The sequence below is a fragment of the Emydura macquarii genome, unplaced genomic scaffold (genome assembly GCF_026122565.2).
Source record: "Emydura macquarii macquarii isolate MOO-44397 ecotype Brisbane River unplaced genomic scaffold, CSIRO-AGI_Emac_v2 contig_3451, whole genome shotgun sequence".
NCBI lineage: Eukaryota > Metazoa > Chordata > Testudines > Chelidae > Emydura > Emydura macquarii.
In genome coordinates, this window is record NW_027133588.1 from 1,641,127 (window position 1) to 2,216,485 (window position 575,359).

General features: G+C 47.7%; 1 protein-coding gene and 1 long non-coding RNA gene across 11 annotated transcripts; one reads left to right on the forward strand and one right to left on the reverse strand.

Annotated features, from left to right (window-relative positions):
• Window positions 1–48,759: 48,759 nt before the first annotated feature.
• Window positions 48,760–477,804, forward strand: LINGO1 (leucine rich repeat and Ig domain containing 1). Of its 9 annotated transcripts, XR_010917381.1 has the most exons (4): window positions 48,760–49,573; window positions 94,139–94,338; window positions 211,891–211,933; window positions 213,070–213,147. XR_010917381.1 is itself a non-coding variant. In XM_067534637.1 (3 exons), exon 3 carries the CDS (start codon window positions 473,686–473,688, stop codon window positions 475,525–475,527), a length of 1,842 nt encoding a protein of 613 aa, XP_067390738.1. In that variant the 5' UTR covers window positions 327,704–327,797; window positions 329,396–329,481; window positions 473,674–473,685; the 3' UTR covers window positions 475,528–477,804. The 9 variants fall into 9 exon arrangements, 3 of the variants coding, with proteins under 3 accessions (XP_067390738.1, XP_067390737.1, XP_067390736.1); XR_010917384.1 differs by lacking the exons at window positions 211,891–211,933; window positions 213,070–213,147 and adding an exon at window positions 168,130–168,426; XR_010917382.1 differs by lacking the exons at window positions 211,891–211,933; window positions 213,070–213,147 and adding an exon at window positions 165,211–165,832.
• An 18,424-nt stretch (window positions 477,805–496,228) lies between these two features.
• On the reverse strand, window positions 496,229–510,538 carry LOC137144385 (uncharacterized). 2 transcript variants are annotated; one of them, XR_010917388.1, is made up of 3 exons: window positions 510,498–510,538; window positions 505,264–505,417; window positions 496,229–497,468 (listed from the first exon to the last, which is right to left on the reverse strand). It is a non-coding gene; the product is annotated as an uncharacterized lncRNA (long non-coding RNA). The 2 variants fall into 2 exon arrangements; XR_010917389.1 differs by lacking the exon at window positions 510,498–510,538 and adding an exon at window positions 506,335–506,418.
• Between the last annotated feature and the right edge of the window lie 64,821 nt (window positions 510,539–575,359).

Consider the following 575,359-nt stretch of genomic DNA (forward strand, 5'->3'; position numbering starts at 1 on the left):
GGTGACTCCTGGTTCTTGTGTTATGTGAAGGGGTAAATAACACTTTCCTATTCACTTTCTCCATACCAATCATGATTTTATAGATCTTTATTATATCCCCCCCTTAGTTGTCTCTTTTCCAAGCAGAAAATTCCCAGCCTTTTTCATCTCTGTTCATATGGAAGCTGTTCCATAATCCTAATCATTTCTGTTGCCCTTCTCTGTACCTTTTCCAAGTCTAATTTTTTTTTTGAGAAGAGGCAACCAGAATTGCAAACAGTATTCAAGCTGTGGATGAACCATGGCTTTATATAGAGGCATTATGATATTTTCTGTCTTATTATCTATCCCTTTCCTCATGGTTCCTAACATTCTATTAGCTTTATTGGCTGCTGCTGCACATTGAGAGGATGTTTTCAGAGAACTATTTACAGTAACTCCAAGATCTCTTGCTTATGTGGTAACAGCTAATTTAGACCCCATCATTTTGTACCTCTAGTTGGGATTATGTTTTTTCATGTGCATTACTTTGCATTTATCACCATTGTCAAGGTGCTGCATTGGAACGTTTGCTTCCATGATGCCCCTACATTGTGATATATCGATTCCAAGGGCAGAAGGAACTACTATGATAATCTAATCTGACTCTGATATAACACAGGCCATAGAGCTCCCCCAAAATAATTCCTTTGTCACTAAAGCAGATCTTTAAAAAAAGATCTTTTTTAGCCTTGATTCAGAAATATTCTACAGTGGAGACTCTACCATGACCCTGGGGAAATTGTTCCAGGGGTTAGTTATCCTCACTGTTAGAAAAATGTACCACAGATGCAGGCTCCTGCATTGCGATGTATAGCTTGGGGTATGTTGATGGATTTAGAGCTGGTCAATGTGTTTTGAACCAACTTTTTTGTTCTTGAAAAATGACCTTTAAAAAAAAATTGTTGACATTAGTGACATTCTTAATCAACATTTTATCAAAAACATTATTAAAATAGCTATCTGTGTTTTTTGCTTATCAAAACCCAGGTTTTCAATCATGTCCTTAACCATTTCAACTTTGACAAAAATATTGAACAAACCAACCAAATAACGAGTCAGTTTTGAATCCTTTTTTAAAAAAAAATCAAAATTTGTTGCAAAACTGGATTTTCATTCCTTGGCTGTCTCTGTATAGAAGGTGCAACATCATCCAATTGTTCCTCACTGAGGTGTGGCCTGGACGGGACTGACTTTGTGATTCTGTAGCAGGACACATGATGAAGCTTTGACAATCAGAACTATTCCCAGAAATTGCGAGAGCTCTCCAGTAGCAGGGGAATGCTGATTCATTGCTTAGAGTATTTGTCTCAAGTTCAATTCCCCATGTGACCTTGGGCAAAACACTTAAGGTACGTCTACACATATGGCAGTGTGTAGAGCACAGACCCTGCATGCCCAGCTAACACGGGTATAAATAGAAGTGTAGACGATGAGGCATGCTGAGGCAAGTAGAGTTGAGTACCCTACACACCTAAACCCCCTTGGTATGTAATCTACATGGCTCTCCACACACCCAAGAAATGCTTCTCACATCTACACTAGTTTTAGCAATGTAATGTCCCTCTGCTGGAGCTTTTCCCTGCCATGGGGAAGGACTCTGGGAAGGGTGAGGCAGCAGGGAAAAGCTCTGGCATTTTCCCCCTACCGGAGCCTTTCCCCACTGCCTCCCCTCTGCTGGAGCATTTCTCTATAACATGTCGCTACACATGTAGTGCCTGTCCTCTAAACGCTGCAGAAGTGTAGACGCAGCCTTAGTCTCTCCATTCCTCAGCTCCCTCTCTGTGAAATGGGAGGTGGCAGCACTTTCCAACCTCCCATGTATGTTGTGGAGATAAATACATTAAAGATTGTGAGGAGCTGAGATATTGTAGTTATGGGGGCTTCATGCAACTGAACAAAGGGGTGACAGGCTGAGCTCTCCACCTTGCTGCACCTGGAGGGCATGTCAGGCTTGATTTGTTATAAGACAGAGCTGGGCAGGGAGGTGGATCTCCCTGAAGAAAGGAAGTGAAGGCTACATACAGGGAAAGTCTAGGAGAGGGGTCAGGACAGAGGCCCAGAGGGTGAGTGTCCCTTACTCTGAGAAAAGAAGCCCGGTGAAGCTAGCCCTAATGGTAGGCCCTGGGAAAGGGGCCAGGCTCCAGGGGAGTAGACCAGCGGGTCAGTGTCCCACAACAGGAACAGGGAGCTAGGGAGAATCAAAAGGTCAGATGTGGACGGGCAGAGGTTGTTTTAGCTGGAGTTGGTTTGTTTGGGGTTTTCTGCGTTCTGTTGGGAGAACCTGCTGCTCTGAGAGCAAAGTGGGACTGGAGAGGAGCCCAGGACGGGCGGAAGGTGCCATGTAGATAGAGTTGTGTGAGACACTGATATCCCAGAGAGGGTGAGACTTCAAAGTGACCTGGCTGGAGGGCTGAGACACAAGATGAGGCAGACTACAGCAGGGCTGCCTGGACAGCTGTCGGCAGAGGGTGCTAGATGAGGAAAGCCTGCTACACCCCACCATGAGGGGTGCTCCAGCGCTGAGCCCACTCTTCTACAGGGGACAGCAGAAAGCATGTTCCCATGTTTCCCACAGTTTGACTGGCCCTCCATCCTGGCTGTGCCTTTAGTGAACAGTGTGTGTTCAAGTGTTTGTTTTACTGCATGGCTTGTCTTTCACCCACCAAGTTAATTGCTCCCGTGAGTCTGTGGCTGTGTCCTGTGGTTGCCCTTCTTAAAGGGTGCAAATGGCTCGGGAACACATGCACCATTCCTCCCCCCAATGGTTTTTCATTTGGAGCTCACGGAGTCTGAAAACGCCTCCATCGGGATGTTCTTGGGAGAGGGGTGACAATTGCAGCCACTTTGGTCACCTGGGGGTAGCTTTGGGTGCGTTTCACGTCTCTCTTTGTGCCTTAAGGGTCTGGCTTTGGTGAACTAACTCTGCGGTAACATCCGTTTTCCACCTGTTAACAGGATAAGAGACGAGGCAGGGTTCCTCCACTGGCCAGGACAGAGGGTTTGTTCCTCCTCTGGGAGGGTGAGGCATGATAACTGCTGTGCATGCCTCGGAACGGCACCTCATTGTGAGCTGCACTGTTCAGTTCAGATCCTTGTCATGCGAACCTGCTCTTAGTTCTCCAGTTATTTGTGTAGGTGATCCTTTGAGTTCATTGCTGACAGGCTCTGTCTGGGTATGTCCAGGGGTGGAGGCTCAGGCCAGGCCCATATCCACCCCAAATACCCAAAATTCCCTGTTGATTTGGGCTATGGATCTTGGGCCCAAATTACTTCCACATAACACATGGTGAGCGGCATCACTTGTCCTCCAGGACAAGGTCTGTAGCCCTTGCTCCCCTCCTTCAGTTTCTATCTTGTGCCCTACCGGTCCTGTTCCATCCAGGGTCTGGCTGGCCAGCACAGCTACCTGAGAGGGAGATGATGACAGTTCCCAGGACAACTGTATTACCACCCACAAGTGTTCAAAAACCCTCATTCAGGCCACCACAAATCAGGAGATTTTTAAAAAACCAATTCATTTGAGGTTCTTAGGTTTTTTGAGTTTAGGGAGGTGCTGGGGGCACATTTTCAAGCTTTCTCCCATATTCATCTGCCTACAGCAGCTGGGGCTTTAACGCAAACTCCTATGATTGTTCAACTCCCGATGAGAGTTGCTGACATTGAGTCACTGAGGCAGGCCCTCCCAGATCATCCCAGACCTGGAGAGCCTCCAGAAGCCAGGTAGAGCCAAAGGTGGTTATTGGAGGCCTGGCCATTGTGCCAAGACTCACACCGGAGAGGCCAGTCCAAGGAAACTTACACTACATGAGTCCCAATGGGAATGGAGCTGGAGCACTGCTGGCTTGGAGGTAGTGCCCTGTGCTGCAGACTCAGCTGGTATTGACAGGACCCTGCCATATAACCAGCTGTAGGCATTGTGCTGGTGAAGCACAAACTGAGGGAGTTCCTGAAGCCAGAACTGCCATGGCAGACATCAGCTTTGCTGGCAATTCCACACTAATTCCTACCTGGTGCTAATAGGACAATGAATGCTGTGAGGGAGCCGGGCTCTGTCGCGACGGGACACTCTTCTGGGAAACCCTTCTGCTGCTGGAGTCCCTGCTGGCATGGACAGGGCACCGCTGTGGGACAGCTCACGCTACAGTTGACTTGGCCTTCAGAGGAAGGTCATACAGCATGAGATCTGATAAGGTACTGCTGCGAGGAAGCTCACGCTACGGGTGCTCTAGCTGCTTTGACACAGCTCCCACCACTGGAGCACAGGCTTTGAAAAATCCCCTACGCCAGTGACTCTCAAAGCACTAGAGCACCCTGCGAGTTGCCGCTGTGCATTAGGCTTGTGACTTGGTGCTGTACAGGGTTGCAAAGGCCACTACCAGAAGAAAATCCTCCTGGAGGCCTAGTTAGCACTGATGGGACACTGCTGTGAAACATCCTTTATCATCAGGGGGCGATGTTTGCTGAAGTGTGTCCAAGTGAATTTAACTGATGAGAAAGGGCCCAGAATCCTTTGCAGCTGTGGCCCAGGAGATGGATGGAGAGAAGCCAATGTTTGACTTGTCATTAAAACGGCCCTTTGGAATTTTTTCCCCCCTTGTCTCCACCGTCTTTATTTCAGGAATCACTTAAAAACAGCCCTTGAATAATTCACCGGCAGTTTACAGCGCACCCTGGCTGATCTCGTAACTAATTCTTCACAGCTTCCCTCTGACGTAAATAATTAACTTTCTTGATAGCAGCTAATGTGCTTTTCTTGTACATGGTTTTGTTTAGATGCAAGTTAGATTCTGAGACCAAATTTGTTCACTATCAGGAGAGAAAAAGACTTTAGGACAAAGCAAATTTGTTTAAAAAATATATGAAATTTCAGACTCAGACTGTTCTGAGCGCTTCTGTAGGAGGGGCTGAGCACAAAGCCTGCGCATCATTAAGGAAATGGGGGTGGCAATGCAAATAGCTTCATTTTTGGGAGGTTAATCTCCAGTCACCGGGCATTTAACACATACCCCCTTCAGGATATCTTCCTTCCCTGCATTAAAGGCACCTGGGGGGCTCTGGGGCAGCTCCTGTCACACAGCAAGAGATGATGCTTTCTGGGATTTCTCTCTCTGAATGAACGATTCATAGATTTTCACCATTATATTCTGTTCCAATTCTTATCCTATGCCCAGCCACATGTATCTGAGTGGCCAGTAGCAATCCTAGGGGTCAGATCCTCAGTGCTAAGCTCACTTAGCATTTTCAGAGAAGCACAAACTGATCCTAAGGAGTTATCCTAAGGAGTGCTGTGGGTATGCTGGGACTGGCTGGGGTGGAAGGGGTCATTCTAGGGGCGGAGCTGCAGGGCAATATGCTTCAGCAATCTCTGCAAGGCAGAATGGTCCCTAAAGGACTATTCTAGTTGGTGTAAGTTAGAGCAGTCCTATGGCAGGATCGGAGGAAACATAGAGTAGCTCAGAGTGACCTTTGCTTCCTCAGCTGTGGATTGTGTCCCAGGACTTCACTAGTAATTACGCCCAGTGGAATTCTGCAAGGACAGTGTTTGTGACCATTTGCTCCAGTTCTTAATAGCTGTTTGCTTTGTCCATGTTGGTACCCTTTTTTACTGCTATTTGGGAAGGAGATTTGTTTGGGCTTGGGTGTTTGGGAAAAGACTGGTCATACAAATAGCTGTAGTTGCCTGCCAGCAAGAGTACTCATATATGACCAAGAATGTACAGTGTGACCTAGTGGCTCATGTACTGGAGTGGGACTCAGGAGAACTGGGATCAAGTCTTGGCTCTGCCACTGGCTTGATGGGTGGCCTTGGGCATGTCACATCCCTCTCCGTGCCTCAGTTTCTCTATCTGTAAAATGGGGTTAATGAGTCTCTCCTTTGTAAAGCACCTTGCAATCTACAACTGAAAAGTTCTCTGTAAGAGCCAGATATTAGAATTCCTCATTGCCCTGGTTGTAAAGTTAGTCATCTAAGCTGGAACAATAGCACATGACTTGTGCCCATGCACCCACCACAAAGTGTGAGTAGAAGTGAACACTCCATAAACAATCCATAGGTTGTAAATTGCTCATGTTTTTTCTGCACACAAAGAGCAAAGGACACTATTACTCAAAAATATATTTGTTGTCTGAAGAAAACAAGAAAGAACAAAGACACTGTCTCCATGAAAGAACACAGTGTGGGGCAGCTGCTCTGACAGTCTGCACTGAGCAATGAGAACAAAATGGCTGGTGGAGTCCACACAGAGAGGGCAAGTGCTTTGAAATCTGAAGGGGCACAGGAAAAAAAATCATCAGCCTTTCCTAGCTACATAGTCACATTCACAGAAATAAGGAACAGGCAGTAATGGGCCACATTCGTCAGATAATTTATTGACAAATATTTCAACCAGCTCAACTAATAACGTTGCTTTAGAAAGTATGAACAAAACCAACCAAAATTGTTCATCAGTGTCTGAGACCTCCAGCCCAGCTGATCCTCCTTAATTTTTGGAGGTAGCTCAGTCAAACAAATTAATCTTTCCCAGTCTTCTACCCTCCCCTGTTCCTGCTGAGTTGGAAAAGTGCTGGGGTGTTGTGGGAGAGAGACTGCTGAGAGAACTACAGGGGGGAACTTTTGTGTTACAAATCCGAGGATGTTTTGGAATACAGTGAAGAGTGAAATCACTTTTTGTGGGCGGGGGAGCAGAGCAGGGGCACTGGAGAGCCAGGAAGGGGAGACATGAGGGAAATCAGTGCATAGACAATGGAATCTTTGTTTGGAAGGTGATTCAAAACAGTCTCCTCATCCTGGTTAAGAACAAAACTGACTCAAATATCGTTTAGATCTGGCTCATGTCAGGAGCAACAGTGACTGGTGGGCCCATATGAAACTGGAGGGAAATAGATTAATTCAAATCAATGCCAAACCTTAGCCCTGACCAGCCGAGGGGGGGAATTAGACCTCTGGAGTATTGACAGGTTGGTTACCCCCCTCATGGCAGGTGCTCAGATGCTGTTGTGAGAGGTGGCGTTTTAAAAAAAGGGAAAGGTGGCTAGGTAGATCTCCTTGTCTGCCATTAAAATATAGCTCTCTCTGGGGTGGAACTCAGCAGTTGTTTACAGCCCACAGCAAGACTTTGCAATGGCTGAAGGCAGGAAGTGGTAAATAAAAATGCCTCCAATTCAAAGTGCAGGAGGACCTGAGGTAGGCAGAACATAAAGGGCAGCGTGAGTATTTGCCTGGGATACTGGGCTGACTGCTCCTGGGAAGTGGACAGAGGAAGTGTGCAGCATGAAGTATCCTCGTTTTAGTGCCTCTGGGTTTGAGAATGAGACACAGATTCCACTTCCCAAGTCCTCCTGCCTATTTCAATGCGGTTGTATCTTTTGCTCATTACACAACAAAAATAATATAAAGAAACCACTGTCAGATTTGAGTCCCAAGTAAGTGTTCACTAGCTATTCACAAGCATGAATGGCTCACTACACACATGCAGCTGCCCTGGCTATTTTCTGGCAGCTTCTGAACACACAAAGCGCAGTGAGTGCTGCCAGAGGGGCCACAGGTTATTTAAAGGGATATCTTTAAAAGGATACTTTCCAGTACTATTTCTGCCTGACTTCCCCTTGCCCAAATTGAGCTGTTAAGTATTGACAGCTAATCCCCCTTGAACTAGTATCCTGTACCCCTGCCCTCTTCTCAGTGGGGGGTTTTCTGATCTGTTTCTGCCCCCTGAGCCACCCCCTGTGTCTGGCTGTTGAGGATCTACCTTCTCAAATCCATCCCTCCTGCTCAGTGGGGAGGGAAAATCATGTTTTATTCTTTCATAAATGAGCACACGTGGTTTCTGTGGTTGTACTTTTTCCTGGGTAAATGAAATTGACAAGGTTTAATTAGCTGGTGATGGCCAGTAAAGGCAAATAAAGTTGAGCTAGAACATGAACCACAAGGAATCTTTAATCTTTCCCATCATTCCAGGCATCTCAGTGTAATTAGATTTTAATTTAAGGGAAATAAAAAGAAACCCATTCCATGGTATTGACAAGGTTTTGCTTGAGATTGAGCATTGCATGCAATAGTAGAGACTGAAATTTATAATGGACAGGCTAGTTTCAATGCAATTTCTGGTCTGGATTTTTTTTCTCTGTCTCTGTGGTGCCGGTAACATGGCAGCAGAGCTGGATGAATGCTACCCCCCAAAAAAACCCCAACTTCAAATAACAAACAAGCTGATAAACTCAGGAGAACACCTAGAAACCGGGGAGGGGGACAAGGAGGATCCATTAGGAGGATATAGGCCTGCAATTTCTTCTCTTCTATCAATACCTGCACTGCGTGCATTCAAAGTCACTTGGATAGGCAAGTCCATGCACAGTTTCACTGTGTAGACATACCATTAGGCACATGCTTAACTTCATGCACTAAATGTCAATGAGAGAGCTCGTGGGGTATAAAATTGAGCACGTGCATATATCATTGCAGAACCTGGTCTGTACTAAGTTTATAGTGGAGTTCGGTTACCTGATCACTACCTAGGTGCTGTAGAAAAACCTTAGAAGATAGGGCCTCAACCAAAACCCTTTGAAGTCAATATAAAGACTTGTTAAATTCACTGGGCACTGGATCAGGCCCATAGTGAGGGGCTGTTTTCTATAAAGACCACAGATATGCCTCAAAGTTTTTTCAACCCCGTTTTTATACAGCTCCTTTGAACACCCACCCAGCCGAGCCCTGGCTGCTGGAAGGAGAAAATGTTGCAAATACTTGTAAATGTTCACTCTAGTAACGTCAGCGCAGGTTTCTTGGACTGGGCAGTCAGCCACTCACAAAGGGCAAAAAATCTCATGTGACTTAGCTGAGCCGTAACACCGCGTGATGAGGGAGCACTGGAAAGACTTGTTCGCGGCAGACCAGCTGTTGAGCAACCCTGAGCTAGACGGTCTACTCTAAGGTGAATCACAGAGGATGAAGGTGCTAAATTCATATGCCACGCAGTCAGATCACTTCGGCATTGGCCTGACCACATCCTGCAGGGGCACTGGAAACACGCACTGACTTGGAGAGAAACTGAACTCTGCCCTTGGTGAGCCTGGAATGTCTCTCCCTGCCTGGCTTCTCTCAGCTCTTCTCCAGGGGCCTGATTCTCAGTTCAGGGTATTCCTCCCATGCCTCGCTGCTACTCCATGTGGTTACGGGTTCCAGACTTGGGCGTTAGGCAAATAGAGCCTCAGAGGCAGAGAGGCCCAGGAGAGCGAGAGGTACGAGAAGACTTTATGAGTCCAGTCCTATGAGAATAAACATAAGCCTTGCGAGAGGCACAAAGCTGCCTGGTTGTTGTGTGGACTTTTATTAATGCATCGCTGCCACACGCCTGCATTGAAAACTCAACAGGGGCGTGTTTCCAAACTGGCTCAGTTCATTCCTTCCACCCCAACCCGTCTGCCCACAACCTGTACGCGTGGGCTGCAAGACGTGGAATCCAGCCGCCTGTCTGGCCCGCCTCCAAATTCACAGTAGACTCCTTCAGCCTTCCCACGTTGCCTTTGGATACAGCAATAGGAAGCACTCCAAGAACAGGAGACCAGAGGAAGCAGCCGACCAACCCCTCAGAGGCGAGCACGAAACAAGCCCATTCACTGAGCTGCTGGCTCCAGTCAATATGCTGCAGCTAAAAGCTGGGAAGCCAATCAGCTGAGGGGGAAGCCAGCTCGATAGCCATTTACACTGGCCTTGCAATCCTCTGCATTCTGCCAGACCTTGAGACAGCAGACAGGAAATGTGTCTGGGGTGCCAAGAAGCAGGAGCTGGCCCTGGGGATGCAGGGGTGGGAGAGGAAACATGTTAGGATGTTTATCGCCCAAGGACAGCTCCATGGCAGAGTGCATTGTACACACCAGGGGAGGGGCAGCGGGGTCTGCATTCCTTCCTTGCTTATAATATATAGTAAAGCCCCCCTCACCCTGCTATGCCAACACCTCAGCCTCAGGCACTCCAGTCCCAGGCTGCCCCTCCGTCCCAGTCCTGGCTGGCAGCACTCCCTGCTGTTCCAGGCCTGGGCCGCCCCAAGCTCTGTTCGTGCACCCCTGTCCTGAACTACAGCCAATCTTGCCGAGCATCCAGTGGCTTTATGCCCTGGGGCCACGTCTGCTAGACTCAGATGAAGTGGATGGAGCACTTTTCCCTTAAGTTTCTATGGATCCCAGAGGTAAAAGACTGGTGGCTCCAATCTCCTCCCCGTCCCCTTCCCAGTCAGGGAATGCATGTCCTGTCTGTCCCTTGATCCAAAGCCATGCCACTGGTAGGGTGGTTGGTGAGCTTGCTTAGTCCTGAGCATCCCTTCCTCCCCTTCTGCAGGGCAAATGCACTGACATGAGCTGTGCAAACAGCCCCATTTGCTGATGCACTATTAACTGGGTGGGTTTCTTTTTTCCCTTCTGGAGTGTGTGTTTGTTTCCTGGAGGAGGTCAAAGAGGCCCCTGCTGAGGCTGTTTTGTTTACCCTGGCACAAGCTGGAGTTTATTGTCATTTGCTATAAGGGAATAAAGCACAGTCATGTTGCAAAGGAATGGCAGGTGCTGTCACATCCTTGCTCTCCTTAGGCATCTGTCTAACTCCAACTCCCTGGGTCTGGGCCAGATCCTCAGCTGGTGTAAATCAGCATGGCCCTATTGAGCTCAATGCACATCAGCTGAACCATGATTTTTTTCCCTTCAGTTGTGATTCCATTTTAAAGGAACTCGAGCTCCGTGAACTCAGCATTCAGGAAAGAAAGATCCCACCACCAAAAAGCCATCTTGGCCTAAGGATACGCAGGCTGTATTTATTGTCTGCATTAGAATTTTCTCCCCCGCTCCGCTCCCTTTTTCACAGCTCTCCCAGTATTGCTGACCCTGAACATTCAGAACTCATGAATAAGGCCTTAAGTCATGCAATTTTAAGAAATAATAATTTGGGGAATTCTTCCTGGTGGAACCTTTAGGCGTTAACCCCTTTTCAAACTTTGCTCCACAGCTAAGAGGGACAGAAACTAATTTTTAAATGACAGCTGAGCTGCTCAAAGAATTACATGGCTCCAGAAGCTGGGGCTTTAAGGAAAACACCTGTTCTCATACGACTCAGGATAAAATTACAAAAGTTGGTGAGGCTGTGAGCTTCTGACTCAGACAGGCTAGAGTTAATTGGTGTTTTGAACCCAGGATGTCTGAGCGGGTTTGGAATTTGGCAATATGAATTTGCCAACTGGGTGTGTGCATCACATCTGCCATCTCTGTAGGGAAACATTGTCTCTCTCTCTATTTCCCTTCCTGCAGGCCCACGCACTCCAGGTGACAGATCGGCCCTTATTTAGACCTGCTCCTCAAAGGTGCTGAATACTGTTTGCTCTGATCAAAACCAATGGGAGCTGGTATAATGCTTAGAATCTGGGGAAATCAGGCAGCAAATGTCTCTGTGGTAGAGAAGGTGGAGGGAAGCTGAGAATTAGAGCTGCTGTTGGCATCAGATGCCAGGAAATGTCATCTGTATTTAAAAAAAAAAAAGAAAAAAAAAGGCAATTCTGTGGCAGAAGTTTGGTCCCCACCTCCTTGTCCAGTCCAGAGTTGGGGTTCTCTCCCATAGCTAGGCAGGTGATGGTCCTGGCAGAGCTTTGGGGTAGTCAAGACTGAAATAGTAGAGGTGCTGCATGGTCAGTTGAGGGGTGCTGGCAGATAAGAGGTGCTGATGATCAAGTATTGGCAGTTGGGGGCGGGGGGTGTCACGGACAGGATTGACTGTGGATGCCGCAAGTCCAGAATGCGGTGCATTGGTAGAATTAGGAGGGTGCATGGGAGTAGCAAACTTGCAGAAGCTCTCACTATATTTGGTTCAAATTGATGCAAAGGGGGTAATTTTGTTAACAAATGATATATATATAGAATCCAATCCCCTCCACACATTTTACTTACATTTTCTTCCCTGCTGATGCCACCTGGGCCCTTGCTGGCTGTCAGATCCTGCTATTGTACGTGGTAGCAATGCAAGGTGACAATGCATGAGGCAGACATCAGGAAGCCAGCACAGGAACGAAAGAAACACAACAGCTGACCAGATGGTGTTCAGCACTAGAGTATTGAAATGTTGAATTGAGTCCAGGTCAGTAGTGACTGAGGGTCCATGCCATCAGCTTGATGTTTGGTGCTTCACGTGGAATGAGTTTGTGGGTTTCAATCCACTTCCTCATGGACAAGTATCCACATTATAAAACCTCCGTCACAACCGGTACTGCTGAGTTTCTTTGCTTGGAGCCTCAGTTGAACTAACGGGTCGAAATGAACTAAAATGACCTGGTCTTTCCAGGTCAAGGTTGAAGCACGCTGGTGGGATGATGTGGGGGAACATTGCAGTGTACTGTCTGCTGTGGGATAAAGAGAGGTCTCCAGGATTGTCAATTTGGTTCCTTTCCATTCTGGATTCTGTGGCCCATCTCTCATTGAGGGTGTGAAGGATGAGAGAAAGGCCTGTAATAGTCTAAGGCTGTTTGATTGTTATTGCATGGTTTGCTATATTATTATTGGGTTAATTCCAGCAGGGAGGTACTTGCACTTCCACTGGAAATGGGACAATGGCTTCAGATTGCTCCATTCCCTATTACTGAATGGGACAATGAAGGTGTCATGACCTTGGAAATTTACCTGCAACCATGCTGAGACCAGCTGTGTGGTTGGTAACTCTCATGAAAGGTCTTAGCTTGTAACCCTGAAGGGGGGCCTTCAGATGGGGAACTGGAACAAAGAGCAATGGGACTGATAACTGGAGAGCTTCTGGAGTGCAATGGGGAGAGACTCCGACACTATGGGGCAACAGACTGAACCCCAGTTCCTAGGGTCACCAGCCATAGCTCTCGAAGAAACAGTCTACAGCTCGCCAAACCTAGCTGGCACATAAGGGGCTGTAGCTGAGATCTGGTCTGAATGGAGACTCCCGGGATTGCACTGCAGCACTGGTGCAGGCAAGAGGCCTGACACAGGAAGGGGGTACACTCAGCGAGGCTGGAAACAGAGTCCCACGAGCAGCTGACCCTGCACCATGACAGGGGAGGGGATTTTGTCTTAGGTAAGTTCTGCCCATGCTTCCAGGATTCAAATAACGGTTCCTTTGGAATTGGGGTTCCATGGCCCCTCCCTGTTCTGAAGGGGTGGGGCCTTCTGTTGTGTTGGTAGGCTCCTCCCACCATCCCAGGATTTAAAGAGGCTTCTCTCAGACCAGAGGAAGAAGTCATGTCTTCTTAATTTCCCTTAGCCTATCCATTGGCTGACATTCCATGATACAGCCATTTTAACAGTAACAACTACATAATGCCAACCAGAATTCATAAGCTGTGCAGACTGAGCCCTCAAACCATCATGGCCAAAGCTGACTCCTGGTGCCAATTGTTGCAGTCCAGGAGCAAAGTGTGCACGCCAGCTCCTTTTTCATTGCAGATCTTCTCCGAGCGCTTCGCCACTTCATCTTCTGCAGCACAGTCCCCAAGTTCCGCAAAGGGACGCTTGCCCAGCCCTGCCGGTTAAGCATTGTTTGCCTGGTCACTGTGTGTGCTGAGTTCCCCTCAAAGTGTAGCCATCTGGCCTTGTGTGTGCAAGCCATCAGAGACCCCCGGAGGGGCACTATGTGCCCTGCACTTGAGCACCCAAAGAGCATTCTGGGTATGCACCTCAGGCCTTGGATTATATCCCTCAGCTTTGTTGCACATTAAAATCAGTGGCATGATCCTGAGGCTGTAATAGGTGCAGATCAGTAACCAGGCTGGAGGTTAAGAAGGGCAGGCAGTGTTTGAAAATAATTTCTCCTCATCTGATCTGCCAAAGCCCCTCAAGTTCTCCTGTGGGGGAGTGCAGACATCATCTCATTTTCTCATCTTTGCCTTAGACCCCATGAAGTAGGGGATGAAAATCTAGAGAAGAAAGAGGCCCTGACAGTTTGCCATGGTTCAGCAGCATGTGTCACTTGTGTGGCCTGGAGAGAGAGGGGGGAGTTGGACAAGTTATCTGATCATTGCTGTCTCCATCAGCAGCTATCAGGCAGACCTAGGGAAGTTTGTATTTAAGTAAAAAAAAAAAAAATTTTACAAATGTCAAGAGTTTAATGACCAACCAGTCCCAGAAGCCAGTCTCTGCTACGAAGGCCAGTCTGTTTTGGATGTAAGGTTTTCAGAGAATTTCATAAAGTGACCGTTGACCAGAAATATTCTGGGGAAATGTGAGGCAGATGAGTTAATCTGTCCTTTACAATAGGGAGAGAAGATGGGTGAGGTAATCTCTCTTACTGAACCAACTTCTGCTGGTGGGAGAGAGAGACAAGATTTCGAGCTACACCGATCTCTTCTTCAGGTCTGGGAAATGTACTCCAAGTGTCACAGCTAAATATAAGGTGAAACTGATCGTTTAGCATAAGTAGTTAGCACATATTTCAAGGGACCATTCAAGGTAGAGTGGCCCATTAACACCTCTGCAGTCATAGGACAAAAAAGGGGATTTTAGTGGGTTATAGATTGTTGTAATAAGCCATAAATCCAGTGTCTTTATTAAGTCCATGATTTTTAGTGTCTAGCAAAGTTATGAATTTAAACTCCCAGGCTCATCTTTTGAAGATGTTGTGCAGGTTTCCTTTGAGGATGAGGACTGAGAGGTCAGATGTAGAGTGATTGCTCTATGAAAAGTGTTCCCCCATGTGTGATACAGTATTTTTGTCTTTTATCATTTTTTTGTGTGAGTTCATTTGAGAGTGTAGTGATTCCTTGGTTTCACCCACATAGTTGTTGTTGGGGCATTTTTATACACTGGATGAGGTACATAAGAACGGCCATACTGGGTCCGACCAAAGGTCCATCTAGCCCAATATCCTGTCTGCCATCAGTGGCCAATGCCAGATGCTTCAAAGAGAACACACGGAACAGGGCAATTTATCGAGTCATCCAGTCCCAGCTTCTGGCAGTCAGAGGTTTAGGGACACAGAGCATGGGGTTGCAACCATGAGCATCTTGGCTATAAGAGCCATTGATAGACCTATCATCTATGAACTGATCTAATTCTTTTTTGAACCCAGTTATAGTTTTGGCCTTCACAACATCCCTTGGCAATGAATTCTGCAGGTTGACAGTGCATTGTGGGAAGAAGTACTTCCTTTTGTTTCTTTTAAACCTGCTGCCTATTAATTTCATTGGGTGACCCTTAGTTCTTGTGATAGGTGAAGGAGTAAATAACATTTTCTTATTCACTTTCTCCACATGTCAAGATTTTATAGACCTCTATCATATCCCCTCTTAGTCATTTCCTTTTCAAGCTAAAAAGTCCTAGTCTTTTTAATCTCTCCTCGTACAGAAACTGTTCCATATCTCTAATCATTTTTGTTGCCCTTCTCTGTACCTTTTCCCTTTCTAATATATCTTTTGTGAGATGGGGTGACCAGATCTGCACACAGTATTCAAGCTGTGGATGAACCATAGCTTTATATAGATGCATTATGATATTTTCTGTCTTATTATCTGTCCTTTTCCTAATGATTCCCAACATTCTGTTTGCTTTTTTGACTGTTGCTGCACAGTGTTGTGATAGACAACACTGCTTAACAAAAGGAGCATGCAGCTAAATAATACAAATTGTTTAGATCCGTGTAAAGGGCTTCAAAGCTCTATAGTAGTCCTTGTCTTGCTGTGCATCTGTGGGACTGGAGCCCCAACAATACACTGGTATACATAAGACTTCAAATGAAAATATACACCCCTGTGTATAATGGACTATGAACCCAATGGTACCTTCCATCCACAGCAGTGTACGTTGGGCTCAGAGAGAATCAAAGGCAGAATCGTTCACCCACAAAAAACAAGCTTTGATTTGGAGAAAACAAGATCTGGATCTGAGTCAGCCCTGGTTGCGGTTGGTTTTCCAAATTAAAAAGCATCCTGAGTCCTTGTTTTAGAGATGGAGGAAAACCTTATAGCCAAGCTGTAGCACAGGGTCCAGTTCGGCTCCGCGGATGTGGCCCTTCTTCAGGCCCCGGCTCAGAGGAAGGTCACTGCACCTTCCTACAATGGGAATGTTAGCTGTGGCTATGAGTCTGGTGCCCGGTCCCTCACGCAGGACGGGCGAGCAAGCAGTCGAGTACCCTGATCCTTAGGCAGGGTGAGCAAGCAAGTCAGCAGTGGGTTCACTCTCTGGAGTGGTAGGGAGCAGGAGGCTCTCCTTGGGGTGGCTAGGAAAGGGGGAAGGGGAGGAGGACGCAGGCCCACCTGTCTCCACTGCATCCCAGCGCAGTGGCAAAAGCAGTTGCCACTGTATCGGCGGGGCTCCTGCCACAACACATCAACTAGGCCTCAGATTCAGCCACAAGCTATGGCTGCCCCTTGGGCTACTTCTTCCCCGCTGGCCCCAGTACCTGTCTCTTTAGTATCGTGGGGGTATTCCCTCTGGGGTTGGCCCATCAGTCCCTCCTCATCCACAGGCGGCAATGCGGGGAGCTCCTCTTCGAGGGGCAGCTTCTCTAGGTCGTTTGGCGTGGGGAGGGGCTCGGCTTCTGGCAGCTCCTCCAGGTCCTGTCCCAACTCAGGGGGCTTGGCGGCCGGCAGCTCCTCCAGGTCCTGTCCGGCCTCAGGGGGTATCCTCCACCCGGGTTGCTCCGGGGTCTCTGCCCAGTCCTGGGGCTCCGGTGACTCGGTCCAGTCCCTGGGTCCGGATACCTCGTCCCAGTCTCTCTGGCCGGGTTGCCTGGTCCAGCTCCGGGAAGGCCCTACCCAGTCTCCAGGCCCGGGTGGGGCCGAGGCCTCTGCTGGCGGGGCAGCACGTCTTTCTCCGGCGGCAATCTCTCCCTCTCTGAGCTGTGGGGCCTGTTTCTTATAGTCTCAGACTTGGCCGAGGTTCTGCCCCTCTGGTGCTGGATTGGTCATCCGGCAGGACCTATCCCTAGCTGGCCTCCCGGTTGTCGGGCAGACTGGGCAGCCGGCCCTTTTTCTGTCCAACACCGTGGTTGTGGCCCCGGCTCGGAGGAAGGCCCCTGCAGTACCTTCCTACACAAGCACTTCTCTCAACCCCATCGCACATCAGTCATTTGGAATTTGGGTACGATAGGGCTGAGATCAGAATCATCCCTGATCTGAGTTTTACGTGCTCGGATAATAAAAACGAGTCGATTCGATTGGTAGAAAAAGAATCCATCTGATGAGATTTTGCAAAACAGAAACTCTACTTGGCTGAACTCTTACAAGGTTCCAATCCCTAATAAACAATCCATCCATACTGAACTATAAGAGGGAGTGTCCTATCTGAGGTTCCCTGGGAACCCAACTGTGAAGGTGGAAGAGAAAGTGATACTATTCCTCTGGGGTCAGAAGTGCGTGGCTGGCTGCTGGCTGATTAGCCCCAACCACAGCACCTGAGAGAAAAGCTGGAACTCAATTAACTGACCCACATAAAAGAGGGCAGCAGAAAATGGGGATGGGGACTGCAACACCCTCCAGAAAGCTGAGGTGCTAGGGGCTGACTTTCAATGGACTGCTACTGGAGCTACTCCAGAGAGAAATTGCTCCAGAAGCCAATTGGATAGAGGGGAGACTATGTGGAGTCCTTTATTGATGAGGCTCTCAGGTAAGAGCCAGGACATTCTGGTTCCTGAAGTACTGCTATGAGAGACAGACTTGGGGAAGGCACTATGTGGCCTGCACGCAGTTTGAGGGAAAAGTCTGTGAGGCTTTTGATTAATTTGTTCAGAAGGCTCAAAATAAAACAACCAACCCTGCTGCAAACTGCTTCCCTGGATTCCTTGAGACAGCTCTGGCAAAGCTCACCCAGGGACTCAGCAAGAGTCAAACCTGGTCTAGTAGGAGCAGGGCAAATCTATGAGATAGGCCCCAATCCTTTTACACCTTCCTTTAACCTCTCTCCTTTCGCCCAGCCAGAAAACACTCATTCACAGCTGTGGAATCGTTTCAGGTTATCCTGGAGGGTAAACATGGCCCTTAGCTCCACCCCGGTAGTGTCACCCTCTGTGGTGTGTGTGCTTCTTTCCCCTGACACCTAACCCTTCTCATCAGGGGCTTTCCAGCAGTGCCATAGCAGGGTTGAGAGAGTGCTAAGTGGTTTTTATTTTCCTCTCCCACCCACTTCTAATTCTATTATTGCAGATAGTCTCCTCTATTTCATTACGCGATGTTCTGTGGGGAAAATACTGTTTCCCTTTTAAAGAAATGAAGCTATATAAACCAACTAATTAGCCACTTGACTTGTTCCCTAACCTTGTGTGACAGTCTTGTGTATTTCACACAATTTCCGCACTGCTGATTAGGAGAGTCGTAAAGGCAACCACATGTACTTGTTAAGGGGGCAGCTGCTGTGGCTAGCTTCGAAGAGATGACACTCGATGCCGGTGGTGTTGCAGCTATTGGGAATATCAAACACATTGCTAGTAATGAGATAATGAGGCTTCTGCCCCACTGATCGCAGCTTGATCTTCGGTTCATCTCTTCTTGTTCACTCTCTATGGCATGTCCTCCAGGCAGCTCTTGAGGAGAGACCTCAATCCCTCCTCCCAGAGACCCCCTCCCCTGGAGGGGGGAGGAGAAGGTTTATTCTTGGACTGCTTCTGGGCTGTTCAGTCAGTGAATGCTCAGTGGAGCCCAGGTCCACCAAGCTTTTCATCGATTTCCCTTGGATCACTGTCCCTCCCTTAGCACACGGGGAAGCCCATTTCCAAACATGGGGCTTTAAACAGCATCCAGCTCAGCCAACTGGAGAGTCTTATCTGGCATTAGGTGCCTGATCCAAAGCTCACTGACGTCAGTGGGAAGACCGTAGGTGCGGCCAGCGGTGCCTGTTGGGTGCCCCTAAGTGCTGATTTCAGTGGCCAGGCATACCATGTAGACCTCCTGTTTAGTCACATGCATTTGAAAAGTCTCCCCACCCTTATAAGGGGATAAACTGACCTGGGGCTCAGTTGTTTTGACTGAAACCAAATCACATGGGTAGTGTCACCTCTCCTTAGTCCTGAACCCTAGATAAGGATAATGGTAAATGGTCACTGTATCGATTGTGTTGGTCCTAACAGAGGTCAGACCCTAGTCACTGGAAACTCCCAGTTCAACAAACCTCAGCCCTATCCTAACCATCACTGGGACCCACTCCCAGCTTCCCCATTTGAATGGCCCCCCAGTGCTTTGGGGGACATTGAACTCCATTGAGCATTCCCTGGCAGAACAGCTCAGAGCATCTCCAGAACCTCTGCCCCCTGCAGTGGCCCTTCCTTCCCCCTCCCACGTAAGGGCAAACTTTCAGCCCGGCGTCCCCTAGTGGCCATTTTGCAGGCAGGAAACGAGGAGGCTGAAAGTCTGGCTCTTAGGACGGCGGGGATGAGAGAGGCAGAATGTGAGGTTAGAACTGAAGCTGAGGCGTGTAGCAGGGCTGGGCCTGTCGTCTCCCTGCCTCTCCCCCAAATCCCCCACTGCCCGGGCATGATAAGTGAGGCGTGTGCGCTTGCAGATAAACTCGTTGCCAGTATGAAAATATTCCTCCTCATTTGTCCCTCGGACAAAAGCCAGCTTGTCGTGGAGAACAGGGGGCCTGCTGCACTGAGTCAGGATGTGCCGGATACAGACAGCAGAACAATTGCCGCTATTCATATGGATGAGGAGAGGAGATAATTCCTGCATCCTGAGTTGGGACTCTGCCTCCCTCCCCCTTCTCTGCTTGTCCTTTTCTCTTTGTGGTGCACCAGCTATCGATTGCGGATGGGATCCCAGGCGGCAGCATTAGGATGTCTTAATGACAGGGGCGGAGGGAGGCGAGGGAGCTCCCAGCGTGCGTTCATTAGACTACAGCGCTCACATGACTATGCATTGCTCCTCATTTGTGCTAATGAGATGGGCTCGTTGTTACGTTGTTTGCACTCTGCCAGGATCTTATGCCTATGCTATGCACACCTAGGCTCCTCTCGACTCCTTCCTCTAAATACAGCAACACCTCCTGGCCAGGGCAAAATGGAGAGCACCATGTTCCCCCCACCCAGGGCCACAGCGACACCTGCTGGTAAGTGAAGAGCTGAAGAGCAACTGGCTTCCTCGGTGTCTCAGCAGCTTCTGCTGAGGAAAGGCAAGGTGGATCTGCAGTTCCCAGTGAGATGGGGTCAAATATGTTCAGCCAAAACTTGCCCTGGGCTCCTGAGTATAACCATGTGGGGAGGGGAGCTCCTTTGCCTTGTGCCTTCTCCTGAGATATGAGTATGGGGAGAAGGGAAGAATAGTCCAATGAATTCCAGCTCTGCTTTGTCCTTTGCTCCCCATCAGCGCTCCCCAGAAAGCTGCAAGTGTCCGGACAGCAAGTTAGCCTGGGTGGGGTAGAGATCTAGACGTGCAGTCACAAGCAGGGTGCGGTATTGCTGCAGGGAGACATGGGGCCTGCGAAGGGAGCTCAGGGTTCTGCCCTCCCGAAGGTGGAAGGGATGTGTATGTGCCGCTGCACTGAGGGAGAGGGGAGCATTTGCCAGACAGACTCACCTTGGAAAGCCGTAACTCCTCTTGCACTTCCTGCTGTCATCTTACACCTGTGCCGCCGAGTGCTGTGTCAGTGGCCTGTTCCCATAGGGTGGCTGCAGACCATGTCAAACCCAGGCCTGGAAGGACTTCCTCCCTCCACAGGGCGATTTTCAGGACACAGACAATGCCAGTCATATCAAAGAAGCTTGGGCTTAAACTGATGGCTACTTGCCTGGTGAGAGCTAAGGCTGGATCTGTCTTTTCCTGTCACCCCACAGCTTCAGAGACACCGTAGCTGCCTTCCAGTGGTCTTGGAGCATGGCCAGCTCCAGACATGTGGCTGCATCCAGACACAAAATGGGGAGCTGAGCATGGAGTATAAAAATCGAAACCTTGCAGCTGGGCTTCCAAGTCCTCCATTTCCAGACTATGCATACCAGTGCGTGTCAACTCCTCTCTGGCCCCTGCATCCGCTCGGTGTCTATTTGGATGGCAAGCTCTTTGGGGCAGGGTCCTGGCTTCTAGATCTGTGGAGCACCTAGCACATAAGTGGGTCCTTGGTAATAAATTTTCCATCATCTCCTCCACCCTCATCCCTCTCTTCCCAGCAGCAAGAGCCTTCTCCTCACTCTGCTTTGTATCAGCCACAGCCTGTTATTTCTGCCTTAACTGGCAAGTGAGATTTGGATCTTGGACAGGGATCAAATTGCTTTGAATCCTCGTTCCCTTCCTTGCCCTCCCCTCCCCCCATCACTCTCTGTCTTGCCCTCTGCAGGGTTAGGAACATTTAATGTTCGTTTCTGTCTCCCACAAATCATTTTGGGGTTGAAAGGGGCCAGTTCAGAGCCCAGTCACTACAAGATGAGGGCCAAAGAGGCTGCGAGAAACTGAACTGGAGGAAGCTAAGCACTCAGGCAGCACTTTGGTGGTGGCGGGAGGTGTGGGGCCAGATTCATCCATGCCCAGCGCCTCACACAGGCAAGGTCAGTGTAAGACTCTGCCAGGCCTGATTGGCAGCAAGTCACACTCATTCGCAGAGGTGTGAATGATGGCATGAGGTCTGAGGCATGGGGGGAGCCAGGCCTGTGGGGTGTCATGAACACAATGTCGGCTGGATCCAGACTAGGGGAGCCCAAGAGACACATGCGCCACTGACGTTGCGGTATATTCATGGGGGCCTAGGGAAGTTAGTTGGGTTCCTACTTCCACTATCTGGAAGTCAATGAAAGTTGCGTACCCAGTTCCTGTCATCTCTGATGGCAATCCCAGTTGTTTTCTCTGGGGAGAGGAGCAGGAGCACAGGGTGAATTACAGGGTGAAAAGGCATCGGAATATACCCAGGAGACAGTCAAGTGGGGCCTGAAGATGCCTTGGGGAGGGTAAATTGGTGTTGTAATAGACTCCCCTGGAGAGGATTTGAGATGTCCAAAGACATAAGAGAGGAATTAAGAGTACATACTCCATTTATACATCTGGATGGGTGCAGGAGGTGGTTTTAGGTCTAAACCAACAGGCATGCAGGCTCCACACCCAGCACTTAGCACCAGAAGTCTCGATTTTTATAGGGACAGTCCCGATATTTGGGGATTTTTCTTACAGAGGTGCCTATTACCATCCCCCCCCCGGCTCCCCCCGTCCCGATTTTTCACACTTCCTATCTGGTCACCCTTGCACCACAGTGCTCGAGGCTCAGCAGTCGAGAGGAGTTCATTTCAGGCCCAGGGCAGAAGGGCTGGGAAGATCAACTGAAGTAGAGGAGCAATGGTGCATGCTCAATGGAGATGAAAGCAAGTCAGGACTGGACACCAAGCCAGTGAACTGAACTATCAGGATGAAGTCTGCCTCACTGGGCCTTTGAGGAGATCTTGGATCATGCCAACACAGGGGCAGCAGGGTTCTGAATTCTCGCCTCTCCTCTACTGTCAGTGGTGGTCATAGTGGGGTTGGGCCAGGAGGCCGTAGTGAGGAAGTGCCAAGGATCTGACGGGTTGATTCCCATGGAGGAAGAGGGGAAAACCCCACTGGCTCCAGCTTCTGGACTTGTGGTTAGTTCTATGGCCTTGCCTAACAGGTGGGATATGGATCCAGAAGGATGGTGACACAGAGAGAGACGCCCAATTCTGTGCCCCAAAGCTAGGAACTCCTGAGTTTTTACCTCAGCTCTGATGCTGTCCTGCTGTGACTTTGGACAAGTCACCTGTTAAACGCTCTGTGCCTCAGTTTACCCATATATAAAATGGGGGATAGTAATACTGATCAACTTTCCAGTGGTGTTGAAGATAAATCCATTCATGTCTGTGAGGGGCTCAGCGACTAGAGGGGCAGGGAAATCCCTACGCAGACAGATGCATGAATGTGAAATCAGCACTGTAATGACAGGGTTTCTGGTGCTAGGAGAGGGAAGATTAAACGCCCCTACAATCCTCTTTATGACCCCTTTCCCTTGCCAGACAGAAATTCACCATGACCCCTGTCCTTCATCCCCAAATCTGTTAAACCCTGGGTTTCACTTGAAAAGCTGCTTGTTGCTCTCTTTGAAGTCCACACAATCATTCTGCCTCAACGCTTCACTGCTCTGACTCATTGAGTTTGCATATAAATTGGGGAGGGGAGAAGGAGGCTGAGATTGAGGGAGACTGAAAGAGAGAGAGGGAGGGGGAAGGAGGGGTACTGGGCAGGCATTTGTTCGTGCTATGCACGCAAATCCCGCTTGCCCACAGCTCTGTGAAATGTACCATGAGCACAGGGATCATGCCTGCTTTGGCTGAGGGGGGAAGATACTGGGTGAACGAATAGCCTACTCCCATCTCTAATTTGGAGGATTCGGTGAGGTATCACTCTGCAGTTGGACTGAGGGGAAATGAATCAGCACTAGATGTTCTCTGCAACACTGGTGTAAAACCAGAGTAACCCCGTAAATTAGTGGAGCTGCTCTGGGTTTACACCGCTGTGACTGAGGTCTACAGCACCCCTGGGGCAGAATTTCATCTTGGCTACTGCAGTGTAAATTGGTGGCCATGGGGGGGTTGCTCCAGATTTATGCCAGGGAAGGTGAGATCAGAATCTGGCCCTGAACATGCTAGAGAACTAAATCCTCTAAATACAATGCTAAGACAGCAAGGGCTAATTGAACCCACTTCATAAAAAGAAAATCTTTTCCGTGTTGTTTTGTAAAGTTTCCTTTCCTGATGGGGGAGGGCCTCGCTCTGTATTTTCTTCCTTTTCCACCACTCTCTTGCCTTTCTCATTTTTCTTCAGTTAGGAGAGCCCCTTCCCCCCCCCCCACCCCCCAACCTACTTGCATCCAGTTCATTTTGCTTTTCTTAGATAAAATCTGACTCCAGGCCTTATTTGGTAAATAGAGCTGGAAGAATCTGGGCTCATGTTTTTTTCTACTGACAAGCCTTTCAGGCTCAGGGAGATGGAAGGCGAGAGATGAATGGAATGCAAAAGCAGAAGAGAAAAAATAAAACAGACAAAAACAAAAAGCCCCAAAGATAAAGAGAGTGTGGAAGCAGAAATGGAGGACGAGGGGCCAGCAGAGAGGGAGGATGAGGCAAAGTCATGCTCAGACAGTAAAAGAGAGATGAAGAAATCAAAGTAAAGCCAGAATGGAAGAGAGAGAGAGAGTGACAGGCGGGGATGGGGAGGAGAGTTACTGGAGTGAGGACAGAGAAATATTTGCTAACGCTGGTCTCGCATCAGAAACCGTCATTGCTGGCCTGCAAATCTGATCATTTCTTCTCCTCACCTCCTGTGACATCCTGCCCTGTCCCCACTCCCTGTCTCTCCCGCCATTCCCTAGACAGAGTCCCCGGCACCAGTGGGGCGGGACTCATTTTAAAAAGTAAGAAAAAAGAAACAAGGCTTTGAAATTAGGAAAACCTTTAAATAAACTGATGGAAAGCGGGCAGCAGATGGTGTCATGCACCAGAATGTGTCATAACACAAAATCTTCTATTGCAGCCTCCTTTCCAGATTGTAGGTAGTGCCTCTGTATCTTTCCTCCCAGCCTTGTCTAAATTTCTGCTGTGTTTGGATTTGGAAAGCATGAGTGCGTCTGACTGGGGGATGGCTCCCGGATGGAAATGCCACTTCTCCTACCTCTCTGTGTCCTAGCAAACATTGCGGTAGGTCTACATTTATGATGTGAGCAGCCAAGGAACCTTAACCTGCATATGCTTTTGCCTGTCCAACACTGTAAATATCTTGGAGACAGTTAATGTTTTGAAACAATTGGGGTATTTTAAACACAGTGCAAGAGCCAAACCAACCTATTGCAGAACTTATAAATATGCCTTTTATATTTCTTTTCTGTCAGAAGGCAGTAATAAAAAAAGGACAAAAGCCAAACCCATTGCCGGTCAGCTTGGGTGCTGTTTGGCTGTATAAAGCAATGTAAATGTGATATATCTCTGCATAGTTTCCTTCCCCACTTCCAAGACCTTAAACAACACCATCAAATCCAGATCAGCTGCTGAAGGGTAATGCACTGAATGACATTCTGGTCCTAAGCTATATCTGCTTTCTGCCATCTGCATGGAAGGATTTTTGGTGTTCTCACTCTAGTTTCCTAGCAGACACATCAGTAGCAAGATGACTATGCATGGTTGCCACTAATTAACTCCCCTTGCTGGCTGTCTCTTTAGAAGCAGAGCAAAGACTGACTGAATGATTCACAGAGCATGGGCAGTCTCACCACAGAGATTGCAGTGTGCCCAAATCTCTCAATTTCAGCGTGAGTCTTGTGATAGTTCCTAGTTGTCTTACAGCCCTCGCTCCTGGAATCTTGCGGTTATGGGAAAATCTCAGCTTTCACGTGAAAAATAAAGCAAATTTCTAGTCCTCCAGATTGTAGAGAAAAGCTTGGAAACATGACTTCTAAGGGCTCTAAATCCAGAAGGCAAATAAAAAGAACGCAACTCGTTTTTTTAAAGTTTCATGATTATTTTTTTTAAAATCTGACTCATAATTTTTGAACATTTGGCTACTCAAGAAAGCAATCTTGCAGTCATCATAGCTAGTTCTCTGCTCAATGTGCAGTGGCCATCAAAAAAGCTAAAAGAATGCTGGAACCATTGGGAAGGGAATGGATAATAAGACAGAAAATATTGCAGTGCCATTTTATGCCATAGTACATCCACACCTGGAATACTGCATGCAGTCCTGGTTGCCCCATCTCAAAAAAGATATATTAGAAATGGAAAAGATACAGAGAAGGGCAACAAAAATGTTAGGGGTATGGAACAGCTTCCACGTGAGGAGAAATTAAAAAGACTGGAACTGTTCAGCTTAGAAAAGAGATGACTGAGGGTGGATGTGATGGAGGTCTATAAAATCATGAATGATGTGAAGAAATGAACAGGGAAGTGTTATTTACCCCTTCACATAACACACGAACCAGGGATCACCCAATAGGCAGCAGGTTTAAAACAAACAAAAGGAAGTACTTCCTCACACAACACACAGTCAACCTTCAAAACTTGTTGCCAGGAGATGTTGTGAAGGCCAAAAGTATAACCGGATTCAAAAAAGAATTAGATGAGTTAATGGAGGATAGGTCCATCGGTCCATAAATGGCTATTAGCCAAGATGGTCAGGGATGCAACTCTATGCTCTCGGTGTCCCTACACATCTGACTGCCAGGAGCTGGGACTGGGTAATAGGGAATGGATTACTCAATAAATTGCCCTGTTTTGTTCATTCGCTCTGAAGCACCTGGCATTGGTCACTGTTGGAAGACAGGATGCTGGGTTAGATGGACCATTGGTCTGACCCCATTCTTATATGAAAGAGAAGCCTGATCTAATGAAATTCTGAATGTTCTCAGCTCCTATTTATGTCAAGGAGGCACCTCCCAGGATCAGGCCCAAGGTTTCTGGTTTTAATCTTTTATTTGCATATTGCCAGTGGGTTGGAGAGCCCTTTCCAGACGTGTGAAGGTCTGACCCAGATCCAAGGACCTGATACTGCACCCACTGACATAGAGTTGCCACTGACATCAGTGGGGGGCTTCAGCTGGATAGGTAACACATGGAGTAATATGAGGCTGGGGCAAACTCATCCCTGCTGTAACTACACTGAAGTAAATGGAGTTAAGCAAGAGATGAAACCCTTCTCTGGGGACCTACAGCTTGGGTTCTGTGGGTGGGAGTGGATTGATCCCTCTTAGAGCTGGGCAAAACATTTTTGATTAAACTTTTTTCTGCTGAAAAATGCCATTTCAGCAAAAGTGAAAGATTTTGTGAACCCTTCATCAGGAAGGCTTCTGAGGTCCAGGATGGAATTTCTGGAGAAGGTGAGAGAGATCCCAGACTAGCCAATAGCCTAGCGGTTAGGGCAGTTACAGGGGATGTGGGAAACCCAGGTTCAAGTGCCTGTGTAAATTAACTAGAACAGGAACTTGAACCTGTGTCCCCCACATCCTAGGTGAATGCCCGAACATAATAATGGCCACAGAGGATTGGTTGGACCAATGGTCCATCTAGCTGAGTATCCTGTCTTCTGATAGTGGATGGTGCCAGATGATTCAGAGGGAATGAACAGAACAGAGTCATTATTGAGTGATCCATCCCCTATTGTCCAGTCCCAGCTTCTGGCAGTCAGAGATTTAAGAATACCCACAGCATGGGGTTGCATCCCTGACCATCTGAACTAATAGCCATTGATGGACCTATCCTCCATAAACTAATCGCATTCTTTTATGAACATAGTTATGCTTTTGGCCTTCGCAACAGCGCCTGGCATTCTTCAGGCCATTGGCTATTCTGGAGTGGGCATGGGTCTCTCTTGTTTTTTCAGGAAAAATTTCTACAGGTCTCGTTTTCATTCTGTATCAAAGCAAAAACAAATGTTAAAAGCTTGAAACTTTTTGAAAAAAGGGATTATTTTCCAGCCAGCCCTGATCCCTTTCTCTTTATAACTGGTCGGGGGTGGGAGGGTGCTGTGATGGCCAAGTGAACATAAAGGATGTTTTTCTGTTTCTTTTATGTGGGGCTTCTTCTGATTTGACTCTGAGCTGGCCTGGTCTTTTGTTCTCCCTCAACTTTGCTCTCTGAGCACCGTAGCAGGAGGAAGTTTAACATTTCAGATTTTCTTGAGGACCAGGCCAAGTGTCACTTCTAAATAAGGCAAGGGGCAGACCCAGCAAAATCCATCTCCTGCAGTGAGATGCAAAGGCCTGGATGATTCCTGCCTGAGGGACAGACTTCCCTGACTTCAGCCCCCAGTCTTCCTGTGGTTGATATGGTGGCTGGCATAGATGGGGTGAGCGGTGTGATCTCAGGACACTGACTGTGCCTGAGCACAGTAAGCCTGGAAGATATGGACTATCAACCATATGTTACTACTCTGCAGATTCAGGCCAATCTTTGGATGGGGATTTAAAGAAAAGGGCCCAGCCGGCAAATGAATTGGGAACACAATGGTAGGGACCTTTAATAAGAGTTCCTCCAGGCTGCTCCCCAGTTAATGGGACCAACACAGTTGCTATTTGTTAGCCTTAGCTACTCTTAGAGATACCCTGATGAGTTAAGAACATGGATTACATAAAATGTCTTCGACTTACATGAGCTTTTTGGGGCACAGACCAAGTATTTTAATATGGTTTTAAAGCACCTAGCATGGTGGGACCCTTGAACCTGAGGGAGACATCGGGGTGCTCTTGTAGACAATGAATTCTGGGGAAAGTTGGGATCCACATTCAGAATGAGGAGCAAACCTTGCAGCTCTGTCCCGACTCTGATTTTAATAATATGGCGTCTCAGCTGGACCCTGCAGAAAAATCAGGAGAGGAAGTTGATAAAGCAGTGGAAATACACGGAGCTAAATTGGCTACCCTGCAGGTATCAGTTCAGACTCTGGTATGTAATAATATTCAACTCCACTGGAAAAAAAATGACAATTTCAAAAATCCTTTGAAATAACCCTCTATGAATGTTGAAGTTTCTTAAAATACTAGGGGAAAATCCAGAAAGTACTTTTTAAAAAGTTTGTGATGAAAGTTTGAGGATTAAGTGAAGCAACCTTCCCCAGCTGTTGAAAGTACATCTATCTCCTTTTTTTTAACCAATTAGATCTAAAAAGGAACCTTCACCTGTAAAAGCATGTTACCTGCAAAGCAGCATATTGGGGTTTTGCACAAAAATTCTCTTTCTCCAGTGTCACTCTAATTTCACCCTTCTGGATCAGCTTTTAAAAAGCTCTCCCCTTGTGACATTCACGTTGCCATACAATAGAGCTCCTTAGTCTTTTATTTTTGGCAGTCTTGCAATCAATTATTTTATGGTGAGAAAATAATGATGATATCCCCTGACATTTCCAGACCCTGCTTGGGCTGGTAGCTGGAGACTTTTGATGTGTCAGGATTAAGGTGTTGAATTCTCACTCTTAGTGCTATGCAAATGTCATCTCAAGGAAATATTTTTGCATTCTCTGATCTGCCTCTGAAGGAGAGGCTAACCTGGAGCAGATTGATCATTGGTTGGCTTCAACTATAGTGGACACTGATCAACGTCTTCAGTTCAATGTAGAAGACCACATTAGACCCAGATTCTCTCTGTGGGGTACAGCTGCAGATGGTGGGGTGCAGAGAAATCAGTTGTGCTCCCTCGATTCTCAAGCCAGCTCTGTGCTCTATATTCCTCCAAGAGCCTGCTTTTCGAAAGAGTTCAGGGCCAGACTTTGAATTGCTCAGTGCCCCCAATAGGGAGCCAGTTTTCAGAAGACCTCAGCTCTCAGTTAGGTACCAAAACAAATGGCCAGATTTTCCAACCCACTCGGAACATTGGGTACACACTTGGCGATGAACAGTGGGAGATGGGGCACCACTTGCAGATTCGGAACAATTGAAAATCTGGCCCTGCATAGCTTTCAGAATCCCAGTAGCAGTCTAACAGCACATCTTTCCACCCGCATCATGCCCTCTATGCCAGGACCTGGATTAAGGTGTTGAATTCTCACTATTAGATCTATGCAAATGTCATCTCAAGGAAATATTTTTGCATTCTGCATTGGAGCTGGCTATGCCAGCTGTGCACTAGCTGAGGACTCCCCACATTGGAGGGAATTCCCAGGTGCTGAGTCAGACAGGTATGGCAACCCCATGCTATATCTGTGTGGGCCATATTGTAGTAAGTATCTGAATGGTTTATGTAGGCCAGAGATTATGCACAACTCCAGGGGGAAAAGTTTACCACAGTTCCTCCAGGAACCAAAAACGACGTGTGTGGAGAGGTGATGAAGGTGAATCATTCCAACTGTAACACCTCTAGAGAGGTACCACTCTGGGGAGTCTGGCATATACTGGCTCAAACTGGGTTTTCCATAGACCAGTGGACAAAGAAAGGATTTTTGCTATAAAAAGATTGGTCTTAAACTGATTTGGGGCCTTCTGTCCAAGGGGGGGGGGCAAATCCTTGTGAAAGGGTTGGGAGGACTTTGGCTTGCTAGGGTTCCATAAGATTGATGGAGACTCCTGGTATGTTTAGTGTGTGTTTAAATCTGTTTTATTATGTTTTCTCTGTAATGCTTTTACCTTAAGAATAAATGTGCTTGCTTAGAAGGAGCTGTATGAGAACTTGTGATTGCTGGTTACACACTGTTCATAGCCCTAAGAAAGAAAGCAAAGCACAGGTTCTTATTAGGGATATCACAGTTGTACGGCAGGGGGCTGTGCAACCTTAAAATCCCTGGAGTGGGACAAAGGTCCCTGTCAAGAGACAGGTGACTGTAGGAGTCCTGAGACCTGACTGGGCACTCCTGGAGTGGATGATGGGGAGAGGGGAGATACAGGTTCAATTCTCCTGAAACTGTGATAGTGAGATCTAGCCAGTTTCCATTGCCTCTGTGCTACTGGAATGGGAATGGGAATGGGAAATGACTCTAAGTCTGTATTTTAACTAAGTTCTCTTTCTAGGCTAGAGGATGGAGGAAGAAATAGGAAACATATAAAGAAACCATTTGACTTTTAGATTTTTCTTTTCCAACCTGTGCTCTGGGGCCCTTCCTTTCACTCTTCCAGGGGCAGATCTTTCAAATTAATAATGTTCTTTCTCTCTCTTTTCCCAAGAAGCCCGGGTTAAATTAATGAAATGTCAAATACTATTAAGTTCTGATCATGTGTCTGTGATAACGATAGGACTGATCTGTAGCTTATGATGCTGACACTTTCCCCCTCCCATTGCCATTCTGATCAAAATTCCTTTTATTAGATTTGTTTTTTCATTGGCTTCCTATTGTGGCCTCATGCTGGGGATATGATTTTGTTTAACTGAGGATTTAAAGCTTTTTTGTTTATTAACATTTTTAATTTCATTATAATCTGACCTTTCTTCCCATTGTCAGCTTGTGGGCTCCCATTTGGAGGGGGTTAATTGAGCAAAATTCTCATTGAAATCAAGATTTCTTCTGTGGAAGTACTGCTAAATTTGTTCCTTAGGCCATAAACAGGGAAGAAGTGGGCAGGGCTTCAATGGAGGTTAGTGTTGAAAGGCTAGCTGGAAGAAGTGAACACTGGGGAACAATTTGAAGTAGAGGAGCAAGGTTACTTGAGTTCTGATCCAAACTCCATTGAAGTCAATGGAAAGAGTTCCATTGACTTCAGAAGGTTTTGGATTAGGCCCTGAGGCCCTGATTCAGGAGAGCGCTTAAGCACGTGCTTAACTTTAAACATGTGCTTAAGTCCCGTGTGCTTCCCTGAATTGTACCCACGGAGAGGGCACAGTGGCAGGGCAGTGAAGGAGATCTGGCCCTGCTATTGCTTGTGACATACCTGTTCTGGGGATAAACAGAGGACTCCAGTCTCTGGAGCTGCCAATCCGGCACCTTTTATTCACTTATTTTTATACACCAGTCTTTGCTGTCTTGCCAGCCTGTTGTGATTGCGCTGGCATGAGGAATAATCAGCACACTTGGAAATCCAGTTCGAGACGGTGCTGAGCCTAATCAGACACCTGTGATTGAATTCCCAGCAGGCATGGAGTGGTTTTTATAACTCTCCCTAGCTAAGAAGGGCACGCTGTTCGAGCATCATATTGCTGCGTTTTTATTTTAAGCCTTGTCCCACTCTTCAAGGATGAGTTAGCAGTGGAGGGGCTGGTGGTCTGGTTAGCAGTGCTAAGGAGCTGATCCTGCGTTTCCACTGATTATGCTGGCAGCAGGAGGAGGCTCCTACTTCCACTCTTCCACTCCCCAATGCTACTCACAGTTGGGTAGCCAGTGTAGCTGGGGGTGCCTTTTACTCCCCTGCATAGGGAAGAAAGATGAGGCAGACTCTGGTCCTTGGGCTGGCCGGGACTAAGAATCTAACCTGGCAAAGTGCTGGGGGCTGTGATGGGGAGTCTACCCCACACAAGACCCAAAGGGATGAATTAGGCCAGTTCACCTATGGGCTGCACCTGGAGGAAAGCCAGGGCATGCTAAGGCCTAACTGGCTGATGAAGTCCAGCTGGGGGAGGAGCTGGGCTGGGTTAATAAAGCTAGAAAGCTGGCAACAGAAGGTGGCTGCAGGCAAGTAGTCTGCAGTCACTGCCTGTGAGGTGGGAGTTTGAGTTGACATCCCGGGGGAACTAGAAGCTGTGGGAAGGCGCAACAGGCTCTGAGTGAAAGTGGACTACAGTTGCTAGGTCGGAGGTCTCTGAACTGGAATCCTGAGTAGTGGGTGGGCCTGGGTTCCCTTACTGGCCACTGGAGAAGGTGCATCATTGGGACAGTGCTGTGGAGAAGACTGCCTGACACCAGTAGTAAGGAAGGACTTTGGTGCCCTGGAAGGGAGATACATGCTGAGTGATCTGGCTGGAGCACTGAGTCATGAAGAGGAGGCAGTGGCTCCTGGAGAAAGAGAGGGGCCACAGATGATGAAAGAGACAAAGCGTGGTGGAGTGCAACTGCAGGAAGGGATGTCAGGCAGAGCTAATCTCCAGAACAGCCAGGAGGGGGTGCTACCTGCAGTGCCCCACCACAGGGACCTCTTGCTAAGAGCTGAGCGCTCTAAGGCCCTGATCCTGCAAAAACTGGTGCATGTGCTTAATATTTTGCACTCACATTGCTATCAGTGGAACTACTTGCAGTGCACAGAGTGAAGCATGTGCCTAAGTCTTTGTTGGATTGGGGCCTGAGTGTTCCATGGGTGTCTGAGTTGCTCAGGTCCTCACAGGACATGCTCAGCACTGGAGTTAGCTATATACTGTGCAAAAATCTTCCTTGACAGTCAAATTAAATTCACAGATCTGCTCTGGCACTAAACACGCCCCCTTCTTATGATTGTTCACATGAGCGTGAGTTGTTTGCACGAGTTCTCCTTGAAAGAGAGAGTGTGACATCCATGTACAAATGGGAATTTTCACATAGTTTGGTGCGAGAAGGGTTTGCTTGGCCATCATGGGTTTGGGTGTGATGCAGTCAGGGAACAGAATTCTACCTGACCGTTCATACAGCATGGAGAGTGACTAGTAGAGGGGAACATATTGCAAGCTAAGCAGGAACACATTGGCACACACCACTGAAGGAGTAGCTGTGATTAATGCTTTCATGTGGAATGATGCAAGTCTGCTCGTGATTCGTGAACAGCAAAATGAGCTAAGTCCATTGAGTACCTTGTTCAGAGGGAGGTGAAATTCACCACAAAGTACTGTTGCACCACTTCAGCCCCAGTTTGAGATCTTGAGTGGGATTCAGGCGGTACACACAACTTCTCCAGGCCCCTATGCAGCAGGGTAGGTTTCAGCCTGAGAGTATTTCAGACAGATCTCTTCAGCGCCTTACAGGGTCTGCCCCTCGAAGCACTCAGCCCCTGGGAGAATCGGGTATTCTTGGTGTTGCAACCTCTGTCTGACCCAGGAGTGATACTGACAGACCACATCCAGCTGTGCCAAGTTGTCCAGGATGGGGAGGTAGAGAAGATGGGAAAGAATATTAATTAGGTGCCACTATCCCCTGACTTCATGCCTCCCCAAAGCTCTATGCACCAACTGATGGTTGCTGACTAAATCCACCCCTTTCTCTGTCTGACTGTTCCTGACGGGATTTGCCCTCCAGCAATGTAACAGGACCCCAGGGCTGAAACTTACAGGAAGTGATGGGCCTTTTTTCCTGTCTTCCTGCCGTTGGAAAACGATTGTGTTAATTAGTTTAAAAAGCCACATAATAATCAAACACGGCTGCACTCCAGTCAGTGACCTTGTAGAAAAGAACAGGTTCATTATCTTCCAAAGTGCTGCTCCGCAGCAGGAGCGATGGAGACAATTAGAAATAATATAAATAGAAGTAGCCAGTTAACCAGCCAGACAACGGGATAGAAATTGCCAGCCACAGCTGCAAGCTGCCAGGAGGGGGGAAGAGAGAGCATTGTCTTTTTCACTTGCTCAAAGGGCAGCTGGGTCCACAATAGGCAGAGATCCTGTTTCAGATCCTGTGCTGGCAGGGAGGCAAAGCATTTAGAAACTGGGAGGAAAGCTCCCAGCTGCCACGGCCCTGGGCAGGGGTGGCACCCAGACTGCTACTCGCACACTATGTCCAGCTATGTTTGGTCACAAGGATGGTGACCACAAAGTAAGAGGTGAAGTACAAGGAGAACTGGAGTTGTTTTGGAGGGAGATTGCAGTGGGTAAAAACAGTTCCCTACCCCCTTCCCCAAGAGACCCAAGGAAACGAATGAAAAATAATCACCTTAACAATTAGAGATGGATCCCAACCATATCTCTAGAACTTCAGTGACATTTGGATCTGGACTTAGACTTTGTGGCAAACTCGTCTCTGAATTGGGCTGGATAAAACTTGAGACACACGCTCAAACTTTGAGGAAAATCAGATCTTGACTGTGTGGCTCCAGCCCATCATGACTAACAACCATACATCACTAGTAATTTTCTGGAATTCTACAGGCAGGGAAGAGAAGGAGGGGCTGGAAGTCCAGCCCTAGGGTTGGGCTTAGTCAGAAAGCATCGAGTTCGTTCTATAGCCTCTTACTAGCAGAGCCCCATCACTTGGCACTTTTGAACTTATGCCTGGAAGGCTATGGCGCAAAGAAGCAATCCTGGGTTTGCAGGGAGAGGAGCTGGACTGTCTAATCCAGCAGGCGTGTGTGTCCAGCAATACTGTGAGCGCACGGGCTGTGTTGGGAGAGGGACTGGCTTGTGATTGAGTGGCGATGTCTATGCTTTCATCTCTGTATGTGGCTCCTCCGTTCATGCCCTTCGTTTTCACTTCTGCTTGTTTATCTGGGCTTCTATTCTTTCTTTCCTTTTTCCCTCTGATATTTCCCTCATGGCCGATTCTTCTCGACCCTTCTCATCATGGTGAGGTATTCTGTAGGGGGCAGAGGACAGTGGTTTATGTTGTTCACCAGGCTTTGTTAAACAAGTGTTAAGGACTCCTTTTATGTAGCTTTCAAATCCCCTCTTTTCTCTGTCTATAAATTTGGCAGCTTTTTTATTACAGTAACACTCTGTGCTCTGATGGCACCATTTATCAGCGGATCTCACTGCTTTGCTAACACTGATTAAGGTCTGTTCTACACTCAAAAATTAGATCAACCTCCCTATATCGCTCAGGGCTGTGAAAAATTGCATGCCCTGGGTATCATAGTTAAGTCAACGTCACCCCCACTGTAAACACAGTTAGGTCGATGGAAAGATTTTCTTCTGTGGCCCTAGTTACTGCCTCTCAGATAGGTGGATTAACTACATCAACGGAAATCCCTTCCGTCAGTGTGTGAAGAATCTACACTATGTTGCAACAGCTGCAGTGCTGTAGCTGTGCCACTGTAGTTTAGACATAGCCTGAGTCTCTCAACACCCTTGTGAACTAGTGTAGGTAAGAGATATGCTAGGATTACTTCACCTGTCACTGATATGCTGCCACCTCTGGGGTGGAGCCAGTATCTGAATAATAACACTGCACAGTAATTATACTATATCCATTTGAAAGGGTGAGGGGGAATTTACAGGGAGGATAAAATTTTCCCTGCTATAATTTATCCAGGACATCTGTGCTCTGTTGCAAAAAGAGCCTCGTGAGATCTTTCATGATCATGTGTTGTCAGTATCTGCATTTGAAAGATGGCACCTTCTCCAGCAAATTGCCCCCTAATTCTGCGTGGGTCTGTGCACTGACTCAGAGGGTAGAGTGCCACCTACTGAATAAGCAGCACCATTTCTTACAATGCCCTTTGTTTTTTCCATGATTAGCTTGTAAGGGTTGATCAGATCAGATGAATGATTCACGGAAGGACAAATGAATAGACTTGCGTATAGGCAGCTAGATAGACAGATTCGCTAATGGTTGGACAAACTGAGGACTGTACATTCTCGCCAGAAGCCTCGTCAATCACCAGTCTGAATTCAGCTGTGGATCCAAGGGCTCTCCTATGAAGTGGAAGAGCTGCAGGGGTTAATTTGCAACTTAAGGCTTAGCACCAAAGATATAGTCATTGGGAGAGAAGAAAGCACCATCGGAGGCTGTGTGGAGTAATTTGCCTTGGCACTTTCTTATAAGTGTGAATTGATTTTTGCTGTGCAGTGTCATGCTGAATTATGAATGGGGGAAAGCAGGGCTGGATCTCCCAGAGGTGTTGGTGTCAAAATTAGAGACAGAGAGTGTGTGCGTTTCAATGCCTGGCTGGATTTGATGAGACCCAATGAAATAATTAAAAGAAGAGCAAATCTATTAAGAGGAGCTCCATAGGGGTCTACACAAAGGGGCTGGAAATGACCATTTGACACTCAGGGGGCTGTCATACCATTTTGCTCAGTGACCTTGGAGAAGCCACTTAACAGCTCTCTGACTCAGTTTCCCCACCCAAGGCCTTTCCTTGCAGTTCCATCAGTAAACCCTCACCCTGACCCAGAGGTGTCATCTTATATTCTAGTGGTTAGAGGGGAGTTAAGCCTCCAAATTTGTGCAATCCTGACTCTGTCCCTCCTATTCTATCTGTGGAACCCCGCACTTCCCCCACCTGCTGCAGACAGAAAGCTTTAATTGTTTGAGTATGAAAACTGGCTTTGATCGGCCGGCTGCGAGTGAGGTGTTTGGACAGGAACATAACAAAGAATGACAGATGATGTTGAACTCGTAAAGGGAAAAGTGAAGCATCATAATCGTCTTGATGTAAAACAGAATCGTGCTTCTGTGTGTGTGAGGGGGGTGGAGGGTGAACATGACCTTGGCCTTGCTGGGCCTGGGAAGGCAGCTGTAAATACACATGTGCAGAGAAATTTAGGCTCCAGTTTCAAGGGGAATGATCTCGGCAAGTCAGTTTTGCAGGTGCAATCACAGACCAAGGAAGAGCAGCAGGCAGGGCTGGAATGTCAGGTGCGGAATGTGGGCCTGGTCTGCACTTAAAATGTAGATCGATATAGCTACATTGCTCAGGGGTGTGAAACATTAACACCCCTGAGCGCCACAGCTATGCCACCTTAACCATGTGGAGCTGAAGCTAGGTTGATGGAAGAATGCCTCCATTGACCTCGCTACTGCTGCTCGGAGAGTTGGGATAACTACAGTGATGGAAAAACCTCTTCCATCCTCGTAAGGAGCATTTACACTATGGTGCTATCGCGGAATAGCTACAGTGCCATAGAAGTACCCGTAGTGTAGACAAGATAGCACATTGGGAATGGCCCATAGCTCTTCCCCCTACCCAGGGTCCCTCATCTCACCCCAGCATCCTGGGGCAGGGAGCGCAGTGGCAGGATTGCCATACCCCATGTCACTAGGTCTCCTGAGATCAGATTTCTTGCCACTGGAGACTCAAAGTCATTGGGAGTGAGGAATCTGGTACCCTCTGATGGGGAAATCCAGCCCAGGGAGAGTGAGTAAGCAGGATCCCTGAGCTGGACGCCACTTACTCTCATGGCCAAATGACTAGTGACTGGAAAGGTGATTAAAATCAACACTCTGCAGGAGCAGACTGGCCCCTTGGAAAAATGTCTGGTTGTCCCGTGGGCCTGTCTGAGCCTGGCTGCAGGGGATTCAGGCCTGGCCTAAGCAGCGAGAACTTTCCTGAGATCTGGTCCTGGCTCTGATACTCACCCCCTCTGTGTCCTTGAGCAAGTCACTTAGCCTCACTGCCTCAGTTTCCCCACTTGAGAAACTGAGGTAATCGCTGCTTCCCTATCTCACCCGGGCGGCGTGAAGGTCAGCTGGCTAATGTTTATCAACTGCTTTGAAGGAGATGAGTGTTAAATAATTATCATTAGGCAGAACTTTTCCCACCTCCAGCCCCTAGGGATCTCACTTCTCCCAGTGGGGTCCCTGTGGAACATGCTGGCTGCAGCCTGTTTGGTTCCCAGCTCCCCTTTCATCTCTGTTCTCCTCAAGATGCTTTTGTGAATTGCACCCAGCCTATTACACAACTGCAAGGTGCCACTAGACTAGTTTCCATTTTGTGCTTGGTTTGCCCGTGTTCGAGAAGGGTAAGTGCTTCCAAGGCAACTAGTCACAGCTTGATAGAGAAAGGGGGAGTGCCTCAGGCTGGCTCTGGCCCCTTTGTGCTTGGTGAAAGGGCCGCGGCAGCATAAAGGGGCCCTGGCTGTGGGCTATTGTGTACAGGGGAAGATTTCTCCCAGCACAGGCACTGCAGAATTCAGATGTCAGGCTGCCTCCTGGGGTTCCCTTTGCATGCCCGAGTAGGGCAAGAAGGGCTTGTTGGGACAGCACTGCTCACAAGCCCCATGTCCTCCAGGGCTGAGGGGCCTGTGTGATCTCTGAGTGGCATAGCACCAAATCTCACCCAATGGGGGCACTTGTCATTCTTCCTGAGAATGCTGCTTTGCCTTTCTGCAGCGCCTGTCGCCCATCATTTCAAACAGGAATCCGTGCCCCCACCTCTGTAACCGGCACCAGGAGCATTGTCCCCATTAGCCAGAGGGAAAAACTGAGGCACAGTGAGGGGAAGTGACTTGCCTAAAGTCAGACACCAAATCAGTAACTGAGCTAGGACGAGAATTCAGGAGACCTGGCTCCCGGTTCCCTGCTCTCACCATGAGGTGACACTCCCTATTACATAGAGACTGGGATTTCCAAAGCACTCAGCTCTGGCCTAACTGCTCCTGCTGAAGTCAATGGAAGTTTTACCAGCCACTGCACTGAGCGCAGGGATGGCTAGGCTGCTCTGGAAACCCCCATCATTAAGGTTATGGAGGCAAGTGCTAGTAAATATAATGCATGTCACTTGTAGATTGTGTGAGTCAAGGCTTCTGTTTTAGTGATGCCAATGGTGGCTGTTCATCATCATCACTACTCTGGTCGTAGTGTCTAGGAACACCAGTCTTTCCCCAGGACCTCACTGTGCTAGGCACTGTACAAACACAGAACAACAATGTTGCACTGCAAGGAAAGGACTGAGATTCAGGCCTGCTGACTTCCTTAGCTTTGGCCCAAAGAAACAAAACAAAACAGGGCAGTAGTAGGCAGGCCCCTTTCTAGTTCCTGAGAAGCCTCTGGCATTGTATCCTGCCCTCAGTGTCTGAGCCTGGGGCCAGCGGGCTGCCCACATCCATCTCCATTAACTGAACGGTGAGCTCACTGGGCGACGATCACTATCAGTCTGCCAGGCTGCTCCGACCTCAAAGAGCTTTATCGATCAGCTTGGCTGAATACGCTTTCCTGAGGCGAGGGCACGCCCGTAGGCTGCTGGGGATTGTAGTGCAGCATATCGGTTAATAATGGAGACAAATGCAGCCTGTTAGCCAGCCACTGATCTGACCCAGGACATGCACTTGTCCATGTTAGAGGACCTATAGTGATAAAGTGCGGGTGAAACAGCCTCCCAGAAGAAAGGAATTCCCCAGGGGAAGATCTCCTCTTTCCCGCTCCACTCCATTTCTCCAGAGATGGGAATATGTCTCAAGACTGATTTTTCCTTGAGCCATGGGCGGTTCATGAACTGCGTGTTTGGGAAGGCTAGCCTCCGGCCCTGCCCCTTATGCCTGAAGCTCTGCTTCTTCCTCCCCCTCTCCCATCAACCCTCCCTGTCCCCGCAACCCGAGCACCAGGCTGGCCGGCTGGGCCCAGTCAGTGCCAGAGCACCCCAGCACCAGTGCTTGTGGGCAGCCTGAGCAGACCCGGAGCCCATGCCCGAGCATCACCCTGTCCAAGCACCAGCCCATCTTCCCCCCACTTCCACTGCCAGAGTGCCGCTGGCCAAGCCAGCACCAGCACCGACCCAACCCGGCCCCAGGCTGGCCGGTCCACCCCAGCCCCTGGAGCGCCTCCAGCCATATGCCCGAGTCCCGAGCCCCTGCAGCCAACACAGCCTGGCGAGCCCTGCCCCCCCGCAGCACCGACTCGGCCTGGCTGTCCCCAGTGGCACAGTGCCGCCGCACTGGCCTGCACCACACCCCAGCCCACCCCGCCCCCTGGCTGGCCAGAGACTGGCCCATCCCCACTGCCTGCCGCCTGCACCCCAGCCCCCACCCGCCCCCTTCCGCAGAGAGGGCCTCCGCTGCCAATTAGGCCCATGTGAACGGGATGCGGCAGGAGGGGGCAAAGCCACACCTGGCTGTCAGGGAAGGCTAAGCCTTCCTGGGCCTTAAACACCCGGCACCCATGTCCTGAGCCTAGCCGAAAGAGTGGGAAATAAAAACAGCTGGTTTCTTGTTGTTCTGCTACGAACAAACTCCAGATCATGATTTAGTGCCAGGAATGATTTGGCAATTAATTTTGAATAATTAATACAATCTCGAAAATCATGATCTGATCACACAATTCACACACAAAGGGGCAACGTAGGTAGAGGTTGTTAGAGGCGAGGAATGGTTCATGGTCTGATTGGGTAGAGCAGTTCCCAGGTAGCTGTGCACTGGTGCCAGGACACACACTCCAGTCTACACATGCTCACACGAGGGCACGAACAGCAGGGCTTTACACTCCAAGCCCCCAGGGGAGGTATGCTCCAGAGACGTGTGCACTAGCGGCACTAGATGTACACTTCTGGCCCTCAAGTGCAATATGGTTCCCCTTGTGCACTATTACCTGGAGTCAGATTCCCAACCAATGATCACGCTCAGCTTCTCCACCCACTAACGCTCTAAAGCCAGGATCCATGTCCCAGCACCCGGCATGCCATAGGGTGCACAGGGAACACTAGTGTTGAGGATCACACCTATTAGTCCCTCGGTTCGGCAGGATAATTTGCAGCTCCATTAACACTTGGAATCCATGCAGCAGCTCTGCAATGTGTCCATTTGATAAGGGGAAAGTTCCAATGAATAATGAGCCATAATTGGATTTCAGGGTTAACCAGCTTGCAGCAAAAATAGAAAAGAAAGAAGAGCCATTGGATATTTCTGTTCTGGCTCATCAGACATTGGAGCTTTATCTCTGCTGAGAATAGCACAGGAGAGGTAAAGTTATTAGTGACCATCAGAGCATGTTGATAAGATCTCCCTCTTGTGTTCAGTGGGATGAGTCTGTGCGTCCTCTGTGAGTCTCATTTAAGGCAATGGGAGTTTATAACGCTCCCTGTGGGAGCTCTCCCCACATACAATTTCAATGCAGCAGAGAACAGTGTAATCAGCCCTATTTAGTGTGCAGCAAGTTGAGTCTTTGTCACCATCCTCCAAAGTGGTTAGGGGATACCAAGGCCCTCAACATTTGCATAGCTTTGGGCCAGCAGAGTTCAGGGACACTGGTCCCCCCCCCTCCCCTCTGCTGTTTTGGTTTGACATGGGGTCAGATGGTCGACTAACCTACATTGCCTGGGCTTTGCTGAACTCCGTTTGCACCAGCTGAGGATCCGACCCTGAGTTTGCGTAGAGGGGGACATTGTTATCACACGAATGTCTCTTCGGAAGGGCACTGAGAAGGCCTCTCCTAAACTAACCGTGGTCCCTGAAGAGGGAGCATGGGGAAAGACGGATTCTCACCTTTCTCTTCCAGTTCTCTGTCCATGGCTGTCTGGCCTGCATCACTTTGAGAAGGCTCCAGCATATTCTAACTGCTGCTGGGACCCAGGGGAGCTGAAGACCAACTCCCTGACCCAAATGGGAGAGACAGATGGGGGTGACATCTCAATTCAGAGGGAAGAGTTGAAGGGTGCAGCAGGGGGAAGCATGATTAGTTAAGCCAGGACGATATTCTGTCTGTCACCAAGTAAACATCTGCATGCGCAATGTGATCATACATGACATTCAGAGTAAAGTTTATGTGCATGTCTAAGGAATTGATCTGAAGAAACAGCAGTCACAGAGTTGCTAATCATGCATGCCACCATCTGTTACCAGGAAGGTCGTGCTGAGATGAAGCTATGCTCATGTTTGCTTGCAAGGAAAGGGAAGGAAGCAAGTTTAGCCACATCTCTCAACCTCCCTTGGCCCCTGTTCTTGGACCTCAAGTGATGGAATGATCGTGCAAACCAGCTGCTGCCATCTCATCCCTCTCTCCAGGGGACACTTGACATCCATTGGTGGAACGATGTGAAATAACCCCAGGATTCAATGCTTTGAGTTCTCAAGGTCAGGCCCCAGGGTGGCAGCAATGTGAGTCAGTTCAGGATTTTGAGAGTCCCGGAGTTAGTGAGCACGGCGGCTGAAAATCCTCTTCGCTCAAGAGTCTCTGGATGATTAAATTGTCCTATGTTACTGCTTCAGCGCCTTCCTTCTCATGGTGTCTGAAGTGGCAATCCTGTCCCGGTAGCCTCGGAGAACCGAGAGCTTCCTTAGCCAATTCCCTCAGCTTGAATGGCAAAGGAGGGCTGTGACAGAGTGCGGTGTATCTGAATCAAAGTGGGAACTCTGGGTAGCTCGAAAGCTGGTCTCTCACCAACAGAAGTTGGTCCAATAAAAGGTATCACCTTACCCACCTCGTCTCTCTAATATCCTGGGACCGACACAGCTACAACACCACTGCAATGCACAGGACCAAAGACAGCCTGTTGTACTGCATTCCAGATAGGCTTCTACCCCACCTGGAAAGGTGCTTGACACCTCCTTGAAGGACTAACACTTAAGCTGGTTTTCCTTGCTTTCCTGTCACTGCAGGGGCTAGAACACCTACAGCTTATGTGGAAGAGCATGTGTGCATGACTGGGGGGCTCAGACACGGATAGTAGAGTCTAGGGCAGCCAGGCAGCTGTGCCTCTCATCCCAAGGAAGGGCGTCAGATGAGAGTACTGAACCTGGGAGCAATCCCTATAGGGCCAGAGCTAGAAGCAGTGACTAGACTGTACCCAGATCCAGGTACCTTAGAAGCCTATGGGACCCAACGATCCTCTCACAACAGACTGGCCAGACAGGGCCAGTTTGTGACAAAAGAAAATCCCAGATCCTTGTCCCAACAGTCAGTGGGTTTGCTGGGCCATTCTCCGGCCTGATATCTGCAATTGGTAGGACACGAATACTGAAACAGCAGAAGACAGTACAAGTATCGCACATAATGGGAGAAGTCTCCCTCTTCTGCTAACCTTAGCAAGGATGTTACAAGAAAGCTATTGCCTCCATCACATGGATTACTTCATCTGCCAAACCTGCAGCCATGTGGAATTTCCAGGGTAACCCCTCACCGCCGCCCAAGATGTGTGTCGCCCCTCTCTTATTGGAAACACGCCGGTGTGATTCCCTGGAGAAACAAAAAAAGCTATTAACACTCAGGCTTCAAAGTTATTTTTGGGCAGGTGTTTCTTGTAGGATAAACCATATTTCAAACACACATTGAAACAAGGCTCTGAGAGGTAGCGGCTGGAAGTCAGGTGCCCTGGCGTTCCATACTCAGTTCTACCAGTGACTCAGCAGTCGGCTTTCCATCAGTCACTTAGGCGGAAGCCCATAATTTCAAAAGCAGCCTTTGATTGTTGTGTGCCTCAGTGTTTTGGTTCCCAATCTGAGACCATTGGGCCCTGATTTCCAGAGATGCTGAGACCTCTTGTGTTTGCTTCCTGCAAACATCCTAGCCAATGAGCTTTCTGGCAGGAGTGTCCAGAGAAACAGCTGAACTGAAGCAAATTTTGGAGAATATTCATGGAAAGTGAATTTTGTTGTAATGATTGCGAGGATTCACATCAGAAACTGGACTCTTCACAGGTACACTCGTCCAATCAGGGAGCAGAAACATACCTTGGAACCTGCGTGTCCCATCAAAACTAACCAGCATAGCTCAGGATTTCCAATCTGAAATGCATACAATGAACCTTGTGAAAAATCTATACAGCACAAGAATGAATCAGTGTTGTTGTAGTAGTGTTGGTCCCATGATATTAGAGAGACAAGGTGGGTGAGGTAGGATCTTCTGTTGGACCAACTTCTGTTGGCAGAAGAGACAAGCTTTCGAGCTTCACAGAGCTCTTCTTCAGGTCGGCTAGGCACGAATTAATCAGAAATTACCCAGTGACTCGTCTGGAATAATGAGTAAACCAAACAAACTCAGGAATCTGTGGGCAGTAAAAGAGGTGAAATACACTGAATGAATTATTTGCCATAAATTATTTGCCAAGCTCTAGAACTAATTAATAACAAAGGAACTGGGATTTAAAGAGAGACAGAGCTGAAAAAATCTGTGGGGAGGAAGGAAAATGAGAGATACAAATCCATGAATGAACACATGGCCCCATTTTCTGCTCCTGTGCAATCTTCCGTACATATCTGGTCCCCATCACTATGAACTCTGAGCATCTTCCAAATCTATATTGGATTTAACCTCACAGGACCCTTGGGGCAGGGCAGAGCTATTACCCCCATTGTACAGGTGGGGAACGGTGGCATAGAGAAACTAAATGACTTTCCCAAGGTCACACAGGAAGTCTGTGGCAGAGCAGGGAATTTTAAGCTGGATTTTAAGTCCTAGCCACTGGATCATCTGTCCTCTCTGCACTGCATGCTCTGCTCCCAGTGTCATTTTCGGACTGCCAGTCAGTGTGCAGGGAGAAAGCAATGGGATATGAAGCCCACACACCCTTGGCGATACTATTATTATTATTATTTGTATTGCAGTAACCCTTAGAGACCATAATCAAGGAACAGAGCACCATTGTGCTAGGAGCTGGACAGACACACAACAAATCAATGGACCCTGCCCCTGCCCCTGCCCAGAACAGGTCGCCTCCATTGATTCTGCACGAGGAAAGGATTCCTGGCATCCCTTCTCCGCACCTGGTACAGTAGTGGAGGCAGTGAGAGTGAGAATTCATACAGAGCGGGATTGTTCCACCCTGCCATCTGAGTGAGTGACTCTCCAGAGACAGCGCTTCACGAGACATCCCCCATATAGGAGGGGAGGAAGGCAAATGTGCTGCCAGAAAGCTAGCTCAAATGTTCTCATTAACTGGGAGAGAACAAGGGTTTGCAATAACTTGCACAGTTGTTCCAGAAATGAAGGGCAAATGGGGAAGTAACAGCTACTTGGGAACACTGCAACGCTGGCACCAATTCACAAGCGAAGCAGCGTCATGGGACCCCTCAGCCTGTTGCCGCAGTGATGTAGGTGGAGTACAGTGTTACAAGGCACAAGGCAGTGATCTGAGCGAGGTGGTAATTGGGCAGCGGTTGAGCACGCTGGAAAGAGGGAGCACAAGGCTGCATGTTTGGGTTGCACTGGCGAAGGAACAGTGGGAATGCTGAGCTCTCCTAACTGGAACACAGGCAAGCTGAAAACAGTTTCCCTGTTCAGGAATCAGGTCAACATGAGGGCACAAGTCTAGTGCCTATTGATTGGGGAATCCAAGCTGAGACAGATTTTGAGGGTGGGTGTATTGCCACAGGCAGCTTGTAGCTGACAACGAAATGGCTTTGATTCAATCATTATATAACAAGAACACTGCAGCAATGAGATCCTGCCCTAGACTGCAGCCTGCCACAGTTCTGTCCTGCTCCCGGCCGTCCAGAGCCTTCCAAACCTTTGCGGGCTGAAGCCACCTCCCCAGCCTTACCCAGCCATGGCACCTGCACCACTTAGCGGGCATTCAGCATTGTCTGGAAGTTGAGATACCCTAAATAATTAAGAAGAGTTCCAGAGGGGTAGCCGTGTTAGTCTGTATACAGCAAAAACAACGAGAGTTCTGTAGCACTTTAAAGACTAACAAATTAACATAACTAAATCAAATTAACATAACTAAATCATTAGTCCATAAACTCCAGGATCCTCCTTCTGATGCTTCAGAGGGGAGTGTAGAAATGCCCTCTAAAGTACTCAGGGAATTGTGCAATGCTATACATGTGTAAGGGGCCTGATTTCCTCCCTGACTCCTTTGGCCATCAGCTGAAGCTAAAAGCAGGAGATTTGGGAACATGTCTTTGGAAACATTAGCACATGTTTGTGCTGCTTTGCTGGTGTAAAATGGCTCGCAAGCCAACTGATTCACCATAGGCGGATCTCTAGGGCCCCTTGATGGCATGGTGCTGACAAAGAAGTTCCCATGCACCCACCTTCCCCTGCAGTGATGCATGCAGCCAGTACAGAGGACACATCTGGGGCTAAGGAGGTATGTCTGGGATTAAGACGCTCCATAATGACCCACTGTAGCTGTCAGGCTCTCACTACTCCTGCTGAAGAGCTGGCCCTTGATTCTTGCAGTCTTCTTGGCATACCTCATTATTGATCATAAAAGTATATGATATTATCCCAAATTCCTCGTATTTTACAGCATTGTCCTAGAACCCACTAGTGCTTTAATCAGCTGCTGGGGCATGTGAGATTGATCCAGTGGTAATTTCGCATCTCCAAACAGTAAATCAGATTCAGGAGATGGTTGATTTCTGGACTGGACTTGGGGAAGGCTTGTGGGAACAACAAGATGGGTTGGAAGTAAAAGACAACTATTGACAACGTCTGAGGTGTTTTAGGATTATTTTACCAGATGGGTGTTCCCAGGGAACTGAACCTCAAATGATGACTGAATGTGAATAATTATGGGCCTGATCCAAACCTGTTAAAGTCAATAGAAAGACAGCCATTGATTTCAGTGTGCTTTGGATGACACCCTATATTTGGGATGATAGGAGGGAAGGGTGAGAAAAGCAGTGCTATCCCATGAATGGGAGAATAGATGGGGGCTCAGGGGACATGACTTCTAGTCCTGGCTCTGCCACTAACTGTGAGACACGGGCAAGTCATGGCATCTGTTTCCTCTCCCACCTATGGCTGTCTTGGCTACTTAGACTATAAATTCTTTGGGACAGAGACTGTCCCTTACTAAGGTAAGTGCCTAGAACAAAGAGACTCCAGGTGCTACTGTAATACAAACAATAATAATTAATGATAATATATTGCCTGGGGCCACTGTTATATTCCCATAGTCTTTCTCAGTTATGTACATCAGAAAAGGTGGAGAATCTTATAAACCTAGAGAAATACATTATTTCGTTTTGGAAAAACACATAGAGATAACATTGATGTGTGAACAGATCTCAAATTCTATCTAAATAATCAAGCAACTGACTTCTTCTAAAATAAGCGTGAGGATACTTTTGGGATGAAAAGGTGTTTTATGATATTTTCATGCAAAAATTCTGCATGTTTGGGGGGGGGGAAGGAAGGGGAGGTTGCCCGTTTATCTTAGTGCTGTCTTTCGTTTGCCTTAAAAAAAAAAAAAAAAGTCAAAATGAACTTCTGAGGTTGCCACCCACCCCATTTCTTCTCCCCCTTTCCTCAGGGCAAGACCAGCCTATGGGATGATAATATATCATGGAACAGAACACCACACAATTTGGTCATCTTGTGACATTGCAGCCATAATGTTGCGTTGCAGTGTACTTTGTGTGAGTGTGTTTTGTCCCTGTATTTGTTTGTAAGAGAGCCATTATGTTGCCCTCTAGTGGTTGGGCCTGTAGAAATGATACGAGACCCGCTACTAGTGACAGCTAAGGAAAACTGTCTCGCTGAAGTGAGAGGCCTGTGCTTTTGGAGCAGCAAGATTAGAGTTCCAGTCCCAGCTCCCTGTGACTTACCTAGTTCTCCACAGCGCACCGGCCTGCTACAGCATTCCACACAATGATGTTGCACCAGCATGCTTATGACATGGCATGAGTTTGTTTTGCAGTAGGACAAAGAGGGGTGGCCTCCCTGTGGCTGTGAAGCCAAATGAGCTGGGGCTGGCACAGTTCCTCTCAAAGCCTGTCAACAGAAATCAGCCAGAGGGGGCAGGGTGCCAGTGAGTTGTGTGAGGAACTTATTCCCCCAGCCTCACAGGCGCTGGGCAGTTTAGGACTGAACTCAGGGCCTGAGGGTGGCAAACCATTAGGCTGACCCCAATATTTCTGGTGTTGTGCTGTATCATGTTCCCCATCTCTCTTTCTGGGCTGCGGATGAGCGGTTGGCACTGAGGGATGCTGCTGCGTCTGCCCAACGTTGACCTAAAAGTTACATGTACAAAATCATCCTCTAAAAGCCCAGGAATCTGGAGGTGGGGGCTGCTGACATGCTAGAGGGAATGTTGCCTCGCAAATGAGAGGTAACGCTGTGTCAGAAAGATGCTTTTGGGTCCTTCAGAGGAAAGTTGCTGCATAGAGATAAGGAGAATGGTTATTCTGAGTTACCAGGAGAAGTGGTTCTTCTACACTTGTAAAACTTCCCTGCCCTGTTCCTTTGTGTGTCTTGCTCCTTCACGGGTTTGGTCTGCGCCAAAGCCCAGCCAGATATAAGGATGAATGCTATGGATGAATTCCTGGCTCTATAGATGGGAGGGTGGAGGGGGGGTGCCATTGGGTTCAATGAGGCCAGGAGTTCACCCTAGATTCCTGAAAGAGCTTGGGCCTGGGAGGAGGGAAGTCTTTTTAAAACTAAGATGTGGTGAATCTAGTCCATTTCCTCCTGCTCCTGGCAGTAAGGGGACAGGTTGCAGTGGATAAAGCCAAGCATAACATGGGTAGGCAGCTTTTATGCTCTCACCCGCTGTGCCCCCCTTCCCCTCTAGCTAGTCTGTCTTCCATTTATTTAACCCACCAGATTGCCAGTGTTCCTCAGTCCTGATCTGTGGAACCCCCCATGCCTTCTCTCTCCCCATGCTTCCTGCTGATTGCCCAGCACCCTCATTTCTGATGTGCCCCTCCTCTGCTGTCCGGCTCCCAGCCTCCTCAAAGCACCGATTGCTGCTGTTCATCCAGCATCGCCTGTTGGTTTTGGGCTGGGCACAACTGTCCATAAGGACTCGGCTGAGACCATCAAACTCGTGGCACTGATGACTCGAGTCCAGTTCAGAGCCGGGCCTCCAGAGCTGAAAGGCCACGTGCATTGACTCGGGCTACCGCTGGGCTATTCTAGTAAGCGAGGAAATGCGGAAGCCCCCCAAGTTCCGTGACTCCGGGCCACCCCTTAGAGACTAGCCCGGAGAACTCCCTGCAGGGGCGGACGGCCCCAGGCGCTAGAGCGCGGCGGGGCGGGGCGGGGAGCACACCGCGGCCAGCTGTGGCAAGGAGGAGCGGGGAGGCGGCCCCCCGGCCGGTGCTGAGTGGAAGTGGGTGGGCGCGATCTCCTGCCAGCCAGGCTGGCCAGGCTCCTTGTCACAGCGGCCGGGCTCCGCGTGCTGCAGGGATTTGTCCCCGAGCCCCGGAGAGCGCAGCAGCGAGAGCGAGAGCGCGCCGCACCGAGGCCGGGCCGTCCCTCTCCTGCCGGGCGGCAGCCGCTGATGTAACGCCGGGGACGGCGAGAGCCCCAGCGAGCCCCGCCGAGGGACGCGTGACTGAGGCGCAGTTCGGCGGAGCGCCGGCGAGATCGGCTGCGGCTGGGCGGTCCCCGGCCCCCGGACTAGCGGGCAGGCGCAGGCGGGCGGGCACCTGCAGCTCGGGGAGGGGATGAGCTCGCCCAGGCGGCCGCCGGCCAGGAGCAGTAGGGCGCGTCTCCCGCCCCGCCCGGCCAGCTGAGCGCAGGGGAGGAAGGGGAGCGAGCGGGCGACGCGCCGAGAGAGCCAGAGCGCGGCGCTGCGAGCTCGCCCCAGCCCCGGGTCCCGCTGCCTCCGAGCGGGCACTGCCGGGGCAGCCGGACCCTGTCCCTTCCAGCCGAGGCGCCGCGATCCTCCAGCCCGGCGCTTGAGCAGAGACTCCCGCTCCCGGACGCCTCAACGCGCAGCCCGAGCCAGGCGGGGCGCACCTGCTCCTGGCGGCCGGTGCCCCGTGCCCGCGCCAGCAGGAGAGACTGGCGGGGCAGCCGGGACCGCGCCGGTGAGTCTGGGCACGGGGGGGCTGGCGGGCCGGGCGTGGGGCCACCTGGGCGTCTGACTCCGAGCCAGGGAGAGGGGGTGTGTTTGTGTGTACGTGTGTGTAGGGAGGTAGGGGTGTGTTTGTGTGTACGTGTGTGTAGGGAGGTAGGGGTGTGTGTGTGTGTGTTTGTGTGTATGTGTGTGTAGGGAGGTAGGGGGTGTGTGTGTGTGTGTGTGTGTGGGAGGTAGGGGGGTGTGTGTGTATGTGTGTGTAGGGAGGTAGGGGGGTGTGTTTGTGTGTATGTGTGTGTAGGGAGGTAGGGGGGTGTGTTTGTGTGTGTGTGTGTGTAGGGGGGTGTGTTTGTGTGTATGTGTGTGGAGGTAGGGGGGTGTTTGTGTGAGCCCGCCAACAACACTCAGAGGACTTGGAGATGTGGAGAGAGGGAGACTGAAAGCTCCTTGTTGTCTTCAGCGGGGGGGGGGGGGGGGACTTCTCAGTTTGCTTGCTAGTGGGGTGGTTTGTGAAAGGATGGTGTGTGTGTAAACACACAGCCAAGGGATATTGGCTCCTAGTCTGTGGTTCCTGCCAGCACAACCAAAGGCAGCAGGCAAGTGTTGCTAGGTCCGTGGAGAGAGCTGGCACTCTTTAAAGCCCCATGCATCTCCTTTCTTTCCTAATCCTGATGTCCCCTCGTCCCCTTCTTAACCAGCGTATGGCTGGATACCTGTGGGACTCTGGTAACTGCAGAGCACCAAAGGCCTGGTTTTAATTATTTTAATTTTCCCCTGCATGGGCAGGAGTTACCTAGGATCCGTAGAGGCCTGCGAGTAGGGAGAGTTGCCAGAATGTCCCATCAGACTAGCTGACACCCCAAGCAAATCCACAGCTTCAGGCTTGTGGCATGGAGTGAGGAATATCATTTTTTGTCCTGTGACAGCCTGGCATTCACAGCATCCTGATCCAGTAGCACTGCGTGGCCATGGGATAGCCTGCTGCAAGGGGCCCTGATTACAATGCTGTGGGATTTTCACAGCCAACCTCACAACCGCTCCAGTGGAGCCTGGGGTTTGATGTTGATGCATTTGCTAACCTCAGTCCTTGCTCACAAAAGCTCAGAGAAGCTGTTTGGAGAGATCTGCAGCTGGGAAACAGGCCAACCTCCCTCCCCGCACAGCTGACCCCCTTCCCCCTGCAAAAGCCATTCTTTCCTCTCCCCCACGAACCCATTTTTGCTTTGGGTCCAGTTTCAAGGTGACGTGGGCCAGCTGATGGTCATGCTGGATTGCCATTTGGAATGGTATCAATGCAGGAACAAGTAAAACAAGGTGGTTTTGCTAGAATTTGACTTTGAAACTCAAAGGTGAAACTTGGGTGTGTGAACACACAGACTGAACCCAAAGGCAACGTCTGTGTTATGATGGTAGCCCCTACTGAGATCAGTGACCCCTTGGTGCCAAGCATTGTACACTCACGAGAGAGGCCCTGCCCGAGGGAGCTCACAGCATGGGAATACTATATTTCCTATTTTACAGCTGAGGATCTGAGTGACTTACTCAGGATTGTAGAGGGTGCCTGATGGGGAGGTAGGAACTAAATGGAGAGCTCCTGAGTCCTAGCCTAGTGCCTTAACCAGGTGACAATCCTTCCCCCTATGGAAACCCATCCAAAGGGAAGCCATCCACACGTCTCTTGTTTTGACCCACACAGCATCTTCTGTCTTTGCCCCATAAGGCCAAATTGCAAAGGAGGCTTCACCGTGGCACTGTTGAGAAATTGTGTTCTTTCCTCATTTTGATCAAGAGTCATGGAGTCTGTACAGGAGTAGGGTACCAAGACAATGATACAATGGCTCTTCCTCTATTATCAGCTGTGCAGTGGGATTGGGAGATACATTATTCCCAGGTGTCTGCTCAGGATAAATCCACCAGAACAAAGATCTTGGCAGGTGCAAAATGACAGATAATTTTCATGCACCAGAGACTGAGTTGAAAGCAGTTAACTGTCTCCATAGGTGGTGTGCATGAAGGATTCATATTAGATTACAGAAAATCCATGATTCAGACAAATCCAAAATTCACCCGTAGATTTGTGCTGGGGGAACAGGATCGGAGGGAGTTGCCTATTGTACATAGCTCTTTTGCTTTGTTATGGAGGGAAATAGGCACTTAAAATGGGTTATTCCCCCCTGTCCTCTTCCCTGCTATGGAGTTACATCTTAAAGACCTAAAGGCTTTATATAGTGTAATTCCTGGGCTGAGAGCTTTGGGATTGGATGGGACACCTTTCAACAGGGATCTATCTGCAGGAACTCTGATCTGGGTAGGGATCTGGGAGCAGAACCCCACACCCATGCTCTCTCCAGATGGCCTGGCATTTCCAGATGCATAGCTTCCTAGACATTCCCTTTTGCTGGATCTTTTGAGTTGCTGAGGAGTGGAACTGGACCCTGAGAGAGTCTTTGGCCATGCTGTTGTTAGAGAAGCTGCATTTTGCAGGACACACAGGTCAGATAGTCACATGCAGGAACAGAGTGTTCTGGAGACATCTTGCAGGGGATCTATGGCTAGTGGGCCTTAGTATTTGTTCAATGGTTCTCTTTTCCCGCATTCATCGTGTAATCGGCCCCCTAAATAGAAGCTGCATGAGTTTAGGCTCACCCCCCAACTATTAAGAGATTCTCTCCATTCTGATGGCTGCAGATGAGGAACTCCAGGCTTGTAAAGGGCCCTCCAGCTCAGCTAAGATTGTAGGATAGGAACACACACAACATCTGTCTCCTCTCCTCCATGTCCTAGCTGAATCACATTCATTGACCTCCAGGGTGTGATGCTGATCAGATATTGGAAGCACCCTCTGGTGAGCTACTCTCCAGCTGTGGGATCCCAAGGCAGTTACCTAGTTACAGCACAATTAGGTCTCTCTGCAGCCTGAGCCCATCGTGTGTTTGTCTGGGGCAACATAATGAAAAGGAGAAAACTTTTTTTTTGTTGCTCTTCCAGATGTGCCATATGTTGCTCTGCATTTTCATTCATGTGCCTTCCTGGGCAGTGAAAGGAATAGGGTTTAAAGAGATAGTATCTGATTCTATTTCTGCTGGCTTTTAGGAGTGCAGTGAAAACAAGCTGGGTCTGGTGTCACAATGGATAGAAACTGGGGAGGGGGCGGAAGAGGGTGGGAGATTTAGTTATGATTTCTACTTTAGGATCTGGGAGATGGAAAGATCTGAAGAAGGGCCCTAAAAGTAACAGGCTAGTGCTTTTCTACTGTGATAAGTTTCTTTCCTGGCTGGTACCTGTCTGACAGCCCTTGTGTGGACCCCTCTCCCATGGGAAACCTGAATGGTTATATTTATTTAAAAATACAGAAATGAGGTGCCTATTCAAAGTGGGCCCAATGGGTTTGCACCGAAGAGGCTGGCTTCCTAGTTGGGCTAATAGATCAGAGCAGGGGTGGCCAAAGTGCAGCTCTTTTATAGTTAAAGTGCAGCTCACTGAGCCCCCTACATGCCCACCCCACACCTACCAGACCAGACTGGGGAGCTCAGAACTTCTGCCCTGCGGCAGGGTGGTGGGGCTAGATGCTTCTGCCCAGTGGGGAGGGGGATCTCGGGGCTTCAGCCCTGAAGGGAATGGGGTCTCAGGGCTTCTGCCTTGTGGGAGGCATCTGCCGGGACTCAGGGCTTCAGCAGGAATGGGGCTGAAGCCCCGGCAGGCAGAAGCCCTGAACCTCACCTCCCCACTGCAGGGCTGAAGTCCTGAGGCCCAGCAGGCACGCCCCAACTCTTGAACATCTGAAGATTGTTGTATGTGGCTTGGAGGCTCGGTATATTTGACCATCCCTGGATCAGAGCACGCAGATCCTGCACAAAGGCAGTTAGTGTCCCCTGCAAGCTGTGGAAGTGGCTTCCCAGGTGGTGATGTGCATAGCAGTACATCGGGGATAGATGGCTGTACTGGAGGCATGGCTAGTGGAAGTGCACCGAGTATAGATCCACAAGTACTACACCCCACCTTGGACAGAGGCAGTGAGCTGCTTCCACTGGTCCTCCCCCTGGCCTGCTGTGGCCCAACTACAGGAGTTAAACAGCCTGCAACCCATTTTGTGAGTAAGGATTCCTTCCTTCATCCATGCTGTCTCCTGGCACCTTTCTCTTAGGGAGCACAGCCCATGGTTCAGAGAAATGACCGTGCCCATCTGACGGACACTGAGAACATGATGAGCTTCTCCCATCACCAAGTCAAACTAAAGCAGCACAGTCACTCTTGGGAATGTATGAACACCTGTCTCTGTGTAACTGAGAGGGAGGAATTTCTAAAGGTTTGTAGCCTGTTCTAGTGCCCGTTGATGACAATGGAAAGACTCCGTGGACTCCAATGGGCATTGGGCCAAGCTCTTTGCTTGGAAGAACTTCAGAAAGTTTGGATTATCATCTAAAACTTGGATAAACTTTTCTGAGGCTCCCCCTACCAAAAGCTTCCCACAAGCTCCAATTTTCCCTCTTTGATTAAATTAGATTAGAGAATGTCATTCCAATTCAACTTCAGTTTTACTCCGTCTGTACAGAAAGCTCTTCTTGGAAGAGAGCATCTGGGACCAAAAGCAAATATAAAATAGAGCTCTCTGTTTTAATAGAACAGTCCCATCAGCCTGGTATCTGAGCACATCCCAAAATTATAATATACACATAAAGGTTTTTTTCTCTCTCCAGTCTCTGTGGACTGGCCTTTGCTTAGTGTGTATGGCTTTGTAGTGTTGCTGTGGGCAGGCTGGAGCAAGGTGGGTTTTGGATCACGCTCTCTAGCTGCTGAGGTGCATGGTCATCCTGACTTGTTCTAGGTTCACAGACCAGTTGCCGAGGAAGCTCTGCCTCTGGACAAGTTACCTTTTAGGCCGAGTATTCTGTGATTCCAGTGGAATGCAGCTGCCGTGGGAAGTCCTGACCACCTAGTCTGTGGGACTTCTCAGTGGTCTGGGCTATTCCCATTAGCACATAGCCATCCATTTGTGTTGATGGAAGAAGGCTGATTTTTATGACCTGAGTATCTGAGTATATATGTTTGAGAGAAGGCACAGCAGTTTCTCCTTCTGCTCCCCCTGGGAATGCCTTCAGGAGAACTATGGGAGTGGACTACCTGATTGTGGTTTGGTTTATAAAAGGGGCATCTGGGAATGAAGATTGTGCAGCCTACAGGGGTAGACCAGTGGGTAACAATCTTCAGGACCAAACAGGGCTGTTTGGAACAGCACACTGAGGAAGGAAAGTGAAATTCTTATGTACAGGAGCCTGGAGCGGACCATCCCTCCCCTTCAATTTACTAAGTTTCCCTTACCCTAAATATTAACTGCTAACAATTTGCTGCTGGTTTTACCCAGATCATAATGGAGCAGTGGCCTCATGATGGACAGTTTTGTACCCATAGCCGAGATAAAGTGCTTCATCAGGTCAAAGAATCCAGCTCTAGACAAAAGCCTAGTGACTTGGGAGGCTATGGACGTTGCCAATATATGAGGTGATAGCAATCTGCTGGCATGCTCTGTTAGAAGTAGAGACTAAGGCAAGATGCCAGCATTGATGGGTATCCTAAGTGCACATGCTGCAAGAAGGGGTGTGAGACTTGAGAAGGAGAAAGGGAAAGAGGCTGATCTCTCGGGGGTGTCCAAGGAGGATATTTGGGAATAAAAGAGCAACAGCCCAGCAAGAGCTGCCGGCCATCCCAACACCCCCAGGATTGTCCCGGTTCAGTTGGAATGATTTCACATCCTTTCAGGAGGTCAAAGGGCCCCAGAATAACTTGTTGTGATGTGTGACATTGCATCACTACATACTGGTGCTTTCTCCCTTGACCTGGGGATGTTGCACCCTGACTTGCCAGCCTCAGCTTGTGAGGTTGGAATGTAAACGTCACACTGTTGTGACTTGCACTGGACAAAGAAAGAATAGTGGCTACACTAATGCTGTCCACTGCTGAGTTTTGAAATTGCTTGTGATATGAATTTATTTTGATTTGATTTACATCCCGATTAATAAAGAACCTGCCAATGGGGCTTTGGATCAGGCCATAAGGTCTTTTGACCAAAATTACAACTACAGGCCTTAACATATCTGCAAATCCAATAGTTTAGCCCCACCCTTCGCAGGCAAAATTAATCAACCACGGGCTTAATAGATCACAAAATAAGCTATTTGCTCCACTGAACAAAAGAAATGAGGGCCAGATCCTCAGCTGTGCAGATAGGTAAGGCTCCACTGAGGTCAGCGCTGCTATGCTGATTTATGGTGTGGGCACTGTACAGCATGTGCAAATACAGTTCAGGATTGCTGGGAAGTGTCAGCTTCTGTGACTCTGGGGGTTTGGAAGGGAAGCAACCAATGTCAGAGATTGTAAACCAGTCCCCAGCCTGCTTTGACATTGGTATGACAATCAGAAATGCCACCTGCATTCTCTATGCATTAAACATTTGCTTAAATATTAGTAAAGAAGTTCCTCTGACTGTTAAAGCACTACTGACATTGGACTCCCAGGTGGCCAAAAGGAAAGAAACGTGACATCCAAATTCAGAAATGCTAGTCAGAGCTGTGCTGAGCTTGCCCTTTGATTTTGCATTCCCTATTATAAGGCATGTTTAAAATGTGTGAACTTCAAAGGCCTCTTTATTTTTAATACCATTGCAATAAGTGGCTCAGGAAGCAACTGGGGTCTCAGTGAGTGCTTGATTCTTATCTAGATTGGACCTATGGAGTGGAATGATTAAACAAGCTCCTTTTATCGGACTGGCATGTGATTGGCTGTGAGAGATACCAAGGAGACATGCTGAGTGAATTCATTAGTGTGTCTGTGGCACAGTGGCAGATTGAAGTGGGGTATTGAATGGATTAGTTGATCCAGGCCACCACATTTGTCAGAGGGCCCCCCAGTCTTATATCTGACCCCCACATCAGAAACACATGACTGGGCTTCATAGTTTTTGGATGAACTGCAGCATGGTTAGCCTTGATGCAGAATTGCATGGTTCTTGATAGAGATCAGCACTGTAATAATACAGTATGGGTATTCCTGCCATCCTCTTGTCTTACACTCCCACCCCCATCATTTCCCATCAGTGCTGGCCTCACGTACATCTAGAGGAAGAGGAAGAAGAAGAATCATTTCTCTGTTTTTTCCTCTTTCTCTCCCAAACTCTCCCTTTCCAGAGAAGAGCTACTGACCCTTTGCTGATATCAGGGCTAAGGGAATGGAGGGGAAGGAGTTGAGTTTCCATTTAGCTGAAGTAAGGCAAGGCAAAATGTTACTCACTAGAGATGGACCTGAAGCAGGCCCCCAGATTCAAGCACCTCAGAGCACCCAATCCCTGATCCAGACCTGACTTCACAAAGTAGCCCCTAACAGTTGGACTCTGGGTCCCAGTACTGAGGCCCGAGTTCTTCCCCAATAATAACAAGAAGTGAGTGGTTCGCAGTGACAAAGATGTAGCGCAGGGAGAACGAGAGGGGAAAGGTGACACTGGGGCGTGGCCATGTTCTGGGGGTGAAGGAGATCATGGGACTATGAGAGGGGAGGAGGAGGGTGGAATGGAGAAGCATCAGGCCTGGTGAAGGAAAGACGAGTGAGGAAGGACGAGCTTTTGAGAGGCCAGATCACTGCCCTGATATCCCGCTGCCAGGCAGTGGCCAGTGTTAGCTGATGCTTTAGAGGGATGGAGGAGATTTACTAGACAGCAGGAAGGGAAGGAAGCAGACCAAGCTGGCATGTTAGCATCAATAGCAAAGGACACCTTCAGCTAGTCACTGCCAGCCTCCTCAGCTGCGGCCGACCATATGTAGCCCAGATGTTTGTGAGAGGGGGCGGAGTGGCAGAGATGCCTCCAATCTGCGAGCCGACTCTTGGAGACAGGCAGGCATCTGCTCTTCACATCCCCACTCCTGCTGAGCTGGAACCAGGCCGAGCTGGGCCAGACAGCAGTCGGGGCCTTTCTCACTTCAGGTTGGGTTGGGTCATGGAAGGGAAAGCTCTCTGCAGGTGGTGTGAATCTATCTGCCCTGTTACCAAACAGGACTGAAAGCTAGTAGAATCCAGTGTGGATCCCGATGCCAGGAGGACTCTGGTGTCACTCTATTGTGGGGTAAGGCCCCAGTCCTCAGAGGCATTCAGGTGTCTAACTCCATTGAAGGCCTGGGCCTAACTCCAGTGACTGCAGTGGCATCTGTAACTGGGTCCTCTGCTCCTTTAAGGGCCAAGAGACTTGGTGCCAGGCATCCCTGTTTGATTATCCGATCACTTGGGATGGGGTCAAGTGATCCCTATCAAGGGGAGAGCTCAGATGGAATAAATCTGCAGGAGACAAGTGGGTTCCTCTGGCAGACCCTGGAGCAGGGGCAGAGATGCAAAGGCCCCATAGCCTGCTTTGGCTAGGAGAATAGCTTTGTTTGTGAGTTTTGTGTTTGAATAATAAACTCAGTCCTGAGAAGAAGGTCCTGATCCAGGCTCAGGATGTGGTGTCAGTCCCCCCTGGGCTGGGGGGGGGGGCGGGTCTGCAGTCCTACAGAGTCACTCCTGAGGTATGCTTGTGTGGGGTCAGAATCAGGCCCAACTGGTCTAAGCTCAGTCCTGCTCTGACTCTTTTTCCTCACCGGTTCACAGGAGGAGCTGCTCATCGCAGGCAGGGTTGCATTGGAATCGAAGCAGAGAGTACAACTCTCATTTAAAGCAGATGGGCCTAAGCCGCAAACCGTGGATCTAGTTCTCAAAACCCCTAAAGCCTTCAGAGTGTCTTTGGATCTGACACTTTGGTTTGGGCCCCATTAAAAGTCCAGGCACTGCTTGTGAAATTCAGAACTGGATCTGGGTTTGCATTTTGAACTGCCCTGAAATTCATGGCTCTGTAGATTCATGGATCTAGGTTTGGTTCAACCTGCCTTTAGTTTCAAGGGGTTATCCCTTAACATTTAATGGAAATGAGATTGTCCGAGTGACTGCCTGAACTGTGCTCCAGTAATTAATTAGCTCAGGACAATGTATGGGAGGTAGTGGGGTGAGGAGAAAGGGAACTTGCCAGCTGAGAGGTAAAGCCCTCAGATGACCATTTCTCATTAAAACATCAATATCACAAGCACTGGGGTATTAGTCCCAGTGTCCTTGTGAAATTCCGACACGAGTCATTGCATTCTGCCTCCCTAAAACTTCTCCTGCTGTTTCCATTGCATTCCTGCACATCCTCTCCTGCGGTGCAGTTCTGATGTATGCTTGGGTGGTCTGCTCCTGCTCCTAGTGAAGTCAAGGACAGCGCTCCCATTGACTTGAAATGCATGATCCATTGCCAGTTTAACAGCGACTGTGCCCTGCTGCTAAGGGGCACACTGTGTTGCAGAGGCACCTGTGATTCAGGCCTTGGAGGGGTGATCCTTGTAGTCCTGTATTTATAAAGTGTTTGGGGATCCTTTGGGGTGAAAGGCTATATGAGTCCCTGTCCTCCAGCAACGGGATAACAAATATACTATATTTGTGGGAGGGGTGTGTGCGTGAAGGATTCTTCTTCTTTATAAAAATATGACTTATTTGTAGATTTCATGGCTGGGGCACAATGATGAGCGCATCTGCTACCATCCCTTTGGCTTTATGTGCTGCCCTGACTGAGAAAGGCCTTGTCACACTGGGAGAAACTTTTAAATGGATATAATATTTTACAACCCTCCCATTAAACTGTCCTGTCCGTTTCCTTCCCCATCATTGCCAATTACCAAGACACTTGCTTGTGTCTGCACAGACAAAAGCTGTCTCCTCTATAAGGAGCTACTGCCTCTGGTACAGCTCCCTCAGTAATGCTTTCATAAGGCTGTGTTTATGGTGTCGCCTTTCTGTAGTGCAGAAGTGATTCTGAGGTCACCAGCATTGCGTTAGGCCTGCGGGTTGGCTGGAGCTAAAATCCTGTGTGTGGTTGCTCTGGCTTTGGGGCTAGTCCCCATCACTGCAGGAATACTCTGTGGTTGTGCATCGTCATTTGTGTTACAATACTGCCCGGCAGTCCCCACCGAGAGCAGAGCTCCATTGTGCTAGGCACTGTACATGCATGTAGTAAGAGACATTCCTTCCCCCTAAGCACTTGCCATTGAAATAGACAAGACAAACAAAGGGCAGCGGGAGGGGAAACACAGGCACAGAAAGTGATATACCCAATTTCACTCAGTAAATTAGTGGCAGACGTAGGAATAGAACGCAGGTCTCCTAGGTCCCAGTCCAGGGCTCTACCTGCTAGGTTCAAACACTGAGGACACTTAAAGATCTCAGCAGCCTCAGCCACTCTATCTCACTGTCTCCAGCGGCCATCAGTGTCCCAGGCATTATGCTGTCATAGGTGAGCCACGTGCAAGGCATGGTGAGGCCCAGGTGTTGGTGCATGAGTTCTGCATGGAGGAGGGGGGAGCGGGCAACAACAGAAGAGTAAAATCTTTGAGGGACACATGCCCCCTGCCTCCCTGCGGTCCAACTGGCTGCTCTGATGCTCTTCAGTCACATTGGCTCTTAAGCAAAACCTTGGTGACAGGCCTGCAAATGGAGGCATCCTGGTGCCCCCAAAACTCTGACAGGACAAGCATGACAGCCCCTCTCTCAGGTAAGCCAGCAGCTCTCCCCCACTAGTACCACAGGCCCCTCTCTCAGGTAAGCTGACAGCTCCTCTTCTCTCTGGTACCACAGGCCTTTCCATTGTGGAGCCCTGCTGCCCACTGGCGCCACATGCTGATACTTATTCCCCCACTTTTCTGGGAAAGCGACTGCCAGTAAGAGTAGGCCTAGTTCCCCTCAGTGCTTCAGCAGTGCCCTCCCCCCACCAGGAATCCTGTTTCAATGTTAGAGAGAAGGATATTCCAGTACCTCGCTTCCGAAAACAGTCACCAGGGGCTTTGCTAGATTGGCTCAGCTCCTGCTTCCTCCTAGTTCAGGGGCCTGTCTGTGATGGGGCCAGCACCAGATGTCTCCGAGGATGGTGTAAGGACCCCAAACTAGCAGCTGTGGGATAATCTGCCTCCCCACAGCGGTCTCATCCTGGTCTCCAATAGAGATCAAGGCCTGAATTACAAGGTTTAATATCGCTTCCAAAATGTATATGTCTTTAATTGTAACAACTGGATATGTTTGGAGGTTTTAAGCTTTCCCCAGTCCCTCCAGCACCAGGCATTCCCATCTGCCCATGGAAAGGGAGAAAGAACAGTGCTTCGGCCTATTACCCAATGGCCCCTGCTGCCTCCATTCCTGCACTTCTGAGGGTGGCCCCTGCCTTTTGTCATCCCCTCCTTGGGCCGAGGCAGAGCAGGAAGCAATCTATCCTGTTCTAGACAGGGTCTTATCCTGTGCCCATCACTGTAATATCTGAAAGTCTTTGGGCTCATGACATGGTTCAGATCTCTGTTTTCCTGAGAGGAGGGAAAGCCTCAGGGAGCAGTTGACTGCCTTCCGATTAAAACCGGTTCCTTGGCTAGAATCCTAAATTTAGATCAGGGAGACCTGGGGATTTACAGGAGAGCTGTTCTCCTTTGCGAGAATCCCCTGCCCCCCAGCACTGGGAAGAAATTAGTTCACACAGGGGCCAGCTTTATTCTCTTAGCCATTTGGCTTGTGAGATAGGTGGTAGCTCAAGAGCTTTATAGATTCCTGGATATTCTTGGCATGAAACTTAGCCAGGCCCTGCAGCTCTTTCCTTGCCAGGCCCTGTGGTCTAATCCTTATTGCTTCTGAGAAACATTTGTCTGGACTCCATTCTCCCAACTCTAGCTTTAGTATCAATTTGTATCTTTAAACAGAAAGCATCTCTTTTAGGTTAATTGTTTTTTCCTTTGTGTTTACTGTGGGGATTAATGAGGAACTGCAGCGTAAGGAAAATCTGAAACAGCTTCTTGTTTATTGTTTAATTTAGGAAAATGCTACTGAAGAGTGAGTGTCAGCCTGCACTGTGCTGCAGTTTGTTCTGAGTCGCTAGAACGACTCTCAGTGGGAGAGGACTGGGGAGGTTTTAACTCCCCTACAGGCACTGCGTCTACCCCAGGCCTCACAGCGATTCCTACTGGAAGATGCTGGCCTGGCATAATTATGAACGTCCTGAGAACTGGTGCTCTTATATTGTCCTGTGCTGTGAGTGATTCCCAGCAGAGTAGTTCTGCCCGCCCTATAGGTGTTCTATGGCATTCCTAACTCATGCTAGCAGAATCTAGAACTCATTCAGTTGTGACCTCTCCAAAGGCGCCAGCTCTTTTGAATTAAATGGGGAAGTGCAAGCGGTGCCTTTGCTGCTCCACGATAGTAGAGTTTCACAGATGGCAGAATGGGGAGTGCTGTATAATCAAAACCTCATGTGCCTGGCGGTGAGCTAGACCAATGGTTCTCAACCAGGGGTACGTGTACCCCTCGGTTACAAAGAGCTCTTCCAGAGGCCACATCAATTCATCTAGATTTTTGCCTAGTTTTATAGTAGGCTAAAATGCACTAGCAAAATCAGTACAAACTAAAATTTCAACTGGACAATGACTTGTTTATGCTACTCTACATACAATACACTGAAATGTAAGTACAATATGTATATTCCAATTGCTTTATTTTATAATTATATAGTAAATATGAGAAAATAAGCAATTTTTCCAGTCATAGTGTGCTGAGACTCTTTTGTATGTGTATGTCTTGATTTAGTAAGCAAGTAGTTTTTAAGTGAGGCGAAACTTGGGGTACACAAGACAAATCGTGAAAGGGGTATAGTTGTCTGGAAAAGTTAAGAGCCACTGAGCTAGACTTACCTTTTGCAGCAGACTGGCAATTTGGTGGCAGATTCAGGTACATTCCAAAATGGAGATTTCTATTAAATGAAATATTAGAGTAAATAATACAATCAGCAGGATGTTTAATTTTCATTGGAATTCAATTAAGGTTGCCCTGCTTGTGAAATGTCGCTGTGCTACAGATAAGTGGCAAGGGGTGGATTTGGTAGCAGCAGAGCACAGAGGATCCTTGGTATAACTCTGATTGTAAACAAACCTGAGCTGCTTTTGAGCAGCTCACTAAATGAAGGCAAGGAAATTGAGTCTGGCCAGCCCCCTGGGATGCTGACTCCCCGCAATATCAGAGAAAGGACGGGAAGCCGGCACTGTGATGCCTTGGAAGTTTTAAAGAAAGGAAAAGAGAATAACGTATTTGCAGCTGTTGCCTAGCTCAGCTGCCCGGTCCTTTGCTGAAGCATCAAAGACTGAGAGAGAGAGCGCCATTCTCTGAAGGTGTCACATGTTAGTTCCATAGAGACCTGAGGAGGAGGAGCAGGGAGAGAGAAAGAGGCAACTGTTCTACCTGAGCTGCAAAGGGGCTCAAAATCAGCTCTGGCTGGAGTCCCCATCCACCTGTGAACCATCCACATGGGTTTCTGGCAACTGGCTTTTGTTCTTTCTGGGTATGTGACACTTCTGTCTGGCTGCTGTTCCCATGATGCGCATAGGGCCGGGTTTGTTGAGAGAGGCCTTCTTGTATCCCCTACTGGCAAGAAAATCTGTATTGGCAATTGGATCAAGAGAGGCTGTATTGATTAGCATTAATCTTATTATTTGTGCTGCAGTAGTGTCCCTCGGGATCTGGGCCTTACCATGCTAGGTGCTGCTGGGCATTTCAGTTGAGCTCTTGTCCTAGACCCATTGTCTGTGACTCTGATCAGTGTAATACCCTGGGCACATCCCCTCCAGATTTCTTGCCAGACCTTTGGAAGAGGTCACTTCAAAGTCATCCCAGGTTTTATTCTGGGGCTAGTGTATGCTGGGATAGGACTTTGGGGGTTTAGCCACAGCTGTGTGGATTTTCATACAATGCAGACATGATCAGTAGAGCTCAGAATTGTGTTCTTCAAGGCACTGAGACTTGATGGTGATTTAAGCTGCTGTCAGTAGCTGGGTGTTTTGTTACATAATCTTGTGATCTACTCATTGCTGTGTTGAGTTAGCAAAGTAGGCACAGTTCCTCCCTAGAATAAGAATATAATCATGAGCTCAGTAAACACGAGAACCACATCTGCGTAGAAGCGGGAAAGGTACAGAGGCAGCTCCCCTCCTGCTACTGGGGTATGGTTGCCACACAGGTTCCCTTTGTCCCTGAAACTTGAAGAAGAGAGCCACTCCTAAACTTCCTCTGGGTTTCTTTCTGAGACGGGGTCTCTCACATCTGGGAAGAGCTGGAAATACCCACTCAGCCAGCTCACACATTAACCCTTCTATAGTTCCCTTGGGAATTGTCTTATCCTTCCTCTTGGCTTCCCCAAGGGTTCTCCCCATCTTACCAGGGGAAATAATGGATGTTGCTGGCAAACTGAGCTCCCTCCAGAAGTCTGAGTGAGTCCTAGATTTTCAGACTCCTATTGACGTCAGCTGGAACTTCGGCACTTCTGAAAATCGGGCCCACGTTCCAGGATGCCGGGTGGCAGGTTAATTCCTCCTCTAAATATCCCAATCAGTGGGAAATGCTTTCTGATAACATTAGCTCTGGGTTTGTGGCATAGTCCAGTTTTACGTAGGGAACTTCCCCTGTTATCTGAATTTCCTTGTACCAGCAGAGTGTGGTGAGTTGTTCTGAGAATGAGAGGAAGAGAGACTTCAGTACCATACAAGACCCATTTCTTCTCTCCCTTCCCAGTTTTCCCATTTTTATTTGTATGTATCTGACCAACCTGTATTTGGCTGGTCATTGTTTGGGTGATGAGGGTCTATTTTCCCTGTGGGTCCCTACTGCTCTAATGTTACATATCACACACAAGTCCCATCACTGAAACATGCTTTATTCTCTGCAGTATCACTGACTCCCTACTGTGGACAAGGCTACCTAGTGCTCCTGCCTGACTCTGTTGTTTTACTAACATCTTCAGTTCTGGGATGGCCTGTGCAATGCCCTGTCCGGATTCGGTGGTGATTATAAACAGTGAAATTTGCGGTGCTCACAGGCAATAGAGTGCTTTGTGCTTCTGTGATCACAAGAGTGTTCCATCTGTGCAAATACAAATAGGTTTACAGATATACAGCATGGTCTGTGAGTCACACCCAGACCAGCCCGTTGAGAACATTTGCAGGATGCTGTGCAAACCAGAGCAGGGAGGGTCTGCACAGCTGTATAGGAGATCAAGTCAGAGGACTAGAACAGGAAAGAGGGAGGGGTAGAGGGTATTTCTAGAGGAGAACTGCTGGAAAGAGGTGCGCGTGGTGGATGCTGCAAAAAATCTCTGTGAATGCTCATTCCAACTTTTCAACAAATTGACTTTGATTCTGTTCATCTTCCCCCTTTTGGGTTGACATTTCACAAGTATCCATGAGCTTCACTAATGCAACTGTTGGTAGAAAAACAAATGCCAAGTGCGACTAGTCACTGAAAGTGATTTTTCTAATCACATAACCAACAAAGTGAACATTTCAAACCACAAGCAGCAAGCTTTCCACTTGAATAGGCAATCCACGCTGGGACTGGTTAGCTGTGAGAGACAAGGTGGGTGAGTGATACGTTTTATCAGACCACCTTCTGGGGCCCTTCCTCAGGTCTGGAGAAAGTAACCACAGTTGCTTAGTTGTATAAGTCATTCAGCTGGGGGAGAAACAATGCCACGTGATTGATGTTTCCAAACAACATGAATGGTGAATATTAGCAATGAACTATTTGCTGGCCTGTTGCAGGCCAAGAAACTAATGAAACTCACAAGTAACTCTGTCTGATGAATACACTGGAGAACTTTGCAGTTTGTTGATGGAGAGAACAATGGGTGAATTTTGTTGAATAACCTGTTTATGTATGATCCTCTCAGCTCTGCTGGAGAAGGGATGAAAGGGAGGAAGGCAGAGACAAAGTCAGCTGGGATCCTTATGGCCTTGCTGGTTTAAATCAAATGTGGTATCAGCTTTACCTGGTGCTGTAAATTGGCTTCGAGCTCACATTTGTGTCAGTTTGCCTACCTACTTCCAGACACCGCCAACTGCAGTGTTGCCAGCTCCTGGAATCAAGTGGAGATCTGATGATTTCAGATTTCATTCTTAAAGAAAAAGTAATTTCTAACTCTCATGGCTGTGGAGAAAGCTACAAAACATGAACTCAGTGCAGCCTAAAAGCTCAAAAAGCAGAAGGCAAATCAAAAGATCATCAAGTCTATTCGTTTTACAAATCTCATGATTTTAAAGCCAATCTCATGATTTTTGGTGAGCCTGACTCATGATTTTTCACATTTGGGGTTGGAGAGGCAAGTAGAAGGAGAGGAAGGATAGCTAGAGGAGACAGGCAGAGGAAGGGGAAACATGGGGCAGAGCAGAAGACAGACTGAGGCCTTGACTTCATGTCTAAAAAGGGGATTGTTTTTACCACAGGGTAATTATGCATATAAGATCTCTTGAAGTGAAAACACAGCAAAGACAAGGTGCTTTGATGTTACTGTGCAGTAAACTGGGTGAGGTGAACCCCAGGTGGGGTCATAGTGTTGACCTCTCGTCATTTACATCACAGTAAAACCAAAGTGGTTTATCTTTGCTCTGTTTTTTACCTCAGGGTACCTCATATGCATAGTTATCCTGAGGTAAAAAATCTACCTTTTTGAGCAGTGAAGACCAGGCTTGAGAGGGAGACAGATGCAGGGGAGGGCAGAAAGCATATAGGAATAGATACTAAATATCCCACGGCAGGGAGGAGGTGGCGTTCCTCAGGCATTGTTCTCTTGCCTCCACATTGCCAAGCTAATAGCATACAAAACAAACGCCGTGCGCACAACCACAAACATAACTCACACGTCTATCCGATTTCTATTTAAAACAAAGTCCTCCAGAGTGGGAACAACAGGCTTCCCTGCAGTAATATGTGCTAATGAAGGTGGTCTGCTGCATAAGTTATGCAAAATGACTGTAGCCGAGGAGAAGCTGCATTTAAAGTTTTTACATTTTCCCGGGGCAGGAAAGATCATGGACCCCACAGGTCCTGAGATGTTTTATTCTTCTGGCTGAGACCCTGGGTTACACAGCGGATGTTTCCGATTATCCTCTTCCCTGGGGCGGGATGACAAAGAGGCCATCACAGCTGTGTCCATGAGGGGGACTCTCAGTGGTATCAAGCTTGCCTGAGCCCCTGCCCTCTTTTTCCAGAGAGTTGCCTGGACTCTATTCAGAGAGTTACCTGGACTCCTCCACCCCTTTTTAAAAATTCATTAAAATGTTGTTTTCTTGTTATTTCAGTTCTGATTAACGATCTAAGTCTCACTCTGACAACATGCCAGAAGCAATAAATCTCCTGAGTGCGGCTCTGCTGCCACGGGCGTCCCATGTTCCAGATCTGAACCTGTTCCACTGTGTTGTGACCACCCGTTACTCTCACACTTTTACCCTTTTCAGTTACTTACAGCAGGGAGAGACCAGGGATGGTGAAACCGAGGTTAAAAAGGCCTTGGGTGAAAGCTGCCTGCCTAGGCCATGGGCTGGATTTGGGATTAGCGGGCTGGCAGTGGTGAGAATATAACATGGACTAGAACTTCAAGAGCACTCAGGATCACAGAAATGTCGGGTTGAAAGGGACCTTGAGAATTCATCAAGTCCAGCCTTCTGCGCTGAGGCAGGACCAATTAAACATAGAACATCCCTGACAGGTGTTAAAAGCTTCCAGTGATGGGGATTCCACAACCTCCCTTGGAAGCTTATTCCAGAGCTTAACTGCCCTTATAGTTAGAAAGTTTTTCCTAATATCTAACCTAAATCTCCCTTGCTGCAGATTAAGCCCATTATGGCCTGTCCTGCCTTCAGTGGATGTGGAGAACAATCGATCACTGTCCTCTTTATAACAGCCCTTAATATATTGGAAGACTGCTATCAGGTCTCCCCTCAGTCTTCTTTTCTTAAGATTAAACATGTCCAGTTTTTTTAGCCTTTCCTCATAGGTCAGGTTTTCTAAACCGTTTACCATTTTTATTTTTATTTTATTTTTTGCTCCCCTCTGGACTTTCTCCCATTTGTCCACATCTTTCCTAAATTGAGGTGCCGGAATTGGACACAATACTCCAGCTGGGGCCTCACCAGTGCTGCTCAGAGTGGGGTAATTGTTTCCTGTGTCTTATTTACAACACTCCTCAGCACGCAGATCCTCAAGGGCTCAGCGCTCGCAATTGGAGCCACATTTTCCAAAGAGGCCAGTTCCTATTTAGCACTTGAATGAGGACTATGTTTTCAAAGGAGCACCCAATGTGCACCCCCTGTGCTGATCTTTCTTGCAACCCTGACCCCGATGGTAGGTGCTGGGCCAATAAACAAAAAAAGTGGAACTGGCTGAAAAATGTTCAAAGAAGAGACAGCATATGGATGGAACAGTTCTGTTGGTGAAATGCTTTTTTGTCTATATCCAAACATTTTGTGGAAACATCAGTTTCAGTGAAAGTTTCCGTGGGGAAAAGTTTAGATGTTTCATTTTGACTTTAACATTTAGATTAATTCCATTTAGACTTACTCGAATACACTCATTTTAATATTGTATCAAATGTATATGTGGAAGAGGTGTTTGCAAAATGTCAAGATAATTCCACTTTCAGATGGGGTCTAGTAAAAATGCCTAGTGCATTCTAGAGAGATGCAAAAATACCATAACACTGGGAATTGTTCCATTTTTACCATAAACTGTAACCAGGCACTGACTGAACCGCTGCCCTTGTGTTTCTGGCTCTGGAAGGCTGGTGAGCAGGTGCTATCTTCATACAGCAAGTAGGGGAGAGATGGATGGGATGGGGAGGGTTGCTAGCAAAGCTGTCAGCTGAAGCAAGCAGGGAACATGGCAATGAGGGTGCTCTAGGAGCTCTTTCGATCTGTGGCACTCCAGTCTCCAACCATCACCTCTAAAGTAAAGAGGGGACGCTTGCTTCTCAGCCTAGCAGGGCCCAGACAGGTGAGGCAGTGTGTGTCAAAGACCCAAAATGAGGGAGGCACAAATTATTTATGCAGGAAATTTAAAATGCTCTGGGATTACTTCCTTTATTGGCAGTGACTCTCTCTATAAACTCAGCTTCATGAATCTTTTTATGACTGCTATCAATCCTTTTCTCTGTGTGTGAGGGGCAAAATGTGTGTGGAGTGTAGGGGACTTTAGGACTAAAGTGAGGGATGTATGAGTGGTGTGGCTACATCGCTAAGTATCAGACTATAGTGGGCTCACCAGTCTTTCCCGAGTGCTGTGTCCAGGCCTGGGCTTACGGGAGACCATGTGTGGTGCACTCTGGAAGCTGGAGAGCTAGAAAGAACCGTAGGGCCAGTGATTTTAAATAAATCAAATGTATCTTATTTTCCCTGTAAAAATGGCAAAGACATTGAAAATTTTTGTTTGATTTTTTTTTTTTTTTTTTTGGCAGATGTGTTCAGTTTTTTGTTGAAAAGCTGAAAACCAAATTATTTGTTTTTTGGTGGTCAGAAACTGAAAATTGGCACATTGGTTTTGGCATTTTTTGATGAAAACCCTCCAAATTGTGATGAAAATGTCAAAACCCATTTTCTGTTGAAGGAAAGATTTGCTGAAAAATTTCTGACCATCTGTTGACCATCAGCCTGCATGTGGAATCTCCTTTGGGTACAAGACAACCAAGGCTTGTCTCGTCTTTATCATGAAGCACATTGCAGAAATCCTCCCGCAGTTCCCTGCTCCAGCCCACAGCACGCTGGCTGCCTGTAGCATTTATACTGGTAGTGGGGGGTAAGCTCCAATCCTATCCTTAGAAGAGTGGTGAATCTCTCCTCTGATGCCATGGGCATAGCTGGCTCCAGGAGGTGCAAGTCTTGGTTCCCTCTGCACCAACTTCACTACATTTCTGTAAATATCAGGACTGTGGGTATCTTGGAATCAGCAAAGGAATCACAGAAGGGAGAAGTCTGGGACCTCAGATATCGTTCTAAGCTTCCTGCTCCTCTCTTTCTTGTGCTTCTCATTTGGGGTCTTTGTCTCACCGTTGGTCTTTGACAGGTTGAGAGGTATAGCTGAAAAGCAGGATAGATTTGCTGCACCCCTTGCACAGGGCTGTAGGTGAGGCTGCTGTCCTGACGAAGGGGAAGGGGTGGCAGAAAGTCACATATAGGCTGAATTGAACAAGACACAATCTTTGTTCCGCCACCATGGGCTTCGTGTTCCACCCTCTGGGTCCTTATTATTTATTTACTATTTGCGGTATGATAGAGATTGTGGCCACATTGTGCTAGGTGCTGCACACACATACACACACACCATCAGATTCTCAAAAGAGCTCAGTGCCTAGAGTTCCCATTGCTCTTAACAGGAGCTGCTGGTTGGCGAGCCCTTTTGAAAATCTGGCCAATAGTGAGACAGTTCTTGCCCTGAAGAGATGACATTGAAATAGAAAAGACAGGCAAAGGAAGGGAGGAGAAACTGAGGCACAGAGAGGGGAAGTGACTTGCCCAAGGTCACCCAGCAGGGCCACATACAGAGCCCAAAATCTCCTGAGTCCCAGTCCAGTGCCTTATCCACCAGACTACACTGCTACAGAGGATCACAGGCGCTTTGCAAGAATCACCTTTACCTCTCTTCCCTCTGAATGGAAGCTGGGAGGAACTCTCAGCAGCACATTATGGAGGCCCTTTTCCTTGGGGGAGGGACTGGATGTCCCCTCCCGGGCAGGAAGCAGCAGGTTCATCAATGGATGTATGTGGAGGAAGCCCAGAAATGGATGAAGATTTCCTCCATCAGCTGAGGGGAAAGCTGTCCCGTCAGCACTGTAATGGTGGTCTTTTGATTGGTAGGGAGACCTGGATGAATGTGGGAATCTGAGTTCCCTTCTGTTCATGAGACACCCAGGTGGTCACTCAGCAGTACTGCTGAGGTCCATTGCTTCCCTCCAAATTACATCAGATTCTCTGCCGCTTGATCATTGATTAAAAACCACGCAGTGAATGCAGATCCCATTGAAAGCAGCTGCCGAGCTGAGATTGGATTGGAACAAAAAAGCTTTAGAAGGAGCTGAAGAGAGAAGCTGAGTGTTCACCAAGAGAGGATGAAACAGGTGACGATGGTCCACAGTTGGATATGTTTGTTACTTAGAGAAGACAGATGGGCTCAGCAGTGGGTTGTTTTAAGAGGAGATATCTTTCCTTCTGAAAGAAAGGAATGCATTCATGATCAGAGAGCGAACCTCTTCATCTTGATGAGATCTGACCCACCTGACTGAGCTGGATTGAATGCTGATTTGGGAAATATTGGATGTCACAAAAGGGGGAGTCTTGTTAATGAGATGCCATTCTCAGTCTGCACACTCTCTGTATCCCTTGCCTTCACCAGCCAACTTCAAAGAGGGCTGTGTCCACTGACAGACATCTCCAAGGGTGTCCTGCCAGCTCATTCTCACTGAAAGCAAGAACAGAGGATGGGCACCACACCCCCTGCCTCTGTCAGAAAAATACGCTTTCTCCTCTTCTCTTTACAAAGAAAAATGTTGAGGCAAGATGTATTCCCCTCCTCCTCTTAAAATAAAATAAATCTTCTTCCAGACCACAGCTTTGTGAAACACTTGCTATAAATCTTTTGAGGAGGAGAAGAGTCCGCTAGGAAAAGAGGCCTCTTTGTTGAAAGAAAGTCAAACTTTTCCATTAGCCTGTTTTTGATAGGGACAGTCTCCCTTCAGAGCTCCCACAAGTGAGTCTGAACAGAGGGAATGTTCTCCAGTAACTGTTTCTTCTTCAGTGCTGAGAACACAGCCTGCTCCTTGTTTCTCTTTCCTGTTCGTACTGCTGCTTCTCTAGAGAGTTTTGTTGTGCAGGATGGACCCATGGGGCTGTGTAGCAGCTTTGAATGTGTTCCCCGGCTTATGCAGCAAAGGGGCAATGAATTCTTGCTGGTGTCCTCCCCGTTTATCACAGAATAACAGAGAGGTAGCGAAGGCTGGGTAACACTTTCAAAAGTGCTCTTAGGAGCCTAAGTCCTATTTTTCAAAAGTGACCTAGCTACTTAGGAGCTTGTCTCATGAGGACTATTACCCTATTCATGGAATGATTCCATCTAACTCCGGAGGAAGGGGAGGGGGTGTAATCCCCTGGCTTTGTGTGGGTTACAGATGCTGCCTTCTAGTGGCTGACCACCAGAAGGGGTAAGGGACCTGCTGCCTCTACAAGCTGAGGGGGCTCTTCTTTAGCTTAGTGGTTTAGGAGCCAAAGAACCAGAGTTCTACTCTGGACTCCTCAGCTGCATGTGTAATTTTCCTAGCAGCTGTGTCTGTTGCTGGGTTCAGGATTTGTTACGTTAGATCTGGGGTTCTCAACCTGGGGCTCACAACCCCCATGGAGTAACAAACAGGTATCAGGGGCTCATGGCACACTGCTAAAAGGGGACAGGGTGTTCTGGTTAGATCCTGTCTAGAAGAAGAGAGGCCCTGGTTACCCCAAACTTTCTCATACACGGTGCCCCTAGGCTCTGTCTGATCACCCCTTCCTACTCAATGAGGCTGGGGCCATTAGGAAGAAAGAGTGAGGAGACCCAGGTTGTGCCACATGGAATAGACTGATAATGCCTAACTCTTTGTCTCCCCGATGTGCCTAATGCTGTGGCCCTGTATGTGCATGATCTTGGGAGTTAGATGAGGGTTTGCTGCCTGAGGCTCAATCCAGGAAGGATCAGTGTAACGTTGTGAGGTGCAGCGAGCACATGGAGGTGATGCTGACCAGGTCTGCCGCCATGTTACATAGGTGCACCATCTGGGGGTCGTACAGACATGTAGGCTCTAGTAGTGGCTGTTTTCTAGCTGTGTCTGATGAGAAGAGTGCAACTGTTTCTCCTGGATGTGGCTCGTGCCACAGTTATCCATGCCTTTGTCAGCTCAGCGTCAGATTCCTCTAATGCACCCTTCCTGGGGCTGCGTCCCAGGGCCACTCAGGAGTGGAATTAGTAAAGACGGCTGACATTTCTCCAAATCAGGCTGTGTCACGACATGTCAGTGTTTCTAGGTTTGGCTGGAACTAGAAAGTAGGATGAAGAGAAAAATTAGTGCAATCTTTTGTGCAACACAGTGCAGATATTTGAGACCTGTTTTGAGTTATAAGTGGAGGGTTTGGTCAGATCCTATATGGGGAGGACAGGGGGCAGGATGATACTGGTATATTTGCATCTTTGTTTATGTACTTGATTAGCTCCTGCTGATTAATCACAGTAATCCCATTTATCTGGGCATTGTTAGGGGATGACTCAGTTTCTAACCATTGACAGGAAACACAAACTATTAATGTCATTTCTCCTTGTATCCTTGATAGATTTTTTAGCATCGCTGTTACTGACTCTCTGCTGTTACCTTTTGTTTCGTCCTCAATAGCTTGTCTAATAAATGCTATTATCTTGGGCACAAATCTACTTCATGCCTCAATTCCACTTGGTAAGAGTCGGTAATGATAGCCAAACAACGATCCTTTTAAAGGGAGATCTTTCACAGGCTGCTAGGGATGCCATTTGTCCCGTGCTCTTCTGCACACTTCCCTGAAATGGAGAAAGATAATGGAGCACGCAGGCCCTGAAAGTGCAGGGGGCAAAAGCGCCCAGCTGATGGACTGGATGTCAGGATTGAATGCCAAAGCAGCAGCCAGTCGAGTAACTCTTGGGATGTCAATAGGAGATCTGAAATACTTGAGGCCCTGTCACCTTGGTAATTAGAGAAGACGTGCTTTTGGTCTTTTGATGTAATTCCAGAAGATTAGGATGAAGAAAATGGTAATGACAGAGGAAAAAAGAGAGATCTCAAAACTGCTCCCTATGGCTTCCAGGAAGGATCTAGTCCAGAACCAAATAAAGATATTGCCTCCCTGTCTACGTAAGCCAGAGCTGGAAAAGGCTTTGTCTAATTGGTAGGTGGAGGGGTGTTGACAGATCCCTTGGACAGCCTAGGGTTTTTAAGAGAAACAGAGAGGCAGCGCCGATTGAAATATTACATCCCACAGCAAGAATTATCAAAGGTGTGTAAGACAATGAGAACTGGCCCTGATTCTTGCTGGCTGCTGGGACTCTTGCTCGTTAGTGTCTCTGCAGGGTGAATGGCATTTAATTAAAGCAAACACAACCCGGCAAAGCTTAGCTGCTGCATTGTCAGAGCTTTCTGAGCTGGATTTCCTGAGCCTGCATGAAAAAGAGACCTATTCATGGAACTGGGAAAACCACCCCTGGCTGGCTGAGCTGACGTGGCATGGGTGCTGGGTATAAACACCACCTGAGGACCACCTTTGTTGGATTAATATCAAGCCTGCAATTATAGTGTGTTTAGCAGGGAAACACTAAAAGGGCCATCATTGTTTATTTCCATCTCCATTGCTTTCACTAGGGGGAGATATATTTCACCACAAATGTGCCATGAGTTATACCCCTCTGGCACTCAGGGCAGCCATTCTAGCCAGACTTGGATGTCCACTGTCCTGGCTCAGGAGCCGCACGGGAGAATTTCTTGCCTATCGTTCATTTGTAAGTATCTTATAGTCAAGTGGTCCAGATATGTTTTATCCATGGCAATCCTAAGGCCCACTCCTCAGCTGCTGTTTAAAGGCAGTATTGTGACAGTAAATCATTAGGTTACGTCCCATGTTGCATTCCCTATGGTAATGATGGGAACCATGGGTGAGATGGCACAGGATTTCATTTTCATTGGTACATTTCCAAATGGAGTTCTGGACCTCTGGGAAAGAGGCCAGCAGGCGTGAGGTAACAAACTCCCTATGTTTCATTATTATCTGACAACAGTCCAATGGTGCTTGTGCTCAAAGGCTTCATGATGGGGCAACCCCAGAAGATGCATTGCAGGCCTCATTCCTAAATGGCATAGTCTCTGCTTAGCTAGTTTGTTCCTAAGTGAGTATTCCATGTTCCCAAGTTATTTTCTGTGCCGGTGATTGGCCAGGAGCTGGCGGGCCACGTGGTGTTGGCTCCTCCTCCTCTTTTCCAGCTGATCCATTGCACTAAATTAAGTTGAACGTATGCTAAATAGTTACCTAACATCACTTTTCCATATAACAATTGCTTCAGTTACCACAGGGTCACCAGGTGATTGCAAATGGGAGGACAGTCCATGGGAAAGCTGCTTTATTGAGGTATGGTCCAACCTATGAAAATGTTTGGCAGCCTTTACCCTCTGGGTCTTTCCAGAGGTCTGCCCCAGTTCTGACTGATCCTGCTGAATGAGTCACTGTTGGCACCAAGAGGGCTGTAAACTCATGTCCTGGCTGGCGAGTAGGTGAACTGCAGAATTCCACTCCAGAAGAGGTAAAGGCTTGAGGACTGACATCTATTGGGGTGCGGCCTACTCAGGGACCACGACAAATGGTGGCAGAGGTGGAATGCCGACTGTGACAGGAAGTGGCAAACAGCAGTAAAAACAAAGTGGTGTAGTTAGCCAAGAGGCTGTGGCAGTGTTGATTTTCTTGGGTATCGTCTCTCCCCTTCAGCAGGTCACTGTGACACCATGCTTTACCCAACTCTGCACACTCATTATTCAAACCCAACCTGTACCCAATTCTGCACCTGTGAACCCAGCCTGTGCTATCTGCCTTCAGGCAGAAGGAACTCATCATGCTAATCTGTGGGCCTTAGCTGGTTAAATGGGGCGTGGGGACTGGGAATGGGACAGGTCATTTACCCCTAGTTACTAACCCATAGGCATGCTTCAAATGGCACTGGGATGTCCCCAGCTTCCTTTAAGGACTCATCCTGCTACTCTCTCTCTTCCTACCATCACACTTGTCCAAATTGCCTGATTGGCTCCCAGATCCATCCTGCCTGCGAGCTGGAAATATTTTATGTCCACAGTAGATATTGCCTGAAATTGCTGCCTCTCAAGCCCTGTTATGCTTTTACGTTTTTCCTACATTACAAAACAAAACACCCCACCAGGCACAGCACTCAGACATTCTCCCTTCTCTCTCAGCTTCCCTAATTTGAATTGCTTAAAAATTGCAGATAGTTGGTAAAAGCAATTTTCTTCACATTATGGAAAACTCTATCTAGTCTTACTCTTCACTCTGCCCTTTAGTTTTGCTTTTGTTCACATCTCCTCTTTTTACTAACATGCAAATATTGGAGAGGCTCGGAGTAGAGTAGCTGCCGTCATTCATCCCCTTAGCCAATGCTCCTGCAAAGCAGTTCCTAAACCTAAAGGGACTCTTGTGGGGGGAGGATGGGACTGGAGAACCAGTGACTTTTCCCACTGTCAGTCCTCCTTCAGCACTTCCCCTGGGAACAGAAATATGGTCCCTGTCCTGCTGCCAGTGCTCCTGTACCATCATTCTCTGCTGCGGCTCCTGTGAGAGAGGAAGGTACTGCAGCTGGGAACTCAAGCCCTTTCTCTTAACTATGTCTAGCTAAACTGTCTTAGCTTAAGGTTCCAAACCTACCTGTCTTTCTGGCTAATTTGATTCGGGTCGAGGGCAACCCAGCACCTTTGCTTTGCAACTTAGCCGTCTGATCAATGTGTTAAAATGCTCTTTCCATTTGCAGGACGTGTTGGGTTTTCAAAAGCATTAATGATAGAAAATAAATTGGAATCTGAGAGAAATAATCTTTAGGCATTCTCTGTGGGCCTTTCCTTTCCTCGCTCTTCTCAGCCATATTGAAGGCTGCAGCTGGCCTGGAATACAAATGAGAATGAACTCTGCATCTCTCTTAATCTATAGTGATGCCTTCCTCTTGCCGGAGAACTCTCACCAAAGGAAAAGCTCTTTTAGATGAGACGGCCGCAATAACTAGTAGTAATAAAATGTAAAAAATGTGTTTGGGATGGAGTTGGAGTACATGAGAGGCAGGAAAGACAGAGCAAGGGAGAGAGAGTGCTGCCTGATTGATTTATTCCAGGGATTCTCTATCTGGGGGGCATGGACGGGTATTACGGGGTCACAACCACCCTGTCCTCCCCATATTGCTAAATGGGAGGGGGCCCTGGGATGGAAAAGGATGAGAACCACTGACCAGTCCCATTAAGTGCTGCGTATTGTGGGTCCATCCTCCATCTGGTGCGATAGAGGCATTGGCTCAGCATGCTTTCTGTGAGACATTACCTCACCTTACAGTTACTAGGTGTTCCACTGCTCTGCTAGTCTGATTGCCCCACCCCCTGTGAGGGAGAGAAGAATTCACTCTGCAGAAACAGGGCCATATCTTGCAATGGGGTCCAGTCCATGGCTAATAAATGTGGGGTTCTGTCTACTGCACTTATATGGCCCACATTACCAGAGTGCCTGAGTGCATCACAATTTTCAGTGTAGTTATCCTAACAACACCCCTGAGAGGTAGGGCAGTGCTAGGACCATTTTACTGATGGGGAACTGAGGCACCGAGAGGGTGCAGGCCAGATTTTTAAAGATATTTAAGGGCCTACTGGATTTTTCAGAAGTGCCCTGGTGCCTAAAATTCAATGATTTCAATGGGAGTTAGGTGCCAAGGTGCTTTTGAAAATCCCACTCGGCATCGGACTACTTCTAAAAAATATGACCCTTAGTGACTTGCCCAACAGGAATTGAATGCAGGCCGGCATCCTAAACATGGATCATCCTTCCTCGGAGGTGTCTTCTAGGTCTCCCATTTCTGACCAATTAGTACTGTTCATGCTATGCCATGGCAAAAGAGGAACTCGATCTCCATGGCTATTGAGTCTTTCCTTGTGCAGTCTTAGGGATCACCCCCTTGGCCAGGATTTTGCAAAGTGACTTCTGACTTTGGGTGCCTTAATTTGTGGGGGTTCCAGTTTGAGACATGTTAAATGGTGTGATTTTCACAAGGGACTGAGCCCCACCCCTCTGAAAATTAGGTCCCTTTAAGGTGTTCTTAGTTGGGCCTCCAAGATCATAAGTCACTTTGCAAGATCTTGGCCATTCTTTAGGGAGTCCTTCCATTCACTGCAGTAGGCTTCAGATCAGGCTGAGTGGGAAGAGAATTTGTCTGTCGGGTCTGTTCAGTCCTGACTTGCTCATCTTCGTCAGTGATTTGCAACTCTGCCTTGACAGGAGACGCATCTTCTCTGGGGAAGAAAGGGATAGTCAGTCTGAGATATGCATCTCATCTTTTTGTTTTCCCCTTTGTGTTTATGAGAGGTTGGTAGGAGCAGAGCTGGTTGTGTTTTGTTCTGTTTATGCCACATGTGTTCCCTGATAACCACCCCGGCCTCTGATACACCATCTCCTTTTGTTAATGGCAGTACTATCAGATGGAACCAGAAACTGATCTACAAAGACTTGAATGCTCTCGGAGAAAGGGGGAGCTGTTCCTCAGAGAGGGTGTGCTGGGAACTCACTGGCTCCCTTCACTGTCATCTGAGTAGGAAGAAGATCTGCAGTTTAAAATGTAGCCTTTCTGGAAACGAGAATTTGTGAAGGGGACTGGACAGTTCCTCCGATAGAGAGTAGGAAAAATGCTGTGAAAAAGCCAGCCAAACAGAGAGCCCAAGAGCAATCTTGGAAACCTACGCCGAGTTTGTAAAGGGCCAGATTCAGCTGTTGGTTTCACCCATGTCAGTCCAGAGTATCTGTTGATGACAGCGGCCTAAATATGAGCAGATTCTAGCCCCGAGAAACATTCAAATGAAGAACAACCGAAAAAATCCAGAATTGCATTAAAGGGAGATTGTCAAGTGAAATCTCATCGAAGGGCGTGTGTGTGTTCATAAAAAGTAACTTTCCTTAACTGAATTATTAATAACACTGCAGATTATTCAAATAGAAACAATTTAAAAAATCAAACCAGCATCTCGCCACTGAGGTAGTGTTGTTTACTTTCTGCTTTTCCCAGGCTGGAGTGGGGAAATCGTTTTCACTTCTGGCATAGAGTCAGTCTCACTTTCAGGTTCTCACACACTCTTCTGGCTCCAGCACTTTTTCAAGATGAGTATCCCTTAAAATAACTGCAATATCACCTTATTTTAAAATCTGGGCTGAATGAAGAACCAAAGTCAGATGATGCAGCTTTGTTGAGATGAAGGTTTTGCTGTTGGGAAGCCATGTGGTCTAGTGGCTAGAGCACTGGATGGGGGCTTGGGACCTTTGTTCTATTCCCTGCTCTGTCCCTCGCTCCATGACTCTCTTTCCACTCCCAACCTGGAGCTGTCTTATCTATTTGGACTGTAAGCAGGACTGTCTCTGACTATGTGTTTGCACGGTATCTAGCCCAATGGGACCCTGATCTCAGCTGCAGGCTACTGTCATCATCATCATACTATATGGCCTTTTCATCCTCAATGCACTTCACACCTTGGTCCTCGCCACTCTCCAGAGAGTAGGTAGTTGTTATCCCCAGTTTTCAGAGGTGGGGCAGTGTGGTGAAATGACTTTCCCCAGGCCACCGAGGGTGTGGGTGTCAACATTAGAACGTTCTTGCCTCCCAGTCCCATACTTTGACTGCTAGACGTCTCCGTGCTAGAGACTGTGAAAGGGCATTGAGCATGATTTAGGATCTTAGCTACATAGCCTCCCCAGGCGTCTCCCCTGGCTCTCTTCCACGTGGTCTTGGCTGGGGGTAGTGAGCAGGACAGAAAACAGCCCTTGAAAAATCTGATTGTTTTCTTTTCCCCTGTTTTGGAAATGGAGCACGTAGCTGTGAGTGGTTCTGGAATCCGCCGAGAGCCATTGCTCATGCACGCCTCAGATGAGAGCCTGTTAAGGCTGTTTCAGACCCTAGTCTGGCCCCTGGGTTCCTTTTGGATATAGACCAGCCTCATAATGAAATCTCTTTTTATTTCTGTTGTTTTCTGAGCATCAGTTTAATGTCTGGAAAATCCTGTTGCTGTGGAACCTAGAGTACTTAAAAGAAATCCAGTTAAAGGAATGGTCCTCTATAGAGACCCTATGTATAACAGACACCAAATGAAATTCAGCCGTACACAGACATATAGAGTGCACCGGAGCACCTTGAATGGTTTTTCTGTATTCCACTGCTGTGTGAACTGGAGGGACAACAAGGATGCCGCAGACACTGCAGATGTGTCTTAATGTTAATGTCTTAATGTGTCCTTATGCCATACCCATCACCATGGTATCTGAGCACCTTTCAGGAATGCATTAAGCAATATAACTGGTAGAGCTGGTCAAGAAATTATTTTTCCTTCTGTGAAAAATTTAGAATAAAACAAAAAAATACATATTTTGGTTTTCAGTTTTTTTATGAAAACCTGAAAATATTTGACAAATATGGACATTTTTTGCAGAATTTCTTATAAGTCTAAAAAGCCGTTTTCCATCAACAAAACATTTTGCTGGAAAATTTTTGACCGGCTCTACTGATTAGAAGTTTTCAGATTTGCTCGCCTCTTTCCTTCTTTCTCTTGCCTAGGGGAAAGGAATGCGTGTGGATTTTCTCCCATTGATATCATTGTATAGTGTACTAGGTTGTGTGCTTTTATTAGAGAAGGAGTGAACCTCGCACTTGCAGTGGCAAGGGGTGAAGTTAGTGATGGTTGGTTGTGAGATCCTGCTGGTAGCTGGTATTTGTAAAGATTTTGAGAGCTTGCTACACAAACTTTAGATGAAGAAAGTATCCTGTTGTCTGTTCTGGCCCTGCGTGTGTTTATCTGTACGTACACACAGATCTACTAGGAGGATTCAAAATGAGCCTGAGCTTTGAACTTCTGGTTTTGTGATTCTCCAGTAAGAATACTGAAAAGAAAACAAGTGCCCATCGCATACTGGGCTTGGTTCAAAGGCCATCAAAGTTAGTGGAAAGACTCCCATTGATGTCAACTTTAGATCAGGCTCGGGTGCGAAAACCAGGATTTGCCTTAGTGCTGCAGGCAGCCTGGAGTCTACAGTGCTCAGCTAGGTGAGTGTTATGTAGCAACAGGGAGAATGTCTGGCGATCCCATTGAGTGGATGCAGGTGTTCCACGCAGGATGGGTGAAAACCCGCAGTTCACATACCTGACATGTACTGGGGCAGAGGGAGAAGCTAATGTTAGAGGTGTGTTGAAACATCCCTTAGCCCTCTTGATCTGGGGCCCGGTACTGCTGAATAATGCTGAGTATGTTCAACTCCCAATGATGTCAGTCGGAGCTGAGGGTGCCTCTCATCAATGGGAGGTATGCAGAGCCTCTCTGGATGAGCTCCCCCATGATATCCATAGCCTAATCACATGGTGGTAACGTACCTTAGCAATTGTCTGCGGCTGAATGCGTCACTTAACAGCATGCTTTATAAACACTAAATGTCACACATTTTATATAATATTTTGAGATCCCTTTGAATGAAGCCAAGATCCTGTTTTTATATAAAATGTACCTAATGAAGGAGGAAGGGGCTGAATAATAGAAGGATCATGCCAGAGAGAATGTTTTCCTGGTTATTTGTTTCCAGTGGGAAGTCAGCAGCTCTTTACAAAGAGAAACTACTGTGCAGAACTATCAGTAATATTAAAGAGTGACACAAGCTGCCAAGGAGTCAACAACGCTGGATATATTCAAGGCTAGACTTGACAATTATCCATCAGGGATGCTTTAGGCACAATGAAATTTCAGCTGCTGTGATCCAAGGAGGGAATAAATTTAATGACCGAGTAGGATGTTCCGTCTAACCTAAATTATTCCACAAATATATTTCAGGCCATCCTGACACAAGGAAGTCCAGGCTGGGGAGGAAGCAGAGTCAGTATCCAGGTGGGGCTTATTGCTCTCTAGCAGCTCTCTGGCTGATGCAAGAAACAAGAAGAGGCTCTGGAAGGAACAGTGTCTCAGCCCTTGGCCCTGTCTCCCATTCACAGGGGAGTGAAGGAGCTTTGCATGTTGCGTTTTATTTTAGCTCTTAAGTCTCAATCTGTTGAAAGATTTGATTTAAGGCCTTGGAAAATTTAAAAAACCTCTACCTGGCTGGTTCCATGTTTTAGTTCCCATTGGGGCCACGTCATGGGGTGACTGGTCGCTTTAAGAGCGGTGGGAGTCCAGTCTACCCATGATGGGTTTCTTTGAGAACAGTCTCATCTCAGCCCACCTGTAAGCAATTAGCTGCCAACCAGCCACCTGAGCAGTTAATTGACTAACAAGCACCTGGGCCTGAAAAGGCTCCCAGAGCTCAGTTGGATGGAGGGCTCCTAGAGAGTGGAGGGAGGAGTGGAGCAGAGCACCCAGAGACAGGGCTGCTGCCTGCTGTGCTCTCCCCACCCAGGGAGAAGAGGACTAAGGTAAAAAGGGGGGAGCTGGGGAGGATCTGGTCGAAGGCCACAGTTGGTGTGAATTAACGAGCACAGCCCAACAGAGAGGGCTGTGGGCCTCCTATGCCAAGGAGGCAGGAAATCCCCTTGGCCCTCATAATGTGGGCTGGGAACCCCTGGGCCTTTTGGGGGGAAGCTGATTAAACAAAGTAAATTAGACCTCAGGGGAAGGGGAATATTGTTTAGGCTCTGAGTGCCATGGCTTATTTCTGACCCCAAAATGGGGAGCCGAGAAGAGTGGGCTTGCAGGGCTTCGCCGTGCCACAAGGGGGCACTCCGGGGTGTTACCCTGCCACCGATTGGCTGCAAAATAAATTTTTGACAGAAAATTGGATTTTTGATTAAAAGAGAAAGTGACTGTTTTCCTTCAGAACTTTCCAGAAAACTGTGAACATTCAGCTGCTATGTTTTTGTCCCAAAACTTTCAGCTTCCCAATGAATTGTCAAAAAGCTTCTGGTGAAAATTTCATTGTAAGTGGTTTGGTTTGGTTTGGTTTTTTTGTCACTGACATTTTCTTCATAAGCCTCCCCTCCCCCATCCCTTCTGTTTTCTGCCCAGCTCCAGTGCAGATTTGCCTTTGCCTTGCAGCTATTTACATCTATGCAAAATGGTGCGCCCATCTGATGTAGAAGCATTTTACCCACTGCTCAGTAGTGCCCGGCAGGAATTTTTTCATTAAACTTTTTTTGTTGTTGTTGAAACAAAAACATTTCATAGGAGTGCGTCAGTTTTGACAAATTTCTTGACTTGAAACATTTTTTTTTTTTTGTGGGGAGAAGGGTTAGAAATTGTTGAAAGATCCCATGTCAACACTTTTGAAGTGAAAAATATTGGGTTTTTTTGGTGTGAACTGATTTTTTTGTATGTTTAAAAATATACACCAGTTATAGTACAAATTTTTCTTTTAAAAAAAGTGGTCAAAACATTTTGAATGACCTGAACTGAAATTTCTTTTGGATTTTTGGCTTGTGGAACATTTTCAAAATTTTGGCTTCTCTTCCCAATTTGGGATGAGTAAAATTTCCAAAACCTCAAATTTTCACAGGATGGGAAAACCATTTCCCACCCAGCTCTAGTACTGGAAAGAGCGTAGTAACCTCCTGTCCCTAAAGAAGACAGATGGCCTGTGTAGGAGGAGTGTAGGGATAGTTAGATATATGCAGTTCTACAATCAGATATAAGTTTGCTTTTTATAGAAGTTGTTATAAATAAAGTAAGTGCCATCTTTCTTCCAGCTGCCCCGCAACCCAGTCAGAGTTAATTGGCTGATTTCTTATAGGTGTCGCAGCAGAGCTGGATCCGGAGGGGTTTGAAAAAGGAGAGGGTAGCTGCTTGACTGAGCAGTCATGGGAAGGTGATCCAAGCATGGAGGGGAACATGAAAATGTTTGAGTGGGGAGCTGACATGGACAGATGAGGCTGGTCTGAGGATGTGGTGGGATGAGACTAAAAAGGATGAGAAGGGACACAGAGTTGTGAATGGTCTGGAAGGTGGGAACAAGAAGTTTGAGTTTAATTTTCAGGGGGAAGAGCTAGAGACTCCATTAAAGCTACTAGGAGCTTCACTATTGCCAATTTGTTTTAAGAACATAAGAATGGCCATACTCGGTCAGACCAATGGTCCATCTAACCCAGTATCCTGTTTGCTGACAGTGGCCTATGCCAGGTGCTTCAGAGGGAATGAACAGAACAGGCAATCATCAAGTGATCCACCTCCTGTTATCTACTCCCAGCTTCTGGCAATCAGAGGTTAGGGACACCCAGACCATGAGGTTGCATCCCTGACCATCTTGGCTAATTGCCATTGATAGACCTATTCTCCATGAAAATATCTAATTCTTTTTTTAACCCTGTTATAGTTTTGGCCATCACAACAACCTCATTTTGCACTCCGTTAGCACTGATGTAAATGGCCATAAGGCCATTTTACAGGAAAGGTGCTCAGATATTCTACTGATGGGCAGCAGCACCAAACCCACAGATAGAGGCTGTGAAAGAGAGGAAACTGATTTAGTGATTCAAAAGGGGGGTGATGGAGACAGAACATGAACAGTGAAGATGACCATCAACGTCTTAGTGCCAACTGGCAAGGGGCACAGAGGGAGGTGAATGGGGTGACAGGGACCTGTGGTGTCTGGCATATACATTCTGGTTCACCAAAGAGTGTCATGGGAAATCTCAGATAAAAGCTGGCGTCACACTGTTTGTCCATATCATTGTGAAACACATATGTGGATGTCGCATGTATGGAGTTATCTATACAAACCAAAAATTGTGTACTTAAGGTTAGTGGCTAGGGACTGGTGACCGGAAAAGGTGAATAACACGTTTTCTGTCAGAAGAGAAATGTTTATCTAGCTGACATGTTTACATGTACATTCAGTATTGTCTAGTTCACAACTGTCTCCTCTCACCAGTCTGAACTGAATACTGATGAAGGATTGGGAAAACTTCAGAGAGAGGAGAGTAACAGGAAAAAACAAAGCAGCAGCGTGTGTGCGTGCGTGTGTGTGTGTAGTGGTAGTGGGGGGGGAGGGAACCCCATCTTGAGGTGCACAGTAAGGTTTGCCGTAACATGTTTGACTAAGATGACACTCTGGCGTCCTTTACTGGGGATGTAAACAGATAGCAAGTTTGCTTCATGAAAAAGGGGTCTTAACCCAGCTTTGGCTGAAAATGCTAGAGAGAACATTGGGCAAGATAAGTTTCTTTAGACACAAGGTTAGTCTGTTAAGTTTAGTCTCTAAAAAGCGTGTTATGATTTTCTTTTACTTGTAACCATTTGTTACCAATGCTCTCCCTCACTGTTACTTGAATCTCTGTTCTTTGATTACAAAATCATATTTGTTTTCAATATAAATATATCTAAGTGCAATGGTGTTGAGCAAAATGGTGGCCCTGAGTGGAATCTTGCCAGCTGGCATGTACTGTTCCTTTGGGAAGAGCCGGCCAGGTAATTGTGTGTCTGTTCAGTGAAGCAGGGGCAGGACTCGACAAGGAAATCTTGGAGGGCTTGGGGGTTGGTGTGTGTACAGGTTGGAGATGGGCAGAGAGAGAGGGAGAGGCCTGAGGAAGCCTGGAAGGCCATGACTATGTTGCCAGAGGCTGGTGGAGTCAGGGAGCTGGCCCACAGCAGGCCAGGCATGACTTCTTCATGCTAAAGACAGATGGTAGTGAGGTTCCCCTGGGGAGTGTCCCAGGAAGTAAGGGAGTCCAAGCATGAGCAGGGAAGATAACCATAGTGGCTATGTTTTGAGCAGATTGGAGAGGGGCCATGTGGTTGTCGGAAGGCAGAGGCCAGAGGAAAGAAGGAGGAATCAGCAGTTACCAAGACAGATAACTATGAGGACTAGAGGTGAGAGTTTTGGCTGTCTGGACAGAAAGAAATCTGAGTCCTAGAAAGGTGATGGAGGAAGAACTGGCAGGTTTTGGATACAGCCTGGCTGTGCTGGGCAAGGAATGGGGAAGAACTGAAGGTGACTTCCAGGAAGATGGATTTAGATTTAAATTCTGTCAGCAGTGATAGAGCATGGGGAGCGGAGTGAGTGTTGGAAGGCATCTGAGGATCGGTGGGAGGAGGCCCTTTTGGCCATTTAACTACATGCTAAACAGCATAATTCAAATGGTGACTATCTTGTGCTGAATAGCCAGCCATGGAGTATACACCGCTCATGATGCTGTCATTAAATTGGACGGGGGGTGGGGCAGACACGAAGAGGGGAACTTTGTCAGATAAATGACTTGTGGTGAATTGCTCGCTCAGCTTCATTTGGGGTCTTGATGTATGAAGGTTCTACCTCCCTGGTTGGATCACTTGCTTTTCTGGGAAGCACGGGCTGTCTTTTTGTCCAGACAGGGTCATCAGCATTCTGTCTTAGTGCTTTGGAAACTCTGGCCTCAACAGAGGAAGCAGGATGTGGCATTTTATCACCTTCCAATAATCCCACTATTCTGATATTCTTCCTACTCAGCTGGCTTTCTACGGACCTGAAATGGAATTTTAAGCCTTTATTTTCTATTGTTGAGAAGTAGATACAGTAAATCCTTTATCCAACCTGGTTATTTTTATGGGGTATTTCATCATCATGCCTCAGCTTGTCAGCTCTGTCTAAGCCTGGAAACACTGGTCCTCTGACCAAGTGTAGCAGCATAGTCTAACCTTCGGCTAACCTTTTCTCCTCTTAATTTTTGCAGTAAGGCCTGCAAAAGTCACACTGAATGAGAGCAATCAGAGGTCTGTCTGTCTGTCTGTCTGTCTGTCTGTCTGTCTCTCTAATATGGATTGAAAATGACAGCTGTTGGAATTTCTAGCCTTATTCTTTGATAGTGCCCTGAGGTCCCAGCCAACATTGGGGCCCTGTGGGGGGGGGGAGGGTGTGTGTGTGTATGTACGTACATACACACTCTCTGTCTGTCTCTGCCCTGAAGAGCTTACAATTTAAATAGACAAAGGAAGCATAACTATCCCCGTAAAGGACTTGCCCAACTCACCTAGCTTGTGTGTGATTGAACCCAGATCTCTTAAGATTCAGTGTGGTGCATTAGCCGCAAGGCCAGGCTTCCTCTGACTTAAACCTTACCTACGAGGACAGAGGCTACAGTCGACAAGGTGTTAGCCTAGTGCTCCAAACATCAGGTTTAAACACTGTAGACTCCCTGGGGCCACATGCTCAAATGCCAGCAGGACTGCTTCAGACCTTCATCCTTCAGAGGAAGATGAAGGGAATATCCCATGGCCAGAATGTCTTTAGGAGGTGACTTCATATTAGCTCTGTGCAAACCTCAATGACTGTGTGACCGTCTCCATAAGAGCAGGACTTGGGCCCCAGTGTCCTTGTCCCAAATTTCCCTTCCTTCCACTGTTGGGCAACATGAGATTGCTCTACCCTCTTGAGGTGGCTATATTTCAGTGGCCTTGTTTATGCTCTGCTCGTGCTCTTTGTCTTGAAGGGTGTTACAGAAACAATGGGCCGAATCCTAAGCCGGTGTAACACAGCACAAAGCATTTAGTTTATTCCTAAGGATTCAACCATTCACTTATCCACTTAGAAATTGCCCTAAAATGTAGCTCTAATAAGGGGTGTTTTGGATTTGCTGGCTGGCAAAGTTCTGTCAGAAAACCCTTTGATGGAGGAAAGATATGCTGGTAAAATTCTTCTTGGCTGTTTTTCACCAGCTCTTGTTGGTGAATTCTTCAGCTCTGCACTGTGCCCCAGGACTTGGTTGAATTAGGGAGTGCTGGGTGGGAACATGAGATTTGCCTTCCCCAAGGAAGGGCATGGAAGGTTTTAGGAAGGGGGGGGGAACCCAGTCCACTCTGCAAACTCCCATGGCAGCAGGCAGGCAAAAGGAGGGAGAGGGCAAGAGGTAACAATTTGTAAAATTAATATAAATGGCCGAATTCCTGTGTAAGAGGAGTTGAGAGTTTCTGGTTTCATCTGGAGGCGGGCTGGGGCTCAGAGGCAGGCTGAACAGATCCATTAATATAATCCCAGCCTCTCACCTGTTGCCAAGAGGGGCCAAATGGAGCAAAACCCTGTTGTCCAAAGACTAGCTCTTTTATGCTCAAAGGAGAAAGAAGTGATCAAAGTGGTTTGCCAGATCCTGAGATTGGATTTCAATAATCAGAATCTTTGGAGCCATTAAAGATGGGAAGAGGAAGAAAAAGGCTACCTAGAAACTAACGAGAGACCGTGAGAGACCAGAGCGAAAGCGTGAAGGAGCCAGTCGGTAGTTGCAAATGTTGCAGTGCTTGTAATAGCTGCAGCTGGGGCTCCGGCCTACGGAATCCCATGCAACCCCAGCAGTGGGGCAGCAGTGTAAGGGGCTGGTAGAGGTTTCAGGTGGATTAACCCTAGGTCCCAGCATTAGCACAGCCGTGTCAGGGAGCGCGAAGGTGGATTTCAGGGAGCTGAACCCTCAATCTCATGCAGCCTCCAGGAGGAGGCTGAAAGTGTGGCTTCCTGGGAGATTAGTCCTCAGTCTCTGAGCATCTATGACTTGGACAGTGGCTTCAGAGAGCGGAATGGCTGACTTTCCACGTGTGTGGGGATTAGCTGTTGAGGAACAAAGGAAAGCAGCAGCAGAGGGTTCGCTGTTGTGTTGCTCTGCATGCTGGGTATTTGCTGTCTGGCTATTTTGTTGCCTACGGTGGAATGCCCAGTGGATGGGGAAGCATCTCCAGGGTGGATTAGCATTAGAGTTGCCGCAGCTCTTTATATGGGAGTCAGGCAGAAATAATTAGGAGGGTGGAAAGGCAGCAGCAGTTGTCATGAGTGGGGGGGGGAACAAGATACTGTGGACACTGTTAATTGCTCCTGGAGAGCCAGAGTCAGGTGTTAAATAAATATTGTAGCCTGCCAGCTTGGGAAGTGAATTCAGGTTGAGCTCCCTGCTGGAAAGCATCCGGTGGGCTACGGACAATGTGTGCAGCAGGAGAGATGGTTAATTTTGTTTTTGCTGGAGTCAATTATGCTTTAAATTGATCCCTGGGGTGGCAGCTTCTTTGGCTTAAAGATCATGTGACCAAACAAGCTGCAGAAGCTGGGCCTTTCGGCACAGCCAGAGGGATCTGTTGCCTTAAGAGAGTTATAGTGACCTAGGTTCTGGGTGGACAGTGCTGGAGGTTGGGCTACTTTAACTGGTGCATTGTGGGCAGCGGCAGTGCAAGCTTCCCCCAGCCAGACCCAGGGCAAGAGGGGTTCTTAGTCTCCATGGTTCGGTTTCTCAGCAGGCTGCCAGTAGGGCTGGCATGGTGCTGAGCTCTTCTCTGGAACCATGCTGAGTGTGAGGTAGTGACCACCGGCAGTCACTAGCCACCTGGGCAGGGACTGAACCACCAGCCTGCAGGCACAAAGCTCTGGGCTCCTGATTTCCTCCCTGCAACAGCACAGGATTGTGGGAAGGCACCTTCTAGCTCCTATATCCTAGAGCTGCTGTAGGTGAGTTTGAACCACAGCATAGGTGAGGCAGCTTTAATTTGTACACTTGTGGCCCTGGCTCCTGTAGGAACAGCCTGGATGCAGGACCCCTGCCAGTCCTGGAATACCCCTGTACTGGGGGCTCTTGCGGGGTGAGGGGTAGGCCCAGACACTCCCTGCACTAGTGGAATTCCCCTGGGGGGGGGGCCTTCTAGCTGCATTGTGCCCCTTTATGCTCGCAAAGGGGCTGTATGGCAATAAAGAATTAATCCTTGAGTCCCATGATCGCCTAGGCCTGAGCCATTCACACAGCTTTGCTCTGCTGCAGCAAATGATTCTCCACAGCATGGGTGCAATAACATGAACCCCACATTCCCCTGCAGAGGGCAGTGACTTGGCTTAGAGTACTGTAGCTTCTACCTGGTGGAGAACAAGCTCTTGCAGGGCCATTTGTTCTATTTAACAGCTTAATTTTGGAGTTGAGTTGATGCGTGTAGAATTGAAGCTGGCTCACCGACTCTTGTATGGCTTTTATTGGAGTGCATGCACACCCAGAGCTTACTGCAATTGGTGCTTGTAAAAACAATGGAAGCAATCGTTAATTAGCGTCAACAGCAGGCTAGGTACAGGCAGGGCTGGAGATACAGAGCTGTGTTTAGAAGAGAGCTAAGGGATTGAATGGGGTGTAATTTACATGCCATGGACCAGATGAGCGGGGAAACCTTGTGGTCCCACATAAACTTACACAGTACACTTTTCCTTAGCTGCTTTTCCGTTCCACCTTCTCTTCCAGCCTCTCAGCGTATCCATGATATCAGCTTAGGCGTCCAGGGGCCAAACACAGAACTGGTGGGTGTAGCAGAGGGGATGTAAGTTATGTGTTGGTTAGTGGGTCTGAGACTAACTGCTGAGTCTAAGGGTGTAATTTACATACTAAGGGGCAGAAAAAGGTGTAAAAATCACATCAATCTAGACTCTCAGCCTCTCTGCTGAATTTGACCCAAGTTCTGCCCTGAAGAGTTTATAGTCTAAATAACACCTAAATTGCAAGGATGCATTCTGTGATCTACAGCCTAGCTCCATTCCAGGCTCTCCTGGCTCTGTGTGTGTTTTTAAGAGTATTTGATGAAATCAGGCTCTGTTTCTTAAGAGCTCATCTGCTGTTCCCCACTTGAAATCATCACTCTCTTCTCCCTGTGGCATCATAATTGTTTTCATAGCAACCAACTGTAAGGTCACAAAGGGAAGATTATATCTTTGGGTGGGATTGAGGGGAGAGAGGTTGCAGATGCCAATTACCTGTTAAACACAAGTACTGATTACATGCAGCCATCCATACCTTAAACAGGATCTTCTCTTCCACCCTCTGCCCTGCTTGCACTGAGGAAGTGCCTCCCACCCTGTTATCTAGTGAAATTAACAGTCAGACATTAAAACAAATTAGAAACAGATCTAGAGCACCTTGTGTCCCAGCACTTCAAGGGTTAACTACTCAGCCTCACTCAAGTCAGCTGGGTTTTCTTCTCCTTGGAACATAATCCTCCTGGCTGCATGTCCATGTTCTTGTGTGGAATGGATTCTTATTCTTTGCTCTTCCTTTGCAGATTTGTGCAAGGACCACGATCAGCAAATATAATTGCAGCAACTGGATCACAGGTCTAGAGATTTGGAAGAATCCTTTGCAAATATTTGCAAGTCTCTGTACTGAACCTTTGTGAATATTTTGTGAAATCTAAAGGCTGAATGTAATTGGCAATTTGAGCTAGAATACCAGACCTGGGACATAAATTGCAAGAGGTTGTGCATACCTGCTACTAAATACCTCAATAAATAGACTTCACTTACACATGCTTGGATCAATCTCTCCCCTCCCCTCTCCAATAGCATGCAACCTTGTGGGGATGTTAAGATATGATACACTTGACTGACCCCATTCTAGGATCATATCCTTCTCATTAAAAGGAGACCACAGCTAAATACTATTCACTAGGCAAGGTTTAAGCAGTGCCTTTTGTGGTAATTGGGACAGGCTGCCCTGTGTGTGAGGGAGAGATTGTATTTTTCTAAGGGCAATCTATTTATTATTAATTTGTTAAACACCCAACTGCTCAGAGCTGTTCTAGATACAAGAAACGAGATGGTCTCAGCCTCAGGGAGCTTGCTGCCTAAATAGATCTATTACATGAACCTACAGCTAAACAGTTTTGAGATGGTCTTATGTGCTAGGGTGAAATGAAAAAGGAAGAGTCTGCATGCTTCACTGAGGGCTAAAATACAGTTGAGCTGCCTTTTCTGTGAGAAGCTGTGGATATCCCCTAAAAGGGGTAAGTAACTCTCAAGGGCTAGTGGGTCAGCTGGCCCCACCTGCAGAGTATAATGGGCAGTCTTCCCATCCTACATCTCTTTTCTATAAGGAGGAAGGACCTGGGGGAGGAGGGAGGTGCTGGAAGGAGATTCTGAGATCTCTGGTATTCTTTAGTAGCTCTTTTTTCAGACTCCTCAGGATGTTATTGGTCTTGAGTAGGTAACAAAAGACAAGTTTGTTCCTCTAGGTATAACATTTCTTTTATTGAAGGAGAGGGTCTGTTCTACAAAGTGGGGCTCCAGATCCCCAAAGTCCTCTGCTCTCATTTCTGTGTGCATGAGAGACAGACGTGCCCTGCTAGATGTGACTTGATAAGCACCTTGCTAGATGTGAACTTCATCAGCTTTCTGCCAGACCAGTTGGTGACTTGGCCTAGCCAGAGGGCAGTGAAAAAACACTGCAGCTGGAGGCAGCACATAACTGGAAAAGCATTACCTATTGTTTTCAAACCACCAATAGACAACGTCATCTCATATGGGTTTTGCATCTTCCTGAACAGAGGGATGGAGATGGTTGGCTGCTTGAATTTACCCCTACTTAGGAATCTGCAATTCACCCGTTTGTCCTCCCCTTACTCTTTTATAAGACAGAGATAGTTGCAAGCTGATATCTTCTGGATCTCCTCAGTCTTTGGTGTGTTAGCTAAAGATCCTCAAGCAAGCAACCCCCTGTGATGACTATATCAACTTGGAACTGAGATCTTTCCTCTTCTCAATATCTCCCAAGCCCTGACTGCTACTGCAGTCAATTCAGATGGCTTCAAAGATATCAGGGCTTATTATTGGGTGGACAATCCTCTTCCCAGGCGGGCAATAACCATCTGACTTTTCTTTTAAGCATGATCTCTCTGTTTAGCTTCATTACTCTGATACCTAATAATTTTACACTTTGTCTCCATTAATCCGTGTTCTACATTTGCAAATGAGGTCACTCAAGGTCCGAGGCCTTCTGAATGTGGTTACGTTGGGCCCTGTTATTTGTTGAACTTGCAGTGCTGAACTTTATCAGTGCAATGTGAGATCTAAGGTGCCTGGTGTTAGAAATGAGCAAGGTCCCCGTACTAACCCCTTGATAACTGAGCTAGAGACTTCCATTTTCATCTCCTTGCTGCTTGTTGGGGTTAGCCACCTCCTGGCTAACCCATTGTCTCAGTCAGGGCTCTTTAACTCCTACGCTGCTAACCTTTACATCTATTTCATGCTGCCTGCATTGATGATGTTTTTTGTAATGAGATGAATGCAGTTTGTGAAGATGAAAGGTGCTGGGCTGGCAGCATGGTGATCTCCTAACTGTACTACCAATGCAGGGGCTGTTTAGTGTTCCTGAAACCATCTGGCCCAGGTTCTTCTTCGCACATGGAGGGGGGAGGTGAAGGAACTGTTCAGTATGTGCTCTACAGGGTGTGATTTCTAAAGTGCACTAATGTGTTGCACAAATTGGTCAGTGCAGGTCCTGCTGGTGTGCTTTAATGTAGTGCTGTTTCAGTAGCTGTTTAACTATATTAAAGCACACCAGAGAACCTTTAGGGTCTACACTGACCAGTTCACATGCAACATATTGGTGCGCTTTAGGAATAAAGTACCCCCACACCCAGTACAGCGTACTACCGCACTGCCTAGACAAGCCCTTGGTCTCTGGCCTCTTTCTTGACATTGCTGGCAGGGGCTTTGTTTATGGTGATTTCTGTGGAGCTCCTGGTGGGGGAGGGACTTGGTTGTAATGAATCTAAAGAGGACTCAGTATTGCCAGCTCCAAGCATTCAAAAATCATGAGTTGCACCCCTAAAAAATTATAAGATTGGCTTAAAAATCATGAGACTTTAAAAAAAACAACCTTGGTTCTCTTTTTTTCCTTTGCTTTCTGGTTTCTCAGGCCTTATTCCTCAACCATGAGGGCTAGAAACTTGTATTTTTAAATGAAAGCTGAGATTTTCATGTAATCATGTGATTCCTGAAACTGAGGCTTTAAGGAAAAAAAATATCACGGAAGGGGTCCACACTGAGGATTCCTTCCTGAAGGCACTAGACATGAGCAGACCCTGTGGTCCTCTGTGGCTGCCAGGCCAACTAAACCAAACTTGTGCTACCTAATGTCACCAGCCAAATTCTCCATAAACCATGACATGGATGGAATAGTCGTGGAGGAAGCTTGTGGCTAAACTGCAGTTTCTGTGACGCAACTACCAGTTTACAAGGAACTGGGCTGGCAGATGGGCCATCAAAGAGCCATTGTGCAATGTCCTTATCATTCCTGCCTGCCAGACCCTATCAATAGTATCTCTGAAGAAAAAGATGGTTAATCTTCCTACCCAGGAGCTGGACTGTATTTTGTTTTTAATGCCTGGACCATTAAACCTGGAGCACATCTGTCTATGTTAAGGGTTACTATGTTACTGTCCCTCACAAATTCATCTTGGCTGCTCCCAGGGCCAGTTCTAGGGGTGGGTGAGTTGGATGGTCGCCCTGGGTGCCAGCTCACCAATTTCCCAGGAGTGTTGTGCTGCTTGGGATTTTTTCCTCTACTCTGATGTGCCAGCTGTTTTGGGGGGTTTTTGTTTTGTGGCTGAGGAAAACTAGACCACAATGTCTATGGAGAATCTAGCTCAGGTTAAGTGACCTCCTTATCCTGTAGGAGCCTCCATCTTGAATCACCTCACAACCCTGCCCCCTGGCAGGCAAACTTTGTACACTGGAAGGTGAAATACACAGAAACTGGGCTCCTAACAGGCCAGTGTGTATGTAGGTGTTGGGTGAACTTCTGTGCATATACAAGCATTGGTGGGTGAATGTGTGTTTGTAGTGCAGTTACACAGGGTGTTGGTTGTCCCATCCCAGGAAAGGGATGGTCACCTGGTGCACCAAAAATATTAGGGATGGCTTAACGCTGTGTATATTGCCCAGTGGCACCTTGCAGGCTGGGAGAAGCTCAGATGTGTGACAGTTTGCCTAGGGAAGCAGTCCTGCTGGAGCTGGCTCTGTTTGTGAGTGTGTGTGTGTGTGTGAGTGGTGGTTTTGACCTTCCTTTGCCTTAGCTGATCTGGGGAGATAGACAAATGTGAACATCATGAGCGACAAGGAACTCCTTGTGACCATTAGACCGCGTTGTTCAGATGATGCTTCTAAGTTCTGGGTCTTCTTTCTCACTTCAGCCTGCTGTGCTTGATGGCCATGAGCTGTTCTCAGCATCTGGAGATCCAAAGGAGCAGCCCCTCTTCCTCAGGACCTCAGCCCTTGTAGAGGACCTTGCTGTGGCAAGAAGAGCCTTGCTGAAAGGAGCCCACCAACAGAAAAAGGCCACAGGCTGCAGCTTCCTGTAGCCCCAAGACCTGGGTCTTAGGGCTTTACCAAGGTAAGACCCATATTCATTCTCTTTCCTTGGCAAACAGGCTCCCTACTGTTTCCCAGCTGAGGGCCGTTTGCTTCTTGGTTGCATTGTGTTATGTCACCTCCCTCACCTTGTCCTGGTGGGAATTTGATTCCTTGCCCTTCAGTGACAGATGGTGGCAAGATTTGACGTGTGGTTTGCTGCTCTGTTATATGTTTGTTAGCCTGTGTCTGCACCATCCACTACTTGCAGGGGATCGTGGAGGGGAGTATGACGTGTACAGATGGGTGAAATCTTCTGCTAGCAGTGCAGGAATTCCCCCTCTGCTTTGCTTTCGAAGGGATGGTGTCAGAGCAGAGAGGTCTCCATTTTAACCCACCTTCTCTGTCTGCAAAGTCCAAGCCAGTGCTTATATTTGTGTGCGTTTTTCAAGTGTCCTTTGTTGGTCAGAAAATGATACAAAATCCTGGGGAGTGTGCAGGGGAACAGCCTGGCTCTGAGCAAGCCCCAGTAACAGACCAGCGTGGTAAGCCTCATGCGCAACCTTGCACTAATAAGCCAGAATGCTCAGGCATGCGCCTGTGAGCAAGAGGAGGATTATTTTCTATTCTGGGGGCACCAAGAGGCCCAACCCAGGTTGCTCCCTCTCTGCTAGGTGCTGTACATGCTGCTAGTAAGAGAGAGCCCCTGCCCTCAAGACAAGACAGTCAAAAGGTAGGTGGGGAAACAGGCATAGGGAAAGGTGAAGCGGCCACGTCTGAAGTTTATTAATATCGTGCTTTAGCCATGGGCCATTGCGCATAATATAATATAATAAATAAATAAAAGTTGAAATCGACAACTCCAAAAAAACAGATACAAATTAAAAGCACAAGATTAGTCCTTCCTAAAATTAGTGACGCCTTTCAAATCGCCACAGGAAGGCGAAGTAACTTGCCCATGATCACACAGCAGAGGAGTGGCAAAGGCAGCAGTACAACGCAGGTCTTCCGAGTCCTGCGGTAGTGCTCTATGTACTAGACTATGCTGCCTCCTGCTAAGAAAAGGGGTTGAGCCGTCTTATGATGAACCAGTGTGCTAAGTCCAGCCCCCTTTTAGAGTTGTTCAAGACAGGCCATGTAGAGAAGATATGGGTCACAGTCTGACCATGCCCTCCCAGTCCTATGGATGAATGGAGGGCTTCAGTCTCTGGCATGGTTAATCCTGTATATGATGTGTATGTCTCTGACTAGCACCAGATTCGGTCATGATCTTAAAGAAGGGAAACCCTCCCCATGCTCCCGGCTTCCTGGAGGTGGCTGTGCCTGTACAGAAAGGGTTAACAATAAGTGGGAGCTGGATTAGCTGGACAGAATGAAGTTTAGGCCTCTTAGAATCAAATGTTCCTGCATTCCTCTTTGTGCATCAAGTGATGCTTTCACCACAGCAATCTCTCTCCTCATTAGACTCTAATGAGGCTGGGCTAGGGCTAGGGGTGCTGAATTGTTGTGATTGGTTCAGCTCCGTTGATGTGCTTTCAATATAATTTTCACTGATTTGTCTCAATAAAGCTCTTGAGAGTTCTCAGAATGGGCCCAGCCTTCTCTCCCTCAGCAGAGGCCTTGAGGGGCTAGGAATTGGTTTTCTGCTGGTGACGGACTGGGAATGTAGTGCAACTGAAATAGACGGAGATCATTACCACAGCATTGTCTAGAGGTTAGCAGTGTTCTTCCCCTAGCGAAGTGACGCATGCCCCACCATTAAAGCACAGGGTGCTCCCATATGCTCCTTCTTTCTTGGTAACCGTTTCATTTCTCTCTTTTTCACTTGCTTTCAATCTATCCCGTCAGCTCTCTGCACTGTGTAGATTTTAGAAGGTGTGTATGGATGCACTTTCAGGGTGCTGAGGTGCTTATGCCTTGTCTTCACTAGGAAAAAGGGCTGCTCTTAACTCAAGGCAAAATCCTAGAGAAGAGCAGGCAGTTTGTAGTGTTAACACTAGTCAGTAGGTTGAGTTGAAGACTGTTTCCCCACATAGCAGGCTGTTAGAAGTCTAGGTTACCCTATAGTCTAACTTTAACTGCTAACTTTGTGCAAACTGCCTGGTCTTCACTAGATTCTACCTAGAGTTAAGAACACCCCTTTTTTCCCCCTAGTGCCCATCTTCACAGTGCAGGCAGGGTGCACAGTGCATTTTATAACCCAGCCCAGCTGCTTGCTGTGAGGGATGGTGGAGCAGATGCACACAACCACCCCCTGGGCATGCCACTAGTTACTGTATTGCTGTATGATTTGATGCCCTGCCGTGTGCGCTCATGCAGGGTGCACTGCAGTGGGGTGCCTGAAGGGGAGCCTCTCTGGATCCAGAGTTGTTGGGAGCCTGAAACAGCTGCCTTCTGGGGGTACGGTTCTCTACAGCTGAGCGCCTTGTGTCATCACTTACAACAGTACAAAGCAGCAGAAAATCCCCCTGACAGGTTGCACGGAAGATCTGCATCGGTGGAAATGATGACACCAGCTGCAAGGCTGTGGAGAAACAGGCCCCGAGAGGCTGACTGTGAGGAAAACTTTATACAGTGTGTGTGTGAGTGTGCGCGCGTGCCCCGTGTGTATATGGGAACATAGGGATTACTAGACTGGATCACACCCAGGGTCCATTTCGTCCAGTGTCCTGTCTTAAGCAGAGGCCAACACCGCATGTTTCTGCAGGGTTTTGTGCACCTTCCTCTGTTGGCAGATGTGGGATGATCTGCCCCTGTGAAAATCTCCCGTAACCCCTTATAGTTAGGGACTGGGTTAAGCTGTGAAGCGGGAGGTTTTATATCCCTTCCATAAACTCTTGTCGCATTAATAATCCTAACTCTGGATATTCTTGTTATCCATCTCAATGCCCAGTCCCTCTTGGAAAGATTATTAATGCCCGCACACGTCCTAAAGAGAGAGAGTATATGAATACATATTTGTAGATAAGCTGCAAAATCACCTCTGATTTTCTGTGTTAAAGAAAATAATGACTTACTTACCAGCTCAGGATCTGCCATGCACAGAGAGGGGATTTGGGAAAGGTGCTCCATGTGTTTGTGCAGTGGGACAGGAGTGGCCATGGAATAAACATGGAATAAAGTTCCTGCAATGTATACAGATGTTGATATTCCCTGATGCTAACCAATGCATATATGATTGGCATAGTACTAATGTAAGTGTTAGGAAGTTAAGTTAACTGAACATAGTATCATATTCTCCCCACACTTCGATTCACCCAGGTCCCATATCCCATGATACCTTGCATTAGCTGAAGTAAGCTTTGGCTTACGTTGATAGGAAAACCATCAGGATCAGGACATTTGGGTGTCCAACCATAGCAACAGGTAGGGAGGTTTTCTCACAGGCCAGTACTGGAATGTCCTAAAGGAAAAGGATAAGACATAGGATTGTTCTGTCCTGGTATAAAGCCAGGAGGTGCCTTCATGCCCCTTAGTACATGAAATGCATGTGTTCAGAGCAAAGAGATAAGGGGTGCAGCACGGTACCAGGAAAGCAAAGTAGAAAGCTCCCTGGTTAGGTCCTGTGTGCATCATCTGAAAGTAGATTTATTTACTTGTAAATAGGATGGATATTAGAAGGATAGCTTTAGGAGGCGGTGTGGGATCAGGATTAGTTACTGTATGGATTGAGGTGCTGGCTAGAGACTCTGACTGAGGGCCTCGTGCTAGGTGCTGTACAAACAACATAGAATCATAGTAGATTAGAGTTGGAAGGGACCTCAGGTGGTCATCTAGTCCAACCCTCTTCACATAGGGAGAGAGAGTCCTTGCCTCGGAATAGATGAGACAGAGATGGGAAGCAGAGGCCGGGAGAGGTGAAATGACTTGCCCAAAGCCTCTCAGCAGGTCAGAGGCAGAGCTGGGACTAGATCCCAGATATCCTGATTCCCCAATCAGTGCTCTACCCACGTGGGCCGTCCTTGAGCACCCCAGCAGCAGGCTCTTCCACATCTGCTGCCAGCATGGGGCAAGAGACAAGGCTGGAAGCAAACCCTTGAAATGCTGTCAAAGGTAACAAGGCAATGGGGGCTCCTGCCAGGGAAGGAGGAATAGGTTGTTCTGGAAATCCAGGCAGCTGGAAGCCAGGAACTCTCTGCTGGGCAGAGCAGCAGAGATGGAAAGGATGTAGGATCTCCTCACGCTGACAGGGAAACAGGGAGCCTGACCTGGACAGAGATGGCACAAAAGACAGACGGGTATTGTGAAGCCACCCAGGTGTGTGAGTTTAGGGAGGGAGGAGGTCTTGGCTCTGCCACTCTTAGACTGTCCCAGCAAGAATCGCCACCAGCTGTTCTGGCATGGGCTGGTACAGAATGAGTGACTCTCAGCTTCTCCAGCCCCAACCTGGCAGGGCTGGCTGTCAGACAACAGGTGGTGGGCGCAGTTCAGCCCTCTCCTGGGCAAAGCCTGGGAGCTTTCTTCATCTCTGAACTTACCCAGAAACCCTGGTTGGGAGGGAGGAGATCATGGCCCCACCATGAGTGGGATTGGCTGGTGCGGTGAGTGGGGCTAATCTGACAGTCCCCCTGAGCCTGGCTCTTCCCAGGATTGTGTCTGCAGACAGCAGGAGGATCACAGCTTCTCCAGGCTTGGCCTTCCTCTGCAGTCCACTTCCACCTCTTCCCTTTTCTTCTGTGATGCTGTTTTTCAAAAAGTCATTTCACTTTTCTACATTGCACCTTCCAGACAAATGGCTTTTAAATAAAACCCTCTGCTAACTTAAGCCCCCTGTCCAGGTCACTTCCTGTGTGTGTGATTTATAGACCTGCTATTAACATTTATTTAACTGCTAAATCACTGTGGCTGGTCAGTTGGATTCCCTCCCATTAGCTGCCCTGAGTGGCAGCCCAATGCAGGCCTTCTCATAGAGTCTGGGGAAGGCTCAGGTGGGTTCTTCCTAGGGGAATGTCTGTCCAACTGCACTCAGTCAGTCCCATGATGCTGAGCGATGGACTGGAGGGGAGAGAAGAAGGAGGGAAGGGCGGGGGGTGGGGGAGTTGAGAGAGAGAGAGAGAGAGAGAAAAGGAAGGCTTCAGATAAAAGATGGAGAATGGACAAATGAAATGTGTAAAGATTTAGTGAGGCAAGATCTGGCACAGAGACTGGAGAGAAATGGTAAGAAAAAGAGGCCCTAGATAACATCTGAGGAGACACCTTCAATGCATACTTCTAGGATCTTCTGCCCTGTAGTGCAGGTTAGAAATTGTGCCTTCATAAGGAACCACAGGTGAGAGTTTGGGGCTGGATCAAAATGTCCCTGAAAGGGGTGTCTGCATTTGGGATTTTAGTGCGAGCTCATCTCCTGTAAGTACAGGAGTCAGGATGAGAGCGGGGTTTCCAGTCCCTACATAGAGCTGTTCCCAGAGCCTGAGAGCAAAGCAGAGTTCAGTTCCCAGTTCCATTACAGACTCTCTGGGACCTTGAGCCTCTTGCCATGTGTATGATAGGGATACTAGCACTGCCCTGCTTCACGGGGGTGCGAACGGGTAAATACACAAGAGATTGTGAGCAGCTCTGAGGCTATGGTAATGGGGACCAGATATGTACCTTAGATAAATGGCTGGTAGCTTGGGCAAATGGAAAAGACTTCAGACTGCTGAGGGGTGGAGGAGAAACCCTAATTAGAGGTAAAAAGCTGGTATGTGAGAGCCCAGCACTAGCAGCAACTTTGATTATTTCTGGTTTTCGCCCTTTTTTTCTGTGCGTGCTTGGAGCTTTCATTCAGTAGGATTCGGTTGTGGTTTTCACTGCACAATCAGGGCTAATGAGCACTCCCAGGAAATAAATTGCATCTTAAACACAGCCTCACAGTGCAAAATAAACAGTTCCCTATTGCTGGAGCTGCCTCCTCATCAGTGATCTCCATTTCCCCTGAACTCACCGATGCAGGAGGTTGAGATCAAGCCCTGCTCTGCAGAGTTCCAGGGCAAGCAGAAGGAGCAGCCAACATGAATCTGACGGAGACACTAACCGGAATGGTAACGCGTCCAGGACTATACCTCTTGGGGTGTAATGGGTGCCTGTGTTTCACTTGTAGCTCGGTGTCAGTGGCTGCAAGTCAAAGCAGCGTTTGATCCCAGCGGCTACAAGACTGCATTATTTCTGCCAGGATTGTAGAGCGTGCTCAGGCGGTGGTTGGGTTCTGCTTGGCTCTGGGTTTCTCTATGTGGGAGAAAGACGCAGGTTATTCCCCTGCCTTGCACCATGTGTCTGGTATCCCACCCATAACCCTATCCCATCCTGGTTTGGGTGAGTGTCTGCGAGGGTGGACCATGTGGAATGGTGCTGCGCATCACGCAGCACGATGAGTGCGGAGTTCAAGGAGCATGGATTAGAAATCCATTGGCAAATGAAAACTGAAGTATTTCATCTCCTCTATGTAGAGCTGTGGGAGTCACCTCGCCAGCTAGTGTGCCATTTTCAAGGCCTATCAATGCTGCCTCTTTGAAATTGACTTAATGAATCTAACTCCCTTAAAATCAGACAGCTGGGTTCATATCTCACCATGGAGTTTTACAGAGCGTGTTGCAGACCATGTCTGAATCCTGCTATGATCTGCAACCTCAGACAAAGTTCTGATTTAAAGTGACTCCCTGTCCCTCTGTGAACCACCTTGGAGGTGTAACTGGGCCAGCATTGGGGCTTGAATCTGGGACCTTTGAGTAGAGCTAAAAGATTAATTGGGACCTTTGAGTAGAGCTAAAAGATTAATTGGACTATTGTAGCCAGCTCTCAAACCTGTGGTATGTACTGCCAGTGGAGGGCAGCAAATATTCCTTGCTCTCTTAGGACTGGTATGGGATCCTGTCCGTTAGATTAGCTCAATTGAGCTAATTTAACACACTTTGAAATGCCCCTTGACACCCAGATAGACACAGTTTGGCATATTTACAATGGTGCCAGCTTATAATGGTGTTGCTTAGGTGAGTGTTAAGGGAGGTTTCAAGTTGTACTGAGCGAACAGGTTTTGGGCTCCCTCTCCATATCTAGGCAGAGTCCTAGTAGATCTGAAATCCTGACTCGGCCAGTTCCCCAGGCAGCAGTGTGACTCTGCTGCCCCTGGCTTTGGAAGTTGGATCTTGGCAACACAGTATGCTGTCACAACCGCTTTGGCATTCCCCAGAGGGGACAACGCTTAAACCGGCAACCCAGCCTTGTACGCATTCAGACCACTGCAGTGTCCATGGGGACTGCAGCTCTGGGATTAAGCTGCGGCTGTCACTGTTGTCATACATGCAACTAAAAGAGAATTTATCTAGCAGCAAAGCCAACATCTTAAAGCCATTGGTTCTGAGGTACCTGTGATTTGCTGAGATCCGTGTCTCCTTTATCACTTTCCCGTCTGTCTCATTTGCTAAAATCCCAAAGCAAAGACTAGAAACATGCTTGCAAAGGGTGTTCTTTTTTTATGTTTCAGAGGCTGATAATAAATCTGTATGCAAACACTAGCAAGCACAGGATTGCAGTTAGAAAGCCAGCTAGCGCACGCAGACCTCAGCTGGAGCCCATATGGAGCATTCCTTTACCAAAGACAATGTCCTGATCTGGCCAGTATGAAATTGTAAAATATGGTGTGAAACTAGATACCCCAAAAGCTGTAGGGAGAGGTGAAGCACTTGCCGGCTGTAAAGGAGTCTCCAGCTGACGGCAGCCCCAGCCTTTCCCAGAATGGTACAGCAGTGGGAATGAGGTACAGCATGAGGGAATTCCTAGCTTGGCAGCCCCTCTTTCCCCCCTCCCCCCCCCCCCCCCGGTCTTCTTGTTGTAGAGGGAGGCCATGTAGCCTAGTGGATAGAGCACTGGACTGGTGCTGCATCCCCAGCCTCTCCGAGCAGGAGGGAGAATGATACATCAGGAAGAAACCCTTGTTGACCTGGCTGTAGACTGGGTGTGTTGCGCTTGCCCACTGGGACAAAATCCTGGATGTTTTGTAGCTAGTGCCAAAAAGCTGTTGAATTGTGAATAATGTGACTTCTGCAGAAGTTCAAAGTATTGATGGGGAAAAGCTGGGCAGGGGCGTTAAATTAAAAAAAAAAAAAAAAAAACTCTGAAAAATCACCAGAAGCATATCTGACTCTATTTTCCCCACACGCTTTTATATTGGGGTTAAAAAGAAAACTGAGAAATCTCAAGTTCCTCATGGAGAAGTTCACAGCACCCCAATTAAATGGTTTTTATTTGTAACATGCCCTGGGGGGGCCTTTCTAATCAAGAGGCTTTTCTGAATCATAAAAATTATATGCAGGGGAATGGAGGCAGGGGACCTCAGGCAACAAGTGGCAGAGGGGACTGGTATGGGAAGAGAAGGAGGAGAGTTGTGCTGTTGTGATGGAAGGGGCAATGTGATGTTCTATTCATCAGAGCGCTTCTCCCTCCTGCTTTTAGAAATTTCTGGGTTTCTCATTTGAAAGCATCTACCTCTCTTTGTTCTCCTGGCTGGTGCAATCTGCATGTCTGGAGCGGGATTTCATTGCCAGGGTTGCATTCACTGTGGAGATGTTTTACATCTTGCAAATGAAACAGGTAAATGCTGATCCTGGGAGGGGGGAGTGGAGAGGGGCTGGTGTCTCATCTGACATTTTAGCTCCTGCCAGCTGAGGTGACGCACAGAATATCTTCCTCCAGATCAAAGTGGGTCTGGGCAGGTAGATTATAGTGGACAAAACCTTCTTCCCGCAAGGACTTTCACTGCTGCGGGTGCTTGCTGAAATGCAGGGCCTGGCTGATGAAGTGCTCTGATTACTAAGATCCTAGCAATGTTGTTTATTATCAGGCTCAATGAAATGGAGATGCATGCAGGCGAAGGCCACTGGGTTCCTGCTGGTGATGTTTGACAGAAGTTAGAAGAACTGGTCTTGTAAGCAGAGTTTTCTATAGCATGGATCTGGCGGTGGGATTCAGCCTCATGCATGTGAAGCCAGTAGACTCACTAGAGGCTTGAACCTGTGAAGTTCCGAGTGCTTCTTGCAAGGTTCTGCTCAGCCTCCGAACATTCCTGCACCACAGGATTGGCCCCAAGAGCTATAGTCACTTCAGTTCCCATGTGGCCTATGGTATCAGACAGGACATTCAGCACAGAATTCAGAGTTCCAAGGAGAATACAGCCTGTTGGGAAGATGCCTGTTGATTACTTTCTATACAAGGCCACTTTACAGATGGGTAAACTGAGGCACAGAGACGCTAAAGTAACTTGTCTAGTGGGTTAAGACAAGGTGTAGGAAATAAGATTTGTGTTCTAATGCTGGTTCTCTCTCTTATGAATGAGGACAGTGTACTTGCCCTCTCTGAGCCTCAGTTTCCCCATTGATAAAATAGGAGTGTAAGAAGGGAGTTAGGGCCCTGCTGTTGACCTACCCTGTTAGCAGGAGTTCAAACCATGTGGAAAATCTGGACCACCTAGCGCTCAGCACTGTGCTTGATATACCAGCACAGGTGGCCATAGGGAAGCTCCTCTCCTATTCCAGCACTGGCACTAGGGACGGTTCTCCAGGGAGTGGCTTTTCGCATACCCCCAGCAACTGGAAAAGCATTTTGTCTGCCATGAAGTTCCATTTCCTCCAAAAAAGAAGTTTCAGACTTGGAGGTTTTGTAAACTCAAAACCAGGCAAGCGTCACTGAAAAAACTGCTGCAATGGCTTAGTCATGGCAGGAAGGGCTCCCTGCAGCTCTGGGGATTTGGGCTGTGTCGCTGGAAGCAGGTGAGAGGGCTCCTAGCTGGCTGTGCCATGCTGAGCACCCCTGCAAGACCATGCACAGACCCGAGCTCTCCTACTTGGCTTTTCTCTGTTCAGGATTGTCGGCTACAGCCCACCTCTCAGCCTCTACAGCGTTCTGGGACACAACGCAGGTCGTCATGGTGCTCTAGCCAGAGTGAGCAGTACATGCTGATCGGGGGCATGGCACAAAAAGGGAGGAGAGGGAGTAAAATCTTCTATAAAAACCACGTGGGAGAGGCAAGAGAGAGATGGGAAATACATTTGGGGCAAATCTCCTGATGGTGTAAAGTGATGAAACTGCACTGAAATCAAAGGAGCTGTGCCCATGTAGGCTAGCAGAGAATTTGGCTCAGAGAGAGACGGCTCAGAGGGCCACATGACATCAACGAGCTATGGTGTTTAGGTAGATTAATTAATTGGCTTTAAGGCTAGAAGGGATCGCTATGATCGTCTAGTCTGACCTCCTGCAGAACACAGAACTGAACCAGTGCCCAAGGTCACCCAGCAGGCCCGTGGCAGAATCAGGAATAGAACCCTGGCTAGGGCTCTATCCACTGGGTCACACTACCTAGATTTAGCTGGGCATATTCCTACATCCCCTTTTCCCCAAATGATGACACACTGCCTGGCCTCTGCAAGGACGGAGTTCATTGCATGCAGTAAGCTGCCAAATGTGCTCTTCAACCTTTTGTTTTCTTTCTTTGCAGTTTTTTTTTCTGCCCTCCTTCCCTTCTTTTAATATTACTGCAATGTGCCCTAGAATCCCAAGATCATTCAAGGTGACTGGAGTGATTAAGGCGTTGGCTCTCCTCTGCTTGTGTGCATTTTATATTAACTGCACCTGTGTCTTCCCCCCCACGTCCCCCCCCCCTTATTTTCTTGTCCTACTTTTCAAATCAGACCGCTGCCAGTGCTCCCGTAAATAATTTGAATTCTGAGTGATTGGCCTCTTCCAAAGGTCAATTGACTTCTCGAGCAACTCTCCTTGAGTGTGAGGTGTGTGTGTGTGTGTTTAAAACACTAATTGGGGTGAGTTGCATGATGTGGGTGTGGGTGTTTAGGATGACTGGTGATAGACGGAGCGAGAAGATTTGGACAAAGTGGTAAAGAACTTGGGCAGAGATCTGGCACTGACAGGACATGAACCTCAGGGACCCCATACTGAGCCCAGCTGACTGCCATGCAGCTCAGAAGGGGAGCGACACAAGGTGGCTCTATGCCACTTCTGCAGTACCTTGGCTTCTGCGGACTGGTCTCAACCCTGTTGTAAATTAGAAATGCCTCAGGGCTGCTCCAACCTTTGTTCTGCCAGATGTGGCCTCCAGGGGGTGTTTTAGCAGCAGAGAACAGCCAGAGCACAGAGATGTTTCAGCTACATCCTCTATAATAGGGAAGATTGTAAAGTGGGATGGCACAGAGCCTACAACGGATCTACACCCCTGGGGAATTTCCCCTCTGGAAGGGAAATTCTGTTGTAGTAGCTGGTAAACCCTGGCTTTCCTCCTACTCTGTGCTGCTGGAGTCCCATAAAGCACTCACCCTTCCTGGTGAAGCTGGAACATGTAATAAATGCCTCTCCCACCAGCTGCTGACCCCATCAGACTTCCACAGCTGGAGACACAAATCTACACGCAGAGATGCTTATACTTTTCCCCCCTTCTGCATACTTTCTCTCCTTTAGAGGTGGGTGGGAGGAAGTGCACGACAGCTGGACTTGTGGTATGACTTGTAAATGTGGGTTATTTTATGCATCACTGCAAACAACTAGGAACTGATCTCTAATGCTAGGTCTAATTCAGTTGGGGAATATCTTGGGGTTAGCGGGGATAGGGCCAAGACAGGGAAGATTCTCTCTTCTTTTCTAATGGAAATTAAATGCAAAAAAAAGGGAACACAAACAAGTTAGGAAATGAAGGGGATGAATTAAGGTTCACATGGTAACTCACAAATTATATGCAGAGACCCAATTTTGCTCTCTCAGCACTGTAAGCCAACTGGAGTCAAAAGTTTTTACACCAGTGTCAATTCAGAATGAGCAGGATCACTGTTTGTATGCAGGTTATCACTAAGAGTCCAATTAATGAGAAAAACTCTCTCTGGGAAATGTACGTAAGTTAATGTTGCTATGAAAGTGTAACTCATTGTTGTGCCTTTTTGGGCATTCAGATTTGTCACCATTACACTACATTATTCTAGGGTTTTTACATATCATATATAGAGTGTAATTTAAGACTTCTACTGGAAACTCAGCATTTTTGGAAAGAGGCACCTCATTATCAGTTTTTCTTCTTAGTTATCTTGGAGTGTCGGGTTTTCGTAAGTCTGGCAGTAAGCCTTTGTCGGGTTCTGTGTACAATAGGCTGTCCTCCTTGAATAGAAAAGTATGGGCTGGTTCACACTGACCGCGCGATTCGGCGGCAGTCGACGGGAGTTACGCAAACTACGCAGAGTAGTTTTGCATAACTGATGTCGACTGCTCAGCTTCCCTTCTGTACGCTGTTCACACTGTGCTGAGCCGTTCCCGTCGACTCAGCGCTACACTACTTGAGGGGGTGGACTTACTCAGTCGACTTCCCGATTGATTGAGCGGGTCTCCCTGATCGCTCAATCGAGCCTGAAAGATCGATCTGGTGGTGGCGATTTTGCTGCTGTCAGTGTAAACGTAGCCTATGTCTGTTCTTCTGTAGGTAATCGAGTCTTACTGGTCGTCAATTGTTCTTGCACTCTCTTTCCTTCAACTGAAAGAAAGGGTGTCGGCAGGTAACTGAGTGCATGTCTGACTGTTTCAGTTCCTCAACAATGGTGCCCCTTCCTCAATCCACTATAATAAAGGGTTTCTGGCCATCCTTAAGGGAATAATAGTTTACACCATCCATGATGAACGTGTGGGCTTTACGGCTAATACCTGGGTTTTATAATGAGCACATTGGCTGTGTGACAATTGTATTGATGGCTCAATGAAATCCTTCCAGTAGGCATCAAGCAAACACCTGTGATGATTGTGAATACAGCCCCATAGGATTTGCCTCAAGAGAAGGGAGCAGCAGTCTCTTTATACACCTTCACATTGCTGCCAATATCCCACCTCCCTCCTTTGTCTTGAGGGGTTGTGTGATGCTTCTTGATGAGATTAACTTCTTCAGATCAGACTGTCTGTTCCCTGGTACCTTGTGCAATGGGCTCTTCAGGCAGAACCCCATAGTACAGATGGGGAGCTGAGGTCTAGAGAGACTGGCCCAGATCACTCAGGAAGTCTGTGGTAGGGCAGGAAATGGAAACCATGACTCACGAGTCCCAGCTAATGCCCTAACCACTGGATCATCCTTCCTCCACGGGATCTGTCCTGAACACTTAGGGGCATTAAAGTTTCCCTAGCACTTTCCAGAAGAAATAGGATTGTTTGGCCAGAATACTGGCACTAATTCCAGCTGTGATAGCATGCATATCCTTCAACCACCCAATCCCACAGCATGGAACTGAGATCCCAAAAGGAGGAACAAGGGATACTGCGTGGGACCTCTTTCTCTGAGATGGGTTCCTCTCCCCTTTTATCACTACCGCTCCATCTCCTGCTCTCTTTCCATTGCTTTCCAATCTCTCCTCCTCTCTTCCTGCACATTCTCCAGTGTCTACTCCTTCTCCTTTCCAACTCAGTTCCCTTATCTACCCACCTCCGCAGTGCTTCAAAGCAGTTGAAGTACAGGTTAAATTCTCCTACGTGTGTGCTTGGACCATGCTTCCATTTTTACTCTTAGAGGAAGAAATCTCCAAATTTTTTTATTTTGCTGTCATATCCTCCATGGCAACTCATTTTATTCTGATCACTCCAACATGATCATGCAGGGTCAGATACTGAATACTATCTTAACCTGCAATCAGTCCCATTGATTTCAGTAGAATTACTCGTAGAGTAGGATGTGACTCTATGTGAGCAATTGAATCACAATCTGTTGCTAAGAATAAATGCCAGTTAATTAAATATATGTATGATCGGAGTGAGAACCTGAAGACGCAGATTAATTTATGAGAAACTGAAATGTTTAACTAATAAACAAGAGCCTGCTAAGCTCTATATTAATTTAACCTAATGAAGTCCTATAATAATCTATGATAAATGAGGAAAGCTCCCAGAACATGAGCAGGGAAAAGCTGCAGTTGGGTGTCATGATAAATTATTAGTTAATAGTGAGAATAATTCATAACCCTAAGAACAACAGAAAAGAAACATCACAGATTGTTTGTTTAATAAGCTAATCGATAGCTGAGCACCATGTATCTTAATTCAAGTTAGATTTACCTTTTACGACAATAAATGGATTTTTTCCTCAGAATAATCTTACCCGTTAATATTGTTTTTCCCCTGTTGAGCCTGGATAATGGGAGGAATTATCCTCTTTCCAATCAGACACATTTTCTTTCTTACCAATTAACAGAACAGTAGGAATCAATACACACACACACACACACACACATTTTCATCCCGCTCGTTCTGAGTAGCAGCAAAGACGTTTTTATCCAAGGAAAATGGGCTTAGGGATACAGAGCCATTCTGAACAGAGTGTGGGTTAGCCCAGAAGATCATCTGAAGTAATGAACAGTTTCCAACCATGTGCGTGTGTGGCAGGTGCCCTGGGTCAGATTTATGCTTTTAATATTGCCTTTAGCCCCATCCTGTAGTAATACAAAACCTTATATTTGTAGCCCACTTCCTCCAGAAAGTCCCAAAGTGCTTTAGAGGCTGTGTGTACATTCAGGGGTCACTTGAATGCAGGGGTGAATTTCATGAGCAGTTTTCCACCAGAAAGGTGCATCAGGATTTAGAAGTAAAGGACTTCTCTGCAGAAAGTTGCAGGGGCAGCTTGAAAGAGAGGGAATGGATTCAGCTGTGCCACCATAGCTGACGATGGTAGCCTTACAAAAAGCAGCCAGGGGTATCACACGATCACCAGTGCTCAGGGAAGCTGAGTTTAAAGACTGTAGGCCAGATCCTCAGTGGCTACAAATCAGCCTAGCTCTGACTTCAGTCAAGCTGTGTCTATGTACACCAACTGAGATTTGGGCCACGTGTCTCCAGTGGAACAGCGCCGTCTGGCTGTGCCTCTGCAGTGGTTTAGAAGAATGAACACCCACGAGAGAAGGGTGTCCCCAGCACCATTTTTTTTTTCAGGCTCCTGGGTTTTCCTTGGAAGTCTGCCAGGCCCAGCCCTGCATAGCTTCTAAACTCTGATGGGACTGTGATTGGAGTGTGCTCTGCTTTGTGTGGGAAGGCCATAGTGTTTAAAAGGGGGATCAGTTGCTGAGTCCCGCAGGGGTTAAATTGTGAACAGGGTGCAGTCCAGTATTATTTAATTCCCGCTCCTAAGGAGAGGTTCACCATGTCCCCTCTTTTTATCCCTTTCAGTCCCCTCTCCTCTTGGCCTCCCCCTAAAGAGTTCTAGTCACCCCTCTTTAGATCCCCTGTGAGAGAAGTCTGACACGCTTTGCAGTAGAAATGGGCCCGAGAAGCAAATTTGGATTTGTCTCTAGAACTCTGTAGTGTGCCGTGGGGCTCGGGTCTGGGTTTGCACCTAAGTGAGTGAGACCCTTACAATTGATGGAGCTTTGTGATTTACACCAGAGGAGGATCTGGCCTTCAACTTTTCTTAAAGGAATGTATGTTCCATGTAGCAGCCCTACAGGCCGCCACTTGTTCTGTAAACCAAAAAAACCAGAGACATTTGGTCTGAAAAAAGGCATCTAAAAATAATCTGTTAGGACCAAACTGTGGGCACCTTCTTAAGCACCAGAGTTCTGAGCCTGCAATTTTTCTTGCCCTTGTTTAATGCATACACAGATCTGGTAGTTATCCCACCTAGTCATCTAATCTGGACTTGCAAAACTCAGTCCTGGAAATGGATGGGTTCAGAAATGTCTTGGTGGGTCACAGGCTGGATTTCAGGATGGGGTGAGAGCCTCCCCCCACTCCAGCCGTGGACACTGAGTAAAGAACAAGGCCCACCTCTACGCAGGACGATTGCCCTGCTGGAGGTCCTGTGGAAGACACCTGTGAGGGTGCCCCTGAGGACCCCTTCACAAGCCATGGCATAGAGGTGCGCTGGGGCAAGTCGGGTGGGCAGCGACGTACAGCGCTGTCACCCATCGAGCAGGCTGGGGATACTGGAAGTTAGACAGGCCTAGGGTTGTGTGAACTTCACTGGGGGCTGCTGAGCAGCCCAGGGTTGGACAGAAGCAAAGCCACCTTAGCCCCTCCCACTGTCCTCTCAGCTGAGAGTTCTGTGCTGTCCCTGGGAACATCTCGCCCTTGGCTTCTCACCCCTACCAAGGTAGAAGGAGCCTGTGTCGCCCTAGGGTGACTCTTGGATAAAATCAGATCTGCTGACCCCGATTCAGATATTAAAGGAATGAGTGGGAAGGGGCTTGGCCAACAGCGAGACTCGAGTGGATAGCTCAGGGCCAGCCTTCGAAGGGGATGACCCAGCTGTGGCTGGTTGTCCAGCTATTTCCTGAGTTGGAATTTGTTAATGCAGTAGCACCCCAAGTGTGCTAGTAGAGACCTATGATGAGACCATTCCTTTCCTAGGAATATGGGAGGGGGACGCATATTCAAGACAGGATAAGGGTGAAGCTTGGGACATAACTTTTTAGTGCCATGGTTTGTCTTCCTTATTTAATCATTGCTAACTGCTGCTCTACTGAGCCACTGCAAAATCTTCCTCTTGTTGTTTTCTTCCTGCAGTCTATACCCCATTGTTAAATTGTTTCTCTTGCATTTGTAAACGACACCTGCCCCTTTTACATCCTATGCTAACAGCAGTATGGTGCGAGCCCATGCCTGCCTCTTCTCTAATGCAAATCTTGTCCTGTGTGATAGATCATCTCCCAGGCAAATGCTGATCAAACTAGTTCCTGACCAGCAAAACAGAAGCATGTCTGAAACTCTCTTGTCTAAACTAAGATTGTACATCCCATCCCATTGCTCAGCTTGCCCGAATAGACACCCAGGACCATCTGTCTCTGTGGATTCATCCCCATTGCATCAGTGCTGATCTCTTGTGTGGAATATGTCCCCTTATTTGACGTCATGCCTAGATTTTCTTATCCATTGCTGCCTCTATTGTGTATTCATTACAATGCCCACAGGCTCCTCCAAGTCCAATGTGTGTTGAATTGCTGCTCATCTATTTCTCCCAATGTCCTCATACTCATAACCATGAGGCCCATATTACCCATGTGCACATCTGTCAGGCTTCATATTCCTCAGCCGTTTCCAGGGTTACATAAAATTGCCCGTGTTTATGACATTAACAGCAACTCCGTCCCTTCTTCCCCCCAGAGTCCAAGCCGTTGCCTCTCTTTATGAGGATTGATATTTGGACAGTAAATATTTTAGAACCTCATCCGGTGATCATGTCTGTGTGTGCGCATACATTCTTATCTGGCAACAGATGTCGTTGAAGCTCTCTCCATGGGAAACGCCGCACATTTGCTTTGTCTTTTCCTGCTCTCCGCACCTTTTGTGTGTGTGTGTCTCTGTCTGTGAAGGGCTGACAGTTTCTGCTGCAGAGGAGGGAGTTGACAATCTGAACAACAAAGCCACGCAGGGAATGTTACATGAGTTGCTCAGCTCATGAAGGAATCTGTGAGCCTCAGTTTAAAGGAAGGTCCTGTGACTGGGTCTTCATCAAAAAATCCCTCCTCTAGCCCAGGGCACTGCATGATCCTTATTGATTCACGTTCATTTAGGTCCCCCCATTCAGCAGCAAAGTGCGCAAGGCTAATCCTAATCCCCAGGAAAGTTAATATTGAATCGACCGACATAGGCCCTGTTAGCACCATTAGGCAGGACAGATTTGTTAGCAGAGGCAGAAGCCTCACAGGATAGGGTCATACTGCAAGTGAAGGCATTTTTGTAGAAAGGGTAGGCACACTAACTTTAACTTAGCTCGCACGGATAACAATAATAATAAAGACATAGTGACATGGGCTAGCAAGCTGAGTATGTACGCAGGGTCCCTAGACTCTGGTGCCAGCCTGTGCTGAAGCTCCCGCCACCGTGTCTTCACTACTACTGTCACCAGTGCTAGCGAGATTAAAACTAGCATGTGTTTGTCTACCTGTCCTGCAATCCCGTCTTCACTTGCAGCCAAGACATACCCATAGGGAAGGAAAGATGTGTCTGACTCCTAAAGGCCATGGAAGAAGTAACAGGGACACAGTAGCTATATATGTCAGAGCTGTGCTGTCCTAGCTCTGAGAGATGACTAGAAATGGGCTCAAGTTTAAAAATTCAGACCTATCTTTCAAACAGCCTACAGTTTAGTTGTTGCATTTAGGGTTTTGGTGTGGGGACTACTTCTGAATTTCAGATCAGGCTGAGGATTTGGACTTTAAGCGCCACATAGATTGCAGTTGTTGAGAATCCACGGTGTTGATTCAATTGTTTTTAAAGTATGAGGAAAATCCTAGTTATGCAAGTGAAGGTCAGTTGATATGCTCAATCCCCTTCCATGTTGCAGTCTTGTCACTCGATGAGTTTACTCCTGTCTTGAAATTGAACAGCATATGTGAAAATCAGCCTCACTGGGTTTGTCTCTTGTGAGAGCCATTCTCGCAAGCAGCATGTATATTTCATGTACAATTTTAATTTCTAAAAAATTATTTATTTTCTGTATAATCTAAATTGTATTGTAAACTCAAAGTTTAAACAGAAGTTAGTTAACATGAAGGGGATGATAAATACAAGCAGAAACACTAGAGGATTATAGGGGTTGCCTAGTGGGTAATAGTGTGTTTCTTCACAGCTGAATGGCTATTCTGGATAGCCTTTAAAAATATAAATTCCAACACAGGAGATCAGTGACTATAACCACCCACATCTCAGGGTTCTAGTGATGTAAAGAAGAATCAGTCAAGCTTTTCTCTCATTGTTACTGTGATGTGACCAGCCCAACTTAATTCTTCATTAGCTAGAACCCTTGCTGTGTAAAGGTTGAAACAACAGAAAGCTCTGCTCAGTCTTAACTATGGCATCGTTAACACTTAGCCATAATGACCTGGGTTTTTGGACCACACTCCCTTTCAGGAAATTATTTTTTGTGTCCAAATTGGCAAGTGAGATCTGTCCACAAAACTTGCCTTGAAAAGACTTAGCCAATGCAGAGCCTGGAAGTTCAATAACACATGTAGGTGTTGCCAGTTTTGCTAATTATCCTCATGCTTTTGTGATTGCTCTTGACGATCAAGGCCTTGACACGCCAGTTTTGTGTTGTGAAGGGTTTTGCAAAGCACACTGAACTTTTTGCTGTTTTTAGATGCATGGGGGTACCTATCAGGCAGTCACTCACTAGCAAATTAGCAATGAACCATTGGTCCCTTTTCACGCTTCCTACTTTTAAGGCCAGATTTTTTGGCAATCTAGAAAAAGAGCATATCTAGAACTCAGTACTTAGGTCTAGCCTGCTCCTGACAAGGTGTGCTGGTGTAGCGCAAAGCTGCCTAGTGGAGATGCAGTTTACACTGGCAAAAGAATTGATTTGTTGTTAGTTTATACCAGTTCCCCAAACAAAATAAGCTGTACCAGAAAAAGGGCTTTTTTGATGGTATAACTGTCTACACTAGAGCTTTGGCTGGTATAACAATGTCATAAAGAAACATGTCTAACTGACATTGTTATACCAGCAAAAGTTTCGGCCTTACTTGGGAGTACAGTTGACCGAAGTTGGTCAGACCTCTTAAGTAAAAAGTACTCACTTGAGTAAGGATTTGCAATATCAGATCCCTAATCTGCATGTGCAGACGCTGCCTGGGATTTTCAAAGGAGCAGAAGAGAGTTAGAAGTCAAATGCTTACTGCATTTCAATGGAATTATGTGCCTAACTCCTTATGGCCTTTCTGAAAACCTCAGTCAGCCCAAGTGCATGAGCAATAGCCATAGATCCCTGTGGCTAGCTGGATGTTTTTGGATGCCTAAGGGGTCTGCTAACCTGGCCCTTGATGGCTGCATTCTTTTATGTCAATGTAGTATTTATTTATTTATGGCTTCTGCCGCACTGCTTAGGCTGATGTATGGAGCCACTGTGAGATATTTTGAGGCACAGTGAGATATTTTAAAAACATCTCACTACTCTGGAACCATACATAGTGTACTAGTTGTATATTAGTTACTCTGTGATTTCAATGAAGGGAAAAACATTTCAGCCTGTCAGAGCCTTTTCACTGGCTTTCTGCCAGGCAGCTATTGTCACTCCCCTTTCTCCCCTTTCAGTTCTTTCTCAGTTACTTGTTTTACTCCTCCTGAGCTCTGCCTTTATTTTATTTTTTCTTATACAAGAAATAAAATTAAGCCCTTAATGGATCCCCATAGACATTCATCAGTTCTCACAAAGAAATTTCATTTTAAAAGTATGCAATAAAACCTCTTTAAACTGGATTGTTTCCAACAGGATTATATTTTAGGAGACTATCTCATCAACATGAGTAACTCCTTTTACAGGTGTTATGCCCTGAACAAAAGACCCTGACCTGATTTATGCCAGTGCTATCAGGAGTAACTCCAATGTAGTCACACCAGTTTGAGCATTGGAATTAGGCCTAGAAAACACAAAATAAATGTTTCAGAAAGAAAGAAAGAGAAGCCCAGGCACCATCTTGAAGGAGAAGCCAGCACAAATGAGTTCATAAAATGCAAAGCAAATGAGTTGTATAAACCAACAGTGTGGTATGAGAGATTTTCACTTAGAGAGAACCTATCATAAATCACTCCAGGCTCATTTTTGCTCTGCTGCTTAAGAAAATATTTTTCATATCCTGCTACCTGCTGCTCTGTTTTCCACATAGATAGGTGTTTATATGTACAGAACCTTTGCAGAATTCTACTCTTCCAGTACAAGTAGGTTTTTTTTATTGTCAGCTATATCTTTAGTTATTTTTTGTCAAATTAGGCTAACTGATTGCAATGCAGTTGCATAGCAATTGCAATATGGTTTTGCTTTTCAGTATGCCGTTACTACTGATTTATATAATCAGAAGCTGACTACATGCTTGATTTACTTAGACCATCCTGTTGGTGTTCTTAATACACATTCTGTTGAATCCAAGTATGGAAAATACAATGTACTGACACTATGACTTTTCTCAGTGTAGTTTGTAATTACATTGTAATTACACTGTGGTTTTTGCTATGTACTTACGGTTAACCTTATTCCAAGGTTTGACCCTTTCATCTGTTATCCTGAGAAAAGATGAACAACAAGTTTTTTGCTCAGGCTGCTAAGTTTTCATGACTGCTCAGTCTTGCAAGGCTGCTGAGATTGTACACAAGACAGAGACTGGCAGCTGGGTGTGGGGTGTCATGAAGTTCTATTGGCCTGAATTGCGGGAGTTTTCTGTACAGGTGGTTACTCAGGTCACCCCAAATGAGAGTTATTGTAACCTTGTTTCTGTTGTGAGTCGTGCCTGTATTTTCTTTAAGGTACATTTTAAAGAGATGCTATTTTAAAGAGTTTTCTCCAGTTTAAAATTTGGTTTATATTATGTCTCATAGCCCTCTGCCTGCAAAGCCAGGTTGCCTTAGTTACCAGGTGCAAGATTTGGAGTAGTCGGTTTAAAAATGTGTTTTATTTTTTCTATTAAAAATTATCTAAACTAGATTTCCTCTAAACTGTGTTGCTGTGATAAGGCCCGATATCTCATGAGCCAGGAGGCTAGACACTAATGCGTTAGGCCATTAGAAAGCCCAGAACCCTAGACCCCAGTGGGACAGAGAACATGTCTGTTTTTCATAGGTGGCCAGGACTGTAGAATGGCCACTGACCGACGGCTTGCTATAGCAACTGCAGTTGCCAAGGGGAAATTCGACAGACACAACACTCCACCCGGTTTTCTTCAGATTTGGTGTAAGGCTGACGCTTCCTTAGCTTAACTCTTAAGACACAGCCTTATTGTGGTGTTATGTGACTGTTGTATTATCACCTCCACACTCCTCAGGCCAGCCGCTGGAGGCCTCATTTTGTCTCTTTTCTTTTGACAATACCTGATCAGCTAAGGTGTGCCATTTTCCTTCCTAGGGTGAGTACATGCACTCAAAGATGCTGTGACAATGTACCAGCTGCTCCATCTGAATCTGGGCTTTCTCTGTATCCCTGTGATGCCCCATCTCCCTTATGGCTCTGTAGAACTGTGGAATGGCTCAGCAGGAAAAACAGGATGGCTGCAGCTATTAAGTTCTCTTCCACAGGGAATAGTGGGCTAGATCCTCAGCTGGTGTAATAGGTACAGCTCCATTTTCCTCAGTGGAGCTGCTCTGATTTCTGACCTGAGGGTCTGACCCAGTGGTTAGTGCAAGAAAAGCAAGGTGAGCTAACATCAATGGCAAACTACTCTGTATGGGATTTAGCCTAGTTGTTAGTCATGTTTGTTACAGTAGTGGCCAAGGGCCAGCTAAGACTTGGGGCCCCATTGTGCTAGGCACTGTGCAGATGCAGGGTAGTAGGTAGCCCTGTCCCAAAGAGTTTCCAATCTAACTAAACCAGAGAGATGCAGGGTAGGGGAAGGGTTGGAAGACACAAGCAGAATGAATAGTGTGCTGGCCACAAATGGCATGTTAATGAGTTCTGGAGGTGGGTTTAGTTAGGAAGGGATCGACTTAATGGAAAGGAAAGGGAAGGGGGTGAGGGGACAGGATAGGGAAGAAGAAAAGGGGGGGGGTGTGGGGTGAAGCAGAGGTGAAGAGACTGTGGGGAGGGTTGGAGCAAACAGCCAATCAGTGCAGGGTGGAGGAATTCAGAGCTTCCCACAGTTGGGACTGGAATAGCCAAGGTCCTGCTTTGGCTGCTTCCACCCCTACTGTCTTTGCCTGGCTCCTCTCTGCAATTTCCCCCCAAGGCCACATGGCAGAGGAGAGGCACCACCTGGGTCCTAGTGCGCCCAGTATGTGCGTGGGGCTCCCCTGCACAGTTCTCCCTCCAGGTGGGAGGAGTGAGCCTGGCTGTGCCCCATTTTACCCCTTATCCCCCAGGGTATCAGTCCTTGCTTTGGCTTCTCCTTTAGGTATTGAACTTACCTTCCCAAAGGCACCTACCCCCCTTGTCCCAACCAGCCAGATTTGCAGCCTTTATGAGGAGGAATTTAACCCCTCCTTAACCTAGCACAATGGTGTTAAATGTTATATAGTAAAATGATGCCACATCCTATTTCAGCGTCATGTGCTCTGACCCCTCTGGCTTCGCTGAATGCACAATTTGAAATAGACCAGGGCTGCTGCACTTCTTGGACCCCCCGGCATGCCTCCTGGCAATGAAAGAAGATTAGGGCTGGGGAAAGAGGAGTTAACCCTCTGACACATGATTGTGCAAGCAAACAAGGGACTGTCTTTTTGTTCAGTGTTTGTACAGCACCTAGCACAATGGGGCCCAGGACTATTGGCTTGGCACTATGATAATACAAACAGTAAGTAATAATAATGAACACACACGCTTGCCTTTTGAGCAGCCTTGTGTACCCGCACTGCAAGTGCCCCAGCGCTTACTGAGCAGTTTGTTTTCAATCCACAGAGAAACCCTGACATGTCTGGCATGTAACAGTGTACTGAGTATTCCTTTGTTTGCCCTTGGAGCTTTATATCTTCAGGGACCAGTCTCTTTGGTGGAAAAGAAGCTGAACTGACACTCATGCAGTTGGCAAAAAGAAATAACTTACAATAAAGATGAAGCTTTATTTATTTATTTATTTATTTTGTGAACATCTCCCCATGGGTCTCCCAGGGGAGCTGGACAAAACTGGGGCAGCTACCGGGAGGGAAAGCTGAGGATGGTATGGGATACAGTTAGTTCAGCACTGGAAAAGCGACAGCTCCTGCATGGGACTTTCGAACTGATTGATAGGAAGTCCTCGGCTCAAGTAGCAAGGAAGTTCACAAGACGCAGCACTGTGCATGCATGCACGTGTTAGGTTTCTGTGCTCAGCTTGCTTTGTGCTTTGGAAGCCGTAGGCCTATGCAATTCCATAGGACTCCACTCAACTAAGACACATGCATGTCTCCAGCAGCCCTGTGACAAGGGAGCTACCCCACAAAACCTAGTGCTGGTCTTGCCCCTCTGGGCACCCATCTTTGCCCTGTCTTCTGTGTCTTCACCTGAGTACACCTGTATTTCCCTGCCTGGGTGCAGCAATATTGACCTGCCCCTGCATGAGCATTACATGTAAAACTCTTTTGTGCCCAGGAAGGTCCCATGGACTCCCTATTCAGGAGGGATGGCAGCAATCACACAATTGCTGCATGCATGTGTTTGTAATTGAAATTTGCTTTGGACACTAGTCTTCCTGCTTCTGTAAACGCTCACAGGTGCTTTGTTGTGTGTGCACATGCCCAGACAGCATCCCTGTCTCTGCTGCAGAAGTTAGAGCTATTATCTCATGCAATCTAAAGTAGAGACTCTCAAATGAATATCAGAGGAGGACAAGCATGTTTCAGTGGAGAAGAGACACCTGGCTGGCTCCAGGAGGGCAGGGGCAGTGGTAGCAAGGTGCAAGAGATGCTGTTAGATAAAGGATGTAAACGCTGCCTCAGCGGGAGCTCTCGTGTTTAACACAAGTTAGAATGAAGAGGCAACCTGTCAACACGCAGCCTCCAGGAGGAAATGTCAGAGTGAGTGCTGATCCCTCTCTGTTCTCTGAGGAGCACTTATTAATCGACAGACCAGCTCCAAGCTGCTCCAGGCCCGGGCGTGCTGGAAAAACTCCAGGACTCATAACTTTGTCACCTCTCGTGAGGTGGGCGAAATCTGTGAGATTCAGGCCAGGCCATTGTGTTTGCACCTGGGTTCTTGGCTGTGCCTGTCAGCCTGGGGCCATCCTATGAAACCCACGTTTCCTAGCCATCCTCATCATTGTTTACTTTCCAGTAGCACCGAGAGACTTCCATTGAGGTGGGGTCTCCGTGGTGGGTGTTGCACATGCACATAGTGAGAGACAGTCACTGCCCTGAGGAGCTTAGTCTACATAAGCAAGAGGAAAAAGTCTCCCCTTTTACAGAGGGGGAAACTGAGGCACCAAGAGATTCAAGCCAGGAACTGAATACAGATCTTCTGAGTCTCAGTTCAGTGCCTTAACCCCAGGACCATCTTCCAACTCTGCTGGCTTGGCAGGTTGGGTCTATTCTAAGTTTCCCTTTGGGGAAGGTTGACGTGGGGGAGAGGGGGGAAGATGACAGATGAGGATGCTTTAGCCCTGCTTTCCCATCTTTTGTTAGGGAAAAGCTGTAAATCCCCTGGAGCCCATGATGGACATGTAATAATTTGTGAATACTGCATGTGACCTGGTTATTGGGATGATTGCTGCATGGCTATGCTGGGTTAAATCAACTCAGCTGTTGGGAAACAAACACGGAGGCAAATCCATGGCACCCCTCTGCAAACCCAGGGTGGGTATTACAGGGCAATGGGAGAGCAGTTGGCCCAGAGGAGGTGAGACAATTGCCCATGGAGCCCTCCAAACTGGTTTTGGATTAGCTGGGTCCAAAAGCCTGGGAATTGAGGGAACAAAGAACTCTGGCTGGAAGTGAGTCGCTCTCCAGGGGGAGGCAGTCATTTCTGGGGCTGTCTGCCAGAGTCCCCATCGCAAGGGGCAAGACCTTAGGTAAGATAGACATGCATGTAGATTGCTGTTCTAAAATCCTTTTTCTCTTGTGTTATGCTCTGAGCTTACTGTTCAGATTAAACAAGACTTTGGTTCAGGCAGGCGGGCTGGTTAGTATTGCATTCCTCGCCCTCAGTCAGAAATACCCAGCAGGTCAGTATGCAGCATACAGCAGCCCACTGGTCTAGGAATGGGAGAATTGTGGGATGCCATTGATCCCATCAGGCCTGGTACTGCGAGGGGTGCACTTGGAGAGACCAGAGAGAGGACAAGTGCTGCTAGCCCTATAACCATGATGGAGCCATTTACCTTTGAGACTGCCTCTCTCCCTTAGGCCTTTTACCTTCTGTTGGCTGGCCTGCTCTTACCATCTTCCTTCCTTGAGCAGCTCTCAGCAGGTGGGGGTGGCAGGGTAGTGACATGTTGCCAAAATTAATAGTGCTCCTACTAAACTGTTCCTCCTCAGCCTATGTTGTGTCCCAGGGGTAGGCGTGTGCAGGGAAATGAGGGGCTGGGAAATCTATTCCTTTGTTTAAACAGAGACTTCCTTACAAATATAGGCAGGGAGGGAGCGCTGCTTGGCAAACAAACATATTAAGCAGCTCTTTGCAGGAAATGTTTGTTCTTTGTGCCTGGAAAAAAATCTACAATATTGTTTCTGGAGTAGTGTGGTGTTCAACACTTGTAACTGACAACCCGACGGGCAGGTGAGATTGTATGGATGGTGGTGGTGGTGGTGGTGGACATCTGAGATATCTTCCCCTGGAAATGTCTGTGGAAAAACCTGCTGCCTGTAGTGCAATGTGTGGCATGTTGCAGGGCAGCGACTGTGCACCGAGGAAGCAACTCACAGGTGCAAAGGGATGGCGGGGAGGGGGTTTGGTGAGATCCAGTTGGGAAGGGTGTGATCTAATTAGGGGTTCCCAACCTCAGGTTTGTGATCATTCTGCTTGTTCCATGTGGCAAGATGGGATGGGTGGGTCCTCGTTAGAGCTCAGCTGACTGGGATGTGGGTAAAGATTGAGACTCTCTGGCTTAACAGTGTCCAGAGAAGGGGTGACTCCATCCAAGATGGAATAGCTACCCCAACCTTCCCTTCAAATTGGCGGCAGAGTTATATCCTGTCTCTCCCAGCATTTCACTGAAGCAGAGCACTCTCAGTAGAGTTGGAATCTGCTCCCTTTTGTCATTTCCCAGAGCCTGAGTCTGGCAGCTTTTTAGGATGCTGTGCAGGATGGCTCAATTTGGATTTAACAAAAAAAAAAAAAAAAAAGAAAGACAGGAGGGTATTTATTGAGAGCAGTTTGGTGACTGATTATTGGCCATGGTTATTGCTGATGGATTTGTAGATGCACCCACCTATATCTCTGCATTATCCCACCTCTAGGATTTGGCTGCGCGACCAGCTCATAGGGTACTGCTACGACGCCAGATCTGAGACTCCACATACTGGAGAAATACACTTTGCCTTGGCACTGTGCTGTATTCCTCCCATCCCTCTTTCAGCGCCTTGCAAGAGGGGAGGGGGTGCACATGCGGGACCACGTAGCCTCTGTGTTTATCTCAGAGAGCCATTCGGCTGTTCTGCAGCAGCTAGAGCTGGCTGTGTGGGTGACTGGTGTGACAGGTGAAAAGCGGGGCTAAGATGAACCAGCCACTGTGCGGGATTGTTAAAGAAACAGTGTGTTTGCATTTAATGTATCTTAAAAGTTATTTAGCTTTGTTGTGATTTGAACTTGTTGGTTGGCTTTTAGAATTCAAATAAAAACGCTTGGCACTTCTAGCGCACATTTAATCTCAGCCTCACAAAGCACTTTAACATTAATTAAGCCTCCCAACAAGCCCACTGCTATTTTATTTAACTTCTGTTTGTGGCTGGAAGCGTGAAGGCCTCAGTTTAACTACACAGTGGGCTGTATAAGATCCCTTTGTACTCATCCCATCTATGGACCTTGTCCTGGCTTGGACACAAAGGAAGGGGAGACCGTAAGAGCATCCTAACCAACAGGGAGGAGAAAGCCAAAGGGAGCTAGGCAGCCTCAAAGGCAGAAGGCTCCAGGGTCCCTGATAGAAGCTGAGAAAGGAAGGATGAAATGTCCCTGACTGGCACCCTTCCATAACCAACTAGGCTAGCAGATGGTGCAGAGTGGAAGAATGGTCTGGTGGTTAAGATACTAGCTCTGGGGTTCTGGGCTCAATTCCTGTCTCTACCACAGACTCCCTGGGTGGTGTTGGGCAAGTCATTTTATCTGTGTGCCTCAATTTCCCCATCTGTAAAATCTTGTCTATTCAGATTGTAAACTCTTCAGAGCAGAGGCTCTCTTGGGGCTGTGATCTTAGCTGGGGGCTCCTGGCAGCACTGTAATAGAAATATTTGATGATGATGGAGGGATGAAAGGGGAGCTTGATTTCTGGGGCTGGTTCAGTTAAGTTTTTCACTGAGATGCCAGTGAAGGACTAGGTTGGGACCTTTGTGTTTCTAGAGGCCTGCTTATACCCCTGTGTGGGCTACCCAGACCTTAAATCAAGGTATACAAGAGTGAGTGGGGCTGTGGGCACAAGAATTTCCTCTCTAGAGCAGGGAGCCAGGAAGAGGCATGGTTGGGTGGAATCCTGGTCTCTGCCTATCGCTCCTTGACTGGTACAGTCAGCAGAGGGGAGTAGTGATTTGCTACTGATATAAGCCAGCAATAAATCAGCCACAATTCCTTCCCTGGATGGCTGCACGTCAGGTGCAGTGCAAAATTGCCCAGAGGTACTAATTGAATCCCCATGTTCGTAGTGGTGCTCTGCTCCAAGCAAACCCTCACCCACACCCCAAGCTCCTCTCACTCGTGACATCAACATGAGATGCCTCTCACAGCAGATTGTCTCTCTTGTGTGCTTTGTTCAGAGCGAAATAATCACTGTCAGCATTTACATTGTCATAACGAGGCGTCGCTAGTGAATGAGCCAGGTCACACCTCTCTGAGTTATTGTTTCAGGCTCTCTGCAAACTCAGCAGACCACACTGCATTGGTTTACACCTGTCTCGTGCTTTGAAGGTTACACGGGCTGGAACATGAAAGCTGAGCTTCTGAAGGTCAAGATGGCAACTACTTTGGATGGTTATCATGGCCAATAAATTCCTAATCCACTAAGAAACTGACTGAAATCCCTGCATCAATTCACACAGACCAGTGAACTGAAGAAAATGGTTTATGGCCACTGCAGGCATTTAAGATGCCTGTGTACTAGGGACTCAGAAGTGCATGTCTCCATATCTCATTACCAGTCTTTTTGAGACCTCTGGTTTTCTCTCCCATTTCCTTACAATATCATTGAACTGCATGTTAAAGTTCTGGCTGCTCCACTTCTCAGATGAAGTAAATGTGTTGTGTGTTCACCTTGTAACACATTACAGACTTTGGGGCAATTTCCTCTCATGCAGTTTGTTTCTAAGAGCAACACCCTGATTTTGCAAGTTTCAAGTGAAATGATTCTGCAGAATTGTATTGCTGCTGTGCTCTTGTGATTTAAATTACTTAAGAATATTAAAGCAGATGGGAAGTTGCAAAATATAATCTATGGATCATGACTAACAAAATATGCCAGGTTGGCTGTTCAACTGGAGATATTTTCAGGAATATATAGTCACTTTCACACTTGAGAAATTTACAAAAGTGTTTTAATTTTTTGCATCCTGTGTGGTCTGAGTAGATGCCTCATACTATGTCTGTTGCATGCTATTTTAAATTCTGTGCCTTCATTCTTTTTTCACAAGCAGCAGTGGAAGTAAAAGTTTGACTCAAGGTTCCAAAACTGCTACTACTATTGGTACAACTGGAAGGTCATCTTTGAGCCTCTCAGGGAGCATCTGCACTGTGATAAGAGACCCAGGGCACACCCAAAGCTGGCTCAGGTCAGCTGACTTGGGCTTGTGTGGCTCAGGCTGCAGGCCTATAAAATTGCAGTGTAGATGTTTGCACCTCAGCCTGAATGTCTACACTGCAATTTTATAGTCCCACAGCCCAAGCTCCGTGAGCCTGAGTCAGCTGACCTGGGCCAGCTGCGTGCCTTTTTTTTTTTTTCCATGTAGACATAACCTGTGTGGAAAAGACAAGGGTTTGGAAGCTGAACTACACTCTCCTCCCTAGAATCCATCAAGAGCACTGCTGAGGCAAATTAATGGAGTCGAGCAGATCCTGTTTCTGTAAAATCACACTGCCTTTCTCTGTGATTCTGTCAGGTCTCTCAAGCTAAGCACAACTGGACTGGATCAGTTTGAGCATGGGAGATCTCCAAGGAAAGCCCAGGATGGTACAGGGATCAGTGTAGGGTTGATCAGTAGCTTGTACTCAATGCTAGCTCTGTACTAAACCAATGCTCAGCACGGGGTTTAGCACAGATGAAAGAAGCAGCAATTCAAAATGTAAAGCTGGTTTTATTTTGTTTTGGTTTTTTGTTGAAAACTTTAAAAATGAACCCAATTTGCTGCATTTTATTAATCTTTTCACTCAGAAACTGGGCCCTTTTCCAGTAAAAACAAGCCCTTTTTTGAGCAAAAAGATAAGCATCTTCCAAACAAAAGCTGGCTTTGAAATTCAACATTTTTTGTGTTTGGAATTTCATGTTTTTGATGGGAAATATCAGTTTCATTCAATTATGTAGAAAAGTGAGGTTGGAGGGGGTGCAAATTGCCCCAATGAATCCGTGAACCACTTTAAGACTATACTGCATAGAGAAAACTCTCAGTAGTTTTGCACAGCTTTTATTGTAGACCATGTTCTCCTGCAAGTGTCCTCCTCCGTGCCCGTTCAGTTGGATATTGGGGCATAAATTGGCGTCGTTTCATTGACTGTGGCAGAGCTACACTGTCTTATACCAGCTGAGGATCTGGCCCAATATTTAGATTTACTTGCTGTTCTAAACTCTGGCCACGCACTGTTGAAATGTCTGACACCTTTCACCCAGAGAGAGCTGCAGTTCACAGGTTAAGTTGTCCCTAGCTGTAGCTTGTTTATGTGTTTGCAAAGTACCTAGGAACCAGTTAGAGTGAAAGACACTCTGTTAAGATCATTTGTATTTTGATCCCACCTAGCAGCCCCACTCATGGATCAGAGCTCCATTGTGATATGTGCCACGTATACATATGTACATCCCGAAAAGACAGTCCCTGTCCCCCAAGAGATTACAGTCTAAGCAGTCTCCTATTTATGCTATAAAGAGAGGAAGGCTTGTCCAGTGGTTAGGGTGCCAGCCTGGGACTCAGGGAATACCCTCCTTTACCCCAAACTTCCCCTGTGACCTTGCCACCTCTGGGTTTCCCATCTGTAAAACGGGGTTAATAGACTTTCTGTACCACACAGGGTCTTGTGCGGAGAAATACATTAAAGATTGAGACACTTAGATACCATGGTGAGGTAGGGGGAGTTCTTATCTTGCATTATCTATCCATGGATGGCTCAAGGACTTCAGCTGGGAGGCTGTCAGTCTGGCACTCTTGAGTAGCATGACATTTGCTTGACATTTTGGAAAGATTACATGAAAAGTTTGCTGAGCCCCTTGGAGTGAGAAGTTTCTCTCTAGAAGGATTCCCCATCCAGAGCAGTTTGCCGCTGGTGTACTGCTAGCTGTGTGGCTGGCTTGGATGTGTAAGCTGGCTTATCTGTGGAAATGCACAGCACTCTGACAAGCAGCGCTGGAGATGGGGGTGCAGCTGGATCATTCTGCGCAGCGTGCACACATGAAGAGCAGGCAGTTTGGGCGTGTTCCAAAACAATGCCCCTGCCCTGAGCCTCAATTAGGAGACGCTCGGAGCATCTGCACATTGTAAATGCTTAGAACGCAAAGACAAGCAGTGCACCCAGGTCATCAGTACTCAGAAGGGATGAGCAGCACCCGGGGACTGGGGACCTTTGTTTCGAAGACGATGCATTGCAGAGCTGTTTGAAAAACACCTGGGATAGTGGGTGTGCTGCTCTGATTGGGGACGAAGAGATGATCTCCAGCTTCCCTTCTGCCTTCCCTTCTGCTCCCTCTAATACTAGGCTGGTCTTGCTGTTGGTTGGGAGGGAAAACAGGGCCAGGAGCCTGTGGTGTGCAGAAAGCCCGTGTGTGTTCCTATGCCTGCAGTATAGAAGAGGGTCGTTTCCAGCTGAGGAGAACCCCATGCAATGTCTCTGCTGTATCGTGTGCAGGAGCTGTGAAGGACTGGGTGGGCCAAAGCCTTCCATCAGCTCTGTAGCTCAAGTACGCCTACGACTCTCTCTGTTGGTGCTTCTGGAAGTGTCCTGGAGTTTTCCCCTTTGAAAACAGGCAATCCAACAGTCTGATTGTCTGCGTGTGCAAGCAGGAGGGATCCTACTTGACCCCTGCCACCCACGTTATCCAATTCACTCACCTTCTGTATTTCCTTGAAGGAGCTAATCTAAGGAGGCAGAGTCAGGGGAGAGAGTCTGTTGTTGTGAACCTGCAAGACAAATGCAAATAACAGAGAGGGAATACATTTCAGCACCTCAGAAGAGGGACAGCTCCCTGGGGAGGCTGCAAGCTGACTGGGCAGAAAGGAGAACCTGGGGAGGTCCAGAGTGCTGCCAGAATTGTGTGTGCATGTGTGTTTGTGTGCACATTCTTGTCTTTGTATATCAGGCACGCAGGATGGTCCAGTGGATACAACACTGGAGCCAGGAGACCTGTTTTCTGTTTCATACTCTGCTACTGAGTCACTCTGTGGCCTTGGATGAGTCACTCATGGTCACATCTCTTTCAGGGTGGAGGCTTCTAATCTTGGATGCCCAATTTAGGACAATATAGGCCTGATGCTCATAGGAACTGAACTCTCCCTGTTCCTGTTGCTTCCATTGAGAGCTGCTGGTGCTCAACACCTGTGAAAATCAGACCCTATGTGTCCTAGGCTGGACAATGAAGCACCCAAAATCAGAAGCCACTTCTGAAAACTTGGGCCTTACCTCTCTGTGCCTCAGTTTCACCAGCTATCAATGGGCATAATGATGCTTGTCCGCACTAGGTACTGCACTTTGAGACCCAACGATGCAAAGTGCTTCTGTCTGTCTATCCAATCATCCAAGGTTTCCTAGTCATGTTTCCTTTGAAGAAGGCATTGTTATAGAACATCAGTGTAGAAATGTCAGCGCTAATTGTACGCAATGTTGTGAAGGCTCGGAGGGGGGAATCAATGTCAGATCAACGCCCCGATGCATCCCAGAAATTCATGTCTTCTCTGGACCAGATATCAATAAACACTATTTCTAACACTTAGCAACGCATGCTGGGCATTTCTGTCTCCCTGCTCCATCTGAATGCCAGACTTGCAATAGTGTGACACACACCATGCCCTTTAACAAACAAAGCTGGTGGCTTATTTCCATATTATTTTGTTTTCTTTAATAGCCCACAAAACTGGCAGGCATCCAAAATGCTCTTGGAGCTCTCTGGCTCAGAGCTGAGAAGTCAGCAGTTCGTCAGGCAGGCGCTAACGTTTGTCCTTTGCTGGCAGAGGGGGTGTGCTGACACACGCTGGTTGTACTGACTTTGCCACTGTGGCTGGGCTGATCAGGGTCAGGAGGATATCTCTGAGGGTGCTGTGCTGGCAATGGAAAAGAGCCCTTGCCCTACTCCTTCCACCCCATCCTCTCTCTTTGCATTATCATCATTTTAGGCCACAGCTGGGCACTGACCTGGAAACCAACACATTTATCCCCTATTGTCAACATAGGGCCATAGAATGGCTGGCCTCATGCTAAAGAAAGAGATGCTGTGAAATTAGCTGGTGTCAGGGCTCCAGGCTGTGCAGGGCACATCTTACAGTTCCTCTGCTGAGGTCAAGGAAAGAGGGCCTTGATATGACCTTGTACGGAACATTTAATGTGTGCCCTCCAACCCCCTCCCAGCAGGGCTTCTTTTCTAATTAACTCACTTCATGCAGCAGCAGAAACAGCAGCTACTGCCCAGGAGGGGAGAAAGAAATGCTAGAGAGGACTGGAGACCTAGGAAATGGAGACTCATCTCTTCAGGAGACTCTGTCCCTTTAACCCTGGAGTCTCCTGTACTGCTATGCCTCTGTCTCCAAGTCCTCAGTCACACATGGGACTTGACTCACTTTCCATGACACTCAGCCACATAATCCTCTCAGTCCTAGGAGGGAGGAGGCTATCTCCGTAGTCCTAACCCCCCAGAGGTCTTTCTGTCCTATTTCCCAGCCTCTGTACACCAGAGCTCCTTCTGTCCCGTGCTCCTCATGTCATCCTAAAAGCTTCTTCTATCCCCATTCAGGGGTTTGTCTCTGAATTCTGACCCTTGGAAAGCCCACTCTCCTACACTGGTGGTGGTAGGGTTCAGTCCATCTCAGTCCCCCATGGGAAGGGGATGTCTCCACCCCATCAGCCCAAGGGGTGTCGATCTGTAGGGGTCTCACATGGGTGTCAGGTGGTCACAAACACCTGTCCTCCTTGTTGTGCTAAAGGAAGAGGTCACTATATAGAAAAGCTTGAGAATCTTTGCTCTAGCCCAGAGGACTCCTTGTCACACTTGAAGGAAGCTGTCCCTGGATTTGATTTTCATGACCTGTGTCAATCTGGTTTGGAGTGTGGCACACAAAGACCATGCTGATGGGATAGGCTGATTTTCTGGATTTGCAGGCGGGTGGATGGCAAGATGTGTCCTCGCTTCCATTCTTTCCTCACAACATGTCTGCGGAGAGCCTGGCTTTCTCCTGTATCTGGATGGGGGGGGCATGGCTACACTCCTCCGAATCCCACCTGCCTCCCACTTGAAGGTGGCTAACTCCAGTACCACCTAATTCCTCTGTACCAGAGCATTTTCTGGGAGCAGTTCTTTTCATTGTGCCAGAACTGGCGGGGGGAGAGTTTGGGGTTTGAATTGGCTGGCCTGTTTGAAAGGCTGTGGGAGTTCACAGCCCAGCCTCCGATTCCCTTCGTGTAGACCATGTCTACACTTACCTGCTTACACCAGCACAGCTGTACCACTGTAAAATCACTTCTGTAGCTGAGAGTTCTCCCACTGATGGAATAAAACCAGCTTAATGAGCGGCATAAGCTACATCACTGGGAGAGGTCTCCCACTGACATAGCGCTGTGTGCACGAGCACTTATGCCGGCAAAATTTATATTGCTCAGGGGGGTGTCTTTTCACGCCCCTGAGCGATGAAAGATATGCCAACGTGTGCTAGTGTGGACAGGACTTAGTTGCCTTGCGGATAAAAGCTAAGCAAACACTGTGAAATCTGGGAAATTAATACAAAGGGGATAGGGGAGAAGGTGCAAGAGTAAGGTGGGGCAGGGTGGAAGTGTGACTTGCCCAGACTGGCCCTCCATCACGGGCTTTCTCTTTTAATTAGCTCCGTAACTAACCATAGGAGAGGCCTCTCTCTGAGCCAGGGTTCCTGATGGGTAATTACTTCGTTTCATTTGGGAAGGGGCGGGAGAGAGAATTTAACTGTCCGTGGGGATTTTCAAAACCTACCCATTCTCGACTCATTTAGGGAAGGAAAAAATGTGTTAATGGAGCTATTTCTGCTGCGGAGCAGGCCAATTTGTTACTGAAGTGACACACTTCATTTTAATGAGAGGTAAATTCCATTGTATTTTTAACTTTTAAAATGGTTTGGGTGAATTGTGGGTCTTAAAGGGGCAGAGAGCAATTCTGCTGGGGAGACAGGCCTAGACTGACTCCTCCACTTACCCTGGGGGTGGAGATGAGGACCTAGGTCCAGAGGGTCCAGCTGGGGATGTGTAGCTCTGGGGCCTTGTTTCTACCCCTCCCTGTGCCTATAATCTTGTGGCAGTGCCTTTATAGATATGCTTGGGATCCACTAGGTGGGGAGCAGCCCCTTGCAACACTGGAACTTAGCAATAACTTCGTCTGTGACTCCATCCACGGAGCGATACTTACGGCTGAGGGAGTGTCAGGCTACCAGCTGCTGAATCTGTGATGGGGGCACTGATCCTGTGGCAGTTTGTCAGGGAGGGACAGGATGCAGTGCAGAGGCACATGGGCCTATGTGGGCAAGGCCTTGCATTCTGCAGATTTCCCGACACACTGGATCTTGAACTGTAAGTTCTTCGGGCAGGCACCGTCTCTTTGTTCTGCGTTTGCACAGTAGCAAGTACGGCGCAGCCTACAGGTGCGACTGCAGTGCAGATAAGAAAAAGTGTGTGGGGGTTGCACAGGCTTTGAAAGCACTGTGGTTTAGGGAGGACACTAGGAGTCCAGACCAAGGATCTAATCCTGGTTCTGACATTGACTTTTGTGTGGCCTTGGCCATGTCACTTAACTTCTCTGAGCTTCCATTTCCTGGCCTGAAAATGGGGCGAATCACATTTACCTCCTACACAGTGTGTGCGAGGTGGTGTACATGTGTGAAGTGTCACTAAGGCTGGGATAGCAGAGCTGGGATTAAAAGTGGGCTTGCAGCCTTCATCTCCATTCGCTAGGTACTTGTGCCCTAAATTGGGCTTTTGCTCCCTGCGCAAAACTCTGAAGTGTGAGTTTTCTTAGGCATTCAAGAAAAAACAAAATATTTTGTGCAGCGTGTAGCTGAATGTTGCTCCCACTCATGGCCCCAACCCTGCAGTCCATTGCTGTGTATTCTGTTCTCAGCCAAGATGCCTTCAGGGAGGTTGAGCATCCATTTGCAATTGGCAAGGAGGAGTTTTTAATGGCAGCATAACAAGAACTGACCTGCTTGGTCCCTGAATCAGAATTCTCCTGCGCAGAGCTGTTGGGGGAAGGAGTTTGGGAGAAAGAAGGTCTTTGATCCCAGTGTGCAAACCCCACTTATATCCATGGGAGCTGTGTGACAGCATACAGCCGCTGGAGTCCGTAGGTCCAGAAAGTGGATCTGCACCATGTCTGAGGATTACCACACCACTCTCAATGGGCCAAGAGCCGGCTGCCTAGGGGGCTGTGTGGCTCTGGGTATGGCTGATCCCAGTTCGAATTTTAATAATGTTTTGCAGGCATTAATGACTGAACCCTGCAGGCCCCTTGGTGACTCTGGATACCCCATTTTCCTAATGAGGAAACTGAAGCAGAGGCGCTAAGTACTTGCCACAGGCTGGTGAGTCATTGGCAGAGTGGCCGGTAGAACCCAGGAATCCTACTCTAAACACTAGGCTCTCCTCTCCCTGGCCCGTTCTTAGCAAAGACTCCTTTACACTTGTTGCCCTCTCTTCTCTGAAGCCTATACGTCCTCTGTCACCGTCCTAGCCCTCGTTAGTTCTGCACGTTCTTTACACTCTGTCTCTCTGACCATGCCCTTCCCCTGCCCTCCAGGCTAGTGTAGCATCTGTGCTCTTCTCACACCTCACACCAGTGCTTGGGATCTCATTAGTTGTCTCCATCTCCACTCCCTGTTTATCTCAAATTTTTAAACGGCTTGTCTGATTTTTTCGCTTGAAGGGAAATTGCTGCATGAGTTGTGAATGGGCCTGACAGCTGCATGTGCCTGGGCCAGGGGGCTGTGGGAGCTCTTGGAGCTCACTGCTCGCTTGAATCAGATCAGAGAGGTGGGAGAGGAGCTCAGTCACACTACACTGACGTCCCTTTGGAGAGGGAACCAGCAGCACCCTCCTTCTTACCACTTCCACCCATTAACCTTTCCCTAGCATCGTTCTGCACAAGATAAATGTGATTGGCAGTTGTGTAAAGTTCACCTCTGTCTGGCATGGGTGGCACCCAATTTCCTGCCAGCAGTTTGGGGAGGAGGGAATGTCAGGGTTTCAATGGGGTGAGACCACCAGACAGACCTCAGCAGTCATCATAGAATCATAGGACTGGAAGGGACCTTGAGAGCTCTTCTGGTCCAGTCCCCTGCACTCAAGGCAGGACTAAGTATTATCTAGACCATCCCTGACACGTGTTTGTCTAACCTGCTCTTAAAAGTCTCCAGTGACTGAGATTCCACAGCCTCCCTGGGCAATTTACTCCAATGGTTAACCACCCTGACAGTTAGGAAGAATTTCCTAACGTCCGACCTAAACCACCCTTGTTGCAATGTAAGCCCATTGCTTTTTGTCCTATCCTCGAGGTTAAAGAGAACAATTTTTCTCCTTCCTCCTTGTAACAACCTTTTACGTACTTAAAAACAGTTATCATGGCCCTCCCCTTAGTCTTCTCTTCTCCAGACTAAACAAACCCAATTTTTTCAATCTTTCCTCATGGGTCTTGTTTTCTAGACCTTTAATCATTTTCGTTGCTCTTCTCTGTGATTTGTGTTGAGGAATCAGAGACGTTAGTGGTGGAAAGGACCTAGTGGATCATCCAGCCCAGAGCAGGACCATTCCTTATAAATGGGGCTTCCACTTCCTTCCCTGGAGACACTGCCATACAGACTGGTCTATCTCCGCATCGGGGAGCTGGCCTTGGGGCTCAGCCAGAAGCTTCCCTTTCCTAATGTCACCCAATGAATCCCTGCTCCATAACCCCTTTGGTCCTGGGTGCCCATAACTGTCAGGCTGCCAGATCCCCAACCTTGCTTGGTTGCGAGGCTGAGGTCACTGCTTGGCAGAGGGAGCTGCCTAGGGGTCCCCTCTCTGCCTGGTGTCAGAGAGGGGAAGTGCCTGTCCTGGCAAGTGGGTTTTTGGGATCAGTGGGGTAGGGAGACGGGGGAATGCGGGAAGCAGAGATGGAGGGAGAAAGAGAGAGAGGAAGCAAAGATAGAGAGGCGGTCTGGTCTATTCAGGTCTTTATATCGTGCCCATCTCCACAGTATCTGGGCAGGATCTGTTCCACCTTCCACAGCCCTTCTCTTTTCACTCTCTCCTCCACATGCCCTGAAATCTGCTCCCCACTCTCCCCTGTTTAGTGTCCACCCCTCTTCCCTACCCAGTCAGTATCATTTCCTCCCCCGGATGCTATGAAGAGGGGAAAGACCAAAAGAACAAGAGTGTGAGAATACCCATCACACCTCCTCTAGGCAGAGGAGCCAGGAGGGTCCCCCTGCATTACCAACATCGCCTCCCCTGGACCCCACTGCAGCTGGGGGGAGGGAGAGGAGCTGGGTCCAGTTCCACTACCACTGGCATCTCGCAACCCTCTCCCTGCCCCTCAGCCTGATGGGAGAGAGGCCCGTGTGTTCTCCCTATGCCATTTGGAGCTCCACCCCTGCCACGGTTCTGGTGCTGGGAGTCCACACCCCATCAGCAAGAGTTTGACAAGGGTCTGCCTTAATGGTAGTGCTGCGCGTCAGCCGGAACCTGCTGGCAGGTGTGACTTCACCCAGACTAGCTGCTCTGCTTATATTCGCATAGCCCGCGTTCTCCCGTCTCTGCCCTTTAACGATAGCTGTTTTCCATGTCCCCTAATTGCTCAGACTTCCTGTGTTTTCCGTCCTAAAGACAGATATAAAAAAGGGGACTGAGCATCTCAGCTATTGTTTGTATCATCTTTAATTTCACCCCACTTCTCCTCTCCTCTTTATCTTCACTGCTTTGCTAGGCTATATTCATAAACACTCTGCTTTCCATTGCTCTGAGCGGGTCTAGCATTACCTCATTCTTCTCGTTCTCTTCCTAGCTGTGTATTCCTGTCTGGTGGTATCTCAGTCCTCTCATTTCCATAGCTGGGCGAATAGTTTATTTGTCAAAAAATGCTCTGTCAGTCAACCCAAAATCCTTGCCTCGTGGCTAGGTGCTCACCGGGGATCCCCTGATTCAATTCCCCTTCTGCCTGAGGAGGAGGGATTTGAACCTGGGTTTTCTACCTCTCAGGCGAGTGGCCTCACCATTGAGCTATGAGATATTCCGTTGTGGGGGGGTCCCTCAGTCTCTCCTGTTAAGTCTGTCCCACTGTGTCGCAATAATTAGATAGTCGCTGGAGCAGGGACTACATTTGTGTCTCCCGTGTCCCAGGTGAGTGCACTAACCACCAGGATACACAGTCATTCTCACCCTCTTTCCCTGGTCCAATGACAATACAGGTCAGTGTGGAGCAGGCATACAGAGCTTGCCCCGCCCAAAGTGGGAACCGTTGCTATACCCTTTAGCACTAGTGAGCCTTCTGCTCAGTGCTTAATTGGTAATGAAAGAGGGCCCGGGGATCAAGCAATTTTTTTACATTCATAACTGATGCAGCAAGCCCAGAGGTGCCGGGGCTATGAACTGTCAAGCCTAGAGGTGCCGGGGCTTAGCCCTGGCACAAATTAAGCACTGCCTCTGCCCCACACTGAGATGAGACTGAGGGAGCTCCGGGGTTAAGGGTCTGAAGGAACACGGTGCATAGGGAGCTGCTGCTGAGAGGATGTTTAGAATGAAGCATTGGTGTTAGAGGAGCAGCCAGCAGAATATAAACACTGGGCCAGGGCTAGCACTGCAGTGAGGATGCACTGGCTGCTATTACAGCATCTGGGTGAAGGATCAGGTGCAATTAGGAGAGATTTGCAGATTGAGAGAGGGAGAGAGGGTTATTTGCCATTTACCCTGGAGATAATCTTCCTCTCGAGCCACGCAAAGTGGCACGGCGAGAGGATCCTTGTGTGGGGCTCTGGACTGCAGGCAATCAAGCAGCACTCCAAGCACTTAACATTGTTTTAAAAATAAAAAGGAGAAGATGCCGCTGTGCATTGTGTAGAAGAGCCGCATTTCATGAGCAGCCATGGCTCTGCGTGAGGCTTCTGGGCCTCTGCCTCTTGATTTAGCTGCATGTGGAATGATGGTTCCTCTCGGTTGAGGGAAGATGAGACTGGTCCAAGCCAAAGCGCAGCCCCATGGTCTGCTCCTTTGTCTGAGACCAGAGAGGGCTCGAGTGCCCAGCAGCTGTGGTCTGGTACATTTGTTACCCCTTCCCCAGGTGTGTCCTGTAGGAAGGGATAGAAAGGGAAATCTGCCCTGACTCCCAGATGCCCTCTCCCAGCAGGGGAAATCCCGCTCCCTCCAATGCCCCATGTGAGTGGGTACAAATGGGAAATCTGCTGCTGGCAGAGGGAAAGGTGGTGGGGGGAGCCCCCCGTTCCTGCCCGCTGGCTACACTGAGATTCTGCCTGGCCTCGGGACACATGCTGGCTTGACACTCTGGAGCCTGAAGGCCTTTGCTTCCCCACTGAACAGATGGAGTCCCGGTCCATCCCTGCTAGCTGTAGGATCACCTCTGAGGATTGCAGGGGACTCCACACTCTGTTCCATGCTTGGCCTCTCTGCTGAGCTTGCCAACAAGGGCACCATGGGGCTGTGTGTGAGGTGACTGCTCGGTCACTGCCACCTGGGCTGAGACCATTTTGCACAGCTTGCCAAGGAGCCTCCAGTCACCCTTGACTTTCATTTGCAGTGGGCCCAGGGCAAGATTGACTGTTGACCCAAGCTGCACCCACACTCGAGCACTGCCCGTGGTGACGCCGATGCCTGCATGGCATCAGGATCTGTCACCACTGCGTTGCTTAATCCTGCTGGCAGTGGGGCTAGATGAAACAAGGGCAGGAAAGCTGGCAATTGCCTCAGCCCTATGGCTGCTAGCACTCCCCATTGCTAGTGACTCTGCCATGGTGGGAGATTCCTCCAAAAGCTCAGCAGAGACACTGCCCTGCTGAGTTACCACCCCCCTGTAGAGATCCCTTACTCATCTCTTCTCTTCGGGGATTAGAAGTCCTCACCACAGGCTCAGGTAAATCTTTCATCAGGAAATAACCTGTCCTGCCTTTAAACCCTTTCCAGGATAGCGGTGACCAAAGTGGCATCCTCCTTCAAGGGAAAGGAGGTCTCAGTCATTAGTAAGGTTTCCTTATGCAGTTCCCAATAATAAGGAGCTCTCGGTGTCTTTCCAGCTGGCTTTTTACTGAGCTGCATGTTTTTCTTTCAAGGTTTGTGGGTTGACCTAGATACAACAGAGAGACATTTGAGGCTCAGACTCTGTTTCCACCCCCAGGTAGGAAGAAAGCTCCTTCTTAGCATCTGGAACAGCTGGGTCCAGTTTAGTGTTTACATCCGCAGTGGAAAGGTTGCTTGTTGCTCACGTTTGTGTTCAATACACAGCTAGCTCTGCTGAGAAGGGCACTGTATCCATCTAGCGCACTGTATTATTATCTAGGATGGACTGAAACCATTTCTCTGGAGCACAGACTATTAGGTTCTCTGCTCGGTGGGCATTAATTTCTGTATGCAGGTGTGTTTGCCCCCAGATGTTGTTCTGCAGAGATGTGACTGGAATAAATTAGTGTGCAGCAAATTTCTGCTTCTGCTCCCCTCCCCACTCCCTTCCTCTGCCCTTTAAAGAGATTCAGGTCATTCCTGGAATTAGGGCTTCCTGAACTGCCGGGGAGCAGTGTTTAAACGGCTTACAATCGATTAAACAAAGTGTATGTTTTTCCGAGGCTTTGGACGGGTGGCCCTGGCGCGGTGCGTTAAGCCCCAATAAATACGTTCTCCATAATGGGACGGTCTCTCATGTGGGTTGGAGTCTGAGTGGAAAGCGGGGGAGGTGTTTTGGGGAGCGGCCAGGTTTATTTCCTGGAAGTAGCCGGCTGCTCTCGACAGAAAGACATTGCAGGAAAGCATTTTATTTAGCCAGCTTCGTCTATCATGGGGCTCCAGCTGGGATTAGACACAGTTAAGACGATAGATAAATCCTCCTCTCGGCTGAGATGTGCTATGAATTTTTTGGGGAAGTGTGTGGGGGGGGGAGTTCGTTCAAACACAGTGAGCATCCATCCCATGTGTGTCTCCCTCCTTCCCTCCCAACATACACTTCCTTTTCTTCTCCTTACAAGGCTCTACATACAGAGATTGCAGGCGGGGAGGGGGCTCTGGCTGGCAAACCAGAAATCAAGCGGCTGGTTTATAGCAAGACATCTGTACGTGTTAGAAAAGACAAGAAACCCCGCGCTGCTGCTGCCTGCACTGCTGTGTCTGATAATGGCTCTACCACGGGGGAAAGTAGGTCACTCTGTTCTGCAGAGCCAAGTGAGAAAGCAAAACCAACACTCCTCTTAGAGCTCATGGACTTTCCCTCTCCAGGCCTCGGTGCCAAGTGTATCCTCCTCTGTTCTGACCCTGGTCCCACTGGACCTTCCCCAGCCCCTTTACACCATGGGAGAGGGACATATCCTGTAGGGCAGCTGGGGCTGGCTGCATGAGATGGAAGGGAATAAGCTCCAGATCTATGGGGTAGAATGCTCCGGCTGTCTCAACGCTATTGTCTGATACTGACGGGATCTGAGCTCTTCTCACAGTGGACCATGCTCTGCTGTGTCCCACCACTAACTCTACTGACGTCAATGGGCTGTCAGCCTGCCCTGAGAGAAGGAGCAAACCACACAGAGCCAGAGGGGGGTTCAATAAAGAGAGGTGAGGGAGGAGACACCATGGAAGGGACAGGGCTGGCTGGGAACAGGTGCTGGAGAGGGGAAGAGCTCCCTGATTGTTTGATTGCCAGGCAGTAGTTTGGTGCTGCGGCCTCCTGGCACCCCTCACAAAGTTAGGGGCTTATTATTTCTCAGGATGAAGGTGCACATGTGAGATTCTCCAGCTCAGCAGGCGGGGGACCTGCAGAACCTTTGGGAAAGTTTCTCATAGAAATAACACCAGATTTAAACATCTCATGGACCAGGGTCTCCTTCCACTTTGGAATGGGCTTGGCTGATCAGGACAGAGACTGCCATTTAAAATTGTGGGTGTGTTGCCCTCCAGTGCCCCCTGCTGGCTAGCACCAAAGCTCTGTGTCCTGTCTATGCCTTGCCATCCCCTGATGGCGGGGACAAAGATCATTAATAGCCCTCCATGTTCCTTGCCCTTCAGTACCTCCTCCTTGCTGCTCCTACGCTCTGCAGATTCCCACCCCCTCATATCCCATTTTCTGCATCAGCAAGGACTGATTTGTCAAAACAAATACCCTTAAACAAACAACGCAAGAACCAAATCCGGATAAAGGCCATTGCTCATTTCCTGGGAAAACAGACAGGTGTTACTTGTAAAGGAGGAACATCATGCTTTGAAAAATAACTCCTTGAAAGAATGCAGTGTCCCTTAAAACTTATGTCAGCCTCTAGATCCATATGCTACTCTGCAGCCTTTGTAATTATGTACCTCTGAAGTGTTCTGCTGCAATCAGAGTGTCTGGTATGGGGAGACTGGATGGCTTTGGAGAGTAAGATGCGTGACGGGAGCTTTCCTTCTCTGGGCTGCTGGTTCAAGGTCGGTAGTGGCAGGAAGTAGTTACTATTGGACAGCCATGAGTGCTCCATGAGCCAATGGCTTCAAGTGGGCAGTGTTCATATCCCAAAGCCCGTGGTCATAACAAGCATGGTTGGTTGGATGAGAACCTAGGCAGTGACTGAGCATGGAGAATGAGCTATCCTGCGTCCTGCTTGGGATTGAAGCATGCTGCAGAGGGGGCACAAAGGAAACTGGCCAGGCCGCTGCCTTCCCCAGGCTTTTGAGGACTTCGCTCTGCTGACACGCTCAATCCAGTACCTTGCACCAGCATTTAAAATCCTCGCTACCTCTTACAGGCAGCAAAGGAGTGAAAGCCACTTGCCCGTTACCAGGGGACAGAGCAGAGCAGAGCACTCCTTGTTGCAGAGAAGTGTGTCAGCCAGTTAGCATCCTCCAGAAAAGCCGCACTGTTGCTCGGAGAGAAGGAATTAAGATGTGCTTTCGAGAGCGATGTTTTAAGTGCAAATCAGGCGTGTTTCCCTGGTGGAGTCAGAGAGCAGCGTTTTGTTATAGCTTTAGGCACCTGTTGTGAAATGGAAGAGAACTTTGAAACTGGCTCCATTTCTTTCAGGGCATGTTTGTGCTCTCCCCACCTCCACCGCCTGTTCTGAAAATCGCCAGACAAATGATGTCAGGGAGAACCTGCCAGTAGTGACAATTGGACAGAGATATGTGAGTGCCACGCCCATGGCAGGGGAGAGCTCAGCCTCTCTGCACAGGCACTAAGGCGTGGTGCATATGGACTACCAGTGCAGGCGGAGTACAAGGAGCATGTGGTAACTGGTGTGGACCCAATGGTGAGACATTGCCTGTGAAATCCAAGATGTCCTGCCTGCTTGTGAGCTGGGACTATCCCATCATGACAGGGGATATTTCACTCCATCGGGCTAGTCGCCATGGTTGGGCTGGTCCAGGCAGATCCTGGAGCATGGTATTATGACTCCTAGATGGATGTGTGTTGGGAACATAGGCATTTCATATTGTGTCAGACCAGTCGTCAATGGCCACTGCCAGATGCTTCAGAGGAAAGTGCAAGAAACCCTGCAGGAGATAGCTGTGAGAGAACCTCTCCCCAGTGTTAGTGTCCTCCTAACCCTCATTAATTAGGAAAAGTGCATGAGAATGACTCTGCAGCCTGATGGTTAGGTCACTCGCCTTGGAGCTGGGCAACCCAAGTTCAAGTTCCTTCTCCAGTGTCTGTGTTATTATTTATACACGGTGGAACAGCTTTAACAGGAGGGACTGAGAGAGCCCCACTCCAGAGTATCCCATAGCCTAGGCACTAGGGCTCTCCTGCAGTGTGGGAGACCCATGCTCAAATCCCTCCACATCAGGCAGAGGGAGGAATTGAACGTGGGTCTGCTGCATTCCAAATGAGCATCCTAAAGCTTATAAAGGAGCTGCTGTCTCCAGTCTGCCTTTCCTTTGCTTTTATCAAAATGCCTGAAAGCCTAACTGAAGTTTTCCAGGCCAAGACAAAATATTTCATTCAGCTTTTTGATTTGTCCACAAATTTTGAAAAATGTCATTTTCAGTGTGACCCAAAATGGAACTTGGTTTAATCTTTTGGAATGGCTGGCGAACTGAACAATCCGTTATTCCAGCTCTACAGACTAAACCAAGTGCTTCCTGTACTTGTGGACATGGAGAATAATTTTAATCACCCACCTCTTTAGAACAACCTTTTACATATGTGAAGACTGTTATCAAATCCTCCGTCAGCCTTCTCTTCTGTAGACTAAACATGCCCAATTCTTTTGACTTTTCCTCATAAATCACATTTACTAAACCTCATCATTTTTGTTGCTTTCCTCAGGCAACGAGTTCCACAAGTTATCAGTGCTTAATCACAGAGTTATTCCTCATGAAAACAAGCGTATGCGTGCATGTATCCAAGGTAGGGGAGGTTCTCCTTTTATCAAAAAGTAAAAAACCCTACAATATTTTTACAGTAATAATCCCAAAATATTGGCGTATTCAAGAGGAATGGCCTACATCTGTTGAACAATGATTTCTTCCTCAGCGCTATACACTGGAGCGTCGCTATGGATTACTGGGTCATGCTTCCTAACCAGTTTATAAAAGATTAATAAATGTAAACAGGTGGTTTCATAAGTGGCCATTGTTACAGGTTGGTAGAGTGTTCAACAGCTGAAGGGGAGAGCCGGCTGAAAATTGAAACTTCCATCCAGTAGGAAACTGGAATGTCTTGATATTTGCTTTTCATCCCAGTTTGGGATGAATAGTTGAAATATGAAAAGTTTTTACAAACAGAAGTTTCCAAAAACAATTTCAGTTCCACATTCCTGAATTATAGTGTTTCATTTCAAGTCAGTTCGATATTAGTCAGCGCCTCTCCCGAGCTGCTGCCGTGCCTCATGGGAACTGTGATTCAGGTGCTTCATTTGCCCATTCTCCTCTTATAGACCAGGGTTGCTGGCCGGACTACGTTTTCCTTGATGCACCGTGATATGCCACACCCATCATGCACTGTCTCAGTTCAAAGGGGGAGATAGCAGTGCATCATGGGAGATCTAGTTTGGCCCCTAGGGGAGAACATGGGCAGGAAGGCACCTGAATGACAGCTCCCATGAGGCACTGTGGCAAAGACGAATGTAGCCTTCCAATTCAGTGAGTGCACTACACTGCCTAGGGGGCATCAACCACCTGCAGAAACACCCTCTTCCCCCGCCCAGCAACCCTATTCCTGAGTCAGTGCAGAGGGGGGGACCTGAGGGGGTGGGAGTTGGAGATCAAGCCTGTCCCACAGCGGCAGCTGGGCTCAGCTCCTTGCTGTGGGCATGGCAACCTGGCACCACTCAGATTTGGCCTGGCTGCCCCTCTGTCAAGACCGAGGAGCCAAATTTGAGTGCCCCATGTGCCAGGTTGCCATGCCTGGTGGGGGAAGCTGGGCCCAGACCCATGGGACAGGAGCCGCCACTGGGGGTGAGTGCAGGGCAGGCTTACTCTTCAACCCATTCTCCCCATCTGCACTGGGCCGAGAGAAGTGTGTGTTTGCCTGTTTGTGAACCTTTGGTTTGGTGGGTGCAATTTAACCCAGAGGCTCTGGTAAAGCCGCCCCTGCACTGCGGCTGCTCAGGAGAACATAGGTTAACGTCCAGCTGCACTGAAAGGCAACGTTTTGACAAACAGAAATGGTTTGGTTTGCTGTGACCCAACAACGTAGTTTGGATTTTGTCCCAAAAATATTTCGCTGGAAAATCCTGACCAGTTCTATTCAAATAGGTTGCTTATATCCTCTATAGGACCTTCCACTAATGGTCTTATAACTATCCGTAACATACACTACTTACGTATCACAACTATTAATGGTGTACTAATCCTGTTATAAACCATTTATAAATGGAACATTAATTGGAAGTGTGACCGAACACTGTAGTTTTATGTTTTAAGGAGAGGGACATGTACCAAACAGAGCTGCCTTTCTCAAACCCGGGATACAGGGATTTCTTTCTGCCAGTGGGTTTAAGGCAGTACCTGGTGGTGACTTGAGTCACTTCCCCCAGCCAGCTATGCCACTCCACCCAGCTTGGCCTCCTTTCAGTTGCTCGCGTTCCAGGCCGAAATGCACACTGGTGTGCATATGTGATCTGCCTGGAATGAGTAAGACTGTGAGAAGTAGAGTGGATCAAGCGAGTGCGATGGCTCCAGAATAGCGGGAAGAGTGCTGTGGTCTGAGGGAGGATGAATGAGAGTGCCCTGGGCTGAATGACCAGGCTCAGCAAACACAAGGCTGGGGTAAGCAGGATTTATTCGTTTTATTTTATTTTATCTTTGGGTACAACAATTTTAGGTAGGGGAAACAAATTTAGATCCGCTTAATCAGAATCCTTCCCCCACCACAATAGCAACGTCTTGGGACAAAACAGTGATTTCTTCTGAGCCATGGTATTCACTAGAGAGCCATTAGACACCCTTTGTTCAGCCCAGCATGTAAAGAAACACAGCCGCTTTCCACACAGCCATGCTCCAGGACAGACACAAAGACACCAAGGGCTGAATTCCTCTGTCACGCTGGGCCAGCCCATTAGAGGTATTGCGTTTGTACTGGTGCAGCTGGGTGCAGATTTTGGCCTCATGTACATATGTGTGTATACATGCTTAACATGTGGGCGTGGAGACATGCGGTACACATGCAAATCCATATGCTTGTATACATGCATGCACTCACTTGATAACCTGAACCCATGAGCATAAAGGTACTTGACTCTCCAACACACCCATGTTATGTGTTATGAGATTTGCATGGTCTTTATATAATGCCAGGTATCTTGTGGACTTGGGATCCCGTGGGGCTTTTGCAGGCCCTTCCCCCCACCCCAAGGGGGAATCTAGGGACTTTCTGAGGGAGAACGGATGGAACAACGTGGGAAATAAAAGCTTATTGTGCCTACAGGCGAAAAAATGCTTTATTCCCTGCTAGTGCCTTATCTGAGAGCCTGCGCCTGGTGGTGAAGATACAGCGAGCTAGGCAGGGAATAAATTGAGTGTGTATATCACAGGCAGGTCTGGGCTTTATTGATTTTCAATGAAAGGCTGTGTCATGAATTTTTCTCTTCCACTGTATTTGCTGCAAAGTTGCATCTCGGCTCCACACGTTAGCCACTAACTAGAGAGTTCATTTTTTCACCCCCTCCTTTAAAAAAAAAAAAAAAAAAAAAAAAAAAAAAGAAGGCAAGTTTTGTGCACGTTGTTTTTAAGAGCATGATGGATGCAGTGGCTTTGCTAATCCAACACCAGAACAGAAAGCTGGTATTAACAGCGGAAAACATTATGTCCAGCATTTCAAGTGACTTATCGCTAACTCGCTGCATGGGGAATGCTTCGTATTTGATGGTCTGTGATACACGTAGCATCACTATCAGCCAGTGCATGGAAAAGAGGCTCTCGCTCTTCTATCGATGCTGACCTTTGGAAAGGATGTCATGTCAGCTATAGAAGACGATGATATCCTATGTGATGAGAACAGGGCACTAGGAAGTTACCCTTGTTCCTTCCCCCATTCAGAAAGGCTTGTCAAACTCTCTAGGCTGCCGTTAAGATAAACAAACTAATTAGCAATGGACCCAAGCTGCAAAGTTTGGCTCCTGATCTAACTTTCCCTAAACTTGGGGTGTCCATATCTGGGTGTGTTGGTTTGGCTCATTATAGCAACAGGGGAGCAGGCAGGAAGTTAGGATCTTAACTTTCTCAGAGTTCAGCTTTAACTTGTGTCTTGGTAACTGACGAGAGGAATGAGTAAATGCAGGGCACGCTCAAGGATACTAGAGAGGGCTGAGGCAAGGCGGTGAAGCAGCGGGGAAATTGAGACAGTGGAAGTTATTTGTGAGCTGGCTTCTAAAAAGAATCCAGTTTCCTACGACTTGCCTGCTTCAGATGGAATACAGCAGTGAATGGTTTGCCTCTGGAGTTTGTCTGAGGCAATCTCATGGCTATTGCATGCAGCCCCATATTCACAGTTGCCCCAGGTCAAACATTAATGACTTGCTGCTTTGTGCAGGTTGGGAGCAGGTGGTTTCCTTTGGGTGCCTTCCCAGCTGCTAGGCAGTGTCCTGTGCAATGGGAAGCATGTCTCCAGGAGAGCTGGATGTCTATTTCTTAAATAAAGGATTCTCTTCCTCTAGCAACTACAACAACTGAATCACCTTGTTGTAAAAAGTGACTTGTCAGAGGCTCCTCATAATTGATCTAATGTGAGCAAAAATTACACAGTGATCAGATTGGGGCATGAATTTAGTGGTGGTGATGGGTTGATGGCCCACCAGTGCCCTGCCACCTGTGCTATGGATGGGAACAGCTCAGCGGAACGGGTTCCAGCAGCAAGAGGATGAGAGTGCTGGCAGGGATGGAGGAGATAGGACCTAATATGTTTTCCCTTCTTTCATCTGGCTGAGTCTAGGATTCTCGTTTTTCAGCCTTGGCCAGCAGTGTGTTGTCTCACATCCTTCCTTCCTTCCTTCCTCTTCTTCACTCCGGTGAAGGCTTGGAGGTTGTGCAGTTGTCTGAAACAGCCATTCTCAACCTTTCCTGTTTTCCATCCTAGTACTTGGTACTAGTGGAAACGAAGAGCTCAGGCAGGTGCTGCAGGAAGCTTGGAAATACGCATGACTGAGCCATCTCTGCAGGAACTCAGGTCTCTCCACTGACTCCCAATCAGCTGCAGATGCCAGTGTGAGGCTTTGGCCCTCATTTTTAGAGCAATTATTGGATCAAGCCCCAGCTACATCAAAGACCAAATGTCGGTCTATGAAGCACCGCGACATCTGCACTCCTCTAGGATAATGCAGATCTCAAAGCCCAGGACGAAGCATGTGAGAGCCGGGGATGATGCATTCTCGGTCAAGGGAATCTAGCAATGGACAAACTCCCAGAGGAGATCAGGCCAATCCAGAGTCTGACCAGCTTTAGGATGTGTTTCAAAACCTGCCTGCTGCCACAGACAGAGATGCTCACAACGCTGACATCCCTTTCCACCCTTACCAATACCCAAATAATTCCTTTTAAAATCTAAATAAATATAAACCACAAAACCTACCCCAAGCAGAGTTCTGACCCCATTACAGGAGAAGTGCCAGACACTCCATGAAGTCCACTATTGCTATTGATTTTATGTGCCAGGCGCCAGATATTACGGTGATGTGCAGGAGTAGAAAACTCTGAGATAATGAGAGAAGATAGAAACCAAATAACCAGCTTCTTCAATAGACGCATTTAAAGAAGTGAATAAGAACAGCCTCTGCTAGCCCCATTCTAGCTGCCCCTGCTCTGTCCATGCACCTCAGTCCTCTCTGGAAGAACACAGCCCTGCCATTTCAGCCCTAGGCCTGTTCTGAGCACATGGTGTGCAGTAGTGTAGCAGTTTAGGTCCATGACCATCCTCTAGGCAGTGGTTCCCAACCTCTTTGAGTGAAAGCCCCACTGGTTAACAGTAGGTAAAACGCTCCCCACCCCCCACTACACACCCCGACCTGGCCATAAACACACACAACCCCTGTAAACTCATCTAATGATAATACTAATAATAATAACACTAAAGTACATAAATAATCATCAATGACTCTTAACTGAGTAAGAAACTAAGCCTTCCCTGGCGCAGCCGCCACCACACGCCCTGTGTGGCCCGTCTCTTCCCATCCCTCATGGATGGAAGGTAATGGAGGTGGTGGGCGCTGGCGGGCTGGCCAGGGCTCCTTCAGGCCTCACTGGCGCAGGGCTTCTCCACTTCAGCTGGGCGTTTGGCTGGCTTGGGGGGCTTCTCCTCTGCTCTGACCGGTGTGGGACTTGGGGGGGCTGCTCCTCCGCTCTGGCCAGCTTAGGGCTTGAGGCCGCTGCACCCGGCCAGCATGAGGAGCTAAATTGCTTCAATATTACTGAAGCCTCACAGACCCCCTGTAATCTTTGACCTGCCCCCCCCCCCCCAAGGGGGTCTCACACCCCAGGTTGGGAACTGTTGCTCTAGGGAGCAAGCAGAGACCACTGAACCTCCCTTCACTAGTGGGGAAAGGTGGCTTTGAGTCAGATCAGCAGCGGTGAAAGGCCAGGAAGCTTACTGTGGGCAGCTAGAATCCTCACTGAGGTGCCAGTGAGAACCGAGCCCATACTGTAGGACAGCAATGGGGCAGGAGGATGGCTAGGGAGTTTGCAGGGGTAGAAATTCCTTTCCCAGAAGCCAGTTTTCCATCTCTGTTCACCTGCCTCAGGAATTTCACCCCCAGTTGTGGGTAGCGGTAGGGTGGAAGTTGCTGCCCAGCGGTGACAAGGCTGTGTTCACACAGAGTTGTGTGTTCGAATTCCCCCAGGTGGAGGTGCGACTGGGCCTGCCATGGGGGTGTTTGCAGCTGTTATTTTACAGTCCACTGAAGGGGTTTGGTATGTGCTCCCTAGGCAGCCTGGTGGATGGCACTGGGATATGGCACCTGCATGGAAGGGTTAATGTTAGTGCTTGGATAGCTGAATTTACTGAAGCTGAAGTGGAGCAGTATGCAAATCCACCCACTTTCATAAACTGCTTAATTAGGCGAATGTTAATGAGACGTTAATTACTGTTGTGCCGGCGAATCCCACGGAACGGAAATTGTTTCTCTTCAAACATCCAGTCTTAATTATAACTTGCACTTAATTCTGCTTCCTTGCCTGGGATGTGATCGGGTAGGCTGGGCCCACCGCCGGCTTCTGAGGGCCCTCAACTGGGAATGTGTGCGCAAGGTGCCCCTTCCATCAAATGCACCACACGATGCCATGCAGGCAGGTTGAGCAGGCACCGATGAAAAGGTTTGCAGATGCGTCCCCAGGATTGTTGCAGGCAGACTGCTTTAATCCAGCGTCAGAGTCTGCACACCTCCCTGTGTAGGTAGGAGATTTCACTCTGGTCCCCTACAGCTCCTGGCACCACAAGGTGCTGGCTGTGTTGTTTTGCTCCTTTCCTGTGCTCTGTTCCGGGGGTTGCTCCTTATATCTTGTAGAGCCTCAGCTACTATGCTGTTCCACCCCATCCCTGCCCCCCATGTCTGAAGCCCCAGAGAACTTCTTCTCTTCCCCACACCATGTCGGGTAAGGTGCAAGTTGCCTCTTTCCCCATGGGCTGGAGTTCCAGGGAGCAGGTTTAAGGAAAGTGGAGCTAAGCCTCCTCCTTGCTCTTTGCCAGAAGGGGGCATGCAGGTGGGGAGCAGCCCAGGCCTGCGTATTCCACACCGAGGAGGGGAACAGCTAGTGTGTGCAGGGGGGTTCTAGTCAATGCACTCCCCAAGGTGATGGAGAGAGGTTTTCTTGGTCCTGCCCTGCCAGACCTACATTTCTGTGATTGTTTGAGATTCTGTGGGGGCACATTCATCTCTCCAGGCCATAGAGTGCTCAGAAGATGTCCTCTTCTGATGAACTGAGAAGGCCTGACATGACACCGTGAACCTGTGATGCTAAAGGGATTTCTTGTGAACACTAAATAGCAAACATGTAAAAGGCAGAAAATCCACACAAGTAACCGAGAGAGAATATTGGCTCCTGACTAAGGATTTCCTTGCAACCTTCCTGGGTGAAAAGATTTATCGATGGGATCTGCACTGGAGTTAAATACGTAGATAGACAGGAATGCTTCTGTTCACTCACACTGAAGTGCTGGGAGTTACTCCTGGTTTATTTCAATGTAAGTGAGAGCAGGTGGGGGGCCAATGTGTCAGACAGGAAGAGGGCTCCCTTGGAGAGTTAGCCCACTTGGGTCTTGATCCTGAATCATGGATGTTAATGAGACTGTTGCTGTTGACTTCCGTGGGTGTTGGTGCCCCCTAGAAACGGACTCTGTATATGGACCTAGAGTGGTTTTCACCTGGAATACACTCGGAGGATGAACCTGAACTGGGTCTCTGTATAAGGCTCAGCTGAATCAATTTAGATGCAATATGAATTTGCTAAAGTGCCAAACCAAAGTCTAGATAATTCTCCCTGATGCTTTTCATTGTTGCTTGCTCCCTGCATGGCCTGGTTCTAGCAGGGCCGTGAGTGCAAGGTCCTGAGCCTTTCGTGAGCAACCCCTTTCTCAGGAGACGTCCAGCCCACTTGTGCTGACTCCTACAGTTCAGGTAGTTTGGATGAGCATCCACATGTATGGCTGTCAGTCTGATCACAGTGCCCTGCGGCTTTGAGAATTTGCCCATTGCTAGTGCTTTGACCTGTTGCTGCAAATCTGCTGTGCAACCCATGCTTTGTATTCCCTTACATATGTATTTTTAACCGATGAAACGGCATGAAACATGTTCCCTGCAGTTCTGTTTCCACGGCACTTTGCGTCTTTCAGTGCCTCAGATACGCACATGTGGTGGTGGTCGTGGTGTTTTTAAATGTGGGTTTCTCTCATAGATCGGCAAGATGAGCAGGGAAATGGAACTGGATTTTTTTTCTTTTGTATAAACCCATTATTTTGTGTGTGTGTGTGTCTTGCTTCTGTTAATGTTCAGGATAGTGTTACATTATACAGACAAGAATGTTTTCAAATGAGATATTAGTGGGCCATGAAATCTGCATCATCAGGGTTGTTTTTCTTTTTTGAGATCTGTATATAGAGTATGGGTTTTCCTCTTTAACAGTAAGATTTTCTGGGACTTGTCTTATTACAATGAGTCAGGCGACAGAGCGAACTGTGAATTCAAGGAGCTGGAGGATAAAGGAGATGAGGATGTGAACTCCAAGGTTTGTCCCTCGCCTCCCCACATGGGGAGAATGCAGTTAAGCTATTGTTATTTGTGTTACAGTAGCCTGACAGAGATCAAGGTCCCATTGTGCCAGACGCTGTACACAGCCGGTGGAAGTGAGCCTCCTAGCTTGGTTAACAGACGTGTGCTAGCCAGGCCTTGTGCTAGCGCTCTAAAAAGATCTCTGTGGACAGCGCATTGAAGGGAAGGAAAAGGGGTGAGCTTCAGAGCCTGAGCTCCAACTTCAAAGCCCTGTCTACACAGCTATTTTAGAGGGTTAGTGTGAGCCCCATCAGTCTGAGTCTGTCAACCTGTGCTGGGAGACTTGCTGCTGAGGGCTGTGTAGACATACCTGTGGTGAGAGAGAGTCCCTCCCCTGAGGAGCTGTGACCAAAGCCGGAAAGGGAAACTGTCTTTTTGGCAGGTGGGAAGTTGTAAAGAACAATGCTGAACTGGAAGGTGGCATGTAGGAAGGAAGTTGGTAGCCTCATTCTAGTTCCAAAGACCTCCCACACCCCCTATCAGAAATACTATGCTGGCAGTCTCAGCAGAGAGTCTGAGGACTGGCCAGGCTGGAAGCTGGGCTTCCTTTCTAGCCTGAGTGGTGGGAATTTAACTACACAGGATGCAGTTATGCGCCCTGGAATCTGACTAGGGGCTAACAACTCTTCCTTTGCACAAAGCACCATGGGAGATTTAATGGCTATAAATGGTCAAGTTCTTGCTTTTCCTTCTCATCTAAAGCATGGCAATGCTTGGGAGTTAGCGCAGTGTGGACTTGGAAAGCACTCTTCCCCAGGTGAATCAGCATCAGTTCCTGAATGCTCTCCCATCCAGCTGCTGACCAGGGCTGATCTTGAGAGAGCTGATGAAAGACCCACCTCAGCGTGGCTGCTGCTCAACCTTTCTAATACTCCAAGAAGAGCTATTTCTACACTGACAGGTTTCTAAGGGCTGCTTCAGGAGTTAGGGTGGTCCAAAATGTAGCCCCTCCTACCAAAAAATAAATAAGTTGCAGAACTTCTCTTCTCTGTTCAAAACCTGAGTGTGGCAGAAAGAACTGGGACGGAAGTTCCCACACTGACAACTTCCATATGTTGCTGCTTTGCATTCACCTGGAGAGCAGACAGGGCAGCCTACTGCAGTGAAAGGAAGTGCGGTTGTTGTCCAGGGATCCAAAGACTGCTCAGGAGGAGAGATTATGCTCCTCCCCCAGTGGTGGGAATGGGCCATTAGTTAGCAGTTTCCAGCATGCTCTTCTGTAGCCACTAACAGTGAGGAAAGGGTGTAATCTTCCCTCAACTACCCCTAAATGGCTCCAGTAACTTCAGAGGATGGAGGGGAAGAGGACCTAGAAGAATTCCCCTGGCCTGTAGTCTCTGGAGAAGAATCATACCATACCATTGAGCTTGCTGTTGGAAGAGCTGGTGTTCTCTGCCCAAGGACCTCTGCTGCATTAGAGCTTAGTGCCACTTCTCTCAGCTGTGCCTTGTTCAGGTGCCATCTCAGGTGTACTTCATTCAGGTCCCAGCAATGGCTGCTTGTCTGTTCTGCAGATGGCTTCCTTCTAGTGACCAGTCAGAGAAGCATGGTTGTGTTTTTTCATCTCAGTTTGCAGCGTGCTTTGTGATAACCCCAGCAGCCTAAGGTACTGAGAGGGGAATATAGCAGTGGGGGACTGTGACAGGGTATACTAGGCATTCGTTGCCCCCTGCTAGAGACCCTGTTGCCTTGGTGCACCCCACCCCAGGAAGTAGCTCTTTAAGAAAAGAGGTGCAGCGGGTTTTGGACCTCAGGAGTTGCCTAGAGAGGTCTCTCAGGATCAGCTGCTGATGGAACCAGCGAGGCTTGGTCCTCCAGTGTCTAGAAGAGCTAGGAACAGGCAGCAGCCAATCAGGACCCAGCAGGCCAAATAAAATGAGCTGATAGCTTCTACTGAATGGCAGTTCCTGGGTAAAGCCAGGGAAGGAGGGGTCATCAGGGAAAGATCTTCCCTCTACCGTAATCTAAGAAGCTAGGCTGGATCAAGGCCCATTGCTGACCACACTTTGGTTTAAATCGCTGAGAGAATAGGATTTGCTGTGTGCAAGCCTGAGGTCCAGGCAGGCCATCCTGTTGGTTGGGCTGTCGAAAACTAGGTGTGCTCACTTCGTGAGATGCCCCCTAGCTCATGCAAGCTGGTGACTGGGGCAAATGCTCTCATGCTACTGAGGTCAGCCTTGCAAATAGAATGCACGTAGAATGGGAAATAAGGGGATCTGAGCTGAAATACTGAGTTTGTTGATATAGCCACACTCTCACCAGTCGGCTGCCTCCTCCCTACCCCCACTTTCTTTCCCTGTTAGATTAGAAAAGACCTGAGAGCAAGGAACAAGGAAGGTAGTTCCTGAAATGCACTTCAAGCTGCTGTTTTGTGGCATGGAGCACTTAAGGAATACATTTACTAGCAAAAGGAGAATGACTCACTGGCTCGTCTGCATATGCAGAGAGAAGTATTGTCAATTAATCATTACATGTCCCCGAGTCATCTTCAACAAATTACTGCTGTTTTAACCATAAATGGGAATGTGTAATATATGTGTAACTATATATGGTGTATAGATATCACACAGAGAACTGAACTAAAGGGGATACACACAGACCCATCAAGAGAGTCAGAGGCTATCATGGAATCCAGAAGCATGAAGCTGAGTTACTAGAACCCAGAGCCTATATAGGGCGTCGTTGATGTCAATAAGTCCACAGGGGTCAGTCTGCATCATGGGGTGTGTTGTGGATCTGGGCCTGTGTCAGCTGTCCTGGTTTATCCAAGATTTTAACAAGAGGAAAAACCTGCTTTGCTTTTTTTTTTTTTTTTAATTAAATCACATTTTTGAAATGTCCATTTGCCCTCCTGCTGGTTTATTTACTGTTGATTTTGGATGAGATTCTCTTTATTGAAGACTTTCAATTACAGGGGATGTTGGCTAAACTTTTTACATTATTTTTCTTTTTTACACTCTGCTGTTTGATTTCAGATAGTTCTGAAACATTCTTCTCCCAGCAAACTAGCAAACCCTGGGGATTTTTGAAGACATCTCGCTACAGTGGAATTGCACTTGTTCCCTTTGAAAGTTTAGAGTTCTGAGTGTGACATTCTGCAGTGACACACGGCATTGTTCTGCTAGCTGACAGACAACATAGTGTGAAGTATGAGGCTGTAAAAGCCTATGATTCATATAGCTTTGTGAGGCCAAGGCTGTAATTTATGGTGTTGAAAAGCATGTGGCTGCCATTTTGGATTTGCTCTTTGAGAGGTTGAACCTCTGTGCTCACTTTTTTGACACATTACATTTTGGAATATAGAATCATAGAAGATGAGGGTTGGAAGGGACCTCAGGAGGTCATCTAGTCCAACCTCCTGCTCAAAGCAGAACCCACCCCAATTAAATCATCCCAGCCAGGGCTTTGTCAAGCCAGGCCTTAAAAACCTCTAAGGATGGAGGTTCCACCACCTCCCTAGGTAACCCATTCCAGTGCTTCACCACCCTCCTAATAAAAAGTCTTTCCTAATATCCAGCCTAGACCTCCCCCACTGCAACTTGAGACCATTGCTCTTTGTTCTGTCATCAGCCACCACTGAGAACAGCCTAGCTCCGTCCTCTTTGGAACCCCGTCAGGTAGTTGAAGGCCACTATCAAATCACTCCTCACTCTTCTCTTTGGCAGACTAAATTAATCCAGTTCCCTCGACCTCTCCTCATAAGTCATGTGTCCCAGCCCCCTAATAAGATTTGTTGCCCTCCACTGGACTCTCTCCAATTTTCCCACATCCTTTCTGTACTGGGGGGCTCAAAACTGGACACAGTACTCCAGATGTGGCCTCACCAGTGCCAAATAGAGGGGAATAATAATTCAGTCTGCTGGCAGTGCTCCTACTAATGGAGCCCAATATGCCATTAACCTTGTTGGCAATAAGGGCACACAGTTGACTCATATCCAGCTTCTTGTCCACTGTAACCCTCAGGTCCTTTTCTACAGAACTGCTGCTTACCCAGTTGGTTCCCAGTCTGTAGCAGTGCATGAGATTCTTCCGTCCTAAGTACAGGACTCTGCACTTGTTCTTGTTGAACCTTATCAGATTTCTTTTGGCCCAATCCTCCAATTTGTCTAGATCACTCTGTATCCTATCTCTTCAGTGTATCTACCACTCCCCCCAGCTTAGTATCATCTGTGAACTTGCTGAGCATGCAGTCCACCCCATCATCCAGATCATTAATGAAGATGTTGAACAAATCTGGCCCAAGGACCAACCCCTGGGGCACTCTGCTTGATACTGACTGCCAACTAGACATTGAGCCATTGATCACTACCCGTTGAGCCCAATGATCTAGCCAGCTTTCTATCCACCTTATAGTCCATTCATCCAACCCATACTTCTTTAACTTGCTGGCAAGTATACTGTGGGAAACTGCATTAAAAGCTTTGCTAAAGTCAAGGTATATCATGTCCATCACTTTTCCCACATCCACAGAGCCAGTCATCTCATCACAGAAGGCAATCAGGTTGGTCAGGCATGACTTGCCCTTGGTGAATCCATTCTGATTTTTCCTGATCATCTTCTTCTCCTTCAAGTGCTTCAAAATGGATTCCTTGAGGACTTGCTTCATGATTTTTCCAGGAACAAGATGAGGCTGATTGGTTTGTAGTTCCCTGGATCCTCCTCCTTCCCTTTTTTAAAGATGGGCACTATATTTGCCTTTTTCCAGTCATCCGGGACCTCCCCTGATTGCCACAACTTTTCAAAGATAATGACCAATGGCTCTTGACATCAGCCAATTCTCTCAGCATCCTAATAATATGTTGTTGTTAGGGCCAGATCCTCAGCCACTGTACAGTGACTTCAGAGGAGTTACTTCAGTTTTCACTAGTTGAAGATCTGGCCCTTGAGCTTGCCCTTTCATGTGGTCTAGTGGGTAGAACATAGGCTGGGAGTTCCACTCCCTGTTCTGTGACCAGCTTGGCTCTGTGACTCATGGGCAGGTTGCCTTGTCTGTGACTCAGTTTCCCTGTAAGTTTTAACTAATGTATGTATAAAACTTTGAGATGAACTAAGTCTAAAGGAAAGTGCTACAGGAGGTCAAAGCTGCTTATTGGAGATGTTAAATTATTTGAAAAGTTTTTTAGTCAAAAAAGGCCTTTTTATGAAAATGAAAGATTTTGTTAAAATACTGTAGCTTTTGTCATTTTTTTTGCACTATATATCACAACAGTTTTTAAATGAACATTTTACTTTTTGCCATAATCTTTTCTTTTCTAAAACCTTAATTTTTGGTAAACATAAAATTTCGATAGTGTTTTTTTGGTTTTTTTTAAATCAGGAAATTAAAAAAAGGGCCTGTTTTGAATTGATTACAGTCTGAGTACCTACATGGGGAACAAATATTTGATAATGGCCTCTTCAGAGAAAGATATAGAGCAATCCAATAGCTGGAAGTTGAAGCTAAACAAATTCAGACTGGAAATAAGGCATAAATGTTTAACAATGAAAGTATTTAACCACTGGAACAATTTACGAAGGCTCACTGTGGATTCTCCATCATTGCCAATTCTTAAATCAAGACTGGATGTTTTTCTAAACAATTCTTCTCTAGGAATTATTTTAGGAAAGGGCTATGGCCTGTGTAATACAGGATTTCTCTTTTAACCTTGGAATCTATGAATCTTACAAAATGGAAATAACTTGAAAATTTAGAAACTTTTCCTGATTTAAAAAAAAAATGTTCAACCAGCTCTGATTGTTGTCATGTATTTGTCTATCTACCTGCCATTTAGGAGGAGATGAAAGCTAGAGTCTGGGAATTGGCAGTGCTCATGGGAGCACCACACGCTTCAACTCTCTGCTTTCAATGCCCTAGCGGTGTAATATTACTATATGGGGACTCAAACCTTTGAGTTGCAGAGCATCTTCGCCTCTCATTAAACATCAATGGGAATGGGAAGGTGCTTAGCATCTCATAGGAATGGGCCCTTCACTTGACTCTGAGAACATTTTGTCCACTAGAAGTGCAGTAGGCAAATGAGCTCAAGTCTTCTCTATGCTGATTGGCTCTGTTACACATCAGTTTATGGCTTCTGCATCAAATGTTCAGCTGTTCCACAACTTCTTTGAAAAGTAAGTGTAAAACCCAATGGAAAATGGTCTCTCTCCTTGTAAGATCAAATCTTTAAAACAACCAGAATCATGCTGAAAAATAAACAGTTGTGTGGGAGGCAAGAGGAGCATTTTGCATACAATTTCAATAAAATACAATGTTTTTATGAAACATCAGATATATCAAACATAATACGGGAGCCGGGGGAAAGGCTATCGCACATCTCAAGGGTGTGCAAAGCAACTGTAAATGATTCACGCTTTGGTCTCGTACAGGAGCTAACAAGATACTATCAGAGCCTCATGAATGGTATATGTAGCCTTTGTAGTCTGCTGTTGCCCTTCTCTCTCTCTCAAGTAACACAGATAGGGGACTGCTCAGGTAACTGTGACCGGTGAGAGTTATATGCCACATTAAGGGCTTCTGATGATACCCTTCCACTGCAGCATTATTCATTTGTATGTCCTCGAGTCCTGAGATAGGCGTGGGTTTTATTACAGTTCTGCTACGTTGTGATTTGACAGACAACTTAGGACATTAGCCAGGAGAATATGGTGGCTCCAGTTTTGTCCTCACACCCCAAAGAAACAGGGTCCCGATTCAGCAAAGTGTTTGAGCAAGTAAAGCATGTGCTTAAGTCCTTCCCTATTTAACAAAGCACATAGATTATTGAAATCAATGGGACTTAAGGCCACACTTCAAGTTTAGTTTGGTAAACTTTAACACATTCAAAGTTTCAGTTTGATTAAGCTCCAGTGAAGCCTGGCTGCTTTGCAGAACATCATCGCAACTCATAACTTCCTAACCTCTTGCTTGAGTCTACAAAACTGGGCTTCAAAACTTATGCAAACAGGCTGCTTTGTGAGATTTCTGGCCCTTAGTGCTTTCTTCAAAGCTGGAAATACCATGAGCTGAGAATACATTTTTTCCCCATTGGAGACATGCATATAACCCTTCCCCTCTGCAATCTGAGTACTTTCTCTCTTGGGGGAAGTTTGCACTTGGAGCTGAACTTGGGACTCAATCTTGCCAGGTGCAGAGAACTACTGCAATGTTCTGAGCTATCGCCAGCTCCCCTAAATGTCAGTAGGAGTCAGAGGTGTGCAGAACTTCACAGGAGTTCACGTACAGGATGTTGGGAGGGTTGAACCCGTGGAGTATGGAATTGCAAAATATCATTTAAAAAAAATCCAAACCTTTTAAGTTTTGGATCAAATTTTGGGTGAAAACTCCTGTCTTGTTCTGATTCTTAGATCATGCCCATCACCATGATAGCTGGGTGTCTTCCAGTGATGCAGCTATCATCTCTCACATATGGTTTTCTCTTTCTTGCCCTCCCCAGAGAGCCAAGTGTGAATGGGCTGCTTAAAATTGAGATTCTGTGCATGACATGGTATATTTTCATCAGCAAAGGCAAGGTCAAAGTATTTCACCATGCACCCAGAGCAAAAGGTAAGAAGCTTTGTGGTGGTGCTTAGACCCTGTGGGAGTTGATTCCAAGCTCTTTGATCAGCTCCCTGAAGAAGATCTGGCTTCTGCACAGATTAGGTTCCTCCTTGAGGTGGACACCTCATTGTGCCTAGGGAGAGGAATTTTCAATTGAGTTCCTTGTTCTTGAGTTCCAGGTGATCTCCTAAGTTTCCCAGGCCCAGATCGTTAAACATCTTGACGATAAGGTCCGAGATCTTGAACTTGCTGTGATGTTCGGTGGGAAAGCAGTGCATTCTCTCCTGGTTGTATTTCTTGAAGTTTCATGTCCAGATACGTAGCATGCTATAGCCCGAACATTTAGTGACAAAGGCATACGTTGCTGTCTTCATTATTTATTACTTGTGTTGTGACAGATCCTGGGAGCTCCCGTCCTGGCCACAGATCCCATTGTGGCAGGCGCTGTACAAACACAAAGTAAAAAGATGGTCTCTGCCCCAAAGAGCTTTCAATCTAAAACAAGAGAATGGATGGATGCAGCCAGACAGTGACTGGGGAGCCCAAGGAAACCATGATACAGTGCTGGTCTTCGTGATCAGCAGGGGTCTTGGCACACCAGCTGCCTAATGGTTGTCCACCTTTTTGCAGGTGTCATGGCAAAGATAAAAAATGATCAGCCCTTGTTTAGCAAGAGATGTAGGCCCCTTTCAGATGCCTGCAATCCTTTATCAGCTCCGTCTCAATGCACTGGTTTGCATCTGGGCTTCAGTTTGGACCCAACAAAGCAGCTCAGGGCCGATGCATTGTTTGGAGAGAAAAGAAACGGCCTTAATCTGAATCCACACTAAAAACAACAACAATGGCATTCTCTCTGCAGTTGCCTGTCATTTCTAATTGCCCAACTCAGCACCTGCGGTCTTTAAAATAAAATAAAAGGAGGAGAGAGGAGAAAGGAGATTTGACTCAAATGTGTTTAAATTAGCCTCATTGTGCTGAGAGCTGGGTGTCAGGATGTATCCATTTCTCCAGTGCCGTATATCTTTACTGAGTGGGAAGTTGGAGAATAAATGAATGTTCTTCATAGATTATTATGGCCTGACAGCGTTGAGGCAGACAGAGGCGACGGAAAGGTGATTAATGAGAAAGTTTGAGTTAACGAAGTGTAGTCGTCTCTCATTACAGGAAAATGACTTCCCTTTAGCACCAGCCGTTGGGCCTGTAAAGTTGAGCATGTTTGCTTATTCGCTCTCTCTCTCTCTCTCTTTTTTTTTTTAAATGCCAGATAATTTATTTCTTATTTACGTCCTCATCCTGCTGCTCATCATGTGACTGGATGTTACGCTCACTCGCTTTGGAGTTCATGCGGTGTATTTTGGGCATATTCTTTTCTTCCGTTGCTGTTATTACTTATTTGTATCACAGGAACTCAAAGAGATCTTAACTGAGCCCTGTGAGCTAGCTGCTGCAGAGACACAAATGCCGGCCCAGGCCCTGGTGAGCTTTCACTGTGACTAAATGGGGTAGACAAAGAATTATGAGGAAGAGAGAGATGAAGTGATTTGTCCAAGGGCATATTGGGAGCCTCTGATCCAGCCAGCAATTGAACACAGATCTCCTGAGTCCCAGTCCAGTGGCTTAGCTGCAAGACCACCCTTTCTCTATGTTGTCACCCCCGCCCCTCACTGTAAAGTAAAAACTGGACCTAAGTGCCTAGTATTTCGTGCACCAGCCGCATTGTTGCCACAGTTCTAGTGGGAGTGATGGGGTGGGATTGCCAAGAATGGCACTTCCGGCTGGGAGCAAGGCTGAAGGAGATCAGTCTGCCATTTTGAGAACTGTGTCCGTGCCGGCAAAGCAGCAAGCAGTGCAAGGTGTGGGTTGGGGTCTGCCGTGTCACCTCTCAGTGTTCTCCAAGCAGTAGCTTCACAGCTCTCAGTTTAGTTCGTACCTTAACTGTTGCCTCTTGAAATGTTCAGCTCTGCTCCAGGGCCATCAAGCTCCTGATATCGGTATTGAGTCATTCAACCTCTTGCCTCTGCTCAGGGCTTTCTATCTGGGCCGGTCGCATCTGGAAGTGTTTAGCATTTCATGTCTACGAGCCCGTGGAGATGAGCTGGGACAACAGTCTCCAGAACGGTGAGACCTGTGTCTATCACCAGCACTAAATTCAATTTGAAAATGGCCTTGTCTGACTATTTTAATGTGTTATACGTATGCTGAGAGAGCAAGTGCTCATGACAGGATTGGATCCTTCTCTGCTCATCACTCCAGCTATGTAGGGATCCCAGAATGCAGTGAGAATCTCTGGGTGGCATAGAGTCAGCAGAGCAGCTCTATGCCATTCTCTTTCCTGCCCCTTGGGAAGGGTGTGGTAACAGGCCTGCTGCGTTCTGATAGTCTTTGGCTGCTTGACTGGTCCCTTGGCTGGCCATAATTTATTGCAGCCCTGGGGCTGATGGAATTGAAAGAGGAGCTGAGGAGTGTGTGGGCCGGATTATCACCTGAAGTAAATCAGCAAAGCTCCATTGAGTTCAGCGGAGCTCTGGGATTCACACCAGCGAAGGCTTGGCCCTACAAGTGCCTCGGTGTGTTAGGAGGATGCAAGGCGTTTCAGCGAGTGCTGTTACATTTTTCTCCCCAGTTTGAGCCCTGCATGAAAGTCGTGCATTTGTGTGATTCTAAATAAACAGCCATTGCCCCCCAAATATTGTGAAAGCGCAATCTATCAGGGGCACAAAACTGCCTCAGACAGAGAGGAGAAATATTTCCCTATAAAATGTGATGTAAAATTGTCCTTCCTTTCACACAGCTTTCACCATTTCACTTCCCCCACTGCTTGGAACGGACAATATTTTCATTTATATTGGACTAGCTTTTAGAGGCCTTTAGAGAGATTGAAGCCCTATTGTACAGACACATAATGAGAGAGACTCCCTGCTCCAGCGAGCTTATCATTTAATGAAGCAAGTCAGACAAAAGGTGGGAGGGGAAAGAGAAATGACTTGGACAAGATCACACAGTAAGTCAGTAGCAGAACAAGGAAGAGAACCCCAGTATGCTGAGTCCCAGTCCAGTGCCCTGTCTGCTAGGGCATGTTGCCTCTTTGGTGCATCTGGCTAAGTCAATCCAAGTAAGGGCTTTGAGTCTTTCATTCACCACAACAGGGGTTTTTGTATGTCTGAAATCTCCACTGTTGTTTAATATTGCCATTAAATTCATAATGAGCAGAAGTGCAGGTGGACACAATGCCAGCATCATGTGACTCGGCAGCAGTGCACTAGAAGAGCTAGCTTTTGCTGACGACATAGCTCTAAGTGGCAGCTCAACCAACTGGCAAGTAAAGACTGAAAAACTGTCCAGCATCACAGAAAAGACAGGGGTTAATAAGTAATTATGAAAAACAAATCTAATGAAAATCCAGCAACTCCCAAGTCAAGCAGTGCTTTAGAAAGCAAAGGCGTATAAGAGGTGAATCAATCGATATATCTTGGCAATAACATGCAAGCTAATGGGGGATGTCCAGAAGGAAGTAATGTCATGACTTGGCAAGGTGGCAGCTGCATTCAGTAGTTTAAACAAGGTTTGGTCATTGGAAATCTACAACGGATCAAACTATGAATCTTCAACTCAAGTGTTATTTATTTCCATCTTAACATGTGAAAGCTGGATATCCACCAAGGTATAGACAGATGTCTAAATGCCTTCCTCAAGGAAATACTAGGTATTAAATGGAATGAATTTATAACAAATGCTGAGATTCATCAAAGAGTTCAACAGCCCCTTCTCTTCAAAGTTATTGAGAAAAGAAGATGGAAATATCTGGGATATGTGGTAAGAGTGAAGCCAGAGTGTCTGGAGGGACACACAAAAAGGGGCAAGTGAAAGAATGCCTCCATCGATGCTACTCAGGGAGAAAACCTATGAGACTCAACATGGAAGACACCCAAAGAGTGGCCAGGATAGATAGGAATGGTAGAATCTTGGTCATGACTTAAGTGAGGTCTAATGGCATGAGAAGGATTCAGGAATCTCTCTGAGTGAGGCACTTGATGGAGTGGAATGGATGGAGACCAAATGTGCTATGCTAGGAGATGGACATCACTGTAATGAGACTAGAGCTGGGCAATGGTTTTTCAGTCACAGATTCTGCAAAACCAGAACATTTTGTGAATTCATGCTGGCTTTGCCAAATTGTTCATGTAGGGGAAAAATAAATACATTCCAGAAAAGTTGTAACATTTAGTTTTGATGTTTTTTAAAACAAAACATTTTGATTTATTCCATTCACAATGACCTTTTGGTTTCAAAATTTTATTTTATTTTTAAAAAGTTTGAAAATGGGTTGAAATAAAACTCAATGTTTTGTTCAATTGGAAATGAAACTTTTACAATTTGCTGAAAATTCCAAAAGCCTTTGAATTTGTTTTTCAGGTGTTTGGAATTGCCAGCAAACCGAAAACTCCAGGGTTGGGTCAGCTGTAAATACGACAGCAGCCATGCATGGCAATAAAGCACCACACCACTGCCATGTGCTTGCCCAAGAGAAACTCTTCCGTATGTCCAAGCTTCCTCCCGGCATGCCAATATGGCGCTCATTCTACATAAAACTGTTTGCTTATCTATTTGCTAATTAAATCTCACATATGTAATAAATTATGTCATTAGACAAGGAAATAAAGCACTCTAGGGTAATTCAGGAGGAGAGAAAAAGAGGGGCATTGTATTGATATAAGCCCTACTGTATTTTGTAGTAAGTACTCCACATACTACAGTAAAATCCTATGGCAAATGTAGTGTTAAGGATCAGTACTTTTTGGGAGGAGGCAAAGGACTGGCTTTGCCTAACTGATCCTCTTTTAGGCCTGGGTCCGATTCCTATTGAAGTCAATGTAAAGGCTCCTGTTGAAATGGATTGGGTCCTAAACACTTAGAAACGGTAACTTCGCTGGGTTTTGTACCAGCGTTTTGTCCTCTGCCTTATTAGCGGGCTCTACCAGCAAAATATTGGGCTGTACCTGGCCAGTTGTTCTGAAGGCAGAACTCCCCTTGCAGGTCATTATCTGGGAAGAAGAGAACAGCGAGAGCAGATGCAAGGAGGAAGAATGTTCTTGTGCGCACACATACAGAAAGGGGATGAATAAATAAACATTAGCCATTGTCAAGCCAGCTCCCCTGTGCCGTGTGCACAGAAGGGGGGAAATGAAGAAATAGCAATAATGAGACAGCTCTCCTGAAAGCGGCCAACCCCAGGAGAACTGCTCCACAGCAGAAACCTACAATATTAAAGGAGTCTTTTAATAAAAAAAAAGAAAAGAAATTCCTGTTCTGTTATCATAGGGACAGATCCATGGACATACTTTTCACTCTGCAGCCATTGCCTTTAGAACTATTTTAACCCCTTGAAACAGAACTGGAATGTGTCTATATCTATATCCATTTTAATTCCTTCCTCTTAAACAAAAAACCCTGCTGTGCTGCTAACCTTAGGGGAGCTCGTTGCAGACAGCATGTCTAAAGGTTAGAGAAGGGAACAAGGAGTCTGGAGACCTGGGTTCTATTCCTGGCTCTGCCACCGACTCACTGTGTGTCCTTGGTGGGCCATCCTTGGACGAAAAGATGCTATGTTAGTGCCTGTTGTTGTTGTTGTTTGTTAACCCTTCCAGGCACATTGCAGATAGGACCACCTGAATCCTAGGATGGAGACTTTAAGGCAGCTACAGTTGCTCCCTAAAACTATGTCTACACTTGGTGCTGGGGGTGAGATTCCCAGCTCACACAGACATGCTGGCACTAGCTCTCATCTGAGCAAGCACACTACAAATATTAGTGGGAGCAGCAGCACCAGCTAGCTGCCCGGAGCACAAACTCACCTTAGCCTCGTGGGGGCAGCTAGCCCGTGCTGCCAGTGCTACTGGGGCTACACCTACACTACTGTTTTCATTGTGCTAGCTCATATGTGAACTAGCACAGGTATGCGTGTATGAGCTGGAAATCATGGCCCTACCTTATAAAGTAGACATATCCTTAATCACTTGGAGAAATTAACCAGCATTATCCTATTGGTCTGTTAAACCCCAAGCAAACTCACCGCAATTCTGACTCAGGTCTCAGTGCTGCTCTAGCTTCTTTGCTCAGGTCTACTCCTGCTGATCTGAACCTCTCTTTTCGATGCAATGGCTTCTGCTGCTCCTCAATGACTCCCCTGAAGGCTGGCTCGCAGGTGATGTGGGTTGTGGTCATGGGGCAGCCTTACTTGCTCACAGGCAGTGAGGTTTTGCTGTTGATAATATTGTGGGTTATTGTGGAGGGATGGTAGCTGCTCCATAGTTGAGATGGCATCTGAGTTTGCATTGTTGCTCTCATTTGGCCTGACCTCTAAAATCCACAAAAATAGTAGGCAGATGTCAAACTTGGTAGGTTAAATCTAGGACCGAGACAAGATTTTTTTTTTACAAACTGTGAAGTGAATTGGTGAGGAAGCTCCTCAATTATGACCCCCTAGATTGCTAATTATTTTGTTACAGTAGTGCCTACAGGTTCAGTCCAAGATCAGGGTCCCAGTAGGCAGCTCGGACAGAGCACTTTCAATCCATAGATCCCCAAGCAATATACAAAGGGGGTCAGTGCCATTATCCCATTGAAACAGACAGTAGAAATGACTTGAGCAAGGTCACCGGGGTGGTTAGTGATAGAGCTGGGAGCAGAATCCAGGGATCTTGAATGCCATGCCAGTGTCCTACCTGCTAAACTAGACCACGCTGGCTTTTAACCACACTGCCTCACTGAAGGTAAAGTAATATGTACGTCACTCACTGATCTGTACCTCTATCTTGAGCTTAATCTTAACCAAGTTACTTGGGCAAGGTGCACAAGGAACTGGTAGACAAGAGCTGCTCTCAACCTCCACAGTCGCCACTGCCCTGATGATAAATACCTTTGATATTAAAGTGCAGCCCACTGATCCTGACTGACCTGCAAAGCTTGAAACAATCTGCTGTGATGTAGGATGATGGCTGGTGAGCCCATTTGTCGGAAGAAAGAAAGAAAGAAAGAAGGTGATGTGACGCGTAGTTCTAAAATAATAGTATCTTAGTAATCTAGCTCCTTTCATCTTTCCTAACTGTGTTTTACTCCTCATGCTTGTTGATGAGAGATGCCTTTTGGAGCATACGTTCAGCTGCTGTTTCTTTTCATGTCTGATGTGGGCTGGAAATCCTGTATATTGCCAAAACCATGCATGTGCAGCCGGCAGCTTCAGAGGTTTCCCTAGTCAGCCCTGGACATGAATTGACTGGCTCCCATTGGGAAGGGCCATAGTCCTCTGCTGGTCCTCCCGAGGGTGCACTTTGGCGGTTGTGAGACAATCTGTTTCCCTTTTCCAGGCACATTCCACCCCCAGTCGCTCCAAGTGCATTACACACGATGTGATTAATAGCACAGCATGTGCACTTGGCATGAGGGGGTGTATGAAATCCAAATCCTAAATGTCACAAATTCATAACACTGGGGTCCCAGATATCATGGCTGACATTTGGGGCTCTGCTCCCATGAGTCTCTTGTTTATAATCCCTAATGCACACATGTGAAAGTGCTAGAAGGGGTCTCTTCCAGGCAGACAGCAGCTTGTGGGCTATGCTGGGACAGCACGGATCAGTTCTCTATTACCTCTGCCAGGCACTTCATCTGCCAGGCACAACTGGTGGGCTGCAGCTCTGCATACTCCTGGCTCTGTCCAGAGACCCAGCTGTGTTTGAGCATCCATTAAAGAAGGGTAACAGAAAAGGACCCAGAGATTAGTCCATGCAGGGGAGGAGAAGAAAAAACCTGAAGCCACCAGCCAAAAAGTGGCTGCCTTTTCCTCCCGTACAGGCTGAGACTTCTAGGGTCCCAAATCTAAATTTTCCTGAGATCCAAATGTTGGGGCATGAGAGATCTTGTCACAGAGAGATCTGCTACAATAATTATACCTAGCTCTTGTATAGCTCTTTGCACCTGTGATCTGTGGAGATCTTAGCACTTCACTAAAAGGGATCAGTCTCATCCCCCATTTTACAGGTGCGGGGAGGGGAAGTGACTTTGGCCAAGGGCTCCTAGCAGTCATGGTAGAGCCAGGAATAGAACGAAGGTCTCTTGACTCACAGACTCCTTGTCCTTATCACTGGATTACCCTCCCTCTCTTTCTAATAGCTGCTTGTTAATGAAAGGAAAAGCTGACCCTGCCTGGCAATCTGAATAAAACTGCAATAAGTGTTAAATTGGGCACGTGGAAACTGCATCCAGAGGTTCTTGGTCAGAACGACCTCTGGTGAGAACAAAAGAACGGCCCCACTGGGTCAGACCAGGGGCTATCTAGCCCAGTATCCTGTCTTCCGACAGCAGCCAGTGCCAGATGCCCAAGAGGCAATCAACAGAATAGGGCAATTATGGTGTGATCCATCCCCTTTCTTCCAGTCCCAGCCTCAGCAGCCAGAGGATTAGAGATACCCAGAGAATGGGGTTGCATCCCTTAACATCTTGGCTAATAGCCATTGACCTCTTTGAATGTAGTCACACTTTTGGCCTTCCCAAGAAGAGGAGTGGAGTGTCAAAATGGCTGCCTCAGCATGTGTTCTGGCTTGCACCACTAATATGTAACATGTCAGCATCTTCCACACTTCCTCCCAGTTCTCCTCCCCCACACTGTGATTTCTGTCTGGCCACTGCAGCAGTAAACCTTTCCACTGAAACGTCCCTTCCTCAGAGGTGAGAAGCCTGTAACTACTGCCAGAGCTACTGGCCCTTTAAGAGCAGGTGAGGGGGTAGTGGGAGGATGGGGAGAGGGGAAGATGGATTCCTGAAGCAGGGTTGGGGTCTGTATAGAGCCTATGGACTCGATTTTGCTGTCTGTTACTCAGGTGCGGATGCAGAGTAGCTCCTCATGGAGTAACAGAGAGCACGCCTTGGCTCCTTGAACAGCTGCTGGGAGCAGGGAAGGCCCCACTGGTGCAGTGGGAGAGGGAGTTGCTTGAAGAGAATAGTCTTTCCACAATGCGTCCCTCCCCAGCTGAGCCCCCACTCCTCCTGCTGCCGCTGCAAAGCAAGGAACGCAAACAGCAGCCCCGACCCCCTCGCCTGCTGCCTCTGACCTTTCAATGGCTGTCTTGCAACCTAGGCTGAACCGCTGTGCTCCCACCCAGCAGCTTACCCAACAAATGCCTCTCGCCAGGTTTGTAGTTACCTTAGTTCAGCTCAGGTTTTGTCTGGCGTCAGTGGCAGCAGGTTCCAGGCTTATCAGGAAAAGCCCCACATATGGGGGTTTGTTTCTAGGTTTGCGTTTCACCATGAGTCAGCGGTTAAGGCGTAGGTGACTTCGTTCTTAAAGGAAAGTGGAGGGGTCAGGCCCCCAGAAAAGGCCTGAAAAGTATCTGCAGAGTGTTCTTCAGTGCGGGGTTGAGTGATAAAACAGAAATAGGGCATGGCTGAAGCTGGGATCTCGAATCGGGGTGCCTTCATGTTCTGGTGGAGAGATCTGAGTTTGAATGCCTGGAGCTGAACCCTTCCCAGGGCCTTTGGTTTTGTGATAACTCCAAAATTACCAGGAGGCTTTGTCTTCTGCTTCAGGTATGACCATGGTCTCCTGAGAACAGCTGTGGATGCAAGATGACCGGGATCTAACGAGACCAGGGTGCTGAAATGTTATGAGAATGGCTGGCAGTTTTTGTGAGCTTTCAGCACTATTCCGTAGGCCAAACCTGAACCCTAACCTAGTCCAGCCTCATCAAGAACTCCAGGTTGTAACCTCATGCTGAACTGGACCCATACCCCATCTGCTCTGTCCTAAGCAGAGCTATACATAAACTACCTGAAGAAACTAGAGAACACGCTAGCCCTTGGTGTGTGCCACAGCGAATGTAGAGCAGGAGCACTGAGGTTCTCGAACCTGCTGTAGGGGGAAGTGAGCTTGGGCTGATGTACAAACTTGGAAAGGAGCTTGGCTGAACTCGGAGTCTGGGGTGAGTTTGGTTCAAAACTCTGAGTGACCATCTGCAAACTGAACCTGTTTCACACATTTTTATAAAGGATAAACTGCAGTGTCATGAACGCAGGAGAGCCTTCAGACAGCATCTGGGGCTGGAAGACTGTTCTGGGAGCCCAGGGGAATAACTCTCTCTGGCATGCAGTTCTTTCTGTACCAGCCCAGACCCACAAGGGGAAATGGTATGTTGCTGTAGGAACTGGAGATGTGCACACCCCTGAGGACTGTGGCCTTAGTCCTTGCCCTGGAATACTGCACCTTCAAACCGGATGCTGAGCCAGGCTTGGGAATATCCATGTTCAACCATGTATCAAAAGTTACCTGGACAGTTCTTGCCTGGGGTGGGGATGTTGACAGTCAGTCAGGGATTCAAGGGCATTTGGCTTGGGAACAGGACACTTTAAGCAACACTTCTTCCCTGGGCTGTGGTAGCCGCCGGGCACATGGATCTATGTCCTAGACGTTCCTCTGCTGTGTGTGGATGTCTGTGTCATGTGGATGGGCAGTTACTGACCGTGCTAGGGAGTGGATGCAGGACCTGTCTGCTCCAGTGCTGACAGACTTCGTAGACCATCAGCCCAATTCTCAGCGGGTCTGAGAGCTCACAGTGATAAGTAGATTGACAAATTACATTTTTAAATGGAGCCTCTCACCAAATATCTGAATCACATGCTTTAAAATGAGCCCTGGCACCAATAACTTAGATAAGGAACAGGCCTACAGGACCCGCACCAGGGGCAGAGCATTTCCCTTCCCAGAGGGGTGCAGCACTAGCATCTAGCTTCCCGTCCAAGGAGCGCTGGCTGCACCTGCTCTAGTCTAAGACTGCAGTAGGAGTCTTGTTCCCTCTCTCCTGTAGTGGGGCAGATAGGGTTTTTTCCTGAACTCCTCGGGGGTCCCACTGCCTGGTGCCTCTTCCCTAGAGCATGATGGGGAGACCAGTGCTCCTGCATCCTTTGAAAACCATCAGGGAGGGAAGCGGAGGGGAGGGCAGTCAGTCTCAGCTAGGAACAGGTCAGACTATGGGCTCCCCTGGCAAACCCCAATAGGTAAGGCTTGGGGGTGGTTCCAGGACCTGGGGAAGAGTGGTGGCTTGAGTCAGGGATGTCCTGGAGTGGGGAGACAGGGGGAAGCACACGAGTCTCTAGTTTAACTGTGTACCTTGGTGCTTATGTCATGGTCAGCGTTTCCAGTGAAACCGAAGCTGCCTAATTCAGAGTGAATGATTTGCTGGGTCCTGAGTTGCATGTTGTTTACACGGGGCTGGGAAATTACTTTCTGGGTGGCCCCTGGTTCTGCTTTTTCTATTATAAAAATCACATCTATGCTGGGAAAATGACGGCTTTCTGTTAACTAGGGTTCGCGTGTGTTTCAGAACAGGTTTGCCTCTTGGTGCTTGATCCCAGGCAGGGGATGGAGCAAGGTGCAGTGTCCTGTTACTCCAGCTCTCTGTAGTCCAGAACTCTAGTATGATTGATTACACACCCCGTCATCTGTGCTGACAAAGGAGTTTGAACTGGGGATCTCAACAGCCCTGTAGTGGTGGGCGGCAGGCTCCAGCCTCCACCCTAGCCCCCAGCTGCACGGTGGTGGGCCCTGGCTCTGGCTCTGGCTCTGGCTCTGGGCTTCGGCCGCACGCTCTATCTCCCAGTTGCGGGACCCCAGGATCCAGCCATTGTTTCCGTGACCCCGTCCCCATCTCCCTTGACCCCCCACTGTCTCTTTATCTACCTCTTCATCTAGGGCTTAATTTGTCCTCCAGCTTGCCAGGGCTGAGTAAGTCTGCTGTGAAAAGTGATATTTGTATGTTTGTTAACATCACTTATTACTGCCTCCCAGGAAGCTAGCAAGTCTGCTGCTGTGCAAAGTGGTATTAACAAACATACAAATATCACTTTTCACAGAAGCAGACTTACCAGCTAGCAAGTCTTTTAAAAAGCAACCGAAAAAGCACAAGAAACAACAAAAGACAAGAAGTGCAAAGCACTTTATTTGTGTTTTTATTCTGTTTAGGTCCAGTAAAGAATAGAGACAACTGTACATTATTTTTATTATTGAGTCTGCAAAAAAACTCAACCCTACATAAAATAAATGACAATGATTTGGACATGTATATGTACATATTTATTTGTTTTTCCTAAAGTTAATTAAATATTTAGGAAAAATTGTCTCTGAGGCCACCAAAATTTTGTTGTGAGAACTCCTGATCTATACCCACCTGCTACTCTGGTTCTGGAGACATTTCCTATTTCACAACACACAGAGCTGACTCAGCGAAGTCATACCCCCAGTCAGCTGTTATTCCGTACAGTCACTCCTCCCCAAAAAGTAACACCTGCCTTAGCGATCACTTTGTCTAGGGGAATATCGGAGGGCACAGTTTGAGCATCAGCATAAACCCCTCCCTCATGCCCCAGGACACCCTGTGTAAACAGTTAGCCCATATTTATTGTGCCTTGATATCCTCTGAACCCTCTGTTTTTTGTTTCCTTTATCTCCACCAGAACTTGAGATATTAGGCCAAATTCTCCTCTTTACATCAGTGTAAATCCAGAGTAACCCGGGAGAAGACAATGGAATTACTCCAGAGCTGTGCTGTGTAACGGAGAGCAGAATCTGGGCCCATGGCTTTGATCAATCCAGTGCAACTGTAGCACCCTGGGAGCGGGGTGTCCCCCTTGGTATCCAGCCCACAAAGGAAGTGGGTCTGTTACAGCTCCCTGCTATAGAACAGGCTGCAGCTCAGCCTTGGATTCCCATCTCTGGGTCACTGTTAACACTAATCCCCAAACCCTTTCCGGTCAGTCCAGTCCTGTTCTTAGCCAGCAATGGAAAGCCAAGATTTTTTTTTTTTTTTTTAAAGAATCCGAAAGGCATCACTTTTCATGGTGGTTTGCATTAAAATCCATAAGCCATTTTCTGGGCCACTATGCCAAGGATAAAGAGCGAGAGGAGCGGGGGAGGAGACAGATTCCATGCTGTGGAGAGATTAGAGGAGGGTGAGGAGATGACCTGGATGATAGCTCAGTGTTTGCTAACAGACATAGAAATTATAAGTGAAGAGAAGTGAGATCTCGGCAAAGGGCGAGGAGGCGAGAGTGCGGCCGTGCAGTCAACTGAGAGCAAGCCCTTCTCCTCCTTAGCACACGCTGCTCCTTCAGTACTGCAGCTGGGGCCCTCTTTTCACTTCGAGCCCTGCATATCCTCCATCGGAGCAAACACATTAAAGGAGGGTCCAGAGAGGCGTGTCCCACCAGGCATCCTTTCTTCCCCCAGCAAGATGTTTGGTGGTGGGGTGGAGGAGGCGGCAATCACACCGTGGAAGTAAATTCTAAAGCGAGGAGACGAGAGCAGGGGGGTGACATCCTAGGGAAGAACTCAGTGACGCCAGTACACTTGGGGAGATTTTCAAAGGCACAAATGGCAGCAAGGTGCCCAGCTCCTTTAGGAGAACAATAGGAGTTAGGTACTAAATTGCCATTAGTGCCTTTGAAAATATCCACCTCTCTGTTACACCTGGAGTTACTCCTGTGCTTACACTCAGTATGTAACCCACAGGATCCCCTCGAGTAACTCCACCAACTGTCTGAAACATGGTGACACCTTTCTCATTTGGACAACAGTTTCTCCACCTTTAATCCAGCAGAGAGCCAGTGCTGGAAACTGAAGGCAGATGCTCTCAGATAGAATAAGGCACAAATGTTTAAGTGAGGGTCCTTAACCACTGGAACAACTTCCCTAGGGTGTGATGGCATCTCCGTCACATGGAGTCTGTAAATTGAAACTGGGAGTCTTTCTTACAGAGATGCGCTAGCTCACCCACAAGTTACGGGCTCGAGGCAGAGATTCTTGGGCAAGTTTCCTCTGGCCTGTGCTATGCAGCAGGTCACACTAGATTATCATAATGGGCCCTTCTGGCCTTAGAATCTCTGCTTCTCTCCTTAGCATTGTCCCTGCTCCAGTCCACATATAATTGCCCCTTTTCTCCCCTAGCATTGCTTCTGCCCTGTCTCACTCGCTCAGATGAAAATCTTCCCTTCCTCCTAAATAGCTGTACGCCCATCCTTAGTCCCTCTGGGTCCACTCTTCCACCCGTGTCCCTAGAGTTCCTGAGCCTGTTCTACTCCCTGCTCAACTGTGACACACAGTAAGTGAGGTGCGGTGTAGCACTACTTCTGTGGGACAGGAGATGGAAAATAACCAGGCTCAAGACAGGAGCTTTGGGGACACGAGCAGGGCCGGCAAGCAGTGGAAAATAAACAGAATGTAACAGAGAATTGCCTGTGATCATCCAAGCTTTGGTCCAGGAAGGAAAGCCCCAGTGCAGGGAGAAACTGCTCTCTTCCCAGGCTCGCGCTAGTTGTTGGTGTCATTCCCACAGTTGAAGCGGAGACCCTCACAATGGCCCTCCTTTACAACTATTCGCTCCGCTTTCACTTATCTCTTCAGATCTGCTGCTTCCTGCAGGCCTCTCTCTCCAGTAAGTTTAGGATCTACCCTTTCTAACAGCTAATAGCTGTGTCCTATTACTCCTGTCCCAGGAATGTCCTCGCAGGCCAAGCTGTTCTCCTAACCTAGGTCCCACAACCCTGTGCTGGTTCCTTCACTCTCTGCAGAGCCCCCTTTGCCCTCCCGCAGGCAGCGTCTTTAACGATTACAGATTTGAAATGAGCAGCATGTTTGTATCTTGTCTCCATGTTGCACGTTCTGATATTGTTGATCACTGCATGTCGGGGGATGGGGGAGTGGAAATAATTTCAGCATTTAATGGTGTCGTGAAGGCATGTTTATTCTCCAGGGAGGGGATGAGTGCTTCTGAGAGAAAAAAAACCCAGGCAAAGGATAATAGGCAGATGATTAGGCAATTTCCTGAACCCCTCCCTCCCTCCGCTTCGTTTTTGTTCCCCTTTTCTCCAGTTCTTCCTCTTCTCCCTTCCCCACTCCCACTCTTCTTTCTGTGGGTGAGATTCTGTCCTGTGCTGATGGCCAGAAAAAGGGTTTGGTAAATGCTAGGGCTTGTTCTGAGTCTCCTGGGAGAGGGGAATTTCACCCTGTGTGTACAGGATTCATGCCAAGAACTGCATGTGCATTTGGACTGAGACTCTTCTCACCCCACCACAGGGTAGTGTTCCTTCTCTGTCAGAGTACATGTCCGTAGGTGCAGCCAGATTAAGGCATTCCAGAATCCATGGCACACAACATGGGACCCCCCAGTCTCTGCCCTTGCACCATGTCCTCCCATCCCCAACTGAAGTTGCAGCGGCCCCTCACCATGGAATCAGGGGCACCAATGTGGGGCCCCCCAAAGCAGTGAGTCTTGGAATTCATGTCTCATGAGATGAATGGATAGTTCACAGCTCTCAGCGCTGTTGTTTCAGGCTGTCTGCAGACTCAGGCAGATGCTCAGTTCCATGTGTTCTTTGCAATCAGGAGGGCTGCAACCTTAGTTTTTAACTGGAGCTTCTGCTGCAATCTCATGGGTTCAGAAGCTGGAGCCCTAGGAATGGGCCTTGGGGCAATCCATGAGTGAATAAAAATGATGGCTGATTTCTTTGGATCTTTGGCAGCTCCTTGAGGTTATGGGGGGAAATACCAAAGAAACCCACCACGGTAGCATTTCACTTCAAATAGGGGAACTACACAAAAATTATGAGGCTAGTTAAACGGAAATTAAAAGGAACAGTCCCAGCAGTGAAATGACTGTGAATTGCATGGAGACTATTTAAAAACACCATGATAGGGGCTCAAATTTAATGTCTACCCCCAAATAAAAAAAAACAGTAAGAGGACCAAAAAATGCCACCATGACTAAACAGCAGAGTAAAGAGGCAGCTAGAGATAAAAATATTTCCTTTAAAAATTGGAAGTCAAAACCTAGTGAGGAAAATAGAAAGGAGCCTAAACTCTGGCAAGTCAAGTGTACAAGTATAATTATGTAGGCCACGAAAAAATTTGAGGAGCAACTAGCAAAAGACACAAACCCTAATAGCAACACTTTTTAGAAGTACATCAGAAGCAAGAAGCCTGTCTGTATTCCGCTGGGGTGGAGTGTTCATATTATAGATCTCAATGGCGGGAGGAAACAACCAGACAAACAATATCTAAGCACAGTTTTTATTAAAGCAAAACTAAAGCAAAGTTATAAATCAGCTTCTTCATTAACTCTACACACAAACCATATTACTATTGCCCAAGCAGTTAACAATAAGAAAATAGCGCTATCCACCAAAAAGATAGACAAAAACATGCGGCATTAAAGGAAAATGCCTGCACTTACAATTGTTATTATTATCTGAACAGCAACAGCATTTAACAATCAAAAGAGCAAGGAACAGGCCTGCCAGGAGCACACCTACCGAGATGAAAACCTGGAGGCCCATTAATGATATTAGATATTAGTGTTATGTCACATAGACAACTTACTAGATACACGAATTATACTCTTAGCAATTGAGAGAAGCAAGGGCAAAACCACTACAACTTCAGAGGTTCCGTTTTTCCAAGATATCTGAAGTATCTTACCCTAGCATGCTTAAAGACTTATTAACACTGAGAAAAAGGGGAAGAATAATATTTGCTAGAGAGCCAAATTACAGCAGACCAAGCTATTAGGAAAGCACAAATAGTACCTATGATAGAGGTTTGTAAAATCATTAATTGTGAGGAGATCATTAACAAGGAAGTGTTATTTACCCCGTCAGGTAAGACACGAATCAGGGATCACCCAATGAGATTAACAGCAGGTTTAAAACAAACAAAAGAAGTACTTCTTCTACAATGCACAGTCAATCTGTTGAGTTCTTTGCCAGGGGTTGTTGTGAAGGCCAAAAGTATAACTGGATTCAAAAAAGAATTAGTTAACGCCATGGACAATAGGTCTATCAATGATTGTTCATGATGGTTAGGTATGCAACCCCATGCTCTGCATGTCCCTTAGGCTCTGACTGCTGAAAGCTGGTCCTGGACGACAGGGAGTGGATCACTCGATGATTGTCTGTTCTGTTCATTCTGTCTGAAGCATCTGGCACTGGCCGTTGTTGTGGCAAGGACACTGGGTTAGATGGACCATTGGTCCGACGCAGTATGGCCGTTCTTATGCAACTCTTGATAGAGCCATCAAAGAAAAGATGTGCGGGAACATAAGACTGAATTCCCCTCAGCTCAGGTCACCTGCAGGTATGCTGGTGGGAAGAGATGTTGCACTTCAGCAGAGGAGGAAGGTCGCATGGTAGCTGGGAGGTTGGTTGGTGATGATTGAGGCAGGGTATCTAGGGAACCTGGGAGGAGTGTGGCATTCTGAAGGAAGTTGGCAGAGGTTTATTTGGATCCGCTGGGCTTATAGGGCCTAGCTGCAGAAGTGCCTTAAATCTTGCCTGTGAGTCATGGCATGATAGCAATTACTGTATCAGGGAAAAGGATGGTGTCCCACAGCACTCCAGTCACTGTACTTGGGCTATCAATCCTCATGCATCAGGAATCTGATCACCAACCAGCAGGGGCAGGAAGAAATTTCCACAGTTGGCATGTTAATTATTGGACTTTTATACCTTCCTCTAAAGCATCTTTAAAGGAGACAGGATGTCTAACTAGAGGGGTCTGTTGGTCTGTTCCAGGACAGCATTTCGTATGGGATGGAGAAGCGTGAGAAAGCTTAGGATGGGCCGATTTCCCCTTCAGCCCCCAGCAGAGAGCAGTCACTCCAGGTTCAGGGTTAAATGCATTTATGGAGCAGTGTGTGTGTCCTGGGGGAAGCCCAAAACTAAACGAACATGGAGACTGAATTAAAATGCATTAAAACCGCTTCCTGCTGACTTCTTTCCCCCCACCATAGCGAGGGGGGGAGAGGGGTCAGACGTGAAAACTACAGCTCCAAACTGCTTCCAACGCTAATGACTTGCATTTGCCAGAGAGCTGGAAACAGCCTGGTTAACCAGCTCAGCAAGAGAATCCTCTGAGGGACTGGGAAGTGCTGATGCAGGTTGGTGGGGCGAGGGGTGAGGAAGCAGCTGAGGTGGCCTGGAGTGGAGTACAGCTCTGGGAGTCTTCTGATACAGGCTCATCCATCATCCGTCTCTGCACGTTCCATGGGACTGGGCAAAAAGCAGCTCACAGTTTATGGCTGAAGTTGCCCTTGCTTTATTTCCCCCTTGATATTATTAAGAGTAAAGAAGAGGAGAAGACTTGGGAAGGATGGAGATCACATGTGTATACAGTGTGTGTGTATTTATAAATACATATGCACATGTGTATGTCTCTCTCTCTGTATGTATGGTGTATATCCGTAAACACTGTGGACTAAATTCCCATTTATACTAAGGCCCTTGACACTATTCTGGCAGTATAGAGAGGACTTAAAGTGGGTGCAGATTACATTGATATTCATTTTAAGGTTCCTTTACACTGCCAGAGTGGTATAAAGGGGGCTAAATGAGAAATTGGTTCTGTTTCTATGTGTGTATTTATTATATGAAAAGTCCACTATTTAATTTGCATAATCAAGCACTCAAAATTTCTCAAATGCCAGATGTATGGTTGCCCATGCAATCTTAATTTCACCCTCTTGTGCATCCATCTTGTGCACTGAATGAGGCAGGGGTCCTGTAGAAAAAATAGGATGTGATCATGTAATTAAAGATTGGATCATAAGGCATCTGTGCAAGTGGGCCAACTTAAGGTTGCATGGGTTATTTTAGTAATCATAAGAATCTTTTATTATGGCAACCTAAATGTAGGAGTCGCTACCAGCTCCACCTTTAGTGTATATATTGAAGTTAATATGGATGTATATATAACATAAGATAGAAATTGCTATACCGGATTTGGCTAGTGGTCTTTCTACATCAGTCTCCTGGCTTCAGCAGTGTCCAGTATCAGCTGCTTCTGAGGAATATGCAAGGACTCAGTAGTGTACAGTTATGTAATAAGATGTCCATACAGGAAGTTTCTTACCAGCCTCATTCAGTCTGTGGTTGTCTGATGCCCTGAAGCATGAGGAAGAAGTACTACGGGAAAGGATCTGGGGTTATAGTTGATAAGCTAAATATGAGTCAACAGTGTAATACTGCTGGAAAAAAAGCAAACATTCTGCTATGTATTAGCCGGAGTGTTGTGAGCAAGACACGAGAAGTAATTCTTCCACTCTACTCTGTGCTGATTAGGCCTTAGCTGGAGTATTGTGTCCAGTTCTTGGTGCCACATTTCAGGAAAGATGTGGACAAATTAGAGAAAATCCAGAGGAGAGCAACAAAAATGATTAAAAGTCTAGAAAACGTGACCTATGAGGGAAGATTGAAAAAACTGGGTTTGTTTACTCTGGAGAAGAGAAGACTGAACAGGAGCATAACAGTTTTTAAGTACATAAAAGCTTGTTACAAGGAGGAGGGTGAAAAATTGTTCTCTTCAGCCTCTGAGGATAGGACATGAAGCAATGGGCTTAAATTGCAGCCAGGGCAGTTTAGGTTGGATGTTAGGAAAAACTTCCTGTCAGGGTAGTTAAGCACTAGAACAAATTGTCTAGGCAGGTTGTGGAATCTCTGCCACTGGAGATTTTTAAGAACAGGTTAGACAAGCACCTGTCAGGAATGGTCTAGTTACTACATAGTCCTGCCTTTAGTGCAGGGGACTGGACTCGATGACCTATTGAGGTCACTTCCAGTTCTACATTTCTATGGTTCTTTGGGGGTTTACATCACTTATGAATTCTTTATCTATCGAATGCAACTGGGATGTCCTCTTTATCCAGATAAATGTCTGATCCTTTTCATAATTCTACTAAAAATCTTGCCTTCAGTTATACCTTGTTACAGTGAGTTCCACAGGATAATTAGGAATTTTGGAACTTGCTTTCCCCTGTGGTCCACTCTGCCATGTGTTTAACCTTCAGGGTGTGCTGTACGGACCCAGCTTTTCTACCTGGCTTGTAAGAAGATGGGCATTGGAAAGAGTTGTTGGAAATGGGTATTGATGGGTGTTGGAAAGGGAGGTTAGTTAATATTGTTGTCGTGTGATTTTATTGGATCTTGGGGTAACTGATAGGTCTGCTTGTTTGCTAGCATTTTGGTTGCCCAGAGATAGGCATTGTCTTTTTGCAGAGTAGTAAAATGCCAAACAAATCAATAATGCCCCATGGGACTGACTGAAAACCCCTTACTCACCTTAGTGAGGAGTTACTTACCTGTCCCTTTTAAGAGTAGTCCCTTTTAAATCAGTAAGATGGGAGGCAGTGTGGTAAGAGTACTGGAACTCAGGAGACTTGGGTGGGTTGTAATCCTGGCTCAGCCACTGGCCTGCTGGATGACCATGGACAAGCCACTTCACTGCTCTATGCCTCAGTTTCCACATCTGTAAAACAGAGAGAATGACACCGCCCCTCCTTTTGTATTGATGGATAGCTTTTTATAAGAGCTAGGTGGTGGAAGTAATGTTGTTATTATTTATTACTCAATTGTGTAAATGCTCCCCAACATAAGTAAGGGTTGCACAATCCAGCACTGGGGGTGGAGGGGAGATGTTCCTTTTATCAATTCTAAACATGTTGCCTTTCAATTTCATTGACTGTCTGCTTGTGCTCATATTATGACAGAAGGTAAATGAGACCCTTATTTACCCTCTTTATACTATTCATTATTTTATATGCCTTTATCACGTCCTTCTTATTCATCTCCTCCCTAGATTAAACAGTCCTAATCTCCTCACTCTCTCTTTGCGTGGAGTTGTTTCCATGCTTCTAATCATTTTTGTCGCCCGTCATTTTGTTTGCTTTTTTCGACTGCTGCTGCACATTAAGCCGAGGTTTTCATCGAGCTGTCCACAGTGACACCCATGCCCTCTTCCCCCTGAGTTATTACAGTTAATTTAGAATCCAACAATGTGTATGAGCCACTCACATTATTCCTGCCAACCTGCTTTGTGGTGCATTTGTCAACACTGAACTTCATCTGCCATCTTGCTAGTGAATTATCCGGGTCATCCCACATGAGTGGTGATAAAGCTTTTTATCCAGCACTAGCATGTATCCTATATATGCCACATACATTATAGGAGGAGTGGGAGAGATAAAGAAGCCTTCTTTAGGAATGTTTTATTGAGATTGAAAACATTTTTGAGGACTTTTTTTTGCTATTTTTCTGCTTGTAAGCCAAGGGCTTTAGTTACCATGAGTCCAACTGCACAGGACTCAGAGGGTGCCATCAAAGCCTTAAAATAGCTTTTCCATACCTAAAAATGCCATGATTTTAAATTCTGGTCACTGGACCTTCCAGGGCTAGAAGTGCATGTTGCAGGTCCTGTTGGGAAGCTGAGGATCTCCTATGACCAATGAGATAAAGCTCCCACTTCCAGATCTGTATGGATGTGTGTAATGCTTCCTCTGTCCCCAGGACCTCAGTGCCCACCCTGGGTCTTTGGCAGGTGAGAATTTACATAGTGGGGGAGAGAAGAAGGGAACATTTCTCTGGCAGGTTGTTGAAAAGAAAAGGCTTCTGCTGGAAGCTGCTCGGGGCTTGGAATGCTGGAAGAAGGCTGATGGGAGCTGGATTAGCAGGCAGGTGAGCAGTCAGAGGTGCAAGGGAAATTGATACATGGCTCTGCAATTTATTATTTGCATAGCTCCTCCACTAAGTCCACTACCAAAGCAGGTCATGTTCTCACAACTGGGCCATGGCCAACGTTCAAGGGGTGGGCAAAGAAAGTGCTTCAAAGACACCCTCAAAGCCAAAATGAAGAAATGCAATATTGACATAAACTCATGGGAAACCCAAGCCCTCAATCAACCAAAATGGAAAAGAACTTTATGGCAAGGATGCCAGTATTTTCAGATCCAGCGGAGACAAGAGGAAATGGAGAAACGGGAAAGGAGGAAAAAACATGCCGCAGCCGGACTCAACAATCCACATCTTCCCCTTCCATTGGGAAATGTCTGCCCCAGCTGTGACAAGGTCTGTGGATCCCAGATAGGTCTCATTAGTCACCCGCGGATCCACCAGCGATAAGCTGATTATCATTTTATTGGAACATGTTCATCCTTGAACACCGAGAGATTGCCGACCAGCTTCTCCACTTGTGTAGAGGGTGTGAGTTTATATGCGTTTGTATTGCATGTGTGTGATCCCTGTGCTATGTACATATACACACAGGCTGGTTAATCTATAAATGTTTGTATATAACCTGCTGGTCAGCGTGTGCCCTATTCAAAGAAGAGATGAGTTTGTTACAGCTTTTTAGCTCAAGCGTTAGCGACTTATTTTAGCTTTGCAGCTTCTCAATTCAATCCCTGGCGTCAGCCACGATGGCAGCCATCGCACGTAGGTCTGATGAACTAACTGTCCAACAGTCCTATACGTCAGGGAAGTACTGACTGGATGTAGGCTTGTCTGGGAGGTAGAGCATGAACCCAAATTAACACAGAGCCAATGACTGAGTCTCCTTAAGATTCAAAACAACAGGCCACGTTTGATGCACACTATGTGCCCCGATCCCATTCACAAGAGCATCCTACATATAATACAAGGACAACAGTAATTGCCCCAGGCCCTGCTCTGTTGCTAGTGTATGCTGCAGTGGCTTGTACCATTACTGTAGGACACAGTGGTGCTTTTTTCTATAGGGAATGAAGCTGTTCAGTGACTCAAGATATGCCTGGACTGGAGCTGGTGGTGCAATTTCCATCCTGCAGAGCCACACCTGCGCTAGTGCTGATTGAGCTCACAGCACTCTCATTGAGCGTGTTGGGCCACATCACTGTTGAATAACCAGACTCATGCAGCCATCACTAGGATTAGGAAGGAAACTGTATTGTTGTAAGATTAGTTATTTAGGCTGGCACTTTCAAAGAGGCCTGGGGGACTTAAGACATCCATGCCCCATGAAAATCTAACTCACAGCCTTAAACTACTAAAGTCAAAAGGACTTGTGCTCCCAAGGCCCTTAAAAAACTCACCCAAAGCAATCCTCAGGAAACACCCTGGCTGAACTGGTGTTGTACTAGGAACCAAAAAGAAAACACTGAAGTTCCTCTTTTTCTTGGAAGTGACCGTAAAAACAGTTCTGTGGGGTTCTGTGTTCATGGTCTCTCTGTGATTCAAGATCAAAATAGGCTCAGTTTATAGGTAAAGGGACAGCCCTGCAAACTCAGCCTGGGATTCGGGAGTCAAACTGGATTTTTTCCAACGCTCATATCATCCTGGAGAGAGCTGGTCTACATTTTTCATTGAGAAACGGCCTTTTCTTCCAAATAATTTTTTTTGTGAAGAGCTGTCAGTTTTAATTTATTTTTTTAAATATATTAGTCATTTTCTATTTTTGCTTTTTTCTTTCTTTCCTTCATTTTTTGCTTCTCAACCTCCTCCCTTCCTTTTTTTCTTCTTTTTTCCCGTTTTCCTTTTCCCCCCAGGCATTTTCAAACATTATCTTTTTCTGAGAAAAGAAGGAAAAAATCCATAAATGAATAATATTGGAAAAGTCATTTTATGAAAAAATTTGGAAAAAGAAATACTGGTCCTTTCTGAACTCTGCAACATAAAAGCAATTTTGTTTCACAAAATTGTTTTACCATTTTTTGAACCTTTGACCACCAGTGATAAAGGCTCAGTTACACTTCTACAGCCCTGCTGTTTTCAGTGACTTTTGAAAGGTGCAATTTATTGGAGGCTAGTAAACAATTCTGTGGGAGATGCCTCTCCTCTTAGCTACGTTATCTCTGCAGGGCTGACAGGAGTGTAAAGCAGTAAAAATAGATTCTTGGTGCTAATGTCAGCAGATCTGACTCTGAATCCACACAGGGAGCAGATGCACGGACTAAGTTGGCGCCACATACGTAGTCACTTAAGAATAAAGGTTTCTGAACTGGATTCCTCAACCCATCTGGAATGGACTTGCAACAGAGGGAGAAGATTCGGGCCCATGTATCCTACCTTGACACCCACACTCCCTTTATTGTAGACCTTTAAGAACGACCATGGTATTAGGCATTAGCCTTTACATGTCCCATCGCTGGCATTTTGCTTGTTTCCAAGCCCAGCCACTTACTGGAGACTGGCACTTTGCACTTGTGGGAGGGTGACATTTCATGCGCGGCATATACACATTAGAAAGTTGGCATTTCACACCTAGAGGATGCTGGTATTTACGAGCTAGGGCACTGGCATTTCATGCATTGTTACCATCCAGCAATTTAGACAAGGTCGCTCAGCCAGAAAGATCTGATGGAGTTTTGTTTTTTTTAGGGGGAAAACAAACAAAAAAATAAGCAAAAGCCAAAATCCTTAATTTGATTTTTACTGCACTGCAAATTAATGTATTTATTGCTATATGACAAGCCCAACCCCATTACCCTTTCTTGCTATTAGCTAATTTTTAAGCTACTTATTCTTTGATTTGAATCTCTAATGACCCTTCCCTTCCTTCAATAATAATACTGTATAGTTCAGTTGTCTCTTCCATCCCAGAAACAGTCAAAACATTTGACAATCTACAAGAATCACTTTGCCTATTGCTGAAATACAGGCACCTCCACGGTGGGAGTTGTCTGTTGACCACAAGCCATCAGGACCTCAGCGTTAATGGTGACATCAGCAGCTCAGCACCTGTATCACCCTGCTGGGCACTGGCTCACTGACACAGAATTAGATGCTGCACCTCCTCAGCCATCACCAACATCTCCTGCAGTATGTGGGTGTTCTGTGGAGAGTTCCCATTCACAGAATGACCGCCCTAGCCTGGGAGATCTTACAAGACCATGCTGTGGGTTGAATGCTTTAAATACCATAACGTCATAAAAATATGTGGGTGTGAGTAAGAATGGGCAAGGATTTCCCTGGCCAGTCTGTGTGCAGCCAGAGATGAGTTGGATCCTTTGACAGAGAAGGGAACTTGGGGATCCCTGTCACCTCACTATGTGCCCTCAGTAGTTTTCCTAGTGGGGGAGCCAGTCTGAGGCCAGAATGCTCTGGCCCTAAACCGTCTGCTCTGGAGCTGGCTGCTAGGAGGCAGTCACAGCTGGTGCTTCTATTCCACAGGTCGTCTTGTCACATGGCTCTTAACCACCAATGAGATCTTTCCTGGCATGGATCTCTCCTCCTCTTCCATCTGGCTTCTGTACACCCCACACCGTGGCAGCACTAGAGCTTGGTGATACAGGAAAGGGACCCACCCATGGAGTTTGATTTTATGTTGAAGGCACTGTACTGCTCTCCCCATTCCAGTCCAGAATGCTTAAATTGTATACACCCTATGGGAAACTCCTTGGCCCCCAACCCATTATTTCCCATCTCTAGGCTTGGCAGAATTCGATTTGAATTTTTTTGGTGGATAATATCAATGTTTATTTTTAAGCACTTTTTCAATTTTTATCGATTTAAACTTTCCCAGTTGTGCAAAATTATGGAGTTTAAGCATTTTTATTGATTTAAATTTTCACAGTTGTGGGAAATTATGGGGGGACAAACAGGAGGGGGTCAGACAATAACTATTTAATGACAGTAGACATTGATATTCAGAAAATTAAAGCTTTATAACTGTTAAAATACAATTTATCAACATCACATGTCAAAACACACAAAGTAAATATCCTTAAATCAAGCTCTAATAAGTTTTCAAGCAGCATTTGTCATACTTTGCCCAGCTGTAAATTTTGATTATTATGGATGGAAATATTTTTTCATCAGTTTGTGCCCGCACAGTGAATTTGATGTTTACCAACATTTATCAATCAAAATTTAACTCTTCCAAACCTACCCACCTGTGATCAGGGAATTAAAAGAGACAAGGTGGGTGAGGTAATATCTCTTATTGGACCAACTTCTGTTGGTGGATTTAGGGACTTAACAGTCCCCCGATCCTCTTATGGCTAGTAACATGCAGTGTGATTTTCTTTTCCTCAGAAAACTCTCAGCCAAACAATTTGTATTGTGGGTTTTGGTTACAATGGTGGTGGAATGAAACTCTGGTAGTGTTTGTTAATTATAACAATCTGCTCCATGTGCAATCTATTGCGGAAAAGGGCATAGATTATAGGGGAGAAGCAAAAATACTTTGGCACAATGGAGAACCCCATCTTGAGATCACTGTATGAACTTGGATTGTAAGCACCTTGGGGCAGAGACTGTCTTTTGTCCTGTATTTGTACAGCACCTCGCGCAGTGGGGTACTGATTGGAGGACCTCAGCTCTACCACAGCACAAATAATAATAATGATCCTCTGGGCCCTGTAGCTTGGCTTTGCCTGAGTCTGGAACTGATCTGATGCCAAAGCTAGGGTGTGGACAAACTGGTTGAAATCTGTACCTCAGCCCAAAATATGAACAGAAACTGTTTTTGGACTTCAGAAAAGTTTACTATCTTCTTTGTGCACATCTATGCTTTCTTGGTCCAGGTAGAACATGAAATAGAAATGCTAAAATACCATGAGCAAGGCTGTTCCCATGTTATTGCTGGCATGGGTGGAAGCAGCTAACACTAGAAGTCTCTGGGTAAAGAGAAAAGCTCCAGCCTGGTTTACAGACCCAAGTCTTCTGAGATAAGCCTTTGAACATCCGGTTGTATATAGGTTGAGACAGTGGTTAAAACACAGACGGAAAGATAAGGAAATCTGAGTTCTAGTCCCCTGCTCTGCCATGGAGTTTGATTGATTTTGAGAAGGGAATGCCTGTGCCTCGGTTTCCCTCTTTGTACAATAGTGATAACACATAACCCAGCTCACACAAGGGGGGTGAGACTTAATGCTTGTAAAATGCTTTGAGCTTCTCAGCAGGTGACACTGGAGATTATGGAGTATGATTATATCTGAATAAAATCTCTGAACCTTTTGGCTCTGCGCTTCTGGAATAATAGAGGTGGTCGTAAGTAGATGAACACTACCTAGCTCTTCTGTAGCGCTTTTCATCAGTAGATCTCAAAGCACTGTACATAGGAGGGTAGAATCATTATCCCCATTTTACAGATGGGGAAACTGAGGCACCGGGAGGTGAAGTGACTTGCCAAGGTCACCCAGCAGGCTCATGGCAGCGCTAGGAGTCCCAGTCCAGCGCGCTATCCACTAAGGAACACTGCCATTTCTGAGGGCGTGAGGAGCAGGAAGGGAAAAGCAAACACAAGCCCTAGAGGTAAAGAGAAAGAGGCTCCTTTGGGAGGCAGGTGGGGGCAATAATAGACACTGCCAGGGCATGGCAAGCGTAAATAAAACCCATAAGAAGCTGCCAGACCCTTGCGAGTAGCAATGAAGGGTGCACTGGCTGTGGAGATCTATCTGCTGCCAGTCTGCCCACCGGGGCACATTCATTAAGTATCTTTAAGATGGATACACCCCCCAATTCACCTCATGCGAGAGCCTCAGAATGTATTTCCTGCCGGACGGCACCATCAATCACAGCCGACAGTCCTGCTGCAGCAGCATGCAGCGAGAGGCACACACCCGGAGAGACACGGGACCAACGGGGGAGTTTAATTACTCTCTCATCAAATGCAACAGCAGGGACGCTGGCTCATGGGGCCCCCGCCCCCAAGTGCTCACTGCTCCCTGTCAAGAGGACGCGCCGTTCAGATCTCCATGGCTCCCTCTGTCCCATGCTGAGTGAGACTGGCTTCATGCCTTTGAACTGCACAGTAGTCCCTGTTGCTCACTCCTTTAGTGGGGACTAGCTCAGCTCTTCTAGGCCTCAGGCACCCTTCCTGGGACGAGATCCTCGCCATTCCTCTGACCTCAAGTGCTCCGGTTATTGAACGCTTGGGAGAAGAGGCACTCTTCATACCTCGAATGCCCAGAGCTCCTGCTACCCCCTAGTGACAAGGGGGCAGTCTCCATAGCCCTTAGAGCCCCCTCTGCCCCATGCTGGGGGCTGTCCCCTTGCCTGGAGCTAGTACTTATCTGGTGGAATATCCTTTTGGAACTACAATACCCAAGCAAATAAATGTCTGCATTGCAACAATCATCCAGTTAGTCTCTGATCTGTCGCTAATAAATCCCAGCTGCTGTGGTGCTGGCTAATTGTGTAGAAATAAGACAGTGGCTAGGACTCACCTTGAGAAGTTCAGGGAAGGGGCGAAGATGGGAGATGGGTTTGTTTACTGTTCATTGATCGAATGCCAAGGTCCAATTTCCTGAGTGTTACCCCAGGAAAACTATTCAATATTTTCCCTTTCTACCAAATTTTAACCCGCTTGAGCGATGTTGGAGGTGAAACCAGGAAGCTACAGGGTTGGAAGGAGAGTGAGTCAGTGCCCCCCAATCTTTCTGCATTGTGAAGGCACATTCCCCTCCCGGGAATTCTGCCCAGAAACGTCTGCTGTGTCTGATTTGAGGTTCCTGTTGACATACCGGATTGACCAGACGTGACCAGAGCTATTCAAATGACCCAGGGCAGCACGGGCTTGTACAGCCCATCTTGCCATGGCTTCCCTGCCAGGGGCACTTGAACAATTTGTGTAGCAGGGGTGCTGAGATCCATTGGACCCAACTGTAAACCTGTATATAATGGAAACCACTTCAAGCCAGGGGGACTGGCATTATCCCCTAAACCCCTGTTCCCAGCACCTATGTTCACTGCTGTTGTTATTGGAGCTAGCAAGATCAAAGCTAGCTTGGGTGTGTCTACACCTGCTGCTGTCACACCTCTGACTGAAGTGTAGACGTACCCAAAGCCTGAGTTGTTTTGCTCTTCTTCCATAAGAACGGTCATACTCAGTCAGACCAAAGGTCCATCTAGCCAAGTATCCTGTCTTCTGACAGTCTACAGTGCCAGATGCTTCTGTGGGTATGAACAGAACAGGGCAATTTTGAGTGATCCAACTCCTCTTGTCCACTTCCAGCTTCTGGCAATCAGAGGTTTGGGGACCCCCATAGCTTGGGGTTATGTACCTAAGCATTCTGGCAAATAGCCTTTCATGGACCTATCTTCCACCAATTTATCTAATTATTTTTTGAACCCAGTTTTACTTTTGGCCTTCACAATGTCCCCGGCAACAAGTTCCACACATTGACTGTGGATTGTGGGAAGAAGTACCTTCTTTTGTCTGTTTAAAACCTGCTGCCTATTAATTTCCTTGGGAGACCCCTAGTTCTTGTGCTATGACAAGGGGTAAATAACACTTTCCTAGTCACTTTCTTCAAACCATTAATGATTTTACAGACCTCTGTCATATCCCCCCTTCAGTCATCTCTTTTCTAAGATGAACTGTCCAAGTCTTTTTAATCTCTCCTTATATGGAAGCTGTTCCATACCCCTAATCATTTTCGTTGCCCTTCTCTGTACTTTTTCCAGTTCTAAGATATCTGTTTTTGAGATGCAGAGATGAGAACTGCATGCAGTATTCAAGGTGTGGGCGTACAATGGATTTATATAGTGGCATTATGGTATTTTCTGTCTTATTATCTGTCCCTTTCCTAATGGTTCCTAACTTGTGATAGATTTTTTGACTGCCGCTGCACACTGAGCAGATGTTTTCTGAGAACTATCCACAATGACTGCAAGATCTCTTTCTTGAGTGGTAATAGCTAATTTAGATCCCATCATTTTGTGTGTGTAGTTGGGATTATGCTTTCCAATGTGCATTACTTTGTACTTATCAACACTGAATTTCATCTGCCATTTTGTTGCCCAATTACCCAGTTTAGTGAGCTCCCTTTGTAACTCTTTGCAGTCAGCTTTGGACTTAACTGTCATGAATAATTTTGTATCATCTATAGATTTTGCCATCTCACTGTTCACCCCGTTTTCCAGGTCATTTATGATCATATTGGACAGCACCGGTCCCAGCACAGATCCTTGGATTCCTCCCCATTTACCTTTCTCCACTGTGAAAACTGACCATTTATTCCTACCCTTTGTTTCCTATCTTTTAACCAGTTACTGATCCATTAGAGGACCTTCCTTCTTATCCCATTACTACTTAGTTTGGTTAAGAGCCTTTGGTGAAGGACCTTGTCAAAGGCTTTCTGAAAGTCCAAATACGTTGTATCGACTGTATCACTCTTGTCCACATGCTTGTTGATACCCTCATAGAATTCAAATAGATCAGTGAGGCATGATTTCTCTTCACAAAAATCGTGTTGAATCTTCTCCAAGTTGACTCTTATCCAGCATATTGTGTTCATCTGTGTGTCTGATAATTCTGTTCTTTACTATAGTTTCAACCAATTTGTCTGGTGCTGAAGTTAGGTTTACAGCCTGTAATTGCCAGGATTGCTTCTTGAGCTTTTTTAAAAAAATCAGCATTATGTTAGCTACCCTCCAGTGATCTGGTACAGAGGCTGATTTCAGAGATAAGTTTCATACCACAGCTAGTAATTCTGCAATTTCATATCTGAGTTCCTTCAGAACTCTTGGGTGAACACCATCTAGTCCTGGCAATTTTTTTCATTTATCAATTTGTTCCAAAACCTCCTCTAATAACAATCTGGGACAGTTCCTCAGATTTGTCACCCAAAAAGAATGGGTTGGGTGTAGGGATCTCCTTAACATCCTCTGCAGTGAAGATCTATGCAAAAAAATCATTTTCTAGTTGCTCTTCGAATTCTTTCTTGGCCTACATAATTATATTTTTATACTTGACTTGCCAGAGTTTATGCTCCTTTCTATTTCCTCACTAGGATTTGACTTCCAGTTTTTAAAGGATGCCTTTTTGCCCATGGTGGCATTTTTTGGTCCTCTTACTGTTTTTCTGTTGTTTTTTTTTTTACTTGAGGTAGACATTTAGTTTGAGCCCCTATTATGATATTTTTAAATACTCTCCATGCAGTTTGCAGTCATTTCACCATTGTGACTGTTTCTTTTAATTTCCGTTTAACATTTTTGTGTAGTTCCCCTTTTTTAAGTTAAATTCTACCGTGGTGGATTTTGTTGGCATTTTCTCTCTACAAGATTGTTACATTTAATTACATTATGGCAGCTATTATCAAGCTGTTCAGCCTCTTCCCCTATTAGCATCAAGGTTGTTCTAACTATAGAAGCAAATGCCTTGGTTGGGTTCCAGCTGGGAGAGCGAGTTACCCTTGTGCCCCAGGAGAAAGGTAATGTGTCCTGTCCCAGGGCTGGATTGGGGTCAGTATGTGAAACACTGAACTGAAAGCTCCCAATTGCTGACAGAATTTCCTCTCCTGCTCACTTGTTCCACAGTAGGCCTGTCTCTGGAGTCCTGCTTATGCTTTTCATATGTGTTATGCAGGAGGCCAGACTAGATGATCTAATGGTGTCTTTTGCCCTTAAAATCTATTAATGGTGAAAATGACAACCAACCTGAATGTGCACCTCAAACTTGAATAAAAAATAACACAAATGCTCCTGAGGTTCAAAAACATTTAGGTAATTTCACCACCCCCACTTCATGCACCTCTGGATCTGAATAGAAGAAGCAGTGTTGAATTAAGGGATTGTGGCATTTCCAACCCGTCCAAAAGCAGGAAATACCAGACATTCAAACCTATTTGGAAAGATCTTCTGGCTGTTTTTGCCAAGGGGTCCAGAATGATGGACCTCTTGGCGAGATACAGCCTCTTTCTGCTCTATTGGGTTGACTGTTTAGTGTTCTATAAGTTACATTAGGTAGTGTTGTCCAGTGAAAGGGACTTTCTCCATGTGTATAGACATGAAACAGCTACTTCCAAAAGATAGTGAAAGGCAATCAACATGCTAATGAGGCATTATAAGGATCATCTACATGCCACTCTCATCGCCTATAGGCAATGGAATTGGCAAGAAGTTCAATATTATATTAAATGCATCTCAGGATTCGTGTGAACACTGAAGCAGGAAGAGAAGCAAGAATCTAGGTCTACCCTAATATATCTGGAATACCAGCATGGAAATGTGGAAATGCATTTTGTTACTGTGGACCAATTCATGAAAAAAGTCCCTCCACAGCTCTGTGTTGTGCTTGAGACAACTCCTCAAGTGCGCCTCAAAACAAAGGTGATTGTAATAAGAGGGATTTACGATAACAGACACACATCCTTCTGTGATCCAAGCTGGAGCTGTGCGTTAGCAGACTGAGATAACAGCAAGAGGCAGCCTATTAAATTGTGGGGGGGGGAGAGACATGGTTATGCTGTGCTCTCAGTAATATTTCCATATTTTACTGCTTGCTTTGTGCCTGTACACCACAGCTCTTCGTAGTGTTCCTATAGGTACAAATAAATGCACCTATCTTTCAAGTTTGTGATTGGCTCTCCGCTTTCTGCCCTTTGTTAAATGGACTCTGCTTTTGTTTAAGTTAACTGGAATTGGATGTGGAACTCATAACAATGGGATTACCTGCTATGTAGGGCACCTTGGGGGAATAGGGGAAGGAAAGGATCCTGAATTCCAGGGTGGATAAAAATCAATGAATTTTTTTTTTAATTTAAAAATTGGATTTTTTAAATTTAAATTGGATTTTTTTTTATTTAAAAAAAATCAATAAAATACTAAATTTCTCTCTCATTTAAAAAATAACAGTTACAGCTAAATCTCATCACAGACATACTAAACCTACACTTACAGTCTCATAAAAATGAATTAATGGCTCTGGTCTGTCCAGCCTAACTACCAGCTCTAGCTTCTTGAAAGTTCTTGGCTTTCAGTTTCTGTTTCTCAGCAGACTAAAGTCACATGTGCAAAGAAAGACACAGGCAGGATAGGACTGTTGTTGTTCTGTGCTTATGTGCTGGTGGAGCTGGGCCAAGCGAGGCAGAAGAGTTAATTAAGACACTGTCTTAAAGACACAGAGAGAATATTTTCATCGTTTGGTATTAGTCACTCAATGATGCAAACGTGGCAAAGATGAGAAGATACTTAGAAGAAGAAATGGAAGGATGCTTCTTAATAACATATGGCTGCAGTGACCATTTAATGCATTTTTTAGCCAAAGACTTAAGTACGTCTTCTCAAGGAATAAAAGAAAATGTTGAAGTCGCAAAATACTTCTGTAACAACCATTTTTCTTCAGCTTCACTGAAGAGAGCAGGAGGATCCAAACGAATTCTCCCTCAAGGTGTTCGATGGAATTCTGTGGTTGATTATTTTGAACAATTTATTAAGAACTGGCCTATTCTCATAAAACTTTGTGAAGAAAACCATAATAAAATAGATGGAAGTATCTCATCCAAAGTATCTAACATTGGGTTAAAGAGGAATGTAGGGGATATGTTCAGTATACTGACGCCTATATCCATAGCCTTAAACAAACTTCAGAGAAATTGTTGCTGCATTGCTGATGCTGTCGAAATTTGGAAGGCACTTCAAGAGACATTGAAGAAAGAAATACCTCACCAGTTAAACTACAGGCAATAAAGAAGTGAATGGATCAAGCACTAACTCCACCTCATTTTCTTGCGAACATCCTCAATCCCAGATATAAAGGTAGATGCCTAACTTCTGAAGAAGATGATGCTGGCATGGCATGAGCATCTCAAAATCACTCCTCAGTTATGCCAGTCATAATAGATTTCAGGGCTGGAGCGGAACCACTTAAACAGTACATGTTTACTGATGATGTTTTGAACAAAATCACTCCCCTGAATTGTTGGAAATCATTAGCCAGGCACCTTGAAACAGAGTTCTTCAGTTGCTAAGCCAACTTTTCACAGCAGTAGCTTCATCTGCGGGCACAGAGAGAATATTTTCATCATTTGGTATTATTCACTCAAAGCTAAGAAATCGACTGGGAGTTGAAAAAGCAGGAAACCTTTTATTTTTGTTTCAGTCTATGAATAAAAATGACAGTGGGAGTGGGGAAGATGAAAGCTAGTTGTAGAAGTTTTAAGGTCAGTGTACGTTTAGTGTTGTGATGACTTGTCAGTCCTGCAAATATTTTTGAGAGTTTGACATTTTTTCACGTCTCAGTTTGGGATAAAAAGTCAAAATCTTAAAAATATTCACAAACTGAAAAACCAATTTTATTCATTTTGGATCAATCAGAATATTTCATTGAGAGAATTTTGAAATGTTTCATTTTGATTTTGACCTTTTTTTCTTTTCTGACCTTTTTTCAGTCTAATTTAACTTAAATTTCTAAATACAAAGTTGTTGGGAACCGGAAAACTGGAAATTTTCATTGTAAAATGTCAAAATAGAAGGTTTTGACGGTTTTGAAACAGTGTTCTTCGACAGTTTTTGAGTCAAGAAATTTCAGTTACTGTTTTGCAAGTAGTTTCAGTTTTGATGAATCAGCAATTTGTCAAAAAATTCCCAACCAGTTGTAATTGGAATCTCCTTCCCTGGACACCAAACCTCTCCCGCACACAAGTCATATATAACCATGGGATGGCAGTCCTTATAGCCATGTGGCTTCTACACACTTTCTGATGAATTAACAGTCAGACAACTTGCAAATTATTTATATTTATGCAGAGACTTGGGTTTTTCTTTAATTTCTTCTTATGTTTTTTTTCTTCTCTTTTTTTATCCCATATCAGCTTGGTACGTACAGATTTTCCTGTAAGAGTAAAATGAGGACTTGTCAACCCTTTTTATGCATTCATTAAGATGAAAATAACTTACCTAACCTTTTTTAATGCTTTATTTTCTGCTTCCTCTGCTCGTCTTGATATAATTTGACGGTCTAAAGGATCTTCAACCCAAAAGAGAAAAGAAAAGGGGAATAATAATAACAATAATAATAAATCGTATTTCTGACAAGATGATAAGGGTTTTAAGTATTACAGCACAAATCCTGCTTCAAAGGCAGAATACCATGCTTGAAGCACTGGCTTTTGTTCAGCATTCCTTGCTGGCTGATAATCTTGTGTCCCACTCGGTGTTGGAGTGTAGAGAACACCTGTCTCTTTAAGATGGGAAATTTCAGTGAGAAGAAAGGGAGTGTGCCACTTGTGATATTGAAATGAATGGCGAGGTGAGAGCAGAGAAGGAGAAGATTTTCAATCGTAATGAGGCTTTGCCTGGTTTGGGATTATTATTCCTCCCCCCCTTTCCTTCCTTCCTTTCAAACATGAGATGATGTTTAAAGGGCTGTTTCATTTTATTCTTCCCCTTTGTTTGTTTGTTCTTTTTACCCCAGCTGTTGTGTTCGCTCCACAAAGAGAAAACTGGGACCTGTAATTAAGATGAATTCCGGAGATGACAATGGCTTGCTCCCATACTAGGCTAATGAATGCTGCTGGTGCAGGGGCTGTGAAAGTACCTAGTTGAAGTTAGAATGATCTCAGGAGCACGTGTCTTCTACCAAACACATGGGCATGTGCACACTAAAATGAGAGAGAGGCCTCACCTACCTGGATCTAAACCTCAGGTGAGATTCTGTGCTTTCCCTCTAAGAGGCAAGATGCTTCTAAGACTTTGCTTGCTGCGACTCTGCCCCAACACTTCCCCTCCTCACCCACCCTAGCCCTGCCTCTGGCATGCTTTCTAGACCAGGATTTGCAGAGGGGTCCTCAGAAAGCACCCTTATGGCTGTCTTCCTCAGTTCCTGCACTGGAGGACTCCTCCCACAGATCCTGGGCTTTTAGGGACCCTTTATGCCCTTCAGGGGTGAAATCTCACCCCTGAAGTGGCACAAAAAAGGAATCTGAATCCAGGCTTTTGGAGAGATGCGGCGGCACTGGTCAAATTGACATCCAGATATTTGGGGTAGCTGAGGTCCCAGATTTTAAGACCAGAAAGGACTATAGTGATCATCTTGTCTTGCATATAACAGCCAGAGACCCTCACCCAGTGATCTCTGCATCAAGGCCATATTTTCGGTTTGAGCTAGAGCATCTATCTCAGAAAAACACACACTATTATGGAAAGCCAAGAGGTTTGGATAAATCTCCTGGAGAAGCTTCTATATTCTTGGGTGCTTCTCAGACCCGGAGTGAACCACAAAGGCTTCCAAAGCCTATCCCCACCACTGATAGAAAGTGGCTGCAATTTCAGACTGAATTAGGCTGGAATCCTTTTGTTCTGTGCAAAAAAGAGCTCTAGTTAGCAGATCCTCTGTGGTGTGAATCAGCACAGTGCCACTGAAGTCAGTACAGCTGTTCCAATTTACATCAGCTGAGATTCTAGCCCATTAGCATCTTAACTATTTATGGTCCTCACCCATCATTAATTAAACAACCTTTATTAAAACTGTGTGAGACTGTGAGCCAGTTCCCCATCTAGTGGAAATCCATGAAGCTCTGTTGACTTGAGTAGAAATGAACACCTGGAGAGGATCCGATTCTTCATTGAAAGTGCCACATCTTCTAGTCTGCTTGGCCTTTGCGCTGGTGAAGAAGAGAAATGCTCCCTGTCTATGGTTTACTGCAGAGGAGGAGGAGGAGGAGGATGCTGCTGCTGCTGATTTGCAGGGCTCATTTGGGTCAGAGAGTTCCAAGTCCAAACGTGCTGTTCGCTTGGAAGGTGTGAGCAGAGACGGTACATACTCAACTACTCCAGTGTTTATTCTGCGCCTCCCTTTTTAACCAAACCTCTTGAGTTGCCCTGTTTTTTCCATTAAACGTTTGGTTTGGTTTTTTTTCTTTTCTTTTCTCTTCTCCCTCTTCATTGCACAAGATGTGACAGTAAATCTATCATGTATGCACAGGATCGTGCAGGGTGTTCTAACAGCCATTTGCATCCAGATGTGTTAATGGCTTTGGGGTATCTCCTGATAATGTTGTTTTTGTACTGCATATATTACACCATAAAAAGCTAATGTGCAGAGTCTGACTTTAAATTCACAAGAAGGAAAGATTCTTTAGAGCTGAGTCCTTAGCTCCCAGCATTGTGTCAGGTACTAAAGCATAGCTAGGCTGTTTGGGAAGATGGTACAGTGCAAAGTTTCGTTCTGAATGCCCTAGCTTTGGGGAATTTGTCAGAATAATAATATTGTTTAAATGCGCTCTAGCCAGAGCTGCCCGTGTCTTCCTCTATGGGGCCCTGGACTAAGTTCAGGATGGCGGTGCCAATGGCAACGTTGTAAGGGAACGGGAACAGTGGTGGTGACTGCAGGGAAGGATTGAGGTGTATTTGCTGAGATGGGGGAAGAGGCCTAACACAGAGAGAGGCCGCTTAACCTATTATTTCTGTCTGGAACTAGAGAGTGGGAGCCTGGGAAGCCAGGGTCCAAGTCCAGGTTCAGCTGTGAACTCCCCTTGGACAGGTCATTTAGAGCTACATTTTTAAAACAGTCCACTCCTTGTGGTGCCTTCATTTTTGGCTGAACCTGAATCTTTTGGAGCCTGACTTCTCAGAGGGGCTGGGCCTCCTCGGATGGCAATGGCTGCTGGAGGAGTTGGAGGTGCTAAGCACTGCTGAAAATCTGGGTCCAAGTGTCTCAGACAGAGCACCAAAACACCCAGAATTAGAGGACCCTTCTGGAGACATGGGCCTCAATCTTTCTCTCTTTCTCTGCACAAGGGAACTGTGAGGCTTAACCAGGTGGACGGCACTGTATGAGTGTAATGTATTACAGTGTTTCATTGGAATATGGGGGTACTGAGGTGCATGGGCAGGGTGATGCTCTGCCCAGGCCTGGAACAGCACAAGAGGCTGCAGATTAGGCATAAGGTGTTTGGCAGAGCATTGTTTGTGAAATCTGCAGTGTTTCCTGTGCTACGTCTTCTGGCAGTAAGTGGTGGTATATCTCTCCTTGAAACTATGGGCTCCCTCGTTCACAGCCCTTATCGTGTATTACCCTGCTGCTGGCTTGGACACTGCAGCTGGAGTGTGGAGAGAACAGACAGGCCCTGAAAGGGAAGGGTGGGAAGCAAATAATTACACCCAGAATAGGAATAAGTGTGTGCGTGCATGTGGAGAGAGACAAGAGAATCTCACTCCTTGTGCCATCTGCTCAATAATCAGGGTTGATATTTTTCTGCTTATTGTCTCTTTCACTTGTGCTCTTGGGTGTTATAGCTCATCAACACAAACAAGTCAGGAATGTTTGGGGGAATCAGCAGGAAACCAGCACTCCAACCTGCTTGTAATAGGGTGATGGATATGAGTCCTACTTCTGGATCTCCAACCCCTGAACTTTGGATCTGCATCCAAAACTTACGGCGGGAGCCCTTCTCTGGCTGGAGCATAGATTCAATGTCTTTGTGGAGAGGAGAGCTGAAGGAATAATGGATTTTGCAGCTTGCTGGCAATTCCCCAAAGTCAGGAACAAATATTTCAAGTCTAACGAAAAATGAACTTTTTTCAAAGTGTTAAGCAACCTTGTAAGCATTGCCGCTTGGTTTTAAAAAAAAATAATACTAAAGGAAGTGTTGAAATGGAAGTCATTTCAAATTTTAAAAGTCACAATGTTTCATTTAAAAAATGTCAAAATGAAACATTTAGATATTTTTTGGAAATTGTTTAGGGTTGTTTCCCACCAAAAAAATTCAGTGAAACTGACACAGATTTGCAAAAAGTTTTGTTGTTACCAAGTCTGCACTTTTTGCTGGGAAAAAAAAGGTTCAGCTGAAAAATTTTGCCCAGCTCTATGAGAGCTTTATGAGAGGCATTTATCTGCCAGGCAGGCCTGTACCATTAGCAACAGAGGCCAAATGCTCCAGAAATGAGAGACTTAAATCCACATTGCATGTGCTGATAATGATGTCTACATTTAAAAATTAGATTGACTTAGCTATCTTACTCAGGACTGCGGAAAATTTTTCATCCTGAGTATTATAGTGAGGTCGACCCTAACCCCCAGTGCAGACGTGGCTAGGTCGATGGAAGAATTCTGTTACCTCTCAGAGAGGTGAATCAACTGCATTGATGGAAAAACTCCTTTCATCAATGCAGGAAGTATCCACACTACAGAGCTACAGTCGCATACTTGCGTGCCATAGCTGAGCTACTGTATTGCTTGTAGTGTAGACACAGCCTATGGCAACTGCAGTGCTTGGTGTGAGTAGAACCCCTAGAGCAGATGCCCGTGAGGCACTTGGAACCAGGAGACGGGGCAGTTAGATTTCACTCGAGGTGCCACGTGCCCCTGCAGAGACTTCTCCTGAGGCCCACGCCATGGAGAACTCTGGAAGGCTTTGAACCCCAGGGAGGCAAAATACCTTATAAAGGGCAACTGGAGAAACAGGCTTGCTGCACCACCCCTTAGGAGGGAGTGGGGATGGCAGGGCTAGGACCTCGCCTCCTCTCCACCCTTTCTGGAGGCATTTGTGTCCATGGGGTTCTATGAGAGAGCAGCCCCTGCACTTGGCCGCGCACTGGGACTGCCCCATGACTGGGCCCTGTGCAGGGGAAAGGTCTCACTCTCTCCCCCACATCCCCTCCTAAATGTGCACAAAGGTCAGCCACAGTCTGGCCCTAAACATTTAGGAATGTGGCATCCAAGGTCCTTCAGCAGCTTTGAGAACCTCTGAGCCCCTCTCTAACAAAAGGGCTTTCTTGTGCTTCTCCCGGGTGCATTGTCCCGGGCAGAATACTGACCGTGTCCCTCAGCTCATTCATCCTTGTCATGCAAGCTTCTGCTGCCACATTGCATAGCAGAACACCCTTAGGGATGCCACCTGCTCCTCACGATAGAGCGCCCATTCAGTCTTGGTCCTCACCACGCCGGCTGCCCATGAGAGTGCCAACCACAGCTAACCCTGCTGGCGGCCATTGTGATGTCGAGAGGTCACCAACTCCTTCCATACAGGCCAGCCAAGAGTTGTCAGATGGTAATGACTGCTAGTCACTGCCCTACGGGCCAGACTTGAGCAGGTGACCTGGAATGGGCTCCGCTGTTCCACATGTGCCATTACCAATCTCTTGAGTACCCTGGAGCTTTCATCTGGTTGGCTTTAGAGGGAGGCTTTGTCTACACATGATTCCCCTCTCATGCACACATACCGGCGCTGGCTCTCATGGAGCTAACGGAGTATAAATAATAGTGTTGCTGCAGCAGTGGCTGCACCATGCCAAGCACATCTCCACTGCTTTCAGGTGTGTTTGTACCCAGCACATCTCAGCTGTGCCTCCACTGCCTCGATTAGAGCTTCCGTGGCTGTGCTGCTATTTATTTCTCATGAGGAAGCTAGCACAAGTGTGTGTGCAGAAGCAGGGGAGTCAGACCCATAGCTCGTCGTGTAGACGTAGCCTAAAGAGGACATTGAAGGAAATTCAAAGTTCTTCACAAGCCAAATTCAGCTAAGGTATTAGAATGGGTAGTACCACTGACTTCATTGGAGTTGCACCATCTTAACACCAGGGCTGGATTTGGCCTGGTATCGGTGCAGTTCCTTTCGCTGGCTCATTCGCTGAATGCGGCTGATGACCACAAATCCTGAGTGCTTCACATTCTTGGAACATGTCACAAAACTCCCTTTGACCTCTCTGGAAGGTTGCAGCGTAATTGCCTTTGATGGTCCTTAAAGTGCAGCCAAATAAACACGACAGGAAAACATAAAGTGCCCTTTCCCCTCTCCTTACACCAACAACCCAGTCTGGGCTCCCACACGTGCAAAACGTCCCGAACAGGAAAAGCCAACACCCACCAGAGTCCTGATGTGACAGCAGGGATCTGCTCCAGTAGCCATAGAAACATCAAGGAGCAACTGTTCCATGTCCGGAGGTCAGTCTGTAAAATCTGCCTCTCTCTGCAGGGGTAATTCAACTTCAAGCAACACAGGGGCCTACAGGCCGGGAGATGGTTTCTTTTCTTAGTTAAAAAATATGTAAAAAGACTCTATGTTCTTCTTGCTTTCCTCCCTTTGTTCCTCCATCTTCAGACAAAGCTTGTTTCCCACCCCCCCTTTGTCTTTAATTCACTGGAATTTTCTAAATCTAGCATGAGGAGAACAAAGACACATTCCTGATCTGACACGGCTCCTTTACACACGCAGCATACCAGCTTGTTAACTCTTCAGACATGGGAAGGATATGCCAGAGCGGTGCTTTCCACGCATGGTCATTTGGGGATACCAAACTTGGTCAGTGCCCCTTAGAATATAGAGGTGTTTCACTAATAAATATAGCGTTCTCAGAATGTTCATAGTCTTCATGTACCGGGGAGGCGAGGGGGTAAGTGGCAGAAGCAGGTTAAGGCTAGGGACCAGAAAATTAAAGTTCATTGGAGGTGAATTGAAAGTAAGATCTAGACGTTTGCAATATTTTGGGACACTGAATGCTTCTTAGCCACTATCCCGAGTTGTAATGTAGCAAATGAATCACAATCTTAAGTACAGCTGAGCTGGATGGATCCTGGATGGTTAGGACTGAAGGACGTTGGCAGAGTGGTGGGCCTGCTCAGATCTGGAATGGTGGAATGCTATTGGTCAGGACCAGAAGTTGAGCAGCAGAGAGTATTGGTCAGAGCTGAATAGAGAGGTATGTGGAATAGCTGGGAGTGTTAGAGGGCACAGCTGGACTATGCGGAATAAGTTCTGCAGCTTCAGAAAGCTTACATAGCTGGTTCTTGCTGCCGCAAAATCTACAACACCAAAAAAAACCCCAAAACAGGTGTCCGTGTGAAGACTCCTGGAAAGAAATCAGACAATAGGGAAAGGGGGAAGGGGGAAGTCAGGGCTAATTGGGCACCGGTTGAAATGCTAAAGATGTAGGAAGCCCTGGTAAAGCAGAGCAAGGAGCGGCATGTGGGTCTGATCACCAAGTGGTGTGTGAGAGCTACTGAAATCTTCTCATCCGCCTGCATACAAGGAAATGCCACCGCACGGGCCAGCTTGAGTTCTGCATGCCAAAGGGCCCAGTGCAGGGATGGCAGATATGGAAAGGGAAGCTACGCCTTGGTGTGTGGGTGGCAGTGAGAGACAGCCGGTGTGAAGTACATGCTGAGGAGGTGGAAGGGCTGCAGTAGGGAAAGGAGCCAGCAAGGACGTATAATAAGCAAAGCAGGAGGACTAGTTTATCTAACACCATCTTACAGCCACTTGGTGCTATTATAACCCCATCGGCGCACTATAAGGTACACAACACTGGCTCCCTGAGGTGCAGTTAATGTCCTGTTTGAATTTGGCCCTAAAAACTCAGATCCTTTTGGATCCCAGGAAATGCCGCCGACAGGGGGAATTGCCTTGTGGTGCCAGAGTGGAAAGCCAATACCAACTTCTCCTTCTTAATGGGCAGGCCCAGCCTGTCCCAATGGATTCCATTCAGCTGGGTGCCAGAACATACAGGGTACCACCTGCCGGGACTCTGCAGTCTGGTGGTGTTGAAGCATGAGGCTCTTCACCTGACTGGGGCAGTAGGAATTTTTCTGGTGACAGCTACAATCTGCCAGGCGGCCTGTTGAGCCCTCTCTGATCATGACTTTCTCCTCCTGCCTAAACACAGTGGCCATGGCTGATTCCTCTCCCTCCAGGCATGACTGCTCATTGCTCCGCTTCCAGCATTGCATGTGGTCGTGTCGCCGGCAGTGGTGGAGTATTGGAGACCGGTCCAAGGCCACTGAAAACAGCTGCAAAGCAGAGTGCATAGCATGGCATCTAGACAGCATGCTCCCTGGTAGCTTCTACCTGGGCTCTCTGGTGCAGCCAAGTGCAGCTTCCCCATAAGAGAGCATTCCCTCAGTAGGCTTCAGCCTGGAGTAATGCATGGCTTGGTGTGGGTTGCCCTGTCCCTCTCTAATGGCCAATCCCCATAAACAGCTAAACTCCCTAATAAATGTTGCATGAAGAGGAGCTGAAAGTTGAGAGTTTGATTCCCCTCTGGTGACTGTAGTGTGTGTCTGAGCATGTGGCTATGGTGTATTATGCTGGGACCTCTGAACCGCTGATTGTAGTGGAAGTGACGGGCTCTGAGCACATAGACTGTCCTGGAAGCGGGGGTTAGTTTGGCGCTATCTCACTGTTGCGGTGAATGCTGTAAGTACTGAATCCAGAAGTGTGTTCCATTTGAAAGATGTTTTAAATAAAAACTATAATCAAAACAGAGAGGGGTTTTTTTTTGCCTCTGTGGGGCATATAGTTTTGTGTCTGAGCTCATCAAATGTCTGAATTGTTTTTCTTAAAAGACCGTTTAATCTGAAATCCCCCCTTCACTCATTCCTGCTTGCAAAACTACCATGTTTTGCTCATTTCAAATGATATTGACTCAGGGGAGATGGAAGGCGATCTTGGCATTTCCTGGGTGATTGTGCTTTTGCTGGAAGCTGTTGGTGATAGAGGAGCTCTCCAAGAGGATGGCTGGTTATGAATTAGAAATAGCAGCCGGAAGGGGTGCATGTGTCCTTTCCCTCTGTGAATCAGGAAGGGTTTAAACCCCTTAGGTGGGCACAAGGAGGAAGCTAGCCCTAAACACTGCCTCAGCTGCCAGACTTGGAGAGAGGAGCTGGCTTGTTAGGCTGCTGGGAAGCAGAGCATACAGCTGTGCCTCCTAAGTGGGGAAAGGCCATAAAAAGGAAACAGGGGCTTCTGGGAGGAGAAGCATTCCTGAGTAGGAGCAGGAGCTGCTCTCTAGTCTCCTCCAAACTCAGGAGCCTCCTGCACCAGGGTTAAAAATGAACTGGGGACTATTTGCCTGGCTTATATCAAAGAGGCCACTACTGACACCCAGAGTCTGTATCCTTGGTAAGAGCTGCCTTTGGTTGCCTTCTCCATCTGGACCCTTGGCTGAAGGAAGGCGCCCAGTGTAGTCTGTGGGCATTGGGATTAGATGGAAGACAGCCAACTTGCCTGTGTGCTGTTTCATTTGTCCCTGTGGACAAAGGCTGTTCTATTTTCCTCTGCCTGAGACTGGAGCTCTTTAGGGTGGAGGGGGTTGACAGAAGTGGTCTGTGACCCCCAAGCCTTGTGATGGAGAGTGAGGCTCTGTTACAGGGTCCAACCCTGAAATCCCAGCCCTGGACACCACGTAACATGGGAGGTTGTGACCCATGTGCAAACATTTTTAGATGTTTGTTGGGGTGTGCAGATTTGGCCATTAGAGGGGTTTAAGGTAGGAATTCTGATTCAAACCTGCGTCTAGATTGATTATTTCCACATGGGGCTCTCTAGCCATGATGAAATGGGTTTTATCTCTTCAGGCCTGTGTAGTCTATTGCCTGAGCCAAAGTGGAAGTTTTCTAGTATTGTCATTAACTCTCCAACTTGGAGATGAAATCTCTTCTCCTGTTGCCTTGAGAGCACTCTCAGCAGCAATACTGTGACAGCTTAAATCCTTCCCCATTTCCAGTGTATCAGCGTGTCAGCTGTCCACTTGAAACCATTGAGAGTGAGCAAGGCTACAACACAGAGCAACTTCCCTTTTGTCACACACCGTTTCATAAGCCAGAGCTGCCAGCTAGTACTGTGGGGTTCCTTATCCCATTCCCCGTCACAGAGCTGGGGCTGGGTCGGGTCTGGGAGCAGAGACTGCTGGACTGTGCTTCAAGGAGCCAGTGTTCTGTCTTTATGTATGATGCTCAATTCTTGACTGTGTGGTGTTCCCTGATTTTATTGGTTAATCATCTCAGCCCTCTATCATTCCCCTTGTTATGCAGATGATACACCGATTTGCTGTCCTCCCTGTCAAGCCTGCTCTGTAGAAAGAGCCAGCAGTAAACATCTAATAAACCAGCTTTGCATGTTCTGTGGTCAGAGTATTAACCCCTGGTATTCAGCTCAGCTTATTTGGGCACTGCAAAATAATGGAATAAGGAGGTGTGAATGAAATTCATTCTCTGTGTCTAGTCTGGTCTTTTGTAAGCTAAGAACTCCTTAGCTGTCGCCTCGGCATTTTCCTGAGACTTGGAAATCCCTGGGGTCTGGTAGCGGGTTTCACAGACTTGGGACTCAGATGCCTGCGTTTCAGTAGCGGGAGCCAGTCATGAAGGACATATTAAACATGAAAAGAAACAGCATGTGAGATATAACGTGTTTAATTTATAATAATTGGGTGCAGTGACCGCAACAGCTCTTCTGGTTGAAATCTGCTACATTTTAGTGTATTTTTCTGGTGATCAGGACGGAAAGTTTGACTTGGAACTGTGTGATGAGTATTCTGACTGCAGGGAAGGGGGAGAAGCAGCAGGATTGTTCCTTGGTTTTTTGGATCCTTCTGCCTAGGCAGATATGCAAAGAGCCAGGACAATTTCTGTATCTTGCACAGGGAAAGCAGCATTTCCACCATTCTCGGGGGATCTGCAGGACTTCATAGCGCTGCATTGCTTTGCAGTGTCCAGAGGTGGTTGTCAGGCAGGGTTGGTCTGGTAAGGCAAAGTGAAGAAGGGTGGCAGCATGGTAATGAAATGGAAGGGCAGGAGAAAACTATTTCTGTCACAAGTCTGTGAACTGTCTCGCTGTTCAGCAAATAATTTAACAAGCACTAAAAGGCTCATCGAAATCATGGCCTTTGACTGTGATGCCACAGAGCTGCCCTATGTTGTCAGATTGACGGGTATCACTCTTCCCTCATGTGATTGGAGACTCTGTGCACATCAAGGACAAGAGCAGAAGATAGAACTGCCTGGTTGGGTTCAAGTCACCTCTTGTCCCTATGTAGAGGGAGGAAAGAAGCAGGGAGAAGATGGACAAGAAGGATAAAAGCTTGCTGGCTCACTGGTCTCTTGCTCTCTCTGTGGCTGGGTATGATGCTGCTAAAGCAACATTCTCAGATCCCTGGGGAATGGGAGTGCGAGTGCTCAGCTGAGATCCCCCTTCATGGGGCCTCTTTGGCTGGCAGTGATGGGAACATTTTTTCATCTGAATTTGTTCAAATTGAAATGTTTTGTGGAGATAGACTCCGATAAGGTGCTCATAGACTCTAAGGTCAGAAGGAACCAATATGGAACCCAGGCAAGTGTTGGTCAGAAACCAGTTTCCTTTCTTGCAAGCTCTCCTGTCCACGTCCTCAGCAGCCCACCCTGTGAATTGCTCTGGAGCTGGACCTTCATTCACTTTCACAGAGACTTTCCAAATTGTTGGGTTTTGTTCCCATTTGGAAAAAAATGCTATTTTGAAATATTCAAATCCTCTGTGAAACAGAGCTGCCATTCTCCTCCCAGCTCTGAGGGTTATTCCAGTAGATCTCAGGGGTCCCAAAGTAGATCATCAGGCCCCATCCTGTTAGATATTGTCTCACACTTTTGGTAAGAGGCAGTCATTGTTCTCAAAAGATTAAAATCCAAATAGACCAGAAGTATTATCCCCATTTTACACATGGAGAAATCAAGGCGAAGGGACCGTAACTGACTTTTCCAAGGTCACACACAGAATCTGTGGCAGATTTCACGCATCCCAGTCCAGTTCCTTAACATCATTCTTCCTCTCAGCGGATTGCAATCGTGTTACAGTATCACTTTTTTTAAGTCCCCTTTGAGCTGCTATTTGGACTGTTCTTTAAACCTGTGCATGTTTGAGTCCATGTATGGCAGTTCCTTGTATCCCAGCCCCTTCGTTCCCCTCTTGCTAATAGTCTGACCCTGTTGGTGCTGTTGGTTGGGGTTTCTTTATCCTCTTCCACCGCTGCATGGAATTGCTTCCCAAGCTGCGACGGGACAAAGCAAACAGAACCTGTTGCTCACTGTGACTGATTTACAGTAACAGTCTCAAAGAACTGGTGACGTAATGACCCAGTCTATCATCTTTACAGCCAGTCGTTTGAATACACATTACCTATTCCTGCTTCTATTTACAGAGCCAATACCCAGTCACAGAGAATACTTTATTATCTGAGGAATACTTATGCAAACTAACATGATAGCTTAATAGGGAACACCTGGAGAAATCTCCAAAGAAAGTGCTGTAAATTCCTCCTTTCCCTATATTTATGGGAAGATTTTTCACTGCTATTTATAGTTTCCCAGACATGTCGTTGTGGCTCTTTTGCATAGATTTGCATAGAGTGTTATATGAGTTAAGAATGTATTGGAGGAGGAGCTGTTAATGGGCAGCTCTGTGTTTTTTCCAGAACAGGTTCCCATGACAAATCTCTTACCCTGTTCTCTAACAAACTCCCAACTTCCTGCTAGGCATACAGGCCTGTCCATGCCTCTGGATGGGGAACCATCACTACATGTTTGGGAAGATGGTAACAAATGGAAGCTTGGTGATTGCTGGGTTATTGGAGCAAACAGGTTGGATACAGAAAAAGCATCATTTGATCACTGGATTTGATGGGGTGCCCTAGGCCAAGTTTGATGGCTGCCCATGGGGGCACTGTGCACTGGATGTTGCAGTCAGTGTTATGGAACACGCTTGAATGGAATTGGCAGATGGCAGTGAGGGGTTGTGATGGACATCCAAGGTAAAACCTGGAACTGTGGGACTGCTATGCCCCTTAACTCTCCAATCTGGGCTGTCTCTCACAATACTGTGGTAGAGACAAGCAGCCAACTCCTCCAGGTGCTGTTCTCATTCAGCCATCATGATACAGAGACACACCCAGCTAAGTTTCATGAATTCTCTCTAAGCCACTCATGAACCATACATAGGGAGACACCAGCAAATTCCCTCCAGCCCCAGCCTTGCACCCCAGAAGTGTACTGTCTTACACTGCTCAAGACCTTCCCTTGAACGATGCAGGTTCATTAATTAGTTCAACACTTTGTCAAAGAATAGTGGACATGCAGCAACCTTTGTAATCTGAGCAGGTTTCCTGAGCACTTTAAACAAATTCATTGGTAAGGATCAAACATTAAAATGCGTTTATTAACTACAGAAAGAGAGATTTTAAGTGATAAGTCATAGGCATAAAGGTCAGAGATCGTTACCTAAGAAATAAAAATAAAATCACAGTCTAAATTCTAAACCTTATCAGCCTAAGCAATATTTGAATCAAGCAGTTTTTCTCACCCCACTAGGTGCACAGCAGTTCACCGTTCTTAGTACATAGGCTGAATTCCCTGCTCAGCCTGGGACCAGTCTCCCCAGTTCAAAGTTTTTTCCTTTCAAACATTCTTGTTGCCTTCCGAGTAGGTGGGGGAGGAGAGAGGCAAGGGGCTGATGTCACAGTCTCCAGTTGATAGCCCCCAATCCATGTGCATGGAAAGATACTGCCTCAGACATGGAGTCAGGGGTCACATGTTCTACGTGCCTTGCTGAGATACTGGGCCTCCATTGTCTACGTGCTTTGGCAGAGGGCTACTGGGGGAGAGTGGATTCTCCTTAATGGGCCATCTACACATGGCCAGCTAGTCTTAATGTAAATCTGTCTTGGGGGTGTTAGTTGCTCCTTTGCTGCTGCCGAAAAGCCAGCTGTGGGTGTCTTCCAGACTCACCACACATTTCAAAAACACCTACATAGCAAAACTTCATAACGTCGCGTACAATGGTAGCACACATAATTACGGGACAGTAATGTTCAACAAATCATGACTTCTCAAATGATACATCACAAGACACACTTTGTACAATATATCACAGTCATATCACAGTGGTGAATATGGGGGTTTCTGGGTGCTATTTTGAGGTACAAAGTCACAGAGGTGTGTGCCAGATTTGGAAAGCAATACAGGATGCTGAGTGTTTGATTTGGGGGGTGGCTGCAATGCCTCGGTTCTGATTGACTGTTGCTTTCTAGTAGCTGGCCCGTGGATAGGATGAGGGATCTATTACATCAGCTTGCTGAGGGAGATCTCCTTTAGCTCAAGTGGCAGAGGCCTGTGTTCTTGGAGCTGAAGGAGCGAGGTCATGGCCCTGGCCCCAGCTGTATGTGTCTTCCTGTTGCCTATAGCATGTCAATGGGTGATCCAGTCCCATTGTGCTGTGGCTGGATTTGGCTGATCTCTCACTTAGAGTTGGATTTAGCCAGTGACTGATCTCTCCCGCTGCTCTGGATTCATCACAGGGAGAAGGGCTGAATATCTTCCAGTGTTTTTAAGCTAAAAATAAGGGCCTGGCTATTTATTGAAATTCTGAAGATCAAATTAAAGAATTTCAGTACTGAAAGAAAAGTGACACATACAACGATAATGGCCCCTGCCAGTATTTATGAAGTACTGATTTTTAAAAAATATATATATTTTTCCTCCTGAAAATTAAGTGAATTTGATGCCAGTGGAAGGTACCGACTTGACATTTGCAAGTTCCCTCTCGTCCATGTAACAGGTACCAGCAGTGGAAATGTCCCCCACACTGCTTCCTACTAGTATGCCTCAACCCTTTCCCACAGTACAGCTATCTCTAGGGGCCCGGGGAATCCAGCTTCCGTTGCTCCGTCTGAGTTCTCTGGCAAGAATGGGTACCACTTGTGATGGTGGCATCTGGTATCCAACAGTCACAGAACATTCAACAGGTTACTGCTTTTGGCCTCTACCAGTCTGGGTCAAAGTCAGACCAGTGACCTAGCTATCAGAGGCCATGTTTTCAATCATCACTTCCCTAAACTGTCACATACTTGAGCCACCTCCTGAAATACATGTGTGCTGTCTATGGCTGAATCAGCACTCCCCTGGTGGGCCACACGCAGTATGCATGTAGACGTGGATTGTGCAGCGTCTTCTAAGTACAACGTCTGTACTTTACCTACAGTGTGGGTTTCCACACCGAACGAGGTGGTGCCACGTGAGCCTGAGGAGGGGGTATGTGGCCACCACCCTTGGCATCTTCACGCTGTACCTTCAACATGGCTACGCCTTGGGGCGTTCTGCTTATTTTTAGATTCTCCCTGATGCCATGCCTCTGGAAAAAACCTCCTTCTGCCCTAAACAGCTTCTCAGTCTCATACTGCAGGGCTTATAACTGGCTAACAAAAGGAGCATTGGCAGCTGCTCGCCGAATGCTCTCTCTGGAAATACATCTGCTTCAATTGGATTGGCCGGGCAACTTCTCAAAATCAGGAGAGCATATGGGAGGGGATTGGAAGCGGGGGGTGGGGAGGAGATTTGCAGATACATCCCCTGCCTCTCAGATACTCATTTTGAAAATTGCATTGGAAGCCGATAAGTTTAATGTCTGTTTAATCAAGGCAGCCTGAGAGAAAGAGGGGAAGGGAGAAAGAGCTCCACATGCAGTGTCTGAATGGTTTCCCTGCACAGTTAGAGGGAAAAGAACTAGAAAGGCTATGAATAGCTATTTTTTCCTCTTTTAATTTTTTAAAAGCTCCTCGCCTGGTGAGGGGGAAGCTGAGTTAATTATATTGAGTTTATCTCCTCCGTTTTGGTCTGAGATCAATCTTAACAAATCTTACAGCTCCCAGTGTTTGCAAAAGGCAGGGGGGTAGGGAGGAAAAAAAGGACCAATTTCCTTTTGCTAATGTGATCACACTGCCACCTGGCAGGAGAACTGGCTCTGGGCGCTCTCCCTCTGCCGCACGCTCTCCCTGGCAGCGGGCTGGGGCGAGACTTTTGGGAAAGGCTGGCAGGTTTGCAGGATCCCAGAGAGGCAGCGCTGCTGCCCGGTCTCCTTTAGATACCGCTTAATTCCCAGCACCGTTAACTAATGCAGGCAAAAATGGTGGGGGAGGAGGTAAGGGAGAAGGGGCGTCTAAAGCGGTGAGCTGGTAGCAGCTTTTCTGTTCTCTGGGCTTGTTAAGTCTGCCTTGCCTGGATACCGGGGCTGTTAGATTCATGGCTCCCGAGCTGTGGTTGTGGGTCAGTGCTGTATAGGTGCTCTAGGGAGTAGGGGCTGGAGTGCAGCCATCTTTTCTGAATGGGATCTGCCCTTGTGTGCTTTACTGATGAGCGCTTGCAGGAAAGGACACGCTCGCCAGAACAGGGCACTGGGATTGGCATCTTTCTTTGTTCTTTCTCAGCCCTGCTGCCGACTTGCTGAGTGATCCTGGGGAAATGACTTCCTGTTTCCACCTCAGTTCCCCTCTCTGTGAAACAGGGACACGTCACTGTTTCTGTCTCATCGGAGATGGCATGGCTCAGCTAAATCAGTATGTGTTGAGTGCTTTGAGATCCTTCCCTGAAAGGATGATTTATTGTATTGAGCTAACACTTCCGAGCTGCACCTCTGGTTGAAAACCCGGAGGTCACCACCACATGCACGCTCTGCACTACGAACACACCCTCTGCAGAAGACTGGAGCAGGATGGAAGTAGAATAGGTAGCCCAGGAGCGTGTGAGGAGGAATGAATGAGAGGTTTGAAAGGTCCACCTAGAAGATGAATTTCAGGGGACAGTTGGATGTCCTTCTGTACTCGAGCTGGTTCTTCAGCACTCTTGCATAGGGCTCATAACGGGCCTGGATGCTGCATCCTATTCTGGGTCTGATTCTGTCGGTGCCACATAAAACACTGATATTCTTCTCAAGACCTAAACTCCTGGTCTGAGATTTTCCTGCCAATGTTTGGGTACGTCTTCCAACTGGGAACATCAGTTGCATGTCATTTTATCCACCCGGTGCCAGGCTGAGACTATACCCAGCCTGCCTGGGGAAGCAATGACCCGCTGCACTAAGGTCTCTGTCACCATGGCACCCAGCCACACAACAGTTAAGTCCTAATGGTGTTCTGGCTCCTCCTGCTTCCTTGTGGTGAAAGGCTGGCTGTGGAGGGGACACTGTTCCATGGGGAAGGTTTATCACTGGTGGAGTTTACACAGGGAACCCTGCCAGGGCAGGCTCAGGTTGATCTTGGTAGACTGGCAGAGGAGCTTCTTGCAAGTGGAGAATTCTCTCCCCAGCACTTGGGAGTCTAAACCTGAAGGGATCTGCTTGGAGAGTGAGCAAGGATGCAGAAGGAAATGAGCTTGACTTCTTGGTCTAGCAGGCGAATAAGCTGGTCCTGGGGCAGAAGATTCTGTGGGGTGGCAGTCCCTGGAATACAGTTGGGTTGTGGATGAGGCAGCGGTCTGTGAGCGAGGCTGGTCCCATCCCATTGGGGGTTCTGTAGAATAGGACCAACATGTGCAGTTCACTATGGTAGCAGAAGGGGTGGACGGGGGCGTTGGAGTTGAGGAAGTAGGATGGTGATGAATTCACATCACCTGGGAGTGTTTGTGAGGCAGGGTACTTCACACTGCAGCTACTATGTGGGGTGGTGATCAACCCCAGGCAGTGAAAATTGATGGTGAAAGCCAGGTTCTCATTTGTGACTGACTCATTCTAGCACTAGCTGGAGCTTTTCTGGGGGTTTGAGGGAGGTGTCTGTACCAGCTCTGCTAGGGTCTGACTTTAAAATATGAGACTTCTGAAGAACCCTGCCATGGAATCCCCCTGCTACTCTCCTTTCACTGTCTGCATCATCTCAGCATGGTGTTGCTGTGTTCCAGGGGAAGCTGTAATGGGTAGTGTATACTGAGGCTCAGTATCAATATTACCTTTATTGGAAAGAACCATCTGGGCTGCAATCTACCTGGAACTTGCCAAATCCTTCCCAGATGTCCTGTCTCAGCATGCTCTGAGATTCCTTAAAGTCTGGCATGCATGGGATGGATTCTATGGAGCCTGCCTCCTGTGTGCTCAGGACAGATCAGGATGACTGACACAGGGAAGCTGACCCTTATAAGAGGAGATGGCCCAGCCCCACCTCTGGCACAATTAGGTCACCTCCCCAGATGGGAGAATGAAGGCCATGTGGTTCAACTGGACTACTGTCTTACTTAGCCCAGAGGCCTAGAGAGAAAGGGGCAGTGGCAGCAGCAGATGGCTATGGAGAGCAAGAAGGGGCTCGTGCAGGATCCCCTGAGATAGCAAGGGAAAAAAGGACTGCAGTAAGATAGGACTGGGGATGACGGGCCAAGGCAGAAAAGAGACCAGACTCCAGGAAAAGCCCTGGTAGTCTGAGCTCTGGTAAAGAGTGAGTGAGAGAGACTTTAAGCAGAGTGGGAATCCCAGAAGGGTAGAAGACCATTTTGGTTTGTGTTGTACATGGGCTCCACGTGGGGAATAGCCCAGAGAGTCAGCACTCTGATAAGAGGGAGAAGAATGCAAGTTGAGCCTAGGAGGGGCAGAAGACCATTGGTTTATGTTAACCTTGTTGAAGGTGGTGAGTATTTTGGACTTGGAGAACGCTGAATGGGGATTGAACTCGGAGGGCAGGAGTACACTACCACGCAAGTCGATCTAACTTATGTCACTCAGGGGTGTGAAGAAAATACCCCCCAACCGACGCAAGTCACAGTGACCTAAGTGTGGAGACACTCTCCCCCGACATAACTTCCACCTCTCGTGGAGGTGGAGTAATTATGCCGACGGGAAAGTAGTCTCCCATCGTCATAGACTAGAGCGTCTTCACCAGACACGCTACAGCGGCGCAGCTGCAGCGCTTGTATTGTAGACCTGCCCTCAGAGTGACCCAGCCAGAGTGCTGAGCCACATGAATCCCTGGGAGAGTCAGAAAAACCCTGGTGAGGGGAAACTGAGGCAGGGCTGCTGCAGGGTCACTCCACGGCACAACGCACCAGAACACGGCACCAGAACCTCTGGAGGTGGCAACCCTGGTTCAGTGAATTAGTAGTAAAAAGCCCATTGGCTGGCCTATTCGATCACACCAGCCCAAGCTAGCACAGTGCTAGAAGAACAGTGGGAGACTTGAATTAAAATGCCTGTGTGGGGAAAGCAGTAGAACACAAGAGAGGAAAAGCAGTCTACGCGAGGGAGCACAGTGTGTCTTTGTAAGAATTTGCTGTCATGGCTGGCTCACAAAATGGCAGCAGATTCCCAAAATGTGGAAAAGGGCAATATTCACAGAAAGGCAATCAGTTACAGAGCTACATGCATGCCAGCAGCTTGCTGTGGTGGTGGCCATTTCCCCAGCATAGCTAACGGGCATGACAGGCACCCAAAACAACATGTATCTTTACGCAGTGCTCAGAGGCAGGGCCGGCTTGGTCTCTGATCAGCATCCCTTCGATGCTTTCCCTATGGAACTGCTGGGACACCCCTATTGACCCAGTCCCCTGCTGAGGAATGTTGGGGCTGCTGAGACTGATCTCCAGAAGCTCCTGGGGTACAGGGCCCGTTTCTTAGCACGGGGCTAATGGCATAACCGGGTGGCTGTTTATGAAGCCGGTCTTGCACGCAGGGAGCAGAAGCTGTTTTTTAAATGATCGCTCAGCCCGTGGGCCTCTCTTTTGATTTTTCTTGCAGTGACACTTTTTTTGTATTCCGAGCTTCAGAACAAACTAAAATTCTCCACTTTGGAGCGACTGACTTTTTTTGCTCACGGCAGAAAACAGAAGCATTTGGAAATAGTGCCAGATTGCAAATGACAAATACACTGTCTTATTTATTCAGAGAGCTGAGATGCAATTCTTATATATTAAAAAAACCAGTGGATATATAGGGGAAATGTTTTGGAGGCCACAGTGCCGCTGTTACACACCCAAATCTGGTTGGTTGGTTGGTTGGTTTATTTTCTAAATCATTTTCGCTCTCCTAGAAGGCTTTTTACCTGCAGTGGCTGGAGTTCAGGGTTCAGAATTTCTCCTGAGACAGCTGAAGAACTTGCTACTGCCTAAAACATAGCACGGGAGTGGGCTGAGCTGTCTTTCCAATAACGCACTAGATGTTAGCCAACTCACCAGCTGTCACAGGAGAAACAATGAGCAAATGCCACCCGCTGTGGGTTGGGGCTGGCATCTTGGAATGCCGAGTCATGTGCCTTGGTAGGCGAACAAAGGACGAGATTATTTTCAGCAACTTTCTTGCTTCTAAGCATAGGACCCACTACTGCAGTCCACACACACACACAAGCCCAGGTGAAGTCAGTGGAACTCCTTGTGTGAGTAATGGGTTAAGCTGGGGGTTTTGTGGCTGCATGTCTAGCTAGATTCTGACTCTACTCACCTACAGGCTACAAAAATGGGCAGACAGATCTTGGCATTGGACTGCATATATCCTACAACTGGGCTCACAGCTGTCTGACTGGTGTATGCCAATGGCTTGCAACCTCCCCCATCCTGTGACCACATGTAAAATTGAAAAAGAAGTCAGGATCTCCTCTCATCTAACCATAAATAAAAGAAAAGTTGTCACAGCCCCATGGAATCAGCTTGTATCCTCTCTCCATCCCATGAAGGTTTTAACCCCTGGTTGAGAGCCCATGATGGATGCAAAATGGAGACCTGTCCTTTTCTTCAAGTCCTTGATTGGATTCACAAAACTGGGCAAAATTGGAAGTCAGAGCTGAAAATACATCCATTGGTATTTAAAACTAAGCATGTTCTGCTATGTCTGGGATCTTAACCAGCTTTAATTATTTAAGACATGCATAGAAATTCTGTAAAACTCCATAAAAATCTGTTGCTTATCATAAGAGATCCCAGTGTCTTTGCAGAGCACGTACTTAGCAATTAAATGACAGTGCTCATTCTCTCCGGCCATCTTGAATGACTGTACTTGCCTTTTGGGTAGAATTAATCCAAGGAGCTACGAGTGCATGTGTGTATCTAATTCATGTTACTCAAGGTTTGTCTGCACTGGTGCGGTTGATGTCACTTTCAGTTTGGGTAGACATATCAGTGCTAGCTCTGATTGAGCTAGTGCACTAAAAATAGCACTATGGCTGCAGTGGCACAAGCGGTGGGACTTACCAGCGGTTTCAGACACAATCGCACTAGCCCATTGCAGTGCTATGGCTACATTGATATCTCTGGCGCACTAGCTTGATCAGAGGTAGTGCGGCTAGTTCTAGTTGAGCTTGCAATGACACCTTCCAGCTCTGGTATGTCCCTACCCTTAGTGCCCCTCACCAGCAGTGCTCTGCCAAAGTGGGGTCACCTCACCATCGGTGACTGTGCCCTACAGCATGTTCAGATGGGTCGGGGGGTGAATGTGCCCCACCCGTCAGGGTGGAATATTATTGAAACAACAGTCTTGTGCTGCCCACTTTCAAGTCATAAAATGATAGAAATGTAGGGCTGGAAGGGACCTCAAGAGGTCATCAAGTCCAGTCTGCTGTGCTGAGGCAGGACTAAGTTAACTGTCCTAGACTATCCCTGGCAGGTGTTTGTCCGACCTGTGCTTAAAAACCTCCAGCGATGAAGTTTTCACAACTTCCCTTGGAAGCCTGTTCCAGAGCTTAGCTACCATGAGAATTAGAAAGTTTTTCCTAATCTCTACCCTACATTTCCCTGACTGCACATTAAGCCCATTATTTCTTGTCCTGCCTTCAGTGGACGTGGAGCACAATCAATCACCATTCTCTTTATAACAGCTCTTGACATATTTGAAGACCGTTATCAGGTTTTCTCTGTCATCTTTTCTCAAGACTAAACATGCCCAGTTCTTCTACCTTTCCTCACAGGTCGGGTTTTCCAAACCTTTTATCATTTTAGTTGCTCTGCTCTGGACTCCCTCCATATTCTCTGTATCTTTCCTAAAATGTGGTGCTCAAAAGTGGATACAGTACCCCAGCTGTGCCAAGCAGAGTGGGACAATTGCCTGTATCTTATAGATGACACTCCTGTTAATACACCCAGAACGATACTAGCCTTTTTTGCAACTGGTTCCCATTGTTGACTCTTATTCGATTTGTGATCCACTGTAAACTCCCAGCCCCCCAGTGCTTGCTGCTGTGAAAGATCTGCCCACTGAATCACGTCTCTCTGTTCCTTTGCAGGTCTTTAGTTCGAGCAGAAGGTCCTTGCAGGATTTCTTCCCTGGTAAGTGCTGTGAGGTTTCCTTTTGTCTGATTAGCGACTAGTGTTGAAGCATCTCTCTTGGTTATTCAGCATTGCTCTGTGTGTTTGTGCACATGATGGGCCTGATGGTTCGCTTTCCTGCACCGGAGTAACACTAGTGCAATGAACAGACTCACACTAGTGCGCTGAGTAGAGGACTAGGCCCAATAAGTGCACTGTTAGGCACAACCCATTGCTGGTGGTTGTAAGCTATTGATGGGCCCTTCACTCTCTGATTCATTGTATCTCGATGGTCAGGTTCAGAAATTGACATCTGTTAGTTCTCAGGTTTTTTTAAAGCAGTATAGAAAAATATTGAGGGTCTGATCTTTCCCTTATGTGCAGGAGTTCTGTGCTGGTACAGACACTGGTTTCATTAGGGCTACTTCTGATTCACGCCAATAGAATTGGTCCCTGCCTCTTAACAGGCTCAGCTTTACACTGGGTGGGTGTAAAAACCAGCATATGAGCATGTGCCTGTGGGTGCTGTGCCAAGGATTTGTCCCCCGTGGCATTTAAAATGAGCACAAATGTGTGCACATGTAGGTGCAATGATTTCTGTGCCATGTAAACCTGGACTGTTACAATTATTATTGCATGTCTGTGTAATCTTCAAAGGGAAACTGTGTGGGCATCTTCCATTCTGCCTCACTACATTTTGATGGATGGAAACTGGAAACTTCCATTCGGTAATTGACATGATGATTTAAATAAAAGCTGGGATGCCTCTAAATCACTGTAGCAGGAGGATGTCTCTAGGGGTTAGGTTTGGGAGGACCATTTCAAAGATCAGAAGGCAAAGTGTTATGCAGTAGTAGAATAGCAATTCCCCTCAGGACTTTGCAAAGGAGCATGGTTTAGATAAAGAACAGAGCATTTCAGGTCTGTAAGAAAATGTGAAAAGTCAAAGAGGCAGGAGCCCCAGCTTTACCTGTGTTGGATGAGTAGATGTTGTCATCTGTCATCTTTCTAGAGATGGGCTTATTTCAAATCCTCCCTCACAGACGCTATTCCACAGCTACCTAGTTACTGTATTTATTTTCCATTTGTTATACAAGATGTCGTAGCAAATTACACATGAGGTGTATTAAACCTGCCCACTTTCCTATCAATTCTAGGATTTGTCGATATCAGCCATAGAGGGACTTGGCTCAACTTTCAAAATGAAAAGTCACTATATTAAAAAAGGAAAAGCATCTGAGTTTCTTAAAAACACAAATACTTTGTGCAAACTGCTGCAATTTCTATGAATGGCGGCCTTTCCAATATCAAATGCCCAAAGCTAGTTGATATTTAGAAACTACTGGAAGGCAGGTGAAAGAAATCTAGGTACATTTTGAATGTACAGAAGTTCTTACAGTATATTTTTAAGTATCACCATTGGTTTTATTAATAGCATAGACTGTAATGAGGAATTCTGGCTAACATGCAGGATTATTTACTTTGCAGAGTAACTAAACCTAATGATAGCGCAGCACAAAAAAGGAGTGTTTACATATGGGAATGACTTCCCTGTAGAGAAATGAAAAGAAGAGGGAAAGTGCTATTAAAGCACATTTCTGTGCTTTGAAAACAAGCAACAGGAAAGATGTGTGCTTCTGATGCAGGCCCGTATGTGAGAATGTGCATATCCAAGTTGCCCCCTGTCATGAATTTTACCATCTGCCTGTGAGTAAAGTGAATGCATTTAGGAAATTCAGAGGTATATTTGTGGGAAATTTCTTGCTCGTGATCACCTAGCTGAAATACTAGAGTAAGTGGGCCACTGGCCTGTTCATATGTAATATGATATTATTTAATATTGTTAATATGATATAATGTAATATTTTCCAAATCCCTATTCGACAGTGAAACAAACCCTAGAAGAGTTAGTGCATATTTACATTGTATCTTACACAATGGTCCTGCAGCAGTACGGTGACTAAAGGTGATCTCCGCTGAGCTGAACTAAGACGAGGTGAGGCCCAGATCAGCTGAAACATCCCAGCCCTCCAACGTCTCACACCCCTCACTTCAAGCTTCCTCCTCTTTTCCGGTCTCCCTCCATTCTGTGTCCTATCGCTCACTGTGGGAAGGAGGGCAGGGGGTTTCTTGGTCTACCGCTTTGCATGGATTAAGTGGCATCCTAGCAGATCATTTTGTTCTTTCTGCCCTGCTCTGCTGGCATGATAGCTCCCCCGCCAGTGCCCCCTGTCAGTATGATGGCGTGAAGCCCGCGGAGGCTTCACTCTTCAGTAAACCCACTCTTCAGTAAAACTGTGGTCGCCCCCCTGTGACTGGCTGAGCTGGTGAGGGCCTTACACTCAACTTGATGGCATTGCTCTCTCTCTAACACTGTGACTTTGGAACAGCACATCTCAGATCTTCAGGGAATTTTCTAGGCTTCCATGACCAGAATCCTGTTGATTTGAGGGGAAATCAGAAAACTGAACAGGGATCGTGGGAGACACGGGGAGTCCCTTTCAGCTGTTTAGCACAGCCACAGCTTCAAACACCTGTGCAAATGTCTATAGATCAAACAACTGGCTGCTGGCACCTAGTGTAACAGAATCCCTAGCTCATCTCTGCTCATCCTCCTAGTAAATGTTAACATGCTGATACCCTGAATGATTCATCCCCCAGACAAAAAAAATAATTGGGGGGTGGGGGGAGGCTGGGGTAGTGGGCATAGCCCCTAGGAGCACACAGAATCCCTTCTAGGGGGACCCTTGTATGGGAAAGGCAGGGTGGGGGGTACACAGAGCCCTTAGCATGGCGGGAATGGGGAGACCCTGGCAAGAGGAGGGAATGAGGGGCACAGAGCCTCTAGAATGAGGGAAGGTGTGTGGTTGCAGGGAGTTTCTGCAATGGGGCGGGGGGCACCCAGGAAGCTTGTCGAGGGGGTGGAGGGATGCAAGGATTCCCTGGAGTGTGCCGTGAGCTCAGCAGACAGAAGCAGCAAAGTGCACGACACTCCTCTTACCCCCCAGTACACCAGGACAGACACTGTCTTCTGCAGCAGCAAACCTGTTGTCAGCAGGACTGGATTAGCGCAGGCAAAGCGGGCGTACCTGCAGCCCAAAATGCCGGGGGAGGGCCCCAAATGCTTTTTTTTCTTTAACCGATGCACAAAGCGAGAGCTTCATTCCCCTGAGTGAGTCGTGTTATGACCTGGCACAAGGGTTGCAGTGCCACTCGCATCTAGTCCGACTGCCCCTCCGTCATGACTCGGTCTCTGCCCACTCACCCTCTCCTGACAGAGAGGCAGCTGGGCCAGATTTGCACAGCACTGCAACCCCACGCACCAGGTCACTATGCCACTCACTGACTTGAGGGAGGTTCTTTCCGCTGGTGCATGAATCTGCCCCAGCCGATGAGTGAGCAGAACTCATCCTCACGCAGCCGCTTTTCCATTCCCAACAGAGCCAAGGAGTGGGCCTTGGGGGGAAAAACCCCAAATGCTTCTTTCTGCAGCCGCAGTAAGGGAACAGGCTGGGATGGGGATTTACTGCCATGGCATGTACAGGAGGGAACATCACCGAAGTGTATTTCCCCCCCCCTTCTTTCCATTTATCAGCTGCTTGTTGTCATTCATATTAGAAGGAAAGGGCCCAGAAGTGTATGTTTGTCTAGGGCCCTGTGATGGGTTAATCCAGCCCTGGCTGTCAGCACTTAATAAATGCTAATAGCTGGTGAAGAAGCTGTGCTGTGTGGCAGACAGGCAGGTGAGGGGAGTGTGTCTAAAAGTGGCAGGGCCTGCAGTCTGTCAGGGCTGAAGGTGGAGGGATCCCTCCAGAGTGAGAGAGAAGGCCCCCAGGCCGCGGGAGGAGAGATTCTGCAGCCAGCAGTAGGAACTGGCTTGGCTAGAGGCTATTGGCATCCTCCTTGGCATGTGAGAGCCCCCTGCTGCTGTGCAGCCTCGGATGCCTGTGTTTAAGAGGATCCAGTTTTAATCTGCCGCTGAGTCCGCTTTATTCGGAAAGCCTGTTAGAGGCAGATGATAGGTTTGTTAGCTAAAGTGCCCTGCTTGTTTCGCTTTGATTATAGTCCCTTTAAAAATACATCACAAAGCACTGCCTAATGAAGGAGGGAGTATGATTCAATGGGTGAGGCAGGGGATGGGGAATCAGGACTCCTGGGTCTCTTCCTGACCTTGCCACCGACTCACTGTGTGTCCTTGGCTAACTCCCTTAACACCACATTTTCAACAGGGGTATGTCTAAATCAAGGTACCTTAATAAATGTCCTGTCTCTTCCATAGGTGCTGAGCACCAGCAACTCCCAGTCCCTTTGACCTCAGTCAAGCTGTTTTTGACCAGGGATAATGAGAGGAGAATCTGGCCATGGGAATTTGAAGAGTATTTTAAGAATCAAAGCAGTCAAGCTGTGAAATCCTGTGGCTGTTAAGCTGCTTGCTAAAACAGCTTCAGTAGGTTAGCTCTGTTGTCTTAGCTTCCCCCTACATGGAAGAGTAACTTGGTACAGACCGATACCTGTGCCTTTCCCTATGGGACATTATTAGCACTCTTTTAAAGGAAAATAATATTTACATAGTGACATCAGATGAGCAAACTACTAAATAAAATGCCATTGGCTGGTGAAGAAAAGGCACCTAATGATGGGTGAAGAGAACTGAGCTTAGGGGAAATATTTCATTGGAATTCCTTTTGGGGTTTTAGCAAGGTATGCTTTTCAGTGTCTGTCTGTTTCAGGGGAGGCCTTTTTGTTTGTGAGCAGGGACTTGCACAGGAATTGGAATTTGACCCCTTTTGGAGAGGCATGTTTTGTGCCCACCCCTGGGAGGAGCTAGCTCTTCTCTGCCCCACTTCCCCCCCCCCCCCCCCCCCCCCCGCAGAATCTCGCTCTTCCCTCTCCCCACCCCCACCCCAGCCCAGCAGGAGCTTGCTCTTCTCCCTCCCCCACACTTCACCATTGCAGCCCCTGGGGCCAGAGGAGTTCTGTGCCCCCTGATGATTAGTGGGTGGGGGAGTGCCCCTGCTTGCCCCCCACCTTGGGCACACCCCTGTTTGGGATCATGTGGTTCCTGCTGTGGAGCCGAATACCACACCTTTAAACTGAATGCACTGCCTAAAACCTTTAGATACAAGTGAGGAAAGGGGCAGGGGAAAGGGTATTGGAAAGAAAGTCATGTGGAGAGAACATTACCTTTAACAACTTCCCATTGAAACTGTAACCCTCAAAGTAAGGTGATGGACCAGATTCAGATCTCAGGGTAAATCTGGAGTAAATTCACTAACCTCACTCTTGTGTAACTGAAGTCTGAATCTGACCCTCTATCTCTGAAGAAGTCTAAGGCACCCGGGTGTCGTAGCTGTTTCTGGTCCCACATGGCAATGTAAAATCTATTTTAGTTCTAACTGTCTCCAGATTTAAAAGTAGCCATGATCCCAGAGCATGTCTGAATGAGATGCTAACAATGCAATGATGTCTCCTCCTCTTCCTCTGAGAGTCTAGGGGTCTGAAGGCTCCAGCTAGGTTAGTTTGGAGAGTCTTCCTCATGCCTATTTGCTCTCAGACTGTACAGTCCCACCCCTTTCAGAATGAGTGTGAGCAGACCTGGAAAATGATGTTCTTTCACCACAGTGAAACAATCAAGAGGCTCAAAACATATTTACAGCTCGCTCCGGACATTGGCAGCTTCAGCACATCAATGCTTTCAATCTAATTTACTGTCCCTGATGTGACTTGGTATTTCAGTGGGAACTTTCTCACCTCCCTCTGATCAAATTCATTTAGTAGGCTAGCTTTCTTGAGTGTGCTAGCCGATTCATGTTCAGCAGAGACTGTAGCATGCTCATGATGAGATTGGGGAGGGAAGACCCCACCCTTATTTATACCTCAGGGCAAAGCATGGATGTATTTCTTACAGACACAAGATGGAGGAGCAAATTCAGAAGTGGGTGAGTGGAAGTTAAACACCAAAGGCACAGGAGGAGGCAGAAAAAATGGAGTAGTTGGGTCTACTTTATTTTCCATCCTCCTGTTAGTTGGCGATGGTGGCATACATTAAATGGATTAAAATCTGGATAACTGATAGGTCTCAAAATGTAATTGTAAATGAGGAATCATGATCAAACAGGAGTGTGTCTAATGGAGCCCTGCAGGGATCAGTTCTTGACCCTATTCTGTTTAACATTTTTATTAATGACCTGGAAGAAAACATAAAATCATCACTGATAAAGTGTGCAGATGACCCAAAAATTGGGGGAATGGTTAATAATGAAGAGAGCAGGTCACTGAGAGAGAGCAATCTGGATGGTTTGGTAAACTGGGCACATGCAAACAAATACGCATTTTAATGTGGCTAAATGTAAATCTCTACATCTGGAAACAAAGAATGTAGGCCATACTTGCAGGATGGGGGAACTCTATTCTAGGAAGATATGACTCTGTAAAAGATTTGGGGATCATGGTGGATAATCAGCTGAACGGGAGTTCCCAGTGCAATGTTGTTGCCAAATTGGCTAATGCTATCTGGGAGTGCATAAACAGGGGAATCTCAAGTAGGAGTTGAGAGGCTATTTTACATTTGTATTTGGCACTGGTGCGACCGTGGCTGGAATGTTGTGTCCAGTTCTGGTGTCTTGTCCATTCAAGAGGAATGTTGATAAATTTGAGGGGGTTCAGAGAGGAGCCATGAGAATGATTAAAGGATTGGAAAACCTGCATTATAGTGATAAACTCAAGGGGCTCAATCTATTTAGCTTAACAAAGAGAAGGTTAAGGGGTAACTTGATTACAGTCTATAAAAACCTATATGGGGAACAAATATTTAATAATGGGCTTTTCAGTCTTGCAGAGAAAGGTATAACACAATCCAATGGCTGGAAGTTGAAACTAGACACATTCAGGCTGGAAATAAGCCATACATTTTTAACAATGAGCGTAATTAACCATTGGAACAACTTACCAAGGGTTGTGGTGGATTCTCCATCACTGACAATTTTTAAATCAAGATTGGTTGTTTTTCTGAGAGATCTGTTCTAGGAATTATTTTGGAAAAGTTCTCTGGCCTGTGTTATACAGGAGATCAGACTAGATGATCACATGGTCCCTTCTGACCTTGGAACCTATGAATGGAAATGTTGCAGAGAGAAGCTGCTATGAAGAAAGAGGGAAAGGAGATGATAAGAAAACAAGAGTGAGGCTAACTCAGGACTGTGAAATGAAAGAAAACCATGCAGATGGGTACCTCAGAGATAGCATCTCATGTAATGTCTTGCAATCAAGTTAGTGAATAAAAGAACCATGGGGCAACCTCTCCTGCCATCCTTCCATCTGTTTCAATCTTCTACATCTTACCAACTGGGCAAAGGTCTCTCCAAAATGGCTCTCACTCTAGACTTTGGAAAGAATTTAGGACTCCAGCACCCTTGTGGTTGATCAAGAGACTGCTACTATAGCTTAGTATGTCTTTCCCACTAACATTGCTACTGCAGGCGAACTTGGGACTTCTTGCTCTCCTTAGTGTCAGTCCACAACAGGTTGCTATACCCGTTGACCCAGCAACAAAGATAACATAATCCCCAATAAAGAGACATTCCCCTCCTTCTTCTCTTTGGTGCTTCACCATAGATTTGAGAACAACCAAAATAAAGACAGGTCCTGACAGATCCATTCCAGGCTATACATGAGGTCCACAGCATGTTGGATCAGGACTCTGGGAGTTTTTCTGTGTATGGCTGACTTCCAACACAAGTGATCGTTCCCAATGAAACTGGGTGCTTTTTCCATTGGTATTTGACCAAGGTGTAGCAGGCTCCCAGTAGCTGCAGATCTCAGTGACAACTGAGTCTAATCTTTGGTGTCTGGTGTAAGAGTGGTACAAGCAACGACTTGGAAATGGAAATGGAACTTGACCAAAACCAGATCCCAAGATCACCAAACTCTGGAGAACCAGGGATCTGGGTCTGAATCCCAACCCTACAAAGAGCTGAGCATGCAGCTATAGAGGCTGCAGATCCTGCTCCCGATCAGCAAGTTGGCTTTCATCGTGATCCAAAAGAGCTCTACACTGCAGTTCTAGCAGCGCCATTAGGTTGGGATCCACTCTGGCGAAGCCACGTGGAGGTACACCAGTTTGAGTGAACACACAGCCTGCAAGTGGAGGGTCTCCATATCAGGATTGAGGTGAACTAGGAAGGCCAGTTTTGAACATTGAGCAGGTAGAGCCACCCTTCATAGAGGTTCCTCCAGGGCAGATACGTTTGGTATAACAGATGGTTCATATCATGCTTGCAGTAGCTGGCATGTATCCATAACCTCCCTAAACACTCAGGCCCAAATCCCGCCCTGTTTTGCACCTTCTGCAGCTCCATTGACTTCAGCAGAGTAGCACATGGTGTAAGAGCAAAATCCTGCTCTTCCTCTTGAGCTGACGTTAAGTTGTTGGCAAGGTTCTGCATAAATGAATAGCAAGCAGTCTGAAGTCCTTCCGGTACTGGAATCAGTTCAAGGGAAACCTCCTGCACAGCAGCAGCAAGGAGTTAACTGTGGAACCAGGATGCTTGGTAATGCTGAATGCTTGAGAGCTGCCTCCAGCAAGGGTGAGAAGAGCACGTGTGTATTAAAAGGGGCATGTAGAAAGTGGTAGAAAATTCTCCAAAAAAGGGGAAGGGGAGCGAGACGAGGAATGAAGAGGTTAGAAAAGACAATAAAGAAGGGAGGGGGAGGGGGAGAGTCACAGGTTTCACCATCTCTTCATATTCCTCCCTTTCCCCAAGTATAGTAATCGGGTCACTGCTTCCGTCTCCAAACCCTCTTACAGACCTCCCATTTCACAGCTCTTACAGGTCCCACCATGTGTCTTAGCAGAGATAAAGCTCCCCTCCCACACTAGGCTTTTTCCCTCAGCAGAGTTAACCACAGTCTACTGTGGCAAACAGTCTTATTGGAAGATGCCCTGAATTTGGCTTCTTTCTCTCCCTAGGTGCCTCCTGCCTTTTTTCTTCTCTTGCTTTCTTTCTGCCCCTTTCCCTCACACTCTCTCTCTCTCTTTCCTGCAGGCTACATGGCAGTCACATGGCTGTGATAAATGAGCTTAATCTGCGCTGCAAATTAATCACATTGTCATGCTGGCAGAGGGAGAGGCAGCTGCATGAAATGCCTGAATCTCTGGCTAATTTATCACAAGGCCGGATGCAGAACCACTCCAAGGTTTAACACTTCTTCAGCCACCCTCTGTGTCTGGGCATGCTCAGTAGAGCAAGCCACAGCAAAAGACACAGAAAAACTAACCTTGAGAGTTAAACACCTTGGAATGGGAGGTCCCTCTTCCAAGTGGCCCGGAAGGACCTTTCCTCTCTTGCCATGAGAGCAACTAGGCATCCTGGGAACTTCTTGCTTAAATCTGAGGATTGAAATTCATAGGCATGGGTGAAAAGTTCCAGAGGGGTAGCCGTGTTAGTCTGTATACAGCAAAAACAAGGAGAGTCCTGTAGCACTTTAAAGACTAACACATTTAAGGGGTGTATCTCGGTGAAGTATAATGCCTGCAAACCATGGTTGTGATCTCATGATGTGGCAGATGATTCTGTGTATGTAAAGGTACTTCAGGTTGTGCCTATCTAGAGCATCAGCGTATCCCAGGCATTTAGAAATACAGATAGATGCTTCTGACAATAAAACGTTCCGAAGTGTTTATACGGTCTTCACTGCTGCTTCCAGCATAAGGTCCAAACCACCCTTCTTGCTTCTACAACTCATCCCACTGCCCAGAAAAACCTGAGCCAAGAGGCGAGTCTTTCAGGGTTACCTGAGATGTCTGCATGCAGATCTAATCGTATTTACAATTAAATCAATCCCGTTCAATCCTTCACTTCACTGCTGTGCAGCAAACTGCCTCCTGAGGGCTACGAGGGTTGTGGCTCTGAAAAGCATTTTCTCTGCAAGGGATATCATGCAGGCAGAGCTATCTGTGGTACCTTACATATCTCGCTGAAGTAACTGCTCTGGGGTATGTAATGGGCTAACAAGAAAAATAACTGTAGTGACAAGGATTTTAGGACTTCCAAAAATGTGGACATCTGCTAATGGTACAACCTGGAGCTGTCTAGCTAGACTGGTGTATCATAACCTAGCCCCTTACCACTGGGATGCCATTTATCTGAAATTGTGGCTTATTAGCCAATACTGTCTTCAACATACTTGATTGACTCTGAGACACTAGATATGAGACACTGAGACACTTATGTCCAGATCCTCAGCTGGCATAGTTCGGCTGCAGTGCCGTTCACTCAAGGGATTTTGACCAATTTACAGCAGTTGAAGATCTAAAGTACTAGAAATCTGAGCTTGTAGTTTCTTTGGTCACTCCCGGAGTTGCATGGAGGCCTTTGCTTAGCTTGCGGGTCTAAGTTGTCAGCTCTAAAAATCCAGCTTGTTCAATGCCAACTGTTTCCCTCCTTTTTGACACAGATCTAGTTGGATGGGTCTCCTTATGTTTGTCCTGCATGATTCAAATTCCTCATGCCAGATTCTCTGCTTGGGAGTGTGTGCTCACAGGGACAATTTCTTTAGCTTATTTCTTGCTGGTGTCTCCGTATGACAGAAGGATCTAGGATTGCTATCGAGAAGCTTCTCTGTCTGATCAAAAGGATTTGTGCTGAATCTGCTGATGAAGCAATTTAGCCCAGCATAGGAACTAGACAGTGAGTGCAGATGTCTGTTTGATGCGTGTGAATTACCAAAGATCTAATCTCTGTCTCCTAGAGGTCTGAGTCACTAGCTAGCAAGACTGTGTAACTGACATTAACCAGATCCTCCCAAAACGTTGAATTCTTCTGAGTGCTGACAGCCCATCCTTAGCACTGGTTGCCTTGGAATGTGGACAGGGGAAATGTCAGTCATACACTTAGGCCCAGATCCTCAAAAGTATTTAGGTTCCTAAATCCCATTGATTCCAATGGGAGTTAGGTGCCTAAATACCTCGGAGGATCTGAGCCTTAGTGCATTTTCCTAGAATAAATAATAAAATTTAAATTTTTAAAAAATGGTTTGAGAGAACTTTGTTGTCCAGTCTGTTTCTAATGAAAGGTCCTGAGTCTCAGGATGTTAAATAGAGCTGGGCAAACCGCAAATAATTTGCTTGACAAATGTAGTCCCTCTCATTATATTCATAGCCTACAAACAGAAGTAAGATAAAAACATAAGCTACTCTTTCCGGAAGGCTTCTACATAATAATATTTTATTTCTTGAAATCCAGAACCTTAGTACATAAGAACCAAAAATAGAGAGAGAAAACAGGCTGCTCCCAAATGCAGAGACACACAACTCAACCTACCTTGCTGCCCTAAGCTAGGCTTATTCTTTGCAGACTGAGTGCTGAAAGGCCTTGATTGCACACTTTACTACAGAGCCCCCTGGTCTGCAAGCAGGACCAGGAAACTCCTCACATTTAAAGTGATAGCTTGTAATTTTAACACAAGTTTTCAATACACCACCAACATATGGACTGAATACGTTGGTCTCCATTTTTGTTACACAACCATCAACCTTTCACCACAGTCATTATTCATATATATTTAATGTAGCATTTAATTTCAGAAAGGGGAACTACACAAAAATGAGGAAATTAGTCAAACAGAAATTAAAAGATACAGTGCCAAAAGTGAAATTCCTGCAAGCTTCATGGAAACTTTTTAAAGATACCATAATAGAGGCTCAATTTAAATATATACCCCCAAATTAAAAAACATAGTAAGAGGACCAAAAGAGTGCCACGGTGGCTAAACAACAAAGTAAAAGAAGAAGTTAGAGGCAAAAAGGCATCCTTTAAAAAGTGAAAGATAAATCCTATTGAGGAAAATTAAAAGGAGCGTAAACTCTGGCAAATGAAGTGTAAAAATATAACTAGGAAGGTCAAAAAAGAATTTGAAGAACAGCTAGCCAAAGACTCAGAAAGTAACAGCAAACATTTTTTTAAGTACATCAGAAGCAGGAAGCCTGCTGAACAACCAGTGGGGCTACTGGATGATTGAGATGCTAAAGGAGCATTCAAGGCAGATAAGGCTTTTGTGGAGAAACTAAATGAATTCTTTGCATCGGTCTTCACGGCTGAGGATGTGAGGGAGATTCCCAAACCTGAGCCATTCTTTATAGGTTACAAATCTGAAAACTGTCCTAGATTGAGGTGCCATTAGAGGAGGTTTTGGAACAAATTGATAAATTAAGCAGTAATAAGTCATCAGGACCAGATGGTATCCAACCAAGAGTTCTGAAGGAACTCAAATGTGAAATTGCAGAACTACTAACTCTGGTATGTAACCTATCATTTAAATCAGCTTCTCTACCAGATGACTGGAGGATAGCTAATATGACGCCAATTTTTTAAAAAGGCTCCAGAGATGATCCTGGCAATTACAGGCCGGTAAACCTAACTTCAGTACCAGGCAAATTGGTTGAAACTATAGTAAAGAACAGAATTATCAACTATTTGTTAGGGAAGAGTCAACATGGTTTTTGTAAAGGGAAATCATGCCTCACCAATCTACTAGAATTCTTTGAGGGAGTCAACAAGCATGTGGACAAGGGTGATCCAATGGCTATAGTGTACTTAGATTTTCAGAAAGCCTTTGACAAGGTCCCTCACCAAAGGCTCTTAAGCAAAGTAAGTTGTCATGGGATAAGACGGAAGGTCCTCGCCTGGATCAATAACTGATTAAAAGATAGGAAACAAAGGGTAGGAATAAATGGTTGGTTTTCAGGATAGAGAGAGGTAAATAGTGGTGTCCCCCAGGGGTCTGTACTGGGACTAGTACTGTTCAACATATTCATAAATGATCTGGAAAAATGGGTAAACAGTGAGGTGGCAAAATTTGCAGATGATACAAAATTACTCAAGATAGTTAAGTCCAAAGCAGACTGCACAGAGTTACAAAGAGATCTCACAAAACTGAGTGACTGGGCAACAAAATGGCAGATGAAATTCAATGTTGATAAATGCAAAGTAATTCACATTGGAAGAAATAATCCCAACTAAACATATAAAATGATGGGGTCTAAGTTAGCTGATACCACTCAAGAAAGAGGTCTTGGAGTCATTGCGGATAGTTCTCTGAAAACCTCCACTCAGCATGCAGCAGCAGTCAAAAAAGCTAACAGAATGTTGGGAATCATTAGGAAAGAGAGATAATAAGACAGAAAATATCGTATTGCCTTTTTATAAATCCCTGGTATGCCCACATCTTGAATACTGAGTGCAGATCTGGTCACCCTATCTCAAAAAAGATATATTGGAATTGGAAAAGGTACAGAAAAGGGCAACTAAAATGATTAAGGGTATGGAAAAGTTTCTATATGAGGAGAGATGAATAAAACTGGGACTTTTCAGCTTGGAAAAGAGACAACTAAGGGGGGATATGATAGAGGTCTATAAAATCATGACTTGTATGGAGAAAGTAAATAAGGAAATGTTGTTTACTCCTTCTCATGACACAAACACTAGGGGGTCATCAAATGAAATTAATAGGCAGCAGGTTTAAAACAAACAAAAAGAAGTTTTCTTCACACAATGCACAGTCAACCTGTGGAATTCCTTGCCAGAGGATGTTGTGAAGGCCAAGACTATAATAGGTTTAAAAAAAAAGAACTAGATAAGTTCCTGGAGGATAGGCCCATCAATGGCTATTAGCCAGGAAAGGCAGGGACTGCTGTTTGTCAGAGGCTGGGAATGGCCGGCAGGATGGATCACTTGATGACTACTTGTTCTATTCCTTCCCTCTGAAGTACCTGGCCACTGTTGGAAGACAGGATACTGGGATAGATAGATTATTGATCTGATCCAATATGGCCGTTCTTATGTATTTGTGCAACGCTATGTGCTGTGCTATGTGCAATGTGTAATGCTATGTGCTTATTATCTTCATTATTCCCAGGTCCCTGGACTTGGGTTTTGCAGAACTCTGTTTCATTGCTGTGATATGTTCAATATGGCTCTGTATAAAGTGGAACATTTATCTACCAAGTACACTTGTCTAACTTCTTCGCCTTGCACTTTGTCATCATTCACTATAGTCACTGCCGGCTGTCGTGGAGCTGTGTTTGTGCTCAGTCCCAGCCACTTAACATTGTTTGCTTAATTGCCAGGATAGTTTTGGAAGAGTCACCTTAACTGTGTCCCATTCCCAACTTGTGTGTGTGTATGTGTGTGTATAGGTAACAGCACCACTACATGTATTTCTATGTACATTTATTCAGAATACTGGTGCCCACCTTCTGTCACAATTAGTTAGTCACAGGTGCATACTCAGCTATGCAAACTGCTCTCAGATGCTCATATTGATCAGTTCTGCACAAATCACCAACACGTTCTCTGGACAACTGCTGTTTCACAGACTGCAGCTTTGGACCAGTTGATCTAATGGAACAGCCTTGAACCTTCTTCCCACTCTTCCACTTCCTGTCCAGAGACTCATGCCAACTAAATCCAGTGGCGTATCGAGAGGCGGAGGGAGGGCAGGAGAGGACCATGCCCCTGGGCACCGGCCTGCGGGGGACGCTGGCTGGGGCCTCCTCCTCGGAGTCGCCCCCCACTGACATCCTGGTGGCCGCACCGACCCGGCCCCTCTGCCTCCCATCTCCTCAGCCCCTGCGCTGGGCGCAATGAGGGAACCGTGGAGACCCTGGCTGCGCATGGGCCAGGCAGCCCCCCACTGCCAGTTAGCCCGGGGGCATCTGTCCCTCTCACTCCCGCTCCCTGCTGCATCCTACCCACACAGCCGGGAGGGGAGTTGGAGGAGAGTGGGAAACAGGCCTGCAGAACACCCCCCTCCCCCGTGGGATGCCACCACTGCTGCTGAGGGGAGGGGGGAGGCACAAATACAAGCAGTGGCCCCTGAGCGCTGGAGACACACAGTACACCACTGACTAAATTTGCAAGGATCTAAATCCACATACTTGGGAGCCTATATAAATTCCACCTAGAGTGGGGATCTGGCTAAACTCTTCTCTGCCTCATGCAAAAGCGAGCATGATTTCTGATGCACACTTATAACAAACTGGGAGGGCTGCAAGAGGGCATTTGCTGTGGGATGCAAAGTAATGGAAACCAAAAGTGCTGTGGTGGGTGGTTCAGTATGTGGCATTTCTCTGAGCCATTACCTCACACGGTGCTGCGGGGAAGTGCGGTGCTGGAGATGCCATCCCTTGGATGAGATGGAAAACTCAGGTTCTGGCTGCTCGTCACTGACCATCAGTAAGTTTAGGCTTGAAATTAGACAAAGGTTTCTAGCCAATAGGAGTGAATTTTTGGACCAGCCTTCTAAGGGGAGCAGTAGGAGCAAAAAACCTAACTTGTTTTAAGACTGAGCTTGATGAGTTTGTGGAGGGGATGGCTTGATGCGGTTGCCTGTGGCCAATCTGTGACTGCTATTAGCAAATATCTCCAACGGCAGGAGATGGGACATTGGATGGGGAGGGCTCTGAGTTACTACAGATAATTCTTTCCCAGGTATCTGGCTGGTGGGTCTTGCCCACATGCTCAGGGTCTAGCTGATTGCCATATTTGGGGTCGGGAAGGAATTTTCCCCTAAGTCAGATAGGCAAAAAGACCCCAGAATCTCTGCTATGCTCTGCGGAGTAGGGCATGGGTAGCTGGTAAACAGTCAGTATGGGGAGGCTAGCCCTGGCCGTGCCTCTTCTGCCTGAAGCCCCACCCCTTTGACTTCTCCTCCCATCAGAGCCCCGCCCCGGGCAGCCTGAGCACCAGCCAGGCTGGCTGGGCGGGCCCTCAGTGCCGGAGCATCCCAAGCCCCTGGAACCCGTGTCCCTGCGCCACCCAAGCCCCAGATTGGCCGGCCACACCCCAGTCTGCCCTCCACCCCACTACTGGAGTGCTGACCCACTCTGGCCCCAGGACCGGCCCGAGCATCCCCAGCCCGAGCGCCGGCCTGCTCCAGTGCTGAGCCCCACCCCAAACTGCCCTGGCCCCAGGCTGGCCGGCCTGCATGCCAGCACCGCCCCGCCCCGCCTATGTGCCGAACAACAGACAGCCCCTCCCACTGCCACAGTGCTGGCCCAGCCTGCTCCAGCGCTGCAATGCCTGAGCCCCAGAGCACTGGCTCCAATCACCCCAAATCCCTCTGCCTAGGTGCTGCCTGCACCCCAACCCCACCCACTTCAGGGGAGAGGCAGCTGGCCCTGCTGGCCCATGCTAGCAGGATGCAGCAGGAGGGGGCGGGGCTACGCCTGGCTGTTAGGGAAGGTAAGCCTTCCCCGGCCTTACACATTTGGCGCCCATGGATATGGGTCACTTGCTGGTATGAACTAGAGTCAATGGTGGATTCTCTGTAACTGGAAGTCTTTAAATTAGGATTTGAGAACTTTAGTAACTCCAGAGATTATGGGCCTATTACAGGAGCGAGTGGGTGAGGTTCTGTGGCCTGGAATATGCAGGAGGTCGGACTAGATGATCACAATGGTCCTGTCTGGCCTTAAAGTCTAAGAGTCTGAGTTACCAAGGAACCCCTGGCACTTTATCAAGATTTATTTCTTCTTGAAGTGTTTTTTGTCAGCTCCCAGAACTGTGCTTAGAACCAAGCTAAAACAGCCCTTATCTGGGAGTTTTCAATCTAAAGTCTGATATGACAGAATGAGTATGCATAACAACCAGAGCTAGTCAACAATTTTCAGAGGACAGAGAGTTTTCATTAAAAATGGGCTTTTTACAAAAATGAAGTATTTCATACAAAACAGTCAGTTTTTTTGTTTTTCAAAAGAAAAGTTATATTCTTTAAAAAAAACCCAGCAAACTCAAACCGTCTTTTTTTTTTTTATTGAACTTTAACTTTATGAGCTTTATGGCTACCAAAATCTTGTTTATTTCGAGTACCAAAGCAAACTGGCTTTCTTGTAAACCAAAAAAATATTAATGTGTTTTGGGGGAAAGCTCAAAACTCTAGAAAAACCACAAAGGGTCCCTTTGGAACACTTGGAAGTGAAAACAATTTGGAGTCTCTGTGAAAAGAGGCTTTCGTTGTTGACAAGTTCTAGCAATAACTGACTCAAAGTGGAGTAAGGGAGAAGTAAAGGTTTGAATTCCAAGGTTCTAGTCCAATTCTAATCTAGATGATTGCATTTTACCTCGGGGTATGCATTTTCCCCATGCAATTTCAGTTTAATACAGCCTCCTCTTCCCTTCCTAACCCTAGTGCTGTGTAATGTTGCTGCATGCTGTGAAAGGACCACCATGTGCTATTCTGTTGCTTCATTGCTTTGGTGGGTAAAGCGATTCCCATAGATAATGTGTCATTTTAAAGTCCTTTGGGACAAAAGACTCTTGACTAAATTTACCATTCAGAGAAACAGGGCTAGTTCAATCTATGTTCAGATGAATGAGAGACCAAGACACAACATTCTTCAAACTAGACCCATTAAATGTCCCCATTGATATTTTCCTGCCCATAGCATTTCTCAGGGGTTTACTAATCTAAAGGGTGCCCTGGCTTGGAAATCTCTTCCAACAGAGAGAAAAGGAATGAAATGGTAAAGACCATGGAGGCATGTGTGTGGGTCAGAAGCAAGCTTCATAAAATGCTTGTAGGCTTTGACTACACTTTAGCACTTTTCTGGGTAAAACTTTTGTCAGTCAGAGGTGTGAAAAAACCCACCCTCCTGACCGACCTAAGTTTCACCAACAAAAGCAATAGTGTGCACAGCCCTGTTGGGAGGAGACATTCTCTCACTGACACGGCTGCCACCACTCAAGGGGGGCAGTTTAATTATGCTGCCAGGAGAGCTCTCTCCTGTCGCCATAAAGCAGCTACACGGGATGCCTTGGAGTGGCACAGCTGTAGATGCACAGCTGTAAGGTCTGTAGTGTAGACATAGCCGATGGTCTGCACCACCATCTTCCCTTGGACCCTGCAGCGTGGCTGTTTAAATACTGAGCTGTTTATATTTCCCGGCACCCAGGAGAAAGCGATTGGTGGGGGGAGTCTCTGTATTCAGTGAAGTCCTGGGAACTGCAATTGACTAATTGAGGGAGATGCTGGGCCCAACAAATTTGTTTTCATTAAGGTCTCTCCTGGGACTTCAGGCGCACTAGCTAATAGCTCCTTCTTTCATTCCCATGTGCCTTCCATACTGGGTGGAGGTACTTCAGAGCCCCTCATTAACCCTTCTGTGCCGCAAGTTATGACGCAGCCTGTGACAATGCAGAATAGTGCAAATACGCAATTACAGACCAAGCCTCTTTCCTAAGATCCAGTCTCAGTTGCAGAGAACACCACTTCCAATAGTGTCACTGTCACAGCTACTGCCACACAATGGTAGAATATTAATGGGCTCCAATGTCTACTGGTGTACAGTCTCCTACGGTGAGTCCAATGCAAGGCCCCTGTTTTGTTCTATGTATTTATTTTTAAATAGTGTGTCAGGATCAGAGCTGGTTGAAAAGTTTTGATTTTGTTTTTCTGCAGGAAACTTCAATGCAAATGAAAGAAAAAATAGGTAAAAAATCAAAACCTGAAGCATTTTGGTTCTGAGAGATCACTACACGTCCTCAGCGGGGTTGTAGTTTGGGTGCCTCATATTCCCATTCTCCTCTATGGGATGGGGCTCCCTGGCTGGACTACATCTCCCAAGAAGTCTCATCTCTTCATTAGGGGAACATGGCAGTTGCATGGCTGCAGTGCATCATGGGATATGACATCTGTCTGGGGACATATACCATGAACAATGTTGTTCAGGTGAACACACAGTTTTCTGTCAAAACAGTTTAGCTGGAAACTGTTTGGCCAGCCCTTGTTGTGAGACTGATACTTGCTGGCGTGTGTCTTTATGTGCGTGCCTCTGCTGAAATGAAATGGACTTGCTCATGCTGAAAATTTAGGAGAGGTGCTCCTTTTACTACAGCTGACTAGGACAAAGCTCTGTGGTGAAGCTTAAAGTAGTAAGTTTGAATCATGTGATACTGCCCTTATGGGAAATGATTAGATAACGGTGTCTGAGTAACATACAAATCGCTACAAGGCACATGGGGAGAACAATGGGTGGTGCTACTTTGCGTGATTGCAGGCACAGAAAGTTGTGCTGAGGGACTCACAGAGGTGTTTTTGGAACTTGGTTTCACTTTAGGTGGAAGTTTAGTTCAGTTCATATTCTGTCCAACGTAGTTTTTTCAGTCCTAGCAGGGGGCAATTCTGGTACTTGAACTCAAGACATAAGGCAGACTGCAAAAAATCCATTTGGGCACCACATTTTCAGGGTACACATGAAGGCAGGAGAGTTTGTGTCCATGCTTGGCTATTGGTAGCAGCTTCTCTGAGCACTGACACAGCAGGGAAATTCATGGCAAATTCAGGCAGAACCAGATCTCAGCTAGATCAAATAAAAACCAGTACATAGAATTAAATCCACCTCCTCAATTATCTTGCTGTCCCACTCCTCAGCTATCTTTAAGGCTCCCCTGTAACACTCTCTTCCTTCCGCTATTAAAAAGGTTGACAAGCTGGATTTGCCTTTCTGATATCAAAATGCACAGCAGGTTCTCCCTTCCATTCTCATATCCTGTACTGGAATACAGTGTGCGTATGCATGCACATCACCGCTGCTCCCCGTTGCAAGGACCACCAGACCTGCTCATGTTATGCGACAGGGCTGGAGGCCCACAGAGGATATAAGCTCTAACACTGGAGAGAGCTAACAAACCCCCTGTAGCTTAAGTGGTTGATATTTCTGATACATTCTGAAAGTCCCTTCATTCAAGTTTCCACCATTTGCAACAGTGAAGTAAGTGGGACAGGAGGTTTCACTGACAGTCCTGATGTCAGGCTCCTTGGGCCCAATTCTCCATACACTCTGGTGTAAGTCAAGAGTGACTCCATGAAAGCATTGGGGTTATACCATTCAGCATGGCAGAGTGCAAATTCTTCCTGCCTGGGTAACAGAGCATAAACTCCTGATGTCCTTCTTTATACTAAAGCCTTAGCTCAGGTTTCAGCCTCCCCATCACTTCCAGAGCTCTCCTGGTCTGTGTAGCTGAGCATCAACTATGTCCCCAGGATGATGCCAGTTTCTAGCAGGGGTGTCAAGTGATTGGAATGTCTCCCAAGCTGTTCTCCCTTGCAGTGTAAGTGTCCTCTGGAGCGAAGGGAGATGGCAGGGATGGTGCAGTGAGTGCACAGGTGCAGGATGCTGTGAGAGCACTGATTGATCTCTTCAGAGGATCCAGCAGCTCGCTTACCCCACAGAGAGAGTGTTTTCAAACGTCTGTCAGAGCCTCTCCAGCTGCTAGAGCTTGGGAAAAGCCGGCTAATTATATCTATTTTCAGCCACTTTGCTGCAATCTCCAGTGATTGCTGCTGGGGCTCTGGGCCTTTTAGGATTCAGAATTAAGTTTCCATAAGGACATGCATTCTAGGAATTCATTTGTTTAAATCATCTCTTTGCAGCTGCGTGCAGATACGCTTACATTGGTGTACGTAGCAACATGGCATCCTGCTAATATAACAAAGATTGCAGGCCTGACATCTAGAAGCCACTTCCTAATTTGACACTTGCGTTTTTCTAAGTGCAAATAATTGTGGCCATAAATGATGTGATTGTAGATGTTTAATGCCTATTCACACATGCACATCAGAGTTTGAGGTCTAAATTACACCAATAACGCCTCTAATTATCTGGGTCTACAAAACCAGAGGCCAGGTTGAGGCCCTTTTTGTAAATATAGAGTTGAGCGAAATTTACAATTTATGTCCCATGAGAAATTTCAACATGTTTCATCCCAAATAGGACAAAAACTTGAGGTTTTTTTGCAGAACAGGAATTCCAAAAAAATTCCACTTTTTCTGGAAATGTCCAAGTTTCATTTTTTTAATTTTCAATCTAAATGAAACATTTTGACACTTTTGAGATCAAAATATTCCATTTTTGTATATTGAACTGACCCTAAATGCTTAGTACCATGTGAGTTTGCAGTCATCTCATAGTGGCACGCTGCCTCCGTTCTCCCTTATGGGCTAGGCTCCCTGGCTAAATTAACTCTCCCATAATGCACTCAGTCTTGTGACTCCCATGATGCAGCACACACCTCAGTCAGAAGGGAATTGCCTTGTATTATGGGAAGCTGTAGTCCTCCAGGGAGCACAGTCCATACAGATTGGGGCCCTGAACTACAACTCCCATAAGGCAATGCGCTGATAAGGAAATGTGGTTTAATGTTTTGTTGAACTGATTTGAGATTAAATATTTCTGGTCAGTTAAAAATCAAAAATATTCCAATTTGGGTCAATATGACCCAAATTAAATATTTAATTTTGATTTTTCCTGATGAAAATTGAGACAAAATCAAAATTTTCCTGTAGGAAACTTTAGATTTTGGAGAAATTGCATTTTCTGTCAGAACATCCTTCCAGTGGAAAACGTCTGGACAGCACGTGCTTTCTCTCTATATATCTATATCTATATGTACTTTAATATCTAGACCTGATGGCAAAGATCCCGATCCTGCAGCTTGCTGTGGGCACAGAGATCTACCCATGCACAACCATTTGTAGGACCTAACTGAGCCACACAATTCCCACTAACATTAATGGGAGTTGAACGTCTACATTCCCTACTGCGTTGGCTTTGTACATGTCAGTTGTGTGTTTCTCTCTAGAAATACCATAGTCTATGCTGAATATATTGTAATTGTGGATTTTAGAAAGTCTACATGTCTATATGGCTGTATAATCTGGCTGTTAGCAGATGCTATATGCTGGGGCGGGGTGTCTTTTTTTTCTCATTTGGCCACATTTTTGGGTTGATTTGGGTTAGTTTTGGAGTCATGAGGCCTATATGCAGCCCTTTCCAAATGAGGGTACCCCCATCACCTTCACATATTTTGCTCATTCCATTTTGTTCAGTTTCTGTCCCGTTTTCAACTCCCTTTGCTCCTCACCCCCTTTTAAAGTGTATCAGTTACTATGGAAACTGTTACTGATGGGTGGAGCCTGGAACAGCACAAAAGCAAGTGCTATCACTTTAAAGCAGGTGGGCACAAGAGCCTCAGATGAGGGTTGTCATGACCATGTAGGTGGTATGAATATATCCCAACAGTGAAACTTCTCTCCAGTTGCCACTTGAGGGACTAGCACAGGTCAGGTGCTGTACAGAGGTGGTTTTCTAACATAGGTGGTGCAGAACTGTACTAAATCTTTTTGAGGTTACTTTGAAGTGGCCCCTTCTGATATTGTTGTGTGTCTGCTGTGAGATATCAGATGTCTGGGGCCTTGCAGGTTGGCTTCCCATTGGAGAAACAAGTGAAGTGGAGTCTTGATATTTTTTTAGTGCAGCGTGTGTTTGTTTATTATCTACACCAGTCCTGGAACAGAGGTGGTTACAATCAGCATGCAGGCCACCCCTTCTTTCCAGGATGTTAGCCAAAACTCAAATGATCAGTTCCCAGGAGTCACTCTACCTTCTGCCTTTATCTCTTTAACTAGAGTCAATTTGCTTCCCCACCCACTCCAAATAAACTACATCACAAAAGTAATAATGCAGCCTTTCTTCCAAGACTAAAGAGTGCTCGCTTATGAAGAACTTGTCAGACTATATGTGTGTAACAGCGCCACCTGGTGACTACCAGCATAACACTGTGATATATCTGGTAAGGGTGGTCCCTTGTACAGGATTTGCTGAATATAGGGGTGAACAGGCAGACAGGAACTTCAGTGGGGTCTGCAGATTGTGTTCCATGTCACTGAAAAAGAAACTTTCAGTAGATCTGGGCTTGGTTTTCCTGTATGCAAATGGCAAACAGGTCTCAGTCTGGATGACTCTGATTTGAGAGTAAGGGAAACCAAGAAAGATTATGAAGGCTGCAGGAGAGCACACATGGTGTCTGAGTCTCACCAGTTTGTGACGGCAGCTATTATACATTCTCAAGTTGTGGCCAGCAGCCCGGCTGGGAGTATCACTTCACACTGAAAGAGCTGGTCCATAGAACACTGCCGCCACAGTTACATGGCTACATATGCTACCATTTGCATCAAAGGCTCAGATTTCTACCTGTGATTTATTGTCAAGGCATTAAGGAACTGTGTACAGGTGGTGGGCAAGCAACTCCAAGTAGTAACACTTTCCCTAAGGCGACATTCCCTCCCCTTGTTGCGCGTTGTTTCGGAATCCCTGTCTCCCCCTCTGTCTCTTGGACCAAGCTCCCTCTGCGGCCTCTTCTAAACGACTTTCACTGAATGTAGCCATTCCTCATATGGGGAGGTGGCTATTGCATGGTAATCCATGATCATAGGGAAACCATCACTCTGTGCTGTGCTTTTATTTACCTGTAACTTACTACGAAGGGACACCTCTGGTGGCTAAAGGCTGTGAATTCCAACATAACTTTGAGCAGAGTATGAGCCCAAGGAGATTGGCTGAATGGAAAAGGCTGCCTCCCTATAGCAAGTAGCAAGAGTGGGGGAGACTGAGGCTACAGAACGAGCACCAAGGTCATGTGGAAAGTGTACCACCATGGGAGGCACACTGCCTTGGAGAAACTCTTGGGTGGTGCAGTTCTCTCTCTGCTTCCCTTGGTTCGGAAGGGTTAGTAATTTATTGCTGGTTTATTGCAGCAAATCACTACCCCTGACACCTGCTGAACTGTGTGGGCTGGTGCATGGAGCCATGGCTCTGCACACTTCCCACCCATCCGCTCCAGAGAAGGAGTTAAGCAGTAAACCTGCTTACTGCTGTACTCCAAGGTCAGACTAGCCTGTGCAAGGGTCGCAGGAGCACTTACTCCCTGGGCAGGCTTGCAGGCCAAGTCACAGTGTAGCAGAGTGCCTGGAAAAAGTGAACCAGATCAGAGAACCGCGCCCCAGTCAGATCTTGTGCTCACAGCCTTTCCCCAAGAGGGGTCTGCCAAGCGGCTCTGAGCATGCGTGTTGTTAGCCCTGCCCTGCTTGCTGTGCTCTCCACATGGCTCGCTTAGACACTGTGCGGTAGAGCACTCCTCCTCCTTTTCTTGGTCCCTTCCACCGACATGAACACTGGAACCTGCTCTGATGGGTCAGAGGAAATTCACTGACACTTGTATTCTTAGCTGATCACTCCTCCTCGCCCTGGGCTCATCTGGGCTCCTTTCAGAAGAGGGTTCTGCAGGAATCAAGGGCCAGCCCTGACAGGAATCAATGCAGAATCAAGGGCCAGCCCTGACAGGCCTTCCAGTCACACTCTTCACACTCCATTAACGGGAAATGAGAGAAGGTAAAGTGAAGACACCCCCACTCTCCAGTCTGCTTTGGAAGGGAGGAATCAGCTGTGACCCCTATACCCTGGGGTTTGCCTTTTTTGGGCGGCAGGCTTGTTAGTGAGGAGGGAGGCTCACAATTCTCTCCTGTGGGATGGGGCAACCTGGGTGGAAGGCCTGTTTCCCAGGAAGCCAGCATTGTTTCAGTGGCAGAGTTCAGTGAAAAGAGCCGTCTCCCATAGCTTCACTGAGGAAAGTGCCTCCCAGTGGCGCTTTTGAAGTGGTGCGTTGGTATTGGGGGTGCATGTCTCAAAGAGGGAGCGTGTGTATGGGGGATGAGTATCTCTGAGTCGGGGTACCTTGCACGGGAAAGTTGGTCTCTCTGTATTACCAAGGTATATGGCCAGGGAGAGGGGCCTGTAGGGAAGAGTGGGATCCCACTCTCTCATCCCCAATCTGATCCTGCCAATGGGAAGAACGGCTGCTTCCCTGGAACCAGAGCCTGGTGACTTGTGCCATCTCCTGTGTATCTTGTTAGTATCTGTGTGGAAGGAATGAGATTTGGGGGTGGTTTTTATTCCTCTAGAAAGAGATAAATAACAATGCTCTGAATTTATATACACATGCTCTCTATGCAGCCAAGCGCTGGTCTTGTATTCCTAATGCATCATAAGCTTCACTTCTCCACAACGCCTTTAAATTAATCCTGGAGAGGACAGTACCCTGGGGCGCTCTGTGCTCGAAGAGGCGTGATGAATCTGCAGGGCCACGCCAGCTGCTGCCACACTTCCTCAGGGGGCTGGGGCTGGGTGCAGTACATCAGAGATCGTCCCTATGGAGATTCATGTCCCTCCAAGCGCAGCTGGCAAACACGGGGCCACACTGCAGTTATCTGCCTCCTGCTGCTGCTGTGCTCTGCAGTGTAGGGAAAGCTAGGAGGGGAATGCTGTTCTCTCTGCTCCCTGGTCCTCTGTGTGCCACAGGCTGGCATGAGGTTACTTCTGGATGCAGGGAGATGTCACCAATGGCAGGAAAGGCTGTGTGTTGGTAAGGATCGGGTATTAGAACCCCTCCTGTTGATATAGGTAGATCCTTGGCTTCTGCCATGTCATGAAAACCAAACTCCTCTCCCTTTTGGCTCATGTCTACCATATAGATTCCAAGAGAAGGGAGTCCTGCACTGAAGCCAGAGATAAGCTAGGCATTTGGGAAGAGGCTGCCAAGAATCTCTACTTGTTTTCTGTCCTGGGTGAGGGGCCAAGAGCCTGTATTATAACAGCAGGGGGCTCCCTGCATTTCGGTCTCAATACACCAGAGGTGTAGAGAGGGACCCACACAAAGAAGTCCCAACTCTCCCCAGAATTCAGGAGTATTTGGATCCTGTGTTTTTGATTCAGCACATCAAAGAGATACAGGTCTGGACACAGATTATAGATTCAAATCTGTCCTTCCCCTAAACTCTGTGGTGTTTGGATCCAGGGCCTATCTCTGCAGCACACACACATGATGAACTAGGGGTGAGTAAGCTGTTTCAGGCTAGATGAAACCTTGAACTCTTCTTTGAACCACTAACCAAATCACGCATGACACTCGTTTCCCTGTTGTTTTTCACTTTCCTGGGTCTCTGCACTATTCTAGCCAGAACTGGAAACATCCAAATCCCATGAGAGGGGCTGTTCTGGTGTTGTCTCAGCCTGACCAGAGGAAGCAGGAATAACCAGAAATGTCACCAAGGAACCTGTCCTAAACATGTTATGTCCCCACAATTAAGCATAAAGATCCCAAATGGCTGGATGTTTATTTAAACGGAACCTTTTCAGATTTCTCTATTGCTGTTGATTAATACCCGCTACCAAGCCATATCTAGGGCTGGGTGACCCCTTTAGGCAGGAATCTGAGCCTGCAGGGAACAGACCTGCATGAGAAACAGTTGATGGATCATGTTATTTCACCACATCATCACATCATGGATTTGTCATGAACAAATCATGCCAAACCAACTTAATTTCCTTCTTTGACATGGTTATTGGCCTGGTGGATCGTGGGGAAGTAATACATATGATAGATCTCAATTTTAGTCACACTTCTAACACAATCCCACATGATATTCTCATAAATGTGGTCTTGATCAAATTACTATAAGGTGGGTGTGCAACTAGTTGAAAAACCATACTCAAGAGAGTAGTTACAAATGGTTTGCTGTCAAACTGGGATGGCCTATCTAATGGGGTCCCACAGGCATCTGTCATGGGTCCAGTACTATTTATTATTTTCATTAATAACTTGGATAATGGAGTGGAGAGTATGCAAATTTGCAAATGACACCAAACTGGGAGGGGTTGCAAGCACCTTGGAGGACAGGATTAGAATTCAAAATACTCTTGACAAATTGGAGGATTGGTCTGAAGTATCAAGATGAAATTCAGTAAAGTGCAAAGTATTTAACTTAGGAAGGAAAAATTAAATGCACAACTAGAAAATGGGGAATAACTGGCTAGGTGATAGTGCTGCAGATCTGGGGGTGATAGTGGATCACAAATTAATATGAGTCACAGTGTGATACAGTTGAGAAAAAGGTTAATATCATTCTGCAGTGTATTAACAGGAGTGTTATACATAAGACACAGGAGGTGATTGTTGGCATTGGTAAGGCCACAGCTGGAGTACTGTGTCCAGTTCTGGGTGCCACATTTTAGAAAAGATGTGGACAAATTTGAGAGAGTCCAGGAGAGAGCAACAACAATGGTTTAGAAAACCCATAATGTCTCTGGATTTGTTCACCCAAATTATAACGTGGTGGGACCTAGTGATGCTGGTAAACAAGAGTCAAGAGTGAGTCTCCAGAAACCCTTCAATAAAACTGCTGTTGGGGACACATGTTGAAGAAGTTCTAAAAAAAGTAGGAGATATGAGTGTGATGGATGATACCAAAGACTGTCAGAGAAGAGAGGTCACCCACTAGAGGTCTACAGGTCAGTGCATGGGGGGCTGAGAGGTTGACTCAGAAGACTGTATAGCAGCTGCTTTTAAGGTGGCTCCTTCTCTAAACCAAACTGTAAATTTTCTGAGGCTTGTCCATCACTAACTGTAATACACAGTGAATTAAACTGTCAGTTTACAAAATTTATGAGGGAGCTGCCTTACTAGTCTCCTTTTAAGGTTATACTAAAATTTAAGCTCCTTCCCCCACATCAAGGGGAAACTGCAGACTGTCATAGTAAAAAAATGTCCCTGTGTATCTCACACACCCACACATATTTAGAGCCCTGGGACTGAAACGCAGGCCAGCACAAACAGTGCCATTCACGTGACTGTTGATTGGAGGGAAATCTTAAGCTCTATATTTTATTTGTCATAATTTCCTGGTAGCATCAAATCAGACGTTAGCCAGGCTGAGAACAGAGGTTCTGATATAAACTTAGAAGCCTGGTGCATGACTTATTTAAGCTGCAGAGAATAAACTGCTCCGCTCCCCATCTCCAGCTATTTTGAAGTGTAATTATGATCATGAAGCATGACATTTGGGAGCGGGCTTTCCGCCATGCTACAGACAGCCTGGCTTCCTGACGGAGGCCTCTGCTGACCAGCTTCTCATCTTGCCTGCATGGCCCAAACTTCCTGTTATTTCACGTTGTTAGGAGCCTGCTTCTCCACATTGCCCCACTGCAAAAGCTTTGGTCTGGATTATTCCCACTAGATGAGTTGGGAGAAGCTCAAAATGCTCTGAAGGTTCAGTGTCAGATATGCATCCAAACATGGGTAACTGTACTGGAAAGAGGAGACACCCCCTGCCTCCTTGAATCTTTGGTTCAGTTTAGTTATGCACCCTAACGTCTGACTGATCATCCAAACTACCTGAACTCCTTGGCTCTGCAAAATGGGCCAGGAAACTGTCTGAGGATATACTTTTTCACAGTACTTCCTGCTTCTGGTCTGGCCAGGTAGATCAAGAGACCTTCTTGGCAGAACCAGTAATTTTAGGAGCATGTGGAATAAGCTTTTTGGCCCTAAAGAAATGTTGAGTTTTGGCTGAAGTCTGGAGCACATGTTCGGGTTGGTTCTGACTTTATCCAGAGCGGGATCCTTTCCCTCCCCCTCCCATCACTGAATCCCAGCTATCATGGGAGCTAGAAGTGGAACAGAACTATTAAATCATTCTCCCATCACCTGGGGCTAGCATGGGACTGTTCCCTGCCTAGTCTTGTCCAAGCTAGTGTTAAATGTCCTAAGCCACAGGTTATCGAGCTCTTCTCTCTTCCCATTGTTGGGAAGCTGCTTCCTGGTATTCAGCCTTAACAGCCCCTCCCATTACGCCTTCCCTTGCACAGCACCACTCTAAGTAACTCCTCTCCATTCTTAGAACTTCTGCCCTTCAGATAGCTGGAGACTTGCATCACCCTCACAGATGTCCTTTAGTCCTCAGATTTCCAATTTCCAGAGCTATCTTCCTAGGGTTTTTCCCTGCTATTGTACTGGCAGATGACATTGCTTTGGGCCCAGGCAGGGGAAGTAGGTTGTTGTCTGACTATCCTACGGGACCCAGCTGCTGTGGTGTTTATAGTGATGTTCTCAGCAGCCCAAATGGGTTTAGAGAGCTGCTTCCCCAGTCCTGCCCTCCAGGGCCCGGCTAGGAGGAGTTCAGGTGCTGCATTTGGCTGAGGGCAGCGTCACTCAGCTCTGTGGGAAGGACAGCTAGTCCCTTATGGAACCTGGTAGACAGAAGGAATTTGGTATCTCTCTTGAGCCAGGGAAAGCGCCTCCAAGGGCCTGGGGTCCAGAGTAACTCTCTCATGTCTTTGTTCATAGATCCTATATGAGCTGTGCATTATTCTCTGCTGTCACTGCAAGCTCCCCACATCCTGGACACTGGGGACTTCTCACTATAGGAATGAAGGGAAGGCAGGGAAAGAGGTGGCAAGGAGGGTGGCTTAGCAGAGGCTCCAACAGCAAGTTCCAGGTGCAGTTGCCACTCGATCGGGCTGGGATATGAGGTTTGGGGACCTTTGCCAGCTCTCACAGCGTAGATAATGCGATTAAGAGCTTTTCTCCCCTCCCCTCATACCATTAACATTTCCCTTCTAAGGTGTTTATAAGCCTTGCCGTTATTTCTGCTTTGCTGAGGTGAAATCACCTGGACCGTCTGTGTGGGGAAATGGTTTCTCTGAAGGAGACATGAGAGCTCATAAACCCTGCCCAGCACTGCTGCTGGATTTGACACTGGCGGGAGGAAGAGAGGCTGGAGGAATAGCCATTGTCTGTAATGAAATGTTATCAACCTAGATGTCTCTTTCCAGGAAAGAGCCCTCTTTAAAATGGGGATTATAGAGCTAGTGGAACTGAAATGCCCTGAATGCCCCTGTCCTTGGCAAGATAGAATGAGTGAAACAGGCCTCAGGAGACTCCTCACCAAGCCCAAATCCTGGTCCCGATCAGGTCTTGCTATATGGTCCCATGAGTGGTTCTTACATTAATTAAAAATACCCCGATCGTACCACACGTGTCGGTAAAATCCTCTCACACACCACACAGCCTGCTTCCCTACACTGACTGAGATGCTCTGCACTACTTACACATGCTCTCTGCCCAGAGTACCATCCTCTTTTCCATCCTCAACGGACTGCATGACCTTCACTTCACACACACAACCCACCCGCACACATGCCACAAGTGCGCACACCCCCTGCTCACACACTCACTCGCTCAGACCCCTCTCACTCACACCTTTGGTCCTAGAGCTGAAGAGCAGTAAGGGTTTCTTTTCCTCAGTGGAATGGAGTCTGTGTGAGGGTAGTTGAAGGTATAAAGAATATGGTGTATTAACTAGAGATGGGCCAAGGAGGTATGTGTTCAGATATGGGTCTGAATTAGGTGTAGGTGGGGGCTGAGAGTTTGGATTCAAGGTTCAGTGAGACCAAAGGCTAACATTTATGTTCAATGGCATCAAAATCTTGTTAGCTGATCTTACGGTATTCCCACCATCTTGGGCTGGATCCAAACCCTAGACACTGTGCTGTTCGTAGCAATTGATTAGCAATGCCTTTGTTTTCACTGTTGTGCTCCTTTCACCAATAAGAACTTCTCTCTGCCATCCCCACTGCATCGCAGCCTCTTCCCAGCAGTCTCTCACTCCCTTGGATTAGCCAATATCAGGCAGTCTTGTAAGTGTGTGCATGAGAGATGGAGACCATCTGCAGCGGATATTACTTGATATCTCCAGAAATTTCCCTCCCGACCCTCTCAAATGGTGCTGGTTGAAAATAGGAATTTCCATCTCGTGGGAAATTCTGACATTTTGACATTTGCTTTTGTCCCAGGTTGGGGCGAAAAGTCAAAATAGGGACATTTTTCATGGAATGTAAAGTTTTGAGAAATTTTGATTCAGAAATATCAAAGTTTCTGTTCAGTTTGACTATGTCCAAATGAGCTGCCACAGTGCCTCATGCCCTCATTGTCCTTTATGGTCTGGGCTCCCCGGCCAGACTGCATCTCCTATTCTGCACCTTAGTAGGGGGACTCCCATGATGCATTGCCATGGTTCAACCTGAGGGGGGACTGTGGTGCATCATGGGAGACATAGTCCTCCCAGCAAACCCAGACCTTAGAGGGGAATGCAAGTATGAGGCAACACAGCAGCTCGGGGAGTGGGGACAGTTCAATGTCCAGCTGACCAAAAACCAAATGTTATTGTGATCTGGCCCAACAAAGGGAAATGTTTTGGTTTGACTCAACCCAAAATAAAATATTTCATTTAGATTTTTCCTCAGTGAAAAACAAAATAAATTCAGCAATATTCATTTCCCTCAGAAACTGCATTTTCCATTTACAAACCATCTCTTTGGAAAATTTCCACCCAGTTCTACGCACAGAGTCTTGGAGTTGCCTTTTCCTTGGCATTTTATTTATGGGGGTGGGAGGAGAGCCTGAATCCCAACTCACTTCTGTAAGGCCATGACCACTGACATCTGCTGAGCTAGTCTCATTGTTTGTGTCCATTCACAACACGGTTAATCACCATGGAAGCTAACTGTATTTTACCCTGCAAGCAGCCCAGTCTGCCACATGGCTGCCTGCCTGTCCCCAGGGCATAACACTATTGTTCTGCTGTGTGGCCAGTACTCCATAAGCATGTCTCTTTATCCTCCATCTTCCCAGCTGTCTGTGCGGTAGAACATCCTGGAATGCATTGCACCATGACTTTGTGACACCTGTGTTGTGACACTGCATCAGCATTAATTTAATTCCATGAACATTTTTAATGGCCCTGCACCATGTAGGATGGACCCGTCAAATCAGAACCATCCTTTAAAAACGAAAGAGTTTTTAATTACAAGCCCTCTCAATTAACAGTCTATTATATCACACATTAAGTTGTGATATTAACTGTAACATAATACTCATTAAGTTTTGGCATTAAAATACTAAATGTGGGCTTATTGGATACTCACAGACCTTAAACTAATTTAAATTCCCAGCATCCTGATTGGGATTTGGGGGATTAGGTTTCAGTTCCTAGGTCTGCTGCAAGGTGAGACCTTGGGCAAATCTCTTTGTCTCTGTGCCTCCCTTCCCCATCTGTAAAATAGGGATGATGCTTTCCAACCTCTCAGGGGCTTGTTAGGAATAATTAATTAATGGTTGTGAGGTCAGCAAATACTATAGTGAGGAGACCAGAGAAGGATGGAGGGAGGTGGATCTAACACTAAAGATGAGCTTCAGTTTGGGTCCAGATCCAGTTACTGAAGCTCTGCAAAGCTTGGGTGTGTTTGGGTCCAGGGTTTGGTTCAGCCCTGTATGGAGACAGGACCTGGGTTTGGATTGTAAATTCCTTCTCCCCAGATCTGGGCCGTTGGCTTGGCCCTGTGTCTATATAAAACCAGGGATGGATTCTTCAGGGTCACACAAATTCCAACCCTTGCCTGCACCTTTATGGAAAATCCCTATAGAGCTTAATAGAGAACTGTGTCTCTGCTATAGAAGTCCATGTGTGATGGGTGTTCAAAAAAGCTAAAGGAAAGGTTCTAGAATAATTTCTATTGAACTCTGTCTTAATTCTGTAGGACTCTTTCATAAGGAACCAGGCTCTCTCCTGGGAGAATTTAGCCTCCATGGTAATTCAGGCTTGGGCTTCGCATTACCACTCCAGCAATGAAATCTAATCCTGATTTACAAGGTCTGCCGTCTCTTAACAGAGTAGGTGTTGGAGAGAAAACCACTCTGTATTCATTCACTTCTGGTCTTTCCAACCAAAGTGCTCCACTAGTGGACACAATCCTTAACCTGGAGGGACCTGTCTTGCCTGGATCAGAAGGGAATTTGGCTGCTATGTTTTTTCAGTCCTGGATATTTTCCATCTGTATCCTGTCTGGAGAGATCACCTCCCCTGAAATTGGAAGGAGGATAAGCCTCAATGTTCTTTGTTCTGGATTTCTTGTCATTGCTCCACCAATGCCTTGAACGGGTGATTTTTTTAATTATTGTTTTCCCCTGGGTAAAAGGGGAATTCATTCTTTTTGTTGATTTTCTTCTGGCCTCTTTTAAGCAGATACTGTGGGTCATAGTCTCAGCTGGTATAAATCAGTGTAATCACTGCAGCTGTAGAGACTTACATCTGGCCCTGAGAGCATAACCCTATCCAGTCAACGTAGAACTCACCATCCTTCAGTTTACTCGGCAGGCTCTAACATTTACCATTTTAAAATCGAGTGCTCCCCCCTACCAATCTGCATCCTCAGGCCACGGTGAATAGGGGAGGGGATGGCAACAGGTTGGCTTAATCCCAACAGTAGCAGCACTCCAAGGCACCTTCTGTTGCCTCCAAACTTAGCAGTCATGTAATGCCTCATGCTGCAAACAGCAGAAGGCAGGTAGCGAAGGCAAAGCAGACATAAAAGTCCATCGGCAGCAGACTGCAGCATCCCAGCGGGCTCTGTGACCTTACAGAAACTGGCTCAGGCCTGTGACGTTTGGAGAAACCCAGACACAAACACAGCTGCTTCCTCTCTCTCGCTCTTGTTGCTACTTATTTTTCCCCCTCTCTGGCTGGTGACCCAGAGCAAGGATGTTTTGGTTTTTTTCAGAGGGAATAAACCTTTTATCTGTTGACTAGGATATCAAAGTCCTATAAACCGTGTGCTTTTTATGGGCACTCCAGTCTTTCCTTGCTGCAGCCTGCCTCTGCCCAACATGGACGCAGCTCAGCTAGCCAGGCGGGAATTTAACTCACGAAAGGGAACATAGACCCAGAACCACTGGAGAGAAACTAGTGCTAACAGCACCAGGGGTCTGTGGAAGAAGGACGCACCAGTGCATCTGCACTTAGTCCTGGGGAATCGTGGAAGGCGGCTCTATTGCTCTTTGAGCTTTTCAGAAAGCTGGTGTTGAAACTAGTGGGTGCTAGATGGAGAGCTGTCAGCTCTGAGCTGTAGGATTCAAAATGGTTAAAAGGCAGCAATGTAGGGGGCAGAGCCCCGGCGAATGGGGGTCTGGCAGGAGCTGGAAGCCACATGCAGAGTGGTGACGCAGGTCACCAAGCACTGTCTGAGGAGCTGGTAGCACTGTGCCAGTCACAGGCTGGTATGGAGCAAAGGTTCAGGGACTCCGAAGAGAGACAGCAGCACCCTGAGGGGGAAGGGGGCAAAGCGCCAGGGTCTGGGGATGCTGGAAGGACTGACAAAACCCTGGAGGGCAGGGATACTGTAATGGGGCATGGCACAGGGCTTGCCCAGGGGAAGGATATCCCATTGGGTCATGTGTGAGGTGATGTCTTGGACCAGGAAGGTCCCAGCTTGTGTCAGCTTTGCAGGGTGTGTTGTCAGTGAGAGCAAAACTCTGTTTCAGTCAGGACCCTGCTAATCATTTGCTGTAGCCTGGCAGGTGCGTCTACGACACACCCACCCACCTGAGTAGTTCTGATGCCATCCAGTAGAAGGCAATGGTGTGCATGCCACACTTGTTCACTGTATGATACCTTCACACCTTCATTCTGTGTCTTTTTGGAGTTGCTTGTGATTTTTGCACGACCCCCAGAGCCGTCTCCTATGTAGAGGGGGAGAGCTGAATGAGCCACCCCCAGCCCCCAAACTCTACAGAAGACCTGCAGCAGAGGGAGGTGTCATGGTGATGCTGAGGAAACTTTGTTTGGGGAGGAATCCCTGGAAGAGAGGATGTAAGGTCAGGATATGGCCTCTAGCAGGCAGAGGAGCCAGACAGATGGACGTGGGAGTACCTGGCTCTGCTCCTCTCAAAAAGAAGGGGGGAGTGTGGGAGCGGAGGACACGGCAGGCATGTGCATGGGACATGGACCCTGTCCTGCCATAGTGTCACCGAGTATCAAGCCCACTGCCGAACGCTAATGCCCGCCTGCTAATGACCCATCATGTGGAAAGCCTCCTTGCAATTTACGGCATCTGGCTTTATTCAGTTTCCCGCTTTAGTTTGGGAGAGGAAAGGGAAAATGCATGGGGGGGAGGTAGGAGGAAAATGGTTCGCTTTACTTAATTATGACTGATTGTGACAGCTTGCATCTTTAGTCTGAGAAGTATCTATGAGGTGAGGGCTGCTTCTCTCGATCAGGATAATTATGTTAATTAAAATGCTTTCTTTATAGCAGTTCTGATTAATAAAAACAGTTCCAGTGCTCTCTTTAAACACTCTAACCTTCTGCTGCGCAAGAAAAGTGGCTTTTCTCAGCAATTTATGACTTTGAAAACAGATTACAGTGGGACAGCCTGCTGCTTTCACGAGGCAACACTTCCTACACCACAAAACCACAGCCCTTCTCTGTAGAAAACGGAGGGGAGGTGAGCGGGGAGAGGAAAACTCAGCTACCAGAGTGGGAGCGGGTGGGGAACATGTGTGCGTGTGGGCCCTGTGGAGGGGAGGTGTCGGGGAGCTAGGCACTACCGCTCTGCTGTGAGATTGCCAAGGAATAAAAATACCACTTATTTCTCTAATTGCTGTTTATTTCCTCTGCAAAGTATTGGGATAATTAACAAGCTCCCAATTAAGAAAAATTACATATGGGGGGAAAACAGGTATCTGAGCCAAGCGAGCCTGTTCTCCCCATGCTGGAGTAGGGATAGTGGGAGGAAATGGCTTCTCTGAATGCTCGCTCAGTCAGCGCTGAATGGAAAACCAAAGGTTCGGTGGGGTTAGTACCTGTAAATCTCCACAGCTCCTAGACCCCCAAAATAATTATACCCTTCACGAGCTATCTCAGCAGCTCAAAGGAGTCTATGAAGGTAGCTAAGCATTCTTTTCTCTGTTGTAGAGATGGAGAAACGGAGACATTGCTTTTAAGGGCAGCATTTTCAGCAGTAGCCATAGATTTTGAGTGCTTGACCTCTTGGTTGCCCATCCTGGGAGGCCCGAAGTGTGGTTTTCAAGGGGGTTGAGCATCTGCAGCTCTCACCGAAGTCAATAGGAAGTGTGAGCGCTTGGCATATCTTTGAATCAGGCACAGGATGGGCATGCAAAAACAAAGGCAACCAGAATCCGCGGCTGTTCTTGGGAAACCTTGCCCCTTCCCACTTTATCTACAAACACACAGTGACTCAGTGGCAGAACAGGGAATCTCAGCCCTAGTTCCCTGCTCTAACCACTAGACAGTGCAGCCTCCCTTGGGGAGAGTAGGGAGTTCCTGGCCTACTTTCCAATTAGCCAGCTGTGGCTGGTTAAGTAAGGAATCAGTTTAACCTGTTCGCCTCACCCTAGTTTGCTACTTGTCACCCTACATTCACAGGGCAGTCCTAGCTCTCACTGACCTGTGCTTGCTCACAAGTCTCTCTTTGGCAGGACAAGTAAGAGTTATGACTGTGTTAATGACCTCCTCACCCTAATGGCATTGGGCCCTGCAACATCTATGTAAATCAATGCCACCCTGACATGGAGGCATATACACAGCAGCAATTGTCACCGAGATACCATGCAATATGTACAGTATAACCCTATTTATGGTAAGGGAATACTTGCTACCTTGATTGGAGCCAATAGGTGCTAAAGGGATCATGATACAGCCAGAGCTTTCTTTCTGCACTCCATCTGAGAGCTGGTTAGGGCGATTTTTTATCAATATTTTATTTATTTATTTAGCCAAAAAATGCCACTTCATCAAAACCAAACCAGTTTGTGGGAAATGGTTGGTTTTGATGAATTTCCGATCTAAAACCAATTAAAAGTTTGAAAATTGTCTAAATGTCTCATTTAGACCTTTTTTTAAATGAGAAATTTCTGTTCAAAATGACTTTTTGTTTTGAAATTTAAAGTAATCTGCACAGAAAAAAGATTTAAAAAAAGAATGAGAAAGGTCAACATTAAAGAAATAAATATATATATTTTAATGACCTGAACTGAATTTTTTGTTAGTTTGGTTGGTAGGTTGGTTTATTAATTCACAGAACATTTTTTAGATTTTTTTACTTTTTGTCTGACTCAGGATGGGAAAATTTATAAAATTTCAAATTCTTGCAGGCTAGGAAAATTGTTTCCTGCCCAACTGTGTCCAGAACCCAGCTACTCTCCATGCTGGAAAGCTGGCCTGGTACCATGTGCAGTTGGCTGGTCTGGATGGGGCAGGAATGTCTCCTCACCACCCTCCAGGTTTAGGGGATCTAGGATGCAGTAACAGGCACAGCCCAGCTCTGAGAAGATGGGCCCGATCATTGACTCAACAGGGTTGTGATGTCTTTGGCCACTGTGGAGTGCAAGGGAGAGGCATATGTGCCAGCCCTGAGGAATGGGGACCCTCTCTCCGCCCACAACTGCCCAAGAGGCCTCTGTTTGAAGGCCCACCCAGATGCAGTCTGGAAAAGCCCCTCTCCTCTGGCAGCAAAGCTCGCTCTTTAACTCCAGGTGATGCCCCGACTGGCTTCTGCTCCTCTGGTAAAGCAGTGCTCGGCGCCCGCTCCTCTGGGCACAGCCTGCAAGACAGGCTTTGGACCTCTTTCCTGCCTCAGTGGACTTTCAGCCCTTCGCTGCAATTATCTGCCTGTCTGCCTGCCCTTATCTCTCTCTCCATCTGGTTTGCTGTTTAACCAATCTGTCAGTCTCCCTCTGCTATCTCTGCTTTTGCAATTATCAGTTTATATTTTGCGCTCGCTCGCTTTCTCCTGCCTGTCTTCTTCTGTCTCTCCCCACTTCCAAGCTGCTGCATCAGATGCTTCACTGTGGGGATCTCGCTGGTGCAGGGGATTGATGTGGTCGCTCTTTGCTAGGGCTGGGCAAGTAATGGATTGTTTGGCTCTCTGGCAATTTCAAAAAGTGAGAGGGGGTGGGAATTGGTTTCTGGTCAAACCAAATGTTTTGCTTGGACAAAATCAAAAAGTTTTGTTTGATCTCAGGCATTTTTTACCACTTTTAAATTTTTTTAATGTAAAAGAAAACTTTGAAATGAAAAGTCACTTCACCCTGAAAAATCAAAATGTTTTGGTTTGAAAATGAGAAAGTGAAACTTTTAAATCTTTTTTCCCCTGAATTTTTTTTAGGGGTTTTCCCTCTAACAATGGGGTGAAATCACCATGAATGTGAAACATTTCAGTGTTGTGGAATCTATTGTTCACTGAAAAAGGTTTTGTCTGAAAAAATCTCCCCCAGCTCTACTGTTCGCGTACAGGGCAAATCAGACTTTCTGTTACAGGGAGAGAGGGAGGAAGGGTAAGGAACTCATCTGGGACACAGGATATCTGGGCATAGCTCGCACAGTTGCTCCTGATTCCCTGTGTGACCTTGGTCTAGTCCCTTAGTCTCTCTCTGTCTCGGATCCCCATCTGTGAAGTGGGGATTATCCTGCCAATGCCCGACTGGGACGTTGTAAGGATACATTTGTCAGTGAATGGGAGGCTCTTGCTTTGGTTGCATTGTGGGGCTGTCGGAGTACCTAGATGGCACACCCCCAAGCCCAGCCGCCTGGACTGAGAACGCTTCTGCCAGCAGGTCTCAGTGTTGCTAGTACAAGCCACAGAGGGGTTCACCCGGTTCCCTGCCAGCTGCAGGTTTCATGCAGTGCCCGATGCATGGTGCAATGCGGATGGATCGCACAGCAACACAGCGGCTCAGGACGCAGAAGTGAGGTCACTCAGGAGGGCAACGTACTTCGAAAGTGGCATGAAGGGCACACAAGTCTCATTCTGACTGCCTCTGGCAATGAGTTCAGCCAAAACCTTTCCAAGAGGAATTATTGCCTCCTCCCCTTTCTTTCTCCCCCTCCTGCTTCCCCTCGCCCTCCTTCATCCCATCTTTCTTGTCCTATATCCTTGATCCCTGTACTGTATTTCCCTCCACTAGCCTCCCTGCAACATGGATATAACTCAAATGGTGGAAGACACCAATAATTTATCTTCCCTTAGTGAAACTGAATACCAGCATCCTTGCCCGAAGGCAGAAGCATTGTGCAATGCTGGCTGCTTCTAATAAAGATATGAGCACCATGGATTTGTCCCCAGACACCGTTCTGCAGCCTGCTGTAATAAAAAGACACTTGGAAACGCTGCTCTCAATACAGCCAGTCCCCTCTGCCCACCTAATCGGGGGAAGCAGCTGTTGTTCTCCAGTAGGCTTTCTGCCATGCCTTTGCAAGCACGCTTCTGCTTCTCCTGTTCTCTCCCCACCCCCGGGATTCTTTATCCATGTCACCCCAGTGAACTGACCTCCGCGAAGATGGATGACCCCCACGGCAGTTTTCTGTTAGCAGTGCAGTCAAACACCCACGGTGTGTTCTCCATCCTCGCTTCCTGACACGTTTTGTCAAGCAGCATGATCCATCAAGTCATGGCATGGCTGTATGCAATGGCCAGAGACGACCGGTGAAATGTCAGACTCCCTTGTGCACCCCCTCACATCCACTTCCCCATTGGTAAGGTTTCCTAGAGGGCTAAGGTCTGAGCCAGACAGAGGAGTAAGTTGAAGCAGAGTGAAAGCTACCTTCTCCTAGATCCTTGGAGTGAAAGTTACTTATTCCTCGGGGAACCAAAGCAGTGTGATTTTTATATTAGATCTTGATTCCCAAGTGCCGCCTTCAACCCAAACTTCCAGCAGAGAGACTGTCTGGCCAGTTGTGTGTGCCTCCCTGAGCTAGCAGTCCTGTTCCCTTGCGTGTGGAGAGCAGCCCGCAGAGAAGCCACTTGGGTGAAGAAATGAACTCGCTCATTAAAGGTGAAAGATCTCAGGAGCCAGAGTGGAAGTCCCCAGTGCCAACACTGAGCTCTGAAGCCAGAGGGCTGGACTCTCGGATGGTTTGGGAGAGGTTGATGTGGCTTTCCCTGCATTTGTTTTCATCAGAGTTGAGCCATGAACTAACCGCCCCAAACTGGCCACTCTCAAACTCTGGATTCAGGTCCAGACTTGGCAATTTTTCCCTTCTGTGTAAAGGACCAAACCAGATCCCTGACTGCACACGGGCTGAGACTCAGACTTGCAGTCTGGAGCGCGGTGCCTGACGCCCATTTCTAGTAGACCTGGGTGGAAAATGGAAACACGCTATTGCAAAACACACAGGCCCTTTGTGTTCTGCAGCTTTTGGAAAAGACAGGGTTTCATGGCTTCAAAATATTTCACACACTGCTACTGAAAGCACCTCCTCCTTTCTTCCTCCTTTCGCCACTGGAAAATGGGAGGGGAAAAAAGGAAAAGCAATCAACCTCAAACTGATTAATCTTTGTTTCTCAACTTTATCAAACAGAATCTTAAAAACTCTTGTTTGCTTTTGAAAAAAGATGGGTTTTTAAATAAATATTTGTTGCTTGAAAATATTTTGACCTGTTTTAATTTCTGGTTTTAATCAGAGGAAATTAACCAGGACCCCTGCCAGGAACGGAGAGCGCTACTAGGGAACGCATCTTCTAGGTGCTTAAATTGAGCCTCTGCTGGTAACGACTTTCAGTGGAGCTGGGCCTGACCCCACATGCCAATCTGAGCCTTCCTAAGCTTTGGGGAGGTTTAAACTCCAAGTCCAGATGTGAATCCCAGGTTTTGCAAATTGCCCCCTACTTTATGATGGGCCAAATCAAACCTGGGTTCCAAACACCCCTGATGTTTGGAAGAAGCTGGAGCCCCCTCTGCTTTTCACTCTCCAGTTTCTGTCTCTTATTCCCTCCTTCGTTTCTTGTTGCCTCCATCTGTTTCTTCTTCCATCCTTTGATTCCTGCTGCCCTTTCTCTACTTCCTGTCCTGTCTGCCTGTTCTGTGATATGTGCTTAGCGTCACTTGTGGCTGAACAAAGCTCAGCATAGCCGCTGCTGGCTCAGTGGAGAAGATGGCATCTCTGGTCTCCCACAAACCACAGGCACTGTGTGTGTATGTAGCAGAGGGGATCTAGTGACTTATATGTTGAGGCTCACTGATGCAAACAGGTCAAACCTGTTCAGACCTGGCATGAATGAGTGGACTTGATTTGACCCACCAATTGCATTGACAACTGCTGAGGGATCTTCCAGCTGTCGGTGACCACTCGGAAAGCTTGCACAGCAGTTTCTTTCTTTCCCTGATTTCCTCTGTCCTCTTTCATTCCTCTTTCTCCTTGTTCAGTCCACGTCTCTCTTCCTCTCCAGCATGTCGTTTGTAACACAAGGGAATGAGCTGCTTCCCAACCCCGTGAAGGCTCCAGTTACTCTGAGACGCTAGTAACAGCTTTTCCTCGGCCTTCTAGTGATACCCAAAGCCACATCAGCCTCCTCCTGCTGCCTGGAACCGCCACCCATCCAGCCCTATAGCCAGGTTCCAGCCCGGTAATGTGCTGCCGTCTCCATGCCCTGCAGGCCTGGCTGCGATTGGCTGGCTCCCTCTTCTCTCCTCACTACTCCACTTGCCTCCACTATATTCACATGTCTATTTTATTATTTCAATTTTTAATGCTTCTTCTCTTTGAAGACGCTGAGTGCTTTGGAGTGGAATACCAAGTCCTGAGCGCCGATTGAGGACAGAGCAATAAATCAGTTAATAACTGGAACCTCGTTTTCTGCTCCCGCGTTTGAGAGTTAACCCTCCCTGTGCTGCCCAGCTTCTCCCATGTGCTCAGCCAGCGTCCACAAGCACAAATGGGTCCCAGTTAGTGCTGTGGAAAACACTAACTATAGCTGGAACTGCCGGGCAGAAGGCTTTGATGGTAGCTTGTGTGTGATGGAGTCCTAGAAGTCGGCTTCCCAGGATTTTTAGTCAACCCGCTGTAAAAACAGGGGACATTTGCAAACTTCTCATCCAGGTTTTGAGCAATTCCAAAGCCTCCGGGGGTGGGCTTGGGGGTCGACAGTCTTTGATCTGGGTCCATTCCTAATCTGCGTGGACACACACACGTCAGGGTACTCCACACGTTTTCATAAGGGGGTTCATAGAGAGATGGTTTCTTGAGCCAGCTCCCCCCAAGGCTCAAGCACAGGACCCACCTCCCCCTCCATATTATCACCTCCCACCTGCCTCCCAGACTAAGGCCCCTGTGCCAACTACACCAACTGCTCACATGGAGAAATAATATTTGGAGAGTAGTAATAGCTGGGAACGAGGAGGAGGAGCCTGCACCATGTGACCAGCTGGCTCTTCTTAGGCCACCAGCAAGTTATCTGTGGACCAGAGATTGAGAGCTCCTGGTGTGTGGAGTGTGTACCCTTGGATTGCCATACACAGTCCATTTGGTTGAGGCAGGATCTGTACTGCTGCCCTGCTTGGACAGGCACTAGTTTGTAAGCTATTGGGTGCTTGTCTCCTGGCTGAGACATGGTCTCGTCTGTCTTTGTGAGGCTGTAGCAAGGCGCTGTGGCCTTCCTCGGAGCCTGGGCCCAAGGACAAGCTGCAACACCCCCGCTGGGGAGATCAAGGCCCCGCAAACCAAATACCCCTGGAGCAGAGGGGCGGGGCCAGGGCAGGAAGGGGAGGTATAAGAGGCCGGCCTAGCGGCTCAGTGAGGGGGAAGCTGCTGCTGGAGAAGGATGTGCCTTCCCTGAAGCTGCGGCCTAGGCCTGACCCAGGCCCCGCAGCAGTTCAGACTGACCGGAGCCTCTAAGGCCTCCCTGGGTGGCTGGGCCCTACTGACTGGATCAGGCCGCCAGGCCTTCGTGACTGGGAAGAGCTACCAGAGACAGCTGAATGGGAGGAAACCGCCGAGGCTGGCCCTGACCTAGAGGAGCTGCCCCTCGCCAGGGACCCACTTGAACTGCCTGAGCCTGGTGTTTCGGGGGACCCACCAGGACCCTGTGACCTGGAGGAGCTGCCCTCTGCTGACGACCCTGAGGAGTTCCCAGACCTGCCACCTGCTGACGATGAGGGCTAAGTAGGACGGAGGAGGAGGACGCCTGGCATCAGGTACCCAGGTTCAGGGTGGGAAGAAGTAGCCCAGGGGCAACCGACTACAGTTGGGCTGAGCTTATGCTTAAACCAGTCAGCGTGTTGTGGCTGGAGCCCCGCTGATTCAGTGGCAAACCATTTTGCCCCGATAGGGCCCTGGGCTGGGATGCAGAGGAGTCAGGTGGGCCTGCGTCCCCCTCCTTCCTTCCCTAGCCATCCCGGGAGCGCCTGGCTCCTCTGAACCTGCCTGCCAGAGGATACCAAGCTTTGACAGCCCCGCCCTCCCTGAGGGCCAGACCCACCAAACGCTAGCTTTTTCCTGCCGTAGACCAAGGTGCTGTGGCTTTCCTTGGAGCCTGGGCCTGAGGAAAAGCGGCAAGACTCCTGCTGGGCCGGGCCACACGCTTACAGAAGCACATAGAAGGCTTAGGCTGTGTGCATCATGTCTGGCTCCCCAAGGCACTGGAGCTGTTAGTAAAACCAGTAACATGGCATCAGACAGCACTCCAGTGTCCCAGAATGGCAGTACTACAAACACAGCGTAGATGCATTTGAAACTCTCTCTCAAATACTCACTTGCCACATGGAGCCATCATTAACAAAGCAGAAAATCTTCCTCTGTGGCATTTTCCTTTGACTGACATCGAAGAATGCATAGGGATGGCCACCTTGAAACAGACCACTGGACCAGCCAGTCCGAGATCTTAACACCCAAAGGGACCACAGTGACCATGTAGTCTGACCTGCATAACACAGGCCACAGAACTTCACCCAGCGATGTCTACAGGTAAGGGAACTCCGCTTCCTACTGCGTAAGTGAACACTATTGAGTCCCATAACATGCGGTTGAATTAGAGCTGATCTTTTAGAGACTTTTCTCTGATTTAAGGATTAAGAGACAGCACAGGGGAGGGAGGGTGATTTTCTACCCAATGCTTCCATTGCCGGATCGTATACTATAGTGGAAGTGGCAAGCATAAGAATTATTCCTTTCTGCCCGGCAATTGGTGCTCTGCTTTTGTTGGAGGTCTAAGAGTCCTCATTGCTGACCTTCTGTTTTGTGTGTCTGCACGTGCCATTCTTATTCATGTGTGTTTAATCCTTTAACAAAAATTATTTGCCTCAGATACATTTTGTGGCAATGAGTTCCACAGGTTAGTCATGTTGCATGTGTGTTTCCTTTCATTGCCCTTTAGTTTGATAAAGTGTCCGTGAACAGCTCATTTAAGCACTCAGACACCACTCCTGCTTCTATGTTCCTTTCTTAAGGGTTCCCCGAGGCACACAGTAGATAGACTACTGGTTTTAAGCTACAGTGGAAATCTATTGCCCCTTGAATTGTAAAAGTGACATTTACATTAGCTTCCAGTAGTGCCCACAGTCTGCATCTCAATTGCTTTTCAACTAGCAGATGGCACTACTTTTCCTCTATTAGCCTCCACTCTGTTAAACAAAGACTATAAATCCATGCCACCTTGGTTTATGATCTTGTCTCTGAACAGGTTTAGCAAGCTAAGCTGGGTCAGGTGTGGTCGTTACTGGGAGGCCTCCAAGAAATTCCATTTGCTGTAGAAAAGGATGATAGTGATTGCAGTTTAAGTTGCCTATTCTGTTCTCCACTCCTTGCCCTACCTGGTTGCGTATTGTTGTTGTGCGCAGTTAAGCAGCTGCAGCATTCCACACCAGTGGTGGTTGCATTTTGATGGTGGATGAAGCAATTCATGTATATAAGGCCCTTTGTGATGAAAGATGCTATGTAAATTTAAGATGACGATATTCATACTCATGACATGATCGCAGCAGACGGTCAAAACCACACAGATGTTGGCTTGTGCTACTGTTCTCACACACAGCAGCCTAGTGGCCTGTCAGACGCCTGCCACTATCCAGTGTGCAGAACCTCTTAGGGACAACTAGGGTGACCAGATAGCAAGTGTGAAAAATTGGGACACTTTTTTCAGGGGTGGGAGGGGTAGTTGCATATATAAGACAAAGTCCCTAATATTGGGACAGTCCCAATAATATCGGATTATCTGGTCACCCTAGGGACAACTAAAGAGACTAAAAGAGCATTTTGCTGTATATACATCTATTAGGCTGGTAAAACTGTCAAGAGTGCAGGTACAGGAGGCGTGATATGCAAGCAGTGTGTGCAAAAGGGCCATGCGTATATGTGTACGTAGCTGAGGACTGAGCACAGGTCACATGCTCAGTCCATTCTGTGACCCTGGGCCTTCAGTGATACTCATCCCTGTGCAGAGGGCCAGCAAAAGCCTGTTCACTGGGGCTTTATGGGATTTATGTGGTACATAAGCTTTGTACAGGCCCCCTGCACAGGGGTGAATTTAACGTTTCCCCCATCTCTGACCTGAGGATAGCAATACACACTGGCCTTTGTAAAGTGCTTTGGGATCTGCGGGGGAAAGTGCAAAGAATGATTATGCTGCCTTGTTTTTTAGCACTATCACCACAATGGGAGAGCAAGTATGTCTGTGAATCTTGGATAGTATTTAATGCAGTGCTGAGGCTTCATTAAATGGTCCCTGAGACAGGCTTGCACTCCCCTGATACCGTTCTGCTTCTATGAAAGTATTAGACCGCATAACAATAATAGGAGTCCACCGCTATGAATTTTTTAAAAATGTTCATCTTAAGGCTATATTTTGTGCCTGGATGCTATAGAGATTGGAATCCTATAAATACTTCTGGATCAATAGAGGCTAATGAGGCAGGGCTAGTGCATTGCTGCAGGTACTTTGCCCCCATCGGGGGATTTAGTTCAACCAGTGTTTGTTTCACACCTTGGTTGTCAGAGAGAATTACACATTGCTCTCCTTCTCTGGGCTCCATCCTGCTAGGTGCTGTGCATTCTGGCCCTGATCCCGCAAAGCAGGCAGAATTTTGAGCATGCACATAGTCCCTTTGTCTTCAGTGGAGCTGCTCTTATGCTTAAAAGCTAAGCACATGCTTACGTGCCTTGCTGGACAGGGCCGGCGTGCTCAGCACCTCGCAGGACTGAAATGTCTCCACCATTCCGCTAAGAGCTGGGGGAGGAAGGATGCGCCGGGTCCACTCTTCTTCACAGCCTCCTTCGTCTTGCTTCATTGCGCTCCAATGGGCCGCGTTGTGTTTATCCATAATTATAATGGGGCAACTCGGTTATGCTTGCTGAGCCTGTACACAAATGCTTAATAACCCTCAGTAATGCTTTCCTTCTCACTAAGTGACACGGACGGGAGCTTCCCTGCCTCCATCCCTTGCCCCTTCACAAACCAGCTAGCCGTGAAGCTAGTGCAGCGTGGTACTCATCTGAGTATTGGCATCTCAAATTTCACTGGGGGAACAAATGAATGAGCTACCCCTCGCACCTCTGACCTCCAGGGCCACAGATAATACCCAGCACCTCTTGTTACCAGGTGAGAGAGTGGCCCCAACATGCAAACAATATATTTAACTATTAAATGTTTAGTTATTTCAAAGTTGTATACCACTGTAACCAGAACCTGCTGCAGTCTGCCATTCTCCAGTCTATCCCGTCCATCCTGCCTTCTGGGATGGAGGATAACTTTTGGTCTCTCCAGCCTCATCCTGGCACAACAGCTGCTCCGCACACTCCTTTCCTCCCTGGGAATCTGGGCTCGAGGAATTTGGTATCTGATCAAAAAGGAGCTGAGTGAAAAAGTGTCAGTGGAGCAGTTTTCCATTGGAAAATGCAGCTTTGTCACAGTTGAAATGTTGCAGGGGAACATGGCAATGTTGGTGAAAGTTTTGATGGAAAAGTATCAGGAAAAAATCATTTCAGTTCTCTCATTTTGTTTTGATGTCAAAATGTTTAAATTTTTTCATTTTGGTTCATTTTGTTTAGATGTATGGTATATTAATTTTAATATATTTATCTATATAAATATATATATTTGACCATATTGCAGTGAAATGTTGTGATGTGTCCAAATTGAATTTCTTTTTGGAATTTCTGTTCTCTGAAAAAATTCTTACTTTCTACTTTTTGTTCTGATTCGCAAAGAAAACAAATTTCAGAATGCCGCAATTTCTCAAGGAAGGGGAGTTCCAATTTCTGGCCAGCTGTTTTGAGGCTCTTTCTCCTTGATTATGCCAGCCATTTAGTGAGTTGCCATACATCCCCAATCACCAGACATAATCTTAGCCAATGTGGAGCAAGACTAGCTCTAAGCATGGGGTACAGAACCTTCCCCCTCTAGATCATTGACAGAGGGATCAATCCAATGCCCATTGGAGTCAATGGGAGTCTTTCCGTTGGGCATCAGTGCACATTGAAGCAGGCCCTAGGTGCATCAGTGCACAACAGGGTGATTATGATGTCATATGTATGGACCCCTGGTGCAGAGGGGGGTTTGTGGCGCTGGTCTTCTCACCATGCCAGGCTGATGGACTTCACTGTGTGTAGCTATGCTGTCCTACACACTGCAGTCACTGCAGGTTGTCGAGTGTGTTCTTGGACTCATTACACCAAGCCCCCAAATCCTCCTAGCACAGTCTGATAAGGCCATGCAAGCCAAAGAAAAGGAAGTGATAGAAACCCTCACGGTGGGGCCATTTTCCCAGAGGGACACAGTTCAAAGGAGCAACCCTTCCGCCCACAACCACTCAGCTCAGCAGCTGAGCTTGGAGAATTATAGGCCATCAAATTCCTCCTATAAAAACAACAAGAGCCATAGCAACCTCGAAACCCAGTAAATGTACGTGAGAGTCATAGCGATAAAAGTACCACTGGCGGCTGCCACAGCACAAGCTTGTGAAAACCAGAGCAGCAAGGAGAGCAAGTGTGTGGAGGAGAGTCCTTTGGCCAATGGGGTGGAAGTAACAGCTGGTACCCTTCATTCCAAACCCCTTGAGTGGAGCAGAACTCGCCTGCCTCAAGGGGCAAGCTCTGAGCCTGGGATGGACTGCTCTGATTCTCCCATCTCATCATTGTCACTGCTCTCATGCCATTGACTGTGGGGAGCTATTCCTGATTTATGCCAGTCCAGATGAGATCAGAGTGAGCCCTGCTGCATCTGAACCACCTGAGTCTGCTCAGCTGGAATGACACAAGAATCTGCTTTGTTGTTAAAGGTATGACCTCAGATTAATAGCTGGTGTGAATTAGCATCTCTCCATTGACTCCGATACCCATAGGTTTGTAATTCCATTGGGGCTGGGAATAGCACAGAGATGGCTCTCTGGCACATGCTTTGAGGAGCAGTTAGACAGATTGATTGTGATGTCATTTTCACTCTCTCCGTGGCAGACACAGCACCAAAATGTTTGCATACAATGTAGCTATGTCCTAGGAGCTGTTGTACACTGCAGAGTTCAGAGCCAGGGATTTGGTTAGGGCTCCTTTTCAGAGTTATAACCAGCCTCTTGGAACAGCCACTGTAACTAAAGATTCAAATTTAGTTTAATATGCATTCTCTTTTCACGCACTCAGAACTTTACTTTTCAATCAAATTTGGGACTGAAATTTTCCATTGGTGAAATGGCGATTACTTTGATAGAGTTTGAGCAAAATATCTGAAACTCTTTTGAGTAATATTAAAGTGAAATTACAGGCAGAACTGCTAGTGACACCTTTAGTTAAGGTTGCCTAACGCTTTCCATTAGAAGAGCCTGTTGCTTTTTTGATTGTGTGTGTGTGTGTGTGTTTGTGTGTGTGTGTGTGTGTGTGTGTGTGTGTGTGTGTGTGTAAAAAATATATTTCCCAGTGCATGGGGGGAAAAAAACCAACACACCAAATTCCCAACCCTCATTGTGCAGCAAAATCTAGTGGGGTGAGGAATAGAACTTCTGCTTGGGAGATGGAGGATGCAGAGAGTAGAAAATATAATAAATACGTTGCTAACAGTAGAAATCCATCGTGTTTTCCAGCTTCCATCTCTTGCAGGTGGGGAAAGAGGCATCTTGCTGTGTGTATGTTTCAGCCTTCTTTACACTAGATTCCCAAGACCATGTCCCATGAGATCTATTAATTACATTAAAAATTCTCTCATTATCTCAAACTTCCAGGCTACAATATGGGTCAGTCCCAGATTTTCAGAAGTGTGTGTGCATGCACCATCCCTCCCGACAGGTTGTCAGCAAGGCCTGAACCCAGGGCCTGTAGCACGAAAGTAGGGTTACCATATGTCTGGGTTTTCCCAAACATGACCTCTTTTTTGGCCTTCTGATCTCTGTCCGGGCAGATTTTGAAATAAGAACAAATGTCCGTGATTTTGAGTAGGGTGTCCGGAGAATGGCAGCTGCTGACCGGGCACCCAGGCTGAAGGCAGCACCGCCTCTGTCCAGCAGCAGCGCAGGAGTAAGGGTTGCATGGGATGGCATTACCACCATTCCTTGTGCGCTGCTGCTGGCGGCGATGCTGCCTTCAGAGCTGGGCAGCCGGAGAGCTGCACTCCCCATCCCCTCCAGATCTTCCCCCCTCCGGCAGTGTCCTCTGTTTGGGAACTTGAAATATGGTCACCCTAAAGCCCAGGAGCGGAGTCTTGTATCCAAACTAGTTGAGATGCCTGCCCGTTTTTTAGAGTATGTCGCAGAGTATTCCCCAGAGGTGGGGGTAATCGGGGTCATACTGTCCTCATACCATGGATACACGCTTTCAGTGGCCCCACTGCAAGTTAATATGAGAAGCCAGGGGAAGAGGGGTTTCAGGAGGCTGGGTTCAGACGAAAACAAGTGGAGTGGGTTGGCTTTTGGCACGTTGTTGTCCATGGCTGGTTTACAGCAGGTTGTGCGCTAAAGATCTCTGGGACTGGTGGTTCCAGCAGATTGGAACAGGGCGGGGAGCTCTTGCTAAAGCAGCCAAGGAAGAAGGGTAGCAGTGAGGTGGGCTGCAGGGAGTGGAAGTGGTGTTTTAATGGTTTTGCCATGCTCTCCCCTTTCCTTTAACTCCTAAGCCTTTCCCACACGCCAAGGCCCCGTTCATTCGGGACAGGACCCACTCTGCACTCGCTCAGCCAGGCAGGTCTCTCCCCACATCCTCAGCCTGGGCACAACATAACTCACCGGCTCTCTGCCTTAGCCAGACCCTTTTAGCACAGCCCAGCAGCGGAGGCAGCTGTGCCTTGGTAACTCCTTATGGCAGCTTCCTTCCCGTGCTCCTTTGTCAGCACGGCAGTGCTGAGAGCAGGGTGCTTCTAGGGTCTTCGTAAAGGGCCTGCGCCCCGGCATGAGAGTTTTGTGGGGGCGGCTCCCTCACTCTCCCTGATGATCGGATTCTGTTCCCAGGGAAGCCAGTGGCGAAATTTCCACTGGCTTTAATGGAGCAGGATCGGGCCCTGCAGTGGCAATTTCCTCTTGCTGGCTAGCCGGTGAGAGACCTGGTACATGCTCAGAGACTGTGGCCAATGTAGGCCTGGGCAGCAGGGGGACTTGCCGAGCAGTCTGCTAGCTAGAAGTCAGGACTCCTGGGTTCTCTTCCTGACTCTGTCACGGAATTGCTGTGAGACCAGCGGGCAAGGATGCACCCCACACGTCCCATCCTCACAATGGCGGCACATGAGCATTCTTTATCCACTCTCCACAAAGCGCTTTGAGATCTTTGGCTGGAAGGCACCAGGCTTGGGGATGCAATCTGATCCTCTTTGCAGCGAAGCGAGCTGGTCGCACCCGTGCACAGCTTGCTGTGTGGCATGAGCACTCCCAGGGCCGTCAGTGGCGGCCTGTCTTTGTCACAGATCTCTCTGCCCCTCCTCCAGCTGCTCAGCATTAGCAAGCATGCCCAGCGCACTGTGTGTAGGCGGATGATGGGGGGCGAGGGTAGATACAAGCAAAGCCTCCCCCACCCCTATCAGCAATGTGAACCACATCAATTACAGATGCAGCTGCACACATAGCTAAAATCCCCCAGGTAGCTGTAGGAGAGTCGGGCCACGTGCTGGGCAAGAGCCTTTCTCCCAGCACTCTGCCTGCCTGTCACCCTGGCACGGCAGTGTCAGGCAGGCAAGCTTCCCTCGTTAATGTCAGGCCGTTAATTGTGAGTGAGATTGTCACCGCAGCACGTCATATTCCACTGAGCAGGTCATTTGCATTCTCCCCACCAAACTCCCGTTGTTACAGCTTTGAACTTTCCAAAGGAGCTATTTGTCCCAACTCAGACATGAATCTTTAATTATTTCCTGGGTTTTTTTAATGTGGGAGGGAGGGAAGAGTGAGCAAGATCTCGGTGCAGCAGAGCCAAGGTGTATCCAGAGCTGTTTCACCTTCATTTGTCAGGAAGGCACGGCGGGCAGCGTGCTTTCCACATGCTTTCAGCACACACACAAGTGCATAATGACCTCAGGACTGATCTTCACTGCTGCCTTGGTGTTCCTGTGCACAGGTGTCATGAGGCATCGTGTGCTGCTGAGAAGGTAGTAGCTGGAGTTCGTTCCAGATGGGCATGGAAATCCAGCTCTGGGTTTTACTCTTCCCAGAGAGCGTACCCATATTAATAAGGTGACCTACTTCTTTTATAGCACGTTTCATACATCAATTTCAATATGCTTTACAAAGGCGGGAAATATCATTATCCCCATTTTACAGATGTGGAAACTGAGGCACACAGAGGGGATGTGACTTGTTCAAGGTCACCCAGCAGATCAGTTGGCAGAGCTTACAACTCCTGCATCCCACTCCAGTGCTTATCCACTAGGCCACTCTGCCTCCCTCTAGCAACAAGAGGCCCCCCTTAGAGGCAATGCTTCATTTTGTGCCAGGCACTACATATAACAAAATGACAGTCCCTGCCCCAAAGAGTTTAGAATCCGTAAGATTATTAACCGCTTAACCAGGTAATGCTAGTCAGGGAGTTCCTACCCAGCACATCACAGCCTCCAGTGACACACAGTCTCCTAAAAGCTTCACTTCACCCCTAGGAACTGTATAACACAGGGCAGCTCCTGAATGGCTGAAGTTTCCCCAAAGTGGCTATAATGCTGGAGCCTCTATTTCTGCTGAACAATGGAATGCAATTTCCAGGTGCTTCTCCTAAGGTCCCCGCACCCAAACTGCATTTGCATCAAACTTTTCTCTCTCCATTTAGATGCTCTCCCTACCTTCCCCACCCTCTTTTCTGTTCCTAGCTAGATAGGTTGCACTGTGCCAACAGTTTATCTCCTCAGGTATTCTCAGCATTGCCAGTTCTGGCAATATTTGGTGCTTTTTAAAAAAGCCCTAACTCCTGGAGTCAAGTGATTCCTTGAGACTGTCCGCTTTCATTTAAACATCATAAATAAAGTAAGTTTCTAGCTTCATGGTTGCTGGGAAAAGCTTCACCATGTAACCCAAGTGCACCATGCAGGGGCAGAATCTAGGTGGTAAATAAAAAGAACCAGAAATGTATATTTTTTTAAAATAATCTCATGATTTTTTAAAGCCAATTTCAGGATCATATGGAAGGCTGCCTCATGATTTTTGATTGCTTGGGGTTGGCAATACTCTTGTCTCTGTCTGTGATCTTTACTGAGATGTCAGAACAAGGAAAACCCCAGCCCCCATCCCAGTGGGCCAGTTGTGTTTACTTGGTCTGTTCATTCCCTCTGAAGCAGCTGGCATTGGCCACTGTCAGAAGACAGGATACAGAGCTAGACGGACCATGGATCTGACCCAGTGTGGCCATTCTTATATTCTTATGTGTGTGTTTATTGGAGGAGTGGAGGGAGGTGCCATTCTGTCCATGAAGGGGATCGGTTGACTCCTAAGGTTGCTTTCCTTCACAACCTGTCTGAGCTTGGCCAGCCAGATCCTCATCTGTGTAAATCAGTGACACTCCATTGACTTTGCACTAGCTGAAGGATCTGTCCCACAACTCCTTCTAGCTGTCTGTAGCAGTGCTGCATCTCTGTCCTCTCCGTGTGTGTGTGTGTGTGTGTGCGCGTGCATGCACTCACGCACATCTCTGTCAGCTCCCTTGGGTACAAAAACCATAGAGGCAAGGGGCTGGCAGGATCATCTTATGCATGTTAATGAAGTTATGACTTATTTAAATAGCATATGCCATGTTAGTCCAGCTAGAGCCCCAATCAAGGTGAATTAATGAGCATAATGAACACAGCTGGGAAGACTCCATGGCAGCCTGCTAGGAGAAGAGCGGAGGTACACCAGGGCATGGCCCCAGGGCACCTGCCGGTTGTACCTGTCCTATGAAGTTGTACTTTGTGAGGAGACCAGCGTCACCTAATGGAATAGGGTGTGGCACTGGTGCATGTCTACTAACCCTCCAAAGCCTTTTGGGGGAGAAGCTGGCCACTTCTCCTGTGTGCCACTACGCCCTCTGCAGGAGGATGGCGCAAACAGAAACAGTCTCTGTGATGACTGAGCTGCGGCTCCTTCACTTTATCGTGACTTGGCGGTGTGAATCTTCAATCCAGATCCCAGTCTTGTAGTTGAATCCAGGCAGCATGTGAAGGGTTAACAGTAGCACCCTTGTAAAGAAGTGCTACAGTGTCCTATCATCTAAAATCCTAGCGCTGCCAGTCGTGCTACGGGGGCAACTGCTCTTGTCACCTTTTAATAAGGGGATTGTATTAAGAGCCCTGCTACTGCTTAGCACCTATCTTGAGTGTGTAGCTGCCTGATTTTCCAATGCCCTGTGCCTCCTGTGGTCACTTATACTGGAGCGAAGAAGGCATCACTGCTCTGACCTGCACAGACAGACTCAAGGTGGCAGGTGAGAACATCCCTCCAGATCAGTCCCTCCACACTGCTTCCAGCTCCAGCCATTCCCTCCCTCTGTGCCCTGGTCTCTCAGCTCTGGATTATTCAGGAGCCATTTGGCGGCTCACCCAGGAGCAGCAGGTTTGGTAAGGCTGCTCAGTTCAGTATCTGGCGTGTGAGCGTGTGCAACCGGGGCTGGGGAAGGGCAGTTCCAGCCTTGAGGAAATGGTGCGCTACTCAGACGCTGCCTGGGAAGACAGACAGCAGCCATGTAACCCAAGTACTCCCTGATGCATGGACTCTGGCTATGGGTGAAGATGAGAAGGAGCAATGCTACTGTGTTACTGAGCCCTGCTGCACCTGTGGGTGGGGGAGGGTGACCCCCATTTGCACCCTTTCCCTCCATCTCCCTGCACAGACGCTGGGTGTTTGGTTTCAGTCATACCCACACGATAACACTGGCCTCCCAAATTGCAGTAGGGATACAGTGAGCTAGGAAGGCTCTGCAGATGTCCCAAGTGCCTCTTCGGGATAGCACGCATGGAATTCAAGTTGAGTAAAGAGACTCGGAAATCGGAAGTTGGACTCTGAATTGGATCGATTTGGAAGGCATTGTCTAGAGACCTGGTGTCACTTGAAGTCTTGAAACCACGACTGGACATCTTTCTGTAAGACCTGCTCTAGCGTAGCCAGAACTTACAGTGATACATCTCTTGGGGAGGATGCAGGAGGTCAGACTAGATGACCAGAAAGGTCTCTTCTGGCCTTAAAGTTCGAAGCGAACATGGCTGCCCCTGTGGAAGCTGGGCTGCAAGCGGAGGTGCCGGGAATGCTCTGCCTCCTGGAGACAGAGGCAGATTCTGGTACTTGGCTCATGTGCACTGGAACTGTTCACAGAGTGAGGTAGTCCTCTAGTGGGGGACAGGGGGACCTGCTGACCCATTGGCCCAGATTCTGCCCATGTAGTCCTGCTAAGAGGTACCTCCCACTGTGCAGAGCCCCTTTGATTGTGGTGGGCGAAGCCATGCAGTGCTTGCTCACCTTGCGGTGCAATCCGACACAGTGCAGCGGGCCAGCACGAGGCCTGTACCACTTGAGTCTAGCAGACCCCTATTTTGAGGCCGTTTGTGGTGCCTCACCTTTGTGCTGGCCCTCTGCACCGGGGTGGGTTTCACCCAAGGTGACCACTTACTCACATGGGCAGCCTTGAGTATGAGTGAGTGTTTCTTACTAGCCCAGTGGGACTCCTGACAGGGGCTACACTGGAACTGTTCCATCTGCCCTGGCACATAGCTGGACCACTCCACAGAGCACATTGTGACTGAGTTCTTCCCATGCTCCACATGTGTTCGGGAGGGAGGACTAAACTACCTCTCCTTTCATGGAGACACCAACTCCTGCCTGGGCACTTGGCCCGCTACTCTGCCTGGAGAGTAGGAGGGATGGAGCCAGGGCTCCTTCCACTTACCTGCAGGGGGCAGGATCAGGTCAGTATCCCCCACAATCCTCACTGCAGTAGGAGTGCAATCTGAGCGGGGCCAAGTGGTGGGGGAGTGGTGAAGGTCAGGGCTCTTCCGCCTGCATAGAGGAGTACGGACGAGGCACAGTGAGTCCAGAGTGAGCAAGGTTCAGCCTGAATAAGCAGAAGCACCCGCAGTTCTCATGGACTCAGGCACTCAGCCTCTCTGCTAGCCAAGCCCTTCGTTATTAGCACTTGGCATTTGTACTTTCTCTCTCTCTCCCTTTTTTACTAACTTGTTCTTTATTGACATTTTTCTTCAGAACACAGGAAAAATGCCAGTACAGTAATTGCAGTGCATGTAAAGCAAAGCACTGTGCCGTGTCGGTCAAATCATCTCCTTCCCTTTCTTGAGCTTGTAAGGAACTATCTCAAGTGACAAATGGATCATGCGAGGTGTTATTTGGTGTCAGGGGAAAGGGGGAGTTGGGACGCAGTAATGCCATTCCCATTGTATGGTGAAGAAATAGAAACCCAGAGAAGTTAATGGCCTGATTTTTACAGGGAATGCCAGGCACCCGGATCTCACATTGACTTCCATGAGAATTCTAGGTGCTGAGCCTCTGAATATCTTGGTTAAGGTTATCCCGCAAGATGGTGGCAGAGTTGGGAATAGAACCCAAGTCTAACTGCTACTTTACCCACTAGACACACAAGTGCCTCCAGGAGCACTTATATCTGTGGACATCTTGGCGTTTCTAATACTGTCAGAATTCCTCTTGCTCTCATGTCTAGCAGCATGCAATCACAACCCTTTGATGTCTTTATAACAGCCTTCTATGCCCGGGTTCTCTGTGGAGAACGACACAACTATAACAAGCTGGAAACAGGCAAACAAGCAAAATACACTGCGTTCTTACTCAAGATAGAAGCGGTACACCTTCCTGGGGCCAGGAAAGCTTTGGCGAATTGCCTAAGCAGGTCCTTCTGCTCTCACCACTAGTGGTCGCTACATCCAGAGGTGACAAACTCTGTCTTCCGGAGGTGGGGCGCTCCCCAGGTGGACCTTATTGCCATCTTGGAGAACAGAAAATGCAACTTATTTTGCTCCTTCCAAGGGGTCAACCGTGCTTCCCTAACCAATGCGTTTCTCCTCTCCTAGTCAGGTCACCTCATGTACGCTTTTCCTCTGACTCCACTTTTGCACAAAGTCCTCAGAGATCAAGAGGGACAGGTGCAAGTCATCCTGGTAGTCCCAGGATGCCGCATCAACATTGGTAAAGCATGCTGATGGAGCTATCAGTGGCCCACCCATGGAAGCTCCTGTTACGGCCAGACCTCATCTCCCAGGACAAAGGTCAACTACTTCATCCAGACCTCGCCTCCCTGCACCTGACGGCGTGGAAGCTGCATGGCTGAGTGCAGAGGAGTGACTCTGTTCAGCTCAGGTCCAAGAAGTCCTAATGGAAAGTAGGAAGCCTTCAATGAGGTCATCTTACCAAGCAAAGTGGAAATGCTTTACACATTGATTGGCACATCAGAACATTTCCCTGACAAAAGTGTCTGTGCAGGTGATCTTGACTATCTGTTGCACCTGAAGTGGAAAGGCCTGGCTTTTTCGTCAATTAAGGTCCATTTGGCAGCAATTTTGGCATTTGACCCTCCTGTCCAAAGTAGACCGGTTTTCTCTCATGAGATGATGGCACATTTTCTGAAAGGATTAGAGAAGCTCTTCCCGCCAGTCAGAGATCCGGTTCCCCAATGGGATCTGAACCATGTCCTGTCTAGATTGATGGGACCCCTCTTTGAGCCCCTGGTGTCGTGCTCGCTCATGCAACTGTCTTGGAAAGTGGCCTTTCTGATAGCCATCACTTTGGCAAGGAGGGTGTCGGAAATTAGGGCCCTGAAATCGGAGCCCCCTTACACGGTTTTTACAAGGACAAGGTCCAATTACACCACACCCGGCGTTCTTGCCGAAAGCAGTCTCCCACTTCCACGTAAACCAGGATATCTTTCTACCAATCTTCTGTCCGAAGCTGCACAGGTCAAGTGAAGAGAGACGTCTCCACTCCCTTGATGTGAGAAGAGCTCTGGCATTCTATTTGGACAGGACTAAGCCCTTCCAACACTCAACCCAACTCTTTGTAGCAATTGCTGATTGTATAAAAGGCAGCCCAGTCTCTGCGCAACGTATTTCGTCATGGATCATGGCCTGCATCTGGGCCTGCTACGAGCAGGCGGGAGTAACACCTCCAGTGCTAATATTGGTCCACTCGACGAGGGCACAAGCTTCCTCAGTGGCGTTTCTGGCTCTCATCCCATCGAGGATATTTGCAAAGCTGCTACATGGTCTTCAGTCCATACATTCACGTCCTACTACGCCATCACACAGCAAGCTTGGGACGATGCGGGATTCAGAAGGGCAAGTGTCACAGCCTTGAACTCCTATCCACCTCCGGAGGCACTGCTGGTAAGTCACCTAATTCCGAATAGACATGAGCAAGCACTCGAAGAAAGAACGGTTACGTACCTCGTAACTGTTATTCTTCGAGATGTGTTGCTCAAATCCATTCACAACCCACCCTCCATCCCCTCTGTTGGAGTTCTGGCAAGAAGGAACTGAGAGGGAGGGGGGCTGGCAGCGCCCTATATATGAGCGTATATGCATGCCACTGCAGAGGGCGCTAGAGTCGGCCCTACAGATACTACTAGGGGAAAAAATTTCCAGCAGTGATGCATGCGGCACGCATACATCTAATTCAGAATGGACATGAGCAACACATCTTGAAGAACAACAGTTACGAGGTAAGTAACCATTCTTCCCAGGGGATAATCTGGATTCCACTGGATGCAGATAAATCATAAAAAATTGAACATTCCCCCCCAAAAGTGTCAAATAAACAGATAACGTCAGAGATTTATAATTTTGCAAAGCCATAGCATCCACCTTTCATCAGACAGTAAACCAGAATATGTTTACTACATGTGCAAGGCAGAAAGTGTAATGTAATACAATAATATTGTGGAATAGTCACTTTATTGGCTAAAGGTTGGAGGAATGTGTGTACACTATGGTAGAATGTATGTGTGTATGCATGTATTTGTGTCTGTAATATATACTGAAGTGTGTGTGTGTGAGAGAGAGAGAGAGAGAGAGAGAGAGAGAGAGCGCGACAATCATACTCACATTGAGCAGTACCTCCAATGGGAATGCTTGGGGGATAAGGTACTACTCAATGTAAAGATGACAAAATCTGGACCACTGCCACACAAAACTTTGTGAACCCCGTACTCACACTGGCGAAAAGCTATTCACAAGAAGAGTCCAATGGATGCACAATCTGGCCTTTTGTTAATGTAAGTCTAGAGTATGCAAGCCTTACTCATGGTGGTGAACACTTACTCATATAGGTAGTCCTACTGAAGTCGTCAGGGCCACTCAGGTGGGTCACTACTGTTCAGGGTGAGTAGGGGTTGCCAAATCTGACTTCTAGAGGTTAGATTGCTAGACTGCAGAGCACACCAGTGCAGACCCTAGAAAGCAATGGAGTAAGCATCACCTCTTCTCTGCGCCACTCATCAGTTCTCTTTCCCAACCTCAGCTGCCTCTCTTCCACCACTCCAAGTCCCGCATGTTTCCATTGTCATCCAGAATAATTAACCCAAACCCTTGAACTTTGCCCAGGCTTGTTGTATATTTCTGTCTTTTGATTATGAATAGAGGAATATTGTGGCTCTCATAAATTACATCATGCGTAATTCTGTGCGGGGCTTTAGCTCAGGGGGTGTGTATGTAAGTGATCAGGAAGCAGGATGAGGTTGCAAATGCTGATGAAAGATGTTTTTCTGTAATGTTTAGGAAAACGTGTCTGGATGGGTGCAATCTATGTCATTAGTGATCATTCTAAATTCAGCATGATTGAAACCTGCATATGTTTGTGCATTGCTGTCTTACGTTTAATGACTGGAGTCAACACTGCACATTGGGTGGAGATATGTGGGCTGTGGGATGGGAGGTAGTGAGGTTGAGCAGTTGCTTTTTTTCCTCTGTCTCAGAGTCTTAGCAGGTACAAGTGCTGCTGGTTTTACAGGAAATGGTCCCAATAAAACATAAGAAATGTCCTAAACCATTCTTTATATAGATTTTCAGTAATGCGCAGTATGAGCAGAAGTCTTGCTGGTATGGTGAAGTATAAAGGCATTATCAGTGTGACACTGAGATGATCTGCGTAACTACTTGTGCAACCATCCCAAACTCCTTCAGATAAAACCCCCAGCACACATCAGAACACATACTTCTGTATTTAATTTGTGGATTATGTATGTGTGAATGGCTGGCTCTGAACTCCTAAACTCTTCAGATCAATTTCTGCCCTGGAGTATGTAGGTATGAGTTTTATTGAGGTCAGTGGGATTTGTGGCTGCTTACCACAGGGCTGACTGAATCTGCCTTTTCTCCTCTTGCTGAAGGTCATGCCAGTGTCTCTGGCTAGGTAGCATTCCCTCGAGTTTCAGTAAAATCTTGGATTTAACCAATAAACTCAATGCCAAAATAATCTAGCCAATCTCAGGATACCTATTCATAGATACTCATACATCTCTCTCTAGTTCTACTCATCCATCTCTCTACTCTAATGGTTCTACTCATCCATCTCTCTCTAGTTCTTATTCACCACTGCACTACGCTGTTTCATATGGCTGTAATTCCATTGAAATTAATGGTGTCAAACAGGTCCTGATTCACTGCCATATTACTCCTATGTACGTATACACATATACATCAGTGTTGTAAGTGCAGCTCCATACAAATCAATTTGTGCGTTTCTATTGCAGCAAATTTTGTCCATAATACAGCAGGCTTTTGTTTTGGTGACAGGAGTGGTAAAATATCACCCAGGGGTTAGAAATGATACCAAAATTATGATAGTGCCCTTTGGAATTGTGTCATAGTCAAGGTGGCTTTTCTGTCCTCTTGGTGATATTTTACCCAGGCGTTGCTAAAAGGATCACTGTCTTGAATTTATCCATTTCAGTTGATGCATTGAGTAAAATGGTATATTCCCCCTAGCGCTGGTGCTGTCCATTTTGTTTCCAAGCAGCGTGCTACCTCTGATCATGGGCAGCAGTCTGTTTGCCTGCTGCTGTGAATTATAGCCTGATACTGCGGAATATGAATGGTCACATGGGGCAGTTTCAGTCAATCATTTGCTCTCACTGGCCTATTATTATTTTATGATTGATAATCCAAAGGGAAATTATTACGATGCATATAAATAGAATTGGAATTTAGTATTATGATTATTCTGAAATTCAGTTCTGGATTATTCTGATCATTATTATTAGCACCTAGGAGTCCCGGCTGCAGTCGAGGTTCCATTGTTCTTGACGCTGCATAAACCTATGGTAAGAGACAGTCTCTGCCTCAGTGAGCTTATATATTCTGGATCCATATCAAAAGTGTGGAACTTGGGCCCAACATCAGATAACAGACAGGCCAATGGCTGCCAGTCTTTTCTCCTGTGTGCGTGTGTGTCTGTCATATAGAATGTGGTATGTGTATGGATGTGATCAATACCACACAAACACATACGCACAGTGCTTCGGCTTGTCTCACCTGGCTTCAGACAAGTGGCACCATTTATACCTGCTAAAAGGGGAATGGCAAGTCAGAGCTCCCGATGAAGTTATGTGGAGCTGTCAAAATGTGACTGTAGCATAATGTCCTGGGGTGTGGTTATTTATTCATTGTAAGGCAAGCAAAGGCTCAGGCTGGTTCCTGTAGCAGCTGGAGGCTGCTGTTTGGTTCCTGATGCAGAAGACTGGGGGGGGGGGGAAGGAGGCAGAGAACAAGGTAGGATCTGTCTGCGGACTGACATGTTGGAACAAAATGCCTGACTCAGTTCCTCAGCTTTGAAACCTCTCCCTGTCTAACTTTGTCTTTGAATCACTGTGTGTGTCTCTCTCTCTCTCTGCTTGTCTGTTCCCATCCTGTTCTCTCTCTCCTCCCCTCCCTTCTTCTCTGTTCCTTTTTGACCACCACTGTAGAATTCCAGATGTTAGCCCCTTTTGGGCAGAGACACCAGTGCATCACATTTCAGAGGGGTCACTTGATGATGGATTGTGATTCTTCAGGCCAGTTGTGTGCAGTAAACACTAGATGGGTTCTGGTTATTCGGGATGGTCATGTACAATGGATAGCCACAATTTTCAAAGCTGATCAATGATTCTGGGTGCCTCAATTTTGAGATACCTTTAAAATGGTCCTGATTTTCAGAAAGTGGCAGCTCAGCAATTTAGGCTTGATCCTGCACAAGTTGAAATCCATGGAAAAGCTCCCTGGCTCGTTGAGGTGTCTCAAATTGGGTCACCAAACTGACACCAACATTTTCAGAGATCCCAGCAGAGCCTACAAGAAGAATCCTGAGAAGGAGCAGTACAGAAAAATGCCTTTTCTCTGTTTATTTTAGATTTAAAATGAAAAATTATAATAATTTCCAGAGTTTAGATCAACCCTGAACGAATGTATTCCATAAATTGCCAGAGCAATAAAATACACTTAAGTTAGCGAGCTCCTCTAAACACGTTGAAAAACATGTATCTATTAGACAGGTTAATAATAGAGTTCACAGGTTATATAGCTGTTAGGCTATGATCATCTGGACTGAGCTGCTTCATAACAGGCCAGAGCATTTTATCCTGCACTGAGCCCAATAACTTGTGACTGAGCTGGAGTGTGTCATTAGAAAGACTAGGAAAACTACAACCTTTTACGCCAGCACATAAACATCGTATAGAATTAAATCAAAACTGCGGTTTTTTTAATCAATCCTATTTCCAGTTCAATTAGAGACTTAGGGACAGATTCTTAAAGGTATTTAAGCACCTGAAGGGGCCACAGGCGTTCAGCATCTGGGCACTTTTGAAAATCTCACTAACCATCTATCTTCATCTCTAAGCATCTAAATACCTTTAAATATCTGGCTTTCAGAGTCCAAACCCTCCAGGAGACAGAGGAGTAACATTATTGGTGTGTGTAATCCCAGGGACTTCAAAGTTACTCCTGTAAGTGTTTGCAGAATTAAGGCCCTAGTTATTCAGTATGAAAACTGACAATAAGGAAATACAGATTACTTTTCAGATCATAGCATTTTAGTACCCCCAAACTCAGTAAAAAGGTAAATCAAAACGCTTTTTAGATTCAACAGATTATTCACTAAGAAGTCAAAAACTATTAGACCTTTCTCGGTATGATAATAAGTAAACATAAATGTATTACTTTTCAAATCACAAAGTCTCAATGCAAAAGATCAGTAGAAAACTAAATAGAAACTGCTTTTTATAGAATTCAAATTCCAATTAAATTATAACAGATTATTCAACAAGAAAGCCTACAAAATGAAGCCTTGGTCTGTGTGTTAGAAAGTAAAATGCAAATATGTTGCTTTCCAGGTCACAGAGTTTCAAACCAAAAGACAAACTTACCATAAGTAAAAGTGATTTCATTCAAATTCTAGAAGAATCGATTAAAGTAACTGATTCTCAACTGAATTATTCATTTTTTCATCAACAGACTTATTTCTTCCTTTCTTTACACTTAATTTTTGTATTCAGAAATATCAATGCTTTGTCAGTCATGAGAAATACTTTTTAGTATCCTTGACAAAGCAAAATTTATCAGGGAAAAGAACTGACATAGAAACTCTGAGCAGAGAAATATTTTCTTGCAATGTAAGATTTTTTTCCCACCATAAAGTAATATATTTTAAGGCCAGAAGAGACCATTGTGATAATCTAATCTGACATCCAGCATGAAATCCATTTTTTGCATCAAGCCCATTAACTTGTGGTAGAGCTAAAGCAGATCTTTTAGAAAGACACCTAATCTTGATTTAAAGATTTCAAGTGACGGAGAATCCACCACATTCCTCAGTAGGTTCTTCCCTTGCAGTTCATTGACATCTTATTTTGTTTGAATTTGTCTAGCTTCAATTTCTAGCCACTGGATCTGATTGTGCCAGCTCATGTGGGTTTGGATATTTCTGGGTAAAATAAATATTTCCTTTTGATCTCCCAACATCAATCTCTACTGATCTAAAGAAGACTGAAAGGTCATGAAAATAGTTCGAGTCAGTAATTAGAACTAGCTAGGAATATTGATACTGAAATTTTGTTAAGAATCTGGAAATGTTTTAATAGTAGGATTAAATATGTGTAGATATAGAACTTAAAAAGAGAGGGATTTGTTCAATCTACACACTGACAAAATTGCATAGTACCTTGGAAACAATTTGTAAAACCTCAATGTTTAAAAAAATGATTCCATGAATTCATCCAATCTTCTGGACTAATGAATTTGAACTTTCTCCCTTAGGTTATAATTGGAGGATATTTTCTCTTGCAACTATTAAATAGCCACTTCTTCTACTCTAGATTAGTGACATTGGATCCAATCCTGCAAACACTACCAGATCATGATACATACCGCTAGGAGTTGTCTCGTCAACTTCAATGAGCCTTCACATGGCTGATGCTAAGGCAGCTTGCTTTAAGGAAGGCTTTGGTGACCCAATAACATTAGATGAGCAGAGGGGGGAAATAGATTTATTAGCTAGCTGTTTGGGATTATGATGTGGATGGGAGAGAAGAGGTTTTCTTCTTGTCAGACCTCCCTCTCTCATCAATGTTTCTGGAATGGTCTATGCTATGTGTCTCCAGTGTAGAATGCTCTTTGGTCATCTCTTTGGAGACATCCTAAAAAAACATGAGAGAGAGTTATGTTATCACTGTTCTCCCTTATCTAGGGGGTGAGGCTGCAGGAGTGGGCCTAGAAACACAGTGGGGTTTTGAGAGGGCTGCAGGAGGATGGGAAGGAGGAGAGGTCTAGGATTAGATCTGCTTGGGACCACACAGTGCAGTGGGGACTAGCTTGGGGAAAAACTGTGCTGGAAACACTAGGAAGCTTAGCCTTTAAAGAGTCCTCATGAATCATTCCAACCATAGTATTTTATGGGAGAGAACCTTGGTGCTGTCATCCCTACTGTAATAAACACACAACAACAATGCAATGAGATGCAGGGAGCCTGTAAACCAGGCTAGTATCTCTAACCACAGCAGAGAGACTTTGACTTAACCATTCTGGATCTGAACTGGGCCATGAAACTCATGTTGGCTGTGTGAGCAAGTGCTATTCTCTTTCCAATCTGCCTGGTCCACCCCAGTGTGCTGGTCCCCTCGTGATGGGTACTTGATGATTGCAGGCTAAGCTCCCTGAAATGCACCCACTTGTCTTCTTGAAACTCCTCTCCGGGGGTCCTGTCTTACTGTAACTGCATGTATGACGGGGGGAGCTAATGGGCCTGAAATCTGCCCTTTCCACCCTCTGATGCTGTAACTCTAGAGAGAGATGGTCCATTATTAGTTTTCAGTCTCTTGTAAATCCAGCTCTATTTTTGCACCATAAAACCACTGCCTCTCTGTCAGACCCACTGACTTAGCGTGCTGCGCATTCAGGAAAGAAGTTTGATTCCCATTTCCGTGTGCCAGGCTAACGCACCTTGTTACTGCACATCAGAGCCAGGTTGTAGGAGACTGGCTAACATAGCCCCAAACCTTTACCCCTACCTTCCTTCCCCCTGCCACCCATCAGAAAACTCCTAAGCCATCAGGCTTTACAGAGAAGGTCAAGCGTAACGCTTGCTTTAATAGCCTTTTTTGCCTGCGAATGCTGAATCTTAAATGGATGGTCCACCAGGGAGGCTAAATTTGTCACTAAGATGCTGGAATCATAGGCTGTTACACTGTTAAATGGCATGTTAGGCACAGCAGATTCGGACAGTTTCTGTGTGTTGCTATTTCTTCCTGGCTCTTCTAATCAGTCGCAACAGTGCAACTGAGTGTTGGCAAGATCAGACCCAAGGGAGACAAGAAGAAACCTACTGAATAGGGCTGTCCCCTCACGCACACTTTTTGCAGCTCAGTTACTCCACGTTAACCAGGGTCAGATTATGGAAAAATGTTCAGTCAGGTTATAGTCAAGACCCCATGTTCAATTCTGCACATTAGACCCTTATGGGGAGGCCCTGCCACAATTGTCAGACTCAGTCTCATCCCCTGTCCCAGCGTACTACAATCAGTACACATGCCTCTTTTGTTGGTTATTTCAATAGTCAATTCACTTTGTTCTATGCAGGCCCCAAATGGTCAATGTGCTGGAGATTTTTGTATAAATGCCTTCTGGGAGTTGTTGGGGGAAGCTGGAAGTTTTGGCAGCTGCATGAAGAACAGCTAGGGTTTCTATCATCCAGGAAGATATTGGAAATGGCTTTGGTGTTTATGAGACAGTTGAAGCTTTTGTGCTGGGGAGGAAATGCATCTTCTCTTTCCTCCCCACATTCTTCCCATGGGCAGAGATATTATTATGTATTATTTGCATTGCAGTTCAAGGGTTTCTTTTATCCCCGCATCAGGGTGAGAGGCATCTCAGGTTATGTCTGTACTGCCAAAAAAAAAAAAAAGGTGTGGGTTTAACTCAGGTTAAAATAGTGAAGACCCAGCAACTCAGCTTTTAAGTCAGGTTAGCAGCTTGAGTACAACCGCAACCACCTCCGTAAACTTTAACTTGAGCTATAAAGCCAAGTTGCTATGTCTTAGCCCGAGTTAGCTAACCTGAGTTAAGAAGGCAGCTTTTTTTGGCAATGTGATAATGTATTATTCCCTCAGATCTGCTGGTGGAATGTGCCCTGCTCTGCTTTTCCAGCTACTATTCTGCTTTGTCACATTGCGCCCTTCACCCCATACTGCTGGGAGACGATGCCCACTCCTCCTGACTGGAGATGGCACTCCATGCTATTGCCATTCACGTTAATCGGCAGCTGCGCCAAGAGCTGGTATGGAAGATGAGAGCCCAGGGCAGAACTGCCTCCCAGATCCTCTGTGCCTCTTCTGCTCCTCCTACAGATATGTCCACCCTGCAGGCTGGATGGGTTATAGAGGGAAGAGACGTGTGTCTGCGTCCATGACGCTGTTTGTGTAGGGCCTGTCTAGGAATCTAAATCCCCTCCATTGCTCTGGATTGGGGCTGGATGCCCTCACAAAATGGACAGTCAGCACTAGGCATAGACCCCCCACTATCCCCAGCAAACAGACTGTGTGAGGGGAAGGAGCAGGGTGAGGGGGAGCAGTCGCTGGTGGGAGGGAAGTGGGGATCAACCCCTTGGTGAAAGAGGAGCAGCCGCTGCCACGATGGGAGGCTGAGGAAGAAGAGACGCGAGGAGACATGGGGTGCAGTGGGGAGTGGAGAGCAGCCAAGGAGCCAGCACTGGCATGGAGGAGGGAAATCAGCCCAGTTCAGTGCAATGGCGGGAAGGAGAGAGAGAGAGAGAGAGCTGTCAGGAAGGGAGTGGGGAGAGGCTCTGTGGTGCTCTAAGCCACCTGTCTGCTCTGGGAGGAGGTGGGTGGTGTGCCTTTGGTGTCAGAAGCAGGGTTGCCACCTGTCTAGGTTTGCTCAGAATTGTCTCTTTTCTGCAGCAGCTGGCCTGGGAGATCAGGAAGTGTGTGCAGATAAATCGCTGTTGTTTCTTGCCCTGACCAAGTTGTACCGAGGCGGAGCTTTGTGAAGGCACATGGAGGGGGAAACTGAGGATGTGCCTGATGTTGGGTTGTGATGGTGTCGTGGATTGATATATCTGAATTCCCTCTACATGGTGTCATGGCCCCGGTCAGGCCAATCAGGGAGCACTCCCTGCCGCGCATGTGAAATGAGGAACGTGGTATTGAAGTGGCCAGCCATGCCACCGCATTCTGGGCCACGTTCCAGTACCGTTACTCATGTTGGGTAGTCACTTACTCTGGGGATATTGCCATTGAGAGGCAGTATGGTCTACTGGATAGGGGACTGAACTGGCAATCAGGGGACCTAGATTCGGCTCTGTCCTACTGACCTGCTGCATAACCTTGGGCAAGTCACTGCATCTCTCTGCACCTTTGTCTTCTCTCCCGCTCTTTGTCTTGTCTCTTTGGGGTAGGTAATGTATCTTACCGTGTATTTGTGCAGAACCTCCTCACACGATGGGCCTATAGGTATTTGGTGTGAGGCAGGAACAGCAGAATCTGCCTGTCTGTGTGCTCGCAGATTTTCAGAGTAAAGCAGATTCAGGGTTGGTACTTGGATGGGAAATCAGGATTGTGTAACACAAGCTAGCAGTGCAGCCAGTGGCGCTCTCCCTAGTGAGAAATCACTGACCCAGTGGCCCAGGCTGGCGCTAAGGTGTCCAGTGCAAGATGAGCACTTCTGCACGGGGTGTGAGACCATGTCCTCAGTGGCAGCACCCCAGCGCAGTGATTCATCCGTCCCTGTGGGGACAGGAAAGTGTGTGCGCATTTAGATGGGCTGCTTAACGGAGATGGTCTCCCCACCACAAGTGTATTTGCTCACTCACATGTTGGTTTCTTCAGGTTGTTTTTCATAAACATCCTTTTCCTGCCACAATGCTGAGCTGTTGTGGGTAGTGTGGCTCTGCTAGCGTTGGTTACAGGTGCTTCTTTAGTGCCAGTGGTCTGCCCTGCGGATGCTGGGGGGTCCAGGTTCTAGTCCCACTCCTGACTTCTCCCTACAAGTTAACATGTCTTCTCTTGCTTGTTTGAAACGGTTTTAGGGCCACTGAAAGGTGCTGGGTTGTTACTGAAGGATGGCAAAGGCCTCTCTTTGCACACAAAATAGGCCCAGCACAGGCAATGGCAAACCAGCTTCCTTCTATGCTAGCTCAACTATCCTCCATCCTTAATCAGCAATACCTCAGGGACCCGGAGGGAGAGCCTCTAGAAGAGACAGGCTAAGTCAGTGTCCACGGCCTAGTCAGCCATTGGTCCTTCTGGTGAGACTGCCAACAACAGCGGCTCCCAGGGAAACCCATGCCTGTCTGCTGGATACTGGCCTGAGACCATGGCACAGTTCCTTCACAGAGCAGCCATCAAATGCGAATGACTTTCAGTTGCTGTCTACCTGGGCCAGATCTGAAGCAGTGACCTAGAGCTAAAAAGGCTTTGTATCCTATTTCCCAGTCCTCTGAGCCAGCCTCTCCCCCATCTGGTTCTGTGTAATGAGGTAGCTGACGCAGGTGTGCATGATAAAGCAACACATGGCAACCCACAAATGCATGGCTCCCTCCAGACTGCGCTTTGGGCACTGCCTCCCCTTCCGAAACCACATGTTAGCGTCACTGACATCTGAGCTGTTCTCCTTGCTGCAGCGTTAAACCTTGATAAATGCCTTTAATATTTAATTGGTCTTTAAAAAACATAAATAGCTTGATATTAAATGCAACTCCTCAGACAGAATGAGGTAGATAATGTATGTTAGCTAACCACCAATGGCATCTTGCAAACACATGTAGTTGACTTGAAATCTAGGGTCTATGAGGGGGGGTTTATATTTCTTGTTGACACTCATGAAAGCATGGAACTGACTGCACAGGCCAGAACCTGCAAAAACTCCCCCACCCCTTCGCTCTTGACCTGCAACACCCCAGGGCTATTACAGCCGTCCCCCTCCTTTCCCTGCCTGCAGCACCCCAGGGCTATTACAGTCATCCCCTTCCTCCCCTGGACTGCAGCACCGCCCTGCCCCCTTCACTCATCTCCCCAGGGGGAAGAGATGCATGACAATGGGTCAGGTGACTAAGAGCAGCCTGTGGTTCAGAGGGAGACTAGAGAGAGACTGGGAGACTCCTGGGAGAGCAGATCTTGGGGAGGCCAGCTAGGAGGATTGGAAGTAGGCCCTGGGAAGAAGCAGGGTAGTTTTGCATAATGAAAGCAGAAAGCCCAGCCTTTCGGGGTTCCCAGGTCTGGGGACACATAGTAGACGGTTCCAGAGGGGTAGCCGTGTTAGTCTGTATACAGCAAAAACAACGTGAGTTCTGTAGCTCTTTAAAGACTAACAAATTTAATTTCAGTAGGCATAAGCTTTCGTGGGCCTCAGCTCATTTCCTCAGATGCAGTTGGTAGTAGAGGGTGTGAGGGGGTTCACCAACCCCTCCTATTAAGGGGAGGACCAAGAGACTGTTCATGCTGCCACGTAGTAGGGGAAGAGGGTATAGTGACCACTGTGAACAAGAGGAGGCTGAAGGGACTGATAAGAACCCAAGTGGGTTTGAAGGCCAGAAAAGGCAGGCAGATCCTCATAGAAAAGTGCTGTCCTCAGAGACTGGGCAAAGGGTTGAGTGTGTTTGGACTCGTTGGTTTAGAGCCTGGCCTTTTTGGACATTCACCAAGAGGCTAGTTCGCTGCAGACACATGACAGCCTTGGGAGCCAGGACTGCTGGGAGATAGCGAACAGCTGAAACTAAGGGGAAACTGAGTCAGAGTCTGATGTCAGGTATGGAGGAGCCTTGCTATAGACCAAAGGATGAGAGGGGATCACTAGAGATCACTGCCTATCATGCTGACAATTAATTTTTTTTTTCCTTGTGCTCCCACATCTCTGTATAGCCACCTGTTGTCTCTTAGCTTGTACTTAGCATCTGCCTCCAAGAGCTGCCAGTCTATCTTTTTGTTCTTTGTGTGTACAGCGCCTAGCACAATGAGGTCCTGGTTCATGGCTCCTAGGTACTAGCACGGTACAAATAATAATGGGTAACAAAGGCACACAGAGGTGATGTAGGTTGCCCAAGAGCAGGGATTGACCTAGGGCTGAATCCTATCCACGGCCCTCTTTGTTGGGCTACACTGTCTCCCCAGACTATTTTGGTTTTGAATTTGCCTCAGTGGTGTGCCTGGCCCTTTATCTTTGTGTTCCACAAACGCTTGTGCAAGCAGTGATGTTGTTTGCAGGATTGTTTGTGGAAAGCCTAGTACGTGAGACTCCTTCCTGGAATGTGCATCTTGCTGGAAGTGTTCATGCAACCACCTTGACCTTTCTTTGAGTCCCTTCCTTCCTGTTTATAAGAACTCCAGTCAGGGTGCAGAAACAGTGCCACATGCCACAGCGAATGACTGGAGCGGGTTACCAATACCCTCTAGGCTGATCTCTTTTCATATGTAGTGTTTTGGGCTGTTGCAAATCATGCATGGATCTGTGAAAATTCAGGTGTGTATGTGGATAATTCATGGACCGAAAAAGGGGCCACATTTGTTGAACAGACTGATGGCATTACTATGGCAGAAAATCCGATGTCTTCTGCCCTCCAAGAGTGTGAGGTGGATAGCTGGTGGACTATTTTATTTTCAGGACGAGAGCTGGGAATGGAAGACGTATGGAGAATGTATCCTGAGGTGTTCCTAAAACCTGGTATTCTCATTGGAGAGCTGGAGCAAATTTGCTGTTAGGGTAGAGGTTTTAATGATCTAGCTATAGAAGCAATTGACTCAAACTCACTTTGGGGATTGGAATCTCTATCAATTAAACTTTTCCCCTTTATCTATGCCTGACTATCACAGCTGCCAAAAAGTAGGCCTCATGCTGTCTCCAGAAATAAAATCTGGACATAATCCATGCATTCTCCACTATGCTTCTGAAACTGTAATTAATGCCTGCAAATGAGATCACCACAATCACTTGTGCTGAGGCCTGCAGTGTGAAAGGCCAAAGCACTTAGCCTTGTGTTGCTTTGGCCCATCATCCAGCTATTAATCCTTAGGGAACAGGGTTTTTTAAAAATCATTATGTAATTTATCTGAGCCTCCCAGTAATAGGTAGAGATGGGTCTGATGTGTGTCTGTCAGTGTCACACATCACTGACGACTGCCCTCTCACCAGATTTGATGATGGTCTGAGGGTTCTGCACGTCAATGATGAGGCTGCTACAAATGGACTTGGCAAACCCCACTTCCAGTAAGCAAGAGACCAAAATCCTGGATCCAAACACTCCAGAAAATTCAGATGTAAATCCAGCTCCAGATTCAAACTCTGAAGCTAGTGCTTATGGGCCAGATCCTCAGGGAGTGTAAATCAGTGTAACTCCACTAACGTCAACGCAACAATGCTAATTTATACAAGCTGAGCCAATATACATAAAAGGCCAAAGCAAAATCCTGGATCTTAACAAGCCAGAAGAGCTGTGTGAATAACTGATTTCCCCACCCTCCCAAGTTCACTGAAAGTTCCAAAAAATCTGGGGGGAAAAAATTGCTCTGGGTCAATCTCAAACCAAACTTTCTGGAATTTCTCCAAAAATTCTGATGAATTTAAAAATGGTTGATTTTGGGTAGAACAAATTGTTTTGTTAATTTCTGGGCAATTTTAACTACTTGTTTAATAAAAGCAAAGGAGATGTGGAAATTAATGGGAGATTCAGAAGGGAGTCAGATGCTATTAAACAAAACAATGGTGGTGCCCCCATTATAGCCTATAGGTTAGGGCACTCACCCTGGGCTGTGGGAGACCCACGGTTGAATCTTCACTCTGGAGCTGGTGCTTCTAGAGGGAAGATCTGCGTTCATGTCCCTGCTCTAGATCAGGGATTCAACCCTGGGTATCCCATATCCCACAGTGAGTGCCCTACCCACTGGGCTGTTGGATATAATGAGGAACTACCACCTCTGTTTTGTGAATGGAGCCTAAATCCCCTTGTGAAACATTTTATTTCAGAAATGTCAGAATAAGCCATTTAGACATTTCATGAAATATTTTTGACTGAAACAATTTGCTGAAATTGACACAAATTTGTGAAATGTTTCAGTTAACACAAATCTTTGGTTTTTTTGTGCAAAAATGTAGTTTTGTTGGAAAACTTTTGTCCAGCTCTGCATGCCAGACTTTGAAAGAATTCAGGTCTAGCCTCAAACTTCCTAGCACTGATCCATCTCTTGGAAAGTTAGTTAATAGTGTGAAATAGCAAGAGAGAACAATCTAGCACAAAGATTGTACCTATTTGTAGTTACAAAGGGAAAATTATGGAGAATAAAACAGTTATGTGGGCAGAGGCACCTATAGACTAAAAAAGAAAGAAAAAACTATCCAAACATTTTGGAACTTCACATTTTAAGTGAAAGTTCGGTTGAGTTTTTATTAGAGAGGCTCAGGCTTGGGTCATTGCTCCAACTGCTTTGGCTGGGAACGTACACAGCAGGGCATCATCCTCGGTAATCATCCAATATCCTTTTGTCTGATTCTTCCAGTGATGCCAGCATTAGTGTTCAGTGAACCTCAACATGTCTAGAGGTTCAATTTCAATCAGATAGGCACTTAGCACCCAAATGTTCAGGTACTTCCCTGTTAACCTGTATTGCCACCTCTTCCATTTGTACAAGTGGGCTGGAGTCTGGCGAGAACAGGTTTTTTTTAGGAAATTTCTGATATTGCTTATTTTCAGGTTGGAGATGGTCTATTTACATGCTTTCTCAGGATTCGTTGGCTGCTCACTTACGTAGTTCCCACATAATGGTGTCTCAGCTAGTTATTTCTTATTCCAAATATGGGGAAATGCTGCAAAACCTCAGACAGCGCCGTAGGATAGCTGTTAGTAAATGCTTTTGAATAACAAGCATGTCTGCTTCCAAACCTGGCCCGATCTTGGGTGAACAAAGTGTGAAGGGAAAAGAAGATGGGGTCTCTGTTTCTGCTGAGAACTGTTTTTAGAAATGGCTGTAAAAAGCCTGAGCTGGAAGATGTCTTTTTAGCAGTTATTTAATCTTAGAATGTTCTGAAGTAATAAAATAGTTAAGAGGCCTAGACGCCAGCAGGGATGGAATGCAGAGAAAGACCTTGTAACTTAGATAAGGAAAGTTGTATATACTGAGTTAGAAAAATTCCTAGATAATATTTTTTTTAGTATGTATGACCATGGAAACTGTGACGTATAAAGACTTGTTTATGCCAGCCTATAAAAATGGTTGGGTTTTTATGTTAAGAGTCGCCCCTTACATCTGAAGGGACCACCTTCTTTACGTAAAGAATAAACTCTGACTTTGCTAATCTGTTGTTTGGCTAATTCTGGACTATCCGCTGGGCAATGGACTTGTAAGTAAGGACCCCTGAGTTTGCGTTCTTCCACAAAAGGCAACTGGACAAAGGAAAGTTTTTTGAAAAAAATTTCTTCAGACATTTTGATCATTTGTGGAAGGTTCAGTTCAAGTGCTGAGTGAAAGTTCAGTTTGGATTTTATTAGAGATGGATTGAGGAGGGACTGGGATTTGGTGCAGCAAAATAAAAGCAGAAACGGTCTGGATTTGGGTTCCCTTTGATCCAGCTCACTATAGTTCAGAAATTGTTATGGAGGGTAAATACTCAGATGTAACTTTCTGGTTTGGTCCTGTCTCTATACTGATGGACCAGGGTGAATCAGCCTATCCTGCTCTGTCCAATATTTTTTGTTTTGCAAAGCTTTCCATTTTACCCAAAGCTCAGGCCAGTGCAGAGGTGATGCCAAAGCTCCAGTTTTGATCCATCTCTGGTTCTAGGTCCAATCTCAACAGGGCAGCGCAGCCTCTGCCTCCATCCCTGCCAGCCAACCACACGAAGAACTGTCATAATTGCCATCACATTGAGGGAATGGTGTAGGAAGAGACATTTGCCATGAAGGACAGCGCCACTTTCCAAAGTGGCCTTTGTTTCTCATCCACAGGTCCTTTCCACACACACACAGACCTTCTCCTGCCACGCATAGATCTTCTCTTGCCCATCCTCTTCCTTTGAGGGCTACCCACAACACCCTGCAAACCACTCATTACTTCAGCAAATCCTGGCAACTTTAAAGACTTCTCTTTTTTCTCCTCTTTGCTTTTCAAGAGGCAAAACATTTTGGAGATTCTGCACTGGCCTATTATTCATGAAGACTCCTATCTCCCCGCTTCAGGACGCTGCCTGGATCCGACCAATTACCAGCTCCCTTGATGTATAACACCATAAAACCCTTAACCTCATTATAGAAAATTTCTTTTGAATGGCCTTTAAAAACCATCTCATTACACGGGAAGAGCTGTAATTACCTTTAACAAGACAGAGATATTGTGTGAGGGAGTGTGTTTAGGTTGTCAGCAGCAAGGGGAGTTCATCTCGAGCTGGTTTTACCAGAAGGGTAAATTCTCTCCCCTCTCCATCGCTGGCCCTCGGGCTTCCTTCCTGCCCCATTGTGAATGTATCTGCTCTGGGATTGGCTGTCGTTTTGCTTCTGCAGCTTTTGCTAGCGTGGTGCCGTATTGGTTTAAAGATGCGTGCAACGGGGGAAAAAACTCTAATTACTTAATAGCACGTGACTGAGAAGTGCAGGAGTCACTAAGATCAGGGCGGGGTAAAGGGAGGAATTGATGATAGTTTCTGACACGTGTCCCATATAGGCCTCTGAAGCTATGGGGGAAGAATAAGTGGGGAATGCAGAGCTGAGCTAGTGCAGTAGCTACTGAGGCCCATGGCAGGTTGTGCTAAAGTGAGACCTGCAAGCAGAACAATATTGTGCCCTTGGCTCCATCCGTGGGGGTTGGGGGGGAGGGAGGGGCAATAGGTGTAACTCAGGATGCTGTGTCCAGTGTTCTTTTACCCACCTGTAGAGGATACCGAGCCTCTGCCACAATCTGATCCCAGTGCGAGGAAGGGGAGAGCTTGGTGGTGCACTCTGCTCTCGCGGGACTCCGGATAGGAAGCCTTAGATGTGAAATGAGTCGGTGTGGAGACGCCTGTTCAGTTTCTCGTTGGCACATGCCTTTAATCTCCAGAAGATGGGAGATGGGCCTGAGCTACAACCTCTGGATCCACACCCAGACTTCCTTAGTGTTTGGATCCAGAGTTTCATTTTGGGGATTGACCCACTGCTGCCTTCGTGTCTCTGCTCTCTAGGATGAGAAACGCCCTCTCCTCCCCAGGCTTCTGCTTTCCAGGATGCAACCTCCTCTCCCCTGCTCTCAAATGTTCCAGACCCCTGCAGTCTGAGATGTCCTCTCCTAAGCCACCACTCTGGGAAATGGCTTGTAAACCCTACTGGCTGAGGGGTGTACCCTGGGCCTCCATTGCTATTGGAATGTAGTGGTGATGCTTGGCTGTGGAATTGCAGAGGGAAGCCCCGTCTGGGGAACCATGCAGTGACCCAGTTTTTCACCTGGCTCTTGCCAGAAATGCCCTCGTGGATGGGGGCACTAAAACCTAATGAGTCCACCTCCCAATAGTGAGAGACTCCTGATTTGGGGGCTGAGATGCAAGACTGCCTCATCGTCCAGCATTCCAGTATCCCCTTGTGCTTCCTCCAGTTGCTGTCCGAGCACAGAGGAGCTCCAGTGCAAATATTGCAGGGAAGTGAGGGCGAAGAGAGGATGATTCTGATGTGGAAGCATTGTGCTCCCAGAAGAGCTACCTGTCACCCAAAAAGAGAGAACAAGTCACTCCATGAAGTCCACAAGAAACTGCTTGATGTGAAAGGTGTCTGGGCATGACATTGATGCACGGCAGTAGAGAACCCTATGATAGATGGCATGAGGGAAGTGGCCATCCCTGTCTGTAGACCCCAGAGGCAGGACATTCACATCCCTGTAAATTAAATGCTGGGTGATTACCACATTGCGGGGTACAATCCAGATGAGAGAGGGGCTGTGGCACCACCTGCCCTTCAAACTGTGGGTGCCTCACAGTGCTTTGCTGTCATAGCTGCCAACCTGGGCAGCTCACAAAGAGCCAACCAGCAGGCAGGTCCCACCCTGAGTGTCTATGTACAGCTGCAGCCCTGGTTCAGCAGCTCTGACCCCAGCAGCCTGTCAGCCACACACCAGCCACACTCTAGCTTCCAGCAGTCTTGGCTGCTACTTGCAGGGTGACCCCAGCATGTGTGTTCTGTGCTGTCCAGCCGTCTCCTGGATTGTTCAGATATTAAAGTTCTGTTGTCCCGATAAGGGGTCAGTATGTTACAGGTTGCTAATTTAACTCTAGTTACCAAACAAATCAGTTTAACCACAACACACTGGATTAATTTTAATCAAAGAATAAAATAAATGTATTTAATTACAAAGTGATAGATTTTAAGTGAGTTCAAGTATAAGACATTAAAGTCAGAAATGGTTACAAGAGAAATAAAGATAAAACATGTTCTAGTAGCTAAAACTTAACAAACTAGACTTGGATCAAGGTAAAATCCTTACTGCATGGTCCCAGCAACAGGGCAGACCAAATTCTCAGGTCAGAATCCCTCCCGAAGACCAAAGGCTGGTTTCTTTGTCTTCTTAGGTGAAAGGGGGGGATAGGGAAGAGATAACCTAGGTGTTTTAGCCTCTCACTTTTATAGTCCAGTCACCCTTTGTAATGCAGTTTCCTGAGGGTCACCTTTAAGTAAAGCTCCTTCCCACTGTGCAGATGGAGACATGGAGTCTCGTGGTGAAAGAGGTCCCACATGGTTGTTTGCTAAAATGCAGATTGATCTGTTCCTGCCCCACTTGGCTGCCAAAGGATGGCCACTTGACAGGTGATTGCCCGTTAACTCTGATGACACCTGGCTAGAGGTGTTAGTTTGTCCTTTGTTCTGAGAAACAGGTTTACTCCCTCCCCAGACTTGGCTGGTAAACACATTTCAGTCATAATTTCAGTTTATGTTCATACTTGACCACAATGTTACTACACACATTTCACCATGACATTATTGACCAGCGAGCTATTAGTTTCCAAATGATACCTTACAAAGCATATTTGATACAAGGATTATCACAAGAGTATGTAAGATCTGGATACAGGGATACATTCGGACACAGTGATGAGTCAAAGAGCCAAATCTCCTACCATGAGCTCTCATTTGCAGCAAGAGTTCTGCAGGAAAGGGTTGTGGATCTAAGTCCAGCACCATCTGTTATGACTGTCACTAGACTGAAGTGTCCCTCTGTCTATGTCAGTTGCCTCCTTTCTGGGCATGTCTCTTCAAAATGTCTCTTCAGTTCCAGCTAGAGAGCAGCCTGAGCCATTCTTCTTGAATTCCTGGCTTATGGGGCAGTGAAAATCTGAATCTTGATGCTGAGGTTCAGGCCTGTCATTAAACCTAGAGTTGGGAAAATCTCAGCAGGCTGCATTCACAGGGCTCCATGTGTGTTATGGCCTGTTTGTAGTTCAGATTAATAAATTCAAAGAATCGTAGGGTTAGAAGGAACCTCAAGGATTATCTAGTCTAACCCCTCCCAAGATTTAGGATTTGTTGTGCCTAAACCATCCAAGACAGATGGCTACCCAGCCTCCTTTAGATTGCTTGAGTGTTCCTCTGAGTGAACCCCAGAAACCTCAGAGGGGAACACAGCTGATGACTCTGAGGATTCGTTGTTTTGGGGTTGATTAGGAAAGCTTTGAAGGGCTCACTCAGTTCATGGTTTGCCATCCTGTGAAAAGGTCTCAGACCGGGAGCTCAAGTTTCTTTGGTGAGCACAAAGGCAAACAACTTGGCTGCCTCGGAGCTTATTCAAAAGACAAAATGTAAGATCATTTTATGCTACGCATTTTAACCCTTTCTCTGCTAGTTCCCCATTTGGCCTTTGCAGAAGTGAGGGGCATGGATTGGAATGTCAACAGCACATTGAAAAGTGAACCTGGGAGCTGGGGTAGATCTGAAGAGGTTAAGTTGCTTTTTATTTCTGCATGTGTGGGAAAAAAAGATCTGCTTTTGAATCAAACACATTTTTTCCATCCCATCTGTCATTAATGTCAACTTGTTCCTTTGCCCAGATTCACTTAAAAAAAAAAATCCCTAAAACATTATTTTAGAAAAATCTTAATATTTTTGCCAGAACTGTGATATTTTCCATCTCTCAGAAAGCAGCAGTACTAATTTTTAACCCTTGCTTTTCATCCCAAAAGATCCCACAGCACTTCACCACCTATAGACAACTATATCTAGCTATCTATATAATATTTTACATCTTTTCTACATCTCGCTGTCTTCTTTTCTCTCTTGTTCCTCCTGTTTTCATTTCACACCGATCAACGAGGAGCTAATTGAATGTTGTTACCCTGCTCTCCAGCATAATAGTTGTTTTTTAAAATTATTTCCTTAATTTCCTTTCCCTAAATAACAAGCACTTTGGGCCAGATAAAAACTTTAGGAGCCTGATGCTCATTTACCCTAAGTCCCCTTTTCCACCTCTATACCTTGCACTCACCCGAAGGCCTCTTTACGCAGATAGTGTGGTATAAAAGGGCTCAACCCAAGTATTGCCAATTTGGGTTCTTCTGGAGCAGCCAACTTGGCAGTTGTTGAAGACAGACGTCCTGATCTCCGGGCCATGGCTGTGGCCTGGGTTTCACAAGACCAACTGCACAGGGGAGCAGGCACCCCTTTTCTTCTCCCTGCACTCAGAAGTCAGCAGAGGGGGTTCAGAATCTTCATGGCTGGCATCACAATCTCACAGCATTGCAGTAGAAATGGTATTGCATCTCAAGGGTGCATGGATCAGATTCAGGTTCCCTGAACCTTTTGGACTATATCTAGGGCTGCGTGCAGGACAGACATTCCGTTTTGCAAAGAGTTTCAAGATTTCAAATTTGGCTTTGTTCTGCATCATACTGAAAACCCAAAATTTCCAAAAATGTTTTGAATGGATTGAAATGGTTTGTTTTGTTTTTGACTTTTAAAAATGTTTGTAATATAAAATTTAAAAAATGAAATGAAAAGTCATTTCAAAATGAGAAACCAAAATGTTTCATTCTGAAAATGTCAAAATGGGTCTTTTTCACATTGTTGGAACTTTTTGCAGTTTTCTTCCTAAATTAAATTCTGGAAGCGTTACGATTTCAAATTTGTGAAGTGTTTTGATTTCAACAAACCGTATAATCTGATGGAATCTGGTTCCATCAAACTTTCTCCAACCAGTTCTAATTACATCCAGAATCCTACCTTCTTGAGGGCTTGTTCTCTCTGTCTTTCCTGTTTTATCTGTCTGTCCATTTATATGGCTTGGTATCCAAGAGTCTAATTCTCTCCTTGATGCATTTATGCACACAACATCAAGGGGAGACTAAGCCCTAGACAGTTGCCTCTTGCAAGACAAATAATATTCTCTCTGGCCCAATTAATACTTGTTTAATGTGCCTTGTCATGCCTGGTGCTAGGGGACAACACTGTCTTCTCTCCCCATTGAAACTCTGGTTAGTTGCTTTATGACTCGCTGCCTCCACCTCATTATTTATTAGTAGCAGTATTATTACTATTCCAGTAGCACCCACCATGTGCCATGCTCTGTCCATTCACAGAGGAAGGCAGTTGTTGCCCCAGGAAGGTCACAAATTAAGGACAGAATTATGAAACACATACACTGAAGACACCAGGGAGTGGTCCCATTGAAGTCAGTTGGAGTAAGGCTTCACAAGCTAGCCCAACAAAAGCAACGATCCTTCTATGTAGTTTGGGGAATGCCGGTGCGTCAGGGACACTCAGTTGCCAGGTGGGATCCCATTGCAAGAGCCCTATGATATAGTGCTGTGTTGAATTAGTACCAGGAGATTTCTCCTCTCTTCTTGCAGCCGGGATGGGCTCAGGGCCCTTTCCCCATCTTGTTATAGCTGTCCTCCCGAGAGCAACTTCATTAAGTTTGTATGTCTTTGACCTTTTCAGTGTTCTACAATGGGATTGGCCGCCCAGGCTACCTTCAGCTCTGCTTGCAGTCTAATTAGCCTGTGGGGATTGAGGGAAAATGGGCAGCCAATCAAAATACAGAATATTGAAAAGGTCAGATCTGTGCAGCGTGGTGCCGTAATTCACAAAACTTCTGAGGCATTACATTCCTGATCATTGTTATTCTCTTGCCCTAGATTGGGGGGCGGGGAGGGGGGGCCTGATTACACATACGCTATTGGTATCTTTGCTTCCCAAGTCTGCACCACACTTGACCAGCCTGCCAGGTGAGTTGTGGAGAATGAGCAGACAAGCTATGATATTGCATGACATGAAGGTTTGCAGTGAGCTGAGTAGTGTGGGTTGAATGAAGGGCTCTCAATGTGTGGGTCACATCTGGCTCATGCAATGCCTTTCATGACAGCGATAGCAGTTTTCAGAGGATAAAGTCCCTCAGCATTTACCCTTGCGGCGATGGAGAAGCGTCACAAGCTGTGAGGGCTGGCCTGGATAACTGCCTACATACTAAACTCAACTGCTCGGGTTATAGACTCTTAGAGCTATAAAGACCTGGTAGGCCAACCCATTATCTCCCTGCTGGATTGTTCCCTATAGTATGTTCTCCAGGGTTTTCCCAAGCTAGCTTTAAATATCCCAAGCAATGGAGCTTCCACCACTTTCTGATAATCATCTTACCAGAGCTAGCTATCAGGAAATGCTTCCTGATCGACATAGATTATCGGAATTGAAGCCCTTTGTACCACCCTAAATAATTTATCACATAGTTCCTTTTCCTCTGTAAATTCCTGTGTTTTGAAATCCCAGGAGATTCCCAGTACTCCAGCTACAGCCCCTCCCTACCAACCTACCTCTGGCATGCCTCTTCCCCCATCAACGTCTATGTTACGTCTATGCCAGCTAGGGATTTCCACCACCAGGGGATCTTCACTTGCCCATTTAAAGTATCTTTAAGAACCCCTTGCAGTGCCAGAGGAGTGCAATGGAGGATTGCCACGGGCCTGGGGTTGCAAATGGGCTTTAGGGTCTGGAGGACATACAGGGCGGAGGGCAAGAAAGCAGGACAGACAGGAGTAGCAGAAAGAAAAGAGCTTAAAATTGGTTTATTTCAACCTGGCAAAATTGTCATAAAAATTTACTGTCTAGGTTTCAAATCAGATCTTCACTATGATGATGATTAATGGGGAAAAAACAAAAACAAATGATACTTCACCACGTTTTCTATCCTGTGGGCAAGAAGAATTTTGAAAGGGCAATTTATGTAGCACAGAAGTGAAAGTTTCCCAACAGTTTCACCTTAAGTGATAGAAGGGGGGAAAAAGATGAACAGAAAGGAGGAGGGATTGGTGCCAGATAGCCAGCAGACACTAAGCAGAGTGACAGCTATTAGTCACCCAGAACGCTGTTAACTAGCATAGCAAACAGTTACCCACTGTGGTAGCGGGATTCTAGATCTGGGTGCTAATTACTCTGCACACTGCTGTCCTAAATTTCTGGCTTACATACTATGGTGGTTATTATTATCCTTTTCTTCTTCTTCCTTTGGTTAAATACAGTACCGAGGCCCCTGCTCTGGTATTGGTTTCCAGCTTCTCTAGATACTTTATATTTGTGGAACGGCTTAGCACTATCTGTTCTGGACACTCTAGATGATTGCTAAGTCCATGCTTTTTATAGTTGCTGGTTATTCTAAAGCCCTATTTCAGGATTTTGTGTAGTATCACAGAGACTGTCTTCAGGGTGACCTCTGGTTCAGTAAATATGTAACCAAGCTGGCAAATACTGATACATTATTGGTTTTGGCTTGCATATAGCATGCAGCACTAATGTCATGCTATTCACAGTGCATTGGCACTCCTTAATAGCCTGCCTAATAAGTGAATAAAGTGGCGCAAAGACAGGGTGGTGTTCTGCATTTATTCCTCTTTCTCTCCTGATGACTTCAGCAAAGATACAGTGGTGTTAGGAGGCAACTCATCTCTAGCCCTGAAAACTTTCCTGGAAAGTTGGCAGGTGCCAGCAGAAGTGAAGAAGGAGGTGACTGTGCCCTTTGCATTCAGAGGAACTTCCTTTTTAAAACAATGATTTCAGTATTTGGGAAAAACTTGTTAGAGTTTTTAGACAAGCTGTTTACTACACTGTTTTGCTGCCCACTTAAGTGCCAGCCGTGCAAACATTTATATATGTGATCCTCTTTTTGAACTAAGGGGAACTACTCACGTGCATGAAATTACAAATGCACTGGTGTTTGCACAGATGGGAGCCATATCATCAGCTTTTCAGGGCATGGACCCTCTTCTTGTTTGTGCCTTGAGCAGGACTGAACATATTGTCATCCAAGGAGCCCCGATTCAGGGCAGCACTTAAATACCTAATTTTAACTATGTACTTAAGCTTTGTTGGAATGGGACCAGAGTGCTCAGAGGATCTAGTCCTTCACAGATAATAATTATAAACTCTAATTTTAGTGTAATGGAAATCATTCAGACTGCAGTCCCCAGAATGTGCTGTGACTGGCACGTACAAGAGTTACACAGAAAAAGTCAAGGTTCTGGTATTAGATCAATGGATTATAACTTGTTGACATTTCAGAATATGTTTTATTAGCATTTCTTATTCTGGCACCCTCCACATATTCTGACAAAATCCCAGCCTGTGGAAATAAGTTTGTGCCTTTGCTAAGAGCATCAGAAATTTCTGCAAAATCATGTTGCTTGCACGTTAGTGTTGGTTAGCGATTCTGATATGATAGAAAATGCATACACTGACCAAGAAAGGTGAAGAAAATACCATTGGTAACTACAGTACAGAGCTCAGATTGCTTGAACAGAAGTCATTTTTATCTGTATAATTTGTTTATTTTAAAGCATTTTAATTAATAATCATTAAACCTCACACTGACTGTATTTGCTCCACGAATAGTTCCTTTGAAATCAAGAGAACTACTTGTGGAGTGAGGTCCTGCTCAGGATAGCAAAGTCGGGTCATGTATTATGGCCACACGTTCCTCTGAGCCTGCTCCGTTTTAGTTTCTGAGGACTTGACCACCATGCTTACTGTAGACAATGGAAAAGCTCCCCTTGACTTTAATGTCAAATGGCTTTAAAAGTTGCTTTGAGCCCGGGGAATCAGATGGTTTAGGGATTCTGGATTGGCTACAGAGCCTTTCAACTTTAGGTGGCTATGTCTAACTCAGCCTGGATCGGTAGCAATCAAAAGCCATTAGCATCTCACAGCTGTTCAGAAGATGGTAGGTTGGCTATCGCTGCCTTGCAGTTGGACATGTGATTGCGGTTGTGTCGTAGCTTTAATCTAGCTGGGGGGCTAAACATAGCAGTGAAGATGCAGACTGGGCTAGGAACATGAGGAAGTGCCAGTGTTCTGACGGGCTTGTACAGCCGGCACTGACGCTCGTGCCACCGTGTCTTCATTGCTATTTTTAGCCATGCTAGTTAGATTAAAGCTAGTGTGGGTATGCCAACCCGTGCTGCAGTTACCCCTCTGACTGCAGTGTAGACATGTTCTTGGTAGTGTCAGTCCAGCTCCTACCCAAATCACAAAGATTAACAGCACTCTTGGAGCTAAGCCGGCAGTCTGAGCAGAAAGGTCAGAGGCTGAACTGGCGTGGGGCCCGAAGTCTCCACTCACCTCTGAGTAAGGGTAGAGGCACGTTGGAAGGGCAAAGTGGGGGAAGCTTACGCTGCCACTACCTGTGCTGTACCCGGTGTGTGGCTAAATGCAGGCTTTCTACTCCAGGGCTGTAATCCAGCAGCTTTTGCCAGTACCACATTCCCGTTAAATACCACGGAAAACCAAGGTTAAAAGGCTATTTGGAGCCCCTTGTTGGCCATGGATTGTATTCGTGAGCCTCTAAATGATCCTTGTTTGCAGTAAAGGTAGGAGGACAGACCCTTGTTGGCAGCAGCCTGACCTTTTCCTCCATGCAAAGAAGTGGATGCAAGGCATTGAGGAGGAGGAGGAGTCTAATCCTGATTTTCTTAAGTTCTTGTGCGCCAGGCCTCCACAGAGAAGCTCCAAGTGCCCAGGAGGGCCAGGCTGATAGCAGCCAGGGTCTGATCAGTTTGTCGGGGTGAGTCTGGCTCTTTGGCAATGAGTTCAGCTGAGTTTGGCAGCCAGCTAGAATTGTGTCTCCTCCCCATGTGCGTACATACACACACGCTCTGCTTGTTCCTTGTTCCTGATCTTCTCAGAAGCTTGTGCCCATCAGACCATACTAGACTAGCTGTCAGGTCTGCTTTCTGTCCTGGAGAAGCATGTGCTTTAGAGGAACTGCCAGGATCAGAGATTTGACCCTTAGGAGCTTGTCCAGTTCCCCCATTGGATGGGAAGTATGGAGTGGATATTGTTCAACAACAGTGGGGTGTGCTAGAGATGCATCTACCTCCAGGCCCTGGAGTCAGCAGGAGCCAGGCTTAGCCTGGCTCAAATAGAATGCACTTGCATACATACTTGTAAGCAGCAAATTGATAATAGTTTCCCATTCACTGTCTTCAGTCCACTGATTTTTACCAGTCCCTCTGGAAATGTATTAAGAGTCCCAAATACAGACCCGTATGTGCTGTGTTCTGAGGGGTGGAGCCCGAATGAAGCCTCATGGAAAAACCTGGCATTGCTTTTCAGATGTGCACACTCACTGATAAACACTATGCAGGAGGAACACACCCTTGTGGCTAAAGCACACGCCTGGGCACTAACCCAGCTCTGCCACAGATTCATTGTGTGGCACGGGCAAGTTACTTTCCTCCTTTTTAGAGTCAGTTGCCTTTCTGTAAAATTGGAGTAATAATACCAACATTGCAGGAGTGTTGGAGGCTGAGCTCATTGTATATGTATAGCACTACAAGATCCTCTGGTGGAAGAAACTAGTGATGAGCAAAGTACGATTGCTGGTGAGATTTTCAAAAGAGCTGGGCTTTTAACTCTGCTCCCATTGAAGTCAATGGCCAAACTCCCATTGATGTAAGTGCAATTGTAGAAATAACCTTGCAGGAATTCCTGTCTTACATACCCTTCCTCTTCTGTAGCCAGTCACCTGGGCAAAACATCTATCTTTGTCTGTCCTGCAGAGACACAGTCTCTTCCTAATTAAATGAAGAATATCATCCCTTTACAATCCCATCAGCCAATTCCAAATTAAAAGGGAACCTATGGGATAAAACCAAAGTGAACCCTATGCCCCCTTTGGGGATTTTCTTCCTGTTTATTTTTATTTTTATTTATTTTAGCAGGTCGATAATTCCATCATGATGTCTCCTATGATGCTGTGGTAACCCTTGGATGAGATTACAATTGCATCATGGCCCCATGGAGTGCATTCATTGCTGCCTAATTGCTTTAAATAAGTTGGGAATGATGAAATTAAAGTGCCATTGATATCAGCGGGCCCTGGCACACTATAGTTACAGACATATGAAGAGAGTGGACAGATGGAGAGATGTTAGGATAATAGGTATTAAATGCAGACTTTACTCTGTTTGGGATCGCAGACTAAGCATAGCTCAATTTCCCAGTGCAAAAAGTTTGGCAGCCTCTGCTCAAACTCATGTTCTAATGCTTGGGCACAGAGTTTGACACAAGTTGGTTTCTTAGGGGACGCATCATAATGCCTGAATAACCTTTCTGTTCCCCTCAGATTCAAGGATGTTGGTCTCTCCAGGGTCTGGATACCAAAAGCATCCATCATGCAATAGGAGGACCAGTCACAGGCATAGCCTGTAAATCATAAAGAACACAAGAAGTCCATCAGGGTCACACTAAGCTAACTCCAAGAGACCGTCCTCGGAAATTTTGGCTACTACTAAGAAAGATTGCATAAGTGTCGGAGAGAAGCGGCCTGATTCTGCTGTCATTGACGCTTAGTAATGTTGATAATTTGTATTACAGTAACATCTAGCAGCCCCCAGAGAGACCGGGCCCCCATTGCACTAGACATTGTACATGCACTTAGTAAGAGACATTCCCTGCCCCAAAGAGCTTACAGTTGTACATGGCAGACAGAGGGTGGGAGAGGAAATAGAGGCACAGAGAAAATAAGTGACTTGCTCAAGGTAACACATCAGGTCAGTGGCCAAACCAGGAAGAGAAGCCAGGTCTCCTCACTCATAGTCCGGTGCTCTATCCCTTAGACGATACTGCCTTCCTTAGTCTGTTTCACTTGAAATAAAGAGAAGAACCAGAATTCTGGTACCCAGTAGAAATGGACTAAATACAATCCCAGTTGGTATGGCTACCAGGCCCTACAGTCTTTAGGAGTAGATTCTGTGTGCACCTAGAAAGAGACTTGGATACAGCAGAGCTCATAAGAAAAGAACCTAAACCGGATTTCTATTCCCATCTGCAGTGTGCTAGAGATGTGACCTATGGACAAAAATTAACATGAATCTAATTTCTGGGCATCTAACTGTGGATGCATGGACCAATAATTTGGCCTGGGATATCACTGTTCATTTGTTTTTCTTGCCTGTGCCTTTAATAAGAACTCAAACAGCATCACCGAATATAGTAGCATTATGCCTGAGGTGAGTGAATTTGAAAAAGCATCCCTTTCATTCAGTCTGTGGGGAAAAATGAGCCATTGAAACAGTGTCTTGCTGTAGAGGGGCTTGGAGTTGGTTGCATAATGAAGAAGCAGTTTGCATAGATTTTACACGAACTTATGTAGAGTGCAGTGGGTTTGCTGATGTGTCCTCTTTTGCAATCGTGCAGTTAGTAGGTTATGGAAAATGAACAGCAGGTACAGAACATCAATTCCGTTTCCAAACAAAGTGCCTATCATTTTAATCATTCACTTAAAGTTTGGGCCAGGTCCAGCCATCTGCAGTTGGGTAATAACTCTCCCCTGGCTTCTCAAGCTAGTTTTATAAGACTTCAGCTTTATCAGAATACTTGAAATGGATGGTATGCAACACTGACATGGCAGCCAGCTGTCTTGGAGAATGGGTTGCAAAGTGATGGAAAGTTTCACTTGATCATGCCAAGCCAATTCTGTTCTTATAACAATCTTAAAGCCTTACTCACTGTCACACTTCCACCTGATGCATGATCATCAGAAGCTCAGTCACACAGCCAAACCAGGACTGACAAAGCAGGATCCTCTGCTATAGGCCGCCCCACAAACTCAGGGCTAGACTTGCAGAACTGATACAGTTCACAGATGTATAAATTTTAAGGCCAGATGAGACCATTATGATAATCTAGTCTGACCTCCTGCACAACACAGACCATAGAATTTCACCCAGTGATTTCTTCATTGAACCCAATAACTTGTGGTTGAACTTGTGCATATGTTTTCCAAAGACATCCACACACGAAGTCAGTGGGAACTGCAGGGGCTGACAGTCAGGCCATGTGCTTCTAAGTTGCAAAGGAGCAGAAGTTCAATTACTACAGGGTTCATCAGCGCAAACATGGAATATTTGGAGCAATCTGTCAGGCTTTGCTTCTGCAGCAGCCTATGACACATACAAGCCGGCACATACTGCCAGTGTATTCTGCTTCCTAGCTGAATAGGTTGTAGATATTAAAAGCAATCCATTTGAACATTGGAAAACACAGAAGTCACACAAGCCTAAATTCAATTATTTCGATATCAGGTACCTCTAAGTTCCCACTAACAAATGCATCTTCTAAACAAATATTTAGCACAGCAGGAAACATACTTACAGAGTGTGAATCTAGATTCCTATCAGGAAAAAGCAGTGGTTGTCATTTTTTGTGTACATTGATTTACACACATGAATACAATTCCATACATGATGCCATTTATGTACATAAACCAGAGGATGGGTCTGATTCTCCACTGCCCTGCAATGACTGTTGTCATTCATACCATCACAAAAGGGGTGTAAAAACATGATTTGTGCCCACTTTGCACTTGGCTTAGTAATAATACCTAGCTCATACAGAGTGTGTCTCATCAGTGGATCTCAAAGCACTTTACAAAGGAGGCCGTATCTTTATCCCCATTTTACAGGTGGGGAAACTGAGACACGAGGAGGAAGATGAGTAAGATGCATAGGGTGCCAGGCACTGGAGAATCCTACCCAATGAATGTAAACACATGAAACCTCTTCAGAATTCCTCATTTCCCACCTCTTAACTTGCTATCCCACATGTGTTAGCAACAAATTGTTTTTCCTAGTGTAGTCATGGCCTAGGGGACTGTAACAGAGGAAGCATTTTTCTTGCTGCCTGGGTCTGACCTTGAAGGCAGCTATTGTCATTGCAGTTGTATAGGGGATGAAGGGCCTTGGTTCTGATTGGAATGGGCTGCCAGATAAGATAGGTGGAGCAGGGGCTGTAGAATAAAGCAATGCAAGGTTGCAAGAGGTAAAGATATGGCTAAACCAAGTGTTCTCAACCTAGGGGATGCAAATAGATTTCCGGAGATAGCAGCCACCCTCCCTCTCTTTGTGGCTAGATGGGAAGGGGGTTCCCAAATACTCTCCTGTTGTAACATGGTGTTATGATATGGAAGCAGTTGAGAAGCACTGAGCTCCAGTCCCTCCTGAGAGGCAAGGTGCAGCCAGCATAGCTCAGGAGGTGGAGTGCAGCAGGTGTGAGGTGCCCTTCCTCCACAAATGGTCCTCAATTCCCTCTCGTGTCATGTGGAACCGGGAGAATGATAATCAGTCAGAGTATTGGGAGATGGAAACGGTTCCCCTTTCAACCCAGCCACCTTCCAGTTCATCCTCTTAGCTGCTCAGAAAAGTCTGCTCAGGGTTTATACCCCATAATTCCATCCTTTGCCAAAAACATTCCTTCCCCCATCCACCGTCCCTGGGCTGAGGGTCTGGAGAAGGGACTGGAGCCTGAACACTAGTGCCTCTCCACCCCAGTGGTACCATGGCGGGAGAAGGGCAGGCTGGATTCAAACCAGCCCCCAGCCACTTGCCTCCTCTGAACAAAGCCACTCTCCCTCAATGGAGGCTTCCTCCAAACCCGTGCTCGGCGACCCAGCGTGCTGAATTATTGACGAGAGCTAATGTGTGTGTTGATCAGCACCACTCGCGGTGACCTTGATATTCCATTTCTGTGTGGCTTTCTCTCCCTGCTCCTATTTTTATTTGTTGGGGCTGAGTTAATCTGTTTGTGCTTACTTGCACTCTCTCTCTCTCTCCCATTTCTTCTTCCCGCTGCCCCTTCGGCTCAGTGACTTGCTTGAGGCGACTGGTTTCTGGTGAATGAGTGCTGTGGGGAGAGAGGACCCCAACCAATGGCAGGGGTGTGGAGAAACCACTGGGCAGTGACTGGCAATTACAATACACCTCCGGGGCTTGATTCTGCTCGCACTTACACCGGAGTAGCACCAATATTATTATTTACATTACAGTAACACCATGAGGCCCTGTTGTGCTAGGTGTTGTACTTCCACTTAGTAAGGGAGTGTTCCTGACTCAGAGAGGTTACAAGGGGTGGGAGAGGAAACCAAGACATTGAGCAGTGAAGTGACTTTCTCAGCATCACACACAACAGGCCAGGAAAAGAAGCCAGGACTCCTGACTGCCAGTTCAGTGCCCTAGCCACTGAACGGCAAGTTCTCTTACGTTGTTTCCAAGGAATAAACAGACTATGGCAGCGCTTAGACTATGGCCTAAGGGGTCTGCGAAAGGTTGTCGTTACCACAGAATAGTGGTTTTCAACCTGTGGTCCACAGACACCTGGGGGTGTTCAGACTGTGTCTAAGATTTCCAAAGCAGTTTGCACCTCCATTCAAAATTTTTGAGGGGTCTGCGAATGAAAAAAGGTTGAAAACCACTGCACTAAGGGATCCCTCTTCCTTCCTGACACCAGGATTGTCAGCCTGGAGCTCAGCATCTTCCATACTCCATCTCCTGGAGTGAATTCTGGTCACGTGTACAGATAGTCCGCTGCTCCGTGTTCAAGCACAGACCTGTGCTAGAGCAATTCATGCCCCCTTAAGCTGCTGTTTAAGGTATCACTGCAACGTTTCAAGAAAAATGCAAAGCAAATAATAATAATTAGGAACCACTGCAAAGTGGTGGGGGAAGAGGAGAGGAAGAATGAAAGAGATGGGGAAAGTAAAGGAAGAAGAGGGTAAGAAAAACTCTGGGACAAGACTGGTTTCTGACTAAGGGGACAGTGGCTGCACAGAGAAAATCTTTTGTGTTTGCTCTAAACAAGTGCAAGGGTTGCCAGGGGTGCATTGGCATGAGTAATAGAGTTAAAGCTATAAAAGAGCTAGTGTGAACACGGTCTCAGAGCAGTGCAGGGGAACTCAGCACCCCATGGTCCTGCACCCCTTTGGAGTGCTGGGTCAAGTCTACAAGAGCCCTTCGGATGTTGATCTGGGTCTCAGCACCTTGTTGGGTGCTGATTTTCTCTTCCTTGCCCCGTGCTTAGAGAGTTCCTTGTGTCTCCCCCTCCTCTCCTCATCAGGCGCTTGCTTTCCCTTTGATCCCCCCTTCCTAACCGTGAGTCCAGGGAAACTCTCACCCTGAGTTGAAGCTGCTGAGTGTGTCTGTCTTTAGCAGCTGCTTCTTTGCACCATTGGTCGTAAATGTCCAGGTAATTTAGTGCCTTCAGTGCACTAAAGCAACTGCCCTATCAGAGGCTCTGCTTAGATACAAAGGAGCTTCGGTCTTCAGCTGTTATGTCACTCAGGTGCCCTATAAGTCTCACTAAACAATGAGAACCTGGTTTCCTGTCTTAGGCCATTAACATCTCATTTTAACCCCTTCAGTGCCTCTTGTTGCTCCTTGACCCCCACCCCAACTCCTGCCCTGCTTCTGCATCATGCTGTATCAGGGTTTCTCCAAGATGTGAATGGGAAGTTCGTGCTCTCGGTTCGGTTCCTAGAAGGCAGCTGCCAACATCACAATCAGCACTAATTAGCCCTCTCGTCAGCTGTCTCAGCAGAGAGTGGCTCACAAGTGTCCCAGAGCAGCTGCAGCAGTGCTACAATTAATCAAGCTGTCCCATAATGGAGAGGCTCTTTCCTTTGGTCTCCCAGCCAGCCATTCCCTCCATCTGCTAGTTCTCTCTGCTTGGGCTTCCTCTGCCTCTGATCACATCCTACCTGGCGCTAGCTCCTGCCTGCTCCTTGCTGCTGCCTTTTGTCCCACTCTGTTCTCCAGCAGGCGTCCTATTGGTTCCTTCGCTGGGCTGCCTTCCCTGGGCTGAGTGCTGAGAGCAAGAATGCATTAGCTGGGGGCATTGGAGAATCACTGTGCTGGGAGAGCATATACACAGAAGCACAATCCCAAATGCTGGCCCATGCAAGCAGCTCCTAAGTGAGGACGACAGTGCATTATCCCTGTCCCGGTCATCCCCAGCAAGCCAAGGTCGAGTCGTGCCTGACAACAAGCACCATTTGGCCACCGCCTCTGCAGGGACAGCAGCCTTTCTGCTGGCCCCACGTTGCCCATGTGCGGTGGTGCCCCCCTTTATGCCGGGCTGCAGTGTATGGCATCAGCTGGGGTGCCTGAGTTCTGCTAAGAAGGAATAAAAAGGGAGTGATTGCACATGAGCAAATAAAACTGAGGGTCAGAAGCAAGCTGGAGGTGAGGTAGTTTTGGGCATGAAGCACGTCTGTGGTGTTAATACTCGGGGTGGGTCGCAGCATGTATCCCACTGCCTAATAGGGTAACACAGTGTAGAATCTGAGGCCAGAAGGGCTCACCAGATCATTGAGCCCTGTCTGTCTCAGGCCAGGAACCCCACCTAGCACCCGCACACCAAGCCAATAGCTGAAATTAGGACAAGGTATTACAGCTCAGTTGAGACTAACCTGTTCTATGCCACAGGCAGAGAACAGAAGAGACCAAGGTGCACCAAGTCCCTTGCAATGGCAGAAAATTATTAAGGTGAGATATACCCAGATAATCCTGGCAAGCGACCCACACCCTATGCTGCAGGAAGGTGAAAAACCCCCAAGGTCACTGCCAATCCAACCTGGGGAATGTTCCTTCCAGTCCCCACATATGGCGATCAGTTAGACCCTGGGCATGTGAGCAAGAACCAGATCTACACTAAGAGCGACTAAAGTCATCACTGCTTATAGGAATGTGCAACAGAGCAGCCCCTCCTGCACCCTGGGACGGTACAGCTTATGCTCAGCTCTGGGGGAGGGGTTGGACTTACGGCTATGATGGCACCCTAAGCCCCTCCTCCTTCTTTGGGGAGTGATTCATGCCAAGGTGAGCAGGAGGCTTCGTGTGCCTTTTCTCCGTAAGCTTGCCTACTGGTGCTCAGAGCTAGATGCTAACTCATCCTTAGCACAGGGGCATTTGTGTTGTGACAGTGCTGTTGTCAGCGGTGTGTTTAGACTGTGGCTGCCGTTATTGTTTAGAAATTCTACTGAACATTGCTGGATGTCACTGAAGCATTCTCGGGTGGCAGAGCTGGAGAGAGCGGGGCTTTCTCTGTATGATTCCCATGCTACGGCAGAGCGGGAGCTGCCGTGTCTGTCTGTCTCTGTCTTCATGCTGTCGTGTCTGTACGGAACAGGACTTCACTGTGACTGAGGCGACCCGCCTCCTGATGGTCTGTGAAGCTGAGATGGATTTCTCTGAAGGCAAAATATATTAAGGGGAGCATTTTACTTGGACCTGGATCCAGGTTTAAAATCAAACAAGTTCTCCATCGAGCATCTTCCCTGTCCTGGTGCTGTCCGCCTGCACCATGACTATAGCAGCATGTCGCTTCCTTCTGTTGGGCTAGATGCACATGGATGAGGCCTCTTCAGGTTGTGAAGGACAGCGTCTCCAAGAGCAAAGCACCCCCTCGGCATTAGTCCAGACATTCCCTTTGTGAGCATGTTCTGTCTCCCTGCAGCACAGCACAAGCCCCGGTGGTGCTGAAGATGGCGTCCTTCAAAACCTAAGGATGCTCCAGCTCCCAAGCGTCCAATCTGAAACCTTGGCGAAATGAGCATGCTCCATCTCCCTACAGCCCCAAATGAGGCTGGGAGCCGTTTCCTTTGTAACCTGCCCCTTCTGGTTCCACCCACCTTCCAGCCCAGAGCAAGCTGCTGTCCTGGCTGCGCTCTCACACGGGTTCACGCCTGCGGCCCAGAGTGAGGCTATGTGCCGCTGAGCGTGCTGTCCTTCCTCACCTAGCATGCTCCATCTTCCTCCATGCAGCCCCGCACGGTGTTGGTGGGTGCTGTGCTGCAGTGGCTGATAGCCAGGACATGCCTCATTTCCTCACACCCTAGCCTATCACGGAGGCAATGTGCTGTTCCTTGCAGTATGGACATTTCCTGTCTAACACAGTGCTGAGATACTGGTCTCATTCACCTTTTACAAAGATGATTCCCCATTAAACAGAGATATTTAGGCTAACGTAAGTAGACAGATCAGTCACGGCAGTAATGTACTCCAGGTCCCAAACGTTTCGTTTCCTTTGGCTGAACTTGCCTGTAAAAGGTCTCTTTCTCCTTCATAGGCAAGAATAATAGCGTTCACCTTGAAGGGAGGAAAGAAGAGGGATTTTTACTGTTTTTCTTCCAAAATATTCAAGTGAGAGGGATTTTTGCTTAAACAATTTATGCCCCATGGATAGATTTATTCCGTTCAGCTGCCAGCCACAAGAAAGCCCTCTTATTCCCCAGGGCGTTTTTTCAGAACTGGTAAATCCTCCACATTAAATCTGCTCACAAACACGAGGAACCAATCACACTGGCTAGAGCCCGCTGTGGCGCAGGCTGGTGTCAGGCGTCTCCAGTCAGTCGGGCAGTGCGCTGTTAGGCCCTCATGCAGCAATGTGCCCTGACCTGCAGCACCCCTGTTATTCCAGTCCCGAGCCTTCCTGCAGCTCTGCCAGTGCACCCCACTCTTGGCCTTCCCACAGCCCCTTATGCCCTTAATGACCCCGCACAGCTCAGCTGACGTCCAGCAATCCTCGAGTCCTTACACACACATCTCTGTCCATGGCCTGCACAGTTCTCCTAAATCTCTTTCTTCTGGCTTACATTGTGTTGAGGTGCCTATTGCTGTAGTGCAGAGTACATGCTACTGATCTCTGTCCAGCTGCTGCTGCTCCTTGTTTTCTCTCTGTAACTGTGTTATTTAACTCGCTCAAACATTTTGGGATAAAGTGTGTGTAGAAAGCAAACAGTGCTGTACACAATGACGTTGCTTTGTACTGTGTTGTAGACCATTCTGCCAACACCCCTCCTGACCTCTAACCCCTACCCCCGTGACTAGCTTGAACTTCCACATGATCACTTCTGTCCTGACTTTTAGCACCTCACTATACAGCCCTTAGGCTGACACAGCATAGTTCAGTGGATGGAGACTTGGGTTCTGTTCCCAGCTGGGCCACAACTGGCTATGTGACCTTAGACAAAAACTGCGTTGTGACTCAGTTCCCCTTCCCTACCCATTATCTGTTTATATTGCAAGGTTTTGGGACAGCAACTGTCTCTCATTGTAGAGTTCCTAGGACATCCGATCTCAGTTGGGGCTACCACAATACAAATAATGGTAACTAGTATCTTTTTAATATATGATGTCCATTAGGACAATGCTGAGACCTCCAAGCTCATTTCACTTGTGATCTGAGCCATATTTGAGCCTATGGTATATCTTCCAGGATGGGCAGTCAGTTTACTTTGCCACACTAGTGCTTTTTATTTCCTTCCTGCTTAGATTTTCTATCTCCTCTTCACTCTGGCGGATGCCAGCGTAATGCTTTAGGAAAAGATAGACCTAACTTTTGATCCCAACACCCCTGAACTTTGGGGGAGGTTTGAGATTGGACTATATGTGGTTTCATTTGATAGACTCCCTGTTGCAGACAGCCAGGTGTCTCTCCTGCCCCTGTGGAAGTGCAGTGTTTCACTAATGGACTAAACAAATATCGCATCTTTTCAGGACCCAATGCCAAGGAGAGTTTTCTCAAATCATGTCCTCTCTCAACACACATGAATCTATCTCTGTGTTACCCATAGAGTAGCCATGGCTGAACACTGGATAGCTCGATTCAGTTGGGATGTTTATCCTCTGCTTTATCTAATCCTCTTTGGTCATGATTTGCAATCAGGCAGGGGATCTGACAAGAACAGGTTTTGTCACATCATTTCTGGTATGTCTTGGTTTCTGGCTGGGTTAGAAGTATCACAATTTGCATAGTATTTCAGCATTTCTGCATCTGGATGGAATCGGAGAGGGAAGGTGAGTGAAAATGAAATGTACAAGAAGATATGAACAACTTTTCTGGACTTCATAAAAGTTTTGGGTCAAAGGTTCAAGTCTCAGTTCCTATTTTCATATATATTAAGGCCATAAGAGACCACGATGATCACCTAATCTGACCTCCTGCATAAGACAGGCCAGAGAATGCATCCTGTGGATTCTGTGTCAAGTCTACAACTTCTGGTGGGAACTAAAGCATAGTTTAGAAAGAACACCCAATTGTCTCTGAATTGGTTTGCTCATCTCTAACTATACCACCATGTTCCACCTAACTAGCTAAGTTACATGCTGCTATACCTAAATTGTCTGAAAGCTTTTGACCCATGAATAGAACTTCTACCATGCTCACCGCTTTAACTGATGTCTTACGATAACATCTTTCGTTCCCATAGTGCCTTTCATCCCAAGGGATCTCAGTGGTCTTTCTGAATTGTATATAGGAAGGACTGCTCCCACTTTGGAAATGGATTATCGGCACTTCCTAGGGGAAGGTTGGAGCACACAGTCACAGGAATTAGAACTAAGTCGAATGGAATGCTTTCCATTCATCCCCCAAGTTTCACTTCGAATTTGGGGTTTGAACAAACCCCAGACTCAAAGAAGAGCACAGTCAGAGCTGCCAAACTTCACCTAGGTTAAAGCTGAAACGAAGCAAAGTTTCTAGTTTCTATAATTTTGGACCATAAGATGGCCCCTGTTTGCTCAAAACTTGTCCCAGATTTGTGTAAACCTCTTGACTCGCTTATTGTTATTTGTATTACATAACACCTCGAGGCCCACCAGGGCCTGTTGTCATACTTTGAACTAAAAATTTACCCTACCTGTGAGTTCCACTGTAAAAAGCAAGTGTAAGTTCATAAGTTGTCACAATAACGTCTAACAATAAAGATTGGTGGGAAAAGATACGAAAGGAAGACTGAAAGATTGAATTAGTTCAGACAAAAAGGCCTCCTGATATAACTCAGGGACTGTGTTAAGTTCATGCTTCATAAACAAGAGAAGTGGGGAACCAGATTGGTGAACCAAAATTAAAGGGTTGTAAACTAGGCTTAGTTGGTGGACAAAATAATAAGGGGCTATTCCACCTACCATTCTCTTTGTGGGTCCTTAAAGAAATAGACTTTGGGGAAAAAATTGGCTACCGGAGCAAGCTTCACCATCATGGTTCCCACCCTCTCCATCTCCTGGGAGGGTGGGTCTTTGTCATCCTGAACTTCAGAGAAGCCGTGACCTGACCAGGTCAGAGAGAGGGACCCGTTGACATCATCTGTACCGGCTCCAGCTGAATCCCAAAAACAGCCTGGGATGAAATGGGATCAGACTTTAACAACAACAGCTCCAGCCCATCTCAACTAACTTCTTCTCTTTTCCCGAAAGGACAGTTATTACCATCTTTGGTAACATCTAAGAGACAGTCAAACGAAGGTGTTTTTCCTTCAAAAGATTCTCTCCAGCTAAAGGGAAAGAGAATAAAGGGCTCTGTTAAAATGAAGACCTCACTAATACTTAGTATTTCACATACTTTGACTGTTTTATCTTTCTTTTCTGTATCTTTAATAAAAGGTTAAAAGGCTTTTAGGGGTGTGTTTGCCATGGTAGTAAGCAGGCTGAGGTCTCTGTATATCAAACCCTGAAGCTTGTTTAGCACTGTTTATTGTTGGACACCTTTAGCCCATATCTTCCACTTACCTTAATACAACAGACCCCATCATGCCTGGCAATGTGGAGATGAAGTGACTTGCCCATGGTCACACAACAGATCAGTGGCAGAGCCAGGAATGAAACCCAGCTCTCCTGACTCCCATGCCAGTGACCCATCCACTAGACCACACTGCCTTCCTGGGCTCAGAGTTAGGTTTTTGATTAAACATGAAGTCAGGTGAGTTTTATGTGGTTTAGGGGTTGCTATAGCAGTCATCTCCAAACGTTTTTGGTCTGTGCTCCCCTTTACCCAGTCTGCAACCCCCTATGAGCCAGGGTCCAAAGCAGAGTCAGTGATGGGGCCGGGGCTAGGATTGCATCGGGCCAGAGCTGGGAGCAGAGGCGTGGTTGGGGCTAGGAGCTGGGGGCCAAGGTCAGGGCCAGAGCTGCGGCTGGGGCCAGAGCGGAGTGGAGCTGGGGGCAGAGCAGGGCTGGGTGGCGCTTACTCCCCATCTCCCATGTGGGCTGGCCCAGGCCCCGCCATGCCCCCCCGAATGTTCCTCTATGCCCCCCACAGTTTGGGGACCACTGTGCTATAGGAAAGGTTCATACAGCTCTCTCTGAAGAATCCTGTATCCGTGCTGGAGTGCTGGTTCAGTACTGAAGAGCGCCACCTATTGGATCTGTGGCAAAGAGCTTGCCTCACTGCAAGAGCCCTTTGCTCTCGTAGCACATTTGTACTTGGTATGTAGACGTTCACCATAGCCATTGGCAAACCCACCCTGATTATAGACCTTGAGATGAGGCTGAGACGACAGTAAAACCACCACTGCAGAGAGAGAGGAGTCATCTAGCAGACTGAGCAGGTGGCTAAGTGCCAGGTACTCACAAATGCTAGTCCTGGCTCTTACACCGATTCCCTCTGTGACCTTGTGCAAATCACGTAACCTCCTCTCTGCTTCAGTTTCCCTCCATATGCAAAGGAGATAATAACACTTAGCCACTCACAGGGGTGTCGTGAGGATTACTCGGTTAATAGCGGACAGTACTTTGAAGAGGGAAAGTGCTGCATTAATGCTGATTATTATTTTATTATAGCTCCCTCCCAAACATATTGTCACCCGCTCATGAATGTACCTGGTGTCTGGAGGCCTCCTGTCACTACAGTTAGACATTGTCCTTTCAGTCCAGATCTAGAAGTGCCTTACAAAAGTGGATGAGTATCATTATCCCAAGTTTGCACCAAGGCACGGCAGTGAAATGTTTTACCCATGGTGAAAGAGCAACCAGTAGCCACCAGAGATAGGATTAGAACCAGGTCTTCTAACTCTGCAGCTACTGGAGCATACTGCTGCCTACGTGTGCTTGGAGCGTGGGAGTCACCTGGGTTCATTTCTACTATGTAAACGTGCTTCCTAATGGGATCTCCCCCCCCCCCACTGCCCTATCTTCTGATACTTCATTTAGATAAACACTACAGAATCCGAGATACGGAAGATGCAAACAGCCTCCCGGTATCAGACCATCTTGTCTGTTCTATTCAAGGCTATTTCCTATCATACGCTGTCAAGCTTTATCCAATCGAGTTATAAAAGATGCAAGCAGTGGGGCTTCCGCTTCTTCCCAGGGGAAGCTCTTCCCCATCCTGATAGATCTCTCTGTTCACATCTTTAACACCGAGGGAGCCTGTTCCATTTGTGCTGCATATAAACATGCACTTAAATATCCTCTGAGCAGGCAAGACCAACAGCCGGGGAGCCTTTTGCTGGGAAAGTAAAAAGAACTTGTAAAGACCTTGACCCTCTCTGTGTGTCTGCTTTGGATAGCAGTCATTGGACCCGTATTTCCAACCACCACAGCAATTGAGGGAGACCCCGCCAGGTTCCTGGGACGCAGGGCTTTTACAGAGGATAGCACAGTCGTGATTGGCTTTGGTACCATTGCCCACAGGATTCTGTTGACCCTGTTGTAAACCCTGGGCTTGAATGGATATTTGAGTGGAGGAGGAGTTGGGGAGTGGAGCTGCCTTTCCCCCTCTTGAAACCCCAAGAGGGACCATACTAGTTCGTCCCAGACCTCCGGGGATGCACAATCCCTCTGGGTGTTGCCATGCACTCCCCTCTCTGCACAGAGGTGAGTCATGTCCTCGTCCCCTTTGGGCTCACCTGCATGGGATGCTAGGAGAGAGCATTCCCCTGCGTGCAGGAGCTGGGCCTGGTCCCTGGGTGAGGACACAAATGCGGCTAGGCTCCATAGTCCTCACCATAAAAAGATCAGCCCCAGACTGGACCAGGCTAGATTTGAAACGACCAGTGGCAATAGTTCCCTGCATGTATTTAAGGTTTGCACTTGGATACAAGAGTCAATGAAGCAGCATACAATTGTTTTTAATTATTGAAATGAAGGTGTTCCTGGCAGGAGCTGTGGGGTGCCATGCAACCCCAGCTGCCGCATCTCCTGTTTTAGCACCCTGCTGAGTGTGATGTTATAAGCACAGCCGAAAGAGAGGTGTTTATTAAGTCCTGCCTTTTAGACTCGCTCCTGCAACTCCAGAGGCGTGGATTTCACACTAGAGCTAAGCCATTACAGGACTCCTAGCTTTCTCCCCGTGTCGTTGGGGCACTGCTAGAGGTCAAGCCGATTAGCAGAAATGCACTGGAAAAACGATCTCTCTGCAGCTCCGCAAGGGAAATGGATTGCCAGGTGGAGTTTAGGGCCATTTTCAGCATCGTTTTCTAACTAATGTTTTCCCCCATGTGTTTGAACAGATTTAAAACCCAGATTTCTCTAATTCTAGCCAGAATCTGAGCCTTGGTTCATGAGGGAGTGTAACTGGATTGACTTTCCAGCAGAACTGCCATCTTCCTGGTTTTTCCTCTTTCCCTGCTCTTTTGTGTGACTTTAGTTCTTCTCCTGTCCACACCTGTTCACTCTTTTGGCACTGGCCTGTTTTGCAGGGTATCATCTTCAGATCTGGATGAGTCCCCACAGACACGGCAGCACCGTGAACAGGATTTCATGACGCCCTAGCGATTAGCTCGGCCAAGGCAGTCCCATCATTCCAGCGTGAACCTTCCGGGCCAGAGCCATCACCTGCTTCCTCCGCCTGGGAGATTGCCTGAGCCTGCATGGCAAGCCTGTGAAGGTCAATCAAGACGGTAGGTCCCCAGTTTTTCTTGTTTTTGGCTCCTTTTCCTGTCGAGTTTCATGTGCTGCAATGGGAAGGAATAGCCAGAGCCCGTGGGCAGCCCTGTATTTTCCCCACAAGAAATGAAAGCTCTTCTGAGGCCAGAGTCCGTAATGCCTCACGCAAGCAGGGCTGCCGAGTCCAGAGCTGGTCACGAGTCTGAGCCAGAGTCTGAGCCAGAGGATGTGCCCTGAGTACCTCACGGATACATCCAGAAATGGCTGGGGGGAGGGGGATGGACTGGGGAAGATTAAGACAGGATCCTTGAGATCCCAGCGGTGTGGACAAAGGGAACCACAGGGCAGCTATGAGTGAAGGAGGTGGCGTGGGTGAGGCTCGGCTGAGTCCATGGTGACCTCCTCTGGCTGTGTCACAGTGTGACTGGTGAGTGGGAGCTCGTGGAGAGAGAAGCCGGGTGGCGTGGGTTCTGCTGTCGGCAGCCTGCCTGGCACACCCAGCCAGCTCATGAAGAGAGGGGCTAAAGGTTTGTGGGGTGGGGAGAGTATTAGGGCAAGTCTTTCTGGGCCCAATATAGTCATCATTGGGGCTGGCCGGAGAACAGGAATTCCTTCCCGTGAGACAGGTCAGTGTTTTGACATTGCTTTTCAGTGCACGTTGGACCAAAACGAGACCTTTCGCAAAACCAAGTGAGCGAAGCCCAGCCCAGAACCGCCAGTGGTCTGCTGGTCAGGGCGCTCTCCTGGCTGGCATGCGCGAGCCCTGCTTCAGAGCAGGGACAAGCACTTGGGTCTTCCACATCCCAGGCGAATGCCATGACTGGCCTATTGGCTGTTCTGGAGTGGGGCTGCCTGTCAGAGAGCGGCTGTGCCACCCTGGGCTGTCAGTGAACTGGAACTATCTGGAAGAGCCCAACTGATTGTGATGCCCTGACGCACTCTGGGCCGGATCTTCAGCTAGTGTAAACTGAAGTCAATGGAGCTACACCAGTTTACACCAGCTGAAGATCTGACCCACTGAGTAACATCTTACTCCAGAAGAAACCCCACTGACATTGACAGGGCTGCTCTTGCTATAAGTTTCTATTCAGTGTGAGCAAGGGGAATCAGATCTAGCCCTGGGAGAACAGGAGAAGCTGTTGGCGCCAGCGTCAGGGAGTTTCCCGTCCTCAAGCAAAGTGGAGCTGGAAAGTCCCCAACTGCAAGCGGGGCTTAGAATTCTGGGGGCCTCATTTAAAATGGGCAGAGCTGTTTGGCACAAGGGATACTAAAGATGGGGGGGGGTGGCCATGGAAGGAGGGGGTGCAAAGAGCATGAGGTCCAGAGGCACCTGGATTTGTTCCTAGTGCCATTGAGGGTTGAAGATGGTCACTCCCAAAGGCATAGACACACTGGGCCAGGAGGCGATTCCCTCTCCCCAGCGTTTCGTTGTTGTTCTGTCTGGCACAAACCCCAGGAGCCACCTCCTTGTCGAACTGAGGCCAGCAATGGAGTGGGACAGGAGTGGGGCTGGGTCCTCACAGCAACTAGGTATTGTTCCATTGACTTCAATAGCTGAGGCCAGTTAGATCAGCTGAGGGTCCTGGTCCATTATGTGAGTCTATATCCAAAGGGAGATGAGGCCAGAGTGAGCTAGGGATCTGATCAGGCATGGAGGGGACCAACAGAGGGGAGTGGCTAGCAGAGCTGGGTGTTAACACATGCAAGGACACAAATTAAACGATGTCAGAGTGGTGAGGTGCAGGGAACTCAGTAAGTGAACTCAGTTAGGGGCCTGTGGAGGTAGCTGGCCAGCAAGCAATTTAGTCTGGATGGCAAAGGGGTTGCCCAGTTTATTTCCCAGCATGCTCCCTGACAAGTGTCCTTAGTACAAGCAACTCCAGCTAGCTAGGTGCCTTGGGAGCCTAAGAAATGGTTCCTCCAAGCCAGTGTTACTGAACTGCTGGAGACTGAATAGCTACAGTATACAGGGACAAAGCAGAGGTGGGACCCACCTCTCAGCTCATTTCCTCAGTCCTTTTTCACAGTGGAGAGAGGTAAATAGCAGAGTCCTCCAGGGGTCTATATGGGACCTGTGCTGTTGAACATAGTCATAAATCATCTGGGAAAGGGGGTGAACAGTGAGGTGGCAAAGTTTGCAGATGATACAAAATTACTCAAGATAATTAATTTCAAAGCTGACTGCAAAGAGTTACAAAGGGATCTTGCTAAACTGAGTGACTGGGTGACAAAACGGCAGATGAAATTCAATGTTGATAAGTCCAAAGTAATGCACATTGGAAGACATAATCCCAACTACACACACAAAATGATGGGGTCTAAATTAGCTGTTACCGCTCAAGAAAGAGATCTTGGAGACATTGTGGATAGTTCTCTGAAAACATCAGCTCAATGTGCAGCAGCAGTCAAAAAAACTAACAATGTTAGGGACCATTAGGAAAGGGATAGATAATAAAACAGAAAATATAATGCCACTATATCAAGCCATAATACACCTACACTTTGAATACCCTTTGCAGTTCTGGTCACCACATCTCAAGAAAGGTATCGTAGAATTGGAAAAGGTACAGAGAAGAGCAACAAAAATTATTAGCGGTATAAAACAGCTTCCATATGAGGAGAGATTAAAAGGCTGGGACAATTCAGTTTAGAAAAGAGACAACTTAGGGTATGGGGGACTTGGTGGAGATCTATAAAATTACGGGTTGTGTGGAGAAAGTGAATAGGGAAGTGTTATTTACCCCTTCATATAACACAAGAACCAGGGGGTCACCTAATGAAATTAACAGTTAGTGAGTATAAAACAAACAAAAGGAAGTACTTTTTCACACAATGCACAGTCAAACTGTGGAACTCATTGCCAAGGGATGTTGTGAGGACCAAAATATAGCTGGGTTCAATCAGGGGAGAGCACAGGGGTTTACATTTGAATAGGTTTGAAGGGGCACGTTAAACACACAAATGAAAGGGTCATGTGACCCTCCCTGCTCCCAGATTCCTCAGGACGCCACTGCCAGGGACACCTAGCAGCGAGAAGGCAGCAGCTCCCCCTGGCAGCAGCACTGCAGCCTAGGGAGGGAGGAAGCAGCAGGGTGGCTGGCTGCTGGCTGAGCATCTCCTCATCCTGCCCCTACAGCTGCAGCTTGCTGCATCTCCTTCCCTGCAGCTAGAGTCCCAGCACGCCTGCTGCTTTGCAGACTGCTAGCTGAGGCGAGTCAGGTGGAGGTAGAGGCAATGCTTGGGACTCTGGCAGCAAGGAAGGAAATGCAACAGGCAGCCATAGGAGTGAGGGGAAGAGGAGCTCAGCCAGCAGCCAGCCACCCTGCTGCTTCCTCCCTCCCTGGGTTGCAGGGACACAAGGAGATTGGGGGGGGGCATGCCCTGCTTGCCCCCCCATGTGCATGCCACTGGGTTAAATAAAGAATTAGATCAGTTAATGGAGGATAGATTCATCAGTGGCTATTAGCCAAGTGGCTATGGCCAAGATGTTCAGGGACACAACCCCCATACTCTGAGTGTCCCTAACCCACTGACTGCCAGGAGTTGGACAACAGGGAAAGGATCTCTCGATGATTACACTGTTCTGTTCATTCCCTCTGAAGCACCTGGCATTGGCCATTGTCAGAAGACAGGATACTGGACTAGATGGACCATTGGTCTGACCCAGTGTGGCCCATTCTTACATCCTTCAGTCAAGGAAGCCAGAGTAATGATGGAAGGAGACCAAACAGGAATAGAAAGAAGGACAAATTCCTTAAAAGGCATCCCTTCTGGAAGAAGGCGAGCCAGGCGTGCTCAGGGAACAGGTTGTAGTGGTAGGAGGGAGTTTTGTCATTTGAAATACAGTGTAGATGGCTGGGAATGTGATGCCTGTGAAAACTGTGAGTTATTTGCCTAGTGGGTGTGAAGGTGTCAGATCTTATGAGCCATATACTATGGATTGTTTTTAGAGAGATCTCAGAAAGAGCCTGTGGTTGCAGTACGTGCTGTACCAGTGACATAGGGGATTGCAGGCAAGAGCTCCTGGAAGCTAAATTTAGATGATAAGGCAAAAAGCTTAAATCTAGATCTTTGATGGTAGCACTCTGTGATGGAGTGGAGCTTCAGGGACTGGAGATAGCAAAGAAACTGTCAGGGTGTTACCATCCACTTGTGTGTGACAGGGCAGTGTTCCCGGACACTGGGGTGAGGGATGGGGGGCTGGCAACACCCCACGGGGTAAGGAGCAAATATTGGCATGTATCAGGTGGTCTGACCGCACCTAAAGATTGGTGCATTCAAGTCAAGCAGTACTGGATCTAGCATTTGCCTTGTGCATGTCATGGGGGTTGCCTTCAGCTATAGAGAAGATGATAAATTTGTGCTACGGGAAGGAAACGACCAAATACCACATGAACATGAGTTCTCAGCACTCTCTCCGGACAATGCGGTGACGCTGGGTGTCATCACCTCACCAGACCATGGCTTCTGAATGCATTACCTGATGCAGATGGTGCCACCTCTTCCCCTAGCTCCCTGCCCCCACCTAGACGCTAGCTCCTAGATTCTAGCTCCTAGCGGCTTCTCACAAGCACTTTCTGCTGGGAGTTTGCTGGCCCCAGTGATCGCATTCAGCCCTGACTTAAGTGGCTGCTGGTCCCATCCCAGTCAAAATTGCACCTGCTGTATGCTGGGCCTATCCCGCCCTGGAGCTTCAGACTTGGAAGGAATTGGCTAGTGTGGTTACTCCCTGAGGAGTGCAGGTTACGAGGAGCCCATGTGCCTGCTTCATTCTTCACCATCGAGCCTTTGCAAAAGTCAAATCATTCCACAAAGTCCATTTCTGACTTACCTCCACATTTTCTGCAGTCCTAACACTTCTAAATCATGTTAGCTGGAGCCTGCCTTCAGCCAGACCTTTTCACTGCCCCCTGCCATTGTGACCCTCCCTTCTCCGCTGGAGGAATCAGTAGGGGACACTGTTCTGCTCCTTACAGTCTCGCTCTGCTCATAGGGCAGGACAGCACTCACTGGATAAAGCTGCAAGAGTCTCTGCTGGTGCAGCTTACTGTCTTATTGCAGTGCTCTGCTACAAGGAGTTTATGGGATTAGGGCTAGTAAGATCGCTGTAGGCAGAGACAAAACAGACTTGTCCTCTAAGAAGCCATGGCAAAATGGCTTGGCCTATTTAACTCCCATGATCCTCAGAGTTTGTATTCTCAGTCTTCTGAGTGAGGATTAGAGCCTGCATTGCCCACCTGGCAACCAGCATTGATGGGTGAATCAACACGCGCGTCAAAACAGAGGCTGGGCTAGGCATGGGCTGGATGGGCAGCCATTCACTCTGCCACATGGCAGTGAGGTGCAACGGGACTGGGGGTGTTCCACTGCAGGAAACATCTGTGCCTGACCAGGAGGTTCTGCGCACCAGAGTCCCATCCTCAGCTGCGTGGGCTGTCTGAGGAGACCAGCCATCTAGAAGACAAGTTCCACAGCCCATGGGGGTGGGGGGGAAGTGAAGAGAGCTGTGAAGATCAGGGGCAAAGAGAGACAAGGATGACTCGTAAAATAGGTAAGGGAAATACATGCGGGATCAGCTTTGCTGACTCGTAGAAGGGAGGCCAAACAATCCATAACCTAGGGCACAAACCCACCTAAGGTGGGTCTGACTCAAAGGGCATAGTAAGGTCATGGGAATGAGAAATTCCTTCATCCCAAAATGTCCTTTGCTTTTAGACTGTTATCATTAGAGAGCCCTCTCATTCTCAGTGCAGACAATCTGACCTGGACTGAGAATGAAATGGTACCCTAATACCAAAAGATGCCTCGTTGAGGGCATGTATGTTGCATCGCTCTCCCCTCCTCCCACAGCAATGACAATGACAATGACATGATCCAGGGTTGTCCATTAAGTAACATCCCTTTTAGCTACTGGAATCTTTGACACACTGTCTGTTTGGGTGAGTATCCAGTGTTGTTTAATAAGAGAAGAAAGAACACACATTATTTATCCACTAACCTCCTCCCTTACCCCAACCCAGCCTCATGCACCCTGAAATGCAACATGTCAACATTCCTGCCACGTAACTGGTCACAGAAACTGACATGCAAACTCCTGTGCTTCCCAAAGCACCTGATACCTTGACATGAAATTATGCTTGGCAGATGTCATGAAACTCCTTTGCTTTGTATGACAATATTGTTTCCACGTTAACTAATGTATTTCAAAAGGGGGGATCAAAGGGAAGGGGAAAGAGAAAAGGGATTGGAAACGCTGCATAAATAAAATATATGGGGGTGCTGTCAAGGTTTCATTGACACTTGTTGGGGAGGTGCTACCTATAATTCACTCGAAGTTGTGCCACTCATCCCCAAATGCCTGGTATTCAAAACTTGACAACACTCCCACCCTGGCATTCTGAAAATGTGATGAAGCTGACCAGTTGTCTTGTTATTCCAACAACATGATAGGACACCATGTGTTTTAATATTCATCGTTCACTTTCATTACCACAGACTCCTCCTTGAGGGTAATGCATTGACTCCGAGTCCCCTGTGTGTGACCTGTTAAACCTCAACTCCGCTTTCAGAGCCGGTCAAGTCTGGAGCGATCAAGTGTTCCAGCCTTGACCCTGGGTTTGAGATGAACATGCTGTTTCTTTTAAAAGGGGAGCAAAGGCAGGCCAAAGCGAGGGTCAAATGTAGACTGAATGTAAGAAGCTGCTCCTGTCACCCGGCAGGAGGACTACGTGGGGGAACGTGAGCTTGAACCTGAGTTAGCTCCTTGTCCACGGAGCTGGTAGGAATTGGATGCATCTCAGACAAGACCCTTATAATCCCATAGGGCAGGGGGAGTGGAGGTTGGAGAGCAGTTAATTTTAGGGCTGCAAGAGTGGCTCCTGCTGGTCAGGGTGGGGAAGTGACATTCAACAAGTGACCACCCCCCTATCCTGAGGGTGCCGCAGAGGTGGAGGGACTGTGTGCATGTGTCCAAAAGTAGGATCATTGCAGAGCATATCCGGGTCTGGCTGCAGAAAGATGAGGGTTAGATCCAAGGCACCAGCCCGCCAGATGAATCCTGATGGAAATTTGGAGGGGAGTGGTCTGCTAGCCATCCCCTTCCTCCAGAGAACTCAGCAGAGGAGCACACCCCAGCCATACTTCAAAGACATTAAACAGGAGCAGAAGGTGGCTGGGATTCTAACCCCCATGGACCCGCCCGACTTGGCTAAGGATGGGGAAAGCAGGGAGATGGTTGAACTGTCCTTTGGAAAGGAGGCAGATTGCAGAAAGCGGGAATATTTATCCTTCTAGGAACATTCCAGGCTTTTTTGGCAGCCAGCAGGAGGTTCTTTCCCAAACCAGCTTTCTGAGTCCTGGCCAGTACTGAGAGCCTTCTGACTTCTGCTGAATCATTCCTCTGGCTTCCTTTCTCCCATTCTCCTTTCCCCATCTTTATCAGCAGCTAATGAAACAGGCAGGGAAAGACCCAGTCCGTACAGTAATTAAATTTACTTAGCGGGTATTCAGCTGGAGTAATGAGAAGTTTAATTCAATGATTAGTTTTTTCTTTCATTAATTAAAAATGGAACAATGGCGCAATTACAGTGGGCTGAACTGATCCTCCTCTTCAAGGGATGCTGATGGGAGAGGGGGAGTTTGTTTGTTCTTTTCTCTTCCCTTAAAAGAAATCTGTTCGGCTCCTCTCGCAGTCCTGCGCCAATCTGGGCCCCTCTCCAAAGGCTGGGATAGACCAGGGTGAGTGTGTGTCCGAGTGCATGCGTCTGATCCAAGCCTGGTGTTACGCAGTGCTGCACGACCTGGCTGGCTGTGGCTCAGTGACAGAGAGAGACAGTTAGAGGAGTGAAAGAAACAGCTTGTGACTGGGGCTGCTTCAGGGGACTCAAGCTTCAAGGAGCACTGGAGGGGAGGAGAACATTTTGGGCAGTGGGACCTGCTTAAAGAGATAGTGGTGGACTGAATCCAGGACTGAGGCCTGGTGGTTGGAGCTGTGTGAGACTCTGAAGAGGTGCAGGATGGTACATACTGAGGCTGAAGTCTGGTAGTGCTGGTCTCTGGAACGATGGAGGGCATTTTGGCTAGACATGTGGAAGTCATCCTGGAGGGCAGACTTTGGTTGTGGTGGTCTCTGGAGTGGTGATTACCCTGGTAACAGTGGATGTGACAGTGGTGGTCTCTGGAAGGCTGGATGTATTTGTAGGGTAAGGGAGCTGGTAGTGATGGTTTATGATCTCCAGAGGGGCATGGGGCATTCAGCAGCTGGTGGGACCGTATAGGACAGCAGATCCTGGAGGTTGGAGAGAGAGAGAGGACAGCTTTTGATGGAGGAGAATGACTGTGTGGTTTTCTGTGGGGGTGGATTGAATATGAGGTGCTCTGGAGAACTCAAGGGCCTTTCTGATGTGAAGTTATGCTGGACACTCTGCTGTGTGAGTACCCAGGGCAGTGGAGACTATGAAGCTATGCCAGCTTTTGCCTGTGTAGACCCTGGCAGGCTGTCAATGCAGAGAGACCACGTGGGAGACCACAAGTGCCAGAAAACAGCTGCCACCTCTTCCGTGGGGAGGCCCACTTGGGAGAGGGAAAGCCCAGGAAGTGGATGGTCTGACCAGAGAGGGACATGGCCAGGTGCACTATGGGCACATGCCCTAAGCCTTTGCCAGTGGGCCTCCAAGACAGCCTCAGCCAGTTTAGAGCTGCCTCCCACCGAGGACCCTGAAGGCAGGCTGCCAGGGGCAGCTCCGTCTTCTGTCCCTCTGGGTGCATCCCCCAGGGGCCAGGCCAGGCCAGCACAGGCAGGTGTGACTGACCTTTGGCACATGCTATGCTAGGAGAGCGGGGCCTAGTTGTTGTGGTCTCCAGAGCCACAGCTGTTTGTGTGACTGAAGCCCCGGCACAGCTCAGCATAGCAGGCAGGGGATTGGGACGGCAGGGGTGCTGCTGACCTTAAACAAGCGGCATGGGCAGGGCTGCGGGAGGGCTCCTGACGGATATTGGCCTTTCACGTGCATAGGGGTAGCGCAGCTCACGACAAGGCAGGGGGACAAGTGCTGGGAAGCAGGATGGGAAGGCGCCAAAGTGGCTCAGGGTTTGCTCTTGGATAGGGAGACTTTCACCCCAGCTGAGTCTGGGTAAGTGGTAAGCAAAAGCAATTCATTCCCCTCTGGTAGCTGGTGGGAAGAGCGAGGGGACTCTGCCCAGCTCCTTATGGACGAGTTTCCACGACATAACAGCTCACTGGCATTAATTGGCCCCTTTGTTGGCAGTATCAACAGAGAGGCCAAGGGGGCCTGGAGGCCAGGTTCCCTTCCCCTCCCTAGAGATGCTCTTTCTGGGTCTCAGGTGGGTGTTGGGCCAGCTGCAGGTGCTGTATTTTCTGTGTGGAAACAGCTGCAGGTCTGCCAGTCAAGCACATTCACATGGACTGGATTTAGTTTAGAACAAACCCCGGCCGGCCAAGGTCTGTAACTCCGGCTGCTGCCTCCCCTCTGGGATGCACATCATCACTTGCCACCCCTCCAGAACAGCCGGGCTCAGTCTGGGCTTCAGCCTCTGCCCCCTGCGGACAGTCTCTGAGAGGAAGGGTTAGCGAGGAGGCTGTGGCGAGGTGAGGCATGAAGGATTGAAAAGCTGTGGAAAATTGTTTTCCAAAGGGCTTGTCTGCTGAGACTTGAGGCCTGTGAGCAACAAACGCTCTTCTCTCAAGTCTTGGCAGAGGGCAGGCCCTGCCAGGCAGAGTGCCTTTCTGCATGAGTGCGTGTGTGTGTATGCTGCTAGACCTGAGAGGCCACTTGTTTCTGAACCTGAGGGGGGAACTCAGCTCAGCCCATCAGCCTCTGTCATTTTCTCCTTTGCAAACAAATTAGTAAAGTAGCAAGCAATGCTGGAGCTAGGCGGGCATGTGCGCTCCTCTGTCTTGGTCTCTCCTCGCCTTAGCCCTCCCTCCTCTCTCTTTCCAGTTTTTTTTTCACCTCAGCCCTACTTCCTCTATATGTTCCTCCATTTTCTTTCTCTTCTCTCTCCAGCCTCAATCCTTTTCTTTCCTGTTCTTCTCCACCTCATTCCCTTCCCCACTCCCTCCCATCTCTTCAGCTGGCCCCTGTCTCGATCCCATTTAAAAATTCAGGGCCTGACTCAATTACACTAATGCTGCTCTGGAAATATAAATGGGCCTTGAAGGGCCAGGAGATGGTAATGGGATAGGAAGGGGGCATGAGAATAGCTGCTAAGAATTGCCCCTGTGCAGGGGATTTCCCTGGAGTACTGGCTCTATATCAGCCTAGAGTGGGGAGGGAGACGGGGATATGGTCAAGGGTAGGGAGGGAGGAGAGGGTGAGCCAGGAGTGAGGAGGCTTGTCTCTGTGGTGGGTCAGAGCATGAGACAGAGCAGCCCTAAAGCTGCTGTAACTTCCCCAGAGCTAAGCAGGCCCCCAGCAGCCCCAGAAAACAGAGAGCTCAGAGGTCTCTTAAAGCCATCTTTGTGCTGTCCCAAGAGCGTGAGTAGCTGAGAATTGGAGTGACACCGTTTAACATGGAATATTAGTTAAAGGGATTTTATCTCTTTTATTTGGTTGCTTGGCTTAGAGTTTGGTTGGAAAATAAGTTGTTGGGCTGTTCCCCCTTGTAATAATTATGTTATCCTGCTCAGGGCTCTTCTTAAAGGAAAACAAACAACTGCCCCATTCTCTACAAAACCTAACCGCAGTGAATATCCATATGCATATTCATCTGAGTGAGCAGCAATCGCCTTCTACTCTCTCAGCTGTTCCATGTCGAGCCCTCTGCTAGTGGCACTTGCTGATAGCACAAATGCTCTGCGCTGCCCCTGAAGCGACAAGTCAGGTGGAGGGGCAGAGAGAAAGGGGATAATAAAGGGAATTTAAAGCAGCGCATCTGATTGGCGAGGCCTGTGGGCCTGAAAGGGAGAAAGGGGAAGCAGAACTGTGGAGGAGCTTGCAGAATTATGCTTGCGCAACAAGTGTTACTTTAAACATATTAGCATTTCTGAGCTCCCTGGGATAGATAACCACGGCTGGGGAAAGGACTGACGCTTTGAGCAGTCATGAATAAACATATGCAGTGCTTCAGCTGTGATTCTGTGAGGGAATCACTAATCGGTCTTTGTTCTGTTTATTTATTTATTTAGCCACTTGACAGTGCCCCTGAAGGGTCACTCGTGGGTACCAACTGGAGAGCGGGAGGGGGCTGCACTCTCCCAATTCCAAAGCAGCTGTGCTGTGGGGTGGCACAAGCAGTGGTTTGGATGGCAGCCTGGCAATTCAATCAGATCCAAATCCCAAGCAGCGGATGTAAAATTTAGAGCCTTTAATTTTACTTGTAAACGGCTGAGTGATTTGTCTTTTGTCTCCTCATTTGCAAGTGGTTTGGAAAGGTCCCCCCACCTCCAGCCAGGGCTAATGAATGGACTACAACGGGACCTTTTGGAGGACAGAACTTACATCAGGGCTTCTCATCCCTAAGGGAATGTATTTCTTCTGCAAACTGTTTCTGCTGCTTGAGCACACTTGGATGAAAGGGGCGTCCCTATGCTATGAGGGAAGTGTCGCAGTAGGGAAGGGTGTAGATGCTCTGGAGGTGCTAGTGAGTGCAGTCTGTCTCTCCCAGCAGGTATCATTGTTGGGAGAAGTATAGCACGCTGCTGTGTGGGAGCTCCTGACATTTTCAGTCCCACCTTCCCCCAGGAGGAGTCATATAGGGATAATGGTAGGTCCATTGACTGAGGAGGTTCTGAGCTATTCCAATCCCAATTTCCCAGCAGGTGCCATTGTGGAGAATGGTGTAGGAGTGCAGTCTGGGAGCTCCTAGATAAGGACATCCATGCACTCTCATTGTACTTCCCTCGCTCACCCTGTGCTGTTGTAGGAAGTGGCCTTTCAGCATAAAAGGGATTTGAAATTTGGCCATAAATATTTGGTGTGGGTGGAAGATTGAAATGCAGGTCCCTGGTCACAATCAAGTTTTCCGTCTCTTCTAGAGCTGAATTAAATAAGTCAATAAATACAACTTTTTAACCCTTTAAAGTCATAGATTTGTAGAAATGAAAAATGTAACAAAGCAAATAAGTTGTTTCCCAGATTTGAGTAGTTTCCCCAGGCTCCTGCAGATAGAAGATAATCTTGCTTTTCTTTGTAAAAACAGTTTTGCCAGCCAAGTAGCTATCAAGTGGGCCCTTTGGTTTATTCCAGATTTTACTTTGTAGGGTTATTATGGTGGTTTCTGGAGTCATTAGCAGATGCACCCAAAAGCATCTCTGTATTCTGGACTGAATGAGACCTCATAAGTTTCTGTGCCCATTTGCACAATAAAGCATTAAAGAGGCCTGTTGCATGCATAGTTTGAGCTGTAAAATGTCCCCTGGATCCATATTTTAAAACTTTGCTAAATATACATGAGTTCTTTATCCATAAAGAAGCCAAGTCAATAATACGCCTGTAAAAAACCCATTCGGTGTATACATGCACAATAGATTCTGTCAGATTGGAATAAAATTCATTTAGCTCTATCACAAATTCCCTATATGACACTGAGCAAGTTACTTCCCTTCACTGTTCCTCAGTTTCCCCATCTGTAAAATGGCCCCTCCTTCCCTCAGAGAAAAGTACTGTCTGCCCAAGGTATCTTCAAAATCATCCACTCATTTTGGATGCCTCCATTTTTGGGTGTCCAATTTTGAGACTCAAGTCAAATGACACACAGTAATGAACACCTAAAGTCCTGTTTGAAGTCAATGGGAGCTGCAGATGCTCAGCACCTCTGAGAATCAGGCCCAAGTTGGTTCAACTTGTGCACCTCTAATCTGAGATAGCCAAGATGATCTGCCGCTCTTGAAAATGTAGGCCTTCCTGACACCAGGGCTCAAATAGTCACGTTAACTTCAGTGGAACTACATCATCACACCAGCTCAGGATTTGGTGCTGTGTCATCTTGTGACGTTTCACTCATCAGTGTTTGTGTTTCATTTTTAGATACTTGGGTAGACAGTGCTAAAGAAGAGGAAAGCATTGTACTAAGATAGAGAGCACAAGAGGGTCTTTCCTTCTTGGACCTGCTTCATCCAGTCTCGGGATGTGATTTGAACATGGCTTTGGATGTGTGTGCAAACAGAGATACAATCCTGTTGTGCACTGGAGAGAATGAAGTTATATGTCTCTCTTGTGGGGAAGCAGATACAATGGCTCTTGCCATTCTTGTTATGCAGAAATACTAATGTATGTTGTGCAACATTTTACATTTATTACTTGCTGTCCTGGAGACTGTAGAGAGCTTTTCGGCTTCCGTTTGGGTTGCTAATTCTGTGTTATTGCATCCTGGCATTTATTGAAATCCTGGGAGCACTTGGCATTGAGGAAAGTGGGAGAGTGGGTTCTGTAAGTGTTATTGCAAGATGCTTCCTGTTTGCAGAGTTCTAAAGAGACAGCTACCCCTCTCCTCACTCACATACATGCCTCAGCTAATATAGGACTGATTAAGGGCCAGCACCTCTGTTAAGAAGATTGCCACCTCTCTAGTGATGTGCAGAGGTCTGTCAGTTCACTCTGCTGGGTCTTGCTAAGCTAAGCATGGTCAGGGCTGGTCAGAGTTTGGCTGAGAGGTCTCCGTGCAGGGGGCTGCAGGGTTGACTGGTGTCTCTTGCTGTCCTTTCCATTCCTTGTCCTTGTATTCAGCACCAATGAAAGGTGCTGCATTCATAGCTGTGGGAACTGAAGTCCTGTGGTTCAGAACAGGCGACGACATTGCAACCTTGCCCCTGAGCTGAGAGGGGAGTTCAGTCTCCAGGCCCATCCACGCCTTGGTCTCACTGTGGTGAGGCTGCCAACAAGAAGGCACCAGTGATGTGGACACATGCCATCTAGGAACTGTGCTGAGATGACCCACTAGCTCTGCGTGCTAACAGCCTACGTGGCCAGCATCAGATGCTCCTGACATTTGGTCTCCACCGACCCTGGCTGGATCTGAGCCCATTCCTTAGTGATGAGTGGCTCTGGCTGCAGCCACACAGTCCCATGTCTAACTCAGTCCCCTGGGTTAACCAAACACCTCCTTCTGTCACTGGCCAACATACTGGGACCGACCCCGTCCGCAGCACTGCTGCCATCAGTAGCCATTTACAGTCTCAGGGCCCCATCCTGGGAGACACTGAACACCCTCAACTCCTCCTGGTGCAGAAGAATATATCGACACAGGCTTCCAGAGGAGGCTTCCCCCTCGGCTCTTTTGCACTCAGGGCCTTCCCGAGACTTATCCGGTTGCGTCCTGCCGTGTGAGAGCCACCGCCTTGCGTTTTTAATCTCTATTCTCCAAACTCTGGTAAACTCACGAGCCTGCTGCAAAGATGCTTTTTAACGAGCTGGAGGGGTCATACCTTCCTGGCTGCGCCAATGACATTGAGCAATTAAAAGACAAGCTATAGTTGGAGTGAAGCGAGGGAGAGCGGGAGGGAAATAACATCTTTGTTTGTGCACAGTCATTTACTGGACTGGAACTGCTGGTGTCACGCAGGCCTTAATCTTTGCTCTCAGTTGGACCCAGACCAAGAAGTTCCAGTGCTGAGTTCACTAAAGGGTCATTGTTACATTGCTCCTGGCTTTGTCAGTTTGCTGAGCCTGCTGGCTGCTCACTTTCCATATTGTCTGCCTGGCTGTCTGTCTGTTTATCCATCCATCATTTGCACCCAGAGCAAATTCGCTCCTGCCCAAGGCCCCTTTACATTGCTCCCTAGGGACAGAAGGGCAGGAACACCCCCACAGAGCACTCCCAGGGTCAGGCAGCTTCCCTACTGGCACAGAGCTGCGGAATGGCTTTACAACAGCCCCCATAACAGATGGGGTATGTGGCAGTGTGGAAGGGATGGGAGAGGGTGGCCACCAGAATGCTCTTGTACTCTAGCCATTCTCCGTGTCAGAGGAAGCTAGAAGGGAAGCAGGGTGTCAGTTAGGGCAGTCATGAAGCTGCTCTGAATTACACGGATGGCTGGCCAGGCCTGTGGCATGAAGATGGTTTGAAACAGCTGTGCCCCCACCTCGGCCTGCCTTGCATCCCTGTACTGATCACAGGCACAATGTAACGGAGGATCAGGCCCACAGTACATCACTCTCCTTAACTGCAAAGCTCTTCCTTTTGGGTTTGGTTTAACGGCAACCATTAGGCAAGGACCCATTTGCCTGTCTGGCAACTATCTGCTTAACTGCTCTGCTTCCATCTTAAGGGGAAGCAGCATAAAGAAATGTCCAGGGGAGAGGCGACGCTGGATTTCAGGGTCTGCGTGTGCTGCCTCGTGAAGGGGGCAGGCAGGCGGTGCAAGGTGGCATCCTGGTTGGAGTGAAAGAAGGGGCCTGTGCTGGACTGGCTGTGCAGCTCCCCGTACTCCTTTCTCTTCTCTCCCTTCTCGCCCTCCACCCATCCCTTCCTCCCTCTTTCAGACCTTCCCTTGGATTTCCTTCTCTTTTTGGTCTCCCTTCATCTCTTGGCACCTTCTCCATCACCACCTTCTTCTTCTTTTCTCACTTTTCTTCCTATCCTGCATTCTCACCTCCCTTCTTTAGGTCTCTTCCCCTCCCCAGTTTTGCACTTTCCTTCCTGTATCTTCCTCTTTTCTTCCCACTTCTTTTTCCCTTTCCTTTCCACTAGTCTGCCTTTCAAGAGGAAAAAACCCAGACAGGAACTGAACCAGCCCAATTTAGCACCACTGAGGCTGAAAGTTTATCATATGGGATTGGAGTCTCTGTGCTGAGGCCTTGATGTGCCATCTGTGTGTGATTTTGAATTTGGGTTCGCATGCTCCCTGCGACTCATGGAGGTTCGCACAAGCTGTGTTTCAATTTATATCTCTGGCTCTATATATGTTTAAGGCTGCAGCTAATGTTGATTTAGTAACTCAAGCATTGGGATTTCATCATGCCAGGGAGAATGCATTAAATAAGACACTTGGTTTTTCCCTCCCCTATCTGTTTCGTTTACTGTAGCTGTTTAACTCCAAATGGAGATCTTGATCTGTGGGGTGTGTTTGTGCTTTAAGAACTGATTTGGGGGAAGATACAGACTGAAGGACATTTGCAGTGGGGGGATGGTCAGGGTTGAGGATAAGCACTGTGGTTATGGGTAGGCTTTTTCCAAGTCCCCTGAGAGTACCTCTCTGACCCCTATTGGTTTGGCCCGCAGGGCCTTTCCTTGGTGGACCCATCAGCCCTATTTCATTCAGTGCTTTACAAAGCTCACACGGAGAAATGTGGTCTGTGCATGGTGTTAGCCGTGATGACTCCTAAAGCAGTGTGTGCACTAGAGCACTGCTTGGAAAGCATCCATAGCAGTGCGAGGTGAACCCAAATGGGTTGATGTTTCGGTTGTCGATTAGAGAACTCCGCAGAGTAGAACACTTGGCCAGACCTCTCAGGGCTGCAGACCCGCGCTAGGAGGCTTGCACCAACAAACTTCCTGGGGGGATGTCAGGTAACTGCTGATTCTTGTCAGGCTTGACATGGGCTTTTCTCAGGAGCTTTTGGCATTTCTGGGGCTGGATTGGAAGAAGGAACTGCAGGAGCAAGTGAAGAGAAGCGTCACAGAGGGACTGGCCCCGTTAAGGGCAGATGAGCCCAGCCCCCACCTCCGGCACAGTTAGCTCACCTTCCCAGGTGGGGCAAATTAAGGTCATATGACCCAAACAGGCCTTCTGGGGAAGAGAGAGAGCAGAAGCCTGTGGAGGTCATGCTCTAGTCGAGAAGTGCTAGGAGTGGTAGCTGTACAAAGAGCAGGAAGACAGACTTTTTGGAGAGGAGGGGCCTAGCCTAGCTAGAGATTGAGGTACAGACTCAGGCCTCTGTCTATTTTGGGCTACCAGGGGAGCGACACCCTTGAGTTCTGTTCTTGAAAAGCTTTGTTCTCAGCCTGGGTGGACTTGGCAGAGGTGAGTTAAAGGAAGGAGGGCTGAGGAGGTCAAAAGGGAAAGATTTGGATTGCGAGGGCCACTGAAACTCGTGTGAAACTTTAAATAAAGTAACCTCCCACCCCAATGGGGCAATCTTGTTTTAAATGCTGTGGATTGTGGTGTTTAGTGAGAAGCCCTGAGAAAGAGAAACTGAGGCCCAGCTGCTGTAGAGCCACCCCATGTCATGAGGGGGGTGCATGGGTGGTGGCTGCCCAATGAGAAATAATCTTTAAGCAAATGTATCAAGATGGTTTTGTTCAGGGTTGAGTTCTGGACCTAATTTCAGGTTGGATCATACTGGCTCCAAACCAGTTTGCCTAGCTCTGTTTCTGAGGCTCATAGGAGAGAGGAGCCCAGACTGTAGGATAATATCGGAGCTTCCTGGGTTCGTGGCTTAGAACCAGAGCTTTACACATCCCTCTCTTCAACTCTGTGTGCTATGGCTGCAGCCCAAGTATCTGGCTTTGGGTCTGGGGAGCTTCAGTGGTTCCAGCTTGTGGGGCTTTCATGCCAGCCTTTTATCTGATGTCATCTGGATTCACACACCCCCAAACTTAGGGCTCAAACTCAAATTGCAAAGCCACACTCAGTGCAAGCCACGGAGTTTAGCCTGGTTTCAGTGCAAACCCACAAATCGGCCCTTGTTCTCTGAGGTGACTTGAGGGGGCTTGGTGGAGCGCTATGTGATCCTGAGCTGCCTTGCGTGTGTAATGAAGCTTGTAGATAGGCAAGTTTCAGGTGGTTTGGGATTTTTGCAAAGGACTAAAGCAAAGCTCCATCGCATTGTTTGCAAGATAGGGGAACTCCCCTTATGCTACGGCTATCTAAGCAGGGTGGATACTCATTGCTTCAGTGTTTCCTCTGGGAAAGGAGGCCACAGTGTAGTTTCTAAGAGGATTATCATGCCCAAGGTCCCTAAAGGAAGGACCGTTCTTTGTGTTTAACTACAGTGAAACCTGGGCAAGAGATCTCCCTTATTGGACAATTGCGTACTTTAAGAGACCACTCCAAAGTATACTGGAACAAACCAGTCCTAGGTGTAACTCCACAGCAATCAGTGGAGCAGCACCAGAGATGACTTTGCCCCACAGAACTCCACCTTGATTAGAAAATTATTTCTATTAAATAATGCTTTTGGTTGATCTTTTGAGTGATCACTTAAGACAAACTTAGCTGTATTATACTTGCCATTTTTCTACTCAATAAGCTCCCTGATCCAGTGTCTTTCTGTGTCCCTGTTTTTCTTCCCATGCAGCCCTATTTATAGATTTCAAATATCAGCCTGGGTGAGGTGAGGATTATGCTCAGTTCAACCTCATGTTTGGTAAGGGGAGGGGAAAGTTATCTGAAACCTTTTTAACTTTCCCGGTGTTTAACTTTGCAGTCTAATTTCCCTTTAATAGCGGAAGCAGCGTGTCTCTTGCTACTGTTAAATACCAGACAAGCTCTGATTGTGATATCATTTCCTCCTCAGTGCATGACTGGAACACAAAGGAGAGGACGACGCCCACAGAGCCTCTGGCAGCCAATCAGCCTGCATCCTGACACCATCTGACTTGGGTAAGTGGGTTTTGCCCCCAACACATCGGTTTGAATTTTGATGCTGTTGCATTGCAGAATGTATAAAACTCAATGATGTATTGCTTGATCCCAACAAGGCCTTGTCTATGTTACTGTAAACTCAGGAGAAATTCCTTCATGCCATAGTCTGCCATCAGCACCCAATTACTTGAGTGTTGAGGAATGTAGAGTTCTTTGGGAGGAATGGGGAAAATTCCATCTTTGTGGCTGAGGGTGGGAAGGTACTCCTCATCTATTTCACCATAAATGGAGGTTCCTGGGAAGATGCCACCATGGTTAATTGGGATGGATCTCCAATGTATCTGATATTTGGACAACCACTTGAGAAATGTCGTCCTTATGAGCTGGTTAGATTGTATATTGGGGGAAAGTTTCTAAGGATAGATAAGCACTGGAACAGGTTACCAAGGGAGGTTGTGGAAACACTTGTCAGAGATGGTATAGGTATACTTAGTCCTGCCTCAGTGTGAGGGAGTTGGACTAGATGGCCTCTTGAGGTTCCTTCCAGCCCTACCTTTTTATGATTCAGTCCTAGTCTTTGTAGGATATTCCTCCATCATTAAACTAGGTTGCTTCTCTATAACTTTATATTATGTTCATCATAGACAGAAATGGTTACCCACTGACTGAAGTAAGTATAGAGCCTCCTCCTCTCTAATGCAGGGGAGGTTGGCCAGACGAGCTCTTAATTCTGTCTGAGGGCAAGCAACAGTGCCCTCAAAGGACTGTGCTTTGTGAGATTTCTCTATTACAGTCTCACAACGTCGTGCTCCATGCCTTGACGACTCAGCCTGCTTCCCAGCTCTCTCTCTAGGACAGTCGAAAGAGACAGGAGCAGGTTTTGGCTTGTACTATACATTCAAAATCCTAGACTAAAATCTGTGAACTGTCAGTTTGATACAGGCAACGTGTGAGACAGCAAACATCAGAGCTGACTGGGCTTAGGCAATTTCCCAGCACAACAGTCCTCTGGAGAGAACAAAGAGATCTTTCAATGCAGAATGGAATTGAGTTTCCTGATGAAAAAAAAATCAGGATGATTCAGGCATTTCTTTACACAGAGCTGGGGAAAAAAATGCAGGTTGGATCTGTACTAATCTGGTGTGAGCTGATGGGAGGCACTCTGATCTGTGGCTGCTTTTGAAGGAGGAGTTATGTCTGTACCACTGGCTAGCCAGTGTGGAGCCGTCTGCTCGGGGCTTCTTTGGAAGGGGAGCCTTGTTGCTAACCTGGGGCTAGCTGGCAGGCAACGTCCTTTCTCTGGGTCTGTTTTAGAAATGAGGGAACCTGAACAATGAACCGGTGCTGGCTGTCAAGTTTGTCACGCGCTTTGTTAACTTCTTCCCCCACATTTTTTGCTCAGAGCAAAGGGCAGGCTTCATGGATCCACCCACTGAAAGCAAAATGGGGACATGTCCTCGTGCTCCACCGTACTCTCACGTGGATGGCAGCAAGGGCCATCAGCTTGCTCCACGCTGTCCTTGAAGTTTTTCATCATAATCTATATTATAGTAGCATCTAGAGTCCATGTGCTGTATAAGCACATAGAAAGAGACTGCTCCTGCCAAAAAAAAGAGCTTGCAGTCTAAAGAGATGAGACAAAAAGGAGTATTATCAACCATGTTCTACACAGGAGGCAAATGAAGGAGAATGTCTGGGGTTTCCAGAGGAGTTAAACACCTCCATCCCATTAAATTCTGGGGGAGCTGGGAAGCTAACCACCTGGAAATTCCCAGCTGTATAGATCAAGTGATTTACACAAGGTTTGTGGCAGAGTTGGGAATTGAACCCAAATCCCCAAGTCCTAGTCAAGAGTCTTACCCCCCAAGGCCATCCTTCCTCCCTATTGCTGTGTGCTCTGCTTCCTTTCTAAATGGACTAAGATGTGACACATGACCTGGACTGACCTGAAGCAGGAGGCCCAACTCTTTGTGTGAAGAGAGGGATGTGAGCTGGAAAATATATATTTGTGTGTGATCCCTTCAGAGCACTGGGTGGAGGAGACTGAGGGGGCAGGAAGATGAACTATGTAGACAGGGGAAATGAAAGCCCCTTTGGAGTGTTGGTGACCATCTTCGTGGCACAGGGCAGGGACTGACCAAACTGGTCTTGCATCAGGTGATCTTTCCCCGTTAACCCTGTCCTGTGGCCGTGAGCTGCTAATTATATTCATCATCAACATGCTGGGATGAAGAAGAATGATCAGCTGTCATCCTCGTGCTTCATCATTATGATAATGTTAACAGAAGGCTGATTACTGGGATCATTTGTCAGCAGGCACATGCATTTACCAATCCCAAATCCCTACGAGACGTGCTATCGCCTCGGCATTATGCCCAACGTTTAAGGGGAGCTCCACTATGGGAGGCCTTGATGGAGAGGGGGCATGTCCATCCAGCAGTACAGAGAAAACAAAAGATACTGATGGACCAGTATGTAGAGGACTTGGGTTGGCATATGGCAGTCATTATTTTTTATCATACGGGTGACTTAGGATTTGGAGCACCAACAGAGTCCTTTGGCCACTCCAGGTTAAAGTCTGCTGTAACTAGATGCACTGTCTCTTCAGCCAGAGATGGTGGGTGGAGATTAAGAATGGGGATGCACTGATGGAACACTGCGGAGAAGCCCACAGTTCTTTTGGGCATTGTGTTATGTTTTAACCCCCGAAGAGAGGGAATCCTGCAGGCTGGTCTTTTGGGAAGCCCAGGAGCAAATGAACAGATGGATGGAATTTCATTCTCAACCCAAGAGAGGACAGCTCCTCCATGTCTGGGTTGAGGTGAATGGCGGATGACCGTTCTGCACGAAGGAGCCCAGCAGAAGTGGGCAAGATTATTTTTTTTCTTGTCAAAACACTTTTTCAAACAAAAAACTGGTTGTGTGTGTGTGGTGTCTTGTTTTTTACCAGTTCTATGAAAAGAAATGTACACCAAAAATGTTTAGTTTGTTTTGTGGTTTTTATTTTATTTATTTATTTATTTTTTTGGGTGGTTGGTTTTGAACACTGAGCACTTTTACCAAATGCTAACATTTCTTTTTACCAAAAATGGTTGTCAAAAACTGAAAGTTTTGTGGGATTTTGGTTTCAGTTTTTCATTGACAAATCAAAACCATTTTCAGAAGAAATTTTTTTTGGGGGGGACAATTATTTTTAAAAAGAAATTTTAAGAAAAATATTTCAGTTTTCAACTAAGCTATATGGAGCAAATGAATATACCACGTATAATATGACTGGATTCCTTTTAACTGTTCCTGAGGAGCAGACACCATGTTGCCTAGCTCGAAGTAACTCCGTATTGTTGGCTCCAATCCCGCAATCAGGCCCTGTGTGGCGCTTCATTAACCTCAGTGGGACTGACTGCACAGTGAGAACTCATAGTCTTCTTCAAGGTGTATTTCAGTTCATGAATGTTCACTGAAGGAAGAACTGTCTTCCCAGGAAACTCCCAAATTCCAAAATGGCGGCAGCAGCAGCATTGAGGGCAGGGCACTTCTAGGCTAGTCCTGGGGTTTTTGAAAGGCAGCCTTTTACAGGGATCAGAATTTGGGTCCTGGTCATTCACACATACTCTCTCCCTCCCTTGCCCAAGCCGGGGATGGGGGAGAGAGGAGTTGCTGGGGGAGGCAGTAGGAAGTAGGCCAGATAATTCGGTAAGTGGTGTTATTAGCTCTGATCCTGTGCCCCAGGTAGGTTTTTTAATTTATGTATTTTTCTAGCATTTATAATGTCTTCAATCAGCCCCATCACCAAGTGAGTTTCATGGAGCTAATGTGGCAGGTGATACCGCAGCCACAGCCCTAACCTGTTATCCAACATTTCTGAAATTCAGCCCCAGAGACCACACAGGCATGCAGGCTGCTGCCCTCCATTCTGCTCTCTCACACACACAGACTGACACACAAATGTGAATGCAGAATGACACATGCATAAACACACACACACACATCCATCCTCTTTGCCCAGAGCCATATGTTTCATCACAACCTGCTCTCAGCCTTTTACCACTGCAGCTCAGCTGAGTAATTAAGGGGGGCATGTCCCCCCAGCATCCCCTGGCTCATGTTAAATTTCACTCCCCACTCCTCACACTGCTGTCAGAGCTGCCTACAGGCAGGACACAGCAGCACCATACAGTGTTCCCTCCCTCTCCTAACCCTGCTGCTTTTTGAACATCTTTTCCTTCTCTGAGGGGAGGAGAGGTGTCTGGGGAGGGGATGGCTGAGCCAGATGCTCAGCTGTGTTACACCGGCTGAGTATCTGGCCCTCAAATGTCAAAGGGGAGTGAGGGTTTCAAAGGGCCTTACAAGCATATTAAGCTCTTCATAATGCCCAGTGAGGTGGGTGATATTCCCATTGGAGAGTTGGGGAAAGTGAGGCCTGGAGCCAGGCAGTGACTTGGCCAGTGAGTCAGTGGCAGAGCCAAGAATAGTCTCCTCGCTCTTATCCTTGTGCCACTTCCTCTCTGTTCTTCCTTCTGCATCTCCTGAGATTCCCTGGAACACAGAGTCTTTCTGCTTCCACTTCGCTCTAGTGACAGGTGGAAGCTCTTGCTGGTTCCCCCGTCCACTCACTGCCCGACAGGAACTTCCTGAAGAGTCATATTTCATGACTGGTAACATGGAGGTACAGCTGCTATGTATCCCTGGCCATCAGCTCCTCGTCCACTTCTATCCTCCTTCACGCAGCTAAGCCCTCTGCCCCCACCTTCTCAGGGCCTCATTCTGGCAGCAGCAGGGTCCCAGCAGCTCCCAAGGGAGCCTGTTGAAGTGACAGCGATGGGAGCACCAGTCCGAGGAGTGAGGGAGGGAGAACAATGTGTGAGAGTGAGAGAGCTGAGGGAAAGAGCAAGGATGGGGAAGAGGAATAGAAGAGAGAGAAAGGGATGAGTTAGAGATCTTGGCATGATACAGCGCCAGGATCAAAGGCGAGGGAGGGGTAGTGCCTGCTCCTTTACAGAAACATGTCTATCCAGGGATTGCACGCCACTGTGCAGGTCAGCACTTTATTTCAGAGAGAACAATATAAGTTGTCAGGCAGAGAAAACGTACCATCCCCCAGTAACTTCATTTTCCTGAACAGCCTGCTCCCTGGGAGAGGAAAATCAATGAGAGCAAACCCAATCTCCATGCGTGGCAGGAGACGCCAGCCAGAGCCCAGCAATCCCCTCCGTGCCAGCCACCCTGGCCGGTCAGGGTGTCACCCCTCTCTCACGGGGAGACCCAGCCCAGAGACAGAAGTGGGGGAGAGGTCCCCTGAGGAAGGTGTGTTGGGGGGGGGGGGGGAGTCTGGGAGTAGGGAGTTGCTGCCTTCTGGCTGTGAAAAATGATAGGGTAGGAGGAGAGGGGAGTGGTGGGGGAGACGGGACAGAAAGGAGAAAGCCAAGGGGAAAGGGAGGAGGGAAGGAGAGAAAGCAGGAGAGAGCTGCTGTAACCTCCCATCACCGCGTCTGCAAAGAAAAGCAGGGAGGGCTGTGAGGAAAGGGCCTGTAACGGTGCACAGGAGGGGAAGGAGGGAGAGGAAGGAAAGCAGTGAGAGGAAAGCTAAGTGTGAGGAGGAAAAGGGACAGAGCTGGAGGGGAGGCACTGATAGGTTCAGCCCAAACTCACAAAGGGGGTTGAGAAGGAGACAGGCAGCTTCTTTCTTCCTTAACCGTTCTGCTTTCCTCCTCTGTTTGTTGTTGTTCCTATCACAGTGGTACCAACCCAAATGGGGGACCCTTTGTGTGATGCCCTGTAGCGAGAGGCAGCCCCTGCCCTAAAGGGCTTCTACTCTAGTAGACAAACTAGCTAAAGGATGGGAGGGGCAGTGACTCAGGGCTTGTCCACACTGCAGTTAACTCAGCCTTGCCTGACTGGGGGAAGGTGGTGCTTTAACTCCAGCTGTCTGGCCTGAGGGACAGAGGCTCACACTTGCTCAGGGCAGCACAACGCACCAGCTCTGTGTACTTGTGTGATGTCATGGGATGGCCGCTCTCACTCGAGCTAGGCTCTGCAGAGAGGACACAGCCGAGGTCACACAGTCAGTCGGCCGAAGCCCAGGAGCCCCGGTCTAGTGCCCAGTGAACGAGGCTACACTGCCTCCCTTTCTCCTCTCCCATTTCATCCATCCCCCATGAGACACCTCTCCCTAACCTCTCCCCACAAAGAAACCTAGCTTGAATGTCTTGCCTGTTACTTTTCTCTGTACAATGCCATCTTCTAGGTCAAAGCAGCTCCAGACATTAACATGAAGAAAAAAAATGCTGGTATTGCATTAGCAAAAATAAATATTAATAGTGTAAAATGCGAATAGGCAGGTGAGAGAGACGGACCGCACAATCTAATAGTCACATTGTGTATGCAACAGTTGTTCCGTGGCATGAGGGTGAGCACTAACAACCCACCCAGTGCTGTTCGGGTGTCTGGAGCTCATGGGATTAGTAGCACTGTTCAAAGACCCCCTGTGAATGGGGACTGGATCCAGAGGGAGGTTTCGAGCCAGGTGGCCCAGCCCGGTGCTGGAGTTACAGAACAACTGGGAAATGTGCTGCTCTGAAAAAATGCAGCGTTAATGCTGCTGAACGTGAATGTCGGTTCCTGAGCCCACCTTCCCTCCCCCTCCGATGCAAAGTGGCGATGGAGCTTCAGGTCTGCATGCTGGCATGGCCTAGTGGGTGTCAGACACCTGGCTTCTCTTCCCAGGAACTCACTCTGACTGAACCATTTAAGCTAAAGTGGGTGCTTAAACATAGGTGCGTAAAGTCCCTGTTCACATCTGGGGCTCTGAGAATTGGGATGTTTCTATCTGGTGCCTCCACATGGGTGTAAACACTGAAATGTGGGCACCCAAGTTTGAAAATGGCAGGCTTTACACCAGCTGAGGACCTGTCTCATTGGCCTGAACTGCTCTATGCCTCAGTTTCCCCATCTGGGCCATGGGGATTATAATACTACCTGCCCAGCATGGGAGGTCATGGAGCGTCTGGTAAGTGGCTTGAGAGCTTCACGTATATGATGCACGGGAAGCCCAAACTATGAATAATAACCATTATGCTAAAATTACCCAGTACTGGGCACCACCATCAGTTGCAATGTACAGGGCCGTGATGGCAGGACAACATGCTGTTATTTCGGGGTTAGGTTGTGGCTTACAGGTGCAATGCTGAGCTGCCCCATATAGGAGGGGCAAGGGCGAGCTTAGTCTGTGACTCTTAGGGGCAGGGCCTGTCATTACATGTGTGAAGAGCACCCAACACAGTGGGGCTTCTGTGTGCTATTGCAATAAAATCAATACTGCCCCTGGAGAGAGGGCTCCTCCCGCAGGACAGGCACGCTGTCCACGAGGGCTGCCCTGTTCACAGGCTTCTGCCATCTGCTCCAGATGGAACAGATTCCTCTCCCTGATGCATTGGCCCTACTGTAAGGGCCAGGGGTGGAGGGCAGGGAAAGGCAACAGCTGTCCCTCCTCCCACCCCCTTTCTGGCAAGTTGCCCTCAGTGGAGACAGGAGCCCCCCGCACTCCTGAGATCATAGAGAGCCTGGTCCAAAGCCTGGTGAAATCAGTGGGAGTTTTTCCAGCAACTAGGATGCACTTTGGTTCGGGCCCCGCCGGCACAGGGATGGCTGTTGTGGGGAACCTTTGCATTGCTCTTAATTAGGGAAAATGCCTGAAGTTCCAGTGTGTGGAGAAAGGTCCTGAGCCCTCCACCCTCCCCCACCTGTCAGCTGCTCCCCCAGTGCTCTCCCTCTACTCACAAGCCTCTTGTCCAGCCTGCCGCCCTTCTACACCCCATTTCTCCTCTTGCGCCTTGAGCAGCCTGCTCCTCTCCTCGCCTGGCAGAGACAGCTCTATGGAGCAACCCAGAGCACTCAAGGTCAGGATCCAGCAGAGAGGCTGTCAGAGAACAGTGCAACTGATGCAAGATAAAGGGGGAGCAAACCTCTCAGGTGCCCCCCCTGTTTTGCAGGGCATCTTGCTTTGAAGCTAGTTTGGGGGGCATATCCTGCCATGCCACCAACTGTCCTGCACACGTGCAGCTGCCTACAGAGCTCCTGCACCCAGGCCTCAAAGGGGAGCAGATTCTGTCTTCTCCTCTGACTGCTCCCCCCTGACACAACTGTGGGGCAGGGTCTGTGCTGCCTGTCCATCTGTTGCTCTCCCCCGCCCCCCCCCTACCCCCCCAACGGTTATGTCTCAGTGGTGGGAAGCAGGCGGGAACGGATGGAAAGGGGAGAAAGTTGGGGGAGAGGGGGCAGGAGAAAGGTGAGGATTTTGCAAAAAGCTGCCTTCATCCCCCTTATTTCCTTTCCCAGCCCAGACAGCTAAAGGACTAGCAGACTAGTGAATGCCACCAGTGCCCCAAATCATGCAGCACCTGCACTGCTCTTCCCCAACTGGTTGGAATGGGGTAGGGGTGGGAAGGAGGACAGTAATTCTCGGGAGATTTGAGTTAGAAGTCACTGGAAGTTTTACCAACAATCGGACAGTGACTTCCCGACTCTGAATGGGAGAATGGTATCTCACACATGCAGCTCAGAATGTCACATTAGTGTTAAACGAGGGGAAAAACCAGAGTGGGAAAGGAAGCGAGAGAGAGGGGGCTGCGCTGCAGTTTATTCCTTTCGGTTTATGCTCTGATACTTTATGGTTAATTACACCCTGACATGCACAAAGGGGAAAAAAGGATTTTTAAAAAGCTTTTAAAAAAATTACCTTCCATGAAATATTCAGGAGATGCTGCTCCTTTTTAAAAAACTGGCATAATTATTCCTGCAAGGCTTTTTCCAATTCTCTGGATTTCGTTGCATTTGGAGAGAGACAGCAGAAACATTTGTCCCCGTTAACACAGAGAGGCGCTGGAGGGGGGTATTGTACCAATTAGGGGAGAAGTTACCATATTAAAATAATGTAAATGGTGGGGTGGGTGCTTGGTTCCAGCCTGCTCCATGGTGTCTGGGAGTCTGGGCTGTGGTGTTGGAGTTCAGCTGTGAAAAGGATCTTACCGTGTGACTGCACTAGGATCTGCAGGGGCATTGTCCAGTTGTGTAGCACAGTGGGTATGATGAGGTGCACAGAGGGGAGATTTGCTGTACACAGAGCTCACATTCCTGAGAGCTAAGGCTGTTTTACTGTGGAGTGTTAGTAAACTCCTGACATTTCATTGGAGACCAACTGCAAGCAGATAGATGCCCTGTCCTCCTTGGTGCACTGTTAATAGCCTTCGGACCACCAATGTGGTAGTATGCTCCATGTATGTCTACCCCCTCAAGTGGAATGGCAGCCCCGAAATGGCAGGCCACACCTCCAGCCGTCACCGTGTATTTATAGAGCGCTTTATTTGCTGGGTATTTATAAAGCGCTTTTCAGCGGATGCTCTCCAAGCACTTAATAAAAGTGAGTAGGTGTAATTATCTGCATTTTACAGACGGGGAAGCTGAGGCAGAGGAGGCCCCATCTAGAAGAATAACAACTAAGTGTGAGCATGATTCTCTGCCACGGGAAGGAGTGTGGGTTTTGATTGTTAGAGAAAGCTAATGGCCACATCTCCTCTGCAACATGATGCTAGAAATGGTACCCTGGCTTTCCATTCATTGCTCACTCTACAGGTACAAGGCTGGTTTTTGTAGATGCCAACACTGCAGACTCTCTGTAGGTTCAGAGTTTTCTGGCTCAGGCAGCGCCGTCATTACCACCAGAGGGGGGTGAGAAGTGTAGTTAGGATGCCACGGAGGTGTGCTGCCATATACACGCTAGGGGAAATGGTCTGCTGTTGGAGCTAGTGCTTTGGTGCTACAGGAGCCATAGTTACAATCATCTGTATTGTTGCTGCAGGGCTAATAGGAGTAAAAAAGAATTACTAAATTCAGCAACTGAGACTCAAAGTACACAGCGGGAGCAGAATGCTGAATAAGAAAGTGCTGTCGTTAGTTACTTTACTGACCACAGCCATGCTTTAAGGGACTGTCCTAGGGTCACACAGTGAGTCAGTGTCAGAGTCTGGGATAGACCCCAGGTCCCCTGACTCGCAGCCTTTAGGTCTAACCACAGCATTGACTCTCTGATGAAGGCATGGGAGTTAAACACTCAAATCATCGAACCTTTTCAGTACCACGTCACAGTCCACGATTAAGCATGTCCCCCACCTCATGCGCTGGAGTGGGGGACGGAGGTGGCTCGCATTTTATGAATTAATCAAAGACAATGGTGTTTTGTAGAGCAGTTTATTTAAAGAGCCCTTTGTAAGCATGTGTGTAATATGATTTCTTATCCCAGCCTGGCTCTGTGTGTGCCTGCCAATAGGAACTGTTCCAGCTCACAGCCACATCCTGGGGAGGAGAGCAGAGTGTTCTTTTCATCTACAAATAAAACAAACAGGAACAAAGACGACAATAATATTGACTTTCATCATTGATATTCCCATTTATCTCAGTAATAATTAGTAATTCTATCGCTGTGAAGGCATAGCTCATAATCTCATTGTTTCATGGGAGCTTTTTAATGTCATCGCAGACAATACTGACACAGAGCTTTGTGTGAGCAGGGGAGGGGAGAAGGATGCGGGCGGACGAAGGGGGTGAGGGAGATTAGAGGGAGGAAAGGAAGGATGGAAAGGAGACCAAGATGGGAGATGAGATGCAGGAGACTCCGGCTGCAAAATCCAAACCGGAGAGCTAGTGAGAGATAGGAGGATGAGGAGTGTGGGGGGGGGGAGACACCTGCACCCTGCAGAGGAACTGTGGCTGAGGGAAAGAGAAATAGATTCAGAGGAGGAGGCAAAGAAGCTAGTAAGGCAGGGAAGGGAGAGCCAAGGAGGGAGTGGAGAGGTGCTGGCTTGGTAAGGGGCTGGAGCTAGGGAAATGGGGAGCGGCTGGAGCAGGCTGTGGTGACCTCTCTTGCTCTCTGCTCCCCCCAAACAAGTAAATCTGAGCTGATAGCTGCTTGCTAAGAGAAGCTGAAGACAGAGGGGCTCGTGGGGAGCAGAATTTCTCTCTCTCTCTCTCTCCGGATTGCTTTGCTGAGTGCTGATGGTGCTCGGGGACAAGTGGGGAGAGGAAGGGGTTGGCCAGTGCTCCCTCCTTGGGCTGCTGTCGGCAGTAAAGACATGGATATCCAAGAGACCTGGGGAAAGGAGGGGTGCTTCATCCTGTTAGCGCGGGCTGCTTCTGTCTCTTAGCATTACCAGCAGTTCGCCAGGCATAGCCTGCAGAGAGCCTTTGAAATGGGAACCCTCAAATCTCGATGCACAGAGGAGCCGGTTTTAAGGGGTGTAGAACACAGCGCTATGGGATGCTGCATGGGGTGAGGGACGACAGCTGGGCTCCCAAGGGGATGGCACCACGGGGGCATTTGGCCCAGTGCATGCTGTATTGCTGTGCTTGTAGCTGAGATTGCAGCTCCCATAGCCAGTGGACACTAGCCTGTTGCTGGCACCCAGGCGGAGGGGTTGAAGGCCAGAAATTCAGGAGGGCTCAGCGTCTGCCGTTAGAGCCAGGGTTTCTGAAGAGCTCAGCTCCCATTCGGGCACTTTAGTGAGGGGACGGGTTTCAAAGAACTCAGCAGCTTCCTTTGTTCTTGCTGCAGGGAAGTTTTCCCCATTGTTCTCGAGGCAAAGGCGAAGGAGTCTCCATTGTTCTCACAGGCAGCGTGCGGAGGATTCTCCATTGCTGGTGGCTGAGTACTTTCAGAAGTCAGGCCCTTAGTGCCCAAGCATTTCATGGTGTTCCTACCTGGCTGTTCATGTCGTGATTTCATGTTGGTGCCTTGATGTTGCAGTTAGTATCAGGTGCTGTGAGCTGTTAGTGTCAGGAGATTGCCTTTCCAGAGCCCAGGTGCTGTCGAGTGGCCACTAGAGCAGAGATTTAAGCTCATTCTGTCCCTTATGTTTTGTTTTTGAGATTTAATTTTGAGCCACCCCTAAAACTCAGCCCAAAGCACCAAGCTGGGTGATTTCTGGGTTTGTAATGAAAATTCCAAGCCGGCAACTCTGCTGCCCCGCTCTGATGACAGAGATGGGCCCCAAGCCCCAAAGATCAGATCTGGATGCAAATATTCCCCATGTTCAAGGGTGTGTGGATTCAGGGTTTTGGTTTGGCCCAATACAGAGATAAAAGTTTGTGCCAACTTTCTCCAGATATCAAGGGTTGTTATGATTCTGTCCCATCATGATAGCATTTAACATGTACCAGATAAGAGGCTGTACAGGCATTAACAAAACCTTCCCAGCCCTTCTCTGAGATCAATATATGATGATGATTATGATCCCCATTTTAAAGAGGTGGAAGTGAGACACAGAGAGATTAAATGACTTGCCTAGGGCCACACAGGGCATCAGAGCCAGGACTAGAATTAATCGCCAGCTCCCAGTGCAGCACTTACTCCCTGTGATGCGGTGTTCACCCCCACACCAGCCCTAAAAGAGTTACAGTGGCACAGCTAGGGCCAATTAACCTCATAGGCTGCACCTGGTAGTGAGTGAGCTTGATTGAAAATGACTAATGGCTGATAAAGCCCAGCTGGGGAGTGGGCTAAAGTTTAAACCAGGAAGTTTGCAGCAGAAAGGGGTTGTAGTGGAAGTTGGCAGTTGCTCTCTGGTCTTGAAGGAAGGGTTTATCGAGAAGCAGGGAGAAAAAACCTGTGCGAGATGGAGTAGGAAGTAGCCTAGGGAATGAGTAGTGAGATTAGAGATTGTGTAGACATGGGCTGCTGATTGTAGGGTTGCTGGACTAGAACCTGGTGTAGCTGGTGCATCAGGTTCTCCTACCAGGTACCGGCAAGTGGCACAGGAGTGTTGGATGTACCAGGAGGACAGCTGGTCTTAAAGAAACTTTGATATCCCAGAAGGGGGGGGGGGGACGACTATAGGGTGACCAAGCTGGTAGGCTGAGTCATGAAGAGAGAGAGCACCCCTACTTGAAGAGAGAGTCTGTGAGGTGAGCAAATGATGGAAGCATGTGCTAGAGACAGCCATGAGGGGAGGCCCCCACAGTGAGTACAGACCCCGTGACAATCTCGTATTCTAGCTTGTCTAGTAGCCCTTGTCCGGATTATCGAGTGTTGTATCATATGCTGCAAATGAAATTTTCATGGTGGTGAAAGCATCAGCAGATCTCTGCAGGGGCCTGCATCATCATAGCTTCTTAAGCCATGTGACTGCCTGCCAGAGTGCAGCAATAGTCTTACAACAAGCTGATGCAAATGGCAGTGTTATGCTGTTACTGCTAGTTTGGCTCAAAGAAGAAATGTGGATAGGTGATGGCAGCACAATAGTGAGCCCAACCATTGTGAGGTTTATGGGGGGAGTCGGGTGTTCCAGAGGAGATGGTGTGGGGTGACTTTGAGGGAAGAGCCAATATATAGGTGTCTGGACTTCCCATAGCTTCAGCTTCTAACCAGCCTGTGGTGTAAAATGTCTGCTGTGCTTTGCACTGCCTCGTGCTCTGTAAAATAAACCCATTTAGCCCTTGAGCAAACAATACAGAGCACCCAGGCTTCAGGAGCAAGGGGCCAGTCCTGTTCCCTCTGCTGCATGGCTATAGAGGGGAGAGTACACCTTGGCAGGTGACCCATTAGGGAATCGGGAATAGGGGAGGGCTGGGGAGAAGTTGGCTGTCCTGCTCATTGCTGTTTGCTCTGCCTCCTGACTGCTCTGTGCATCATCCCAAATTGGTCTGGGGGCCCGCTTCCTGCATCTATTTTTGTGTCGCTCCATTAAATGCAGATCCCTACCTCAGGTTTGAAAGATGGTTTCCGGTACACAAAGTCCCAAGCATTATCAATTCCACAGGAACCGCTGTCACGGCAGCCGCAGGGACCAGTGAGCAGCGCATGCAAATGCAGGGCAGTGTTTTTATTAGGATTTAAATGAGTTTAGGGCTGTTTAGAATTACAATGCGATTTGAGTCAGGAGGGGCTTATAAAACTGGTACAAGTTCATATATTATACAACAAACGTGACAAACCCCATGACTCCAGCCTGAGTGCATTTCTGTAGCAAGCCGGGGAAACAAGCGTGCCTCTGTCAGAATGCCACCACATCTTCCTGGGCTTGGGGAGTTGGCCCTTCCCTGGGGGGTGGGGGACAAGGAAGTGGCTGCTCAGGGGGTGGGGAGCACTACGTGGTCCAGCTGCTTTGCCTCCTGAAGCTAGTGGCGGTGCCGAGTATGTGTAGAATGGGACCCCCCATTTTGTGCAATGCAGCATGGGCAACGGTCTCTGCTTCATGGAGACCTGGAAGGAGACGAGCAGGGGACGCTGCAGGCCGGGATTAAGGCGTGCTAGCAGTGCTGCAGTGGGATTGGCAGATTATACAATACCTGCTTGTATTAGGCCTGGCTCAAGCCAAGCAATTCTTCATTCGCTTATGTGAGTACTAAAAGCTTGCTCCACTCATGGCTCCCCATGACTCCAGAGGGCTTTGCGTCAGGCCCTCTGTTCCTGTGCTCTCTGTCTCTTGCACACACATGCGCACGCACAGAGGTTTTAGAAGATGTTGGGCGGGGTTGTGGGTACATCAGTTTTCCTGTCCTCCAGTGTGTCTCAGTTCGGGAGGCAGTCGGGAGAGGCAGCAGGTGTTCCCAGTCTGGCAACAGCCTCCGATCATCTGGGCTGGAGGCAGCAGGCTTGGCTGAGGGCTGGTTGGGGACGTTGGGCACAGCCCTGAGCAATGGGTGGGAGGCAGAGAGTCAGATGCAAGCCTCCCCTGCTTCCTCCTTTGTCCGGGGTCCTGATGTCCTGCTGCCCTGCACCAGCAGCAAATTGCTACTTCCCATGGACTGGCTCCGCTACTCAAGCCACTGAGAGTGGGGGTAGGGGAGGGTGGGTAAGGCTTTGGCCATCCCCCAGTCCGGGTAGGGAGGGAGTGGGTAAGTAACGCTCTTGATTGCTATGTGCCCAGTTCTGGGGTCTGGGGAACCCCTGTTGAGCTGTCAGAGGAGTTTGTACATAGGAGTTATGGGGGGCAGGAGGTGTGCAGTGGAGAAGACCAAGATGTCACATGTGGAAGTGCCTGTGATGCTAACCACCGTCTGCCCTATTCATGCTCACCTTCTCATGGCCTCCCCCCGTACGCCCGCCTGGGCGGCCTGCAGGGAGCTGCAGCTGGCAGGCTTCGACAGTCCCCTTGGCTGATCTCAGCCCAGCTCTCCCAGTTACGGTTAGGTCTTTGGTGACCTTTGGACCCAGCTCATCCCTAATTGAACCACCTGGGGGCACGGTGGGACATGCCCACACTGAGTGCTGCTATATAAGGAGTATATTTGCCAGCCAGGCCGTGGTGCTGTTGTTCCTTAGTGCCCCCTGTCTGGGCCAGGTGCATTGCGTTTTTCTGCAGAGCTCTTTGATGCTGACATCTTGTCCCTTCCATTCCCCACCTCTCTCCTGCAGCTGGTTGTTTCTTGGTGGTATGTGCAAAAAAAAAAAAAAAAAAAAAAGAGAGAGAGAGAAACGGTTGCCATGGTGCAAAGGGGCTTTGCTGCACCCCAGGGTCCTTTCTGTGAGCTTCTACATTGTCTGCTTGGAAGACAGGAACCTGGGGTGCATCTGAGCCCCAAGGAGACTGATTCTTGCAATGGGAAGTCTCCTCCAGTTGAGAGGTAGATGGAAGAAAGGCCCCTCAACAGGCTATAACTAGAGGAGAGCGGGGGGGTTGGGGCAAGTTGCACTGAGGGCTGGGATTCTCTCACCTTCAGTGTGGCTGAGTGTCAGCTGTTGCCGTTTGGGTTTGGAACATGCCGTCCAGTAGGCAATGCCCAAAGCTGCACCTCCCACCTATGGGGCAAGCACTTTTCACCACCACAGCCTGATGTTTCGGTACACAAATCACGTCACATATATACAAAGGCACTTTCCAGATACAAATTTTGCATCAGAGGCCATTGAAATGCAGCCATCTTTGGGGTGGAATATGGAGGCAGCTGCTGTTTCACTGCCAACAGAAACAGTACATAACAGTGCAGAAGGCTACTGTATCCCACTGAAAGTGTAGAGGAAATTTGCATAGGTAGACTGGCACAATGGAAACCCAAACCAGGAGGGCACTGGGATGCTGCATCTGACACCCTTGCAAAACACCTTTGCATCTTGCAGAAAGATGGGGATTTTTACCACCCATCTTTATTTTACTTGCTCAAAATTAAGTAGCTTTAATTCTCTTCTTAAAGAATTACATTGATCCTCAGTGGAATCCCTCCTGATTTACACCGTTGAGAAAAGAATCAGGTCTCCAGCACCATTGGTTTGGAAGGAAAGACACCACCTACTGAAACTCCCACACCACTTCTGGCAGCCGCTAAGTTTTCTTTGGTGGCTTCCCATCCAAGTATTGACTAGGCCCAACTCTGCTTAGCTAAGGTGGTCAAATGTGAGCACAGTCCAAGGGAATAAAGTTGTCACCTCATTGGTGCTACTTAATAAATATCTTTGTATGTATAATAAACAGGGCTTATATGTATGGAGGTAGAAGAGAAAGAGAGAGCAAATACTACAGACTGGCCTGTACACATGCTATGAGTCCCAGATACAATGGTGAAGGGAAAATTAAAGATGCCTTGATCCATTCAATTAGCTAGTACAAGAAGGAAAGGGAAGTTTGAGTCACTAGCTCGTTGGGGTATTTTTGCATGGTCTCTGTCATGGCATTGCTGTGTTAGGCTTTTAATATCTAAATGATATAGCTGAATATGTGAAAATGAGAACAATGTAGTTGTATTGAAATCCTAGAGAAGAAGCCCTTTGTGCTCCCCTGCATGTTTGTTTGTGTAAGAGTCTGCTTTGTTGGAAGAAACAGAGGAGAGACGTCTGAGAGACGGGAGGGTGGGAGTGAGATGGTTTTGAAGCTTACAATGCAATTTCAGGGCTGTTATGAACATCTTGTCAGTGGTGAGATAGCAACATCAGAGGCAACTCAGCCAATCATCCGACACACATTACCTTAGTTCTTATGCTTGCTGGGATCCCATTGGTTAACTTTCTGGGTTTGGTCTGCATTTTATAACCAAAAAAAAAGTGTGTGATTTCCCTGCGACGACCTTGCAGGCATGAGATAACGTCCTCTGCCTACATCGTGCCTGTGAAATATGCTTTGCCTCCGTAGCTGGATCTCTGTTCTCTGGCCGTTGCACCGAGTTGAGTTTAGGAGTTAGGCTGGCACTTTATCACTGCATTGGGAACTTCCTCAAAGAAGCAGACTGACCCAGCTGCAGGGACGTGTGGAATGTTGCAGTGAAAGGCAACGTTGCCTGAAACAGGAGGTTTTCCCATTTCTTTAAGAGCTTGGTAATAAGGCATGTTTCACAATTCACGTGCTTCAACATGAGGCCCCTTTCCCAGTGAAAAAGAACCCCCCGCCCAGCCAGAGGTGAAAGTGGAAAATTCAACTTCCAGTGTTTCTGATATAAAACATCCAGCTGACAAGACAAGATGGGATTTGAGGGGCACAAAATTGCCCAGATGTTTGTGTGAAATATCCTGGGAAGATTGTCACCGGACTGGAATGGTTCTGTGCTTAGAACTGACCTACCTCTCATCACTGCTCTTGACTTCTGGCAGAAAGATCCCTTGGAAGCTAAAGGAAGGTTGGCCTTGTAGCTAAGGCATAATACTTGGAGTAGAGAGAGCTGAGTGCAGTTCCCGGCTCTGCCTCAAACCTCCTGTGTGACCATGGGCGAGTCACTTAATCTTGGACTCAGTTCCTATCTGTAAAGTAAAGATACTGGTGCTCCCCTGCCCCCAGGGGTGTTCATTAATGTTCACGGTGTTCAGATGCTACGATGATGGGGCCATAGAAATAATTAAGGTAGGTAGACCGGAGAAAAGTGCTGATGAGAAATTCCGTGCCCAGCTCTTAAGGCACTCCTTATTTCTGGGGGACTCCAACTACCCAGTCACTTCTGGGGTAAGATGGCCATTTAGAGATGTGCTGTCATTTAACTTACGTGCTGCAGCGATGGGGGCCAGGAGACATCTGACTAGAGAATAAGTTGTCTAGTGATCCTAGTTTATAACCAATCGGGTGTATTCTCTTCTTCTGAGAGAAACAGGCTCCCCCTGTGCGAGGGGGAGAGGCTTAGCTCGGTCCTCGATGTTACATACTGTGTTCTATATGCTGCACGCCTCAGGCACAATGGCCGTGTATGTTAACAGTGAATGTCCTGGCTTTAGGTGCAGTCCCAGAGCAGGGGGTGGACGCATTGGCTGAACAATTAGAGGGGTTGGAAGCACAACTCCCATTCACTATGCATCCAGATGCCAGGCTGATGAACTGCCCCTTTACACAACTATTACAGTAATAGCTCTCACCTTTGCCAAAGGGAACCCATTTAGAAGACTCCGGGGACAGGCAGAACAGCAGGGCAGAGAGGAGATTTACATCTCCTACACAAGCCCCCGGGATCAAAGGGACCCCAACAGCTAACATCCAGCAAACAGCTTTTAAAGCCGAGCCCTGGAGCAGGGAAATGTACATAAGGGAATAATTTTCTTTCCTGATCAGCCCTTTCATAACCAACTGTGTCAATTTGACATTCAGGAAACTTTATTTAACACCTTTGTATTCATTTAACAATTCAGCTAATTACCTTTTTGATGCACACAAACTCTGTTCTTGTCTGCGCTTTGTTCTTTTAAAATTATTTTGTCAGGGTCATTTATTTCCTCTTCTGCTTCTCTTGAAGGATTTGGGGAGCGGGATGGAGCACCAGTGAATGTACAGCTGTGAGCATGCGAGCATGTTTGTGGACATGCATGGGTGCATAGGCATGGACACAGGCATGTGAGGTTGTATACATGTCTATACCTGTGTGTGTGTGCAGCATCTGAGTGTGATGCATGTGCATATTAATATGGGTGCATGACTATGCATATCCATTTGCACATATGCCCGCATATGGTTTTTGAACATGTGTGTGTGTAGAGTATGCATTGGATGTATTGCTGCTTTGGTGACATTAGCCTGATCCATGAAGCCTTGTAAGGCGAAGGAAGGGACATTGGTTCTGGGACTTCTGTCTCTGAAGACCCATTTGAGCTCTCTGTTGTAGTTGAGGTGATGGGATGGGAGCCTGGGAGCCCATGTGTTGGGACAGATCCTCAGCTGGTGTAAATTGACATCACTCCATGGATGCCACTGGAGCAATGATAGTTGACACCAGCAGAGGATTGGCCCCCTGGAGTATCTCTGTGAGGACAGAACCCTGGTCCAGACATGCCTGTTGGCTCTGAGGAGGCAGGACCTGCGTCTTCACCCATGGAACTGGGAGAGTTTTCCCTGGGGAGCAGTGCGCCAATCTGGGCTTTTCCCTCCGACAGTGGGTTCAGCTCACGTGACCAGCAGAAGGGGATAGTTCTGTTTGATCGAGTGACGTGCCAAACCGTGATGTCCCCGTGGATGTGTGTGCAGGTGGTGTCTGTTACGGAGAGCGCCTTGGGAGTACTGCATGTGAGGGTCTCTGGGGGGATGAACCCCTATCCTGAGCAGCCTTAGCCTCCTGAATTTACTTCCTGTCCAGCCATTTCCTCTGTCATCAGTGCTCAAGTCATTGTGAAAGGCCCCTCCTGTGTTAATGGGGCCCTGGGAAATTGAGTAGGAGACAGGGGTGGGGGTGGAAAAAGTGAGGGAGAGAGGTGGGGACCCTGGAAAATGGGGTGGGGGAAGGGCAGAATGGGAGAAGGGGGAGACCTGGGGAAATAGCAGAAGTGGGGACAGGAAAGTAGAGCTGGGGGCATAGGAAATGGAGCAGGGAAGGTGGGGACATGGAGCTGGGGGGAACTGAGGGACTGGAAGTTACAGGACTGGACAGGGGAGCAGCAGGGAGGTGGGGTCAGTGGGGCATGTGGACAAAGACACATAGGGTTCTTGGGGGAGAGATACTGAATGGGGATGGGGATGGGAAGAGAGGAAACCCTAAGGGTGGAGGGGCATCCAGCCTTTCAAAGGACTAAACTGCCCAGGAGCAGCTGCTGCCCAGAGCCTCGGGGGCCCTCACACCCTCCCTCCTGCAGTGCCAGCTACCTGGGTGAGGGACTGCCCGGACCCACTCCATGGCGAGGGGGGCACAGTCGCTGATTCATTCCCACCACACAGAATTTGCTACCCGGCACTGGACGTCATGGCTGACCGAGATGATGATGGAGGAGAAGGGGGAGGTGATGGAAACGACAATTCGCCTCTAATCAACCAATCAGTTCCCTTCACCTAAGGAGGCAGTGGCAGGTGGGGGCCAGTGCTGAGCTGTGTAGGGGCCCTGCACCGTATCCATGGCTCTGACTGGTCCTAGTAGGCCCCTGCGCAGTGTGTGGGCAGCGAGAGGAGAGGTGATGGGGGCTCTGATCCATATGCATCAGGCAGGCAGGAGCTCGCGGACTGGAATATTGATATGGCAGGTTGGGGAGATCAGCATGCTGGGAGAATAGCAGGGATGTGGTGTTTCAGCAGAGCTGGAGGGGAGGGACTTGGGAGGACTGAACGGGGGCGGGGGGATTTCTTCGGTAGGCAAGCACGTTTGAACATGCTACGAAGCCCCCCAAAGGCTGCCCCATGCACCCTTTACTGGTGCAATAGTGATAGCAGGCACTGACAGGCTGCCTTCTTGCCGTGCTGCAAGGCAAAGCCGCCGGCTGTTAATTCCCTCCCCACCCCTTTCCCATCTCACATTTAGCTCCCTTTGGAGTTCTCCTCTGCTTTGGCAAACCCGTGTGGTGGGGTTTTTTTTACCCTGGCTCAGGAAAACCTGAGGCAAAGACTTGATTTGCCTTTGATCCCGTGTCTGCCCTACCTAGGGTGCTGGCAGTCTTGTAGCCAGGAGTTTCGCAAGCTAACTGCACACTGCGTTAAAAACCTACTTCATCATATGGGTTTTTAAGAGCAAGATGACGACTCACCATTTGCAGGCTCTTTCTCTCCGTGTGCCCTCCCTGCATTGATGATTTGTGTTGGGGGGGCAGGGGAGAAGGCCCCTGTTCCCCTGCCCCATGAGTGCAGAGTGGTGAGGGAATGAGCAGGCCCTTGGCTACGCTACCCCGACACACCAGCCGGTTTGGGAAACCATCTGCCCCTGGGATATGAACCGGGAGTAGTCGAATTCTCCCCAGCCTGAGGGAGAACCAGGAAAGGAACGTGAGCGTGAGTTGGCCTGCGCCAGTGCACAGCTAGGAAGACTGGTACAATCAGCTCCTAAAGGAGTTACCTTTTCATTTCATCAAGGGCCCTCGGCTGCTGCTAACCTGGGTTCCAGGGCCTGCCCAGCCTCCTCTGTCAGAGAGGTGTCAAGTATTTGAAGGCTGCAGGGCGCTGCACGGGTGCTTTCCTCGAGCTGCCCAGAGGGGTACCCGCACTGGAGCTAGCAGGTGTGGTGCTTCTGAGTATCACTGGACAGCTCAGGGAAACCATCTGTGAAAGGAAGGTGCCCTCTCTGGGCTAGACTGTACCGTGGTACGATCTGCCCTGAGCAAGGGGCACCATGGAACTGTGCCAGCCAATGGAGCACATGGTGACTCAGAGCCATGATTCCTGTCCAGCTCCCCCTTTGCTCTGGGCTTCCCTGTGTGGCTAAGCGGGAACTGGGGCAATCTAGCCCTAAGAGCAAGTTTAAAGTACAGTATGCCGCGGGATGGTGATTGCGCTCTGTTGTATGAAGAGGAGGAAGTGTAGCCTGGTGTCCTGGCCTCGCCCCAGTGGAGTAATTGCTAGAGGTGGAGGGACCCAGGCTGGGAACGTTGTTTAGGTTTGAGTTTAGGCTTTTCACCAAATGCTTTGACATTTCTTGACTCGTTCCTCCTCCTCCTCCTCACACACCCTGATTTCACACCCCCGTAATGAAAGGGCGATGTCATTAAAAACATGTATTTCTAGCTAAACAGAAGCTGGTTGTAGGCAAACACTAGGGAGTCTTGTTTAAAGATAATTCATGATCTGATGCTACGACAACTGGGGGACTACGATTAAAATAAATCGTGCAGCAGCCTAGAGGCTGCATTTCTGCCCTGCAGCAACTTGCCTTGGGATCAGGAATGGATACAGGGCTTGTGGGTGTATCCCATGCAGGGGGGGAGTTGTCTTCTCCCCTGACAGACAGCCAAAGGTCTGGCTTTTCTTCCCCTTTGGCAACACTTGTACAGCTTATGATGTGTTGTTTCACCAAAAGGTGGCAGGGAAGGGGAGGGAAAACCTGTAACCACACACCCTGTGATGGGTTATTGCACCCCAGGGGTGTGTATTCTTGCACCTGAGATTCCCATGGGGAAACAATAGGCCCTGCACCACAAATGAATGGAGAGGTTACTAGTGGAGTTCCTCAGGGATCGGTCTTCGGACCAATCTTACTTTCTTGGGACCAATGGTACTTAACATTTTTATTAATGATCTTGGCACGAAAAGTGGGAGTGTGCTAATAAAATTTGCAGATGACACAAAATTGGGAGGTGTTGCCAATACAGAAGAGGACCAGAATATCGTACAAGAATATCTGGATAACCTTGAAAACTGGAGTAATAGAAATGATATGAAATTTAATAGTGCAAGGTCATGCACTTAGGGAATAACAATAAGAATTTTTGCTATAAGCTGGGGACTTCTGTTGGAAGCAACAGAGGAGGAGAAAGACCTGGGTGTATTGATTGATCGCAGGATGACTGTGAGTCACCAATGTGATGTTGCTGTGAAAAAGTCCTAGGATGCATCAGGTGAAGTATTTGCAGTAGAGACGGATATATATATATACAATTATACAAGCCACTGGTGGGTGAGACGTCATCTGGAATTCTGTGTGCAATTCTGGTCTCTCATGCTTAAGAAAGATGAATTCAAACTGGAACAGGTGCAGGGAAGGGTTGTAGGATGATCCGAGGAACGGAGAACCTACCTTTATGAAAGGAGGCTCAAAGGGCTTGGCTTGTTTAGCCTAACCCAAAGGAGGCTGAGGGGAGACAGGATCGCTCTTTACAAATACATCAGAGGGATAAATACCAGGGAGGGAGCGGAGTTATTTAAGTTCAGTGCTAATGTTGACACAGGAACAAATGGATATAAACCGGCCCTCAACAAGTTTAGGTTTGAAATTAGGCAAAGGTTCTAACCATCAGAGGAGTGAAGTTCTGGAACAGCCTTCCAAGGGGAGCAGGGGGGGCAAAAAACCTAGCTGGCTTCAAGACTGAGCTTGATAAGTTTATGGAGGGGATGGGATGATGGAACTGCCTACAATGTAGCCCATCTGCAGCTGCTAGCAGCAAATATCCCCAACGGCTGGTGATGGGACAGTAGATGGGGAGGGCTCTGAGTTACTACAGAGAATTCTTTCCCGGGTGTCTGGCTGCTGGGTCTTGCCCACATGCTCAGGGTCTAACTGAGCGCCATGTTTGGGGTCAGGAAGGAATTTTCCTCTGGGTCAGATTGGCAGAGACCGGGAGGTTTCACCTTCCCCTGCAGCTTGAGGCACAGATCATGTGCAGGTTTAAACTAGTGTAAATGGTGGCGTCTCGGTAACTTGAAATCTTACACTCTGATTTGAGGATGTCAGTAACTCAGCCAGCAGTTGGGGGTCTGTTACAGGAATGGGGGGGGGGGTGAGGTTCTGTGGCCTGTCTTGCTGGAGATCAGACTAGATGATCATGATGGTCCCTTCTGATCTTAAAGTCTGAGTGTGAGACTGTAACTGCACACCCTGTGGGGGTTCTGTACCCAAACACCCTGTGTTTTTATTGAGGAGGGGGTGTGACTGTAACCACACACCCTGTGCATAGTGCTCTTGTAATAGCTGGCGTATTTGCAGTTCCCTGATGTCTGAGTGATGCCGTCGTGTTGATTTGAATGTTTTACCATCTTTAAACATATTTATAGTCAGTCAGTCACCGACAGGTAGCTCTGGTGACAAACTCCCAGTGCTGAATTATTCCTGTAGGCCTTGTCTGTGCCCACCTCTGATCTGAGCTCATCAAAGAAGCTGGCTGCTGCTGCTTAGCAGCAGAATTGGATGGGGTTTGCTATCACAACCGTCACCCCCGCTTCTCATCTCAGCGGGCTGGGGAAACTCTGCTGCATCCTCCTCTTCACCCTCCCTTCATGGGATTGAGAAATCAAGGCTGAAGGGCTTAATAACAATACAGGGGCCTTTGTTCTGTGCGCAGAGCAGCCCTTCCCTGGGGAATGTCTGTGCTGGGCCCGTCCCCTTTCACTGTGGCCTCCCACTCTCCCTGGTCTTCCGGCAGTAGCACCTGCAAAGGTCAGGCCTGATCTGCTTGTTGGAGTTATTTTGTTGTTGTTCAAGGTGCAGGGAGATGATAACACGAGAATTAGCACTGGATCTTGGTTTAATTTTCCCAGAGCACTGAGATTTCAGCTGGAGCCATTCATCCTGCCTGCTGCCAGGCAGTGAAACTCTCTGACTCTGCTAACAATGTTGGGTGGGTGGGGTGTGTGTGTGTGTGTGTGTGTGTGATGGACAACAGTGGCAGGAATAGATGCAGGGGACCATGCCACAAACATGTTGTGTAACACTGTCTGCAGTGAGTCATACCTGAGGGCTCTGTCTCTTTCTTATATTTTGCCAGCACTTGCATAGCTTGTCATTCCAATAAAGCTTCCTTGGATTCAGTTATATGGGAGATCAAGACAGATCTTGGTTGACTCCAACAGTGGGGGATAGCTTAGCTGCTGCTTTTCTTCGCTTAGGAGCCAGTGCTGCCATCATCAAAATTAAGGGGAACTCTGCCACTGGCATCAGGAGGAGCAGCAGCTCCCCCTAGGCTATGACATGATGAAAGTCTGTGCTGCTGACACCGAGCTAGTCCCCCCGTACAAGTGCATCCTTCATGATTTTTACAATTTCTGGGAGCCAAGGGAGACTTCCCCAGCAAACAAAGAGTTAATACCACTCAGCTGGCACAAGACATGCTCCTCACCTAGGGTCATAGGACCCCCGGCTGGGGGATTGCTATTTCCTTTCCTTTCCCATGTATGTTAACTAGCCCTTTGGTCTCTACCTAATGGCTCCACACCCTAGCCCGGAGCATTCCTTGGCTGCTGCTCCATCTAATTGAACCCAAGGCACAGCTTGCTGCACCTGACTACGCTGCCTCCACCGTGTCAAGCACTATCCTACAAAGTTTCCCATGGCCTTTGCTACATCTATGGTGCATCCCCTGAATCCACAGCTTCTCGCAGCATCCATCTGCCATCTCGAACCATGTGCCATGTCCCAAGCTGTCTATGGCCCGTGTGGCATGAAACATCTTTGCCACTGCTGCCTGGAGCTCTTCTGGGCCTGCAGTCTTTACACCTCTACCTGCCCTCTGTGGCTTTCCCTGCGCCCTACCATGTCTGTCCTCTCACAAAACATGTCATATCTTCCTGTAGTGGCTACCACACTAAAATACACTCAAGGCAACTCCTTTCCGTGCCTGTACTGAATTGAGCAGCATCCTAACCCGTACTTTAGCAAAGGCATGACCAAACCCAGTAGCTGCTTAACTCATCTTCCCTCAGCTGTCTCTGTCTGTGACTTTGCCCTATACACTAGCATGTTTTGAAACGTAGCTTACCTGCGGTGTAGCACAGCCTTTGCCTACCTGTATCGAGACTTGCTTCTTAGTACTGCATCTAATACTGCGAACGTCAGCCTGCCCCACAGTCTGACGGCCTGGTCTCTTCCGCACTGAACTAAGCGTGTAGCTATATATCATTCTCTACAATTCCAGAAGCCCACATTGGGGTCAGGACCCCATTGTGCTAGGTGCTGTACACACACAAGCATTAAAAGATGGTCCCTGCCGTCTTAGCTTACAGCGTAAGTATGTGATGAGGGACAACCAACAGATGGGGGAGCGCAGGGTAATGGTGAGGTGATTATGATTAATCTAAAAAGCAGTGGATTCACTTCACCAGCTGCCTAGCCATTGTCATGTGTCTTGCAAGGCATCATGGCAGAGGTGAGATCCAAAGTGGATAATGTAATGCCTTGTGGATTTTTACAGGGTGCTTCTCCCAGTCAGAAGGGATGACGAGAGGAAAAAGTGAATTGGTTTGATGGTCAATCAGACATATAATAGCAGTTTGTATCCTACAGAACCCTTGCCCACGTATTCCCAAGGATGGTCCCATACAGAGCCTGACTCAAGCCTACTTTCTGATCACTGCTGCCATATCACTAATTCCATCCATGCAGTGGATTCATCCCTTACCAAAGGCTCTTCCCATCTGACCGCATCCTCACCCACAGTTGCGGTGAATCTCATTTCACAGCCTAGCATGGCATATTCTGTACATTCTCTGACTCAGCTTTGAATCACTGGTTGGTACCACGTCAGCCACATCTGATTGCACCGAGACCCATAGTGTTCTTCTGCCTCCATTGTGGCTGCCTTTGTCCTCTTCCGGATTTTGCTACAGACTCATATTAACATGCCATCTCGAGGCCGTGTCTTGTGCAGTACACACTTGCAAACACTAGAGAGAGTTGAGGTGAGGAAAGATGTCAAGAGCTGTTAAAATTTGCAAGTGAGCTTAAATGAAGGATCCATTTTAATTCTCCTGCCTGCCTGCTTCAGTCAAAATACAACGCCACAACTCTCAATGGCTTGTGTCATCTCTGACCACATCCAGCTAATGCACAGGTTGCTGCGGTGTGTGCTCCATCTCTCTGCACCACAGCTGTCCTAAGCCAGGACCACAGCTTACTGGAGCTGCCCCTCAAACCCACAGCTTGCTTCAGTATGATTCATGCCTCCCTTTCCCTCGCATCTTCTCCTGGACTGCACAACATCTGTGCGCTAAACGGCATCTTAGCAAGGCCTGGGCCAGATCGAACTGGAGCGTAAACCGCAATATACCACACTGCCTTCACCACGTCTCACTTACCCTATGACATGTGCCGGACCATGGCAAATTGCATCCCAGCTCAGATTTTACCATGCTCTCTATCACAGCTGCCTGCTCCTTCCACTTCACCATGACCTCTATCCCTATCTCAGCCTAATCTGTGATAAGCCTTGTCCGCTAAAGCAGGTTTCTCAATAACCAGTCTATGGACTGGTGCTGGTCCCTGAGATCTCCCTCATACAACTTAGGAAGGCAGCAAGCTGGTTCCTGGTATCAAAAAGGTTGAGAAACTCTGCTCTGGAGCATGTGACTGTACCCTTCTAGGGATCCTCCATTTGAAAAACCCAACAATACGGTCACAAGCCAGATGCATGGCTGTATGTGGTCTGAATCGACACCTCATAAACCTCCAGGATTTGGATTTTTCTCAGATGCAAGTTTCCTTGAACTTTTCCTCTCCTGGCGAATGTTATGGTGGCAGCGTATTCAAACGTGGTTGTTTCCGAAGGCACAAAGTGCAGTTAGACATTCAGATCCCATTAGTGCCTTTGAAAATCTTCCCTACAGGCATCCTCTTGTGCAGCAGAACACAGAGTGCACAAATAGCTAGCCCAGAACAAAGCTCCCATCTGCAATCGTGAAAGCAGACTAGGTACATCACTAAATATCACTCGCTGCTCTGTGGCCTCGTTAGCTTTATATTCAATCCCTTCTCGCTTGCTCACACTCTTTTTAAATCCCTCTCCCCCCATGTTCTGCAGAGGTTGCGTGTAGGTCACTGGACAAATGCTCCAAAATTAGCACTGTCCTGAAATGCCTGGATCAGACAGTAACAGAACTTCTAACTCTCACTTCAGCCCGGCCTAACCCAATAACATAACAGGAAGTTTGGATCAGTTTTAGTATTACTGTATATTACCATACAGCCTAGAAGCCCTAGTCATGGACCAGGATCCCAGTGTGCTAGGTGCTATATAAACACAATTAAACTGTCCCTACCCCAATCTAAGTATAAGGCAAGAGGCATGGAGACAGACATACAGGGGAGTACAAGGAAACCACAAGACAGGACTGGACAGCAGGGCAAGGGGTGGTTTCTGCACATCAGCAGTGTAATGGTTGTAGGTTTTTGTAGACATCCCAGAAAAGGAGAGTCTTAAGGAAGGATTTGAAGGAGAATGTGTTAGTTCTGCAGTGGTTTATGGAGAGTGCCCCCCCCCTCGCCCTCCTCCCCCAGTTTCTGGGGCAGCATGGAAGAAAGCACAAAGGGGGGTGTTTGAAAATTTAACAAGTGGGCAAAGTAGACCAGCATCACAGGTCAGTCTGAGGTGAGTGACATCTCGATAGTGAATGAGAGAGAGCAGATGAGGTGCGGATTGACTGAAGGGCCTTGAAAGTGATGTGCTGGGTACAATAGAGAAGAGGCAGCCAGTGAGGGGATACAAAGAAAGAGCTTGACATACTCAAAGCAACAGGCTAGGAGAAAGGTCTTGGCAGCAGCTTTGTGAATGGAGCTGAGCAGGGCAAGAGTGCACTGGTCAGGGACAGAGAAAGATGTTGCAGAAATCAAGACATGAGATGATCGTTTGAGCTGGATAGGGAAGGCCGTGTCTTAGAGATATTGTGCAGAAAAAATCAGCAAGATTTTGACATAGCCTGGAGAGAGGCTCAAGATGAAACCCAGGTTACAGGCCTGAGTGACAGTAGGATGATGGCATTGCCTCTCTTGATCAAGAAAGGAGGAGATGAGTGCTTGGGGAGAAGATAGGAGTACTCTTTCTGCCATGTTGAGGTGACTCCTGGACATCCCTGAGGAGAAGTCAGAGACAGGCTGACATTTGGCTCTGAGGATGTTTGGCTCTTAGGTTTTGGTTTGGGCATGTCTCTAAATAATCCTCACCAGACGTAACATTGATGTGGCGCTTTGTTTTCTGGGCCTGCCCACAGCCCACTGAAGTCGGTGGGACACTTTCCATTGGCTGACTACGCCTTGTAGCACCTCTGCTGTACACCCACCTGCATCCTTGTCCCCTGCATCTCCCCAGTGCCAGTGCGCCACCACCCCACACTGACTGCTGCCTGCACCTTAACCCACTGCTTGTCTGCACCGGGTGCCTGTTTGCCATGGCCTCTGACACCTCTAACAACAACATGGCCCACAGTTTGCCACTGCCTGGAAGACAGCCTAACCCACAGCTTGCTGCATCCCCTTGCCTGGCTCACATCCAACTGCATCCTCCTAATGGAGCTTCCACTCCATGGCACTGTCCCTTGCCCCACAGCCCAGTCCGTGCCTAGCCACGTCCCTCGCTCCATCCTGTGCACTGGGCATCCCTCTGCCATTGCTCTACTGTTTTCCTAAGGACACTCTAATTATCATCTTCATTGCCTCATAAGATTATAGTGTTACTGTTCTTTCTGCTTTAGTGGAGAGACGCACACCCCTCTGAGGAGCAAGTAGCACCAGTGCCCTTGAAGTGCCTGGTGTCTGATATCTTCATCTGTATTATTTAGAGGCTGCAAAGAGCAGCTCTGCTTGCTTGCTACTCTGAGCACATGACATAGAGCAGCTGGCGGTGGGTGGGTGACTGGAAACAGTCTGGGAGGGGACCCCAAATTACTATCCTGCAAGAAGGGCGGGGCTAGATGAGCCAGCCACCGGGGGCTGCAAGTCAGATGGGGTTCTAGCTCACCAGAGACAGGGTGAGGTTACTTAACGTGATCTGCAGCAGAGCCCAGACCGTTGTGTGCTGAGAGCTCTGTGGAGATGTGGGAGCCCCTAGGGAATCCCATCCTTTCCTTCCCCCTCCCCTCCATCCTTTAACTTGACACTGGTTGAAGCACATCTCGGGTTCGCCTTCCTTCTCTTTAGCAGGAAATCTCCACCCTGTAAACACCCCGTCCTCTGCAGAGCTAAATGTCACCAGCTGACATGGCAGCGCAGTTGGAGGTAGGGGGGTATGACTATAGGTGGGTGATGGAATGGCTTTGCAGGGATGCCCGCTTTTCTTTGTGCTGGCTGTGAGAAGGGACCTTTAAATGTTGAATCACATTTATTACCAAAGCTCCCACTGCTAGAAAACATGAAGCCTTTCCTTCCCCTCTTGAATTTCCTGCCAGCCCCAGGCAGCTGGCCCCGTGGCATCTATTTTCACCTGCCATTCCAGTGCCTAACTCCATGTGGCTGCTGGGTCCCTGGCACTGCCTGCTCCAGTTAGCAGCCTTAGCACGATCCCGCTTGCTGCACGAAGGAGTCGCCTCAGAGAAGCAAAGTAGGCTGGGTGTTTGATCCGAGCGCAGCCACTTTAACCACCTCTGGAGACAAGCTGGAGGCCTGCTGCTCGTTTTCCCTTTCTCTTTAAAGTTGACACCATGTCTGTTGGATCCCAAGTTGCTGGGATCTCATGGAATCAAACAGCTGGGACTTGATAGGAGGCTTTTTGCCAAAACATGTTTGCACAGCATGGACAAAACTCCGCATCACCCTTATAAATAAATCGTCGCAGAATCTACAGTAATGGTTCCAAATATAGCCTCCTGCAGAGATGATACCAGGGGGTTGTGAGGCCTTGTGGTAGAACAGTGTCATATTTATTCAGATTAGAGCGGTCCCAGCATTCACTGGACCCAATGCAACGCTTGGGATTGATTACTTAGGGGATGGTCTCCTTTTGAATTCTTCCAAAGACCTGGTAAGGAATTAGGAAGGGATCTTCCCAGGTTGCAATGTCAATATCGGTGAAATTACAGCGTGAGGGGTTTGTAGTGCTATGTCTCAGGCTGGTATAAATCATGTTTATGACATCAGTGCCTAGGGACTGACCAGGGTCAAGGGCCTGTTTGCTAGGCATTGGACACGGGAATGCTAGCCCAGCCTTACCAATCTGACCCTCTGTTTGGAGTTGTAACAACCTGGCTATAAAAATCCTCTTGTAGCTGTGACATACTGCTTAAGGATATAGGCTGCATACTTTCAGGTGTGGGTGGCTGGATCTACTTATGTATCTGTGCTACGTAGAGAAGAAAGACAAGGGGAGGCAGTATCTATTATTGGACCAACTTCTGTTGATAGAAGGGACAAGCTTTTGAGCTTCACCAAGCGCTTCCTCGTTCCTCTTACTCTTGTTAAGCATAAGGGATTCACACAATGTGTAGGAGGCCACTTAAAATGAAGTGGGCAATTAAGGGTTAGCAGACAGCAGCGTTACAAATCGTCGTAATGAGCCATACTACCCGTGTCTCTGTTAAGTCCATGGTTTTGTGTCCATGTGATCCTGGGACTTAAATTCATAACTGCTGGACACTAAAAGCCATGAACTTAACAGAGATGCTGGTTGTATGGCTCATTACAACAATTTGTAACACACCCTCCTAACCCTCCTTTGTCCCACAAATGTGGAGGTGTTAATTGCCTGCTTCATTTTAAAGTGTCTCCAACAACTTGTGTGCACCACTCATGCTTAACAATCTGTCCCACTTCGTATTTAGCTCAGACACTCGTTACCTTCCCCAGACCTGAGGAAGAGGTCAGTGAAGCTTGAAAGCCTGTCCCTTCCACCAACAAAAGTTGGTCCAATAAAAGACGTTACCTCACCTGCCTTGTCTCTCTCATATCCTGGAACCAGCCCGGCTACACCAACCACACTGCAGACTGCTTAGAGGAGATTAAATGGATTGTAAGCAGTTTGTACAGCACCTAGCACGGGGGTCCTGCTCCACAGCCAAGGGTCCTAGGCACTTCCACAACACCAATAATTAACAAGGAATCCTCAGTATGCCTGACAGGTCTCATTAGACAATTTCACAGCTTCCCCCACTTCCCTCCTAAGGAAAATCATGAAGACAAATCACTTGTCTTCAGGCTCAGCACCAGACCCACTTCTTTGCTTGGCTAATGCTGTGCACTGCAGCTGACTGGTGTCAGACTATAAGCTGCCAATGCACATCCGGGATGAGGCTGGCAAACTCATTTCACTGCAGGCTGGCGCTAACACCACACTCCTCAGCCCTTGCCATCTCCCTTCCCTTCCCTTCCCCCCCAAATTTCAGCTTACTTTCACAACACTGGCATTTTAAAATAAGAATAACTGGCTCCAGGGCTCCTTAAACCGTGGAATTAAATATGTGTTTCCTCTCTAGGCAGAGTCTGACTCCTCGATTCTAAATCTGCTCAGTCAAGCGAAATATTACAGGGGGAAAGCAATCGATATTTCTCAGGCCAAGCAGAGGAGAGGAAGCTCTGTGTGTCTGTAGGCATGTGCCGGAGAGGATGGGGGTGCAACTGGGGAAGAGTGGGAGTGTGTGAGGTGCTTTATGAATGACTGTGAGGGCATGTGTGAGTGAGGGTGGGGGGAGAGAATTCCTAATGAATGAATGTGTATGTGTGAGGGAGTTCAGTGTGGTATGTGAATGGGGGCCGGGGAGAGGGTTGTGTGGCTGCATTTAAGGGAGATAATATCGCATGATGACCTGGATCTCAGATCTAGCTGTCTCGTAATTAAAGACCCCCTTTCGCTGTTTCATTAGGTATAGTTTCATAGCCAACCTTTAGGTTTGTGGTTTGCATCTAATGACCCGGCATTGCTGGGGTGTTTGTCTGTTTGCTCCTTGATGCTGATCTGACCCGGGTATGAAACATCTGGGGATGTTAACTGCCCTGGGATAGAGACCTGAGCTGAAAACCAACCTCCCCACCTCCCCCTTTGCCTTGTCAATGCTACACTGCCTCATGGTAGCCATGGCCCGGACCCATTTAGAGAAAAGTATGACACTCGTGCTTTTGCCCAAAGAGCAGAAAGGTGTGTGACTGACTGAGCTGGGCAGGAGGAGGGATTGGGGATGGGTTAGGAGTGGATTGGGCAGGTAATTTTTTCTATTTGGAGGACATTTACAAGACAAAGGAGGTGGGAGGTCAGTTCCAGATGAGCGAGCTGCTCTGTCAACGAATCCAGGATTGTTAAAGCAGGTCAGTATGTGCAGCGGGAAGGAATTATCTCATTTGTCTAGATCAGGCTTTCAGCTGTTCTGGGTTTCTGGATAATAGGATTTTTCCTAGCTTGGACATGTGAGTCTATGCATGATAGTAAGGGTGGAGGAGGAGGGGTGGGGGGTTAGTGAGTCAGGGGGATTGTATATACCTGCAGGACAGATGTATGGAATGTGGGTGTGCAGCTGGGATGTTAAACATGAGAGAGACAAGGGCAGTGAGATAATATCTTTTATTGGATCCGCTTCTGTTGGTGAGCGAAACAAGCATTCAGGCTACAGAGAGCTCCTCTTCGGGTCTGGGACAGATATTGAGAGTGTCACAGCTAAATAGAAGATGGAGCAGATAGTTTACCCTAAGTAGTTAGCACATAGTCTAAGGGACAATTCAAGGTGACGTGGCCTGTTAACTGAAGAGCTACATGTGGTTGGAAAGCTAAGTTGTCTGTCTTACCAACAGAAGTTGATCCAATAAAAGATATTACCCCCCCACACACACCTTGTCTCTCTAATATCCTGGAACAGACACAGCTATAACAGCACTGCATTGTTAAGCATTGGCGTGCGTGGATGTGTAAGTGCCAGTTTGATTATCTGAACATAATGGGGGCCATTGAATAATCTGGGAAAATCAAGGTTTCTGACAATCTGCAATGAATAAACATCAAGCCTGTGGTGTTTTGGGGGTGTTAACTGATCTGATACTTTCAGAGGGGTAGCCGTGTTAGTCTGTTTTTAGCCAAACAACGAGAGTCCTGTGGCACCTTAAAGACTAACACATTTATTTGGGCATAAGCTTTTGTGGGCAGAAACCCACTTCGTCAGATATGGTCTGACTGATTGATTGTGTGAGAGAAAGACTGACCCCTGATGGACACTGCTTGGCTAAGGCAGAACTGTCTGAGTTTTAAAGGGCTGTTCCACCCGCCCTCCAAACCCAGGCCTGGGATAGGGCTGTTAATAAAGCTCTTTGTCATCCCTCCGAGGTCTCTGCTTCTGTGGGATTTTACAAAGCTGAGGAGGGAACAATCTCTACCATCTGCTCAGTTGGGTTCACTCAGTGTTTCTTCCCCTTCCTGGAAAAAGGAGAGCTGGGGAGTCATTGATTACCGAACACTCTCAGCCTTTAGCATCTTTAAGAGCCCTTTGTCCACCACAGCCTCTGAGCCCACCTTGGAGACGGTTTCTACAGGCCCTGTAGGCCTCGGTGCCATGATCGTTTTGTTGGAGCTGTGTACAGACATCACTTCTGGATGGTTAATCGAGCCCCAGGAGTTTCCACCCTGTATCCAATTTTGCAAAGACATTAACTGGCTGGCGTGAATTCTGCAGGAGGTGTTTTGGTTACCGCTGTTGTTTTAAGCTCCCATTTGGAACATGGCTGTGACCTTTCTTCCTCCACCTGCTCTCCACACCAGGCCCATGGGCTGCAGCGATGCCCTCCATTCCCGCACGTCTGGTGAGATAGGCTGTGCAGCCAGATACAGGCAACGAGCAGCTCACAGCCCTGCTGGTGGATGCTGCTTTCCGAGGCCGATAAAATGTAGCGGGCTGCAGCCAGGGTGGGAAAGGAATTGCTTTTACAGCTTCTAGGCTCCAATGGCAATTTCCCCCAGCCCTCCTTTTTGTCTCTGAGTTCAAGGTGTGCTTCAAGACTGTTCAAGGTGTTAAGACTGAACTTCAAGCAGCACAGTACCCTCGAATAGCGTGCCAGGGTACTGCTCCAGTACTGGCTCACACAAACGCAACACTGCCCAGAGGAGCTTTAGATCGAGCTGTCCTGTCCAAGTAATGCCCAAGTTCAGCCCTGCTTAGCTTGCATAAGAGCCAAAGACATAACATCCCGAGGGGGTTACAGCAGTGAATCCGGTGACTTGGAGACACTGAGCCCAATTCCAGGGATCAGAGTTTCCAGCTGCGTGGCAGTGTCTCCTGCCTTCCACAATGGGTGCTTGTTGTTGTGTGGGGAAGAAGTTACCTCTCTGATTCCATGGTGATGGGCACTGTAATAAACGCTTTGCTGGATGAATAGGTAGGTAAAGGGCAGGATAACCACTGAAAGACAGGAAAATATTCCTGGCTCAGATGCTTTAGAGGAAGATACTGGGGGGGAGAAGGGGGAAATTGAAGAACAAAAATCTTCCCGGCTTCTTGACACGTGCGTCTAGGAAATCCAAAATTCCCAGCAGACTCCAGCCCTAGCAAGACAAGGCAGCAGCATGTGTACTTGCAGCAGGGGCTTGTGAGCTGTCAGGGAGGAAGACTCTCTATCTCAATGAGCAGCGTGCTGAGGTGGACTTGAAAATAAATATTTGAAAAGGAAACGGTCATCTGTTTTGTTTCCCTTCTCTCTTCCTCTCCCCCCTCCTCTCTTTACGGTCGACTGAACACGAGAGTTCATTGTTAAGGGTTTTTTTTCTTCCTTCTCTCTCTTCTCCTGACAAGGAAATACAGTGGTTGCATTATTAACAATTCAAATCTGTACATCACTGAGGGCTGTTTTAATGCCAGGCTTGTCCGTGTCCAGGTTGTTGGGTGCTTGTTTTTCTCCCCATTGCTTCATTTGTTTGCTGTTGTAAAACACTTCCAGATGGCAGCTTGTTTCCGCAGGGAACAGAAAATGATGGGATAAACTGTCTGGAAAAACCACCCTCTTGCTTAAGACAAACTTGACAATAATTCTCCCCATTCTCAGCTTTGGCTGTATGTAAGATGAGGTGAATGATCCCACGTGAGAAGGGAAATAGCCAGAAGCAGGTGGCACTGTGGACAGAGATGAGAAGGAGAGGTAGAGGTAGAGACCAGCTCGGTCAGGGCTTCTCCCATATTGGGAGAAGTGTGGATGAAGGTGGCAGCAATCAAGGCCGTGTGCTGCAGTCAAAGAGGAGGTGCTGTCAGAAGGTAGATCTCCTAGATCAGGGGTTCTTGCCCTGCCCGTCCCTTCTTGCTACGTGGGAATGGGGTCCTGGCTATATCCCAGCTCGATGGGAGGGGAGCCTGGGACAGAAAAGACAATGAAAGAGGGGGGCCCAGTATGGAAAAGATTGAAGTCCAGACTCCTAGATGCGTCTGTTGTGAACTGGAGGTGGGGCTGACAGGAGAATGGAGTGCACAAGTCAGCTCTGGCTGGAGAGGCGGGGTGCATGGATGGCACTGTGTTATATTAGTCTTCTGTGGACATAGTGGGGATCACTGGGGAGTCTACTTGGGATGGAAGTAACCAGGTGAACCTGTGGTAGATGTTAAAGGCTAGCCCAGAGAAGACAAGGCCAGGAGGGGGCGTTATGTGGATGAACAGCTCCAGCAGGAAGAAGGTGGCTGGGGGGAGCCACTGGAAACACCTGGCAGTGGTACACAAGTGCAGAGTGTACTTGTTCTGATGGACAGTGGGGCAGGTGCTGAGATAGGGACAGGAGGACTGTGCATGTTACATGAGGACAAGGCAGACTTATGCTAGCATAGGTGAGGCTCATGAGGCAGTGACAATGGCATCTTTCTCTCATGTTCAAATACAAGTTCCCTCACATATGTACTCCTACACCATCCTGTCTGGGCTGGCCATGATTAATGCCACCCACTGGCTCAAGGGAATTAGCACCAACACGTAAGAGGAACGAGGAGTTACAGGGCATGAGAGACTCCCCCATCAGTGCTGATACGCTGGGCAGCACAGAGAACCCCTGAGGAAGGGTGACCATGCTGAAGTCTAATAAGGACCACTGAAGCAGACAGAGTAACACACACTTACAAAGAGAGGAGGGTCTAGGGAGGCAGGAAAGCAAATAATAGAGTAGTACAGCCTGTCGGGATTTTCCCAGCAATTTTAACAGCCTCGGCCCCCTGGAGCACTCAAGGAGTGGTGGGATGATACAGGGCTTTGTTCGTCATCCCGAACTGTTCACTGATCGTAAATATCAGGCAAAATCTAAAGGGAGGGAGGAGTTGGGAGGAGAGTGGAATGGAAAGAATCTGCGGAAGAGAAGGAAGTGAAAGATGTTGAGGTGTTTAAAGGAACGCAGGAATTCACAGGCAAGGCAGGAATGCCAAGGGAAGGTGTGAGATTGTGAGAGGTCTTCTCGGCCTGGCTGTACATGTTTGATAAGCTTCCCAGCTATTTTTAGACACCTCCATGCTCTTTGGAGAGTTCTCCAAGCAGATGGCACAGGAGCAGCCTGCCAAATGGTGGTTGCCGTGCTGTGTCGGAAGGGGTGCCCGGCAATCAGAGAGGAGTTTAATGTCATCCTCATCCTTTCAATGGAGAAGCCAGACGGTTCGCTTTGCTGCCCAGCTGATGGGGCTGCCAGATGGCCAAATATTTGCTTATACATTAGGAATGGGAAACATCAGCTATAACGTCTTAAATTGAGGAAACATGGATGCTGGCTGAGACTCTTGCTCCAGCAGAATGTGGTCTCTGCAGACCAGGGTTGGGGCAGGGATCTATTACTGAAGCATTGTGGTGGGGCTTTGGAAGGAATGAACGTGCGTTCTGCAATACCATCTCTTTCCTGTAGAGTGGCTCGGACAGGTCATGGTCGGAGCATGGTCACCTTTTGGCTGTCTTTGCTATAAACCAGCATAAATGAGCCACTCCCAACTTCTCACTGTGGTTTTGTGCAGTACCTAGCACAATGAGGCTCTCGTTTCAGGGGGGGCCTCTGGTGTTAGTGCAACACAAACACTCATTATGCGGGTGTGCGTGCAAGTGTGCTACGTAGCTGTACCATATGGTCATAACGAGTAACACATAAACTCAGACATTTCACAAGCCACAGGACAAAGTTCACGCCACTCGGTAAAATGTGTGGCCAGCCGTGCCTTCTGCCTGTACCAGTGATATTAGTTCCAAAATGGCTAATGTACTTCGAAGGAGGGGAGAGAGGAAGGAGGGGCAGACAAAGGCCAAGCCAGACAAAACATACGTGTGTTAGAAACCTAGTGGCGCCAACTCCAAGCATTCACAATCCAGGCGCCAGAACATCATGAGATTATCTTAGAAACCACGAGATATTAAAGCAAATAAATGTTGTGTGTGCTTTTAATTTGCCACCTGGTGTCTAGATGAAGGTTTTCGCTGCAACCAGGAAGGCTAGACGCTTACTCTTTTGTAATGAAAGCTGAGTCTCGCATAATAACTTGACTCCAGAAGCTGGGGCTTTAAGAAAAACACCAGCAATTGTGAGACTCCTGATGATGAAATTGTGAGAGTTGCCATACTGTAAAACTTTTACAGTTGTCAGTAGAGGAAGAGCTAGCTCCTGCCCCGCCTCCCAGCCCTCCCTCCCTCTATCTTGTCCTCTCATTCCTTTGTTCGTGGGGTGGCATGCACAATCTCCTACTCCCATTAAATGTTCCTGTGACAAAGACGGCAATTTCCTGGAATATCCTTGAAAAACCATATTGAATTAAGTTTAAATATCTTTGGGGTCCATTATATTTAATGCAAAGTGTATGTGTTGTGGGCCAGGATGGTGTGTAACCTCTGAGGGTGAGAAGAGATGTGAGGCCTGGGAGTTCAAAGGACTATATTGAAATTCTACCAGATAAGCATGGGTTTGGGGGACAATGAAGTGGATTTCCTGGGGCAATTCCCCACCTCTGATTATGCAAAATCCCTTCTTCTGAAGCTACACCCTGGTAGCTGCTGATTTGCTGATTACAGACAATCATAGGCCTGAGCTGTACATAGAAATGGATGAACTGCCCAACTGGTTGTTCTGGCTCTGAATCTGAAGCATTTATGAACTTGTAATCACAGGGAAAACCCAGTTGTGGGGTTGGAAGGACTGACACTTACCAGAGCCTGAGGTTGGAGTTGGCGTGACCTCTAGTAAGCATTTTAGCATGCATGTAGGTTTTTATTGTTTTAATAGACTTCCTCTGTAATGCTTTTACCTTAAGAATAAATGTGCTTGTTTAGAACAAGCTGTGTGGTAACATAACTGTGGGCAATATGCTGGGCATGGCTTCTGGAGAGAAAGCGAAGCGGAAATGTTGCCCTTTCAGGCAGTCTGGGTTGCTCGGGATGTCACACTGAAGGCAGGGAACCTGCAGCCTGGAAAAACCTGATCAGGAGGGGGTGAGGTGTGGGTCTCTGTCCAAGACAGGTAACAGCTGGGGTATGGAAACCTTTAAGTGGGTGCTCTGGTGGAGCACAGAGGAGTACTGGTACAGCTGCCCTGAAACTGTGACAGCCTTCTCTCCCCTCCTCCAAATACTTTCTTGAAACCCACTTCTTCCAGGAATTGCTCTGACACACACGCCTTCCTTTCTCAATGCTCTTATCCTGTGCCTTGGCTTGTCCTTGTCGGTTTGTCTCCTAACCATTCAGGACAGGGCCTGGGTATTGCGCTCTCTCCATTTGCGGCATTATATAAATGACAAGAGCTATAATAACTCCCCTTGTGGTTGTGCCACTTATGCATATAGAGTTTCATGGCACTAAGACCTTTGTGAGCATCCCACACCAGCCCCTCCTGTATTTATAGCTCTCGGTGGTATTGTCCGTACGTATGGGAGTGTGCGCTGGTTTTCTATAAATACAAAGGCTCTGTAATTATCATTAGAACTATTGCTTCCAATTCAAAGGTAGATTAAATAACGACTGTGCACGCGATCCGCCTGTCAACATCCAGCAAACAAGAAATAGCATCTCCTGCCTGAGCAGCTGGGAATCCCGAAGTCCCCTGAAAAGGAAGTGGGGGGGCAGTTACAGGGAGGAGTAAGTCACTTCCAGATGTGTTCCAGAAACACCCTTGCATCTCTCTTACTCCCTGGCTGCTGGAGGACTCTCAAGGCTGGCGGGGACAAGGGAAGCCAAATGCTTGGGAGGTCCAGCAGATTTATATGCCACAGGATGGAGATATAACAAAGAACTTTCGTACAAGGAGCCAGAGAGCTTCTGAGCCAGGATTAGTGTGTATAGAAGCAGCTTTTCATTCTCCACTGCCCACCCCCCTTCATTCCCCCAGTCTTCACTGTACCTCTGAAACGTCGGGTAGGTAATTTCAGGCTAGGCTGCGGATGGAGTGGAATCGAAGGCATATGATAAGGCTCCCCAAAGCCTCTTAGATGCTCATTTGGTATGGTAATTGATTTTCTTGGAGGCTGTGCGTGCCCCGGCGTGCTTCCTTTCTGCCAGTCTCACTCCCTGCGAAAGCGGCAGATCAAGGGCCGGGCCCAGCCTTCGGGCTCTTTGGACTTCTCCTGCTTCGTTCTGTCGCACTCCTGCCCATATACATTATATATGGGCCAATTCCGTAGCGAAGGCAAACATTCCCCCAGAAATTTGCTCGTCTTCCAAGTACATTCCGCTGAGTTAATTTGTAGCTCATCATAGAAAAATGGCCCAAGCCCTCTTGTGTTGTGACTATATTGAAGCTATCTATTTCTGTGTCCATATGGGCAATGAGCTGTCTGAGCAGCGATTCGCTTCCCCGCTAGAGAAGCCAGAATGGCAGCAACACAAAGAAGCGTTCCCTCGCTGTCAGCTTGAGGAGAAGCGAATGGGGTGAGCGGGCAAAAAATTAGGGCTGAGCCAGGGAGCGTTACCACGAGGGGGCCTGGGAATGTCCTGAACTGGGGGTCCCTTTTTGGGTGGGGAGACATTATATCCTGGAGGGATTTAGCAGCTGATTCAGCTATGCAGAGCTGAGGCCCCCCCCCAGCTGCCAACTCAGTACCCTCCAAAGATTGTCTGGCTCCAAGTTGTGGGGAGAAGACGCTGCAGACCAAATGTCCCATGGTTGCTCCACCAAGGCAAGTGACTGGAGAAGACGAAAGCTGCAGGGGAAGCTGTCACTGCAGCAGCAGAGGAGGGGCAGTGCTGCTCCACCAAACCAGGGAAAGAAAAGAGGCAGGAGGGGTTCCCTCTGCTTTCAGCTGCGGAAGAGGAGCTGTGCTCGTGCCCTTCCCTTCCCAAGCCTGGCATCAGGGCGGTGGCCAGCAATCGCTGCTGGGCTGGGTGGGGGAGAGGGGCGTTGTCACAGTAACACGCGCACGCTGACATGCTAGATTATCCCTCTTTCCCTTGCCTGCGCTATTGATCAGAGAAAAGGTTTGGGTTTTTAGTTACAGTTGCGACGTCCTGGGGGCTTAGAATGAACTAAAACAAGGCCAGGTTAGCAAAGGAATCAATCTGCTGTGGCAGCAGGCGCGTGGGCTTTTCTCATATCTTTAAATGGAAGCCACAGGGGAGATGTTGAACCCTTGAGCAGCTCGGTCCCCACTCAGCTGCCATCCAAGAACCGCTCAGCCTGCTCGTAAGGGAGAGGCTGTGTACACCTCCAAATGGCCACTTGCCCTTCTGTATGGGGCTGGTGAGGACAAGCTCAGTTTTCCCCGGAAATATGCAGTAGGAAAGGATTGAGGGAGGCTACCAACGGGCTTGGAGTGCTCAGGGGTGAGTCCATTAGTGCAGCCATGTAAGGCGAGTCCAGCACTGCATGAATGCAGAAGCTGACACCCATCCCTTTGCTGAGGAGTCAGCACAGGTCAGACAGGCCTTATGCTAGGAGTCATTTTCAGCCAGTCTGCATTACTTTCATGTCCTAGAAGGAGGCAGTGTTGCAACCCCAGCCTGCAACGCAGGGCAACATGGGTTGAACAACCACAGAGTGAAATCTCTCACCCAGGATGCTTATGTGGGAACAGGTTTGGGGGTTCACTGGTGGAGCAGTGAAGAAAAACAAGAAGTGGAGGGGTCTCCCACTGCAGAGGAGGATGTTTTCATGTAGGCAGGCCTGGGCTTCCTTGCTGGAGCTCTGTGGGGGAAGCTGACATGCTGATGAACACAGATGGTGATAAAGTCTTAGTAGTATTAGTCACCACTGAGGTCAGGGCTCCATTGTGCAGGGTGCTGTACAAATATGCAATAAGAGACAGCCCCTGCATTGAAACGCTTGCGGTCTGAGTAGACAAAGGAATTACCCATTTGACAGATACAGGCTTGCCAGGGGATTAGGAACTTCCCAAGGCCAGAAGGAGTCTGGCCAAACTGGTGATTGAACCCAGGTTGCTGGAGTCCCTGCGTTACCCACAAGGCCACGCCACTCTCCCGCTGGCGGAGCTGTCCTTATGATTGGGGAGAAGCCGTGGCTCGTGCAGGACGGGGTGAGAAGGCTCCCAGGGTGTCTCCCATGCCTCTGTCAGAGGACAAGGCCACCTGGAGCAGCAGAGCCAGCTCCTCTGCCGTGGAGTCCAGAGGAAGCAGTAACCGCCTTGCAACGGGAGGCGGTTATTTCAGTGCTGGCATCTCCTGGAAGGCGCGGCCACGTGGGATCAGGACACTCAGAAGTACAGTCCTAATGGAGGCTTGTGCTACAGCTGTTCTTGGCCACAGCCCAAGTGGCACCGCAGGAGTCCTGAGGATGAACCTGGCCTCGCACGGGGCTCTCTGCCGGCTGACCCAGCTCGCTCGGGGCACCGCTCCCTCAGCATGCTTGTGTGAGCAAAGCTCTTCCACTGTGCCCTGGCCCTCCAGGCCCTTCCCTCTGTACAGCTCGGCCCTGCAGGGGGGCACCAAGCATCAGGAAGGGGCTGGGCAAGTGCACACATAACAGGACATGGGTAGTGACGTGCCATCTGTGTCGAGGCCATGAATGCTGCAGGGCTGCCGCGGCTTGCGTAGCCTTGGAGTGCTGGTTCCCCAGCTGCTGCAAGACCGGGAGCTCCCTGCCGAGGAAGGGCGATGATGGTGCCTGTCCCCAACCCCAGTGCAGGGATTTTGCGGTGCAAGTGCGAATTCAGTTACACCAGCCAAGGGCAAAGGGAAGAAAAACCCCTCAGCCAGCTGAAAAGGATGGGTAGGGGACAAATACTTTCCAAAGGTGTCATTTAAAGCCCATGGGCCTCCTGCTGCCGCTGAGAGCGGGGGAAGGACCGAAGCCCAGATGGACACCCAGGGACATCCACTTCCTCCAGCGAATCCCCTCCATGCTTCTGCAGCCCTGCTTTGGGTTTAGGGAGATCCTGGGGTATTGGAAATGCCCTGCCCCCGTATTTGGGGAGCCGATTGTGTGGCTTTAGCCTATGTCTACACTACAAAGATAAGTTGACCTATGTTAGGTCGATTTACAGCCACCACATAATTACTGCGGGGGCTGATGTCCTCACTGCCCCGCTTGGCTCGGTGGTGCACGTTGTCACCAGGAGCGCTGCTACGGGCCTAAGAGGAACCTGGGGGGAGCTGAGAGCCCTAGATTGCAATCTCTGCCAGCCGGGCATGGGGCTGCAATAACTGCACTGGGGTCACTGTGCTGGGGGCCAGGGCACTGCGCTAGCCAGCCTGTCTGCTCTTAGCTATGTACATGCCTCACTCACCCGTGCCACCATAGCTCACCCCATGCTGGTGTACCGCCCCAGAGCATCATGCCAGCACCTGGTCTGCGGGATGAGGGACAGCCTCCCATAACGCAGGGCTGGGGCTGAGCAGCCTCTGGCTTTGAATGGAGCCTGCCCCCTTGCTGCGTGGAGCAGAGACCCTTGGCTGTTCCATCTGCGCAGGGAGAAGTCTTCAGGTCCCGCTAGCAACCGTAGGTCTGGCTACACGACCTTTCCTCTGGCGCTGCCCTGCTTGAGAGTCCGGCCACATCGGGCAGGGGATTAGCATTCCCATCACAGTGTCACTCCATCACTATTTCTATTAAACTCATTTGCTATCTAAAGGAATTCATTTTCCACTTTGTTTGCCCACAATAAGAAAAGAAAAAAAATCCTCTAGCTGGAGCCTCCTTGGGAGGAGAGGAGAGACCACGGGAGCTTGGGAGCTTAATCACAGCTTTTCAGCCTCAGGCCATCTGCTGGGAGAAGGTCAGCATGTTCCAGCCATCAGTGCACTGAAATTCCCAGTCTTAGCACACTGCCACCAGGCAGTTGAAAAGGTGCAGGATGTCGGGGAGAGAGAGAGGGAATTAAAGCAATTTGCCCCTGTTGGTAGCAGGATTGGACATAAAGGCCAGTTGTTGATTGTCCGGGAAGTACAATGCATGGAAGGAGGCCAGGAAATGATAATGCTGCTCCACCCTGGATCTGGGCTTTGGGGCCCACTTAACCTATGTTTTCATTCAGGGTGGAATTTCAAATGGATTAATTTCCATGTAGATCAAAAACAAGTCCTGTGTTGCATGTGACCCATTCTGAAGCCATGAGGCATTGTGGTCTAATGGCTAGAGCACTGAGCTGGGCCTCAGGAAAGCTGGCCTCTTCCTTGACTTGGCCCCTGGCTTGCTGGGTGAGTCACTTCCTTGCTATGTGCCCAAGTTTCCCCTCCTGCCCTTTGTCTTATTTAGATTGTGAGCTCTTTGAGGGAGAGGGCTGTCTTTCACGAGGTGGTTGTACAGAACTTAGCACAACGGACTTCTGATCTTGGTTGGGACCTGTTGGTAGGAGTCCCTTCCGTTGGGGTTGCCAGTGGAATTGAGGAAACTCGCCCCATTCCAAAAGTGGAGAGGTAGGCCCAGTCCAGCTGAGCTGGCGAGGAGTAATTTTAAGGCCCCCAGGTACTTTCAGTCCCTGCCTGGTTCTAAAATACCAAGCATTTTTGTTTTGTTAGCCAATTTGCGACATGCTGTACAGCTCAAGTTCTTCATCATGTCTGCCTCTTGCTCAGAGACAGGGGCAGTGTGTGTGCGCATTCCAGAGATCACATCACAATCTTGTTTGCAGTCACTCCCTGTGGTTTGATAGATAAACCTCCTGGGGAGAGCACCTCCTGCTGGAAAAAAGGAGTAAAATCCTCTACATCCATCCCTCCCTCCCTCCTCTTGCTGTCTGTTTTCAAGGTCAGGGGCTGTTGGTAATTGATCCACAGCTTCGGTTATAAATCTTCTAACCAATGAGAGCATCCCCTGCTGACTTTAGACAGCAGTATCCATCCAGCTTGACTCTGAGACAGTCTGAGATGAGAGGGGAAAAAGGCAGGGGAAATTTTAATTATTCCCTGAATCTGCTGGTCTGTATTTGGGTATGTGACTAGCCTTGTTTTCCTGCATCCCTCCCTCCTATGTCACTCAGCACTGTCCTGTGGCCGGGATCTGGCAAGCGCAGAAGCAGTATGAAAAATGAAAATCAAGAGACCATCCCAGCCTTCCCCAAAGATTCCTTTTCAGGATAGCTCTTATTTATCCTCAGTGGCTCAGCACCAGCCCTGGAATATGGGTATCTGGCGAACTTCCAGGTCCAAGCCACTGCTTCTTCCCTCTCTCAACGTTAACACCGTCAGTCTGATAGAAGAGCATCCGCCAAGGTTTGTGAGGGACAGAGAGGGGAATCAGCCCCATGTATCTGCCCTGACGTTTAGAGGACAATGCTTTGCCCTTCTTAGATGCCATCCATCCAAGGATCTAAAGGTGCTTTACCAACACTAATGAATTAAGTCCCCCTGCAAGATAGTAGGAGAGTGTCGTTATCCTCATTGTACAGCTGGGGAAACTGAGGCACAGGGAGAACAAGTGAATGGGCAACAAGGCAGTGGAAGAGCTGGCAAGAGAACTTGGCTTTCCAGCACGGTCCAATAGATTGGAATACCATCTCCATCTAGATTTGCAGGGCACGCAAAGCAGACATCCTGGGCACAAGTCAGAAACACAGAATCAGCCCAAACGAGCGTGCCATCCTTTCCTTTCCTATTGCTTGCTGCTTTGTCTTACTGCTGAGGGTAACGGGAGAGTGGCTCCATCTGAGAGCTGTCTGTTTGGTTTAGGATATACCCATAGTGTGTGGCTATAGGGTCACAGTAGAACTGAACAATAAACCACCTTTAGCCTGGCCAGGAAAATGAATAGAAGTTGTGAAGGACTGAAACCTTTGTCTCTGAAATCAGAGGGAAAGGCTAATGTGGGACTCCCCTACCTAGCCCCACTGGATAATCCCTGCTCAATGCTATGGCACAAGGGACAAAATCCCAGCATGCACTGGGGAAAAATGCCTTTCACACCCCAGATGTGGCGACCCATTAAGTCCTGCACACGATTGAGCCAGGGTCTCCATGGGGAGGGAGGGCTGTGCCACGTGGCTAGAGCACAGAGGGTTAGACGCCTTGAGCTGCTGCGAGGGGAGGCTCCGTGGATGTGCAGGCCATCAGTGTCTAACTCCACGTATCGCCTGCGTCACAAATAGCTGTGTGCATGCAGGTCACAGCCCACTAGAGGACGGCTCGTCATCCTCAGGAACTGAATTCTTTGTGTGCTCTGCCCGACCCCAGAGGCACAGCAACAGGGCAGAGTCCGTCAGCAGGCGCTAATGGGCGAGCAGCTCCAAAACTCGAGGTTGTTCCAGCTCTGGGGGTGGGGAGGGGAGACCCTGCCTGCTCCTCAGAAATGCTGCAGAGCAGCTGGGATTCCCTCCCCTGAGGGGGCGGCAGGAGGGAATTTGTTGGGTTGTTTTTCTCGTTAATTTGACACATTTTGTCACGTTCTGGTGCCTCGGCCCATGGAAGGGGGTGGGAGGCACTTAAATGTCTCACTTTTGAGTTTGTCAGCGATCTAACGTGCCTCTCCTTGCCCGCCACCCACGCGCACACCTGCTCCCTTAGCCTCTGTTGAACCCCGGGGGAGGCCGGGGTGCCCAGCATCTTGCCTGAGCAGATGCAGAGAGGGAGCGCTCCACTGCAGGAGAGGCTGGCAGTGGCAGAGGCCAGGTGGCAGCAGAGGCAGCATGCAGGGAAGTGGGCGCACTGGGAGGCTTGGGCTGGTAATGAGGAGGGAGTACAGCTCCTGTGGGATCAGGCAGGCAAGGTGAGGAAAGCTATTAATTTGATTCTTCAGCTTGGCACGGTCAGTAATTAAGGATCACAGATCTGATGGGTTCCCCTCCCCTCGCTTCTGTAGTTGGATTTTTTTAGGCTTCCGCAAGGGCTCTGTGAAGAGTCGGCACGAAGAACAAATGACCCACACAGAGCAGCAGATGTGCAGGCAGGCGCCTTATTTACACGCAGCCGGAATGACTCCTACGCAGGGCTGGCTGCACCTTTGGCAGGGCACGGTGTGAGTGCACCGACAGCTGCGTGCACAGCCAGGTGTCCCTGAGAGCCCGTGACTCGACTGTGGGGCATGGGGCAGAGAGGTCTCAGGCCCAGTGGTGGCAGTCTCACTGTCCTTTACGTAACTGTGCAAATGAAATCAGCAAAAGGGGCTGGAACTACAGCCCTGGAGTCAGCCATCCTCTCTCCTCAGGGCAGGGGTTTCCACCTTCTCCCCAGGTTGCATCATAGCAATGTGACTGCCTGGCAGTGAAATGGTCATGAGGTTTCCATGCCAGCAGGGTCCTAATTGCAATGCTGAGGCCTGCTCTCATTGACAGTAGTGCACCTGCTCTGCGTGGGAATGAGTTATGGCACGCCCAGGTGTCTGGGCCCACAGAGAGGCTCCAGAGTCTGGTGCTAGCGGGGGATGCTCGGTGGTTGGGATTTACACTTCTGGAGTTGAAGGGCCCCAATTCTAGTCCCAGCTCTTTAAGAATATAGATGTGTGTTTGATGTATAGAGATACCATTTTCTATCCTACCACCACCCCTGTGAGGCAGGGCAGTGCCATAAATAATCTCCATTTCCAGATAGGAAACTGAGGCACAGAGAAAGTAAATGACTTGCCAACTCACACAGGGAGCATGTGGCAAGGCAGGGACTTGACCCTACCGCTCTCCAGTTGGCCTAACCACTGGACCACCCTTCCTCTACTAACTGTACATTGTTCTATAGTAATTGTGTCTGTTATCAACAGCACGTTACAGTAGGAGCTATGTATAGTTTGCAAATCATTTTGGGGCTGTGCAAAATGATAGTTCCATGTACAGCAGACCCTCAGAGTTCCGAACACCTCGGGAAAGGAGGCTGTCCGTAACGCTGAATAAAACGTTAGGGCTGTTCTTGCAGAAGTTTACAGCTGAACATTGACTTAGTACAGCTTCAAAACTTTACTATGCCGAAGAAAAATGCTGCTTTTAATCATCTTAGTTTAAATGAAAGAAGCACAGAAACAGTTTCCTTACCTGATCAAATAGTTTTTTTAACTTTCCCTTTATTGCTGTAGTAGTTTACCTTTAGCACGGCAGTGTGTGTATTTGCTTTTTTGTTTGTTTTTGTGCCTGATTGTGTGTTTCCGGTTCCAAACGAGGTGCAGGGTTGACAGGTCACTTTGTAACTCTGGTGTTGGTAACTCTGAGGTTCTACTGGAAATGCCGACTGCTCTTCTAATGAATAACATGTAACTGTCTCTGGACAAGCCAGCGTTTAGCCCTGGAGTGGACAGGAACATCTGCTGTTGACTTCAGACCAGCCTTACACCAGGGCTCTTTGGCCCACAATGTTACATTTGCCAGCAGAGCGAAAGAAAAGGGAGGCAGCAGAGATCCACTTTGTTTCCAGCTGGCTACAAAGTTGGGTAGCTTCACGGGAGTCATGTGGCTCAATCCACACTCAAAGATTCGAAGAGGTAGAAAGGGATCAGAGGCTGCAGTTCCTGCCAGGGCACCAGCTGAGGAGTTTTCTCCTCTCCATTCTCCCTGCTGCCTGCACTGCTGATGGGGAAGGCAAGCCGCTGGCTCTGATGGCCATGTGATAGCTCCCGGGCTTGGGAGGTTGGCTAGTACACAGCAGCCTTCTCCTTTCCTTCCTCAAACCCTCCCCCACCCCCGAGCAGCTCCCCAACTCAGCCCCTTCCTTGCCACAACCAGACATGCATCTTAGCAAGGGTTGTGTCTCAACAAACACCCAACCTCCTTTTATTTGACCCCCATCAAGCACACAGTTCCTGGGCGTACCAGACAAAAGACCATTTCCTCCTCCTGTATCCTCTGTCAGCAGTCACTGCGCTAATGCAGAGAAGTAACAAAGCCAACTCAACTCCTCCTGTTACCTATGGCTTCCAGCTCAAAGTCCTCTAATGAGCCAGCTCAGGTAGTGCTAATTACCCCCTAACCCAGGCTGCTCAGACACTGAGCACCAGCAGTTAACTAATGTTCAATTAACCCCTGATGGCTCTTGCCAATTTCCCCCTTTTCCAGCTGCTGTCGGAACAGTCAACACGTAAATATCACCAGGAAGAAGGCAGACAAATTTCTGTTCAGCCGGGTGCGTTGGCAGCCTAGCACTAGCCTCCCCTGCATGGAAGCTCGCTCCCCTCCACTAACAAAGCCTGGTAACAGCAGACTGCTCTTGAATGCAACTGGCTGAGTCTGCAGGATCTTTATTCAAGGCAGTACAGGTGTGTCCAGCTCTCTGCAAAAGATCCAGGCACTCACCCAATTCCAGTCCTGCTGTGCGTGGTGCTCCTAGCCCCGTCATGAGTACTGTGTTGAATGAGGCTGGACAGTTTGTTTTGGATCACAAGGGCATATTCATCAGGCCCCGCCTCTGTGGAGCCAGGAGTTCTCCTCGTTCTGGGCTGGGTTTTGCTTCTCAACTTGCTTATTATTTGTGTTATGGCAATTCCTAGGAGCAGCTAAGATCAGGGCCCCCAGTCCTGTGCAAACACTTGAAAAGAGACATCCCTGTACCAAAGAGCTTACAGTCTAAACAGACAAGATAGACACAGGGTAGGAAAAGAGACAGAGGAAATGACTTGCCCGTGGGCACACAGAAGCAGAGCCAGAAAGACACATCTGATGCCCACTGGGCCACTATCTATATGGGCCAGGGCTGCCTCGCGTGCTTGCTCATGGGGTACCTGCATTTGTGTGCATCAGTTGGCCGGATGCTCAAGTGTACAGGCTACTTTGAAAAACTGGCTCTCTGATCCCCACAGAAGACCAGTACATCAATCCCTTCTTGCCTTCAATAGGGCTACATCTGTGCAGCCCTCGTTTAGAGGAATACTGCTCTATCAAGCAGAGCAGAGAGAATATGTTGCTGTGCATACTTTGTCTGACAAATGGAGCCCTGTCTTTTGGACTATTCCCAGGCAGGTTGCAACCACCTCACATTTATTCATAATTCTGAATGATTCATTGATTTCTGCTTTCAGACTCCTGGTAATCTAGGAGTTGATCATGGATAGTCCTCTGCCATAGTCACTATTTGGCTGGTCAAGGTGTTGATCTAATGTGTCAGTCGATCTGATCTATCCATCTGTCTCTCTAGTTGCAGAGAACCCATCACCTCATAGGCAGGTACCGTTGAGCTGTGACTGGGCCAATAAACACATCCAATGGCTTGCATTTCCTGATTGGGTGTGCATGGAAATGCTTCCAGCCCACTGCAAACCTTCACTTTAAACTGTCCCTGTTGCTCTTCTCTGAGGGAGCTGCCCCCAGTCCAGGGACACAGGCCCCATCCTTCAGAGCACAGGCCTGGCAGCCCTCTCTTGTATTCAGTGGCCTGGAGTCTTGGGCTAAGGCAGTTCCCCTTCTCCACTCATGGTTTCAGCCCCAGTTGGGTGTTGTGTAGCTGCCTTTATACTTGCCCTTTGGTTGCTATGGTGACACTACCACTTCTTACCTCACCAAGGGGGGGAAAAAGCCTCTAAACATTTAATTCTGCAGCCCACCTGGGAGCCTTTCAAATTCCCCACTCGGTGTTTGACATGTAATAATTTTTCTGCTTTTAAGATTATCCTAAAATGCTCGTTCCCTTTCTCTCTCTTTAAATCTCAGCAGTGGAGCCTAGAAAGAAATAAGCATAAAAAATGATACATGTTTCAAATAACAATTTGCCACCATCTCCGTGAACATGCAGCGAAAGATGTTTAGAAAAATAGAAAGGGGCACAATGAAACCTGTCTGGAGTGACCGCTCAGGGCGCAGATAGAACACAGCTGCTGAATCCCAGTGGCCTCTGGAGCCAAGGGCAGCGGAACTGGACTCACTGTGGCCAAGTGAGAGTCTGGGGAGCCATGATGGGGAACATGATATAAATGGAGGGAGAGAGAGATGGAAGGATGGATAGATAGAGAAGGAAAGAGGGAATGAGGGAAGGATGGATGGATGGTCATTCAAGTGAGTCAGTCATTCTTGGTGTTACTCCATTGATTTAAAGTCAGTCACACCAGGAGTGAGATAGGCCCAGTATATCTGGGTGATGCTTGGAGGTAATCTCTGAAAAGAAGAAGCTGCCTAATCAGGCTGGTCTGTGTTACAGACTTCTGTGCAACTAACTCCCATGGAGCTGAGAGTGAGACCCAGGTTGGATTTCCAGGCTCTGCTTCAGGTTCCTGTGTGACCATGGGCAAGTCATTCAGGACATGTTGCAGTTGTACCACTGCAGCACATCTGAAGATGCTCTATGTCGACAGGATAAAAGCACCTTGGTGAATGCAGAGGCTGTGTCGGCGGGAGAAGCTCTCCCACCAACATAGTGCTGTGCACATGAACACTTATGTCAACATAACTTATGTCGCTTAGGGAGGGTGGATTATTCATATCCCTGAGCAACATAAATTAAGATGACAGGCTATAGTGTGGACATAGCCTTAGTCTTTCTGTGGTTCTATTCCCCAACTGTAGGGATTATAGCACTCACAGGATGTCGTGAGGATAAATATAGTATGGTAATGGGGATATATAAATACCACTGATAGGTTGTTCCAGCATTAGTAGCTAGGTACCGTACCCCACACAGGTGGTCCTGCTCCAGAGCACTGGGATCTGACATGCTCCTGGAGCAATTTCATCCCCAGCAGTAATTTAATGAGGCTTCCTCCAGAGTAGGGTGTTTGTGTTCACTTCATGTTCGTTTGTGGAATAATTTAATCCTGCTTTCTGTGTGAGGCTTTATTTTGAGCCAGTCACCCGTAGAGCAGTTTAATCCCACAATCTCCAGAGTAATGTAAACCTCTCCCCTGGTGAGTAATTTAATCCTCCATTTCCAGGGTAATTTTACCCTCTCCCTGGGGAATAACTTGATCCTCCATTTCCAGAGTAATTTAATCCTCCATCTACAAAATTCAGTACTTGAAACCAGCCACCTGTAGAGTTATTTAAACATTTGTCTGTAAAGTATTTTGATATCGGCAGAGCAAGCTAATTTGGTTTCCTGCAGCATAATTTAATCCAGTTGCACATGAAATAACAAAATCCAGAAAATAAATTAATCCAGATTGCTAGTTGTGTTTAATCCAGGTAGATAGCACTAGCTAATCCAACTGGCTGTGGTTGACTGCAGTGCAGCTTAATTGGTTAATTCATTTTACTCCTTAATTGTTTAATCCATTTGCCCTGGATTAGTTTAATTTGGGTGAACCCTCCACACACCAACAGCTGCAGTTGTTTAGTTTGGGTGAACACCACCAGAGCTGTTGAATGTGCATGGTGTGGTTTATTATCTGGAACCTGTAGCTGAATTTGTATCCCTGCACACCTCATCTGAAATCCAGCAGGAGGGTCACGTGTGGGATAGCTCTGACTTCTGTCTGGCTTGGAAACTCTCCGAGTGTTTCTGACCCCTTAGATCTCTGTCACCCAACGCCCAAGCTTAATATCCATGCTCCAATTCCGGTATGCTTCGGGATGTCATACAGATATCATCACATGGGCCCATAAATCTGGGGTGCTGTTGGCTTCACTTTCTTTTATTCTATCTTTTCCCCCATTGTCCTGTTTCTCTCGCTTTCATTTTCCCATCCCTCCCTTCTCCTTCAATCTCTTGCAGGGTATTTATGAGCTATCCTTTGAAAATGAAAGGAGATCCTTTTCTCTGGCAAGGAGACAGGGCCAGGTAGGCTACTTCTGGGTTGAATGCTATCTTTCCATTGATCTCAAGGCACAGCACCATGATTCTTCACACACTGCTATTGAAATCGATCGTCTCTTTTACCCTCCAACAGGACTTCTTTGTTACTGGCCTGGTGCTGTTTGCAGAATTGAAATGATCAAAAATCAATTGTGCAATTCAGCAAATGGCCCCTAAGAGTCTCCATGTTGCTACTGAATGAGTCTTTCTGCTTCACACCTGGGATCTCAAGAATGCTGTCCCTGGAAATGAGACATTCCCTGCCATTCTGGTGGAATCTCCCTGCAATCTCTTCCTGGACAATTCCCTTGGAATTAACCAATAGAACTCTCACTGGTAGAAAGAGTCACTCCTCAGAGGGACTAGATGGCTCTGGACATCAGAACCTTTCATCCCCAGGTCCCCAGTTCAAATCCAGTCCAGGTCCATAGTGAGTGAGTGTTTCTCTATTTGGTTTATAATTGTGAAATGAACCACTGGTTCCCAATCTGTGGCCCAGTCGACACTAGCACTTATGCCAGCAAAACTTCTGTCACTCAAGGGTATGAAAAAAACACACCCATGAGAGACGTAAGTTTTGCTGGCATAAGCGCTTGTGTGGGCAGCGCTGTCAGCAGGAGACGCTCTCCTTCCAACGTAGCTACTGCCACTCGTTTAGGTGGTTTTATTATGTCGATGGGAGAGCTCTCTGCCATTGACATAAGGCAGCTACACAAGCGCTCTTACAGTGGTACAGCTGCACTCATACAGCTGTATCGCTGTACGTTTTAAGTGTAGACTAGCCCTATTTCCTAGGGCACAGATGTTCAATTCCCCCATTAAAATAGCACCCTCAGAATTGGCAGGCTCATCAGAGAAGTCAAGGACTGTAGGGGCCATGGTAACTGAATGGCCTTCTTGCCCCCTACTCCCTGAGTGATCCTTCCAGGTCAGTATTGCAGCACAGGGAGAATCTTGCTCTGCTACTGTCTGTGCTGTTACTCCTCTATGGATGAGCAGAGAACTTTGAGGCATGTCAGACACCTTTATCAACATGGAATTCAAGTTGAAAGAGAGAAGATCCTTGGGGAGGTGGGTAGAATGGAAGAGATTCACTGCAGGGGACCTGGTTGGTTTGTATCTGGTCCTCTTGCCATTTGTGTCATAGCAAAGGCCCACATTGCTACCAGGAACTGTCTCTCTTCTAGCTGCATGAGGATGAAAAAAGTAATAATTACAGTGTCCGTTTCCATATAAAGGTGTATCTGCCAAGTAGTCAGAAAGGAAATCTTTCTCCAGTGCCTGTAAATATTGCAGCTCTTGACTTTCAAGGGAACTATTAAAGAGTTGAAAATAAAGTAAAGAGCTCAAAACCAGTGTGTGACACAGGCGTGGGGCATGGAGACAGCAGCGGGGAGCGAGGAGGGCGTTGGGGGAGAAGAGATGGAAGGAGACAAGGAGGATGCTGTAATGAAATGTATTGACCCCACTTAGAAAATTGGCTGTAACATTTTGAAACCACAGAACATAGCCTTGTCCACATTCTGTGCCACACCCCAGGCTCCTTGAAGGAGGAGGTAGCTATTTCCTGGCTGCTCTGTCAGTGTTCAGGAGTAGGACCCCTGGCAATAGAAGTGGTGACCCAGACAGGGGCTGTCTGGGCTGGGTAAGCATGTGGCCACAATGTGTTTTTCACAGACAGGAGACCAATAAGAGGGGATATGATAAAAGTATATAAAATGAATAGGCTATAGAAGGGGGATCTGGAGCTTCTGTTCTCACTGTCTCATTACACAAGAAAAGGGGATGCTCCAGTGAAATTGAGAGGTGGCAAATTCAAAACTGATGAAAGGAAATATTTTTATACTCAACATGTAAATAGGCTCTGGAACTCACTGCTGCAGGCAGTCAATGAGGCAGGAACTTAGCAAGGTTCTGAGAGAGATGGGTCACTTCTGTGGATAACAAGAATATCCCGAGTTGTGATAGCAAATGCTAACAAAGAGCTTTGGGGGGATATTAAACCTCATGCTTCAGGGTTTATGCCAGTTTCTCACTATTAGAGATTAGGGTGAGATGTGTGGGGAATATCCCAAATTTGCCTACTTCAGGATTCTTATGCCGTTCTCTGAGACCTCTGATGCTGCCACCGTCATAGAGGAGGCTAGGTTAGATGGACCTCGGGTCTGATCCAGTCTGGCAGTTCCTAGGCCCTTCCGGCCACTCCTGTGTGCTTCACTGTATGACCTGGGGCAAGATAAGTTCTCCTTCTGTGCCTCATTTGCCCATCAGTAAAATGGGGATAATGATCTGATCTATGTGCTATTCTGTCCTGGGAGCTGACTGCATACTGTTTTGGCCTGTTAGAGCATGTTAGAGCAGCCTCAGGGCTTCCCTACTTTGTGTCGGAGTACCTATGGTTCCCAGGGGCTGTTGCAGCAGTTAACATTAACTGGATGTCAGTGGTGTTTTGGCCACGCCCCTTTTCCATGGCCTCTCCCTCTCTGTCAAAGACTGCAAGGGAATGGAGTAAAGCTGTTCTGTCCGTTTCAGACCATGTGGGTTTCCTCCTGTGCCAAGGGAATTTCCCAGCTAAATTTGCTGACTATGGCTTCTTTGTAGCAGCACATGGGGTGGAAAGGTGCCACAGAGAAACCAGGAACACGCCCCTTTGGTTTCATCTGAAAATATAAAGAACTGTAAGAAAAGCTTGTCTTGGCATATCTCTAAGGCAGACAAAGCCAGAAAGGACTCGAAATATCTCAGGAAAGCCTATTGCTATGTGATTCCTCCTGGATTTCCAGATTAAAGAATGTCAGCCCAGCATTCTGTGGTCCCTTGGAGGTAGGATGGTGGAAGGAGAGGAAGGAATGGCTTGTTGGGCAGCTGTCCGGGTTCATTTCCTAGCTGTGCCTCACACTCCCTCTGGGATCTCGGCCAAGGCACTTCTGAGAATTTCATCACATTGACTGGCAGCAGGACTTAGGCACCCTTTAAGCATGTGCTTAGGTTCTTTTGAAGTCAACAGTGCTTAAGTACTTGGCTGAATTACCTACATCTCTCTGTGCTATGGTCCCTCCCCCTGCCCCCCCATCTGTAAAATGCAGATAATAAAACTGTTCTACCCAAACCGGTCTGTCTTTTCTACCTAGCTTGTAAGCTCTGTGGGACAGGGATTGTCTTTTACTGTGTCTGTACAGCACCTAACACAATGAGACCCTGATCTCAGCTGGCTGCTGTATGCACTACTGTAATCTATATAAATAACAATACTCTTTCGCAGGGTCATAGCAAAAATTCATTTGTGGGAAAGGCAAATACTAAGCAGAAATGTTGGAACATTGCTGATTCTTTCACTATACACTTTGCATATTCCATTCCCTCTTGGGACGTCTTAAAATCTATTTTTAGATATTTCCTAATACCTGAATCTCACCCTAGGGATCTCATTTCACATTCAGACTTGTGATAAATTATATTCTTTCTGGGTAAAATTTTCAAAAACACCTAAGTGTATTTTATGTGTAAAATGCTTTGATGCTTTGAAAAATTTTGCCCCATGTCAGATTTATTCTGGACCAACGGTCATCATTTTTCTAAAATGGTGGCTGTGGTTTGGATTTAGTTCCTAGATGTTGCAATCTTGTTTGGGGAGAAGAGAGGCAGAAGAGGAGGGGCAGAAAGACCTTCTGTATTCCTTGAAATGTGAGCTATTTCTTTAACTTGTCTTGACGTTCACTCACTTCTTTTCCCTTTTAATAAGTCAGTTTTTGTTCTCCCATATCACGTTAGAATGCACATTGGGCATAATTGATGGACAGGACCCAGCTTCTGAACGCTATCAACGTAGCAACTGTGAAATCACACGTCCAAATATGTTTATCTTCTCAGCTTTTCTGGGCTGTGTGCTTTTTGGACATGGATTTTCATGCTTCAAGGGGGAGAGTAAACTTTCCTTTAAAATGTCAGTGTAGAAAAGGAGAGATAAAGAGAAGACATAGCTGTGACTTACGCTTTGAATTCAAAACAAAACAGGGCCAGCTTCCCCAAAAAGAAGCTTGTGACCAGCAGATATATTAATAAACGTTCGGGATTGGAGCTCATTCTTACTGCAAGTGAATCACAATTTCTTTAGAGGACTTAAACTGCGCCTGTAGCTAATGCTGGCCTGGAAATCATCTCCCCAGCACTGTCTTGCCAGTGTGCCTGCCCTGGAGGACCCATCCTATCCTAGGAATGAGGACTAAATTAAGGGTATGATTTTCAAAAGTGTTCAGCGTTGCCCTAACTTTTTTCCCCTGGGAATCAAAGTAGAGTTCGTCCTATGCTCAATGCTTTTGAAAGTGCGCCTCATAAAGCACGTTCAGCCCACTTCTCACGTAGTGCAACGAGGGAAACTAAGAGCGTGGTGAGTCCTTTGGTTTTCTATAGGAGCTCATCAAGTGATGCCTCCCTCCATCTCCAAAGAGAGAAGCTGTTGCTCCTCCAGTTGGGTCTGGTTTGAGACATTTTGGAAGCTCTCACCAAACAACTCCTAGGTCCAAGTGACGAGGTAATACAGTCCCTTGATTCTCACTGGGAGAGAGAGGATGGAACCACACTCAGGATGCTTTCCTGGGACTCGGGAGATTCCAAGGCCAGAAGGGACTATGGTAACCATCAAGTGTGACTTCCTGCATACCACAGGTCTTCCCTGGATTAATTCCTGTGGCGTTCAATTCTCTGCTGTGCCATGGACTTTCTGTCTGACCAAATCTGCTCTGTGCCTGCATTCCCCACCTGTACAAAGGGATAACAGCACTGCCCTGCCTCACATGGAGGTTGAGGTTAAATACCTTAAAGATTGTGAGGCACTCAGATGCCATGGTGATGGGGGCTGGATAGTACCTAGGAAACACCTGAGCACCAGGGGTTGGGGAATGATGATGAAGTTCCAGGCACAGTTCTTTTCTTCTTGTGTTTGAAGTGAAAGAATTTAGAGCTGGTAAGTGATGCTGTGTTAAAGGCCTGATGCGAAATCCATCAAAGTCAACAGACAGGCTTGCATTGACTGACTGCCCTGGCCTTTGAAGCAGCACCTAGCTGCCCTGATACAGCACGGCCATAACAGTGCTGCCCCATTACGGAGCCTGAATTCTTACTAGCTAGAGGTAAAGTCTTTAAGCTCCATCTATACAGGGATAATTTCTGAGTCTTTCTGCACCAGTACTACAAGCTCTGGCTGCGGTAGTGCAGGTGACGTGCTGTGCTCGCATTGTACCACTGTGTCATCTAACGTTGTCGTCTTAGAGATGCACCAGTGCAGAAGAAGGTTTCCTGATGTTCCCCATGTGGACACAGCTCCGTGAGGGGAGAGGGTCGTTCACACCCCACTGCCCTGTCAGTCTTTGACCTCTCTGCTGTGGCTTGCCAGCCAGGGGACCAATTAATGCCAACTACAGTGGTGCTTTTTTGTGACACAGACACTGGTCCACAAAGAACAAGACTGCAGGCATCAGCATGTGCCACTGAAGAGCCTTCAGATGCCAACAGCTTTCAGTCACTTGCCTGAATTTGACCTGAGCTGAATTTAAACCAGTGACCTAGAGGTGAAGGGTATTATCCCATTACTGTCCCCGGAGTCAGACATAGTTCTTAAGCGCCGTGCGATTTATTTGTGAAACAACCAGAAGTGCAGGGATTACAATACACACAAATAGCACTTCCATGATCACACAGTAATAATAATAATTAGCACTTTTCTCCTGTATATCCCAAAGCTCTTTATAAAGGAGGCCAGTATCATTAGCCCCATTTTACAAATGGGAAAACTGAGGTGCAGGAAGGTGAAGGGACTTGCCAAGGTTACCCGACAAGCTAGTGACAGAGCTGGGAAATAGACCCCAGTGCTCTATCCACAAGGCAACTGTCCTCCCAAAACAATAGCACTATCCCTGGCCACCCATGGTCTCCAAACAGCTTGATCGTTTTAGTTTGGCTGCTAAGCCTCTTCCTCCCTTAGCCTTCTGGCTGATGCTTTGGCCACACTTGCCTCACAGGGTCACCCACAGATGGATTTTGCTGTTTCCCGGAGGGCAACGTTTGGGTTAGAGATTTGTCGCATTGCAGTGTAAATATCAGTCCCTGCTCCACACTCCCTTAGCCCCGTAGCACGGAGCTGAAGAGGGAACTTAGGGCAAGTCTACGCTACAAAATTAAGTCAACCTAAGTTACTTCGACATACAGCCACCGCAGTGATTGAATTGGTTTCACACGTCCACGCTACGCACCTGTCGGCGGTGCGCATCCCCACCAAGAGCACTTACAGCGCTGTAACTGTCAGTGTGGGGCACTGGGAGAAGGTTGATGTAAGCCACGCACTGTCTGCACTGACCCGGCATCGCGCCAACTACATCAACCTAAGCGGAGGTGGAGTTAAGTCAGTCTAGTAGGTGGGTTAATCGGTGGGAGCAACATTTCAATGTAGATGCTTACAGAGCTAGGTCGACATCAGCTGCCAGCCTCTCCTGGGGATACAGGCCCTTTGGTGCTCATTAAATGCCAGGGTCTCCCCACCTCTCTGCTCTTGGCTGGGCTCTCGCTGGAGCCCAGCTCAGGCGTGGCACAGGCACTGCTCACCCCCCATCCCAACAGCTCTGTGATGGCTGCGGCGCTGCTCTCCCCTCACCCACTGCTGTGTTGATTTGTCAGGCAGTCTCCTTTGTGAAGCAGCTGGGGGTGTTGTGATGGATCTGAGATGGAGATGTAGCGATACTGATGCACTCTAGGTGCGCTGCTGATTGATGGCAAGAAGCACAATCACACATCTTGTTTTCAGAAATTTCAATTTTTGGGTTCACAAAGCTTGGCTCATACTAATGACATGATCTGCCTGTGGCTGTCAACAGCTCCTCTCCTTCCCCAAATCTTGCTAGCACTCCCTTCCCCTCCCCAGCCGACTGCCAGCACTGCCTGCTGCCACCAATACCCATTTCTGTTCTCCACACTCAGCAGTGGGGACCTTGTGCCCGTAGTTCTCAGCCTTTTCCCTACTGCAACCCCATTTTCCACACTAGCATCACCCCACAGTCCCTTCCACTCAGCCAGGATCTAGCTGGGATCCTTCTGCTCCTAGCCAGTATAGGAAGGGCAGGGCGGTCACGGCCCTTTCACACCTTTTTGCAAACCAGCCGGGTTGAGAACCTTGCCCTGTGCTATCAGGGCACCTCAGCTCCAAGTGGTGAGAGCTTCCTCTGCTGGTACCAAGCAGACACTTCCTGTTGGCCCTCTGCTCTATGGCCTGCTTTCTCCCTGCACTGATGGTGAGACACAGCACCTGACACACAGATGTAGGACAAAACATCTGTTTCCAGGGCTCCTGGTATCTCTCAGTCCTCTCAAGCTTCATTTCACAGACCTGGCTGCACTGCTCTCACTCTAAGCTGGTGCCAGCCTGCTATCACCAACCAGGAACATACAGGAATCCTGCATCTGTTAGTAGCTGCTCCCTCATGTTAGTTTCTTTCTCTCTCAAGACATCTGCGCCCATCAGCACTGTGCAGATCTGAATCTGACACACGCAGGCTAAACTCCACCCGTGCCAGCTCAGTGACCAGACCACAATAGCCACATCTGTAAGGAAAGGCTCCTAACTGCCATATTTTTTCCAGGCTTCATTCAGAGCTCATCCTTTTCTTGCTTACCAACCGCTTCACTGACACTGAGGGAGAGAAATGAGGCAGGGTCTCCTGGCATGCGAGACAGGCCTGTTGGAGGTGTAAAGTGGTGTCAGTCAGGGACTTGGGTGTTGCTGATGTCCTTCTGGATCCTGCCAGAGGTTGTGCTAGAGAGAATCACTTGTAGTCTTTAAGTCTAGACTGGGAGTCTTTCTAAAAGAGATGCGTTAGCTCAAACAGATATTGGGGGGTTGTTGCAGAGATTCTTGGGTCAGGCTCTCTGGCCTGTGCTATGCAGGAGGTCAGACTCGGTGACCATAATGGGCCCTTCTGGCCTTAAAACCTATGAATCTATAATATCAGGGGTTCACTTTTTCCTGACTAGAAGCCAATTCTGATCAGAAGTGAGTTTCTAAACATGGCTTCACTCTGCACCACACAACTGAAGGTGGCATGGAGCCCGATGGCACTGGGGATGAGCTAGAGGAGCAGGTCTCTGCTACACCTGCTTGGATCTGGGTTTGGGACTGAGTCAGTGTGCCAGGGTTCAGGGAAAGATTCAATGGCACTGAGCTCTTCCAAGCCATTCTAATGAGATATGAGCCTCAGAAGTAGAGACCCCACAAGGTCTGCTGCCTTTGCAAGTTTTCTGCCCATCTCAAAGGGCAGAAGTCTCACTAGAACAGTTCTTCCAAGATTTCCATCGCCTTGGGCCAAAATTCCATTAGAATGGACTTTCTTGCAAGATTCTGGCTGCATTCAAATCAGAAAATTGGACCCTGGTAGGTTTTCATCTGATCTGGAACCAAAACATTGGAGACACATTTGGATCTAGCAATTCGAATCCAAACAGACACCTGCTTCCCCACCCTGAAATCTGAAGGATTCAGTCTTAAGGTTCCAGTTGTGGATTATCCCTATGTGGAACATACTGCAAATCGCTTGCCTCACATCATCTCCTTTGTCCTGTTGCATTCTATGCTGGGAACCTGCTGTCGGGCAGCAAGTGGGCCTACCTGCCATGTGTTCTCAGGCTCCGCTCACTGACTTCGCTGCCATGTAGGGACTTCACAGCAACACAGAGGAAGAGGGTTGTAACTCTGCCTTGGGATGACAGATGTTTCCATGATGCTGCTAAGCTTTCAAACTTGTCCTGCCGGGATGCAGAGACGTGCATCGGAAGCTGTTGTATGGCAGAGCCAGGGAGGAGAGGGAAGCAGGGGCATGCGCACATACTGGAGTGTGGGAGCACTCAGGGACATGCGTGGACACGACGCTGTAACACATCATTGTGTAAGGTGTGGGGTGAGCCCAGCCTGTGTTGTGCATGATTGCCTGCATCATTAGTGTGTGTGTATTCTTGAGTGATATGGATTCTGTGACCTTTGTCGGGGAGCCGGTTACAATAGCATTGTCCCTCAACAACAGTAAGGCACTGTTTCATTTTGTAATTGTTATTGTTAATCGTGTTGATTAGGGTAGTGCCTAGGGACCAACCAAGATCAGGGCCTTGCTGTGCCAGGCACTGCACAATCACAGAGCAGTAAGCAGTCCTTGCCCTGAAGAGCTAATGTAGATGGGTCCTTAGCCATGGTCCTGAAGCATATGAAAGCTTTGGACTGTCCAAACTGTTGTATAGCTGGTTTCCTGACACGTTTGCATTTGTAGTGAAGATTGACCTTGTGTCTGTGTCTATAGGACTGAATGTGGAGTGTGTGTGCGCACACAAGTGTATGCTTTGTTAACCAGGGACTCTGGGTGTGGCTGTGTCTGTACATGCAGTGGTGGGCGTTTACTGATTGATTAGATTTGACTTACAGAGTAACTAAATAACAACAAATCAGGCCCAAGGGAGCTCACTTCCTGTCACAGCAAAGAATAATAGAGCACCAATAGCTGCTCCGTGGTTCAGGTGGAAGCTAGCTGATTTTCAGCCCTTCCTCCTGCCCATCTTCTCCACGTACTAGCCATTTGGCCTGAGATTGTGCCTGTTGCATCTCATCTCATCCCAGGGATAATGTTTTTCTACAAAGTTTGGTAAAAGTCAGGAAAGGACTTTTAAACTTACAACTCCGGCCCCCTTTTCCTCTCCCCCCAGTGCAGCATCAGAGCACTGCTAGTGCTGGAGCATTCAGCCCCCCAGCGATTTCCCATGGCAAGGAAACCCTGGGGCAGCACAGAGCCATGGGAACAACCCTTATGTCCCAAGTAGGTTTTCGGTTGCCAAAAAAAAAAAAATGTTTTTCCAAGGAAAACTTGAAAATTCTAGATGAAAATGCCTCCCTCCCCAAGTCCATTATGTCAAAAACCCATCTTTTATCCCAGAAAATTCATGCAGGCATATCTCCATTAACCCCTTTAGTGCCAATTGGATAAATCACCTGGGAAATGGCCTCTGCCAGATGTGAAATCTGCTGCTTCACATGCAGAGTCTAGCAGAATTATTTAAAGCAACATGAAGCATCAGCTCATCTCCTCTAGGTGGGACTCCAGTCTGTAAGCGAGATGAAAAGATCTGTCTTTAGCCATCAGGTAGGTCCCCACTGGTTGCTTTAATACCATCAATTGCGTGGGGCTTTGGGACTTCTGTGTTAGATTCTCTGTAAACTCAATTACTTCATGGTAATAGCGTGGTATTGACTCAGCGGCCTCACCAGCATAAGGCTCTTGCCGTTTATTAGTTGTTTAATTATATGGCACATCAGGCCAAAATAATGTCATTATCTAATTATCCTGTGTTGGGTTTTTTGTAATTTTTCTTAAGTGAGTGTTAGTGGTGGAGAAAGGTGCCAAGGGACAGTCCTGGAGACTGGAGTCCTCTGTTTATGCACAGAACAGGTACATCAGAAAAGCTTTCTGCCACTCCACACCGTGCAATTTACCCTCTCCCCCCACCTGACCTACAGGGAGTAACTCCTGGGAAGCATTGGGGTAGCTGTCCCCTTGGCCTCTTTGCAAAGTTTGGGCTAATTAGTTATGGTGAGGTCTTTGTTGTGTGTCCCTGTGTCAGTCTCAACTAGACTGAGACCCACCCCCTCATTGCACACAGGTCACCAAACAGCCTCCTCCTGGGAATCATTCTGCCCCTGCCAAATCAAGCCAGATGTAAACCAAAAGTGTCCTAAAGGTGAAAGGCTTTGTATCCAATTACTCTCCACCTCATTCATCCTGTCCCCCATGCCCTGGGTTTGTGGAGGAGAGGTTTGTTTTGCTCAATAAAAATACTTCTCTGTCAGGGAGTAAAACAGAGCTATTGGTAGAGAGTCACTGATGTTGGAAGTAGAAGAATTCTATCTACAAATAATGTGCATCTCATAGGGGTCAGTGCCTCTTCTCTGCCAGCTCCTATGTACCAGCCACTGCCCTCTTCTCAGACACTAGTGTGATTACGTACCAGCTTTTCACAAGCAAAGCTTTGCCAAATGAAAAGTGTGTTAAGATGCCCGGGGCATGTATTACATTTATAACCCACCAGAGGGGGTGACAGGAGAGCAACAATAGAGCTAAACTTTTATTATATACCTCTAGTAGCTCATGCTGTTAGAATTGTTCAGGAAATAATCAGAGTTGCTTAGTGACGTTTTTGCTTTCCATTGTATGGTGGGGTGGAGGTTGTTGACAGAAAGGGAAGGTGTACAACCCAGAAAGAGGCAGAGTTTGCACACACAAATGGATTGTATAATCTGTTCAATTGTAGTACTTGGGATCCAGGCTCTTGTGCAAATTTACAGTATATATGGTGTGTGCTTACATGAATTTGTGCATATGTATGTATCTATGTAATATCAATATAGAGCTATTGATACAGATATCCATTTATATTATATTGGAGCTGTATACAGTCCCAGACAACAACATTCATTAATATGGAGTTAGGCTCATTAACACACATCAAAAAGACCAGCCTTAATCCTCAACCCATATCCCATTCCACCATGTCATACATAAATAAAATAGCGAGGAGATAAATATCCCAATGGATTACCTGAAGGTGTATATGCTGTGTCGATGTAAACATGCCTGTGGGCTTGAGCTCCATATAATAACTCTATTTACAGTGTGGTTGCTGCGGCTTTTCTCTGGAGGAGGCACAGGTATAATATGCACGTGTCTTACAGTGCAGTGCCTGAGCTACATCAGGAGGTGAATGTGGGAGGTGGAGTATGACACCACGTTGCCTTGCAGGATGGATTAGGTATCTCTCTGATTGGCTCATAATGTAGCAGTAATCTACATTTGCATGAGAGGCAGTTTGAAGAGCTGTGATTACAGTACAGTAGATAAGACTTTGCTATCCCCACCAGAAATGGCAGTTTGGTGGCTGGTCAGAAAGGGGTTGGTGGTGGATGGGTAGAATCTAAGTATTGGTCTGAGGTCAGAATTAAGGTTGTTTGTGGAACTGTGATTTTCCAGATTTTCAAATGGTTGCTCTCCAAAGCTTTAGCCATAACTTAGTAATATCTTGGGTTTTCAACATTCAATCTTATTTAGGACATCATCTTATGTAACTGGTGTGTATTTACAATCTTAACTTAGTTTTTGCCTGGGAATTTCATTAGTTATTTTTAGAAAACTGTCATGGAAAAATGCTGGCACCTCTGCTCTGTGGAACTATTTTTTTTCTCCATTAGACATGTAAAGTAGATGGCTTCCTAGGTGACATTTTTGTTAATTGGCATATATTAGTCTCCTCCTTTCTAGAACAGCACCAAAGATTCTTGAAATCTATGCCTCCTGACTTCTGAAAGTCCTTCAACCTGGCTGCTTCAGCTCCACAATTTCAGAAGTGTCCATGCTGCCCCTGCAGACTCCTTAGAGTTATTTAACACAGACAGATCAGCCCTGGACTTTATAAAATAGACTGGCTACCCTTGTAGATTACTTAATGTCCTTCAACCTGGCTGGGTCAGTTTCAGACTTTAAAAAAATCATCAGGTTTTAGCAAGCCCCCTGCAGATATCTTAATGTCTTTGAAGACAAGCATTGAGGACTTTCGAAACTCCATGGGGATCTCATGGACTTTTGAGAGGTGCAAAAGTCCGTAGCAAATAACTTCAAAATTAACCATGCAGTCCTTCCCCAAATACTCAAAGACAGTAGTACAGATGAATAAATAAATTTGGAGTTAATAGACCGAACTGTTTTTGAGATATGTCGTTCTAAAAAGAAAAAAAAAAAAGAGAGAGAGACAGGACTCTCTTGCAAAAGTGAAAAACCTTCCATTTTTCAAACACTGTTCTCTCCCAGTTGCCTTAGCTGATTAATCTGAGCCTTTCTGGAATAAGACTCCTGTGGCATAAGAAAACTTCAGGCAGACTGATTTTTTTTTTTCTTTCTTTTTTTTTTGGTATGCAGTTGGGGTTGGAGAAACAGAATTGGATTTATAAAGGAAAACTAGTTATTGCTTTAACTTTGAAGTTGCCACCCCCGTTCCATAATACTGCTATGAGGTAATCTACTCATCCTATCCTGAGCTATACAACTCTTCTTAATCACTCACCTTGGAGTTTATGTAATGGGTTCATGACCTTTGGGAGGCATTCTGAACTGTGAGGCATCCAACTGAGACTGAGTCAAATCTAAAGTGCTTCACTGCTCCCCAGTGTTTGAAACTGCCCTAGGTTTCATGAAAAGGTTTCAATTTACTGAGCTCAACTCTTCATAACTTTATAACTACTGAACCATAGCTCTTCAAACTTGGCTTGCTTTTAGATCTCAATCAGACTTGCTGAAATCAAGCCATGTCTGAAGACTGTATGTACTATATTTTACCATAGGTGACGTAAGATTGGGTAAAATAATCTAGCTGACATTATATAGTGATTAATTATTTATAATGCTATAAATGTGAGAGAGAGAGGATGGTCTAGTGGCTAGGGCACTAGCCTGGGTCTTTGGAGACCTAGCTTCAATTCTCTCTCTGCCACAGGTTTCCTGTCTGACCCTGGACAAATCACCTAGTTTCCCTGTGTCGCTGTCTCTGTACAATGGGGATAACAGCACTGCCCTGCCTCCCAAGGGTGTGTGAGTATAAAACACTAAAGATTGTCAGGTGCTCTGGTCACGGGCTCTGTTAGTACCTAGGTAAGTAGCTATCCTAATTCAAACAGACATACACTGCAGCAGTAGAGCTAAGCTTCACCTTACTTGTGTATTTCCTGAGCTTTGAATGATTTTTCAGCTTAAAGATGCATTCGTGCTAGATTTTTACATTGGCTAGATGTATAGATCTAGATCTATAATCAATATACAGGTTTACCTATGTGCATGTATGTATAGTATACACACGCCACACCACACCACACATGTAGTTCTGCAAATCATGAGATAAATATCTGTATTTCCCAAACAATGGTGTAAACAGAAAACTATCAGACAGTCTAGGCTGACACTTCTTACACATGTCGACATCACTCACTCCTCCTGTTGTTTTTCCCTAGTCACGACAGTAACATGGTTCCAATGGGGAAAAGCACAGGGAGCAAACCAAAGGAGGAAACACAACAGAGGAAGTGGGATAAAGGTCATTCCTGTTGGGATGGGCCGTGGTGCTACTAGTGTAAGGTTTGTGTTGTGGCTTGTCTGGAAATGGCTGTCTAACCCAGGACTATTGGAACATGCGTGAGCTTTCCAGCACCATCATTTCTTTAGTGTAAATTGGATCCTCAGTAAAGATGGGTTCCAAGAATAATACATACCTAATTAACAGACAGCAGGGCTGATGTTTTTTAAAGTGGCCATTAGTTTTGGATGCTTGGATTTTTGTGTGCCCCTCTTAAGAGCTTACAATGGGATCTGGAGTAGACAGGGCCTCTGAAAATCAGGCTCAAGGTGGCCAGGTTGGGCACCTAGAAATGTAGGCAACCGAAATCAATAACTTCAGCCTAAGCTTTTCTGAGCCCTACTGCAAATCGGCTGTTGGGAAGCAGTGTGATCCCCCTGAGCTGAAGGTTGAGAATCATCCAGTTGCTGGGCTGCCTCTGAAGGGCAAGATAGGTTAATATGATCCCAATGCATCCCTAATCCAGTCTCCAGGACCAAGCAGGACTATCCATGACCCTGGAGTTGCCGGGGTGTCCCTCTGAGCATGGTGTCTGTGAAGAATAAGTGTCCTTTCTGCTCGCCTTGCTGGCTAAGGGCAGCACTGGGTGGGGCATGAAGAGTGGTCGCTAGTAGGAAGTTTGTTGTAAATTCTCACCCCACCCCAGCAGCCAGACAGGTCTGAATTGCTTGATGCCTACAGGTATCACTCGAGAAACACTGTGGTGTAGTGGGCTGAGCCTAAACCTCAGTGGTGTTGCTCCCAGGTCCTAATTTTGGCTGCTCCTCTGCTTGGCTGTGTGACATACAGTAACCTCTTTGGGCTTAAGTTACCTTTTCTGGAGAATGAGGATGATGGTGCTTCCCTGCCTCTCGGGGCCTTGTGAGGGTTGATTAGTTAATGTTTGTACAGCGCTCTGAAAACGTAAAGCACTGTGTAAGTGCTAATTATATATAGTAAGACATTTTTTTTCCCAGGGACTAAATTAACCTTTTCAAAAGAGAAACATCTCAGCCATTATCCCATCTCCAAAGGAACCTGTCATGGTTCTTTCCTTCAGAGAGCACCAGGGCACGCGTATCGGTCTCTATCCCATTCACTGGTGAAAGTGCTCATGGAAGGTGCATGGGGAGTGAATGTCAGTATTTGTGCTCATATGATCAGGAAATGGGACCCTGCCATTGACTTCTACTGAGACAGCCAGGAGGGTCTTGTTTAAGACCTTCTATGAGTACTCAGGAGGAGACCTTGCTCTGCTGCAGGCTCTGCTGCAGGCTCCATGGATGATCTCAGACAAACGACTTAGGATTCAGTCCTGTAAGCAGCGAGCACACGAATCCCAGTCCACCACAGCACTTTAACATGTGAATAGTGTTAGTGAGAACACTCGTGTGTCAGGTTAGTCATTTGCTTAAGTGGTTTGTTAGCGTGGCGCTTGAGTGTTTAGCAGCACTGGGGCCTTAATTTCCCTGTGCCTCAGTTCCCCATCTGTAAAATGTGGATAATACTTCCTTCTTTTCACCCTCTGTCTGTCTTTGTATGTACAGCACCTAGTACAGTGGGGCCCCGGTTTGAACAGGGCCCCTAGGCACCACCCTAATACAAACAGTGATTGTGCTGCCAATGGCCAAACTAAATCACTTGACTCAAGTTTAGAATATCCACCAGTAGAAGATTCAGAAATAGTATTCAGGGAATAACTTTGATTTGAAAAAGACATAAATGGGAGGGAATGACAATCTGTTCAGGGATATTCTATGACCAGAAAGAGGGTAAACTCTTCAGATAAATTGCTCTCCGCATTATTTGTTCAGCTCTTCTGATTACCACATCATGGAAAAGAGCAAGAGAGGGACAGGACGGCACAGAGGAAAGGGGGGGGCTTGATTCGGGGGTAGAAACAAAGAGATTTAATACCTATTGATGAAGAGGAATCATTTCCATAAAGCAGCTATTGGTGTCAGTGACATTACTAGTGTCACCGATGGAGAAATTCAGTTACTTCCAATGAAGGGAAAATAATTGTCTCTTGAGGCACAGCAGGTTGCTGTCATTTTCCTGTGAAACACTCCATCAAGTTCAGTTTTTAGAATAAAAGCTCTTAGGTCTTGACCAGTCCTGTCCAATCCTTTCTGCCAAGCACCAGAGGCTTCTTCCCACCTCGAAGGAAGTAGCAGTACAATGGCAGGATGGCACCACAGTTGCCCAGAGCATGATAATATTGGATGGGCACAAACCATTACGTTGCGTGGAAGGCTGGCCTGATGTGTAAGGCATTGGGATAGGACGCAGGAGATGTGGGCTCCATTCCTGGCTCTGCCAGACTCCCTGTGCGCCTTTGTGCACTGTCCCTTAATCTCCCTGGTTTCCCATCTGAAAAGTGGAGATACCCGTACTCTCAGGCCTCAGAGGTGGTTGTGAGGACACGTTTTTTAATGTTTGTGCAGTGCTTAGGCGATCCAGTGGTGGGAGGGGTAGATTGAGATACTGTCCTTGGCAGAAATAGCCAGAATGGACCCTGGTAAGCAGAGATGCCCAAGGTGGACTCGTGTGTGTGTGTCCAGCCCTCCCACCGTAGCATCCATCACTCTGTGGGGAGCCAGGATTCCCCAGTTGTCTATTTCAGGTACTTATATTGGTCCTGTTATTGTAGTGCCTGAGCACCTCACTGCTATTAACATAGTGGCTTGTCCTCATCACAACCCTGTAAAGTGAGACAAGTGCAGCTATCCCCATTGTACAGGAGGGGAGCTGAGGCACAGAGAGACTAAGGGCTTGTCTGCATGAACTCAGTTTGTGGCAAGCTGAGGTGTAAATCTAGCCTGCACGAGCCTGCCGGGTGCTGAAAGCTCCATAGTGAGATTAAAGTGCAAGATGGAATTTTTCGTGCCCAGCACAGGCTCCACACAGACAGTTTGCGCACAGCATGCTGGATTTATGCCCCAGCTTGCTGCAAATTAAGAGTTTGTGTAAATTGCTGAGGGTTACCTAGGACGTTTATCGTAGAGGAGAGAATTGAACCTGGATTTTACTAATCCCCAGCTAGCAGCCTGACCACTAGTCCATCTCTATAGACAGTAGAGCTAGTGGCACAAATCTGGGAATCTCCCTGCAGCTTGTCATGCTATATGGCTTTCCTAGCATCTAAGCCGTAGCCCAGAGAAGTCAGTAGAAGGACACCTATTAAGTTCAGTGGGCTCTGGCCAGGCCCACATTAGTCTACTTTTTAATGCTCTGGTACAGTGTGTATAGGTTTCAGCAACAATCATCATTAAAACTCCCTGCACCTTTGGTACCAAAGGCTGTGAGAGAGACAGAGGCGGCTGCCCTCCCCCAGGTTCTTGCAAGAGAGAAGAAATGGGGTAAACTGAGGACATGTTTGTGTTTGTCCCTTGCTGAGGGACTGCGGCCTGCTGCTGCTGGCTATTAAAGCTCCAAGGAGGAAAAACCATGAATCGGGGGGAAGAGGAGCAGGGGCATGAGGTGGGGAGAGATCAACACAAGGAAATATCTTCCCTGCTGCTGAGTGAAATTGGATGTGATCAGCAGTGTATCCCAGCATCTCAGACTGGAGAGCTTTCTTATTAGGAATTGAAAGAGGAATTAAAAAAAAAAAATTATACCAGCATCGTTTAAGGGAGGAATTCTTTCCCAAATGGCATCTGGTTTGTTTTTCTCAGTCCCACGCCGTTTCTCACCTTGACTCAGACTTGTTATTTAACTTGTTAAGCAACCCAGTCCCAAACTACAGAACATGGAAGCCAGTACCCCGTAACAGAGGCTTAGCTCCCCCAGAGATAAAGGGGAATCCCTCCTCAGAGTCACTCACGCAGATTTATCAGGCTTGATTCACTTAGCACTGTTGCAAATCAGGAGTACGTCCACTGAAAACAATGGAATTGCCCCAGCATAAAGCCACTGTGAGAGCAGAGCCAGGCCTACTGGCATTAACGGAGCTGGGCCATTTTCTTCCCATGACCAGCGATAGTGCCCAAATTATTTGTCATTGCTCCAGGGCACGCTGCAGTGGAGAAAGTCTGGGGCCAGCTCCTCAGCTGCTGCAGATCAGCGTATTGACTTGAAAGGCACTGTGGCCATTTCTACCAGCTGCAGATGTGACCGCTGGTTGCACCATTAGTGTAGGAACACCATCCTCCTCCATTGACCATGCAACCTGCCCCAACTTAAAGCCACCCAGAGTGTGGACAATCCAGCCAAAGCTGTGTCAGCTGAGCTGCACTCAGCTGGCAAACTTCAAAATTCCTCCCAGAGCCGCCCCCAGCCCCAGGCAATGTTCGACCCTTCGCTGCAGCACAGGACTGGCGAACTCCATCCCTCGGCCCATGGTCCCCGTCGAAATGCCATTTGAGTTGTGTTCTGCTCTGCTGCAGGGGATGACGCCCAGGCAGCAGTCTGGGGAAAACGGAGGGAGCCTTCCAGATGGGAGCAAACCCTCCTGCCAAATCCCCACCAGTTTTCATGGAGACATTGCTGTATCTCTGTCTTCAAGTCACCCTCCCTCTGTCCCACCCCTTCCCCCACACACCCACTATCCCCCTGACCACTCCCCCCCCCCCTCACTTCCACCATCCTCCTGCTACCAGTCTGACCTCTGAGGCAAATCAGTTCACACACTGTAATGTGATAATTACGAATGATTCCAGCAGTGCGGGAAGCAAAGATCATAGGCTGCAGTTATAATTTACCAACCTTGTGTTTCCAGCTCTACGAGGCAATGATTAAAATACCTGTTTGAGTGGCTTATTGGATCTAACAGGGACATTGCCTCAGGTACGGGGTGGGGGGGGCCTGTTGACTAATAATTCATGTGATTGCCAGCTGGCTTCCAGGGAGCCCCAGTTCTTCCAGGGAGCCCACAGACACATGAATGTCAGCTAACGCACCTGCAGCAGAGCCACTGACAGTAACAGTGGAAGGTTTGTCTGTGCAAAGAGACTCTCCGGTTGGGCCATGCGTTCTCCTCCGTGACTCTGTGTAGATCTCACGGGGGTCAATAAGGGTATGGGAAATTCTCCTTGGAAACCTCTCCTAGGCCAGAGCAAGGCAACACCCATCCCGCCCGCTGTTCGGTGGGATGGAGATGGTGCAGTCCTTGATTGAGTACATAAATGGGGCTAGCCAAAGGCGGGGATGACCGAGGTGATCCATGGTTTGAAGGTCCCTGTTGACACCGGACACTCAGTGACGTGTGTGGATACCAGTGAGACACGGCACGCCTGTTTTGTAGATCAATACAGTTTGATGTGCAAGGTTGTCTAGAGAGAGACTAGTTGAATACAAAGCCTAACATTAACTACAATCTATCATACTCCCTGGGCCTGGAGAGCTGAGCAGTCGCTCAGAAGGCTGTACACAGGAACAGCTTTCTTCAGGGGCCCTGCCAGGGAGTTCGTGGATCCTTGTCCTTTTGCGGAGTCAGGTGTTGATGGAGCGCGCCCCTTTGTCTAAGTAGTGACTTCTTATGCCCTTCCATAAACAGCTTTCACCTAATTACCTCTCTACTTATTATCATATATGCTAATTACCTACATTGGGTTTTCACCCTTAACTGCATTCCATTCTCACCATGATAACTGGAGTCGTCAAAACAACATCTGGTGATAGGAGGGGTGGTGTAAAAATATGCCCCTTGGCAATAAAACAGTGTACCCCAGACGTTCCAGGATAACTTCTTGTTCCCACCACCGTTCTCTATGTGCTGCTGCAAGCACACGTGTATTTTGTCTTGTTATGTGCTGTGGTCTGCAGAAACTGAGAGCTCTGCCAGGTTACTATGTAGCCCTGTTCATCTCTGCCCACCAGAAGATGTCATGCTGCAGGGTCAGAATAGCCACGCAAGCACCTGAAGCTATGCTAGGCCTGTAGGACAGTGGTCAGCAACTCAAATTGCACTGGGCCTCCAACAGCCCCCATGCCTTTGGGGCTCAGCTGCTAGCACACAGCCAAGAGCTGATGGCTCCAAAAGCCACAAGTCTCTCCCTACATCATCTGCATCTGGAGAGATCTCCCCTGGCATTTTGTGTTGAGTAGTTGGGCCCACTTTCCATGCTCTCGTGACCTGGCCGGGGGCCAGAGCCCACGGGCAGTCACAAGCAGCAGCAAAGGGGATTGAGTGCTAAGTAGAGAGCTAGATGGGGATACAGTTCGTACAGAGGACCAGGCATAAAAACAGGCTGTCCATTTCACACAGAACACGGGGGACAGCAACTCCACATGCCTCTACTGGAAGCCACATCCCCACACTTCCATTCCCAAGAACTGAGGACACCAGTCCCCTCTGTGGAGCCTTCCATAAGCACTGTCTAATATGCACTGTCTTATGCACACACGTGCTCTCGCACAGACACAAATGAATTTCAGCCCAGGAGAAGCTCCCTGCTCCTCTAAGTCCCCAGATGGCAGCAGCTCACTAACCCCCACTTCCCCTCACCCTGTCCTTGTCAGAGCCACACTGGTCTTTCTGACACGTGCATTGCACACACGCTCTGCAGCCTGAGCGCGCTGCTTTCAAACCCTGCGATGAGGCGCCCGAATGCCCTCGTGAGTCCTTTCGGAGGGAAAGCTTTTCACACTGCTTTAATCTTCCCCTCTGTGCTGCCTCCTGGAATGTCCCCTCCCTCCTCCCAGCCACATCTGGCCTGGCACTATTGGGCTAGCAGCGGAAGGGGCGGGGGTTGGGAGTTGAGAGACATGATTGTGCTTTTTCATTTAAAAAAAAAAAAAAAAAGGATTCCAGATGAAACAACCAAAGAAAAGAATTACCCAGCCCGAGTGCATCCTGAATTGTTTAAAACACTCGCATGAACTTTCCAGCCCCATGCAAAGGTGGGATCAGCACTTCAAGAGAGAATGAGCAAGGAGTTAAGCAACATTGCAAAGCGAGCTATTTATGGATGTTGAAAACTCCCTGCTCCTCCAATACCCTGTTCAATCCTTTAATTGTCTGCAGCTATTTTATAATGTGTCTCCGCCTGTGCTCTCTGGGGGAAAGCACCCAGGCCTTGCCAACAGGGTTGGGAAAATTCCGCCCCAGGCGCCAGCTGGCAGCGATACTGGCAATAGGATGGGCACTGGGCGCTCACAGATCTTCTGGGTTTGCTCTTAGGAGGGGCAGTGGATGTGGCCACCTAGGATGGGAAGCGTATTCTGTCAGGAGAACCCCTCCCAGGCCTACTTTCTTGGCGAGAGATGGAGGGTAAGAATTAATTGACTGGCCAACATCCTCTGGCTAGCCCTGTTTTGTCTGGCACCCTGACCTCTTAGGAGATAGTGAGCGTTGCCACAAATGCATGTTTCTGGTTGCTCTTCTGACAAGTTCTCCCAGCAGCAGACTTGCTCCTGGTAACAGGAAAGCTCTCCTCTTGCCTCACTAAACCCCCGTAAAGATGGTGTTCCAACACTATAAGAACTTGAGTTAATCCACTAATAGTCTTAGAGTAAGTCGGCCAAACAAGAAAAGAGATGGGAATAATCTCAAATGCCTCGAACTGCCTAGCTGTAAATGAAACCAGCTCCCTCTGAGCACCCTCCTCCCTCCAGTACAACTTCTCTCCCCACCATTCCTGAAAGCTTTGCACTCAAGTCACTCACTTCTACTTCTCCTGGCCCTCTTCTTGGGGCAGAACTAGATGAGTCGCCGCCCCCTTTAACCTGCCCACCACAAAGGAAAAGAGAAGCTGAAAGAACCAGCAGCTCAACTACACACCCTTCCCACCTGGAAGCCAAATGGCTGGCAGCCAGGCTGGGAGGACTATTAATAGGAGCTTTTTTCAGACCTCAGCTGCAAGATGCTTTGGTTGGTTTGGATGATTTAATGAGAAAAGGTCTCAGCATTGCCTGTCGTCATGATCCAGATAAAAAAAAGCAGACACTGCATGAAGAGACAGGGGAAACCTCCCCAGCTCACGCACCTTGAATTGTAATCCCCTCTGCTGTTAGTTACCAGACCACATGCAGCTCTGGCCAGGCTGGCTCACAGTCGGAAGCATTTAGAGGAAGAAGTTACTGTTAGTTTCTAGGAGGCAGAGTGGTCTAGTGGTTTAAACAGGAGCCTAGGATTCAGGTTCAATTCCCAGCTCTGGTACTGACTCACTAAATGACCTGGAGGCAGTCATAGCCAGGTCACTGTTTGCCTCAGTTTGCCCATCTCTCAACCAGGGCTAATAATACTTCATTTACTTCAAAGCGGTGTTAACTAAATGTTTGCAAAGCACTTTGATAGGTGAAAGATGCGGGCGGCAAACCTTCACTGGATTCATTGTTGCTGCTATGACCAACCCTCTGTCTATTAAAGGCGGTGCAAATCATCAGGCTGGAAGCAGGGTGTTTCCATGCAGAGGCCAGATATGACATGGGCTGTGTCCCAGAGCCTAACTGATCTCTACAGGACATGCAGCGACTGCTTGTGATATAATGCCAGAAATACTATCGAGTTCCCTGATAGACTTCCCAGGTGCTCTTCCCTGTAGAAGCCACTGGCAGTCTGATCTCAGACACACTAGTATGTTGCTTATGGGGTCTTAAGGACAGTGGATTTCTGACAGAATCCAGGACCCTCATAGCATATGTAGGGTTGCCGTCTTACCTATCTGAGTATCCGTACATGTTTGTTTGCTTCCTGGTTGGTTGCTACTGGTGAATGAGTGTTTGCTGCTGCTGGCTGGCCAAGGGTCAAACTCTCACAATGGCACAAGGCAGTGAGAGGGCATGTGGTGCCTCTTTACTCCTTTTTGCCCAGCTCATGGTACTACAAGTTGTGCTGTGGGAGGGGAAGCAGATTCCACGGATTCGCTTCATTCCCTTCCCGCAAGCTCTGCACAGGTGAGCAGGGGGGGGCAGGGCTGGCTCCACCCCCTCAGTACACAAGGAAATGGTGTGCTAGGTATAGGCCTGGTTCTGGGGCAGGTTATAACTCTCCAAGTCACATTCTGTTTCCCCATCTGCCCCTGGGCTCACGGCAAAGTCGTGGCTGAGCCCTGAGTGAATGTGTGAGCATTTAATGCACTGGGTCGGTAAGATCCATGAGTTGTTAGGGCCTCTTGAGCGTTTGATGAGACAATTCTGATTGTTAGATCCAAGGAAATGGGTAAACTCCCCTCTGCCGATCTCAGGGAATGTATAACCCAAATCATCCTCTCTGCTCCCAGCCTGCTTCTACACGCACTCCACAAAATCCAGCAGGCCAGAGAGACTGTCCTAGAATTCCTGCATGGCCTACCATCACACCTGCCAGATGCCCTCCACCTACTATGCTCTATAGCAGCCAGAAGTAAGGCACGTGGTGCCATGGGTTGGACCATGCCTCGGCTTTTAGTTCTTTTGTGTAATTTCTTTCTACCGCTTTCCCCTCCTCCCCTGCAGCCCTGTCCCTTTCTCTCCCAGCTCTTGCTCATCTTCAGCTCCTGGCCTTGATTCCCAGTCCCGACTGAGGGCTGTGGCTGTTGGAACCAGGCTGTTTAGACTACGTTTCGGTTCCAGCGGGAGGGGAATGCAGGGGGGGTTGACGGATCATGCCATTTCCTAGGAAATTTCTCTGTGTTTAAAGTGCTCTTTCAGGCGGAGACATCACTTTTAAAAAATGACTGGATGCTGCAGCTGTCATATTTTTTCATCTTAATAGTCATAACAAGGTGTGTGTGTGTGGGGGGGTGGGGAATCCTCTTGTTCTCTGCTCTCATGAAAGCAGCTGTGCTGTTTTAACTCTGAACATCCCTGGGAAAAACACAGCCTCCACCCCCCCACTTCCCCAATATGTTTTTAAATACTGGAACTGCCCTGGAGACAGAGTCGGGGAGGCAGCTGAACAGGCTGTAGACTGGAAGGATAACTGATTCCCCAAACAGTCTGGAACCCAGCCACCATCCCAGGATTTGGGTCAAGGATGGACCCCTGGCCAGTGAGGCCTGATTCTGAGTGGGGCTGAATATCTGCCCATCTCAGTGGAAAGCCACTGTGAAGCCTGGGTGCTCAGAATGCCACAGGATCAGACCCGCCCGCAGCCAGATCCTTAAGTGCTCAGCACCCATCACTGGGAGCAGATTTTCCAAAGAGCTCAGCTCCCATTTAGGACCCTAAATAAGGGCTAGATTTTGCTTAGTACCCAACATGCAACCAATCTGCCGAGCTCTTTGGTAAATCTGGTCCATTGTGGCTTATGGCTCCAAGCCCACTTTTATTTGGATCGCTGGATTTTTGACATTCCTCTCCATAAATTAAGAGACGTAGCTATCTTAGTTCCTGCCTACCCTTATAGGCACGTGGGGAAACTCTGCCTTCTCCCAGGAGAGCTGCAGTGCCTTAAGCAGCTAGACTGCCAGTAGAATATGAAGGCATGCCAAAGACAGCATCTTAGGCCTTGTCTTGGAGATTTGCCCTAGTCCAGCCATCAGTCAGCCAACCACTGGCGTAGCTGAAGCAGTGCAAGTCCCTTAAGTAAACAGGGCATCAGTTTGCACCAGTGCAGGTTCCCCTGGTTTCAGATAACACCACGAGTGCAAATAGCAGCTTTACCCATTAGGGGGATTGCACCAGTTCAGCTAGACCAAGGTCTGGAATCGGGACCACTCCATCCTGGAAACAACGCCTTAGAAATTCCTTCCTTTCCCAGCCCTTTTGACTTAAATCAATCCCAGAAGTCAGCCTTACAATCCTGAGACCAACAGCTCCTGTGCCGAAGTTTCCATCCGGCGGGGTTGTCATTCTTTGCTCAGCAAAGGCAGCGGGGGCTGCAGCTCTGGGGTCTGGCACTCAATGAGCAGGGATGCCTCTGGGCAGGAATCAGGTACACTGACAGAGTTGTTGGGCCAAAGGGAGGCAACAAGATTGGGGTAGCATGGAGCACTGCAGGTCAAGCTCAAGGGCTGGGGAGGGGCCCAGGCGAGGATAGCAAAGGTGATACAGCTCAAGATGACAGTGTCTATTAGCCAAACTGCATCTCCTGGGAGCAGGACAGAGATGCACTGGCAAAGCTGGAGGGGCAATACTGGGATAGCTAGAAATGCTGCAGGTCAGGATCAAGGTGCGTTGTCTGACTGAGCTGGGTAGGTTTGCACCAGGCTGTATTCAGGCTATTTCTAGCATTAAGAAATGCTCTCAGTCTCTTGTTTGCATGAACCTTACATTTTTGCAACACCAAATTCTTTATAATTACTCACTCAAGGCCCCACAGGATTTTTACAGGTGTTTATATGCCCTTCCATCTAATTGTTCACACACTGATCACCACCACTTCCATTCAAGGAAATTCTCCCCTCTCTCCCACACCTTGTCTCCTAACGAGTTCACTGTACTCTCGCCTGATTAGCGGATTTGAAATATAGTCTTCAGCTTCAAGACCCAAAATAGACATGGGGTTTTCTTTGCTCTGCTGGCAGCTTTTTATTATGTAAATCCCCTCTGAATCAAATTCAGTGCAGCATCGGAGATGCTCAGAAGGAACTATTTTTCCTAGGGTTTGTGAGCATTTTATGGGCAATCCTGGACACTCCTGGTACCTGGCCTCAGTATCCGCATTGCCTTCCTCATCACAGACATCCTCTACCCTGCACTTCCTTCTTCCTTTCCTGTGACCTCACTCACTGCATTTTCTTACTCAGGAAAGCAGGTCATCTCCTCACACTGTCCTCTTCCTCACTGACTGCCTACGCACCTGACTCTCCTTCTTCATAACTTCCTCGATTCTTGCTTTTCTTTCATCATAGGGAGGGATGGGCGGTCTCCTTCCTCACGCCTTTCTCTTCAGTTTTCTCAGTTCCCTAATCTTCCTCTCAGTAAGATCTTTCCTTTTCCTCTCTAACCGCTGCACCCAGGTTTCCTTCCATGTATCTCGCTCTGCCTTCTCTCTCCTTTCCCTCAGTACCCAACTCACCTTTCTCACACTAGCCTCTTCCTCTCGCTACTCCTCTCATACCTGACATTACTTCCTCACACTGTCCTCTTCCTCTCTCTCCTTCCTTCAGTACCAGACTGCCTGGTAGGAATTGTGGAAGTAGTGATTCCCATCTCTGGGCCAGCAGCTTATTGATGATGGGAAAGCAGTGGGCTGCGCCATTCCTGCCCTCGTAGGGTGAGGGGAGAAGGTGCCATGAGCACCTTGAATTCCAAGCTCCATGCCAGTGAGGGTCTTTACCCCCCGAGGGGGGCCGAGAGCTGTGTTTTGGAGTATATTGAGTGTGGGGCAGGGGGGAAGACGGGTGCTGGGTGAGAGGAGATATTTGCCACTAAATTACCTCCAGGACTTTGGTGGGAAAGTGGTGCTGGGCTGCCACTTGGGGAGGCAGGATAGCTGTGTGCAGGGCGCCTCTCTCAGGAGCAGGCACATGCTTAGGGAATGCTGGGGGTGGGCTGACACTGAGTGGACTGGACGGCTAATCGTTTGGAAACCAATTAGCTCAGCGTGTGACTGCGGAAGAAAGTAGCAGGCTTCCAAGCTGCCGCTGCCAGCGCTGTTAGTGCTGGGATGGTCGCCTGTGACCCTGGGTGATGAGGTGACAGGCAGGATGTGAAGTGTCCTTGGCTAGGAGGATGGGTGGAGGAAGTGTTGCCTGTGATGGTCTAAGATGTGCCCCAGGCACTGGGCCAGAATCCACACTCAGCTGCATTGTGTGACTCCACGGCCGTCCATGGAGTGACTCCACATCTGTCCCGGTCACTGTGCCCCAGCAGTCCTGGCCCGACGATGCGCTCTGAAGCCATTGGTCAGAAATCCCGTCTCTGGGGAAGGAGCTGAGACGCACATGCACCTCTGCAGTCCCCACTTGGGGGCTGTGCGCTGCCCCCACAAAGAGCCTCTGAGCCCACCTGGGGAGGAAGCGCTCAGTTCCTCGGTGGGGGTGTGGCTAATGCCTTGCCTTGCTCACCAGTGCCCCCCTCTGGCTGATGAAAGAGCAGCACTGACATGCCTGGAAGAGAGCTTCAGCTGGCTCAGCTGGAAGACCAGCAGCTCCCGCACTGGGGGTGCCAAGGCATAAAGCAGAGAGAATTGGGGGGAATCTTCTGAGGCTATGGATCCTGGGGTGGGGGAAGGGAATCTATGCCTCTCCTTTAACCCTCCTACACACCCACTGAACCACTGCTCCCGAGGCCACGCCGGCTAGAAACCCTGGCTCTCACTGTGCCTCTGGGGCGGGGAACGCCACAAGCGTCTGAGCTGAAATCTCCATTCCCTCCCCTGCCCGCTCTGTGTTGCTCCCACATCCCCTCCCCTTACTGAGCAGCTGCTTCAGGCAAGTCGATGCCTGATAACTAGGCCAGCCAGCCTTTGGAGACCTGGTTTCCCATAAAGCACCGAGTACGCTGGCTAAAGTCCTGTCAGCAGAGGAGGGTGCCCAGGCGAGCTAGGAAACACCTTGGCAAGGGATGACTCCTCTGCTAGCCTAAGCACCCTGGAAGAACTCCACCTGGGGTATCAGGCCTGTGTTTCCTTCCAAAAAGTGGGGAGGGGAAAGGCTGCCCCCGTATCTGGCAGAGACAAATGAGGGAAGATAGGACACTGACCCAGCCTGTGCCACTCACTCCAGCCCCTGGCACCTCCACGTGCCTGTGATGGCCGACTGTTTGAAATTGCCTTCCCTAGAACAGCAAATTACACACCTAGCTCCACTGATGCTCGGTGAAACACAGCCTTTCCCCGCTGAGGAGAGTCCGAGCAGGCAGGACTGAGGCATAAATTACAGCAGCGTAGCAGCGAGAGCTGCCGTCCTGTGCTCTGATTAACACTGGCAGGGCTGAGGCAGATCGCACCTGCCTTGCTGCAATGGAGCTGTCTTCCTCGCAGATCGCTGTGGAGCTCAGCACCTCGCTCCCTCAGGGCTGACCCCGTGTGCTGGCACATAGAGAACAAGTGCTTTGGCAGCATGGGAGAGGAGAGCTTAGACATGGACCCACCTTCCTCGAGGAAATCACCAGCAAGAGCTCCTGCCTCATTTCCCTCCCCTTTCCCTCGTCTCTTCCATTTGTTCCCCTCTCCCACTAGCTATGATCAAGTGCCCCGTAACCAGGACACTCCGCACACAACACAAGCAGCAAGAGAAACCCATGCATCCCAGTTGGCTGCTTCCCCCTGCTTCCAGGGTCCCTGGCCCTGCTTGATGACTGTGTTCACAGAGCAGCAGACGCTGCAGCCCTCTGGAAAGAGGAGGTAAGATTCCCTGGTACAATCCAGAGCAAGGCACATGGCCATTTCCTTCAAGGAACAGCTCTTGTCATGGTAACGGTAGAGAGGGGAACGGAATGTGACGTGATGATGATTGATTCCTTCCCTCGCTCCCTCCCTCCCTCGAAAGGAACTGACACCAGGCTCACGTAGGGCCAGACCTAGGGCTTATGAGGCCCTGTGTGATGTTACACATGCTGGGTTCAAGCTAGAGTTTGGTTGTGAGGCTCCACAGCCTCCTACATCCAGAAGTCAGGAGTAGATGCTGATGTGTAACTTTCCAAGCAGGTGAAGGAAATTCGGGAATATCTTTCCAGGCTCATGTGACACCACAAGAGAAACACGGTGAGAGGCAAGCTGCACCAACTGGGGCTCAATCAGACGCTGCTTTCCAGCTCTGTGCCATGAGGTGACAGTGCAGTGTTGTGATGCAATGGCATTGTCCCAAGAGACCCCATCTAAAAGCCCTTTGGCCACTGTGCTTTGCTGCCAGGGATGAGTACCCATCCCCCAACCACGCATGCTCCTCAGCCCTCTGTGCTCTGGGGGAGGAGATATCAGGGTTGCCTGGGGAGATAGTGTGGTTCAAAGGATATTTATATTTATTTTATTTCTTTAGATTTAGTCGTAGGTAACAAACAGGTGCCTGCACAAGAGCCCCGGGCACCCTGACACTTAGTCTTACGACAGCATGATACGCCCAGCAGCATTAATAACCAGACGCAATCAGCCGCAGCAAAGCTCTCTTCCAGCCTGTATCACCTCTGGCAACGAACACGCAAGCTGAGCCAGGAGCCCTGTCAAACCCAGGAGAGCCAGAAGACTGAGGTTCCAGTCCCACTTCTTCCACTCCCTCAGGAAATGACCTTGGGCTAACTCCTCCTAAGAGGCCATTCGTTTTGGCTGCTGACACAACCCATACTTGGGAAATGAAGGCCTTGCCCGTGCCAAGCTGTGCCCCGGGGAGGGGATGTTCAATGCTTTGAGAGCCGTGGCGGGGAAGCGCCAGTGGTGGAGTGCTAGGTAGCGTTGCTGCTGCCATTACTGCCATGTGGAACAGCGAGGCAGGGAATTGCCCAGAAGGCCCCAGTGAAGGGGTGGGGGGAGATCAGCTTGCACACGTGGGTCTGCTTTGAGGAGACTAGAAAAGGGGTGTCCATTATGTGGTGCTAATTGGATGATGCTTTCTCCGTTGACCCTAACCTGTAAAGATTAAGTCAAAAACACCGCCCAGAGGATCCACCTTCATTAAACCGATGTTCATTAAACCGACTTGGTGCTACCTCATTAAGCCTGTGTAATTGGAGGAGTTAATTGATTATCAATAGCTTCCGTTCCCTCACCCCTCACCTGCAAGGCCCTGCTGGGTCCTCCTTGGGGACAGTCATTGATCAAGTGGCTCAAGCTCACCCTTTAGATGACAGGCTTCTTGAAGGACACTCAATATGGTGCAGCCCTGCTTTGGTTTCAGGAAAACTTGTGGTGTTTGTGTGTGTCCACACAGCAGTGCCCTGGCACTGTCTGGGCCTCCAGCAGCGTGAGCTTCCCCACAGCAGGGCCCTGTCAGCGCGAGGTTTGGGGCTCTTCAGCATCAAAGGCAATTCTCCTCAGGCTGCAGTTGGCTGGTAATGTCCTGAGCTGTTTGGTTTTTCTAAAGCACTGGGGAGCTTTGATTTTTCTGGTTTCCACATCTGCTGCTTTTGTGTGTGTGCTTTTGATTGGTGTTTTTCTTTTGTATTTTTGCTAATATTCTTGAGTGATTCTTTAATGGGGTGTGAAATTCAAGACTCAGAACGAGATGCTTCATTAGTCCCAATTTAATCAAGGATTTCTGTTTATCCCGGTGCCTGTACTTAGCCACATGTGCCTGTGAATGTGAGGGGGCGGGGAGCATGCATGGGGCCAGATGAGGGTTTATGTGTGTGCTCGGGTGTCAGTGCAGGCTGCAGCTGTGTGCATGCTCATATGCTAATGTCTCCCACTGGAAGCCTGGGTGCTGGAAGGGCTGCATAAAGTGGGGGCACCAAGCAACTGGAATGGGTCAAATCTGAGTGGTGTTTGCAACCCCGTGTGCCAGATGCAACACCACTCTCTCACATCTAGCAAAGCTGCTTCTCCATCATGACGGAGGGGCAGCCAGGCCACATTTGCATGGGCAGCACTGACTTGGTGTACGGGGTCACACCACCACTCACGTTTGTCCCAGCCTCCCCTCCATCTTGCCAGCAGGGAAGGGCTCTGCCATACACCACCCAGCTCTGGTCAGGAGCCAAGGTGGGGGCTGGGTCTTCCAAGCCCCTCTGTTCTCCCTTGTTGCATCCCTGCTGAATTAAGATTCCTCAAAGTGGGATGGGGGCCATGGCCCATTTCCTGCCCTCCCCCTCCCCGTCTCAGGTGCCTACGTGTGGAAGGCCAAGCCTATGTGTGAGTGTATGCTCACACGTGGAACTTTGAGTGTGCAGCGGAATGCTCTCGGACTCTTACACAAACATACACACACCGACTCACACCCACACCTCTGCTGTAGCTCACCTGTTGTTAGATCGTGTGTCGTGATGCCCTGTCTCCTTTAGTAATGCATGATGGACATTCACAACACCAAACACTTCTGGGACTGGAAACACTGGAAAATCTGTTCTCAAGAGTTTGGGAGTTGCAAGCAATGCAAGAGTCCATTATCTACCCCTAAGACCCTGCAACAAGATGGCTGTTCCCCTGGCACGAGTCAGCAGATGTGATTCTCTAGCATCAGGTTTTCCCCGGGGTGGGTATTGAGGGTGCTGTGCTGTTGAAGATGCCATCTGGTTGCAGTTTTGTAAGAGTAGGGTCATTCAGCCCTGTGTCCTGGCCATATTATACCTCCGGTCAGAGGTGCATGGCTATGATGGCGATGGGAGCCAGGTAAACTAGCTAGAGATAGACAGAGAACTATATTCTACCCCTGCTGCCTTCCCCAGGCAGTTTCAACTACAGTAGTTTTTTAATTCTTCACTTCCTATTGTCCCATAGAGTGGTGTTGTGTTGTGCTCTGTTCAGCAGCTGATGCACTCCACCCCAGAAGTGGCTGCATTTCAGTGGTGAGGGAGATGATTCTGCTGCTGTGTTTGGCTTCCTAATATCCTGCTTGGTTTATCTGAGGTGCATTAAGAGGATCGTATTCTAACTCGTGGTCTGCCATCTTGGAGGCACGGGAGGGAGCATTGTAAACACAATCATGTTGATTGTGATGTCATTCATAACGTTCTGACCTGCTTTGGAATCCTTCTGGTGAAAGACATTGGGCTAAATCCTATCCTGCCTTCGAACCATGTGCATCCCCATTGAATTTCAACTTGCATGGGGTTGAGTGGAAAGATGGCTTTGACTCACTATGTGTAAATCACCATCAGTATCATGAACAAGTTTCTAGCCTCCTGCTTTAATGGTGGAGAAGAATCCTGCTTGAAAGTGATGGAAATCAGATGGGGTTTTGTTGAATCAACTCATACCCAAGCAATGTAAAAATCTCGAATGGTCTGGAAGTGCAGGACATCTTGGTTGCATTGAATATCTGGACTTTATCCAAACTTTTGGATTTGGCAAATATGGCTTGAAATGCAGAAGAGCTTTCTTACCGGAGTGTGAGGGTTTTGAATGTGGTGTGGTAAGTGCAATACCACCTTTGTTCTTTCATTGAGTTTCTGGCTGAGCGCATTTGATCCCACCCATAGCCAAGAAGTTCAGAGTAGAGCTGGTTAGAAAACAGTTTTCCCAACCCACCGTTATTTTTGAGAGTTTGACGTTTTTCCCATCATGAATTAGGACAAAGTCAAAATGCGAAAGCATTCACAAACAAAAAATAGAGAAATAAAATCATTTGGATCAAAATGTCTGTCTCTTTTTTAACTTGTTTTTCAGTCAAATCAGCTTAAATTTCTAAACGAAAACTTGCTTTGAACTGAAAAACTGGAATTTTTCATTTTCGAAATGTCCAAACAAAGCATTTGGATGATTTTGAAAACTCATTTTTATACCACATTTTGGGAGGTCGGGAAATTCATCGGATCCAAACCTGTTTGGTGAATGTTTTTGCCTTTGACAAATTGACATTTTTCATCAACAACAACAAAAATATTCTTGACCAGCTCTTGTTTGGAGGTAGCTTGAAGAGGAAAAATAATAGAGTGCAGGGCGGGGGGAGAGATTTAATGGAGCTGTTTTGACTCTCTAAAAGGATTCAAGCAGGGACTTTCTCTATCCAGATCAGTTCACCGGTCGCTATTGTCCCCTTTCTAACGCTGCTTCCTTGGGTCCTCGTTTCTCTAGCTAGCCGTGTATTTTGGAACCCCCAGGTTTGGTTTGTCACTGAGTCTGTGCGACACTTCCCATTGTCACAGTATTGGAGTGAACGCATTCTCACACCCACCGAATCCTTGCTGTGCTGGTAACTGTACAAGCAAGTAGCTTAGCACCCACACTGCTCCATTAGCTATATATTCAACTCTGAATACACCAATAGAGCCTCAGAAATAAGAGCTCAACAAGGAATATTTACTTTGCTGTTGAATTATTTGAGCAAACAGAAGAGGACAAATGACTCGAAGAGATTCTGGTCTGTCCAGGGCCTTTTACTGAGGTTTAGCCAAATGGGCCAAAATGCCAAGGATTCAGTTTGTCCTCTCTTGTTTTCTTAAATAACTTGACAGAAATGTAAACAGCGCCTGGTGATGGCTTCATTCTGCAGCAGCGGCCGAGCAGCCAGAGCTGGGGAGCCCCACACGTGTTCAGCAGTGTGGTTCTCACAGAGGTTTGAATGGAATCATTTGCTCCTTCCTAGCAATTTGGTGAGTAATTTTGCCCTCACTGTGACATGCTTGCCATCACTGTGGTACCAAAGCATCTCAGAATCGTTAGTGTAGCCATCCTTCCAGTGCAGCTGGGACGTAAGAAAGCATCATATCCACAGAGAACTGAGATACGGAAGAACCTACGTGACTTGGTCACGGTCACACAGGAAGTCTGTGGCAGCGACGGGCATTAATCCGGTGCCTTAATCCAGGATTACCCTCGCTCAGCTTGCTCCTGCAGGCAACAGACTCCACAGACAGCTCCAGAGGGACAGACAGCTCAGGAACCCTCTGTTCAAGTGGGATCCAAATCACCTTCTCTCAGGGGTTTGTGGTACCACCCACAACCATAGACTTTCTGGGTATGTCTGCACTGCAGTTAAAACCCGGCTGGTCTGTGCCAGCTGATTTGGGATCGCGGGACTCAGGCTGTTTAACCTAGGTGTAGATTTCAGGCTCAGGAGGGACTGTGAGGTGGGAGGGTCCCAGAGCTCGGGCAGCAGCTCAAGCCGAAGCATCTACACCACAGGTAAACAGCCCCTTCACCCTGGCGCAGGCTGGACATACCCTCCGCGACTTATTTTTGGCAACCCTTATCCTTTCCTCACCTTCGGACCCCCTCATGCCATGGATGATGGCAATGACAAACAGAGGAGAGGAAAACGAGGCCGGGGGAGGAATCCGTCAGTCTCTACCTTCATTAGTTTTAGCTAACGAGATGTTTATAGGAGCGACGTGACACCTGGTTTCCTCTTTACAAATTCAGTAATTTATTAAAGGTATTAAAGACAAAACAGCCTCCTGGATAAAGCCCGTGATGTGTGCGCTCTGGGTATTAGCCAAACGGGACAATGAGTTACACTTGAATAACACGCAAAGATATTTACTCTCTCCCTCTATAAATTATTAAGGGGCTTTTTGCACATAATTACACGAGCTTTTATGTTTCTCACTCCCTGCTTTTAATCCTTTTTGGAAAGGCGCCAGTCACTTATGACAGGGGCTGAGCAAACAGCGAGTGTTACAGCTGGTTTTAGGGTCGTTAAAGAAGGCTCGCCCACACAGGGCATAATGTGCAGGACAATGGAACAGGTCAGCAACCGCTTATGCCGTGGGCTGCTCCAGAAGTGGAAGAGGGTGTGTTGAAGCTGCCCCTGCTGTCTTTGGAGAATGTCAGCAGCAAATGGGCGCTTGAACCTAGAGAGAGAAAAAACAAAACCAAACCAAACCAGCCTTTGTGCCAAAGAAAGAAACCTGGAACAGCAGGGGTTGTGGTGTAACTGCAGACAGCTGAGCTGGCAGCGCCGCGTGCGGTCCCTGGCTGGATGATAACAGAGAACGCTGCACATCTAGACCGGGGTGCGATAGGCAGAGTTCGGTTTTGAGTCCCAGCCCTGGAAGAGCAAAGAGTGGTGCTGTGCGCATGCCCAACAGTCATCTAGTCTGCACTCCTGGATAGCACAGGGCACTGCATTTCCCTTGTGATTCCTGTACTGAGCCCATAACTCCCAGCTGAGCTAGAGCAGATCTTTCAGAAAGAGATCCGGTCTTGATGTAAAGTCTTCAAGTGATGGGAAATCCAGTACAGCCCTATTACCATCCATCACCAGGGATTAGAACCCAGCACATCTTGCACCTTGTGTGATAATCTTACCCCTAGGCCAACAAACCACTTGCTGAGTTTCATTTCAACCTGCTGGGCTTTGAACTCCGATTTGAACCCCAACCCGGGACCTCAACAGTGTAAGTGGAAACCAGGCCCATACACCATCTGAAGCATCTAGCCTTTGTTAACTGCAGTAAGGGATGCTACAAGTTAGGAGTGTGGTGCCTTAGCAGAGCTGCATGGGGTCCCAGGTCTGAAGGAAGGAGAAATGCTGCAGGTCAGAGCATGGGACTCGTTGGCAGAGCTGGGGGAGGGGAGTTGACCCATTAGGATTAAGGTACATGGGCAAATCTGGGGGATGGGGCATTGTTCGGGAATGCCTGGAGCTGGGATGGAGGCACATGGGCAAAGTTGAGGGAATGGCCCATTGGGCATAGTGGGGTATACCTTGGGTTAGAATTGAGGTGCACAGGCAGATCTGGGTATTAGGGCATTGGGATAGCAGGGAATGCTGTGGGCTGGGATTGAGGTGCCTGGCCTGAGTGCTGGCAGGGTGAGCTAACCTAGTCCACCAGCAGCAGTAAGCCTTTCCCCCAGTGGGGTTTCTCTCAGAGCTTTCTTCGGGTTTTAGGCTTCCCCAGTTGTAACAGAAAAAGGCAATAACAATGTTTTTTCATAAACAGAAATCACAAGACAAAGGCCAATGCAGGCTACGGCAGCCCCCAAAACCCCAAAGCAGGGCTCTGCCTTCCCAGGGGCTCCCGCCTTTCTGGCTGTCAAGGGCTGAGTTGCCCAGTGAGTTGCTACTAGGGCCTTTGGCTTCCAACCCTCCCCTTCGCCTGCAGGGAAGTTAAGTGAAGTGTTAACTCCGTGTCTGCTGCTGCTCAGGCATGAGCGTTTAGCAGCCTGCTTCAGAGCGAGCTTTGGGGGCTCTGTGGAGCGGCGGGGGGCTGGCTCTACAGGAAGGTTCTGCTGCTCTTCAGACTGCCCCTGTGGATTTCTCCAAGGTGGCCGTGGGAAAGAAAGTACGCGGCAGGACTAGAGGGTTTTTTTTAAATTGCTCTCCCGCTGTGCATGTGAGTCAATGATCTGCAGGTGTAATTGGGCATGCAAATGTCACTAAACAGCTGTTTACATGTGCAGTGTATATTAAGTGAGCATGTAGGGGTGTAAAGTGATAATAACTATGGTTATTTCTAAGACTTATTCTAAGGATCTGAAAGTGCCTTGCAAATATTCATGGTTTAGCCTCACGACATGCCAGGGAAGTGGGAATATCTCCAGTCTACAGATAGAAAACTGAGGCACGGAAAGGGAAAGTGACTTAGCAAGTCAGTGGCAAAGCCACATCTGACCCCAAATTTTCTGGCACCAAGTCCTATCTTTCAGCCATAATAGCAACTTTCCAACCCTCCTTCGGTGCCTTTGATGAGTCCACTAGGAGGAGAGCCAGCTGCTCAGCTGGATTCACAGGCTCACACCTAATCAGAGCAAGATCTGATTTTAACAAGCAGCTGGCACCACCGCCCCTCACCCCCCACCCCTTTAGTGCTGGACTCTGAGCAGAACAAAGTTCCTCCTTGGCTGTGCTCCCAAGACGGCAGCCACAGGAATGTCCCAGCAAATTCTCCTAACGCCCCCCTCTGAGAGGGGCTCCAGGCCAGCCTCTCCGTGCCTGTGTTTGGCAGGATCTCCTGGCTCCCATGGGGCACAGCAAAATCGTATATCTTGGGCCCTGTGGAGTATGTGATGATTCAGGCCACAGCTGCTGTCCTTTTGCCCAAGCAAAGCTTATGGGCTTTGGCAAGAAGCAAGGTGGGGAAAGAGGCCAGGCGCAGTCTCGAGTCACAACAGCAAAAGTCTAGGGAGTGGCCTGTACAAAATCAGACACAGCCCGAGGGCCACTGTTCCTCTGGCTTCTTCACTCATGGGCAAGTCCAGCCCCTGACTGTGCAGTCACACAGCTCCCCCAGCAGTGTATGGCAGACTGGATCAAGGAGAGGGCCCTTAGAAAGGTTTGCATCCCTTTGGCCTGGAGCCCAGCTCCTGGGGGGCTTGCCTGTGGGGTAATGGAGAAGATAGTGGAGTCTGAGGCTAAACCACGGGGTTGGTCGTCCAGACTCCCCACTACAGACGGGTTGTTCTGTGGCCTTATAGGTTACTCCAGCCAGTAGCCTCCACAAAGCAGCTGTGGAGCAGCTCCAGTAGCTAGGAGAAGGATTTCCACACGCCAGCTCAGCTGCTGTGGCAAGGCAGTGGGGGTGGCGCTGGCCCTTGAGGGGGAAAGCTGTTTTCTAGACAAGCCCTACAGCAGTAGCCTGCCTCCCACAACTTCCCCTTGTGACATGGGCTTTTACATTCATGGTCACATTTTCACCTCCGCTCCTTCTCAGCCTTCAGACCTTGCTTTGCTCCCGCCTATTCTCCTCCTCCTTCACAGCATCCCAAACAGAGACCTTTCCATCCTTCACTCACCCAGTGCCGGCTCTTGCTCCATTATCTGGACTTTGTGCCCACATCGCTGCCCAGCCGTGACAGGTGGAATCCACGCTTCCTTTAAACAGACAGGTGAGGAGGTGCTTTAATCCCAGCGTTCTCTCTCCAGCCTCCACTCTTTGCTCTTTCCCTCAATGGGCACTTGTTAGCCGGCCCAGTGAGACATTTCCTTTATCAGCTTCTAATCCTTCCCTGTCCAGCACAGTCCTTTCATTTCTGGCATTAGCATTTGATATGATTTTGATGTACTCAACACATTTGTTCTAATCCCCATCCCTCTGCTCTTTGTGCTCAGAACTTTAATCATTGCTCCTTTGTCCCATTGCCTGGTTCCTGTTCTTACACTGTGCAGTTAAAAAGCTGTCACACTCAGAACTTCCTTGTACCAGAAATTATTTTTCATCTACTGTATGTGGGCTACAATAGACACTGAGATCTTACTGAGACGTCATTAATACCTTCTGTATGTGTCAATGAGCTTGAGAATTTAATGGAGCTTTTCTTCCCAGACCCACCTGCGGCATGTTGTTGGCCAGTTTGACAGAACATACAGTCAGTCAATCTATCAAGCAGCAGAGAGAGGTTTGCATTAGCACGCTGCAGATTCTTTCATAATTAAGGCCTTGGGTTCCCAGACACTTGGACATCTGCTGAATTCCTCTTTAAAGTGTGTCAGATTTTGTGCACATGACATTGGGAATGCAGGCCAGCCATTCGGTGACCTGCATACACTGAGTCCTGGTCACACTCCAGCCCTTAACAGACAACCCAAAAGATGCCTACCACTGGCTCTGATTAACACCCTTGTGTCATGCTGGAAAAGTGTGGGAAGGAGAAGAGAGTGCTTTGCAGTGGGTGTTCCTGTTTTGTTTTCACTTGTTCAAGTCATATCACTATTGGCATAACAATGAAAGAAAATATCCCTCCCAGGGTGATATCCCAGAGTCCATAGTTGTTAGCCAAAGGATCTTCCTATATTAGCCCATGATCTTCCACATTAAACTGATCACCAGGGCAGGGAGCAGTTAAAGGGAGCACAAGGGGCGACTTTAATTAGCTTTATTCTAATACTTGATAATGACCCTTGATTTCCATGAGCAAGAGGAGAAGCCATACAATACAGTACTTCGATTCACTCCACCATTGGACAGACTCATTGTACTCCTGTGGGAGTTGGTATTTGTCCAGATGGATATGGGGAGGTGATAACAATCGGATTACCTTGCACTGCAGCTTTCATCCCACTCGACCTGCCTCTGAGATGCCACCCCCCTTGGAGGGGCAAAACAACAGCTGTTTAGCGATGCATTTCTTCACTGCCTACCAGCAGTGAAGGAGAATACTGCCTGTGACTGACACTACAGTGAATTTAGGTGGGCAGAATTACCAGTGTTGAGATACAACAGCATGGGTCTTTGACTGGGCTGCCAGGAGGTGGTATCTTCATTGGACCAGCTGGTCATGATGAGCCCTGGAAGTTGGAACACCTTTTGTAATGTGGCATGAGCACCTGGTTCCTGTGCTGGAAGGAGGCACTAGCAGTAATAAATTAAATGAGGAAGGGATGTGGTCACATCTAAACAGGCTTCTGAACTGGAATGGGATGGAAAACACCATACCAGAATCTGTGAGCAATGGGGAAGTCACATCATCCACTGCTCCTGACTGAAGGGTAGTGAGGAAGCAGTATTAGATGGACTTGTGGTGCTGCACAGATTTGTCAAAAAACCCATTATCTATCTCTGACTGTGCAGCTTCTATCTGTTAGGGCTGCACTGTGTTATTCAGAGGGTGAGGTGTGGACACCCTCATTAAGGAATCTCAGTCTGGCTTAATGCCTGCCATGAGTTTGGATTCTCTCTTCTATGATTTTGGACATCTAAAGTCACAGGGAGTCCTCTCTTTCTCCTACTCTCCCCACCTCCTCCTACAAGAATGCCAGAGAGCAGGAGACTGGATGATGGAGAGGGAAGGGATATCCTACTGGAGTTAGTTTTGTATCTTTTAGACACACCACAAACTCTACATCTTGACAGGGGGTTAGTTTAGATGACCCTTGCGGTCCCTTCTGACTCTGGTTCTGGGATTCTATGATTCAGTTTTCACTCTAGCAAATCCAAAAAACCGGGCTCGTTTTGTTTTCATATGAAGGTTTCAGAATCAAACACACAATGGTTATGTGGTCACAAGTCAGGGGATGTGGCAAAAACTGCACAGGCATGGAATCCTTTTTCTGGAACATTCTTCCTTGCAAAGTGCACTGTATATTAGATGCTACTGATGTGAAAGTACGAGTACATGAGGCAACGTTGGCAGTGCCCTACAGCCTCCATATCCAGTATCTCAATACCACGACCTGCCAGCTAGACTGGGCAGAGCAACGAGGCAGCCAGGGGTTACGCCACTCCTTTGTGGATGGCTTGCTCCGCTAGTTAATGCCATACAGGAGTTACTCAGTTGCCTGTTGGCTCAAACATGTAAGCTCAGCCCAAGGCTAATGCAATGCCACCTCCTTCACTGAGTCCCAGCCAGCAGAGCTGACCCTAAGACCCCCATCCCCAATGACAACGGAGAAGAGGGGAAGGAGGCAGGCTGCAGAGCCAACGTTCTCCTTAGATTCCCAAGTTCTGAGGGCGGGAGCTGGCCTGGCTTCAAGGCGCAGCACACGCTATCTCAGCCTGGAACTTGTAGATGTTTTCTCAGCTCAGCTTGTTGCAAGAAATGTGTGAACATTTAAAAGAAAAAGGATTATAATAATAATGGGAGTAATTAAAATCCATCCAGCTCCTGCCAACTCGGCCCTTTCCAAGCCGTGTGTGTGAGAGACTCATTGGGAAACAGCCAGGAACGCTTCCAAGATGTCTACAACCAAGGCCAGGACAGCCCTGCTCAAAGGGGAGTGGCACATGAATGTGGAGGTCTCAGCAGCTCACGCCCTGCTTCAGAGCTTGGATTTCATCTGATTGAGGAAATTCCTTTCTCCCACTTCCTAGCAACCCCAGGATACTGCCTGGCTCAGCCCAGTCTCACACGAATTCCTGTGACCCTCAGTGGCAGAGGAATACAGCCCCATCTTGAGGAGGGCCCCTCAACTCCAAGGTCAGCTTCCAAAGAGGAGGCAATGAAGGGTAAAAACTTGGGTTCCTACCTTAAAACCTGCCACTGTACACTGCGGGGCTAGGCCAAGATTGGAACACAGTGCCGGAGCTTGGACAACGTACAGCTATAATGGCCAGCCATGCTCTGTCACCTCAGTGATGTCTAGCCGCAGAAAGGGGGATGAGCCAGATGGGCTGGGCTGGAGAAGCACCGACAGCCTCTCTGCCCTCCCCCAACCTCAGGACTTGCATTTCCCAACATGTCCCAGGCTCACAGAAGGGATGGCCCTTTAGCGTGAGAACCTGGGAGGAGGTGCACAGCAGACAGGTAAGACTTGCTGATGTGGAGAGGAGGTGGCCTATTCCTGCTAACCTTTGACCCTATTTCTAAGCATATCTCCTGCTTGCCCTGTAGCTCTTCAGTCCTAGTACTACCCCAGTGACCTTTAGTTTAGCCTTGTCTTTAAACTTTATAAAACTTAACTCCTTAATTAACTCTAAATGTGTCTTCCCAAGAGCAGTCCCTGAGCCCCTCCAACGAGCCCAACCTCCTTCCTAACTTGATGCTAGTTCCCCTTTCCCACAACAAATGCTAGCATGTCAAGAGGAAAGGGTGAGCGAATACCCATTTGGTGCAGAGGAGAAGCAAATACCTACCTCACAGGGGTGTTGTGGGGCCAACTAAGACTTATAAAGACCCTTTGGAGTTCTTTGCATGGACAGCAGTATGCGACATAGGGCAAATGCAGACCTCCATTTCACATCTCAGCTGAAGGATGGCACATCTTGAAATACAGCCTCTCCTCTCCCCTCCCCTCCCAGGCTCATCATTAGGCCCAGACCTGAATCCAGGCTTGGCTTGGAGATGAGTGCTACCAGATTAGCTTTGCTTACACTAAATTCATCACTACCCAGTGATTCACACCCAGTATTGGCCAACCACAGTGGTGGAATTGGGGTATGCCCTGTATCAGGTGTAACGGGTGTACCCAGCCCCCCTGCCTCATTATGCTATTCCCCCGCAGTCATAGCTGGATGAACTGTTTGTTTCCAGAATCAAGCACTACAAAGCTAGCCTTTTTTAGTTGGCTTGAATGGATTGTTATTCTCTTCAAGTGTATCCATTAAGGAGTCATGAAATAATTTGACCCGCTCATTCACTGTTTGTCTTTGGTGGCGTGCTGCTGGCCAGTTGAATCACATGGTATTGTTTCTGCTCCCAGATTGGACAACTGAAACATTTTGAGAGAGGAGAATAATGTATAACAAGTTCCCAGGACAGAATTAAAAATGAATAAGCAATAAGTTCTAAAACTCATGAAACTCTTGGGATTCTTGCACCTTCCCCCTTCCTCATCTACACTCAGAAGCAATGGACAGTATGGCCCCACCAGTGAGACCCCATTGATCTCTTGTGTTTATTTGCTGGGGGCCAGGTTCTGATACCCGCACTCTGATTTAGTAGCACCTCACTCTACTGAGAGTGCTCCCAGAGAAGGGCAACATGCAGCATGAGTAATGGGATTTGAATCTGGCCCATGGCAGTTTTCCAACCAGCCCTCTTCATAATCAGCTGCATTTGGAGAAAGAAAACCCTATTCTTGAAACACTGGGCGGCAGTTTGTGGAGTGAGCAGATTGTGTGGGGATTGTGGGTGACTGCTCCTTGTTAAGTCTAAGTCTAGCTCAGACCTTTATATATTATATAGATCTTTCTCAGAAACATAAGAGCCCACTTGTTCCGGAGAGCTCTGGCATGGCTTCCGCCTGCCGGGGCCAGACGCAGCACTGTCTGCGTGTGGCAGTCCTGTGGGATTGAGTCATGATCTGCATGGGGCCTGCCAGGTGATGCCTTGCATGCCACAAAGGATGGAATATGTATCAAGAGCAGGCTATTAGGCTGTGTTACTGTAATCATTAACCCTTTAATAACTCCCTGCTTTTACGTCATTTATGGAGTGGGAGTATCAACAGTTGTGAGGTTCCTCTCAGCCTACGTATCCCAGCCATAGCTGAGGGTTTCCTAGCCCCATCTGGAAGTCACTTCCAAAGAGCAGCAGCACAGTCGCCTGTGAGTCATTGAAACTGGCAAGCAAGTTCTCCCAGCATGAGATCTGTTCTCATCCTCCCCACACACCACTACAACGAGCCATCGTCCTGCTCTGGTAAGGTGTGTGAGACGTGCGACTATGGGGGACGAGGGGGGCTCGTCAGGCATTGCTGAAGATTATGGACGGGGCTTATTGGGTGCTGCCATGGTTACATGGCAGCTTGTTAGTCTCAGGCACAGGCATGGGTTACAGGTAACTTGTTAATGTCAGGCTGCCATGGATATTGGGCCGGGCTCAGCACAGGGGCCTATAGGGCACAGCCATGGGATACGTGTGAGGCCTCTTGTTATTGGGGATTACCAGCAGGGGGCGTCGGGCGCTGCCGTAGGTTATGTGTGGGACTACTTGGACATTACCAATTGTGGCCACCATGTCTAATCTCCGTTTCTTTTTTCCTGTGTCATGGCGGTCAGGCAGCACATGGGCTCGGAGTGAAGCTGGGCGGAGATGTTGGGCATTTCCATGGGTTCTGGGTGTGGCTCACCATCAGTGTTTGGAGTTGCTGTGGGTCACCAGGGAGGCTTGTTGCATGGTTTGGGTTCTGAACAGGGCTCGTCTGGCGCTGCTTTGGACGGTGAGCAAGGTCGGTGTGAGCTGGGGGGAGCAGAGGTGCGGGGCATTGCAGCAGGTTAGGAGCGGGACACGGTGTCATTGCTGCTGGGCTGGGCTGGTTGTGCTCTGTATCCATCGGGCGCTGTCAGGAAAGGATTCAGACACACTCTCCTGGGGAGCTGCTTCACCATATTCGTATCACCAGCTGGCATGAGAGAGAAGGGCCGGACCTTTCCCTGGGCTGATCCCCTCCCAAACGGCTCCCTGCTCTGCTTCCCCGACTGCTCCAGCCAGCCATCATGGGAGCAGCCTCTCTGCCCATCCCAGCCTGACTCACAAAGCTCCTCCTGGCCCGAGTTCACATTTCTCCAGCGCAGCCCCCTCCAGCTGTCTTCAGTTAGATTCCCCCACATCGCCCCTGACGTCCCATTCTGACAGTTCAGTAATCAAAGCAACCGTACCCACGGTATCAGCATAATCTAAAAGAGGAAGCCTGGCTGGAGGTGATGCTAATCATAACCCACTGTGATGATACAGACAGCATTTACCTCCCTCCGCCAGCACCCGCACCTCCTGCTCCTCCTTGGGGACCTGCTGAGATGCTGGAGTGGGTTGGATCCTACCATGGGGACAGGCCAGTGCTAGCACTAACGTTCAGAGGTGGGTCCAAACTAAAACCCTGCACCCAAACAACAGCAGACTGTGGAGTGGAAGGGTTGAGGAGGGACTGAACTTCGGTGCTGGCCTTGGTACATAGAATTCAACACAAAGAAGCAAACCATAGGTCTGAACCTCACCCCCCGCCGTAGGGATGTGGATCTGAACTTCGTGGCTCAGCACAGACAGGGGTAGGCAAATCAGCTGGAACCACACTGATCCCATTCTGAACAGCTCTAACCAGCCGTGAACCCTCCAGCCTTTGAGAGCTGGAAAAATATGGGTAACTGCCTAGTTAAGCTGTAAGCCTGTAGTCAAAAGCTTCAGAAGAGAAGGAGCTTTCCACACCCTCTGTAGGTGGAAAGGAAAAAGAATATCTATAGGGTGCTCATTTTCATATGTTCCATACCCACAGTGCCACCAGTCACCTTTGGAAATCACCCTAAACGATCTAAACGTAGACTTTGGTAGGGAGGTGAAGTTTGAAGTTGGAGGGAGAGAGGAGGGAGGTGTTCTCTTGTGATCGGAAGCACATCTCCAGGTAGCAAGGACTCTGCCCAGGGTCCCAAATGCTCTTGGCTTTCCTCTTCCAAGGACCCTGTGATGTGTCCTGGACAAGGATGCCCCTGTGATGTGTGAGGCCCAGGCTGCCCAAGGAGAGACTTGGCTTGGGCCATGACATCTGCCTCTTCCATCCGGCTGCTAAAGGGGAAAATGGATTCTCACCACACATCTGGAGGGAGAAGTAGGTCTGTCCCATGAGCTGCAGATACTGTATGGGACTACAGACCCCATAAAGTATGGGGACCTATGCCTGTATCTGGACTAACAGTGCTGAAATACCATGAGAAAGAAGCGATTTTCAAAGTATTTCTGGACTGCCTGGAAGCAGAGGTAGCCTCATTAGAAATTTCCAGGCCAGCTCTGCAGATAGTGTAGAGGTCTGGCTTCTGAATTCACTGCTGTATCTCTGAACTGAAGCTAATTTCCCAAGATCTGGAGCTTTGTCTAGCCCAGCAATGTGGTGGCTCTGGAGGGGAGGACTTGGGGTGCTATCTACACATATGAGAAAAGAAAGGCCAGATCAGCTGATTTGGCTTCTCCGCTCCAGGATGGCTCTCCAGTGCTCCAGACTTGGTCTAACACCAGCAAAGCCAGGCTGTTAACAGTGGGGTGGATTATTTGCATTTCCTTGGCTGGATGGATGTCGTGCACTTCCATGCTGATCCCACGGAGAAATGAGGTGTTGCAGTTTTGGCCCACTCAGACAACTCCCTTGCTGCAGGCTTGGTGAACTCCCCTGGTGGATCTTTGCAATAAGGTAGCTCCCTACAGGCCTTGCTTGGGGACTCGGGAGTGTTCCCTGAGAAAGGGGAGCTGCTAGATAAAGGGAGTTCCATCAACCGCTTTGATCATAGATTAACAACAAAGCCGATTTCTCCACTCAACCACCACAGCGATTAATTCTACTCTTTAATGCTGCCACCTAGTGGGCAGTGTTACTGCACGGCATGAGGCTGCCTTGGCATGTGTCTTAGTGAGTTTCAGACTCTCAGCTTCCCCCCATACACGCTTCCTCATTAGGGGCCTGATCCTGGTATCACTGATGTCAGCAGTAAAATCCCCACTGATCTGAGCAAAAGCAAGATAGAGCCATTGTTTTTAGATTTAGATTTACCTCCATCTCTCATGTACTTGATGTTTTCTTGCTTTTCCTGCTGGGTCATTTTATCAACACCAGAGTCGTTAGGAAAATCATTAGACTGAAGTTGTCAAAAAATGTGATTTATGCAAAGGCTATCGATCCCGCGCCATTTCCAGCTTCCTGTGCTAATGTGGGGTTTGGGCGGGGGACAGCAGGATGGATCTTTTTTCTACATCGTGCCTCAAGTTCAGCAGGTCAAGAGCATTGATGCAAGACGCTCCACCTATCCCCACAGATCTCATTTCCCTGCCTTCCACCCCACCCCTATTCTCTTTCTCTCCCTCTCTCTCGAACACTTTTCTAAGTTACAAATACATACGCTAGTGCAGTTAATGCTCCAAAGCACATCCGACCCCTAAAACCCACCTCCTCTCATTACGAAGCCCAGACCTCCTCTCTCAGAATTGTTGTCATTACTATTAATGATGTGTTAGGTGCCAGCTGTATGTTCTGAGCTGTGCAGGACAAGTCAGTCCCATCCCCAACGTGGCAGCACCTTGGTAGCAACTAATGGTGGTAATATATACAGTATTGCCTTCGTCACCTGCTAGTAGTAGTATCATCGTGGTCATATATACGGGATGTACATACTACATCTTTTGGGGGGGACCAAGATGAATTCAGTGTCTTCTCTACATCAGTGTCACCCTTCTCTGTAGAAAAGACTATACGGTTCCATCCATTGCAGTGGGGCTTTAAAAGCAGATATCAGACTCTTTTCCCACGCTGAAGAGCAGGCAATCTAAACTATAATCTTGTTGTTTGTCCTGTGTTTGCTTAGCTTGTATAATTCAGATTGTCAGCTCTTTGGGACCGGAAGCATGTCTTGTCTATGTTTGTAAAGGGCCATTTACATTTGTGGTGCTGTTTAAATATACATGATGATAATTATAATAGTAATAGATGTTGATCTTGTGTAAGATCTTAGACCACTGAAAAAGACTGCATTGAAGTTCCCTTGACCTCAAAAGAGAAGGGCATGTGTGTGCGCACACATACTGTATGTATTGCCATGATGATCTGTGGTGTAGTGAGCACATCTGTGCTTCCACATTTGATCTGTATTCTTATATTTATCATTTGTCATATTCAGAAAGGGGGGAGCATTTGAAAGGGGGGTGTGTGTAAGGGCACAGAGCTCTGGGCAGAAATAACTGGAGTTGTTGTTGTAGGTGATTCAAACCTACTCTGGCAAGCTTGTCTTCTTCCCTTTGTTTATTTCAGTTCAGTTTGCAAGGACACTTTGGGAACACACAGATGTTTGCCAGGTGGATAATAATCTGGATCTGTCCTGGCTCAGAGGGTGGCTCTTGGGCAACAAGGCTCAGCCCGTGCTTCCTGGGAGCCAGGGGATGCCTTACAATGTGCAGGGACCTGAGCTAGACCAAGGACGATTGAGCTGTTAAGTGACTCTCCCTCTTATCCTGCTGCTGGAAGGGACACTCATTCTTCAACCTCCCTTCCAGTCGCTCTGGGGTGGGACTGGAGCTGGGGTTTGTTTCCCCTCTGGGCCCAATGCCAGAGGAGGAGTTTGGGTCAGCAGGTGAGTTACTGAGTTTTGCATGTTGGCACAAAGTCCCTATAAGGACCGGGCCCCAAGAGTCACTTTGTTTGCATTGACGTAAAGGAAGCCTGTGTGGAGCATTTCACTGTCGGGAAATCTTAGCCCGTATCCATTGGTGGCTCACTTACATGCCTGGTGGATTAAGGCCAGATCATCATCAAAAGCTTCTGCTGGCAGAGATAGCCATCGGGGCCCTGCTAGGGGCTCACGTGGGAGTTGGGTAGCCCGGCAAGCAACTTTGTTGGCCAGTGCATAGGGCCGTGTTAATGGACTCGGAATGTAGCTGCCTCTAACCCTCTTTGGCTGGAAGGAAGGAGCTGTGACGGGCTCCCAGGGGAGCCCTTCTGGAAGGAACTAGGAAGTGAAAGTGCACATTAGAAACAAAGTTTGTGTCCATTACCGCTGGAGAAAACTGCCTTGGATGGAAGACACATCATTAGGCAAATCTGCAAGTGTTGTTCTAATAAGCCAGTCTCCATTATAGGCTGAGGGGGCCGTATATATATATATATATATAAGCAGAGGGCACAGCTGTGTCCACTGAAACCCATTATTTTTGCATGTAGTAATGGACAAACCTCAGAAAGTTTTGACATTTGGTTCCAGTTAAGAAGCTAAAAGCTGGAAGTTTATTGAAACTACTGAGGCTTTGGAGTCCACAACAGGCCCGATCCCACCCTCCAGCACGATTCTGCCTTTAGCAGGCCCACTCCTCTTCCCTGTGGTGATCAGTTGTTCCGCGTCTTTGCTGGGCTGCTTTCCTCTCTCAGCAGGAAGAAGGGAAGCAGGAAGCCCCCAGAGGCAGCTCCTATTGGCCTGACTGCGCTGCATGGCTGGAGGGGGACTTAGTCCAAAAGGTTCAGTGTAGGTTGGGCTTGATGCAGGGGCCAAAGATGACCCCACATTTTGTTTTGTCCCGCCTGTCTCCCCATTTCTAGCACTAACGCACTGTGTTCTGCATTCTCTGTCACGCCTCATCCATTGTAAGCAGAGGGTGCTGTACCAGCTACAATCCATTCTCCGTTACAAGTGTAAGGAGAAAGCATGGTCCAGTGGAGCCCAGGAATCAGGGAGATGTTGATTCTGTGCCTGACTTGGATGCTATCTTCTTGTGTGGTCTTGGAGCAGTCACTTAGCCTCTCTGTGCCTCAGTTTTCTCATCTTTAAAATGGAGGTAACAATACTCCTCCCCTTTACAAAGTGCTTTGAGAGAGCTTGGCTGCATAATTGCTAAGAGTAGCCTGGTAGGTAGAGCCCTGATCAAGGATGCAGGAGCCCTGGGTTCTGTTCTCTGCTTACCTGACCTTGGGCAAGTCTCTGTGCCTCAGTTTCTCCATCTATAATATGGAACTGACGATATAGTGACCTCCTTTCTAAAGCATGTTGAGCTCTATGGATAAAAAGTGCTATATAAGGGCTAGGTATTATCATCAGGTACAAAACCTTGCCCATTGCTGGCAGTAGAGCAGTCTCTAGTCCAGCTGATCTTGTCAGGGTTTGGGATCAGATGGGCAGTTTCTAATACATGTGATTTTATCAGGGTGTGAGAGATGTTAATTCCTGCATTTTCATTCCTCTGTTTGTTCTCCCCGATCTCCAGTCCCCCTCCCCACAGCCTCCCTGGACTGTGCACACGACACGGGCACCCTCTGTTGGAAATCAGGCACAGTGCTGATCACTGGTGAGCTCTAGTAAGACAGTCAGTGCCCATCAATGATCAAGGAGGACAGAGAGCGTATGAAACTTCCTAGCTCCCGGCTCTGGGAGCGGTGTGGCCATTTCAGCCCAGTCCTGGCCGGAACCCCTGGAGGCTGCTCTCGGAAGAGCTGGTCCCTGCAGGCAGGGCTGGAATCCAGTAAGGAAGCCGACCGGCCCTGGGCATGTGGCTCGGCCTGGGCTCCCAGGAAACACTAGCACCCCCTGGGGAGGCGAGGGGGGGAGCATCCCGGAGCCAGAAGCCCCCTTTCCAGCGCGGGGGTGAGTAGAAACGTGCTGCTCCGAAAGGATATGTCCCTTTACCCCCCCGGGCAGAATCGGCACCAGGCGCCCCTCCCGGGGGTCCGCTAACAGGCGGGCCGGAGCCGGGCACGTGGGGCGCAAAGCGCCAGGCCAGGGCGTGGCCCATGGCGTCGCCCCCGGCTGCACACCTGCCTGGGCCGGGCCGGGCCGCGCCGCGCCGCGCCTCCTGCTCCTGCTCCCCCTTCTCCGCCACTCGCCGCCTTGCGGAGGGAGGAGGCGGCGGGCGGGCGCGGCGGCTGGTGATTGCAGCCCGCGCTCAGCCAGTCCTGCGGCCGCGTCTCTGTCTGCCTGGAGCCGCTGCCTGGCTCCCAGCTGGCCCCACCCAGCGCCCGGGGGCCCGCCCCGCTCGGCTCGGCCCGGCCACCCACCCCCAGCGGTGCCGGCTTCGGAGCGAGAGGCTGGCTCGCGTCGCGCTGCGTCCTGGGGGCCGGCCCCCGAGGAGGGTCCCTGAGTTCAGTCGCCGGCTCATCCCCGCCCCGCACAGCCGGGGCTGGAGCGAGCGCCGCGGAGGAGGAGGAGGAGCGGTGCGGGCTTGATCCCGACCCCCCTTTGCGTGTGTACGGGAGGAGATGCCTCCCCCTTCCCTCCGGAGCCGCCAGCCCCCCGCCCCGCCCGCCCCCCGCCAGCCAGCAGCCGCGCCGGGCGTGCGGGCAGCAGCTCGCCCCTAGAGCCCGCGGGCCGGCCGGACCCCCTCGCTCGCTCCTGCCGCCTGCCCGGAGCCGGCTCTCGGCCTTGGGGGGCTCGGATCTGGACGGAGCCTGCAGCCGGGGCGCTGCCTCGCTGCGGGCGGATGTGGGGGCCGGGGGAGAGATGCTCTTTCTAACCGGGCGAGACGAGCGACGAGCATGAGATGCGGGTAAGAGCCGGGCTGGGGCAGCGGGGAGGGGAAGCGGGGCCGGTCCGGGTCCGGGTCCGGCTCTGCGAGGGGGCAGCGGGTTGTGTCGCGTGCCCGGCCGCCCCTTGAAGCTGCAGAGGCGAGCTCCAGGCGAGCCCCAAGGCGGGGGTGACGGGTCCGTGCCTTGGATTGTGTGTGTGTGTGTGTGTGTTGGGGGTGTTCATTGAATGGGTGTGAGTTGTGTGCATGTTGGGTTGGGGGTGTGGGGCTTTTTTTTACTCCAGGGTGTGTGTGTTATGGAGGGGTGGGAGTTTGTGTGTCGGGGGTTTAATGGGGGGGGTCCTTTTGTCTCATCGGATGGGTGTGCAGTTGTGCGTCCTGGCCCCTTTTTATGGTGGGGGGGAGGAAAGCCTTTTTTTCCTGGAGGGCTGAGACTGAGTTTTGGGTCTGTGCTATAGGAAAGGTGTCAGAAACCAACCCTCCCCCCCCAGCTTTCTCCAAAGGGTCTGAGTTGCCCTTCCCTAGGGGAGGGATGTGTGTGAGTTGTGGGTATGCAAGTTGGGTTCTTCAGCGTGTGGTGGTTCTGATGCTCAATGGGTTTGGGTTCCCAAAGCCCAGCCAGCTGCGACTGCCCTTGTGCGGGCTGCCTGGCAGCAGAAGGGCTCTGTGTCTCTGGCTCTGCCCTCATTCCCTCCTCCTTCCCCCCTTTGGGTCCCCTCTCCTGTTTCTCCATTGTCTTGCCTTGCCATTTCATTTTCCATATTGGCCCCTTCCCCCCTCCCCACTGTCTCTCTTTGGGGGTGTAGCACCCTTCCCTTCCCAGCCACCCAATGCACCCAGCTGGCTAAGGAGACTGATGCCAGCAGACACCCTGGGCCAGCTCCTGAGAGACCAGGATGATAGGCAACCTTATAAAAACCCAGAGACAGACGGACGGACGGATGGATGGGTCATTGGGGCTCAGCTGCTGGCCACTGTTCCTGTCCTAGCCAGCTAATAAACTGGCGCTTGGCTCTGTGTGTGGAGAGGGAGGGGGATGAGATGTTGGGCTGAATGGTAATGTGGGAGCCCTCCTGGTCCCGCTAAGCGGAGGAGTTAACCGGCCGGGAACAGATCACAGGTTCAGGTGGGGTGTCACTGGGACAGCGCTGCCAACCAGGGATCAGCTGAGGCTGATACCATGGAGGCATTTAGCCTTCGGTCAGAAAGACAGGCAGTGCAGTCAGGGGCACGAAGGGTTAATGTCAGGTGGGATTAGCCTTCAGTCAGGGAGAGGGGAAACCTCAGCCTTGGGGAAGGAGAGCCTGGGATGTTAATGGTTAATTTCAGACTGGATTAGTCTTCAGTCGCAGAGAGCTCAATATTGGGGCAGGACTGGAGGGGTGGAAAGGGTTAATTTCAGGAGGGCAGCCCTTCAATGCCAGACAAGCCAGTGTTGGGGAAGGGCTGCAAGGGGCTGGAATTGTTTTATTTCAGGAGAAGTAGCCAGCCCTCAACCTTGATTTGGTGGTAGTGTTGGGGGAGAGAAAGGGTTAATATTAGAGGAGCCTGGCCCTCAGTTCCCGACAGCCCGAGGCAGAGAGGGCTGATTGCAGGGAATTCAGCCCAACTCGGGTGGGAGCTGTCTCTAATATAGGGATGTAGCTGGGATCTGCTGTGCATGGACGGGGGTCCAGGCTCTGGTGATACCAAGAGGGGGAAAAGACAATGACGCTCAGGAAGGAGCCCAGCCCAGCTGCCCCATGGATGGCAACAACAGAGGAAAATTCCTTTTTACATTTACGTTGATGCTCAGATTTTTCACTTCTCCATCTCCAGGAAGTAAAAATATTCCAGAGCAAAAGGTGTTGGTCCACAGTGTGCTCAGGATGCCCAGCAAACAAGCAGGGTGTGCGATTTCTGTTAAGGCGACTCACTCGTGGGTAGGGTGGGTTTGTGTGCGGGCAGTGTGAGAGAAGCAGATCAGAGTCCTTTCATAATAGGTGCTCACGCTGGATCACAAAGACCTTGTTCTCTTGTCTCCCTCTGTGTGTGTCCATCTGACCCAGTCATCTAAGCATTTTTAGTGCCCGTATCACCATAGAAGCTAGACATCCATCAAAAGTAAAGTTCCCTTCCTTCCAAAAGCAAATGGATTTATATTACAGTTCTGCAGGATGTGTCAGGCGACAGCACTGGGCATAGAGAGAGTGGAAGCCACTGGCCCTTTGCTAGAGTCGTGGCAGGTGCTATTTTCACCTCCTGGAATTCATTCTCTTGCCCCGCGCCTGACCAAAGAGAGGAACTCCTGCATTTGATCAGCAAAGTTATGGTGAAAGGCTGGGTGGGTCAGGAAGCCCTGTGAAATGCAGGAGCTCCCTATCTCTGCAGAAGATTGGCCTCTGTTCCCATCCCCCCTTTCTCAGTTTTACTCCCCCATCTCCATCTGTGTCCTTTCCCCTTCTTCCTATGCAACCCTCAAAGCCAGCCCTTAGATTGGGACTTCCACAGCTGTTTGTACATGTCCCTGCTCCAACTCCTTCCCATCCAGCCTGTTGCAGGGGCAGCAGCTCTGATATCTACATAAAATAGAGACTACAGTGATGACCACCATCAGAATGATTATAAATATTTAAGTGAAATAACTGGGCAAAGGTGGGAGGCTGGAATGGATTTCAGGGACACAAACAAGGTCCTAGCTCATTCCTTGAAGAATAGGATTACGAGACCTCCTCAAAGATCCAACCCCCGTAAGGTCAGGTCTCCCCAACATCTTTTCATTACATTTCTCAAGTATCTGAAACTTCAATTATCCAAATATATTCAGTGTCCCGTGCCCCACCCTCCTGACTTTGCATAATCAAGGCAGGTATCATCTGAGCTCCAGCGATGGAACTAGGGGCCTTCAGGAGCACCTTCTGTTCTCCCTCCCTTGCACCGGAGCGCATACATATCATCCCATGAACATCTTGGACATACCATGATGCTTTACTTCTAAGGCTATAGCAACCAGTTTCACCCACCCCTTCAGGTTGAAGGGTTTGATGGGTTTCTATTTTCTCCCCCAGTAGTCATGCTGTTCCTCCTGCTACTTAGGAGTCACCCTAACTTTTAAGAGTAGACCATACTTTCGATACCCTTCCATCACTGGTCCTAGCTCACCGGGTTAATAGCTGAAGGAATCTTGCCATAAAAGAACACAAAAGAACTGTCACCTGCAGGTTTCTTCTTCATTCTCCAAGCCCTGTTCTACAAACAGCCCTTTCTATTCCCTGCAGTTGCAGTTTCAGTGCTGGACAAGCTGTGATTTAGGTCTCACTTCATTGAAGTATACAATTTCAGCAGTTCTGTTCCAGGTTTGGACTTTCCTGTTACTTAGGAAGCTAGTTTTCTACATGAAGTTGGCTCCTTTTCTCCTTGCTGTGATTCTAATTAGGCATTAACAGCTCTGAATTGCAGGGAAGTGTGGAAGCAGGAGCTGGAAGGTACTTCACTAATGCTGTAGAGGTATTGGGTTATGCTTTGTTGGAAGGTGCCTGGCTGGAAGCTGGCCTTTAGTTTAATTGTAGGCTTGGAGGACACGTGCTGGAACTGGAGGATGTCAGCCGTGAAGCAGTCAGAGGTGACATGGCTGGGGTTGTTTACATAACATGGTGAAGAGTGAGGTTTTCCAAGGCCTTTTGTGCACAAGAAGATAAGGAATTAATTATTGAACTAATCAGTAGACTTTTATAATACAGTCACTGTAATTACACTGTAGTTATACTGCAACTATAATGTAATTACTTTGTGGTACCTCTAATTACTAGTATTTCATATAACTGGAAGGGTAACTGCACGACTGAATTACTTCTTATTACTCCTTTAGTTTCATACTTAATCCATTTCACTGTAGTAATGCTGAAGTTACACTGTTTGATACGTGTAACGCATACAATCCTATAACTTGAGGTTTAATTGTATGGATTGATAAATCACTTTATATTTATGCTTTAATTGCAGTGTTATAATACCATAACTGCAGTCATTGAATTATAAAGTGAAACTGAACTAATGAGGGCTCGATTAGGATTAATACACTTCATCAAGTATTGCCTTGTGTGTATGCATGTCACTGCTCTCCTATGTGATGGTTCCCACTACTTGCTGGGCTGGTAGGGCTGTTGTAATAATCCACGTGCTGTGGACAAGAGCTGGGACTAGAATACTCTGCCTTCAGCTCCAGAAACTCAGGCCTCTGCCACACCATCTAAGGAAAGCTCCTTTAGCTGTACTGGTCGGTGTATTATTGCCGTCTACCACAGTATGACCAACTCAATGTCTTACAACCGTTCTACTCCCTCCCTTTGTTTAGAGGCCTGGGTTTGTTGAGGCCTACGTCCCAATGCCTTTGCTTTCATCACCATGGGTGGCACTGAGTGAGCAGTGATCCTGTACCGGGCTGAACCGGCTGAGTTGCTCTTTTTATTTGCCGGGGACTGGCCTGGGGTTTTTTATATCTTGGCTGGCTCTCGACAGTTTGAGAGAGATCTGCAGATGGCTCATGTTATCCATAGTTATATGGCATATGTTGCTTGTGGGGCTGCCAAAATGTGTCCACCCCTACAGCTCAGGTTCTCTCCCACTCCTCCTTCGTTCTGCCCTCCTTCCGAGTTCTCACTTGCTCTCACGTGTACCCCTGTGTGCTGAGACATAGTGTGATCCTACAGTGTATGTGCACAAACGGTTTCTGCCACTGACGTCCACCAGAGCCAGAAGGTCATTGAGTGTTAACAATGAATAAAAAGCCATATAGAGCGCACAACCAAGGGACATAGCACATGGGGTGCAGCAGGGACTCAAGCCCAGCCGTTCTGTGGGTTTATCATCCTTTTATTCTGTTGTGTTTTCATTCTCATGCATCTGTGTGTGTACGTCCAGGAGTGGAGGTTGGGAAGAAAGACTGGGGGTCGAGCTTTCGCCACAAGCTTAAACTTAACATGGACAGACCGCTAGGAGCTGCTGTGGTACCATAATCTGTGATGTGAGGGCCCATCAGTGCTCCTTGCACTGCCGTTATTCAGGGACGAGAGAGGTGGAAATTCCATGGACTGATGCTGACAGTGAGCCCAGCGCTCTGGGCATCCAGGGAGGGTCTCCAGCAGAAGGTGCAAGCAGGTCTCCGGGGTTTTCAGCCGAGTGAGTGAACCAAGCACTAGGGTGTGCCCTCACTCAGAAAGCTGCCTGCACATGCCAGAGTCCCTGGGGTACACTTTCATTTCCAGTCTGTTCCACTTCACTCTGGGGCGTTGTGGAATGGGAAGAATGGAGGGAGTCACAGGGAAGCTTGAGAGAGGGAGTCCATCCCCCATCCCCTATTGCCTGCTGCCCTCCCCACCCACCCACCCCACACCTACTGAATAATAAAGGTAGGGGAGGTGTCAGGCATACAGAGGACCATTGTCAGTAAGAGAATCTCAACTCATTCCCTGCATGTCTTCGTTCTGTGTTTCTGGACTAATGGGATGCTCTCAACAGGGCATCTTTCAAAGGAGACCCTGCTGCAACCCACAAAGTAGTCTCAGCTAGAGCTGCGTCCATCAGAAAAATGTGGCCACTCCTGGCACTGGCAGGGCGCCAGCTTCTCTGACAGACAGAGAAGGGGTTGTGGGGAGCAGGGAACCAATGTGACCTTCTGTACTACACCTCTCACACCAAGAAAACTCCGAGGGGTGGATCTTTCCAGGAGAATTCATAGGGGCAGGAGGAAGACCCGTCTGAATTCCCTCTGGGCTGGCTCTCTTTTGGCAACATGGCCACCATGGTGATGCTCAGTAAAGTATTCAGAGACTAAATGCCAGTCTTAAGGTCCGTGATGACAGATACCGGTGGGGTGAGGTTTGGGGCTTCTGCTGCTTTTCCCTCCTCACCCTTTGGCAAGCAGCGTGTCCTGCCAGAAAGAGCTGGCACAACACTGCTCCCATTTTGGTGTCACGGAGGCTGTTCTGAGCATGACAGTTTGTGGGCTTGGGTTTCTGCTGTGACCAAGAGTCATCCTGACCCTTTGCGCAGAACTTAAACTGATCTCTGAATGACCTTCCCAAGTGCCAGATAGTTAATTTTCCCTCCTTGTTATTTTTCTCTTAATGGTTAATTACGCTCCCTGGTTCTGGAACTAGGTCTGGTGCCACCAGAATATTGAGGGAAAGGCTTATCTGCTGGTATTTCCCTAGCTAGAAAGCACCAGCAATCTCATGAGAGCGCCTGTTTTCTCAAGAATCTCAGCCCAGTTTTGCTGGCCCATGAAGTTCTGATAAGGATCTAGGCTGTTTTTTGTTTTTGTTTTTTCCTCCCAAAAGTGCCCCAGTTACTTAGGAGCACAGATCACACTGACTTGCAGTGCAACTTTTGCTCCTAAGTAGAGCTGGTTGGGAATTTCTGTCAGTGATTTTCTGAAGGCTAATGCAGTTTGCACAAAATCAAAATTTTCCAGAAATGTTTGGTTTCGAATCCATTCAAGAAAACATTAAACTGCATTTCTCTTGTGGTGCATTGCCTTATGGGAGTTATCGTTCAGGCTCCCATTTTCTCCTATGGGCTGGTCCTGGAGAACTATACATTCCATAATGCAATGCAGGTCCCAGCTGTGTGGTGCATCATGGGAGTCACATGACTTGAGGTGCATTATAGGAGATATAGAGCCAGGCGCCTGCCCTAAATGGGAGAATGGAAACATCAGTCTCCTGAGCTACAACTGGCAGGAGGCGATATACTACTGTGGGAAAATGCAGTTTAATATTGAACTGACTTGAAATGAAAAGTTTTGGGACAGTTCAATAAACCTAAACTAAACATTCTGATTTTGAAAACGTTTTGGCATTTCTCAATCAAAATTGCTTGGCAATGGAATTTCCATTCTATGAAACCTCAACTTTTTGTCCCACTTTGAGGTGAAAACAAATATTAAAATGTCAGAGTTTCCCACAGGACAGATATTGCAGATTTCACTCAACTCTCCTCCTAATTGCCTCCAATCCAGTGTTTCTCAACCTTTTTAGTACCAGGGACCGGCTTCCTATACTATGTCAGGGAGATCTCAGGGACCAGTGCTGGTCCATGGACCTTGCTGTAAACACCCCATCCCTAAACTTTCAGATGCTTCCCTGAACTGACCCTGCAGACCTCTGGTGGCCTGCCCATTCTGCAGGCGTAGAATCGGATATCCTTGGGTAGAATTACCTTCCTCCAGGCCTAGTCCCACTGAAGTAAATGGGAACACACATGGAGTAAGGGGCTACTCAAGGGGATCAGAATTCAACCTGTTGCTGCTCAGACGCCTGGTGGACGTTTTTTGGGAATGGTGCTCGGGAGATGGTGCTTGGGAGCCACTAGTGAGCAGAGCAGAAAAGACGGCAGGTTCAAGTGGCTTGTCTCAATGACACTGGGTTGGTTGGGTTCAAGGGGAGAGCCCTGGTCTGCATTATTCTGCTGTAAGCACCTCCTCTTATTCTCTCTCCCTTCCTTCTTTGTCCCCGTCCCTCCCCCTACCACCCATCATGCAGTTCCCATGTGCCTCCAGTTTGCACTGACCAGTGCCCTGTGCCCCCGAGTGTAGCTGTCACAGGTAGCGTGGGAGGGAGCAGCCCTTCTGCCCTGGAGGGCTCAGCAGCAGAGAGGTGGGGAGGGCAGGAGTGAGCAAAGAGCACAGTGGCTCCATCTGTGTGAGCGAGGGTGGGCAATGGAGGGAGCCAACCTGGGAGGCCTGCTTGGGAAGCAAGTGCTTCTCATCTGAACCCCACCTGGGAGAGTGAGGCGTCAGAGCCAGGCCTGTCTCTCCATGAGACTCTTAGCATGTGTGTCGTATTTCAGCCACGGGGCCGTCAGCACCGTACAAATGGGGGTGAGTCGGGGGGATAATCTCTGCCTAGCGTGGTTTATTTTCCTGTTTACCTGCTTCCCACTCTGTGAAAAAGAAATGCTGTTGTTGCATTTACTGACGGGATGTAGTGAAGTGCTTTGAGATCCTACGATGGGCAGTTAGTACTTATTCTATTAACTCTGTCACAGCCCTTCTGCGGGTCTTTGGGCTTTTACAGGAGTCGTGGGGTGGACTCTGTCCAATCCCACCCCCTGGTCCTGATCCACCCAATCAGTGCATAGGGGGATTCCCTGCTTCCATTTTCTGCTCCCAGCAGAAGCAAAGGGGAGACTCTGTCTGTCTGTTCTCTAACCGTACAGGCTTGTAACAACACTTTCTCCAGCCAGAGGAGAGTGAACATTAGAACAGCCCTACTGGGTCAGAGCAATGACCATCTCACCCAGTATCCTGTCTGCCGACAGTGGCCAATGCCAGGTGCTTCAGAGGGAATGAAGAGAACAGGCAATCATCAAGTCATCCATCCCCTGTTGTGCAGGGTCAGAGGACAGCAGGGTTGCTGCCTTTATTTTGCAGTCATTAAAACGAGTTGTTAGGACTAACGATGGAACCAGATGAATTCTTGAGCCCAGGGACCAGATTCCAGTCTCACCATTCTCAATGTGTAACTGAGATTAGCATCTGGCCCTAAGAATTTTAGCCCCCTGGTGGCTCCCTCCAGACTTCTACGCTCTGTTTGTGCTGGAGGTGTTCCTGTGAAGCCAGTGGCATGGCCAGGAGGATGGAGCGATCGGCCATGTTCAGCAGCAGGGGAAAGGAGGGGCTGTGTCCCTTCGTCCTGCCTGGTGCTTTCATAATATGGAGCCATTTTATGAATCAGACTAAATAAAGACAAAGCAGATGTTCGTCAGGAGGAAGAGCAAGTCAGATGCACAGCAGCTTCCTCTCCCGACACAGGCTGGGGATCTCTTAGGAAGGCTCATCAGTAGTGCAGATGAGCAAGCTGACGCATGAGTGTGACAAGTACACTCGGCGGTCGCTGCAGGACAGCCCTCCCTGTTCTTGCCATAGACAGGATGTATATGAGCACAGGCCATCAAGCACAGTGGATGTACTCCATACAGCAGAGAGCAGAATGGGAAGAATGCAACGCAAGGTTGTCTCTCCTCTGCTGGGATGGCATGGTACTTCCAAGGAGTAGGAAGAGGTGTGGGGTATGTGTGTGTGTCCCTGATGCCCCATTGGGACAAAATCCAGAGATACTAGACCTATGAGACTTTCAAGTGCCCTCCTGAAAATGAACCTAAAAATCTCTGAGGATGCCAGACACAGGGAAGAGAAATGGGCATGGGGTGTTGGAGCTGGAAGGCAATGGTCAGGAGAGAGGGGGAAGGGAAGGGCACAGCACAGATATGGAGGGGGGAATGGAGAGGCAATGCAGGTGGGTCAAAGTAGGAAGACAGAGACCGTGGGAGGAGAGGGCAGGTTCGAGGAAGATATCACATGGGGGACAAGCCCCCAGGATAGGGAATGTGTATGGAGAGAGCAAGAATGCAGAGATGGGACCAGGAGAAAGGAGCTGGACGGTGGGGTGGGGGTGGGGCGCAGAACATCCTAAAAGAGCCACACCCTAGGAGCACGAGAAACTAGCGGCAGTTGGGCACGGCACTAAAAACACCTTCCACACGCCCCCTTTGAAGGGTCTGTACTGAGAGTGTTTGTTTTTCAAAAGTGAAACGTTGAGCCTGTGAACTCCCTGGTTTATTGTAAAGGCGGAGGGGAGCCTGGAGCCGGGACAAAGTTCTAGCAAGGGCCAAAGCAGTGCTGCAGGCCCAGCTCCCAGCATGCACAGGGTCTGTCGTGTAACCCCTAGGTCTTCACCTGGTCCTGTATTCCCAATGCAGAGCATCAGACACTCCAGCTTGTCTGCACCCTGGGCCAGCAGCCAGCATCCTGACACACACCACACACACACCATGTCCTAACCTAGCATGCTACCCCCTACCCAGTGCCAAGCCTTACTGCTGCCCAGCCAGGAACAGCCACTCTGGCTCAGAGCTGTGCTCAGTCTAGTCCAATATCTTGTCTCTGACAGTGGCCAACACTAGCTGCTTCAGAGGAAGATGCAATTAACACCCCACCCCCCAATAGACAGTTATGGGATAACCTGGCCACAGGCAATGTTTCTTCCTGACCCCTATTAGTAAGAGGCTGATTTCATGCTCTGATGCATAAGGGTTTATGTTCCTTTCAAAACCCTGCAGTAAGCTCTGTTATAACTCTGGATATTCTTATCCCTATAAATGTCCAATCCTCTTTTTCAGTCTTGCTTTGATCTTGGCTTTGAATCGGTGGCAGTGAGTTCCCTGGGGTAATTGTACATTGCGTTGGACGTATTTCCTTTTATCGGTTTTAAAGTTCCACCATAGAGCTTCATTGAATATCCTCTTGTCCTTACAGTAAGAGAGCGGGCTGAAGGGAATTTCTGGTCTACCTTTGCTTTACCATTCATGATTTCGTATGCTCGGTCCTGTCCCCTCTTATTTACCTTCCCTGTAGAATTAACAGTTTTGTCTTGTCAACCACCATTCAAAGGAGCGTTTACCCCTCTCCAAATCAGTCTCTTCTCCTGTCTCTGATCCCATTCTGTAGCTTTTCTTGAGGGCATCCCATTGCTTTAGATAGTGGCATTATAATGTCAGCATGATTTTCCTTACCATTCCTTATGCATAGTAGAGAGACACTGACCCCTCCCCAACACTCTGATTTTCACCCGGTGCCCTGACCCCACACAAACTACACATCTTCACCAAGCCCTCTGAATTGGCCCCAGCACTGAGCTGGCTGCACCTGGCATCAGGAGATAGACCCTGAATAGATTTTAATGTATAAAAGCTTTGGTCTTCGCTTTAGTTCAAAGCGGGTGAGGGGGACAAGGACACTCCGTTGAACCCTCCACATGAATCAAAGAGGTAGAACAAAGTGTGTTTACCTGGATCTTGAAAGCTGCAAATCTGCCAATTCAGCAGCTCCTGCCCCTTATCTGATAAACCTGGGAACCAAAGGGAACACTGCCGGAAGAGACAGCTCTAGTGGAAAGGTGCCAGCAAAGCCAGTGGGGGGTGGGGGGGAGGAGAGAGATGGGCTTTAAATGCTTAACTCAAACCAAGCAGTGATAGAAAAATAAAGAAATAAATACAACAAAAGGCCACGGCCTCAATTTTCTTTCAAGCTGATTTTTTTTCCCTCCATCCGGGGAAGAGAAAATAGGAGCAAGGGGAGGGCGGCAGCGCGGGGCGAGGGAAAGAGAGAGCAATTTCCCTGCCTTTAGTAAATAGGAGTCTCTTGTCTCTGGGCACTGTGGCCCTCGCTGGGTCATGTGCGTTGATGCCAGTGAGCTTTGGCCTCTTGTAAGAGAATTATCAAAGCACCACTTAGCTGGGGAGAGGCTTCGTCTCCTCTCTCTGCTGGGGTTGTTGCTGGTGCAGTGATAAGAAGGGAAGGGGGGTGAGGAGGTCACCCAGGGTGAGCACTGTAGCACTAGTTTGCCTAGTGCTGGGCAGCCCGAAAAGGGTCCAGTCAGTTCCAGAAGTTTGGCGAGGAGGCGGGCCGAGGAAGCGGTGTGCAGATCTGGTACCGAGGTGTGGGTCCCAGTCCTAATCAGGGCTAAAGTTTTGGAGGGAGGCGCAGCTTTTCACAAGCCATTCTCCTCCAAAAAGTCATCCACAATAGAAAACCAGCTATGCCCAGTTCTGAATCAGAACCAAAACCACCACAGTGAGCTTGGCGCTGTGACTTCAGCTCAACCCAGACTGGCATTTAAAGGGTTCTGGCTTGGGTCTGTTTTTTCATCCAGAACCATGTCAGACCTCTCTGTCACTGGGGTCTGCATCTCCCCACACTCTGGCTAGCCCCTCCAAAGAGCCTGGGGACGAGACTGGGAAGGGGCTATTGGGGAGCGAGAGAAGGGGGTGATGGACAGGGAGCCCAGCCAGGGAAACTGGAACTGGGATGAGAAGCCAGGCTGGGGTCTTTAACTGTGATTTGCCCAATTTTAGATCCTAGGGTCTGATTGGCAGAAGTGCTGAGCGCTCAGCGCTGCAGCTGACGTCAGTGGGAGCTGTGCTTTGAACATATACAGTGCTCTAGATGGAATGCTACGTCTTCTGGAAAATCAGGCCCTAGACATCTCCGAGGGGGCATCCAGGATTAATGGACACTTTTGAACTTAGTCTCCAGGTGCTTCAGTTCTCCGTCTGTAAAATGGGGCTAATGCCCTTGCACCTCATTGGGGTGTTGTGAAAATAAATGAATGAATGTTTGCAGGGCCTTGGCCACTACAGTGATGAGCACCATAGAAAAGCCCATGAGGAAATGACTCATTCTGTCTTCAGGGCTGGGTTTGAACAGTGTGCAGTAAAGAAGGCCTGGAGGTGGGGGGGGACACGCTGAGCAGTGAAAACAACGTATTGACTGGCACAATCCAGCCTGTGCACTGAATGAGGCAGGGGAACTGTGGAAAAAATTGTATGTGATCATGTAATTAAAGACTATCAGAATGCAGACACATGAGGGGGCTGAATTAGGGATGTACAGGCAACCTTAACGCTGGCATTTCCCAACTAGGGTGTTGCCTTTGCAATCTTAATGCTGCTGTAACGTAGGGTTATGTGTGTAGTATATATCCATCCCCTAGCGTATTCTCCTCTATCCCTCTCTTCCATTGCGTATTCCCTATACATCCCCCCAGCATATCCCTGGAATGGGGGGATTCCATGCATACCTCCCCACCCTCTGTCGTGTTTGCCGTTGTGGATACTTGTTAGGTTCTCTGATATCACAGCAATGAGTGTGATTAGAGACAGAGAGGCAGATCTATGGAAATAGGATCTCTAGATTTTCGGTACTACTTGCTTCCTGTAAGGGGAGAAACACGGTGAGACTAGTCTTTCTCACGATATTTCAGTGCCTATACTCTTAACCTGATCTAGGGAGCGCCCAGAGTCCCTCACTAGAAGGAAGAATGGCCGGAGGGAGCAGATGGAGAATTAAAAAAAACTTTTTTCCCAACCCCCATCCCCAAATGTTTGGTTTGAGTTCTGATCAAAGATTTGGTTCAGTTCTTCTTCTGTCTCAACCAAGATGCCCTAATTCTTATGCCATCTCCTTCCGGCCTGGAGTAGGAGGAGATTGCATGTCTTTTCTTGGACCATGGTACCTTTGTACAATATCCAGGACAGGTTTCATGGGTGAGGTGGAGCTAGGAAGAGTGAGTGGATGCCCACATGCTAGGGAGATGGGGATCAGGTTCACAGTCTTGGGGTGGTGCTGTCAACCAGTAGCACCACCGAAGATGAGCACTGGGGTGGGTGACCTTGGAGACTTGCATCATTATTGAGAGCACAGGGAGGTAGCAGAAGAGATGGTGGCTCACCTGTCTGCCCTGGTATCTGCCATCACCTCACTCAGCGAGGTGCCAAATATGGGTGTGTGAGAGGGGGACGTGAATATGTGGAGACGCGGGGTGGGGTGCATCCATGGACACGCCCTGCCCCGTGCTGGACATGTTTGGGTGCTCTCCAGGAACGCACAGTAACAAAAAACCCCGTGATGAGCCTCAAACAAACAAACCTCCCTGTGGCCATTTATCTCATCAGTCAAGCACAGGCAACTCCCTAAGTTGCACGTGCACAACAGATGGGCTAATTGGGCCCTTCGATTGCAGTGGATTTGTGACATGTTCAGAACACTGGCTAAATGTGTGAGTGCCATTAATGCCAGGCAGGGCGTAGGAAACAGAAACCCCCGAACTCCTGAATACGAGCCAGGAGCTCCCAGTACCAGGGAGATGACTGCAAAGCATATGTGCTGCTCAGGGATACATAGAATCATAGAAGGTTAGGGTTGGAAGGGACCTCAGGAGTCATCTAGTCCAACCCCCTGCTCAAAGCAGGACCAACCCCGACTAAAACATCCCAGCCAGGGCTTTCCACCTTCTCCACTCCCAACAAGCTCTCTAGCTCTATCATTGTCTCTGCTCCCCTCAATTTCTCACTTCCGCTCATGCTGTCTCTGCTCCCCACACGCTAGGCCAGCCTCTCAGCTGATACACATCAGTGAGGCTCTACTGAAGTCAGCGGTGCACCTGTGTTGATTTACATCCGCTGAGGATTGGGTCCTCTCTCCTCACCCAGCTTCCCGCATGCTCTTTCTCTGCACCTCTCTCTCTGAATACTCCCACTGCCCTGGTTATTTTTGTCTCCTCTCCCTCTCCATTTGTCCTGCATTTATCACTTGTCAAGGAGGCTGGGAGGAGCATTGCACCTTGGCTCTGTTTCCCACAGAGCTGTTGCTTTCCGGCAGCGGAAGGTCCGTGTGCTTTTGCAGACAGGTCTGGGGCATTCTGTTAATAGAAGATAAACAGGGCAAAGCAGGGAGCCCCTGGCTAGTTGCTGGCTGTAGGAAGGGTTCCCTGAAGAGGAGGACATGGTGCTGGTGAATAGTGAAGACTGGGGGGAACAGCATCCCTCCCAGGAGAGCAGATCTCAGGGGTGAGAAACAAGCTCAGGACATGAAAGCAGAGACAATGAAAACGCCTGGCCCCCTCGTTATTATCTCTGTTAATCACAGTCACTATTAACCCACCACCTTGTGCTAATGGGTCTTCAGGGAGAAACAACACACCTGGGAGTGACCTTTAACATGTCATGAGAACTTTGCATCCTTTCCTGATCAGTGCTGGGGGGAGGGGCAGAGATCCACTTGCCCCAGGAAGGTGACATGGTGATGGATTGGCCTTGTGTCTCTGGCTGTTGGAGCAGCATGACCATCACCCCCGTGCTCAGGAAGCATTGCAAGCAGGGAATGGCTCTGGGCAGACAGATTGCGCAGTGGTGGATGTGATCGGGCAGGTGTCCTTATTCGATTATCCAGGTCAAGTAGACAGTTAAGTGCAAATAAATGCCATGAAAGGCCAGTCTCCTCTTTAGCACAGGCAGGAAGCATCAAGCCTCACCCATCACTGACAGCAGCAGGAGGAGGCACGGATCAGACCTGCCGGCCCAGGAAGGAGTCCGAGCTTAGACGGGGGGGACCAGGAGCAGGCAAATGGCCCAAACCTTTCCCCTTTCCGTGCTGCAGCGTAGGCCAAGCTGTGGTGGGCTCTGATCAGGGGTAATTGGCCATGATGGGGGTTAGGGAAATACCCCAGACTGAGAGACACCAGCTGGCATCAAGGAACCATCCTCTAATGGCCAATAGCCCCCTCGGCTCACCCCACAGAGGGAGGATGTGACTCTAAGAACACCCTGTTACACACCAACACGGAATTGTTTCCCTGAGACTGCCCGGCCGCACGTTAACAGACAGCTTCAGCGTGGGTGAAAGGGGGGGACTGACAGCCCTGGAGACCACCGCCCTAGGTTTATCCATAGCAAGAGTGAATCTTCCCCCATGTTGGTCACCCAGTGAGCCTCAATCTTGACCTGGAGGGACCCACTTGAGAGAGTCTCCAGGGCCTGGTCAGCCCTTGCCGCACCCCTGACTCTGCCACCAAAGATGGCGATTAGGGCCCGCCCTGATATGGAGACCTGTCCTTCAGGAATGGGCTGAGACCCTGTGCTGCTGCAGAGCCGGCTGGGAGCCACGCCTCTTGTTTGCTATTGATCGAGGCTAGATTTTCAGTGTGACCCCACAGACCATTCACAGAGCCAGTGGGCCAAATTCTCTGCTGCTGTCAGTGGACAAAGCTCTACTCAAGTCAAAGGAACTGCACCAAGAGAAAACTTGGCCCAGTCACTCTCTAATACTGACAAATAGGGAGACAGAAAAGGGGACAAACTGCAGCTGGGAGAGAGAATCTATAAAGGGGCTTGCCTCAGTGGGTAGAGATGGGTGAAGGAGGTTGTCACCTGCCCTGGGGTGAGGGCTGGGTGAAGGTGTCTCCTGGAGCCTGGAAGAGTTCATCTGTAAAGGGATAACCCACAGCTAGGATAGGAGATCAAGGACAGGGATCCACTAGCCTGTAAAGTGCACTGGGGTGAGCGATGGATGGGGGGCATCCCCTGCACTGGGGTGAGACATGGGTGAAGGGGTCTATAAAGCTAAAACTGCTATGTTGATAGGTGAGCAAAGCTCAGAGCACAAAAGCCACTGATGTTTCAGAAACCACAAACCCGCTTCTTGCCCCGTGCTGAAATCACCTGTCTCGCTTTTTGGAGATGGGCTGAGTTTGTTTTTCATTTCTCCTTCCATTTGCACGCAAGTTCCATAGCATGGCTGACTCCTCCTCCGCCATCCCTCCCAATCCCAGAATTCATCTCCAGAGCCCTGACATCCAGCTGAGAGCTCGGAGCCCTGCAGCTGAACTACTAACCAGGACACGTTAGGCATTTCAAAATAGCTACTGAACAGAGGGTAAGCAGGTGATGGGTGTTGTAGCCGTCTTTTGAGGAGGTGGTAAGGGTGACCCTGGAAATTATCAGCCCAGTCTTACTTCATTACTAGGAAACTCACTGTGAAAAAGATAGAGATGTCATTGGAAAAAATATGCACGAGGGTTGAGATTTTCAAAGCAATCTAGGGGATTGAGACACGTCTTTCATTCATTTCAATAGAAGGTGTCTCAATTCTCTGGTCTGCATTGAAAACTCAGCTGTCATAGAGACAAACTAGCACAGCTCTAGTAAGGGCAAATCACATCTCTCTAACCTATCTAGAATTCTCTGAGGGAGGTAAACTCTTAGCAAAAGTACAGCAGGTGACTATCCTGTATTTAGACTTTCAAATGTTTATTATTAAAGTCCCACAAGAGACAGTATTAAGGAAACTTGGTAATCAAAGAGTGAAAGATAAAGTCCTGCCAGGGATTAAAAACTGGTAAGAAAAGAGAGGGGGAAAAAAAAGCAAGAGGGAATGAATAACTGGGGAACCCTGACATCAGTCAGAGTTGCTGAATACGCTTAATAACGCAGTCATTTTGGAAGTGAGGTGACAAAATTGCCTAACCCCCCAACCAAATTACTGGGGTTAGACAAGACTACAGGGAGAGTCATGACAAACTCCTAAAGGACCTAACAAAATTAGGAGGGAAAGTCAGAAAACCAGCATGTCATTTGCTGCCATCACATTGATCGCTCTGCATGTATGTTTCTATCCCTTTCCCCTACCCTATGTCTGTCCTGTCTATTTAGATAGTCTCTGTCCCAAAGATCTTACAATCTACTACTCTCTGTTTGTACAGAACCTGGCACAATGGGGCGGCAATCTTGGTTAGTCCCTATGCCGTAATAGACGTGATTAGTAAGACTAGGAGAGTGGGCAATGCAATGACCGATTAAGTTCAGTGCACACAAGTGCCAGTTAGTGCACATTGGAAGGACCTATTTAAGGACCCTGTAAGAGCCTTTTGGGGTGGAAGGAGGAGTTGTTGGAAGGGTCTTAAGGAAGACATCGGCTCAGCACACCGCAGTGGTTTAAAAAAATAAGATTCACTGTGGGCAGAGAATAATACCAGGAAAGCCACTGCCCCCTGGTAAGGGGTGGTTTGTCAGTGCATTGCCAGCTGTAAGGTGCTGTGGTGAGCAGGGCAGTATAAGAATAGAATAGTATAGGATGCTCGTTGTGTAGTTTCTACATGGTCTTGTTTTGAGTCAATTCTTGCAAAGCAAGCAAAGGCACTAGTCCTCAATGAGGACTGGGTCCAGGACGAGGTGCACCTCTCAGCTAGTATGCGGTAGCCATGTATGAGAAAGTATAAGAGCCCTTTTAAAAAGGGGGCAAATGCGTGTTTCTCTCCTTTGCTGGACTCAACACCAGCTGACGGGATTTCCTCAAACTCTTTGGAAAGTATTGGCTTGAGGCAGAATTGGTTAATTTCAGTCCCAAATGGGAAAGTTTTAGAAGTTATGCGCATATTAAAAACGGGCTTCTCTTTGAAATTATTATGTAACCTTAACCATAGCAAACTAGCTACCACGGCACTTGCTTTCATCTGAAGAAGGAGCGTCCCTGCTGTCACACTAGCTAAGCTGTCAATTCTCATGCATCAGGGCATCAGCTGATCAAGTGGAGTCAGGAAAAAACCTGTTGTCCAATTCATCAGGTGCAGGATAGGGCTTGCAGTGAAGAATGATGGCCTTGGGGTTAAGACACTGCCTGCAAGTAAAGGGATCTGGATTCAATTTCTGTCTCTGTCACCGACTGTCTACATGAGCCAGGGCAAGCCACTTAATCTTTCTGTGCCTCAGCTCCTGGTCTGTAAAACAGGGAGGATGATACTCCCCTGCTGCACAGGAGGGTCGTGAGGGTAAATTGGGTGAATTCATTGTTTGTGTGGTACTCCATATCCAGTGGTTTTAGAGGCCAGAAAAATGCCTGGATAGAAACCCCTTCTTTATGGCAAGCCATTGTCAGGAACAGGCTGCCAGGCTAGTTAGAGAACTGCTTGGTTCCTATATGCTCATCACTACATGCCCATCTTAACTACCCCAACTCCCTGGTGTTTCATCTTCACCTCAAGTGCTCCTTTAACCGATCTTCCTTCTCCCCATTACTCGCATATGGCTTCGGTGTAGGGTCTCTGCCAGGATCCTCCTCCCAGCCCTTTAGCCAGCAATTTCCCTCCATGCTGAGGTTTCCTAACCTGAAGGGGTTTGAACGGGACTCGGTCATTAACCGAGCCCTACATTTCAAGGGGATATTTATCTTCTCCTTTAATGAACAAGAAGCTTGGCACCTTCGCTGCAGAGATTTGTTCCTGTCTCCCCTCCCACCTCTTTCTGATCCCCCCCCCTCAAGTCTCTTAATCTCTGTATCTCTGAACCTCTCCCCTCTTCTCTGCCATTCGACTGCTCTGTTGTTTTCCTCCTCCATTTCCCTCTGTGCCTCAAACCCTTTACTTCTCTCTTCCCCTTGCTCCTATCTAGCAAGGCTTTTGCTATCCACCTCCCCCTCTTTCCCTCTCCTACACTGCTCTATTTTATCTCAAAAGGGCCAAATCTCTTTTTATTATTATTTCCATTCTGTTTCTTCATCAGAATGCAAAACGGTAAATATCTCTCTTGTAATTATGGTTAATTTCATAACCAGCACCTTAATTGGATTGGTCTCTGTTGGGGAATACTCGTAGGAAGGCAAAGCAGAAAGATTGTGACGTGGTCTGTTCTTTCAGCTCACTGTTTAGATTCAAGATTTCTTGTGTGAAATGGGAAGCAACTAATTCAGACCTTGGAGATGAGCCGGAGGTGACTGGGAAAGGCCGAGCTGTCTCCTGGCAGCCTCCCAATGGCAATGACTTTCTGCAGTGCTTCGACAACCATCGTCGCCATTGCCCATCTGAACCTCTCTTTTCCTCTCTCCCTCTCATTGATAAGGAGGGAATATGCAGCCAAGATTGGGGACTGTCCATTTCCCACAGCTCGGGAGGGTCGGGGAGAGCCAAAGAGATGGGATCCGAGGTGAAACAAATGTTGGATGCGGTTCCTTCTGAGCAAATAGTCCCAGCCCGAGACCACTTGTCAGTGCAGATGATCATTTCTTAGCACTCGGAATCCCACTGTTATCCCTTGGAAAGTCCGCTGTTCCGAACCAGAAAGTCCTTCTCCACCAGCATCTCCCTTTGACAATGGTGTGACCTGAGTGCCCTGCCCTTTGATTCCCTGAGAGCTGCCTAAGGGCTGCCTTCTCCTCCTCCCTCCTCACACTGCTCCCTTCCTTCCCACTGCGTCTGGGGAGCATCCACCAGGATCCCCAGCAGGCAGCAGTTATGCCACCTTGGGCTGGGATCCAACCAAGTGAGCAGAGTCCAGGCTGTCTAGTCCTTGGGTATCCTTGGCTAGTCCTCTGGGAAAACCCAGAGGCTCAGGTCTCCTCTGCCTTGCACATCATTGCCACCTTTGGAACCCAATCACAATCCTCCACTTCCTCCCCCTAGTGGTAGGGTTTTACACCCATTTTGCACAAGTGTAAATGGCTGCACAAGGTACAGGGTTATGGAGAACCGTCCCCCAGGAGGCAATCGGCAGTGGGTGGCACTCATGGCTCAGCAATTAGCACTCTTCCCTGCAAGTCAGCCCTGAGCTGACACCCCAGTGTGGCATTAGGGGGCACTGTATCACTGGAGATGTCATCTTCCCAGGTGAGACGCACAGCTGAGGTCCTGACCCCATGGCATTGTTTTTGCGAGAATAGGGGGTATTAATCCTTGAACTAGTTTGGGTGATTCCATTCTGCCTCTCAGAGCTTTCCCTTGCAATTTCCTTTGCATCGTTTTCTTCACTTCCTGTCCTAAATTGATGTTTAGTGTTGTCGTGAGCTTTTAAAGAGCTGCTGTATTTCAGGGGTCCGCATTGCAAGAGAGACTGAAGTGAATGTTCTGTCCATTTAAGGCCAGCATCTGAGCACCGTACTCCATATTTACTCAGCCTCACACTGGGAGAACTCTTCCTGAGTCTAATGGAAATGTACCCAAATAAGGCCCTTAGGATTTGGCCTGTGCTTCGTTAAGTGTTTCAGGAAGACACTGAAATTATTATGTACAATGTTGTTGTTCAGAAACTGAGTGGTGCTGTGTATGTGGCCAGCCGTTTGTTTGTTTCCCCAGTATCAGCTGATAAGAGACTCATGTAGTTTAACATGGAGAAATAAGAAATAATGAGGATTAGATCAAAAATGCCAGCCATAACTATGCCTTCTATGAATACATGCTGGTGGAGGCTGATGAAGAAAAGGAGCCAGGGCTATGGATGAAAGCAGCTTAAAACACAGTCAGCTCAATGCCTGGCAGCAGTTAACAAAGCAAACAGAATGCTGGGTGTATCAATAGAGTAACAGAACAAATCAAAGGCTCGTTACGGCCTTGTACAAAGAGCTGGAGAGAGGACACCCAGCGCCTGGTGGGCAGTGCACAAGAGGAAGTGTATTGAAGGTTTGGGGAAGGTACAGAAGGATGAAGGATCTCAAGATTAGAGTCACGTGGCAAGGTTAAGAAAATTAACCTTGTAGTCATTAGACAATAAGAGATGAGCAAAGGGAAATGTGATTGAGGAGGGCTGGGGTCTACCTGGAGGGCTACTGGACTAGACGAGCCATCTCTTTCTAAATTGGAAAGAGGCTGGAGGGTTGGAGTAAACAATCAGATAAATTATGCAGGATGCTCTTAGCTCTGGGTTGCCCGAAGCAGCAGCCCTCAGCCCGAACCTCTGCCCATAGCAGCACGTTAGAATCCATGCCAAGAGGGAGCCCATGTGCCAGTCACTTTCACCTGTTGAATGTTTTGATTCTTCTCATGCGCTCAGGGAGTTGAAGTTTTCCTACAGAGGACAGGCTCTCAAAGTCCTTTTGGGAAATGGAAGGAGTGGGTATGCAGCGCTAGATCCTCCCAGCCGGTTGAAGCTGCAGGGAGGGACCACCTTTGCAGTTACTTGGTGCCTGGTCCCAGCCTAGCCCCTCGGGCAACTTACAGCAGCCTCCAGGCTGCTCTAAATTAAACTGGCTTGTAATAGCTCCCAAAGGACTGGTATGCTGGCTGGGAACTGCCAGAGCATACTGAGCTGTGCCCCTTCTCTCGCCATCGCGCCCACTTTGTTAATGGGGAGGTAGCGTTCTACACCAGCCAGAGATTCCCCGTCCCCAGGGTCAGTCTCAGGTGCCCACTTACAGCAGCTTTATGTTCCCTTTGCACCACCTTAGCATGGGTTAGAACATGGACCATGGCTTTCTGGGGCCAGATCCTTGGTATAAATCCACATCACAGTTAGTGGAGCTACCGTCCAAGAACCAGAACCTCTCACCCAGCCCCGCTTGGAGCAGCGTAATTTCAGCAGGGGTGTCACTCTGGTGTTCACATTGCCATGCCAGCATCTTCACACTGCCTCTTGGGTTGCTCCAGAGACAGAGCGTGCATGGCAGGCGAAGGACCCACCATATGAGACAGTGGCCAACTGACTCCTTGTGCTTCAAAGATGGGGTCCCTGAGCGACTGGCTGTGCTGGGTTGGGGGAGCGACACACCACTATTGTGATGCTGTGACCTGAGCCCTGTCTGTCCAGCAGAGGACCACTTCCCTCGCTCCTCTTTCCTAGTACTACTGCTACATCCTGGATCTCCCTCTATTGCTTTGGGTTTTGACTTGCTCTGGGAAACCATTGAATTTAGCTGCTGTTGTTTGTTGCCATTAAACTGATTTGTACTCAGTCTGTTTATCCTTTTCCAGATGAAACAATACAGAAGCTGAACTGAATTAGAAACCCTGGATTTCCATTTCCATTTTAATTTAAACACACGATATTTCCCGGTGATTACTTTTATTCTCACACAGCCTAAGGTGCATTCTCTTTGGTGTTGTTATAATCATTGTTGGGGTGTGGAGAAATCATCCTCTTTCAGCCTAAAGAAAAAATCTAGGGCTGGCCAGAGGTGAGCTCCTTCTCCTGAGCTCTGCTTCCCTGCATCTGCAGGCGTGCTGCATGAATGGCGGCTGAACCGTGGGTGGAAGGGATGGCAAACGACGAAAGGGGCACCCTGTGGTGGATCTGCTGCTGAGTGAAGCTGCAGACGTGTTTTAAGCCATTATTGAAGGCATTAAAACGATCATGCATTTCATCTCTAATGCAGCTGCTTCCCGGCCATGCTGAAACGCTGCGCGAGAGAGAGCCCTGTCCCTCACTCTTGTTTAATGCAGCACAGACAAGCTTTGCTGGCTGGATGCATGGGGCTGCACCTTCAAGAGCTCAGGGCCTAGGTTTTCAAAAGTGCTCAGCACCCAACATCAGCATCATCAAGGCCTGGAATTGCGAGCCAAGCCTCAACATTCGTGATTGGCTTAAAAATCTTGGGAGTTTTAAAACAAACAAGCAATCCCCACGTTTGGAGCTCTGTTTTACTCCTGGCTTTTTAACCTCTCGCAGTGGGTGCTCTCCAGCTTCTCTCCCTGACCAGGACGGCTAGAAACTTGCTCTTTGTTTCAATGAAATGGAGGTGTGGTGTAGCAACATGGCTCCAGGAGCTACTGCTTTAAGCAAAACACCAAATATTGTGAGAGTTGGCAATGCTGCAACATACACCTATTATGCCGAGCTCTTGAAATCCTGGCCACTTATTTAGGTGCCTAATGACAGCTGATTTCTTTGGACTATCTGGCTTTTAGGGTCTGAGCCAATGCCTATTAAAGGCAATGGAAAGCTTCCCCTTGGATTGGAGCCCATTGATCTTTCCCCACCTTGTGCAGCAACAGAGGGTATTGGGGGAGGAAAGCCATTTCCACAACTGCATCCGGGGGCGGGGGGAATTAGGGAGAAACGTGGCTTCCCTTCCCTAGGTCAGTGGGGACAATGGGGCATCTGTGCAGAACCCTACCTGTGTTGGGAAAGCCTGACACCATGGCACAGGAGCTGTTTCCTGTAGAGTCCTTCAGTCAGTTCTATCACTGACTGGAGACAAGCAGACCCAGCCCCGGCTCAGCACGCTTTGTTTCTATCTAATCTATTTTATTGTTGAATGAAACAATACCAACAAACACTCGCCCTGAAGACAAGCCATAAATAATGCAAAATCAAACAAGTGAGAGAGGGGAGAAAGCAAGAAGAATTCTACATGTAGAAACAGCAGGAAGATGGCAAGGCTGAAGGAGGCTCTCTGTCCTTTTTCTTTCTTTCATTCATTCATTTTTATCTCCTCTTTCTCTGGAAATTCCTGGGGCAATATTTTTGTTATGTGAAATAAACTTGATGATAACCTGGAGAAGAGGGAGAGATCAGGCTTGTGGCAAGGAGTCCTGAAATCCAATAGATGTACAGGGCTGGGTCTGCCTCTTGAAACACACCAGTGTCACCTTCAGACTCTCAGTTCCAAATGGCTGCCTCCTCTCCGGCCCATTTAATCCCAACTAGAAATGATGGCAGGGCCAGCCAGTGCCCCAAATGGCTGCAGACACCGTGAGAGAGGAACCGTCCCATTGACCCGGACAAAGTCCCATATGGGGAAGGAGTGGGACACAAGGTTTCTGGAGCAGCAAAATGTCAGTGTTGCAGCTGATGGGAGGACAGAAGAACGCCGCAGTCACAGGACCCTCACCACTAGGAGACATGCCCTCTGTGCCATGAGATCACCATGCTGCCCCCTCCACCCTGAGAGAGCCCCCTGGCACTGGCCTTTGCCACTGGGAGATTGTTGCATGGCTGGCCTACTCTTGATGCCTTCAGAGCAATCCGCTATCGTAGTACCCCTGCCACTGTGCAGTTGGAGACACAGTACTTTTGCCACTGTGAGATCAGCATCATGCCATGTAGCTGCAGTATCCTCATGGCAGGCAAAGTGTACTCCCCATTTACAGAGCCATCCTCTAACGCTAGCACCACTGTCACAATGCTGTGCGTGGGCTTTGTAGACTGCTCTAGTGCGCTAGCTATCCAAGTTACCCATCACCTGAATATCTAAGCACCTTGGCCATGTCACGCTCTGTGTGGTGATGTACAACAATATTGTCAGCGTGACAGCCTGTGGCTTTATGACATCGTCACAGGGATACTATTCTGAGTGTATGATTCTGTCCTAGCACAAGTTGCTATTGTGTTGGCATTACGCAGTTTTGACTGCTGCTGGGTTATCGTAATGTCCTCCTATCTTCACTGGGGTATGCTGCAGTCACGGTGATGACTTTCACTGTGTATTTAGTGATGCTGGGCCAGATCCTTTAGCTTGTGTAAATCAGCATAGTTTCACTGAAGTGAATGGAGCTGGGCTGATTTATTCTAGCTGGTCCATTGTGCCTGTTAATCTTTAATGATGAAGTTACCTTACTACGGCTAGGACACCATACCTTTATGTAAGTAGAATAACATCACATTCCTTGTCAGGTTATTTCAGGGAATGTGCAGCGGGAACAAACCCATCGCCAGTAGGAACATTCTAACCTTAAATTAAACATAGGAAATGCGCACCAGTCACTGTCAGAGATGTCAGCTCTGATTTCTGGAGAGACAGCCTCTGCTCTCTGTCTCATGACTGTTGTTGTTGCTCAGTCAATTGGTGGTGGGATATGGTGTCTCAGCTTCAGACAGCTGGAAATAATCCAGCCCACCAGGATGGGGTCTGAAACTGATTACTGTCTGTCTGACGGCTGTCCCACGACTGGTGTGAAATGGGGTCTTAGTCCAGTTCTGAGGGGAAGGCATCCTCCTCTCTAACCCATCATCATAACTGGTACCGTTCCATGTGCTCAGGGGGAAGGATGGTCTTTGTGGCTAATCCACTTGTTGATTAAATTGTATAGTCAATTGCCTGACCACACTTTGGTGCATTATGAACTATACTCAAGAGACTAAATAACCAATGTCAATCAGGTTTATTAATATAGTACAAGGTAAAGGTTATATATGATACCAGTCTCTGAGAAGCCATCTCATGCACCGATGTTACATTCACCTTACACAGAAGGTGAGCCCACCAAGTTACACATTTCTGCTGCTATTATTTATCATATGATTTTACAAGTTACACATCTCTTTACACGTCATTACAATCCAAACCATCAGTTTGTCCCAGTTCCCTAACTTGTTGTTCTGTTCCTTCCTTGTCTTTGATTCGGATACTAGCATTCCAGATACTGGTCCGTGAAGGTACTTCCTAGATTGTGCTAAGACACAGAACAAATGGATCTTGATTTTGACAAGTTTCCTCTCTGCGTGTGCCAAATGCTTACGTCAGCAGATGCAAGGAGTTATGGGTTACTTAGCATAAATGAACAGGATTATGGCATAGGCCAGTTGAGGTTATATCACTGTTACAGTGTTTGTACTTAATGTTACTGATGCTTAATGCATACTAATATATATAAAAATATGGTGCAGATACTACATATTATTAATATGATCTATATATGCGAGCCAGCATGTGTTAGTCAACACACTGGACTGGGACTCCAGAGATCGAGGTTCAATTCTTTGCTCTGCCGCGGACTCTCTCTGACTCTGGGCCAGTCCATAGGCCTCACTTCAGTACTTGCTTAACACTGCCCAGGTGCGTGGTTCCACTGAAGTCCCGAGGCTGCGCACTTGCTCAGAATTAGACACGGGCATAAGTAACTTGCTGAATCAGGGCCTTCATTTTCCTGTGCCTGAGTCACCCGTGTGTGATGTGGGGATAATGGTACATCCCTGTGCCCGCCATGTTGGGAGGTGCCTGTGAGGTGGTCAGACACCACAATGTTGGGGCCACATAAGAGTTTCAGCAGAGCAGCAAGGGGCTCAGTAGCATGGCATGTGAAATGTCACCTCACATTTGGCAGGGGCCCTGATATGTCAGTGTTCAGGCATGTTGATGGGGCTGAGTGAGCGTCATTTGCATCGCTGGAGCCATGGAGCTAACACCTGCTTGACTCCCATTGGCTGGTGCACTCGGCGCTCAATTTGGCTCTCAGGATACATAGGCCGGCTCAGAGCGAGCGGATCCATAGGGTTTGAGGCAGTCTCTATCCAGATCAGAGTAATGGACTTGTGCTTTATTGAAAATTGTGGTACCCTCCAGTCACAGGCTGGCACGCTTGGGAAGCCTGAGCATCAAGGGCATGATGGGTGGTAAGTCAGGATCCAAACTGAAAGCTGGGAGGCATTCTCAGCAGACACCAGGGATCTCTCCGGTGCTCTTGCTCTTCTCCTTTAGGAGACAGCTGATGGGGCCTTCCAGGCAGAGGGAAATGGAAGGCCCACACATGGGGTGGGGACGTGGTGGTTCGGGTTGAATCTGCACCGGGGTTAAATTATTCCTCTGATCAGTCAGAATTAATGACGGGAAATAAGCCAGGAAGTAAATGAGATGGAGAGTGAATGGGCTAAGGTGGCTGAGAGAAAAGAGAGAGGGCAGGGCAAGGTTTAGAATAGCAAGAGGAAATTCAGGGTGATTCTTCAAGCACTGTAAGTTGCACCTTGTATTGACTCTGGCTCCATCTGACCCACTACTTCTCCAGCCAGGATGTATAAGGGAGTCTATGGGTCAGATCCTCAGGTGGTGTAAACTGGGGTGGCTCCACTGACTCCAATGCCCAGCTGAGGGTTCTGACCCAAAGCTGGTGTAACTGGTGCTCCGTGGAGCTGAAAGAAGGGGTAAGTTGAAGCAAGAGGTGCTAGCTGTGACTTGCATCCTCTTGTTAGCTGCTTTTCTTGCTTCACTCATCTCTCCTGGTTCAGGAGTATAACCAGGGTAGGCTCCATTACACTCAGTGGGCCAAATTCTGCTCTCAGTTGCACCAGGATGAATCTGCCGCAGTTCCAGTGACTGGGAGGTGTGTGAGGGGTGCGGATGTACGTTAGTTTGGTGAGTCTGAGCTAATGGAACGTGCTCACTGTGGGAACTGGGAGATGTAAGGCACACCAACTTTGACTCGCCATTGCATTTGGCCCTCATTGTTTTATTCTCTCTGTGCTGGTGGTGCTGGCCACCTGCAGTTTCTGAGATTGGTGGTCAGAAGCCTTTAAGGATGTACTCTGGAAATCAGCTGGACCTGAGAATCCATGGCAGAATTCCTTCTTCAGGGCCAGGGATGGTCCTTACAGACCTTCCTTTTTCTGGACAGACCCTGGAATCTATCCTAAAGACTTCTGCATGGAAATCTATTGGGGGGAGGAGGGTGTATGTATCAGGGTTTGAATTTTTTTGCCCATCTCCTCATTTTCGTCCAGTTTGTGCCCCATGTCTCCCTCTAGCTCTCTCTTTTTGGCAGTTTAAATGCACTAGGGCTGCCTGCAGACTATGGGTGGAAGAGAGGAATCCACAGCACCACCTTCTCCCCTGAAGACCAGTATTCCTTTGAGTCTCCTTTGGTGGAAAGATCAGGGCTGTGAGCTGGTACTCCAGCCTGGGTCACACTCAGAGCACAGCAGAGCACGGTACATCGTGCCAGCCACTGCCACAGAACAGAGAGATTTCGTTGCACCCAACAAATACTGGCTGAGGCAGTTAATCCTCCCTGCAGCGTATGGTAGGAGATGCACAGAGCAGAGGGTCAGATTGCCATGGCAGGCACATGGTGCCATGAACGGAAGATAGTTCTCTTTTGTAGTAGCATGGAAGTGACAATTGACTTAGTTCTGGGGGCTGGGGACTCTCTGCTCTTCCAAGAGGGCTTGTTTGCATCAGAGAAGGGTTAATTCAAAGATTTGTCACTGGCTGGCTCCGACCATTTCTTTGACAATATTTTGGGGTTGCCTCTGCCCTGGCACATAGAGCAGAGCTGCCTCCTTTGATAAGCACCTCTTTCATGGCCTCACTGGGGATGCTTTGTGAGCACTGCCTCCTTTGGCAGTTGAAAGTGGAATGGGGCAGGGAAACATGCCCATACGTTATAGCCTGCTACTCGGGTGATCAAACCTCCTCCATGGCTCTCCGAGTCCTCCTCTGCCCATCAAGCAAGGTCCCTTCAAGCAATCTATTAAAATTTCCAGTGGCCCAGCCCATGCTTCCAGAGAGTCACGAACCGAACAGACTAGACTCCAAGGAGTGTGTGGAGTCAGAGGAGTTAAAGCTGAATAGGTCCTTTCCTTCTATCTGGAACATGTCCCTGGCCAATGGAGGATTTTCCCCTACAGTAGATCATTCTCCAGTAGTTTGTCTAACTTAATTTTGAATGTCTCAAGTGATGAGTTTCCACCACTTCCCTTGGGAGATTATTTCACAATTTAATGGGACTCTCCTGTTCTTTGCCTTTGCAAACAGAAAAAAATCCTGTTCTCCAAACCACTGCCTGCTGCAGAAAATATTGAACCATCAAATGATGCTAGCTTCTATGGGGGCCAGGGCTACGTGGTGCTGCTTCCATGGACCGCGGGACAATGGGGTCGAGGAGAGTGGGCGGCTCAGTGCCCAGTGCACCCTTTTCACATGCTATAAAAGTCTCATTTCTCTCTCACCATCTCAAGATTCCACCCCAGAGGTGGCCACAGCTGCCTTCACAATTACTTATTGATCGCTTGTCAGGATGTTTTCTTTGCTGGTGGGTCACTGAAGCGTGAGCTGCGAGAGACACAATCTCACTAAGGGCGGGAGAAAGGATCTAGGAAGAGAGAGCGCCTCTTGCACAGGAATGTTCATTTAAAAACACACAGACCCAACTTCTGTGCAGAGTGGGGCCAAAAAACCACCCTGAGGTTAAGCAGCTTCAATGTGAGAGAGAGTTCTCCACAGAGCAGGCTCCTTCATGGAGCCAAGATCTTGGTGCCCCACTTGACACACAACTGGCCCTTTGCCAAACCTCTCTTTGGGCTGACTCCAGCCACTCACAAAGTACGCGTCTCTTTGTGCTACTCTCACTGCTGCATCACTCATCTAGCACTGGTCCCCTGCCCCTCCCTTCACGAACTGGGCCAGATCCTCAGCTGATGTAAAACAACATAGCTCCATCGACTTCAATGGAGCAACCTTGATGTGCACCAGTCATAGACGTGCCCCAGAGCTTTCCGCTCTCTAGCTCTCAGCATCTTGCAGTATCTCTCTGCTTCATTGACTTCCTGTTCCATCTCCTCTTGCTCTCCTTGTCTCGCCAGTGCCTTGGAATTCCGCCCTCCGTCTGCTCTCATTTGCTGTTCATCCCTGCGACTGTGTTGTTTAATTTGGTCAAGTGTTTGGGGGATACCGTTTGTATGGAAGAAGCTATGCAGAATAGAATCGTGTTATTTCCACATCAGTCTTGCAACAGGTAGGGAAAAAGTAATTTGGCAGTCAGGAGAACTCTGATAGAACTGTGCTGACAATGTGGGGCAATCCATGCCATTGAACGTATATAGCTTCTTAACTCATGTGCCGACAGGGGATTAGCATCTTAAATACATCCCTTTGGTGTGTTATGGCAACACCAACTTGGTGCATGCGTTGCTGATCTGTAGAGGCTCTTTAGCACAAGCTGTAGCAGCTCATCCTTTTCGCTCTGGAGATCCCTGGTTCAATGCCCGCTATGTCTGCCGAGATGGCAGCCATCACAATAGCAATTACCGTACCAGATCAGATCACTGGTCCATGTAGCCCAGCGTTGCTTATAGTGGCCAAAACCAGGTACTTTAGAAGATTGTGCAAAAATTCCATAATGGACAATTATGCAAGAACATGGCTCTGGTGGAAGTTTCTCTTTTCCCACTCATTTAGTGGTTGGCTTACAACTGGAAGCATGAGTGTTGCTATCTCTTCTTACCATCAGCTTTCTTTGCACTGTTCATTATTTTGTATATCTCTGTTGTGTTTCCTCTTATTTATCTCCTGTCTAAAGTAAATACTCCTGAGCGCTTTGTACAGAACCATTTCATGGCTCTGAATTTTTTTTTTTTTTTTGCATTGCTGTTTTCTAAACCTCTTCTGTATCTTTTTTGATTAGCGCTAACCAGAACTCAACATAGTATTCCAGGTGTGTGTGTGGTGGTGGGGGGGACAGGGGCGGAGGGTTCTCCATCGATTTCTATATATTGTTCTATTTTTCATCTCATTCGTTAAACATTTTGTTTGGGTTTTGGCTTCTGCCGTACATTGAGCTACCCACACTTACTATTATTTGAATTATAGTAGCACCTAAAAACTTCAGCTGAGACCAGGGCCCTGTTGTGCTAGGTGCTGTACAAACACAAAGTCAGAGGCAGTCTGTGCCCCAAAGAGGCTTACAGTCTAGTAGACAAGACGAACAAAAGGTAGGAGGGGAAACTGAGGCAACAGGGAGGTGAAATGACCCACCCAAGATCACCAGCAGAGCTAGAAATAGAAATCCTATCTCTTGAGACCCCCATCAAGTACCTTAGCCACCAGATGCCCCTTCTTCTCAGCTCTTGTCACCAGATCTTTCCCTTCCCATGGTGTGGGCCTGTCTCTCTGCCACTAGTGAGATGACATTGAGAAGTTCTAAGTTTTAGGTTAATTTGTTTACATTTTCCTTTTACATGAAAGAGTTTGTTAGATTCAAGGTGATAATGGAGGGAGGTGGGGAAAGCGAAGGGCAGGGAGACTAGAAGGAAGAAAGACGGAACGATATAAAGGGGAGATAGGAGAACCTCTACCATTTACTGAGGGGGGCTTCTTCTGTTGAATGCTGGCTCGTAGAGCAGCAGTGGGTAAATTCAGTATGGACTTTAGAACACCAGGCAGTGGGTGTCAGGGTGGAAGCAGTCAGCAGAGGAAAAGCAGGCCGATCGGAGCTGGAAATTTCCTGAATGACTCCAGTTTAATCCTCTGAGTGCTGGCATCCTGCAGCCAAAATGTGACATTTAGCCTACCCTCTCTGGAGTCAGGTGCGGTGTGGTCTTCACCGGCTCCTGTTAACTGACTCCCAACACACCTCTTGCATTCGCTTTAGCTGCCTGTTTTCAGATGTCAGCCGGCTACATATAATAATATTGGATGGAAAAGAAGGCGGAGGCGGGAGGGAGGGCGAGCGAGCGAGCGAGCAAATGAATGATGGAAGCAAAGAGAATGATAGAGAGAGACGGAAACAGAGATAGACGTGTTTGGCAAATTAAAGCTTTTCCCTTTGTTTTGCTGCTTTGCAGTTAGCTACAGGAACACTTAGCGCCGAGCCTGGGGTCTCGATAAGCAACTCTCTTACCAGCAGGAAAGGCTGTTAAATATTTATTTGTCAACCTGGAGTCTTTAGCTCTAAAACATAGTCAAGTTCAATAAAATTTGATTGAGTTGGTGCAGCTGGGAGGAGGCGAGAGGGCTAAATCTGAGATCCTTGTTTGTGGGGTTTATTTATACACCAAACATCCAGAGATCAGTCAAAACCTGTGCCAGTTCTGCTCCCAGTTCAGCATTCTGTGCGCTAGTGCCAGCATTCACACGCCCAGCCTCTCAGTGCAGTGGGAGCCACCAACTCACCCCGTTGAGCTGTAGGACTCATCCAGCTAGGCCACAGCAAAGTCCACTGACTTTGACACATTATTTTCTTGCTCAGAAAGTGTTTCCCAAAGTCACTGGAGATCCTTGGAGAGTTTCTCGCGGGCATCTGGTCCAAGGGTGGACGTCGCATGTACTATAATTTATGATTACCAGGTGTTTTTATTAGCTGATGCTGAAATTTTGTTGTTTGTTTATTTAAAAAAAAAAAAGAAGAATCTTGCTCTGTCAGTTTAGCTGAAACCTCCCTCCCCACTATACCTTTCTGCCTAGAGAAGGCCACGTTTCTGGCTCCAGGATTCTGAACACTGAGCGATAACAAGACGGTTCCAAGGCTGGGATGGCACATAGAATAACACAGTGATGTCTTCTGCAAAAAAATAACTAAGTCACATAAAGAGATTCCCATAAACAGGGATAGGCAAAACTCCAGGGAGTCTGGGGAGTTATGAACCTTGCACACTGGGTTTGTGAAACAAATCCAAGCCCATGAACTGTATTTTCCTGGGGTTTTAAACCCTTGTGTTTTCTTTTTCCCCTAAGGGCAATTTCAGTTGTTTTATTTTTGCTACATTGTGTTTTCTTCTAGCTACAGGGTAGTCTGTGCTTTTCATTATGGAGAGCATCACACTGACTTAAGTACTGTTACTCCTGATTGACATCAATGTAAATGCCGGATCAGAATTAACCCCATCACTCCCCACCCTTTCTAGTCCGAAAATACCTATAGGCTGGCACCAACGGGGAATTGTTGATGCTACAGGTATGGCCCAAGTGACGCTGTGTGGATTTATGCCAGTTGAGGAGCAGGCCCATTGTACTTAATTTTTCATTAGCATTTTTCTCCCTCTCTGGGAAAAAGTTGCAATCTCTTCATTTTTGCTTTTCCCTTTCCCTCTTTCTGATCCACTTTTGCCCTGTTTTTCTTTCTCTTCCCCTCCCCCCCCCCCCTTGTCTTCTACCACTTTTTCCTTTGGCCCAGGTCTTCAGCTGGTGTAAATAGTGTAGCTGCACAGGCATCTGTGTACCACGCTGAGTCACACCAGCTGTGTAACTGACCCTTCATCCTCAATACAGGGAGGCAGAGGTGGGGATTTTCTCTCAGCTCCCTTTCTCCTATGCTTAACATGAGCCCAATACCATTCAAGATTGACCTTTGGACCTGGGATGGTCAAATGAGTTTGAAATCCGCACTGATTATACTACTACATGGGAGGTAAGGACAGTCACACAGACAATGGCGAAGGAAGCGTTATGTGCGCAGAAAGTGACATCATGCAAAATAGAGCTGACATAAAGGTGTGCACAACATCACAGCATAACGAGCCAGGGTTTTTTTTTTTCTCCCATACAGTCACCCACTGGCTGTTGTGAGGCTACTTCACAGCCACCTGGTGGCTCACTGTCAGTTATACCTGGGGAACCTGTACCAGACATACCCAGATCAGAATCAGGGTGGCACTTGGTGCCTGCTTTGCACAGGTGTGACTGATGATGCGAGGTGCCACGTTCCCTCTCTCTGGGGCAGCATCTCTATTAGACCTTTAAAGCTGCAGCTACACATTAGCTGGCAGCTGCAGCAGTGAACCTCAGAGCCTGGGTCAACAGATTGGGGCTCCCAGGTTTTGTGCTACATCTGGCTGTGTAAATGTTCGAGCTCAGGGTGGGTTTCAACGCTCGAACTCCAGCCTGAAACACAACATCTGCACAGGTGTTTTTAGCATTGTAGCGGGAGCTCTGGTCCATCAGCCCCGGACTCTGAGCCTTGCTGCCAGGGGCTGTGTAACGTACCCTAAGACAGCGGAATACTACATAAGACACAGCAAAGGCCTCTCTCCAGGCCCTCAGTCAGCAAACTGCAGTGAGGGAAAGGGAAAACAGAAACCAGTCCAAACCATAGAGAAATCCCCATCTAGCTACCTGGACCAGACTCTTTCCTTGTAGGTGTGCTGGCCCCTTCCCAGGAAAGGTCAACGTGTTCTACATCTGCTAGATTAACCAATATTTCCAGGGGCAATTTATGAACTGGGCCACACGCCACCCATCAGGGCAGGGCCATGTACCTGGGCAGTTATCTTCTTGGGGGCATTTCTCCTCTCACTCACACTGGTTTTACACCCTGTGTGATCCCAGTGACTTTAGTTTGCACAGTGTGAGGTCACTGTGTTTGGATCCTGATCGTCCATTGCTCTGCATTCATCCACCCCATGAGGCGCTTTACTATGGGAGCATTTTACACTCTCTTGGCTCTGGTGTAAGTGACTCCCTAGGTACAGGGCAAACGGAATCAGGCATGTGCCAAAGAGGGCACATCTGTTCATTTCATTTTTCTCTCACTGAGTAAATTCAGCAGTGCCCCACGCCTTGCAAAACCCCCTTACACCTTCATCCCAGACTTTTTCCCCTTCCAATGTCCCTAGCTCCACAAGCCGCTTCCAGCATCCCCATTATTCTCATTATTTGTTTTTCCTCTTTCAAAAATCATACATTTAATTAAAGCATCAGAATCGATCACCCGATTGGGGGAGCGTACTGCAAAATCCCAGACGGGGCATCCTGCTTAATTCCTTCTCAACAGGGCATCCAGGGATCAGATGCAGGCATGCTGAAACAGATGTCTCTTCATGCTATGACACATCCTTGTGTCTGAACCTGGTTCAAAGCCTTGGAGTCAATGGAAAGACATCCTCTGGATTAAATGCCCCAATACGGCAGGCTTCGCAATAGAACAGGGGTTGGCAAATCAACAGCTGTGGCTCAGGTTTGAGATCATTCAGCAGTGCGGAGGGATTCCAGCACTGGGGATGATACTGAGCGTGTCCAGTAATTGCACTGGATCATGCAAAAATCTTGATTTTTAGAAGGGGATTTCCATCACCAGCTTAACCTTGGAATTTTGCTCTGAAATGTCCAAAGGTAAAAGGGAAACAAGTGATTTAAAGCTCATCTTCACTCTGTATTTTTCAGTTTATTCTTTGCCTTTATCCTGGACCTTTCATGTGGCTTCAGCTATTAGCATTACAGGTGTTTTTGTCAGGACTTGTATTTATCATGGATTTAAATTTAGCCTAGAACTAATGCTACATGAGGTGTGTCTAGACTTTAAAATTCTATGTAAGTTGGTTTGTCTAGTCTAATTCTTTGCAGATTTTGCTTTGTTCACTGATCGTTTGCTCATCTTTTTAACTCTTGGCCATCAAAGCCTTCAATTCTGCCACTGAAGGCTTAGGTGACTGTTGTCGTTTTTCATGCCCAAGGTTTATTGTGCAGTTACGAGAAGGCTCAAGCAAAGAAAATGTAATCATTCCCCGATGCCAGGTGTATTTCATCCTAACCAAGCAAACTATCACCATGTACGGTATAGGGCCAGATCCTCAGCTGGTGTAAATCCGCTCCAGTGGATCTGTGGTCAGGAGAAGCCTAGGATGTTTGAATGGTGGAGTTCATGGAAGGTCCGGACTGCGGCGCAGTGCTGGAGCTGTACAAAGGCCTCAGGCTTGAGAGCAGTGGGTGGGTAGGTTGGAAGTCTGAACTAAGTGCATTGACAAAGCTCCGTTGTGTCTAGGACTGGAACAACAGGTGGTGTTGCAAGCCAAAAGCAAGGCGCATTGCCACAGCTGTTTGCCATGTAAGAACTGTTGCAAATCAGGATGAATATACAAGGCCAAATTCACCCCAGGTGTGATTCCACTGATTCTGGTGGAGATATACACCATGGAAGAACTTGGCACATGTTAGAGGAATTCTTTGGGAAGCTGAGATTGTGATATTGAGAGAGCTAGGACTGAAATACCACAACAACCCCACCCATTTCTGCACCTGTCTGAAGCCAGCATTAACAGTTGTCTATAAGGGTGAGCATGGAAATTTCAGCTAAGAACATATCCAAATAAGGCATGTTGTTTCTCACTATAATGAAGTGAAGTCTTTTCAATCTCAGTGTAATTAGACCCTTTAGACTGTGTTTTGTTTTGCACATAATGTTTTGCTTTTTCATGTCTTTCTCAGCAAGATTGTGAGCACAGGGAATTGGATTCCAAGAGAGACTAACAAGGATGAGGGTTAAAGAGAAAGTGCATGCATTTTGAAAGCGTGCATTCTGAGCAATGGCACTGCAAAACATTCCTTGCAAATGAATTTCACTGCATGTGATGTGATGCAACAAAGGGTTTTTTAGAGTGGTACCTGCTGCCCTATTTCCATCACCGTGACTGCACGTTAGCTGGGATTTCTACATCTTTCAAGAAGACATGCAAAATAAATAGCGCCTTACATCTGGAGGAGAAAAATCCCTGATGGATATTGCACAGGGATGAAAACAGCTTGTTTAGCCTCCTTGGAATGTGCTCTGGGGTAGAAGACCTGCTCTGGCCCCCTCCCTGTGAAAAGAGCCCTGAGGGGATATTTAGATAGCCACTCACTCTCAGGACATGGCTCCTTTAGTTCTGCCTTCCTTTTGGCTCCCGGGATACCATTGCTGCCCCCTCGCTCAACAAGGGTCCCAGTTTTGTCTTAATTATAGGAATATTCAGGGCAAAACTGCAACAAGTGCAACTACCAAGACTCTGCGAATTGGTTATGTCCACCCTAGTGTCTGGCCACCAGCTGGCAGAGGCAAAAGGCCCCTTGGCTGTCACTGATATTGTCCCAGTATCAGAAGCCAATTATGTCCTTCAGGATAGATTCAGGTCTCATCTCTGGGATATGCAAAAGCCGGGCCATTGAAACTAACATGGCCAGTATTTATAACCCATGATCAGCATAGTTGGCAATATTGATGTTATGCTATGAAAGATTATTAATAATAAATATCCTACATTTATTTAGCACTTTGTGGCCTGATCCAGTTTTCAATGAAGCCAATGGAAATCTTTCAGTGTTAGATCAACCCATTAGGAATAATTGCAAAGCTGTTTAGAAATTATATACACACTGGAATCACTTTGCCCACCCCTGAAATTCAGTCACCTCTAGGGTGGAACGTATCAGCTGTTCAACAGCACTCAGCAACACTACACAGCAATTTAGGGCAAGAGGTGAAGAATACAATATCAAATTGAAACTGTGGGAAGAATTCTGTAGAGCACACTGTAATTAATTCCCCGTTTGAATTTGGCCAGGACATTTCTGTTTATGTCATAGGGTTTCTAGTTTATAAGATGGTGAAAACTGATACATTTATGGATTGCACGTCACTTTTCATCCGTGCATTTTGCAAAAATATTCAAATTTTTTTTGGAAGGAAAGTAAGTTATACATGAGAGATCTATCTATGTAAAACGATGGATATAAACAGAAGCAATGAAACTAATGTGCAGAGTATATACAAGAGCCATAAATAGTGTTAGGCAAAGTAATGCACAGGATATATATAATGATGGCTCTAAACTGAACCAGTGAAACTAATGTGTGGCGTATACTCAGCGATAGCCATAAATAGCATTAGTGAAGGCAATGCTGAGTGTCTCTGTAACAATGGATATAAACAAAGCCAGTGGTAGTTGCACATATAATGTATGATATTAATGTGATTTGATCCTTCATAACAACTTGAGCAACACACAAAAATAAATACACCAGCAGCAATGTGACATGCAGCTTTAGCATCCCACTGACAAGGGGATGGGATTGTTTATAGTTTGAAGGTATAAGCTGCCTTTGCAAAGCCATAACTCCTCCTGAATAACTTTATATAGTGCTCAATGTCTCCTTGGGCCAAGTTTTTTCACTAGCTCAGCTCCCTTCATTCATTAACTTTCAAATTGTCTCTTCCATTCTGGAGCAGTGAGGGCTGGAAATGAGGAGGGAAGAGCCACTAGACTATTCAGAGTCCTTGCAAGTGGTTGTGGATTTGGGATGTCTCCTGCTAACCTGTCAGGTGAGGGTTGTGTGGGAGTAGTTACTGCATTCTTCTTTGCAGATGAAAACTAGGGTTCAGTATCCCCCAGATCTCAGCATGGTCTGTTCTTCTTAAACAGTGTTGCCTTAGGGTGCAAACCAGGAACAACTCTCTGCAAATGGATGGGATGGATACAAGAGAAATGATCAACTCACCTTCATTAGGACAAGAGTAGTGCCCTTTGGATGAATGGTGTGGAAGCTGGGGCTTGCTACAAATGGGGCATTGCTTAGGGGAAACAACTGGGGGAAGAGGAGCAGGGGTGTGTCTGTCTGTCTGTCTGTGTATGTTTGGAATAGGGTCAGTTGCATCACTTTGATCTGGAATCACTAGAGATCTGATCCTAGGGACAAAGTAATTAACACCAGGCCAGCATTGGAAAGCTCTGACCTGACCTATTAAAGAATCTTTGGTGGTTCTGGTGTTGTGTGGTCATGCTGATGATGCTTCAGTGCGTAGCCAAGGCTGGCATCACATTCCCAGCCAAAGTTATGAAAGGGCTGGCTCCAGGGCGATAGCCAGGATTGAAGCTAAAATCACTTCAGGTTGACACAGAAATCTCTTCCTATGGCTTCTTCCCATTGTGTTCTTGGCAGGCCTAGAACTCCATTTCACTTCTGTCTCTCATCAGAGACTTTTCCCAGGGTCCCTCCCTTACTGGCCAGGAAAATCCATCTGAAATTCTTCTCTCCTGGACTTTGCTTTGATGGAGAAATCAAGTTCATTTTTTCTCATCCTTTCCTCAAGTGAACTAAGCCGAGAGAAGGAAAAGGTCTAAGATTAAGGCAGGTTTAGTTAGTAAGAAGGCCTTGGCAGTGGTGGTCACAGGACACTCGTGGATCCCATGGCTGTAGAGTAGATTCTGTTTGCACTGCCCTGGTGTTTCATTTGCTTGTGTAGTAAAACCAATTCTGCTGCCAGTTTGGGGATGGAAATTCCCAGTTTCTCTTTTGCACCTCTGTTTTTTCACACCAAGTACTGGCTGTTGAGTGTAAATACTCCATCCAAAGGTCAGGTTTGTTTTTTTTCCCCTGGATTTCTGTAATCTGATGTAATTAAAAGCAACAGAAAAAAAAGAAACTGTCAAGTGTTTTCACTTCGGATTCCAGAGGCAAACATGGATGCTGGGAGCCATATTGCGCTTATTTTGTTCCCGACTGGTCCAAGAGTAGTGACAAAGAAAAAGAGTAGTGGGGCATGATTGGAGGCAGGAATCTTCAAAGAAGCCTAATGGATCCACGTGCCCATGTCCCCAAAAGCCAAGCCTTCACTTTTAAAAGCTTAATGATTGTACTTATAAATTATGTGCCTTTTACCCAATGATTTCTGAACATGATGCAAAGCTGGGTAAATATCATTATTACCCTTTTGCAGATGGGGAACTAAGACACAGGAGAGGTTAAGTGACTTGCCCCAGGACACAGAGTGAGTCAGTGGCAGAGCCAGAAGTAGAATCCAGCAGTTCGGACTCCTAGACCCCTTGCCCTAATTACTAGAAGTGCTGATGAAAGTGTGTCAGAGGAGCAGAGTTGGTACCGTCCAAGAGGAACATTCCAGTGACAGTGCAATTCAGTTCTCCATTAGGAGGCTAGGGTTGGGAAAAACAAGGCCCATGTGATGAAGAGGGATGGGAACTTTACAAGTAAGATCTTTGTCTAGACTAACCCAGGGGTAGGGGGCCAATGCTAATTGAGACTGAGTGAGGAGAGGCACTGCTAAATGGTGGAGGGGGCAGGAAGAGGGGAGAAAGATGTGTGAATCTACTGGGGTGGTGGAGAATCTGGCCCAGAAGAGGATATTGCTTTCTGTTCTACGTGGAGCCTGTTCCTTTCTGAGCTGCCAATCTCTGGGCCTCGACACAACATGGTCTGGTCAACCAGATGGGTTTTCCCTGTGTTCTTGATCCGCTAGTCTGGTCTGAATTCTGCCTTCCAGCTCCGTTGCATTCAAAAGGCAGTTGTATTTAGGCTCTGTCTGCAGGCAACGGAATCGTTTCAGGAGCTTAAAATAGGATCTGGGAGGTGTGGGTGTGATTTTGCCAAAGAGCAGCTTTGGACAAGTAAACCAAGACATCACCGCTATGGCTTCACTTCCTCCTCATGCCCCATCTGCTCCAACCCCCGCCTCTCCCTTTCGTCCCAGAAGACAGTGAGGTGGGGGCTCGGAGGCTGTGCTCCTGCCAGAAGGCTGTGTCAGCATGTTTGGTCATGGGTGCTGCTGGCCAACGGGCCAGCTCCCTCCTTTTTGTGTGCACCTCGCCTCTGAACTCTGCCTTCATTCGTGGAGACTGTTCTCCTGGCTGTGTCTGAGCAGACTGCAAAGCAAGCCGGTAGAGGCCTCTCAGAGCACCGGGCGGATGGCGGGGGGGCTGGGATGGAGAGACCTGTTTTAAGCCAGTTAACTCCTAAACAACAGAAGCTTTTCAATGTGGGTGTTTTTTGTCAGATGGCTTTTGCCGTGAGAAATAATATTATACGCCTTGTCATCACTCCTAGTCGTACAGCACAACCACTTGATTGAGAAATGCCCCCCACCCCCATTGCACCCATCTACAAGAGCTTCAGTGTGAGTGGCAGTGTCGCCCACCAGTGAGGGCAGCTAGCGGGAGACCTGGCTTCTCTTCTTGACTCCACCACTGACTTGCAGCATGACCTTGGTCAAGTCTCTTCCCTTCTCTTTCCTCTCCAGCCTGTTTGTCTTGTCTGCTCTATTTGGACAAGTTGCTCTATGTGGACAAGTTGGAGAGAGTCCAGTGGAGGGCAACAAAAATTATTATGGGGCTGGAGCTCATTATAAGACTTATGAGGAGAGGCTGAGGGAACTAGGCTTGTTTAGTCTGCAGAAGAGAAGAATGAGGGGGGATTTGATAGCAGCTTTTAACTACCTGAAAGGGGGTTCCAGGGAGGATGGAGCTAGGCTGTTCTTGGTGGTGGCAGATGACAGAACAAGGAGCAACGGTCTCAAGTTGCAGGGCGGGAGGTCTAGGTTGGACATTAGGAAAAAGTTTTTCACTAGGAGGGTGGTGAAGCACTGGAATGGGTTACCTAGGGAGGTGGTGGAATCTCCATCTTTAGAGGTTTTTAAGCTGTGGCTTGACAAAGCCCTGGCTGGGATGATTTAGCTGAGGTTGGTCCTGCTTTGAGCAGGGGGTTGGACTAGATGACCTCCTGAGGTCCCTTCCAACTCTAATATTCTATGAGTCTTCTATTTAGATTGTAAGTTCTTTGGGACAGTTGTTGGCTCTTACTGCATGTCCATGCAGCAGTAAGGGCCTGGGACCTCTCAACACTGCCATCATAATAATGGGCATTGCATGCCAGGTTAGTGACAGAAAGCTGACAACTTTGAGGAAAGGGGTGTCTGTGTTAACCAACTGGACTAATTAGTGTGTTATCCCAGCCTATTGCCATGCCTGGGGGCAGCAGTGTTGACCTCCTTTGCCAATCAATGTGGATATCAAAGATCAGTGTGAGCAGAGACCCTGTGAACTTGAGACTTGGAGCGCAATATTCAAATGCACTGACGTAACTGAACCACATTCACAACTGCCTAGTTGGTAACTGTTGTGTCCACAGTTTGGTAATCTGCTGCTGTCTACAGGAAAGAGGCTCTCTGAGACAGCCCCACTGGGGGGAAGGGGCGGAGGGGTGTTGCTGAGAAGACATAAGGAAGAATCCAGGCTGGGGTGCAGGAGTTGGTCTGTGGGGAAATACAGAAACTAACAGGTACTTAGGGGCTTTTGCCCCATAGCTAGTGGTAAAGCATGGTGAGGCTGTTGGCTGTAGGCAGAACATGCCAGCTCTGCTGCTCATAGATGCCATTGTCCCACCCTTCCAGGATGCAGAATTGGACACTGCTCCTAGGGCAAGTATTAAATCCGAGCAAGGAGGGGGAGGAAAACTCGTGGGTGGGGGGAGGAAGCACAAAGCTGACTGATAAGTGGACAGCTCTCCGGTTGGATAGTATGGGGACTGGCACTAACCCCCGTCAATGAAATGCTGCTCCATGCCAGGTCTAACTGCAGTCACTCAAGTGCGCGTGTTCAGCTCTTTTGAATGTTGTTCTTTCCTACCGTCTCTGCAACACAGGTGTGTCTGGCTGTACGTGTGATACTGCGAATGATAGCATCGCTGTGGCTGCTGCATGTATTGAACTATCAGGGATGTACTGAGCAGAGACGTCTAATATTGACCTTGTATTTCACGTTTAGTTAATATCAGCACTGCAGGTCAATCTGACTTGAACTGAAGTGACTTTTGCCATTCCACTGGACTTGTGTGCTAATATTTGCTGCTGTTCTTTCCTCTCCCTTTATTTTTGTGTTGCTTGCAGGTGAGAGATAGGATGAGAGCTGGGGAGGTGAGCATGCATAGCCCAATCCTGGCCTGCTGGCAGCCTATCCTCCTCCTGATGCTGGGATCCATCCTATCAGGCTCTGCCACGGGCTGCCCGCCCCGCTGCGAGTGCTCTGCCCAGGAGCGTTCAGTGCTGTGCCATCGAAAGCGATTCATAGCTGTCCCCGAGGGGATCCCTACTGAGACCCGGCTTCTGGACTTGGGTAAGAACCGAATCAAGACTCTCAACCAGGATGAATTTGCCAACTACCCTCACTTGGAGGAGCTGGAGTTAAACGAGAACATTATCAGTGCCATTGAGCCTGGGGCTTTCAACAACCTCTTGAACCTCAGGACTCTGGGTCTCAGGAGTAACCGACTCAAGCTCATCCCCTTGGGGGTTTTTACCGGACTCAGCAACCTTACCAAGCTGGACATTAGTGAGAACAAAATTGTGATCCTCCTAGACTACATGTTCCAGGACTTGTACAACCTGAAGTCTTTGGAGGTTGGGGACAACGACTTGGTCTATATCTCTCATCGGGCCTTCAGTGGCCTCAACAGCTTGGAGCAGCTGACGCTGGAGAAATGCAACTTGACCTCCATACCCACGGAGGCGCTGTCTCACTTGCACGGCTTGATTGTGCTGAGGCTGCGCCACCTGAATATCAACTCCATCAGGGATTACTCGTTTAAGAGGCTATACAGGCTTAAGGTCCTTGAGATCTCTCACTGGCCCTATCTGGATACTATGACGTCCAACTGCCTCTATGGATTGAACCTGACATCCTTGTCCATCACACACTGCAACCTAACTTCCATCCCTTACGTGTCTGTCAGGCACTTAGTCTATCTCAGGTTCCTGAACCTGTCCTACAACCCCATCCTCACCATTGAGGGTTCCATGCTGCACGACCTGCTCCGGCTGCAGGAGATCCAGCTGGTGGGTGGGCAGCTCACCACGGTGGAGCCCTACGCCTTCAGAGGCCTCAACTACTTGCGCATCCTGAACGTCTCTGGGAACCTGCTGACCACACTGGAGGAGTCAGCCTTCCACTCAGTGGGCAACCTAGAGACACTCATTTTGGATAACAACCCTTTGGCCTGTGACTGCCGGCTGCTTTGGGTTTTCCGACGCCGTTGGAGGTTGAACTTCAACAAGCAGCAACCCACCTGTTCCACCCCTGAGTTCGTCCAGGGGAAGGAGTTCAAGGACTTCCCAGACGTGCTCCTGCCCAACTATTTCACCTGCCGCCGGGCACGCATACGGGACCGCAAGCCACAGCAGATCTTTGTGGATGAGGGCCACACGGTACATTTTGTCTGCCGGGCAGATGGGGATCCACCCCCCATGATCATGTGGCTCTCTCCCAGGAAGCACCTCATCTCTACCAAAACCAATGGGCGGCTCACCGTCTTTCCCGACGGCACTCTGGAGGTGCGCTACGCCCAGATCCAGGACAATGGCACATACCTATGCATCGCCAGCAATGCAGGCGGCAATGACACCATGCTGGCTCACCTTCATGTGCGGAGCTACTCCCCGGATTGGCCCCACCAGCCCAACAAGACCTTTGCTTTCATCTCCAACCAACCCAATGAGAGCGACGCCAACAGCACGCGCGCCACCGTGCCTTTCCCCTTCGACATCAAGACTCTCATCATCGCCACCACCATGGGCTTCATCTCCTTCCTGGGTGTGGTGCTCTTCTGTCTGGTGCTTCTCTTCCTATGGAGCCGGGGAAAAGGCAACACTAAGCACAACATCGAGATCGAGTATGTGCCACGCAAGTCTGACGCCGGCATCAGCTCTGCTGATGCGCCGCGCAAGTTCAACATGAAAATGATCTAACCTGAAGCAATTTGCAAATAAGTTTTTTAAAACAAAAAAACCCACGTTGCTACAGACATACCGACCTCTCTCCTACTCTGAACCCCTCCCTCCCCTCTCATTCTAACCCCACCTCCTCTGCACCATCACCACCTCCTCCTCTTTATACCAGGAACACATTCTGCTGATGTCTCCAGGACTCCCGTGTTTGTAAGGACATAGTCTGACGGACACCGGGGTCAGATCTAATTACAAGAGGGGAAAACTAAAAAAGAAAAACAAAAAATAAAATAAATCAATAAAAAGTTACGAACTTTCCTCTGTAACTTTGATTTAAATAATTATGGATTTTTATGAAAACTTGAAATAAAAAAACCCACCCTATTTCCTATAGATAGTTGGAATGCAAAATCTTGACTTCTTGATCTGTCCAGTTCTGTATCTGCGTGGGTTTTATTTTTCTTCCTCTTCTCTCCATGGAGGTGGTTTCTAATTGTCTCAGAATGGAGTTCCCAGGGGGATAAGTCCAGCCAGCATTCAGCCCAAGGTGTTGGTGTTACCTTTTAGATAAAAAGTGTCAAATTGTTTATAGTCACCGCTTAGACTGATGCCATTCCCTATGGGCAGATCGAGGTTCAAAGTGCTCTACACCCTTTTTCCGTTAGTCCTGGGGGAAGCCAGTCAGTTTCTGAATTTCAGATCTGCTGTGTCTATATCGCACTAAGCAGCCTGTGACTCAGCCCATTCCCTGGCCAGCAGAATACCCTTTCTGGCCTTCTCCCCTCTGATAATTGACAAAGTAAAACTAGGACTCAGTTAAAACCAAAGACTGGAGATTCTATCAAGGTTAGGAGCCACTGCTCTGAAATGTCTCCCAGACAGGCCTTTTCCGGGGGCATTTCAGGGAATGCTAGTTGGGGTTTCCCTGTGACTAACAGGTGAAAGGGAGCTGGGATTTAATTAATCCACTGCTGTTACGCAGGGAGCAAGCTCTTACTCTGCAGCTGAGAGTAACAGAGTTGGACCTGCTCTCAATTGGCTCTCATTCTGCTCTCATCTTGCGTAACTCCATTGACTTCCACAGAATGACTCCTGATTTGCACAGATGTAAGCAGGAACAGACTCAGGTGCAGAGAGCAGATTCCTGGGGCTTTGACTAATGGTATCTATGCTGCTGTCAGACAGAGTGGACTTCTTCTAGCTGGGCGGGATGCAGTCAGAGAGAGAGGTTCCCTGAGCCATACTCTGTCCTGTTACAGCCACGCAACATCTCCTCATTGACTTCAATGGCACAATGCGCGTGCAGCTCAGGGCAGAAGTTGGCTCTGGGGCTCGGATGGAAAGGCTGCGCCACCTACCATGTACTCTGGCACATGTTCACCAGAAACTTCCAGAAAGAATCGGGTAGCCAGCACATCCACCTATGCCCACCGTTGCAGGGAACTCCTTGACATCGATTCAGGTCCCCTGAACTCCAGGCTGCTAATGGCTCATGCTGAAATTTTTAATCTCTGACAGCTGGTAGCCAGACTCTCAAGCATCCTCAGACATCCTCAGCCATTTCCCTAGGAAGTCAGCTTACAAACATGCAGCTCTTGGCTGGAAGATTAAAATGCTGGTGACAGAAGGGGGGTGGGGTATGAGATCAGGGTAGTGTGAGAAGTAGGGAACAGCAGCGGGGGGGGGGGGGTAGAGCTGATGCAGATTGTTTTCTATCTATTTCACCTATATATTTAGCTCTATGTGCCCATCACCGTGAGTAGCTGGGCACCTAACGTTTTATAGAGGGGCTTGGCACAATTCAGTTTTTACTGTTTTATAATTTTGACAGCTGATAGTGATGTTTATTCTTAAGCATTTCTTTAGCGTTATCTTTTTTTTTAAATCTATTTTTTAAAAATTTTTACAGTTGCACAAAAGTACAGGGTTTAACCATGTTTCTCTAGTTTTGGTGATTTCCATTTTCAGTTGCAGAGTCAGCAATTATTTAAGGACAGTAGATGCAGAGATTCAAAAAAACACAAATTGTCAAAATCATATGTCCAAATATGTAAATATCCTTAAATCAACACACCCTACCTGTTTTTACTGGTCCCTTCACTAGTCCCTTTGTAACAAGCCTGATTCAAAACCCTAAATCACTGGATTTTGACTTTTAAGTTTCCAAGCTGCTTTTTTTCTTACTTTGCCTATCTGTAAATTTAGATTATTATTGATGAAAATATTTTTCCTCCTATTGTATGTGTACAGTGAAATTGACATTTAGTGACATTTATGGATAAAAAAAATCTAATCCTTCCAAGGCTATTTATACAATTGCATCATTCCCTGATGCTGGTATTAGCCCCGTGGGGGTCTGAAACAGTGTCTGTTTTCATTGGCTATAATTGGGTAATTTTAAAGAAGAAGGGGTGTTTACCCGCTAGTCTGTGCTATGGAAGGTGTGTTGTTCTTCGAGTGATGGTCCCTATATGTATTCCAATGGTGGGTGCACATGCACCAGAGGCGGAAGGTTTTTGTAGCAGTGTCTGCTGATCCCATCGAGCCAAATGGTGCCCCTTTTCTGTGGGTGCTGAGGTTCTATTCAGAGCACCTCCTGAGGGACAGATTTTGGCAACTTTATTTTGGTGCCTCTCATACAAGCGCAGTCCCAGAACATGCAGCAGAGTTAAATACTGTGGCGAGACTATGGTGTGAATTACAGAAAGCAGTGGTGTAAAGACATTGTGTGGTGAATAAATTAAAGCGTCAAAGGGCAACCACCGAGGGAGAAAGAAATTAGGAAGCACAGAGACAAGGGGAAAAGATATGTTTTAAGATAAGCTTTGAAAATAGACAAAGCTTTATCAAAGAAGTTCAGACCTTCCCCCATTCAGTTTATCCCAATATCTAAGGCCTCTGGAGGAATTTAATTAAATATGATTCTCATTTGTACATTTCAGAAAGGACTGGCTGCATTTCTTGGCTCACAAGGCGTGGGAGAGATTATTAATAGTGTCCTGTCACTTTAAATGGGTCAGCATCCCATGGGAGCTGAGCACTTGATGAGTGAGGGGCACCACTGTGTGAGGCAGTATCCGCCCCTTTGCAGAATAATTCCCTGCAAAAACCGTTTGAAGCTTTAAAAGCTTTGAAGCTTCAGGCTTTAGCTTTACATTGAAAAGCCTCTTTAACGAGTTAATACTAATTCATTAATTTGCAGAGGGCATGGGCCCGCTCTGGGGCCTGGTATGGGACTATGCAGCCTTTTGCAATGAAATATCCAGTTACTGGCTGACAGCTGTTCCAGCCTCCTGGCCATTGGGTGGCTTAGGTGATGTGGATCTGTCTCGTGCCTGTCCTCTGCTGGACATGTGTTCACAACCCAAAACCCACCACCACAAATGGCATTAATTAGCATCTGTGCTGGTGGCCTCAGCATAGAGACTGAATTACCCATGCGCCGCGCCCGGGCAGTGATGCCAGGCCAGGCCAGGCTTGAATCAGAGTGGCAGCTCGCATTGCTGGGTGGTACCCATTTTGTGAATGGAGAGAGGCTGTCAGGGCAGTGCGGCACTCCACACTGATTGCAGAATAAAAGGGACAACCTGAAATAAATTAACTCACCTACTTAATGGTACAGTCTGCCAAACACATGTCCCACACAAGACCTGGGCCCAAAGGCAGGTGCGGATGGAGGAGCAGAGCGAGGTGGGCAAACAAACAATGAATACCAACAGTGAGGATGCAAAGGGAGGTGATGGAGAAACCAACAGCCCAGCATTCATCGACCAGAGTGACTGCAAGGGGGCTGCACCCTGCGCTGGCTCACACCCAGGGCTAGCTATCAAAGGGGGCTAATGAAATTTCCAAGGTAAACCTTGAATACAGCACCAGCCAGTAACGAGGTGACTGTAAAGGAGAACGAGGGGAGTGTCAGCACCAACAAAAGGTTTGAGCACAAGCAGAGCTTTCACAGCTTCCCCAAGGAGCCTTTGCGTGACGGCTGGTTGGCAGGGGGTGTCGCTCATTCTCTGCAGCTGAGTCACAGTTATGCCACCCCTAGACACCACACAGTGAAAGCATTGCCCGCCGTACCCTGCTGTGGGCCACGCCTCACGTGACGCTCCCAAGGCATCCCAGTCCTACCCTATCCCACTATCCTGGTCTGGTGGTAGGCTTCAGCACAGCCCTACAACCCTGTGCTGCCTTTCCACAGAGCTGGGCCAGTGCAGCTCAATGCTGAAGTGCAATGAGCCCTGCTACTGCCCCCCTGACGCAGACAGTGCCACCCAGGCTGAATTATGAGATGGTTTAACAAGGAGCCGTGAGAGTTCCCGTCACTCCACTGCCCGGCCGTGAGGGCACTGCTGTCTCAGGCCCTTAGATTCTCAGCACCAGCCATTTCCCCCTTCCTTCATTGCTGTTGCCCTTGGCCCGATGCTGCCCCTGATGGAGCAGTTCATTATATTAGTCCCAACCATACTATGGTGCTGAGGCCCCATGTAACAGCTCAGTCCCTCATACAGCTTAGCTGTGCATTTAGCATAGTCCATGTATCCTTCACAGACAGGCGTCATGAAGATCTCACACCATAGGGTCTCCTGCCACTTATGCCTTGGACTAAATGTGGGGCCATGCCCACACCCATCATCTCCCCCCGCCCCCCCAAAGGTCCTGAGCCACCCCAGACGTAGCACATCGTCCATATAACGCCGACACACACCCAGTACGCAAAATGTGGTCTCACCAGTGCATAACTGAAGGCTTTAATGCAACACAAGGCAGAGGGTGAGAATCTGGGTGACTCCTCCATTCCAGGTGATCTGCTAGCAATGCTTGAAGTGAAAGATTAATGGTATTAATTCAAAGATGCTAATGGGTGAAGTATTAATTCAGCCTTATTAGTGGTCTAACACAAGGCCTGGTAAATGAAGTAGTAGCATCATAGCCGTTTAGTAGTGGATGGGGGGTGTGCTCAAAACAGGAGCCAGCCCCAGTAACGCATCCCAGCCAGGGCTTTGGAGCAGGTCCATGCCATTCGCTCACCTTGTAATGCCAGCTGGTTCATGGGGAGGACGTAGCACTGGTTCAACTGTGCCTCAAGAGACCTGACCAGAAATGGTCCCATACAACATCGGCCCATTTCCCCCTTGCCGCCAATAGCTCACCACTTCACTTAGAGAAACAAAATGTACCGGGCACCTGTCATAAAGATTGTTCTCACCCTTACTAAATTAGAGGGCTTCAGAGCACCTGCTCACAGATTTGTATCCAGTCAGTGCTGTTATGCTTCGTTTCCTAGTCTGTTGCAGTGTGCTGTTAAGTGTTCCATATCCCACCCCAGACATAACTGCAGTTCAAGGGCAAATAAGCTGATTGTTGTATGCATGATTTGTAAAGCGCTTAGGGAGCCATTGAGGGAGTAGCTGAGAGGCAGTGTTGTTAGCGCAAAGGCTAGAGAGCCAGGACTCTTGAGCTGTATTGGCTACTCTGCCACTGACATGCTGAATGACCTCAGTCAGGCCACTTCGCCTCTCTGCACCCCAGTTTCTCCTTAAAGCCAGACAGTGACTGGCCTTTGCCTAAGTGGCATAGGGCGGCAGGGATTCCACTCCTTTGTGGTGGTGTCTGGTAGTAGCCAGCCAGTCCTTGTGTCCCCATCAACTCAGAAAGAGAAATACAAACCACTATACTGCCCTGAGTTTCCCCTTCCTCACAGGCTGCGAACAATTAAATCATCAACTCAGCAGAGCAGCAGAATCAGACATTTGCAGACAGGTGCCTTAGTTTCCATGTTCCTGGTTGGCTATTAACATTGGCAAGTTGAAAGGGCTTTATAATTGACTGCCAGTTATCCTTTTTAATACTGTAATTAAAAGGCCTAATTCAACACACAGGGATTAAAACAACAACAACAAAAACCAGAGAAGCATTTGCTGCAGATGGCAGTGTCCCAAAGAAGCAAAGAATGGTCTCACACGTCTTTTGCTCTTATAAAGAAACTTACAAACAAAGGATTACTTGATGGGGGTGTTATTTGCTATGTTGGAACTTGCAGGCCTGGAGTGGTACCCATCAGTCCTTGGGCTTTGCTCTCAGAACACGGGCCAAGGAGGGCTGGGGGGAGGGGGGGGGGGGGTGTCGTTGTCGTCAATCAGCTTTACTCTGTGCTGATTAGGCCTCAATCAGCATGCTGTGTCCAGTTCTGGGCGCCCCATTTCAGGAAAGATGTGGAGAAACTGGAGAAACGATCAACAAAAATTATTAAAGGTCTAGAAAATGAAGGAAGATTTGGGTTTGTTTAGTCTGGAGAAGAGAAGACTGAGGGGAGCCATAACAGTTTTCAAGTACATAAGGAGGAGGGAGAAAAACTGTTCGCTTTGACCTCTGAGGATAAGATACGATGCAATGGACAAAATTGCAACCAGGGCGGTTTAGGTTGGACGTTAGGAAAAACCTCCTAACTGTCAGAGTAGTTCAGCACTGGAATAAATTGCCCAGGAAGGTTGTGGAATCACCGTCACTGGAGATCTTTTAAGAGCAGGTTAGACAAACCCCCGTCAGGGATGATCTTGCTAATGGCTGGTCCTGCCTTGAGTGCAGGGCACTGGACTAGAAGACCTTTCAAGGTCCCTTCCAGTCCTACGCTTCCATGCGCACAAATGGTGACACACAGCGCCCCGTACCAGTGTCTATGGGCCTCTTCTGTGGCTTTTCACTCAATCCCTAACCTGATCTCTCCAGTCGCTGACTCGTGTATTTCCCCATGTGTTCTGGCACCTGCACCTGTTCTCTGTGGCCTGCCCGTGCAGTTTAGTGAAGAAGGAGCCTGAGACCCTGGTTCTACAACCACTTCTGTCAGATTTGCCACCTGGGGTAGGTTATCTGAATTGTCCTGTGCCGCCCTTTCCTCCTCTGAAAGATGAGACTGAGAACGCTATCTTCACTTGGTAAAGTGCTTTGAGATCCTGCCAGAAAGATTTAGCCAACAATTTTTCAAGAGCTCTTCTCACAGTGCAACCACAGGAGCTGGGCTAATGGCACCAGGGAGTCAAAACCTGCCCCAGCGAAGCAGTCAGGAAGTACCTGCTGGTGTTCTCTAGACACTGTCAGATACTATGAGGTCCTAGGCGAGCCACCTTCAACCCTTGTGACCCAAAGACTGATGCTGCATACTCAGGGCCTGCGGTATGTGGATAAGACACACATCCAGAGGCATAAACATTGGCCCAGATGTATTTTGCAGTAGCTTCCCAGGTAAGTGCAGTGTGATGGATGGGTGGGGATCCCAGGGCAAGCGCAGTGTTGTGGGTGGGACTTTACAGAGCTCTGCTCTGAAGAGGCTGGGGAAGAGCACCTTGGGTGGGGTTACAGAGCCTGAGCTAGTATCAGCCAGGGAGAGGGCTCCATCAGACGGGGTGAAATGGCTCCTTGTCTGCAAGAGCTGTGACCACACTGCCGCTCACCCCTCCCCCTGCCCGTGCTAGACAGTGTCGTTCTTGTACCCAGTAATTCCTTTACAACCTCTTCATAAAATCTAGATGTGTTGTTCAGCCAGCCTCTGCGCTATTGGCCTGATCGGAGATAAACAGCATGACCACACGGCGCTGGCCACAGTTTTTCCTAATGCCTGCAGCGACTTCGCCTCCAGCAATGCCAGGAGAAGGCCCCTGCCGTGGACCCTGCAGACATGCCCTTTGGGCTGCGAGTGCAACTCTGAACACAAGGGAGCACGCGGGTCTGGGTCCTGTCTCGGACAGTGGCCAGTGCCTCACAGCATAAGAAATCCCACCGATAATCAGCCCCACGCCTGATCCCTACCAGCAACTGGCTTAAAAATCTCAGCGCCTCTTTGGGGAGGCTCATGCCAGCTCCCAGAAAGGGGCTAGAGGGGGAGAGTGCGAAGCAAAGTTTCCGTTCCGATGGCAGAGCTGTGGGGAAAGACACCAGCTTCCTGGAGCTCAGCCGAGAGGTTGGCAGGTCTGCCAGCAAGGAGAGGAGGAAAGGCTTCGCTAGCACAACAGCGGTGAGCTGGCTAGTGAAAGATGAACGCGGCGTGTCACTGACTCGCATGTGTCACACTGGCTGGCTGCGCCCTCAGATGGAGTGACACAGGCAAGACGGCACAGCTCGCCCACCAGGAGGGTCTGGGCCCCTGCCTTCCCAACACCCTCTCTTGAGCAGGAAGTCAGAAGCCCCATGAGGGGAGCTGGTCTGGTTCCAGCTGTGCACTGGACTTGCCCCACTGGGCTGCTTTAGTCACGGGGCCTGAGCTGCACCAAACTCTGAACTGTGACGCTGCTGCTAACAATGGCTCACTACCAAATTTGGCCAGTGCTCACTGGCTCCTTCCCCCGCTGCACCGTTTATTAGCCATGCTGCCTTTTTAATCTTCAACGCTTTGTGACCTGGATTTTTTTTCTTTTTTTTTTTTTCTTTTTTGCAACCACTGTGTGATTAAAGTAGACAGAGGGAGCCGAAGAAAAGCAGGTCGGAGTGGGCAGGGCTCCTTCGGTTAGGCAATTTTCTTGGCTGTGAAGCGAAGAATAAAATTCTTCCCGTTGCTGAAATCTACCATTTATTTGTACTGCAATTTCATCAGGGCACAGAGCGAGCAGGGGGCTGGATCCCAGCCTTTCGCATGCGGTAAAACACATCTGGTGGGTGGGGGGTTGTTTGACGGGCTATCTGACCAAGAAAAAAATGCGATGCAGTTAGTGAAACAATAAAATGGAAGATTGGAGGAAACAAAACAAGGAAAATAGAGCGGAGCGTTCATTACTGAACGCTCTCCTGCTGGGCGCCTTGCCTTTCCCTCCTGCCAGGCGGCCGCCTCTATTTCTGTCATCTTGCTGAACATAAAGGTTGATACCAAAAATGTCTTTGCACCAACAATAAGGGCAAAAAATGGGGCTGGTACCCAAACCCCTTGGAGGGAAATGACAAGGGCATGCGTTGTGCTGCGAGTGTGAGTGATACTGGACTGTGAGGCCCATAGGATTACTCTTGGCCCCCCCCCCCCCCATCAGTCTGGCCCTGGCCAGCCTCCAGGCTGCCTGAGTGGCAGAAAGCAACCTTTGGAAACCAAGCTAGACTGAAAGGGGCCAGCAGAGGCAGGGAAAGCACACCCCACGTGTGTCAGAGGCTCAGAGATGCTGCACTCTTACAGGGCCACTGACATCCTTGGGGGTGGGAAGGCTGGAAATCAGCCCTTGGCAGCATTGCTCCCAGCTCATGCATTGCTCCCTGCAGCAGCCAGGGTTCATATTTGAAGGGTGGGCTGGGGTGTTGTTTGAGAGCCCCCTACCCACACACACTGTCTTAAAACTCTAGAGGCCCATCAGGGCATGCCGAGTTGGGGTGCCAAAGGGCCAACAGCATCGCACCTCAGAGAGCTCCTGCTGATATGAATGCGAGCTCAGCTGGGCTTGGCCCAGTACATTCACTCGAAGGGCAAAGCGTTGCAACGCCAGACCCCTAGCGGCCTTCACCAGCACCCGGTCCTGCCAGGCCGGGCTTTCACATGCTCATGACGTGCAAGGCCAGACAGGCCCATGAACCGTCATCCATGTTAAACACACCCTTACTCTGAGCCCAGGGCTGTAAACTGGGCTGTGCCACAAGCAGGGAATAGGCAAGACCAAGGGGCCACCAGTGCCCGAGGCCCCTGTGATGCAGGGAACTGATTAGGTGAGATATCCCCAGATAGCCCTAGCAGACAACCCATGGGCCATGCTGCAGCGGGAGGCAAAAAACTACCCCCAGGTCATTGCCAAATGTGACCGGGAACAGGGGGAAAGTCCTGGGGGGGGAGGGCTAAGTCCTCTTACCGTCAATTAACACCAGACACAGAACACCACCAATGCTGTGAGGCTGATGCTATTTTTGTACTGTGCCTAAAACAGCCCCGGCATCCCCACAACAGACGCTGATGGGGGGAGGCCATTTCTCCCACCGAATCGACTGGGCAGTCAGTGTCAGAAGCCTCAGCTGCATTCACGCCCTTCCTGCCACACTCTGAAACCAACAGCAGCGCCTACTGATTCGACCAACTGGGCCAGAAAGTCGCACGCAGCCACCAGCACGTGTGCAGAGCTCATCGAACTTGGACACTAGTGGGCGTGAAGCCGGGAAAAACGGAGACAGAAACGAGGCAAGAGATGGCGTCTTGGCTCAGTCACAGCCAGAAAGCTGGGGCTGCCCCCAGGAGATTGTTTATGTCCATGGCAGCATGAGCCAAGAAAGGGGGAACGGGGCTGTTTTGGGGTCAGGCTCTTTCCAAAGCAAAGGTGCAGCGAAGGCAGACCCATTGTCTCGAGTAGCTCGTTATTGTCTCTGCTTTGGAGACATTTATGTGCCTTGTAAAAAAAGAAAGAACCGACTGTAAATTTCAGGCCATAAATGCTGCTGCCGCCATCTCCAGCCGCATTGTCGGGTACAGCGCAGGAACCTGGCAGCAGCTCTCTGCAAGGTCATGGCATGAATTGCTGAGACTCAGACGCTGGAACCAGTGGGGCTAGGGCTTGCTCTGGCATCAAGGAGGGGACATGTACTGCAGTGGGACATGTACTGCACTCCAGAAACAGAGGGGCTAGCTTGACTGGTCTAATCATCCTGCCCACGTGGCAAGTGTTTGTGCTCGCTGGTTTCCCCACTCACTGCTGGTGTGAGGGTCTCTGGCTCCTTCCTGGGCCCACTCACATAAGGCAGACCTCTGCCTCAAACACCCTCTGCAGCAATCCCTCCCCGTGCTCCTAACCACCACCCCCGCCACAAGGAGATCTGGGGAGCTCCCAGGGGGAGGCCCCAAGGGTGCAATGGAAACACCTCCTGGACCAATCGCCACCCCAGAACCCAGCTTATGCTGCCTCTCTCATGCTGCCAGCACATAGGGCGGGGGCGGACTCCAGAGACCCGGCCAGTGAGCCAGGGCAAGGAGGGTGTCAGGATTTAGCGGGGTGGAGCGTGTCAGCAGAGCTCCTCTTTCCCCAGTCAGTCTTGCCCGCCACACCCATGTCCCCTCATATCCCTCTCCCCCTCCCCTCCCCCGGCTCCCTGCACTCTCCCATCTGTGCACACCCCGGTGCCCCTGTTTCACTCTTTCTTTCCCTTTTTTCCCCATTGCGCTCTTCTGTCATCACCTGATCTCTGGCTGGCTCTGCTCTTGTGCAATGGGAGCAGGATCAGCCCTGTGTCCCTTCCTGTCTGCATACTGGCCGGCCCTTCGCCTTTCTCTTCCCACTCACTCTCCTCCTTCCCCCACTGTACCACACGTCCCCTCCCCACTCTTCCTTCTCTCACTCTCCCCCGCACCCTGGCTTGGCAAGTCTCTGATCCCCCGAGGGCAGCCCTGCGGAAGGCTATGAGCATAGCGCTTCCATCTGCGAGCACAAAAGAAAGAGTTATGAGCACCGTGCAGAAGAGACGTTTATGACCGCGGGCTTCTTGACCCACCCATAAATCCCCATGGCTGCCCAATCTCCTTTATTGTTACTGCAGATAAGGCCCTGAGGGCTCACGGTGTCTCTGCCAATTGGCTTGCTTTCTGCCTCCTGCTCACGGAAAGCCAAGCCCCCTCCCCCTCTCTTCCTGGCTTGGTTGTGAAAATGACTTAACGCTGGGGCAACGGCAAGGCCAGGTTTGGAGCCGGTGGCCTTACCCAAACCAGAGCCTTCATTCCCCTCATAGCTCCCCTTCATGGAGCTGGGCTGACGGCGGGCTTCATGAACCAGGATTTCCCTGCCCCTCTGCCCTGCAGGCAGCACCAAGCCAGCTCTCCCATTGCCAGCCACCTTAGTGTGGTTTATGTTCCGCATGGGCTGCGTGTGGAGTGCGGCGCACGCCTCAGAGCGCATGAGCGTGTTTCAGGCTGGGCGCCTCCCCAGAAGCAGGCGAAGATGGGAAGGAGCAGGCAGAGGGTGGAGGCCACCAGCGTATATAGCACTGAGCACATAGGGCAGGAGCCAGGGCAGGGAGGCCTGTAGTAGTTCAGGGAGGGGGCTATTGGCTACTCGCTCTGGGCATCCCTCATGGGTGCTACACCTGGCCTTGGCTAAGTCCCCATCTACACAGGGATGCTTTGCACAGGTCACACAGCCTGTACCCCGCTGAGCGATGCTCAGGGCCGCTGCTCCTGAGCTTGGGGAGGGGAGAGAAGGCAGCTCTTGTTCACCTTTGCAGCCCCCCATATTCTGTGTCCGTTCCGGGGACTGCCTGACCCCCCTGCAGCTCAGAGCAACCTCCAGCTGCTTCCTGTAGCCCCTTCTGGGTCTTATTCAGAAAATACCCATAATGCTGTGCAGGCCTTCCACCCACCCTGTAGGGCAGGCGTCTGGAGGGCAAGGAGGGCATGGCCTGGGTAGAGCCTTATTGTAAGTGGGAGTCAGGCACAGATGCCCTGCACAGCACCAGTGAGGCAACAGGAAATGCCCACAAGCCCCTGGCTCTGCTGGCACCAGTCCCCTGCCTTGCGCCTCCTGCTTTTCACCTCTCTGGCTGCATCTGTTTCGGTTTGTTCCTTGTTTCCCTTTTCTATCAGCGCTTATCGCACTTAATTTCAGTATTTCTCTTTCTAACTACCCTCCTGCTCTTATCTCTGCTGCAGGGTCAATTTTTTCCTCTCTCTCTCTCCCTTTTATTTCACCCTTATCTCGTTTTTTTCTCCCTTCTATGCTTTTCCCTTTCTCTCCTGACATTGCTCTCTGTCAGATCCTGTTTTCCTTCTACAGCTCTCTCCCTGGGCCCTTGAGCTACCGCGCCCCACTGCCCAACACATCCCTCTTTCCTAGTTATGCCACCACCTAGTCTCCTGTCTTGGGGCTTGATCCTGCTCTCATCAAAATTAATGGAAAAAATTCCTACTGAGCACTTTTGAGAGCAGCAGGATTGGGCCCAGAGCATTTGCTTTCTTTCTCAGTTTCATTGTTTTTTCCTTCCTTCTCTTTCTTTTTTCTCTGCCATTCCTCCTCCTTCCACCACCCCCAGATCTATTTTTCCTTCTCACCCAAAGGCCTCTCCTCAGCCACATTTTGCCAGCTGCTACCTAAGATCCTTGGCCCTGGGCCGTGTGTTGTGAGTGCTTTTTGGCTGGCAATATTCATGTGCTTTGAAAGCCAATCCATGCTCCCTGCCCACTGTGAGGAACGTGACCCCAAGCAACGCTGTGCTAAGCTCTAGGTGAGATAGGTGGGGGTGTGGATCAGAGAGTGACGCAGTCTCGCTCCTCCCCTGTTCCTGCCGTTTTGTCCAGGGCCACCTTAAAAGGAGAGCGAATCCAGAGGCATTGAGAAGCCCAGTAAGCTCTCCAGCTACTGCAGCAGCTTCAGAGGCCAAGCCTGAAGTGAGCGAGTAGCAATGAGGTCACAACCCCTGTCAGTTCCTCACATACTTCGCCCTGCCAGCCACCATCACTGCACGTAACCTGCACTGAGCCTGACCCAGCTACTTTCCATCCAGGTCCCTGCCTGCTTCACTCTGAAATGGAGGCAGCCAGGGAATCACATCATCTTCCCTTGCACAAATCGAGACTCGCCGAAATTGATCAGGCTTGGGCCCTGACAACGAAGGCACCAGAATTTGGCCCTCTATTAGTTGTGCAAAATACGCAGCGCTGACATTGCTTGGGGCTGGAGCACAAGAGCTGCTTTTAGGCAAGGCAAAGTCACTGTAGGGACTTTGTATCTCATGCCAACTCTGCAGCTCACCAGTCAGCCCTGCACCCGACTCCCTCAGCAAGAGCAGCGGGGTATGAAACGCCTCCTTGCGCCAGACCTGTCCCACTCAGCCCTGCCAGCAGGGGAGGGAAAACCTCGCCTGATTCCTTCTTCCAACAGCTTGGGGCCCTGCTCTTGCTCGGAGCGCCCCCAACACACACAGTTTGTAAACCGACAATGCAACCAGCATCCATCATGCTGGACGACAATGGTGGGAAGGGACATTTTGGCCATGGTTGCCATGTTTTAAATGGCCCAAGCTCATTCCATTGTCTTCAGAGGAGTTACACAAGGGAGCTCATTTAGCCCACTGAGCTTAGGAGACAACCTGGGATAGTGCAAGAGAGAGAGAGACCTGCAAATTCACCTGCACCGACCAGCTGGAGTGTGGGCAGGTGGATGACTGGAAGGAATGAACTGGGTCCTGCTTGGGGCTGGAAGCCTTTCTGGGTCATGAACTTTGTGATGCTCTTTATGCCCAGCCTCAGAGGCTTCTCGTATTTATTATCAACACAGTTAAAAGAAAAAAGGAGGGCCTATAGTTTTATGGCCATATCTGTGCGTGATGATAGATTTACTGAAATTCTATAGTTTTATGATTAAACCCAATAAATTTTAGTAGGCCTTTTTCTTATTTTCCATAATCCTCAGGATTCAAGGCAGTCAAATGTTAACTGGAAAGAGGTGGATATGAAGCAATGGAACAGATCATTTCCTAATCTATCATCATTACATGGGATACTAAAGAAATATTATCCCATGAAAGATATTCATCCTACATTCCCTTTAAAACAAGCATTATCCGAGCACAAAGCAATAAAAACATGATTAAAATATGGACCTCTAGCTCCCATCAAGTATTGTGTTTTGCAGAAGCACTTAAGGTAAACTTCAGCGTCAACTTACACTGCTGTTGAAGTCAGTTGGGGGCTGGACTTCAGCCCTGAATTGTATCCTCTGGAATTTAGGGGAAGAAGCAAGTGCTGAGGTTTGAAATGATCTGTGAGAGCTCTGTGTCACGGCATCGGCGGCCACGCCACCTCCCCATAACCAGGGCTTGGACAAAACCACCGTTTCTGTGATTTTGGTGGATGCCAGTTATGGTCCAAGTAATAAGATGCTTCACACAAATTACCAGATTTATTCCAGCCACGCTTTAATAGCTAAATCGATAAAACAATGCTTCCCAGCAGGGCTTTTTCATATGCTAAAGCTACCACACATCACCCCCATATCCTAAACTCTCTGCTTGAAATGAAGTGCAAAGTTTAGAAGACAAATGGCCCCATTTGTGATACGAGTGGGATAATCCTGTAATAAATCTGTAGCCATCCAGGCACTGCACCATTGTCACTCTGCCACATTCCATGGCCACTGGGAACTTCTCAGCGACAGCTGGAACAGAAATGGGATGCTCCGGCTCTCAGAGCGCAGACATGTACCTGTGAGGTACAAGGCTGAGGACACGCAGGCCAGCGGCTCTGATAGAGAGTAGTGCGCGCACACGCACCAGAGCGAGTTCATTACAATATGGTGCATATACCGTGATTAGTCAATGCAGGTTATTTTATCTGCAGGTACAAGAGCACAGTAAATCAACGTTTAGTATTGGAACCAATGTACCAACACATCTCAAGCTAAGAGGACCAGCCTGGCTGCATGGTCTGTACTTAGAAGGGCTTCCCTCAGCATTGCTCAGCAGTCTCCCAAAGGCCACTGCTAGGCAGCGCTCCAGGGAAGGACATTACCCTCGGAGAACGATTTGGAAGTTGGTTGGCGTTGTCGTTCCACCAGTCCCAAAAGCCAGCTGTCCAGGGCCAAGAGTTCTCTGGTGGGTCCCTTTCTAATGCAGTTTGATTGGGACTTGGGGATTCAGCAATATCTTCTCCAGCAGCTTCACATATCTGCTACCTTTCTCACCGGGGTACTGGCTAACTGATTCTCCACCCTTCCCTTTCACAGGTGCTCTGGTTCTGGCTGGGAGAACTCTGTAAGCAGGTTGGAAGGGCAGGCCCACTTGCCCATGACATCCTGAATCAGCTCTGCAACAGAACAGCCAGGCCTAATTCCCGGTGTTGTGTGGTGTCGCTACTCTCAAGCGGGCACTACCCTTCACCAACTTGCCTCCATTCACTGGGCCATCTCCATTCCGTTACCTCCTGCCACTTCATCACCATTCCCCATGCCATGACACTCAACCAGAGCGTCACCCTTACCCTGAAATATCACCAGTCCCATGTCAGGCACCGTTTCCGCCCACATTGTCTGTCAATGTTCCAACATCTGCCCTCATCCATCATCTTCCCCATTACAAGCCCATTACTATTCACTGGTCCACCATCCTCTGCACTCTCCCTGCCTCCCCTACTTTTCCACCTATCCTTAGTTCCCAAGCCTATGGACGACAGGCTTCAATGCTGCTAAACTAATTAGCTCAATACAAAGACTGCAGGATAATTAGGGAGTACATTGAAAGCAGGAAACTAGGGCAGCTCGCCTTAAATAAAGGCAAGGAAGCAACTCTACACACTGCTGCTGACCTGCTACTGGCCCTCAACAGATGATTAGATGACTCTCTCCTCCCCTAGCCTCTCCATTTAAAAACATGTTTATGAGTGGGTCACTGTGTTTGGGCTCTTTGGCACACGGCTCATCATTTTCTGCTGCTCATACGGCAGAACAACAGAGCAGATTTTCAAGTGCTCAACTTCCCATCACCAAGGCCAGAATTTCAAAAGAGTTCAGCTCCAAAGGAGCTGGGCACATGAGATCCATGCTGGGTGCTCAGATTCTGCAAATCTAGCCCTGCTAGGAGTTGCTGAGCGGTGGAAAATTTGGCCCCTGGCATGGCGAATATACTGGGACCAAGTTTTGCCACAAAACCTAGATTGTATGTGCTGTATTAAGTGCACTTCCACTTGATTACCAACTTTAAACCAACATTTGACTAAGTCCCCATCTACACTGCCCCACAGGGATGCTTTGCACAGGTGTCACAGCCTGTACCCCGCTGAGCGATGCTCAGGGCCGCTGCTCCTGAGCTTGGGGAGGGGAGAGAAGGCAGCTCTTGTTCACCTTTGCAGCCCCCCATATTCTGTGTCTGTTCCGGGAACTGCCTGGCCCCCTGCAGCTCAGAGCAACCTCCATCTGCCGCTGTAGCCCCTTCTGGGCCTTATTCAGAAAATACCCATAATGCTGTGCAGGCCTTCCACCCACCCCTTATGGCAGGCGTTGAGGGGGGCATGGCCAGGGTAGAGCTTTAGTATAACTGGGAGTCAGGCACAGATGCCCTGCACAGCACCAGTGAGGCTACAGGAAATGCCCACCTACCCCGTGAATAGGTCTGCTCTATTCCGTGGCTGTCATGGTGGGCTCTGCCTCCATGCCTTCTGGGGGCCTTTCTGGGAGTATATCCCTCTAGTGCTAGGCCCCCCTTTCCCAAGGGAGGCACGACTCCCGCACTGGGTCCCTGATTTCAGCACCTCTGTTTCTCACCAGGACTTCTTCAGCAGTGCCAAAAGTACTTGGGCCCCTGTGGAAGACTCTTGGGAGCTGTGCAACCAGCAATGGACTGCAGCGACACGGGACAGCTTTCCCCAAACACAACATTATTCACTAGCCAACAGGCAGCTAGTACTTGGGTACACTGGGTCCAAAAGGGAAAGCAATGCATAAACACGTAACTCTCCTCTAACCTGTCAGCTTGTCCTTGCTCAGCTAGGCGAGTCCCTCTTGGCTCTGGCCTGGAAGGCAGACTGCATGCTTGCAGCAACCTCCCTCTACTCTGTGTGTCTGGGCATCAGCTCCAAACTGCTGGCAACCCACTCACTGCCTCCCTTTTTGCAAGCTAGCATCTGGAAGCGGTTACTATCCCCTTTGATCTTTGGTTTGGTCTGAGGAAAGTGAGCTATTCTAGCCTGGTTGAAGCCAGACAAGCAGCTTCTCCATTGCTTCCTCCAGGACTCTTGTCTGTGTCATCATTTTACCTTTCCTGTTTGGTTCTTTTAACAACCCCTTTTGATCCAACGCTACAGCAAGCAACCCAGCCTAGACAAACACACAGAGAACTGCACCACAATTATAAAAAAATAATACCGATCTTTCTCGGTTCAACACATCATCCAATGAGCGTCAACAGAAAGTTCATGGATTCATAAGGCCAGAAGGGCCTGTCGTTGGACCTCCTGTATAGCACAGACTGGAGAACCTGATCCAGTAATTCCTGCATCAAGTCCATAACTTCAGGTTGAGTGAGAACCTCTCTTTTAGATAGACATCCAACCCTGACAAAGAATGCAAGTGATGGACAATCTACTTAATGATTGATGGTTCAACTGAAAAGCACAGTATTAATATGGCTTCTCCATTTATCTCTACTGCAACTCTCATCTCTCCTCTATCAATGGTGGTTTGTTTATTTTAACTTCTAAGAATGCCTGTGGCACACATCACTGTGTGTATCCAATTCACAGCTCAAAAATAAGACATTTCCATTTTTTACCACCACTCAAGGGTTAAAGATTTGTGGCCAAGGATTTGTGGTAAAGGAAGCAGAATAAGTGTTGTAGGCTAGCTGTGTGGTTATCAGTGATATCGGGACTGAGATAATGGATTGGAACAGCTGTTCCTTTTTCCTTGGTGGCTGGTTAATCAGACACTGGCAAGGTTGATGAGCCCCAAAAATTGGACCTTCCGTTTTTTTTATTTCAGGGCTGTCAAGTGGTGACAATCTAAATGAGAGAGATTTCATTTTAAAAAAAGAGTGAGATGTTCAAATACTTCACCCTTCATTGCAAGAGGAAGCAGCTTTAAAAATGGCTTAAAGTGACTGCTAAGCAATTGATGCTTGAGACCTGGTTCTGCTCTCACCTCAGTTTTACACAGGGGTGCTCTATTTATCTTGATGGCGTTGCTCCTGATTTACACAGATGCAAATGAGAGTCCAGTCAGGTCCTTGCACTCCAAAGGAGCGAGCCCCATCAGGTCTGGTTTCTACCTCCTTGCCAAGTCCAGGAAATCAGTGCATTTTGCTCTCAAAACAAGTGCTTTGATGCTCCTTTCACTTAAAGGGGGGGGGGGGGGGGAAATCAATGTGGCTTGCTCTCAGAAGCAGCTGCTGAAGACGTGTATGTGACGGGGGCTTATGCAATGCAGCCTCCCAGGTGTGTTCTCTGCTGCATAGGATCACATTTTTGAATACTGCGTATGTGCCTGCCTGATAGAAACAGCCCCAGATAACACCAAGAGGAAAGAAAGCACTGAGGATATAGGCCCAGACTTTTAACCCTCGGCCTCCCTTCTTGTGCAACTTGGTGACCCAATTTTGCACCCACAATATCTGCAAGTACAATCAAGGTCATTAAGGGCTAGATTGTATGTCTATGCAGAGACGTAATGGAAAATAAGCCTTCTTCCCCCTCCCCCAAGCCCCACCATTATGCTCTTGCACATGCAAGAGAGTATAAAGTTTGGGACAATATCAATTTGGGAGGGGTTGCAAGTGCTTTGGAAGACAGGATTAGAATTCAGAATGATCTTGACAAATTGGAGAAATGGTCTGAAATAAACAGGATGAAATTCAGTAAGGATAAATGCAAAGTACTCCACTTAGGAAGGAACAATCAATTTCACAAATACAAAATGAGAAACGACTGCCTAGGACTGCAGAAAAGGATCTGGGGGTTATAGTAGATCACAAACTACATAAGAGTCAGCAGTATAACACTGTTTCAAGAAAAGCTAACATCATTCTGGGACGTACAGCAGGAGTTCTGTAAGCCAGACACAAGATGTAACTCTTCCACTCTATTCAGCACTGATAAGGCCACAGCTGGAGTGCTGTGTCCAGTTCTGAGCACCATGCTTTGGGAAAGATGTGGACAAACTGGAGAAAGTCCAGAGGACAGCAACAAAAAAGATTAAAGATTTAGAAACCTGCCCTATGTGGAAAGATGAAAAAAATTGGGTTTGTTTAGTCTGGAGAAGAAGATACTGAAAGGGGGGAGTACATGACAACAGTCTTCAAGTATGTAAAAGGTTGTTATAAAGACAAGGGTGATGAATTGTTCTCCTTATCCACTGAGGCCAGGACAAGAAGTAATGGGCTTAGCAAAGAGATTTAGGTTAGACATTAGGAAAAACTTCCTAACTGTCAGGGTAATTAAGCACTGGAACAAATTGCCTAGGGAAGTTATGCAATCTCCATCTTTGGAGATTTTTAAGAGCAAGTTAGACAAACACCTGTCAGGGAGGGTCACTCTAGATAATTCCTAGTCCAGCCTAAGTGCAGCAGACTGGACTAGATGACCTAACCAGGTCCCTTCCAGTCCTCCATTTCTATGACTCTATGCTCCTCAGACCTTGAATCCTGGCCTGCAGCATTATGCGTGACACTTCCACATACTGCCTCCTGGAGCAGGTGGGCAGAGATGGTCAGACGATGGGTGGGGCCCTTGGCTCATCCTCAACCAACCTGCCAACTAGCAGGGGGCAGGGTAGTGATTTGCTGTTAAGAACAGCTATACTGGGTCAGACCATGGTCCATCTAGCCCAGTATCCCGTCACCGACAGTGGCCAGTACCAGAGCTTCAAGAGGAATGTACAGAACACGGCAATTCTGGGGAGATCCACCCGGTCTTCCCCTCCAGGCTTCTGGCAGTCAGAGGTTTAGGGGTTACTGTTGGTATCATCCAGCAGCAAATTACCACCCCTGGGATGAGGTTTTGTGCCTCAAGGCACAGTTCTGTTCCTGGGACAATGGTCCGTTCTGGGCTTAAACTCTGAAGGAAGCCTCCTGGTCTTACCCACTAGGCCACACTGCCTCTCAATATGCTCACCCATGTACAGCTGTGCACGAATAACCATTTTTTCAGTTCAGTGGCTAAATGAAAAGAAATTTGTTTCACGCAGATCCAAAATGAAAAATTTTCAAATAAATGAAGCCCCCCCACCCCCCAAATTATTTGGCATCAAATTAAATGTTTTGTTTGGCTGGAAATGAAAGGAAACATTTTGCTTTCATGGGGTTTTTTAACCTTTTTTTTTTTTTTTTTTAAGAATAAAGTAAAAATTAAAAACAAAAAGTCATCTTCAAAAAAAAAAAAAAATGTTTCTGACTTTTTGGGGGATGGTTTCAGTCAAAACAATTTGGTAAATTGCACATGAATTCAGTTGACCCAAACATGCATTTTCTGGTGAAAAAAAGTTCTGTCCAAAATATGTCGCCCAGCTCCTCTCCTCAGTATGGATTCCTAACACTCCCATCTTGATTCCTGGAAGGGTGATGGGCAGACGTGCTGTAGGGATCGGATCTAGACTACATTAACAAGTGCGCAATCCATACTGAACTCTGCACGTGCACGTTCCGTCAGCACCAGTCTTCTCTACTCTGGGGAACAACGGCTTTGATCAACAGAAGATTGCTCAGTTAATTGTAATGATATTCTAATAAAGCTGGGGAGATTAATTATGGCCTTTTATCAGAGCTGGCACTCAGCCATGGGTTTGGAAAATTGTTTTCCTCTGTTTCTTGTCATTTGGATTTAGAAGCTGAAAGAGGAAAGTTGGGTGCTTTTCTACAGCAATCATGCTCATGGCCTCTTTTATCAAGGCTCCTAGCTAAACGTGCTTATGACATGAAAACAGGAGGGGCAGCAAGCAGGGAAGGAAGGCAGCTAGAGAGAGACAGGGCAAACCAATTATGTGTGATGCAATGAGATTAGATTTCTAGTCAATAAGTGGCTCAGCGTAGAGAAACAGAAGAGCATGCGGCTGCAGTGCATGGACCTCAGCCATACCCAGAGTGGGTCAGTCCTGAGGTGTTTTAGTCCTTTCAGTGCTGGCTCTTTTCCAGGCCAGGGTAGAGTGGCAATGTGGGACTGCTCACAGTGGGGTCTTTCCGAAGGCAGCGGGATGAGACTGAGCAGCGACCCTTCCAAGAAAGATTCATGGGCCTAATTCTCGTATACATCATTGCAGCAGCATGGTGGCGGCAAGAAGGCAGCTGGAGCAATGTAAAGAGGACTTGGTGAAATTAAGAATCAGGCTTCCTATTTTTAAATGATTAACAGCTGCTCCTTGCCCTTTAACAGCCGATTTACCAGGCCCCCAACCAGGGGGGAGACTGTCACAGAAGAAGATCCGCTCCTTGAAAAGCTGGAAGGCAGCAGATCAATCAGGCAGGAGTCGTCTATTTTTACTTGCTGAAAAGGAGAAGGGTCCAAAGGGCCTTCCTGCACTGGGGATGCCTCTACACGAGCTTTCAGCCTGCTGAAAAGAGAAACTGTGAGTCAAACAAGAGAAGGGAATTTGCTCCTCTGAGAGTGCGAGAATAGCCAGAGGATTAAAGTCGCACATTTCACTTTCAAGCAGGCAGCAAAGCATCTTTAGGAAATTTCCCGCTGAAGTGTCAGGACTTGCAGTCTTAAGATGTAAAAATACCTTCCTGTAAGCCACAGTCTCACAGCCCTCAGCTGGTGTGCTGCTGCGGCTGCCACCAGATGGGCTCTCTTGTGCAGTTGGCTGGGAGTGGCTTGCCACTGCTGTTGGTGAAGGCGAAATGTGAGCCAAGCCCAAAGCTTTTTCTTGGTGAGGTTTGGTTAATTTTTGCTTCCTTGATTTCTCCCTCCTCCCTTCCCATGATCCTCTGCACTTCCTGATTCCATCCAGAGCAGAAGTGGAACTAGCACAGTGCCAGGCTATTTGGAGCCCAACCAGAACCAGGCTGGGATCCCAGATGTGAGGCAATTCTCTCCAGAGCTGCAGACAATTTCTGATACAAAGAGGGTGGTGATTTTTGGATAAGCATCTGGGTTTTGGCAGGTCTTAGCAGACCTGAATTAAATGTCTGTCCCAGTTGCCATTTGCCCACCTCTAATGCTGATCATGGACGTACTGTGTATCTCCAGCAGTCGATGCACAAGGGAAACTATCCACTGCTACTGCTCCATATCTGCTCTCCCTACCTACCCTTAGCGCAGGGGATATCTGTTGATGTTACAGACATTCTCTCTTCAACAGCCCCTCTGGTGGGGCTGCCCAGGGCTGCTGATGTACCAATACAAACAGTTTTCAGACACCCACTCAAACCTACCCTGCTTCATACACACGCTACTCACCCAACCCTTCCCCCTCAGACCTAGATGCCTTCTCTACAGTGCACGCAAACACTCCGCGTGCATACTGAGGGGCTCAGTCCTTCGCTGGGCCGGTGCAAGGGGCTGAGGTGGAAATGGTGACTCTACACCATCTTTCTGCACCTGCGACCCTGGGCTGGCCAGGGTGTGAAAAAGCCCTTGACGTAACCGGTTAGCTGCAGGGCAAAGCCAGCATAAAACCCTTCTGAATGGGAATGTCAGTATTTGGCACACACGTTGCCCAAGTGTCAATGGCATCTCAAGGTGCCAGGCAGTGGGACCCAGTGTCTGTTTGCATCTCATAATGCAGAAATTATACTCGTCTCAATGATGCCAGGTTAAGGAGGTGGTTTGGTACAGCAGATAATGCACTGGACTAGGACTCAGGAGACCTGATTTCTCTTCCTGGGTCTGCCAGCCTAGTGGGTGACCTTAGGCAAGTCCCTTCCCCTCTCTGTTGGGCCATTGGAGCTTGCCCACTCTGGCAGGCTGGCCACCTAGGAAAAGGCAAGTATCAGGCCTGGCCAGCTGGTGTGTAAAAGTTGTGCCAATCCCACATGCTGTATGGATTTGCACTGCACGGCCAGCATCAGTGATACCATTGCAATAGCCTGGTGTGTTCGCTGAGAGTGGAGTTGAACTGGCATTTATGCAGGGCCTTTCATCCGAGATCCCAAACCACTCAACCACCTGCGTACTAGCTGCGCCGCTCTTCTCCCACTGCTGCCAAGCAGCCTCCACTCAGGTGGAACACAGCAGCCATTTAGGGTGAAATACACAAAGCTACTTAGGCAGCTAACATCCATTGATTTCAAAGGGAGAGTCAGGCCCTGTGCCTCACCAGTATCACACTGATGATAACATAGATGGCTTTAGGAGGCCCCCCAAGTATAGCTGTCTTTTAGGGTTTCCACCCACCAAATTAGTCAGCATTCCCATGCATTAGCTATCCACTGTGGGGTTCTTTCCCCTCTCTCCAATGCCTCTGGTGATGGCCACTGCCAGAGAGAAATGATCCTGGACGTGGTGGTCTGATCCAGGCAGGCAATTCCGATGTAATCATTGTCATCCTCTGGCAGGCCCCTCCCCACACCATGATGAGACGAGACGGCCGCCCTCTGCTGCCTGTGCATTCCATCCAGATATTTCCAGTAAATAAACATTGACGCTTTCCATATCATGTTAATTTCACAGGCTGCTGCTTTGCTGACAGTTTTCACACTCCGCTACCATGTCTTGTCAGTTTTATACTCTCAGCCCAACGCCACTCACCAGCTACGATGTATATACATAAAAATAAATGGCTCAGAAACCCCAATAAAGTGACAGATAACATAATGGGCCCTGGCTTCAGAAAATAAGCTTGTTTATGGAACCTCTATGCCTCCAAATTTGATTTATGGCGTAAGGGCTTTCTTCGTCTGTGACGGTTCGAGGGCGGGGGGATTGAGTATTTGGACTGGATTTGTTTGGGCATCGGTGGGAGGGGCTGCTTTTGTTAATAGTTGCCATTGCAACAATGGAGAGGAGTGCACTAAGTTGGCAGTATTGCCAGGTTGCGAGTAGAGAAGGGAATTTTCACTTCCCTAGGTCAGGGAGCTTCCTACTGGAGTTTGTCCCAAGTGATCTTCAACCAGACTATCCAGGAATTCCATCCTCACAGTAAGACCTTAGATGGGTGGGTTCTGAGTTATTACAGAGAATTCTTTTTTGGGTGTCTGGCTGGTGAGTCTTGCCGACATGCTCAGGGTTTAACTGATCGCCATATTTGGAGTTGGGAAGGAATCTTTCCCCAAGGCAGATTGGCAAAGGCTCTGGGCTTTTTTTGCCTTCCTCTGTAGCATGGGGCACGGCTCACTTGCTGGTGGATTCTCTGTACGTTAAAGCCTTTAAGCCATGATTTGAGGACTTTAATAATTCAGTCATAGGTTAGGTTTATTACAGGAGTGGGTGGGTGAGGTTCTGTGGCCTGCATTGTGCAGGAGGTCAGACTAGATGATCATTTTGGTCCCTTCTGACCTTAAGAGTCTATGAGACCTGTCCCTGTCCTACATCAGCCCACAAGAACTACTCCATCTCTCTTCACCGGGATCTCTTCGCACTCATCTCTCATCTGTCAGCCACAGGAATTCCCTCTGCTGTCTGTCCCACTCTGCAAGCTGAAGGTCATTCAGAAAAGATGCTCAGGCTGGTGTGATCAACTGTGCAAAGAGACACTAGTTGTTGTGGAAAGGTTCTGGCTTGAATCAAGACCCTCTATTTATTTCCAGAGCAGGATAACAGTAATGGACTGTGGCAGAGCAAGCTTTCCCACAGTCTTTGGCCTGTCGTCTGAAACTACTGAGTGGAGTACCAGTCAGTGCTTGTTGTGCAATGGTTGTGGTGATTTAGACAATTATCCACTAAGAATTGGCCGAAAGGCCACCAACTCCCTTCACATCGATCATCAAAGCAGCTGTCACATGGCAATGAGTTTTGGTCACTCACTACCAATCTGGTCTGGGTTCAACCCAACAGCAAAGGTCAAACTCAACTTGGACCAAACCTGGAATCGGGAACATGCACACTGGACTTTAGCTGGAGAAAACTGGCTGAGAGTGTTTGTTATGTGACCATTTAAAAACCATGCATTCAGCTTGCTCAGAATTTTCTCAGTGATTCATGTAAACACTTAGGCTAATGATATTGACCTGTTCTTATTGGATTTTATTTGTGCTACAGGGTATCCAGAGGCCCTGATCAACAATATGGGCCCCACTGTGCTAGATGCTACATAAACAAATGCTAGAGAAATTCCCTTCGCCAGAGAGCTCCCATTTACACAGCTCATGGTAATCACAAGACGTGGCAGGTGAGGTAAACAGACAGGGGTTGAAGGCTGGACAAGGAGACAACCAAAATCACTCTCATACCACCAGATATTCAAGTCAACTTTCTTATCAGGAGTGTAAAGAGCTTAGGGCTGAGGGATGACTGGCGTTAGCCATCTTTCGGAGTGGAACATCACTCTTGGTAACACTCAGATTAATGTGGACTGCGTAGAGCTTAGACTTTGGGAGTGAACTCCTGGCCTCATTAAAGTCAACATCAAAAAACTCATGTTGATCAAAGGGGCCAGGGCAGGATTTCACCCTGTGTGGGAGTGCTGCTCAACACCCTTTCACTGCTAGAGCAAAATTCCTTGACTTCTCAACTTGTCGCCTGCACGGCAATTTCCGAAGCTGTAAAGCCAATGATGGAACAAATGGAAATCATGCCCATGGAAATCACTCCTGGGTAGTGCAGCTGGGGGATGAATACATAAAGGGAATCATAACTAGTCACAACTGAGAAGGCAATTGCCTGATTCTCCCTCTTCAGCAGCCCAGCACTGCCCTAAAGCCAGCATATCTACCCACCAGAAGATCTCACAAGTGCAGAAGGATCCTTGGGTAGCATAGAGCCTCCCTAGGAGCATTTATTCCTCTGGTGTAGGGAGCGTGGCCACAGTCAGGGGTCCTTTATGACCACCCGATCCCTGGCTGCTGACGCAGCCCCTTAATAGCAGTCATAAATTAGAGCAGCCCTTAGGTTGCTCTAATTTACTCCAAAGACTTGACCAATTCCTGAACAGCTAGAAGTTCAGGGGAACACAAAGATGACTTACAGTCAGTTTTGTACACCCTTCCTGAGCAACGTCAGCCATTCCTAAACCGCAGCTCAGGATCCAGTCCAGTATATGACCACCTGATAAAGTAGGGCTGTACCAATCTGAAAATGCCTGATGTCGTCTAGACTTCAACATTAAGCAGGTTTAAGCTTGACATGCAAGACCTCTAGAAGGATAAAACAATCCATAGATTCTGTAGCATTTTGTGTGTCTGACTGTTGAATTCAAGTATCAAATAAAATAACTAGTGTTGGAAAAAGCAGGTTCTCAAGCATAACTCCATAGGTAGCCATTCTGCTTTTGTTTGCAGATGGCCCTCATTCAATTTCTTGCTAGAATAGGCTCCTCACAAATAAGGATAATCCTTCATTTGATGCTTACTCCCTTGGATACTGCCATTCACATCAAGCATTGCAATTTGTCTTGCCAAGACACACTTATTACTTAGCTGCTTTGATTGTTACAGTTAGGGCTGGGATGGCATTTTCAGTCTAAGCTCCTGTTCTCAGTGGCTAATAATGAGGGATTGTTAAAGTGGGATATAGGAAAAAATAACGGCCCCTCCTCCCCCAGAAAATGATTAGCTATTTCTAGATCCCAATTTACGTTAAAGGTTCTAATACGTTTGTATCAGCTGGAAGTTTCTTATTTCCCGTTTCCAGTTTGAACTAGAAGTGCTAATATAGCAACTATCCAGCCCTTTGTCTGCATAACATCCTCAGAGGTCCTCAGGGTAAAGCTCTTTGGAGTAGGGACTATAGCAACCCACACGAGGAAGCCAATCTATGTACACATGGTTGGAATGCTACCTGCAATGCTGCAACACCTCTGTAAATAGTTCTCTTCATTAAAAAAGAGTTTAGTTCCAAAAACATGAGTCCTTTCCTGTTATTATCCAGTGCAAGAAACATGAGAAGAAGTGAGTGAGACTCTGTTGCCAGGAATCATGCCTGAAATAGCGAATAAAGGAGTTTGATGTCTATTGTGACCCAAGACAGAACGAGACAGTAGAGAGACACTGTCTTTTTACCCAACAGCAAAAAGCAGAAGAGGGTATAGATACGTTACTGATCTGAGAACTCTGGAGTCCACATATAACTTTGGAGACAAAAGATTCCTTAATTAGAGACAGGATCATTTGTGGGACTCGATTCCAGCCTACAGCAGAGATTGCTCAGAGAAACAGATCTGCACCTAGAAAATGCCTCTAAATAGCAAGAACAGCTGAACTTCCAGGGAAAGGTTCAAAACAGTGATAGCAACTATAGTGGAATGAGTACACAGGCTCAAGCTAAAGGAACCCAGGAAGCAGGACAGAGACAAATCAAGAATTTATGGTCCAGTTATGTACTCTGGAAAGCAGCATGAGAGGCAGAAAGAATAATGCCCAGACACTAGTGCAAGGGGTGTGGGAAACAGACACTACTGTTTGTGCCCCAATCTCACAGCTACCCCAAGAAGAAAAAAAAGCAGCATGAACTACAGTGATTGAGGGTGCAAAGACTACCATTGAAGAGAGGGGTATCTGCAGTGTGACTAGCAGATCCAAAGACTCTCAATGTACACACACTGCAGAAAAGAGCCTTGACAGACACAGAAAAGGGATATGCTCTAACAGAAGGAGCCCTGGGCTGTGCTCTTTGAAATTGAATGGTTCCATCAGTTCATCTTTGGGCACAAGCCATTAGGAAGCACCCTGAAGAAGCCACTGCTGAGTGCACCCAAGCGACTACAACTGTTATTGAGACTCCTGTGCTATGATGCGAAGATAAGGTATTGTCCAGGACCGTCACTACCAGTGGCAGAGCCGGGCATGCCTTGCAGATTCATACTCCAGGGTTGGCCAGATCGCAAGGAGCAAGGACCAGGTCAGGGATGAACTGTGTGCGCAAGATGGGATTTTGTTGAAAGCAATTGAGCAGCAATCCCAGCAGATTTAAGAGCTGCCATCATGAGACAAGAGACGCTTCACAGCTGGGGATAAAGGGATGCCTGAGATCCAGCGAGTATATCTACTGGCCAGGCAAGAATGCCAATGGAGAGTATACCTGGAACATGGACAGGGAATACAGCCATAGGCAAAGAAGGAGACTGTACAGACACATGAAATCCTGAGCACAGGAAAAGTTGGAACAGACCTGTTCACTTTTAATGAGAGCAACTCCACGGTCACAGCTAATGGTGCACCTAGACAGACAGGGTGGGGGCTAGGGCCAGGAGGACATAGCTTCAGCCATCAGCTGGCCTGACATGAGAGAGTCAGAAGAAACAAGCAACACAGAGGACCAACAGGCTGTCACCTAAAGAATGAAGGTAGAAACAGGATGGAAGCAAAAGTGATAACACATACAAGAAGTGGGAGCCTGGTTTGAAGACACCTGAAGGACTCTGAGGCCTAACAGGCAGCAGGGCTGGTGGTAATGGGCATGTCCTTAAGGTGAACCAGGAACTTGTAACCTCTGGCCCCAGCAAGTCAGCAAATGCTTACACAAAAGATACAACCACAACAAAAACTGTTAAAAGGAAAGATGTACTAACCTGCATGGAACTTGGAGGGAGGAGCACAGGATGCAGGAGGGAAGAGTTTGCAGGAGGCACTAGGAAGCCAGTCTGTGTGCAGATGGCTGGAGTGCTAGATGCAATTGCAGCATCTCTCAGTAGTTCACAAGAGTCAGTTTAGTTTTAGAAATGTGGAGTGCTTTCCTGTTGTTACCTAGCATGCAATACGTGACGGGACGGGACCGTCCCTTATTCTGTGTGTACAGTACTAGCACAATGGGGTCCCAAACATGGCTGGGGTCCCTAGCATTATTATAATACAAACAACAACCAGTAAATCCCTGGTGGAAGATAAGATCTCTAATAGAGTAGTTACAAAGGAGCTGTGCGGCTGGGTGGGGTACAGGGACCAAAGCTGGTCCAAAGGCAAAAAGATTCAGTGTGGATTCATTCACAGGTTTTACGATGAGAAGAGGCATGGCGATCATCTAGTCACATAGCACAGCATAGGCCAGAGAATTTCACCCAGCCCAATAACTTGTGGTTGAGCTACAAGGTATCTTTTAGAAAGACACCCAGACACCTTTAAATATCTCCAGTGATGGAGAATGCCGCACATTCCTTTGTAACTTGTTCCAGTGGGTAATTAATCTCACTGTTAGCATTTTGCATCTTATTTCACCTCTGACTTTGTCTAGCTTCAACCTCCAGACATTGAATCTTGTTATGCCTCTTCTTCCTACATAAGTACTTACAGAGCACAATCAAGTGAGCTCTTTACCTTATCTTCTATAAGCTTTGATTGTCCTGGTCTTCTGCAGATCCCATGGCTATTTCAACAAGAGGCAGAATCCCCATGGAATGACGTAGAGGATTCTCACTTGCATTGTGAGCCTGTCTCTCCTTTCACTTACATCGCTGTAAATCAGGACCACCTGCACAGAATGGAATTACATGGTGTAAAATAAGGGCACATTGGAGGAGAATCTAACCTTATATGCTGTGAGCTCATCCAATAAAAGACTATTGTAATACAAAGGGGCAAAGTTAAGACCGCTGTTGGTATCATGTGGCCTGATCCACTTCTCATTGAAATCAATGGAAAGATTCCTACTGATCTTAGTGGAAAATTGACCGTGCCCTTAACTCTGAATTTCCAGGCTTTCGTCCCACTCAGATATTAACCCAACATTACATTATAGTATCGTTTGTTTGTGGGTGAGGGGTGCCGGTGTTGCTTTTGTTTTTTGATCATTTTTCCCCTTGGATTAAATAATTAAAATGCTTTTCCCAGGCTAAATAATTTTAATGTTTTCCCCCTGCAGACTGGCAATAATAAATATTTAACATGTTCTTGCTTCGTTGCATCCAGTGCATTGCCATTTAAAACATCTATTATTGTGTGTATTTTTCTTCTTTTAATTACAGTCACACGGTATCAGCCTATTTGAATAAATAATAAAAATAAAGGAGACGGGGCAGCTGCAAATCTGTTGCTAGCGTGTTTGGGGGAAGCTTTTTGTGCCAACACAATGGCACAGAGAAGAATGTTTTTATTGTTAGCAATTGCTCTTGCTTCTGCTCCACGATTATTTCTGCCCTGCGCCTTATCTTTTCTCCCCACTTTAATTGGACCTTTCAGCGCCTGTATTGGGTCAGTGGGGATGTTATTTAAATAATGCCTCGTAAACAGAACAGAAGTCAGCTCCACTTTGCTCCTTCTCCAGCCCAGCTGCCGATTTTCAAAGCTGGCAGGTTTTCTCCAATGGTGAAGATGACCCATACCTGCTGATAATGGGGGGGCACAATGTAAAGGTTTGGCCACGCCTGGAACAGCTCAGGTCACACATACCCCTCCTGGAAAGCAGCAGACTCTCCCTGTAGCTCCCAGCTGTTGCTCCTGCTTCTCCCCAGGGGGTGCAGCTCCGGCAGCTATATCTCAGAAGGGGGCCTGGCCACACCATGTGACCAAGTGGGGCTGGCAAACCCTGGCAGAAATGGGGAGACATGTGACCTCACCCCCCCTTCCCACACAAACACACACACCTCTTCTACCACCCTGCACTGGAAAGATGCCCTTCCTGCCCAGAGATCCTGATGGGGTTGGCAGTACCGCCAGGCACAGACGTAAGGCCATGATGATGGGGTGAGCACCTCAGATTCCCCATTTGGAACCTCACTTTCCGCCCATTCAGAACTCGTTCCTGACATTCTCGCTTATGCTGGCAAGAACTCATGCACCTGAGAGACAAGGGGAAGTCAGTGGGACTACGTGCATGAGTAAGTACTCAGTACAAGTCAGGGTTGCACCACTGGGTCCTAGCTGGGCACAGTCCCTGAAGGCCTCTGGGAGCAGCCAGAGATAGCTCTGTATTAATGACAGCATGGGAATTAAGGCAGGGCTAGTCAATAGGCAGGCCCTGAGCCAAATCCAGACTGTCAGATGCTTTCGAACAAACTCCGAAATCTTTTTATCATTATTATTATTTTATTATTATTATTATTTTCTCCAGCATCTGGACCTTTGCTATATCCTGAAGAAGAAACTTGGATCTGGACAAAAAGAAATTGACTGCCCCAGAATTAGGGACTCCTCCTTTGGTTGCTTCTAGTAAATCTAACTTCGGTCTTCTTGACTTTACTTCCCGTTGTTCCTACTGTTTCCCATCCATCTCCAATGTTTCCTTCTAATTTAATGCCCCCTCCTCAGCCCCCAGCCTCCCTGTCTAGCTGCACCACCTTTATCCAACTCCCACAAAGTGATGGAAACAGGCACAAGTGCTGCAGATGGAGGCGCTTTCCCGGCCCAGCCTTGCACACACAATTTTAATGCTCCCACTGCTGACCAGACCCAGGACATACAGAGGCTCCCCCGCCAACGCTGTGCACACCCATTGTTCCCAGTTGAGAAGGCCAGGATGAAAGGACTTGCCGCACCATTCGTGTGTTGGCTGGGAAGTAGGATTCTCTAGCTGTGAATCCCCCTCTCCACCACCTGGACTCTGCCTGGCATCACTTAGCTACAAGCTGCCACCATTGTCGGCGCTCAGCGAAGAATGGGTTAACCACTTGGAGAGCTGCTATTGTAGTCAGCCTTCTGAATAGTATTAGCAAAAATGAACAGAAAAGCTACATGAGGCTAATGGGATCTGAGGGGAGCTTCTTAGACAAGTTGATTTCCAAATTGGACTGACTTTAGCCTCATATAAATAAAAATGAATGCTGATATGACATGGTGGACAAATCCATCATGGCAGATGAAGGCACCAATGCATTTTAATCTTCCCCTACACTTACCTCACAGACAGAGGCTCCATGTCCTGAGAACATCACATCCCGCATCTTGCACTAGCACGGTGCAGAAGGCTGCCGCTGTGGCTTGCCATCAGCAATGGCCTCGGATGCTCATGAGCCCCTCAGTCACCCTCATGACACAGGGTTACGGAGGATCAGCTCTGCCACATTTGGAACCAGGACACAGCAAATCTATGGCTCAGACCCGCAGCAAGCCTCCCTGGGAGCATGGGGGAAACTCTCAGCCATGCTCTGAACAGTAGCAGTGACTGCAAGAGCAGTGGGAGGGGAAAGCCTACTGCTGATCAGTTTTGCCCTCGCTAGCAGGTGCTGCTGTGTCTCTGTGGGAAGCCTAGAGCTGATCTGATCTGCCCTCACCAGCAGCTGGCAAAGGGTGTCAATGTGGCTGCAGGGGAAGCCCGTGGATAATCTGGCCTGTCCTCACCAGTAGGTTAACTGTGGGTGTGGGGAAACCTGCCGTTCTGCCCTCCCCAGTGATGATGCACCAGGGCTGCCCGCTGCATGTCAACTTCCCGAGTGCTGTTAAATAAACTGCACTAATGTTGTGCTTATTTAGACTTTATCTATATTGTAAAACAATGGCAGGGAGTGGAAGGGGGGCAGAGAATTGAAATTCCATCAGGCTCTAACAGACCCGGCTCCTTTGCACCTTTGTTCTGTGTAATCAATATGTAATTAAACTTAAATCCCAGTTTAAGAACTTCCAGCGTCAAACTGAACAGTCTTTTCAGGGGGCCGCACGGGGAGTTAAGGCTCGTGCGTGTGCTAGACCCTTGTGCTTGTGCTCATTGGGGCGTGGACCAGCTCTCAAAGCCTGAGATTGCCTTTAGACACGGGTAGAAGTGAGGGGCAAGCCACTGCTGGGATGAGCTTCGTTCAGTGTAGGGGCCTGGGTGCGTGGACAGTCACTGGGACCGTCATTCTGAGGAGCCTGCAGCTGTTCTAGTCTCTTCCATTTAGGTTCTTACACTGCCCCCATCACCATGGTACCTGAGCATTCATTGGCTCCAGCTGATCTGTTCTGCCATGACCAATAGATGCCACTGACACCATGGGGAAGTCTGCAGCTGCCAAGCGCTGCCCACCTGTCACCCTGCTGAGGGCCAAGTGTGGGAAGTAATCTCAGGCAAAGCCCTAAAATAGACGGCTCAGAAAGCTGCAGCCCTGTAGCAATGGGCCTGGCCTTCAGAAAATAACAAGGGCGATAACAACCCGAGTGGCTTTAAACGGAGTGGAATCAATTTCCTTCACATAAATACCACCGTCTATAACCTCAGCTTTATGAGTCAATATTTATGGGGCAGATAATTTACAATAATAAAAGTGAAATAACTTCTGGGCTGCCTGGGACAGACATAAATTCTGGCCTAAAATGAGGGCAGTCCCACGTCACAAGGGATGGTCCAGAGGTCTGGGCTTTGCCCACAGCGGCAGCTACTGCTGTGACAGTGGGGAAGGCTTGCATCCAATCAGCAGCAGGTGCTTCTATGACAGCGCTGGAACAAACCAGTCACTCGTCAGCTCCTCTCTCTGCCACAGACAGGTGCCAGTCTGGAAGCTGATGAGCTTTGACTTTAAATACCAGACTCTGCTGCAGCTCTGAGCAAGGATATCACAGAGGGTCAGTGCTGCTTTTGCCAGCAGATGACACTGTGGTGATGGGAAAGCCAGCAACTGGTCAGCTCTGGATTCAAGATCAGGAATCACAGGAGCAGTAGGGCAATCTGCAACTGACTACACCAGCAGGTGTCACTGTGACAACAGGGAAAGCCTTCACAGCTCTAAGTATGAATCTAATGATCTCCAGCCCTTCGCACGGGCTGTAACGCATGTAATAAAAGGACAGTCATGGCCTCTGAAGAGCTTGAAACCTAAGGCCCTGACCCTGAGGAGAGCTGCCTAGCTTTATGCATGTGCCATCTTATTGAAACTGACTTAAGGGGAACTCCTCATGGGGCATGAAGTTAAGCACATGCGTAAGTCTTTCCAGGCTGGGGGCCTCGATATGATGAGAAACAACTGGTGGATGCAGCAAACAGATATAGGGAAGCACAAGGCAACCATGAGATGATGGCAATTAGCATAATAAACAGAGATCACAGCAGAGCAGCTGTTTAACCATTGTCAAGCAGATAGAACAAACACACACAAGCTCATTTTTTGGCAAACACCATAATGGCTATTCCAAAAACAAAGTCTCAAGCATGTGATTACAAAGGAAGGGGCCTCTTTCCGCCCAGGGGAAATCACTGCTGCCTTCATGTATGCCCACATTTCTAAACGTATTGGCGACCAGCATTCAAAAAATGGAACTTTCCAAGTTGATTCAATACATATTGGTAAAGTGTCAACTAGACACAAATCTCTGGGCACCAGTGATCTCCCTCTGGGGGCACAGTACCATCTCCTCCCTAGCTGTGAGCACATCCAAGACACATAAAATAAAGCTCAGCGTGGATACAAAAATTTGGATTCGCATCCGATCCGCAAACAATACAACTGCATCCACAGATGCAGATATCCCCAGATATGGATATCTGCAGATTTGCAGGGCTCTAACACAAAGGAAAACTCCTCCAGTTAACACGCCTGCCCAGCTAGACCATTCTCACAAGGGACAGCTGAATGGGCTCAGTTGATAACATCAGAACACACCCAAATATCCCAAACTCCATAAATTTTTGTCCTTCTAGTCCTCACCTGGACAGAGGCAGCACCCAGGGGGGCAGAGGGTGTAACAGAGTCCCAGTTCTAGGGGAGCAAGGTGAAAAGGCTGAGTGAAATGGACTTCAGTCTGGCTCCCACAGCAGGTATGAGATAAAACACTGGGCTCCATTCACCCCAGCTGTGACCCTTTGGTGCAGTTACAACAGGGATCAATCAGCTGTACTATCTTTCCTCCGATTATAACATAAGGTGTGGAGGAATGATTTACGTCCAAAGGCTCAGTTGTGCTTTGCTCCAATCCCCACTTAAGGGGCAACATGTAGTCCATACTGTTCCAGAAACGGACTGCAACTCAGCACGGAGTTTACTGGCTCCGCACACTGTCACACTGGGTAGATACTGCTTATTTCCTGGAGCTTTCCCAAGGGCGACATCAGGCGCTAATTTAGAATTGAACCCATGGATCATATACACTAAAGCCCCATCTCCAATCCCTACAGCATCATACTTGGGGAGATAGGGATTGTAAAAGCTCGTTGAGAATTTTTTCATTGGAAAAACATCAATTTGTGGAAACCAAAACTTTTTGCAGAAAAATACCAGTTTTGACTCCACCCCCTCCAAAAAAATCAGGACAGGTTTCTCAGATCCACACTGGAATTTCTGGTCAGAAGGAGAGACTCCACCCCCAGAATGGCCAGATGATCAGGACACTCACCTGGGATGTAGGAGGCCCAGTTTCTAGTTCTTGGACTGAATCTGGCAGAGGAGGGGCTAGCATCTAGGTCTCCTATTACCCAGGTGAGGTCTCAAACCACCAGCCAATTGGTTATTCCAGCTTCATTTTCATGAAAGTTTCAAAAGATCTCTGTTTCAACCAGTTGCAGAATAGAAAAATTTTTGAAACCCTGAAAATGTTCACAGAATGGGAAAAAACCATTTCCCGCTCAGCTCCAGTTGCGACCCATGACTGTACTCTGTGTGTGTAGACACATGCACTATGGAAAGAGGAGCAATACTGAGCCTCGCTGTGCTCACCAGATCCAAACAAATGGGACTAAGACGGTAACAGGAACTGCACTGATTTGATTAAAGAAGCAATTTGCGGCTGAACAAATATGGCTACGTCCAAATCAAACCTTTAGTCCCAGAGACATTATAGCTCTTTCCTCTCTTCCCTTAGGGCTTACCGACCTTTAAGGCTGACCAAGGATGATGTATTATTACAAGGAGAAATGGCAAGTCTAGAATAGATATAAGGAAACACTTCTGACAGGTAAGAATGGGAGATGTTAGAACAGGCCCTGGAAGGACAGAGCTACAGGCCTTCAATGGAAACAGTCAGAATAAAGAGGGGCCTGAGCTGCCAAGTTCAAATCCAGACCCAAACTTTCAGGGTGTTCAGATCTGGGTTTTGGTTCAGGCCATCTCACAGCCTCTCCAGAATTTGCCTGGAAAATAAAATTCCTCCAACCCAACATCCCTAACGATATCATTGTGATGACCCCTGTCAGTGATGGGGGATATTAACTTTGGTTTACTCTGGCCTATGTCACGTGACAGAGTCCAGGAAAGAAAGAGCAGCCTCTTATCAGCATTCCTGTGTGCCGCACCTGCACAGGGCGCATATTATTGCTGTGACTGGCATCAGCAATCCCGGCCCCCACTGCTTTCTGGGCCAGGCCCTGTCTGCTAGCCAGGGAGCTGTGGGGCTGGAGCGTGTCCTGACTAAAGAATCCCCTTTGGGCTCACCGTCTCCGCATCCAGTCAGGAGACCCACAACAAAACGGCACAACCACGTAACCCCCATCCCCACGCACAGCTGTTTTAAGGGCATGCTGCTCACTCATTCTGCCAGCCTGTGGGGCAGGAGGGAGGAGACACTATTTGCCCCGCAGCCTCCTGCTTGGTACAGACTATATCCTTTCCGCTCATGTTAAACCAGACCATTGACCACCCCTTGGTCCTGTGTCAATAGAAGGCACCTGTTTTGGGTTCCCCCCTGGCTGCCTTGGTCATGCTACGCAGTGTCACACTCAAGAGCGGATGAGAGAGGGGCAGGTTTTAGTGCCCGGCGCTGGCTAAGGTAGATAACATCACAGCCTGATCGTAAGCCAGGGAAGTCCGGGAGTTCTTTCCATGGCCTGCAGTGAGCACGGCTCAGACCCTGAGACAGCAGCCCTCGTTCTTCGTGTCCCCACTGGCCGAGTCTCTGCATTTGGAACGTTGGCTGGATTCAGAGCTCCTCGCCTCATTCCCAGCCATGCTGACCTCTGACAGCCAGCGATCAGGGTGTAATTAGTGCCGTAATGTGGCTGGGGCTGTCCTCCGAGGGCCATCAATGACTGGCTGGCCCTGCTCTCTATTAGAGAGCCACTAAATGTGCAACTCCCTTGTTTGTTTCCTTTTCCTTTCTTACAGTAACGTATTTATGAGATCCCACCAAGGTCTCTAGTGATTGCTCAAGCAGACTTGGTGATGCAGCAACAAGCGGCGCAGTGAGGTTTCTGTAGGATTTTTCAAAGGAGAGCACGTGGGCTAGTGGTTAGTGCAGGGGATTAGGAATCTGGACTCCTTTCCTGCCTCTGACACTGGGTGCCCTTGGCCAAGTTACTTCCCCTCCCTACACCTTAGTTCCCCATTTGTAATATGTCCCTATGGCAAAGGAGGGCTGGGATACTCCACTAATGTTTGTAAAGGGCTTGAAGATAAAAACTGCACAAGTGCCAAATCTCATTAACATCAGTCTGAGGTTACTGCCAGTTTACACCGCTTTCCTGAGGGACAGGCAGATAAAGCCACACACAGTGACGAAGATGAAGAGTTGACTCAAATCTCTAAGGCAGCCATGATTTACGCTGCTGTGTAAAGCCCACATAGCCTTACACTGCGGTGTTTGGAAAAGCTTACACAGTGACGCCTTGTGTGTACATTAGAGAATCACATCACATGACCACTAGTTTACACTGGTATCTAAACTTATTTTTCAGGCAATGGTTCCCTTTGCAGAATGTCTCTGTGAAAAGCAAGGCCGTTTGAGGGCTTGTATTTATTTGAGAGAAATCTATCATGCAACATCAAAACCTTTCATTCAGGACAATTTGCTGTGTAACTCAAAGAGAGGTGCCGGGAACCCCTCGTCTGGCCCATCCCACTGTAGACTGGCAATGCGGGAAGGACAGCCAGGTGAGAGGAAAGAGGGATCGCTAATAAACATTTATTGTGCAGACAGGGCTGTAAATAGCACTTCCTGTCCTTACCCCAGCCGGGAGAGCGAGCCTGTCCCTTGGTGCTGTATGCCAGGCCAGCGTCATCACCCAGGATCGTGGCGCAGAGAGAGCCAAGCCCAGGAGAAAGGAGAGAGTGAGATTGATTATCCCATAAATCAGTCGTGGAGAACTGATTACAAAATAAACCAGCAGGGCAAAGGTCGAGTGCTTCATTATATCACACAGCCCACAAGATCTATTTACCACTTGGGCAATCAGTCCCACTTGCCGTCCATTACGAGGAGCTGCAACACAGCCTGCTTGTGCGTGCAGGCGAGACAAGAGAGGGTTTAATAAAAGAAACAGGGGTGGGACTCAGAAAGACTGGGGCTCAGGTTCCAGCCATGTAAGACCCTGAGACCAAAGCAACAGCTCTCATAGCACCATGCAAGCTCACAACATTGCAACCACAACTTTCTCTTGATGCATGGCCCATCCAGACAAGCCCAGGAAGCAGTGGAGGGAGGGCCACAGAACCCTCTCTGTAGCTGGGCTCCTAAAGCCCAGGGCTCTTCCTAGCTGGTCACTTGTCTGTGCATCTGGCCCTCTTCTGGCCCTCTCCTGCCCCAGGTGGACTGCAGAGTTCATTTTGGAAGGCTGCTTCTCCAGACAGCTGATCCTCTCCTTCACCTGCTCCTGCATCTTAGCCTCAGCTATGAGCAAATACCCATTCCTCTCTTTGGCCCCATCTCCCTGGGATGGCTTCCCAGCCTATAGGGCTCTCCTTGGAAGGCTGTTTCTCCAACCAGTCTTCTTCTTCTCCCCTTGTCCCAAGAAAAGGATTCCTGGAGCACAGACTCCTCTCGGCCAGCTGTGGAATAACAACCAGTCCTCTCTCTCCCAGCCTGTGGGGAATGACACCCATAAAAGAAAGCTTGGCTGGGACAGCTACAGTAAAGCACCCCCACTGTCCCCCCTTCACACACTGGTGAGTAAGGGCAGGCACCCAGACCAGGGGTTCTACTGAGCCAGCTGTGTGGGAAGCAAACAGACCTCTCTTCTCCATAGTGTGGGCTGAGCTCCAAGACACAGCCTCTTCTGGGGCTACCAGCAGTTCTGCACATCTCCCACCAAGTGGGGCGGGCTGGGACATGCCATGGCAGGGTCATGAAGCAGGAATAAAAGTGTTTGGATGCGCCTGCGTTTTCCCTCCCAACCCCAGGTGTAAATGCCCCCCGTTTGTTAAGCCAGTGGTCTCCTGGGGCTGAAATGGGAATGGATGCCTGCTATAATCCACTGGAGAGAGGCAGGGCAGAGAGCTGCAGAAAGTACATCCCAACAATCCCACCGTGGAATTTGTCCCTCAGAGCTTTATTTTTTCCCTCCTCTCTTTCTAACTTTAGATTTTAAACACAGGCAGCAAAGAGAGAAATTCCTGGGCGTATTGTTCATCTGTTTCCTCTAAGCTGCCTTGTCACTGGCCATGAGAAGATTTTCAATCCGGCTTCCTAAAAATAAATACCCTAAAATGGACAGTTTTGAATCCTTCACAGAGCTTCAGTGTCAAAGGAAAATAACACAGAGCAAATGGATGTGTAATGGGGGTATGTGTGCCTGTGCATGCATGCGAGTTTGTGTGTACATCTGTACTCTGTGTGTGTGTGTACTGGTTTGGTGTGTATTTGTGGTGTACATGGATGGGGGAGCAGGTGCGCATCTTTGTCCAATGGATGTGTAGGGGAGGGTGCATGTGGTGGGCATGTGCACATATGTGGTATGTGAGAGTTTGTGTGCACAGTGTATGGTGCACTGTGTGTGTGTTTGTGTGTAATGCGTGAGTGAACGCATGAGTTCAGGGGTACTGGAACACTTTGTATAGCGGGGGTACTGAGAGCCATTGAACCCAACTGTAAACCCTGTATATGATGGCAACCTCTTCAAGCCAGGGTTGCAGCAGCGCCCCTGTGCCAGTACCTCTGCGTGCATTTGGTATGTATGTGTGGTGTGCAAGGGATGGGGGTGGAAATCCATTTTAGGCATATCTACCTGTAGTGAAACATGACTATTTCCTCTCTGAACGCCTGCTCCTGACCTGTGCTCTCTCAGATCTTCAGCTGGAGCAAATCTCTGCTACACCATTGAAATCAGCTGAGTTCCAACAATTCACACTGTCTGGAGATATGCCCCAGTCATACAGATTGCTTCCTGGCCTGTGGCATGGTCCATCCATCCTCTGTGGGTCAGATTCATGGCTCCCAGCACTTGCAGTCTCTGGTTCGTCCCTGCAGAGATCACCAACCTTGTGAATCAGACACAGTTCAACCTCAATTATCCAAGCCTCAATGACCTGAGACACACTGCTCTCCAATATGAGGCTGTGGTCCCCGCTGTCTCTTAATTGCAATGAAACCTCTCTTGATTCTACTGCTTAGAGAACTGTGATTGTATCATAGTTGCTCCTAGCCTTTGACAGGGTCACAGTGAATTCCTTGGGGCAGGCCCATTATATTCAGTACTGAGCCAAGCCCCAGCTTTCCCTTTGGGGCTCCAAGCTCTTTGTGTGAGGTATACATTCCCTGCCCCGATGTGGTCACTTCTAGAGTAGGAATTCCAATGGTAGGTATATTGGTCCCAGAGTTGCCCATGGATGCTCTTCTCAGAAATGGAGCGGACCCGTCTTGTACACTTCATGCACTATCTTCAGAGCATGGCACAGCTTCCTGTAGTCACTGCCGTGACGTCGCTGGACAGGTGTGCGAGGGGGTGGCTGACCTCACCAGAGTAGTCAGATTCACTGCAGTTTGTTAATCCAAGCCTCATTCCTATAACATCTGTGAGCTCCTTGGGACCAACCATATATTACTTTAGGGCTTAAAAGGACTGCTCATTTCCCACAGGGTTAACCTCCATGGACAGATCCATTACTCCTAGTGTTTGGCCCAGCTCCTCCTTTCTGATGGCGGTAATGAGCCGATATCTCTGAGAGGAATACATTTCCCATCCCTCCCTTGGCTCCTCCTGGCAGATTTAGACGTTCACATTTAATCTGGAAGGGGAGAGATGGAAAGGAGCTCACTGCCACGGGTTTTGTCAAGATGGAAATGAAATCTTAGTGAGCTCTATTAAACTATGCAAATCCACAGAGCATAGCCATGTGTTTCCAGGGCTTTTATTCCTCCGTGGTATTCACTGAGACCAGGATTAAAACTGGAGCTGCTATTAAAGAAGTCAGCCTCTCCCCTCTCTTCTGCTTTGCTGTCCTCCTTCCATGTTTAGAAAACGTGTTACTGAAAGGCTGAGCAAACGAACAGTTGGGAAGGGATTAAACCCTCATGCTTCAGGGTTTATGCCAATCTCTAGTAGTGATTAGGAAGAGATATTAGTGGTGGACAGATTATCCCACCCCTGCCTACTGCAGGGTTCTTGCACTTTCTCTGAAGCGTTGGATACTGACCACTGTCAGAAGCAGGATACTGAACTAGATGGACCACTGGTCTGATCCAATCTGGCAATTCCGATGTTCCTGTAAACACCTCCACAGCCAGCCTTTCTGCACCTGTTCTCTGATACAGGGCCTCCTGCTGGGATAAGTGAACATCCTGGCACCAAAGATTCAATACCCATTCTATGTCACCCCACCGCCCCCTGGGAGATGTTAGCAGTGGAGTAGCTGTGATCATCCCAGAGCCGATCTCCCTACACCCATTTGCTGTGACAGTGCCTCCTTCTGTGGGAAATTAATACTGTAGGACCAACCTTCCTACACCAATTCTCCACCAGATGCCAGCCCTGACGTAGCTGTGAGCTTTCCCATAAAAGACACACCATCCCCTTCAGTGCCTCCTTGTGGGAGAAGCCAACTACAAACAAGCTCTACAGCCAGCCTTCTTGTACCACTCTGTCACAGTGTCGGAAGTAGCTGACAGCTCCCCAGACACATCCAGACTGTCATTTATTCTCTTAATTCTCCTGTGCGTGACTATATCCATACAGATCCAACATCAGTTGCTCTAGGAACTGTAAAGCAATAGAATCAATTACACATTAGCTGTAATTTTTATTAATGGGGGTGCCCAAAGTTTTATGTTTGGTTGGTTACATCTGAAGGGAATGTTGTTATTCCCTGTCTCTCCTCCCCTCCCCTCTCTTCCCTTCTCTCTCGCCATTACAAATTTCTGGAGATTTTACTGCTTTGTGTACAGCTGAGTGTGCTTCAGGCTTTAAATGGGTGCATGGCTGAGGGTATGTCCGGCTGTGTGTTTATGGAGGTCCACATGCAAGGCTGAGAATGTGGGCATGGTGGGCGTGGCCAGGCGTCTGGTGCGTGGGCACAGCTGTGGGCATGGCAGTGAGTTTCTGTTGGCAGAAAGGGAGGTTGCTCAATGTCTATGGCCCAGTGGTGACAGGGCAGGAAGGGTGAGAGTGTACACTTCTGGATGTAGAAGGGGGGATGTGGCTGTGTGTTTGTGTGGCTTCCTCCTTTACATTTTTCTGCATCAAGGAAGATCCATCACTTTCCTTCCCTGTAATGATGTTGACCTGATTAAAATTTTTATTGGATTTTACCAAATAATTTCATACATACCATTCCCTGGAGCCCTGCAGGGAGGAGGTGGAAGGCAGGAGAGAAGAGTATATTAAGAATAAGGTGGAGAAGGAAAATATTTTACTCTGAAATGATTTTGCTGGATGAATAATATATTAGAAATCTTGCTTTTTTTCAAATAGCGCTCTTACAAGAGCTCCTGAAACAGTGCAAGCATGAAAAAAAGACACCACTGGAGCATTTGGGGGCTATTTCAGATATAGCTTTGCTTTTCCTGCAGTAGTTTCTAACCCTTTTCCTTGCTGAACTAGCGCTAGATGTCTTCCCTATGTATAGTAATTCAGCAACAGGGTAGATGCCTACCATGGTACTTGCTGTGGCATGAAACGGACAGGTAGATAACTAATCCAGCAACATAGGACAGAGTCCTCAGTCAAACACTAACATCACAGGGTTAGCTGTGGTGTGTCAGTTACAAGGCGAGCTGCGCTTCAGACCCTTTTTAGTGCCTCTTGAGTGTACCCCTCAGGGGATAGGCTTCGCTTTCTGCACTTCTCAAAGGGTGGGATCCTCTAAGCCAGCCACTCTTGGACTAGATGTCCAGTGGCAGCGCCCACTGTACCCCAACCATGCTAACATGACAGGCCCCACTGGGTCTGGCCCCGTCAACCCTTTTCCTCAGGGGCCTATGATTAGCAAGCTGGTTAAATACAGCTCAAATAGAGCTTCTTCAAAACGAAGCACTATCTATTCACCAAAGTTGCATAGCACACAGAGAGATGGGACAAAACAACAAAAGGTCCATCTGCCTGGATCTTACCTACACTTGATTCTCCTTGCCCGTGTTGGGCAAGTTCCACTCAAGTCAGACCTCCTACTCCTGGGCAGGGAGTGACAGACTCCTGCAGCATTGTCAGTGTCTCTCTGTCAAAGAATCCTCTCCAGCTGTTGCTGCCCATTCAACCTCCCTAAGCCAGGATCCCCTTAGATCCTAGGCTCAGACCTGGGAAAAATAAACCTTGCTAGCCTAGCTGGAGCCAGGCAAGGGCACTCCCCAATTAATAGCTTCCCCATTGCTTCCACAAGGACCCTGGGTATTCTCTCTGGGTTTCATTGTTTCATTTCCTATTCGTTCCCTCCCCTTCATCCCCACAGCCTCCTTTGATTTCATTCTTCGCAAGCAGGATAATATCAAGCAGATAAATCAGATGCATACGATGGTCATTAAAAAAAAATTACAAATATCTCCCTCATTCTTATATCTTGGAACGTAGAAATTGCCAGACCTGTCATCCAGCTAGCCCGGTATCCTGTCTCTCTGAAAGTGGCCAGCACCAGATGTGTTAGAGGAATGGACAAGAAACCCAGAGTAAGGCTACATTTATACTGATGGTGGCAAAATCACCGCCGCCAGATCGATCTTTCAGGATCGATTGAGCGGTAAGTGAGACCCGCTCAATTGATCAGGAAGTCGACTGAGTAAGTCCACCCCCTCAAGTAGCGTAGCACACAGAAGGGAAGCTGAGCTCTGCGTAGTTTGCGTAACTCCTGTCGACTGCCACCAAATCGCGCGGTCAGTGTGAACCAGCCCTAAGTAGAGGTCAGGTAATCTATCCCCTAGGAAAGTCTTGTCCCAAACCACCATCCCCATGAGCAGTTAACTTCAAAGATCAGTAGGGTCCTAGTGCCTCACATTGTCACAAAGCTGCAATCAGCTGCCTATGCTAAAAATCCCACAGTGTTTGCCACTAGGTGTCAAATACAGCTCCACATCACACACAAATGGTTGTTGACTGTGCTTTGATTCCTGATACATATAGAGCGAAGCAGGCATTGTACACTAGTTGTTGGTCTTATCCACAGCAACGACTGTTGAGGAGGTGCAGGGCCATGATGAGTTTGACACACAATGTCAAACAAGAAAGGAGGCCTAGCATCCAGCTTTCTTTGTATTCAGAAGAACAGCTAGCATCTCCCATAACATAGTCAAGATACATTTATTTATCATGTCTATTGTGGTAACTCCAGAAAGCCTCACCCAGGATTGGCACCCCATTGTGTTAGGCATGATACAGAGATGGCCCCATTCTCAAAGAACTTATGCTCTACTTTAAGACAAGACACAGCAAGCAGCTGTAACAAACAAAAAGAGAGAAGAGAGAAAGAGGGAGGAAGAGGAGGAGTGATTGGGGCACAATCTCCCCCACCCAAACTGGGATACCCTGATGGATGCTTTAGAAACAAATTTTTCTGTGGTCTGTGTATGGCCCTGGAGACCCCAGCTGTCATGCACGTTGGTGATGCAAATGCTCATGTCTGTTGGTTTCAGAGAGACAGCAATGTGCATTCAACATGAGACTAGGATGTTTTGAATTGTAGGTGTCTAATAACATATTTCAGTGTGCTGTTTGCACCACATATTGCTGGTGAGTTTCCTGGTGTCGAAGGCTGTTTTCAAGGTGGTGTTGTTGGAGGTGGGTAAGGCAGGGGTAAGATTATTTGGGTGATCATGAGTGTTCATGTCAGAATGGTTTTGTCCCCACTGATTTTAAGCAAACTCATTTTATAATGTCCATGTTCGACATTCCTCTGAAATGAGTGCTCAAATCTTTCAATCTAACTCCAGGTTAACAAAATTTTTACCTCTGCTGTCATGGTCATAGCCAGGCCATCAGCTCCCCAAGTTATACATTCCTGACACATTTCCCAGGCTGGAAATAGATTGGTTTTATGGTTGGTATTTTCCTTTTTCTCTTTTTTATTACTCTGTAACAGTTGCAATGCCTTGCCTCATGTCCAGGTTTCGGGATGGAAAAAAGCATGTTGTACAAGCTTCCCACGCACAGCCCTGCTAATGCATCTCAGCCCTGACCTGCAGCAACTCCGGCTACTTCAGCCCTGCACCTCCCAGAGTTGTGCCAGGGCATCTCATCCTGGAATTTCGAACATGAATGAACACAACTCGAGTCTGACCTCCGCTACTCCTATCATTCCATTCCTGGGCTTCCTACACATCTGCCAATGCATCTCAGTCTGAACCACCATTCTGTCCTTGCAATTCTCACCCAGGTCTTTCCTACACCTCGGCCAATGCAGCTTAATCCTGAGCTTCAGTCCCAGCTGTTATTCTAGTCCTCAGCCCTTCCGGAGCAGAAAGCAGAGCAGTGAAGAGTAAACATAGTTCAAACAGGCGTTGTGCAAACTCCATCCAACACACACACACAACAGCAGCAGCACAGTGAATGGTTAACTATGAACAACAGTTTAAGGAGAAGTCTGGGTCTTCCCCCTGAATAAAAACTGCTCAGGATGCCAGACTACGCAGCTGACTTGGAGGATGCAGAGCATTGGCTACCACTATTGACTTGTTATACTGCCCCAGGCACAAAGCAAAACATGCATTTTCTGGCCAAGCGACTTGTATTCCTGATTAAGGAACAACAACAAAGAACGAACGAACATCTCCATGAGAGCAGAACAATCCACTCCGGAACTTTCTGCCTCTGAACTGAAACACAAAATGGCAGCTGCCCTTGCAAGCAGGCAGGGAGACCTGTCTACACTCACAGGCGCAGTCCACAGGAGACTGATGTACATCGATGGTTAGCAAAAGGATCTGAGTCCTCGCTCCCCTCTCTTTACCCAGAGGCCCACCTGACCTCGAGGATTCCCCTTCCACTCTCCTATGTGGTGGGGTCCCAATAACCCCGACAAGGCTGGGCCCAGGATTCCTGGGGCTCAACCCCCAAACTTGCTGTGCTCCCTTAGGGCAGGGGCTAGGGTGTCCCCACTCCGGGTACTAACTCTGCACTGGGCGCTTCTCTGACCCACTGATCATTGCATACAATGCAAAGCAATACAATGTATTAAACAAACAGCAATAAAAAATCAAATACAAAAATAAGAAAAGAGAAGAAGGGTTACAGGAAACACCCAACACTGCGCCCTGGCACGGGGGCACCACAAACAGTGTTTCTGGGGTGTAAGGCAGGTTCACAGTCTGTGTCACATGTCGCAGGCCCTGGCCGTGCTGCAGGGATGCAGAGAGTCAGACACTTGCTCTGGCAGGGGCCACACGCTCCCAGGCTCTAGGGGCAAAGCCCTTCTCCCCAGCGTCAGCCCCCCTGTCAGGGTCACAATTCCCCTCTGAGTCTGGCCTGCGAGGCCTCTGGGCTGGTGGTGTCTCCCTACGCTGGGCCCTGCCCAGGGTCCCCCTCACTCTCCCCAGCTGCTCACCGCACCCGGCTCCAGATGGCTCCGGCTCCAGCTCCGGCTCCTGCTCCGCTCAGTGCAGCTGTGCTCGGCTCTGCTCAGCTCTCTGGGGTGCCCCTCTGATTCGGCTGCTGTGGGTCAGCTCAGCTCAGCTCCCTGTGCCTTTTCTCTGGCCTCCCAGCTGCTGGCTGCTTTGTCCTTAGCTCAGCCCCCCCCCCCTGCCGAGGCATGCCCAGGCAGGCAGCTCCAGCTCACACCGCCACCCTCCTGGCTCCCTCACTGGCCCGCCTGCCTGTCAATCAGGCTGACCTGAGTTGGCCTCTCTCCACTGGCTCTGGGTGCTGTGTCTGTTTCAGGGTCCTGCTTCCTCAAGAGATGGCCAATCAAAAAGACCCACTAAGTTTCAGTAAGGGGCTAATAAACCCCTTACACTGGTCTCAACGGGTGCCTTCAGCAGCACCCAAAGCTCAGTACATGACCTCTGACCTCGGTCATCAGTGGAAGGTCTGTTGACACCATTCACAGGAGCGTAGACATTAGAGAGAGAAATTACCTGCCAGGTCATCTAGACACCACCCCTGACCTCCTGGGAGCCAGTGCAGGACCACTCCCTACCGTGACAGAGCTTCAGGCACTACCCCTGGAAGAGACTGTTCTACAGCCGAATAGCCCTCGTAGCTATTCAGCTTGAATTCTCTGCTTTCATTTTCACTCCTTTAGCTCCTGCTTACCAACAGCAAGTTCAGGTGAGTAATGGGCAAACACCAAAAAGTTCCGAGGTTCAGTTAGGCTGATAAGCCCCAAGAGCTTAGATGCCAGTCCATGTTATCTGCAAAACCTGTGTCTGTAAAACGGGGCTGAAAATCTTTCAAGAACTTTCTCTCTCGTGACACTTGGTCTGGTCCAAAACCTCAAGAAAAACAGCTTTTTTAATGACATTTTGGTATTTGCGCTTCCACTTAGAACCAAGAAGTGAAAATGTAAATTGATTTTTTAAAATAGCTACATTTGCTCTTTCCCATGAGTATGCTGGGGAAGTCTCTGCCAAATCCTGATCTAGTGAGTGGTCCATTAGGAGATAACAGCTTACTACTACTACCAGCACTGGGAATGCTCCTTTGTTTCAAGAGGTCAGTGCTGAAGATCCCAGACTCATATGCTGCCAATGACTCAGGAGAAGGTCCCAGATTTATATCTTGCCAGTCACTCATGAGAACAGGACATTGCGTTCTAAACCAAAAGGCCAATATATTCAGTTAAAGTCTGGAATGGAATGCAGGTCAGCTCTTATTTTATGCAAACCCATTTGCCCAGCCATATAAACCACCACAGTGAAGAGCCCCCAGGGAGACGCTCATCAGGATTATGCTTACAATGTCCATGATTCGCTTGGAATTTTTTTTTTTTTAAACAAAGTGCAGAGATAAAAATAAATGAAAAAAAAAAACAAAACAGAAAAGTTGCCTCATTTCCAGTCAGATGGATAAACCAAGCTGAATGTAAACAGCTCAACTTGACCCAAATATTGTTGTGTTGCTGAGTAACCCTGCAAAAATGTTATCTACCCAGCATCTGTGGAGATTATAAATGGAAGGGAATTGTCCGTTTTAGGAATTTCAGCTGGGACATGAACTACCAGGATTGTTATTCTTTCGTAGCACCCCTGGTCCCTTGCCACCAGACTCAGCAGGAGACAAGCAATGAAGGAGAGGTGATTGTACAATTTCCAGCATGCAATAAACACACTGTTGACATGAGTGCTTACGTGAAACATTTGCCTTTACAGCTTTCCAGCGCCTTATATACTATAAGCAAAGGAATTGATTGCCTTAGAGATATGTAGAGTCTATAGGGATGAAGAAAGGAACAGTCCACCCGCAAGTATAATAAGTATTGGGGATGACTGTTACAATGATTTTGCGTCACTGACAGGAGGATTGGTCAGGACTGACTGATATTGGGCTTGCTTCCAGGAGATGACAAGTGATCTCAACACTCCCACTGACTCTCATGAGCGTTGAGGGTGCTCAGCACTTGCACACTACTGTACACTCACACATCACCGTTCCTCCACACAGTTCAGGACACAAGAGAAAGGTGGAGTAAGCTTTATTAGCCCCATTTTGCTAAGGCAGAGAAAGGGAAAGGTGAGATTTTCAAAAGCAGGTAAGGGATTTAGGAGCACAAGTCCCACTGACATCAGGCACTTCTGAAAATCTTCCCTGAAGTGATACAGCAAGTCAACGCTGGGAATTTGAAACCATGTCTCCTGAGTCCCATTTGCTTTCTCTAGCGACTTACTAAACCATGCTGTGGTGGGTGAATCACCTACTGTTTGGAGTTTCACTTCAGAGTTGGGCTGCTTAGCCAATCTTATCTGACTCGCCTGTGTCTCTGAAACGGAGGTTGGAAATCTCAAGTGAGCAGCCACTCTGATGGTTTTTTTACACGTTTTCCGAGCCCAGACAGAACCAGAAGGGCACAGCTACCATGCAATCAAAAAGTGTTCTGCTCAAGTCCATGCTGAGTTTTGGTTCTCATTTAACCTGAGCTGGGTCACCCATCCCTCACCATGACCCCTATAGTAGATCAACCATCCAGAATCAACTGATGCCATGACCTCACTGCTGGAAGTGCTGATCACAGTTACCTATGCTGTGAACTTCTTTCTGAGTGGACCAAGGGCAAACGTGACTTTGTTTTGGAAGATAGGATTAAAATTCAAAATGATGTGGAAAAACCGGAGAAGTGGTCTGACGTAAATAGGATGAAATTCAGTAAAGACAAATGCAAAATACTCTGCTTACGAAGTTGCACACATACAAAATGGGAAATGACTGCCTGGGAAGGAATACTGCAGGAAGGGATCAGGAGTCATAGTGGATCACAAGCTAAACATGAGCCAAGAGTGTAACACTGTTGCAAAAAAAAGCCATCATCATTCTGCCATGTATTAATAGGAGAGTTGTAAGCAAGACACAGGAAGTAATTCTTCCGCTCTTCTCCACACTGATTAGGCCTCAACTGGAGTATTGTGTCCAATTCTAGGTGCCACATTTCAGAAAAGATGTGGACAAACTGGAGAAAGTCCAGAGAAAAGCAACAAACACGACCTATGAGGGAAGATTGAAAAAATTGGGTTTGTTTAGTCTGGAGAAGAGAAGACTGAGGGGGGAGATGATAATAGTTTTCAAGTACATAAGAGCTTGTTACAAGGAGGAGGGAAGTAAATAGTTGTCATTAACCTCTGAGGATAGGGGAAGAAGCAATGGGCTTAAATTGCAGTAAGGGCAATTTAGGTTGGACATTAGGAAAAACTTCCTAACTGTCAGCATAATTAAGCACTGGAACAAATTGCCCAGGGAGGTTGTGGAATTGCCAACATTGGAGATTTTTAAGAGCAGGTTAGACAAACACCTGTCTGGGATGGTCTAGATCAATGGTTCTCAACCAGGGTATGCGTACCCCTGAGGGTACACAGAGGTCTTCCTGGGGGTATATAAACTCATCTAAATATTTGCCCAGTTTTACAACAGGCCACATAAAAAGCCCTAGTGAAGTCAGTACAAACTAAAATTTCATACAGACAATGACTTGTTTATACTTCTCTATATAATTAAATGTAAGTACAATACTTATATTTCAGTTGATTTATTTTATAATAATATGGTAAAAATGAAAAAGAATTTTTCAGTAATAGTGTGCTGTGACACTTGTATTTTTACATAAAAACTACTTGCTTACAAAAAGCTTAACTAAGGTGTAACTTGGAGTACACAAGAAAAATCAGACTCCTGAGAGGGGTACAGTTGTCTGGAAAGGCTGAGAGCCATTGAGCTAGATAATACTTAGTCCTGCCTTGAGTGCAGGGGACTGGACTAGAAGACTTCTCAAGGTTCCTCCAGTCTTTCGATTCTATGACTTCACTCTCAGCCAAGTCAAATCAGAAATAGCCATGCTTCAGCCTCACTTCCAGAAATTCCAGCCAGGGCCAGCAGACACAATAGCAAATACACACTAAGAAAAAGTTTCCCAACAACAGAGAAAGGGGGAGAGGGAATCACAAATGAATATGTGTAACGGGGAAAGAGCACTTGTTTAGTTCCAGCCGGCTACAGGCGATGGGCTAGGGGAAATAATGCTCGTTTTTCAGAGCAGGGTCATGTTCCTTTTCCACACGAGCCTAAGCAGGGATAGATAGGTAGCACGTGTGGAACAATGGAGTCAATTGCATTGAGACTCCAGGTCTCCACCTTCATCAACTATTGGTTTAAATAACCTGCTCCCCTGGAGTACCCAGAGCCACCTCCTCTCCCAGTATTAACTCAGTTACCATTAGTCAGTCTCAGAGCTCATCAGATACCTGTGTGAAGGATACTTGCTATCCTGCCTGTCCCACTGAAAGGAGGTACACACAGCAGGCGCAGTGGTTGCTGCTTAGCTTGCTTCCCAGTGAGAGTTCTTGTGGATGTCCCAGGAATCTATCCCAAGCCCAGTCCCTATTCAAACTAGGAGTGAACTAACCAGTTCAATCAAAGCCATTTCCAGGAGACCACATGCTAACCCCAAACCTTTCGTAAGGTCCAATTAATACATCTCACCCCTATTTCCCCAGGCAAATGCAATAGGCCTCCCGTCTTAGCGGCTGAGCTAGATCTCTACATCTCATGCACTCTTGGGCTTCCTGGAACCAAAGGCGCATAGAGCAAGGCAGGGCACCTGTGACAAGGGGAAATTCAGCGCAGGTGAGATAGGAAGATTCCAGCCATGAAAATTGCAGCCGTTCAAGCAAAGGCTGTCAGACTTGCTGAGATTTTCCAGTAGCACTTAGCAAAAGGAGGCAGAGAAGGAAAGAGATGCACGTGGCTGGGGAAGGGAAACAGGAATCACTGATTCCAGGGACACTAGGGGAGAATAGACCGATGGACAAGCCAGTAACTGAGTGTAGTCACACAGGAGGGGAGAGCAAGTTTAATTAGCGTTATTATTATTAGCATCATTATACCTTACTGCATTTTTATTACCTGGCCAGGAGCCGGAGTGCCTTGGCTGCAGTGGCAGGGAGGGATGCGTTAAAAACTAATAAGATAAAGGGATGATTATCATCAGATCAAGAGAAGCTGGACAAGGGATAGATGGGATGGGGTGGAAGATCTGGGGACCTTAGGAGGAAGAAGAGGGGGGGGGGGGGAAACAGAGAGGAGGAAAATTCCAACCTTCCCAACACTGGGAGGCAAATTCAGACTGGAGCTCTGATCTAGCAGTGCCCTGCCCACCATTAGTGAAAAGTTGATCCACTGACTGGTGAAGCAGATGCCAGAGGATGCAACTTCTGTGGGTAACCAGGAGACAATCTGTCCCACTCCCTATTTCCTGTGCTCAGATGTTGCAGTTTTAACTTTGCTTGCTAACATAGACTTGTAAGGTCAGAAGGGACCACCGAGGTCATCTAGTCTGACCTCCTGCACATTGCAGGCTACAGCACCTCACCCACCCACTTCTGTAGTTAGCCCCTAACCTCTGGCTGAGTTACTGAAGTCCTCAAATCATGGTGTAAGATTTCAAGTTACAGAGACTCCACCATTACACTAGTTTTAACCTGCAAATGACCCATGTCCCAGGCTGCAGAGGAAGGTGAAAACCTCCCAGTGGTCTCTCCAGTCTGACCAGAGGGAAAATTCCTTCCTGACCCCAAATATCACAATCAGTTAGACCCTGAGCATGTGGGCAAGACACAATGGCCAGACACCTGGGAAAGAATTCTCTGTAATAACTCCAAGCCCTCCCCATCTAGTGTCCCATCAGGCTGTTGTGGATATTTCCTACTAGCAGTTACAGATCACGTGTCCTTGGAGCCAGGATCTTGTTCACACTCTGGCAGTCTAGCACAGTCCATGTACCTCTTTCCCATCGCCACATGCTGCCCCTCTCCTGGCCCCATCTGTACTGGCTCTGCTCTCTAGATCCCTCTGGGCAGAGAGGATGTATGCCTCTGGCCCTCCACTGCTGAGCTGTCTGCTCAAAGCACAGCAGCTGTAACTCCCAACAAGTTGAGACAGAAAATCCCAACACTCCTTGCTCTGGGAGTGTCAGGGAAGGACAAAAGCATTGTGTGATGAATTCCTCTGAGCTCGGCTAGCATTTAATCATATATTGCTTTGCTGAGACAAGGGAGGCTCAGGCAGGGAAAGGCAACTAACAGGAAGAACTTTGGGCCCCACTGAACTCAGTGGAGTTCCACATAGGCACAGGGGTGTGCTCACTGAGATGCTTATAGGAGCAGAACCTTAGATTCCCCAAAGCCACAAGTTCTGAGGCCAGCTCAGCCACTGCCCCTTATGAAGTAGATAAATTGAGTTCAAAGCAGTTTACGGTGTGAGTGTGGAAGTTTTAGATTCCAGGGGGCTCATCAAAAGAGTTGGCTGGGAGAGGTTCCTTTCTGCCCTCTCCCACCATTCTCCTTCAGGGAGCCATGGGGAATTTTTGCAATTTCCTTTTGCCCATTTCCACTTGAAATTCTGGATACTTGAACATTTGGAAAAAGTAGCTACTCGGCTGCAAGAACATGTGCAATTGTGAAATGGGGTAGTTTTTCTGGAGCATAAAATAATTTCATTCGGAATGGTCCTATTTTTAGTGTGAAAATGTTGCCAAAATGTCAAGCTTGAAAATGCTCCAATCTCATGCATTCCTCATTTGTTGTAAATTTTCCTTTGCACACTTTGAACTGTGAGCCAGCCATCTCCTACTCATCTCAGAGGTGGCTGCATTTCAATGGCAGATGAGGTGATCCCTTGATGTGTATAGTTTGTAAAGCACTGTGGATGAAAGTGACTAGGATGATGATGATGATGATGATGATGAACAAGAGGCTATTGCAAAATTCTCAGTTTGCACAGAATCCAGCACAGCTCTGCTGCATAAATGGGAGCTTTGCCTCCTATTTTAGGTCTAAGCTACTGTGTAATACAAGGGATGTGGGTTACATGCAATTCCAATCAAAGAAACATTTGGCCCTATACCTGTGTTGTGAGCTGGGTGAAATCTTCTTATGGGATTGATTATGGGTGGGATCTTGTTATGGGACTGATGGGTACAAGTATAGGGGTAGAATAAAGAAACCGGGTAGAGACAAGAAAGACAGAGGGAGGGAGGGAACAGCTGAAAACACGGTAAGGGACCCTGAAAGAAACCTGGGGAGAGATTTTTGGGTCAGGGGATCAGGCTGAAATGACTGCTGTTGGTGTGGTGAGCAAAAGAAACTATTTCCTGCTATTTGAGTCCTTCTGCATTCAGAGACACAGGATTTGTACATTTTTGGTAAATAAACAAAAATGCATCATACCCGAATATTGGGAATGTCCCTATAAAATCAGGACATCTGGTCACCCTGAGTCAGCCAATAGAATGCAGGGTATCAGGAGGTCATCCACACAACAACTATAGCAACTAGATTTTTAAGAGGGTCAGATATTTAATGATAATATTTGTAGCTGTACAGGCTAAGCTTGGGGGAACTCAATTTGAGACTGTTAGCTGATTGCTTGCAGGGGGGCAGTAAGGAGTATCTTCCCCTCCTATTCAACATTGCACACTGGGGATAGAGTGTTCTTTTTATCTTCCTCTGAAGCATCAGGTTCTGCTCAAAAGTCAGCCTGAAAATTAACTGGGGTAAAACCAAATTCTTCAAGTGAGGAATTTTGAACACGCTGCAGGATCTAGCATCTTAGTGGTGACCACCCAGTCAGAGAAACACCTGACTACCAGGTGGAAGTAGAAATTGGTGGAACACACACTGGGCCCCAGATATGGACTAGCTGCTCAGGTCAACAGAGGCAAGACCTGCATTTTCAGTCCTGTAAAGTAAAGGCTTCCCTTTGATCTCAGCCTGCTAAAAGCCTTGTTTTGCTCTACCCCCCGAGAGCTAACACATCACAGCAAACTCTATAATCCCCCCCAGTGAAGCAAATTTCAGCTGCAATTTAATCTAAGCTCCAAGTGTAGCTTTCACAGCCAGCTTGAATAAAAATGAAAAGCAACTGATAAAGAAAACCTACAGTGAGGTAAGTGGTGGGGAGACCGGGAGGCAGAGGATGTGACTGGAAACAGCAATGCCATGGCAGAGCTAGCAGTGCAAATGCTAATTGCTTTCTAATTATACTAAAAAGTTTTCCTTTCTGGGTGGTTGGTAATTATGGCATTCCTGCCTCCCCTCAGGTGGCTAAAGAGAAAGGGAAAACCAAGAACGTGTCAGATGAGCAGGTACAGGCATTTAGAGCTCATAGGGGGGCATCCTACATGGGAATTGAGGTAGAGAGAGTTGAGTGCATTTGCTTTCATCGGAGCTGCTGAGATTCTCAATGGAGCCATTGTTGAGTCTGAACCATCCAGGAATTCACAGCACATCCTGTGTGAGAATCTAAAGTTCTGATGTTGGGATGTCATGGCATGGTCAGATGCCATCTGAGTAAGGACGGGTTACTTGTCCAGCAATTCCTGTGTCATTAAGCAATAAAGAACAGTAGGGCCACACTACGCATGGACAACAGGGGAGAGAGCCTCCTTGGAGGATGACAGAACCTCCCCATTTCCCTCTCTCACTCCCTTCATCTCTTTCACTCTGGTTCCTCATGCTTATCTGGAGAAAATTAGAAAGGCAGTAATTCACACCGTGCTCTGTAAATAAACCAGCCATGCAAGTATTGGCCAGCACATTTTGAAAAATAAGACAATAAAAAGGAAGCACGTCTTTCTGAAACGTAGAGTCAGTAGAGTGATCAGATAGCAAGTGTGAAACATCAGGACAGGGGTGAGGAGCAATAGGCGCATATATAAGAAAAAGCCCCAAATATTGGGAATGTCCCTATAAAATCAGGACATCTGGTCGCCCTCAAAGTCAGCCTGTGGAATGTAGGGCATCAGGTGGTCATCCACACAACTATAGCAACTGAATATTTGAGAGGGTCAGATATTTAATGATAATATTTATAGCTGTAGAGGCTAAGCTTGAGGGAACCCAATCTGAGACCGTTAGCTGATCGCTTGCAGGGGGGCAGTAAGGAGTTTCTCTCCCTTCTATTCAGCGTTGCACACTGGGGATAGAGTGTTCTTTTTATCTTCCTCTGACGCATCAGGCTCTGCCCAAAAGTTGGCCTGAAAATTAATTGGGGTAAAACCAAATTCTTCCAGTCAGGAATTCTGAACATGCTGCAGGGTCTAGCATCTTAGTGGTGACCTCCCACTCAAGATTGCTGGCCATGTCACCAGTCTTGACTCTGTTTTGGATAATATGAGCGGCATTGAGAGAGAACTTGAAGCCCCATGATGCAAAAGCATCAGTAATACAGCGCTTCCTCAAGCATGTCTTTTGCAAACCTAACACCCTGATAAGTAGAGATAAGTAGAGAAACAAAGCCGAGGATATATAATGCTACAGTGGTCAATATTCTGACCTATGGGCCTGAAACATGATCAAAAATATCAAATGGTACAAATTCAAGTCGAATGAAGAGATCAGTTTTCTCACCAACCAGGTCCTGCTCTAATGGGCGCCCAGTGATCTCTATCGTGGTCTGGTCACTTGCTCCAAATGCCAATCAACATCCCTGCAAGAATCATCTTCAACTTTGACCCAATGGAAAAGGTCCCATGGAAGATCTAAAATACAATGGCTGGACTGTATCAGACACCTGTGCCTCACATGCACCCTGCCCGTAACACGCCAGAACATCATGAAGACTCATTAAACATTCAACGGCCACTACTCTGTTCAAGCAGGAGCATAAGAACTAACTAACTAGAGGCCCCAATCAAGACTGGTGGTGGCAGGTGCTTCATGTTTACACAGAGAGAGACAGTCCCTGCCCTAAATAATTTGTAAGCCAAACAGACATGGGTAAAGTGACTTGCCTAAGGTCACATGGGGAGCCAGTGGCATAAGTAGAACCCTGGTCACCTGAATCCCAGTCAAGTGCACTATTCCCTGGGCCACACTGTCTCCTGCTGGAGAGTGATACATCTCATGTGCTTGCTGGGGGCTGGATTTGGAAGGCCAGAGATTCAGATTCGCCAGATTCTGTCGTCGTAGTAGTACTGCCTACTTGCCAAGCATTTGCTCAGGTAGATGGGCTGATGCGTATCCCTCACAGGCATTGTAAGATTAAGTCCTAATTTTTTTCTGATGCCCCAGCACCACCAATTACCACCTGATCGCTTTACTTGTATGTTGTACCCCTGCCCCTACTCTCTCCTTGTTTCTTTAGCCATTGGGATGAGATAATATCTTTTGTTGGAGAGAAAGACACAAGTTTTCGAGCCACACAGAGCCCTTCTTCAGGTCAGCTCTGTCTGGCTCCATAGTTTGTCTCACCAACAGAAGTTGGTCCAATAAAAGATATTCCCTCACCCACCTTGTCTCTCTAATATCCTGGGACTGACACAGCTACAGCAATGCTCCATACAAGTAATAGCGTGGCAAGATATGGATACATGGCTCCTACTCTGCCACATTGCTGGCACTAGATCTCCTTGATGCCACACAAATAATGGGTCAGCCCTTTGGCCACTATACTAGTTTTGTCTTAGCTTAGCATGAGCTTCTGTCGCCATGCTAGATGTCCATGCTACATGCAATAAAAGACATGGCCTCAGCATGCCACTCTCATTGCACATGGCATGGGTGCTCCTCTCTGAATTAAGCAAGCCCCTGCACCATCCTTGCATGCCCTGCCTGAACAGGTAAAATCCTTTTACTAGCCATACAATGAAAGCATTGATGTCTGATAATGTGGGGGTTTAGTTGTGGTTAGAGCTGGTCAGGAAGCAGAATTTCCATTCCACAGCACATTGACTTTTTTTTTTTTTTTTTTTAAAGTTAGTTCTGAATTAGAACAAAAAGTTGAAATTTCAGAATTTCCCATGAAGTGAATTTCTTAAAATTGTTTCAGGGCAATTGAAGTGTTTTGTTTTGACAACATCTACAATTTTGTTTGAGCTCTTTTATTTTATATTATTTGTAACTGTTAGTTTCCATTGTATTTGTAACCCAGTGGATTCTCGCCAGCCCCAGGGTGTTTCTCAGACAATCACTAAAGTGACCTAGCACTCCAGTTAAGCTCCGAAGGATGACCTTACCACCATTTCACCATAAATTCTTTTACCTCTAAGGCAAGTCCAAAACGTCCCACCCTGTGCGTAACTCTTCCTAAACTCAGGATCTTCTTCCCCCTAGGTGATTCCCTCTCCTTCTGTCCCTTTCTGGAGCTGTTTTTCCCCTTGGCACTCTTTCTGCTTCCCAGTCTTCTTGGGTGTTGCCTCTCCTCCCTCTGCAATGAGCTGGGTCTGGTTTATATAGACCCCAGGCCCCTCCCACTGCTCACAGTCTCAGAGAGGATTGGTTAATTGAACTCAGCTGCTAGGGCTTGTTTTCTTCCCCTCCCTCTGTCACACTGTTATAATGTAAAATAAAATAAAGTTTTACATGAAGAGTCATTTCAAACAATAAATTGGAAGGAAGTGGCAGGGTGATGAGTAAAGTAAATTTAATTGAAATTGACACATTCCAGCAGCAGGGGCAGGCTGGGAGCCCATATTGCCAGGTGATCATTTTTGCCTGGTCCCAGTCTGAATTGCATCTCCTAGGAGACAATGCGTCAGTATCACACCAGGCCTAAATCTCAGCATCCCTTTGAGCCCAGTGGGGGTGGCAGCAAGTTAGCTATGGCTTGTACTTTCCTTTTGCGCATTCCTGCCCAATTGCTTTCAGCGAGAGCTTGATGAAGCCAGAAAGCTGAGAACATGCCTCTTCACTGGCTTGCATGTTTATTGGACATGCCTGGGCTCTTCCATGACCTTTCTTAGGACATGGTCATATTCTTACTGTGTAGTCGCCATGACAATCATATCGTCTCCTGATGCAGAGACCTGCCCTGAGACAATCACAGATGATGCTTTGTCTAATCTGACTTGTCAATACCCATCTTTCTCATCCAGAATAGTGAAGAGGATTTTATCAGCCACTAGCATTGGGAGCTTTTGACATTGGAATAATGCAATGCTGACTTCATTCATCCTTGCAATAATGTTTTCATCTTGTATGGCAGCTTCCCATGCAAGGATCTCACAGCATGTGGTGAGCATTATGATTCTATGAAATTCATCTTCATCACCACCCTGAGAGGTACGTGTCACAGATCCTAGCAAGCGCCCCTTCCTGGCCACCCACTAGGGAACTGCTAGTGGAACGCCCACACATTTTATACAATATAACAACTTTCTGCTTGTTACTTAACAGACAAAGCACAGGAAGATATAGATCATATAGAAAATAATCAGACATCCTAAACGCAATGTCCCTTGCTAACTCACTCTTCCCTTGGGGGACTGTCTGTCTTCCATCATAAAGTCATCCACAGTTCAGAAGTGGTACAGACAGAACCCCAATGTGTCTCAGCATGTAGAGCAAGCACCATTATTCCCTCAGTACACATGGGGATTCACAAGATCAGTGGCAGAGAGGCCCTTTGCTATGGTTATTGAACAACATTCCCACTACTAGTATCTTTAAGTTCTTTGCAAATCCGCTGCCACCCTTCTTTCCAGTTCTAATTAAACTGTTATCCTTAGTGGTGCTTCAGCTGATTCAGTGCTCTGTAATTTGAAGGGACTCACTGCAGATGAAATTCACCTGCATCCCTCTTGCACTGCTTAGCCCTGTGTTTGTGTTGTGTGCTCCGCAGACCTGTCCTAGTCCCCCAAAGTCTTTCAGATACTGCGACATTGTTGTTTTTTTCCCTTCATGCTGGAAGCTTGAGTGCCTTTTATTCTGCAAACTCTATCACAGTTAGTTCTGGTGTAACGCCACAGAAGTTAATGGAGTTACACCAGGGATGCATCTGTCACACAGCTGTAGCTATCCTTCACCGTATACCACCATACCACTAATACCAAAGTGGTTCAGTGCTTGGTCACATTGCTTAATGCACTAGTGGAAGGTACTCGGACACTGTGGTGATGAGCACAGTGTAAGATAATTAGAATAGAATAGAATAGAATAATTTCTGCCTGGAAGTTCTTCTGTGGTTACCATGAGGATGAAGAGTTTAAGACCTTGCTGTCAGATTCTGTTCTTCAGCCATGTGCAACTAGCACAACAAAGGCCTGCTTCAACTAGACAGAAACAGTCAAATATTAATTGGCAGTACATTAAATTCAGCCCTAGAAGACCTAAGTCCTCAGGCTCTCAGATCTGACAATGACTTGTGGCATGATATGAAAACACAGATGGAAGGATAGATTATATTAATAACTTTAGTGAGTTTGGGGAAGTCAGGTAATTCCTCTGTACCTCAGTTTCCCCATCTGTAAAATGGAGTTGATAATGCTTACTCAGTCCTGTAAGCCAAGATGAGATCTACAGATGAAAATCAAAGAGCTAAGTGTTATTATTTAAATCAATCAATGCCAAGGACAAACAGATAAAGGGCCTGATCCTGAGAAAGGCCAAACCCCTGAGACACAGGTGCCCTGAGCTCCTGGACACAGCTCTGGGGGTTTTGGTAAAGTGCAATCTACTTTGTTTAAGTTTGCTGGAGTCATAGCAAAGTGGTATGGAGAGAAAACAATCCTCTGTCTCTCCTTGCTAGACGCAAGTTCCTTACCCACCTCTGCTGATTTTCACCATGATCTTTCAGATTTATTTTCCTTCTCTGAGCATGTCGAAGACTGTCTAAACTCAAACTGTCATGAGCAAAGCACCATCAGTGCTGCTGGTGAGTTGGAATTAATTCAGCTCAAGGACAGCACAGAGAAAATATTGACTTTCCAGCTAATAACACTGAATTCCATGAAAGCGACAACTTAAAACTTTTTCAAAATCCATCAATTTTGCATAAATTTTTGAAAGCTCCAAATTGATTGTGGCTGGATTACAATCATATAGGAGGCCTGCAGTGTGGTGGAGATGGGCAGAGGGCGTGGAGGCTGGAGATCAGTATATTTGTCATGTATTGTACCACGTACAATGGGATGTAGACCTCACCAGGTTCGGTTGGGAAAACACACCCAAAAGCCTGGCTATATCCTGAGGGTATATTGAGGGCAACCTCCTCACCAGATGTAAACTGGTGTAGATCCATTGACTTCACCAACAGAGGATCTGGTCTGCCAGCAGGATGTGTCCCCCGAACATTGGGTCTGTAAAACTAGTCTGGAAACCTCAGAACAGGCTCTGGTGTGTGATTTCTAGCACTTCCGGACTAGGCCAGAAACATCCAGAAAACAGCCGGTCACAGGGTCTCCTACACTTTCAGTCCCAGGTGGAGCCAGGAAATACCAAGAAACACAAAACGGGAAAAGAGAATAGTTTGAAAAGTTGATCGAACTGTTCCTCCGATTTCCAGATCCATTCAGCTGAGGTAGAACTGGTCCGGAAATGCGGATTCCATGGAACTGAAACATTCCCTGAGAAAGCATTGATTCCATCAAAACCAGCTGGGCAGCAGCCTCCCTGCCCATCAGTCAGCTGGTGGATGGGCTCTCAGGCTCTTCAAGATGCTGGGCTTCCCAGATGGTTCCCTGAACTGGCTTACTCCCCAGTTCCCATGCTCCTTGGACTACGCAGGGAGCCAGCTGGCTGGGTCCCAAGCCTGATGGTTCCCTGCAACTCCTGAACAGCAAACTCCTGGGCTGCCCAGCTCCCCAGAAAGCCAGCCAGGCAGCCAGCAAGCCAAAAACTTCTATTCCAATTTTCACTGCCACAGAAAATGTCACATTTTTAACTTTTCATCCTGCCACCCATTTCCTTGGAAGTTCTGCATTACAGAACTCTGCAATCAAGACCACAAGTTCTCTCAGCAAATTGACCAGAGACCTATGTAACAAGCACAACAGTCCCAGCACTCGGCCTTCTCTAACTTTTTAATACAATACCTGCAGAGCTGACCTGTGAGGAAAAGACCCCCCCCCACACACACACACACTTGAAAATGTGCTGCTTGCACAGTGAAATAAGGAGGGAATTCATATAGTGGTTCCCTTCTAACCACCAAAATGAAATCAGGGGTCCTCACCAGCAAAACAATTCTAGGTTTAAAGATGGAAAAACTCTCCTTGTCCATAAATTCACTGGACCAAATCCTGCTGTCATTTACACTGGAGTATATATAACATAACACCATCAACTTCAGTGGCAATGCTCCAGATTTACACCAGTATCACTCTGAATAAAATGTGGCCCTTTATGTAGTTAGGTAAATTAGAAAAGTTTCCCTGGGTGCAAGGAGAAACATTAATTATGCTCATTTGCAGTATTTTAACGAACTATTGAAACTCCCTGATAGCAACCTGACAATGTATGGTCTTTTTTTTTTTTTTTTTTTAATTAACCTCTTTTAACTTAAAAATTGTATGTTACATTATTATATTAACTTTACACACGCACACACATACATACAAACACCCTTTAAGCTCTTTGGATGTATTCACTCTGTGTGTTCTCTATTTGTACTGTGCCTGGCACAACGGGTTCTGAGACTGGGACCCTTAAGCGCCACCAAAATACAAATAAATAAATAAATAACCATAGTAACAACCACCACACAAAAACTAATCAGCCCCCAGCCAGAGACCCTCACCGTAGCTCTGCCTGGCTTTTCAGTACGCTTTATGGTCCAAATGACATGGTAGCCTCTAGGCCAGTGGTGCCCTCACCTTAGGGGCTACATGAGGGGGGTTGCCTCAGCAGCAGCATCAGGACCAGCCCTCGGTATTCTCCAGCCAGTAGGTCACGGTGAAAGCCATCTTGCTGCTCAGCCAGTTTCTTCTCGCAGGGCGTGCTGACTCTCTGCCAATACCCAGCGACAACCCACTGCTCACACCTGAGCCTGGCACGGCTGCCAGCCAAAGCAGCAAGGCCCAGCATCTCACCCTGCTGCAGCCAGTCTCCCTCTCTTGCTGCTGCTTGGTGCTCCATGGGATGGCAATGAGGCTGTTCTCCCCTGCCTACATATGTGCTTAGGTGCCACACTTGGAAGTGGGGGCTCCCACGAGCCTCCTTGCACCCCTGGCCAATGGCTAGTTTCTCGGCACTGTGGCAAGATAGATTGCGGGGCAGGGTTCAGTGGAGGACGCTGTGGCACTGCCTAGCCCAGGTGCACTTTCCTCCCCAAGGCGGCTTCGTTTTAATATGTATTTTTAAACTCATGAAAATTATGGGTGGGGGTATTTTGGGGAGTTGCATTAAACTAACACAACTAGTTTTCAGCGAGGCCTTTTCTATGGGGCCCGCTTTTATTTCCTTGGCTGTACTCCCCCCTTGGGTTGTTGAGAACCCTGTCAAAATAAGTCCTGGCCAGCACCAGACATCTGCGCACCCATTTCCATGAGTGCAATCATTTCCTCCTACATCACCACCAGCCAGGCCTCATAGTCAGTGAGGGCAGCTTTAACAGTGAATGAGTTGTACGGCTTGAGTCACTTTGTGTCAATCAATGAAATACCAGCAGATTACAAAACCATCCCTCAACATGCGTTTGTCAGTGTATTATCTGTCTGGAGACTATTAATATGTCATGACATAGAGGTCATAAGTCAAATCTGAGACTTTATTGTTGATCTAGGGGAATTGTCTTTGCAGGGACATGGGGCTCAACCTACAGCTCCTAACTCACGAGGAGGAACTCTCTTCCCTGTGTTAATACACTCAAAACACCCAGATTATATATGTGATAAATAATACATTGTCTTGCTAGATCAGATCTCTGGGAAGAGCATCCTAAGCATTTTTACAAGAATGTAAACACAAACAGATTAAAAGACTAAAATACATAGAGGATTAAAATGACTGCAATTAAAAACCAGTATCAAACCACAGTAAAAGCCAAGCACCATGAACTTCAAAGACTTTTAAATACAGGATTTACCGAGCACTAGTTCCATGGTCCTCCCAGTTAGCCACAGGAAGGGTATTCCATAGCCACAGAGGCAGCAATAGAGACCTGAAGCTGCTATCCCCAGCCCCTAACACCTCCCCTCCACTCTCCCCCGCCGGGATGTTAGAGGGCAGAGGGTATGACGCAGATGGGAAACTGAGCGAGAGGAAGAAGAGACTGATGAAATGCTGTATGTAAATAAGACTGTTACAGAATTCCATTGACTCCGCAGCAGTGAGGGAAGGATAGTAATGGGAGATGATGCAGGCAAACAGTTAGCCAGCAGTAATGAGCAAGCTACGAGTGACTGATTCCACGTCAAGGTTGGGTGGTACATCCATCAGTTATGTACGGGTGCAGCTCTGCCACTGGAAAAGGACCACACCACACTGACTGACTGCCTGCAAGAAACACATCAGCTTAGCAACCCTTGGCAGGAGTCTCCCGAGACAAACCAAAGCAGCACAATCCTGCAGGGTGACAAATGGGGATAAGAACCAGCCCCAGCCCCCCAACCTTCCACCCACTTCTAGAAGTAAAATTTGGATCCAAACTTTTTGGAGGGTGAGAGATATTTGAGGAACATCTTTTCACATCTAGTCTATCTGGAACTGTAATCAGAGGGGCCAAAATGCCATGGCAAAGCCTATTTCACAAGCTTCCCAGAATCCTTTGGGGGAACATCTGAGCTGAATACCAACAACTCCTATGCTTTTGAGGAAGCAAACTGGCGAGATCGTGCCTTGGCATCATGTGAGCAAAGGTTTTATGTCACACAAACAGGGCTCAGACTGGGTCGGGTGACTCCACATGAGCTGCCATCTCTCTCTCCAGAATCTTTTTTTTTTTTTTTAAAAGACAAAGTCTCTGGCTCTCCTAGATGCAAAGAAACATGAACTGAGTGTACTGAATGCCTTGATGTCCGCCTGTCTGCAACAATTGCTTTAAGAGATGGGAAGTGCCCCTTTAATGGGATGCTAACTTGGATGCCCAGTGATGATAACTATAATGTCACTGAGTTTAGCTGGTGGGCAGAGCGAAAGAATACAACTAGTTCCTCCACCTTCCCACAAAAAACTTTAGCCTTCCACGTGGAAAGATCCGTTATTTTAGTTACCAGTGTGCAAGGGAAAGGAACATTTATGATTTCTGCTTCCAGCCCATCAGGGAACCACTCAAGTCCTGTAGAATTCAAAAGGTTTCCAGAAAAGCAGGGAAAGAGGAGGGTTATCACTGCAAAGATGGAGCCCAACAGCCTATTTTGTCTTTGAGGTACTGTAATGTAATATTGTGGCTGGCCCTCAGAAAAGGATAAGAGCCCTACTACTGGTGCTAGCTAGGGACACTTTCCTCCAGCTCAAGTCATCGAGGCATGTGGCTTTGGAACTGAAGGGCCAGCTTTCCACACACAGATCCCCAGGGGAGGCAGTTCATATTATAATTCTGTCTGTTGGCAGTGATGGATTTGCTAGGATATCGCTAAACCATTCTGTCCATCCTTGACGCAGAGAGGCTAAATAAACTAGTGATAGGCGACACTCAGACGCTCTGGTTGGAGGTTGACTTGGAAGTCAGAAGTTAATTTTAAACTAATTGACCTTAACACTCTGTCAAGCTGTTTGAGGAGGAGCCGGGAAAGGGGGGGGTGCCCAGGAATGTATTATAGACCGCACGTGTTTTGTCTCCCAGCTCTTGTTTCTCATTATTAATGTCAGGGTTTTGTTAACAAAATTTGTCTTGGTCAATTAACTCAGACAGGATTGCTTGTAATGTTCCAAGTAAAACCAGCCACATCCTGTGCTCAGTAAGATGAGAAAACAAAGCATAGAAAACAAGAGAGGATGAGAAGGACGACTTATGACTCACATTCATTTACTGCTTTTCATTCAGGGGGATCCCAACATGCCTCACAAATGTATGAGCCAAATTCTCCCATAAGCACCACCTGTGCAAGACCTTGATGCCGGCAGGCTTGAATGGGTGTAACTGAGAATGTGGCCTTATCCTGGAGAGATCTGGATCTCTAGCAAGCTAGAAGCTAGCAAGAGGCGTCACCTCAGATGAAAATTCTATTTTAAGCAATAATCTTGCAAAAGATTGACACTGTGATGAAGACATAGCATGAATAAAATATCATGGCAATGGTGTGCTTTACAAATCAGCTTTGCCCCATCTTGTTCAGAGGGTCGTTCTTTAAGTCCTTGAGATGGAAGAGGTCGTTGGAGGCTGTAACCAACATCTTGATGGGTGAATAGTAGTGTCTAGTCTTTTCAACTTTGAAAGACCTGGCCAGGCAAACAAGGAAGTGACACGGAGTTGCTAACCACTGTCTGAACTGGATATTGAAGCCCACTGATCCTTTATCAACAGCAATCCTGGCGTATCTCTAGCATCTTCCATCCAGGGATCTCCTAGCACTTTACAAATGCCACGAAGCTCCTCAGTCTCCCTGTGAGGTAGGCCCAAATGGAAAGAACAAGATGCGAGAAGGGTAAGTGACTTGCCCAAATTCCCATGGTCAGAGTGTGTCATAGCTGGGATTAGAATCCAAGTGACTGGAGCCCCAGTCTGGTTCTTTAGCTACAGAGGGTACATCTATACAGGGATAAAAGACCAGCAACACAGCCATGACTGGCCTGGGGTAGCTGACTCAGGCCAGCTGCTGGTTTTTACGCCCTGTGTAGATATACCCAAAGTCATTTTTTGATTTCATGGAATAGTCTTCTTATGTGCAGTATTATTAGGCAAACAGAGTAATGGTCTTTCCTCTTAGGCTAAGCTAAATGCAACACTACTAATTGTTAAGGTTTTGGCTTTTCTTCTCTCTCTTCTTTAATATAAATCACTTCAATCCTTAATGAAATATTCTCATGTGCCCAAGCCCTGCTTTTTTCTATAGTGATGGCATCAGCCATGTAAAATGGCTGTAAAGAAATTAAAGGGATCAGGGACTTGTGCACCACACTACTCTATTGTGATATTGGTGGTGGTATTAATGGGTCTCTTAGTAGACAGATTAAGATTGCTCCTAGGAACCCCAATCAAGGCTCAGGATCGTATTGTGGTGGATGCTGTACAGACATGTACCAAAGAACCCAGGCGTTGCCGCAGAGAGCTCACAAATGAAGTGACAGATAAAGACTCAACAGAAGGTCAAAACAGCCAAATAGCACGGGGATGAATGAGTTAACCAAATGAATGGCGTTGAGCAGAACAGCAGGTTTGACATACTGTAAAAACTAGAGATGGGTCTGAAATAAAGCCCTGGATTCAAACAATCCTGATTGTTGTATTTCCAAGTCATCCAGGTTCGGTTGTTTTTGGAGCTGATTGGGTTTTGTTTCCAGAGAAAACTTGACATTTTGGCAAAAAATCAAAATTGGAAATATTTTTATTCAGAAATACCATCACACTGCCTCATGGAAGTTGTACTTCTTGTGCTTTATACTCCCATTCTCCTCTTTGGTTACACCTCCCATGATGTGCCACAGTTTCCCCTCTTGATGATGTATCATGGGCAACATAATCCAGCTAGGGAACCTGGCCCACAAAGGAGAACAGAATCACGAGACAACCAAACTCCAGTTCTCATAGGCCTTGTGATGTCATACCCAAATCAAATGCCATATTTTGACTGACAATTTTTTGCTTTGTGAGCATTCCATTTTTTGACAAAAACTCAAATTTTCTGCAGAAAGCAGACACTCTTCATTAAACAAGGTGTTTAGTCAAAAACCCAATTTTCCTTCAAAAATAGTTTCAAAGGAAACTTTTCAACCAGCCCTAGTTGTTTTTCATATGGCTAGCTACCCATCTCTGTGACAGCCGAGTGCCCTTGTGATCTGTGATGGCTAGGACTGCCCACTGTAGGAAATGGAGTCTAGAAATGTCACGTAATTCCATAGAAAATGCAAAGCAAGAAAGCGGTTCCCATTCCCAGAAGGAAGGGGGTCCCGGTACCATATGGTGCTCATTTTCAAACGCACCAAAATTTATGTATCTCATTATACATACAGGTGGATACAAAAGGTGGTGATACCACACGGGAAGGACACAAAACTCCACACAGGAGGGACAGGAGAGACACAAAACCCTGACTAAGGAGGATATTAGAGCTAGTTAAACAACTTGTTATGAATCAGGTTCATTACAAAGCCTTCCTTAGCTAGCGTAAGCTGATCTGCATTTCCTTCAGGTGCATTCATTATCCAGACATAGTGAATCATCTGCAGCCTGTGGGGCTGTCTGCAAACTGTTCTCTTTCACTAGTCCTTAGCTATGCTGTTTAGTTGGTCACATGGTCTTGCTTTTGCTGCCTGATTGGATGACTACAACATTTAAAGGAGGAGGAGAACAAATAGCAAATAACAAACAGGGAAGTTGTGGCATGAATTTTCAGACAAATAAGTGTTCCATTTATTGCTTTTACTGGGGAAAATATTCACCAATATAAATGTAGCATCCTGCCATTGCTGGGTATTATATTGGTCTGTTTTTCTTTAACATGCACAGAAATTCATTGAGGCCTCAAATTTAAAATATGATCACTGCCGGCAGCAAGCAGCTAGATGGCTTCAGCAAGCATCGCCTCTGGCTTCCCTTCTGGTCATCCACTACAAGCCTGCCACTAATGAAGAGCTAGTAACGACTGGTCTTAGGGGAGAGTTCCCCTCCTGCTGAGTGGGCAGCCCAAATTTGTGCTGCAGTTAAACAAAAGTGACAGATGGGAAGGGCTGCAGGTAGCAAGAACAGACAAGCTGCCTTCAAAGGGCTGAGAGAGATTTGCAAGTGGTGAGGCTTATATGGAGGAAATTGAAATGGTGGAAGGGATGATTAGAATCTGCTCTCTGTTAACCACATTGATTTGCTTGGGCAGAGGTTTATTTGTCTAACAATTTCAGCAGTGCCACTGCCACTCTGCTTTCCAAGGGGTGCAAATAATATGGTCAGCTTCTAGGTTTTCACTGGGGAAATTGGGGGCAGCATATTAAATACTTGAGGACAGGGCAGTTAAGAACCAACATTGGGGCGGGGGGCATTTCTTGCTACAGATCTTTAGCGATTTTTAAATCCTGCTGACTATGGAATTTTAATTCAAGACTGACTTGCAATATGGCCACAACTCAGCAAGACACTTAAACACATGCCTAACTTAAGCATTTCCATCCTTATTTAAAGCAGTTAAGCCTATGCTTAACTTTAACCATGTACTAAAGTTCCATTGACTCCAATGGCACTTAAGCACATGCTCAAGTGCTTTGCTGAACTGGGGCTTTAATCGGGATTTGACCTGCTCTATATACACAGGCATTATCTGCAAAACAGACATGGTCCTTCCAGACAGGCACAGAACTCCATTTCCGGTGCCTGACCCCATTGCAGGACACTTCCCAGATTTATCATTCTGGAGCCGGGGCCATCGTTCTGTTATGTTTGTACAGTGCTAGGCACAAGTCTAGGTGCTACAAATAAAACAATGGTAATAGAGAGAGACCACTATCTTCTGTTAGGTAAATCTTTTTGCCAGGTTCAATTACAGGTAAGTCCTAAACAGAAGCAGTATGCTAGACCCTGACCCTGCAAAGACGATACAGTACCTCTTTGTAGAATTAGTGACTTGATTTGCTATGAAGCTAAGTACAGACCCTGGAAGCAGAAGAACCAGAAGTGGATTTCTGTGCCTCTCTGGAATGGATTCTAGACAAAGCTCCAAGCGGGCAAGGAACCTGAACTGGATGTTGGAACTCAGGTACAGCCCCTGGAAGGTAAGTATTGTGTGCAGCGAAAGAGAGATGAAGCTGGAGCTGTTTTGCAGCTATGGAGAGCAGGGTCAGAAACAATCCCCAAGGAAGGGTAATGGACGGGTCTCCATCCAAAGAGAACATTCAGCAGCAGCAACCAAAAAGCAAATCTTCTGATCAATCTATTGGCAGGAAATCCTGCTTTGGGCTGTCCCTGGTAAGTAACCTCTTAGCAACAGTGCTCCATCTGGGTCAGACTTTAGCGATGGGCATCAGTACTCTGTAAAAAAGAAATGGTCACACTATCTGGAGTGGCTTACACATGAGAATACCAACCTCAGGGCAGTCTGTTAAGAAGCAGGACACAGATCCCAGACTGACTGTGAATTTTATAATTAGATTTCACCAACCAAGTAACACATGTAAACTCCTCAGGCACTATCCAGTTTTAACATGGAATCCCGGACAGCCCCTTTGGGCACTCTGGTCTATCCTGACACCCAGGGCAGCTTGGCTCTGAGACAGATGGTCACTTTACACCAAGGATCACAAAATGTTCAGGTTACTCCCAGGCCCAAAGAACAGTCATCTACCCCAGATGAATTGCACCTTAGATCTCAACAAAAAGACAATGCTTGTAGTTAGCTCATTACAGGACTGGGTACAAGTTTACTACCTAGGACAAAGCAATGAGAGTTATTTACAAGGTTCAAACAGATAAACATACACACACAAATGTGTCGCAGTCTTAGGTTTCAGAGGATGATAGAGCTGCTGAAATATGCCAACCCTGAACGTCCATTAGAGCTATCCCAAGTTAGTCCTGGGGATCTCTTGCTCATGTTTAGGAATCTTTGCCCCTTGGAGTCTAAAGAGTATAAAGTGTAAGGTGCACCGTACTGCATCACACAGTCAGATCACATGGGCTTAGGAGATGAAGTCTAGCCCACTGGATTCAGGAACACAAAGAAACAGTGCATCACATGCTAGCATAGGTTTCTGCATGATGTTGTCAACTACTGTAGATCAGAAACAGAATGAAAAACCCCAGCTCCGGGAAGGTAAGTAGAGGAGGAAAAGACTTGCAAATAGTTTGTTTCAAAAGGATACTCAACTCATACTTGACTGGAAGTTGGATTTTGTAAACCACCAGCAGTTAGATTCATAAATATATTTCCGGCAGGTAGGTAGGTGGATAGGTGGGTAGATAGACAGACAGACACATTTGCAGCATTGAGAACATGGAAGTGAAACGGACTATAAACAAAAGTGAAACTAACTTCATTGATTTTAGTCTACACAATTCACAATAGCAGCACAACTGCAGTGCTTTAGTGTAGACACTCACTATAGCCATGGGAGGGATTGTCCCTTCTCTGTAGTTAATCCACCTCCCTGAGAAGTGGTAGCTAGGTCAACACAAGGATAGTCTAAGGTTAGCTTAACTACATCACTCAGGGGCTGTGGATTTTTCACACCCTAGAGCAACGTAGTTGGTTGACCTAACTTTTTAGTGTAGACCTGGCCTGTTTCCATTCCTACAGAGACTTAAGACTTCAATCAGGCTGCTTGCATGAATAAAGTCATGCATGTACTCAAGTGTTGGCAGGACCTGGGTCTCAGATGTTACTAAATAATAAGCAAATTTGCGTGCCTATGATTTTTAATTTGCCATTGTTCCATTCAACTGTGAGTGTACTCTTAATAAATAATGGCTAATAATAATAGCTATAGTTTGTACTTGTCCAGCGTCCTCCTTTCTGAGCATCTCCATTCACTTCACAGGTCTCAGTTAATTTAGCTTCACAACACCCCTATATGGTTTGTATAATACTGTAGTGTGTTGGCTTAATCCTTGTTTAAACTGTTGTGATCTCCATCCCCCATTTCAGAGAACAATAAGAGACAGCTAAGCAGTGGCCGACAAAGGAGGTATGAAAACCCGCCCAGGAATTTTGATGATGAGTTACCCTGGCTGAAGATCTGGCTCCTGATGTGTACAAAGGTCAGTGATTTGTGCACGTGCACACTCCCCCGCACACCAGTGTACACATGCAATCCCAACTGAAATGTGCATGAGATGGGAGAGCCAGGAATTGAACCTCTGTTTCCTGATTCCAAACCCTAATCCTGCTCTCGCAGATATTAACTCCAAACTCCCACTGATTTCCATGGGAGCAGAGCCAGGCCCTCACACTGTAAATCTCTACATCATGCACTCTGTTAATGATTTGGGCTCGCATCCTTTTATTTTCATTACTTCAGAGATGTGTGGCTCACTCCCAGTGTCCCCTCCCCATGGCCCACGACTCACATCCATACCCCAGCATGGGATGACCAAAGGAGGACTCCCGTGGGCTGGGGAAGTTGGCTGGTGTGCAGGGTGTTGGGACAGCTCTCATTTCCCAGTGGCCATCCCATACCACGGCTCCCCATCCCAGCTGCACTGCCACATTCTCTTCTCCCCTCTGCGGAACGGAGCGGTTCAGCCAAGTGTAGCTGGGCTATAACGAAGCAGTTGGTGGAAATAGATTTTTTGTTCCGCCTGGCTGTGGGCTGCTGGAGACAGGGGTCATTAGCTATGCATCACTGGTAGGCTGCTGTTCCCTCATTAGAGGTCCTCTCCTCTATTTCAGCCACCCATATTACTGGTTCACAAGTGTGTGCCCAGCTCTTACTGCCCTCACTAGAAACTCAGCCTAATTAGTTTAACAGAAATACAAGTTTTAAAAAAATAATGGGAAATTGGTTAACTCTTGCCAGTCCAGCAAGTATATCTGCAGCAACTGCAGTGCTGCCAACTCTCGTGATTTTATCATGAATCTCGAGTTGGTGGGGTTTTTTAAAAATAATTCCCAGTTCCCAGAATCATGGGAATCTTGGCTTTCCAATTTAAAAAAAAAAAAAGTCTAGTCCTTGAGGTTGCAGAGAATAGCTAGAAAAATGTGTGGCCTAAAGGCCCACCCGAAGGCAATTGAAAAGAATTTAAAATGTATTGTTCCATTATTTTTAAGCCAATCTCATGAGTCGGGGGAGGGCGAGATGACTCATGATTTTTGAATGCTTGGGGTTGGCAATGCTACAGTAGCTGTGGGGCACCAGGCAAAATAGTTTTGTGCCCTGGGTTAAGGTGTGTTCCCACAGTCATCTCCCTCTTTGCCAGAGGTTAGAAATAACTTTCATGCCCAAATCCCTAACCCTGCAAAACCCACCTGGCTTTGTGTTTCGTTTCCAAATGCTGAGGGCCATATTCTCCACTCTCCATACCCAACATAACTTCATTTTTACTCATTCCTTTGACCTGGCTCCTGAGTAGGAATTTTGGAGATCAACAGACTCTGGATCTGGTCGGGGGGCCTTTACCCCGATCTCTGGCAATTCGAGATGAAACCACTTTGTAGATAGTAATGTGTGGATTTTTCTGTCTTTTATTGCATCAAAAAAATCCCCTTCTCCACTCCATCCATGCCTGTCTGATGGCCTATGTGAAATCAACTGATGGTCTCAGCCCAGCTTCTACGCCTACATCACAGAAAACAGTGCCGTCATTGGCACTAATAATTCACTGACATCTTTCCAGGCAGTGTCAGCAGAGAGGCCAAAGCACTGAGTGATCCACAGAGAGTAGGCTATTCATTTGCCAGGTCCTTCCAGATCAGGATCAGGTGCAGTAGAGCAGGGGAAGTTCTGCTCCGTGACTGCAAACAGAACTTTGCTCTTGCACTATGTCAATCTGGCATCTTTCCTTGGCACTGACCTCTTACGGTGAACGAAACGGCTGACTGTGCCATGCATGCTTGAAGGGGGGGGAACCAAGAAATAAAGCGGATCAGATCAGCTACCCTTGGGACCTAGAAGGCAGTACTCTTGATATGTCAGAAGACCTAAAGGTGCATCCATTAATATATTATCACCTTCCTACCGGGGTGCAGAGAGTTATTCATCAGCATGTTTTAAATATTTATTTTAATTATTTTTTTTCTGTCTATTTCTAATTATTTTCAAATGTTTCCTGGGCAAGAGATACTCTTAACCAAAAACTGCATCCCTGTGCCAAACACTGATTGCTCTGTCCAGTGGTGATGGATGACTGATGTCACTGTATATAATACCCTTCATCCAACACTCCTAAAACTGGAGTTTTGTTTGTTTGTCCTTTTACAGAGTACTGAAATATGGGAGGCTGAGATGCAGTCACCTCTGGGGTGGAATGTAGCAGCTAACGGCACAACAGAATAGCACAGGAAATGAAAGAAGACTGCTGGACTAGTTAAAACTGCAGTGGGGATATAGGTTGTACAGCTGGATGGAACTTGATTTTCCATTCTGCAGTATCATTTTTCTTTCCATTCTGAAACTGAATGAAAACCAACTCACTCAAAATTTCCTGAAAAACAAAATTCTGAAACCCCTCCCTCATTTCGGGTTGATGGAAACGTTTTGATAAAAGAAAGAAACCCTTGACTGTGATTTTGACCTTTTAAAACTCCTAAAATGTTATTTTTATACAAAACAATGCATTTTATTTCAAAAAGTCACTTCGAAATGAAAAATTGAAACCTTCTGTTCAAAAAATGCCAAAACAGGACATTTCATCATTATTGAAATGCTTCATTTTGTTTTTTTTTCCTAAACAAAATTTTGTCCAAATGTACATTTAAAAAAATGCTTAAAGTTCACAGAAATAGCATTTTTCATTGAAAAGCCACTTGAATGAAAAATGTCCTTGATTAGATAGGCAGGGTGCAGTTATACAGGCCTCTGGGCTGCACAATGGGGATCCCACTCTGCTGCTGTAAGAAGTTTTGTATGGGATCTTTAATGAGCACAAATGGTCAAAAGAATCTTAGGTCTATAGTTCACCTGTGTCATGTGAAAATGTGCCATCTATAGCTCATCTGTATCATGTGACAATGGCAAGGAATCAATTTTCTTTCAATAGTCAACAAGGAACTTTAAGGAAAACAGGAACCAGCTTCCTCCAGCTACAAATTTAAGGATACAGTACATACATTGAGAATTGAATTGGTGCCAAATAAAATGGAACGTGTGGCTCCAGCATCTCCTCTGGAAGTATCTGGGTCTCCAGCACTGGCTGAAATGGACTGTAAGAGGAACTTGGCAGCTTTAGTTTTGATTTGCCTGGTTCCAGGCCCACCACCTAAGCTTTGCTTCGAGTTTCAGGTTCAAATGAACCCCTAAACTCTCTGCAAATTTCTGCCCAAACCACGTTTACCCCGAAAACCTGGCAAACATGAGTTCTGCAGCCTTTTGTTGCAAAAGTGTAAATCAAACCCAGCTTTGGTCTCAACCAGACCCAGCTTGGCTCTAAAGACTTATGAGTCACAGCAACCCAATTAGATCGGATTTTCCCTTGCTCTGCACCTTGTGTCATCAGTTGCACCAGTGCAAAAAGGACGCAAGATGCAACCGAATCAGAATGGGAATGATTTACATCCTGGTCTCACTACTTTGCCCTGCAGTACAACATACAACATACATGAGGTACAACATACATTTCATTTCTGAAGAACAGAATAGTTGGTTGGAGTCTGAAAGGTGGCCAGGCTGCCCCAGCCAGCAGATGTTTCCCCATTGGTGCCATGTCTGGTGGGGTCAGTCCTGCGTGTATATTCCTTCTGAATACTGAAGCGGTTAGCTTCTCACCTCTGATTCCTATTTATAGATGGTGCTCCAGCAAAAGCTGGGCGGCCCCAAATGGTTGTATCAGAAACCAGAGATCTCAGGAGAACAGGTACACCTGAACCATGCTTCCTCTCTCCCAGGATGTTCAGAGGCCAGGACAGGGCAGGGGGCACAGGAGGCACATGGAGAGGAAATTTGGAAGCTTTACAGCTGCTTTGCATTACTCAAGTAATGCAAAGCAGCTGGAGCGAGTTCCAGGATCTAACCCTAAATTTATAATTAATTGCCTAAGCACAGATTGTGGAACTGGGCACCAGAGTTTCTTGAAAATTTCGTCCCAAGTAAGTATAGGCTCTCTTGAGCAAAACACAGAACAGGTAAATCAAAGAGATCACCAAAGAACAATATTCTACAAGCCTCAGTCATGCAAGTGAACCTTGCCCATATAGGATCAGTTGGGAAGACTGACCCAATAACATCAGTGTTCTCTCTGCAACCAACATCAGCAGTGTAGAAGCGCACATCATGAAACACTAGCTCCACTGGGCTGGCCACTATGTACGTATGCCTGACACTCGCTTCCCAAAGCAAGTCCTCTTCTCTCAGTTAAGTCAGGGAAGAAGGACTTGCGGAGTGCAGTGGAAGTGCTTCAAAGACATACTGAAAGTACACCTTAAAAAGGGTCGGATCAATCCAACGAACTGGCAGGATTTGGCACGGAACAGACCACAGTGGCGCCATACCATACACCAAGCTACAGCCCACTTTGAGGAGAACAGACGTGCTCATGAGACAGCGAAGTGACAAAGGAGGAAAGAAAGGACAGAACACTAGCCAACAACTATGTTTCCTCCAAGATTACACCTGTCACCTCTGTGGGAAAATCAGCAGGGCACAAATTGGGCTCTTTAGCCACCTAAAAATCCACCAATGAATCCTTTGTGCAGACATCATCCTCGTATCGAGGGCTAGCCGAAGAAGACGACATGGAGTCCCATGGAGTTAATAGAATTCTGCATGTAAGAGCTTTGGGATTGTGCCTCAAGTGCTCCAATTTTGCAAGTGTCAATCACAATGGTATTTGCAACATTCCCTTCTGTTAATGCCTTTGAAAGCAGGCAGAAGAACCCATGTAATTAATAAATCACTGTCATCACAGAAAATGTACCATGCAGGGGTGGAATAGGAATTTGGTTTTATTTATGGCTGTTTATAGGCCACATATCCCAGAGTGAGTCACAAAATAACACCAGCCGCACACTGACTGTGTAGGCAAAGGCAGCAGCCTCCATGCAGTCGGCAACCACTGGTGCATATAAGCCTGGAAGAACTGAACACGGAGCGCAATGTATTTGCATTTGCATGGACTTTTACTGGGGAGAGGGGCAATTGGTCGTTTTTATTTCTCAAACACAGACATGCCAGAGGTGTTCTCATGGAATTAACAGCTCACATGTCATCATACAGCCATTAAACAGATGTTTTGTGCCCAAGGCTAAAAGAAGCCTCATAAACACTGATTTTTCTTCTTTTACGGATGGGGTGGAGATGGGGGGGGGTATGGTTTGCAGCATTAGAGCAATCTATGAAGCCCACAAACTGTCTCTGAGAGGAGGCAAAGAGGTCTTAAAGAGATCAATCGCAATTTTTATTTAGCCTGTTCAAGGTCTCATTTCTTTTTATCCCATACCGCCAGATAAAAATCTCTGCCTCAGACATGGGTAAGGAGACAGAGCTTTATTATATTATTCCAAAAACATTAGAGGCTATAAGCTTCATCCTTTTATGACTTTGCTTCATCTATGCCCCCCACTACCATCACCACCAGTCTCTTTCCTTTAATATTTTTCTCTCCAAATCAGAACAACAGGCACAAAACTAATTATGTGATATTTCAGATCCATGTTGTGTTAATAGCACCAGATCGCATGTGACATTTCCGACTTGTTAGACTATTATTCTCGCTTATTGTTATCGCTGCCGCTCTGAATGCGGTCTCGAGGTTTTATATATCTCCCCTCCTTCCCCCTCTCTTTCAATTTCATTAATATTCCACATATCCTCGCAAGCTGATAAACTGTGCCATGGTGATTGCTCTGTCCATTGTGGACACGGGCAGAATGAAAGCTCTATGGCAGAAGTAAAGGGAAGGCTGGGGAAAAGCAAACGCCAGTGGAGATGTACTGCACAGGGTGCATTTGGGGAAAAGCAGCCAGCTGCATATCCATCTGCCTGGATAGCAGCTCCTTTCTAATGCTAAATGGAGCTAAGCTGTGTCAAGAGGAGATGTATGTGTTCTTTCTCAAGAGGACCCACTTTCTGCCCCCTCTCACTTAGCTCATGGATAGACCCTTCTCCATTGGAGATGCTTCTTGCTTGGTCCAATCTGCCAACCCTATCCTCACTCTAGAGGACAAAGCCTGCCTCTGCAAGTTGAGGTGGCTCCCTTGGTATCAGATGGGTCTGGTGTGGGGCAAGAATCCAGGGGCAGCCCGCCAGCGGGCAGTATACAGCTTGGCCACACAGGGTCCCCTGTACAGGGCACAGGGCAGGCTCTAGGAGAGGCTGACATGAGGACAGAAGAGCCACTGCTCTGTGTCTGTGGACCCTCTCTCCTATCCTAAAATCCTAGCTGAGGAGCCCATTAGTGTTCTGGTGTCTACTACAGTCTCAGTCCCACCCCTCTGTGCAAAATTATAGAGACATCTGGTTCACCAGCTCAACTAACTCAGCAACCTAAAGTGCTTTGAGATCTACTGATGAAGAGCACTATATTAGATTAGGTATGATTTTTAGAGCAGGACTACTAGAGAGGACTGACTCCTGGTGAACACTGAGTGGTTCCACTGAGATTATACACCTACTAAGCAAAGCTTGTGGTATAAGATCCCAACCATGGAATTTCCTAACATTATATAATTGTCTAATTGTTCTTCCTTTAGGGCCAAAGCCTGGTCCCATTAAAGCCATTGAAAATTTTGTGAAGGTGATAAAGAAACAATGCTGTCCCTTTACATTCCATAGCTCCAACGCTTCTGCTCTTCCTGGGCTGGTGAATGCACCCGTTAGAGACTGACCCAAACCAAAATGCTCCCTTTATTTTGTGTCACCTCCCTCTATTAGCAATATTAGGGCCTCTTGATTCAAACAACTTTTGGGATTTACTGTTATTGCCACGTTGCACTGAGAGAAAAGAAACGCCCAAAAATCTCCTTCCTTGTTCAACATCACAGGCAGAGCTGGGCGGCATTAGCAAGCAGCACAAGCATCTAAGAAACTGTCTCAGCCTTTGGCACAAAGTTGGAGAACTAGATACATTGTGCCATCTCTGCCGTGGGTGGGACTCTAACTTTCTGCAGCTCTTTCTTGAAATGCAAATATCAGCATTAGTGGGCTCTAGAACAAATCCCAGCATTGGGTATATGAGTCTATATCTTGGCTCTTCCAAGGCTTGATGCTGCAAGGTGATGAGTGCCCTAGTGACTTCAGAAGGGGCTGAGGATTGATGCTCAGAAAAGACTGAGCCTTGAGTCTCCAGTTTGGGTTGCCTTGTCCATTACAAGCTCAGCCAGTTCATACCACCCCTCAGAGCCCTGGAACCAGATATTCTTCCTGCTCAGACTGAGATGCTTCCCCACTGTGAAACAGTAGGGCTGAGAATCTTTTCCCAGTGTAACCATTCACTATGGTAACTGGTCATGCCAAAGCTGCAGGACCTTGAGGAGCCTCAGTCAGGTGTAGACAGGCCCTGGCAAATGGCCTGTTTCTGCTTGTCTGGGCATATTAGATAGACCAGTGAAGAGGCCAGTAGGGAACCAGCCCTGGGAAGTGGCTGGCTAGGGGGCTGCAGGGACCTGCACTAAGGAAGAGACTGCCTGGGGATCTGCCCCATAGAATGATCATGTTCTGCTGCAACCTGCAATTTGTAGCAGTGTCCCAGCCTGTGACACTACCTCCAGGCTACTGTCATGTGATAGTCACCTGACTTCTCCCTACCCCCAGCCTTGAAACAGCAGAGAGATGTGCTGGGCCAAGGCAAGGTGTGCACATGCAAACCAGGAGCAGCACACTCTTAGAGATATGACATGGATTGTATTGTACTAACAGTTCCATAGCTACTCAGGGCACCTTAAACACTGCTACCCATGGCGTTCTGTCAGCCACAACCCAGGGATGCTACGCCTAGCCACTGTCCATGTCAGGAATTGTGTCACTCCAGACGTTTCGCCAATAAGTTCCCCCTTTCTGAAAGCAGACACTGACGCACTAGAGCTGTAGGAGACTCTGCCAGTGTGTAGCACTCAACCTGCCATGCCTCTCTCATTACTGATTCATTTGAAGGGGCGCCACCAGAGGCTAAAAAAGCAAGGAGATTCTGAGAAACATTCCAAACCACTCTTCCTCTCTCTCTTTTTTTTTTTCCCCCCTCCTTTTTCAAATCCCTATCATTTAAATTGTCATAACTGCAGCAATTCAGAACAATGTCAGCACCGGCCCAGAAACTAACCATTAGAGGAAAAGACCATTACGTCCTCTTCAGCCTTGATTCTTCTTGCCTGGCCATCTTGGGGCTCAGTCCAGCAGCCATGCACAGAAGCCACCCACCCAGTCGCTTCAGTGGATTCCCGCCAGCAATCCTGATGGGAAGTGCCCGTAGGATCAGGCTGGGATTTTCAATCTTGCTACCAGTGAAGCTCAGAGGAATTTGGGCCCCTCATTTCATTAAGGTGTCTTTGAAAAACCCAGCCTCAGAGCCAAAGAGTGCACACCTGGAGTCAGACCTGTGCCTTCCGCTATGTGCTCTGTGTGCTGATGGCGCCTAATAAATGATAAATACCGGTGAATGATTTGGCTCGTTTAGACTCCCACGTTAGTCTCCGTGCAAGGGTCCAAGAGGTGAGGGGGCCCCTCCCGTCTGTAGCTGTTGTCTGTGTGCCGGGAAGCCAGGCTGCTTCCTCTGCACTCGCTGGGGCTCAGCCAATGACTGGAGGGTGACACGCAGCATGAAGGCACCATGCCGCATGCTTCCAGGGGACCCTCATGAAGTCTGAGGTTCCCGCCCTACCCTGTGGCTGGCTGCGGAGTAAGTAATTTCCTCCGCTGTGACTTAGCCTGAGTTAGACTCAGAGTCCATCAACCCCAGACTGCTGCCTTCTCTCACATGCTTCTGCCTTGTCAGCTCCCCTCCCATTCCCACCAGCCCTGAGCCTTACAGGGGGAGGGCAAGTGGGGAAGGGGTGTCAGTTGGGCTGGTGCTCTTCTCCTCTCTTTCTCTCTCATAAAGCTTCCAGCCATACCCACAATCAGGGGAATATTCTCTCTCCTCACTCCACTTGATCTCTTTATGGCATCGTTTGGCCCTTTCCAACGTCCATTGATTTTTTTTAACTCCCCTTTACAGCCACTCTTCAGATCAATTTGGTCTAAATTAACAAACACCAGCCTGCCAGGCAAAACCCAAGAACAATAAAGCAAAACAGAAAAGCCTGTTAAGTAATTGTGCCATTTCCCAGCCTATCCCCTGCTTCCACATGCATACGGGGAGCAGCACCTCCTAGTCTCTCTTCTATCGGCCTCTTCCAGCCTCCTTTCTAATAGACTCTTGCTGCTCCCCTTCCCCACACGCAAGGCATCTGCAATTCCCCCACCTTCCCTCAGCTCTGCCAGTGCACCTTCATTCTCCTGCCCTGCAGCACCCTGTTACTACAGGCCTGGGATCCCTCAGCTCTCCCATTGCTCTTCATTTCAGACCTACAGCACTCCCCAGTTCTCCACTCCCAGCTATTACCCTCTCGGTCAATGCTTCTCCATCCTGACATGGTAGCATCCCCAGCTACTCCAGTTCTGGCATGCCAGAGAGCTTTGCTAGTGCTCCTCTGCCTAGATGTCAAACACCCTCTACTTATTTGCTTACAGGATTCCATATAGCTTTACTAAAGCACCTCATTGCAGAGCAACAACGCCCATGCTATTCCAATCCTGGTCCTCTCTTGAGCCAATGCTAACAACACTGGCCAGAGCTAGACAAGTCTGTAAATGGGTACTGTGCAAGCTCCGGGCCCTCACACACTTTGCCAGGGTGTCTTGAGCCTGCCCTGCAGCTAGTCCGCTGTCCCAGCCCTGCACCTCTGCTGAGCAGTCAGATAATGGTGTTAATTTTGCACTGGATTTACTATGTGCAAGGCTGAGACTCCCAAATGCATCACCCCTGTGACCATGTTCAAGATACTCTTCAAACCAGGTTTCCCCAAATGAGACTAACGAGGAGGAAGACAAACCCGGTGAGAGATTGAAGCCAATGCCTGAAATTTATTCGAGTAATGACATTCACTGCAGAATAATATATTTTAATTTATTTCTGTTTTCCTGAGCTCACCCCTTGTCCAGCAGTAACTGTCTCCCTGTCTCACTGCTTGGTGTGTGCCCAAATGAAACACTGGATGGTATTGTCTAATATTATGTTAAAATTCATGATATATCACACAGATCTATTCTGTGAGTATGACATAAAAATGACTAATGTGCTCTGGCCAAACATTTAAATGTATTCATCCTGCATTAGTGCAAAATGAATATTAATATGCTGGAAAATAGTTCATGTGATGAGGGTTGCATGTTGTACTAGAGAGGACACTTCATTCTTGCATCGTTAGAACAGATCAGGGCCCCAATCCTGGTTCGGGGCCACTAACACAAATCCATTTGAACAGGGCGCTGCACCAGGGCAAAAGGTCTGTGTTAGTAGATCCTGATGCAGGATTGGGGCCAAGTGCTGTAAGAGGAATGTAAACACATCCTGGCGACAAACTGGGGTGGAGCATCAATTCTTCATCATTTGACTAGGGCCTGATTTGGTTGCTTTAGCATCCCAAGTTTTGGATGATTGTCCAGAGCTGGGATGGGAGAACTAGAGGAGAACCCCTAGTCCCTGTCCCACCCTGCCCCTCTCCCATCCCCACCCTCAACTCAGCCTTTGCCCAGTGTTAGAACCAACCCATATTTTATGGGAGAACATGATCTCCAGCCTGGATCTTTCCAGATTCAAGAGTTCCAGAAAGGTGAAGACTTTAGCATGACTACTCTGTTCATCAAACTGAACCTCCACATTTTTATATGCTTATTATCCTGTCCCTCTAAAGTTCCACCTCTCTTGCAAAAAGCATGTACCTTCTTTCACAGGATCCCCATTTCGTTCAGTGGAAGGTATTTTAAAGGGCCAGGATAGTATCTGAATCAAATACAAATGCTGAAGCTTTGCTTGCTTGCTTAATTTGAACCTCTAGAGACAGCTTTTCATTGGTGTAAATCAGTGCAGCTCTGTTGACTATGCCAATTTATACCAGCTGGAGCTCTGGCCCCCAAATTCTACAATTCAGCCTGGCCTCCTTCCAAGATCAGACCTGTCTGTGAGATTTCCCAGACTCAGTGGTTTCATCTGTGCTGGAAACATATTGGCCTTTTGTGTGTTATTCCCCCTATTTCCATCTTCAGTCAGTGATGAAACCAGAGGTCACTGTTAGAATTTAATTAATTATAGAAACAGCTAATCAAATTTGGATTTGGCTGGGTTCAAGTGTTGGGCAAAGGTTTGTCTCAGCTCTTCTTAATTACAGCACTTTACATGTGGTACAGAAGAATAGCTGATGATTGTTATGTACAATATAATGTACTTTACTATTAAGCCATTTAATTAGAGAATTGTATAAGCCCCATAACCAAAAATTTCTCTCTGTAAACTCCTAGGGCACACACCATGGCCTACATCATGCACAGAAAACTACTGGATCTAATTTTATCTATTTTAAAAAATCCCTTCCCCATCCTCAAAGGTTCTACACAAAGATTAAAATTTAGTCTCTAAGAATCATATGGCATAATTATTATTATTACGGCAGCATCCCATTGTACAAATATATCATAAGAGACAGTCCGTCCCGAAGCTCTTACAGTTTAAAGAGACCAGACAAAGTGAGGAGGGAAAGTGGTCACACCGGAGGTCAATGACAGAGCAAGGAATAGCACTCATCTCTCACTTCAGCACCCTTTCCCCTGGACCACATCATCCCTCTCGAGAGGAGGTGACTAGCAACATACGGTTAAGTTCAACACTAGTGTAAATGGGTGTGGAGTCCTGTTACACCAGGGCTTCCTTTGGCCCCAGAGAATGTCAGAACAAAGGTCCATCACATCCATTCCCTTTTCTCTGCACTAGCCTGTGGCTGATGCTTTGCAGGGAGGCAAAACTAATCCACAATTTATCTGGCTATTTATGTTGTGCTGTGTAGAGGGCAGGGAAGGGTTTAGGTCATCCAGACAAGTTCAGCCAGACCTCATTGTGTCTTACCCCGAGCACTACAGCCTTGGTGACCAGACTGGCGTACACCTACATTGGAAAAAACCCTGCAGCAGCCAAGTCTCAGAGCCTGGGCCTACAGACTTGGGCTCACACCATGGCACTGTAAATAGCCTTGTAAACGTTCCCTTTCGGGCTGGAGCTCAGGCTCTGAAACCTGGCAAGGGGGTGGGTCTCAGGGCCTGAGCTCCAGCCCAAGAGGGAATGTCTACACAGTTATTTTTAGCGCGGTAACTTGAGCTCAAGACTATAGACCGTGCTCTGAGACTCGCTGCCCTGGGTTTGGGGGTTTTTGCGGTGTAGACGTACTCACTGGGTGGGATGGGAACAACATCCAGATTTCTCCTTGGTGAATCACCATGGCAATGTGATTATGAGGAGGCTGCATGGCTCTCAGACACACCCAAACACATTTTAAAAAGTCACTCCAACATGCAGCTACTGCTATTAGGGAGGCTCCTAACAATGACTATTGGAGACCAGTTTCAGGAGCTGGCTGCCCATGGACACATTTCCTTTCCACCACTTCCCAAAACCCTTACTCTGACCCCCACAACTCATGGACCAAATAAATCCACAAGAGTTGCTCCAAAGGAACCTTCTGTTACTGGAGTCACTGCTCCCACTCATCAGTAGGAGGGTGGGGGTGGGGACATCTCTCTTCCCTCCCTCCAGGCCCCCATCAATACAGAACAGAGAAGGAATTTTCAGGCATGGTACTTGCATCAATATCTCTAAAGAGGAACAGGCAACATTAAAAAGGTGGATCTGAGAGATATCTCACTTTGAGCAAAAAAAATTACTTGGATCTTATTTTACATGGGTTGGATTTTTGTGGGGCTGTTCAGTTTTTTCATAGTATCAATTTTCTTCTAAAAAGGAAGGGGGGGGGGGAACTACAAACCCACAACCTTTGCCGAGCAGCCTGAATGACCTTTGGGATCGCCTGAGAAGCAATAAAAACAACCTGCAAAAAAATTTATCTTTGCATCATTTAAGATGACCTTTTAGAAGGAAGAAATGGAAAAAGGGGAAGAAGGAAAAAGGAACAAAAAAAGTTTTAAAACCAAACATCCACTAGTGGCATTTGAAACAGCTGCCGCTAGAACGGAAAAATAAAAATAAAGAGAGATTCAACATTTTATTCCCCCCATCAAACAATAGATTCCCGAATAATGGCAGAATAATAAAAAATTACCCGACACAGCATATGAGTGAGATGGGAGAGGAAGGAAAAAGAAAGGCGGGGGAGAAGGTTATTATAAATGTGTCAAGCTTGTTTATGGCCCTTTATCAGCAAGCGAGGGGGAAAGAGAGAGAGAGAGAGAGGAGCTGTTAACACACGTTTAAAAAGTGGTTGGCAGCTTTGCTCGGGAATGTAAATAATCTTTATATTCTAGAGCACTTATGTTTCACGAAGTGTACAGAAACGTGTGCCACCCATGGTGATGGATTTTTGAAGGCCCTTCTGAAATCTCTGCTGGGTTCTACCATCACGATACAGGACATGGGTAACACAGAGGGCCTCAAACAGTGTTATACGGGACAGGCCTCACCAGGAGTGGGAAAAGATGGTGGATAAATTTGATACTAATGAGAACTGTGCAAAAAAGGCCAGATTCTGGGCTGGCTTCTACCCCCACTGAAGTCAGTGGGCCAAATTCTGCTCTGTTACACTGGAGCAAACCTGAGATAACTCCATTGAAGTCCAGCCAGGTCACTCTCTATTTACGCTGCTTTCCATGAGAGCAGAATATGGTCAAATGAGATTACACAGGATGTATACAGAATTTAGCTCAATGGGCTGGGTCCTCAGCTGATGTAAAGTGACCACTGTCTTCGGTGTAGCTACACTGATTTACACCAGTTAAGGATCTGGCCAGCTCTTTTCTTTCTGCTGCCCATCTCTGCTTTAGTTAAGCCAGCTGGTCAGTAAATCTGGTGTCTCTCTCCCATCTGTTTCTGTGTAACATGTTTTACCGGGAATACCTAGAGCAGCCCACTTTCAAAGGAGCTGCCATCTCATTTTTCGAAAGTGGGGGATGGCACGGGAGACGAAAATGGCAGCAGCAGCATAGGGAAAATGCAAGATTTCTGTGAAGTCAGAGGTGAAGAGGAAACAATGCCTCTCCCTCATCAGGAGAGGGACATCGGCTCTTTTTGGATTAATTTCTGAGGCAGTTTTTAAAGCCTCTCTCTTGGGATGAAGGATTTTGTCCTGTGTATCAGTGAGATGTGCAAAGTTACATTCATGGTTCTTGGAAATCTCACTTAATTCAATTGCCATCACTCACGTGCCAAGAATGGAACAGAGCTGTTCTCCTCACCAGCACCCACGGCCATGCCCAGTGACTCAGCTAGAGATTGGGGCATGTGGGCTGGAGCTGGAGGGGGTTTCAGGAAGGGGTGGAACAGTTCTGAACTGGGGGGAGTTTGTATGGAAAGGAGGGGTGCTCAGTCTGGGGTGTGTGTGGGGGATTTTATGCTAAGTGAGGTAGAGAAGACTGAAGCTTTTCTCTGATTGGGGATAAGAAAGGTAGAGTGAGCATGGGTGAAGGGGGGATGAGATGGGGTAGGGGAGACTGGGAATGAATTGGTGGTATGTGTGACTGGAGGTGGGGAGAGAGAGAGCAGAGTCCATGACTGAAGGAAGGAGCGAAGTGGTGACAGAGGACAAATCTCTCACCCTGCCCGTTGCTGTAAAGGAGATGGAAGAGGGTGCCCTTTTCTTCCCACTTCCTCCTAACCTCCCCCCCCCCCAGGGCAAACCCCACTAGGGCCCCAAGTTTTCCCCTTGAACACCTGGCCAAGCTAGCAGGAAAGGAGGAGATGGGGAGAGGGGCCACGTTGAGGTCTATGGCACCTGAGATCACACCACTTACTTGGGCACCTGCCACTAGTGGACAGGGGAACAGGTGAGCAGAGACAGGCTGACACACCAAGTCCTGATCAGGGAAGGCTTCTCCAGTAGTTCAGAGGACATTGCCATGGGACACGTACTTCTGCAGACAGCCCCAACAGCAAACAGCTTTGCAGGCTGCTGCATGTGGGAAGAGGAGGACCTCCCTCTCTTGCTCCTAAAATGGTGGGTATTGGAGTCAGCAAGAGAAAGCCAAGACCCCTGCTGGAAGTCACAGCAGCTGCAGCATCCTAAATCCCTCCGGTCCCCTTTTGTGGTGGCAGCAACAGGGATGAGACAGCTGCAGCAGGGAACAACTCAGAGCGGCGCAGTTGGTACAAAGAAAGGGAGAATTAAAACAACAAACAATCAATGTTATCTCTTAATACAGAGTAGTATGAGAGCAGCACATTGCAGTGAGAGGATCCATCAGTGCAGGGAACAAAGGCAGGCTTGCCAAGGTGGGGAGGAGGCTCTGAAGATGTGGAGGAAAGAAGGTGAAGACAACAACATTGCCAAGGATGGTCTGGAAGGCGTATGTATACACAGATCAGTATGCACAGGTGTATGTAATATGCATGCAATTCAGAAATAGGGTTTACGTGTAGGGGGTACGCAGTATCTGGAGTGGCAGTAATGTATGTACATGTAAGTACTATATTTAAAATGTGTATGAAGCATGGTCTGACAGAAGTATGTACTGTATATGTAGCAGTATTGTATGTAAAACATGTGCAGGATGGTTTGGCTTTAATATGCATGCATAGAAATGTCTAACTTTTATATGCTACTGTCAGACCATGCTACACATCTGTATGCTGCATACGCATTCTACATGCAGTGCTTCTGTAGAAGTAACATGCATATGTAGAGTTACCTATAGGGTTGCCTCCTGTAACAAGGGACTAGGCTCAAGGACCCAGGAAGTCCCTTCCCGTCTTATATTCCATTTTCCTACATACTGTATATAGATATATGTGCAGTTTAGAAGTTGTATATTAGGTCAGATTTTTAGATAACCAGGGTGTGGAAATGCACCAAAAGCAAGTATGCAATTATGTGCCTAGCATGTGCACGCAGTTTCTGTGACTGTGTGCGCAAATCAGAAAAGCGCCCCCAATGTTGTCTAATCAGTCATTTGGACATGCAGACCTTGATTTACACACAGCATGCAGCCGTGGCAAATATACATGCAAGACACACCATGTGGTGTGGCAGCATTGTGCACAGCTAGAAGTGCTTAATGTAAAACATATCTGCAGCCTGCCGTGGAAGTAATATGCAGATGTAGAAGTAGTGTAGAAACTTGGGGTGTGCCACCAAGACTCACATTTGCTCCCCTAAATTGTCTGGAAACCAGGGCTAGAGGATCTGTAAGGCATTGCCAAGATTCACAAAACAAGAACTAAAGCTACGTTCCTCAGTCTGCATTTAGGCACCTACACCAGTGGCCTCATTTTCAAAAGTACTGAACACCCAGCAGCTGCCACTGGAGTCAATGGGTTCTACTGCGTGCTCAGCACTTTTGAAGGTCAGGCTGCTGATTTAGGTGCCTGGAGATGGAGTTTGGCACCATTTTTGAAAACACTGGCCAGAGTTCCTAATCACTGCAAACTTGGGGCTTGTCTAAAGTAAACCAAACACTTAGAGTCATAGACTTTAAGGCCAGAAGGGAATGTTGTGATCATCTAGGTCTGACCTCTTGCACTTTGCAGGTCACAAAACCTCACCTGCCCACTCCTGTAATAGACCCCTAACCTCTGGCTGAGTTGCTGACGTCCTTAAATCATGGTGTAAAGACTTCAAGTTACAGAGACTCCATCATTTACACTAGTTTAAACCTGAAAGTGAGCCATGCCCCAGGCTGCACAGGAAGGTGAAAACCCCCCAGGGTCTCTGCCAATCTGACCCAGGGAAAAATTCCTTCCCAACCCCACATATGGCGATCATTTAAAGCCTGAGCATGTGGGCAAGACCCATCAGCCAGACACCTGGGAAAGAATTCGCTGTAGTAACTCAGAGCCCTCCCCATCTAGCGTCCATTACCAGCCATTGGAGATATTGCAGCTGCAGATCAGCTACATGCCGTTGTAGGCACTCCCATCATACCATCCCCTCCATAAATTTATCAAGCTCAGTCTTGAAGCTAGTTACGTTTTTTGCCCCCACAGTCCCCCCTTTGCAGGCTGTTCCAGAACTTCACTCAAATACCATCAGATACCTAATTTCAAGCCTAAACTTGTTGATGGCCAATTTATATTAATTTGTTCCTGGGTTGACTTTGGGGCTTAATTTAAAAAACGCCTCTCTTTCCCTGGTATTTATCCCTCTGACATATTTGTAGAGAGCAATCGTATCTCCCCTCAGCCTTCTTTTGGTTAGGCTAAACAAACCAAGTTCTTAGAGTCTCCTTCGTTTACAGCAAACGGGGGTGTGTGTGAGTGTGTGTGAGAGAGAGAGAGAGAGAGAGAAAGAGAGAGAGAGAGAGAGAGAATCTATCCCACAGTAGCCTGCTGCACATGCCTGCTGCACACTAAGTGTTTGTGTGGACCCTGCTGCCATGCACTCAAAGTTCCCTAGTGCATTTTGATTTACTTCCGTTTCAAAGCAGATTAAAGCACACAAGGGAACTTTTAGTTTGCGGCAACAGAGTCCACACAGACACTTAGTGTGTGGCAGGCTAGCACAGGGTAAATTTACACCCCAGCTTGCCCTGAGCTAAGTGTTCATCTAGATAAGCCCTTGGATTGGTCTTGTTAAGCCTTCCCTTTCCTGGCTATGTGTCTTTCACTCTTGACCCTTACTCGCTGTTCATGGTCCATGCATTCACTGACCTTGCAAAGGGCTATGGAATTCACTGTGTGTGTGTGTTTCTCTTCCAGCCTAGTGGGTGCAGTTAGAGATATGGGCCCAATCCTCCATTCCTGCACCCGGCACAGGAATGGGGGAGAAGGGCAAGATTTCCTCCACCTCCCCCACAGTGGGCCCTGGGAATAAGTTAGAGCAACCTCAGGGATGCTGTAGCTTGCACATGGGTGTCACAGGCTCCTGGGGACAATTCTTGCAGCTGGGGACTAGCCAGAGCACATCATCATTTCAGCCATGCTCCCTGTATATTCCTGACATGGGGTTGCAATGGGGATGGTGAAGCACCATTTTGGCAGCACTATGATGCCTGAGGAGCCTTCTTATGTGAGCAATATTCCCCCAGGGGCTGGAGCCAGCCAGTTTATGTCCCCGGTACACCACTGGAAAAATGGCCAGAATGTAAGGATGTGAATGGAATGCCTCAGAAAGTTCACGCATCCCTGCCATTAAACTTGTACACTGCAACATGTTTGGCATATTCCTGGAAGACAGGTGCTAGATTAACATCCTTGGAGACCTCTATACACCCTCATGACAGATAAAACAGATGCAGCAATAGATACAACTTCCCCATACTGTGCTATCACTGTACATCAGCTCAGGTCTGGAGAGAACAGCTGAGAAGATGGGCCATGGAGTCTGGGCCTATCCAGCCCTCAGCCTCTCTGCTCAGGTTGTCTGCAATAACAAGGGTGGGTTTGTGGTGGACACCACTTCATTAGGAGGTTTCTGGAAATGGAACCTCCTAATGAAATGGTGTCCACCACAGCACTCTCAGTTGCTATGGGCCTGGGACGCATTGAGCTAGAAGCAAACAGTGCTTTACCCCATTATCTCTTGCCTGAGCCATTCCCACTCACATTCTGAATTCATTGTTGTCCAGATCCTTTGTCAGAATTGCACACAGGCACTCAGCTGTATTGCTAGAAGTGCAAAAAGCAGATCGGATAAAGCCCATGTTGCATAGTTTTGCAGGAATATTTAAATGTCAGTTGCAATACATTCCTACAAAGGAGTCGACAAATCCAACACTCAAGGTACAGGACTTCAGATGGAAATCTACATTTAAATGCAGATGTTTTGTATTTACCTCAAAGAGTGATGCACAAGCAGAGAGGGGACGCAGGGCTATAGCAGAAGGAGTAAATGGCAATCGTAGGCAGAAAACCCACTGCAATTCATGCATCACGCAAATGGCTGTGTATATTAAAGCAATGAGGACAAGGCGTATTGATTTAGCACAAGTAGCAAGAGTCCCAGGTGCTAAAACCTGGAGAAATACAAAACCACGCTGGGCAAAAACAACAAAAAAATGAGAAAAGGATATGAGTGTTTGAAAAGACGCATCGGACGAGCTATAAATTCTAATAATCCATATTTCTCAAAAGCAGCAGCTATTGACTCAAAAACAAAGGAGAAGGCATAATGTAACAAATGTCAGAAAGGATCACAGCAAGAATTCAATTTGCTTCGGCCATATATCAATTGGAAACTTAATGTAATGGCACATAGTTAAGGTTACACCCTCACTTAATAGCGATTACCAATCCTGGGTGGGTTTCTAGCAAGCATCAAGCAGTGAGTAATTGGGACAGCACTACCTGTGTAATTGCTAATGAAAAAAAAAATCCCAACAGCCTGGAAGGGCAGTGATGAGGGGAGAGAATTCAGGCAAAAAAGAGAAAGTGGGCTTTGCGGATGAAACTGCCAGCAGCTTCCCCTACCAGGGTTCCTCTTGACAGGATTTCTAGAGCAGTTACAAAATCTGTCTCTAGCTGCAGTGAGAGAAGGGTGTAATATCTGAACAAAGTCCTTTTTTCCTAAAGGCAGGATTCTTCATGCTCGAGCATGACACACCCTCGCTGGTCTCCTAAATAAGGCTGGATCCATGCCTGGGTGGAGGAGGATGAACCGAACACTGTTACATCTACTCTAGCTCCTAAGTGTGCACTATTTATTATTATACAGACAGTGGTACTGCCGTCAGCCAATTAGGGCCATTGTAATTACCACACTTTGGTGGCTGCAAATGGCTGAATTAAACGGCAGATTTCCCTCTCCACAGTTATTATGGCTGCTGAAGTGAGGAAGCAAAAGTTAGAGAGAAGATGCTCTGACCATATGTTAGAAGCAAGAGACAATGAGTGGAAGAGGAGGAGGAAGGATGCATGGGTATGGAAACTTCCGTGCTATTGAAGCATCCAAAGCAATCCAGGGAGAGCAGGAATTTAAAGCTGTCCCCATCATCATACTGCAGGCAGGAAGGGGAATTCCCAATATGCATGGGAATGTTATATGGTGTCCAAAAAGGTTTGCAAATGCTAACCTCCTAGGGATCTCCTATTCCAGATTCCAGACCAGCAACAACCACAAATTACACCAGCCCTCAGGGAAACCATCCTAGGTTTGACACTGAGCCTAGTGCCTTCCAGAGGAAGACTTTGGAAAATTAGTGAGTATTCTGTGTATACCCATGAAGTATAGGCATGATCAGTGAAGCTTCCACTGCTGATACCATGTCATGAGAGGTGGAATCATGGTCTAAAACAGGAAGCTTTTATTAAAGAAAACAGCTACAAACTACAGAAACATATAGCTTGAGTTCCAGCTTTGTCTCCATTCTTTACCAATGGTCACACCCCATGTAGAATGCTATACAACACAGAGAGACATCTAGAGGCTGAGTGATACTCTGCATGTAAACGTATCAAAACACCAGTCAACATGGGACATAACAGCTTCATTTTTTCCTCATGTGCCAAAATGTCGCACATACATAACTAGGCAATGCTGAGGCTTTGGTACTGAAGTGTAATCACGCGGTGCACAATTATTGTAAAAGTGGCATCATAAGATGTCATGTTTATAATCTCTCGGTGATTCTAGGTCAAACATGCTCGGTTTAAAAATAAAGAGATGTTCTCTCTAACATCCCGCCCTATAAACTCAGCCTGGGATTTGAGAGTCAAGCGGTTCTGTCCTGCTTCCACATCATCAGCAGTACTAAAGAGTCTGCAGGACAAGCGGTTACACCAATGCAGCCCCATTGCTTCTGGAGTGGATGCACCGGTCTAGCTGAAGACAAAATTTGACCCTTCATTTGGAACTTGGTTAACAAGTCTGTTGACAGTGAGCAAGCTATAATAAGAATCCAACTCACCCTCCCGAAGCTGCATTGACTGTGGAGTGCAAACAGGAGGGAAAAGGAGTAAAGCTTATTTTGTGGTCAGTAGATTAAGCAGATATGAATGTACACGGAAAGCAGAGAACTCAGCACAGACACAAGGAGCAGGTCTTTGGAGTAAGACGATGGGACTTTCCAGAGTGTATCTGCACTTCAAATACTGAGTTACAGGATCAGTGTTTTTTTCACCCCTGGAAGTCTTCTCTGCACTGGGGATTTCAGTCACCAGTTTCAGTGACTGGCGTAGCTGCACAGGTGCAAACCCCCTTTGTAGACAGGCAAAAATCACTACCAACTGCAATTTGTTCCAATGCAGCCTACCTAGGAGTGAAAATGGGGCAGTGCACTAAAGCCAATGGCAACTTACAGGGGCTTTGCCTATCTGCACAGGGTTTGCACTCGTGCAGCTACACCAGCCACTGGCTGCCACTGGCTGCAGTTGGGGCAAGTCCTGGTGTATGCAAAACCCATGGGTAATGATTGTGAGTAACTAGGTCCAGTTTCAGTTCAGTTCTCCCTTCCCTTCGCTTACCAACCCCTTGGCAGTGTCATCACAGTCTTGCCCGATTCTCAAGGGCACCGAAGGGAAGCCTGTCTGGCACTAGGAGGGACCCAGGATTGACGGCACAAAAAACTGCTGAAAATATTCCGAGAGGCTGTTTACGGCCCCATAAAGATTTTATGTGTTGCATTTAGCCTCGTGTCTCTGCATTCAGCACGTTAAGCGTAGAACATTTTACTTTAATACCATGGCGGCTGTGAGCGGGAATATTTATCTGTAATAAATAAGAAGTAATCACTGTTTACAGCGGACGGATTGCAAATAGCCACTGGGAGAGTGCCTTCTCCAGCCCAAAGTCACAGGCTATGGCCAGGATGTACATCAACAACTGGACTGCACCTCCTCTGGAATCTCTCCACAGAAAATAATGGTATAAATAACTGAACACGCATGTTGTATAATTGAGGAATTGGTCCATAGCTCGGACACAACATGTTCACACAAAATGCCCAAAAGCCAACATTAATACTTAAATTTAGGGAAAAGTGAGACAGGAGAACAGAAGCAGATGGACGCAACACTCACCACACTGGTAAATCAAATGTACTGGAAAGGAGACTTGGTGCTGTCCAGAAACTGGACCATTGCAGGAAAAACACAGCAGAGGGCCTTCTCAAAGGGGGGGGGGGGGGGGGGGGGGCAGTCTATTTCCAACAAGCTCCCAACCACAGCATCTGGAGCATATAACGGGCATTGTCTATTACTTAAGTTTACTCCATTGTGGTCATCCATTTGCTGCAAGAGTTATCGCTTCCCACTGTGACTAAAAGTAAAGGCAGATACCACTTACACACACCTTCACCCAATGCCATTCATTCGCTAGGAATCTTCAACCAACCTGCATGAATTTGGCACTAGCTGAATTGCCACTAGGGGTGTTTCTGTGACTACTCCTTTCTGGGGTAGAAACAAATTTGGCTTTACATGGAGATATGATCTACATGGAGATGTGATCTACTAGGGGTTCCTTATTTTGAAGGTAGAGGTGCTGCAGAAACAGGCCCCCAAAACCCATATTGCAACTCAAAAACAGCAGAAATTCTTGTTCCACTGTTTGCCTGACAGGCAACAAGGAGGAGGAGGATTAGGTGACTACCCACACCTGAGCCATTCTTTTTAGATGACAAATCTGATGAATTGTTCCAGATTGAGGTGTCAAGAGAGGTTGTTTTGGAACAAATTGTTAAATTAAACAGTAATAAGTCACCTGGACCAGATAGTAGTCACCTAACTTCAGTAGAAGGCAAATTAGTTGAAACTCTAGTAAAGAACAGAATTATCAGACACATAGATGAACACAATATATTGGGGAAGAGTCAACACAGCTTTTGTAAAGAGAAATCATGCCTCACCAATCTGAATTCTTTGAGGGCGTCAACAAGCATGTGGACAAGGGTCATCCAGGTGATCTAGTGTACTTGACTTTCAGAAAGTCTTTGACAAAATCCCACCCCAAAGGCACTTAAAGTAAGCAGTCATGAGACAAGAGAGAAGGTCCTCTCATGGATCAGTAACTGGTTAAAAGATAGGAAACAAAGGGTAGGAATAAATGGTTAGTTTTCACAATGGAAAGTGGTAAATAGAGTCTCCCAAGGATCTGTACTGGGACCCCTTCAACATATTCATAAATGATCTGGAAAAAAGGGTAAACAGTGAGGTGGCAAAGTTTGCAACTGACACAAAACTACTCAAGACAGTTATGTCCAAAGATGGCTGTGAGGAGTTACAAAGGGATCTCACTAACTGGGTGACAGAATGGCAGATAAAATGCAATGTTGACAAGTCCAAAATAATGCACATCGGAAAACTTAATCCTGACTATACATCCAAAATGTTGGAGTCTAAATTAGCTGTTACCACTCAAGAAAGTTCTTGGAGTTATTGTGGCTAGTTCTCTGAAAACATTCACTTTTCTTTGGCAGCAGCCAAAGAAGCTAAGAGTGTTAGGAACCATTAGAAAGGGATTGATGAGAAGACAGAAAATATCATAAAGCCTCTATATAAATCCATGGTGCGCCCACACCTTGAATCCTGCATGCAGTTCTGGTTAACCCATCTCAGAAAATGTATCTTAGAACTCGAAGCAGTACAGAAAGGGCAACCAAAATGATTGGGAGTATGAAACAGCTTCCATGTGAGGAGAGATTAAAAAGCCTGGGACTGGTCAGTTTAGCAAAAGACAACTGAGGGGGAGCAGCTATGATTGAGGTCTTTAAAAATCATGAAGGGTGAGGAAAGAGTAAGTAGGGAAGTGTTATTTACCCCATCATATAGCACAAGAACCAGGGGTCACCCCATTTCACCCAATGCAATTAAATGAAAAACAAAAAAAGGAAGTACTTCTTCACACAATACACAGTTAATCTGTGGAACTCATTGCCTGGAGTTGTTCTGAAGCCCAAAAGTATAACTGGACTCAAAAAAAGATTTAGGTAAATTCATGGAGGATAGGTCCATCAAAGGCTCTTAGCCAAGATGGTTGGGGACACAACCGCATGCTTTGAGATTCCTGAAATCTGTGACTGCCAAAAGGGGATGGCACATTCAATAATTGCTCTTTTCTGTTCACTCCCTCTGAAGCACGTGGCCCCTGTCAGAATACAGGATACTGGGCTAGACTGACCATTGATCTGACCAATATGGCCATTCTTATGAATAGCAGAGGATGATGTTTGTCCACACCAAATGCTTGGGAGCACAGAGCCCTCAGATTACAGCCGCTCTTTCGATCCCATGGATTGTTAGCTGCCTGGAAGAAAACAATGCTTCCTCCAGCTGAAGCAACTCACACCATAAACTTCTTCCCAGAGGCCTTTAATCAAAACCATAGGGTATGCAGACTAATACAGTTGTGGCCCTCAGTCTGTGACCTATGGATTAGCAATGGGGCAATGAACCCCTTTTGGTGAACTGCAGAATAAAACCTATTCAGAACCAAGCAGTGTATGCTGGGTGGGGGGAAATGGAGACCAGGCTATCAGCATGAGAAGTAGGTAGCTCTGTCATTTGCTCACTGGTCTGCAGAATGAGAACACGGAAACTGATGAAGAGGTACCAGCGTGGAATCAACACCGCTGGCCCAGAGAAGAACAGGACAACCTCTTGGATCTCTTGATAATTAGAGCATCCTAAGAGGTCCTTTGGTGACTCTTCTCAGAAGTACTAGATGATCAGCTGGGGTTTCTGGCAACAGTTTGCATAATGTGACCCAGAATACTTTGCACTTCTCCTTTTGAAGCTATGACCTGATTTCCGTAAGCAACGCACTGCCGACGTACCTCTGTGAGCCCAGAAGCACCAGGGGGAAATGAATATATTAGTATTTCTCATATTAATGCAGATCAAGCTAGGTATTTGTTCTGACATTTCAGTAATAGCTTTTCCCATTTTTTTAAAGCAGAAGGTTGTATTTTCTTCCCACTTAAATAATTCATTATTACATTAAACTTATTTTAAACCGGGCTCCTTTTCTTTTTTCTCTTCAAACCCAAATGTTATTTGGATGGCCAAAGGGAAGAGAGCGTATAAATGAAAACTCTCTTCCCTTTCCTCTCGTCTCTCACACTCTCTCTTCCCCCCCCTCCCTCGTTAGAATCTCTTAATCAAAGTGACAATCTGCCTTTACCAGAAAGGAAGCTGGAGCCTTTGAACAGTGCTGCTCTGATAGCTCTTTGCTTTGATGTGGGATTTAACTTGTGCCTTTAGCAATCTCCAGTGTGTGTATGCATGTGCGCTCGCGTTGCTGTGTTTTTCCTTCTTGCACATAAATTTCCCTACACCCAAAAAAAGAAAAGGGGGGCAGGGAGGAGATAGATACACAAATCAGCAATGTGACCACTCGTGGAGCTGCTGGCAGGGGGCTGAGTTCAAAAGGGATTCTTCTCTTCCCCTCTCCATGCACAACCAGAGCTTGCCAGCTGGAAGTTGATTCCCCCAGTGCCCTAAAGTCTTTCCATTAACTTCAATGGATGTTGAATCAGCCATTTATAGAATCCGCTCAGCAAGATGGCACCTCCGTGGCCCTACGGATACACACGTGAAGCCACTGCATTCGGGGGACTGTGAGCATGACTCCTAAGAAGTACTACACAACTAGGTGCACTCCGGGGACTTCATGCTTTTCTCTGTAGCACCTGGCATTTGCCACAGTTGGAAGTAGGATCCTGATGAACCATTGGCACAGGACGATCTGGCGTGACAGCTGCCTGGATGCTGAGACATGGGTGTGTCCCTACTGTTCTCTGTCAATCTTCACACTCCTCGCTATCCTCCTTGCTCTCTCATTTTGACACCTGGCTCTCCCTCTACTCTTCACAATCCCTCACCCTCACGTGCGACAATCCCCATGGCCTCATTCTCTCCTGCTCCTTTAGCCCCATCTTTGGCCTTCAGTTCTGATCAATCCTCACATCATCAGGGTCCCTATCTTCACTAAGGACAATAATACTATTCTACCTTATGGGGCATAATTTATGTGCTTTGAGATCCTCTGATATAAAGCTCCGTATAAAAGCAAAGCAATAGGATGCTATGGACAGCATAGTGTTCAAAGTCTCAACAGACAGAAATTCCCACATTTTTCTTGGGAGACTATGTCAGAGTTGCATACACCTTTCCAGGCACCAGCAAGGTAACCTGCTCCCTTTCTTCTTGCTACTCATTGTTGTCTCTGATGACCACTGCCCCATTGGCACAGTTTACCGAGGCCTGAACTTCATTGGTTTTGAAAACAGGTCGGGGCCAGTGACATCCTCCTTTTTATTTCACAGCCAGAAACTTCCTTCCCTACTGATTATAAATCAATGCAGCAGCTTCCCCCATCTGACAATTTTACAGAAGCCATGCTTCCATTTAAAGCCACAAGACCTCCATTCCAATAGGTCCTCTCTGGGCTTTCTTCTACATTAGAGATTTTACAGATGCTTCTAATAAACTTCCTCCCTGGTAGTTTCTTCTAGCTGAAGACGGTACACGTTTCATCAACTACAAAACAACCTTAAAAAGAAGAGAATTCAGCTTTGCCGTGAGTCCCTTTTTCCAACAGCTATCCTCTCCAGTGTAAAATCACAAACTCCAGAAGTGTCTCACCACCAAGATATTTATGGATTTTTGGAGGGAGGTCTGGTGAATTTCAGCCTTTTTCAGCCACTTCCCTCCCCCCCCCCCCTTTTCTGCTTTATATTTACAGTCACCATCCTTCTAGCTGAAGAGAAAGGGAGGAGAAATCCCTCCCGTTCCAGGGACAGAGTGCAGTTGTCTTGGAAATCCTTCCAGCCCCAATTAGCCCTGTGGTGCGAAGCCAATTTCCTGCATGTCAGTGCCCAGAACTACAGCTGTGCCAGAGACCTGGCTGGAGGATACTTGTCCAAGTTGTTCTCCACTTCTGGGACTTCAGCATGCCATTGGGTGCCCATTCCCATCAGAGTACCAGTTTCTGTAAGTCCTTGAGCAGCTAAATGTAGAAGGGAGTCTCTGGCCCAGACTCATATGCCTTCTGTTCTTACCACCTAGTCAATGCCCTATTAGATGTCAAAGGCCTAAATGTTCTTTATCTCCCTCTAGCAAAACAGCTCAGAGGAAACTCCCTACGGTGGCTGCCATTAAAAACCCAGCAACGTCCTTCGTTGCTGACAGGGAAATGATTCCTTTGGTGTGTGTCACTGGGTGGCAATGACATACCCTGCAAATCTCCTGAGCACCAGTGAGCAAACCGTCTGGAGCGGCACACGCCCACCTAGCTGTAGGGTTAGAAGGTGCTAGTTTAACAGCTGATCCTTTGATGATTACTAGGTTGGAAAAAGGAGAGGAGGAATGTGAGGGAAGAGAGGAGGAGGGAAAGGAAGATGGGTAAAGGGAAAGATCAGGAAAGAGGAGGAGCATGGGGAGCCAAAGTGGAAGAGGGAAAGCGAGAAAAGGTTTGTGACGGAGAGAGCAGGCCTTGCCTCTCCTTGGTCCTGCATTTGGAGGGGGCAGAGAGAGGATTAATTGTGACTTTAGAATGTAAGCAGGAAACAGCCCATCCCTAGATCTCACAGTGTATTACAAAGGAGAGAGAGAGAAGCTCACTATGCCCACTTCACAGGTGATGACACTGAGGCAAAGAGCTATGTAGTCTCATATTTTCAAACTGGAGTGCCTAAAATTAGGCACAGAAATCCAGATTCAGGCACCTGAATAAGTCTCCTACTTTTTGGAGGTTCTGCGTCCCCACAACTCCCACTGCAGCTAATGCAGAGAATCAGGGCAGCTATTTAGATGCTTCAATACAGATGTCTGGGCGTAGCTTTGGGCATCCAGGATTGGAAATTCCAGCCCGAGTGACCCACTTGCAGTCCGTGTAAGAGCCAGGAACAAACCCTATCTCCTACGTCCCAGACTTATGTCCCATCCAGGGGGCCAGAGCTGTTTCCAGCGTAAGATAAAGGAAAGGGATGAATATAGCTAGAAGTAGGTCTCCCTGCAGTCTAAAGGCAGCTGCATCTCCCAGCTACCTCAGGTGGCTCAGTCCAGAGTAGTGTCTCCAGATATCTTATTGACCAAAGCCACTCGGGGCCCATGCTTTACATTCTGATTCTCCCTCCAGCTCCCTCCTCCCAGCCTCATGCATACCTGATCAGACCTCCTGATTATGCAAAGTAAAGACAGTAACATCGCTCTCCCTGCAAACCTACCCGCTACAAAAAAAAAAAAAAACCCGAACAATTCCTGTAACCAGAAGCATTAATTATAGGTAATGACGGACAGTCG